This window comes from Alternaria novae-zelandiae (genome assembly GCF_023758075.1).
Source record: "Alternaria novae-zelandiae strain BMP 2774 chromosome Unknown scaffold_2, whole genome shotgun sequence".
In the NCBI taxonomy this organism is placed as follows: Eukaryota; Fungi; Ascomycota; class Dothideomycetes; order Pleosporales; family Pleosporaceae; genus Alternaria; species Alternaria novae-zelandiae.
In genome coordinates, this window is record NW_026056962.1 from 772529 (window position 1) to 1321934 (window position 549406).

Genomic DNA, 549406 nt, shown 5'->3' on the forward strand with positions numbered 1-549406 from the left:
GCGCCTCTATAACTCTGTGTTTATCTCTTAGATCTATCTTATTATTCTTTCTATTTATCTTACCTACTATACTTCTACTATTTAATACTATATTATCTATTATATTAATATCTATAGCTATGTTAACACTACGCGCTTAACTAGTACTAATGTACTAGTGTATAAGGTGTCTTTATATAAATTAGATCTTTAATAACCTAAGAATTACCTAGAGAGAGAATGTCTTTTAACAAGAGCTCTTTAGAAACATCTTATTATCTACTACCTTATTTTTTTTACTTATACTTTTTAGTATTAGACTCTTATATAATACTTTAGATAATAGAATCTCTCTATAATAGAACTCTTTTCTACTAAACTAACGCTCTTATACTTTCTTATCTATACTAATTACTTTACGTTCTTATAGTAATATATCTTTATACTTTCTAATACTTATATAAATAGTAAAGCCTATAAAGATGTATTCTACTATGTAGTATAAGAAGTAGTTAGTATGCGTTAATGCAACGTATATAGCAACAACAATAATAATAAATATAATAAGTATAAACTTAGCTCTTTTCTTTAGGTTAGCTAGAACTATAATAGTAGTTGTGTTTAGGCTAACTACGTTCTTACTACTAAGCAATATTAGATAAGATAATTGCGCGAATAAGGTAACTACTTAGAAATACTAGAAAATATTAATTTAACTAATACCTAGAATAGTAACATTAGAAGTATAATAAAATGCTAGGCTAGTTAGGTTAACATAACACTATAATAGTATATTTAGAATATATACTAGTGCAGAACTATAGTTTAATAGAACTAACAACTTAATAGAGTATTATAGTAAGTAAAATGCTAAGCTATACTAACTATAAAGGTATTTAGAAAGTATTCTCTACTATTAGGCAGAGAGTATTAAACACTATTAAGTATTTAGAACTTATCTTTTAATTATACAATCTTTATAGTATAACATCTATTTAGTATTTAAGCTATTAAGTAAAGAAGTATTAGCTTCTTTATAAGTTATTTAGAACTATAATAGCTACTAAAGAAATAGAAGAAGCGTAAGGCGTTAAGAGATCTAGTAATTCTCTCTTCTAAGTATTTATCTACTACTTCTTTAACTACTTTAATACTAAAGATACTAACTTCTAGAACTATCTCTAAAGTAGAGAGCACATTATTGTTTATAATAGCAACTAATAGTATAGTCTCTATAGTTTACTCTAGATATACTACTCTAGTCTTTACTAGTAATAACGTTACTAAGTTTTTTAAAGACTATAACTAATAAGCTAATAATAGAGGCTTCTCTAATAAGATAAGAGTCTCTGTTCTTCTAGATTATATTAGTAATAAGAATTACTCTATTGCTTATATTATTAAGCTCTTTACTAGTTATAAGAAAAAGAACTAAGCTAAGCTTAAGGTAAATATAAAGAAATACTAGGTAGATAAGAATACTACTGTTAAGATAGGTAAGCGCTTATACTTATAGGCTTTTATTTATAAGTGTATAAATAATCTACTTAGCCTTACTAAGTATTATACTTACTTCTATACAATAGCAGAAGCCTACGTTGCTAATAAGCAAGTTCTATAGAAGGAACTTAGCTTTCTCTTCTACTATAGACTTCTAAAGTATAATAAGTAGATAGTTGCTTTTATAATACTTAACGCTTCTAAAGATAATAATTAGGCTAAGTACTATGTAGATAAGATCTATACCTTTCTTAAGAAACACTATAAGAAGAATAACGCTATTAATAATATATATACCTAAAAATATAGTAGTATAGATACTAAGATAAGATATATTATAATTACTAATAAGCGCACTATCTTTAACCTAGAGAAAGTAAAGAGCGTTATTACTAACCTTAAGAAGTAATAGAAGAAGCAAGAATCTCTACTTTCTTTTAACGTAGATTCTAAGGTAGAATAACTTATAACTTTACTAAATAGACTAAGACTTAACGTAGATATAGTTTATTTCTTTATAGTCTACTTATTAGTTACTCTAATCTTTAAGAACCTTTATAATACTCTATACTTTATAGGCTATATAACTAAGAAAGAGCCCTTTATTAAGAGAAATAATAGTTTTTTTATTACTAAAGTATCTAGAAATACAGCTTCTAAGAGAGGAACTATTTAGTATAGAAAGGCTAAGTATACTAACACTTACTATATATATAATAAGAAGAGCTATAAGATCGCTAAGTATAAACTCTATAACAACCTCTATAACCTAGGTTAGATTAGTTACTATTAGAATAGTAAGCGTAAGTAAGAAACGTACTATTTTAGCCTACTCTACAATTGCCTTAACTAAATCTCTAGTACTTCTCTATTAACTTATAAGCTTAAATAGCTTAGATCTAAAATTAAGAAGTATTTTAACATTACTAATAATATAATAGAACAGCCTATACATAGTGTTCTTTCTAAGAAGTTTAAGAGAGACTCTTACTTTAAGTACATTCTTAAGTAATTAAACTTAGCTAATATAATTATCTATTTAGACTATTGCGTTAGTTATAAGAATACTTAATAGTAGTTTATCTAGTTTTAGAAAGGTGTTAAGTACTCTAAGAAAGTCTAGCTACTTAATAATATTAATTCTAATAGTATTATTATTAGTAGTAAGAACACTACGTTTCTCTATAGCGCTAAAGGTAATACTATTAGGCGTCTAAATAAGAGTATTCTTAGTAACTTTAATTAAGTTTGTAATAGCTATATTAAGAAGAGAGGTAGACTCTCTAAGTAATTGTAAAGCTCTTAGCTATTACCTAAAGAGAATATAATTAGATAAGTTTCTAACTTATAGGCGTTAGACACTACTATAATGCTAGAGAGTAGTTAGTTAGAGTAGCTATTTCTTCTATAAGCTTCTAATACACTATTTATAGTTATTTATCTACCTACTAATATCTACATTAATAATAGTATGTTAGCTAATTCTAGATATTTATTATAAGGCTATAAGAAGAAGGCAGTTAAGTTCTTAGACGCTCTTTCTAACCTAGAACTTAAGAAGCTTATTAAAGAATAACCTAATTATATTACAATAGCTCTTCTAAGTTAGAAAGTGCAAGAAGTAATAGTTTCTAATTTAATTAGTTAGAATAATATTGCTAATTAATTGCGTAATCTTCTAAAGAAGAATAGTGTTAGTGTAAATAGTGTTAGAATAGTAAATAGCTTTAAGGCTAGCTGCGCTATAAATTTTAGGTAGACTTTGTTTTTACCTAAAATCTATACGCTCTTTTACGCGTCTACGCTCTACTATTATAACTTCTATAAACACTTATTATAATCTCTACTAACTATATAGTTATGTTAATGTAACACTAATACCTTCTATAATACTATTAATATATACTACTTAAATACGTAAACTTAATATAAAGTTACTAGTTATAGTAACTCTTAGAGTAATACTTTTAACTATATACCTACTAAGGCTGTACGTAGAGTATAGCGACGCGCTAGACGCACGTTTATATAAATAGACTTACTAGAAGCCTAAGTTTATATTTATAGTAATTCTATTAAATGCCTTATTAATATAAGCGCGTAGATAAATATTCTTTGCCTTAGCACAGCGCGCGCGCTAAAGATACTATATAAATACTAGATATAGAAGCTTAGTAACCTACTATAAGAAGTTACCTCTGCTAATAGTAGCTATAAGCTATTTATTAGTACTACGTTTAATGTCTCTGTACATATTAGCACTATAGTTATATATACTACCTTCTATATTATTATAAACCTTACGCGCTTAGCTATACTTAGAGAACTATAGTGTATAGCGTTATATATTAGAATATAATACAACGCATTTAGTAGAGTATAGTGTTGTATTTAGTCTAAGAATAGAACTAAGTTAGTTTTCTTTGTTGCCTTAGACTCTAAGCTTATACATCTATTCTCTATTATAGATTATAAGTAAGAGAATAAGAATAATAATACTGTAGAACACGTATAAGTTAGTACTATAACTAACTCTACTTTAAGGCTGCCTTAAGATTCTTCTATAGTTTAGTATCTACACTAGAAAGCGTAGTGTAATCTAACGTATAGTTTTAGGTAATATAATATACTATTTCTAGTAAGTATCTAATAGATATAGAGAAGGTAGATACGCTCTCTCTTTAATAATAGCGCAAAGGTACCTTAGGTAGATAAGAATACTAAGCTAATTATTTAGTATAAATAGAAGCTTACTAAGTACACTATTATATATAAGATTAACTATAAGAAGATGCTTAATTACGCGCGTAGAACTTATTAGTAACTAGAGGTTACTACCTTATATAAGACTATAGATAAGAAGGTTTAACCTATTAACGTTTCTTAAGTAGACAAGCTAATAGAGTTTAGACAGAAAGACTAGAAGAAATAAGCTATTTAGCGTTAATAACTCTGCCTATCTATTTATAAACTAGACCTAGAACTATATAATAATATCTTTAAACTGTAATACGCTATATTTCTATAAAAAACTTACTTTATACTTAAGAGACTAGCTAACCTTTATATTAGATTATAAGTTATACAAGAAGAGAGAGATCTTTTTATCTAGATACTCTATAATAGAGAGGTAGCTTTGTTATAGAAATTTACTAAATCTAGTAGAATATACTCTAATGTATACCTACTATATAAGATTTGTATAGTTAAATATAAAGCTTAGTAAGCGTAAGGCTTTGCTATTTCTAAGAAGCTTAAGCAGGTTATAGTTAATATAGCTAATGCTTGTCTTAATAGAGGTATCTAGAAACGCTGTAATAGTTAGTATTATAACTTATAGTACCTAGTCTCTAAAAAGAATAGAGAAGCTTAATAAATCTTTAATATGTAAAAGATTAATACTATTAGTATACGTAATATAAATCTACTGCTAATAGTAGATAAGTTCTCTAAACGCTTTACTAGATATCTTATTAACTCTTTTATAAATCTCTATTCTAGTTATAATTAGATTACTCTTTACACTGTAAGCTAGAATATAATAGTCTTTTAGACACTAGTTAGTCTTCTTTATTTATATACTATAGTTATAGAGGTAACTAACTTAGTTATAGTATTCTAGCGCGTTATAATAAAGATTCTTAAGAACTATTAGCTAAATACTATAGTGTTTGTTAATAATATTACTTATAGAGGTTCTAAGATAGACTATAGTAGTAAGATAGCTATATCTAGTGTTTATTGCTATGTCTATAAATATATTCTCTAACTTAACTATGTTCTTGCAGACGTTAAGCGCGCGGAAGAAATAGTCTCTAGTAAGAAGTACTACTTCTTTATAGAACGTCTAGAGGTTATTAGCTATAAGATTAGCTCTAAAGAACGCTATTCTAATAGTAAGAAGGTCTAGAAGCTTTTAGACTAGCTACCTTACTATAATATACGTAATGTTTACTCTTTTCTTAGGCTATGTATCTACTACTATATCTAGGTAAAAGAATTTACTACTATTACTAAGTCTTTCTTCTATCTTCTTTGCAGAGATGTAAAGTATAAGTAGAGCCTAGATTAGAATTAAGTAATGTATATACTTAAATATGCTATATGTTTAGCGCTAGCGCTAGTAAGCCTTAACTACTTAGATATATTAAAGTATAAGATCTTTCTTATAACTAACGCTAGTTAGAATAGAGAAGAAGCTTACCTTAAGTAGCTATAGGCTAATAGTAAACACTACTCTATTTAATTTAAGAGCACACTCTAGTTAGTAAGAAAATGTTTTTAGTATTCTACTAAGTTAGAATGTAAGGTAGTGCTATAGGCTTTAAAGAAGTTTTGTACATACCTATATAGTATACACTTTACTATTAAAACTAATATAGTAATACTTATTACCTAGCTTAATTACTCTTCTACTAATAACTTAGAATTAGTTATAAATTAGTAGATCTCTACTATTCTTCTTTAGAACTTTAATATTATCTATGTCTCTAGAAAGAAGAACGTTATTATAGACACTCTTTCTTACTACTCTAAACCTAATAATTAGGTTCTACTAGAAGAACCTAAGAATAATCTTAAAGAGTTTATTAACTACATAATTAGAAGTATAGAAGAAGAGCTACTGCCTATTAGAGTATTCTAGGTACTTAAGTATAAGTACGCTAAATAATCTAAATAGATTGCCTAGTTTCTTATTAACTTTAAGATTTCTAAGAGTATAACACTAAAAGAGCTTTGTGTATAGAAGAAGAGAGCTCTAAACTTCTTTGTGCGCAATTACGCGCTCTTCTATAAGACCTTAAGAAACGTAGCTATATACTATGTTATTAATAACGCTAATATCTACTTGTAAACTATATAGTTAATACATAAGACTATTAGCTATTACAGAACTAACACTATATACTTTATACTCTTCTAACGTTACTAGTAGCCTAACATATATAAAGACGTTTAAGAAAGAATTTAGCGTTATTCTAAATGCTAGCTTTGCTTCTCTAAGAGAAGAGTTAATATATTAACTAATACGTATAGCTTTGTAATCTAGAAGTTAGTTGTAATTAATATAGTTTATATACCTTACTACTAAGGTAAGAAGTATCTTGTTATTGCTAGAGAATACTTAAGTAGATAGCTAGAGGCTAGAGCGCTTTCTAATAACAAATCTAGTACTATTACTAAATTTATTTATAAGAATATTATCTATTAATAGAGTATAACACGTAAGCTCTTAGTTAATAGTAGACTAGACTTTGCTAAGGTAGTAAAGTATCTTATAGCTAACTATAAGATTAAGCGTATCTAGTTATTCTTATATAACCTATAGGCTATAGGTAAGATTAAGAGTAGATATAAGCTTATTATTAATACTCTTACTAAGCTATTAGGCCTATAAGTAAATAACTTACCTACTATTCTTCTTACTAACTATATTTCTACTTAGTCTTAGATAGGCTATTTGCTATACTAGTTAATTACTAGTTAAAACCTAGTTTTTCTATTAGAATTAGAGCTTCTAATATAGTAGACTCTTCTATTCTAAGAAGTAAAGAATTACGCACAACTTCTAGTAATACGCGTAATATAACTAGACCTCTAGAACTAGTTTACTAAGAATACTGTTGCTTGTACTAATTAACTACGTTAAGCTAAGAAGAATTATTAAAATAATACTAAGAAGATACGCCGCAAGAAGCTTTAACTTAGTAACCTAGTTCTCTTATAGAACTTTGTACAGGAAATTAATATGTCTAGAGATAAGAAGCTTAACGCTAGGTAGATAGGCCTCTATTGTATTTAATAGCTATAGCTAGAACAAAGTACCTATTAGATTAAGAATCTTAATAGAACTCTACTTCTATATACTATTTCTAGCAAGAGGCTAAAGCTCTTTTACTAACAAATACTAGAAGACATTACTAAGCAATATTGTAGCTAGATAAAGCTCTATAACCTAGATAACTAGAAAAACACTAACGTCTCTACTAACGTACTAGCTAGCTCTATTAATAATAATAAGGAAGATAGGTAGAACACTTCTTTCTAACTATAACTTAAGAAAGAGAAGGTAAGTAATACTCTAAGACTTATTAGCTAGCTAAGTATCTTTCTAAGGCTTATTAGTTAGCTAAGTGTAGTTATTACTAAGCGTCTTATAGAAGAAGAATAGAGTGTATTTAGACTAGACTTTGTTTCTTTCTCTAATTCTAATATATTATTAGAGTTAGATAGAGAAAGAGCTTAGGCTATAGAATAGCCTTTACTTAAGAAAGAGAAGAGAAAGTCTACTATAGGCTTTCTTGTCTAAAAAGCCTCTTTAATAAATATATAGTCTACTATTACTAAGTATTTAAAGTATACTTCTTTAGTCTCTTTTTATTTCTTTTTTTTCTATTACGTTAACTATACTATAAAGAATCTTAATATTATAAATATGTATAGACTACATTAGTCTTATAGAGAAGTATTCTATAAGTTCTACTAAAACTAGAAAGGCAGCGCCTTCTTTACTTTTAACTTTAATTTATTCTAGCTTTTTTCTTACTATACTTATACTTTAATAGTAATAATAAGTCTCTACTTATTATACTCTCTTTCTAGCTTCTATTAACTCTCGCTACTACTAGTAAGAGAAGCGTCTAACTCTCTTATAGTCTTAAACTATACTAAACAAACGTATTATAGACTATAAGATAAGTAGTAATAAAGATAGCGCAGCGCTTATAGCAGCGTTTAGCTAGAAGCTACTACTAGAGTCTAAGGTAAATACTACTCTAAGTACTCTCTACTACCTCTAACTTCTCTACTATAATGTTAATGCTAGATAATATAAATAAAGAGTTTACTATATATATTAATACCTCTTCTTGCAAGCGCTAAGTAGTATACGTTTAGATACTCTTAGTAGAGTATAAGTACTATAAACCTTAAGATAAAGAGAAGAAGATAGCTACTACTATTCTTACTACCTTGCTATATTCTATCTTATATTAGATTTTCTACTACTAGTCTACTAGACTATAGAGTTGTATAACTACTAAGACGCTGCCTCTACTTAGTAATAACTACCTAGACTTAGTTAATTTACTATTCTAAGCTTCTTAAGCTACTTAAATTAGAGCTTAGAATAGTAATTTCTAGTTATATTAGCCTACCTATAGTTAGGTCTTTAGAAAGTAACTACTACTAAGTAGATAAGAACGTATCTATCTAGCTACTATCTTAACATACTTAGAATACCTAGAGAACGTAGTAGCTATAATTCTGCGCGTAATAACTAGCTACAACTCTACGCGTAACTACCTAGAAACTACTATAATAACTATAACTACCTTATCTTTAGTAACTACTTCTCTATTATCTCTATACGCTCTTAGAAGTAATAAGAGAGAGAGCTATAAGTATTATAGCTCTCTTCTAACCTTAATATTAGAAATACTAGTGCTAATTATAATAAGTATTACTCTTTTAACTATTCTATCTAGCTTTAAACTCTCTTTAAACTATATTTATATAGCTATTATAGTTCTTTAGCTGTAATTCTAATAATTACAGGCTATAATAGTTCTAATATATAGATTTTAGGTAGGTTAAGATTTTATCTAAAATCTAGTTATTACTGCTATAACAACGCAATACTATCTATTTACTAATACTATTATACGCGTAAGAATACTGCTAAGTATAATAGCTAATTGCGCAATTAATTACTTTACTTTTACTATAATTTTGCCTTCTAACTTTACCTATTAATATTATAATATTATAATACTATAATAGATAGAGGTCTCTTAATTATATATATATATATACCTCTTCTTAGCTATTACTTCTTCTTTTCTTTTCTAACCTTCTTAATCTTTTCTTCTTACCTCTATATACTATAGTTGCCTCTTAGAAGTAGGCTATATCTTCTTTCTCTCTTTATTAACCTAACCTTCTTTATTTCTTACCTTAGTAATTATAACTATAACTATAACTACTACGCTTAGCGTAGAGAAGTATAATAAGTCTATAGGCTATCTAAACCTTCTTTATAACTCTTAGTTACTATTAACTCTATATATAAGAGCGCGCGCTTAGCCTACTATACCTATAACTAATTTTGTAAATAAGCGTATAAGCGCAACTATATATATATATATAAGCTTAGTACTATTAGTTCTATACTATAAGCTAGTCTAGTAAGAGTTTCTTTATAAGAGCTAGTCTTAGATTACTAAAGAAAGACACCTGCGCTACTAGAGGCTTAGTAGAAGATAGCTAGTAATAGAGATAAAAGCAAGAGCAAAGCTATAGATACTAGAAAGTTAACTTTCTTTTGTAGCTAAGGCTCTTTTTCTAGAGAGACTTCTTTTTAGAAAGGTCTACCTTTTAAGCTCTACACACCTAGTCTTACTAAGAATTTTACTACTCTAGGTATCTATAGTTAAGCTTCTAGAAGCAACACTAGCTCTTTCTCTACTACTTCTTTTAGTTTATAACTAAAGAAAGATACTCTTGTAATTATCTAGGCTCTATACACTAAAGCTAAGAACTAAGTTCTTACTTTAGCCTAGAACTAGAATCTCTAGAATCTAAATATTAATAGTAAGGTAATAGAGTTTATTACTAGTCTTAAATAGTAGTCTTCTAAGTAATAGAAGGTTATTCTTAATACGTTTATAACTAACACAACCTTTCTATTTAACTAGATTACTAACTTTATTCTTAAAGTATTTAATATAGTTAAGGCGCTGCTAGAGCTTATAAACAAGTATAGTAGTGTTAAAGTATTTAATAGCTAGTATTAAGTCTTAAGCTAAGCTAAGAATACTAAAGATAAGTATATTATAGAGCTAACTACTACTACTAAGAGCGTTAACGTACTAGAGCTTAGTCTTATAAGCTGCGTCTTTTACTTTTTAAGTAAGGTTCTATATAACTACTAGGCTATATCTAATATATAGTTCTACTTTAGGCGTCTAGATATTAGCAATATAGCTCTTTTCTTAGTCTAAGTAGTAGCTATTTATGTCTATACTCTACGTAAAAGTACTAAGACTAATATTATTACGTAAGACTAGGCTACCTTATAGAATTCTATTAAGGCAACTATTTAGTTTACTAAGAAGAACTTACTTTCTAAGATACTATCTCTTTTAAAGCATTCTATTAAAGTATTAAAAAAAGATTATAAGAAGTGTAGTATAACGCTAGGTATGCTTAGCCTTACTACTAGAAATATTATAGTTTCTTTTACTTACAAGTATAAGAAAGACAGTACTTATAATAGTTAATATAAGTTTTAGTAATACATCTTTCTATATATAGCTAATAGGTATTCTAATAAGAACTACTAGATTATATACACTCTTTATAGTAGTAATAAAGTAATAATTGCTAGTACTATAGCTAGATACTAGATAAAGCTTTACTCTATCTATTAATTAGCTGTCTTTATTATAATAGAACTTAGATTATCTTTATATAAGTTAAGAGTAATTAATAAAGGTAGTAATTATATTAAAGTAAAGCTAAAGAAGATTAGAGTAAGATAACTAGGTAGAGCTAGATTAGTTACTTCTTCTATAAACTTAGAGAAGTAAGTACACTAAGAGCGCTAGGCTAGTTTTAAGGTAGTTAAGAAGAGAATAGTAGTAGCTAAGTTATAGAAATTAAGGCTTTGTAGTATATAAACTAGCCTTTTACTACTACTACTACTACCTAGCGCTAGCGCTCTAAAATCTACTCTAGCTTACTAATTTTTGTCTAAGAAGATAGACACTACGCTTAATAAAGATAATTTAGAAGATAAAGACTAGAATTCTAATAAGCTTAAGGCTTTAACTATAGCTAAGAACTGTAAATATCTAGATAGAACTTCTAATTTTCTTTAACTAATTCTTAATAGCTACTTTAAGTACACTAAACTTAATAACTATAAATGTATTAAAGTTATTTAAGCGTAGTATTAAGAAGTTTATATTAGTTACTACTCTAATAGCTTATTAATTAATAGCACTTATGTCTATTAGACTTATATATAAGCAATAGCTACCTATATAGATCTCTTTAAGCGAGCTATAAATGCAAAAGCTATAAATAATATTCTTTTTCTTCTATATCTTTTCTAAGACAAGTAGTATAAACTCTAAATCTACCTAGTTACCTCTATTCTCTTTATTAAGTAATATAAGCTTAGTAAGCAAGACTCTAACCTTCTTAGCTATTGCTTTTATTCTTAGATAGCCTATAATCTATACCTAATTTCTTTCTAGAAAGTAGTTAGTAAAAAGATAGGTTAGAGTAAGCTAGTAGAAGACTTTAAGTAGAAGAGTAATATTACTATAGAGAACTTTAAGTAGCTATTCTTTAACAACAAAGAACTTAAGAAGATTATTAAAGAATCTTTTAAGATATACTATTACTACCTCTAACGCATTAATAGTAATAAGAACCTTAGCTAGCTTTGTATTATATACTATTCTCTTATTTAATAAGCTGTCTATACTAACTTTTATTACTAGATACTCTACTTAGTACTTTATAAAGAATATACTATAGTTTTCTACTCTTACTACGCTAAGTATACTATACTAGATAATAAGACATTCTTTTACTATATTAATCTTAATCTATTATTTACCTACGCTTAAGGTTAAGGTATAGATATAATCTAAGAATTAGTCTTAATTAATAATAAGAACTCTTAGAACTATATAGAGGTCTTAGAGGGCTTCTATTAATATATAGAGCTATACTTATAATAGCGTAAGACTACTAAAAAGAATTCTACTAGCCTTATTAAAGAATAGTATAATAATATTAATTAGATGTAAGAAGTATAAGTAACAGCGCTAGGCGTAAAGTAGAAGAAGTTTATTTATAGAGAAGAAGATATTTATATTACTTACTTTATAACGCTCTATAGCTCTATAGAACTAGTAACTAAGATCTATTAAATAATTCTTCTATAGTATATTATAGTATGCTAAAGTGTTATAGAGATTCTAGCTATAGAAACGTATAATAAGATCTTAAAGGCTTATTGTAATCTTACAGCTCTTTCTATAATACTATCTAGATATTATAATAAGTATAGTAGTATTAAGTAGGTATTTCTAGTAGATATATATATTAACTTCTTCTTCTAGATCTAGAAGGCTATTCTTGCGCAAGTCTTCTAGAATAACTCTTTTATACGTAAGAAGATCTATAAACTTCTTAGTAAGAATAAAGATAGTATTCTAGAGTATATCTAGAAAGAGCGTAAGTATATTATTAGAGAGATTAAGATACTATAGCTAATAGTTAAGAAGCTTAAGAAGGCTGCCTTTGCTAAGAGCGCTAATAGTAAATATTTAGACGTTTCTTTCTTTACTAATAAAAGCACACCTCTTTTTTATAAGAGATAGTAGTATATTTAGAATTATAATTATAGTATAGAAGATGCTATTAGGCGCCTTATTAATAAGATTAATATAGAACTAGATATTTATTATTACTTCTATAACGCTGCTAACCTTAATACTATATCTACTCTTACCTCTTTATTTAAGACTTCTTAGGCTTACGCTAGTAGCCTAGCGTTTAGTCTATTATTACTCTCTAGCTTCTTACGCTCTCTAATAACATTGCTACTACTAGTTCTACTACTTTCTTCTTAGTTTAAGATACTAATAGTAGCTCTATTAGCTTCTTCTACTAGCCTATCTAAGCTACGTTGTAGTAGACAAAACGTAAAGTAGACTAAACGTACTAGTAACGTTACTAGCACTTAGATTTTAGGTAAGCTTCTTGTTTTACTTAAAATCTACCTACTACCTATACTATAGTAGTGTATTACTAACTTCTCTACTTAATTATTTATTTTGCTTTTTGCTTTCTTTTCTATATTTTTCTTTTATCTTTTCTTTATACTACAAGCAATTAATATGTTCTAGATAGTATAATAAGACTATACTACTAGAAAGAGAAGACTTATGCTAGTGTATAAGGTATCTTTATATAAATTAGATCTTTAACAACTTAAGAATTATCTAGAAGAAGAACGTCTTTTAATAAGAGCTTTTTAGAAATATCTTATTATCTACTACCTTATTTTTTTTACTTATACTTTTTAGTATTAGACTTTTATATAATACTTTAGACAATAGAATCTCTTTATAATAGAACTCTTTCTTACTAAACTAACGCTCTTATACTTTCTTATCTGTACTAATTACTTTACGTTCTTGTAGTAATATATCTTTATACTCTCTAATACCTATATACTAACTCTTACTTTACCTAATATAAGAGCGTTACTATTCTCTAATTATAGCTTTATACTCTAATCTACCTTATTAATATCTTTCTTTCTATTACTATTATCTCTCTTTATATAACCTAAACTAGTTTTCTTACTACTTGTTACGCTGTTTAAATCTACCTTAATATACCTAGACCTTTTATCTAGAGATAGCTTATTAATACGCTTTTATTATATCTTAATCTTAAGGCTTTTAGCTAGTCTATAAGCGCTCTATAGTTATAAAATTACTTCTAAATATATTAGGTTTTCTACATTATTCTTTACTATAACTAGAGGTACTTTAGTACTCTAGTAATAGACTATGTCTAGGCTAAGAACTAAGAATAGAAGCTTATTACTTATTAGCTATAGATATTCTATTAGATTTACAAATACTATTAAAGCAGCGTTAATAATAGAAGAACTAAGTTTATTCTTAACTACTATATAGCTATTTTAGATAGATTAACGTATTAGTTATAAAATAGCATACGCAACTCTATTACTTACTAGTCTATATATTATATCTATTAGTAAGTTGTATACCTTACGCAAAAGTACCTACACTATCTAGAACGTATTCTTTATAATAATAATTACGTAGGTAGTGCCTATAGAATTACTAAGTATAAAAAGAATAGTCTAGTTATAAGAAATTATATTATAAGCGTATAGAATAAGTGCGTTTATTAGTAAGTTAGTTATAGAGTTAAAAGTGTTATAATATAAAGTAATGCGTTAGAGTTAGAGTTAGTAGCTATCTAGATATAGATGCTTACTATATAATATAATAAGCTATAGCGTATTTTAGTAGTAACCTATTAATTATATACAAACGTTCTAGTTATAACTAGAACTACTTACCTAAGAGAAGTAAATCTATTAAGAAGCTTTCTAGGTATTATTTATAGATTGCTTTAACCTACTTTTAGTAATAACTTTATAATTATAGAGGTCTATACACTATAATATATTTACTAGCCTAAACTAAGTAAAAGAGAAAATAGAGTATATATTATAAATAGTTTATTTTACTAAGCTAGAAACCTTAAAGCATTACTTATATAGTATCTAGATAGAAAATAAACTTAGTATAGACTCTTTAGAGCTGTAATAGAAATAACTAGTAGTTTCTTCTACCTTTTGTATTAAATAGCCTGCAGCTACGCTCTTTCTATTAACTCTAATAAAGCTCTACTTATATATCTAACCTATCTATAGCTATAATAGATAATAACTCTACTTCTATACTCTAAAACTAAGGCGCTAAAGTTAAAGGCGCTCTATTTATAGAGCTTAAGTATATTCTCTAGATTATTTATTCTATAGAGTTTGCGCGCGCTAATAGCGCGCTATTAGTAGATAAGTTTCTATATATCTATAGGTACGCTAATAGATTCTAGAAGTTAGAAGAGTAGGTAAGGTGTAATACACCTAATAACTATCTATAGCTTATTCTCTTTAATATAAAGAGTAGAGATTTAAAAGAAGCTAATAAGTAGATTTATATAACTACGTTAAAATAGAGAGTATAAGTTTCTTTGTTTATCTATATACGCGCTAGTAATATAAGTTTTATTAACTTAATCTCTAACCTATATATTAGGTTACTATATAATAAGAAGAATAAAGACTACCTTATAGCTATAAATATCTTATATAAGTTACTTATTTTAAGTTTAGTATATAGTAATCTAAGCCTATGTAACACTCTCTATATAATACCTATTACCTACCTTCTAGATGCGTTAACTTGCATTTAGCTATATATCTATAATAGAACTAATTATATTAATCTCTAGTTAGGCGTTTGCTTTAGTAGTTAGAGACTATAGATAATTTAGAATAACTATAATTTAAAGCTATTAGAAACTATATCTTACTTTATAGTATATAAATATACTATAGAGATATTCTAATGCATGCGCAACGCTAGAAGATAGAATTATTCTCTACCTATAAACTTTAACTTTATCTACTACTAATCTTAGCTAGCTAACTTTAAGCTTATCTTTAGAACTAAGTAAGAGAAGCTAAAGTGTTAAGTATTTATGTAATATAAATATAATAGTTAGAATTATACCTATAGAAGTAAGCTAACAAAAGTTAGTATTGCTAGAACTAGAGATAATAGTAGAATTAGCTAGTATTTTAATCTCTTTAAGTAGTATATTATTTATATATACAAAACTCTTCTATATTAATTACTTTTAGGTTTAACTTTCTCTTTTACTAGTTTACCTACTAGAATTGCAGTACTAGAATTTCTTTATCTAAGTTCTTTTTTGTGCTAGAAAAGAATATACCTATACGCTTCTACACTATAATAAGTAAATATAACACTTTTAAAGATATTAATCTAAAATACTATCTTATAATAGATCTCTTTAGTTATTAGATTAAAAAGGTCTTTAATATTATTACACAGAACTATTCTACTTAAAAGCTAGGTTATTACTCTTTATAAGATAATTTATATTACTATAACCTACTAGTTACACTACCTAACTAAGTCTAGCTATTATACTAAAGGTAGACTTAGCTATAAGTGCAGAAGTAGATATATAGTAAATTCTTTAGAGCTATCTTGTTATAGTGTACTTATACTATGTCTAGACTTATTATTATACTATCTTAAGATTATTCTATAGGTAACTTTAGGTTCTATTAGTATTATTAGACTAAAGATAAATAAGATACGTTTTATGCGTATAGATACGCGCTGTACTTTCTATATAATCTACTATAAGACACGCTATTAGTACTACTCTATCTTTTTATACAAGACTAAGAAGGTACATTTTATAGTCTAAGTCTTACTTTACCTAAATTCTAGCGCTTAAATGCTTATTCTGTTCTAAAGCTTTTCTTATTTAATATATTAGAAGATAAAGGCTGTAACTTATATAGTTCTCTACTAGTAGTTCTATCTAATAATATTAGTCTAACGTATTATTAACGCAAATAGCACTAAAAGAACTTAGTAATTAATAAGAAGAAGGCGTATACTAGTAGAGTTAGCTTACTTACTAAACAACTCTATACTAGCTTTATTACGCTAGATTATACTATTCTAAGTAGTAGTTCTTCTATCTACAAGATAGGCAGTAGCTAAAACGTAATATAGAAACTTCTTACTAATTTTGCAGGTATAGAAGAGTTTACGTATCTACTTAATTAGAAGCGTTAACTAGAGTATTATTAGACTATAGTGCAGAAGGTGTACTAAGTGCTCGCTAATAAGTATGTATATACAAACGCTAAGAAACAATGTGTAGATAATAATAAACCTTAATCTCTACTCTTCTGCATCTTATACCTATAAATAGGCATTATATAAATAGACTGTAGTACTAAAGTAATTCTTAGCTAAATATTATTATAACTTTTGTTAGCAGTTACCTAGGTACTCTTATAAACGTTGCGCAGTACTTACTATTAAAACTGCACTGCTATCTTAGTATTAATAGCAGAAAAGCGCGCAGAATAGAACACGTATCTTGCACTATATGTGTTAAGATAAGAGGCACTTTGTACTGCTACCTTAATAACTAATTGCGGAACGAGTGGAAGGTATAGAAGGATGCTACTTGAAGGCACCAGTGAATCGCAGACGCTCGACATCCAGCGCGCACATTGCGCAAATATTGTCAGCGAATGTATTCGCCGAGCGAACTTCGCCAGCTCTTTTCTCGCCAGATCCTCAAACAGCCTCTTCACACAACGATGCTACGCAGCCCTCGCTTCAATCTGAACGACGACACAGCACTGCTTCATCGTCAAGCATGCCTGTCGTCCCATCTGTGGGTCCACCACGCAAGTCAGCTCTGAAAACCCCATTCGCTGCCACTATGCCAATGAGCTGTTCCATCACCCGCAATGCGCCGTTCAGCACAGCTTGGCCAACATCTCGAACAGGTATCGGCGGAACTATGGCATCGACACCGATGACATCACCAGTCCCAGACATCGCTTCCACGTATTTGATCCCAGCTCGCACGCGTAGCCTCGCAGCTACGAGGCAGCAAGACCAGGCCACAAGTTCGCTCAGAACGCCTTCACACTCGCGCAACGTGAGTGGAAGCAGTATCCGTACCGTGATCCGTACCTGAAAACCTGGCGAGGGGTAAGGGCAGAGAGCTAGGTATGGATAACGTTTGGAGGGTGGGAGGTATTAGTATATGCAGAGCTAATACATCGATATCTGGTCCTGGTGGTTACGCATGGTCTTGTTATGGCGGCTGGCCCCTCAGTCTAGAGTTCATGGAGCCATCAGCTTCAAACTAGGTACTGCTGAACAATTATGGTAATTACGTTAAGAACGTGGATCTCGTTGCACATCACACACTGTATCGTGTATTCTCCATTGCCGGCGTGATGGCTGCTTCATTCGCCGCGCCGAGTGGAGCCATGTCGAATGAGGAAATGATCCGCGTGTCTCACGCGTTGCGCCTCAACGCGCTTGCGCTGCACATCTGCGCAACTGCATTCTCGAGTAAAGTCCATTCATATCCTCTTGCTCTTATTGAAATCACACGTCCGATGACGTTTTGCAGATGGAGGTACTACCTTGCCCCATGAGGAACAGCAAGGCCGATGAGCTTCACATGGGGTCGAGAGCCATGTGGAGTGTCACTAGTCATTGTGCAGAGCACCCATGGTGAACTATACATTTCTACTCAGGATCGTTGAGCTAATATAGATCAGATGATATTCTTAGGTTCTTCTCGGCTATATCACTCGTCAACGCTACCAGAGGATGTGGCCACCGGTTTTCCCTTCAACCCGACTTCAGCGATCGACCGGACACATCCAGGACGATAGGGGATACGTTCATGTCATGAAAAGTAGCGCAGTCCGCGCAGCAAGATGTGGAAATTGTTCTTGCTAAGAGCCCAGTTTGAGGGTGCTTTCCCCGACCACCGCGTCGTGCATGTAACGGGCGCCACGTTCCCAACTCACCACGGACTCAACAAATATTTTAAAGACTGACCATATGCACTTCCCGTTTCCATTACTTGGGTAAATTCTCCGCATTGTCGCACCGTGCGTCACCCTCGTTTCCTTATCCCGAGTCTGCTCAATATGACTTTGGTACCAAACGGCTGCGCCAACTTCCACGTTCACTTTCACTTTGTCTACAACGCTCAATCTAGGACGTCTTAGCTCAGCTAGCGTGACGTGAAATTAATTGTGTATCCGCTCGCTAGGCTGCTCTACCTTTCGTTCCCTTCTGTGCTCCTACTCCACTGTTGCGACAATACCCAGCAACGCACGTCAGCACATCAGCTTCCCACTTTACCTAAACATCTCGGCATCTTTCAACATGGCTCGTGTCAAAGTAGCACCAAAGAAGGCGTATGAAGAGCCTCGTATCGACTCAGGCGCAGCGCTCTCAGACCCTGCCGTACCCTCCGATGGACCCGCGCCGAATGGGTAAGCGTGTGTTCACAAGATACCAGACAGACCAAGCTAAGAATATCAATAGCACTCTCGTAATGCCCATCCTCCTAAAGACGGATTGGGACCTCGGTACTCCCAAGGCTCGCCTCCGTAGAAATGATCTCCAGCTGCGCCAACCGAAGGGCTTTCCCATTAAACCACTCAAGATCACACTCGACCGCGCTCGCAAAGAGGCAGCAATGAAGGCTCTAGCTAAGGATTGTGTCGATTCAGACTTTGAAGCCTACGAGGAGTTTGAAAAGGTTGGCGAGGTCAAGAAACAAATCGAGGTTGAAGGGAAAGATGATGATGAGGAAGCGGAAGATACAGCAGATGAAGAATTAGAGGGTTCCGTGTACGACAGTGCGGACGGCAGCGCGAATGACAGCGACGATTCCTACGAGCTTCCAGCTACCAGAGTTGTCACCGAGAAGTCTGCTGCGCTTGTCGACAGTCGCGGACGGACTCGAGCAGCTACAAATCGACGCAAGGCTCAAGAGGTATCTGATGCCACCTGTCAGACGAGCGTCTAAAATGAGATGGGGAGAACGCGACAGTGGACGAGAAGGAGCGCATACGAAATGATAAGCGGGCGATGAAGAAGTCAATTTGAGGCTCGAAGTCGCGTCATGGGAAGTTCGCTGCATTGCGCGGCAGAACACGCATGTAGGCGATGTGGCTCGGATGTATCTCGGCATGTAAGCACTGGCGGACATCTTGGATGGGCTCGGCATCTTAGTAACCAATGATGTTACAGCAGGAGCAATTACCATATCAATGTGTCTTTAGTATTGTGCGATCTGTCAAAGCATTCACTGGAATGCAATGATGAGTGTGCCTTGCAAACGAGCTGCTTGGCGCGAATAGGCCGAAATCCGGCATCAAACGCTAACCGAATGCGGATCTCAAGCTTCGCAACCACGTGTGAGCGCGTATGCGAAACCCTGGGAGAGTCCGCTGCAGCCCCTCCATTACCCACACAGCTGCCTCCCCCAACTACTTGACGAGTGCTTCGCACCCCTTCCCGCTGTTGTCTCTTACTCACTTTTAAGCCCAACCCCACCATTCCGCCAACAACCCGTGGACACTTCAAGACCATTGCGATAGGAGCGGACGGTAGCTGTATCAGCGCGCTATCTTCTGCTTCTGTCAAAATGACCGCCGAAGCCCAGAAACTGCTTCTAAAAGAATGGGCCAAGGACACCGATCATCTCGTTGATGACAACAATTCACCCAAAGCCGAGTTCGCGCGCCTGGCAAAGGCAAAGGGATGGACCGGCGGGGATACCGAATGGTGTTATCACTGGAAAGCGTGTTTTGATGAGACATACACATGGGGAGTTCGTCGTAAGTTCAGCTCGCTCCGCTTGATGCGTCTTTGATGATGCGAGGAAGTTGGAAAGGCGGTGTCGAGGAAACCATTACTAATGCATGGCATCAGATAAGTCAACAACAGCCGATACGACTGTTCACAAGAACGTGACTGCTCAAGCTGGTGGAATCGATCTCACGGACCGCATGCGAAGTCTCTCTATTGGTTCCGATACCTCGTCTTTCTCGGTCATCTCACGTACGTCGGCGAATTCTTTCGAAAGTGTGAGGTCGATCAACAGCGACCAGTCACACGAAGCTGAAGGATTTTCCACCAGTCCAAAACATCCACCGAACACAGAAGTCTCGGATAGCACCGACTTACAAAACAGTGTACTATCTCTTGATACGGTCAAGTCCCTGGAGGAGATCTCTGGGGGCGTTGAGATCCCGGACACGGCTTCAGAACACAGCGATGCTGAGTCAGAGGCTTCATCGCTAGAGTTGGACGAAAACCCAGCGTGGAGTGAATACACCAACTTCGTGCACCGCCCAGATGCGTCCTTTCAGTCAGAGTTCGAACGTCTAGCTCGCACCAAAGGTTGGGTGGGACGTATCAAACGCCAGCACCTAGTCGAGCTGCTCACTAGCGAGGTTGAGTTCTACTGGGGTGCGGACGACGTTGACAAGCTTGAATACTACCAGTTCCTATGTCAGGAGATGGGCGTCAAGCAGATCCCTTTGACTATTACCCAGGCGAAGAACGTAAGCACATCATCTATGAGCCCACACAAAAGTACGCCGCTGACAATATATAGGCGCTTCGGCCTCTCAAAGTCAACCTTTACAGCGTTATCGACCACATGCGCAATCCCGAGATCAAGGTCATCACATACAAGACTATCCGCGAGCTTCGCCAAAGCGTCCGCAAGAAGGGCACCTTTCCGAGGCAATGTGCTAAGGCTGGTGAAGGCTGCATGGCCGCTTTGCTGTCCAAGTTGTAGTTGCATTGATCTATCTGGATTTCCAAGGGTAATCAGACATGCGTGTGGCTTCTCACATCTAGGCATTTCATGGTACATCTGATTCTGGGAACAAGATGGTGCTCGCGATGGTATGCAGCCTCTCGTTGGAGTGACGACCAAACGTCATAAACTCTGCACATGGCTACCGTTCTCCTCCAATCAATCGGAATAATTTTGAAAATTCATCTCGTTCTGCAGTGACAAAACGTTGTGTGTAGAAGCTTCTCGCATTTCTATCATGCCAATCACGTGCCTTCACCGTTCACCGATCTTGAGGTGTCGCTCAATCTTCACCGCTCACGCACTCTGTTAGTACGCTTTTGGTAGATATCTTGCCCTTCTTTTTGGTCCACCTCTTTGACTTCCTCTAAGTCACGACACACCCCGCAGCCGCCAGCGCAAGTGACTACGACAGCAACTCACCATGGCTTCGAAAGTAATCGCTTCAGATGCCCAGAAGTCGCTGTTTCGCAACTGGGCGCAGGACAGCGTCTTCATACTCGATACCCACGATTCTACCAAGCGCCAATTCTGTCTTCTAGCCAAGATGATGGGTTGGGTCGGCGGAGAAGAGACGTGGAATGACCACTGGCATGAGTGCTTCGGCGAGGTCTACATCTGGCGCGCTTTCGGTGAGTAGACAGTGTTTGACTTTACAACAAAACTGACAGATCCCAGATTCTCTGTCAACTTCCCATGAGGCAGATGCCAATGCTGTCCCCGATGATGCTACTGGTACTTCGGTGTCAAATGCTACGCCCACTCCAAGCGACAGTGGCGGCGTTCGTGCGAGCGACATCTGGTATCAGTTTGAGGGCTTCTTCCCCGACCATACGGCAAGTTTCAACAATGAGTTCTGGAGATTCTGCAAACACATGCGCTGGAGTCGTGAAGAGCGCCGCGAGGCCAGGATTGAGATCTTCGATGCCGATTGGGAAGCCCACATGGGCAGCGACCTGGGTAGCCTGGCTCGTTGGCAAGACTTCTGTCGCCTTTGCAGCCTCGATATAATCCCAGATAGTATTCCTGGCTGCATGGAAGTATGTTACTCTCCTCTTTGTCATGACACTCAGTTACTGACACGTATTCAGGTACTTGCGGAGGTTTTGGTCAACATCTACGATCTCCTTGACTCGCAGCGAACAGGCTCTGACGTGTTTGTCTTCCAAGATTTCAAGGAGTTCAGGAAATACACCTTAAATGGTCGCAGATATCCCCTTGACGAAGCGAAGGGAGACACATTCTTGCCCATCTTTCTCAAGGAAGTACTCTGAAGGCACAGGCATCAAGATGATTCGCTGCGGCCAGGCGAGAGTACCTAGCTCGTCACGCTGAAGTCTTATCATGGTTTGATCTACCCTTGACTTCGTACAAGAGAGATCGGAGGCTTTGTTACTTCAAGCGGTATTCTGAAGGGTCTCATCTACCTATGGAAGATTGTGCTATGCCGGATAATGTTCAGGGATCTTTCTTCCTAGGTAGAATTCAGTAGCTCTTCACGTTAACCCAGGGCTTCTATTTACTCTCTCTCCCTGCTATGCATATGCATACATGCGGCACAGTTGCTCCACCGTGCAGCAGGCACTCAATGCGATCGAGGCTCATTCGATGTTCAAACCCCAAAGCCACCACCCACATCATTGGAGCCTATGCAACTATGCCTGTAGAGAATACTGGCAGAATGTTCCAGCTCGTTGCCGACGTGGCGCCAGGGATCTCGGGTCTTCCACGTCCTCAATGGTCCGATTGTCTGCTCATCTCGGTTTGCTGCAGCTTCCCATATGCACCCACGTATCGATTTAAGGAGTCCTGGGTTATTTCCACCACCCTAGAACCTCACTTACCTTCCTAGACTATCCGCCATGTCCGGTCATCATACCGGCCGCGCCCGTGAGTAAAGTTTGTCGAAATCTTATGCTACACACTCTAACTGACCTGTTTAGACACCGCAGCCTCTGCTGCGAACCCAAACAGTTCAACTGCCCAGGATACAAGTCAGGCTGCCGTGTGGTTCCTGAAGTTTGCACTCTTCGCATGCGACACAAGCGCCAGCACCAGGAGTAACTTCGATCGTCTCGCCTCAAAGCGCAACTGGGGTGATAAACTCCGAAGAAAGCAGTGGACCAGTTTGCAGGCAGTCTTAGCGGCGTCAAACCATGCTGACGCGGACGATAATGTTGATACCGACACCCCAAACCAGGGCGGCGCATGGTTCCAGCAGTTCGACAATTTCGTACACGATCCAACGGTCGGAATCAGGAGCAATTTCGAGCGTCTAGCAGCACAACGCAGCTGGGGCAACAGACTGAAACAGAGGCGTTGGGCTGAATGCCAGGAGGAGGAATTCGGCTATGCATATGGAACGAATACAACAAAGCTAGAGATCTGGCAGAGGCTATGTCGTGAGGTGCACATCAGCGATCCACCAGACAGTATAACACAGTGTAGACAGGTAAGGAGAGTTGCAAGCGATGCAAAGTCTGCTGCTAACCGTGATGAGGTGCTTGGCAGCCGGAACGTCCTGGTGAATTTGATCAACCTTATTGACCATCGTAACATCGGTGTGGAGGTGATCCGATTCAAAAGCTACTCCAAGTTCCGAGCGTACACCACATTGCCGGGCAATATGTTTCCGCTGAAGAAGGCCAAGGAAGATGGCTTCATCAGGGCGTTGTTAAGGAAGTTGTGATCGAGGCCGGAGGAATCCGCGTGGGCCGTAATTGCACTTGCAAACAGAAGCAATATCAGGGGTTACAACACCAGATCCGTGCAACGGGAAAATGGGACTAAAAGATAGTTGCTTATTTGTATGAGTCAGCCGCCGCTTGGCGACACGTAAACATTGTATTTACACTTTCCAGCCGTTTCTTTTCTTGGTGTGCACAACAGTCCCAACGTCGCTCTTGGTTAGTGTAGCGCGTACTCCGGAAACCACCTGGGCACTATTGGCGACTGCCGCAGTTCCGCGCACTACTGACCCTGCAAGATGGTTCGCGGAAGTCGCGCTAGTGAGTAGCGTACATAAACAAGCAATAGCGATATGCTCACATTGAACAGAGGGAGGCGTCTCTATTGTATCTGAAGCTGTAGCAACTGCCTCTGCTTCCTCGAGCGACCGTAGCACTCCTCCTCCAAGCGACGACGGTTCCTCTGATGAAGTTCGTGACTACTTCTCGCAAGAGAAGTTTAATGGATTTGTCCCAGATCCCGAGGACGATCTCATAGCGAAACTCAGCAAGCTTTCGATCCACCAAGGTTGGTCCAAGAACGAAGCGAAGCGTCGTCGCGCGGAGGTTGTTGAGTTCGAGGTGTCTCGACACTACGGCCGTGACAAGTCGAAACTGGAAAACTGGCAGAAGCTGTGTCGTGATGTCAAGATCGAGCCTACGCCGCCTTCTATAACACAGTGCAAAAAGGTTACACTTTTTTTCCCGGTCGCATAGCTCTGCTGACGTATCCTCGTAGGCTCTTTCACGCGTCTATGTCAACATCTTCAACATCCTGGACCATCTAGACAACCCCGAGCGCTACGATGTCATTGTCTTCAAGAACTACAAGCTCTTCCGTGCATATACGCTGAAGAGCCGCATCTTCCCTCTGGATCTGGCTAAGGAGGACGGCTTTGTCAAGGCTCTGCTTCGCCCCCTCTACATGAAGAGGAAGTAGTAGCAGCATTGGCGCTTCAGGAAACTGGGATGCAATGGGTATTTGGATTGTTGGGTGGAGTTCTTGGTGGCCTTGTAATGCTTCTTTCTTGACTCGTTTTCGTCTGGGTGGCGTGAGTGGGGATGTAAGCAAAGGCGCGGCTATCCGGCTGCGAGGGCGCAGGTGACCTGGACACCATCCTTGATGGGATTGCACGTCCACGCAGTAGTTAGAGTCGCTGATCTAAACGATGTTGGTGTAATATGTTTGGAGACGCATGTGAAGTCAGGACTAGTAGGCGAGATGTTCGGAGGCCTTGCCCGTCACAGCCGTAGTGCAGCTTAGCGAGGCCTAAACAAAGCTCACCCCGTGGTATCCCCCGCTCTGCACAACTCACCCGTATCGTCGATCTGCTGGTATATCCCTCAAGGCAAACAACCTTCACCATGCGCTGCCGGTCGCGCTTACCCCAGGCGGCGAAGGCAATGTGGCCTTGCGCGCCCCTCCATCCCCCGTAGAAGCTGCAACGAACAACTCAGCAACCCTCGCGACCAAACACGAATCCCAACGCATACGATGCAGCAGGAGAATGAGCGCATGAAGCTCAAAGATGGCCGCACCCTCTCCTACGCCATCTACGGCAGCCCGATGCCACAGAAGACGATATTCTTCATGCATGGCTGCCAATCCTCGCGCTACGAAGGCAAGCTATGGCACTCGGCCTGCGCCCTACACAACGTCCGCATCATCGCGCCCGACCGTCCTGGCAGCGGCCAGTCGACCTTCCAGATCAATCGTCGCATCCTCGACTGGCCTACCGACGTGCTCGCCCTGGCAGATCACCTCAAGATCCACAACTTCTACGTACTGGGCGTATCGGGAGGCGCGCCCTATGCACTGGCTTGCGTCAAGGAGGTGTCGAGGGACCGTCTGCTGGGAGCCAGCATCGTCAGCGGTCTCTATCCAGTCAAGTTCGGCACAGCTGGCATGTTGCTGCCTTCGCGCATCGTCCTCTGGGCAGCGCCGTGGGTCAACGGGCTGACCACCACGCTGTTCGAGAGCACCATCGGTAAGCCAAGTCGCGATGACGACCCGAAAGTCCTCGAGGACATCATTGCCAAGGAGATCCGGAGCCGTCACCCCGCCGACCAAGAAGCTATCCACGACACCACCAACTGGCCCATCTACGTAGCCATGACTAGAGAATCGTTCCACCAGGGAAGCGAAGGCGCAAGCTGGGAAGCCAAATTGAGCGGCAGCGACTGGGGCTTTGAGCTTGGACATCTATACGTTGGAGAGAATGGAGTACCGCTTACCTTGTGGCATGGTCAGGACGACCAGAACTGTCCCGTCGCCATGGCTCACAAGGCCAGAGACCTGTTGCCCGGAAGCGTATTGCACTTGAAGGGTGGTGAAGGTCCCATGAGCTATATACACCGGAATGCTGACAACATCCTGGACGATCTCATGGACGAGGCGGAGAGCGAGGAGTACATGATGATCGGTGCTGCCTAACTGCGCTGGTAGATACGATGCTGGCTCTGGACTTGGTTTCTTCTTAAGTTCGTCCAACCAGGCTTTGGTCCACATGTCAGAACCACCATCAAACCCATAGTCAACAGATCACCACTTCACATTTGATTTTCGATGGCCAGCTCAAGTAATCGAGATTGCGTGATAATCGTGCGTTTGAAATTAAGGTACTATGCGCCACGCGTGCAGCGCGGTCTAAATGGTATCCAGCGAATGTAGTAAGAATGGTATCATGCAGCAAGAAAAACATCCAAAACCCATCAGTCGTAAGAAACAGCCCGCCCTTCTGCCGTCGCCCTATAATTTGCTGAAATTCCGCGTGATCATGACGACGACACCCGCAACAATCTTGAACGCTATCTTCAGTATGAACACCACGGCCTTGAACGCAAACGTCAACACCGTTATGACTGTACGTGCGACCAGCGGTAGTTTGCTTTCGTCATCAGCATTCGCTTTCTTCGCCTTCTTCTCCGATTTTGTGGCTTTCGCTTTCGTATGCTTGTCTTGTCCGTACCACTCGCCCAACTCAATGTCCTTGTCGAAACTTCCCATCGCACTATCGCTACGAGTTGTTGTACTTTTCAGGCTAGAAGCAAACTTCTTCAGTCCTTTACCCGAGAGTGGCGGGCGCGACTTCCCACCGATGCCCTGGAAGCCCTCGACAAAAGAGTCTTTGAAGGCTTTTGCTGTGTCTTCCTTCTGGTGGTTCAGGGTGAAGCTTGGTGGTGGTGGCTCGAAGTTTTCTTGGCTTCGATTGCGTGTTTTGCGGCCGCGTGTAGCTTCCGCTACTGCGACTGCCAGAAGCGTTGATGTAAGAACATCAACCAAGAAGGGATTGCCAAAACGTGTCAGGGCACCAAGGTTGAGAATGAGAGCGTCGTTTGCGAAGTCAAGACGTGCGAGCATGGCATCATCGGCAGTAGCGTCGGTGGTCGTAGGAAGTTGGCCAACAGACATCTCAGAAGGTGTCATAGATACTGGTCTCGTGCCATCGAATCGCGGAGGTGGTGGTAGCGGAGAGAACGCGTTTGTCCGGGGGGTCGTTGGAGAGAGAACGTATGGGTTTAGCACAGTGATGCAGGCTGGCTTGCGTCCGGTACTTTGTGGTGTCATGGGCATGTTATGCCCGTAAAACGCCGTGATGGGTCTCGTCGAAGGAGCATTGATGACAGAACAGTCACCTTCCAGGGAGATGGGGAAGGTGCCCAATGTTGGATGATGGAGCTGATATGAACCCTCCGATGGCATATGTTGCGCCCAAGGATTTGCTTGTTGTTGAGGGTTGTCCCTCGTCCAGGCAAGAGCGCAGCACTCACGTTGCGCAGTACCAGCTAGAACATCTTCAGCCAGACGCTGTGCGGCGGGCGACTGAGCGCCCGGGTCTGAAAGCGCAATACGCGAGGCAGCAGGAGAGTTAGCAGCAGCATCAAGCGCCTGAAGAGCGGCCAGCTTTGGGTATATGCTAGTAAGAAGGGTGGTATCCTCTTGCTGTTGTGGGCTAAACGCTCCATTGTCTAGTGACGGAGGCGCGATAAGATCGAGATGAGCAATAGGTAAGACTCGCGGCTGGGTGGGGTGATGTCGTTGAATGAGCAGCTCGTTCATGATGCTGGGTACTTCGTGGTTACCTGCAAGGTTTGACTGTGCTACAGAGTAGAACGGTAACGATGGCGTTGTACCAAAGGTGACTGTCGGGTTTGAGGCTGTTGCTCGATGCATTCGCAGGGTATACATCTGCACACTGGGCTGTTCTTGTCCATTAGTGGCTAGCCATAGATTGTCAAGAAGGTTGGATGGCGTGAAGAAGGGCTTTGGTGGTGGAGGAGCTGTCGAGCCGCTCGAGCGAACGTTGTTGTGAGGAATATACGACTCGGAAGAGTAGGGTGAACGACTGATCTGGGTTCGAGGTATCTGTGTGGGCGACGCTTGGGTTGGCTGATATGGTTGACGTCCAAGAGGGACTGTGGGATCATAAACTGGGAACATTGACCGCATCGGAATCTCTTCTTGCGGTGACATGCATCTTGTAGCAGAGCTATTTGCTCGGACCAGAGTCTGAGCCTCGGAGAAAGCTGGTGAAATCGCGCGAGCAGGATCTGGGCTGGCGGTGCGTTGCTGGTCGTCGATTTGATCATGGCCATGACGTTCTTGTACACGGTAAAAGCTTTCTTGCCGTCCAAGTTGTGGGGACGCAGTTTGCTGAGGCGGTGGTTCAAAGTATGGCCGACTCGTTGTATTTGACATTGGCGTTGTCGTAGCCTGTGGACTGGGGATATGTGCTCTTGGCGGGGCCGCGATGGCCGGCGGGGGCGCCATTGGGTTGGAGGGTGATACTGGCACAGAGTTGACTTGGATGAGAAGTCCGTGGAGATCAACAGGTGTTTTGGCGCTTACGGCACTCTCTGTTGCTAATGGTTCTTGACTGGCTGGCTTTGGGTGAGGAGATGGTCGCGGACTGGGACTCGTCTGTCTTGGAGCACGAGGAGGAGGAAATAATTGGAATGCTGGTCCAGCCATAATGAGTGCTTGCTATCCTACTCTTTTGATAAATGGTACCCCGAAATAACTGGCGGGACCAAACAACAGATACCGGCTGTGTAGAGAAGAGAACAAAGACTGAGAACAGCAACACCGGGAGTACGACGTCTCGGGTAATCTGGGGATAACGACTATAAGACGAGCATTCTGCGAGGCACTCCGAGCCATCGGAAGAGCCGTGGCATGCAGCCAGGGCAATAGCGGTACAAAGACGACTTCCCATGCAGGAAAACCCTCTTCTCAGCCAGGTGGTGGTCAGATGGGCCCAATCAAGATGTGTGTAAGGCTCGGCGCTACTCAGAATTGATGAGCGGCGGTTATATTTTGGGTGGTTGGCTGCTGGTTGCTGTAAGCGCCAACGCTGTTCACTCGCTACACTCCCCGCCGCACTAGCTTGAGATGTGAGAATGCCTGCATCTGGCGATGATTGGTAGACGGTATGTGCCTGCCCTGCGTCGGGGTAGCATATGCATGTGACAAGTGGCCAGTCCGGCGGCCCGCTGCGAGTCGTCGATCTATTTCGAGCGCTCAAAACCTTTGCCAACATGCCACTTTCGGTGTGCATCATGAATGCTGTGGGAGGGATGTCTGTTGTCGTACCTGCCCTTTGACAGCACGAAAGTCAGGGCGTGATTCTTCATTATTCTTGTAGCCGGAATTGAACTCATGAATATATTTTCATAGTTTCGCGGGCTTTGATCATGCAGCGCTGGCGGATGAAGGTCTGTTCTGGCGTAAGAGCGTTTGGTGGGGATGGGGCTTGAAGCCACCAAGCTTTCGGCGGTAAGAGGGCTCGCACGCTGCAGAGTCACGGTGCACGCAGCCGCCCTAGCACCAAGGCAACTCTGGCTCAGACATCGCACTGGCAGCTTATCGCACAATTTACCAGGACGCAAACTGTGCAAGATGGCCTGATTACAAGACTTGGTCGCTGGGTAATGTGCTGAGTTACCCGAACTAAGGCCGAGCTTCCAACGGAGCTGTGGCTGCCCAGCTGTGGTGGTAAGCGTCCAAGGGCTTGGTGGTCGAAAGACGATGACGGGGTCAGGTCATTCTTGTTAAGAATAGGCAGGGCAATATGCATTAGATGAAGCAATCAGCGGGTATCACGTCGCTGCAGTGGCCGGGCATGCAGCTCGCGACAACGCGCAGCGAAGATGCGGGACGCGCGCTAGGCTTATCGATAAGCGAGATGTGCAGTCGAGAAAAAGTTAGGCCTTCGTCATGGCGCACGACAGTCACGCGAAGCCAGCCATAGCCACGATGCCGTCAGAATTAGAAGAGGTAAGAAGCCAAGTACTCGAGACTTTGGGGTTCATCGTCAGCTAATACTCCGCTTCCAGCTTGTGGAATTCCTGCACCACGGCAACACGCAGATCAGGCAGACTGGTCAGACGAGCCCCTCCACCCCACCACCGAACACAGCTCACACTATGCAGCGGCCGACCACCTTGTCGGATACTCACAGGCGAACGTCTCCCTATGGAAGCGCAACCAACTAGAGCCTATTAGGGACCTGAAGCTACTCGTCAAGGACTATGCGCCCATAGCGAAGAACGCCCTGACCATCCTCATCAATGTCTCCGCCGACGCCGAGGTCCAGAAGGCGCTGGCAAAGGACGACGACTTCCTCGAAACGCTCTTATCGCGGATAACCGTATGTCAGTTCCCCCTGTATACAGCCAAGGACTGTCAAGGGCTGACTTGCTGCAGAACTCAAAAGAGCCCAACGCCAACGAGATCGCAATGCTCCTCGCCAACATGGCAAAGGACGACTCGCTACAGCGCGTTTTAGAGTTGAAGCGCGACATACCAAAAGAACTGTCCAAGTCAACGTGGGCTATGGATCAGCTCATGGACTGCTTCGTCAAGGGCGCAGAGGGCGCGTATAACAAGAACGCAGATTTTGACTACCTTTCGTACTTCTTCGCCGATCTAGCCAAGTTTCCCAAGGGTCGCGAATACCTCACCACACCGCAAGAGCACGACGATAACGTAATCCCAATCACCAAGATCCAGGTCTTCACAGACCACGCCTCGCACATCCGCCGCCTTGGCGTAGCTTCGGCGATTAAGAACGTCGCTTTCCACGTCCCTTCGCATCCCGTGCTACTATCGAATCTATCGCCCGACCCGAATCTCCCACCTCCATCTATCGGTGCAAACCTACTTCCATACATCCTTCTACCCCTCATGGGCCCAGAAGAGTACGCAGATGACGACACAGAGGGCATGCTGGATGAGCTACAACTCCTTGAGCCGGACAAGGAGCGCGAGAAGGATCACGAAATCATCAAGACTCATCTTGAGACGCTGCTTTTACTGAGTACAACGCAAGAAAGCAGAGAGGTGCTGAGGCGCATCAAAGTCTACCCGATTGTCAGAGAGTGCCACATGCATGTCGATGACGAATCAGTCCAAGAAGCATGTGACCGTGTGGTCCAGGTCATCATGCGCAAAGAAGAAGGCGAAGAGGAGGATATACCAGACATGGCTAGTGCAGGTGGTAGCGGGAAGCTGATGGAATTGGAAAATGCCGAAGACGATGAAGACGAGAAGATCGTTGACATTGTCTAGACGGGAGATGCATATGCGACGCAATACCAACAATATTCTCAAGTCGCAAAACCGTAGTCATGCCCTACATCCAGATAGCGTGGTAGATCTGATTGGCGGTGATACCGGGGATAACAGCCTCGCTCAAAACTGTTCTCGGCTCCTCAATTATGGATCTTTGCCAAACTTGGTCGAAATAGGAAGGATCCCGTCATCGATTCTCAGTACCTCGATTCTTCTGCATCTTATCTGCTTTACTTCTACATCCTTATTTCTGTACTACGCTTCGCGCCGCTACTGTTTGTATCGTCATTTCTTGTTGGATAGCTTATTGGAAGTATATTATGTGTGTGACGTAAGCCGAATTATGTCAACGGTCGACTTAAAAGATGGTGGGGGCCGAGGGATGGTACCAGCCACCGACGAAAGTGCAGTGCAGACAGCAGCCTCATCACCAACGGGTCGTCCACCACGAAAAGGAATAGAGCGGAATACAGGCATAATAGAGCAGGAAGAAGAGAAGCAGTCAATATGGAGAAGAATTTACACAATCTTGACGTGGACGCCGCCGAACTGTCGCTGGGATCCGGATAAACCACCGCAATTCTCTATGAGCAGTACGTCTTTATGCGAAATTTCATGTCATAGTTCGGTTTGAACAAAGCCTACCTCACGATGCAGCTCCTCAGAGCTCTCCTCGATGAACACCATGCAGGATTCCAGCTGATTACCATCATCCCAGTGAACGTTCTATTCGCCTTTGCCGCGGGCTTTACAGTCGCAAACCTTTACTACAACCACCCGATCCTCAATCTACTAGCTGCAGACTTCGGCGTGCGCTATGAGCAAGTCGCACAGATTCCTACTGTGATGCAAGCTGGCTATGCCGCTGGACTACTCTTTCTGTGTCCGTTGGGAGACTTGTTGCCTCGACGACCTTTCGTATGTGGTTTAGTAGGATTCACTGCGACATTGTGGTATGTCACGTTGAAATCCGAGGCATGCTGAAAGAAGATTGCTGACAATGGAACAGGCTAGGACTATGTCTGACATCCGACCTCGGCACGTTCACGGCCATATCCTTCATCGTGGCGGTAACAACAGTGACGCCACAACTCATGCTCCCGCTCGTGGGCGACCTAGCTCCTCCATCACGCCGCGCAGCAGCCCTGTCCATCGTCGTCTCCGGCCTCATGCTCGGCGTGCTCGTTGCCCGCGTCCTCTCTGGAACGATCTCAAACTTTGTTACCTGGCGCGCAGTATACTGGATGGCGTTTGCCCTCCAGTACATCATTTTCGTCCTGCTCTGGCTCTTCATGCCAGATTACCCAGCGACCAACCCCGGCATGAATTACTTCAGAATCCTACTCGACATTGTCAAAATGCTGTTCCGCCACCCCGTTCTCGTCCAGGCATGTCTAGCAGGTCTCTTCTGCTCAGCGCCATTTACATCGTTTTGGACAACGCTGACATTCCTCCTCGCCGGCGACCCATACAACTACTCATCCCTGACAATCGGTCTCTTCGGTCTGATAGGTATAGCAGGCATGCTCATCTCCCCCATCTACGCGCGTACAGTTACCGACCGCTTCGTACCACATTTCTCCGTGCTTTTTGGCCTCACATGCTCTCTCATTGGTATATGTCTCGGCACCTATACTGGAACCTTTACGGTCGCAGGTCCCGTCCTTCAAGCCCTATTGATGGATTTCGGCAACCAGACTGCGCAGATCGCGAATCGTTCTAGCATCTACTCCGTCGAGCCTAAGCGGCGCAACGGAGTGAACACTGCTTTCATGGTTGCTACGTTTTGCGGTCAACTCATCGGTACGGCGGCCGGGAACCATATTTATGCTGCTGCGGGTTGGATTGGGAGCGGGAGTGCTAGCGTAGGTTTTATCTCCGCAGCGCTTCTTGTCATCATTGCTAGAGGTCCATGGGAAGAGAGGTGGGTTGGGTGGAGGGGTGGCTGGAGCATGATCAAGAAGGACAAGGATAGTGCTGATGGCAAGACGGCGGATAAAGAAATGCATGGGAGAAATGTGGCGAAAGATGAAGAAGTGGGCGTTCATGCTAATGAGAAGGTATTAGCGGAAGTTGCTGCAGAAGAGGGGCACGAGAGTCCGTTGAGAGACGGCGATGGCAGTGAGAAGTGTATTGAAGAAGGTGGGGTTAGAGAGTTAAAAGCATAAGTTTTGGTAGAGGATTTGAGTTTATGCATAATGATAGTATAGCCTCAACGGCGTATCACAGAACGCTACATGCATAGAGTAATCCATGTTCTGCGATTCATGTATTATGTACTGATAAACCCGAGCAAGTAGTGCCCGAGTATCTCCTCATTACTAGCCTTTGCCCTCGTCCCCTACGCTAATGCAATTTACCAAGGGACCGGCTGGATATCGCATTCGCTCTCGTGTTGACCACATGCGGTCTCAGACTACGCAGGTTTCGGTGCGTTTGACGCATTCATGAATGCGTTAATGTGCTCCTCGGAGGGCATCTTCTCCAGAGGGGTAAGCCAGCTCTTGGCCTTGTCGAAGCTAGACACCGCCTTGACGAGCTTGATGAAGACCTGCGTGTTGGTCTTGTCAACACGACCCTTGAACTTGACAATGAGATTCTGAATGTTCATGCCTTGGGGTGGCAACGATTCGTAAATCTCCTTGGCAGATGGTAGGGAAGGCCGTGATGAGGCTGCAGAGGGACTACCTGCGCGGCTGCCGCTGGCTGTAGGACTGCCTGCACGGCTAGCACCAGGAGTGCCGCTCGGAGAAGCGCCAATCATGATGCGGTTTTTGTCCTTCTTGTCCTTCTTCCGCTTCTTGCCGGCGTCAGTCATCTCGCTGTCGCTACCAGACCCTGCGCCCTTGAGATTAGCAAGGGACGACTTCCGGGATCCATCAGCCAGCTTGTCATGCTTCTTCTTGTGCTTCTTGCGCGAGGACTCGTTGCCGCTAGCTTCTGAGAGGTTGGGTGAGCCTGGCCTCTTCTTGCTCTTGCTCTCGCCAGACTTGTGGTTCCCCGAGGGGGTATTGGTGCCCTTGGTAGATGCACCAGAGGGGACGTTACCAGCTTCCGGTGCCTTGCCATTCTGCTCGGCTGCCTTCTTCTCTGCCTCTTCCTTGGCCTGTTGACGCTCCGTCTCGGAGTCGGTGTCGGACTCACTTTCCGTGATGTACGGGTTCTCTGGATCGCTGTCGAGGTAATCATATTGCTTTTCGCGTTTGACTAGGGCTTTTCGGGTGCCCTTTTCCTGGATCCTCCTCTCCTCAGCCTCCTTCCGCTCTTGTTCTTCCTTGATCGCAATGGCCAGTTCATCGGGGCGATCCCACAGAGCAGCCTGCAGTTGGTCTCGCTTGAGCTTTTCTGCGGCTTCTTTGACGTCCTGCTCTTCACCTTCAAAGAGACCATTCAGACCCTCTTCGTCGTCGGCAAAGTCTTCCTCAAGGTTAAAGTCGATATCGTCCGCGTCAGCTTCGCGCTTTACAAATCCGGTTGCGTCGTCGTCGGGGCGCTCGCGCTTGATCCTGCCTTCGTCGTCTGCGCCGCCACCGACACGGGTACGGACTCCGCTCCACATCTTCGCATTGTTCTCTGCGTTGACACGCTGCTTCTGACGCTCTTCGAGTTCGGCGAAAAACTTGGGTCCGCCGCCTCTCTCAACTTTGGCCAGAATCTTATCGAGATCATCGCCGCCAGTCTTGACCTTGCCCTTGACGTTGAACCGATACCAGCGCTCCATAGGGGCCATCTGGATTGCTGTACTGGGGTCGCCGGGGCGGGTGGTCGACAGCATGACATGTGTTTCAGACAGCTCCGACTCGTAGGTGCCGACCCACGTCTGTTTGTTCTCGAAGTCCTCTAAATGCCATGGCAGCGTCTCCTCGTATCGCAGAAGTTGTCGCTTCTTTGCCTCTGGAGTATCATCGGGCCGGTACTTCTGCTCCGTCTTCTTGTGGAAGGCAGGTGGCTTCTTCATGCCAGTAGGGGCGATCTTGGCTTGGTTCTCCTCGCGAACCTTGCGACGCTCCTCCTTCTGCAGCTCGATGCGCTCCCGCTCCTTCATTTCTTCCATGTCCTCCTTCGTGTCTTCCTCTTCGTACGTGGAGCCCATGCCGCTTGGAGGCGCGCGGGGATCTCGGCGGTGGAGCTTGATGGGCGTCTTGAACTGGTTGTCGTCGGTGATGTCGACGTGCGTCTTGCTCTGCAGACGCATGACATGGTGTCGCAGCTCTTTCAAGTCCTTGCGGCTTACGATAAGTGGGAAGCTGCTGGCGCCTTGAGCAATGAACTCATGTCGCAACGCGTCTTTGGACTGCGTGCCATCGCTTGCGGGCCCGGCGACGGGCTTCTTGGCCTCGTTCATTTGCGACAACGAGACCATGGGCCTCGTGATGTTCTGTAGTGGGCGGCGGGGCTTGCGCAGGACATCGGCCTGCGGACGTGGGCGACGGCGACGAACAGGCGGCTGCTGGCCATTGGCGGCGACGGGCGCAGCGGGCGCGCTGGCGGGCGGCGGGTTCCCGTTCATGTTGCCGTTCATGTCGGAGGCAGCGGTGGGATGGGGGCACGAGCGAGAGGCGATGGGCAGACGATAGTGAGGGTGGGGAGACGCAGTCACCTTTGTCCCAGGGAGTTCCTTCAACTTCGGCCTGTGTCGCGCGCGAACGTCACAGCTCCACGCTAGTGTCTTAGCGCGCCAAGCCCGTTTCCAGCGAAGGCCGTCTCCGCCTTCCCAAACAGTGCCACCACTCAGCGACTGCCCGATCCAGTTCGTCATCGCTTCCACGGTTGCTGCGCCAGGAATGAGCCACCATAGGAATCGCGCACTTCCAGCAATCCCTTGCACAAGAGCCACCGTGGACGTTTAATCCAAATCCTTCCGAGGCCTGATCGCTTTGACTAGACAAGACATTCACCCATGGTTGCCTGGTGTGAATAGTCTTCCTATAAGATCCATCAACTGGGGCCTCCAATCGCTTCCTCCCATAGTAATCGCCAGAACTGCCACGCGCCACACCAACCAAAGTCATAGGAAACATCCACAACTTAAAAAGCCAGAATCACTTCCTCTGAATACGAGTTTGGCCTAATAAGATCTCTTCCCTGCCCCTCTTTCACTGCCGGACTTCGTCAAACCGGATACACACTCCACTACTTGCTTACACCGCCAACGGTTTCAAACTAATCCGACATCATGGAGCAGGAAAATGCATCACAGCCCACTGGGCTCGAGAATCAATTGCGCAATATGATCCTCGGCAACGTTAGCATGGCCGGTGGACAGTCTGGTCAAGACGCCCCGTCAGCACACCGTGGACGCGGACGAGGCCAAGGAAGAGGTCGTGGCCGAGGTCGTGGAGGTTTACACGATACCGTCAACAATTTCAACAGCAACGGTCAGAACCACACAACTCCAGGTCCTACTCCAGATCAAGCTCAAGGATGGCGCGCCCACGCCTCCGCCAACACGGCGCCAGTCCGAGGGGGTGGAAGAGGGTTTGCTTCCAACCAGCGATATCAACAACCTCCGCGAAACTTCCCAGACCAGCAAGGCCCAAATGTCTCTCAAAACGGCCCACAGGTAGACAATCGACAGTATCACTCACGGGGGCGAGGGCGGCCCCATCAACAACAAAATCTGAACGCTGATGGTACATCACGCACACAGCCCCCTAGAATCATGCAACGGCCTCATGATCATTTCGCACTGCCAGGCCAAATCCCGGTAGGTCCAGCATCGACACAGCGTCCCCGTCCACAAGGTCAATATCCTCCTCGACCACCGATGAATCAACCACGAGAGAACTCCATGGCCCAAGTCAAACACTTGGACGCAATTGCAGCAGCCGAGATTCCGAAGGTGGAGATGTCCAGATCCGAGTCGGAGGCCAAAGAAGACTTCCGAAAGCACCTGGAAACCATCATGCAAGAAGCTTTTGCCAGCGGCTACTCTGGTGATATCTCGACTATCTCCTTGGTAGGCTTTGGCAGCTTAGCTTCCGGCTTTGGTATGCCCGGCTCAGACATGGATCTGGCAGTAGTGCCAACATGGAAAGATCCAGCGAGGGCTAGTGATATTGCCATTGATCGTGGCATCCCGCGTTTGCTGGAACGGGCAGTTCTCGACGCCAAGCTGGGTGGCCGTCTACTCACAAGGACGAGAGTACCAATTCTAAAGATATGCCAGACGCCAACCGAGACCTTGTATAATGCTCTCGCCGAGGAACGCCAGAAGTGGGAAGAGCTTCCGGAAGAGGAGAAGTACCCTTCAGACAAGCCACAAGAGGCTACCCCACCGCCAAAGCCGCTGGTAGATGTTGATGGAGCAAAAGCTTCAGAGCTTACTGCGCAGTCAGACAGCCCTAACTTTGGTGACGAATTCCCTACACTAGGTGCTGCGGCAACTACCAAGAAACGGCAAAAAGCTCCTGCAAAAGTTGAGACCGCCCAGGAAACCTCCATTACCTCGGCCACCAAGTCAGAAGACAGTGTCAGCAACGGAACCGATGAAAAGGCTAAGAAAGATCAGCATCACCGCCCTGAGAAACAGTGGATGCGAGAGAAGGTAGTCGGTCCCCTCGACTTTCCAAAGACGGGCTGCGGTATTCAGTGTGACATCAACTTCGAAAACCCACTCGGTATCCATAACACTCATATGCTTCGATGCTACTCCCTAACTGACCCTCGTGTACGGCCAATGGTTCTCTTCGTTAAGTCATGGGCCAAGCGACGAAAAGTCAACAGCGCATACTCTGGCACTCTCTCTTCATACGGATGGGTACTTATGGTACTGCATTATCTGGTCAATGTCGCCCAACCACCGGTGTGTCCAAATCTCCAACTCGCCGTCCCGCTCCCGAGCGACACAGTAGCTCTAGAGCAGTTCTTCAAGAACACGACTATAGCAGGCTATCAGGTCCGCTTTTGGCGCAACGAGCTGGAGATCATCCAGGCCGCGCAAGCCGGTCGCCTTTCACAGAACACACAGTCTGTCGGTGAATTGCTACGCGGATTCTTCCAGTACTACGCTTCTCTATCCGGGTACGGCTATGGACCCAAGCCCCCGCAATTCTACTGGACCAACGAAGTCCTGTCCCTTCGGACGCCTGGCGGAATCTTGTCGAAGCAAAGCAAGGGCTGGGTGAGCGCGACGACCAAAATCACGGCGGAAAAAAAGGTCACGAATCGGTATCTGTTCGCAATTGAAGATCCATTCGAGACCGATCACAATGTCGCAAGGACCGTCACTCACCGTGGTATCGTTGCTATCAGAGACGAGTTCAGGAGGGCATGGAGGATACTAAAGGCCATTGGCCAGAGCACAGAGCCCGAAGGTGGAATCTTCGACGAAGTTGTAGAGCAGCCGCCCGCCCAGTCTGAGCCAAAACCTGAAGACGCTCCAAAGGGCATCATGGAAAGTCTTGGCGTTGACGAAGAACCGAAGGACGAACAAGGCAGCCAAGCGATTGCAGTGTAAGATTAGGTGTACATCGATTCGACAGATATGATGTAGGGCTCTCGAAGAGCTGGAAAAGACTATACTATATTACCGAAGTTATGAGATAGACGATGACCGACTTTGTAATGTATCAACCTCATCTCAAACCTGAAGCCATCCGTCTAATCCTTGATCCATCACCAAGAATTCGTCAAAAGCTGTGCCAAAAAGTTCATCCGGTATGTTGTGAGAAAGCTGCGTTTGCGAGGCATCCTCAAATGCCAGCGGATTAGGGCCAGAAGTGATGTCTCCCGAGAATGAAGAGAAAGACTCTCCATGTTCTCCACCTGCCAGATTACCTTCATCGGTGTCTGTTGTCGGGTCCCTCCCCAATTTACCCAGAACAGCATTCACCGCTCTCACGGCCGTTTGCGCTTCTTTCGAGAAGCCCTGTTGCTGTTCCCACACACTTCTCGAACTCTTGAGTGCTTCCACGCTTTTCTGCGCCACTTCTTCCCCGACCAGCCCTTTCTTCATATCATCATTCAAATTGAGACACAGGACTGTTGTGGCCAGCAGGAACTCGGATTGGATCAAGGAAAGGATCTTCCATCGATCGGTATTTAGCATACGGCCTGGCTGGCACTGTTCGAATAATTCTGCTTGCAGCCGCAACATTGTCAACGCTGCGCTTATGCATGTCGAATGAGAGACCTGGTATTTGCTGTTTGTCTTTGAAAGAATGATGAACTTGCGATGGAGGGTAATCTGCGCGTGGTGATACGACATCGCTATATAGAGACGACGGGTGATGAGCTCTGCGCCGTCTAAGATAGATTGCTGCATAGGTTTCAACTGGAGTATGGGAGGCTTCTGGGCGTACGCTGTGTTAAGTAGCGTATCTAAGCGCATTGCTTCGTCGTAGTCTCGCTGCTTCGATGACGTCGTGAAGTCGCAGATCATTCCGTAGACGGAGACTATCCTGCTCTTGTATACTAGGAATTGGGACAGCGTGTGCTCGCTTTGTGGTCTAGCAGGCGGTAAGACGGTGGACGTATCGTCAAAGTCATCATCCAGGAGATTGCGCGGCTCAGCGGTGTCGCATTGAGTTTCCTTTATGATTCGCGGAAGACCGACCTCAGAAGCTGAGGCGATGTCAAATTGGGTGAGGATATACCAGGTACGCCTGCGCATTTCGGCCTCATAGACACTCATCTGCGGGAAATGCGAGCCATCGCGGTGGTAGCCCATCTTGAGCGCTACGCGTATTATGACGCCCGTCAATTGCCAACAGCCCTGTTGTGTGTCTTCGCCTTGAACGTATTCGGTCTGAAGGAAAGCCAGTAAGGCCTCGATGGTATGCGGTACGCCCTTCATGTAGTTACCTAGCCTAAGACATTGTATCATCTTCTCTCGTGAGGAGATGATCAGGCTGTGATATTCGGCTGCTGTCGTCTCGTCCAATGAGGCCGCACCGCCGTTCATGAATAGCGTACAATAGGCTACTGTATACATCATGCCGTATAATATAGTCAGCCACATGGTTGACGTCGAAAGCGGATCTTCCCAAAACGCTTCGTATTGTTTGATAAAGACCTTGCGGTGAATGACAAGTGAGACGGGCATGTCCGCCCATTTGAAGTATTTCGAGATCATGCTATCGACAATTATGCGGGGCGGAATCGCAGCGACGATATCCATTTTTGTAACTGGGTATGTTTTGAGAAGAAACAGGTCGTTTCCAGGGAGTGTTGGCTCAGTATGTTGTGGTTCTTCAACTTGTTCCTGTACCATGTCTTTCAGGTCACTAATCTCATCCAGGATGGCTTTCCAGTGGTCACTCTCGACGTATGAAGACTGATGGTCGTTCAGGTTTATCCGTCCAGCTTCATATACGAGAGGATCCACCGCGGCGACGGTTTCTGTAGTCTCTTGGGTCGCCAGATTCCCCGGCATCCGAGCATCAGGGAGTTTTTCTTGTTTGTCAAGCAAAGACCGGACGAGCGACTCCAGCTGATCAATTCGTTCCTCGAACGCCTTTCGCGTGGCGCTCTCTATCGGTCTGTCTTTTTGTGGAGCTCGCGGAAGTTGGGGTAGAGGGAAGCTGCACCCTGCCACTTGCCCTAGTCGAATGCAGCTCCCGCAAGGCTTGTTTCGATCACATCGAAGTCTAGACATTTCCTGTTAGGTGTCTTGGTAATAAGGTAAATCACTTCCTTACTTTCTCTTCCTGCAGAAATCACAGGATAGCTGGGCCTTCTCCCGACCTCTCATTCTCTCTAGCAGTCGTTCCGAGGAAATAGGCGAGTTTGTCATCTCTCTGGTTGCTTCAGGCGTACTTAGGAGATGATGAAGTGTTTAGGACATGCTGACCATAGGTAGTGATCTTGGTGGCAACATAAGCACGATACGCACGGAGGAACTTAGGTCGGCGGCTATATACATGGGCCGTATCTTACCAGAGCTTTTACACTAAATCGCACATTCTTCCTATTGGGGTCGTGTGCGTCAGAGTAATCGAAGTAAGCCTACGGACGGCAGGTGGCTTAAATGTGGGCCCAAACGGACGTCCGCTGGCCTCTGATTGGTGCAATGCTCCGCGTCCACGAGATTGCATTGCAAGCAGGCATCAAGTCCAGGAGCTGGTAGAAGTATAAGATGGAAAGGAATCTAGATGTTGAGAATGCTGCAAAGAAAGATACTTCAAACTTTATCATCATTCAATATCTTGAGAACGCACATCTAATCACTTCTCCGAGTCCTCATCTTCTACACGATGCCTACCAATCTCGCAGCATGGATGCCAGCACCGAAGCAACGCATGGAAGTCTCGGAAGCGCCATTTCCTACTCCTGGGCCCGATGAAGTTATCGTCAAGAATCGTGCAGTGGCGATCAATCCCGTGGATTGGGTTTTGCAAGACCAGGGCACCAGTATGGCGTTCGGTTGGATCAAATATCCTTTTGTTTTCGGCTTTGATGTCGCTGGCGAAGTGGTTCAGATCGGCAGCAAAGTGGTACGGTTCAAAGTAGGAGACCGTGTTCTAGGTCAGGCGCACAGTACAGACAAGAAGATCAACAGCGCGGCATACGGAGCATTCCAGCTGTTTCCCGTTCTCCTGGAAAGGAACACATCGTCTATTCCAGACAGCTTATCATTTGAATCTGCTGCAGTGATACCTCTGGCTTTCACTACCGCTGCAGCAGGGCTGTTCGAGAAGGATCAGCTCGGTCTGCAATATCCTCAACTTCACCCGAAACCGACCGGAAAAACGGTCCTTGTCTGGGGAGGCTCGACTAGCGTAGGCTGCAACGCTATCCAACTCGCTGTTTCCGCTGGATACGAAGTCATATCGACATCTTCACCAAAGAACTTCGATCTCATGAGATCCCTCGGTGCTAGCAAAGTCTTCGACTACAACGACCCCTCTACAGTCGACAAGATCGTCGGGGTCATGGAAGGGAAAGAATGCGCGGGAGCCTTGTCTATTGGAGAGAACGCAGTTTTCCATTGTCTAGACGTCTTGGGCAGATGTAAAGGCAATAAGCGTATTGCAATGGCGACATATCCAATCCCGGCTCAACCGAAGCGATTTGTCGCACTGCAGATTATCTGGAGCTTCGCCACTTCGATGATCTCCATCATCATCAAGTCACAGTTGAGAGGTATCAAGACAAGTTTCGTGTACGGATCGGTGGCGCATTCCCCTGTCGGTAAAGCCGTGTACGCCGACTTCCTGCCTGAAGCACTCGCGACTGAGAGGTTCCGAGCAGCTCCCGAGCCCATTATCGCTGGAGAGGGCCTGGAAGCCATTCAAGAAGCTTTGCATATTCAGAAGAAGGGAGTTTCGGCAAGAAAGGTGGTTGTAAGCCTGAAGTGATACCGGAAGTTGTGATCTGGATTTGCAAGTTTGCTGCCCTGGTACTTTCTTAGTGGACGAGCTCAGGGATCTAGTACAATTACTCAGTCTTTAGAGGTTTCTTGACGTGTGCGTACCTCTCCGCGGGCAAATAAAGAACTTGTTCAATGCCAGTTTTGGGGAATGTGTGAAATAGGCGCGACGGTCTGGATGCGTTCTTTACGGTGATGTAGCTGACTGACTGCTTTAGCGCACGCCGCCTGCATGCAGGTGCAACCTGCCCCACGCATCATCTCAGCCCCAGCATTCAGATTTAGCACGGCCTGATGGCAATTCATCTCGTTCATCGCGCAACGCTGCATGATCTTCTCCAACATGCCTTCGAGATGTCTGCCACTTATTACGACAACTCAACATCACGCGAAGACCGCCGCGTTGTTCGCTGCCGGCTAGTCAATTGGTTACACTGGCCCGAAACGACAGGTCAGCCGCAATTCACTAACCAGAAACTTGACTTGAGCGAACATTCCCGTCCGGATATCGAAGACGATGCGCTTATCTCGTGGCGTCTGAAGCAAGCCGAGGGGTCGAAGGGCGGCAATACGACGATTAACGTGTTGTATGGAGAAGGACAGCACCTTCGTGGGTGCCACAAGAAAATGAAGCCGTGATGAGGTTAACGAAGCCCAAGAATGGCGAGACAACATTGATGACGACGATTTGGAGCATATATTGCAGGTGTGTGTCAGCCATAGCAATACTAATGAGTAATCCTGACTCTTCAGACTCAACCGACAAGTACAGGAGAGCACTCGTTGCGAATGTGGTACGTGGAATGTTTGTAAATCTTAGCAGGGCGCTGAAGAACACGACTTGGGCCAAAATAAGACCAAGAAATTTATGGAGACATCACAAGCTAGGGTAGCAAGCTGACAAGGTTCTCAAAGCTTCCTGAACACATTGGAACCAAGCAGTGGTTGGCTACCAGGAAACTTCGAGATTCGGTCCCGGACCTTCCGCATTCTGAGGGATTCTGGTTTGTCGAAAACGCTACTGAAGAACATATACTCCAAAGATACTTATTGGGCTAAGATGGGAAACCAGCTGTTCTTGCGTCGCAATGAAAAGGGCGATCTGCTCTCGTTCGGTACGATACATGTCTACCCTCTTGTACACACATTGATTGATCTTATGAACAGATACTTGCTACCAATACGTATGCGGTTGGGATACTGGTGTCAGTTTCATCAACTGCATACGCACTCCGAACCAGACTACCTACTTCTGCATCAACTGTCCTACTCCTACCGTTTCTCGCTTGAGAGACATTGTAGAAATCAAGCCACTCCTGGCTCACCGCGACTTCCTGCTCGATTCGCTAGTTGCAGACGACTGTCTGAAGCAGTGGCAGCTGGATATCGGAAGCCGTCGCGACAAGCTCATTCATTATGTCCGCATTGCTTCCCTTCATAAGATAAGCAAATCTAACGACCCTTACAGGAGCGAGTCTACGACGAAAACCTTGATACGTTTCGAGAGGCTACGATTGAGCTTCATCAACTTGCAAGATCATGGCTTACCCTCAGACAAGATAGCCAGGATCTTTACGCACAACTGCACTTTCTACGTGAATCTTACGTAAAGTACAAAGAAGCTGTGGGAACTTCCGCGAAGCTGTGGAGTTTGGACCAAACAGACATGTGCGAGTCGTTCGATATGCTCATATCGGCCTGCGATACTTGTAGCAGATGGACAAGTGTATACCACGAAAGGACAAGCCTCAGAATCAACCTAGTCAGTATAACTCTCCATCTGAACGAAAAGATCTTAACTCAGTACACCAGCTTTTCCAGCTGTCGAATCAGAGGGATTCGAAAACTAACATCAAAATCGCGGACGCTACTGCGGATGTCGCACTACTGACACAGCGTGACTCTGCGTCCATGATCACTATTGCCGCCGTTACGATGCTTTTCTTACCCGGCACTTTCATCTCCGCGATTCTAAGCACAACTTTCTTTGACTACGGAGACGACGGCTTGCGCATTTCACGAAGATGGTGGATACTTCCTGCTACCACGATACCGCTGACGGTCATCGTATTTGCCATCTGGCTGGGTTGGCGATAAACGAGGCTGAAGAAAGTGGGCAACGAGAAGAAGAGAAGACAGATAGTGCCTATCTGAGTAACTATCGTCAAATCCGAAGAGTGGTGCTGCATACAGGGCTGTGAACCTTCACCTTGAGAGCGACCACTCTGAATGGCTGAAAGAAACTCGAGACGTTTCGATTCCTCAATTTGTACGAAGAATGATCGCGGCATGGAGAGCGTGCAGAGGGTGCTCAAGATAGGCTGCCTATGGAGATGCAGGGTTACTCCATGTATATTACGAGGCCAATTCCAGCTAAAGCACCGACCTGTGTAAACTTCAATGCCTGGGTATAATCTACATCTTGATATCAAAGCTTGTCCCGCACCCACAACTACTCGTCGCGCCTGGTATGCCGGTGATCTTGAACTGGCTCCCGATCAACTCCATGGTATAGTCCACGGTGCTTCCATTCAACAACTCCAAACTCGACTCATCGATGACGATCTTCTCTCCCTTCTCTCCCTCAAATATGGTATCTTCCTCTGTCGCCGGGTTCTTGGATAGGTCGGTCAAGTCCATGAGGTACTGGAAGCCGTGGCATCCGCCGCTCTCGATGCTTACGCGCAATGCGAGGTTCGGATTATTATCGCCCGAGGAGATCTTCTGAAGCCGGTTCGATGCACGGGGTGCTATCGAGATCAGCATGGGGTTGCCGGAATCGTCGGTGCGTGGGTTTTGGATCGCGCGGGCGGGCTTTGCGGTGGAGGCGTCGGATGATGTGGCGAGGGCTCGTCGTGGTATGTGTTGTGGTTGTGAGAATGCTAAACCTTGTACTGGGACAAGTCTTGAAGTCCCTCGTGGAGATGATGGCGCAAGAAAGTCGAGGAATAGCGATGGCGAAGTGGCGTGCGGTGCTGCTCTGCTGTACGCTCGCATTGATTGAGCTGCGGCGGCGATAGGTTGGGCCGGCCGCCGTGTCGTTGTTTGTCTTGCTATCCGCAGGCACGACGCGCACATGGTTGAAGGGGAGGCCATTATCGCGATATCGAGCATGTGGATGGCGCTGTCGCGATGAAGGACCGCGAGTCTGAGGTCATAGCTAGGAATGTCACACCCGACGGGATCCAATCAGACGTGCCCTCACACTCGGGGTTCTAGACCCGCTGAGTCAGGCACAAACCCCACCTTGTGCCGCCGCCACCATCCATCGTACGAGCACCAGACTGTTCCAGCCTTACCCGCTCAAGCTATCTACTTATCGTCCCTGAAGCCTCAATGATAGTGCTACAGCATCTCTGCACAAGCTTTGTCTTGTCCGAATCCCGCTAACTCTTCTTTCATCACCAGCTGCCATGCCCAAACACCACAACCCTTATCTCGCTATTCCACAGGCGGAACTGTGCACCGACGACTTTGCGAAAAAGGAAGATAAGAAAGATGACCTGAGCAAGTTGAGGGACGAATTCGTGATCCCGACAAAGGGCGACCTAAGGAACAGGAAGTTCGGGTTTCAGCAGAACGGAAAACCTGCGAACACGCGCGAAGACGACGGTGAAGAGTCCATATACTTCTGCGGCAACTCCTTGGGACTGCAGCCTCGGAGGACCAAGGAATATGTGAATCGCTACCTTGATACTTGGGCATCTAAGGGCGTATTTGGTCACTTTACCGATTACGAAGGAGGCCTGCCGCCATGGCTACACATTGATGATGCGATAAAACAACAAACCGCGAAAATAGTCGGTGCACTGTCTACCGAAGTCGTCGTAATGGAGACATTGACTGCAAACCTGCATTTGCTTATGGCAAGTTTCTATCAACCGACCAAGGACAGATACAAGATCATCATCGAGGGCAAGGCGTTTCCCAGCGATCATGTAGGTTGATGCCGACATGCTATCAGCGCTTGGTAATTAACGACTTGTAGTACGCGGCTCTTTCTCAGATTGCCCACCACAACCTCGACCCGTCTGCGCTTGTTACCATCGACCCGCCCTCGGCCTCCTCACCCTACCTCTCCAACGAACACATCCTCTCCGTCATATCACACCACGCGCCTACAACCGCACTAGTGTTGTTACCTGGTATTCAGTTCTACTCGGGCCAGTTCTTCGATATAGAACTCATAACGCGTCACTGCCGATCACTGGGTATTACAGTGGGCTGGGATCTAGCGCATGCAGCTGGAAACGTCCCGCTGAAGCTACACGACTGGAACGTAGACTTCGCAGCGTGGTGTAACTACAAATACATGAATGGTGGTCCAGGAGTCATCGGTGGACTCTTCGTACACGAGAGGCACGGAAGGGTGGAGCAAGTGTCTACATCTCGAACAGACGGCACAAACGGCGTAATCAGTAACGATACCGAGCTCGCCTATCGACCACGGCTGAGCGGCTGGTGGGGGAGCGATAAGAGCAGTCGATTTCGAATGGAAAACAAATTTGTTCCCATTGCTGGTGCAAGCGGATTTCAACTCAGCAATCCCAGCGCACTGGATATGACTTCCGTCATGGCATCGACAGACGTCTTTGCGTTGACAAACATGGATGCGCTACGTCAACGTAGCCTTAAACTGACCGCATACCTCGAGGCACGCCTCCTGAAGTACGATGGAGGAGAGCCACCATACAAGATAATCACACCCGCAAACCCGGCTGAACGAGGCGCGCAGCTCAGTGTACTTCTTAACCCGGGGTTATTGGATCAAGTCCAACACTACATCGAAGAGCGTGGTGTAGTTGTTGACGAAAGGAAGCCTGACGTTCTGCGCGTTGCGCCTGCCCCACTATACAACTCATTCCACGACATTCATCGATTCATTACTGTCTTCCACGAAGCTTGTCGCGAGGCCCTGAAGGGCACTGGGCAGAAGGGCGCGCACAACGACAAAGTACCCCAAGGCATTGCCACTGTATGATCAGTACCTTTCAGTGCGTTGGTTCAAGCGACATCTGATCGTGAACGAAAAGCGATGTAATTTATAATACAAGTAATACATATACCCAAGCAATACAGCAATTTCCAGATATCATGGTCAAAAGCTACATTCAAGAATTTCAACACTATATGCAAAACACCGTCATGATCCAGAACCAGATGAACCCCACGGCGCGCCCGGACAATCATGCATCGCCTATGCTGCGCCTTTGTGAAACCGAACCACTTATGCCTTGAGTGCAAAAGAAAACAGGCTATCCATCTGCACCCACTGCCTTCCATTCCTCTCTAACCACCGCTCCACCACACCTTTCAGCGTGCCAAACCTCTCTCTGTTGACCTCCGCCAGTACCTTGATCTTCTCCTTCCTCTCCATGTCTTCCGTCTTGACACCACCATCCATTTTACCAACACGGTCGACGTCGAACAAGGATTGGTAGTATAACAGCTGGTTCCAGACGTCGCGCTCCTTGATCTCGTAGGTCATTTTGCCCAAGCAATCTCGAGCGAGTCCCTTTGGACCAAGACACCGGTGTCCATAGACGGATATACTTCGCGTCCGGTTTGAGCACTGGGGATCGTCGCATACAACGTGACCTGCGTAGTAGGAAGCGAGAACTTGGCGGATGGAGGATTCGAGCTGAGCCACTACACTGATGTTCTGTAGTATCTTCCCACAGCCTTCAGCAGGACATTGTATACCACTGTGCGAGATGGTCTGCAACGATACCGACGTTGGTGATGTCGAAGTGAGGCCTTGGAATGGGAATACTGTCGTACATCCTCGGCAGCGGAGCCAAAGCGGCGAACATGATTGGAAGCGCACAGAGTCTGGGATCTGTGACTCCAGAGGGTGGATTTCGGTGTCTTGTTGTGCGCCTCCTGAAACGGTACTCACACGGTATTTGGATGTGTCAAGGCCAAGACACGCTGCGAGGAGAGTGATGTTTGTTCCGCTGATGGGCGCGCAGAGACGCTCCACTGGTGGCAGAATTTGCTTGTGGAGGTAGTAGTCAATGTCGGGCTTCAGCTCACTGTCGGTTTTCAAAACTTCGTCAACGGGATATGCGTTCTTTGCTGCGCTCTCGGCCGAGCCAGATGATTCACCTGTGATGATGAAGCTCATGACATCTTTGGCCTTGACGTGTTTACCCTTGGCTTGAAGGCGAAGTGCGACTTGGACAGAGGGCATCGAGTTACCGTTGGGGTACTCCTTGGGGTTCTTTCCGAGCTGCGTGTAGATGGTGTACTTGCGAGCTGGAACGGCGTACTCGCGCATCTGTTTGCTCAGCTCGCGAAGGTGGTTGTGGATCTTCTCAACGACTACTTCAGGATCTTCACCACTAAGTAGGAAGTTGAGCAATTCCCTATAGCATTGTTAGTACGCCGTTATATATACCTCCGTAGGCTGGAGAACTTACGTTGATGTCTCCTTGGACAGAGCACAGTACTCCCTGCGCCTCATGTCGAGACCTTTGACTTCGAGTTTCTCGATGTACTTGCCATCGACAGGGACCATGTTAATGGCAGCATATTTCTTCTTCGCATGCAGCAGGATACGGCGGAAGACGTTGTCGATGTCGATCTCCAAAAGCTTGTAGCTGTCGTTGACCTCTTTCTTGAACTCGTTGCCCAGCTTCAGCGCATCCTGAATGTTGTCGACGTTTGTGTTGATCATGACGGAATCAGTGTCACCATAGATGACGCGCAATGCCTTCTCCTCGGCCATGTCCTTGGTTTTGCGGAGAATCTCACGACCCTTGTATGTCGTGAGCATAGCGAGTGGTCGAGCGTAGAATCGAGACTTGGTGTATCCCAAACATCCGTACATAGAGTTGGCAGTGAGCTTCAGAGCCATTTGCTTGATGTCCCAAGTTGCCAACTCATCTGGAGTGGCATCCTTGGCCTTCATGAGCTTCTTCACCTCGCGACGTCGTGAGACGAGTGTAGCAATAAGGCGCGGTAGGATACCTTGGTCTTGGTTTGTGGGGACTTCGGGCACCTTGTCGTCATCTTCCGAGAGATCGGATCGTTCGACGGTGGTGAAGCAAATGTTGAACTCCTGGATGATACTGGGGTAAAGGGAGTTGAAGTCCATGACCAGAATAAACTTGTCGTAGAGACCCTTCTCGGGCTCGAAGACAAGACCACCTTTAAACTTGTCCTTCTTTTTGGCATCCGCACCTTCTTCGCCCTCGGCTGCTTCTTCCTCGGCCTTTACTTTGCTCTTGCCCCACTGTTTATCCGGGCAAATGTACTTGTTCTTGTGGAACTCGTGGAGCAAAATGTACTCGTTACGTTCGGCACGAGTTCCACTCAGTGTTCGGGCCCAGGAGTTACCCGCCAAGTTGGTGAGAACCTTGGTGAGTGGAAGCATTTGCACCTTTATCGAGATCGCAGCGATGAAGTAGGCGTCGGCTTGGCAGTGCTTGATGTAGTTGAGGAGACCCTCCTTCGTCGTCGCCCAAGTCTTGAGCGCGGCCTCGTTGTCGAGCTCTTCACGTCGCTTGTTGAGCCCAAGCTGGACCATCTCCTCAAGACTCCACGATTGACACTTGGGCATCAGAGACTTTCCGAGATCATTAGCCAGGTCACACAGCAAGCGGCCAGAAGCTAGTTGCTTCTCAGCGAAGAAACTTCCGCCGCCCTTGCCCATGCTCTTGGGCCAGTCGCTTCTCTTGAGTCGCCCAATGCGGTGCCATCCCGGTGTCTTCTTTTCACGCAGACGGCTTAGCAAAACGCTGTAATCCACGTCGTCCAAGCGATGTCCGACGAGGACGTCCGGGTCGTGCCGCTGGAACATCGCCATCAGCAGGCTCAGAAGTTCCTGCTCAGTCTTCTTCATGTACATGTTGCCCTTAACCTTCTCCACTTCTTTGTCAAAGCCTACTGGGAAAGCTGCGCCGTTCGGCCGCATAATGGTGAAGCTCTTGCACTGCATCTGGTCCACGGGTGTCGTGTCGGTCAAGGAGAAGTTGTCGTAGATCATAGCACTGGCGACCAAGATCTCTTGCTTGTTGTCCTTCGCGTTGAAAGTAGTCCGTAGGGAGAGACTCATGAGTGTCATTGGGGGTGCGTCAAGATTGTCCGACGCACTGACGACTGTTATGTTGTTGGGCTTGCTGACTGCAACTTCAAGCTTACACCAAGAAGCGTTTGCAACAGAACCAAAGTCAGGAGCATCAATCTTGAGCCAGCATGGTCCCATGACGTTCTTCCAGAGCACGAACTGCTCGAAAAGGGATGTGTTGGTTCCGAAGACATGAGAAAATGTTTCACCCTTCAGATCAGACGATAGTGGCATCTTGTCGTATCCATAAAGGAGCTTGAGATAGTCGGCTTCCTTGGGTATGTCGGCCAACTCGAAGGCGTACTTCCTTGTACATGGCTTGATCTTGTGTAAATTCACGCGATGCTTGCTCATAATGGAGTCAACCTCGTCTGATACGTCGCTCAGACCAACCTCTTCGTCGGTGGTTACCCCTCGGACGTGACGGTATTCACGGGGTAGGAAGTATAGCTTGCGGAGGATGTTATCAACCTTCACAAAGCAACTGACGTAGTTGCCTGACTTCTTATCTTTGACCTTGCCGAATAGACACAAGCTGCCGTTGATTTCGGTGTAGTCGATCCAGAACATGCGTAAGCTACCATCCTCTTCCACCGCGTCCTGTGGTTGTATCTTGCCCATGCCAGTAGTAGCTGGAGCGGGGCTGCTCATAACGTTGAGCTTGCTTGTAACGTCGTTCCAGGAAGAAGCATCGACAGGTGCTGAAGAATGTGCAACGGGCGAGGAGCTGGCGGGGGTGGGATAGTCTTCTTTCTTGAGCTTTGCTATTGGTCGCCTACCCGCCATGTTGACACTGGTGATTGGCACACCAAGATGTGTCGTGGGTTGAGCAACCTCCATGAGGTCATCTTCGTCTTCTTCTTGTTTGATCGCAGGCTGTGCTCTTCGTTCTACGGCTTTGGCGACAGGTGACGATTGTAGTGGGAGGTCGCTCATAGGCTGATCATCGTCGAGTACGGGGAGGTCGTCATCGTCGACGTATGCATTCGTTGCCGGTGGTGTATCTTGCATGTGTGCGTCTGAATCATTGCTTCGCCTTGTAGTCGGAGCCGGTCGGTTCTCCGAGATAGGAGGTGAAAGTACGCGTGTTTTTCGGCGTGCCTCTGTTTTGACGGGTCGCATTCGGTTCGTGGATAAGCGGACGGGGTTTGTGTTCATCTCGCCTAACAGGTCCTCCATGAAGTCCTTGTCGGCGGCGGTGGCAACAGGCTGGGTGCATTAGCATTGAGATTGGGTGGGGTGATGTATTACAGTAGTATACCTTTGCTTTAGGTGCCTTTGCAGCGTTCTTCGCACTGAAGTACTTGCTGATGCCATTGTCGATCTTTTTTCGCTTCTCCTCGTCTTCTTCGCGTTTCCGCTTGGCTATCATGCGTTAGCTGTAAGTCGTGCATACGCTTGATGATTGACACCATACCAGCCTTGCCCTTGGCGGGCCGCTCGTCGTCTTCTTCGCTATCCGTGGCAGCATAGTGGTATTGACCCTGTCCGTCATCCCACTCTTCTCTGCCGTCATCAACGTATCCCTCGCCCTCGTCGCCGACGACGAAGTCATCTTTGTCCAGTCTTCCCCGCACAATCTTCTTGTACCCCTCTTCGTCGACCTCGTCGTACAATTGCTCCTCTTCGGCGACTTCGTATGTGGACAAACGCGTCTTGCCCGCCGCGCGGTTCGCTCGCAATTCGGCTAGTAGGGCAGCGCCAGTCTTCTTCCCTACACGCGACATGATGAATTATAACGTATAAGGTATGCGAGCAAAAGGCGAAGTGAAGAAATTGGGGTATCGGGTGCTCTCGTGGGCGTGTTTGGAGGGCTGGCGGGACGACAGGTTAAAGTGCAGGAGTGACGCGCTAGTACCGTGCACGCGACGCGACGGGCAGTCAATTAAGCGCGCCAAGCCACTACCCGAATTCGTACAATCTATTACTTGCCCGCTACAATACCCCTTCAACACCCCACCATCATCATGGCGACAGTCTCTAAAGCCCCTCTGGTCTGGATAGACTGTGAGGTAGGCTTGATCGAGATTTGTTGCAGTATTTCGTTGACCCTGTTAGATGACCGGCCTGAACACTGACAATGACACCATCATGTCTCTCGCCGCATTCGTCACTGATGCAGACCTCAACATCCTCGACGAAATTGGCTATGAGGCCATAATACACCACGAAAAAGAGCAGCTTGATCTTATGGGCGAATGGTGTACTAGCCATCATGGTCAGTCGGGTCTGACCCAAGCCTGCATCGATTCCACCACCACCGCCGAAGAAGCAGCAGAAGGGCTACTTGCCTACATCAAGAAATTCGTACCTGAACGCCGCACTGCTTTGCTTTCTGGGAGCTCTGTACACGCCGACAAGTCTTTCCTCGTCAAGCAGCCCTACAAGGTTGTCACCGACTACCTTCACTACCGGATCATGGACGTCAGCAGCATCAAGGAGGCTGCTCGTAGATGGGCGCCCAAAGTTACTTTGAAGAAGATACCACGAAAGAAGATGTTGCATGAAGCACGTGCAGACATTCTGGAGAGCATTGAAGAAGCGAGGTACTATCGTGAAGCGTTCTTTCTGCGACCAGTGAGCACAATAGAGTCGCCACAAGAATGAAAGTAGTTCTAGCAATAGCTTCATAAGACATATTATCAGAACGCTTTGCCGTAAGAAACACTCCGTCATGGATTTAAACGGCTCGTGACTGTAGACCTTTGGTTTCATTACTGCACATCACCTTGAGAACATTGAGTTGATGTACCCATCTTCTCGCTTCAGCCAAGACAGTTCTACTTCCGTAGTCATGGATCAGATGTAAAGTTTGCGATTTCTCATCGCAGGGTATCATGTATTTATTGTTGTTCTATCGACACACCCTCAGTGCCATCATGTGCCTGCCAAAAGCACCCTGGATGTCTGCCTCTCCACGATGATCAGCTCACTTCTTCCCAATGCTGAACCCCCTCGTCATATAATCCGCACTATTTCCTGCCGATGCCTTGTGCTCCTTCTTGTTGAACAGACTGTTCACGTTGTCATTCTGAGCCATCTTCCTCCTTTTGTTGCGCTCTTCCTGCTCTTCAAGGACTTTTCGCGTCAATGAGGCTGTGGCAGAGTTCTTGATGCCGTCATTCGCCGTTGTTGTAGATTTTGCTGCAGCCTCCTTCTTTGCCTTTTTATCTTCGTCTGATAATGTTGGTTTCGCAGTGCCGTTCTCGGCGGCAGATGCATCGCCGTGTTTCCGCTTCTTCTTGCTGCCGGGTGCTTTCTTGAGCGCATGTGTCAGGCTTTTTTCCTTCAAGGTCTTCATACGCAGGTTCAATCGTGCGATATCGGTCGCCGCGGTAGGTAGGATAGGTATGATGTCGTTCTCTGCGTACGGTTCGTTACACTGGAAGTAGGTCAGTCATCGCGCCTCAGGTTCAAAAGTCCAATTGGTACGTACTGTCAAACACGCCCTCTCAGCAACTTCCTTGACGACACTTCCCGCAAATGCATGTCCGCAAGGAACAACATAGACGGCTTTGCTCCCCGGTCCTAGCCTCTCGCCTGTGATCGGGCACTTCCACTTCTCTCCTAAAGTCTTCTGCACCTCACCACCGTCTTTCTCCTCGATTTCAAACTTCACCTCCACGACATCTTTCAGCCCCTTAACTCTATCCCCGAACGTGCCCAGTTCTGAATCTTTCACACCCCCAACCTTCTTCATCTCCGCCTTCTCTGCATCCTCGTCGTCCTTCAGAAGGAACTCAATAATGGAGTCCTTGTTGTACAAAACGCCAGCTGCATCCGAGACCACAGGACGAGCGAGAGGTTTGCGCGTAAGAGGATCGGTGGACCAGGCGTATTCTTGTTGTTCGGTTTGCGCCTCCTTGATTTGAGCGGTTGTGAGCGCTTTGGCGGCTTCTTTAACGAGTTCGCTGCGCTTGGGAATCGAGCCACCGTCGTTACCCATTTTGTAGGGCTTGGCTTCAAAAGTAGGTGATCGGGTGTGTGAGCGATGGTGATGAGAAGCCGAGGGCGTGCGGCGAAGCGCGGAGGTTCGAGTAGTTTTGGGACGTGCACGTGCCAGCTCGACCATACCTAGCCCTGGATGTAATGTACCTATGGAGGAGAGACCGAGACGAATTGGAGTAACTGCACATGTTTTGAAGCTTGTATCACTTCCAAAAGAATCCATTTCACGAGAAGAGAGACCGAGATCTTGAAGGAAATGATTGTCTAATGCAAGAGGGTTGCGCTGTAGTGGTTAAGAAGCAGCATCGTCTTAAAAGCTATGTGTTTCGACTAGAGGATACAATGGTACTATACAAAAAAACTGTAGAATGCTCTTGCTAAGAGGAAACACCTCATTACTGTCGGAGCCTAGAGATTGCGTAGCTCTCCCGTTTCATCAACCTTAAATGACCGGGGTCTCCTCTTTCGCTCGAATGGCTTTGCTGGCATGGCTGGCCGCGAAGGTCTCTCTAGTGGCCTTGTCCATTCCTTCTTCCACGACGGTCGTTCATCGCCTTGCTCGCTTTGCCCGTCTTCATTTTGCAGATATCCGTGTGGATCGGCCTCTTCAGGTGGCTCTCCACGCACTGCATTCGCCTGCCCACCCTTGAACATAACCCTCTGGATGAACGCGGAGAGCCTGGCTCTCTCTTTTTCAAACGGACTCTTTGACTCCTCAGCAATAAGTTTCGAAAACAGTAGCTTATCGTATACGCCCTGTATTTTCTTCAGCGCATCAATGGCGTCTTGTCTCGCTTCGCCCTTCAAGTATTGCGGGCCGCGACGCCCATAGTTCGTCTGTCCAGCACCAATGGTCAGTTGAAGACGGATGTTCTTCACGAGGGGGTCAAGTAGAGTGAGTGCATCGATAAAATCCGCGCCTGTAGCCAATGGAAATGAGACTGCAAGTCCAGCATACATGGTGACGGTCTTGGGATCTGCGTCTTCCAAGATCTTGGACATCATCTGCAAGATCTGACCTCCATTTTTGAGCGAGTTGTGGTTGTTCTTGTCGCGAACGCATGTACTCATTGCGATTCTGAATGTACCAGGCGGGGGCGTGATACCCTTGTCCATCATGTCTTGTTGCAAGAGCAGCACTGCAGCACTAGAGGCACGATTCTGACGGAGATTGCGCAGACGCATGTTGAGGTTGTTCACATCAGCAGTGATCTTGTACGTTGTTGGGTCGGTCAAGAGGTCCCAGTATTCTTGCGCGGCCTTGTTCGCCACAATCTTTTGGCATGCTTCTTGGACCAAGGAAAGCGTGTTGTTGCCCGGTCGAACGTAGATGAGAGGATTTGATACTGCACTGCCGACGCCTTGAGGCGTCAGAGCAAGGAACTCGTCACCACGCGTTGGGGCGTTATCTGGAGAGAGATGGTCGTCATCGATACGGTATTGTTTCGGTACGTTTGGTGCTCGCACGCGTGGAAGGCCAGCAGTTTGTCGCTCGACTGAGCCTAATCGAGGAACAAGTCGAGGTATGTCCATTGTCTGCTCCACTAAGGAGAGCACGTCGTCCCAGTCTCGCGGTCGACTGCCGATCAATAGCAATCTTCCCATCGCACAGACGAGCTCTTCGTCAATAGCCAGATCTGCACGTCGCCATCTCCCAACGATATCTTCCCACATGCGCCGCCCCTCCATGATGCCGCGCTCTTTCCTTGCCGCCGTCTCCTCCTCGCTCTCTCCTTTGGGCGCATCTATCAGCAGATTTTGCCGTATAGCGTTGAGTATGGTGATGTATGTGATGGCATTGGCTGCTGCTGGCCCGTTCTCTGGTATCTTCCCAGCCACACCCCACAAGGCATCCATATCTCCTGCTCTTGCACACACTCTCAGCGCAGCATTCGTGTGCATGATCGATGGCTCGACTCGGGAATTCGGTGCGGAGAGCGAGTGGTAGATGGAGAGGGCTTTGCTAAGAACACCGGATGTATGCGCATTCCACGAGAGGCCTCTGAGAAGAATCGTGTACGTGTAGGAGTCTGGGAATTGCGCGCGCTTCTTCATCTGTGGCAAGTGAGCATTACCCCTCATGTCTTCGCGCAGGCTATGCGTACATCGTTGTAGACCTTGATCGCATCATTGACCCTCTCTTTGGCCAGGTAGTGGTCAATGATGTGGTTCCAGCTGACAATGCACTGCATGGAGTGGCTCGCCATGCGCACCAACTGCAGCATCTCTTCCACTCTGTCTTTCTTCAATTCGTTCCTCACAAACGTCGCCAGCTCCAGCGGATCCTGCAAGTGACGCAGCTCTCTTTTCCTCCTGTTCCAGTCGCTATCAGACATGGACGGGTCTCGCCGGCCGAGCCTCGCTAGATTGGGTGTCTCGTCGTCTGGCTGGCGTGCCGACGACTGTCGCAGCGCTGTAGTTTCCCTCCTCTTCCGGTTCGCCGCGAAGGCCGACTTCTTGAAGTGGTCCTCTCCATCCCGGTTGAATCCCCCTGTTTCGCGCGAAACGGTCAACCCCTCACTCTCCGCGTTGGTGGCACCGTGGGAGGATAGCAGCCGTTGCTGGTTCGGGTGGAGGAGTAAATTTCCGCTACGACGGAGGCGGTGCGCATTGGTGGCCGGGACATCGAGCGCCTGTATGCATCGCCAAAGACAGGCACGGCAGTTCAGCATCAGGTCGAGAGAGCGGTTCGTTATGGACAAATGGCGTGGCATGTTCTAGTCTGGAAAAGTTGCCCACTCGGTAGCGCCCCATCTCCGGGCCGAACACGCCAGCACGTGATGACCCGAGACCGGATCGCCCGTACCGAAGAGGAGCCTCATCTGTGTACTCGCGTGCTACTCAAGACGGCGTTAGCACATTAGCAGGTCTGGTATGCCGCTATGAACCGCGCCGCCTCCAGCACGTCCACTCCGCACGCGAAGAAGCAACCCAGCCTAGGTCAGACCTCCCGCGCCCCTCTAGCAGCAAACCATGCCTACCGCCAACAAGGCTGAACCTACACTACGCGCCTCCGAGCCTCTGGAGCCGAATCAACGCTATATCGCGGGAGCCAGAGCCAGCCAGGCGCACCACCATCATAGGGCTTACTTTGATCCTTCCCTTCTAACCCCAGCGACCTAGCAAGCAAGCAAACTAACACTGTCGCATAATGTCTGGCGTACGGCAGGGTCTGGTGCTAGCGCAATACCGCCCATTGAGTACACATGCGTCTCGGCCGATGTTTTCGCTTTGTTTACTAACACTGCTGAAATCTGGCAACATCAGACGTTCGTCGATATCATACACAAGTAATGCTCGTCCAGCATCATCATCATCGGTGAGACGAACATGCACACCGAGCACCAGATAATTTGCCCTTTCACAGCAGAGCCCGACGTGGCGGGATCAGGGTTCAAAAGGGCCATCATGTAGGTAAGCCTGGTAGTCGGCTGTTTAGGTGCTACAGGACCCGTACGTCTGGCATCTGTTGCAGGGAGGATTGCGTGATTAGTTTCGTGTGAGGCGACGCTGGCATTGTATGGACGGGAATCTGCGCCGCTGTTGCTTGTGTCCTGTACGAGGCGAGACTGCTGTGCCTGTGCTGCGTGTGAGGTGGTTGCTGTTGTTGTGGGTGCTTGGAAGCGGTGCACAAGACAGATCCGTCTGCGGCCACCGTTTATGACCTGAACGGTCTATCGTGTGCATCTGCAACCTCACGATTGGTAGACCGGCATGCTCATTTGCCTTGACGCGTTGTCTGACGAACAAAGATCCAACGGTGGCACAGCGCCAGTAGATGCACGCCCACATCCAGGACCCTCGTCCCCTCGTGGCATCGGGACCGAATCCTTCAGCCCAGGCTACTGCTGTGTAACATGTGCTACCCAGCCCTTGACACGTCCATGCCTTAACCAGCGATAGTAGCACAGCGAGCGCATGCACACCATCCTGCTAGTTTCCGCCGTCAGTCATGGACTGGCGGCGCCGTTTATGTCTGCCACGCCAGCCAGCGCCTGCCACTCCCCTGGCTAGCTTGCAAGCCCGCTACCCCAGTGCCCTTTGCAACGGCGCGCCCAGAAAGCAACCCAAGGGCCAGCGCTCGGAGCATCAGCGTAGTTTGATCGGACAACGGTCTGATGTGCCACTAGACGGCGATCGTGCAGATGTGCCTTTGCAAGATGCTAGCGTGTCGATGGTAATTCCTAGTCGGCTTCGCGTTCAATGTACGCATCTCGATGTGCATCGTCTGCGGAAGTCGCTGCGATAATCATCGACGTCGCCTATGCCCAGCTTCTTTGTTGAGTCGCTCATCCTGGCAATTTGCTGCAGAATTTTCTTTCCTTTGGCGCGGCGGTTTGCCGGTGAGGGACCCAGAAAGAGGCGTCATCACTCATGCGCATTCGGATGACATTGCCCAACACGATCACCATCGGAATCTTTGACCCAGCGTGCCGCGGCAGGAAACAGTCCATGCGCCACCGTTCTCCAAGATAGAGCTTGCTTTTTTCGTGAGTGGAGAAGAGTGTGTGGGAAACTTCGCCAGCCATTCATCGAATGCATCTCTCCTGCCCCCAGCGGACCGTTCGTCAGGGCGCGAACGCTCGCATGACCAAGCAAAAGTGATCCGAGGATTGCTTCGTGCAATCGTAATCGATGACACGGAGTAACAGGCCATACGCCCCTCCCCTCTTATTCTCGGTAATATTGAACAGCGAATATGCACTCTCGCCGTCCTATCAGCGCTCACGTCGGCTGTCTCTCGTTACACAAAATCACCCACAGGCACACTTACTGCACGCGAGACGACCACACGCATACACTTCCCATCGACACACCGAGCTTCCGCTTGTGTCGCTATTCTCGCATGCAAATGTCGAGTGCCATATCGGCATGCAATTAATATATTTTGACTATACAACCATCATGCAGCCATAATTCCTTGTGCCATTCCCACCCACATTCCGCTCCTTCCCTATTCGATACGAAGAGTGTGCCTCAGAACTCAGTCGAACCCAGGCGGTACTTTCCATTGACCCTGAATACGAGCCTGCCCTCCTCATTGTGGTATGTGTGCTATGCGTCATCACCGGCGTAATACAACCTGCCTCCAACTATGTTGCGACATGGCCATGTGCAATCGATTGGCTGCTCGCGTTCAGATTATTCTACATGACACCCCTGCCCCGGGCGAATCAGCACGCAGGTCGGAGCCAGCAGAATAAGTCGTGTACTCGAGTGAGGTGACACTTGAGAAATTCGCGGTCAGTTTTTGAGCATTTGTGGTCTGATGCCTCGATGCGATCTGAATCCGAGACGGGGGGATGCTCGGGCAGTTCAGTGGTCTTGCAGTGTGTGTGCGTACGTGGCGGCAGGCATGCGAGTGATAGAGTGAGGAGCTGATCACCGCTGCGAGGGCATGGACATGCATGTGGTGCTAGAGCCTTGGAGTGTAGAGAAGCGAGGCACGTCCTGTAAGTCCCATCTATCTATGCTGAGCCTTGAAACACGCACAGACGCTGAGATGTCTTGAATACGTCCAAAACAATCTGGTCTGGCCATGGAGCGCCTTCGCATCAATCATGAACTAAACGAGACATGCAGACAGTCGGGCAAGTACGGCGACAGTGCAGTACAAGGCACGACGTGATATAGACGTACACGGCAATGTCTTGGTTGGGGAACGGTACGCTTCAGTCACAGCGTCATCTTTCCGCACCCTTTGATTAGCTTCAAGCGGAACCGTCTGATCATGCGACTATACATCGTGTGAACTACACGATACCGGAGTTGGAGGCAAAAGCCGACGGGTAGTATCATGGTGACCCAGAGTCAACTTCACATTGGTTTGTTCCACGTTGCCTGTGCGAGGACACAAAAGCGGAAACAGAGGCTCCAATGATGCCCAGCGATGTTCCCAAGAAGATCACACGATAAGCGAAACATGAGAGCAAATGAGCGATCAGATGAAGAGTAATAGGTAGATTGTTTCTTGTTTCAAACGCCTTTTTGCATGCAATGGTTCTAGCCCCCAATATGAACAGGTCTGTCTTCGGGATTTTGGAAAGCCTCTTGAAGTGATGGAAGATGAGAGGAAAACCGATAACGCAACCTGCATAACGTATGTTCGAACAGCTATCCTCGCCCTCACTTTCATGGTATCTCTCGAGACATTGTAGCAACTCCCCGACATCGATCGTTAGACCATTTTCAGACCGAGCATCGGTGCTGAAGTAACCTCCGTTGTGAACACAACCAATTAGAAACATACAGCCGCCACCAAATGGAAATGCAAGCACCGCCCCATAGGAAAGATGCTGAAACTGTTACATAGGCTCGCAACATATAGGCAAAGAACCACCGTAAGGAGAGTCGTCAAGACTCGCTTGCTCTATGCGACGGAGCAAGCGAGTGCGCTTTTGGTATACCTGAATCTTGACCATCTTAATCGTCTTTAAACAGGTCATCGAAGGGGTCGGCTTCTGGACTGGCAGGACGTTCCTAGTGGTTCTGCTGGTACATTTGCGGGTTTTGTCCGTAGGGCGACTGGGGGTAACTGCTGTTGTTACTATTTGGACTGTTGTACGCATTGCTGTTGGGGGTGGCATACTGAGCCATGCCCTCGGGGAGACCTGGACTCTGCGTGCCGTACTGAGGAGCAGTGCTGTTGCCAGAGGCTGCAGGTTGGTACCCGATGGGAGGAAGTTGGGGATGTTGAGGAGGTTGACCAGGGACGCCGACCGCCTGTCGCATCTGTCCATAGACAGGCGCTTCAGGAGCGCCTCCTTCGTGAGCGCGCTGCTGCACGTCGGCGCGGTGTCGCTCTTCGTCGGCTTTGCGTGCAGCCTCTTCCTCCTTCTTCTTTGCTTTCCATTCTTTTCGGATTTCTTTGAACTCTGTAAGGTGAAGTTAGCATCGTATATCAGGAGTGTTAAGACGCCAAGAGAATTAGGCATGGGTCGACAGCTATTAGCTTCCGTCATGAGAAGCTACCCAGTGCAGCGGGGACACGACCATTATGGCGCTGCGCCAGCACGATCCCAAGGGCCAACCTAGCGCACTAGTTTTGCAAGGGCCACAACTACAACAGCAATTGATGTCCCATGAAATGGAAAGAACATACCTTCAGGAGTGCGCTTTGCGCCGTGCGATTGCATTGTGACGTGCGCATTCAAATGATTCAGAGTACCATATGCTTTCTCGCAACCATTCCAACCGCATTTGTACATGCGTTCAATTTCTTCATAGCGCCGACGTGGTCGCTTATGTTGTTGTGCGCCAGGAATGGGTACAAATGAGTATACTGTGGATAGCGGATGTCCGCCCTAATTGTGATGGTCAGTTTAAGGGTTCGACCACGTTGTGACAAACGAGTAGCGCGACAACACGCGCATGCGACGCGTGCCGGCTGGCTGGTTGAAATGCGAAGCTAGATTTACTTACAGTGGGTGGTCGCTGAACTGGAGAGACCATTGCAGGCGCAGGTGGCCCAGAAGTCGCAGGATGCCCGTAGTGCATACCTGGCTGAGGGTAGTGGCCTGCCCATTCAGGTCGCGAAGGGTACCCCATGGGAGTTTGGGGCTGCCCTGGGTAATGCTGCATGTCGTGGTGAGGTGTGTAAGGCGAGTACTGCTGCTGGTGGCTTGCATATGTTGGGCTCGTCTGCGCGGCGATTGATGGATCTATAGGAACATCCGAGTCAGACTTGAGTTGTTGTGGTGATTGATGGCCATTTGCTTGACCATCTGGGAGAGGCATTGACGGACTCTGTTGTTGCGCCATACCACCGGGTGCTTGCCCTTGAGCGCCGGGTTGATACGAACGTTGAATGTAATCCGGAAACGACCCTGATCGAGCCGACGAAGGATTCAGACTGTAGTCTGAATTGGGGGTGAGGTTGGAGGAGCGAGGATCTGGTCCCGGGGGAGGGTATTGCGCAGCAGATGCTTGATCTGCAGAGGTTCCCTCAGAAGCTGATTCAGGAAAGGTTGGGTAGGGCGAGCTCAAACCTGACTGCGGGTAGTCTGCTTGCCGTGCGTCCATAGACTGTGTAGATTGGCGAGGTGTCGAGGGTAGCTAGGCTCTAAGCTGAGGTTGGATGGTTGGATGCGTGCGCCCACGAGGAGGGATGGCTGCAGAGATATGTCCGTCGCAAACCGTCTTCGGATGATTTGCCGCGGTCTGTGGAAGACAGGCAGCTAGGGCGTATAAAGACGTAGCCTCAGTCGAGCCAAGAGAAGCACAGCCAGAAAACCGGAGAAGCAATGTGGTCAGGCCGTGGGTAGCGTGGAAGTTAAACGCGGATGATTTGCAGACGGTGTGGTTTCCACGACGCCCAGATGGAGGACAAGCAGTTCGGCAAATATGCACCGTCGAAAAGATAACGCACGGAAGGCGCAAGCTCGAGGACACCGGGGCAGGGGAGCAGGTTAGCGGGCAGAGATCTCTCGAACCGCGGAGCAGTTGGCGCGGTGCAGAGTGAAGTGCAACGCAAAGGTTACACAATCGGTGCTAGTGGTTGACGAGCTTGCGCTGCGGGTCTGCTGGGGCGAGAGTGAATTTGGAACACAGCTAGTGACAGCGCGACCTAAAGGCCTTTTAGACTGGGTGGCGCGCGACGTGGATTGGCCACCAATGGATCGGCCTGGAGGGACTGACGGCTTACCCAGCAGGCCTTAGCACACCAGATGAGGTAACGGACGGCCGTAGCGGCGAATACAGGGGGGCCAGTCTAGTCGGTAAAGCCGAGCCGTGACAATGGGAATGGTTACTGTTCTGGGTTGAGTGGCTAGGACAAGGTTGGGATGGCGCTCGCAGCAGAGTGTGGGACGCTGGGCGCTCGAGGGTGGGCAGGAGGGGCGTGCGGGTCCGTGTAGAAGTGGCGCTAGTGACGAAGAAACCGGGTTGGGGTGAGCTTGTTCGCCGAGGGTGAAAGGGTGCGTAGGCGGCCACAGAAAGGGCTGCGTTGGATGCGCGTCGCTGACTGGCTCCGCAGCCACTGATGGGGCAAGAAACACAGTCGGCCCGTTGGGAAATCGATGACTGAAGGTTTCGCTCAGACTCTGGTTCTCGCAGCACTCTCGATTCCCAGAAAGCTCAACTAGGCCGAGCGAGCCGAGCGATCACCTCCTGGCCGGACAGCGGGCTTCCGTGCAAGTCTACAGTCGAGGCAGCGCAGTCCCGGCACGAGAGCAGAGGATGTTGTCGGAAGCGCGCGCACCTGCTCCACGGAAGTGGACCGTCAAGGGTGGGCGATCTGGTGCCGTCTGTTACGGGCCCAAGTGACTCGCGGCGTGGCAGGACAGGCAGGACAGCTGGTGCGTATGGGCAGCGCTGTGGGGTGCCTTAGTGACGAACGCGCCGGGAGAGCGGCGATCGTCTTGCTGGTGGCAGTTGCACGTGTAGCAGCGCTGAGGCGTGCGACTTGGTGTGCCTGGGGTCGCGAGCTATCGCCGGTGACGGCAGCGTTAGAGCCAGGTACCGGTCGCGCTGGTGATGATGGATGAGCTGGGTGAGATTCGCGATGTAGGCTAGAGTGAGGGCTAACGCAGAAGCTGGTTAGACACCAGAGTGGCAGCCACTAGTGAGAAAAATAGTCCGACAGCATGGGCACGGGCCCTTCTCCGCTGACTAACCTGACGTACTGACCGCCCTTTGCACCCGTTTGCGCGCTGCAGGCCTCAGCAGCCCCGGCAGCCAGCCTCGGCTTCTGCCCATGTCGTCGCCGCCGCGCGCGTCCTCGTGGTGCTGTCGCGAGACGTGCAAAGAAGAGGCGGCCATGTCTTGAGGCTGAAAGCTAGCCCGCCGCGCTAATGGCGGCATGGTACAGTCGCGCAAGGCCTAGTACCCAAACCACGTTAGGGGAGCCTCGAGCTATACACGACACTTCACATAACACCTGCGCAGCTGCTCTCTCCAGCATCGCCGCCGCCGCCCAAAAGTTCTGCCCACGACACCCTCACCACACGGCCGGGCAATTGCGGGCCTCGGCAAGAGCGGCCTGCAAAACGTCTGTCTGCATGCGAATATTGGACACGGCACAGACCTCGAGGAGCGGCAATAATGCCCAATGCGTCAACGAGAGCGAACCCCCAACCGACGTCTCCAGTGCGGTGTGTGAGGGTGAAAAGCAACTTGCCACGATTACCCGCCGCCGACTCTTCGGTCCGTGGCCGTCATCGCTGTCGCTCGTATGGCCTGCTGCGAAAATGAGAGCTCTGCCATGCCTCTCGCAATCTTGACGAGCATCGCATCGCGGGTCCAGCAATACACGCAGCCAATCCCTGGCTTCCGTCCATCCCGCCTTTTCGCTGACGGCGAGCTGACTTGTCCGTCACGGATAGTCGTCATCAACTGACACGATTGCCCACACCAGCGGTATCAGCCCGAGAGTTTATCCTCGCGCCGCGGCTGCCATGATAGGCACGACGCTGCAGCTGTTTGAAATGCCCCCCCTCTGCTCTCGCTCTTATTTCCGCTTTCGCAGCATCAAATCTCAGCACATCAGTGCATCTGGGAGCGTGACTTTTTCCATGATGATGTTTGACCCTTGCACGTCCGTCAGCAGACCCAAGATTGCTGCGTCTACCCACGTTATCGGGCGTATATTCCGACCTTAGTATTTTCTTGCGTCTGCTTGGCCTCGAGCGCACGAAAACGTCGGCTAGCACTGTATCTCGCTGCTGTCAGCTTGCGAAAAGTGGGCCCTGGCTCTTCGTGTATCTTTGCTTCTGCACGCTGCAGTGTGCGAGTCTCGGCAGCCGTGCAGCACTGTCGACTGCCGCCGTCCTCGTCATGTCCATCACATCGCATTGCATCAGCGACGTGGCCTACCGCATCTCCACTACTCATCAAAAACAGTCGTGCGCCCCGTGAACAACAATGAACATGTCCAAGACATGTCCTATTCAATCTTGAACGCTGTATGCCTGATCCGGTTGTCCGCATCCGATGAGCCCTGGCCCCAGCCACTTCTCGCATGCCCACGGCCCTCCCTGCAATCGCCCGCTCCGTGTGCTCGTCATCGATGTTTTCAACATGATTGTTGTGGAAATGGCGGGTACAATGCGGATTGTTTTGTGCCCCCAATAGAATATGCGCTGCTCGTCCACATTTGACGTGATTGGACATGCACAACCAAGAGTGATCGGACCCAGGATCATACGAGCAGAAGCCGCTAACTATCGCACACACGCCGTCGAACGGGAGCGGGAGGTAATCTCGATCACAGCGCGAACACCACGCCGCGAGTAGACTATGTCAACTTCAGACTCTTGGTGCTTCTACCTCCATACACAATGTTCTAGCGTGATAACTGCAGCATTAAGGCGTTTCTCGAGTCCATCCCAGCACCGCCGTCAATGTGCCCCAGCCGATGCCCTTGAAACAGAACCAGGATTCGCCGTGTCAAAAGATGACGGTGAGGACACTACATGCCGCGCAGTACTCAGCCGCTTGCAAGTGTGATAGAGGACGTATTCTTAGCGACGGCTAATGTCTGGCACTCCTCGTATCCAGGAACGCTCTCATCTGCTGGTGGAAGTTGGGCGAGCGGGTGACACTACAAGGGCGCCCCTGCCCACAACACGAAGTGGGTCTGTGGCTGTTCCACGTCTTCGGTTGAATAGATCCGCCGCACTGCTCTCACGTGGCTGGAACAGTACGGAGATGTTCAAGCCAGGTGAGCGATATTTTTTCAGTCATGGCGGAGGAGGTTGGCGAAAGCACAGAGTCTACCCAAACCACAGGTCACAGTATGCGGGCGGGTACCATACTGGCCGACTTCAAGGCCGGCCAGGAATCTTGGTAACTGTCAAACCAATGTCACTGCTGCATCTTGATGCACACACATACACACATACACACACGCATCAGCTGCCCGTGTCCGAAAATCTTCGCATCTCTCGTTAACTGACACGCGGCATTGCGCGCAGCCCAGCGGGATACCTTCCGTCCATAAATTGAGGTAGCGGAGGCGACTTCCACATGCCACCTGCAGCGCTGTAGTCATGGGCCTGGATGCATGATACCCTTGTTACAGAAACCTTGGACCTCTGCAATTCTGCACAGTCTCTCCCCACTGCAACCCACCAGCAGTCTAGGGGTCGGCTTCCATGAGCTTGCACTAGCCTGATCATCAGGTGATTTCAGTCTGCCAGGTGCTGAGGTACTATGGCGAAGTAGACGTGCGTGGCCATGGTGGTGGTGGTGAAATGCACACATGCACGTCAATAGCTAGGCGTGTGTATGATGCTGTGTGCGACGTCGGTGCGAACTCCGGATCACGCTGCTCCCGGGGTCGCACAACGCCCTGTAGCGCCTTCCTTCTTCAGTAACCCGCGCTTTTGCAACTTCCTCTCATCACAACTGTAAACATGTCCCCTAATCTCCCCGATTCGCCTTGGCCTGCTCTGGACCACGTCCACTGTTCTTCGCGATGCTCCTCGTCTGCAACATCGAAACCTTGGTCATGACATAGTTCTGCATTTCCCAACCCACTTTTGTTTGGAAGGCCCATACTAAACCATTGGCCGTATTACCCGACACACCATCTACGGCATTGACAACGGCCATGCGCATGCCAGCACTCCGGTTTCTGCGGAATCATGGCCCACCCCGTTTGGTAATGTAGGTGCACCCGAATCACGATCTTCCTTGACAAATAATGCTTCTTCAACAACCCTACTTAGTTGCCCGCGGGAGCTGCACCCAGAGCCACCGAAGAATGGCCGACGTTGGAGCCCGCAGATCGTCTCTGCCTCCTTGTCTCGATGCGACATGGCGTGAGCTTGGCCTGCACGCTGTGCCTCATCCCAGTCGTCACCTGCATTTGCTCCAGGTCTCTCTTGCTCGTCTGTTCTTTCCCTACCTCCTCCGCCCATGACTACGATGCGTTAGCGGATCTGAGCGCTGCTTCGAACGGACATCTTCACTGTTCGACTGTTCCGACTTTCTCCACATTCCGCTCTCTGCAAATCTTCCCGACCCCGAGTCAAGAAAGGCATCCGACACACTTTGTGGGAGCACTGTATCCGATGGCCAGGCCACAGGGTCGGTCCTTTCCAACCCATGAAAACGCAGTCATGAGATGCATGTCTGTCGGCATCTACCCGCTACAAGTTGGCGCGAAGGTTTCTGACGACTGTCCCCAGCCCCCCGTACTTGGAACACGTCGAGTCCCCGTCGAAAATCGATAAAGCTTGTTGTGTGTTAGTTTACAAATGTGCACGATGAAACGGAGTCTAAAGCTGGGCCGCCAATTCGCCGGGCAATAGCGCGATCTAGTTCCAAGATGCGATTTTCTGGTTCAGCACAAGGCTCATGCGTTCCAGTACGTAGTTAGTGGCCGGCGACCTGTCACCCACTGCCCGAACTACAGTTCGTGCAAATGCCTCTTGCATGAAAGAACACGAAAGCGAGCTGCGTCATGGGACTTTGGCTTTGTTGAGCCACATCTTCCCTGCTGTTGGTGTTGCCATCGTAGCAGCAGCCGTCTCTTGCGGCGCTTGAGTCTTGGTCTCGGTGGCAGGGATGCCCAACCTTTACTCCCTATGGCCTTGCTGATCTTCATGGGCCTCGATTGTGCGGAGTTCAAATGAAAAGATCAGCCATAAGACACATTCCAGATCTGGTGAACCTCGGGACAGTCCTACCTTGCGGTAATTATTGCAGGGCACATCCACAGCAATCTCGAACAATCCAACGAAACCCTCAATGGACATCGCCGTGCTCGCCTCGTGACGGTCATCTGCAGTCGGGCTACCTTCCGTGGGTAGCTGTTTCCGCGGAAAACCTGGAAGTCTTGTCACCAATACGACGACGATGATGATGTCCATACCCGGCTGCACCGGGAGACACCTGCTGGGCGAAGGCGTGTTAGTCAGATTGCTTTCTTGGCGTTGTAACATCTGGTGCGTGACGCCCCAGTGTCAGACAGCGAGTAATTTACTGCACTCTGACGTTGCAATCGATCCCGCTACTGCACGACACCGAACTTAGACCGCGACTCAAAGTCAGATGTGGGGTATGGGCAACCGCTTCTCAAGATTTGCTTTCGCTTCCATGGATCATATCGATCACCTAGAAAGACGTCTACACTTGCAGTCCGTCCGTCGCGTTCCTCCCGCATGAGCGGATCATCCGCTCCTTGAAAATGATCGCGTCTTGCGCCATCGCAGCGATCACTGTCCGGTCAGCGGCTGCTCCCTGCCATCATCTTCATGCGCAATCTGCCTCGTAGCGATCTTGGCTTCTACTCTGTCTCGGCTCTATTCTTTACGACATCTCTCACTTGGGGTATCATCAGGTACGGTGCTATGGACCAGTCCATAGAGGTCGAAACCACTCAAGTGTCCTGATTATTCTTTCCTCACCTAGCCCAAGGTACAAGTTGGAATAGATGTATCGTCATATCATGTATCGACACGGTTGCCTAGATAGTGCGGATCCAGTCTTTAGGTAGTCGTCATTCGGGACGCCCCGGGAAGGCGTCTATCCTACAGCGAGGAAGCACCGAGCGTTCCGTCTTTCTTTCATCCACCTGAGCGTTTCCATATTAGCTCTATATTATCTCTCGATAGTACTACCGTGGTCTCTCTTACCAAGCGACTAGTTCGGTCGATATGATTGTTGGGCAGCTCGAACCGACAGTTATGTTATGTACGTACACGCGTACTCATCATTATTTGTCCCACCGTGTTCACTCTTCCCAGAAACTTTCGTCATGTATACGTTTCAAATCTCACAACTATACTTACTATACGATCGATTATTTTTACTGGAAAATGCGTGCGGCTCGGATCAAAGATCGCATGCGTCGCTTGAAGGCCCAGGGATGTCTATCATCAACGCCTTCCTATGGGCAATTCAGGGGGTTAGGTCTGCCCACGGGTATCCAAAATGTTGTACTCCCAGGGATTTGGTGTAATCGTCAGCGTGAGTGAGTGAGCGGTTCTGCCTTAGACCCTGCATACATATGAGTTTATGATGCAGACAGTGGCACCTCCCAGCCTCCTCAAGCTTCGTTGTCTATCGTGGCTATTCTTTCCATTCGCAATATTCATTCCGGTCTTCACGAGCGCTCAAGCAAGAGATGTTGTTCTAGCCTTCACCCTCTGGCCACAAAGTGGTGTGTTGGGTGAACGATGTTCTGGTACGTCAGTCATGTTTTCTCGCTACCACTTTATTGTGTCTTGCTCATCAAACGACCAGAAGTCCTTACTTCTACATCCTGAAGCACGACACATGAGTCCAGAAACTTCTTTGTAGCTCCACAATAAAGTGATGCGTACCAGACACCGACGACTAATGAGTAGAGGTATCAGGCAGTCGCAGTGGGGCTAAGGCCACGTTGAGGCTGTGCATCGCTGTTCACGACCCCGTATCCGAAGGCAACCCCGAGCCGAAGATAATGACCAGTGTCCCAAGGGAATAGTGAGGAGTGCGCATGGATTTCACCATGAACCTCATTCCCGCAGCTATTGCCGCGTCATGAACCGTAGACGCAATTCCAAATCTTTTCGAGCGCAGTCGAAGGGTTCACGGTGATGGCTTAAAGAGGGCAACGGGTCTGCTCGTGTTCCGGATAGACACTGCTTATCGGCATAAAAAGCCGGTGAGAATACAGTCCTCAAGCGGAAGATCGCACTGTGAGAAAGGACATATATAACATGAATAACGCCTTAGTAATACTGCGACCAAACATTGTTTTGATAGAATCTGGAGTAGTTGACGATGCGAACATTTGATTTCATACCGTGTATACAATTAAGCCTCGATATCATGTCAAGGTAACAGACATATATCGCCTCTCTAGATGAAGTTTTCAAGTTCTTTTTTCATGAAGGATGATACAGAATCAGATGCCGCTGCATACATACCCGTCTTCTTGGATGCTCTAAAGCATATGTATGCCTGTAAGGCACAAGCTTCTGTATATGAGCACAACAGCAATATGTATGAGTTATTGTTTACAATGATAGACCGACGATGTCTCCAGTGTACATCTGATACAAAGTACCGTCTCAATATTCATTAGATTATACGACAAAGTCATAAAAACAATCAAGACATTGTGCTCAACCGTATTGTTATAACAGCTACCTGAATCCATATACTTTGATAGCACCACATCAATATGTACCCCTACGATACCAGCCTGCAATGACATCGAATGGCAAAAACGAACACACAGGATGGCGCGAAGGCAGACACCCCCGAGTCGCGCTATCCACCCTTCTGTGTAGCTAACATATCTAGTCGGAATACATAGTTGTTCTCTATATGCATGTTGCGATCTTAACAATCGTGCTCTATCTATTTCCCTTTCTTCTGATAACATGTAGTCCTTGTCTTCCTCTAGAAGAACTTCAATTCGCTGTTGCAATAGAATTATACCTTATCTCCTCTCTTACGAGATCGACATGAGACTGCTGATGGATCGGCCTGTACTCACCTCTTCGCAGAGGTTCCACCAGACATTAGATGTGACCGACAGATCCTGCGTCCAGATCACATGCGGCCACTTTGACAACCAGGATGTTGCAGCCGCCATCATGCTGATGAAAACAAACAGCCTCGATTAGGCGGCGGACTTGTTCAAAGGGTGTGGGTAATGTTCAGCGTTTGCGCGTCGATAGCGAGAGGTATAAGCGACGTGTCGAGTCGTCTGGCTATAACAGCTCATCAGTCAACTACAGGATTACATTATGGATCCAGCACAAGGCAAGGCAAGACAGTCAGATGAAGCGGATATCATAGTAAGAAACGCAGTACGTGTATTCTATATCGCTATTACAGTTACAGAAACTTTTTCTGGACATAAACGCCACCAGCGCCATCATGCAAGGGATTGCTGAATAGGCGCAACCTCGATAGAGGAAAACAAAACAATGCCAGTCTAATGTAGAAGAACCATGCTACCATACTGAAATCGTGTCCATGCATGAAGATCAAAGCTCTGTCCATGGGGTATCAGGGTACGACAGAACCTGAGCAGGTACAGCGGCTTTCCGTCGCACGAGGAAATGGGATGAAAGATGAAGCAAGTCCGAAACGATTGCCTCCAACGCCGATAGCAGGTTGGAGAAAGGGTGCTCATCGTTCTGACAATGTGAATAAGCAAGTGTGATGGATAAAGTGATCACCAGCGGCTGTTGCGGATGGGATCGCTGTTACCTCCGGTCCAGCCTGAGATGGGCGTTAGATCTCGCTCGGTGTCGAAGGGACTTCTACCACCTACCACCACGGCCTCCGCCACGGCCTCCACCACGGCCGCGGCCACCTCCCCAGCGACCACCACCACCGCCGCCGCCACCGTAGCGGGCCATCTCGTGCAGACGAGGATCAATCTGCTGCTTGGACTCTGTGAGAATCTGGACGAGATCACGAGCTTGCTTGGAGTCTGATGAATCTGTTAGTGAATGGTTTGCAGAGTACGGTCGAAGATACATACTGTCTGTGGTGAAGAGGGTGATGGCAGTACCGTTAGCGCCAGCACGACCAGTACGACCAATGCGGTGGACATAGTCCTCCGAGTTGTTCGGGTAGTCATAGTTGAACACGTGAGTAATGTTGCGGACATCTTGAAGAGCAAAGGTTAGTGACTGATGAAAGGAACTAGCAAACGACGATCATGATTGGATCGCGTGAAGCTGCAGTATGTTGCATGCAACCGTCTCTGTGCGCTACAACGAATGTCACGGCATCAAGTCCAGTGGGAAGGCTGTGGATGTCTCCTGGTCCAGAAACCCTTGGAAGAGAGTGCGACTTGTGTAAGTCAGATATCTCAAGCAGCTTGCTTCAGTAGTACCTTGGTAATACCAGAAACAGAAGATAGCGAAGACTGAAAGCTTCGCCAGCGTAACCAAGGATCCCTGGGGATCAGATTCGAGAGAGGCAAGCCCTGGACGATGTCATGGGAGCGAGTGTAACGAGCGCACAAGACGACCTAAGCAGAGCACAATGGCAGTTCACGCATAATAATAGTTGGGGAGGTGAAGAGGGGGGAGTGTTGGGGGTTTGCAATCATACCGATACCACGGGAAGCCACGTCGGTGGCAACCATGATGGGGCTCTTGCCCGTCTTGAATTCGTTCAAGACCCAATCACGCTCGTTCTGCTGCTTGTCGCCGTGAATAGCTGGAGATGAGTTAGCGGTGATCAGTTCATGACATGCGATTTAACTTACAAAGCGCCGGCCAGCCGTCCTGACGAAGGAATCGGGTGATCTCGTCAGCAACGCGCTTGGTACCTGTGAAGATGAGGATCTTGTTGTCCTTGTCGCTCATGATGGTCTCGAGGTGCTTGGCCATGCGGTCACGCTTCTCGAACTCTGTGCAGACCTCGACGATCTGTTGAATGCGGTGGTTGGCAGAGAGATCCATGGAACCAATGTTGACCTGGATCCAGTCCTTCTGGTAGTCGGCAGCAAGCTGGCGAACTTCCTTGGGCCATGTAGCGGACCACATGCAGGTTTGACGGTCAGGGCGAATCTGTCCGATGATCTTGCGGATTTGAGGCTCGAAACCCATGTCAAGCATGCGGTCGGCCTCGTCGAGAACCAGGTAGGTAACACGGCGAAGGTTGGTCTTTCCAGCCTCCAACATGTCGATGAGACGTCCAGGGGTGGCAATGCACACCTCAACACCGCGCGCAAGGTCACGGATCTGGGGACCCTTTGGAACACCTCCGTAGACGCAGGTGTTTCGGATGCGCGAGGACTTTCCGAACTTGCTGATCTCTTGCTGAATCTGGACAGCAAGCTCACGAGTGGGCGCGAGAATGAGGACGATGGGGCCATCGCCGGGGGCGAGGAGAGGCTGAGCGTTGATGTGAACGATGGCAGGAAGACAGTAGGTCAACGTCTTTCCGGAACCGGTCTCGGCAACACCAACAACGTCGCGACCAGAGAGAGCCATGGGCCAACCCTGAGCCTGGATAGCGGTGGGCTTGGCGAAACCCTGGGCCTTGACCTCGTTCATCACGTATGATGGGAAGCCAGCCTCGTCGAAGGTTGTGACGGGCTTGGGAATGTTCTCGCCCTTGACGGTCATCTGGTGCTCCTTGCGGTATTCGGCAACCTCGGCTGCTGAGCGAGCAGTAACAGCGGGATCCTCCTTGTAGAAGGACTTCTCGAACTTGGGCATCGTGTCGAGATCTGGAAAGCGTTAGTGTTGCGCGGAGCCTATACGAGACAATGGAACATACCCCATGATTGCTGCTTCAGGCCCTGGCCGAGTTGCGACATGCGGTCGCCGCCGTCGCGACCACCGCCAAAGCCGCCGCCGCCACCGCCATAACCACCACCTCCTCCACCGTAGCCACCACCGCCGCCGGAGTAGCCACCACCACCGCCGCCGTAGCCGCCGCCACTAGATAGATGTTAGCAAATGTCGCTGAGATGAGATGAGTGACAGAAGGGGGCTTCTACGTTGTCGCATCGAGTAAGCGACCGCCCGCTTCGACTGTGAGACAGCCTGACAGGACGATCGAACTCAGAGTGCGCGCAGAATGGAGAGAAAGAATGGTAGCAGATGGAGGGTTGTCCAAGAACCACGACTGTGATGCCGTTCCCGTGTGAAGGGGGTGTATCGTCCTACCCGTACGATGCATAATGGCTTGTCGAGTTGTTGTAAGACCCATATCCAGCGTTGCTGTTTTCGTACCCGTTCGAGTAGCCACGGTCACCACCGCGACCGCCGCCGCCGTATCCACCGCCGCCGCCGCCGTAACCGCCTCCGTAGGAAGACATGATGTGAGAGTGTGTTGTAGAGACTGGCGTCAAGGGGGAACCGATCGAGTAAGGGAGCGTGTGTCGGAGTCTGGAGACTACGAGAAGATATTAGTTGCAGTAGAGCGACTGTAAAAGTGTCGCGTGTTGTGCGATAAAAGAAGCACAAATTGTAGAGTTGCGAGTTGGGGTGAGAGGAAGTCGGAGGGCAGAGCGCGACAGGAAAAGTTGCCTTGCCTCTGTTGCGCTTGCACATTTTTTGAGACGCTAGCGCCGCTAGCACCAGGGTCTCGCCCAGTTGGGTAAGGGCGGAGCTTGCCGTTATCAGCCCGGGGAAGCTACCAAGAAAACCGAAGACCATGTCGCCACTGTGGGCCTTGCATCTGGGTGAGTGTGAAGCATTTTCCATTGCGACCCGCATATTGCACGCCAGTGCCTATTTCTCGAAGCAATGCGACAATGTGAAAGTATACCGATGACGAGACAACCCGATGCTTTCCCATCAGATAGGATACAGTCCTGTGCCCTGGTTCTCACCTTAGCCCATCACCAGCTCTGAGGCCCATGTCCCAGAACCCCTTCTCCATCTATATAGCATTAGCATGTTACCGACTGTCATCTTCAGCCTAGCACTCACATTTGTAGCGTGTATGAAGATTTTGGCCAGCTCTTCCACCCGACTCGGACTCAGTCCCTCGGCATGCTTCTCTACCAGCTCACTGCCCCTCATCATCGCTTCCCTGTACTCTTCTGCCACATACTGCTCAATCCACTTCCAGTACTTGCTTCCCACCCTCACGGTGCTGGGATCTTCGTAGAGACGTTTGGCAATAATGCCGTAACCGACGAGACAGGGTAGAAGCGCAATTTGCAGAGCGAGATAGTCTTGCGACATACCGATGTCGAGCACATAACGGGTGTATGCCGTGGTGGCCTGGTCCTCTTCTTCTTCGATGATGTCGGCCTCCGATAGTCCGTACTCTTTACAGAAGTCGATGTGCAGCTTGATCTCTTCCTGGAGGGTGACGACTTGTTGCACGGAGTACCCAATGTCTCTCAGATTGCTAGATTTGTATGCAGACAGCGCGTTCGCTCTTGCAAATTGGACCTTCTCACTAGTCAGTTACTCTCTTCCATACGGGAAGTGAACATGTTTCGGCATATACTTACTAAGAAGAGGTAGTCTTGCACAAGGTAGTACATGAACTTCTCCACTGGCAATGTCCCAGCGCCCATACTCTGCACGAACTCGTGTTGGGTATATTCCTTCCACGGCTTCTGCACGTCTTCTCGGTCGAGCAGATAGCTAATAAAGTTGCCTGGCGTGAAAGGCAGCATGTACATCGAGTGGAAATGGTTGATGGGGCCGCTGCCCCCTCCCATATCGACAGCTGTCTTGATGCCTGCTTCAACGTACAGATTGGCCTTCTTGACCGCCTTGGCCATCGACATTCCCTCCGCCAGATTACACGCAATTGCCGATGCTAATGAACACCCTGTCCCATGCGTGTTCCTCGACTGCAGATACGGGCTTTCTAACATTGTGACTCCAGTCTCACCCACGAGGATGTTCAAGACGACTTCCCTCTCGCTGTCGTGCGTGCTGACTACCCGTCCGTGGGTCAATGGTAAATGGCCCCCTTTCAGTAACACCCATTTGGGTCCTAGTGACCGGACATGCTGCGCCATCGAGACGATGTCATCAACATTCTTCGGATCAGGAATATCGTACCCGGCCGTTTGGAGAAGCAAGCGAGCCTCAGGAAGGTTTGGTGTGAGAAGCGTTGTGTGAGGCAGAAGGTGTTGGATCAGGGTTTCGATGGCTGATTCGGGAAGGAGCTGTGAGCCAGATGTTGACACCATTACCTGTTCAAGTAGTAAGCACAGCACGGAGCTCGTTTTGGTTCATATAAAGCGATCTAGAATGAAATCTTAGACGTACAGGATCAACGATACTGGTATTGATCTCATGTCTCTTCAAAGCATCCGCAGCGACCATAATGGTCTCGGCAGATGCAAGCATGCCTGTATCTTATCAGCGCGTTCACAAAAACATGGTGTCTCTCTGAATGTCATCATACCTGTCTTGACCACATCCACGCCCACATCTTCACAAACAGCATCTATCTGCTTCCGCACAAAGTCCGGCGGGGTATGGTGTATGTCCTGGACGCCTAGAGTATTCTGGGCTGTCAAAGCAGTCGTAGCCGTCATAGCATAGCAGCTATGCGCTGCAATGACCTTCTGATCTGCTTCTAGTCCGCTGTTGGCGCGGCAGCATGGTTAGTGGTGTGTGGCTGATGAAGGGCGGATGCATGCACGCGTACGTACGCCCCACCCGAACTGTCCGAGCCAGCGATTACTAGAATGCGTCTGGGTGCCATTGTCGATCGAGAAGAGTATGCAGGCGTTGTTTCACTATCGTCTGGATATAACATGTAGTAAGATCCCCTACATCGTTTTCTCTAGACAACCCTGGAGCCCCACCATCCGCGAATACGCGTACGCGAGATCCACGTCATCGACTCGCACCTTTGATGCTGTCGCAGGCCGTGGAAGCTGCGCAGCCGACGCTGTGGAAGGTTGCACAAATTCGTACACCTGTGCGCGTGCTGCCCTTGACATCCTGGATGATATCCAGTGTTCTATCAATTATACCTAGGTCAGCTTTGAAGGAATCCATTTCCTAATATTGCCAATTCGGTAGATCAGCGTAAGCAGAAGAAGCCTTGCCAGGCATCTTCAGTAACGTAAAAGTCTGAGCACATTGAGTCGCTTCTGTAAACAAGCAAGCATCTCATGGACCGGCCACGCTGACCTGCAGGTATCAAGCCACCATCGCCATCACGAACCCCAAGAGTACCATGTGCCTCATCGCGCAACAGAGGAAACAAAATTCGATGCATCTTCTAAAACGTACTACGAATCTGTGTATGATGCAGTTGGATAGCTGTAGTTCATGCACGTGTTCTTCAGGATGTTCAGCGTCCCGTTCAATCGACCGGTCTAGTGACCCAGTACATTATACTTGCGACTTCTCTCATTTGTGACGCTATATATGAAATAGCGATAGTACTGTGATATGTGCGCGAATGTTAACGATCGTTTTCCTCCACTCAGAGTACCATGCTTCCAGCAGGTTAATCTTAACGGCTCCATTGCAACCTCGCCACAAGTCTCAGAGTGATAGCCTCCATGATCTTGCGGACAGACAGGAGATACACTAGTTGAGACGATGCAGAAGATATGGTAAGCCGCTGGCGTTGGAGATGTGAATGTGTATCCATTGCGATAGCTGCAATTTGCTTTGGGCCTTGAACAGCCCACTTTGTGCAATATGCGGTCGTCAGTGTCAGGCGACTACCATAGTCCCTTGATCTGAGATACACGTTGCGTAGGCTCAAACACTTCGTTGCTGTCCGCCATATTCGTCTTCGACACACCAACACTGTCCGTGAATGTTGGAAAAGCTGCAGCATCGTTGTTGGCATTCGCGTCCCACCCCAGAGTCTCTTCCTTATCATAGTCTACCGGCGCCCAGGCTGCGTCCTCATCCTCCGGTACGAAGAGGCTTTCCGAATCGTCACGGGCAGGTTGTGCTTGCAGTGCCGAGACTTGACGAGATCCTGGATTCCGCACTCGGCCAGAGGCATCGCGTCGCGATGCTGGTTGCACAGGCGGTGGCATATCAGATCGGAAGCTGCGACTCTGTCCACGCTCCGCAGTTGTGGTTGAGGTCGTGCGAGAGGTTTGTCTGCTGCTCATTGCGTGCGTCGCAGGTGTTGGCGCAGATGGAGCGGCGGTGTGGTTGCCAGAAGTCATTAGCGTAAATTCACAGAGCAGCCCATCGCTTCCATAGCTGAACTGGAGTGGTCGCGCTGGCTGGGAGTAAAATGCCTTTAAGCTTGTCTTGATTGTGTCTGCATGGACGACTATTGCCTTGAAATCCTTGACGTTGATGATGATGTGCATACCCGCCTGCACGGTAAATTCCTCGAAGTCGGAAGTACTGACTGCGACGGCTGTGACAAGTGGATGCTTCAGGATTTCCTTCCCGTTCGAGATCTTTTCTGTGTAGCTCTTAAATACGCAGCGTCCGTCTTCACTCGCAAAGATATCGAGCATTTCGGTCTTGGTACCGAAATATTCGGCGTACTCCTTCACAGCCCCGGAGTGCATGCTCCACCTGTTTTTCGCCGCGTTGCGATCGAACAGTGCATGCATGACGTCCACGGCTTCATATGTGAGCTTGTAGGTCTTGATGACACCCTGGTTGCAGATCATCTTGACGATAAATCGACATTGCGCCTCGGTTTCTCGCTCTTGCACACTGACTTCACAGCGATCGATCGCACCATCACGCCCTAGTGGGTCGTACAAGCGACTTTTGAAGACCGATAAAAGCGCTTTGGTGTACATACTGCACGTGAAGCGGCCGTCAGGACCGCCATAAGTCGGCACACATTCATAGCTGGCGAAGAATTTTCGACCGTCCAATGTGATGGCGGCGTATGCGGATTTGGAAGAGTTGAGAGCGGTAAATGTGAACTGACGCAAGAGGTATGAGATGCCGGACTGACTAGAAGGAAGAGCGGCAAACCTACCTTTTCGCGACGCGCTTCAATGGCTACAGTCTCGCTGAACTTGCCAAGGCAAACAAGCAGATCGTGAACCTTAGACGCTGCCTCGGGCGTCAGGGTGAAGTTGAGGACAACCATTTTGTCTTCGTGCGACTGCTCGCATTGTCGCAGGGTGTTTTGGTGGGTTCGCGAAGAGCCCCAGCGACCGAAAGCGGGAAGAGCGCGTCAAACACGCGCTAGCGCATTGACATCATCGCGCCTACTCTGATGGGCGGCCATCTGTTCACCTTTCTTAGGAGCACGATATCAGCCCTCGTAAGCGCAAACAAAATGACTCAGTCAGTGCTGCCTGATGATATTCTGCATCTCCTATGCGAAGAGCTTGCGAATCAAGAACAGTTCGACACACTCTTCAACTGTGCTTGCGCCAGCCGTGCTCTCGCTGTACCTGCATTAACTCATCTGTACAAGTATGTCGCATTGGCCTCGCTACTTTATCGTCAATTAACTGACATGATCGTAAGGTCTCATCATCTCGCTCCTGTTCGAGGTGGAGGAGAAGATCTCTATGGCTTACCAGCTGCCACCAAGCTTCTCACGATCCAAAAATGGTACGTAACCTTTACCGTACGAACTGTATGAGAGAGACACTGACTTCGTACACTCATCTTTAGGTCCATTCTTTGGCGATCAATTGTCGCATCTGCACTCGATGTCACACTATTCCCATACTGCCGTTACATCAAATCGCTAGACTTTCGGGATCTGGGATATCTCCTCGATGACGACCAATTCCGTGCGAAAGTTTCCAAGTCAGTACAGCTTCGATGTCAGACACCACCAACTCTGATTATAAAATAGGCAATTCTTCTCCGGGCCGTTGAAGCCGTTCGAGAAGACTGAGACAGGGACGAACATCAAAGGCAGAAAGTATACTCGGATAAAGACAGCGGATATCATCGACGCGATTGGTGAAGGTTTGATAAATGCGCGAAGCTGTTCAGTACGATACTAACGTGGTGCAGTGGTCACACAGCATACCCCAACCCTGGAGATCATCAGCGGTGAACGTAAGTACATCCTTCCTCTCAACATTCGGATATGAGCTAACTATACTAGTCCAGCCTGGTGCTCTGGTACGATGGACGCCCCGGCTTCCTCGACTACAGAGCCTTGAGCTGTGGGACGGAAAGCCGCTAGAAGACGAACTGGTTCATGCATCTATCTACGACCACTGTCCGCAGTTCAAATCTCTTATGATCTATACCTGGGTCTCAGAAGACAATGATCACAAGTTCGCCAAATTCCTCTCCTCCATGCGACCGAACACGCTCCAAACACTCCAAACCATCAGCGACGTCAAAGCCGGCGCCGAGTCACTACTAGCTCTCAATCACCATGGAAGCTCATTAGAGGATCTGAGACTGTGCGTTTCGAACGAGTCGATACCGCATCTGTCGCTACTACAAGGATGTACAGCTTTAAGAACGCTGCGCATTGAGGACATCCATGGTACTGTAGACTTGGAAGCGACAGAACATGACGTCTTCCTCGAGACGACTGCCTGGTTACGCAAATGTTCAGATCTACAACGCCTCAGCTTCTCGAAAATGCAATCCGGAGCCGCACTCATCACGCCCGTACTGCTCGAAGAGAAGATACAACTCAGCAGCTTGGAGATAGACTCGTACACACTAAAAGATCACAAGACCTTCCATCAGGCTCTTGTACACCAGCAGTCTTCTCTGCGGGTGCTCTTTCTGAGTGGCGATACCGATGGCATGTTTCGAGACGATCTAGATACTCTTGTGGACTCTTTAAAGCAATTAACAGAGCTGCGAGATCTGCACCTCATCCTTCCGGAGGTGCTGCGGGATGAACATCTCGTCACCATTCTCGCTGAGCTCACAATGCTGGAGGATTTGTACGTAAGCGGCCTGGAGCTCAACGACATCGTGCTTCCTCACCTAGCCAGCTTGCCAAACTTGCGCACCGTTACTATTTCCGGCATATCCAAATTCACCATGGATGGTCTCCTGGATTTTGTATCGAGACTCGGCCCGGGTAATCAGGCCATTCGCCTCTCGATAGATATGGCAGACACAGATACGCTGCTCTCGGAAGAGGAGTTGACGCTGGTGAGGGATAATCTTGCGGAGAAGGCTGGTGGTACGTTGGAGTACATGGCGCTTCGAGGTATGTATCTGCGCGATGAGCAGGCGACAAACAAGACGGCATACTGACCACATTCGCCTAGATCCAAATGTTCCGGAGTTCGAAAGCGACTCCGACTGAGTTGTTCTTTGCACTGTTCAAGATACTGCGATTGAAGCTGGGCTATCATTCGACTTGTCTGTTGGATAAAGGATGTAAAAGAGGCTTCTGGCGAGATATGCTCAGGACAAGAATAACTCTTTCTGACTATAATCATGAATAATGATAAGAGACTTGCTCGTTGTCCTCTCAATCCAGAAGAAAACAAAAGTCCACCTTATTAACATAAGTGAACTTTCTGAAAGCAAACATGGATACGAGAAAAACAACCGGACGAACCATGACATCTTCAGTCCATCTCAGCATCGCTTTCTTGCATCTGATCAACTCTCTCATCCAGCACCAGAATCCTTCGCCTGTAAATGTCTCTCTCCATTTCAGGAAACCGCTGCAGTCGCTCAAGAAAGACCGTTCGTAAGTGATCGTCACGAATGTAGATCAAGAAGTTCTCCGCCATATACACCGCCAGATAATCTTTCAAATTCTTCTGGGAGAAAAAAGGCGTGTCCTGTGTATAGACGTGACTTGCGAAAGCCAAGACGGGCAACAATTCCAGTCCTTCCAGTGCTTCCAGCTTTTCGACTACATGGTCCAGTAGGTCTGTCATGCCTATCTTCTCTGCGGTGATCCATGTAGATACACATTGCGCGAAAGCTTCTTCCATTTCTTCGCCCTCTTGCGGGTACCGATGTCCGAATCCGTCACTTTCTAAGAATTCAGCGATGAAAGTGAAGTCGTCCGGCTCGATGTCGACAAGAGCAGGGTGCTTGAGCTCCCACATGCCTTGATCATTATGATCAATTAACAGGAGCCCTTGCTTAGCATCGCGGAAATACGGTCGGTCCCACAAATTCTGCAGCCGCAGATTGTGGATTTCTTGGTCTGGTCCAACCGGGACCTGGACGAATTCTTTGCTTTCGGACCTGGATGCTGTCAGTTGGAAAGTTCCAGGAGATCAATGAGAAACCTACAGCTCGCCCTCAATGACATCACTAACTGGTTCCTTCCGACGACGTCCCATGCCACCAAGCTGATTGTCAAAAAAGCCGTGCTGGAACGGTCTTGGTTCAATTGTTCTTTCCTCGGTCGAGCTTGAGACGCCGCCATCATCTGTTAAGTCTATGGTTGGTGGTGCGGCGCAAAGTTCTTCATGGGATTTTGAATGCCGTGATGAGCTGGCCACAGGTCCTGAGACTACTTCCAATGCATTCAACCCCGTATTTGGAGCACTACCTGCACCGGCAATGACAGGAACGCGACGACTTTCTGGGTAGCGTGCTGGTCTTGTGTGTGACATGGATGAAGTCGGTGAATGTGAAGAGCCTTTCGCATTTCGCCCTCTCGATCGTTTATCATAATCTTCTCGGCTCAGACGGAGAGCCTGTTGCATTTCTAGATCCGAGTGTGAATCATCATCCGAGTCGTTCATATGACTGACCATGGCTGAAGCGTCGCTGACTAGATTCGTCAACTGTCCTCGCCAATGGGCAATGCCCAAATGTGCGCCCAGCGCGTTGTCCGCCATATCATATGCGTCGCCAAGGCCGGGCGTGCTCCTAACAACCTCCTCGTGCGTGACGGGGGTGAACGGGTCATAGTTCCCTATATCTGTTGTATGCGCCCATCGACTTCTCGAGTTAGCAAAGTCAAGATGTTCTTCAATCTCCAAAGTTTCGTACAATTGCAAGTCTTCACCCATCAATAAAACGAGAGTTGTATTGCCACGAGGGCGCACGTCGATGAGTTCCCTGGAAGCCATATCTTCTTCACAAATGACTGCTGGCCATAATGGAAAGAACGATCCCGATGTGCGGTACTGTATGATGTCGCCTGGGAAAACACGCATCATGATATCGTTGATTAGGCAATATAGAATTGTCTGGGTAGAGGAGTGGCTGAGTTGAAATAGAGCCGTGAAGAACAGCAGCGCTCTTGAAGTCGGAAATCGAAGACTGATCTAATGGAAAGAGAAAACCATGAGTAGCGTTATTAAGCTCTGTCAAAGCGAAGCCTGATGTAAGTAGACATCGTGTGGATACGTTCTTAGGGTAAAGGCGGGCTCAGGTGAGGGCCACTATGCCAGGTGAAGGACGAAAACAGACCCTCACGCGCGACAAGCCCCTCACAACCGTTGTCAGACCGACACATGATGAAGCTGAGGCTCATGAGTCGTGTGCCGCTATTTGAAAATGTCGTGTGTTGTTATGGTCAAGTAGCAGAAAGGGCTGCGGAGTTCATAGCTCACATCTCGGAGGTTGACTAAGCTGCCCGCAACAGCGAAGCCAAGGACATCTGGCTTCAACATCTCGACCACGAATTCCCCGACGCGCACGTCGCCGCGCCGCCCACCTCCATACATACCCCCGAATACGTCTGCGGTGAATTCATACTCTCAGACGCGAATTTACGACCCGGTCGCGCGCCCCACGTCCCACTCCACGATCAACGAGTGCACATCTACCTCCAACCTTCGCATCAGCATTCCCAATCCGCAGCCATGTTGGGCCTTGCGAACATGCAGCCGCGGCAACTCGCCGCACAAGTCCTGAACTTCGCGCTCGTCCTGTCAACCGCCTTCATGATGTGGAAAGGACTGTCCGTGGTCTCCGACTCGCCCTCGCCCATTGTCGTCGTTCTGTCAGGATCCATGGAGCCTGCATTCCAACGAGGAGATCTGCTGTTCCTGTGGAATCGGGGGGCAGATACACAAGTGGGCGAGATTGTGGTGTACAACGTTAAGGGCAAAGACATTCCGATCGTGCATCGCGTTGTGAGGAGATATGGAGGAGGGTGAGTCGCGCTCTTTCCCCTTCGCTGTGACTGAGGTTCTCAATGAGGGTTGGAGGAGCCAAGATCAGCTCGCAGGTTTTCAGACGTTACCACAAAGCTCATGCTGACCCAACTACTAGCAAAACACCGCTCCGCCTCCTGACCAAGGGCGACAACAACCTCGCGGACGACACCGAACTCTACGCCGCCGGCCAATCCTTCCTGAACCGCAAAGAAGATGTCATCGGAAGCGTCGTCGGCTTCATACCCTTTGTTGGATACGTTACCATTCTGCTGAGCGAGCATCCATGGCTGAAGCAGGTCATGTTAGGCATGATGGGTGTGATGGTGGTTTTACAAAGAGAGTAGTGCTTGCGGATTTGCATTGGGTACCTTTCACGTTCGAACGATATCTTAGCAAAAGGTGGATGAAAAAGATACGTGGGAACGATGTGGTTGGTCTCCCCCTTGACTACCATGATCTATGTGTTTCTGCTGTCGGGAGGCGGCAAAGCTAGGCGTTCAAATCATACCCAGACAGTGTTCAATATTTACTAAAGTCGAAGAGTTATACCAGCCATCCAGCTTTCATCCAGCTACGTTCTTTAGACCGTAGACAAGCGCCTCACGCGCATCTTGCATTCACTAGTGAGCACATCTAAGCACACTTCAGGACTTTATTTCCTAACAAGAGATTAATCGCCTGCACCTTCCCAATGCTTCCCAAAATGACGTTCACCTACCTTCCGTCTACATCACTAAGACTTCACTCCCACGCGACACCCCCGGCAAAAAACACACCCCACCTTCCGTAAAAGAGCGGCAAAAAGAAAGCAATGCGCCGTACGGGGTTTGACTGTTCAATGTTAGCGGCATGGTTCGAATTGATGCATGGTTTGGCATCCTACACCCGTGATCCCCGCCTGGTCCTTCGTCCGATGTACGATGGGAAGGCGATAGCATACCACTAGCCCAACGGCGCTTTGATGCAATGATCGATTGATGGACTAGGAACGAGTTAGAGACATTATATAGGCGACTTGAGATAGAGTGAGTGGATTGAGGGGGTGGGGTTCGTGAAAGTGTGGTTGTGAAGCCAGGGAAACAACCCCTACCGTGAATGCGGGCACCCGGTTCGGCGGTGTGAGGAAACGTCAAAGACCTGTCGCTAGAGGGCCAACTTCCGGTTGCTACGAACGGAAGGGTCTATCACGCCGTCATGGCCTACTGAGCTGGGACCTGAGCTACCATCAGCATGCGTAGTGCTACGCCCATGCCTGATCGCATCAACATCACGGTCACACAGCAGAGGAAACATTGTAGAAGCAGCAAAGACTTTCCATACCGCAATTGCTAGTGTACATAGACTTGGTCATGAGCTTCGTGATGTTCCTTTCACGACGTCGAGGGGAAGACGCCCAAACATCATGACCGCCCGCCATCAGCGTGGTTTGCACTGACCGCCAGCGTCCTTTTCGAAATGAACCACAGATTGGCTAGCCGAAGACCTTCCTCCGCGAGAGATAACGAACCCATTAAGAAGTAGGAAGATCACAAATGAAATCGAGACAGGCTTGGTAGCCTAGCCGCCCATGACAAGACATCTTCAACGCTGTTGGTGGAAGCACGAATGAGGCGATAGCCTCTACTCGGACTCCTCTTCTTCTTCCTCGGCGTTCTGGTGGTGGTTAGTCAAGTCATCATCAATTTGAAGTGCATACATCAACATACCTGGTAGGCGGCCTTCTCCTCCTCATAGCGCTTCTTGTCGGCAGCAGCCTTAGCCTCGTAAGGAGTGCGCTGCTTCTCGTTCAGGGCCTTCCACTTCTCGCCAAGAACCTTGCCGACCTCGCCTGTTGAATGTTAGAGGGGAGTCAAAGATGGAGAAAGAGCGCAAACGTACCGAACTTAATACCGGGGTTGTCCTCACGGACCTTCTCGCGCTGCTCGTTGGCGAAGAACATGTATGCGGAAAGACCACGCTTGGGCGCGTTGGGGTCTGCTGGAGTCAGTACTGGAGTTTGCAGATGCACGTGAGCTGCTTACCCTTCTTCTTCTTGCCGCCATCAGCCTTGGACTTAGGCGCGGCCTTGCGGGTGGTCTTCTCCTTGGGCATGGTGGTGGTTGAGTGGTGTATATGGCTGTGGTTCCTTGTTAGCTGCTGTTTGGGTTGCAAGCAGCGAGTTGGTAAGAGTAGCGTGGCAGGAAGGCACAATGGCTGCTGGTGAGATTGAGAATGCGAGTATAGGCCACAGCTAGTGTCTTCGCCTGCAAACGGAGTAGTGTTGTGGTGAGTGGGTAATGGTGGTGCAGCGCTGCTATGCGCGTGAGGTGACGCGGTCGCAAAACACCACAACACAACGCGATGATGCGCGATTTTCGGGTAAGAGAAGGTGTGGGTACTTACAGAAGCAGCTAGATGGGAGCAAATTGGAAGTGTTGACTGAGGTCTGTTTTGCGGTCAGTATGCGCGTGGCAGTGGGTGCTGGCGACGGCGATGAAGAATCGACTGAAGGCAATGACGTTCAGAAGACGGAAGAAAGAAGGCTGGGAGAGTCCTGGTTGGGCCAATTGGACCGGGGAAACGCGTGGAAAAAGGGTGTGGTTGCGAAAAGTGGTGCTGGTGATGTTGCGACTTCGTCAAAATGCAGGCGGACTCACCAAACGTCTTTGCGGGCGAAAGTTGTATGGGCGGCGGATTTGTTAGGGGAGGAATTGGGTGAGGGCTCAGCAGCACATTTTGTGAGAGGGAAGGCGCGCCCTCCCCCAACAAACAAGGCCCGCTTACCTAAGGTGCGAACGAGGCAGGCACGCTTGTTTTGCTACTGCCATAGCACACGCACCCGGACCACGACCCCTCCTCCACCCAGCCGATGCTGCGCTCCCTCACCGCATGCGCCCGATGCAGATGCCAGCGACTGTGGACAGCTTCATTGTCGCTTTTTTGCTGCTCGCACTGCCGTCCAGTCTCTAGCAGACGTGTCGGTGTCGCCCAGGTATGCTCCGAGGTGCTCGCACTGCTGCGGGCTACACGGCGCATCCCTGGGCGCGGAGGCGCTGCCCTTCGTTCTTTCCTGGCGAGTTTCAAGTTTGGTTAGATTGCACGCAGAAGCACACGGTCTACCATTCGTTGGACGCATCCATCAGAAGCGGCCCTTGACGTTATCATTCATAGCGCGGCTGGCTGATGTTCTTCCCCGAGCACCAGAGCACCCAGCATCCAGTCCCCGTCGCCCAACCTGCCCACCCCTCAAAGCATCCGCCTGCAGCCCGTTTGGTGTTCTGAGCAAGCCCAGTGCAGCAGAGTTACATGTCAGCCTACGTCTGGTCGCAGACTCTGCCGCACAAGCCGTGACTCTGGCCTTCTGTCATAGCTGGGCACGCTATGGTGATGGGCGGCGGCCTCTGCACCCGCTTCCGGCCACAGCGGTCTGGCTCTGCACTTTCGCCCGACCGAGCACGGAAGCGGTCGCTAGGCTAATGCGAGACACTGCTCCAATACTGCTCGTCCACTTGCCTCAAGAAACACTCTTTGTTCCTCCTGGCTGCTTATCACGTTGGAATCGTGGCGGACGTGTTCGGCCATCGGCCTCTCAAGCCCCTAACAGCGGAGCAGACGCTCAGACTCGCCCTTTCAAAAGCCACCGAGGGCTACAGACTTTCGCGTACCCTCCCGACGTGACCCAGAGCTGTCAGGCCCTCATCTTGCTGAAGAAGTTCCGTCTGCATCTATGTAAATAGGACGCACGACGTTGGGCATCACCGCTCTCGCATCAGCCATGACGTTTTATCATCAACAAACATCATGAAGCGCAAGATCGTGCAGCAGCATGCAACCACCTCAACAAGTCCTTGAATCTGTACATATGGCTGCTCTCAGATACAGCTCGCATCTATCCATAGTCGCAGCAGCAGACGAAAGGATGGATGGCACTCAATCGTCCTCATCCTCCATGACGAGCTCCGTCAGACCCTCGTCCGCAGCCCAGTTGATCCCGCTACCCACGATCATGGCTGATAATATACCTTTCAACGTCCTCACCCTCCGCCGCGAGTCTTTGAGCTCCTTATCGACCGCATCGACGCGTTGACGTAATTGCGGATCTTCAATGTCCTGCACCGACTGCGCCTTCATTTCTTCGGCCAGAGCAAGCATGGTCTGCGCCAGCTCTCGGTTCTTTTGATTTGCGACAATGTTGTTCTGTTCGGCCACACTCAGAGATTTATTCGTAGAAGCAAGCTTCGACGTCAGTGAGCCATGGATCATGGAAACAGCATCGTTCTCGGTCACCAGCGGCAGTATGCGCCTACACAACATCAGACCATGCATGATTCAGAGCGATCTGCCCAGGAACTCACTTCTCGGCGAATGGAGTCTGTTCGCCGCCATGAACGGCTTTCAGAACGGGATCCATTACTAGAACATTGTGTGTGATTTTGTTCCTTATCTCGTACTCTGCCCTCGCTTCCATAGCCTCGCGCTGCGCAATAGTCAGGCGCTCCTCCAGCAGGTCATCTGGAAGTGATGCAAAGTCATGCGCGTGTACTACAGAAGGCGATTAATATACGAAGATGCTATGTCATACCATGTGCGAGACGTGCCTGATTGTTGTGCTTGTAGCAGGCTTTGCTGCAGCTCAAGTTCCTTGAGCTGATCGTAGAGCTGTAGGGCTAGCTCCTCGGTATCTGAAAACGCGAACGCGTCGCTATGGTTCGTTTGTAGCAAGTCCGCGTAGTCGCTTGGATCTTGTGTTTTTGTCGTCGCGTCTGCCATGTCAACATCGCCTTTGGCGGCCATAATGCTAGCAGACGGTGTTGATGTAGATTCAAGTTTGCGACCGAGACCGTGTTCACCTGACGGCACGCGATGGTTCCTCTAGGTGACTGCTATGATGCAGCCTCGCGGGGCCCATGCGCCGATCCCTGCAGTAACCCTCCTTGGCGGTATCTGGTACGCATGTGCTCACGCCTCAACTTTCCAAGCCTCGAATCCGCTCTCGCACGGTTTCGACACAACTCCACCAAGCGGAGGGCAAGGCCGAATGTCGCTACAGATCGCTGTAGCTCATACGGGCCAGCGCCTCGACGCTGATCCCGTCGCCTTTACTACAGTCGATGCGCTCAAGCACTGGATCTCGAAGGCAACGGAGATAGCGCCCGAGCAACAGGTCTTACTCACAACACAGGGCAAACACGTCAAGCTCCAAGCGCTCTTAACTGAGGTACGCGTCTACTGTGGGATTTGTAGGACACACACTAATACTTGTGCCACAGAAAGAGATATTCGTCTTCAGTCGCGAACTCTCCAACAACCCGCAGGCTGCCATATCCTCCACACCACTGCCCGATGCCTTCCAACCCGACGATGCCCCGAACCACCTTGCGAAGAACACCGACCTCGGAGCATGGCAGGCCCTCTTCCAGGCCCGCCGCGACTGGGCTTTTGGCCTGCTCGAAAGGTCGCTCTCCATGTCCCAGATCGCCTCGAAGCACTTTGCCGAACAAGCCACCATCGAGAGAGCAACCCAGGTCGCCGTCGGGAACCACGATGCGCACATCAAGGGCTTGGACCAGAAGTACAAGGCAGCAAGGGAATGGTACGATGGGGTCGAGAAGGAAGCCGGGGACAACATCCGGCGGCTTGACGCCGACTTTGAGCAGCTGGGAACGGTGCCTGCTACCTTGAACTTCGCGCGCTTCTTGGCCAAGGAGATGAGATCTCCCCAGAGCATTCCCAGTAGTACTCTTGTTCGCAAGACCCTCCAAGAGTTCCTCGACGTCGAAGCGATCAAAAAGGCTACATCAACCAGCAAGCGCGTTCGGGAGGCTTTTGGCAAACACATGGATAAGATGCGCATGCAGCTAGAGAATATCGAGACAGATTACAACCAACTCCTGAGCGCCGTCAGCCAAAGCCAGAGCCGTTCCATGGCTGATGACTCCGAAGAGCCCACGCGCCTGTACAACGAGATCGATGCCGTCGTTAAGAAGGTCGAGTCGGACTTTGAACACGTCATGGGGCTAGAAGCAAACCCGAAGTCGGTCGCGCAGGTGTCCAAAATGGCCTTGCTTCATACGCGAAACTTTCTACCGGCCATACAAGAATACAGCGTGGAGATGAGCGATCTCGTGCGACGGGCGGTGGAGCAGAAGAACGCTGCCATCAGGAACTCGGTCGAGAGCATGCAGGGTATCGCAAACATCGAATCGGTCATTGCGAGCGTCGGTGCGCAACTTGAGCAAATCAGTATCCCAGACGATGGTGTCGCTGCCTTTGAGCTCATTTCCCTCGTCGGTCGGCTGCCTTATGTATACGGTACACTGCTAGTCGAAGCCGTCCGAAGACGGGAGTGGACAGAAAGGATGGAGAAGGATACATCCTCGCTTGCTGAGGAAATGGCAACTTTTCAGGAAGAGGAAGAGCGTCGGCGCAAGCGATGGCTGAAGCCAATATCAGATGTTGTAAACCTCGAAGCCTTGCAAGGTGGCTCATTAGGATTCGAGCTGAATGTGCAACCTGAAAAGACCGTCTGGCCGATGGTCACTCGAGAAGAGCTCCAAGATTACCTCCAGGACTTGCAGAGACTGGATGGACAGCAATCGGAAGCCGAATTATTTGCCCAAGCTATTAAGGATCTTGACCGACCTACAAAGCAGCAGATCAAACGCGCGAAGAACTTCAAGATGGGTAGTGTTCATGAGCCAGCTTTCGGCAGAGGCTCTCAGCTCATGATGCGAGGCGATGATGAGTTACGTGTACTCAAAGAGGGCAATGCAAAGCTCGAGGAGGAGCTGAAAGGCTACAGGAGCCGGGTGCGACGATTGGAGGATCTGGTACATCGCCAGAGTACGGCCAACAGACTCTCAATAGGTGGCGCGCCTCCCTCATTCGGTATACCTGACCCAACCGACCCCGCAACGCCAACAGCAGAAGTCGCTTCACCGAGACCCCAAGAAGAGCTATCCCGTCGCTCTTCGATCTCTTCCAGGCGCTACTCGGCGAATACAGGACAAGAAGACAAGCGTCGTATTCTTCGCCTTGAACAACAGCTCGCGGCGGAGAAAGAGGCTCGTGCCAAACTTGAGAGCGATGCGCAAGCACGGAGAGACGATGATGCAGATCAGCAACGCCAGTTTGAGGAGGCCATGTCAACCAAGAACAACATCATGGAAAACATGCGAGCGCAACAAAAAGAATTTGCCGACGAACGCAAATCGCTCGAAGACGAGATCCGCGCGTGCAAGGCCAAGATCGAAGAAGCCGAAGATGAACTTGATCGCGTCCTAGGCAGTCGGGATAATGAGCGAACAGGTGTAGATGCTAGAGTCCAGGAGCTGGTTTCGCAACTCGAAACAACCCGCAAAGATGCTGCCGAACAGAGTAAACAAGCAGATAAGCGCATCGAAGCTCTTCAAGCGGAGCTCCGTGAGCGCTCAGCAGTCAAGACGCAGGAGTTTGACTCGCTGACAGCAACCTTCAACCACCTGTCGCCAGGTACCAACGTACCGGACGATCACGCTATGCTTGTCGCACAACTTGAAGATCTTGCAGCGCGATCACTCAACCACCAAAAAGAGCTAGAACAGGCTGTGGCGATGGCAAAGTCAGACAACGAAAATGCCCATGCTAGGATCGAAGAGCAAGAACAAGACTTCAACACCAAGCTTGCCGAACACGAGAAGGAAGTTGCAGCTGTCCGCGAAGAGCTTGACGTGGAGAAGGCCCGTGTCACTTCTATCACTGCAGAACTTGAGGAGGAACGAGAGCATCTACATAGCCTCCGCGCCAAGTTCGCTGAAGGCGAGACCGGCTCCGAAGCTCTCAGGAAGCGCGTTGAGGAGGAAGAGGCCAAGGTTGGTCGTCTTCAAACCGAGCTCGCAGAAAAGAGCTCGCACGCCAACAGCCTCGATGTCGAGCTTATGCGCGTAGAGAAGAAACTCCGCAAGCTTGAGGAAGCGGACTCGTCCCGTACCCACCAACGTATGCATCGGGCGAAGGACCTTAGTGAACGGCTATACACGCAGCATGAGCGTCTGATCCGTCTAGTCGAGACACTTGGATTCGTCATCACTCATGAGAACGGTGAAATGATCCTCCAGCGAGCGTCTAGACTTGGGAATAGCACCATTATGACAGACACTAGTGCAGGACTTAGTCGAAGTACAACAACGCCCTCGCCCACTCCACTCAAGCGTTTCTTGGAAGACGTCGGAGATCTTCACTTCCTTCAATGGACCGAATCTACAAGCCCAGAGGAAGAAGATCAGCGGTATCAGGAACTTATTCAGAAGCTCGAGCTCTTCAACACCGAAACCTTTAGCGACGCTGTTGCGAAGCGGATGCGTGACATGGAGCACACTGCACGAAAGTGGCAGAAAGAAGCCCGAGCATATCGCGACAAGGCCCATCGCTTCCAGGCTGACTCGCACGACAAGATCGCCTATCGCTCCTTCAAGGAAGGCGACCTTGCACTCTTCTTGCCGACCCGCAACAATGCGCATCGCCCTTGGGCTGCCTTCAACGTTGGTGCACCACATTTCTTCCTTCGTGAGCAAGACACCCATAGATTGGGTGGGAAAGAGTGGCTTGTGGCGCGCATTTCAAAGGTGGAGGAGCGCGTCGTCGACCTTTCCAAGACGATGGATGGTGCAACTCGAGCATCATTAGATGGTCGATCTGTCGCCTCTAGCAATGCCATTTCATTTGAAGACGACAATCCTTTCGATCTATCTGATGGACTAAGATGGTACTTACTGGAGGCGACTGAAGAGAAGGCGATGGCTCCGGGCACCCCAGGTATCAAAGGTGCAGTCACAGTGAAGAGCAGCCTAGAAACCGGATTGGGCGAGATGCAGAAAGCGAAGAAGAAGTCCTCCATGGACCCGGCAACTCAACTTGGGAAGTCACTCGACAGTCGCCGCAGCAGCGGAACAAGCAAGAAGAGTGCGCCCCTAGTCGGCCGTCATAATTCGGCTGAAGCGCTCTCGCCAGCTGAACGGCCTGACTCGAATCCAAACTCTGCGACAGCAACACGGGGCGCGAGTCCAGCTGGCACACATGGTCCTAGCCATCTCAGGGAGTCATCGACGAATGGCGTAGACAAGTCTGCGGACGATGGGAATGGAGGCAATGTGCGCGACCTACTATGGGGACCTTAGGTTTTCGCTTTCTGTAAATCTAAGCTCCCCGAACCATGACCTTTGCTTACATCGCTAACACTACGCAGTCATCCATCGCCCAGCTCCAATCCCTCCGCAAGACCTCCATATCAGGCCCATCGAACACACGATCGGATACATCTCCCGTCAAAAGCAGACTAGGAAGTCAAGGCGATCTGAGAAGTCCTCTTAGTGACTCTCGAAAGTCGCCGCTCGCGAGGAAGGGAAGCATATGGGATTCGTTTTTTCAGTACGACATTGAATATCAGGGCAAAGCATCGAAGAAATAGACTTTTTTTTTTTTGTTGAAGCGGTCGGAGAAACGCTTGTCTATACCATCCTGAGTGCGAGTATAATCGCATTCGCTGAACATATCGGCTAGTTCATTGTACATTATATAGGATCGCATGCATGATTACAGACGGAGCAGGCTTGCTGAGGTATATGCTCTGATACCACACCATATGATAGATATATGACTAATATTCAATTCGCACCTTAACACTCCGTTAGGGAGGCTAGGGAAGGTCACACGCCATAGCACCTCCAGGTCTTTCCCCGTCTTTCGTGGTGGTTGTCCCTCACACGCCCGGGTGCCGCATGTTTTCGGATCTCGGCTCAGGCGTTCTCTTGTAGTGTATTTTAAGCAGGAACACTAATGCAGTATCCTGCCTATATTGGCATCGGAAGAAGGCATCTCATGCTCTGTATGGCTGACTCGTGTATTACATTTTACAAGCGATGCCGAGTTCGCGGATCAATGTGTATGTCTAGTGTCGTGGTTTCATTTGCCAAGGACTCTGTAGTCGGTATGTAGGATGCCTAACCGCCACCACGGCAAATCGGATCTGATGTCATGGTTCTATACTGTGAGTTGGCTGAATGTAGCAGGGTGATGATGACTGGAGCGGTATAAAGAAAGAGGCGGTCACCCCGACTGCTGTGGTTCTACAGTCCGAAGAAAAAAACACCAAAGAGTTCTCAACGACGTTCATCCAGCATGCTTTCTCCTATTAAACACCTAGTCCTAGCTTCTGTGCTAGGCATGACAACGTACGCACAATCGTCTTCTGACTCCGACCCTGCGTCCTTGACATGCGATGATCTCTCCGATGGCCTCGCATACAATGCCTCCGTCACCCACAACACAACTGCTCTAAGCATGTCCTGGCTCGGAAGCGAATTAGTGCCGTTGTTCTCAGAAGACAACGGGATCAATTGGCAGATCTCATCTTATATCGGGCCTTACATCTGGCCTGGAGGTGGATTCAGCGAGAACGACACTCAATCCGTTCTATGGTTCGACGTTGGTGAATCGGATACAGAACGTTTGGGCAATCGGATGGGTTTCTGCCACAACGTTGTCCCGTTACAGGACTCTACCAGCTCGAATCTGACGTTTAGCAGACAAGTTTTGGAGAGAGCGCAAGATGACAATGGGGATTGTAAGAGGATGCTGGGAGAAGAATGTGTGCAAGCTCTCCAGGCTTGGTACTCAAGTACAGGGATGGTGTGGGGATCTCAGGATTGCAACACTATCACCCACAAAATACCTTCCGAATGTGAAGGCATGTTGGCCGAAGCTGTGACAGTTGGTAAGTCCTGAATTCGTGGCAACAAAGAGGGCAGAGATCTAACTAATGGCGCTTATAGACACTGCACCATTCAACGCCTCTGACCACGTCCGCATACGGGAATGGGCCAAGTATGACAACGAAACCTACACTGAGGATTTTACCGTACCTACCTGCGACGACCGCAATCTGAGCAGTGGTTGGGGTAATAGGTTCCCTATTCACACCGACTACGACGTGGCACTGAACTTTCCTATTGTGGACATCCTACACTTCTATCCCACCACTCCCGTCACCAACCGTATGACCGGTCGCAGCGTTCATGCAAAAGTCGTATGTTTGAAACCTGGGAAGGTGCAGGACGGAAGTCGGGCTCCGAGAAGTGCCAAAGCGGTGCTTGACGAGAAATTCGGTCCACAGGATGGAGAAGACTCTCAGGATGGGGATGATGCTCAGGATGACGAGTCTAGTGCCGAGAGAGCCATTGGATGGAGTGGCAGGGCTGTGTTCGCATCAATGGTTGGCACGATTGTTGGAGTCTGGCTCGGTCTGTAGAGTACCCAAACGCTTTAGTTGATGCAGCGTATGCCCGAGAAAGAAGCATGTCCAGTTTCGACCGTCATCGATCGGTGTGCAACAATACCGGAAGGATCGGGAATGATGATCATGTAGAACTGTGGCCCACTGCGCAAGCAAAACTCCACTCTTGGACTAAGCCCCTCACTGCTTCTCCACAGACACCGGACGAAGCAACCACACCACAGCTGGAGAGTGGCGCTAAAGCACAGCCAAGCAATGAGCTTACTCTTTACGGATCTGAACCGGCATGTGATTGTGGCTTGACAGCCACGTTATTGCCGAATGCCCTTGTTTATAGTGAAAGAAGAAACCGTAAGAATAGAGAGCACGGCTTCCCAGTTACGTGACGAGACTTCATCAATGTAGTGGCATCGTAGTCTGGTGTGCTAGCGCTCTCTATGTGCGTCATTGGAGATACGTCACACTGGAGGCCGCTAGGAAGTGTGAGTAGGTACTCAGTGTGAAAGGGTTCGCGAGACTTGCCGGAGCGAAAGTACCCTGTACTCACAATTGATGATTTTTCCAGGACACAGGGTTCAGTAAGGCGAGCAGAGCACGCAGGAGGGGTGTGCCTAGCATTAGTGGATCTGCCGCATTTTGTGGGTATGGGGAATATTCAGTCATTGAGCTTGTCATTGACCACTTCAAAGAATTGTGAATACATGCGGAAATAGACTTGAATCTCATGGTGTTCCTTTTGTTACTTACAATGATTGCTAACCTGACGCGCTTCCGGATCGCTCCGTAGAGCGGGTCAGAGGAGAAGGGAACACTGCCGGTCTCAGTCATGCTTAGAATGCATGGGACGTTGTCAACCCTAGGAATCGTCATTCAAAGTCAAACTGGCACTGCGACAGCGCCGAGCAGAGGCGCATCGGACTCCATCACGATCAGACTCAAGCCATACTATCTGTGTCGCGTGGCTTGTGTATCTGTGCTGGCACCAGTGCCATGCGCTGGAACCGCCAACAGGATCGCCGGCACCATGGAGTCGTGCTGAAAGCTTGGAAAGGTGTCATAACCACGGGGTTGGAACCATTGTTGTCTTGCTGGGCCTGTGAGAGTTACACGATAGCCTGGGCAGACGCTTGTCAAGCATTTGCGATAGGTCAAGAAATGCCTCGCAGTTGCGGAAGCACTATTTGGCTAAGCAGAACGTGTGGCGCAATTTTGGTAGCTTGTGTGTGGGCCTGCGATTATACCAGACCGCGTGATACTAGGCGGATGTTGGAGTTGGTCATGAAGCGGGGTCGTGTGTGGACGAAGATCGAACCTGAGCCAAGCCGGGGCCAAGAGGACTAGTTGGTGCCAAGGAGCGTGAGAGACGCGTGAGAGGAGCGGAGCGAATCGCGAGGCGAGGTGATGCATAAAGGCGTTGAGGCTGTGCTGGTGGGCCGATTCGATTAGGGCGCTCCTGTCATGGGTTCTGACACACTGACAATTTAGCTCTGATCTGGCGTTCCTGTGAATTCCCACCCCCTTGGGCGGCATGTAATATGAGTGCCTGAATTGATTTGGGGTAGCAGAAGTTTTCGCAGGCCCGTGGGCGGGAGGATAGATGAAGGGATGAAGATCAACCGACAGGGCTGATGTGCTAGCGCGCTGCGCTGCGTAACGGGTATCCTGCTGCATACGGGACTTGTCTGATTGATGGCACTATCGGAGGCTTGCTACTATGCACCCACGGCCAGGGTACTGCTGTGCAGCCTGTGATAGAGCATGTCTTACCGGAGAGGTGCATGTGTAGCCGCCTTTCTAGTCAATCACGATGCACGCGAGCGGCATCCCAGCATGGGGCCACTGTTGACGTCTGTGTTACACACCGTGGTAAGAGTCCGAGATAAGTGCCGTGTACTTTTTGGTTGCTTCTTCGCATAAACAGCTGATTTCGGGCTGCAGGGCGGGAGAAAGCGGCACCTGCTCAAGCGAAGCGAGGGGACTTTTGCTTCGCAAAGCACCGTGTTGAGTTGACGATTTTGATTGCGATCTGGTGATGACGGGTGAAAAATGGCAGCGGAAAGTGGAGTACATGAGAGACCACGAGGCATGACTTCATCTGAAGCGCATTCCGGCCATGCCTGTACGGGCGATGCGCATGCTCACCCGCCAGCGCTGACCTGGGATTCAATATGTTCCGCTCGCTACCGGTCCGATAGCCTTGGAAGTCTCCATAGTGTAGCACAGTGCAGCGAAAGTTTGGGCATGGAGGGCAGGAGATGGCTTTTGGCAAAATAGCAACCCCCTTGTCGCGGCGCTGATTAGCAGAGCGTCTGAGCGCCGTCGTGTCAGGGCAGATTTCTATGATTGTCATTGTCGCACAGGGTGGCACAGGGGTCCAGCGCCAATGGGTTCCGACACGCTGCGTGGTGAAGGCTTTGGAAGGGCTCTCATGGCGGACGGCGCACCTCGTTATCTGAGAGCGGTGAGAGTCGATAGCACACGGATCCAGCAGCCTGGCACGGATCTGCTTGCAAACTCTCTTGGTCCGCCGTTAGTGCCAGAGCCCGCGTTTGTGTCCCGGTGCCGCGACGGACATGAAGGAGTCGCCTTGTTTGGCATCACGGGCGTTGCTAGGCTTGGGCACACCTGGTCAATCCTCTGCGCGCTAGAAGCTGGAACCCTCGACCCCTGCCGCCTCCGCCGCCCAGCAGAGTGGTCCGTTGTGTTAAATACTATGGCGTCTCCCTAGCAGTCCACGTCGTCGTACCATTCCAAGGTTTACTCAGAAACACCAGTGCCAGCTACCAGCTAGATCAGCCTGACCTGATCACCACCCTGCCGCAGCTGTCCTGACTCATCGCCCGGCTGCCTTGCTCGTCCGTCTCCTCGCTGCAGTAAGCAACCTTACCAAGCCGCCGGCACCGACCCCATCGTCATTCCACCAAGTTCCGGCCTGGGCTGAGTCTACATAACACCGTTGCTTTTCGCCGCACCTGTCGTCCCCCATCGCGCTTGTCCGCTCTAAACTCCGCCGCACTTGTCGTTCCCCGCCCGCCATTCCCTAAACAAGTAGGTAAGGGGTGATCGACCACGCGCGTCCCAATCAGCCATCAAACCTTGGCGCACGGCATCCTACACTGTCAATCTCCACTCCACGGCCCTCCTGCCCTTATAATCGGACCCGCCGCTTCTCTGGACATCACCGCAGACTCCATCTACGCCAGCACTCTACCACTACCGCTTCACTACCACCTATTCACTAGTGGCCACTAGCGTCTACCCCAGATTGCCACCCGTTTTGACCTCGTGACTGCATCCCGCCCGTCACCTCCAAGACCGACACCACGTCTCCCACCACGACGTCGCCATCACCCGCAACGTTTCCCGGAACCACACCCCGAAAACGAATCTATCTCGACATCACTTGAAAACACTACAATGTGCGTCGCCGAACTCTGCGTCACGGTCCTTCCGTGCCAGCACCGCTGGTACCACCTGGTGCGCCCATGCAGCCCCTCCAGCAACCTCTCCACATGCGGCAAGAAGTTGGGAATCTCCGGCTGGGAAGTCAAGTGCGACCACTGCCCCTACTGCCACGGCCACGTCTCCGAGTTTGAGTACAAGCTCATCGGCGACGGACCAGCACCACCTGTCGGATCCCTCTCAGGCCTCGCACGCGCACACTCGACGTCTCTGAACGCAGCCCGCCGGGACATCCGCCTCGACAACATCACCCGAACCGACAGTGCGACCAGCGTAGGCAGCAAGAGCAGCTTGGTCACAGCCGCCTCTGAGAAGAACCGCGCAATGAACTCCCGACTCGACGCCTACTTCTTCCCCTCGGCTGACCAGCCCTACCCCGCTGTACGAGAAGACGACGCCGAGAGCAGCAGCGCGACCAGCCCAAGCGACACATCAAGCAACGACCGCGCAAGCATGCGACACTCGTCCATCTCCATGTCGGCTGAGCCCTACAAAGCCAACATGCTCTCGCGTGTCCGGCAACGCACCAAGCGCATCTCCACCATCTTCAGATGAACGGACCGTCAATATTGCGCTTTCCTTAGCCACGTCAGTACCTACACAACCCACCTCAGCTCTTGGTAGTCCGCATCGCGTCCGAGTCTAGGCTGTGGCTGAAGTGAGGAGTCGCTTCCCCATTGATCCACTTAGCCACGTTTTCCTCGGCCCGAACGGCAATCACATGCCATGATCATGCACTCCGCGGACCGTGCAGGCCATCAGCCACACCTGTCTGGTCTCTGGAGCCGAACTTCTCAGCTCCTCACGACGACTGCCGAAACTCCACTCTTCACTTCATGTATCTGTTTTCTTCAACCTCGCCTAGCGCGCTTTGGCCTGTTTCTCTCATCTCTCTCTTACTTCGGATACCCACTCTGCTCTTGCATTCTGCGCACGCGAACGTGCCCCGGCGACGGGTACTCTTGCGCACTCATTTCGGCCGCGGCGTTCTCACGTAAAAACGACAGGGAGTACTTCAGGCGAACACGAAGAGGGCAAGGGCAACCTGCGTTTGCTTCCATTTTGGTTTGGAATTACCGGGGTTGTTTGGCGTTGGGCAGCAAAACGTTTGTGCGTCATAAGCGGCAGGCGCTTCGTCGCTTTCTTTCTCGCTTGCTGTTGCTATGACTTACGAATGACTCAAGAGTGTTCTAGAAGCTAGTTTGTTACAAAATTCACATATGTTTGCAAACAATTACGTGCATCGCGCATTTACCCATCTCTCGAGTGTTGCAAGTGTTTCAAGCACCCTTACTGACGGATGTTACCAGATTGCCTGCCACACCCATGCATGGTTACGAATCTGTGCCACACCTGCGTGCCACACTTCCGCTCCCATGCAGGTGCTTCGCAAAGCAATCTAGACCTTGCGCTCTGGCACGCACAGACGCGTCACCGCTGCTTGGAGCTACGCGATATCGATACCCACCAGCGCATGCAGGCATGTACACTAAGTGCACCATGACACCCTTTCCACCCCGCCAAGCCATGCAGGCATATACTATTACACCGTATATTCCGCTCTGTCCGCCAAGCTAGCCATATTCTCCCCACCAAGATGGAGAAAAAGCGAGCTTTTCGTTGTCGTGGCGAAAATCTCAGTTTGCCGTCGGTGAAGGATCCCTTTCTCGCCGAATGTCGTGTCCAAGCTCTAGTGACAAGTGCATGGACAATGTCACAAAGTTTGTTGCTTACTCGAAATCTGGTTTGCGCCATGAGTAACGTCTGCAGATCGTCAGCTGCCGGAGAAGTCCATGAACCCTAAGTGATGTGAAGGGGAAATAAACCTGCCCCAAGAGGAACAAGCACACCAAGCCTGAGATCAGCGTGCTTGATCTTCTCGTGCTGCAGGGCATCGATGGTTTGAGTGATAAATATCATCATCGCGCTTGAAGATCTGCTGCTACTCAAGTTTGTACCTTACTTCACAGACCAAGTCACATGTCCCTTTCTGAGGGGTTGCGTCTCGACATCGTGGTACACTTGCGATCATATGACTACAATTTTGATCAAGGACTATAGTGAGTGGAGAGTATCAGGCGTGGAGATCAGCAGAGCCGTAACGAAAAAGCCAAAGGAATGTCGCATCACGCCTGATCAATTTCGACAGCTTCGCCTCACGCGCAAGAAGAGATAGCAGGACCTATATTCGACGCACGACACGCAGGGACGATGTGCACAGCCTCTACGCCAACGTCACACATTGACAAGCCTTCAATATCACCACATAAGCTTCGCACCAGTGTCGCGAAACGAGCAATTTGGCAGATCAAGCAATTGAAGCCCAGAGATCAACCTGCCAGCTGGAAGGTTCCATCACTGCACATCACTCTCGCCGAGTGAGGGGTTCGCATCAAGGGATTTTTGTCGGTTGGGTTCTGATCGGCAGAGCAATAGAGTTCGGCATCAACGGGGAGCGACGATCATGACGCTCGGTACAACGCAAAAGCAAATGAAACCAAAGACTGTGATTTTAACGTACAACCGGCAAGACGATTGCTAGTGTACGATGTTACTGTAGCCGCTCTGGATAGACAAGCTTTGTGGTAGCAACGGATCATTGTATTCGTTTTTTAGTTTATGTGAAGACTACTCAGTGTAGTAACCGAAGTACCTTGACCAGGTCCGCTGTTACACCCATCGCAGTGACCTCGCCGCCAGCACCGGCACCCTGGATGATGAGCGGGTTGTCGCCATATCGCTTTGTGTAGAATGCGATGATGTTGTCGCTTCCTTTGAGTGCCGCAATAGGGTGGCTTGTGTCGAACTTCTCCAATCCGACCTTGACCTTGTTGTTTGGTACGTCGACGCTTCCTACAAATCGGATGACCTTGCCTTCCTTCTCTGCCTCTGCCTTAAGCTTCTCCATTTGGTCGTCGTATTGTGGGAGTTTCTCGAGGAACTCGTCGCCGGATGAGCAGGACTCGAGCTCCTTGGGGATAAGAGACTGAACGGGGAATGATGTTGGCGATTCGACCTTTAGGCCAGCGAGACGGGCGAGGATGGTAAGCTTTCGAGCAACGTCTAGTCCGTTCAAATCGTCGCGAGCGTCGGGCTCAGTGTAACCCTTCTCTTTGGCTGATGTTACCTCAGCTGAGAACTTTCCACCTCCACCGCCGAGAGGCTGGAAAGAGTTGAAGAGGAAACTCATGGTTCCGCTGAAAACGCCCTCAATCTTTGTGACTTCGTCTCCGGTCTCGACCAGATCCTTCAGTGTGGAGATAACAGGCAGTCCCGCGCCGACGGACGACTCGTGGAAGACGTAGCCACCAGCACCATTTCCGTTGCTCGCGGCATCAAAGATCTGTGTCCACAGGCCATAGCTTCCTGAGAAAGCTTTCTTGTTTGGCGTAACAATGCTGATTCCCTTCTTCAAGAAAGCAGGGTAGCTATCCGCAACGTCCTGGTTGCTGGTGTTGTCGACGAGAACCACCTTGCCAGGCGCTTTCTGTAGATACTCGCAGAGTTGTGGGAGCGGCAATGTGGGGTTGGAAGTGTTTTGGAGCTCGGATTCCCAGTTGGAAAGGGATTTGTAGTCGGCGTGGTAGACAGCTTTCTTCGAGGTGCTGAGCCAGATGAGGGAGAGGTAATACGGCGACGAGGGCGATTGGGAGAGACGTTTAGAGAGGGCAGATAGTTGGGAGAGGAAGGCTTTGCCTACGCCACCAGCACCTGTAATTGTTAGTATGAAGCATGTATGTGGGAAGATTGTTGCGCGTACCGATAACGGCGATGAATACTTGACGAGGTAGAGGCATGTTTGTTTGTTGTAGTCAATTGATTGTGCGAATCTTGATGCTGAGGACGTGACGTTTGTGTCAGCTCTCAGGACACAATGGGAGGATATCCAGACTTGAACAGAGAAAGATTGCGGCTCGCGGAAAGCACGGTGCGGCTCTCAAAGGTACTGCGATGTGGGGTTGGTGAATCAAATGTTAGCCAGGTGGGGTAGCTCCTGAGGTTAGTGGCGCAACAAGCTCAGAGCTCCGAACATCGCCGCCGCGCCTACGCGCTCAGCACGCGACTGTCATCACCCAAACCGACTTTCATCCCCAACCCCACCATGTCCTCCAAAGACGCCCATCTCTATGGCGTGCGGCCCAAGGGACGCGCAAAGGCGAAAGAAATCTCCAGCTCGAGCAGCCTCGCCTTCTCCTCGACCCTCTCCAACCTCATCAAGAACTCTTCGACGGAACCGAACAAGCCCACCGCGGGCCGCGCACGGCCACAGAAGGAAGACATCTTCAAGACACACAACAAGAACGTCAAGAAGCGCGCACTGAAGGACCTGGAAGACACCGACTTCACACAGAAGCACCGCGGGCGCACAACCGAGGAGAAGGGCGAAGATGAAGTCGCATGGAAGCGCACGAAGCGGCGCATGGAAGAGAAGGCGCGCCTGTATGATGCCCTGAAGCGCGGCGATGTGGAAGATCTCGACGACAAATACGGCGTCGACTTTGACCGCAAATGGGCTGAGCAACAGGAAAAGGGCGAGGCGGAACACGCCAGCTCATCCGAGTCGGAAGAGGACGAAGAGGAGGAACTTGTAGAATATACGGACGAGTTTGGACGAACGCGAAAGGGCACACGTGCAGAAGCTGCCCGCGAAGAGCGTCGAAAGCGCACCCTCGCCGCCGACGAACCCGACCGCTTCACCGCGCGGCCCAGCATGCCCACCAACATCATCTTCGGCGACACCGTACAAACACACGCCTTCAACCCCGACGAGACCATCGCCCAGCAAATGGCTGACCTAGCCGCCAAGCGCGACAAAGAACTTACGCCGCCACCCGAGGTACACTTTGACGGCAGAGCCGAGGTCAGGCAGCGCGGCATGGGCTTCTTCAACTTTTCCAAGGACGAGGAGGAACGGCAAGAACAGATGAGACGGATTGAGAAGGACAGGGAAGATACTGAGCGCGTAAGGCAGGAGCGCAAAGAGGCCGTGGAGAAGAGAAAAGCCATGGTCAGAGAAAAGAAGAGGGCCATACAGGAGAAGAGGAGCAAAGGGCAGGCGGAGAAGTTTCTGGAAGAGCTGGGCCAGGAGCTGTTCAAGGACGGAGAGACTGAAGTGGAGGACAATTCGACCGTCGCAGATGAGGGCAAAGAAGCTGCGTGAGCCGCAGTCTTGCCATTTCACATTCTACTATGATACCCCAATACGAAGCACACCTTCTCGTTCGAATTGGTGCTTGCGGTCCTGTACATCCCCGTGTGTTGGTCTTTCTATTTCCCCCAAAAATGTTGCTAATCTCAGAATGTCTGAGTGTACAGTCGTCGCCGTTGGTCTTGCTCGAAAACGCTCTGGTGCCGCTTAGCTGGCGGTCCAAATTCGTCGTCCAAGGCCTTTCTTAGACTCTTACGCCGATCTTTACGCTTGTGCCTGCCTTCGACTCTCTCTACCTGGTTCAGACCCCGCCTTACTCTCATATCCTCTGTCTGGATGACAGACGCCTTGTAGGTTGCGACGTAGGGCCCATAGATGGCTTGGAGTTCTGGGCGGTCGAGCCAATCGAGTGCCTTATCGGCACCCATGGCGAGCACACTTATCCTCGCAATGGCGTCTTTGGACAATGGCATCTTAATCGTCTTCATGGCGGAACGGAATGTGTCCAGCGGATCCTTAAGCGTTAGAGGTAGCTTGAGATATGAGGACAGGGCGCTCCCTCCTTTGGCGATGATGTCCTTTCGTACGAGCGCTCCTGAACGGAGGTTGAAGTGATATGCGCATGTGGAGAGGAATCCCTGGACGTTGGGCTGCCCGTATAGAATGATTAGGGCATAATCAATTAGGCGTTCGCGGATCGCCATGTCGTCGTCTCGGCTTGACTTTGTATTACTCTTTTCTCTTGCGAAGCGCTCGGGGTGGAACGTGATGATGGCGATACGACGAACTGTAGTTGGGCTGTTGTCGTAGTACTCTAGCATTGCTGCCGGGATTTCTGCTTTGTAGCGTTGGGTGCCGGACAGATATAGGACCTTTGCTGTCCTGCCTCGCTCTTTTAGATACTGGCAGTAGTCCCGGAACGCTGTCCCTCCTGCTAACAAGAGAACTGGAGCGGTGGATTTGTCGAGACAGATAAACGCGAAAGTCTGCCAATAAAGGCGAAGCTGGCTGGGTACGCTGTCTAGGACCTTTTCAGAGAGACCAATCATCCGCTTTCTGTCGAGGCGTCGGGAGAAGACGTCCACCATGAACACGCCGGTTGTGCGAACATTGGCGACGTTGTATCCGAGTTTGATCAATAGCACAGCGATGGACTTGTTAGACATGTCGTTCAGTGTCCCATACGACATGTGAAGTGAACTTGTCGGGTCGCTTGTCGGGTAAGAGCTCATGACCATCAGCGGATCTTCCGGCGACCCGAACGGCTTCACCAGGTAATCCGGGCGCATATCTAGTCCTACTGTAGGGGTCGACGGTAAGGTGATTCTGCATTCATCATGTGACGCCTCTGCCCACAGGGCGTCGACGATGGCATTCGTAGCCGGCCATGTTGATGGCGACTCCAATATCCCAGGGATGTAGAGAGGTGGCGCATTCCGCGTATGTGTCTTGATAGCCCTGGTGAGCGCTGCGATCTCTGGTGGCGATGGCAAATCGGCACTTACGGTTGATCGTCTGCCCTCTCCTGCGTCTATAAGCCAACCATCATATTCGCCTACTCATCTTATACAACGGAAAAGTTGAACAGGTACGCTGAAGTCTACATTACTACAACAACACAAGTTTGAGAGAGTTTAAAGACAATGTAGTCCTATCAGCTTTTTTTGCATGTATTTCGTGGAGGTGGCAGTCCACTTTCCCCGTAGATGAGGAGTCCTCAAATTCTTAGCAATTTCATCGCAGCCTCCAAGCTTCTGACCTCAGACTCTAGCATCGATCGCCGTTCCCTCGTACCCGCATCTTCCCCAGCTATCAACTCCAGCTGCTCGACTCCCAAACCAAACACCATCTCAGGAGAGAAGACCCTGAGGGGGCTCTCTTCACCCTCAAGAAGAAAGTGACCGATAGCTTGCCGACAAATCACGTCAACAAAGCGCTTTCGTGAGACCTTGTAGTAGCTAGTAAGGACGTCAAGAATGTCTTCGCGCACTTGCTGCACGTTGTCTTTGTCTATGACCAGATTTCGCAGGTTAGTGGTCGATACGAGCTGAGGTTCGGCGCCATCCTCGTGAGGGAACTTCTCTTCGATATCAGCGTCTAAACGAGCTAACCGCTTCTTTTGCACCTCTGAGCTAAAGTAATGGTTGTACGTTGATGGCTTCCCTTCTCGCTCGATTCGCAGCAGAAATTGAGCCTGCTTCATAGCTCGTACATATGCTTTGCGTACTGCATCCATGATGAGATGATCCCATAGCAGGTCACAGATATCCTTGTCGGGACAGACGTGGGCAAGGAGCTTGGCTATGTAGTCGTGCACCAGAATGATGGATTTGCTGACATGAGCCTGGACGAGTTGCGGCCACTTCTCCGACTGTTCCTTGAAGATCATAGCCAGTATGGTACCTGAGAACGTGCCCAGCTCTGGTCCTCGGTTCTCTTGATAGACGCGCTCAATATGCTTGGCAATGGGGTCTTCGTCAGAAGCGATCGGCTCTGGGCACTCGTAATCCTCCATCTCAACTATGTCGCATAGCTCAGGATAGTCTTCAAGTGTAGCTTGCACTAGCGCGGCGTCTTCCTCTCTCTTTCCAAGCTCGTAAGCCTTCTCTTCCTCATTTACACCAGATGTGGAGGATGTCGTTCGTTTGTGACCCTTATGCCAGAATTCGTTGGAGAAGGCCTCATTCATCTTTGTCACGGCAGTTATGAGCTTCAGACTTGGCTGTGCTGTGAAGACATGGTTGCCGTCGTAGGAGCCATTCAGGGCATTTTGAGTGATGGTTTGGAATTTCGTCGAGAGATTTCCTAGGTACGTACGCTGAGATGTCTCGTCAGTACGTGCAGGCCCTAACCCATCCAGTTGCTCTCGGAAGGCTGCCAGTTGGCCGAGAACATCAGATCTGACGTTTGGTAGTTCTCGTTTTGTGATGTTTGTTAGTAGGTTGCTAAGACGGGTCTTGAGCGAGCCCACGCCACACCTTTCTGTAGTCAACAAAGACCTCCACTCCGGCTTGGAGAAGAAGCGCTTCTCTTGCTCCAGTCGATCTGTGAGGGTAGATGCGCGATCGTCGGCGCCGCGATTCTTGACCATGCAGTAGCCCAGACGCAGCCTGTTCCGCCCACCCAAAACAAGTTCTTTGATGGTATCGCGAGTTGCGGTCTCCAGCACTAGATCAGGCTTAGTGAGCACACCCATTGTTCGAACACCTTCTGGATCTGCAACTTCGGCCATCTTGAGGATCTCTTGGGTTGAGATGTCGACATTGCATGGCAAGACCGCTAGGATGATAGTCCGGCTATTTCGCATATACGACTCAACCATGTTGCGGACCAAGGTAACGTCACTGTCGGTGGTCAGTGGAGGATTGGGGACGCGGAAGATACCAGGCACATCAATCACAGTAAAGTGCTCTTGGTCCGGGCCGTTGATCTCGATCTTGAGAATGTCTTCGCTGAACGCTTGTAGTTGAGAGTCGCCGGCATCAGAAGACATCCTGATCCCCATATGTCGGTTAGCCTCTGAGAAGCATTCTTCGAGTACATCGGCGGTAACCGTATCTCCTTCAACGTGGAACTTCCGTAGTCGCTCGACGAGTTCCGGATCTGCGTTTGGTCGGGGGATGATTGATACCGAAACGCTCTGCTCAGGCCGACGGCGACAAGAGATCTGCGTCGCATATCGTGTGCAAAGTCCGGCACCTTGCGGGAATGCGAAACCTGTAAGACTCTCTAGAACTGAGCTTTTACCGGAAGATTGGTCTCCGACTACTACAAGCTGGGGTAACTCAAGATCTCGGACATTGAGTTCTCGGAGCTTGTCTATCTTGTCGAGAAGGGCTTGGTTTGTAAGATTAGGTCTACTAGTATTCGTCATGTTGAGATGCTGTTGTATAGTGGAAGCAAGTGCAGCAGCTTGAATGCCCGATGTGTCAATGATATATGAGCTGCTTCTGTGTTTGTTCAAGATACCAAACAAACATAGCAATCCTGATGTTTCAATCGGTGATAAACCAGGTGCTTCCAGTAGTTCTCTTAGCTGAAGATCGTTTGAACAAGAGGGCGGGCGGGCCATGGAGATTGTCAGTGCACAAGGCCATCATCCATCAAGCCCATTGCTGGTATAGCCCAATTTTGCACCCAGTGAGACTCAAGAACCTGTTGCGCTGAAGGTCGTTCGTCTGGTCGAAATGCCAACATCAATCTCATGAGCTTGACAAATGACTGCTTCTCCTCCTCGTCCATCACGTCCACCTTGTTTTTGTTTCTTGGTTCTTGTATTGACTTCTCCAGAAGATCTTCCAACGACTGATAATCCAATCCTCTAAGGCTTCGCAGTTGATCGTCAAAATACTGGCTGCGATTCGCCCATCTCAGCCACAAGTCTTGAGGTAACTGTCCCAAAGCAGCGACTTGATACTCTAAGACTTGGTCGTTACTCGGGAACCATTCATAAAACAAGAGACGTTGACCCATGATACTGAACACTGCGCATCCGAGACTCCATAATTCCGCAGGGAACGAGAATTGCGAGACTGGGTCCAACAGTATCTCTGGAGGCCTTAGCATCAAGGGCGTGTGGGAAGATTTTCGCACATGAGATCCTGGCTGGAAGGATTCGCCAAAGTCGTTTAAAAAGATCTGGGAGTCGGCGAGTGAGAGCTTGTCACCGCGGCCCCCAAGCCAGATTGGTACGACACCATTGTCGGGCACCCAATGATCCAGAGGGCGTCCATCTACCCTTTCTACCTCTTCGAGCGTGGGTTGTCCATACCTTTCGTATAGTTGGTCTGAGGGAAGATCATCGATGGTATTGGGAAGGCGCAGAAGGATATTTGCTTCATGTAGATCTAGATTCACTGTCAGCGAATTGATAATCTACCCACATTAACTATTCCATCACACACCTCCATGAACTATCCCACGAGAGTGCATGAATGCGACTGCCTGAATAATCTGAGCAGCTATCGCTCGAGCTACTGGGAGCTGAAAATAACGGTAAGGGGACGCGTCTCGCGCTTCGGCAATGCTCATCATTGCAGGTGTCGTGACGAGACAGCGGTGCTTTCTCTTCGTACCACGTATCTCTGGACCTTCCACTTCGAATTCATCCAAAAGTTCAGGAAACAGCGTAGTACCGATATGTTCTTCGCCACCGCGTCTTCCCTCGTCCCACAAAGCCTTCAAGATGGTACTTTCGGACGGACGGTCTAGCCCTGATACACAGAATTTGATAGCAACATACTTTGCTAGGATCTCGTCACGCGCTAGCCATATAGTTGAATAAGAACCATGACCCAGTTTATGTACAATGTGATAGCGAGCCGAGCAGAAGCGCTCGCCGATTCGTACCGGATAGTAGTCTCCAACAGTGTAACGCTCGAAGGGTTCGATATCTTCCATCGGCTTGTACATCGGGAAGGAAGACTCTGGGTTCTCAGGCTTGCAATCTGACATCGGTTTTGTATAACTGCCAGATGATGTGTACTCTCTTACTGGGTTGCGAGACGTCGTGTGTGAATTAGCAGATATGTTGCAGGCGAAGCGATGAGTCGAGCGGAACCGTCGATGAAGAGTTGATCGAGACAACAAATCCATCCGCATTGCGAAGTCTTTCATCACTAACCGCAACTGCAGAGAAAGTAACAAGAGTAGGCGCTTTCATAGGTGCAATGTTCTCGCAAACGCGATTGTCAGGAGCTAATGACTGGGTCTGTTGAGGCCTGCCTGCTGGAGGTGGCGGGGAAATCAACTAGCGTCAGGACCCACCGCCACCCGCAGACCCGCCGACAGCATTCGTATATCACCTCAAGTCAGTGCAAATTCGGTATGCTAGGTACTGATTGCATCGGGCATGAACAAGCAGGTGTTGTCGTGGAACGTTGAGGTCCTTTTTTGGCGGGAGAGCTAAATGCATCTGTGGTATCTTTTAAGCACGCGCGTGGTCTCATCACATTCTTTACATTACGTCTCTACCGATAAGAAAATATATACCAGCCTCCAACATTACTATCGCACCGCACCGCGACTCGATGCATCATCCTGCTTCTACCATCGGGCACGTAGGCATCAGTGGACCCTTCCTGGAAGCTCGGCAGGCTCCATGTTTACATGATGACCTCCAGACATCTCAACCGGTCCACGGCTGCTATCCCATTGATATGCCTTCCGCGTGTGTCGCATGTTTCCCATGCTCAATTCAGATTCCTGTGCGAATTCATCCCGGGGACCGTAGCTGTATCCAGATGGCTGTACTTTCTCTTTTGAAGCGCCACGCTTTCGTCGAATGAAGAAGACGCCAAGAATGGTCAAGCAGATCACTGTAAGCCCTCCTAAAACTCCTCCCACGATAGGCCCAATGTTATTTGGTTTGTGTTCGGAAGAATCGGGCGTCGGATTTGACGTTGACGGCGGCAACGAAGCCCCGGACAGGACATTGGCGCTTGAGGGTGCAGTAGTAGTAGAAGATGGAGGTATCGAAGTCTGTGTATCTGGGGTCGAACTGTCCAAAGGTCCGCTGCGTTCAGTGGATGTCGTTGTTGCGACCGCGTCGTTCGGTGTCACGAAGATGCTTTCGGTTTTCGGCTCCCTTCCGCAGGCAATGTATGACAATGACTGATCCGACTCAATTAAGAGCGCAGTGGAACAGAACTGGTCGGATGCACTGGAAACTTTAATTAGAAGAGCCCCTCAGTATGTCTGAAGCTATAGAGAGACCGACCATGAAATACGGCGAACCGTTTGATCAGACAGTTGGCCGCATCCAGACGCACAAGAGCCTTGATCAGCGCATATACCGACTAAAAGACAAAGTTCGGCTGAATCGCCAGGGTGACAAAAGCCCCATAAGCCGTTGGCGGAATCCGCCAGGCAGACGAAACCAGGGCCAGCCCCTCGAGGTTTACTGGGATTGCCATCGGTGTATCCACAGATAGAAGCAGATGCATCGTCTTGTCGTCTGAAAATCTGTTCCTGGGCGTGAGATGCTTGCTGTGTTGCACGTGGTCCTAGGGGTGCAAAACGGCCACGAACAGGTTCCACGGAGCTCAAGGCGACAAGATACACGAGGAACCTCAACATCTTCCAAAGGCAATGTTGATGGTGACGACGGCGCGTTGATTGGTACAGTACTAGAAGCGAAAGAACAGATGCGACGATGGGTGCGACACGTAGGGGGCATAGATGCGACTTAAAGGCTACTGCTGACCCTACCGCAGGTCTGCGGTCAGCAGGGGCGATAATACAGCCATTTCTTAGATTGCGCTTATGCAGTCAATGGGGCGAAGATGTCGTGTTAGTCTTGAGGGAAACGGCCCCCATCTGCCACAATGTCAGCACGTAGCGTCCATGTTGAGTTGTCTTAAGCCTGATTATCGCCATCGAACCACAATGCCCATTCGCCTTTGATCTCCTAGGTCGATACACTCGCACCTCTGGTATCGTCGCGGATTCAGTATCGCCATAGACCTCATCGTTTGACACCAACGACATGCTCTCGGCGACCAGGGCAAAACCGGCAAGGATGGCAACGAGCGACGCATCCCGAGCACAACAAGCATTTAGATGCACTGGAATATGCATTTTTCCCTTCGCGCGTGGATCTGTCCTGGAATCCCGAGGTCCTGGCAACGCCTGGGCAGAGATAGCAACAACCGCGCGCGCCACCAACACCCAACTTTCGCTGCTAGAATCCATATCCCGGAGCTCACTAAGTTAGCGAAAGCGCGCATACGTGAGCGGTTCTCTCGGTACTGGTAGACGCTGCGTGACGCTGTTGAACTTTTTCTTGTTGTGGGAGAAAGGCAGAAGGGATATGTTGACTGGTTTCACTGGTAACAGACGCTCCGGAGGCACGCACGGGCCACTTGTTCACCCAAACAGTGTTGCTAGTGGGATAACTGTCTGCGTCATTTGCCGCCGTGCCGCAACCCGTGGGCCTATTCTGAGCGCTTCCTCCACGCGAAACGGCGCGAATCCGACTTGCCACTCTCAGTCACGCAGCTACATTCTTTGAAAGAGACTTCATCGGCTTTATTGCTTCTCAGTTGCACCCTGTTCTTTCTTCTTCGTCGCTCCTTTCTAATGACAACGAGGGGCTTGCGATCGGTCTTCAAGGCGACCGCGTTGCTTGCTGTTGTCTTCCTCCTGATAGCCGGCTTTGGGTTTTTCGACTATGGCGATTCCCTTTCGCGAATAAAACCTATCGTCACTGGTATTGTCAAACCAACCCCGGCAGGTGTGTAGCCTCTGCTTCCCGATAATGTGAGTCGGATCTAACATTTGGGACTAGAAACGAAGCCGAGCAACCTAGATGACTCGCCAACAACATCACAAACCCCCGAGCCTCCCAATGCCAGCGGCGGTTCTGAACTTTCGGAAAGTAACAATGCCACCGTCATTGATATACCAGCATATCTGCACGCCATCATGAATCCTGCGTCTACGACTTTCCCACGACTTGAGTGCCCGCAGCCAAACCTTGAAAGGTATGCGTATCTCGGTGGATCATCTGGATCACTCCAACATGGGCAACTTCCTCGATACTTCTTTGCCCTCGATCTACATCAATGTGTTGACCTTCTTCCGCGATTGATTGGCTCCATAGTAGAAACTATGTACTTCCTTGGGCCACAAAACTGCGTGCTATCTATAGTCGAAGGAAGATCCGACGATGGCACCTTTGATATACTCAATCAACTTCACTCTAGCATGCAACTTTTAGGTACCCAAGGCAGCTTACATTCAGAGATAAAAAAGCTAAGCACTCCTAGGTATTCGATACTACTTCAAATCGAGCGATATCAACCCTCTAGCCAAAGGAGAAAATCGCATCGAGAACCTTGCAAAGCTCCGCAATCTAGCTCTGAGAGACCTTATCGCACATCCGGAGCATTACGACGAGGATACTACGGTCATCTTCTCCAACGACGTGGCTTTGTGTATGGAAGATATTCTAGAAATAATCCATCAGCGGAAGTTCCAGGGAGCAGATCAAACGTGTGCCATGGATTGGACATACGTTGGCGACAACCCGACTTACTATGATGTTTGGATCGGTCGCGGTGAGTTTTGACTGTGCGAAGCGCATGTGAGACATATACTGACTGAGTATACCTATTTCTTAGGAATGACTGGGGACCTATTCTTCAATATCCCGGAAGACGGATCATGGGATAACGCTTGGAATCTCTTCTATAATGACCCTAAATCACAAGCGCGCTGGTCGACCTCAAAACCATTCCAGGTGTTTTCATGCTGGAACGGCATAACGGCCTTCACCGCGAAACCGCTCATGGAGAAAAAGATCAAGTTTCGAACGCATAAGGAAGGCGAGTGTTTTCAAGGCGAGCCGAAGCTGTTCGCCAAGGACATGTGGTTTAACGGTTATGGCAAGATTGCTGTGGTACCGAGCGTTAACGTGGAATACTCGGACGAAGGAACAAAGAAGCTCAGGGCTTTGAAAGGATCCACATCCAAGGTAAGTTCTGACTGTGCGAAGTGCATGTGATACACATACTGACTTGTCTGCAGCATGTTGCGGACGAAGGAGATGATATCAAAATCGAGTGGGAGGTTTCTCCGCCGGAGAAAGTGAAGTGTATGCCAGACTATCGACACCAAACGTTTGTTGCTTGGGACGAGGGACTGAGGCGTTAATGTAATCGGAAATAAAATTCGAATGTTTGCAACGATTGCGATACTTGGTGAGAGCTGTATGCTACATGCATACTACGCTAACTATGTCGTATACTAAATCCGTCTTGTAATCACCACACGTATATCGTTGGTCGGCTTTCTCACTCCGGTTCCCGGAACCTTGCCCGGAAGCTTCCATGCCCCGTCCGCTGGGCCAACGTCCCACATTGTAATGATAGCAACAGCTAATGTCACAATTTCCTTCTCAGCAAATATCCTGCCTTTACACATTGCAGAGCCAGATCCCCATGGCTTCAGTCGTCCATATCGAGCAGTAAGCTTCCCAGATGACGGGTCCAGCTCCAGAAATCGTCCAGGGTCAAACTTATCGGGATCGCTGTAGATCGAAGCATCGCGGTTTACCAAAGAATAAGGTACCGACACGAATGTACCCGGCTTGAGTTCATGTCTCAAATCCCCGTCCGTAACGTGAACTGTGTTTGAACCAACAGATCTAATGGACCTAAGATGTGGGTGCACGAGGTCAGTAAATGTCCTACATAAAGTTCGAACGGGGATACAAACGTTGGTTCGTTTACAAGACGGTAGGTCTCGTAAATACACGCCTTCAGCAACGGACAATTCCTTGACAAGCCTTGCATATCCATCGATGTCAATTCTCTGGGGATGGACGTAGACATCGTAATATATTGGGTCAGTTCCTCGCGGAGTTGCTCCAAGATATCGGGTGTGGAATATAAGTAGGTTAACAGCCAGAAGAGGAGTGGTTGCGTGTTCGCATTCTGGCCCCAAAGGAGTCCAAGGTCTCCAGCACCACGCTCAGGGAAGGACCAACCTTCCCTCCTGTAGACGTTGTTCCTTCCCAATGCTGTTTCACCAACGTCGCGCATATCAGCGTCAAAATCGACAGGATCTCCCTGCTGGTACTGGTCGATTCGGCGATACAAAGCCTCGAGTTCAGTGATGAGACGGGTCCGCGCAGCGAGACCCTCTTTCATCACTTTCAAAGGAGCCCACAGAGGCAGGCCAATCATTAAAAGGGGGAAGAGATCGTTATCAAACTTCCACAGATCCTCTAGTGCCTGTGGATATCGATCGAGGAAATCGCGACCGTATAGCTGTGGGATAGCGATGCAGGCGCCAAAGTCTCGAATCAAGCTTTGGAAGTTTGCCTCCACTTTCTCAACACCACCGGATTCAGGGTTGATCACCCGAATTTGTGCCGAATGCTCCCACAACTCCATGTCGCGAGGATTAGACTGGAAGGTCACGAAGGACTTCACTTTTTCGGGTATGCAGGCTCTCTCCAAAGCAGCAGTGGCAGCGTTCTCGTTCATGAAGACTTTCTCGACAGGTGCTCGTAGATCCCTGTTTGAAGCGTCCATCTTTTCTTTGAATTGCAGTGAGTCTACGCCGCCGAATACACGGACGAGAAGGGTGTACTGAGACGGCAAAGGATCTAAGATGGATTTTGCCATCAACCGTGTGATGTGCGGCGAATCGATGAGTATTTGGTGTTTTGATGAGAGCCCAACAAGAGATCCACTGTTTCGCCGCAGCAACATCCTACAAAAGCGGACATGAGTATTATTTCTATATGGTTAAAGCTTCATGGTACTCACAGAATACGGCGACCCAGTCCATTCTCGGAGAGAAGATGCGAAGTTAACCCAATCTCAAGTGTTGCCCAGACGGGAAACAGCTGGTACGGTTTCGGTTTCGACGCCACTCGAACGATAAAGATGACGAGGAGGACGATGATGGCCACAGCAATGACACCAGTGTTCGCTGCCGCTTTCCAGCTCGCTAGCTGGGAGGCATCGGCATGCGATGAGTGCATTGTGTTTCCCATAGCCGCACGACTGACGAGCGTTTCCTATATGGTCGCCTTTATAGCGTTGGATGTGCGTGGCCTGGTGTTACGATCGTATGGTACTGAAGGAGAAGCTGTGACTAGATTTGGGGGCCGGGTGTGCAGGCTTGATAAACCGGCCTCGGAAAACGTTTCAGCCGTATCAGCCGTATCCGCCGTATTACCCCAGGGTTGTACCTATTGCTGATGGCCTTGGCGTCTCGTAAGGTTCAAATATTCACGGCGCGGCAACAGGAGGCTCCGAGTGCCGGCGGTTGTAGCGGCGCGTGGTGGTGCTGCTTTGCTCGATGTTGATGTTGTCTCCCGTTGGTTACGTCTGTGACTGTACAACTGGTTCCTGCATACGTGGAAAGCTAGCTCTACGTGCCTGTCGCGCCTTGAATACGCCCGAGACGGTATGATTTGATGAGACAAATGGCACGAGATCGAATAACCTGTCAGCAGCCACGGGGTCCGCGTCGCAAGCGGGCAACTTAGGGGAATTAGGCAACCACGGCAGAACGCGAAATTTCGCAGGGCGTAAGTATTCGCAACACGATGTATTGGGCGAATGCGGTCTTTCGCCCAAAGAGGTTAGACCGTCTATGCGCGCGAAGAGTGGACCCGCGGCAACAACCCCATGAATAGTTGGAAGGAACAAACGACTGCCACGCCCTCGTAGAAGCCAGGATGAGTGATCTGGGCATCTTCTTATGTCCAACCTCGCCTGAGCGTACCTGCACTCACAGCTACGCCGCGCCTGCCTGCGTTCATCGTGCATCGACACCGCCTCACGCCAAGGGTCTTTACCAACATCGTCGGAGCAGACCTGCGCTAGGAATTTAGAATCGTCCTTCGTTCCTTCCGCTACCATGACAGCACAGAGAGTACAATGTCCTATAAGTCTAAGGACTACAAGAATGAAGCAAGCTTGAGGACGCACATGTTTCTACACAACGATGAAGCGAAGAAAGCAAACTTTGCATCAAAGAAGCGATGCCGTGAGGCAGCGATATTGGCAGAGACATGGAAGTGCGCAAAATGCAGCAAAATATATACCACTAAGAACAACCTGGATCAACATCTGCGCACACACCACCGAGAACTATCCAACTCTTCATTCGACCGCTCTGTCTGCCCGGAGACCTTCAACAACAAAGTGACTCTGGAGGAACACCACCGAACCGTACACGCAATGGACACCGCCCGATAGACCACGGTAGATGAGAGTCTTGGGTCTACTCTCGGCTTCGAATGCATTTACTGCGGCAGGAAGTTTCGGCCCCAGAAGAAGATGAATACTCATATCGACTTCAGATGCCCTGCAAGAGAACGTGAACCCTACCCTGCGCGCAACGGTAACACTAAGATACTCCGAGAGATTGAACAGATTGAAGAAGCTATGCCAACCATCGATCGTATTGACAAGCCCGTCCACCAGAACATGTTGACGATGCTGTACCAGCGGCTGTCGGGATGGCAGCAGCAGGATGACGATGGGAATTCGTGCCACGTGTCTCTCCGCACAACAAGCCTTAGACTCCATCACCTCGGAAAAGGAAAGAAACTGAACAGTTCTGCAGACTACGCTATGACAAAACAAGCAAATCGGAAGATCTATCGTCATTGTAGGCTCCAGAGTGGTCTCTTGAAGGCCATCAAGGTACACATAAGAGCATGAAAACAACACTCACAGTCAACTGCCTAATCTGTGAACGGGTCTACCCTAGCGACAGCAAGATGTTGCAGCATTGTCAGAACGCCGATGTGCCAAACCCCGACCCAGCGGCCGAAACCGGATACAGAAGATCCAAGTAGAAGCATACTATCGCCTTCTCGAAACTCAATGCTTTTTATGCGGATTGGCACGTGCCTACTTGAATGGGGCATATCATCCTTGGATCTGCACTTCTGCGATCAGACATTTTAACTACGAGTAAATGTGAAGTCATCATCAGCGACCGTGTTATAGAGTACGGCAATGCACAGAACATAGATCAGAGATGGACATATCTCATTCGCAAATACTCTAGTATCTACAAAGCCATCTTCCCCTCATCTCTAGCAAAAGCAGCCCCGCTAAAATCGACACGATAGAAACAACGCCTGCCAAATGCAAAGTTTACTCCTCACCCTTCGTTACAGCATGCCGTTTTTTCGAAAACTGTCCTGAAAAAAAGTTTTCCCACGAAGGCCAGGCTGGCACCTGGGTCTAAAAAAGCCATTTGAACATGGACCGCGGCAAGCTCCGGGTCCTTCCTGAAAGGGGGTAATCGTTGAAGAAGCGAAAGAACATATCATAGCAAACGAGATCTTCGTGACGTAAAATAGTGCAATACACGTAAAGGAAATAGTGCCTCGTGATGCCGAAGGGCATGTAGACGTGAGGACTGGTATCAAATTCTGGCCATGAGCGAAGGGTATCTGGTGGTATTGGAAAGTCGTGAGCTTAATGTGATGTAAGCGTCTCGTCCTCCTAGTGGGAGTTGGTGGCAGGCTGAGGTGGAGGCGTAGACAGGATCGAGATGCCCATGGTAATTATAGCAATCAAGAGTCATAGGATACTGCATGCGCTGCCCGAAGACCTATCGATACGTTGTCAGCTACTGCACCGGATATATCTTTGCGTCGAAAGTATCCAAAGCCAATGGCATGGACGGGAATGTGTCACTGGACACTCGTACGGTATCTCTATCGTCATAGTGATCAGCGCACAAGCAATGATCCACGTCTCTCCGCGGAAGCCATGCTGCACGACGGCGGGACGATCACCGTTTGTGATTGTGTCACCCAAGACTTAGTGCATGTGCCGGGTTCCTGGTGCCGAGAGCCGAGGGATTGGGGAGATGATTAGATAGGAAAAGGTAGATGCTTACCATCTTTGCCCGCGGATCCTGCCAATCCACGAGTAAACAATCTTCAGACGCTCGCGAACCCTTTCTGTTTGTAATAAAACATATTTCTCTTCTTCCACGATTGGGACGACAGAGGCAAACCAGTATGGAAATATCGCGGGGTCCTCAGGTGGTTCACCGTAGACTTGGATGATGCGCTCACGAAGCCAAGGCGCGCTAGCCTCTCTCATTTCCCGCACAAACGCTGTGCAACTGTCGAGTAGTTGTTGCGTAGAAAGGGTCTCAATCGCGACTTCCGCAGGGAGCTGGTTCTGCGGGTGGTCGCGGAAAAATGCTTCCGCATAGTCCCGTGCCATGGTGGTTTCGCGCTGCTCTAATATGGCTTCTTCGGCAAGAGAGACATCTTCAACGCGCTCGATGCGGCTGACGTTGTACCCATCAAGCAAGCCATGAGCCCTCACCTTGAAACGACCGATACCACGTGTCTCGATAAAGCTACGCCCATCACGGAGTAGCTCGTAGTTGACGATCTCGAGTAGCGTTCCGTATTCCAGAAACGGGGTCGGACCAAGATCGCCTTGTGGGGCGTGAGTGCGATTGTACATGACCATGCCGAATTGTCTGCTGCCTTCAATGACACGTCGCATCATGAGCCGATAGCGGGGCTCAAACACATGAAGGAAAGTCGGCATTGCAGGTAATGACAGAGTGCAAATGAAGAGCGGAACGTTCAAGACGTTGTCCCCGGCCTGTTCTTCCGCTTTGAGAGCATCGGCACGAGCACTGACCATATCTGGACAAAGCCCATTCAACAAGGAGTTGAGTATGACGTTGCTAGATTGATTCTGCAAGGACGCAGGCACATGCAGTCCTCTGCGACAGAAGGGGCAAATGCTACTGTGGTCCATGACACGACCGAGGCAGCGGCGGCAGAATGTATGACCGCACGAAGTCGTAGTCGGGTCGAGCATCAAGTTGTAACAGACAAGACAGTCTAACTCCTTGTGGGTTACGTCGCGCAAGCGTTCCAGCAGCGTGATGTCAAGATGGTCGTAGTTGTCCCCGCTTGCCGATAACGACTGGTAGTGGACTTCGGAAGTGTACCGAAGTTTGCCGATCTCAGCCATGGTGAACGTAGACACGAGACGTCCGCCATGCAGTTCCTCCTGGTGCCCAGGGTGACTAGGCTTTTCCTTCTCTTTCTCGTCCATGGGTGAATCTTCATGCTGGGGTATCTCGATCAGAAGCATCGGAGTATTTTCCGCAGATGGTCTATGCGCGACTATCTCGGCTTTTATCAAGTCCATCAACTTGGTCAACGTCACGTCGACAGAGCACTCAGCAGAAGCGTGTTCGGCCCCGCAGCCCATTAGCGGACACGCGATGCCCATGAGGCGATCCGGCGTGTTCGGGTAGGATATGTTGGTGCGAGGTTGCGGGGCAGGCAGGCAGCCGCGACAGACGGTGTGGCCGCAGGGCAGTGTGACGGGGACACTCAGAGGTTTCGAGCATCGCGGGCACTGGACCAGGCGGACCATCTGTCGGGCGTCGCGGTGGGCGTCGAGGGCGACCGCCTCCGAAGCCTCTGCCGAGCGCTCATTGTCGCACATGAAGGCCTGTGCAGATAATTGAGGCTCAAAGGAATGCTCAACGCTTTCGACGATAGAGCACCCTTTTGTCCGTTGGTGATTCATGTAGATTCGCTATGTTGTGCAATGACTGCGGCAGCCATGTACAGTCGCAGGCCCGTCGGTGGGTCAGGTCGCGGTTTTGGTTGGTTCCGAGGTGGTCAAGCGGATGCGCACTGCAGGTGTGCAGGGAGGGAGGGCGGTTATGTAGTCGATAGCGAGGCTGCGTACTTCAAAGATAGTCAAACCTTCGAAATAGGCAAGAGAGGGTTGAAACGTCTTTCACGGAAGGGTCGATGCTTTCGGACGCTGGGTCGAGGCGGATCAGCAACGCGCGTGCTGATGCAGGGACGGATGACGACAGAGGCTGCCGACGGTGCTGATATTATCGGGGGCAGACAGTGTCGAGGTTTATAGGAGCACGCGGGGTGGCAACACGAGAGCTCGCGAGTGGGAGGAGGTGGTGCAGTCTAGCAGTAGAGCGCAGAGCGGACGAGGGCCATGTTCAAGAGAGAACAACTTGAAGTGGTCATCCATGCTGGACGGATAGTTAAAGATCGGCGATGTTGCTCTGCGCCCCGTATCAGTCATGGAAGGCTGCCACCCGATGTCTGTGTTCAACGCTGGGATGCTCGGATCGAGGCTAAGCCTATCCTGGCCCCATGAGAGAACGGCACGGTCCATACGCAGACAAATGTCCACGCAGCCAGAGACAACGCAAAGCCTTGCTTGTTCCCACACCAGACGCGCCTCGAACCGGTATCCCGAGCACTGGGATGACTGCCGCGGCCCATTGATTGCGCCGCGTATCCGGAGTGGACACGGTAAAGGCGGTGATCATGTAATTCCAGCCAAATCAATGCCTTTCGAGCGGCATGTCTTTGCCAGGCCCATCTTCGTTACCAGCAGCGTAGCCGCGCGAGCCCAGCGCAACAGCAGGTGCGTCTATCTGCAAGAATTCGTGTCTTTCTATCGTTGCTCGGCGGTAATACATGTAAGAAGCGAAAGTCGTCGTCGTCATGGATCACGTCTACGCAGCCAATCAACAGCGGGTCCGCTCGCTGTCATTTTCCCATGTGTCTCGCTCGGAAAAGACTAGCCGCCACAGAAGACCCTGTAAATCTGGCAAAGGACACCATGAGGGTCCGATTGTGGTGACGACTTGCATTTCACCATTGAGGGCAAACAATGCTTGTGCCTCGTGTCTCACCCACACTGCAAGCTACAACGTCTGTTAGTCGCGGCTACACAGACCGTGGATATCCAGGCCACCCATCAAGTCTGGACCTTTTTGTTGTTCAATTCAATATCGCTCGACGCTCTTGTCCCTGGCTGCGGTTCCACCAGCTTCGCCAGACACCTGGGCATAACCGAATGAAGCGCTAGACTAGTGGACAATCTTCGGCAAGCCTCCCAAAACGTACCAGGGAAACTCCATATGCAAAAGAAACCTCTCCACGCACGCTTTGGCTCGGCTCCACCAACACAGAACATGACTATTGTACATTGACATCCCTGTACATAACGCTCCTCAACGCCCGTTTCCGAAATCTCGGATTCGTACTCGCGAACACCAGTTCACGGTGCCCTGGGCCCACCGTTTGTCCCTGGCTGTTCCGCCTCTGAGTTGATGTCTGATTCAATGCTCGACTCCTCTTCCTCGTCGTCGTCTTCTTCCTCCAGCACAATTTGCTCGAGAACCCGTTTGTCGAACAAGTCTAGCATGAACCGGCACGCTGGGAGACGGAAGTGATGTGCTTCCAGAATCTGCATCACCTTGTGGAAGATCGCAGGCTTGCTGAAACCGGGTGCCTTTCTAGCTTTGATTCTAAGCCGCATACATTAGCTCGTAACTTTTAGCCCTCGAACAAGGGACTACTTACGCCTGCAAGTCGTTTGCTGCCTTTTTGGCAAGCACGGTATTGCCCAAGTCAGTCGCGAGCTTTAAGATGCGCGCGTTTATTGGATCCCTGTCGGTGACCGCAACCTTAATCTCTGCATTGGGGTTCCAGCTCATGTCTTCCGCCTGGGCAACCCAGGGTCTCATCTATAATGCATTAGATCATTGTCCGAGGCGAAAAAGAAATCAAGTACTGACCGCAAAGAGCTTGTTGAAGTTTAACGGCAGGCAAAACCCTAGTGCCTCGCCAGAGTCATTGACGACGCCGTCCCATCCATATTCCAGCAGGATTTCCTGGCCATGGAGACTTCGGGAGATCAGGCCCAGTACGTAGAAGGCTGTGCCTCTAAGTGACATGACTTCTGACTGCTCGGCAATCTGCACGACCCACTTGACCACATCTGAGCTCTCAAGGAATGGCGCCCCCAATTCCATTGAGCCCACGTTGCCAACCGCCCATAAGCAGCCCTTGACCTTGAGAATTATCTCAGGGTCGTCATTCTCCGACGCAAAGTCTCGAATGGTCGCGGCGAACTCGTCAAAATGACCTTTCTGCTTCAGTAGCTTGCATCCTTCCTTGGTTCTGGTCAGTTCCCGATAGAAGTGCGGTGGCACGAGGCCGTAGTCCGTTGGTTCAGGCGTGTCGTCGTACGTCAGTTGAGTCGACGGCTTTTCGGGTATGTCCGCGAGTGCGCGAGCCATGGAGGCTTCGATCAAAGCCACGTAAGTATCGTTTCTTCCCAGGAACCAGTCGTCCATCTCTCTCGTGATGTAATCCAACCCATCCAGGTAGTGGTAGCCTACCGAAGTTGAGAGGAACCGGAGCAAAAGTGGAGCACCAATTTCGCCCAGATGATCCAATGCCGGGCGGCATTTCACGACAAATTCCAACGACTCTTTCTGGTTGCAAGCCTCTTCCAATATCTTGATTGCCACTTCACACACTTCCACATCCGGGTCGTACAGCTGCGTCACAAGGAGCCTGATAGCCCATTCCGCTACACTGGTAGAGCTGCTCACTCCCATAGGCTTTGTCGCATACTTGCGCAACAATCTGGTTGCAAAAATACGAATCTCTTTGGAGCATGATGTCATGGCTTTGGAGATGATGATGCGTAGATGACCGTCCAAAGTGTAGTCCATATTGCTCAACAGAGTTCGGATCAGGTCGTCGCGGTCATTGAGCTCGATGATGTGGTAGAACATATTGATCACTCTCCATCTTTCTAGAATGTGGATTCCTCGAGAGTCTTTAGTCAAAGCACCCAGAAGCGCAAAGTAGCCGCCAGTGAGCGTTTCGTTCATCCGATCCGTCTGAAAGATAGGCGACTCAGATGTTAGCCCGCTCATCCGGTCGAAATGCGACAAACACTCGGCAAGCTGTCGGATAAATTTGCTCTCTGCCAGATACTTGACGCCTTCTGGGTTTTGCAGGAGACTTTGCATCAGGGCGCATCCGGCTCGCACGTATCGCTGGTTCGGTTTGGTATTTTTGATCTCAGAGAAACGGTACTTGAATGGGCGATAGAACCCCAAGACACGATGGATGAACTTGGTTACTTTGATAGCCTCGTCCAGGCGTTTGGGATTGAGCAGAGGGCCTTCGATGATGTTCAGAATCAAATCCCACTTCCATTTCGTGAACGTGACCGTGTTCAATACTTGGGTCTCGACCATGAGATTGCGAAAGTGGGCCTCGTCCACCTGCATGGCGGCTTGTAGCTTGGCCGCATGGTCAGATTGTCTGTTTGTCGATGTGCTATCGGAGAGCGCAGTGCTCTTAGTGGTATACAGAGACGTAGGTCCGGACCGATAAAGAGTCCTGTTGATGCTGTCCACTTGATATATGGTACCAATAGCGACAAAGCGGTCTTCTGAGTCGAACCGCGCCGCTGAGTGCAAAAGTTGTGGGAGTACTTGGATCTGCGCGCTCCACGAGGGGGGTAGTAATTCATTGGCCATTTTCAAAACTTCCCCAATTAGAAGGGTTGTCTTGCGCTTCAACGGCAATGTCAGAGACTCCTCTTCGGCCTGTAGCAGTGCTGGCATCAAACCTGCATGTAGAAATGCAGCCAGAACTACAGAGACATAATGGTCTAGTAAGCTCCACTTGGTGGTGTCGTCCTCGGTGCTACTGGAGGTTGAAGTCTCTTTGATCTGCTGGTTTTTTAGATTCGTGACGCGGCCATAGGTAGTCAAACGCCGACCAGCAAGGAAAGAGGATGACCAGGAGGGAGGCTTGATCCTGAGAAGATCGAATAAAAGTTCCAAGATGATGTTCCGAACATGAGGAGTAGGAATCTGTAAGGACCAAAGTAAGGATCGAAGGGGCAGAAAATTGTTCATGGAAAGGGTAAGTAGTCCAGGCCAACTTCGGAGTAAGGATGCTATGACCTTGGCATTGACCTTCAGTTTCTCTTCGTGCAAATGTCCATGAGTGGTATTTGCGTCCGTGAACATGGCGAAGGGAGCTTCCAGCTCGCGCCCGGAGCGCAAAAAGCGGCGTCGCCTGGGAGTATCCAGTAGATAGAGGAACGAAGTGCCAACACTTTCGGCCGCGTGATAGCTTCCTTCCCCAAGAGCATCAGCCAAAGCGCCCATACCTCCGGCTGCAACGAGAAGAGATGGCTTCCGGACAAGAATCTCGGCCAAAGTCAGGGTCGCGATATTCCTCAGTCGGTCTTCTGCGTGCTCGGCCACTGCAACGATGATACGAACTACGGCGCGGGCGATTTCCTCAACGCCTCCCTTAACGTCGAGGAACGCTCGGACAAACTTTAGTGCTTGTTCACGTTCCACACTGGCTTTGGACTCTTTTACTAATGACAAGATGACAAGATGGTCTGTATGAAGAGCCCGTATGATCCGGAGAGATTTGCGATCAGTGAAGGAATAGCGCATGACTCGATATGCTGCTGCAACAACTTCGCGGCTGTCGCTCAGGAGCATGGTTTGCATTCGTAGTCCGAAAATGGACCAGGCTAGGTCGTACTTCAGCGTAGGGTGTCGCTTGAAGAGAAGGACCAGAGAGTTGGCTCTCTCTACATAGTATTCCGGTTGCAAGCCCTGAACTTCCAGGGCCTGCAATATCTCTGCCAGAACGAAGGTCGGCGATTCAGTTTCCTCCTCCTCTCCCACTTCTTTCTCAACGATATGCCGCGACGGTGAACGTGAGAGATTCCGTCGGAAGAGATATGAAAGTCTGCTCTGTGGGTCCGCTGGTGGTGACTTGACTTCCTTTGCTCTCTGTTTCTCCGCAGCCAGTCCCGACTGCAACTGGGCCAATTTCCTGTTCGATATATTGAGCTGTTCCTCGACCTGTAGCCTCTGGTTCTTGCTGTCTTTTGCGTTCTTAGCGTTCAATGCCTCCAGCAGGTTCTCCGAGCCAATCTTGATTTTGGTTTCCTTCTCAATCTGATCCTGCAGCTCTGCCTGCCTCTGCTCAGTGGTTGTGTTGTCATTGTCCCCCACGGTAATTGCGTGCATGTCGAAATCGGGACGTATCCGACCGTCTTGCGCCGTCGAGGGCCGTACCAAAGCGGTGTTGAAGCTGCCAGGGCCTGTGTTGGCGGTTGCATACGAGGCATACGAGGCCTGGCCTCCCCGCGAGCTGGCCATGCCGACCGACGACGCAGAGCGCCCATCTCTACTCGTCGTAGGTGCAAGGAGAGACGTCTGGTCGGCGGCATCGGCCTGTGTGTTTACGGAGCGAGCTGATGGCGTCATGAGCGCGCCTTAACCGTGTTCCCGCCGGCCGCATCGCATATCTGTCTTTCGGCGGTGCCCTCCTCTTGCCTCATGAGCATTCGCGGGCCCAGGTGAAGTCGCTGTCGCTGCGGTGCCTAGCCAAAAACGGAAATGTGGCGGAGGTTCGGGGAAGGAGCGGCTGGGGCAGAGGCTAGGGAGTGTGGAGCTGGTGTAATGACAGTGTGAGTGAATGGTGCATGGCGCGCAGCATCGCCATCTCGACGTGTTGCGGGCAGCAGCCGCTGAGCGTGGGGACGTGCACATTTCCCTACCCACCTACCCTTGCAACGCTGAGCTCGCGTCCATCAGATCCACCGCCCTGCACCTCACCATCATGGCCTGACATGCCGCAGAAATCCATGTGCCGACAATTCAGGCCCCGTAGTCCCATGACGCCTGGTGCATCTCCGGGCGGAGAGCGGTTCTGACGCCGTCACGTGCGCGCCTTGCGCCGCTATCCAGGGCCTCTTCCCTCGATCGGAGCTCGCCGATGGCCATCTCAACGAATGGAAACGCGTTCTGGCCGCCTCTTTGCCGACGCTCCATAGCTTGCTCGTGCCTCAATCGCAAACCGCTCCTGTACAGTTCGGTATCCTCCGTGTGCCGTCCATCAGATAAGGTGCCGTTTCATAAGTATATCTAGCTTGATCGCCCTTCTTGATAACTCTATCCACTCACCTTCAGCTTCCAACTGACCCTCGCCTAATCACATACACCTCGCGCCCTTATCTGAAGCATTCCAGGCTATTATCCTAATCTGCACAGCTTCGCTCGCAATGTCTCAGCTTACTCACGCCCGCTACGGCAAGGACAACGTCCGTCTCTACAAGGTCGACAAGGACCCCAACACCGGTGTCCACACCGTCGTTGAACAAACAGTCTGTGTCCTACTTGAGGGAGACATTGAGACTTCGTACGCTTCTCCACCGAGACTCTAGCATACCCTGTATTAACGATCTCCAGCTACACCAAAGCAGACAACTCTGTCATAGTCGCGACCGACACGCAAAAGCAAACAACCTACATACTCGCAAAACAAAACCCTATCGACCCGCCCGAGCAATTCGCTGCCATCATTGGCGACCACTTCGTTAAGACCTACCCTCACATTCACGCCGCGCACGTTAAGATTATCCAGCACCGATGGACGCGCATGACTATCGACGGAAAAGCACACCCACACTCGTTCTTCCGCGACGGCGAAGAGACTCGCGTGGTCGAATCCGTGACACGCGAGAACGAGGGTGTCTCTATTCGCTCCAAGATTGAGAAGCTCCTTGTTCTGAAGAGCACAGGGTCAGCATTCCATGGCTTCCACCGTGACGAATACACGCGTCTGCCCGAAACATGGGACCGCATTCTGAGTACAGAGGTTGAAGCTGGCTGGCAATGGAAGCTGTTCAAGAACTTGGATGAGGCCAAGGCCGTAGACTTCAACAGTGCCTGGACCGCGGCAAGGGATATCACCATGAAGGTCTTCGCCGAGGATGATAGCGCCAGTGTACAAGCAACTATGTACAAGATGTGCGACCTGATCTTGGCCGCTGTTCCTCAGGTGGATGCTGTCGACTATGCGCTGCCCAACAAGCACTACTTTGAAGTCGGTACGTGGGACCAATTGTCTTCTCCTGCATTCATTCGCTAACATGGCACTAGATCTTTCGTGGCACAAGGGCATCAAGAACACCGGCAAAGACGCCACTGTCTTTGCTCCTCAATCTGACCCCAACGGTCTGATTTTCTGCACTGTTACTCGCAAGGGTACCAAGTCGAAGTTGTAGATGCAGTAGCATCATGCCGTCGCACATTGGTTTTTTGTACATTTCTTTGGGTCATCGAGCGAGTTTTGGAGAGATTGTCAAAGGAGAGTAGAACATTATACCACCATTTCTTTTTGTTCGTTGGGGACGAGTGAGAGTAGTATACCATCTTACGAGTAGAGCGAATGCAACCGTTTTACTCACTCTCGCGGCATATGATGTGACAAATCAGAGATCCATGAGATTATCGAATCGACGTCAAACCCAGTAACCAAGTACATGTGGCCGTAGAATATGAAATACGGCTCAAGGACAATTATGTAGATTTACATGTCTTATACACGCACCCTGATGCTATGGTATATCTTCTCTTGACCCCTTTGACCACCTCTCGTCATGATACTGGTGCCTCCGCATTCTGTGCCTTGACCTCTGCAAACGTCTTCTTGACCTCATCGTGCTCCACTATACTCTGTCCACCGCCGTTTCCCACCTTTAGGATATTCTCCTTGTAAGGGTGCGCTCTCCCCTCGAACGTCTTTAACCTCGCCAGCCTGTCCTTCCGTAACCTGTTCTTGGGCAACATGCCGCTGACCGCCTTCCTCAAAACCTCTCCTCCTCCCCACTTGGCGATCATCCTGTCCATGGAGAGTTCTTTGAGGGAGCCCGGACGAGTCGTGTGTGTGCGGTAGAGTTTCTGGAAGCGCTTCTTGCCGGTGGTGTGCAATTGTGAGCAGTTTGTGGCTACAACGTAGTCGCCGCAATCAGTCGAAGGGTCGAAGATGGGCTTGTGTTTCCCCATGAGGGTCAGGGCTATAGCGGAGGCGACGCGGCCGAGCGCGCGTGGGTCGGAGCCGATGTCGAGATGGTGCCATGAGCGGGCGTAGGCCAGACGCGTCTAGATAACATATTAGCCCTAGAAATAGCACGTCTCGCGATGGTGACTTTGGCTGCGATCATGGAGTTCTGAGATGCGGAGGTCTGACAGAATACACACCTTTCCTATGACTTGCGACATGGCGGCTGCGAAGTCAATGACCTAATAGGCCAAGTATAGTCGGGCGTCGGTATTGACCTGGAGTCCGGGGTTCTCGCTCGGGAGATACTGGCGAAGCTACGAGCGGCGTTGGCTTGTCGGCGTGGATGGAAGTCGATGCCAAGCCTGGGATCCAACGTGGATTGGCGATAAAATATGGCCCGGGGACGGCCGCCCGCCCTGCGCCACACCATGGTTAGGTGGGGCCTCGATTTCAAAGCGTCCCAAAGGCGAAGTGGCATGCTCGCAACTTGACCATTCTACCAATAGCACAGGGTTTCAAACAACATTACACTCGAATTCACAATTTTCAACATGACTGTCCCGTCGTTTGAAACCATCTTCGCGGTGCCTATGACCTGCCAGTCGTGCATCAACGACATCGAAGGCTCCCTCCAGCAATTGGGTGGTACGACTGATCCCGATGCACGTCATCCGGCTTCTAACAGCATGTAGGTGTCAACAAAATCACTGCCAACCTTAAAGATCAACTGGTATCTGTCGAGGGCACAGCAGCGCCATCGGCCATTGTTGAAGCTATTCAAGCAACTGGCCGCGATGCAATTCTAAGAGGATCTGGAAGATCAGACAGTATGCTCCATCTTGAATAGTCGGCATGTGCGTCGATTCTAACGTCCGAACAGGCGCCGCAGTATGCATCTTAGAATCGCACGCACCTAATGTAGAGAACAAAGTTCGAGGATTAGTGCGCATGGTTGAAGTAGCTCCGAGTATGACTATCATCGATCTGAGCATAAGGGGATTGTCGCCTGGAACGTACCAGGCCACAGTTCGCGAATCTGGCGACATATCCGACGGACCAGAATCTACCGGCGCCATCTGGGAGTATCTCAAGGCCAAAAAGGAAGACAAGCCGTGTCGGGGCATCTTTGGAACCGTCCAGGTAGGAAAGGGTGGAGTCGGATCTGTGTTCCTGGACAAGCCCATCCACATCTGGGAGATGATCGGACGTAGCATCGTGGTTGCGCGAGAGCAAGACGGCAAGGTATGCGAAACCGCTAGTTGATCTGAGATCTACTCTGACCTTGCACAGTTTGACAAGAACGATCCGGATACGCTAGTGGGTGTCATCGCACGTAGCGCTGGTGTTTGGGACAGTGAGTGCTCTTGGTACCCCACGTGTTCTGCGCATGGCGTGTGGTACTCTTCGCGTGCGTATGTGCTAACGGTTGTGCAGACGACAAGACGGTATGTTCATGTTCGGGCAAGACGGTCTGGCAGGAGAGGGAAGAGCAGCGCGATCGCGGTATGCTATGAGTTCAAGAGACACCAAGATAGACCAAGTAATAAAGTGCCGTCGAAATGCCGTGTTGGTTTGGTGACGAGAGATAGGGCTTGCACCTTGAAATCTAGGCCGAAACTAAGACTGCGCGAACACGGACTTTGCGAGGCCTGGAATCGTCATGCGTTCATGCCTGAAAACGCCAGGCGACGGGATGAGTGGCTGCGGAGAGGCTGCGTCACGTGGCTGTCTCAGTCGGCGGATTTGCACGTTACAGACCTCAAACGCCATCACTCGATGATCGCAGGGGGCCAGCAGTCCGATGTGCGCCGCGGTGGGTTGCTGGCAGTGAGCCTCACGAAGCGAGGCTATGGGGACTGCAGAGGCGCTTGGGAGAATCGCTAGGCTCTCGGAGCATCGCAGGACGGTGGTGTCATGCTCGAGTCGGCCGGGTTGAGGCGTCTTGGACAGGCGCGTAGCGCTGTGGCTCTCGGGCTTCACGGTGCAGGGATCCAATCACGGTGCCGGGTACCGTGTCGGCCAAGGCTTGTCTCTCAAACGCGCTGGACCTCAGAATTGGTCTCCCCACCGGTAGCCCTCCTGCAACCGCCCGCCAAATTCCCACCGTGTCCCTGTCTCTTCCGAGCATTGCCCTCGAAACCTCCTCCTCTCTCTCCCGGTTTCCCAACTGTGCCTTAATTCCCACACCTGTACGATCGTTAACTCCCCCGCGCAACCCACCGCATCTTGGTGTACCTCGACGACTTAATAGCGACACACACACCTACTGGACACTAATTCACCACGTCGCGCACACCCACAAGCCCCGGCGGCTACTCTGTAATCTGGTGGAATTGAGACGAACACATCCGGAAGTTTGCGCGTGAGAAGGAACACGACCCCTCGTCCAACGGTGGAGTGCTAGGAAAGGCACTACCTTGAGGCTTGACGACACCATACTGCCGGGTAACAAGTGAAGATCACTCGTCATGTCTCTGAAGCAGGTGCGCTCCTTCCTCCCGCGCGTCGCCGCTCCTGCCGAGTTCAATTACTGATAGGTGGGGTAGGAAATCGAAACCTGGGTGGCAGCCCTCGCCAGCTACGACAACAATGAGTTCGACGTCGCATTGAAGGTCTTTGACACAATCTCCGATACGTCCAAGATTCTGTTCAACTGCGGCGTAATCCATGCCACACTTGGCGAGCATGAGAAGGCGGTAAGTTGAACAATGGCTCCAGTAGTAGGAGTACGTGCTGATGGCTACACAGGTCGACTGCTACCAGCGCGCTGTGCGTCTGGACCAGTACCTCGCAGTGGCATACTTCCAGCAGGGTGTGTCAAACTTCCTTATGGGCGACTTCGAGGAAGCCCTCGCCAACTTCAACGACACACTCCTCTACCTACGCGGAAACAACAACATCGATTACGAACAATTGGGTCTCAAGTTCAAGCTATACTCCTGCGAGGTACTGTTCAATCGCGGTCTTTGCTACATCTACCTCCAGCAAAGAGACGCCGGTCTACAGGATCTGTCTTTCGCAGCCAAGGAGAAAGTGGTGCCCGACCATGATGTGATCGACGAGGCTATTCGGGAGGAAGCAGAAGGCTACACTGTCTTCTCCATTCCCGTCGGCATTGTCTACCGTCCCAACGAAGCCAAGGTCAAGAACCTGAAGACAAAGGACTATCTTGGAAAAGCCCGCCTGGTCGCTGCTTCAGACCGGGCCAATGCCTTTACTGGCTTCGCTGGCGCCGAAATCAAGAAGGGAGGCCAGGCCGCAAAAGATGACAGAACTGAGGATAAGATCTCGTACGCGGCGACCAACCTTGTCAAGCCAGAACTTCAGAGCAGAGCACGCCAGCAGTCAGAACCACCAATGAACCGTAACATGTTCCCACCCACACCGCCACCGGAGGCAGACAGAAGGTCTGGTGACAGGAGATCTGGTGGAGAGCGGAGACCTGCCGCCGATGCTCCCATGAGCCGCGCGCAATCCGTACGAGGCGGTGGCCCTAAGCCTCAGCCTCTGAACCTTGGACGAGCTGCCTTTGATCAGCAAAGCAACAACGAGCCGCCTCGTCGCCAGCCAACACAGCGCTCCGCCTCTGAACGTCCACCACCAAGTCGTTCAGAGTCAATGCGAGACCGAGGGCAACGTGATCAGCGGGATCAGCGAGACCAGCGAGACCGTGACTACAGGCCACGTCGCCGTGGGTCTGACGATGATATCATTGACGACTACTACGACAATGACCCCTACCCGCCTTCTCGTGGGAGCCGCGGGGCATACGCTCGCTCAAAACAGAGCAGGCGACCGGCTTACATTGAAGAAGAAGACGAAGACGACTACGATGGTAGTGATCTTGATGATGCCGAATTCGAGATGATGTCTCGCACAAAATCCAGGAGACGATCCCCCGCCCGCTCCGCCAGATCTGGTGGTAGCACCCGCGGTGCAGGCAGCAAAGTCAGAGTGAAGGTCCACTCTAGCGACACACGTTACGTCTTTATCAGTTCCGATCAGTTAATCACTGAATTCTGGCAACAGATTCGGGAGAAGTTCGGTGTACGAAATAAGTTCAAGGTGGAGTTCAAAGACGATGGCGACATGATCACCATGGCCGACCAGGACGATCTTGACATGGCCATCCAGACGGCGAAGAGTGTTGCAAGGAAGGAAGGCAGCGATATGGCCAAGATGGAGGTAAGTTCTTCGTTCACTTTCACCTTGAAGACTACGTACTAACTACTTTATCAGGTTTGGGTTAGAGAAGTATAGACTAGAGATACCCCAGCATCACGCATTATTACGATCCACATTACATTTCCTTTCATCCTCGCGAACGCATATTGACTGCTTCGGCGTACTTGCTTTGACAGCGCTCGATCTTGCTGTATTTGTAGCGAGCATAATTGCTGGTTTTTGCTGGCATGCATAAACACCTGTACACTCTTTTTTCACAGCCGGACTGTTGATCCGCTATTAGAGTCGGCTTTGCATGTATGAAAGGCGTAATTGAACCTTACGAATGAAGAACTACCACCAACAATTGTTTCTGCCGCAATGTGATATCGTGTAAATACCTGCATTGATACCCGGAGTACCTGCAGTAGATAGCTACCACGCAGTTTAGGCCTTCTGCATGCGCCACCAGCGCGTGGAAGTACCAACAACCAGGTTTTCAGACTACCATTCAAGTTACTTTCGCTGCGCCGCAGACCAACTAGTCCTTGACGCCACCGTGCCGTATGAAAGTAATCTACCGAGTACGAATCACCATCGTTGTTGCAATTTGCCAACAAACCCAAAGCCTGTCTCGGCGAACTGACTGGCGCGTGCAATGGCAACAGACAGCTCATGAGCGCCAAGGCACACTTCACGATAGCCAAACGATACCGTCCACCAACTTGTTCATCTCGACGTATGTGCATACGCCACGCGTGTGCTTCCGATACGTCCGATTACGCGCCCGAAACAGCTCGTGACAAACCCGCGGGAAATCCGGACGGCAAATAACAAATCCGCGTCTCCGATCTCGCCATCGTGCAAAAGAAAGGACGTCACACACCGTTCTGTCAAACTCAGCAGCCGACGCGCGTATTCTCGCCAATAACGTTAGTACTCGTAAAGGAAGCAGAGAAGAATCTCAACAAGGCGAAGTGAAACTCGAGCCAAGCCGAGACTGCGTCTCTGGAGACGTGAAAAGGAAGAAAGAAGAAAAGACGAACACGATGCGGTTCAATCCGAAAAGTCTATTTTGCTAAGCATTTCTGTGACAGCAAGACAGTGCTTGGTATGTTCCAGTTGTGTGGGTTACAGAACCTTCATACGCGTCGGTGCGGGTGACGCGCATGGTGTTTCGGATCTTTGTGTGGATAGAGCAGTGACGTACTGCGATGACTGATGGCGAAAGATGTGAGGTGGTGAGACGAACTGCCAAAAGTCTAATTGAAAGCACTGCAATGACAAACAGAAAGGACAGAGTATGTAGCCGTGTTCTCGTCATTGTTATACATAATTCTACAAGATCGTTATAAGACCGTTTTTAGAGAAGACTTTGGGGATATTGTTTCACACTACTGGTATGTGTGCTTTCGTGCCTGAACGCCTTCTTTTTCAACGCTCTTCCTCAAACCAGAGTTTGCTTCTTTGTACATGGCGTCGAGAATCGTTCGTTGCCCTGCGATGGCTACTCGCATTTCCGCCTAACTCGTTCGCCTGGCGCTGGCGCATTGTCTCCTTGTATGAGATCGATTCGGGTTTACGCGGGAAGTAGGATCTCGGCCCAGCTGCTGTGCAAAAAGGTTACGCCAATCTACACGCGGTCATTAGCATTTGCCCTTGCCTCTGTTTTCCTTCTCTATCGTGCTCTATCCTTCGTCTGCAGTGTCGACAACCCAGGGCGACTTACAGCGAACATTCCCGCGGCAGTAACGATACTCCTGTTATCCTTGCTCGTAAAGGCTGAGATGGTGCTGGACGCGAAGCTGGGCTCGTTGAGGGTACGGCCCTTGCCTGTCATCTGCTTGGGTGGCATCGTTGCGGAGACGGGTGAGACGCTGCACAATCCGTCAGTCTCGAATAGTCTGGGTATTTATCTGCGGAGGGCGTACGGAGTTTGCGATCGTAGAATTGGGCTGTTGCGGGGTTGCTATCGATGCGCTTTGGACATTGGTGATGATGTTTTTTGGCTAAGAAGGGTCGAGCGTCATCGGTTGCTTATGTAAGGGTCCGTCTTTCAACAGTCCATCATGAGCCTTCCCTACGTCTTTCGTCTCATGGCACAACATGTCTGCGCAAGGTTTCTGAGATACGAGATATCACCGCATATATGTACAGGAAGTCGTCTTGAAAGATAGCATGGCATCGTACTATTACAAGTTATTCACAAGCACGGCTGAGCCTTCCTCCCAATCTACGCCTTCTACTACAGCCATGTCGTTTTCCAAGGCCTAACCCTCAGCCGCGCAATGAATACGTTGGATAACCCCGTGTGCAGAATCAGATATTCGCTATCCCAAAACGACCCGTGAAAGATTAGAACGCCGTGAATGCTGGTCTGAATGTCCCAAAAGTGAAACACAACAACGAAATGTGAAAAAATGGAAAGCATCCTGATGAAGAGTTGCTACCATCAATATTCCCAGCGTCAAGCTGAGATGAAGGCTGGACAGCCTATTCCTTCTTGCTTGCCAGGATACTGTATTGACCACCGCAACCAGCCCATGTAAGCTTCGTCTCACGTACAGCGGTGTTGTCGATCAAGGTAGGGACCTCAATGTCGTCGTCGGTACCCTGACCCGTTTGGAAGTTGACCGAGAAACCCCACGAGTAAGCCTTGCCGTCCTTGTCAACGACGATGGAGTGATCAGGACCGCATGCACCAGCGACAATGTTCTTGAGGTCGGGAAGCGGTGTCGGCTGCACGACGATCTTCGCCTTGCCGTTGTTCTTGAGAACCTTGTGCTCATCCGTCTCTGCATCAAGCTGGGACGGAGGAAGACCAGTCTGTGAGCCGTCGCAGCGACCCCAGACTAGCACCTGTCCATCCTTGGTGATGGCCAAGTTGTGATGCGAGCCTCCTGCCAATGATTGGACGCCCTTGCCTTCCAAACTGTGTATGATCTTGGGTTGGAGAACGCTAGCATCATCTGCACCAGCATTCTTGGTGTAACCAGTCTCACAGTAGTTGTTCGCACCCCAGCCCCAGACGTGCCCATCTTCTGCGATGGCAAGACCGTGGTAGTCGCCGGATGCGATGTGTGTTATGCGTTGGCTGTGCTTCTTGATGGAAGAGTCGTGGAAACCAATCTTGTTGGGCTGCAAACCTTGGATGAGATTGCGCTCAGTGACACGGCGTCCAAGCTGGTTTTGCTGGCCGTTGCCCCAAGCATATACGTGGTGGTCCTTGTCCAGGGCGTAGACGTGGTTGGTACCACACACGAGCTGAATGACCTTCTTTATGCTGTCGATGTAGACGGGTCGAGGCGCTGTATGATTGTCGCGTTCGAAACCCATGATACCTTCGTTCTTTCGGAATGTGCCCCATCCATAGACCGCGCCCTCAGTAGTAAGTGCGAAAGAGCAGCTATCGCCGGCAGCGACGTCGACAAAGGTGGTGTCTTCAGGGAAGAACTCGGATGGTACGGGCGTTGGTGTGGCCTCAGCGTCGTTCAAGCCGCCGGTCTCATCCTCAGAGTCGGAGTCAGAGTCGTCCGCGTCTAGATCACGCATCTTGACGGGTGCGTTCGACGTGTCGCGTCCAAGGGCATTGTTGTCGTTGACACCCCATGTCAGGATTTTGTTGTCTTTTGTGAGTGCGACAACGTGCATGCCGCCAGTAGCAATCTTGACAACGTTCAAGTTGGACAGAGGCTCGTTGTAGCGCGGCCGCTTCACGTCGATGGCCTTGCTTGTGGCGCCGAAGCCGAGCTCGCCAGAAGAGCCTTCACCAAAGACAAAAACCTTCAGAGGTTCCGTGTAGCGGATCTCGTTGATCTCAGTCTTCTTGCCCTTGTTGCGACGCGGGCCCTTGGGGTTCGGGATCAGAGCCGGATCGACCTTCGCGGCTTCGGGCTCTGGCGTTGCGGTCTTTGACGCGGCTTTCGGGGCGGCTTTCGCTGCTGCTTTCGGGGCAGTCTTGGGGGCAGCTTTCGCTACCTTGGGCTTCTTCACGGCGGGAGCAGGCGCGTCTTCGACCTCCGGTTCGCTTTCATCGTCCTTCTTGCGCTTGGTCGTCTTCTTAGGCGCGGCCGCGGGTTCAGGTGCAGGAGTCTCTGTCTTCTTTGCGCGACTGCGTCCAGCAGCTGCTGTCTTCTTAGCGGTTGACCTTATTTCGGACGCGTTGAGCTTACGCTTCGGTGGAGCTGCCTCAACTTCGTTGGTGTCTTCGTCGGCCATCTCGACGTCCTCAGTTTCCTCGGCTTCCTCAGCTATGCCGTTGGCGACAGGCGCGTCTTCGGCTTTCTTCGCGCCTCTTCGTGGGACTGCGAGGTTTGTCAGCGATAGCATGGTTACTGTGGGTGGACGTGACGTACGGGTGCCGTTCACCTTGACATCTTTGGCGTCTTTCTTCTCAGCGGGCTTTGCGCTCGCAGAACGGGAAGCTCTAGCCATTGCGCGCGACACAAACGAGAGTTGGCGACACGAACGAAGGTTGATGCGCGTAAAAGTGTTTGGATTGGAAGTTGTTGTGAGGTGGCTGGTGTTGTCGTGTACATAGAAAAATGTTGAACTGCATTTAGCAAGGCTGGCGCTAGACTTCACATGGACCAGCTCGCTGCAGCCACGGCCCGTCAACCATTCACCGCGTACGTCACTGCCTGATTGGCTACCTAGGCAGCCTGGCTACCATCGACTGACTGACCGTCCGACACTCGTTCGTAACATTTAATATCACATGTCTCGTTACCACTGCAAGCCTTTTGCTGTTTTGTCTCCTGTTTTCAGCACGTCACTGTGTCGATCCTCGGTGTCGGCGACCTTCACTCGTGGCCGTCTTATGAACCACGGCTGACCGAGAAGCTGTACCGCTCACACGTACGTTGTTCTTATGTAATCTACACAGTGTGGATATCCAGAATGGGTCTGGTTCATGCTATACGGAAATGGTTGCTGAGCTTACACACTTCAAGACAAGGGGATGTCGGCCACCCCACAGCATGCAGCTAGAGCTCAAAGAAGATTCTGCGATATATGATGTCTATGTTGAAAATTTGTCATCGAATCAGTCAGCGTGGCCGAGGTAAGCATTTCTCCCAGCTCCTGACATCTTCCCATCTAACATCCGATAGTGGTTATGGCGTGTGACTCAAGCGAAAGCTTGTCTTCTCCGGAAGACGCACTCTCAAGAGGTTTCTCATAGGGCAACCTGCGTGGGTTCGAATCCCACCGCTGACATTATCTTTTTGCACGTTTTTGCAGCTTGCTGGCGTCGTCGCGGGCGGCGGATGCATCATGCCTTACCTTTTGGTGCTACTACTAAAAGCGGGCCCGGGTGGCTGGCTATCGACTCACTGACCGCAACATCCAACATCACCTGTTCATCACCGCTGCAACCACTTTGCTGCTTTCGTTTCGCTTCCTGCTCCTGCGCGTTCCATCTCGACCTTTGTCTTTTCCAAGGTTGTCATCAGACTACGTTCCAGCATCGCCAGTACCTTGATGGTTGCTTGAGACAACCTCATTTGCGACGGGGACGGGTAGTACAGCGCCATGTCTTTCACCATGTTTCACAAATCCCTTGTTGTTTTTGCCCTTCTCAAAGCGGCATCCTGTGTGCAACCTGAAGCGCCGCGTCCTAAAGCGGCTCCTCTGCGCGACCTACCGTGGGCACAGCTCAACTTCCTGCATACTACCGATGTGCATGGGTGGTGGGGCGGCCATCTCCAAGAGGCGTCTTTCTCTTCTGATTGGGGCGACTATGTCTCTTTTGCAAAGCACATGCGTGAGAAAGCAGATGCGGATGGCTCAGACTTGCTGCTCATCGATACTGGAGACCGTGTTGGTGAGTTGGGTGTAAAGATGCGTATGATATGTATACTAATCTCATGTTTCCCCCTGCAGAAGGAAACGCCATCTACGACTCCTCAAAGCCTCGTGGAAAGTTAGTACTCCCTTCAAAATGCAGGTGAGATGAGTACTGACTTCCCACACCAACATCTAGGTTTACCTACGAGATCGCCAAAGAACAGAACATCGATCTGATATGCTCAGGCAACCATGAGTTGTACAAAGCAAACACTGCTGAGGGCGAATACTTCCACACGGTTCCCGACTTCAAAGGAAACTACTTGGCCTCCAATCTAGACATCTACAACCCCGAGACTGGGAAGCGGGAGCCACTCGCACCCCGCTTCAAAAGATTCACTACTAAAAACCAAGGTATACGCATCCTGGCCTTCGGATTCCTATTCGATTTCACGGGCAACGCAAACAACACTGTCGTTCAGAGGGTTGAGGACACAGTGCACGAGGAGTGGTTCACAGAAGCCCTTAAAAGCCAGGACATCGACTTGATCATCGTCTTTGGCCATGTTGACATCCGTTCCGAAGAATATGCGCTTTTGTTCTCTACTATACGGTCGATGCATTGGGATACGCCCATCCAGTTCTTCGGAGGTCATAGCCACATCCGCGACTACAAGATCTTTGATAACAAAGCTGTCGCTCTTGAAAGTGGGCGATATATGGAGACGCTCGGCTTCATGTCTATTGACGGTCTCAGTACTGGCGGTACCAAAGACGCAACGCCTCTAGCTCAGAGTCCAAAGCTCACCTTCTCCCGTCGATACATTGACAACAATCTTTATTCGCTGCGTCACCACAGCGGAAAAGACGCCAAAGAGTTCGCGACCGATCACGGTAAGAAGGTCTCCAAGGCGATTGGTGATGCCAGAGCGTCTCTTGGGCTGGGCAAAGTATACGGCTGTGCTCCACAAGATCTTTGGATCAGCCGTCGCCCATACCCGCACAACGAGAGTATCTTTACCTGGATCGAGGAGCAACTGCTGCCGCAGACTATTGAAAAGTCTGATGGCATCCAGGGTGGAAAGAAGGCATTTGTGATTACCAACACTGGCGCTATCCGCTTTGACATCTTCAAGGGAGCTTTCACCAAGGACACAAAGTTCCTGGTCTCTCCGTTCACCAGTGGGATCCGATACATCAAGGATGTACCTTACAAGGCCGCTAGTCAGGTGCTCAAATTACTAAACAATGAGGGTCCCATTATGTTGGCCATGATGGAGAGCAATGCATTCCTGCAGCCACCAGAGGTTTCGGCAGCGCGGTCTCGACCACATCTGCTTACATCTGACTTCGCCTTCGCTAAACTCCCCGAAGGCCAGGCACCTCTCCATGGCATCGATGGGCCACAACCGTTCCCAGGTTACACCACCAAGGACGATGCTGGGGCAGACGGCGATGATACGATCCACGAGCCCATCGCTTTCTACAATGTTCCGAACTGTATTCAGTCAGCTGTCGGTTTCGACCAATCAGAGACAGACGTGGAGCCAGAGACCATTGATCTCATGTATAATCAGTTTATTGAGAAATGGATATTGCTGGCGCTCGAGTACCTGGGGGCAAAAAGAGGGCTGGAGGATACTGAGGCGTTTGACAACGAGAAGAGCTTTACAGATATTATGACCGAGTGGGTGGAGGAGCACTGGGGCAGTGAGGGTAAGAAGTGTGAGGAATGATCAGAAGTGAGGCTCTGTTATCGGTCCAAGTGGTAGATGTTGAGACTGCGCGTTTTGTACATATGCCCTACGCGTCGACCAAATTCCAAGACGGGCCCGCGGCTCTCACTATACTCAAGCACTGCCTGATCTCACAAACCTCCAGATTGTGGGTGAAATGAGATCTAGTGCAACCCAATATGCTTTCGCCCGAATAACGCCTTGCCATGATAAAGTATGCCTTCCCAAACTCCAGATTCTCTGTTCGTATTGTCCTTTGACTATCGTCCGCCGCGAGCGGCGCGGGCTTGTTCTCGTTCGCTGGCGTTGTACCTGTGATAAGTGTCAGCCCCTGTCCGGGACGTAATCACCGCAATCGCCTCTTCTCCTCTTCCTTCTGGCGACGCAACACCTTGTCGGCATCGGCAGCGGGCACGTACTTGAGGAGCTTTTCGATCAGATCGACGTGGGTGAGAATCATGCGGCGGCAGCAGTAGCGTTGAAGACCGATCTCGTCGAGGGCCTCACTAGATGGAAGACGTATTAGTGAAGGTCTTGCTGCTATATAAGACTTGGAGTAGCAAAAGGTGGTCGGCTTTGGTTAGAGGGCAGGCGCGCGCGCGAATACAATCCCGAAAAGGCTTCTTACGCTTCTTCCTTTCCTTCGCTAAGGATGGTCATGTACTTCTCCCATAGGTCGCCGGTGACCTGAACATTGTGAGTGGGTGCGCGCATGAGCTGGAGAGTATGCCTATTACCTTTCCGCAAGAAAAGCAACGGATAGGAACAATCATCTTGGGGTTTCCGGAGTTTCGGTGTGATGTGAGAGATTATGCGACGACAGCCCAGTAGCTATGAGAGCGCGTAAAGTTAAGGTGAGGTTCTCGCGGTGTTGGACGTGGTGGACGCCAAAGAAAGTTGCGGGCGCGCTAGCGACGCGGGCGGTGAAAAGCTTGGGCCAAGGTCCATCAAAAAAGTTCGAAGCCTTCGACATGTCGGCTCCAGACACTCTACGACAGTCGCCCACATTCGTGGTTTCTCACGCCAACACCACCAAGAATCAGCCAGTATGGCGGATGCGACTCCACAACTGAAGAGGAAGGCCGAGGAAGCTGCGGCGCAGAAGAAGGCCAAGAAGCAGAGAAAGAGCGATGCCGCCGCGCAACTTGACGGTCGCAACGGCGAACCTGTAAACGGCGCGACCAATGCAGTACCCAAATCCACGAGCACGCCTACGCCAAAGAAGCAATCGGCTGTAACCCCGATAACGAACGGCGCGATCCAAGATGCGACGACCGACACCCCAACGAAGCCGGCTGAAGTCAATGGCAAGCTCGCCAAGTCAGGACTATCCAAGTCTGCGCTGAAAAAGAAGGACAAGAAGGAGCGAAAGGAAAAGAACAGACAAGACCGCGATGGAATTACGGAGGCTGAAGTGACAGGCACCGCGACAGAAGCCATAGTAAAGAAGAGAAAGAACAAGAAGACAGAGAGATGGATTTCCTCACGAGTTCAAGGTGGATGGTTCATACCAGCCGATCCTGTCTTCTCTCCCGACGAAAAGTATCTGATAATAGCCGACTCCAATTCGCTACGCGTATATGCCACCGAAACCTCGTTGCTTGTCAACACGCTCTCCCAAGACGACACAGGAAACCTCACAACGTATGCCCTATCACCCGCGAACCCTCACCTCGTGTACGCCGCGTACTCGAACGGGCATATAATACTGTGGAACTGGGTGGCTGGCAAGACGGCTGGCCGTTGGAACATTGGTGCTACAGTCCAGCACATGACGGTCATTTCCCCACCTGGGTCTGATTCCAAGGCCAAGGCCGACGATGACCTCGTATACTGTCATGATGTTGATGAAGGCCGCCATACCATCAGTGTGCGCGTCCTTCGTACTCGGCGCCAAGAATCCCGGGAACTGAAGGAAGTCAAGCAAGTGCTGGGTGCAAGCTCTGCGATCCGCGGTCTCCAGGTGCTTTTACAAGGCAAATATGTTGTAGCTGCTACAACTGACTCTATCGTCGTTGGAAAGCGCGCAAAGGCCAGCAAGACGGCTCTTGAGGACTTTGAGTATGTTTGGCGCGAGTTCAAGTTCTCGAAGCAGATCACCACGTTCAGCGTTTACCACCGCGAGCAACAAGACAACGGCAACCAAAGAGATGTACTGGACATTGCTGTTGGTGAGGAGACTGGCGTGATTCTTCTCTTTGAAGACATTCTGGCCTCATTTGCTGCGATTGAGAAGAGCAACAAGGAAGGAGCGGACAACGCCGCGAGCTTCAGGCCCAAGAGACTCCATTGGCACAGGGACGCGGTAGGGTCTGTCAAGTGGTCTTTGGACGGCAACTACATCATCTCAGGTGGCGACGAGACTGTCCTTACGATATGGCAGCTTGCCACAGGACAACCTCAACACCTACCTCATCTTTCTGCAGCTATTGAGAATGTTGTAGTATCTCCTACTGGTTCAGCCTATGCATTGACACTGGCCAACAACTCCGTCATCGTTCTTTCTACCACCGAGCTCGAGGCCCGCACGAACATCATCGGCATCCAATCGCGTCGAATCGACTTCGAACAACAGCCTAAGGACACCAAGTCTGGCAAGTATCATGGCCTCTTTGATGCGGTACCCATGGCTGTAAATCCAGCCAATCCAGCCGAAGTCTTCTTTTCCGTACCTTCATCACAACCTCGTCGGAAGGAAGGTCTTAAGCCTGAGCCATACTTACAGACTTATGATATCGCGAACGAACGTGCTAAAGGGCGCCAGGCACTCACTCGCAACAACGCGACTGAACCAAATGTCGCGCCAGATGGAGGTCAGATCAAAGAACCCACAGTCATGCACATTCAAGTCAGCCACGATGGAGAATGGCTTGCCACAATCGATGAGGTAAGTTCTAACTGCACAAGACGCATTTGACACACACACTGACTTCTACTCCTTTCGCAGTGGGTTCCGCCACAATCAGATGCTCGCTATCTGAATGAAGGCATTCCAGAATTCAACGAGCAAGAACGTCTAAATCGTCGTGAAGTCTACCTCAAGATCTGGCGACGCGACAAGACCAGTGCGCAATGGAAGCTGGAAACTCGCATCGACGCTCCACACTTCTTCGAGGACGTATGCGGCAACGGACGAGTTTTCCATCTTGTCGCTGATCCTGCTGCTCCGGGCTTCGCGACTGTTGGTGAAGACCATGTCGTACGGATCTGGAGGCCCAAGACACGATCACGCGACGGAGTCATCGTTCGTGGGGCTCAACAGGAAGGTCTAGTCACCTGGTCACTCGATCGAGCAGTTGAGATCAATGACAAGCTCGACATTACCGAAGGCTCGCAACAATCTTTACCACCGCGCACTTCCCGACTAGCCTTCTCATCCGATGGCTCCGTCCTTGCTGTCTCAATCTCTTGGGATTTGGATGAAGATGCTGGTGTCACGCACCTGATCGACACTCACTCTGCAACCATTCGACGATCACTTACAGAGATCGATGTCACAGCTCTTTCTGGCCTTGGATTTGTTGGACAACATCTGGTAGTGGTTGCTGATGCGATCACTGTCTGGGACATGGTTTCGGACGCACTCGCGTACAGTGCCCCGATAGAAACCCCTGGCATCGGACGGCTGGAGCGCGTACCGCTCGTTCGACTAGCTTGCAACGAAGTCGATGGTACATTCGCCGTCTCACTTCCTCAATTCGAGAAGAGGACTTCGTCGAGGATCTCCATCCACAGTCCAGAGCACCAGAAGGCAATTTGGAAAGATACATGTTTCAGCATCACGCTCGGACTCGCGTCCCGAACAAGCGGTGGCTACGTTGTTCTTGACTCTAGATCGTACTTCAGGACAATCACTCCTAGCGCTGGATCGTTACAGCTGCCGACTCCCCCGCCAGAGGAACACGTCGGCAGGCGGTCCATCGCCTACCCAGTAGACGAAGAAGAAGAGGCCGGTAGACCTTTGGCGAACTTCTTGGTTTCTGGAGATCTTACTCAAGACATTGAGCGCGACGAGCATGTTTTCAATATGCAGGATCTGCAGAATGTGCTGCATGACGGCTCAGTCCCTCCGCCACCGCAGGGTCTGTTCGATAACATTTTGGCGCTGATTGGCGGGAAGCCGCAAAAGGCAGCAGCATAGGAGCTGTATTGCTGTACTATAGTCTTGATAAAATACCACGACATTGAGATGCGTTTGTTCATGCCGAGTGTACTGATGCGTTCGGTGCAGCTAGCACATAATCATGAGGACGAGGCCCGTCGGATAGGTGCACGAAGAGTCGTGACACTGCATGAGAAAGCAGAATGACTTTGGTAGCAAACTTTGACTACACATTTTCTCTTCTTTTCCCAAAAGCTGTACCTAAATACGCATGCCTCTTCCACCTTCGACTAGCCAGCGCCCCTGAGCGTGGCCGCAGCCGCGCTCGCCTCACCGCCACACCTCCATGCTTCCGACTGCCGCTTTCATCCTTTCCCTCTGCGTAGCACACCATTCTTGAGTCCAGTTGTTTCGACGGTATTGCCGAGCACCATGGAGCCTACGCGAACCTGTTTTGTCTAAAAAAAAAATCGATTGCTGACTACTCTAGGGGTACGCAAAAACAAATCGGAGGATGCATCACGATGTACCAGGCATTGCAAACCTCAAAAACAATGAGGGTTGCCCGTTCACGGAATCGAACCGTGGATCTTCGCATATCGAACATATGCTGCGTTACGAGTGCGACGCAGTACCACTGTGCTAAACGGGCGGATGTGGTTGACGAAATTGAAAATTACAAAAAATATAACCATACGTTTGTGAGTTTAGAGGATGTGCCAGGTGGCTGAATGCATCAGCTGCGAACGATTTGATGGTGGGGCAATGCCGCAGCGGGGTTACGTATCTTTCAAGCAAGCTCGGTTGGGGGTTCCGCTGCTAATGCTGGTCTGGGTATGGCGTCTCGAGCATTGCAACACGACCTCGGAAATCAACCATTGAATCAATCGAAACCTTCATGCCACTAAACAAACTCGTATTATGCTCACATCCAAGCTCTTCGTTGGAAACGAAGTCGTGTTTACGCGTCTTTCTTCTCATATGTGTGCTCGATAAGGCAGACTTACGAAGATGGAGCAATGGAAGGTGGGGTGACCACGCCGCAAACCTGCAGTTTCCTCTTCTACGAGATATAGGCAACTACAGAAGCGCTACAAGCACCGTTTTCAGACCCCCAGTGAACTCGCAATGTTCTGTGAGCTCTGTAGAAAGTCGTTATCGCAGTATCGCATACTATGGTGGTTTTCAAAGAACGCCGAGTCAAAGCATGACCCAGAGGTCGAATATGATTTCAGCGTGGGCCTGAGAAGCTTCAGCGTAAGTCTGACAAGCAATATACATTATGAGTCTTGAAAAGAAGCAACACTAATGTCTTCGTTATCAGGAACTTCATCATCGTACACGAGACTCACTTTTCAGGTCGGTAGCCAATGGATGCTATATATGTGTGTTGGTCTGGAGTCGGTTATCGAAGGCTGAACAGGAATATTTTCATGCCACGCAACCACGAACTCATGATGGAGTCTTAGTGGACGATACCGGCGCCGAGTCTTCGTGGGTCACTAAGATAGTTATGACTCCGCAATACCGAACCAACGGAGTTAGCTTCTGTGTAAGGTACGACTTGCCAAACTTTCCAAGGTTGTATCCAAAACATAGCCCTTTTTCGCTACAAAGAAAGATCGGTACGTTGATTAGCCGTTTACAATCCGGCAGAAACTAAGTTACCACAGATTACATACGCAGCCCGGAATTACCACCACTGGGCCGTGTCACCACTGACAATACAGGCTCAGATGCGTCCTTCCAGGTGGCTGCCAAATGGCTGCAAGATTGTAGTCAAAACCACAGAGACTGCAACGCAAGTAACGACAGGAACTCCTGGTATCCGACGCGACTGTTAGATCTAGGACACTGCAACAGTGAGATCAGCTGTGTATGGCTCATACATACAGCAGAAACGCCGCCGTCGGGCCCCTACGCCACCCTCAGTCATTGCTGGGGAAGCGCAAAGCTGATACAGCTGACCACTGCAATGGCGAAAAGCCATTGTCCAGTATACCAAATCGATGATCTACCAAGAACATTCCGAGAAGCAGTAGAAGCAGCCAAAAGACTTGGAATTCGGTATCTATGGGTGGACAGCCTTTGCATTATCCAGGGTGAAACTGAACACCAGGACTGGTACCGTGAAGCTAGCCTGATGGACAAAGTCTATTTCAATTCCTATTGTAATCTGTCTGCAGCGGATGCCAGCGACAGCACTGAAGGCCTTTTTCGGTTCCGTCAGCCTCAGTTCTGCGGGACCGTCAGCTTTAAGGCTGAAACTAGCCGTGCGGACCCGGATACCCAACCCGCGGATTATGTCTTGCACGAAGATATTTTGTGGAAACGTCACGTACTGGATGCAAAGCTTAATAGCAGGGGATGGGTTTTCCAGGAGAGGCTTCTCGCGCCACGGGTCCTTCACTTTTGTCGCTATCAGCTATTCTGGGAGTGTCGGGAACTTGGCGCTTGTGAAACGTCCCCAGAGGGGATTTCATCACGTGTAAGCCAAGGTCATGACATGAAGAAGCTCTGGCAAATAAAGGCCTCAAACGCCGCGGACTTCTATCTAAGTTTCTGGTATCGGCAGGTCCTTGGTCACTATACAAATATGGATTTGTCAGTACCAAGCGATAAGCTAATAGCGCTTTCCGGTATCGCCAAACATATAATGCCTCACACTGGGGACACTTACGTCGCTGGCATGTGGCGCAAGAGTCTCGGAACGCATCTATTTTGGATAACCCTGACTGATCCACGTACCTCCCGACCTCAGGTATACAGAGCACCTACATGGAGCTGGGCTTCTCTTGATGGACGTATAGGGTTTAGGGATTGCTCAGAAGAAGAGTGTTTAGTGCAAGTCAAGGATGTTTCTCTCCAGTACGCGACGGAAGATATAACCGGTGCAGTGACGAGTGGATGGTTGGACTTGCGTGGCTCACTAAAGCCCATGAAACTGTGCCCAAAGGTCCATGTGTATAGGGCAGGTGAACAATTCGATTGTCCACCCGTAAATATGGCCGTGGTAGTCGACGGAGCATTGGTTTGTTCAAACGAGGTGAACGGTCAGGAGACTTGGCGAGATTTTCCTTCGCTACACTTTGACACTCCCCTGGTCACCGAGACTGCATTCAGCGATGACAGCGCGAGCGGCAATCTCTTCTTCATGCCATATCAATTACAGCGAGACGTGCCTGGTAAACCGAAAGAAAGGGATCCGGTCTCTTGCTTAATGGTAAGGCTTGTTAATGAGGAAAGAAAGTTGTTTGAGAGGATAGGGTTTGTCGAGGCTAGCTCGCATCAAGGCAGAGACCAGTTGCTGGTGGAGTTGGACGAAGAAACAAAAGCTCGTCTGCCTTGTCTCCGCTACGAGAACGGGCTCCATACGATCCGGATCATCTAGAACGCCGTCTAGCCCTAGCCAAGGCTATCAAATAATCCTTCCAGACATCCTCCTCTTTCCGCATAAAGAAATCCAGATCCCGAGGTCCCTTTCTAGATCTCGATAGCCCGCCTCTGACGAGCACTTGGCCCAAACCGTGCTGATGTTCAGGGTTCAGTCAGGGTCTGGAGCGCTAGAAGGCGGGATAAGTGGGGCGGCTGCGCCTCGGCCACTCCCAATCATCTGGGCACGCGACAGCCACGGCACGCACTGTCAGCCGGTGACGTAGCGCGAGCTTGTTGTATATCACGATGCCAGCCTCCCCGCGGATGCAAGTCCGATGCGCCAAAACATCACTCGAATTTCATAGTTTGTCGATCAAATTCTACCTAACCAATCACATCAACCATGGCTACTAGCAACCAGTCGGCACAATTCCAGGGTGTGTTTATCCAGTCTTGCGCTATTCTTCAACGGTCTCGTTGCTATTAGTTTGGCGATGAACAAGCGCGTATACCTATGTATGCTAACAACTTGTAGAGCCTCCTACGGATGGGCTTCCAGGGGCTACCAGCACCACCTCCCCTTCTGTCGACAGCACCGCACCCTCGCATGACAACATCGACCTTCAATTCCAAGGTTCGTGTCTCTCTACTCCATCATCCTGTTCGATTATATGGCCTACTAGGCCCACTCGTGTAGACACTCAACACACAAGCTAACACGTTCCTACAGAGCCAATTGCTCCAGAGACATCGACGTCCACCTCTACATCCACTGACGACAATGATAACTCGCTCCACAAGACCACGACCGACAAACTCAAAGACGCAGTGAAGAAGCCGTTTGGCAGTTCAGACGAATCCTCCGACCCGCACACGCTAGGCAAGAAGGAGATTACCAGTCCCGAGATGGCAGCTGCGAATGAGGTGCTTGCAGCCAAGGATCTCAAGTCGCCGTAAGGATGTAATGGCGGAGGCAAATGGAAAGAAACTAAGTCGGGCAAGTCAAATTGGCACCTGAAGATTATGAACGCCTTTGCAGAAGAAGTGATGGTGCTGCAGGGGCAGTAGACATCCTGTGTCCACGAGATGAATGCGCAACGGAGTTAAGGTATTTCATGACCTGGTTGGCAATAACCACTTAATAGCAAACTTCTATTACGTCAAATTTCCCCAGCACCCTTTAATGACATATATAAAGGTCTCATAGACCACATCTCGCATTTCATAACGCGAAGCAGTTGCACATGCGGACACGGGTACGTAGAATAACGACGTGTATTCGAAGTCAAAGTGGGTATGTACGAAGACGCAAACGTGTCTCGACCCTTCATCTTCCTCTTCACCAAAAACTTTCTACCCATCTTCTGAAATCCCTACCCATAGAACGAAGAACGAAAAATTGAACACCATCCTGATGCTAAAAAGAAGGACGCCCCACCTCTCAGACAGCGGGATTTTCGTGCAATACGGTCTGATCGAGATTCAGGTCACACTCATGTGGATGCTGAAGACAGTACTTGGGCATCAGCGGACTAGCCTGTACACCGGTCGCAACAAGATACTCCCTGAAGTTGAGAATACGCTGCGTCAGTTCTGTGGTCCTCTTGTTGCCATTGTCATCCCTGTTTCCACTCCAGACAAGTTCGGCAAGCGCAGCAGCGCGCGGCCACATCTTCTGAGAAATGACGACTGAGTCGACTTGCTCGGACCAGAGAGGCGCGATGGCGCCTTGTACAAGCGCCTTTTGGGTGTCTGTGAGGTTGAGAGTGAAGTCATAGTCGTAGATGCGCTGCCATGTCTTGTATGGTGCGCACCAGGAGCCACCGCCGCCGCCCCAGTTGAAGTTCGCTGAACCGTCTGTCGCATTGGGGTTGACCATGACATTGTACCTCTGGTCGTTGCCGACCCAGCCTCCGTATCCACAGTCCAGGTACATGAAATCGGAGCTGGAAACAATGACGCGGTAGCCCTGTCCGGTAAGATTGCTGATGTGGTCGAGACCGTTGTTCCAAGCTTGTAGGACGACGTCTTTGGGTACGACACCTGTAGCGGCCACGTCAGCGGAAAGCTTGACGTCTTCCCACATGACGAAAGTCTTGTTGGCTTGTGCACGAAAGTTGGGGATTGCGCGATCAACCCAGACTTGGTAGAGGTCGCCCATTGATTTGCCGCTGTTGAAGAATGCGAGGGCTGCAGTGGAGAAGTTGTTGCAGTTTGCAAAGAGCTCGTCACCACCAATGTGGAACCAGTTGTCTGGGAAGACCTGTGTCATTTCCTTGTACACTTTGGCTGTAGCCTCGTAGGTCTTGTTGTTAAGAATATCAAGTTGACCTGGGTTGGGCTCTACGCCTGTGTGCAGTGCGTAGTTGTCGTTTGACCACCAGCTGTGTTGGCATGTAAGTAGGGACTCGTCGATTTGCGCCCAGCCGGAGCTGGCGTGTCCTGGCATATCAATTTCCGGAATGATGCGTACGCCGCGTGCGGATGCATAGGCGATGACTTCCTTCAGCATATCTTGGGTGAAGACTTCATTGGCTGAATAGGCGTCTTCGGTCATCTCAGGATACGCATTGATCTCCACGGCCCAGGACTGCGAGTCGATGAGATGCCAGTGCAGAACATTGAGCTTCGAAAGAGCCATTCCGTCGATTTGCTCAAAGATTTTGGCCTTGGTAATGAAGTTGCGGCCTGTATCGATCATGATACCGCGCACCGGATAGAGTGGCGCATCCTTGACAGCGACGGGTTGTTCGATGATCATCTTACCTGAGCCATCGTTGATCACAATTTGCTGGAGCGTTGTGAGAGCGTGGAGGGCGCCGTAGACAGTTCCAGCGGTGATATCGACAGTATCCGAGCCAGCTACGACATCGAGCGTGTAGGATTCATCAACACCATGTTGAAGCTCAGCGTGGGCATTGGTGACGTCAATTTTGACCTTGGTGATAGTGCCTGTGCAATTTCCTGGTGGTGCACTGTACTGCCTCTTGCGCTTTCTTGAGGCAGCGGTTGGGGTTGGAAAAGGCTGAAACGATGTGACCGATGCTTCGGTGGCTTGCGGAATCCACTTCAGCTCCGCGATGGTCTTAGTAACGCGGTCGAACGCAGCGGAGAGCACCTCATGGTCCGGCGCATCGAGAGCGACAGATCCGAAAGAGAAGCAGCCAGAGTCGCCCCAGGTAATGTTTGTGGGTTTCGGGAGAGGGTTTGCGGCGACAGCTTCAGCTTGTCTGGCGAACAAGGCTGAGGCTGCGACCACGGAGGCCAAGATGAAATCGCGCATGGTTGTTCAGCTGTCAGGATGCTACTTTGTAATGAGAGTGGGAGCAACGACTGCGGGAAGTGAGTGGGTTCTTATGTTGTTGTTATAAATGGCCAACAACCATGAGTGGTGACGACGAACAGCGTTGACGGTGTACTCCGAAGTAAATGCACAACGTGAGGGAGGGAAGGAGGATATCTATCAATTTCGCATTGAGTAATTCAGCTTTGCCATCCTGGTTAGGCTATTCGCATCCCAAGCTCACAGATCAGCGACTGGGCGGTGCACTAACCGGGAAGTGCCCCTTAGCTGATATATCAGGGCCAGTTAGTTGCTCAGCCTTGCTGCATATGCGAGCTCTCGACAGCCTCTGCTGCAACCCATTCCCGCTCTCACCAGACCGCGCCGCCCCCGCGCTCGCATCCGTACCGCATTTCTCTTGTGGCTGCTGCCGTGTTGCAACGTACCCCACCTGCTTTGCTCATCCTTGGGAGCATATACGAAGTGTGCGCCCCCAGGTTCGATACTACGTTCTGTGTCCACGCCTTGGAATATAGCCATGGTAACCCTGCACGCTGACAACCTGCACCGAGTGCTGGGGTTGGCGTGACGGCCCCCGAGCAGGAGGCTAGAGTAAAAGTGGGTTCCCCACCACCCGACCGCGAATGGAGCTCTCGGAATCCGCGCTAAAACAAACGGCTGGTACCCCAACATGCTTGCCTCGTGTTACCATGACCTGCTCTTTCTGTTGCGACAAATTTGGCTTGACATTCCGGGTTGAGTGTGCATGTGGGAAGTCTGGTGCAACCGTCTCATATACGAGTGCAGTGGTGGTCATGGTAGTCGTGAGGAATGCAGCGACGACTTGGAAGGGTGGCGCTTCGGAGGTTTTGGTGGATCCGCGAACGCGTGGCGCCGTCCTTCTTCCTTCCGAGCTGCGAGCCTGTGCGGGCTGATGCATGAGGCACAGCAATCGGCTGTCGACATGTCTTATCACTCAATCTGCGTTGTTAGTGCGTGGAGACAATGTGGTCACTTGTCTAAGCCTGTAGTCATGGGCTGTTTCAGTGTACCAATCATGACGCTTTTATTTCCAGCAATCAAATAAGCTTCAGCTTGCGCCCTGATGCGACAGCCACGGCTGGCGGCACTGCTACCGTCTCCTCCAAGATGACGCTACCATACCTATCCGCCATCTCATTGCATAACTGTGCACCGTTTGCTCACCAGTTTCAGAGTTTCCTCGGCATGGGCTGGCGAAGACTACAATCGGGCCGTAAGCGAGAGCCAAATGTAAGACAACATGCAGGTACATAGGTTTGCGGATATTGATGGCTAGCTATTTCTCATGTGAAGGTGCACCAGGAGCAGGAGTAGAACCAGAACCAGACGCAGACGCAGCCGCAGCCGCAGCCTCACCTACCGGCGCAACACTACCAGACCCAGTCACAACCTCGTGATGAAGCTCGCTTTTGATCTTAGTCCAGTCCGGTGCTGCCACACTGAGCAACTTGCAAACGTCCTTCCGCCTCTTTCTGAAATCCTCATATAAGCCCTTCCATATCCGTCTCTCAGCGCAGGTTCCCTCGGGGCTGCCCCCACAATCGGGCTGCATCTCCTCTAACGCCTGTTCTGACCACATGACTGATGGGGGAGGCAGCGGCAGGTCGCTGAACTGGATGATTTTCCCCTCCTTGTAGACCTTCTCAGCGTCCCATGTCTCATCAGCGCTGCCTAGATACTCGGAATGATTGTGGCGCCTGAACTCTGCCGTACGAAGGGCGTAAGGTCGATGTGGAAGTACTAGCGCGCTCTCCTCAAAGCGCTCGTTGAGAATCTCCATGTCATATCTGTGCATTTCGACCAACATGCTATCACCACCCCCTTCCATGCGCTTCTTGAACTTCGCAAGCTCGTCGAGGCTAGGTTTGACAACCATTAGCGTCGACGACAATGGCCACGGTTTGCTGTCCGTCCAGTATGCCCGTGCCATCGCTATCGGCGTCTGAGGGAGGAGGAAGAGTTCATCGAGAGTGTCGAGGAGCGTGATCTGTGACTCCAAAGCGACTACGCGGTCGTAGTACTCCAGACCAAAGGCCATGAGCTTCGTGACGGTCTTGTCCCATACCCAGTCACCTGAGAACAGTCAGCCATGTGCTTGTAGAGTCTCGCTTCATGTGCCGGGCGAATGGGCACTTGCGCAACGCATACCTTCTGTACGGCCTGCTACCTCAAGCAGCCTGATAGGATGAAGCTTTGCCTTGTATACGTCGCGCGCTAAGTTGAGTAGTTGACTGTCTCGGTCCTGAGCGCTGTCTACTTTTGTGTCCCAAAACTCCGGGTAGAAGAGGACGCGGTCTGCCTTGCTACCGAATCGAGCGAGCGCGTCCAGGACCATCACGGCGTGGCATAGCTGGGTGCTGTCGGTCGCGTACACGCTGTACGCATAATTCGACCAATTGACCCTGATGGTATCTCCAGTATGAGGTGTCGTCTTGCGCGATGGATAGAGGATCCAGCAGAGAAGGAAGAAGCCGAGGAAGTAGTACGCGTGGCGGCGTCGCAGGCGGAACGAGGGAGATTTAGCTTCGTCTACGAAGCGCGGCAGCTCATCTGATCGTCGCCGACGCATTGTACGGTTGGCGTTGACGTTCGACCGACATGTTCGAGCGATTGTGTTGGTTGTTCAGGTGTCAGGAAGCGACTGGTGACGCGGAATCGCGGAAGTGTAGTGCGGAACTCCGAACTTCCAGGCTGCGACACATTACGGCCTTGCATTGACAGCTTTATATACTAGAGTGCGCGCTATGTCCCTCTAGGTGTAGAAATTAACACCGGGTATCTGTCAGAAAGGGAGGAACATGGCATATGTGTAAGATCTGTCAAAGGATTATCACAACACGCATGGGACCGTTTTGATTCGACAAGATGCATTGTATCATTGCCGTATGCCAGGGTCACTTTTTATAGTATGGTATCAAACATCCCAAACGCCGCGGCTGTGCAAACTCCACCGGTCCCGGGACGGGTAACTCTGGGTGGGAGACGTTGTCCTCATTCAGCTATGTAGCACCCTCTATGGCATATATCGTTCCATCGTGATCGTGAACACTTCTTGGTGCAAACGCTTACTCCTCAGGAACTGCGCTCTGTTAGTGATTGATTTTCGCGAATTGCCAAGTATAACATACTCTCAATCTCGCCAGCCTTGATGTCGTCAGAGACATCCTTGGGGCTACGGCCGTCAACCTTGCAGCCAGTGCTGAAGGCAGTTCCGAGAATCTCAAGAACGGTACCCTGCAGAGACTTGGCCATGGACTTGAAGCGCATGGTGCGGGCAATGCTGATGATCTCATCAAGGGGAACGCTCTTGGTGTGCTTGATGTTCTTCTCCTTCTTGCGGTCCCGGGGAGGCTCCTTGAGGGCCTTGATGACGAGGGAGGAAGCGGAGGGAACGACGGAAACGGCGGCTTGACGGTTTTGGATGGTCAACTTGACGGTGACACGGAGACCCTTCCAGTCACCAGTGGCCTTGGCGATATCTTCACCGACCTCTGCAGAACGAATTAGTATTTCCATCCATGTGCGCTGGTCAATGGGTTCGTGGCGTACTCTTAGGCGAGAGACCGAGGGGACCGATCTTGGGGGCGAGCGCGGATGAGGCACCGACTTCACCACCGGTCGCACGGAGGTGAATGACCTTCACCTCGGAGGGATCGAACTTGGGAGCTTTGAGGATGTAAGCGCATGGCGATTTCTAGGAAAGCCTGGCTGTTGAAGATGATTGAATTCTCTGAGTGTCAAGAAACACCCTCCATTGGGTGTCCTAGCCACTCAGAAACTTCGCGCATCTTCGTAAGAGCCGACCAGAAGGATGATACTCACGCATGGCTAGTGCTTGAGGTAGTCAATCGGTTCTGGTTGTAAAGAGAGACTGCCGTTAATTTTGTCGGTTCGAAAGTTCGTGAGAAACGGATTCTCGGTGGGGAGCAATATTGGTCGACCTGTGAGAGAAGCGAGCCTTGGCAGCACCTTCCCCAATGGGCGATAGCATCTTTGCGTGCATCTCGGGCATCTCGGGCAACGCCGCATTGCTTCACATCATATTCCACCACTACGTGAGTTGGTCTTCCAAATGCATGGAGAGAACATCCCTATGTCAATATATGATCGCTCTCTTGCTTCAACATCACACGTCCAAAATAGTGACCAACACGCTTCACACAACGCCATCCACGATGCCAGAACAATGTGACAATGTGAAGATGCCCTCATCATGATTATATTCTGCAGTGACAAGACCTTCTCCTGATACAGGTCATTCGTGTTTCTCAACCCCTTCATATACCAAACGTCCACCAGCCAGCAGCACGAGCACAGCCGACAGCAGCACGACAGCACAAACACCATGTACTTCACCAGATTGGCAATCAGTATGCACGAATACAAGACCTGGTATCATATTTCCTTTCAAATACCAATAGTCTTCTTACTTCCTCGCAACTGTATCTATATCTAATTTCCACGGGAACGATAGCACAACATAGCAAACCATGGTCATACAACCTCCCTACAGAAACATACACAGACGCTGCGAGAAAGCAATTCGAATGAGGGATCAGGTCGACTTCCTTGTATGTGTGATTCAAAATGACTTTATACCTCGTGGAAACATTCTAAACACCGTGGAATAGAATCGAGCCGAAAACGACAAGGGCACTTCGAAGAAGAAGGATGACGAAACACCAGCGCCTGAATGTATTCAGGGAGAGTCAAAACCCGACGCTACCAAGTCTTCGCCTGATGTCGATACCATAACCCTTAAATGGCCTCTACCCCCGTCCGCCATACACGACGGTCTCTTATTCAGGAAAGTTGGATAACACAATTGGACATGCTGAGTTGCCTTGATACACTGTTTTTATTTCGTTTCTCGCACGCGCAAGCATGCGACTTCTATAAGCCTATGAGGGTCCCGATTGAGGGAAATGTGTGCCATAAGAAAGGCTGGCGATATTGACTCTATGACCACCTGAAATGACAACTCGCTGGTAACGCCCATCAATATCACAGAGCCAATAGTTATGTCCGAAATACCTCGGTAGTGATGTTCTCCAGAGCGTAATTCTTTCTCCAACAAAACATCACGCACCTCGTCCTCTGGAGATGCCCAGTCCCTGAGCTGCGGGAGCATTCTTTTCCCTCTCACTCACGCTGCTCCTTCTCCCAGCGATAGCCGACACACTTTCGCTCCTTGAACTATCCATGCTCTGCCTCATGCTACTGGAGCTAGACCTGCGCCTAGCACGTCTCGCCTCGTCGGGATCATGGGGATTCAGCCCGCTTGCTCTTGCGAACAGATTCAGGATATCCGTGAGACTGATGACACCACTTAGTCTGCCAGATAAGCTAGCCCCTGGCATAGCAGAGATTGCTGATGCAGAGATAGCTGGGGCAACCGCTCCGGTACTAGCGAGGTGGGTCGGCGCAGTGGAATTGACGGGTGTTGGGCCTGCCATCCCTGGTAGTGGTGTGATTGGCGAAGGAGGAACAACAATCGCAGGTGTTATCGCTGGAGTCGATGGCCCTGATGAGGCCGGAGACGGCGCATCCACGACCCACATGCGATGCGAGCGGGTTGCGACTAGCTTGGCCACAGTGTGTGCGAGGGTACTGAATGGGTTGACGTGGAACACGGGGAAGGAGTCCTTGCCGTCATTCACTCCCCGTTCGGACAAGATGACAGATATGAAGTGAATACAGGATGAGCGAAGCAGTGGGAGCGATGTGGATTTGGTCAAGAGCTATGAGCCAGCCGTTAGTCGCGTAATATGAAACTGACCAGAGGAGACTTACCCGAACATCCACATGGGATATGTTGCCGATAACGTTGTTTTGCGCGTCCAAGACTGGGAGTGACGACACGCCTTCGTTGTTCATGAGCTCCAGAGCCGCTGCAAGAGGCTTATCTCCACTAACATCCAGTCAGCTGTGTGATTTCTGCGAACCCGCGCTATACTCACTTGATGGCTAGAACGGTCTTGGATCCAAGATTCAGGTCTTTGATCAGCTGTGGGTACAGCTGGTTTACGCCTGGGAAGCTCGATCGGTTCTCCCAGAAGAATTGCACCAGTCTTAGCTGGGTAAGTATGCCCTTGACGTTCGATGTGCCTTCTTCTGCGACCAACACTCTATGTACGCCGCTTCCGAAGACTTCTATGGCCTTGGACAGATCCGTTGTCTCGTCGAGAGTAATCAACGGCTCCTTCCTGCCACCAACCTCTTTTACGTCTTTGAGCGGTATGGGTTTTCCTTCTCTTCCTTTCTGCGCAAGCTCGTCGAACGAGGCGATGTCGCCTTCTTCGGGGTGCGCGAGGCCGACTACGAGGAGGAGGTACGCGTTCAGGTCGCTGTAATCGAAGGTCCCGGTCGCATGCCGTGTGTTGGCGTCTTCGCGCAGGAGGACGACATTAGGGGCGCCATGTTTGACTAGTATCTATGCAAATCAGCCCATGCGCATGAAGATAGCTGTATATAACCCACGCTCGTCGCATCCTCAACGCTGGTATCGTACTCGACGAACCTCACCAGGTCAGGATCGACAATCTCTCCCAGTCTGACAGTCTTCCAATCGCGTCCCTGGAACTTTGGATCACCACCCTTGGTTGGTGGGTTGTTGAGGAGGTCCTGTAGCGCTTGCTGTGTCAGTGAAGGCTGCCGTGACGCGCGTGGTGATGTGGGCGTTCCTCGCATGTGCTCCGCGAAGCTCGAACGGTGGGACGATGCCGGGCTGGGGCTGGAGCCTAGTTTGAGCGCAGTCGGAGGTGTGCGGCCGATGGAAGATACGGAGCTGTTAAGGGACGTGTCCTTGACGTCAATAGCCTCCGTGGTGTCGTGGTCTGCCATGGTGACGGCGGCTATGTTTTGGGGTATGCGGGGCTCCACACAAAGTGTTTGTCGGAACGCGCGGGTGCGGAGGTACTTGTATGCGCGTGATGGCTAGATGCTCTGAATGGTCCTGTCGCAAGAAGATGAGCAGTCGCGCGTCTTGCAGCTTCAAGTTGGGCTGAGTGGTGTTTGCGGCATGTGAAGTGCAATGAGGTGGGGAGGGCTTGCCTGCAGCTGCAGAGCCCAGAAGATCGTCTCCTGCCTGGCCAGGGCACTTGGGCCGCAAGCTGCAGCCAAAATGCGGGGTGTGATTCGCTGCATACCATTACTATCAACCGTGTCGCCCAAGATTGCGCATCGACTGACACAGCCTTGCGGGGTTACAGACGCGTCCGCGAGTGACGGCGGCGGACGGGCGCTCCAAGCCATTCAATCGCGTGCGCGACGTCATACTGAAGTATAGAGAAACCGGGGAAGCACGCCAATCGCGCAAGGGGTCCAAGGCTCTAAGCGGTGGTCAATCATAATTGCATTGCATTCATAAAAAAAAAAACTCTTGTTCGCAGCCCTCGGGCTGGTTGATTTCCGCCCATACTAACATCCTGAACAATTGTCAAGGAATAGCCTTCCGTGATTTATCAGGTTTTGCCCAACGCCCGCCTCAAAGCATGACTCGAGTGAAACAAGAAACATTTCCCTAAGCGTCCTTCTGCTGCTCATAGTCCATGCCAGCATCTTTGTCAGCTTGACGCTGCGCCATGCGCTCGCGAATGGCGTCTCCAGACGTAGAGTCTCCATCACGACCACTGGCGGGGGGCGCATGGCTCGCTGTGTCGACGACGTTGTCATCGTAGGTCATGCCGTTCATCATGCGTGCTTCCTTCTTCTGTTGCTCCGTGCTGGACATGGTCTGCGTCGAACCAGAACTGACAGGCACGCTGACGCCGGACATTGGACTGGTCGGCGTCTGTTCTCGCAAGTAGCCCGGCAGAGCGCTTGCCTTTCCAACAGCAGGGCTGCCGAGTTGACTATGCTGCCGAGCTGGTGTGCGCGCACCCTCGCCGAAGCCAACAAGAGAGGCGGCTTCGTCACTGAAGCCTCCGATGCTTGATGTGTCCATGTCCTGGTCCTCGCTCATGCGGTCCGGCTCGTAGACATCGCTGCCACTTGCCCACGTCGTGCGACCGCCAACGGATCCGGTTGCGCTGGCACTGCCAACCGTGCTGCGCTCACGGAAGAGCTGCGGCTGGTTGTTTGCGTCAAAGTAGCCTGGCGGAGGATTGGCTGCGCTGCCTGGGTTGAGTCCTTGGGGAGTGCGGCCCGAGACTGCAACGCGCTCCAGACCGGCCAGGCGCGAGATGCGGTCGGCACGCTCAGCTTCAGCAGGGTTCCGGTGGTGGGGGAAGTGGCCGCGATGTCCGTCTTTGATGGCGACAGTCGAGAGCTCAGACATGGTCGTGGTGACCGAGTTCGGGGTACCTCTGTGTATACAGCGTCAGTCCGACTATTTCAATGAACCCCACCAAGCGCATGTGCCTTACGGAGCATCACCAGGCGTCTCGTCGCCAGACGGCGGAGGCGGCAGGTTGATCAAGGTGGGCGCGTTGGTTGCCATTGTAGATGTGTGGTCTGGATTGGTTCTTGCTATGTGCTGTGAGTGGTGGATGGCTCAGGAGAAGTACAGTAATGTTTTAGGAAGTCTGGTAACAAGGAGCCCGGACCCCGTGACGAATGACGTAGCCGACGGACTGGTAGCGCTTCGAGCAAAGCAAGGGCAAAGGGGCTGATCACGCCTTCTTGTAACAGATTGAATGTCTTTACGCGATCGACACTCAGCTTAGATATGTAGTTTAGACCGACTTGAGTCAACTTGAGAGATAGTCTCGCCGCCTCACTCTTGGGCCCCTTTGGCCGTTGGCTAGGCGTTTCTTGACGCAGGGTCTTCTTGCCCTAAAATTTACCGAGCCGCTGATTCGCTACCAGGGCAGCGGTTGCTTCACTATCGCCTCTTCACCTCGCTATCCAGCGAACTATCTAAGAAACGTGCTTCAATTCCGCTACCACGTTATGCATGCCCAGGTAATGAAACAGCTGCAATACCCTATATACACAGAGCCCCACCGCATTATGTCATACACTTTAACAACCCAACAATCTACATAACCGTACAATTGGTCGCGGGCTTGTCTGTATACTTGTACTTGTAATGGCTCTTATGCCTCCTTCTCTTTCGCCTGCCACCGTAGTATCCATTGCAGTCGCTGGCATAGCCATCGTCGTAGGCACCAAATCCGTTGTCGTACATCATTGGTTCATGCATAACCATCCCTGAGCCGCCCATCATCGGTCCGTTCGTGATCATCGGAGCATGCGACATCATGCTTTGAGGGCCATAAGGGCCAGTGAGGCGGTGGTCATAGGTAAAGCCCTGATTCATGGGAATCATAGCACCAGACATGGGTCCAGAAGTGATCGCTGGGCCTCCCCACCCACCAGACATGAACGGCGCGCTGCCCCACTGACCCGGGATCGCGTAGTTGCCACCAACGTGGTTTCGAAGCATCTGGTTACAACCCCAAGGTCCTTGAACCATTTCAATCGTCTCTCGATCTGCAAATCCGCCGTTACAAATAGGACAGGTGTGTGGCGGTGCAATTAGTGTCTGATAGGTTTGGCGGTTGGGGCAATTGAGGAGATCAGAAAGAAAGCCGCAAGGTTGGCTCATGGAGATCCAAGAATGACCGCATGTTGGCGAGTCGTATAGAGTGCAGCCGCACATGTCGGACTGATGGAGAAGTTGCACAAGGTGTAGGTCTCGGGTAGTCAGACGACACAGGTCGAGTGTCGATAGTCCACCACTCTCAGCAGGATACGAGTAGGCCAAGAAGGGGTGTTGGTAGTTGCGATGGGCTGAAGAGGGCTTCAAATCGTGAAGCAAAGAGTCTGTGATGGAGTGCAATCATGGAGCGACAGACGTGGGCGTAGAGGATACTGGAGACTGATCTGATATTGCTGATATATATAGTACATCCTGGAGTGCGATGTGAAGTATGGAGGCTTTTCGTGTTTACGCATTCATCGTTGGGAGTGAAGTCTGCCACGTTTGCCCCTTGATCGTTGTTGGATTCCAGGTTGTGATTCACGCGTGGCGCGATCACTATTCTTTGGGATCCTTCTTGTCAAGCAAGTCAACCACACGCTTTTCTTCGGCATCGGCGTCCTCCTGAGCCTGGTTCTTGATTTGTTGCATGAGCTCGTACAGCTGACCAATTTGTTGATCTATGATCCAGTCAGTAGGCAACGTTTACACATGTTGGTAAACCTACCGCTCATCTTGTCAATCTTCGCTTTGTCCATCTTGTCTTCCTTCCATGAATCTCCTTCAAGCATTTGACAATATGTTTGCCATTCCGATAAAAATCCGATCTGTTCATGTCAGAAACTGTGACGTTGCAAAGCCACTACCCTGGATTGATCGCAACTCACTATTTGTACAGGGTTGTCGATGTCCCTGTGCGCTCTGAACTCGGCCTTGACGTACATGTCACCAAGTAGTCGCTCTTCCACGCCCAACCTTTTCCTATGTGAGCGTAGCAGGCGACGGTAAAGCGGTATTGGCGGCAACAATGCAGCAGGTGCTGGCCTAAAGGGCCTAGATGCGCCTGCATCTGTTGCTGTAGCTAGTAATCGCGTGTAAGCTCTCATACTGGCAAAAAATCGGATGAAGCTTCAAAATATTGCGACAGAGGAACTGTGATGCATTCAGGAAGTGATGACCTCAGCCTCGGCTCTACTCTAGACTAGGGTGCTCCTTCCACTCCAATTGGCCCACACCGACACCTCCGATCTCGAACAAAATCGCAACCATGCTGCCAACACCATCAACAGCCCACGTCTGTTTTGATCGCGTGTACGAACCAGCCGAAGACTCATATCTGTTACTCGATACGCTCTCTTCTGCGTCGGAAACCGCATACCTGAAAGAACGATTCGGCGATGCTTCAACAACCCCACCGTTGGTGCTTGAAGTGGGCGTAGGATCAGGCGTCGTGTTAGCCTTCGTCGCTGCGAATGCACGCACAATATTCAGTCGCCACGATGTGCTGACACTCGGGGTTGATATAAACAGCTTCGCCTGCAAAGCTGCTTCTCAAACAGTCCGCGATGCCATCACAGAGCGGGAGAATGGACGCTCGGTCTTCATCGATGTCGTGAACGGCGACTTAGCAAGTGCTATCCGACCGCACTCTGTCGATGTCTTCATATTCAATCCACCATATGTGCCAGCTGAGTTGCCCGATCTGACGAGCCACGACAAGTACAACACTGTGCCGGAAGGAAAGACAGCGACGTCATTCGAACAGGACTCGTATCTTCTAGAGTTGTCGTACGCCGGAGGCGAGGATGGCATGGTGGTAACCGATAGAATGTTGGAGCAGCTGCCGGAACTATTGAGCTCAGATCGAGGTGTCGCATATGTGCTGTTGTGCGCGCAGAACAAGCCGGAAGCTGTCAAACAGCGGATAAGAGATTGGGGTCCGGGCTGGATGGCGGAGACGGTAGGATCGAGCGGAAAGAAGGCGGGTTGGGAAAAGTTGGTGATCGTAAGAATCTGGCGAGACACAGAGTGAGGAGGAAGCTGTGCCTGGCACCAAGAACGCGAGTGGACTTGGTTCAACTGAGGGTTGAAGCGTGGGCAGCGAACCTTGCGTCCATCTCGACCAGAGTTGACCTTCGATCAGGATAGTGATTGTGGTGGGCCGACTCGACCACTCGATTTTGGTAAGGCAGGAGAGCGAGCGTCAGCCTTCGTTATTTTGGCGTCTTCTTGTCGTCCAGGTCAAGAGCCTTCGTGACGAGCAGCGATAGTTCGGTAGTGGTAACACGCTTGATCTCCCAGACGTTTGGCTTCCAGAAGAAGGCTTCGGTTTCGGTGCGTTCAACACAGTGATCAGCCTCAGCAGCTGTTGTTACTTTGCGCGTGGCCGTTGTTGTGATGGATGAGATACAGTGGAGATAATCCTGGCCAGCTGGAGGAAGAGTGGAGTAGGGTTGGGAGTTGACGCAGGAGTGTATGGGTAGATAAAGAAACCGAGCTCCCGGAGGAGGTGTTGTTGCGCGATATGTTGTCAAGATCAACAAAGCCCAATAGTAGCACATATATCGTTTCATACGATTTCGTGTCACATCAGGACATATCATACATATTCTTATACACAACTATACGTGAGATTGCCCGCTCCCCAGCGCCCTGACTGCGAAACACTACCAGAACTTGACGTTCTTCTGGTACCAATAACTCCAGCTCTTTCTCCTCTCCTCTTCTGCCTTCCGCTCCATTTCCAGTCGATCTTGCTCTTCCCTCGCCCTCCGCCGAGCCTCCTTCTTTGCCTCAATACTCGCACGCTTCTTCTCCATGAGCTCTTGTGCTTGTTTTATGCCGGCCTTTTCCTTGGATCGGTAGTACTGGCATACTTGGTAGGACACGACGGAGACGCCACACCAGGTTGCTACGGCCCAGTTGGAGGATGTGATGACGGGCTCTATGGTGCTGTCAGTACATTGCCCTAGAGTGCAATCTAGGGGTTTCTTGTCACGTACTCCCTATTATAGCGGCCAAACTTCCTCCTGCAAAGCCAGCTGCTAGTCCTTGCAATTGACTGTCTCGTACGCAAGGGCGTTTGTGAAAGTTCAAGTAGTACTCTGGCCCAAGACTTCGTACTGCGTCGATATATGTAGGGCCGCCATCTGATGTCTTTTCTCCGCCTGCTGTATGCGCTGTGCCTCCGGGCATAGTGTTTGCCGGCGCGCGGGGCTTTGGCGGCAGCGCATTCAAATCGACGGTATTCCGCGTATCGTCGGCCATGGTGGTGTGATGGGTGGGTTACTGGAGGACGGCGGGGAGGCAAAATTCGCGCGCGCTGTCTCTATTGGAGATTCGAGGAGAGCTTTCGTATTCGTGGTTGCTGGTATTCCGACTGTGGTAGGGTGAGTCGCAGTTGGTTCACTTTCTCAGGATGCGGAATAGGCCCGAAAATATCCAGCATGTATGATCCCACGAGATCGGGGACAGGATGTGGCTGTGCTCAGCCACACCAAAATCAATCTACCGAAACGGGGAAAGCGCACAACACGCTCGCGCGCGTCGCGTCCAGCATTTGCCGATCCACCCTTTAGGACTGCGAGACCCTCGACAAGACACTCCCACCGCCAATTGTCGATACCCCGTCTTTTCGCTCTTTCACTGTCCCAATGATACCCTGACCTGCATACTTAGCATTTAATACTCTTTTACCTTCTGCCACCATACACCATGGCGCCACGACGCGCAGGTCAGCCCTTCCGCCGGGTGGGCAAGCTGGGCAACACATCCTACGGCCCACGGAAACCCAAGACGGTCGATGCCTCGTCACTCCGCAGCGGCGAGGGCACCTCGCAAAACGAAAAACTCGAATCCACGCGCCTCGCCCACCGCATCGATGAGACTATGGGCTTCGCACGCTTCGACTCAGGCAAGAAGAAAGTGGGATGGCTCGTCAACATGCATTCGACAACAATAGAAGACGAGGACGTACCGGGTGGTAGAGCCGGCGTAGACTTTTACTTCATTGGCGACGAAGGCGACACATTCAAAGCGACGCTCGAATACGACCCATACTTCCTGCTGGCGATCAAGAAGGGCAGGGAACAAGACGTGGAAGAATACTGCAAGAAATCGTACGAGGGCTTGGTAAAGTCGATCAAGACGGTCGAGAAGGAGGATCTGAGCATGCCAAATCATCTGACAGGATACCGGAGAAAGTTCTTGCAACTCACATTTGCCAACGTAAACGACCTCTTGGCTGTCAGGAAAGCGGTCGCACCAGTGGTAGAGAAGAACAAGAAGAACGTCAATGCGATGGATACATATGCCGAGGTTGCAAAGTGAGCCCAGCCCGTCCCCTCTGCGTATACAATGGCTAACACGCACACAGTGGCAACGGCGCATTTGACTTTTTTGATAACGACGAGTACGAATACGAGAAACGATTTACGACTACCGTTGATGCGAGCGATTTCATTTTAGACATTCGGGAATACGATGTTCCCTACCACGTACGAGTGGCTATCGACAAGGACGTTCGGATCGGAAACTGGTACACGGTCGAGGCCAAGCATGGCGTAATAAGCATCAAGTGCATAGAGGACCGCCTTACACCAGCGGATCCCGTCGTCATGGCCTACGATATCGAAACAACGAAGCTCCCGCTGAAATTTCCCGACGCAGCTATCGATCAGATCATGATGATATCGTACATGATCGACGGTCAGGGATTTCTCATCACCAACCGCGAGATCGTATCAGAAGATATTTCGGACTTTGAGTACACGCCAAAACCAGAATATCAGGGTCCATTCATGATCTTCAACGAGCCGGACGAGAAGGGGGTGCTGGAACGTTTCTTTGAACACATCAAGGAAGCTAAGCCAACAGTCATGGTCACCTACAACGGAGACTTCTTCGATTGGCCGTTCGTCGAAGCAAGAGCTAGCGTACAGGGTATCGACATGTATCAAGAGATTGGGTTCAGAAAGAACAACGAGGACATCTATCAGTCAGACTATTGTGCTCATATGGACGCCTTCTCTTGGGTCAGTCGAGACAGTTACCTACCTCAAGGAAGTCGTGGTCTGAAGGCTGTTACTATGGCTAAGCTTGGATACGACCCCGACGAGCTCGATCCGGAACTCATGACACCTTATGCAGCTGAACGACCGCAAACACTTGCAGAGTACTCTGTCTCCGACGCTGTCGCGACCTACTACTTATACATGAAGTATGTGCACCCGTTCATCTTCGCTTTGTGCAAGATCCTACCACTCGGACCAGACGACGCGCTGCGCAAGGGTACAGGTACCCTTTGCGAGATGCTTTTGATGGTGCAGGCATACCAGAAAGGCATCGTCCTACCGAACAAGCATCAGGCGCCGAAGGAAGCTTTCTGGGAAGGCCATCTTCTGGAGTCCGAGACTTATGTTGGTGGTCACGTCGAAGCGCTGGAAGCTGGCGTGTTCCGAAGCGACATCGCATATAATTTCGCTGTCGACCCTACAGCTATTGATGAGTTGCTCCACGATCTCGATGCGGCGCTTAAGTTCAGCATCGAGGTTGAAGAAAAGAAGAAGATGGAGGACGTCGTCAACTACGATGAGATCAAGGCCGAGATCGTTGAGAAGCTCATGCAGCTCAAAACTACACCGAATCGTAACGAGCGACCCCTCATCTACCATTTGGACGTTGCATCTATGTATCCGAACATTATGACAACTAATCGTTTACAACCCGATTCCATGATTGACGAGTCAAATTGCGCGGCTTGCGACTTCAACCGCCCAGGAAAAACGTGCGATCGCCGAATGCCATGGGCTTGGAGAGGTGAGTACCTCCCAGCTAAACGTGACGAATACAACATGGTCCGAAATGCTTTGGAAAACGAGCAATTCCCTGGAAGATTTCCCAATTCGCCAAAGAGAACATTCCAAGAACTGTCGGAAGACGAACAGGCTACTCTGATTAGGAAGCGTCTGACCGACTACTCCAAGAAGATCTACCACAAGGTCCACGATGCTACGACAATCGAGCGAGAGGCCATCATCTGTCAGCGTGAGAATCCATTCTACGTCGACACCGTCAGTGGCTTCCGTGACCGACGTTACGATTTCAAGGGCAAACAGAAGGTCTGGAAGGGCAAGACGGAGGCACTCAAGGCAGCCGGCGCTCCTGCTACCGAAGTTGAGGATGCAAAGAAGATGATTGTTCTGTTTGACTCTATGCAGTTGGCTCACAAGGTCATTCTCAACTCCTTTTACGGATACGTCATGCGAAAAGGATCCCGTTGGTACTCCCTCGAGATGGCCGGTGTCACTTGCTTGACTGGTGCCCGCATCATCCAATTGGCCCGCTCTCTAGTCGAGCGCATTGGACGACCCCTGGAGCTTGACACCGACGGTATCTGGGCTATTCTACCAGCGACCTTTCCGGAAAACTTTGCTTTCAAACTCAGCAACGGCAAGAAGCTGACGATCTCGTATCCTTGCACGATGTTGAACCACTTGGTCCACGCGCAGTACACCAACCACCAGTACGAGACACTGGTAGACCCAGAAACCTTCCGGTACGAGAAGCATAGCGACAACTCCATCTTCTTCGAAGTCGATGGGCCGTACAAGGCCATGATCTTGCCGACATCGAAGGAAGAGGATAAGAACTTAAAGAAGCGTTATGCTGTGTTCAACCACGACGGTAGCTTGGCGGAACTGAAGGGTTTTGAGGTGAAGCGTCGTGGTGAGCTAAAGCTCATCAAGAATTTCCAGGCTCAGATCTTCAAGTTCTTCTTGGAAGGTACAACACTGGAAGAAACGTATGGAGCCGTCGCGAAGGTCGCCAACCGATGGCTCGATATTCTCGACACTCGTGGAGCGACACTGGCAGATGAAGAGCTCATCGATCTCATTGTGGAGAACAAGAGTATGACGAAGACGTTGGAGGAGTATGGAGCGCAAAAGTCTACTGCTATCACAACTGCCAAACGTCTCGCTGAGTTTTTGGGCGAACAGATGGTGAAAGACAAGGGTCTAAACTGCAAGTACATCATCTCCAAGACGCCCAGGAACGCTCCCGTCACTGAACGTGCCGTTCCTTTGGCGATCTTTTCGGCAGAGGAAACTGTCAAAAGGTACTTCTTGAGGAAATGGTTGCGAGACGATCCTGGAGAGATGGACCTTCGTTCTATCCTTGACTGGGATTATTACCGCGAACGTCTGGCATCTGTCATCCAAAAGCTCATTACCATCCCTGCAGCATACCAGAAAGTCCGAAACCCCGTTCCCAGGGTGCCGCATCCTGACTGGCTTGACCGCAGGATCCGTCAGAAGGAGGACAAGCTCCAACAGACAAAGATGACGGATATGTTCAGCAAAAAGGTGTTAACCAACGGCGACGCCAACGTTGCGAACAACAAGCTGTCTGGAGATTTCGAAGACTTCGGCTCTGCAAAGCTAACGCAGAATCAATCCCAGATGAAGAAGGGCATAGTCACTAAGATGGTGGCGAAGCGCAAGGAGCCCGAGCCTGCAGTACCTATTGTCGACCCATACGCCGCACTTCCCAAAGTCATGCCAAGCATCGATAAGGACTATTCCGGATGGTTGATGTACCAGAAACAGAAGTGGAAGATTCAGCGAGAAGCACGGAAGCGCAGACGACAACTGTTCGGAGAGAAGGCTGTTGATGCGTCCGATGCGATCGGTAGCTTTTTCAGGAACCAGGCTCAATCTTTGTACATCAGTACATGGCAGCTTGTTCAGCTGCGACCGACCGAGACGCCAGGCGAGGTCAGAGCTTTCGTCCTGATCGACAAGAAGATACACGCCCTCAAGATCATCGTGCCTCGACAATTGTATCTGAACCTGAGGAGTGAAGATCTTCCAGATGTCTCGATTAGTGGGTGCTCTGTGGAGAAGGTCGTCAACCATTCTCTGCCGAACGGGCATCCATCGATCCATCTGTTCAAGCTCCAGATGTCGGAAGAGACATACGTCCAGGAAGCAAACAGTATTTCAGCATTGTTCAACCATTCCAGTGTCGAAGGCGTATACGAGAAGCATGTGCCACTCAATATACGAGCCATACTTGAGCTGGGTAGTACCTGCACATTCGACGAGTCGCAGAAGGGTGTGCTCGGAAAGGGTCTTGAACAAGGTTTCGATCTGTCGGCACTGCGAAAGGTGCCGACAAAAGAGCCATACCTGGCTGAGGCACCGTTCAACTATCTATACCTCTATCACGTCAGCAGCGGAGACCGCAACATCTACGGTATCTTCTCAACATCAAAGAATGAGGCGCACATTGTCATCCAGAACAAGTCCAAGGATTCTCAGGGTATGCCTAACGTCGACCGCATCTACCGGGATGCACTGCAACGACGGATGGAAGACAGCAATGGCGAACCGTGGCAGACTATGATCGAGTACCAGGATGACATTCATTTCAAGACAACGATGGTGACTACAAAGCGGAAGGCCCTTCTTGAGGTCGGGGACATTGTCAAAAAGATGAAGGCCGACGAAAGCGGGCCCATGATTGTGGTCATGCAGTCGCCAAACCAGGCTCTTCTCTCCCACGACATTCCTATCCTTAAGGAACTACCCATCTTACCGCTTCACCCTGATGAGACTGATAAGCAACTACCACCACTCGGCTGGCAGGCGTTCATTGCCAGGCGACTAGTAGGCCACTATCTTGATCTTGGGTCCTGGGTTGCCCATCTGCTGGAGCTTGCTCGCTATGGAGACGTCCCGCTCTGCAACCTGGAGAGCAACGACCCACGCTTCCTGATCGATATCGCATATGCACGACGCTTGCAGAAGGAACGAGTGATACTCTGGTGGTCTGGTCAGGCGAAGCCAGATCACGCTGGGTACGAGAAGGATGACATTCTTGGGCCCCTGGAGACGGTGGACATGCCGTCGGTAAACAACCCCGGTACATACTCGTCAGTATGCATCGACATCAACCTTCGTAACCTCGCTATCAACACCATCCTGTCGTCGTCTCTGGTCAACGAGCTTGAGGGTGCAGACTCTGTTTCCTTCAACCCATCTTATGATTCTACGGGTGACGGCTCCCACGTCATCGTGTCAGACAACGCTTTTGCAGGCGCCGGTATCACCGTCCTCCGAGAGATGGTAAAGGCATGGTGGGTTGAAGCTGTTCAAGCCGGGCACGGCTTTAGTATGGCCGATGTCATGGTTCAACATCTCGTCCGCTGGGTCAGCAGTCCGGGATCGTTCCTCTACGACCGTGCACTGCACTACTATGTCCAGATGATGTCGAAGAAGACGCTACAGCAACTCATGACAGACTTCAAGCGTGTTGGCTCGCACATCGTGTTTGCTAGTCCGAACCGCCTGCTTCTCCAGACAACCAAAGCCGAAGTAGGCAACGCTTATGCGTACAGTCAGTACATCATCAAGACGATCAAGTCGAAACCGCTCTTCCAGTTCATGGAGCTTGAGATCAAAGAATACTGGGACTACTTGGTCTGGTATGATGAGTTCAACTACGGAGGCAAAGGATGCAATGAAGTCACCGAGGACGAGACACAGCCGGTTGAAAACATCATGTGTTGGCAGCTTGCACAGTTCCTGCCGCCGAAGTTCCAGCCTACCTTCAACGATTGGGTCGTTGAGTTCATCGAACTCATGCACGCACGGAAACGTCCTGGAATCACGGAAGACGGCTCGACACCCAGAGTCACACAGATTCCGCTTCGACCACTGACTGTCGATCCGAACGAGCAAACGCAGATCCTACCGAAGCAGTTTACTAGACCCCTGTCGAAACAGATGAACGTTTTCGCTAAGAAGCAACACGCAGAGGTCTTGGATCCACTCTTCGCATCCGACTACGTCTTCCCCGAACTCCCGGGCTCGCATCTCAAGCTCACAAATCCGGTCTTGCAACTCGTCAAGAGCATCATGCAAGTATTGAGCCTGGATCGTGCCATCTCGCTCGAAGCGCGTGCGCTGCGAAAGGAGTTGCTGAACCTATTCGACATTCGCGAGTTCAGCGCGGAAGCCAGCTTCACCAACCCCAGTGCCGCCCTCGTCGTTCGAGGCGTTATCTGTGATGATTGTACATCTTCACGCGACCTGGACCTTTGCCGCGACTCTTCTCTGCTTCCGGTCATTCTTCCCGACAGCGATGCCGCCCCCGTCCTCCCCAAATGGAAGTGCGATAACTGCGAGTCAACCTATGACAAGCGACGCATCGAAGAGCAACTCGTCGGCGAAGTGCAGAAGATGGTACTCGAGTGGTGTACGCAAGATCTGAAGTGCGGCAAGTGCAAGAGGCTACGCAGCAATGAGTTTATGGAACACTGTGCTTGCGCAGGCGAGTGGGTAGCTACGAAGAACAAGCAGGAGATCAAGAGGAAGATGAATGTGTACGGCAATGTTGCAAGATTCTATACGCTGGGTATGTTGGAAGCTGTTGTTGAGGAATGTTTGGAGAGTTTCTGAAGGGCATGTGAAATTGCTGTATGATGGCGATCGATCGGTACGGCGTTATTGTCTTGGGCATGTGTGCGGAATCGGGGCGCGCGGCGTCCTCGGTCTTAGTCCGCATGGGTTTTGATATCGATTTCCCGGGCTTTTCTGCCCTGTAGCATTTAGAGGCGTTTGGAGCGACTAAGTGGGGTAAAGGTCCTCCATTCGTCCACTTCGCGTCTTGTTTATCCCGACGTACATATATCAACCAACCCTTGTAACAATCTTATCAGCTCATAAAATCACGACCCTTGCTCACTGCCGATTTCTGATCAACAGTGATGAGCAGCGATCCGAATGCAAAAAGCCAAGAAAGGATTACGTTTGAGACATGGGAGGTAGGAGCGGGGCTTGCGTCAACTTGGTCCTGGGATGCCGTGCGAGCACGCCATTTGGGGCTAAATGATCGCAAACAACAACATGGATTCAGATATGATGCGATAACATCAGGATGAGGGGATGAGGGGGAGACGAGGCTTAGGAAGGCAGGGATCGATGGAAATGAAAGTATATATAGACAAATCAATCTTGCTTTTACGTGTTTTCAACGGCTTTTGTGTAACCTTCTTGATCACATCCATTCGAGGAATTGAAGAGACACACATACCCAGCTCTTCGTAATTCCACTTATCCTTTTCAAGACCGAGCTCCTGCCGTCCAATTGGCTCGAGAACCTTCACCAGAATGGCGCCAGCACTCACTTCTCCCTCGCCTAGTGCACCACACACACTCTCCGACCCAACCACTACAACCACAAAGAAAGCCCCCAAATCCATCTTCCCAGATGGAATACGCACATCAGGCCAACACGAGCCCATATACTCCCTCTTACAACCCTACTCTGCCTTCCCCAAAGAAATCACCGGCCCAACAGCATGGAGCAAAACAGACTACGCATCCAACCCCGAACGCTGGACGCACATCTTCTCCGCGGACGAAGTGCGCGAGATGAGCGAAGCAGCAGATGCCTTCATCGCCTCTGGAACACCCTTGACAGGCATCACTAAAGATCTATTCCCACTTCCCAACTTCTCAAAGTTCCTTGAGCCGTTGCGAAAAGAATTGATTGATGGAAAGGGATTCATTCTCTTTAAAGGTATGCCTGTTGAGCAGTGGGGGAACCAGAAATCTGCTGTTGCGTATATGGGTCTCGGAACGTATCTGGGTTACTTTGTGAGCCAGAATAGTCGGGGTCATGTACTTGGGCATGTGAAGGATCTGGGTGAAGATGCCACGGCGATCGATAAAGTGCGGATTTATCGGACGAATGCCAGGCAGTTCTTCCATGCCGATGATTCGGATCTGGTGGGGCTGTTGTGTGTGGCTAAGGCGTTGGAGGGTGGGGAGTCTGATCTTGTATGTCATGTTGCGATTTCCCGAGTTCGCAAGACATCTCCAAAAGTATGCGGTTTTGCTGACTCGTTGCGTGTACAGGTCAGTAGCCATGAAGTGTGGAATGATCTTCAGAAAAACCACCCTGATGTTGCCGAACTACTCACCCAACCTATCTGGTACTTTGACCGCAAAGGCGAGACAAGCGTTGGACAGAAGGAATGGATTAAAACCGCCGTGTTCTACCTCGAGACGGGAGAGAATCCAAGGGTCTACAGCAAGTAAGCAAGCGCCTGAGGAACCATGAAATCCTCAAATTTTCAGACTGACAGAGCCGTCAACAGATTCGACCCCTACTTTGTCCGTTCCTTGACCCGTTTCTCGGACGCAGGTCTCGTCCCCGCTCTTTCCGACGCCCAAGAGCGCGCCATTACCATTCTCGAGGAGATATGCCAAAAGCATGCGCTGCACATGATTCTGGACGTGGGCGATATCCAGTTCCTGTCCAACAACCATATATTCCACGCCAGAACAGCGTACAAAGATTATGCGCCACCGGCGCCAAGGAGGCACTTGATGAGGTTGTGGTTGAGTACGCCGGAGGGCGAGGGTGGATGGAAATTGCCGTTCCACGATAGTAACGAGAAGAAGAGGGGTGGGATTCAGGTCAACGATACGGCACCCGTTGCACCGTATGACGCGGAGTAATCTGTTGTCGCGTGTGGTTCGTGATTATCTAGCTCTGTAAGTAGCTTGCGAACGTTTGTATAGCAAAGAAAATCGGAGATTCGCAGAAGACCGTAAAGTATTGCGATTCAATGTGGTATCATTCTTCTCTCGAGGCGCGACCTTTGCACCAACCCTTGTGTTTGGACGCCACACATGCTGGACTGTCTCTGCACGTTCAGCTGATCCAACGGTGATCCTACTGCGCGTGCAGCTTTGGTGTCGTGTGTGCAGTAACCCGTAATTTCAATCTTCCAAATTTCATAGCGCAATCCCCAGCCGTTTTGCGACGCCGTGAAGCGCATCTGCGGGTGATCCTTCTGGCCTTCAATCTCTGATGTCTTTTTCTGCGCCTAGAAACCCCGTCCGCGTCCCCTGCCACCGCCGCCTCTTCCGCGACCACCTCCACCACGTCCACGGCCTCCTCCGCGGCCACCGCCCCTTGCACCACGGTCACCACCACCGACCTCTTTCCTTGCCTTGTTCTTGGGCTTGGGCGCGTCGTCGATGAGAAGTGTGTCGAGCGGTAATGAATCAGGGAGGATGATGTAACGGATTGTGGAACCGCGGACGGTCATTGTGTCGAGGGCTACGGTGTCGCGAGACTTGGGCGTGTACTTGACGGCTCTGAGCGCGACATTCATGAGCGGTGAGACGGAGGTGATTGTGCCGTTTACGATAGTGCCTGTTTTCCTGTCAGATCGTGTTTCCAGGAAGTAGCTGAATGAAGGTTTCGATGTAAAAGCGTGCTTGCGCAACCCTAAGACGCGCTCGCAACAGAGCTGCTGTCGCCAGACAACAACGCGATGAAAGTAGAAAACAGAGAGGAAATGTGGGCTTTACTGACCATTCTTGAGCTCGACTGTGACCGTCTCATTCTGGCACTTCATAAGAAACCTGCGCGAAGCCGTTAGTTGCAAGTCTCGCAGAAGTTGAGGGCTAGCCTACCTGACGAGCTTCATGGTTGCTGCTTTTCGACCTGGGCAGTAGTATAACGCGGAGTAGTTGTATGGGTATTATGCTATCGGCGATTGGATATGGTATAGCTGCTGCGGCGCGAAGATACTCGCGGGGAAGCTCCGACTAGGAAATTGCGATCGAGCTTCAGGCTGCACGGACCAAGGTTAATCCGTGACCGAAGTCACGTGCTCTGAAATTCACGCCCTCAAGATCAACATCAACATCACGACCTTGTACTACACAAGCAATAGGATGAAATTCGGCCTGAAGCATATGACTTCCTCGTCTCCTCTGAATTACGTACGATAATTCTAGTATACATACCGAACATACAATGACACGTTACTCATTCCTTCCTTCGATAAAAGAGTAAGTGCCCCAACGTCCCTCAGCCGACCCTTGGCCACCCTTGCGCTGCTTGCCTTTACCTTCGTGCTTGGTACGAGGTTCTGAAGTAGGCCGTGTAATCTTCAACGACCGATCTGCTTTTATCTGCCGAACTTTTGGCGACCCGCCTGCCCTGCGAGAAGAGCTTATGCTGTCTGGTGTATAGAAGATCTGCTCAGATTGTGCCTCTTCTCGAGCAGTAACCGGAGCTGCGTTCAAAGCTTGTTGCATCTCATCACTCGAGGATTGATATGTAGGCGCTGCGGGTTCGTACTGTATCGGTCTGTGTGTGATGTCGAAGCTGTACGTCTCCTTCAAGTACTTGGCGATGGCATGGTTCTCTTCCTCAGTGCCACTGCCGTAGTAACTCTTCAGCTCCTTTGCTACGAGCGTGTCCAGAATAACGCCTCGGTTCAGCGGTTTCTCACCCGCCTGCTTAGAAGGATTGTTGCTCGGTAGCGCAACTGTGGCATCCCAGCGCAGGCCCATAGCGGCAAGTCTGTCTCTGCCTGACCAGCCTGTAGCGCGCAGTGGGGTCTCCTGAACAAAGCTTCTGACGCGCTCCTCAAGGTCTTCCCAGCTAACTTGCTGAACAAACCAAGGTCGCAGCATCTCTTCAACGGCGCCAGAAAACCCACTGAACGATTTGTTCGAATAGTACAGATGTTGAATCTTGCCCATAAGAAAGCCCACATCCACTCCCGTGATGGTAGGATTTACGCCGACTCGGCGCAAAAGCTCATGCCAGTCTTGGAAGATGTGCTTTCGAAGGCCCACTTCAGAGTCGACCTGTAGGGCTTTAATAAAGCGGCATAGAACTACACGAGCTTCTACTTGTGTCACCTCGCCAGCGATGTCGATGACTGAAGTATCGAATAGTTGAGGATGGGTCTGGGTGAGTAAGCGCGCTCGTGCTTTTTTGAAATATACAGCCGCTAATTTGCGTTCACTGATGGCTTCCATGGCCGCGTCTAGGGGCATTTTCAACGCAGCCTCGTATTTCATGTTCCGAAGATAACCTCGTAGGTGGAACTCAAGCTGTTCCACTTTTATGATATCCTCGATACCGCCATTGACATGTCCTCGGCGGGGGTCGAAAGGTGGTGCTAAGTTTGCTGCTCGTAGAGGCTCCATGATGTCGCTTGGTAGGAGATCTCTGCTACTAGGGTTGACGCCCAAGCTGTATAGGAGAGTGCGGTAATGTTGAGACAGAAAGCGCGCATCCAACGCAACGAGCCTTTTCGCTCGATCGACAATCTGCATTCTCATTGCCGGCGTCAATGGCCCGTAGAAGTCACTCAAGACTTGTCGTCCTTCTGCTTCGGCACGCAAGCGCGCAGGGAGACCCATTTCTTTTCGGCACTCCGCGACAAGAATCTCTAGATCAATTCCGAAATTCCCTGTAGCGTACGGTAAACTCGATTCGATGTTCCTAAAGGTCTCGGCAGATGGCTTTTCGTAAAAGGCAGGGTTGTCTTTGATGAGGGTCTTAATTTTCCTCATGTAGTCCTGTCTTTCTTCTTCTCCGGGAAACAAAGAATAATCCCATACCGAGAAAACCCCTTCACCGGCTGCGGATTGTGTGGATCTTGTAGGAGTGTAGAGCTTTTCGCCCGCAGGGTTACGGTATCCACCATTGATATACATGATGCTTGGATCCTTGGAAGCCCTTTGCTCTATGCTGGTGATTCTGGCGACAAGGATAACATGATCTGCGATGGGAAATTCATGGGTGACCTTGCACTCCATCGCAGCCAACACCTGTTCCCCCAATACCTGCGGCGCAAGAGAAGGCATATCACTAGGGTTATAATGATGCCTGGGCTTATCGAGATTAGGCTGATAGAGTCTAAGTTCCTTTGATCGCAGATTGTAGGCATCCGGATGGTTCCCTCTACAAAATAGATCGACGACTTTCGCACCGCCTCTGTCAGCGGAGGGGTAATGAACGCGAAAAAGGCCATTGGCTGCCCGGATAGCGTCTAAGGTCTTGGACGGTTGTTTGATGTTGAAGGAAATCGTAGGCGGATCGAGTGTGACGGTGCTAAGTGAAGAAACGGCAACGCCCATGGGAACGTGTTTTTGAGTATCGGGGTCGATACTTTTGACCGTGAGAACTGCGACCGAGCTCGGAACGTTACGCATCACTCTGCGCACCGAGTTCTTGAGTCGCTCTTCCCCCAGCTCCGCCTCAGAGAGCTCAAAAGAAGCATCTTGCTCTTCCACAGGCTCCTGCGTGTTTGCTATCTCCTCTGATATGCTTTCTGCCGGTCGTAATATTTGTACCCCTCCTCTTCCTGATATCCTCGGATTCTCCTCCCCAGCTCCTATCGCTTCTTCCTCATGCGATTGCGACGGGGAGTGACTTTGTTGTTGCAGCAGACGAGTCGTATTATAGTAGCGTGGGGCGCAGATGCCGTTGCAGGGATGTGTATCGCGACGAGGGTATTGAGAGGTAACTGCACATGGTCTTGACCGTTCTAAGAGGATATTTAGTATATATGTATCAATGCGCACTAAGGCACTAACGAGTGTGTTGATTCCATCTGTAGAAGGCTGCGAAAAAGCGCGAAGCCGGGCGCTGCGAGAGCGCCATGTTCAGAGTAAAATCTTCCGGCTTGACCTCATGCGCCGAGGAGCAGGAGCGCGCTATGTTTCGAGAAGACGCGACTGTTGGAGGGCAATTCGGTGCGAATGACGAAGTGCGCGGGTTGAAGATGGAAATGTTAGATCGGCCAAGGCTGACCTCCGCCTCTTCGCCGCAACTTTCCTCGCCAACTTCAACACACGACCCCAGCACAAGTCACTATGGCGTCTCCAGTACCCTCAATGGGCGCACTGCGCGTCCTCCGACAATCGATACAGCCTCAAATACGCCAGACGAATCAAGTACGACACGCGACGCTTCTCCGCCGACCCAAGCGACCCTACACCTTCACCCAACTCGTGACCCTCTCTGACGGCAGCTCCTTCACCCTACGAACCACAAACCCACAGCCCGTATACAAGAGCGCAAAGGACCAACGGAACTCTCCGCTGTGGAACCCGAGTTCACACAAACTACTGAATGTCGAGGAGGATGAGGCTGGAAAATTGGCGGCTTTCAGAACAAAGTTCGGACGAGGATGGGATGCGGAGACTGATGCCGAGAAGGTACGTCACGAGAAGGAGGCTGAGAGAATATACTACGAGTGTTTTGGCTAACTCATGGACAGGGGAAGCAGACGGAAGACCATCTTCTCGATCTTATCAGTAGTCAGGGCAAGCCGCCAGGAAAACCGACCGATGCTACCAAGACACCACCTGCGAAAGCGCCTGCATCGACGCCTGCGAAACCAGCCGCGAAGAAATGAGGAATTTGTATACAAGACAACGAATGCCACAATACCATGGCACCATTGTGCAGCACGTTGCAAATGTGGATGGGGTTTCATTGCAGGGTTCGACGACAGGCGCACACTATTACAGTCATGCAATCCTTTCTGTTCCGCTAGTAAACAGTCAGAGTGCCTCGTGAGTTGTGTTGGTGTCACACAATGGGAAGACTCGTGCCCAGATGCGCCCATGTACCGCTCCACACTCCTCGCTCGACTCATACAGTCAAGTATCTTCAAAACCCACCCACCAACGAACAATGACTTACACACAAAACCTTCTTTCTTAACTCTCTCAATTGAAGTTCATATCTCAGTGATCGATTCTATTGGACACCGCACATCATCATGGCAAAGTCCAGCCACAGCAAGATAGTCTGTGCTACGCCTCACAACGACGCCCAGCGAAAAGTTACAAAGCCTCCAATAAAGGGCAAGGCGGCCCCGAAACCAACAAGCAATCGGCATATGAAGGGCTGGGTACATGAGGAGGATTCTCCCGACTTGTCTAACATCATCATCGGTGACCCCAAGGACCCCAAGAACATCATCCATGGCAAAAGGACGCGGAATGGCTCTCACATGAGCGAGTCACAGCTAGGGAAAGCTACAAATCCGATCACTCTACCAGACGACGACAATATATCAATTCAGACAGCAAACGCCCATGCAGCGTCTCCCACGGCGTCCCGCAAACACAAAGATAGAGCATCTACAATTTCCGTCGAGGAACCCGCGGATGCCACGGAAAGTGATAATGAGCGACTAGCCCAAGCCGAAGAGGACAACAGTCTCGCTACAGAAGAACAAATGTCACCTAAAAAACTCAGCCGTAACATTCTGGCTCTCATCAGCCATTCTTTGCAGATCGCCGAGGACGTGTCGGCATACATGCAACATACTATCGGCCACGAGGTACATGCACAGGAGCTAGAACGCGATGTGGAAAAAGTATTGACTGGCCGGGTGAAGAAGAGGAAGAGCAGTAAGAATGTCAGATTTGTGGCCTGAGCTGAGGCTCTGGCAGTTTCAATAGGTGTTCATGCTTGGTGGACGGTGATGAAGGTGCATATTCTGATCAAGATCTCTATATGTTATGGAGTCAACTGTCTATTTTCTTATTGCTGTTTCACTAGCTAGTAATATAATTCTCATGTCTTTACGCTGCCAGTCTGATACAACACGATGGATAGTGTTTTGATCTCAAGAGCTCAATGACATTTCTAGTACATCAAGTGCGACTATATCTATATACACGTACCATTCTAATTCCCGCCCACAAAATCCAGACGAGAGGTATAAAACGCATAAATCATAAGCAAAACAGCCATGATATCCAAAATGCAGGCAAGCTTGCCACTGGCGACATACATCAAAGATCAAACCACACCATCCCCAATGACCCTCCGCTCATGACCAACCCACTCATCCCCCTCACTCCTCACACTCCCCGTCCGCTCCCTCCCCTCCTCATCAATCTCCACCTCCCTCGTATGGATAGTCTGCACCCTGATATTATTCAACTCGACCTCATCCCCAAACTCCTCTCGTGTGGGTGTGCGGTACATGCCGCGACTTGGGGCGCGGAATTTGCTGGGCGGGGACGAGGATTTGCATTCCGTTGTGACGCTTGAAAGCACCAATCGGGGTGAAGTCTGTGGACGGTTGTTGTGATGTGGATTGTGTGTGTTGATCGAGCAAGGGAAGACGTTGAGGCTGGGTCTTCGGGAGTTTGCGCCGCTGTTGGTTCTGCTGCTGCTGATGCTGATGCTGTTGCCGCCGGTCGGCGACACGTCGGCCATGCCCTTGATGGTGATGATTTCGCTGCGCAGCTTTTCTTCGGTGTTGTCTCCATACATCAACTTGCTTTGCCGTCTTTGATGTGATGTTGTACCGTGTCTTGAACCAATGTTTTCGCCTCCCGTACCGCTCGTTGCGTCGGTAGTCATCATCGTCTTGTCTTTGGATGTGACCCAATGTAGGACCAGCGAACAGAACAGAATGTCGGCGTTGCAGCAGATAAAGCAGATCCAGGCTGGTTCACCTTGCAGTATCATGAGGACGGTCAGGTTGACGACGGAGGTGGTGAGGGTGGCGAGGGAGCCCATGAGCGAGCGCTTGGCTATCCGACGGAGTGTAGGGTTTGTGTTGTTTTGATACGAGTAGAGACTGCGGAGGGGAACGACGAAGAGAGCAGTCAGGCAAATCTGAAGTTCAGTCAGTTTCATTTGTGTCGGAAGGCACCAGAGTAGGAAAATGGAAGATGTACGTTCACAACGACCTCAAAAATGATCAAGGGTAGCATGGCGATCCTCTGCATGCCAATAATGCACACGCCCTCGTCATCGATGTAGCTTATCCGACTACGGTGCGTCAGTATTCGATCTTCTTTCTCGATGCAAGGGTGGGGTTTGCGGCTTACTAGACGAAATTCAAGACAACCAGGACGGTATACGGCACTTTAGCATCATCAGCGCGGGTTCTCTGGACCTGTTGGTCGCAACGTACGCAGCATGAATAGGCAGTTGAAAAGCCACAGCTTAGTCTTCAAGCGAGGCTTTTGACTCCCCCGAACGACATACTAAATCCAATCAGTAACAGCTCGAACAAGAGAAGAAAGAGGAGCCTTGTACTCACAGCTTTCTCAACAAGGAAATAGTATGTCAGGATCTTCGTCGTCATGTAACATAGCAAACCTGTGCAAGGATTAGTCTCCGGTTCACGCAATCTGGTATCGTAGACTTACACAAGAAGACCCCGCTTTCACAGGCCTGCGGTGAGGAATTGATGCCAACCCCGTGAAGCATAATTGCTGTGGCAAAAACGAACAACGCCGAGTCGCAATATATGATGATGATTACTGATCCATTTCGTTAGGATGATGCGCATCAAATGCCCCGAGAGCGTGTGTTTCGTTGCACATACATATCGTGGCCAAAGGCAGCGCCATCCACTTCGTGATGGACTGAGTTCGTCGCACTGTCACATCTTGTTAGCATTCTCATTCTTTTGAAGTAGCACCAAAAGTTGAAAACCTACTTATGCAAACCGTAAGTGCACCAAAAGTAATGATCTCCAGCATGACACTGATTATCTGTCCCACTCGCGGCACCAGCGCGTTGGCAAGGACGTGACCTTCCATGGTCTCGGTATCGTGTCGTATCTTTAGCCTCGCCAGAAAAGGTTGTTGCACGTCCAAGTGACCAGATATGAGGAAAGAGAGAAGTAAAAAAAAGGTAGAATATTACGGATGATGAAATGAGAAAGAATGGCCACGATCAACCTCACGAACCCGGCTCTGGGTACTACAGCGAGAAGTAGGAAATCCCATGTGCAATTGACCCTTTACCGCAGAATCCGCACCCAAGTGCGTCGGGGCTGGAAAGTGCGCCATCGAACCTTGTACCCATAGTCCTGGCTAGCCAGGCCTCTGATCCTGTTGGGGCCAAGAGACTGTCGTACTTCGTATGCACAACGGTCAGTGCTGGGTTCGGAAGTTTGATGACTGCGACGGAAGCACGTCCGGGGGATCGCCTTTCGCTTCCTAGGGGTAGAACAGCACGCCTGACGCCAACGCCACTCGTAGGCCAGAAAGTCAGACTGCGGGTGAAGTCTTAGCTTCCTTGACTCATTTACATCCGAGCACAATATAAGTCTGATAGGATGGCTCGCTGTTAGCCTAGTGGGCTCATGAACATAATGAAGGGGAAGAGTGCATTGACGTGAATTGCATCTAATACTTCGCGAGATATCGATGTGATCAAGCAAGACGTGCATGTCAAGGGAGGAATTCTCGAAAACCATTTATCCAGGGCCAGTACTCCACGCCGGGCTAAACAAGACGGCGGGTCCTCGCTAATCTCACGTGGTTGACGTAGCTTCGAGATCTCGAATTCCTTAGCGTCCCAGATGTTCCACAACGGTATCCAAGCCGATTGGACTGGAATGATCGTGCCATCTCAAATCAGTGTCGAAGAATCCCCCGAAGGATGTCAAACGTGGCTAGACTGAAGAGTAGCTTCGCCAAATGCAGAGCAAGAGACTAATGCCGCTCTTCCGAATACCAACAAGCCTGAAGCGTAGCGTCTGTGCTGCTACCTCGCCGAAGTGACCGCTTAATCAGTAATGGGGGCAGACTCGCGTAGCAATGTTCATGCAAGTCTTTTAAAGTTCAAACAACGTGGCTTGCCGTAGTGTTCGGAAGACGCAATCCTCATAGCTCCTGTTGATACAGCTCTTCGTCGGTGCCATCTTTCCGAGCGTTCGCATAACTGTCATTAACGCCCTGGGCAACCCATTCATCCCTGATCAGTCTAGCAACGTTTTTCCCGCTCAATGCACTCGTCTCCATGGTGCTGATAAAGCTCTCGATTCCGCTGGTATACCACAGTCCGTCGTCTAGCTTGATCTCCTCAAATGTTATGCGTGGGTATTCCCGTGGGTATGAGTACCATAGTTTGTGGTGTATCCAGCTCACCGTGCCATTCACGTCCCCGTGTTCGGCTTCCTCGTTCGAGACATGTTGGCCAAGGACGCGCGAGAGGAAGGTGGCGTTCACACGGGCGGGTGAGAAGATCTTGTAGATGTATTCCAATCGAAGCGGGGAAGATCCCGGGTTAATGCCAGCATCGGATATAGATATGCTGAAGAAATTGGGCGATCCGACACCATCCACCGGGACCTCAGACGGGGGTAGCGTGGTGAGAACGTATTGCGGTACAGGTGTCTCAGGCCCAAGGTTGAAAGCTTCTTGGTCCAATCGGAAGGGCGATGCGAATAGGGTAGTGTACAGTTTCGCATAGGGGATCTCATCGGGAATGTGCTGTGGCGCAGGTTGGATATCAAGATCTGAATATTGAAGAGGGGATGCGAGGATGACATCGTCGAAGACCGATGTGTGGCCGGTACTTGTAGTAACTTCATAGCTGCCATCGTGCTGCTTCGAGATCTGGGCGACAGAAGTGTTGAGGTGGACATTGGCGCGAGAGGTTTTCAGCATATGCGCAAAGATCTGCCAGTTGCCTCCTTCAATCTGCATTGCTCCGTTTGTTGCCATGCAAACCATTGTCTCCAAGCCATGAATATAAGGCAAGTTCGAGGCGTAGTTGACCCGGGTGCTGGCTTGGATAATCTCCTTGGAGAACGCTTCCCCGATTCCATTCGTCCTGAGGTACTGTTCCCCTGTCACTCCAGTAGCTTCCAACAAGCCCACACGCTCGACGGCGTCACTCAAGCTCTTCCACGGAAACACCGGTTCATCATACATCTCGAAGAATCTGCCCACGGCACTCTTCATCAGCCTATTTGTCCAAAGCGGCGCAGCGCCATATCTCCACAGCAGCTTCGCCTTGTCCCACCAAGTATCACCTGCTTTCGTCACTACAACGAATTCTTGTCCATTCCAGATGCCCAGATCAGGCATTTCCATTTGCGTTGCGAGATCTCGTGCTCCAGCAGTAGATAAGTTGAATTCCTCCTTGGCTTTCACCATTATTCGATTGCTCTGTACAAAGATGCTGCCGCCCAGCTCTACAGATATCGTCGGATCGTTCCATGGGTTCACGGTCGTTGTGCGGCCGCCGACGTAGTCGTTGCGTTCGAAGACGGTGATGTTTGTAGGGATGCCTGCTTCGGCGGCATATTGCGCGAGATGGTACGCAGCGGATGAGCCACCTGCACCTGCACCTTCTTGGAGTCAGCATTTGTGATAGATCTTCTGGGGATATGGGCTCACCTATGATTGCTACCTGCTTTACGTGGTGAGCCGGATCATTGGGTGTGAGAGCAAGTGCAGAAGGTAGCACCGAGGCAAGGCGCAACCACCGCGTCATCATGTTTACTCCTTCAAAAAGGCCGTGCCGCTTATATGTATGTTCAGGATGAAATGTGAGGAATGAAGAAGCGTCGTCAGGTTCAAGTGATGTCGCAGGTCATGGTGGTGCGAAGGCAAAGGTTGGTATGGAAGGGCGCGGCAACGGTGATGATGGTGACGCGGCATGGATCAGCCAGCGGCAGCTACGAATAAGCATCTGAATAGAACATCGTACTTGTGCAACAAGACGATGTGAGTAAGGGATTATTCACGTATGATTATCCGTCGCCAATTCGTGTATTCTGTCTTATTCAGTAAATGCGACAGATGAGGACCGGACGACGCGCAGGGGTTCGCGTTGACACGTGCTTGAGCTCGATAGGCACACTCCCGAGGTCGATCTTCAGGCCGCGCTGTCCCCGATAGTCATGTTGCGGCCAATTCACTCAGCAAAATGTTAAGAGGTAATCGAGAGTGGATTTCTTAACGCTATAGGTGAACAAAACGCCCGAAAAATGATGCTAAACGTATAGTAAACCGAAAGGATTCCTTGTTACACCGTACTCCAAACGTGCCGCTAATCCAACGTGTACTTGCCCATGGCTCGTATCATAAGTATCGTGAGATGGTCATTATCCATGTTTGGGCTTACCCACCTTATTACACTTCTCCGGAATTACGATTACTTCTCCTCGACAGCTCATACAGCAAACTTGACCGTCCGCTTCGTGGTCTCGATCTTGTTGACAGGCATGACTTCCCGTTCAACTGTCACTTCCCGCGAAGGCGTGTCTCGCACACCCCTTCGCCGTCTCTCACTACGTTTCGCTCTCGCCTCGCGAGTCTCACGTAGTTTCCATTCGGTCAACTGTTGTCGCCGCTTCTGCGACCTCGCATATGCTAATGCTGGTGTAGGCTTGAAGCCAATCCCGTTGAGTCCAATACCGTCATCATCTGGGTCAGTCGAAGGATCGACCAAGTGTCCCGTGATCTCGCTATCTCGCCACGTGAGAGCCGACATTGAGGGCGACGGCGATCTAGCCCGAGGGCGGGGTTGCGAAGAAGAGGGGTTTTGCGCGCGCGACTTCTGCTTTGCAGCTGTGTGCGACTGCAGGGTCGTGGGTATAGGCGATGAGACGAAGCTGGTGTGTTGGGCAAAAGAAGCGATATCTGGCAACAAGCGGGGTTGCGACGCCTGAGGGGTCTCTGGTATCACCCGAGAGAGGTCCAGCTCAGTCGTCACAGCGACAGTATCCAAGTCTTCCCCGTTTGTATAGGTGTTGAATTTCTCGCGTATGGTATATGTATCTGATGCAGTTCCACTGTCTACCCTCATGGCATCGAGCTTCGGCTTCTTGCGTATCACATCGTCGGTTGGCGTGAGCGGGGACATGGGTATTGCCGCGAATGCAGCGAGGTTCATACCTCGCAGCTGATCTGCGACTACATTTCGTGGGCTATCAGGACCTGATGAGGGCGCGGGGCTGCCTCGTGGCGGTGCGGATGCGGGACGCAGGGCGAGGGCCGTGTTGAGCAGCGGGACAGGCGGAGGTTGATCGCGCTTGCGCTTCGGGGATGGATGCGCCAGTTGCGTAGGCATGTCGCCGGTGAATAGGGTACCAGAATTACATCGGGGACTGCAGGTAAAGGATGTTGGTGGAGTCTACAACGGTATTGTTGTTGTGTGGAAGAGCAACAGCGAGCAAATCGCACATGATCGCCGGTTACGCGAATGTGGGGCAGATGCACAGGCCCGCTGTAGGGCTGAAAGACACCCTGGCGCGCACCACTGCACGCAGATGTGCGTTGCGGTCCGACTCTTGCTGTCATTGCCATGGTTGTATGCAGGTGCACTTCTATCGCTGTGTTTGGTTTGTTCGTTTCGAGGTCGTAATCTCCCATGTTGATTTACCCTCCAAAATAGGCCTAGCCAGTTTACGCTTCCCTTGCTGCTGCCTGATCCAGTTGCTTGCGCTGTCCGTTGCTAACATCCCTCTTACTCGGTCCAAGTTCTAGTGTATATCTAGTCCTCACCTTCACGGTGTTAAAGCAAGAGCCTCTAATCATTCGAAGCGTCCACTATCCGGTTAGCAGCACTCCACGCCAAAGGAGTAGTGGCGCAAACGACATTCACCTGGAAGTACATTGGGATAGCGGTAGCTTTCTGCTTAGACAACACTGGTGGTAGTGCTTGCCCTCATCTTTCACCTTCCAAAAACCATGGAACAAAGCTCCATCCTCGGCTTCCTCAAGAAGCCGGGGTCATCACGACCGGGTCCCTCTCGAACAGAAAACACTCGTCCCGGTGAACCTTACCAGCGTCACAACACCAATCGTCCAAAGCACAACATATCTAACCACAACCGCGCACCTAACCGCCGACGCAATATGGCTCTCAAACAAGTCGCCGATGAGACCAAGTCGGTTCTCCCAAGTATCCTATCGAAAGTCCCGTCCAAGTTCAATGCCGAGTGGGCCACTCTCGAGACTATAAATCATCAAGATGGGTCTACTCTCCCCAGAGAACGGTGCCCGGGCATCAAGAAACCATGCATCATCGAAGTACTCAACATGGATTCCTTTGATGCAGCAATACAGCTTGAGCCCAAGCATACCGTCCGGCAGCATTGTAGCATGAAGAAAACGGACATGGATGCGGAGGACAACAAGCCTGCGATCGCTCCCAAGTCCGACATCAATGCCCCAAAGCAGGACGTGACCACAGAGGACGCTCCAGGAAAACTTCAAGACCCCGAAGTCAAGAAGCAAGCCGGAGAAATCATTCTGCCCATGCGAGCCCGCCCAGTCGCCGTACTCAACCTCGCCTCTGAGCGATCACCCGGCGGCGGCTGGCAGAAAGGGGCTCTCGCTCAAGAAGAATGTCTCTGTTACCGTTCGTCGCTCTACCTCACGCTAGACGGAGAGCAATACTACCCAATCCCCGCTCTCGCCGCTATATACTCACCCAACGTGGTCATCATCCGTAACGCCATGTCCGACGGCCATGAACTGCTCGAATCCACGCATCCCATGGACCTCCCTGCGCTTTCCGTCATCAGCGTTGCAGCCCTCCGTCAACCACCTCTGTCAGACGATGGCAGTACATTCAAGCACATCGGCGCGAGGGCTCATACCAAGAACAACGTCCGCCTCATATTGCGCGTTGCTGCTCGACATGGACACACGAAGCTTGTGCTGGGCGCGTTAGGTTGTGGCGTGTATTCCAACCCACCAGCGGAGGTTGCCAATTGCTTTCTTGAGGTCCTATGGGAACCGGAGTTTCAGGGAGGATGGTTCGAGAAGATTGTGTTTGCCGTTCTGGACAATGTACGGGGACCGGATGGTGGCAAGGATGGAACCGGTAACTTCGGTGTTTTCTATCGGATTCTGCATGGACAGGTTGTGTAATGAGTGATGGAGGACAGCTTTGGATCATCAGCAACTTGTGTGTGGTTTCGTTACAGGCGTATGAGTCGGAAGCAATACGCAAAGGGTATCGCTAAACCTGATGTGGATAGTTGACGGGAACGTATTCATAGAGGGCGTTACGTGGCAACAACACGGATAACGGCAGAGCATTCACAGCGATTACAGTATCAACATAGCATTAATCAAGTAGCAAGCATTGGCCCCATAGGGCAGATCTCTTTGAATTCTGATGACACCGGGAGAAATAGGTTGGTATCATGATGCAGGTATATGTACAAGAACGCAAAGATGCAAAGCACTCCATTACCCTTCGACTGTTCAAGCTCCCACGTCTATGACTTGAAGGTTTTGCTACGTCCTGCGACTTCTTTCTGCGCCCTCGGCAGTCCCTTGGGTGCATCCGTCATACCTGAGAAGGGCGCAAAGCTCGAGTTCTTCTTTTTCTTGTCCTTTTTCTTCTTCTTCCCATCTCCGTCTTCGGCATGCAGTACTGATTTCGCGTTCGCGTAGTCAAAGGCAGGCTCGTCGCTGTGGTTGAGACCTGCGGCATGGGCAGCAGCATCGTCCTTCTTCTTTTGTTTGCGTGCCGCTTTCCTAGCGGCTTTCTCACGTACGCGGATGGCATCCGGTGTCTCTTCAGGTGCGTCTAGCATGATCTCGTCGTTGGTCATGGGATCAAGGGCCAGGGCAGTGGTCGACTCGTCTTCTACCGCGTCTCCTCGCTTTCGTTTGCGACCACCAAGATGCTTGACAACGAATGTGTCGGTTCGTTGGTCTTCGGCTGGTCTCTCTTCTTTCGGCACAAAGGTGTGCTGTGGCTTCTCTGCTTTTGGTGTAGCTTGGGCCGTTCCATTTGAATCAGCAAATACTTGGGCGGTGAGAGGTGGTAATGGTAGAGCAAGTCCGATGTCGATGGTTGGTATTTCCGGCTGTTGTGGCGCCTGGTTTGCCTTCCAAAGTTCGCCCCAAAATTCTGAAGAGGAAGCTCGGGTAGCTGGAACTGCTACAGTGCTTTGAGGCACAGAGGCCTCAACAGCTGGTGCTGCAGTCACCTCTGCTACCTTGATCGCAGCGTCTGACTCGGCCCTTTCCGCCCTCTGCATGTCGGCAATCGTCTGGAGCACGTTGTGCAGCTCCGGTCCATTGACACCCTCCTCTTTAGCCTTGGCAATGACAGCTACAAGCTCATCTGCATGCGCTCGAATGATATGCGATACGTGTTGGATTGCGTTGAAGAGCGCAACCTTGTCCACAGGTATCATACGAGCTATGGTGAATACGGCGTGGTTGGGCATAATGAAAAGTGGGCTTTCATCTTCTTTCCGGCTGAGGTCGTCTCTCCATCTATGAACGGCGCGGAAGACAGAGAACTGTTGGGGGGTAAACTGCACAGGCGTGCGTGAGACGAGCTTGTACCAACCAGCAGTTCCAAGACCCATCTCGGTATCGTATACAGGGTGTTCGTAGCGTTGCAAGGCCGTCTCTTTCGACTTTTGAAGTACATCTTGGACCTTGTTCTTGTCTGGGTTAGAGAAGTCAGACTTCTCGACTAGCTCGTTGCGCATGTTGTCGTATATGTATAGGAGGAAGTGGGTATCAGCGCGTGCGTATTCGAAGAGTTCCTTGCTGAGCGGTCTCACGCGCCAATCTGCGAGCTGGTACTGTTTCTGGGCCGTAAACTGGACATGCCTTTCGAGTAGATATGCCAGACTGGCACCAGGGTAACCAAGGGCCCTAGCAGCATGGTACGTGTCAAAAAGACCAACGACATATAGTCCTAGGTCTCGCTGAAGCCAGACAATGTCCATGTATGCACCGTGTAGAACCTTCAGGATGCTGGGATCGGCGAACACCTCGTTCAGGCATTCGAGCTTCCGCCGCCAGGGCTTCAAAGTGTCGACTATCCAGTCCTTATCGCGTGTGCTTATCTGCATTAGTGAGACCATGCCGATGTATGAGCGGTTGTCGTGGTGTTCCAGATCGATGGCGATTTCCTTTGCAGTCTTTAGCTCGGAGAGCATCGTAGCTAATGCTTCAGGAGTATCGACCAAGGTTGCGGTGGTAGTTTCGAAGGGAGGGTATTGCTGCGGCTCGGAGTGCTCGTATACGGTCGAAGGATACTCGTAGGTTTCAATCTCGGTCTGGTATGGGTGGGGGTATTGTTCCCGTCCGCGCCTGTCCTTGAATGTCTGCAAGCATTCTTCTAGCGGGATCTTCGCATGCGGCTTGGACGTGACCAGCGGGCGGAAGCCGCCAGTTTCGCTGTTGCTAGGCGCATGCTCGAATTTGAGCTGCGGCTTCGCGATGATCTTCTTGTCGGCAATGTTGGGGCGTGGTTTCACAGGTGCCTGCGGACGCGTTAGATGATGCGCCTCACTTTCCGTGTGGGCGCTCCTTACCTGCTCCGTCGCGGGACTCAAGCGCTTCACGACGCCCGTGTACTCATCGAGACTGGTGTCGGCCTTCTCAAGCAAGCTGTCGATGACATCAACAACCCCCCTCCAATTGGCGTCTATGGCTTCGACGTCGGGCAGCTTGGGACCTACAGCGTCCGAGCTCGCAGCAGCATTCTCGAGAAGCCGCTGCGCGAGATGAAGGAGGCGCGCATTCTGGGCGTCGAGCTGCGTGCCAGCGTCCGGGTTCAGCGATCGTTGGAAGGGAATGTCTGCGCCGCCTATGAGGGAGGCAGACTTGGTGGTCGACTTCAGGGCGGCCGCGATTTCTGTCTGGAGCGTCTTGAAGGAATCCATGGCGAGTTTAGTGTGCGCTCATCCTCCGCGGTGGTGTTCGATGACGCGGTCTACGGTGGCGTCTCGCTTGGATGTCGTAGGTAGGGTTGGTGTGGAGAGGAAGCGCGTGTCGCAAGTGTTTAGAGAAAGAAACCTTCAATGATCTTCGCTAGCGCGCTTTCCCTATCGATAGCCGCGCGACCTTCACCAGACCCTCGGCCTCCAGTCATGCGGATCAGCGCCATTGCTCAACCACCACCTGTATTTTCACCAACATGTCCGCCTCCTTAGCACCGGAATGCAACGAAGTCAAAGAGTGAGCGTGCGCGTTGTTGGTGTTGTTGCTGCAACCCGCTGACACAGGCCAGACGCTACGATAACTGCTTCCTCAAGTGGTACAGCGAAAGTACGCAGAGCATCAACAAGGCACCAAGTACAAGTACCTACACATTCTGACAACGTGCAGAGTTCTTGCGAGGCACTGCTACAACCGACGAATGTAAACCGATATTCGAGCAGTATGAGAAGTGTCTTTCAGTCAGTCACGCAGCCAACTCGATGCTTGGCCTTGCACCTAGCTAACTTGTTGAATAGCGAGCTCTGAACGAGCGAGGCATCGACAAAATGTTGAAGGAAGTGCGAGACGACAACAGGGAAAATGATGCTGAGCACATGAAGCCAGTGCGGACGTTCTTCCCAGTGGCATAGAAGTGAAGCTAACAACATCCAGAACCGATGATCCCTCAAACATGCTCTATCGTATTTCGTAGAAGTATAGACATATTCAGGCGCATCCACCTCATCAAGTGAGTTTGAAATCTTTGATCCCCATGCAGTGGGCATTCTGTACAAAATCGAGGAAGAAAAGCTCATGGGCATGCAGAATTTCGCATTAGCGTCTCCATACCATACCATACCTTGCCGGAATAACCAATTGTCTTCGTCCATATATACTTTTATCATGTATAAATATTCCCGAATGTTCTCGAGGTTTACCGCATCAACAATGCACCAACATTGCTGGTCGGGCCGCTTCGTACATGTGCGCTAGGCCCCCGAATGACGACATAGTGCGAGATCCATGTATCTCGGGAATGCATCTCATCCGCTCTCCCAGCTCCACTGAGTCCACCCCGTGGTCCCACAACTTTATAAAGCCCTCTCCTTCGCTGGCTCAATTCGATGGTCAACTACCTCTCTGTCCCTGAATCAAGCATGGCTACCAAAGTTGGTCTCGGCGTCCCAATGCCGCTCCTCGCTCCTGCGACTGCTACATGGGCTTTCCCATTCGCGGCTTACTACCTTTTCCTCCAAAATCGCATTGTCTACCACCGTATCACCTCGAAAACGTAGGATAAGCTGCTCATCCGTAACAAACCTTCACTAACGTTGACGACAGCTTCATGGGTGACAAATCGGACGAGTCGAAAGGCACCACTGATCCACTCTACGTTGCCTCACGCGCGCAGCTAAACTTCACTGAGAACGTGCCCCTCGTCCTTGGTATCGCACTTCTCGCTGAGCTCAACGGAGCCAACAGGTAATCTCACCAGACCAGGACCACAGAACCCACCTAATTCGTTCATCAGGTCCTACATAAACTACGCACTTGGAGCTCTGTTCGCATTCCGTGTCAGTCACGCTGAGCTTGGCTTGATGATCAACGAAGCCAAGGGGCCCGGAAGAATTGTTGGTTTCTACGGCACCCAGGCTGTACTGGCAGGTATTGCTGGATACGCGACGTATCTGATCACGGATTACTGGATGATTTGAGCAAAAAGACGTGCATGTAGCGGAATAGTCGTCCTTCAGGGTTGGCAAAAACAGACGATGGAAATAGACACTACAAATGAAGTTTTGTTTCTAGTGAAACCCATTGACCATGCATGTGCGTATATAGGTCGACATAGAGACTCGAGGAAACATGTGAAATGAGGCGCATTACGTAGCAGCTGCGGTGGCGCCAAGGCATGCGAAGTAGGCGGACAGCTGCCGCGATCCCAATCCCCACCAATTCTTAAGAACATAGGTTACAGATACAACCAGCCTCGACGGACGCGTCCCTACCCTCTCGAACCTCGGAATCGTCCTCCTCTCCTAGTCTAGAGCCTCAGCAACCAAATCCTCCGGCGGCGCAATGGAGGCAGCGTCTGCGCGCATGGCCGCCCGGGATCGTTACGGCGCATTCGGAGAGGCACCCAGTTCACCACTGCAGCGCTACATACGTATGCACAACGTAACCACGCCCGTGCAAGGCAGAGCTGACCTGGCAAAAAATAGTACAAGCTTGCGATCCGCAAAACTTTGAGCCTAATCTGGCCCTGAACCTCGAGATCTCCGACCTGATCAACAGCAAGAAAGGCTCCGCGTAAGATCAGGCCACGCTACCACTACCGGCAGCAGGCTAACTACGTCCCAGGCCCCGGGAAGCAGCTGTTACCATCGTACACTATGTCAACCACCGCAACCAGAACGTGGCACTCCTCGCGCTCAATGTACGCCCACGCTGCCCCGCCTCAGACACCGTATAGCTCACCACAAGATAGCTCCTAGACATCTGCGTCAAGAACTGCGGCTACCCATTCCACCTTCAGATCAGCACAAAGGAATTCCTCAATGAGCTCGTCCGCCGATTCCCCGAACGTCCACCTGTGCACTCGACGCGTGTGCAGAACAAGATCCTCGAGCTGATAGAAGAATGGCGGCAGACGATATGTCAGACATCGCGGTACAAGGACGACTTAGGCTTCATAAGGGATATGCACAGACTGCTGAGTTACAAGGGCTACATCTTTCCCGAAGTGCGCAAGGAAGATGCCGCCGTCTTAAACCCTAGCGATGTACGTACCCGCAATCCTGCCGGTCGAAGCATATGGCTGACAAAGCGCAGAATCTCCGATCAGCAGAAGAAATGGCCGAAGAAGAGCGAGAGGCACAGTCCGCGAAGCTTCAGGAGTTAATTCGTCGTGGTGGACCCGCGGATCTGCAAGAAGCGAACAAGCTCATGAAAGTCATGGCCGGATACGATACCAGGAACAAAACGGATTGGCGCGCAAAGGCTGCCGAAGAAGTCGGAAGAATACAGCAAAAGGCAAAGATACTCGAGGAGATGTTACAGGGCTACAAGCCGGGCGATCAGATCAAAGAGGGCGACGTCTTTGAGGTATGCCAACTGAGGTAGTAGGCAAGCGACATTGGCTGACCAGATGACAGGAACTTGCCAACGCTCTCCAAAACGCGCAGCCGAAGATCCAGAAGATGTGCGAAGAGGACTCCGAAGACCACGAAGCTGTAGCGAAGCTCTTCGAAATCAACGATAGCATACACCGGACAATAGAGAGATACAAGCTTTTCAAGAAAGGCGACATCGAGGCGGCGAATAACATTCCTCAAGGTACACTTGGTCGCAGTGGTGCTGGTGTATCACAGGGTCCCAACAACACGTTGAACCTGATTGATTTCGGCGACCCAGAGCCCGCGCCTCAGATAGCAGGATCGTCGCAGACTTCCCAACAGCCAGCTGCGGCAGGCAATGCTCTCGAGGACGATTTGCTGGGCTTGTCTCTAAGCGGAGATACATATGGACAATCAGGCAGCATATCTTTGGGAGGCTCAAACGGCTCAGGTCAGTCATGTTATCACAATGAGTATCCGTCTACTAACGCTCACTAGTTTTGGGCATGTCTGGTATGGCTGTGCCACAATCGCAAAAGGCATCCAACCAAGCTATCACCGATCTCTTCACAGCAGCGCCAAAGCCTACGCAATCCCCAATCACGTCCCCTCCTCAATCTGCATTCTCTCCTCCCCCAGTGCAACCAGCTAGGACACCTGATCCTTTTGCGGCCCTAACTTCTACACCACGGCAAGGATCGCCTTTCCAATACCAACAATCCATCAAACCACCACAACCTGCATCCGGTGCTGTCGACCTGTTAGGAGGCGGGGTGTCTGCACCGACGACTAACCTGGCACAAACCAGTGCTGCGAACGATGACGATGAGTGGGACTTTGCCTCATCTGTACCTGATACGTCCAAGGAGATCTCCGTTACCAACACGAGTATCAATGTCCTCTTCAACGTTTCGAGAGAATCGGACACCACGCTGCTGATTCAATCGCGGGTGTCGAATAATACACCACTTCCAATCTCCGGTTTGACCTTTCTGTTGGCGGCGTCTAAGGTAAGTTTTATAGCTACGAATGCAGGGTTATGAGTTAACAACCGCTAGGGCGCGCAACTACAGCTGGAGCCACAATCTGGTGTCAACCTTGGACCGAACCAAAAGTTTGGCATTACTCAGAACATCCGAGTAACCAACGTGCAAAGAGGGTCAGGGACCAGTGTCAAGATGAGGTGGAAGGCTGCGTATTCTCTTGGTGGACAGCAGAAGAACGAAATGGGGGAGATTTCGAGCCTTGGTGTTTCATAGCTTTCGCGACACAGCTGCCAGATCCACGAACTCGTAAAGCACAAATGAAGTACTTGCCGCGATCTGCACAATGAGTTCCATGCAGCGATACTTTATGGGCTAAGTGACGCGATCCACCTTTGGCGCGTAACTGATCAAACAACGTCATTGCACTAGCGCGCCTTATCGATTACGATGTTCAAATGTTATTCCACTCACTCTTGCCCCGCCACTCTGCAACTCACTCAGCCCCAAACCGCAAAACACCTTTATTGCAAGACCTACCAGCAAGTCACCATGGTCCGCCACAAGAAAGACTTCAAGGGCAACAACAAATTCCGAAACCCAGCGAAAGCACGCGCGCCTCCTCGCCCCCGCCGCGCATCAGATGCAGAAGAAGAGGAGAACGACGGCGCCAACCCGAGACCTGCGAAGCCCGAGTTCAAAGCCGCATGCTGGGACCTCGGACACTGCGATGCGAAACGCTGCTCTGGCAAGAGGCTCATGCGCCTGGGCATGATGCGCGAGCTTCACGTAGGGCAGAAGTTTGCTGGTGTAGTGGTCAGTCCGAAGGCGAAGAAGATACTGAGTCGCGAAGACAAGGATCTGATGGAGCAATACGGCGCTGCGGTCGTAGAAGCCAGCTGGAAGAGGATAGACGAAGTCCCATTTGGCAGGATAGGTGGCAAATGCGAACGCCTACTTCCGTACCTTGTCGCCGCGAATCCAACAAACTACGGTCGTCCTTGGCGATTGAACTGTGTCGAAGCTCTGGCGGCTTGTTACTATATCACTGGACACCCTGAATGGGCCGAGTCGATCCTCTCGACTTTCTCCTATGGTCAAGCGTTCTTGGACATCAATGCCGCACTGCTCAAGCGTTACATGGCGTGTGAAAACGAAGAACAAATCAAGAAGGCTGAGGAAGTCTGGCTAGAGAAAATAGAGCGCGAGTACAACACGAGTCGCACAGAGAAAGAGGATGGCGTGGAAGAGGACGTCTGGGCGGGTGGAAACATGAATCGGCGGGTTATCGACGAATCAGATGAGGATGAGGATGAGGATGAGGATGGAGAGGAAGAAGACGAGGTTGACCCGCGAAACCCGTATAACATCCCGGAATCTTCAGACGATGAAGAAGAGATGGCTGAGCTAAGGCGCCGTGTCTTGGCATCGAAGCCCTTTACCAACCCTGCACCAAAGGATGATGAAGATGAAGGCGAGGGCGACAAGAAGGTACCCGAACGCATACCTCAAACGGAACCTGCACCGGAGAATGCCAAAGCCGAAGTGGAGGACGACAGCGAGCCCGCGGAAGGCGATGCAGATGATGATGAATTCGATAGCTTCATGGCAGCGCAACCTACCACGGACCGGACAGGCATAAGCAGCAAGCAGAGATCAAAGGCCATGGATGGCAAGTACAAGGCCACCTTCTCGAGTGGCAGTGTAAAGGCACCCAGTGGACGCGGCTACCAATAGTTCTCAGCCTCGTAGCTTCTACTATAGTAAGAAATGTGAACAATTCTGTCGGATTGGGAAACTGCTGCAAACGTTTACCTAACCGGTTATCGTTAGGTTGTCGTTCTGGGACTAGTTCGAGCCTAGGCAGCCGAGGGCGATCGTTTCGTGCGACAAACTGCATTCGCGAAACACCACTCCAAACATCGTCGTTTGACGATGCGATGCGCGAGCGATAAACTTTGGACGTAATTACTCATAGTATCCTTCATGCCTCACGAACGGTCGTTTGCGACTAGCCCCCGCGGTTTGAAGCTGCATCGATAACACTGTGGCGGCACTTGCACCGGCTGCTGCAGGCAGCGCAGCGAAAGAGACGAAAATCAACAGTTCTCTCGACGCCATTGACTTTACTCCGACTTGTGAGCATCGCATTGATTCCTCTCGTTGTTGTCACATGAATACAAATGTCCATATTAGTCTCACTACCCGAGCACCGTATCGCCACCAGTCGAGTTGTCTCGCAAGTCACTAGGGCTAAGCTTTCCGGCAAATCCGTCCCAGATGCGCAAACTAAACGTCCTGCCTGACGTTTGAAACCAGATTCGAAAAGAAGCATTGCCGTCAGTCGAGCAATCTCTTGGCCGACACCATACCTGTAAGGACACAGGTCTCGTCGAGTGACACGGGCGTATCAAGAAGCCATAGCAAGTTTTGTGTGGGCCTCCTCAGTCCGAAGGGGTTGAAAATGCCTGAAGGCTATGTAACTCCATACTCCGGAACATCTTGCCATCAATTCTTGGAGCACGACACGAAACCCCATTGACCGGATCGGGATACGCCGGACCAAAAGCCGAAGTCATGGTACGAGACGCGAAGTTCATAATAAGCTGCTGTGCCACAACTGACTGTTCGAGTACCTTTCTGCTGCAGCAAGTCTGGTCAGTTGCTCCGCCATTCTCTCGCTCTTCTTTTAGTAATCTTTCTTTCCCTCTTATTACTTAATACTTTCCAAGCCCAGGTGGCTTTTTTTACTACCAACATGACGTCCGGTACTGTCTCTTCCCTCGTTCTCCTCCTCTTGAGCTGTACACAGGTGTTCGCTCAAACAGGACAAACGCAACAAGTGTCTTACAACCAAGTTCTTAATCTCAATGGCGATGTAAGTAATTCATGTTTGCGAATAGCCGCAATGGCATCGGACTAATGGATGTAGATGAAACTCAACTCATTCCAATTCCCCGACCGCTCTAGGGTCGAGACATTCTCCCAGAAACAGCAGCAGATAATCGTTAATCAACAAACACCTGCCATCCCCGCCAACCAGGTCACAGGAACGACTGGTCAGTCTTTCGTCGCTGTCTCGCCGCAATCCATGATCATCAGCACAAATGGCGCTACCGATCTAGTTGGTGGCCAGATCGAGATGGCCATGACCATGCAGAACTTGCAGGGCGCTGCGGTGCAGCCGGACAACACCTATGTGGCTATGCTGTCACCCGACCGTCAGTCCTGGATGATCCAGGAGACTATGAGGAGTGTCAACACCACTGATATGACGGTCCGCATGGTCAAGCGTACTCAGATGGACGGTGAGTACATGGTTGTTGGCCGCCAGACTGTTGAAACCAACACTCTGGTCACTCCTTTCGGTAGTGATGGCAGCACCTCAGTGGCAATTCAGGGTACCGGTCTGCAAGAGAACGAGTTCCAGGATGGCTTCAGGATGTCTACCCGTGCTACTCAGCCCATGACCATGAACGTCGATGTCAAAGATGGTGTTGACTCTGGTATGCTTGCTGCTCTTCAGGGCCAGGCCCCGGTCAACGACTACCGTTACTCGGTCACAACCAACCTGGCTGCCGTCACTCCGGATCTGAACCAGCAAGTCACCGTCATTCAGATGCCCCGTAAGTCATTGTTCCTTTCATTCGCATCTGAGGCTAACAGAGATATAGTCAACCCTGTCCGTATCCAGAAGATGATGCAAGCCATGGGAGTCCCCCCTACTGGCCAGGTCGCAGTCGCAGTCGCCCAGCGCGGTGTTCTCCAGAACCCCGGAGGTGCAACAGGGAACCTCGGTGGAGCCGCTGGTGTAGCCGCTACCCAGCGCCGTGGTCTCAGCCGCGACGAGTTCAGACAGGAGGTCGCCCGCCAGATCCAACAAGGCACACCGCAGACCGTACCGCAGGGCACACAACAGGGTACACCTACCAACGGCAACAACCCTGTCGCAGCTCAGCTTCTTCTTGCGCCTACCTTCACCCCAATCCAGGCCAATGCCGTTCTCGACCAGACCAACATGCGCATTGCCGTTCCCGTCCGCCAAGTTGATGGAGAGTACATCCTTACGATGCAGATGATGGGCGGTGCGCAAGCCGCTCAGCCCGCCCAAGCCCCTCAAGCTGCCGCGCCTCAGCCTGCCGCTGCAGAGGGACAGACGCCCACTGCTGCTGAGCCTGCTACATCTTCTAGTCTGACGCCTGCCAGTGAGGCCCCCGCAGCCGCTGCTAGCCCAACCGAGCTTAAGCCAACTCCTGAGGCCGAGAAGCCAACAGCCGAAGGCGCAAAGCCAGCTGCTGAAGGAGCAAAGCCGTCCACTGAGGGTGAGAAGAAGCCATCGACCGAAGGTGAGAAGCCAGCCCTTGAAGGCTCCGCCTCAAACAGCACCTTGGCCGCCAAACCGGAGCGCCGCGCGGAGACCAAAGCCTCCAGCACTGACAAATACGGTGATGTCAAGGCCCCCAAGGGTATGATCATTATGACCATGAAGGAGGTTGACAGCATGGTTGCCGCCGTTACTTGGGGTGGCCAGGTCGCCATTACCAAGATGATGAACGAGTACGTCAAGGAGCAGACTGGCAAAGGCATGGCACCTATGAATGCTACTGAGACTGCGGCGGGTGGTGTCAAGATTACCCTCTGAGCTGGATCGATGTATGGATACGCGGTAATGCATGGGTAATGGTGGCTGTGTTCCCATGTCGAAGAGGGAAGATGGTTGTTAATAGTATCGTTAGTTGGGGCTTGATGTCCTTTCTTCCGCATGGTCGGAAGGTTTATTAGTTGTACATAAAATTGACGAACAAAAAGCGTACCTTCACGTTCTGCACGCATCTGGCTCGAAGCTGTTCATGAAGATTCTCATTGTCGCCATGGCCTTGTGTTACTGGCTTCTACATTTCGTCGCATGCGCCGCTCGGCTACATGAGCTCCCTTTCTGTGCAGTGAGAGAAGAGAGACTCTAACCCTCACTCTTTCGACGATGCACCCTTCTTCTCTTCTGTCGACTCGCCTCCCTCCCTCTCTTTCCTCCGTTGTGCAACATCCCAGTTGTAAACCCGCGCGAAGGCGACCTCGAGTGTCTGTAATTGTGTCAGCTGCATACTCTCCAGACCACTTGGAGAATACGTACTGTGATCTGTTCACGTAGAAAGTCCAAGTCCTCCTCACAAGTGCCCAGACTCTGTTTCGCGGTCGACAGTTTCGATTGCAACAGCTCTTCGGCTTCGGGTATGGAGTATGAGAGCATAACGTTGGCGCCGAGCCACAGGTAGACTTCGTCGGTAGGGGGAACTTCAGCTTTGGCGTAGAGTGTGTCGTTGAGTTCGAAGGTGGTCTCGAGAGGCTCTGCGTCGTCTTTCCGCGACTTCAGGAAGCGCACTGTCTCGAGTGTCTTTTGGATGTCGGGGATCTTGTCCTTGAGACCTGCGGCTCGCCGTTGGGTGTTTTGCTGCATGAATTGGTACTTTCTGGGGCGGCGTATTAGGTATCGCTATCTATAAGGAGGTGTCTGGCTGGGTTGGGCGTACGAGATCATCTCTTTGAAGTTGTTGATGGTCTTCTCCACATCTGCGCGGTCGGTGACATAGTCCTCAACCTGCTGATGTTAGATCCACGCATTCCAAAGGCGGAGGGACTTCGAACCCGGTCTATGAAGGGCGCAACGGGTATACCGCGAGGGTTCGCTGGGAGGCTGTCAGAGATGTGTGAGCGTATCGGCGAAGTTGGGAGGCATACTTTCGGGACCACTACCAGATGATTAGCTATAGTTTGAAGAGTTGCTGCAGTACTCACCTCCCACCTTTGGCTACATCAGCCATTGCGAATTGAAATTATATGCGTCAGCGTCGTTCGCGCTGCTCGCGTTCAAGGTTTCGCGTCTCGGAGAAAATGCCCCGCTATGCCCGCGTTCCTTGGCGGGACAGCTGCCCCCTCCGCCCCTCCGCCCCTTGAGACCCCAAATCCCTCCGCCCCGCCCCAGCGTTCTTCACATCTCGCCCGTCGCCCGACCTGGCTAGCCGGCTTATGCAAGCATACCGGCCGATCTGGCTAATAATATATGATCTCACCACCTAGCATCGCTTGCATGCCACGCCCCTGCCGTACGCCTGGTACACTACTGAACGCTACACGGGTAGCACCTCGTTATCATCAGCATCAGGATTACGAAAAGACTCCATTCTCCTGGGATTCGATGGGAGAGCACGGATCCCCCTATCCGCAGCTAGCCGCCACGATAATGAGGTCGTTGTACATACAGCACGGCAGCTCGACGGCCTCGGGTTCGGTCATAATCAAGCCAACTGCCACATCTGTGGCTGGAGCTCATGCAGTACGTACCTCATCCACTGGTATCCCATGCCTCTATCGCATACACGGATAGCAAAAGGTCTAGCGCAACGGGCGGCCATACTTTCTGCCCTATGGAGACAGCAATCCGCAGCCCTGGTCGTCTCATCGAGGACTATCGAAAACTACTGCAAGGCTAACATCATGTAAGATGCGACCATCGATGCCTGTGAACTACTCAGCCAGGCAAAACCGAACCAATCGCTCCCCGTCCCGCCAACTCCTCGTCGCGCCATAAGGCTGTCGTATCGTTACAAGCCACAAACTTAATCATCGTAAAGAAAATATGGGCTGTATTACGCTCAAGGCTGCGACCAGCGGTTGCAGCCGCCACTGTTGAGTGCGCTTCAGGAATAGCTGCTTACGGCCTTGCAGATGCGCGTTCGGACCTCCTCACTATTCTCCGAGCATATCATTCTGGCGTATCCTCGCCGACCAAGCGTTTCTGCCAGCGCATTGGACCATTGCCCGTATCCTCGATGCATGCCTCCGAGTCCAATCCATTGGTCAGCGAATACTGCTACACTGTACACTGGCTAACCATTGCTTTCTTTCGTCCCGAGCTAAATACGGATTGAACAACGCAAATCCGTTCAGGACACACGGCCTAGTAGCGTTCGGGTCTTCGCAGCATGAGATCTAGTCCTGTCTCGTTAAGGCCAAGGATAGCACTTATGCTTCATGCATCAGGGTCACATCCTAGAAGTGATTATAGATCGGCAGATATGTTTCGATCGTCCGCTTCTGGAAAGCTACTGTGCATCAGAGAAGGTATTCGATATTGATCATCGTGGTGATCATCATCATTCAGCCCGCGGCGCATGCGGCGATGCAGCTGTCAGACCGGTTCTCGGGACTGCAGGTCGGATTGGCTCTGATCGACATTCCTGCTCTGGGCGTGTCTTGACTTCATGTACCCACGTCACTCTTGGTACCGTTGCAAAAGAACATCTGCAGTGAGATGGCTGAGTAGCTGGTCAGCGAGGCGCCCTGCACGTTACTGTGATGGCATGACGTGGCGGGCGCTCGCTTGCCAGCTGAGGAACGCGGGAGCGATGTGACAGCCAACTTTCCACTTGAAGCTTGACTCAGTGGCAGGGCTCAGGTAGCCCCGTAATGAATAACGTACGGTGAGATGCGGAAATCCTGCTGCCCCGCGATAGCGAACTTGAGCGCTTCCGGGGTTTTACCCAGCCTGCTTGCGGAGTTTGGAGAGTGGCAGGCGCCCGGCAACTTCGCTCCAGATACCATGTTTCCGGAAATGCACCTTGGACGCTGTGCGACGCGTGAGATCAGGGTTTATGACTGCATACATTTACTTGTGATAACAGTGTTGCAGTCACGTGAACCGGAACAGCTGAGTAGATGCTTGGCTGTTTGCGGGCAACGGGAATCGGAAGAAGGGACCACTGAAATGTTCCCAATCCGTCGCACAGCACGGTTCAGTATGCCGAGAATTAACCTGTTCTGCTCAGCTTGAAGTACATCCCCACCACAAACCTCCAAGCGAAGACGGAGGGATGCGCCGCATCCATTGAGAACAATGCGTAGGTCACCATGTGCGAAGCACGCATTTATCGGACGTCATTCACTTTGCACCGCGGCGATGCACGAAGGGTTAGCAACTCGCTAGCTTCTCGATCCGAGATGTGTAATGCGGTACCCTATAGTGGTCAAAGTATGGAACTGCAGTTCGCGACTTTCCCGTTTCGGTACCGGGCCGAAAGAACGCTGAACAACAACATAGGCATCATCAAGCTCAGTATCTTTTGCGAACCCATATTGCATCTCAATTTATGCAGGGCGCCACGAACCAGGCCCCTGATGCAGAGTCGCCAACCAAACCACCGGCCAGTCATTCAGAGCCTCGCACGTCGGTCCCGAACTTCTTCATATCCAGAAACCATGTGCAGTAGAACGCCCGCTATACGATGGCTGATCGTCCGGAGATGCAAAGATATGTTTGCAACCGCCCAACGGCGTTCCCGTCGGACCGCTGTTGCATTGCGCATGGGAAGAGACCCTTCACTGCGGACTGGGGCCATCTGGATCGTGCTAGACAAAGCTTAATCTATCTCGCATGAGCGGTTGTGTGGTTGACGGGATAACGGGTAGGTTATCGACATGTGCGATTTGAGGATCGAACATGCACGGATTTATCCGCGAGTCGGGTGGTTCGTTGTACCTGCAGCCACCTGGGTAAATAGATCAGAACACCCTTGGTCCCGGCGGAGAGAACTGTCAAAGGCGTGGCAAGACATGGATGTGGGTTGTTGGTGGGACCTGGGGTGGTTTCACGTCTACGCGGGTCTACGATCATGTACAGGGTTGATTCGGAGATGGCGCTGTCATGCAAGCAAGTAACTGGAGGTATTACATGTCGATTACATATAGGGTCGTGGGGGTGATATTTGGAATCCCAACAAATGCAGAGACCATGAGCCTGGGCTTGAGGCTCTTCATGAGACCATGGTTGTCGGACTGTGGAGCCGGAGGCAGTTCTCAGGGGTCAATGTCTTGACTGGGTGGCCGAATCTTGGGGCTATAATCAAGTCACCTATGCGAGAGCAAAGAAGGCAGAGTGTGGAAGTAGCACTGAGGAAGTAGGACAAGGCGAGCAAAGCAGCACTGCCATGGTGGTGAGGCGAGGCTGAGGGTCATGAAGGGCAGACGAGGCAATATCACGATGCAATGAAGACCAGATGTTATGAACAAACCCTTGCCATTATGGGTAAACCAAGCATTAAGTACAGTGTAAAATCATAACGTGCGTGAACATGAGAAAAAGCGCAGCGTGTGCGTAAAGTAAAAGACAAATGAAGCCACAAGAAGGTAAAATCCCAACGCCATCAAGTCATGACAGCTTCGCCAGCGCCATGCCAAAGACAAGTAACCGAGAGCCCAACGCCAACATCTCGATATTCAACACTTGAACAAAGGAGATGCATGCAATTTGCGATATACACAAAGTCTATGAGGGAATGAATGCGAGTCAAAGCTTATAGCTTGAGACCTTGCTGGATGAGCTTGCCTAGTGTGACACCCTGATATGCTGTTAGTATGTCGTTGAGGAGATGGTAGGAGTGGAGTAACTTACGTGCTCACCCTTCATCATAGTGAAGTGGTTACCGCCCATGACGGCGTATTGGAAGTTCTCCTTGGGGAGGAGCTGTGCCCAACCGTTGTCGGAGAAATCGGTACGGTTGTTGAGCAGCCACTTCATGGGCGCTGGGTCCTCTCCCTCACCTGGGGGAGGGCGGGGGTCCTCAGGGTTGGGGCAGACACCGTCGGTGCACCAGATGGCGAGGACAGGAGGGGCGATTCTGGGGTTCATGGGCTTCGGGTCGTAGTCCTTGAGGTTCTGGATAGCGGACGCGAAGTGAGGAAGAAGCCAAGAGGGAGTACCGCCGGGCTTGCCAGTACCGAGAAGGCCTATCTGATCGAAGAAGATGTGGAGACGAGCGGGGAGAGGGTCAAGAGCGACAGGGCATGGGGCATCGATGAGAACGAGGTTCTCAACTTGCTCTCCGGAGTTGACGAGTTGCTGAGCAACCTCGTAGGCCATGACACCACCAGCGGACCATCCACCGACGATGTACGGGCCCTGAGGCTGACGACGCTTGATCTCAGAGAGATACAGGCGAGAGACACCTTCAACACCACAGCTCCACTTCTCGGGGCACTTCATGAACGGGCAGTTAAGTCCGTACACAGCCATGTCGGTAGAGATGTTGGGGATGGAGATGTAACTGGTTGCGCTGCCGGAGCCATCAGGGACCAAGAAGAACTTCTTGGTGGCGATCTTGGGGTTGCCCTGAAGGAGGACAGAGGTGGCCGGGGGAAGGTGGGAGACATCAGGAAGGGAAGCGAGCTTCTTGTTCACCTCAGCGAGTTGAGGGGGTTGGGCCGAAACCTTAGCAGCGGGTTTGGCAACCTTCGCCTGCTGCTGCGGCTTGGGGCGCATATCAAGAGCAGTCTCGATGTCTTTGATGGTGACATTGACAGTGAGAAAGTCAGCAGGAAGATCACGACCGGTAGCCTCGCGCATGGAGCCGAGAATGGTGAGACTCATGAGGGAGTCCATGCCAATGTCAGTGAGGTCGAGGTCATCGGTGATCTCAGAGACATCAACACCCATCTCTTCGGCGACAAGCTTGCGCGCGAGACTGGCGCCAGCCTCGGTGGAGGTCTTGACTTCTTCCTCGCCATCCTCGCTACCTGCTGAGCTGGCGGGTGTGTCGTCATTCTCTTCGGCAGCCTCGAATGGGGTGGAGTCGGAAGGCTCATCGGAGGTATCGGAGGAGTCGTCCTCAACAACGACAGCGCCATCGTATTGAGAGAAGTGCTTCTTCAATTCTCCGACCGTGGAGCAGTCAGTGAAGAGAGTAGAAGGAATGTCCATGTCAAGGTCCTCGCGGAACCTGGCGGAGATGGTCAGAGACAGGAGGGAATCGACACCGAGGTTCTCGAATGCAGCCTCGTCGACCAGCTCAGACATGTCGACATCGATCTCTTCAGCCACGATCTTCATGACCTTGGAGGTGACACCAGCGGGGGCGGCAGTCTTGACAGCCTTCGCGGCCTTAGCAGGCTTAGCGGCGGCTTTAGCGACAGGCTTGGCTGCCTTGGTGGCCTTGACTGGTGCAGCAGCGGGAAGCGCCTTGGGGGCAGGCTTAGCGGCAGCCTTACCGGCGGGGGCAGCAGCGGCCTTGCCAGAAGGTGGCATCATGATGTTGAGAGCGCGACGGGGGATGTTCTGGAACTTGAGGCCCATGACCATACCGATGATCTCAGCGCCGTCCATGATGTAGACATCACCGACGGAGATGTTGCCAGGAGCAGGCTGCATGCGGACGTAGGAGCGGTACTTCTTCTGGGGCGAAAGCTTTCCTGCAATCTTGATCGATCCCCATCCGTGCGAGATGTAGACGGAGTTCTCAGAGTCAAGATGGTCGGAGGCATTGACAATGAATCCCGAAAGATGTGCCAGAGAGTCGATCCAGTATGGTGAGCACAAGAACTCTCCGTCGGCCGCAGTGGTCTGGAATTGGACCTGAGCGGTGGCTTCGGTCTCCTTACCGTCAAGGATGACTTCTTCCATGCCGCGGTAGTTGTCGGCGTAAGTTACAAGGGCCTTGAAGAGCTTGTAAGCCATGCCACGGAGAACCTTGTGGGCGGCACCAGTCTGGAGCTTCTGCTCGAGGCTGTTGATCTGAGCTTGCACCATGTACTGAATGCGACCCCACTCTTCCTTCCAGGCGTCGATGGACTCGTACTTGACGATACCGACAGCATGCTCAGCAAGGACCTTGGAGCCATCGGCAGAGACAGTGCGGAAGGTAATCTGGACTTGATCAGTCTCTAGATCTGCGTTACCCTCAATCTGCAAGTGCTGGCCACTGGCTGGAGGAGGGTACTGAGGAATAAGGGTCTTGGTGACCTCCATGGAGCAGACGTTGAGGCCAGGAGTGGCGGTGCCAGGACGAAGCTGCTGGTAGAGATAGTCCGCGACAGTCATGGCCTGGTCAGCGTAGAGAGAAGAAGGCGTAAGAGGTGTACCATTGACCTGATGACCAGTGATGGTGGCCTTCAGCTTGGGGTCAGAAAGATCTGACTGTACGACGACAGTACCAGAGTTGGCGTGGAGCTCTTCCCGAACGATCTTGTGGCAGGAGGTAGTGGACAACTTGGATGGAGCATCCATAGCTGGCGCAGCCTCAATGGCCTTGACGGCGGTGGGAGCTTCAAGGACCTCGCCCTTGGTAAGGGTCCAGTTGTTGTGGTAGTCGAGCCAGTACTTCTTGGAGTCGAAAGCGTATGTGGGAAGAGTGTACATCTCATGTGCATCATTGAACTTCCTGTGGTACTCGTTGAAGTCGACGTAGACACCAGCAAGGTAGAGGGTAGTGATGCTGTTGGAGAGAGTCTTCCACGGGTCCTCGTTGCGGCGGAGAGATCCAGCTGCGACAGGTGCTCCACCAAGGGAAGACTTCACCATGCCACTGCAGACAGGATGAGCACCGACTTCGAGCCAGGCAGTCTTAGCATCGAAGAGCTTGTCATTCTGACCAGTCGTGAGAGCGGTCCAGAAGTTGACAGTCTCACGGGCGTGGCGGGCCAGGTAATCCGGACCAATGATGCCAGCCTCGCGGATGATCTCGCCAGTGAGAGGCGACATGACCGGAACGACGGGGGCGTTGAAGGTGACAGATGCAGCTGCGGCCTTGAACTTCTCGAGGATGGGCTCGACCTGGGCTGAGTGGAACGCGAAAGGAACGTTCAGCTTCGTGGCCTTGAAGCCCTTGGATGCGAGCGCCTCGTTAGTAGAGTCTACCAGATCAACGGTGCCACAGAGAACAGTCTCTTCGGGACCGTTCATGCAGGCGATCTCAGTCATCTTATCTCCGAGAGCGGCGGTGATAGCTTCAACGCTGCCCTTGACGGCAAGCATGCCGTGAGTGTTGGCAGTGCACTCCTGTTCGAGGAGTTGAGCACGACGACCGACGAGGAGAACCATGTCGCTGGCAGAGATGACGCCGGCAACGTGAAGAGCAGCGTATTCACCGAGACTGTGACCAATGACAGCTACTGGCTTGACGCCCCAAGAGGCCCACATGCGAGCGAGGGCAACCTGAATGCAAGCCATACCAAGCTGGACGACGACCGGAGAAAGAGTCGCGACGTCCGTACCTGTCAAGAGAGGAAGGATGGATGGAAGGTCATGCATGCGGGCAACCTTGTCGAGCTGATCGATGTCGATCCTGAAGGTCTCGAGATCTTCGTAAAGCTTTTGACCGAGACCTGTGTACTGGGATCCTTGACCAGTGAAGGTGAAGGCAGTCTTGGTGGGAACCATGGGAAGGGGGCTGTAGGTGTCCTTAATCTGAGCCTGGAGACCGTCCTTGACCTTGGAAATGTCGGACACACAGAATGCGACGCGGTAGTTGTGCTGAATGCGGCGAGCAGTGGTGGTGTATGCCAGGCTGGGGAGAGTGACAGAGGGAGTCTCATCGAGGAATTGCATCAGGTTGTTGATGTTCTTCTTGAGCGAGGAGATGGACCTGGCGCTGACAGTCACCATGTGCATGGTGCGGGGGTCAACACCCTTGGGGGCCTCAGGAAGAGGCGCATCCTCAAGGATGACGGCAGTGTTACCACCGGCAGCGGAGAAGTTGTTCAAGAAGATCTTGCGCTTCTCAGCACCGTTGCGGGGCCATGGAACTTGGGTGGTCGAGATGTGGACATTGCGCTGGCCGAGATCCTTGGGGAAAGTCTTGTTCATGACACCCTTGATACCAACATTGGCAGGAATGGCGTTCTTCTTCATCATCATCAAGACCTTGACCAAGGAGTTGATACCAGAGGCAGCTTCTCCGTGACCAATGTTAGCCTTGATCGCACCCAAATGGAGGGTTTGTTCAGGGCGACGCTGGCGGTGGCGGGGTGCAAAGGCGTTGGTGACGGAAGTCATCTCGATACCGTCACCGGCCTGAGTACCAGTTCCGTGCATCTCAACGTAGCTGATGTCATGAGCATCGACACCGGCGTTGGAGAGGACCTTGTTGTAAAGGTACTCCTGCGCTCCGGCGTGGGGATGGGTGATGGACACAGCCTCAGCGCTGTGGTTGGTAGCGGCGCCAAGAATACATCCGAGGATGTTGTCCTTGTCGGCAATGGCGTCTTCGTAGCGCTTGAGCACCACTGAACCACAACCATCACCACGGCAGTAACCATCGGCGTCGTTGTCATAAGTCTTGCAGCTGCCAGTCTTCGACAAGAACTGGCCCTTGCTGAGACCGGAGAAAATGTCGGGGTTGGTAAGGACGTTCAGACCTCCAGCACAAGCGGTGTCGCAGTCACCAGCCCAAAGCGAAGTGCAGGCAAGCTGGATGGCAGCGAGCGAAGACGAACAGGCAGTGTCAACGCTGTAGGATGGGCCGGAGAACTTGAAGTAGTAGTTGATGCGACCGGGCGCGAAGGCGCGCACACCACCAGTGATGAAGTAGGTGTCAATGTTCTCAGCTGCGTTGATCTCACGCCAATCGTCGGAAGTCTGACCGTAGAAGGTACCGATGCGCTCGAGCTTCGTCGACGGGGTGCGGTTGGGAACGTATCCAGACATCTCGAGAGCCTCGTATGCGGTGGTAAGGGCAAGACGGCCCATAGGGTCAGTCTGGGCAGCCTCACGAGGAGACATGTTGAAGAAGCGGGGGTCGAATAGACCAGGCTCATCGATGAAGCAACCGAAGGGCGTGTGGCTCTTGTTCTTGCCCTTGCCAGTAGGATCGCAGTGAGCCTTTGCGTCGAAACGATCCGAAGGCACCTCGCGATGGACGTCGAGACCCTTCTCGAGGAGGTCCCAGAGTGCATCAGGGTTGGCAGCACCGGGGAAACGACCCGACATGCCAACGATGGCGATCTTGTCATTTTGGGTGCGACCGCGGCTGTCATGCTCAGCGGCCACCCAGGAAGTGTGATCGCGGGCTGTGACCGATGACTGTCCACCACTCTTCAGCGCGGAAACAAGGCTGTTCGTGATGGAAGTGACACCGATAGCGGATACGGAGCAGTCTTGGCTAGATGTAGCAGTGACCTGAGACACAACCTCAGAGAGCAAGTTGTCCCATCGAACTGACTCAACAAGGATCTCGCTGAGCGCAGTTCGGATGAGGTCCAATGTGCTGGTGGCAGTGTGGCACTCTCCGGTAGAAGCGGAGTGCACCAGAGAAAGCGGACGGAATTGCTGCAAATGCCTGGTAGCATCCTTGTCGAGAATCTGGTCGATATCGGCCTCAGTGTAAAGGTGGGCAGCATGGTAGGGAGCGTAAACCGGGATGGATACCCGAGTGCAGCCCTTGAAGGCGTCACTCTGGAGCAGGCGCTTGGTGGTGGAGGGCGGGCCGCTGATGGTCAGAGCCATGGTGCTAACGGCGCTAATGTAGGCTTGCGCCAAGGTCGGTATCCGCTGCTCCTGGTGGAACGCAGTAATTGCGTCTTTGGCGGCCTTCTCGGAAATGCTAGTCACGATGGTGGACCATGTCTCCTTGGGAACAGGAGTCTGCTCTAGCGCCTCCTTTGCGGCACCAACGACGGTGCCGGTGCGGAAAGCGATGCGGACGGCCTCAATGGCGAGGGGAAGAAGCTCGCTCAGGGATCGCGCGGAGGCAACAACAGATCCTGCGAGCAGACCAGTGCAAAGACCGACTACTCGTGTGTTTGCCGGGTTCTTCAGGTCTGAGGGATTCTCGGCATAGTATCTAGACAGTTAGCATAGTTGGCTATGATGCGCAGGTAGGTACTGACCCAATGTAGTGCGACAGCTGCGCAATGGTGACCATGCAGCTCTCTAGCTGAGGAACCTTCAGTCCCTTAGCATAGTATGCTTCGATAAGATCCCATGTTGTCAGAAAGTTGGGAATTTGGTCTCGCTGTGTTCGTGGCAGCTTCTGCACCTCTTCGCGGACTACTTGACTGACTCTGTCGAGAAAGCTCGTCAGGGTCGAGTTGTTCTTCCAGGTGCAGGCCTTCCGCAGGAGCGGGTACTGGTCGGCGGTTTGGTCTCCGAAGATGAGGACGTTCATGATGGCAAGGGTATAAAAGAATTAATAAAAAGTTGGAAAAATAGTAGAAGTTAGTGCCGTATAAGGCAAAAGATCCTCACTGAAGGAGGATGTGGTGGTCGATGGATGGACTTCAAGGTTGAGGTATGGCAAGGGTATTCGATGGAGAATGGAACTCTGATCCAGTAGAGAAGTATGGTACTTGGTGTCTGGGTAGTGGCCCAAGAAACTGGATGAGAATGGATGGGATTGAAAGTCTCTTGGGTCTCGAGGTGCTCCTATATGTATAGGACTAGGAGGGGATGATAGGCGTAAGATGTCAAGAAGGTGGTCAGGGCGTGAATCGCGCGATGACAAGCACAGTGGATGCCGGATCTGTAACATCCATGTATTGCGGAACGAAGTACTGCAGAAACATATTGACGTGAGAGCGAGAGTGGACCGCGGACCACTTCCTGTCTTGGATAGTCCAGCCATGCTCCGAGGGTTAATGGCGTGCAGGTGCCGGGTATGTCGCCGAGTGCCTCCATACCTATTGATAGATGGCGCATGCTAAGTGTGGAGACCAGCGGCTGAGGTATTGAGCCAATGCGTCGCGGATGATAGCAAACATGAGACGTGGGGACCTGGATAGTAGGGGCGCTGTCTCAAATTCGGGGTTAGTGTGTCGGATCCCCTCCCATAAGCCGGGGTCGATAGACATGGCGTCCGTGGGTTCTACTATCAATTACAGCATCTTCCAAGCGAGTTCAGGCTTAGGTGTATGCAGTCAGGATGAATTGATGATGGTAAAGTCGACATGTCGAAGCTGTTCGCAGCAAACCCTGTCGATGTCCATGCTTAGTACTACAGGCACCAAGCAACTGTTGGGTCTGTAAGTCTACCAGGTTCCTCGTGGTGTATCCGTGTCATGCCCTCGTGGCTAATTGTGTTGTTCGGGTCGTCGACACGTTGAACCGAAGTATACCAAGCGATGCTAGGCCAAACCATGGTGTTGATAAGCCAGGAGGCAATATGATACGGCTGCGGATACCAGAAGCTACCGAATCTCAGTCAGCGTCTCGTCAAGCATGCGCCAAATAGAGTGGTTCCACAGCGTTGCAGACGTCAATCAAGCTTCTGGAGTCCCCGCTCGGACTCGTACCTAGGTGGAGGTGCTTGCTGGTAAGGGCTAGCAGGAGGCAAGGCCCACGTCTCGGAAACTGGAAGTCGCATACTCGCACAGAGATCGTCGGAGCGCCAGCTCATCGGGCTGGCCTATTCGGGTTGGTCTGCGAATAAACACATAGGGCAAAACCATTCTTTGGGAGAAAAGTGGATGTTTGACCATGGTGGGGTCTAGGCGTCCAAGCCATCAGCCACACAGTGAGCGCCGTTGACGAACTGCTCGGTGTATCTGCATGGCGCTCTCCCAGTGCGGAATCAGATCGCTGTAGGCTGAGGGATCTTCTTGCTGCGTGTACTACAGTCAGCTCAACTCAGATTCCGGTGTCCCTGTTATCGGCGCCACAGGCGGTAGTCCGGGCGTATAAGGTAGAGCACCCAGTCTAGAGATTACTAGGGTATCTCTGAGCACATCACGGCAGATCCGGGCGGTCCTCGCTTGTTTCCGTGCGTCTCCTGGCGTTGGGTCGTGGTCGAAACGAACGGACTGCAAGCTCGGACGGACGTCGTGAGAACGCGGTCGCGAGGCGTGACGTCCCCTGTAGCATCAATGGGGACTGGCTGGAGGCTGTTGATGAGCTTCGTGGCGCGGCTGGGCCACCCGCGACAGCGTTATCGAGCGTGCTAGAGATGAGCGTGTTCGTGATTACGAGGTGACGTTCATCACGGAGAGCGGAGAACCGAATAAGCAAATCCGCCAACGATCGACAGTGCGTTTTCTGCCACCCCTCACCGCCGCCCACACGTGTCGCCCGCTACCCAGCCACACCTGGCCAACCGTCTGCCACGCCTGTCCCTGACAGCAGCCAGATGCATACCGTCGTGCGAGACTTCATGTTTGACGCTGAGAATAGAACCTCACTTTGTGGATCTCGTTTTGCTACTCTGCGAAACGCGACGGTATGTGGAGTTCGTTCGCGTCGCGAATCGCGTAGCCAATCGCATGTATTGCGAGGCGCAAAGTTAAATCGCCCTGGGTGCTTCGAGAAGCCCTGAAATGGTTCCTCTCGACTCACGTTTCACGCTCTCTTCGACGCCCCAAAAGGACCATCGACTCTGTTTGGCACCATGTCGCAGATTATATCGAGTGGTGCTAGGCGCTCAGGTCACTTTTCCTTTTCTACAAGACGCTTTTTCCCCTTTCAGCACATACCCACCGCATCTCCTTCTCTTTTCTTCATTGGAGTTACTTTTCCCCCGCTGCATTGATAGCAGCACTCAGGAACGGCACGTACCCGCGTATAAACACCAACAGCATGAAAAAAGGGGTACAGTGCATGTGATGCAGTTCCACTTCCAATGGTACCTATACTATCAAGTGTCAAACCCAGCTACATACTCTTGATGCGCGCTGCTAGTCCGAGAACATTCCCTTCTGCTAGCGACCGAAGAGTCGCCAGGTGTATCCTGCAGAGCATGGACTTGGTCAACAGCTCTCTCAACAACTACAGGCGAGCATGTGATAGATGCCCGTGTGCTCGCAGGCTATCAGCCAGCTGTTCTACACATTAGCACCGTCGACAGATGCACCACGCACGCTGCAGCTGTAGCGCCGGCCCCACGTCGACCAAAGTTCTTGTCCGGATACATGCAGCGGTACATTGTTGAGAAGAAGGTCCCAACTTTACACGTATCTCTCCACCGTAGAACTAGTCTTGACTGTTAATTTCCCTACCGCCACTACTTCAAGATGCATGATGCTCACAGCAGCAGCCGGATGCTGCACCGATTATGCGTAGCGGGATCAGTATCCACCACAGCCCTTGTCGTGAAAGCAGACTACGGACTGCCATCAACCGATCCTGCAATGCAGCTTGTGGGTATATGCTTGACAGACTTTGCTTACAGCTGGCATCGACTCAATGCCGCAACAGTGATCAACGCGCTCGCCAAATCGTGGCCTCATACAATCATCATCTCGAACATCGCGACCAGCTTAGACATCTCATATGGACAATTGGTGGGACAGTCCGGAACGTTTGTGTTAGCGTAACGGGAAACGTACAGGGCTCCGTCTGGCCTCATGTCAAGCTCAGCAAATCCCGAAGCAATATTGATGCACACGGGAAGTAAAGGCGGAAGTTAGGAAGAAGCTCGGAAAGGGGCAGTACATTGCGGTATTTGTCCATGTGCCAGTAAGCAAAACTCATCGCTTTGAGGTTAGAAAGTCTCGTGCTCAAAGATATCTTCATCTCGTGACCAGCCGTGCCGGAACCGACTCACTCTTCAAGCCCGTTCGACGACGACTCCAGATAGGCGTTAGATCCTTGCCGTAGCTGGCTAACCCCGCCACCACTGGGAGCATCATCGAAGACTTAGTGCTTCCTCGCTATCTCAACGCAACAAGTTCCCCAAGCGAGGCAATATTCGTCTAGTTCGACGACTAACGGGCCGTAGAGGTGACAAGGGCGGGCCGAAGGCAACGGCAAGATCGATGATGCGAGCATTTTGTGTGCAACCCATACAGTCGACACACGCATCTATCAGCCTGGCTGTTTTGGAGCCAGAAACCAGTCCAAATCAACGAAGCGTAAGCATCTGACGACAACAGGCATCATCAATGTCGAAGGATTCCATAATCCAGGTCTCGAAGGTCAGATCTGGCACAACGACACTCCGTAGTTTGTTCTAGCGCGCGGAGCTTTCTTCCGCGATCAGCGAACACCCCACGAGAAGACATGGGAACGAGCTGCAGCATCGTTAGCGCCCCTTTTATCCAAGTGCAGCAAGTGCCAGCGGCTAAAGCGATCGCTTAGGATCCGCTTGATCTTGGTTGGATCTTGAAACAATAGCGTGGCGGCGAATGACGACGAGGCTTAGCGCACCTTCGCGCCGGACCGTTGCTTCAATAGCAAGATCCAGAATCACCGATATCAGTAATTTTGCCTCAAACGCAGGGACGGTGTTAGGGCATGGTTTCCAAGGTTTGCTGTAGATTATTTTACTGCTGCGAGGCTGATCGTGTCTGCGACCATCGCTAACGACCTCGGGTAGCTCTGGATAACGTATCCCACAAGCACTTAATGCACTAAACGTCCAAAGGAGGGACTGCCTGCAATTGCATGGATAATGGGAATGAATGATGTTCTCGATGCCCACACAAAGTCATTCTGCAAGTCACTGAGACTTACTCGTTGACTGTCCAACAATTAAATCCACTTCGTCACGTCATGACAGCCTATAACCATAGTCTTGCACAGTGCCAAAGATCGCCAGAATATGAGTCGCATCCATGTGAAGAGACAATTGTTACGTGCTATCTTGCATTAGTTCAAAGCAAAACCTCTCGAAATCAGACACCGAATTTCCTCCACGGAGACCGAGAATCCCATGATGAAAGCTCTTCTCCATCCACAGCGGCTTTGATAGCCGTCTATCACAGTCCGAACCGATCCCAGCATAGGGTGGGGCCGCTGTACAAGTAGGCATACGCCCGACCCCTTCCATTGAGTTACTATCGGTCATGATAATAACAAGATTGGGCAAAGTCACATGGGTAATGGTGGAGAGCTTTAATGGAGAAGCGTTGCGTTCGGAGTGGGTCATCATGTTCTGAAGGCTATGTGCTAGAATCCGAGGCTGCAAGTAGTTGTAATTGCATATTCAGTGACGATATAGACCATCAAGCCGGTGCACAGTGGAGTTGTGAGTTCCTTCCGGGTTTCATCGGCGACCGAAAGATTTCCCGCACCTAGATGCCAACAAAGGTGTAGAATTTCGGTGTTACAATGGGACGAAGAATCCAACTACAAACTTTTTGTAAGACCTTTTCCAGGGTTAGCAGTACTTTTGCTCTCCGTATGTCAATATTCGACGCCATAATGCGAAGGATGATTGCCAGTTCCACATGCTTGAATATTTTTAGGCGCTGCAACGTGGCTAGGTATCTAGGTGGCTATCTGGTTGTTCAAGAGCAACGGGAACAGCACGTTTAGATCACGGTGTAACATATACACGACGCCGTCATAGACCTACTGTAGTTCAGTCAGCAGCTCCTAGAGTGTTGATGCGGACTGAATCGAGCCTTTCCAAGCATCACTACTTCCTTGTTGTGTCCAAAAGGAGGCTTGTCACGAAAAGCGCATGTACACAGCATTTTCGTCAGGCCGTACATCGTGAGAACGCATGAGCCATCTCACCGCTGTATCGTGAGGCAAGTCGAATAGTGAGTGATCACCGTGCTTGTAGCACTGTAGGTATTATTCATTTCTGGTGTAAATCGTCTTCATGAGTCTTCAGACATTATCGTGCCGTAGCGACGCTGCATGCAACGCTTTCAAGGTCCGATGCTTGTACTACCCGATCTGGTATCACGGTACGGCATCCATCGACTGCATCATGACGCCTTCGACCCCTCGGGCGGACCTTCTGTGCCATGGACTTCTGAGACCCGTGGACAGTTCGTAGCACCGTGTACTCAAGGGAAGCCACGCGCGTGAGCACTGAGCCACGTTGAAGCTATGCATCAAATCTCGTGGTGCATAATCTAGCTCGTTACACGACTTGAAGTCATGGTCGTGCGAGCGCAAGTAGCGGCGTTTGACAGCGGCTCGTCATCTCCGCCAGACTGCGGAACAAGCGATGGTTTTGATACCTATAGGTACGATGCAGGGTCGGCTCTGGCTTCACAAATCTGTGTAATGGTTTCAATACCGCGTAACTTTCGGTGCCTCGGTATGCTTGGAATGTGAACGCGGACACGATCATCCTACAATCAACCATCCGGAGCGCTGCTCCGTTGCATGCGAAGCCACATCAGATGTCGTGGTACTGCCTGTCGCCAGCAATATGACCCCGGGCTCTGGACTCGATGGACAATGGAGCATGCTACCGCAGCACTTCGCGTGTTCTTCTTGATTCTGGGATAGGCAAGTTTGGCTTCGGCATGATGTTCGTGTTACTATAGTGATGAGTACACTCCTGATATAGCAAACGGGGCAAGGATGTAGGCGACTCGGTAAACCCGTTCGCAGCCCTGATTTAGTACATTGCACATTCGCCTCGCAGGCCGCTTGCGAGATTGTGACTGCCTGGGGATCCGGATTTTTCATGCGCGCACATTACGGGATAAATGCAATGAAAGGGAGAACGCAAGTAAGACAATATACGTACTGGAGCCGCAGTCGGCAAAGTTGGCTCGTCGACAAATCATGGATAGAAATTGAGAATTTAGATTGCGCGGCCATCAGAGACAAGTACCGACCCGGCGAGGCCCTCTCGGTCCGCTTTCCAGGAGCCGCGTTTGAGGGTAAAAGCGTGATACGAGGATTTCGCTTCCGCTGCACTGGTGCAGTCCCTGCTGATAAAGAAGTATAGCAGACACGAACAGCCACAATCATGTAAACCGCTTACTGCACCTGAATACCATATCTTCAAGCGACTAAGATAGCGACTGCATGACAGCGTAAGAACCGCGAGTTGAGGATAATGCGTCGTCCGAGATAAGGCATGTACTTAATCTAGCATAAAACCGTGGCGTGATACCGTGAGGCTGTACTGTAATCTTGCTCCCTTGAGAATCACGGCCAGCTCACTTACCATCGTCTACGACCATGCGTTTAAGTAGGCATGATCTACCCACGATAGGCCGCAGCTTGTATACTAATCTTCCCTTTGAACACAGATCTAGACTCGCTCTTTCCAACGGATATGGCAAGAAGATTTTTCGTCTGCGCTAGAGAGCGCTCGCGACTAGAAGATCAACCTCAGTTGTGCCAGATCCAGCTCGCAGCTGACCTGCTTCGCTGAGATGGCAACCATATGGGTGGGATGGATTGTCGCGTTTGTTGTGTGCACGCCGAGTCTTCACATCCATCTTCCATTTAACATGTGAACATGAAGACTGAGATCATGTCGTCGTCTACACACACACTGGTGGGTTAGGGCAAGCCTAGAACACGCTCTGAACGCCACAAAGAACACAAGCATCCGCTGTCAAGAGCACTAGTGAGCGCCTAGCAGCGGGAGCTTCCTTGCGAAGTTTGGGTGTGCTAAGCAAGAAGCTGAGCCGTGGTGACATTATGAAATCGCAATCATGAGCCAGAAGCTGAGCGCAAAGCTGATGGCCATCGTATGTTGCCTTGCAATGCCATCGGAGAGATTGTGGAGACTAGTGAGATTTGGTGATGCTTAGAGCCCGATAGCGAAGGAACACATTACAACTAGATGTGCATCCGTATAGTAGTGCAAACTCGCGGAAGTAACGCAAGCGCGAGGCCATTTCCTAGACAGGCATAGCAGATCGTACTAACATATTCGATAGGGCTTCCGCACAGTGTGCAAGGTTGTTTGGTTGGGAATAATGCCGAAGAGCGTTGCGGTATTCCGTGACCCACGGAGCTCCTCCAGCTGCAGGTAATCCTCTAGAAATTCCTTGCCAAACAAGACGTGGCGAGATGCGCGAGTCTCGTACGAAGGCGGACCTACCAGAGTCAATTTGAATGTCGCATTGCATACATCCAAAGCATTCCTCGATTACAGCTGACAGATGCGCAGCAAGTGGTGTGATTCCCGACAGCCTGTTGCTGTTGCCCCAATGGGAGCAGTCTGACCGAACGCGTCTTGTACCCGCAGGCTAAAGGTTTAAGCCACCTCGACTTCCTTGGTAAACGTTCTGGCGCTGCTTTCTTGGTATTCATTGTCGCCCTTCTGCGGCTTGCGGCTTGCCGTTTGAGATTGCTGGTGAGTAGATCCCCAGAATCTTGGAATGAGGGGAGTTTGCAGTCTGTTAGCGCAACCGCTGAGAACGCTAGCATCCATTGGGAGCTTCTGCTGGGCCACCAATATTTCTGTACATAAGCCCTGCATGATCGTCATCGATGATCAGTGCGAATGGTTTGCTGGAAATGCTGTCATCTTTTGTGTGAAACTGCCGCGGTGGTCGCGTTGCTCTTATCGTCAAGAGTCGCAAACGGTGAACGAGTGAGCAGTCTTCAGACGGGCTGTAGTAAGCACCGTGTGCCGGACGGGGAACCGGAACCTGAAAATACTACCCATCCACGTTGCTATAGTGTCTCAGTGTCTGACAGGCGCGCGATCTCTTCATAGCGGGATCTCTCGGCAGACAGCCCATCGCAGCTCCGCTCCCGCATTGCAGTTCCGTCCAATGGGCGATCACGGAGATTTCATGACGATCATGAGCTGTTCGTTCTCGTTCAAACTTCAAAGATGTCGCATGCGAGTGCGAAACTCAATTGAGAAAGCTGACACGACCTAACAATGCTTTGATGCTATCAATTTCCGACAGGCGTCCAGCATCACTGTGAAGAGCTTTGCGCGGCCTTATCCATAGCCTTTTCGCGGACCGCATCGTATGCTACCCTATCGCAGTCGCCCATGACTCGAACGTGAATTGTCCCGCTGAGAATTCGAAGCCACGGTGGATCGAAAGCAGCGCTGTTAAAGCGTTCTTGATATGGCGTTGCCGCACTGCACGGTGCGTCAGGTTCTGGCTGCTGGAGGACGAGCTGGCTGTCGGGGCGCCGCCCGCTCTCGGTGTTGCCGCTGGCGAACCTCCACACATCGTCAGAATACGGACAGACACTCAAGCCATCAAGCCACTCCAGCGTGCTTGACGTCTCAGCCTACGTCATTGTGGAGTTTCAGAAGCAGGTCTCACCTCAAGTGCCGCGATTCAACCGGCAACGAGCTCGAAGGTGACCGTGGGAGACTTTCGAATGAGTCTTTGGACGCGCTTGTATGGCGGGCTGCACGCAATTTGGTACAGTCCAGCCAGCCATAGACGCAGACTCCTCTTGGTACATCGTGCCAGGGAAACACGTTCGCCTCTGCATATGTTCACTGTTGCGGCCCAAAACAAGCCTCGTGTTCTTGATTGGGGTTGATTGAATCTTACCCACCGCGGTCCGCCATGCCCAGACTTCTGGTTGAGGGGATGGAGATAAGGCGGGTCGAACGCGTTCTAAGAAAGGAGTTTACAGTCTGCGATATGGCCAGGTGGATATCTCGCTTGCGTGCGTAGTAGTGAGGCAGCGGTTGACACGAAACAATAGTTTGGAAATGAGGTCGGCCGTGCGTAAAACATCAGTGGCGTTGGAGAACGCACGACGCGACTGCAAGAGCGTTAGAGGCCAAGCTTGTTTCAGTTATCGAGTGCCCTAGGTTTTGCGAATACCATTCTTAGCAATCGTTGTCACATTGGTCTGAGAGTCTGAGTCGTATCGCGAAATCGTCGGTCGTGGCTATTTTTGCTCGTGTCTTCACGAACCCGTCAGTGATGTGGCGTGGGACATGGCACCGAAGCGGAAGCGAATCGTAGGACCGACCTCGTTGGGCCGATCGTTTGGCTCGAGCACCCTGTTTCCGTCAAGATCGGCCTTAGGGCTGGCGTGGGGTTCCCGCATCTGGTAGGATGCTTTGAGAAGAAGCGATACCTGCTGGCTTCTAGTTGGAGGTCTCAGGCTGAGATGATGATCTTTGCCATTTGCAAAGTCGACTGCGGCTTTCAGGTAGCCTCTGTCGTGCTACGAGCGCATGTCTACATACATGGCGTGTCAGGCGTTGCGGAACGCTTCCAACACCGTCTGCATCATGGAAAAATGAGGTAACAGGCGTGTATATTACACCCTGAATGGATGGTGCAATCGCGACATTAGCCTCAGCGGCATACCGCAAGCTTCTGGGTACATACAGCCGGGTTCACCGACTGATTCGTGCGGTACACCGTGTACAGTGACCGCCCTCGAACTTTGGTAACCTCTGCGACCAAGGGAAAAAGCAGAAGTGAGAGCTGTCAGAGTAGACCGCAACTGATCGCCAAATAAAGCAATTCACTGTTGAATTGCAACAAACTTTTGACGGTGAGCAAGCAGCTTGTGGCTACAGGCGGGATACTGCATCCAGACGTGTCAAGCGCACCGCTTGGCCATCTAAAACCGCCCTGCGTTGACTAAACATGGAGCTGTAATAGAACCACTTTCGTGTTCCGGGGTCACGTGCAGTTTTGGTACGCGCGAGGCAACACGCTACTCGAACCTGCCATCCATGGATGGCGCCCGCGATAATCATAGCCCCGCCAGAGCCAGTGCCACATTCGGCTCACCGTTCGAAACAGTTGACGACCCACTGAAGTACGGGGACAGAGCAGGAGTATCCAAGTGAGCCGTGCAAGCGTCGAATCGAAGTGGGGTTCTCGGTTGGCGTAGTGAGCCACTGTCGCAGTGGCCTTGCAAAGCGCGAACCTTGCCGAAAATCGATATATTTTCGACGACATCAATCTGGGATGAGGGTACAGAGGACTTTTATCCTCCCTCGTTTAGTGGCCGCGGGACGAGAGAGAGCTTCGTGTTACGTTGCGAGACGGGTGGACAGACTCGAGAGATCTCCAGTGAGTCGGCACCTGTCAACCACGACTCAGCCGCGTGATGCTGACATACCTGAGTTGTTATCTCGTATGTCGCGCCCATCACTACCTGCGGGAGTAGGAAGACGCGAAAGGCTTCGTATAGCTCGCAACGAGAGCTGAGGTGGACTCACCGCTGCCAGCAATCTTAGTGGTTTCCTCGAAGGCGTCTATATAGAGACATTGGTGTATCTTACAGGCATGCCCAAGGCCCCCGCCGGTGCTGATTTGACGCATGTGCGCGCGCCGATCGTGGCAGTAATTTTGCCGTATTGCAGAATACATTACGGGTGTACGGGTGTCTTGCTGTTCTTTTCCCAGGGAGCCATGCGCCAGCTCGGTTCGCGGACTTGTGGCTGACGCGGGCTCGGCGCTCGTCCCCCGTCACTCTCAGCACGAACCTCCACCCTGCCCTCCACCAATCTAGTCCGCGGTGCAGATCTCCAAGATGCATCCCTGTTGTCGCTGAGTCTTATCATCAACGCCGTGCAGATGCCCCTGGTCGCTCGAACAAACATCGGGCTAACCGGGTCAGGCTCGACCCACCCAAGAGCCTGGCGCGCTGCATGTAACTGCGAGGCACTAGCTCATCCTCTCGTGCAGCAGGATCCCTCCTCAATTGATGAATTCATCGTCGCTCAGATGCATAATCAACACTCCCTGTTGGGAAAGCCCGCTAGTCAAACCCGCTCTTACATTTCCTACCTCTATACGCTTGAGAAATATCTCTCCCCACGCCAACGTTCTCCCTGTGATAATCTTCTATCTTTATCCATCTCTCGTCACCCACTCCAACGTGCTCAGCCTACTTGACAGCCGCTGTACCACGGGGCCTGATCTTGACCTCGTCCTTCTCAGACCACTGCTAGACGACTCGTTCTGCAGTCAGCGCCACAGCACTCTTAACACACGGCTTCCGTCTGACGTCCCAACGGAAAACGTCTAGCTGTCGACTTGACGTCTGCTATTTCTCTTAGCTCCAGACTGGTTTCCATGCCCGCCCCGTTTTAGAGCTCTCTCAGGACTACCGGACTTCGGACCCATTACTCCATCCTCGTCCCACTCGTTTGAGCCTCGCCAACCTCACTTTCGCCTCGATATCCCCGCCTTGGAGTTTATGGCATTGATCTCTTTCTGAACCTTGGTACACAATATCATCCTCAGACCCCTCCTACCACCCATCAGCCGGCCATCGCCGTGTCGACCAACATATCAAGTCTACTTCCACCAGGATCACACGCTTAATTCCTCCTTCAACATGGTCTTTTGCACATACTGTGGACAGTCGTTCACCAGAGACGAGCATCTCGAACGACATATCTTGACTCGTATGTTGACCCCGCGTCTTTCGCTCTTTCAATCTTCCTCACACCAGCTACCATCCAATCTTTCTTCTGGGATATCTGCTAATCACTGTGGATGAGCAGACACCAACGTCAAGCCTTTCAAATGCTTCACATGTCATATGAGCTTTGCTCGACGGTATGTGGCACCCTTCCTTGCTCTTTCTCATCCTGTGGCATCGACCGTTCGGAACAAAGTACTGACAGCCTCTTCAGAGATCTTTTGCAAAGACACTACACCGTACACGGCCGCAACCAGAACAACGAAGAGGGACTCCCCCCACAAGGCATAATACCAAAGTCCGCCGGCCGCACACCCATCGCCTGCAGTAATTGTGCCAAGACAAAGACCAAGTGTGACAAGAAGTTTCCGTGCACCAGGTGCGCTCAGAGGAATTTGAAATGCACATTGCGTCCTACAAGGCGGGCATCGAAAGGTGTCCAGCGGGTTGGCGGTCCTCCTGAGGCTGGGAGCGGGGACTCGAGCGAGAGTGGCAGCAACGCGGATAACCACAATACATCCGGCAATGTCTCTCCAAACCACGATAGCCAACCGAAACAAGCGATGTCGAAGTCCTCTCCTGCTCAGATCAACCAGACTGCCCATATTCCGGACAGCCAACCACCGTCGCAAAGACAATCGCAGTCGCCCTCGGCCCCTCATTCACGAAACCCTTCCATCTCACAACCGGTACAGCCACCGACACACATAAATCCCGAGGAGAAGTCGTTGCATCTTCATATGCCGATCTCCGATACGCCGCCCTTTTTCGACCAGTCCCCTTCCAACGGACTTGCTCAATCATCGTCGCTTCTTTCGCCACTCCCCACCCCGGTGAACGGCATGAATGGATTCGTCACCTCCACACCTATGTCAGGATATGACGACTTCGTCAGAACGGTACGGGACCAATCCGATAATGAGAGCCCTCAATTCATGATGGACCCTTGGAACGGCATGCCCATGGATACAACCTTTGATCCCATGCGGATAGACCCCGCGTTGATGATGAGCATGAGTATGGACATGAGCATGGGACCACCTCAGGATGGCATCCTTGGCATGATACCAGAAATGTCGCCTGCTCAAACATTTGGACAGCCTGTCCAGACACCTCGCATGGACGAGTCCTTTTCGGACCTGCAAATTGGTAGTTCGGCTTCGATGTTCTACCCCTCCAACAGGCACTCTTCGATAGCAGATGCCGGCATACCTGATCTTGGTGCCATCATCGCGGCTCAAGATGGCTGGACTGTTTTCCGTTGCACTCCTTCTATTGCTTCAAGCTCGTGTCCACGCACAGCGAGACTCAACCTCGAGCGGTTAGAGCTGAGCCTCAAGAATCACGAGGGCTGGGCTAACTGGTCCCCATCGTGGGATGAATCCGACTTTCAACAAGGCGGGCAAATCGCGGTATCGAAGTTGCAGGAAGCCACGCGAGACAAACTTCTCGCCATCACCCAAAGTTTCCTCCACAAGGCTTTGGACATCCACAAAGACGGAAGCAGCTCGTCCAGCAGTGGCGAGTCTCCAGGATCCACGGCCTCTCACTCCAACTTCGTTCTTCTTCCACCTGCTCGCGTCCTGGAGTACTTTCTCAAGTCATACGCCAACTCTTTCGAACGCTATTATCCCACCTCCGCCAGAGGTGTGCTCGATACGAATGAACTAATGCAAAACTACAACGACAAAGCGTCGAGCTTGCTCATTCTCATGATGATCGCGCAGGGCGCCATGACCATTCCATCCATAGAGGCCAGGTGGCTAACTGGTGGCTTCACCGAAGCCTGCCGGATATCGCTCTTCGACCTTATTGAGAAGAACATCATCATGGCTGGTGATCCTATCGTTCTGCGTGCAGCCCTCCTCTTCACTGTCCAGGCGGCGTGGAGTGGCGACAAATGGCAGATGGACATCGCTATGGGCCAGCGTGGCATGTATTTCTCCATGTTGCGACATTCCGGTATTCTCGATGTGCGACCGCCGGCAACGCCTCATATCAACGGAAATATTTCGACGGATGCGTTGTGGAAGGACTGGCTTCAGCAAGAAAGCCGCAGTCGGTAAGTGTTGAAAACTTCGGTACCGTCACGTGAACGCACTTACTAATATTGGCGCAGCCTCATCTACTCCTGGGTCATGGTAGACCAAGACTTATCGCTCTTCCACGATACCGCTCCACTGTTCTCAGTAACAGAGTTTGGCGCGCCGATGCCTGATTCGGATCGACTTTGGCAAGCGCAGACCGCCTCAGAGTGGTCTGAGATGTTCAACCAAGTCCATGAGTTCTCGAACGGGTACTCTTCAGTAGGCTCTGGGGCCAGACCACCCAGTCTCAGAGACCTGTTCCGTTACTTCCTAGATGACGAAATCGTCGTACAGGATGTACAGGAGATTCATCTGACACCTATGCACCTGCGTCTGCTCCTCCACCCCCTGCAGACTCTGGTCTGCCAGTATTGCCAGCTTCTCAGCTGCTTTTCCGATAGCGTCGCTTCACGATCGCGGAATCGCGCACTGACAGCAGCGTCGACCCGCGTGCGTCTCGAGGAGGTGCAGGCGTTGCTAGGGCGTTGGTTCGATTTGGCGCAACGGTACATGAAGTCCAACCCAGTGTGTCCGATGATGCAGGCGAACCTTGTCATGTTCCATCTTATCAGCTTGAACGCTGTGTCCAACTTTCCAGAGATAGAGCGCCTTGCGCGTCGAGAGGGTGTGGACGGCTCATACCAGCAGATGCTGTGGATGCACAAGAAGTGTCTGTCCGATGTGCAGGAGGCCATCACCCACGCCGGTCAGGTCCTTCGACTCATCCGTGAGATGCCAAGAGGTATCCGGCCGCCATGGTGGGCTGGCGCCGTCTACCGTGCGGGTTTGGTCTTCTGGACTGATTCGCTGGCACATGGCGAGTCCTTGAGTCCCAACCACCAAGGATCGTATCAGCCATCGAACTCCGCGTTCTCTGTGGATCGCCTTCCAGCTGACCATCCTACCATACTGAGGTACATGTCTCGTAGGGAGGGCATACCCACTCTGACCAAGCGCGACGGTGCACACGTCCCCTTGGATAACGGCTTCGCGATCCTGTCGCATTGTATCGACGTCCTTGATGAGGGTGTTGCCACCAGGTTCTCCGATGGCATTCGTAGTAAACTCGAGAAACTCGCGCGAGGATAACCTCCCACCTCCATCTCTTCTCTTCTCTCTGTCTTCCACCGTACCACCACGAGCTCATGATGTATTAGCGGGTGTTTAGGTGTTTCCCGTCTTATCGTTTCTTATCTCGTTCCATCTCTTTCGGGTGTTTTCCATCAGCATCGACATCTTAGGATGCTTGGGAAGGATATGCGCGAGGTTCCAAGCGTTGATTGGCGTTCAAGGGCACAGACACAGCATCGGCGTCGAGTGATGTCCGTCTCGGTCGCCGAGGTGCTTCGTGCCTGGAATGAGGTCATCAGAACCGACTGCAAGGCAGTCCATAATGTATAGTACATAGACATGATGATCAAATAGCACCAACCGACTTGGGAATAGCAAACCTATACACTTCAGCGGACTGTTGTTGACGATGAGTGTGAAGCGCTTCGAGCTGATCCTCGGCCAGCTGGTCGCAAGCAACGGTGGGTGTCTCCTCGACCAGCCTGCCAGTGAAAGTATACTGACCATCTTCATTCGCAGGAGGCTCTCAGCTTCGGATGAAATCTCTTCATGTCGTGATGGTGGATGCGGGGCTCTTCCGTGGCACGATGGTCGAAGGTGTCATGAGTGTATGCGTAACGGCTGATGTGCAACACATATGTCCCTTACCACCGTGTAGCCCCTCCGTCATCACTATCTGCGGGTTCTTGATTGCTTCGTTTTTCTCCTAACCCGCGCATGTGTTTCAAGCGTAAGCAGGGCATGGGTCGGATTGCGTAGATAATTGGTGTCTTCGAGATTGGAGGCTTGATGGCGGGGTCGGCTAAGAGTGCGAATGGTGTGTGTGTAAGGGCGGCACTACGGCGGCGGGGTTTCTTCGAACCGTGTGGGATGTAACAGAGTGTCCCTACGAGGATGTGGACTCGTCAGATGCGAACGATGCAAGGGTAGTAGAGGGTTTGAGTTCAAAGTGAACAATGGCCGAGGGAAGTGAAATGAGCCAGGATGGCATGTTTGGACTTCTGAAGTTGATTGGAGTAGTACTGTGTCTGCAATATGCTTCCAACAGTATTGGTAACACCGTGGAGAATGCAAGCATGTGTATTGAGGCACGTACCTTAACCTCTCCCACATAGTCCCCTCGCCTCTCCTCTTTCCGCGGACGTTATGCAAGGACTTCGTCGCACTATGATGGTGCCGCTTTATCCAGATCGTACTATGTCTCATTCACCCCCAGTAACCGTGCTGATGCATCGAAACCCGTCATCGCTTCCGAACAAACGGCAACGCAGTCTTACGATCGCCGCCTTATTTGGACTTCTCCAGCCCTCAATGTGGCCGGAGAATGGAGACCACTACCCGATGGAGTTACTAACCAGATTCCTTCTGGCCGTTAAGTCGAAGGATGGGTATATGCAGTATGCTTCCGTATCACAGTGACAGAAAGCCGGTACCAAGACGTCTTCCTGCAGGCTCATTGCTTGACAAGCTTACGCGTTCAGCGTGGCTACTTGCGTATGGAGGTAGCATATGCAGCCCTAATCAAGATGACTGGCTGTTCGAGCACACAGGAGCGGCTAGAATCCTTCGGTTCCAAGCGGCCATTGTTACACATCACAATAATCTACGACATCAAGGACCACTTTCCAACATTGAAGTACCCAGAGCAGTGGCTCTTGCTCTAATCCGCATGGCTGATACGAAGATCGTGCCAAGCCTACGGATGCCCGCACGACAGCCGTAGCTGTCAGGATGTAGCTGGCCCGTGCCATCGGGCTTTGATGTATATCACTCACCAGAGGGTGGTGAACATGCGAGTGACCCCTCGTGAGTTCCATCCAACGGTCGGTATGTCGGAGATTTTCGTCGCCGTTGCGGCTTTCACCCTATCAAGAGGTGGAGATGGATGTGGTGGTCTGGACGCGCTATCCTGACCAAAGACACGCCCAGTGCCGATCAATGCACTTCCGTATGCCAGCCGAGCTTGAGTTAAGCATCGGGGACTTACCGGGTAGTATCCGAACGGTTTGTGTCAGCGGAGGCTTCGTTGTGTCACTACTGCTGTACAAGTACCTCCATATATGTCTATCATCCATATCGTGCATCACTAGATGTTTTCGGTTAGTTGCAACATTGTTGTATTAGTAGGCACAAAAATGAGCATCGTTAGAAGACATATAAAAGCGAATGCGAGGTTCGATAATGGAAACCATGGCTGTCCCGTGAAAGAATGCATTAGCATAGGGCGATCTGGCAGAAGGTCGCGTGAAGCGCCCAACAACAGCCCCTTTCACCGCTATGTGTTTGACGGGAAACGGAATGAGGGGGAAATGAATCGATTCAGGTATAGCTCTGACAACTCCACAAAAGAGCTCCTTGAGACGACTACACCACCCCGTACTGAGACCGGGAAGGTATGTGATTCGTGCGGTATTGATAGTTTCAATATCTCTGAGCAATCAGGGTGCAAGTCTTCTAGTTGGTGAGTAGGTAGCTCCCACGATTGCATAGCCCTTGACGGATGATGCATTTCTGACATAGGGTTATCCGCTACGCTCTGCCACGCTGATGCCATGACGCGAAAGCATCCACCCTGGGCGTCTATACGCGTGGCCTTCCCAACAAGAGAACTCTTCTAAGCCCCTTGCATCCCCAGTCGTCTTCTAGAGAGTGACATTCCACCTCGTGTGGCTTTATCGGGTCACCCCTGCGGCTAGTACTGCGAGAACAGAAGCGCCACACGAAGAGCATCCGAAATATTCGTCAGCGCTGGATGTATAGGCACCGCGATCGGATACTATCGCTTGAAAGCAAGCCGTTCTGGGGACGAAAGGGCCGATGCGTGGTGGTGGAGACGCATTGGTTTGCAACTTTGGGTCAACGGACGCCGTCGATAAGACACAACATGGCCGGTGAAGACGACTCCCTGTTTCCAGAACAGGGGATTCAGAGGATTGAAAACCTCGCACGTAGACGCGCAGCTATTTTGTGCTCTTGGTACAGGTATGTAATCTGGATAAAGACTGGCATGCATCGTCGGTGTACGTGCTCGGTTATGGTCGCTCGTATATGGACTCTTTATTAATCTGTGCGCAGGTCCCTTATCTTCAACAGCTCGTACTCGAGATGAGAACGCTCACAGCTCGTTGCCCACCGTTTGGAACACTCCATCTATCCCGACGGTACAGCAGTTGGAAGATGAAGTGAAGTGAAAAACGCACGGATGTTTTGTCGACGGATCCCCGCTGTGGAAGCCGGCAGCACCCATTTCTGATTGCGACACCTAGCCACGCTTGGCCGACTTGTAACACACTTCCATTTACCGGGTCGAGTCCGGACTCTACGGCACTCAGGGAGTCATGATGACCGTTGGTGTATGGGGAGCCATTGAGGTTCCAGTACACGGGTGTGCTGAGAAGCGTCGGAGTCCTGCCGAACCCTGAGCGAGTTCAGGCTAAACCGTTCCAAGGGGTCCGAAGTTTGTCCCAGAACGTCACATGACCGTGTCGGATCTTCAGAACCCTACGGCCCTGGGCTTACCCACGACGGACCGAGTCGTCGCAGCGACGTTCGAATCTGTTCGCGTCACATCACGAAGCAACGAGCTCCCAGCAAAGACTCTCGGCTGATGGTGGACATGCGAGGATGCGAAAATAGATGTTTCGATGCCGCCGGTGTCGCATCAGCCTCGCGATTCGTTGTCACTGTCAAACGCGAGTCTTCGCAGCGTCATACCTGGTGCTTCACCAGCAGAACTCAATGAGATGCCAGCATTACTCGCGGTGGACAAAAAAAGATGTTTCGATCTCGTGAAACGGGTGCGTGCTGCACGAGAGGCGCTGGAAGTTTGGTGTTGCTCGGTCGGCCCTCGCAGCTCGTGGGAATTGTCCAATCGCAAGCGCCCCTGCCCCCTTCGGCCCCTCTGTCCGACGGTCTGTCCCTGAGGCTCAGGCTCTCCTACGGGGACAGGGACCACGCTACGGGACAGATGCGGCGCAGGTACACAGTTTCAGCCCTAGGACTCACGACTCCTGGGGGCGATGCTGAGTGCCGAACCGGACGCTTCGAGTTGGGGGAGTGGTATGGATGTTGGGATACCGGTGGTGGAGCAGATGGAAAAGAGCTACTCACTGAACGCGGTCTCCGCTGGCGTTCCGAATAGCGAAAGGGTATATATGTACTCGTCTTGACCGTGGAAGGGAATTATCATCATCACAACCACTCTCATCACTACTACAAACACCTTCACACTCCTCAACTCAAAATCTCAACACATCAACACATCAAAATGGCATCAATTGAGCAGACATGGAGCCTTGCTGGCAAGGTCGCCGTTGTTACCGGCTCAGGTAAGCTTCATCATACCCAAGCTTCACCTCCCATACTAACAAACATGTAGGCCGTGGTATCGGAAAGGCGATGGCTATTGAGCTCGCCAAGCGTGGCGCAAAGGTCGCCGTCAACTACGCCAACGCCGTCGAGGGTGCTGAGGCAGTCGTCAAGGAGATCAAGGCACTCGGCAATGGCTCAGACGCCGCTGCCTTCAAGGCCAACGTTGGCAACGTCGAGGAGTCTGAGAAGCTGATGGACGATGTTGTTGCCCACTTCGGCAAGCTCGACATCTGCTGCTCCAACTCCGGTGTTGTCTCTTTCGGTCACTTCAAGGACGTCACACCCGAGGAGTTCGACCGTGTCTTCACCATCAACACCCGTGGCCAGTTCTTCGTCGCTAAGGCGGCTTACAAGAGGATGGAGATGGGTGGTCGCATCATCCTTATGGGATCCATCACCGGTCAGGCTAAGGGCGTACCCAAGCACGCTGTCTACTCCGGCTCAAAGGGAGCCATTGAGACATTCACTAGGTGCATGGCTATCGGTAAGTCACATCATGCTCACTTCCACTTCATCTACTGACCCAACCTAGATGCCGGCGAGAAGAGGATCACCGTCAACTGTGTTGCACCCGGTGGCATCAAGACCGACATGTACCACGCCGTCTGCCGCGAGTACATTCCCGATGGTGACAAGCTCAGCGACGACCAAGTCGACGAGTACGCCTGCACATGGTCCCCTCACAACCGTGTTGGTCAGCCAGTAGACATTGCCCGCGTTGTCTGCTTCCTTGCTTCTCAAGACGGTGACTGGGTCAACGGAAAGGTCATTGGCATTGACGGCGCTGCTTGCATGTAAGCGTGTTGTCTTTGATAGAGCATGTTTTCTTTGGATGTTTTCCGCAGTCACGAGCTAGCATGTATTGGCGTTCTTCTTGAAAGAAGAAAATAATGAAATTTTACACCACCTCCATTCTCGCTTGAGTCTTTCGTTACTACTGCGATGCAGGATCTGGCAAAGCAATTCTCTCTGTGCACACCACTACAGTGTTGTGGTGGTGTGGAACCTCGCAGCGCGGCTTTTCTGCTTTTTCGGTCCAGGTCGCCTCAAGGATGTATTAACAAGACTCTTGACCGCCAGATCTCCTACTTCACCGCTGTCTTCATATCCTTTTTCGCGCCCGAGGAAAGATATACCACCATTCACCACCGTGTTGACGAAACATGCCCCGCCTTCACGAGTTCGACTAAGACTTCACCGTGTTTCTTGACGGCAGCTCGCTAGCGGCCTCCACAGATCATCCATTGGGACAGGATCAGCGCATCTACTAGGCATTCGCTCTAGCATCCTAAAAGTGCCTTACGCGAGTTCGGGACAGGACCGATGACTAAGAAACAAAAGATTGAAGCTATGCAGATACATCAGTACTGATGGTGGTATTCTTGGTATGAGCCTTGTGCACGGACGTTACCCAGGTAGGCAAAGCCAGATCGCTCCCAGAAGGTCCACCTTCGCGTGCGCGCCGCGTGGCCGATTCCACCACGACCCGGACTTCCGTCGTAACATCACCAGCCCCGAACCTTGGGGCATCGCGTAATACGCGCTGGAAATAATAACGCGCAAGCGACACTGTTTCAGGTCCTGGAATGAGGTCTTGAGCGGCGAAGAGGCGTCTCGGCATGTACCTACTTGGTTTTCGAAAGGGCGGCCCCTTCCAGATCTATAAGCGCTCACTTAAAACCGAAAATAGCCAACAATTACAAACAAGACCAAGACCATCTAGAGGACGGGAGGAATGTCATACTGTGGCACAGTACTCAGCTGTTGGACCTGTGTGGTGTTTCCATCGTCCATTCCTGCTAGGCGTCGACACGTGGGTCACCATCGCAAAGGCGCATGCGGAACATGTTCAATGAGCATCAACCAACACTACGAGCTGCAGCGAATGTTGTGATTACGCCCGGAATATCCTCTACAATGGACTTAGTCGAGGCCTAGCAGTAAATTGCTGACGATTGCGCTGTCCGTTGTTTCTCGCGTTGGGGCTAAGCCACGCCCTGGGTCAGCTATTTCAGCCGCAGTGGCAGGGCTGCCGGACGCTTATTGGAGCTGTGTTTAGCAAACGCTGGAACGTTTTCTATCCGAGATGGCCTTTGCGAGTTGTGACCTGTCTATCTTAGGCATCCTGTCATACTATTCTCCGCATTCTGGTCGTGTGAAGGGCCTGATGCGACACTGCACTGACGAAAGATACAGCTTACCATCAAACGGCAATTTCTCCAACCGAGGGCTATGTGTAGAACATCAGCAACCTTTGATTTGTGAGCACTCTCGCCAGACGAGTATATATCTAGAGAAACTCTTGTCTGTCAAGTTCATCTCATCATCAATACACCATCTCCTTCACAGCATCTTCATCACTACAGCTACATCACATCTTCCACATCAAAATACTCTCTTCACAGCATCCACAGTCCTATTATCATCGAAAGCATTTCATAGCTCGTCTCTGCTTCCCAGTCATCATCGTCTTAGTCGCTTCCTTGCCAGGTCACCATTCCTACAACATCAACAACTAGAATCATCAGTCAACATGGTTGCCTTCACATCTCTCGCCTTGACAGCCGCTGCCATCGTCGGCCTCACCGTCGCCGTGCCAGCACACCCAGTCCGACCTACCGGAGTAGTCCACCGCGTCTTCGCCGGATCCACAACCGCTAACGGCGGCCTACATTTCGAGCCCGAAAACGTAGTCGCAGAACCTGGCGATCTCATGGAGTTCCACTTCCTCCCCAAGGCGCACACTTTCGTGCAGTCCTCGTTCGACAAGCCATGCGAGCCTCTCGGCGGCGACAGCTCCATCTTCTCTGGCTTCAACTTCAACACCACTGCGGGTGAAGCACCAAACGTCTTCACCTTTACGGTGCAGGACACGAACCCTATCTGGTACTACTGCTCGCAGACCAACGGGAACCACTGCCAGAAAGGCATGAGCGGTGTTATCAACCAGAGCTTCAACTCTGACAAGACGCTTGCAAAGTACAAAGAGAATGCAGTCAACACCGTTACCAAACAACCTTCCGTTGACCCGCTTGCTTCTCAGGGTGGCTCGATTGTGCCTTTGTGAGCACTTGGTGGAACCCGCTGCATGTGGCATGGCCAGCGTGGCGATTGCATTTCATGCTAGGTCCCTTTCTGCACGGTTGATGTTTTCGCATTACATACTTGACTTACTTTTCTGCATGGCATTGGTGTTTGGGTTTCAGTCTTTTATACATGCCCTGCGCATTCTACACTACTACAGTAATTATACTTCTATCGCATTACCATTCATTACTCTTCCGTTTCGGATCAGTGACGATGCATTCTTGTAGAATTCTTGACCTAGACATGACATTTGAGACCAAAAGTTTGGTAAAAGGGAATGTTCAAATTGTCGTTGAGTTGTGCCCGTCATTTCTTTGACGTTCGTTCCGCGTTGCACATTTGCAAATTGGACAAACAATTGCTTTAAAGCTCACATTCAGGGCTCATTACCTCACTTGGTCGATGCCATTTGCTCAGATGTAATACTATAAGCAAAACACGTTTCTACTTATCTGAACAACCCCCAAGTTTTCTCGATAGATCACTCAAAGTCCCATCATGGCACGAACCCGAGCCTGCAAAGCGCGGCCCAGACTCCTTTCTCGCAACACCATCACCAGAGTGACTTCGGGACGCGGGTCTACAGTAGAGTCACTCCGTGCATCAACAACATCCGTCGAAGATTATAAGGATAAGAGAGGTTACTTGCGCCATATTGGCAGAGAAGACAGCACCGTGAAGATCAAGCAAGAAGACGAAGATACAACAGAGACAAACGACAGAAAGATATCTCCGAAGAGACGGGCTGGAGAAGCCACACCAAAAACTTCTGTGGCGAAGAAACACAAACCCTCTCCGCCTGCTTCCGTCACTCGTCTCACGCGCTCCAAGACTTTGCCTTACAGGAAAGAAGCGAGTAGTACCCGGTCTGATAGTGAGTCAGAGAATGATATCGAGACCTACGCACGCACCAAGACGCGCTCCATCAACTCGCCTCTTCACCTACTACGCCCATACATGGCCTTCCAACTATCCATTTCCGGTCTTTCGGGCAAAGCATACAACGCCGCACAAGCATCGATGAAGTCCGTCCTTGACGTCGCAGAGAACTTTGAGAAGCAGTGTGGTGGAACGCTTGCAAGGGCACACGACAGCCTCAGCAGTAGCAGCAGTGTGGATTCTGAGGAGCGAGAGTCACCGAACAGACAAAAGCGAGGAGAAGAGAGACAAGTGTTCAAAGTCGCGAAGCTAGGAGCAAAGAGAGACGACGACGTGTTACCGAGAAAACAGCAGGAACTGAATGAACAGACGAGGAAGAGACTCGCGCAAGAGCGAAAGGGAAGAGAAAGGGCAAGACGAGATCCGAGCGAAGACGAAGACTCATCCGCCCATTCCTTTTCGCGTTCATCTTCAACCACTACCTCCGACATCGCAACAGAAATAGCCAGTGACACCGACGACGAAGCCAAATACCCGCCAATCAAGCAGCTTTCCGTATCGAGTACGACCTCGATCTACGACTCGCTCCGCGCATCGACGACGGATTCTGGCGAACCTAGCTCGGTAAGTTCTTGCTTTGATTTGACTGTTGCCATGACAGTAATGATGATGCTGATCAATTATAGTAGGAAGGCGAAGAAAGCGATGTGATTGAACGCCGCGAGAAGAACGCATTGCGACGGCAGAAAGCAAGGCAGAAGAAGCGGAATGCGTGGAAGAGGGAAGAGCTAGAGTCGGAGAGCGATGCAGAAACGGAAGTGGATATTGTTGAGAAGATGGAAGAAGAGAAGATGCCTGTGTTTACGGAAAGTGACTGTGGGAGGGAAGTCACAGTAGATTTCTGTCCGATAGCATGGTGATGGTGCTTCGACCATAGACCAGCATGATAAATATTTTCATATTTTTATCCGGCTTACAGGGAGCTATCACATCTTGATCCTCAGACCCGTGTTTCCTGTCCTTTCTGTGCCTGATCTCCCGCTGGTGGCACCCATACTGTCTGCATCGCTATCATCATCTTGATAATCATCTTGTTCATCATCCATGCTGCCCAGTCCTAGCGTGCCGACTTTGAACGTGTTGACGCACCACTCACTAAACACGTCCGGATCCCAGACTCCATCTTCCCTTCCCTTACCCTTCGTGCTTCTGCTCGCCCCGTTTTGGTTGGAAAGAGATGGCGAGTATGACGAGTCGTACCAGTCTTCGTATGCTTGGGTGACAGATTCCATGACAGCAGCTACAAGCATCTCGCGTGTACGAGCGTCGGTGATGTATTCTTCCAGCTTCGATCTCAGGAACGGCGTCTCATGCTCAATGTTCTGCCGGATCTTGCTCGTGCGCGCAGGAGCTTCACTCACAGGCACCTTTTTGTTGCCCTTGGTATCGATCGGTGCCGTCATTCTGGCGACGAATTGACCAGTAAAGTCATTAATCGCTTGGCGCAGGCGTGCATCCACTTCAGCTTTGGCATCCAACATGTTCTCTACGACCTTGGGTATCAAAAGACCAACGAGATTACGCGGGTTGAAGAGGCCGCCCCGAGCACGCAGCTCCCAGAAAGTATTCGTGAGGCTTGCGAAATTGTACTGGACTTCAGTCTCAGGCGTGACGAACTCAATGTCGAAAGCTACGATTTGTTGTTTGAGGAGAAGGAGGTGCGAGACGAGGAAGAGGGCGGCATCGGTGGGTGAGGCGGATTTAGCAAGCAGCGTGCTAGCTTGCGCGAGAGAAAGCGTGGTGCTGTGGACGATGTGATGAGCCAGATCATCGAATACAGAAGACTAGGAGCACGTTAGCATGATGAAGGGTATGCGAGCGTTCAAGGACTCACATGAACGAGCCTGTAGATCTTGCTGAGCAACCAAATCGCTTTGCGCAATGTAGGGTACCAGTCTTTGAAGGCCGCTTCGGTATTGAAGTTCCACCGGGCATCTGGGTCGTCGTCTTCGACTATTGTGGGCGTCTTTGGCATCAAAGGGGTGGGCGGGACCTCGGACTTGGGCTGCTTCTTGCCAGACAGAACGGGTTGGTTCGACTTTGTCCCAGAAGTGGCGTGCTTCTTGTTCTTTGCTGGATAATCGAGATCTTCTGGTTTAGGCTTGTATCTCTCAATGTCGTCTCGCAGGATCGCAAGCGATAGGAAAACCAATCTGTTTTGTGCATCTTGCAGGGCGGGATGTACAATGACAGAAAAGTCCAGCTTGTTCGCCTCAACCGGCGACTCCTCCTCTTCTTCCTCCATGTATCGTGTCTGTATCAGCGTGCAGAGTTCGCATAGCTTGAGTATCTGTGTCTCGTGGATGGTGCGCGGTCGCAGGTAGTCGTATAGAGGCTCGCATACAGCTTCGAGGAAGTCGTACAATCCGCCGTCGCCCTCAAACCACTCTCGCCATAAGTCGCACTCGTCGAAACATATGCCACGTATGTAGCTTATGCTGCTCCGCGCAAAGGCTACGAGATCCGTCGATGTGCTTGGAGCTTGTGCGATCTCGCCAATCTTCTTCGTAACGATGGGGAGTATGAGTCGGCCACGAGTGGCTGAGTAACTCTGGTACAGCTCGTTCATCAGACTTTGGTATTCGGCTTCTCCGCCCGGCGCTGCTCCAGCCGGCAGTACTGCCCGCTTTTGTATCTCGATGCCTATACTCTTCAGCTCCGGCGCGCCGACGCGGAATTTGGCATACAACAGCGCAGACATGGTGGTGTCGTTCAGTTGTCTATCCGCTATCCGCTTCGACACATCGGCTGCGATTTCTCGAAGCGCTTCGGTGAAGTGGACGCGGATGAGGGTGAGAGCACGGGTAAGGAGCAGTCGGTATCTGGATCGGTACGTTTCGGCTTCGCGATGCTTGGAATGCGCCTGCATATATTCGAGGCAGCTGTCCAGGTTGGCCAGCATCTCGACGAATTCTTTACCCCGCACAATCTTGCCTGCTCCCGGAGCATTGAGCCGTTTCGTGGTAGGTTCGAGGTAGAGGTAGTATCGCAGATTCTGCTCCATATCGTCTGCGAGCTTGGTGATGCGCTTCTGGTCGTCGATGAGGCCTTCGCATTGTGTACGGAAGGCGTTTGTTTGGGCTTCGACGATCTTGAAGGATTCGGAGAGGGAGGAGAGAACATCGAGGGTCGATGTTGTGTCGGAGATGATGTTCTCGAGGTGGTTTCGCGTTATGTGTAGTTGGTTCTGGTAGAGCCTGTACTCCTCGTGGCTGGCCTCGAGTAGCTCATCGCTGACACCGCCGTACCAGTCGGCAAACTCCAGCTCGGTGCTGATGTCTTCACGTGACTTCTTCTTCTCGAGGGCCCTTTCCTTCTTCAGATGTGCGCGCACGACGGTGTAGAAGTCGCTGTACGACTTGGCGCGTCTGGCCACGGTGGCCGGTGGAGGGCCATTGAGCTTGCCGGGTCGATCTTCTTCTGCTGTTTCCGCGATGGCCTCTGCGCGCTCGAAGTCAGCCTGACTCTCCTGTAAGTACAATCATCAGAAGTGCTCAGACGTACCCAGGCAGCGGATGGTGGGCTTACGTTCTCCTGTTTAAGCAGGCTCTCTCTGCGGCGGTGCTTGCCCTTCTCCTGGGGCTTGGCGGTGCGCGGCACAAAGGCAGTGTACCACGAGTCTGCTTCGTACATTCTGGCACAGTTCGGGGGTTGGTGGGTTTGTTGTGTGTAGACAGCAAACACGACGCAGCTTCCACATGTCGGAGCTCGGTGATGCTCGTGGGGGTCCAGCGTGTGGTGCTAGGCCCAGTTCGCGCTAGACTCATCTGTCAGTGTGGAGCAAGTCTAGAGCGTCATTGATCACGCAGCTACGATCTAGAGAAACTATCCAAACTGTCCAATTACCAATGCTCCAACCGTAATCGGACCTTCGATCGTGCTGCAAATGTTGCTCTCTTGATCTATCCAGACGCCCACGGGACGACACCTGCCACTACGAGCACACCACTCCATATACCACACTATGCTCAGCACAAAGTGTGTAGCACGCGCGACCCTCCGAACGCCGCATGCCCCGCGAGTATGTAGGAACATAGCGACCAGACCCCCGCAATCACACGTCCGGACCGCATCCCATCCCTATGCACAACGACGACAGCAACACTTCGTCCGATCCATAGCCACCGTCGGCGCTCTCTGGGCTACCGCCACGGCATACCAATGGTGCAACGGAGACTCGATCATACGAGATGCGCACGCGGAGGAACAAGAGGAACCGGAGCTGAAGTTTGAAGCGCCACGGCGGCAGGCCAAAACTGCCGATGACAATAGAAATATCATCAGCTCGCAGCATCTTCAAGTCATCAAGAGCTGGGAGAACCCTGGAGTCTACACATGGGGTTCCAACTCAGGCAAGGTCGTGGCACCCGACTCTGACGAAAAGTACATCAAGACACCAAGACGCTTGACCTTCTTCGACGGAAAGCTATTGCGGGACATCAAGCTCGACAGAAACTTCGGCGCGGCTATTGACGAGAAGGGCGATCTTCTACAATGGGGCACCGCCTTCGCAAACGACATCAAGGAGCCTACCAAGACTCTGACGGGCCATAACCTGACCTCCCTCGCCATCTCCCGCGATCGCATCATTGGCCTTTCCAAGAGCGGCTCCGTATACTCGATACCCGTTTCACAGGCGGAGCAGAAGGAAGGCCCAAAGCCGCCATCTACATCCTGGATCCCTTTTTGGGGTGGCTCCAACAACATCTCATATCGCAACCGTACACCTGAGAACCTCGGATGGAGCGAGCGCGTCACGGACATCTCATCCGGGCTAGAGCATGCGCTCATGCTCACCTCTTCTGGCCGCGTCTTCTCTTTCGCGTCAGGCTCACAAGACTTCCCTAGCAAAGGTCAGCTAGGTATACCGGGTCTATCATTCGAGAGCCGTCCCACTGGCGCGTTCGACATTCCCCACGAGGTCACTACCCTCAAAGGATTCCCCGTCAAGAGGATCGCTACTGGTGACTACCATAGCTTAGTTTGCGATTCCGAAGGACGAGCTTTTACTTTTGGCGACAACACTTCCGGTCAACTTGGTTTCCCGTACAACGCTGAAGCGCAAAGCGTAGATGCGCCATCTCTACTCCCAACACAAAAGCTATACTCTGGCTCGCTAGGCAAGGTGACAAACGTCTTCGCGGGCGGGAATACATCTTTCCTTGCTGTCGAAGCGACCAAAGGCAACAAGACTACTGCAGACACATGGGCTTTTGGATTCGGTCTCACAGGTCAACTTGGTGTTGGTCGATGGGTGCACACGCAAGCCGATCCCGTCAAGGTTCCCGCCTTCTCCGGTCTTTTCGAGTGGGACGAAGCCAAGAACACTGCAATTCCGATACGTCTATTGAACATCTCAGTTGGATCGACCCATGCCGCCGCCATCCTCGACAACGTTGCCAGCGTCGCTGTGACCGGCCGGTCAAAGAAGCTTACTGATAACGACACAAACTGGGGTCGCGACATCCTGTTCTGGGGTAACAACGAATACTACCAAATCGGCAGTGGCAAGCGGAGTAATCTAGCCACACCAACATACATCCAACCACTCGACCAAGCCGCTGAGCAAGAGCGAGCAGCATCTGCGGGCGGCTTCGGAAAACAACTAAGAGAAAAAGAGATGCATCGTTTCCAAATCACACCACGGAACAAGGTCAAGGTCAATGGCCGCACAGTCGAATTCGAACAAAAGGTGGAGTGTGGACGGGGATGCACTGCCGTTTACTCTGCTGTCTGATCTACCAGCTACTGTTTGTGTTTTTTCTTGTACATATACCTCCGCCTTTTAGGGCGGGCACCGCTACGTTTGATGACATGTAAGAGTAGGTTGAAGGATAGGCTATATCTCTCCCAAATCAAATCAAGAGTGTTTGATCTTCAGAATCACACCATTACAATGATAACAAAATTTCCACATCTGTTAGCGTGTCTGTGTGACTAGTGTCAGGTATAAGCGTCGCCCGGACGGCTGTTGGCGTGCGCGTGTCGTGGGTCCGTATGCTCCACTATTCAATCAATTTGAGATTTGTAGGGAGTTGCGATACGCGCTGATGCGATTGGTGGCATTATTCTCATACCGGAGAGTAAAGATGACGTCTGTGTTGTAAGAGGTAGAGAAAGGACTACAAGATGGTCCACGACACTTACCTACAGAATGTGGCCATGACAAGACGTATTCGAAGCGATGGATTGAGGAGGAACACTAGGGATGTGGCAGTGGATTCGAAGAGGAGTTTTTATGGGGAGTAGCGGGAGAAAAGAGTAGTCATCGAGATGTTGGAATATGTGTGATTGCACCGACTACAAGCCTGTGTCGGCGACCTAACTAGCTGATGTGGGTATATGGTACAAGACGCGCGAAGCTACATGACTTTTGGTACAGATGATAACAATAATAAAAAAGAATAGCTCGCAAATTGGAGAAAAAACGTATAAACAAGAACGGCCTACGCTAGTACAGAAAGACAAGATTAGACGACCGAAAAACACGTACCCAGGCCGCCGAAGAAACTCCTCCGAGCTCGCCCGAGATTAAAGAAATTGGGGACGTAGAGTCGATCAAAGCCCCATTCGCTGGATCATTGCTCGTGATTCGGCTTCAGATAGTTCGTTGCCGTCGATATTGATGCGACCTTCTTCGACTTGGGCGAGATCTGGTTTGACAAGGCCTTCGTGGAGGTACTTGAGAAAGGATAGTAGCTTCTCTTCGAATTCGGCATATGGATAGCGTTCCTGGGCTGCTTCTATCGCCTGTAGACTTGATTGCGCCCGACCGTTTGGTAGTAGTTCGTTGATGTATTGGCGCTTGATCCTGGTCCACTCGCAGTTCTCTTCGCGAAGATTACCTTCAGCACAGAAGAGTCTCCTCATCGCTGCCACGTCCGCTGGTTCTTCGGCCCATCGTTCGACGCCAGGGCAGCCATAGGCGAAGATGGTGTTGAAAGCCTCGTCACCGTAAGCACCGTTGCGAAGATACTCGCCGATGATAGCCTGTAGCATGAACTGTGCTGCCAAGTCGAACCACTCAGCCGTTGGCAGCCAGTCGTCATCCAGATTGACACGTGCGGCGGTAAGCTCGATGAAGACAGGGAGTAAACAGTGGAGCGAGGGCGTGCCTGCTACATCGGTCACCCACCTCCGCTGATCGACAGGCATTCTCAGTGCGGAGGCAAGAGCAGAGCGGTTTTCGTAAAGAGCGCCATCGGAAAGAGGAAAGTCCTTCTGCTGGTCGAAAGGCTCCTGGAGCGCAGAAGGATGCTGAGTGCGTTGCCGCCAGTACTCGCCACGGGATTTGTTCTGCTCGCGCAGACTGTTCAGTGACTCTTCGGTTGTCCAGGTCTCGTCGTGATGCAGCCGATGTGTGAAGATCAGGGCAAACTGCAACAAACGCGATCGAAATGACGCCTTGGCATCTAGGCGTCGGCCATGGTGTCTGTGCCCGAGGAATGTCCTCCAATCTGATAGTCGTGAGCACGTGATGCATTGCCGTAACAGGCGCAAGTCATACCAGCAGTCATGTTGACGAGCGCATTGGGCAGATCTGAATGGTATGGATCACTGCTCGATTTCCACTCAAAGACCAAGTCAATGGCCTTGTAGACAAGGAAATCTAAGATGGTGAGATCGACGTCGAATTGGTCTTCCTCTTCAGTCTCCATGCGCCGGGTCAGGTTCAGGTAGCCTTCCCTGGGGTGTCCGTTGCTGTCGTGTGTGTTTGCCATGGCTTGATGCAGGGCGCTGTAGGTGGAGAGAAGGGGGCGGGAGGCGGTCAACATGGAAGGTAGGGCGATATATAGGCAAGTGAGTGACGGAAAGGACTGTACTGTGCAAAGGCTGGAGGGAGCTGAGGGAGGAAGAGCACTCAAGGCGTGATAGCAAACGGGTTATAGCAGAAGGATGCCCCCTCTAGACCCCACAGTTAGCCCACCCTGGAGGACAAAGACATTGGGCGGCTGGCTGGATGCAGGGTCGACTTCATGCGTCGTGACCCGAGAGTTTGTGTCGCTGCAGGGGGAGGTTCGCACGGCATGCGCAAGCGAGGCGAAGGAGTTCACGTCAAACAGACAGGCTGAGTCGCGGCGCAAAGGGCTCCACCAGCATCGGGTCTGAGCAACTGGAGGGGAGCGGAAGAGACCGCACCTGCATGGTGGCTGCCTGGCTGAGACGCCGGCGCCGTCGCAGTCGCGTCGGGCACGACTGGAGGGCGCGCGAGGCCGTGGAAAAATTATCAACCACGGCCAACTCCTGTTCGCATCCAGAGTGTCGCATGCAGCACGCAAGCGGCCTAGCGTGAGGTACCGATGAGTGAGCGATGGCGCCGGCCGCGTCTATCTCGCCCGCGGGCTGCTGCGATCGCCCATGCGCCGACGCCACCAGCAGCCAGCACCCCACACGCAGCACGCCGTCTCCCACACTGACACCTGCCTGGAGCTGGGAGATGCGCGCCCGTCCACGCCTGCCAGTGCGCGACAATGCTGCCCAAGAAGTGCTCCATCCTCCTGCCCTCGTACACTAACCTCAGTCCCCTCTACTATTCCCACGCGGGGAGCTGCGCAGGTCCCCAGCCGGGCAAGTCATGCCGTCATAGATTCGCACGTCCTGAGGCCGCAACACAGCGCCGCTCCTACGCCCAACACCAGGACGCGCCCGCCTACCGCGATGACGCAGAGCTGCTCAGGTGGCCAGACGCCGTGAAGCCGCACAAGACACCCACGCCCTACCAGATCCTGAAGTGCCGCAAGGGCGACGCCTACACCAAGCACCGCTTCTATGCCCTCGTCAAGCTCTACCACCCCGACCGCTGCCATGCCGAGTCGGCCATCGCCCAGCTGCCCCTCCACGTGCGTCTCGAGCGCTATCGAATGCTAGTCGCCGCCCACGACATCCTCTCCGATGTCCAGAAACGCAAAGCGTATGATGCCTGGGGCCACGGCTGGGCCGGTCACCACCAGATGCCCATGGGCCCCCGTCATAACGACTGGCACTATGATCCACATCGCTGGAATACGGATCCGCGTACCAATGCGACCTGGGAGGACTGGGAGCGCTGGCACTACGAGAACGGCGGCGGCGCCAAGGACTCGGACGCCCGCACGATTCAGATGTCCAACTTTACCTTTATGGCCCTCATCTTTGCCTTCGTCAGCATAGGCGGCGTCGTGCAGGGCACTAGATTCAACACCTTCAACAACTCGGTCATAGAGCGGCGCGACCAGATCCACCGCGAGGCGAGCATGGAGTACAGCCGGAGCAGGAATGCCACGCTGAGCTCAAGTGGAGATCGCGACGAGCGCATACGCACCTTCCTTAATCACAGGGAGTCGACTATAGTCGGCGAGCAGTCCTACCAGCGCTTACTCCCGCCCGCCGACACCTGCTCGCCTGATGAGATCAGGAGGCAGTAAAATGAGCACATTGTGGTGCCTGATAGATTTGCTATACCCTCCAGCACATTTTGGTGCTATATCGTACGACTGTTATTACTTCGCGGCATGAATGGAGCTAGGGCGTTCGGTTCTGTATGTATCATTCGGCAGGCGGCACATATGCGCGCGGCGGGCATATCCTAGCCCTCATGCGCTCAGACACCACGCAAATTCAACGACAATCACCAACAGCACCCCCGCCGTGCCTGTGATCGTGTACTCGTTTTTCTTCTTCCAGCACCCTGGCCGTCGATCGTAGTATGACGGCGGCGTAGAATATCGACACTGGCAATATATCGAAGATGATCTACGCCAGAAGCAGCATGGCTTCCGCGCTACCGCCTACACCCAGGGTAGCAGAGCCTCAAACAGTGCTGCAACTGTGTCACGCGGGTCCAGTCCCCTAGATGATGTTCCAGCTTGGCAATAAGCGAGATATCTCAAGGGTAGGGTATATGACAAGTTTTATTACTACATGTATGCGAACGCATGAATGCTCGCGCCACCAATGCTCCATCTCAACGTTTACCGATGGCGATCAGTAATAACTTACGCGATTCTAGGTTTGCACCACCACCTGACATGCTCGCCAACAGCTGCACCTGCATCCACGACTCAGCCCCTGCGCAATCGCCCCGCGACCTATGGTGTCGTTGACACGCCATTCCTCAAGTTGTCGAACTTGGAGTCGGGATACAGTAGCCAATTGGGCGATGACTCGATGCCTGCACCACTCCCGCCGCCCATCTTCTCGACAACCTTCATACGTTAGCAAACTCGTCTCCACTCTCAGACACCCACGACTCACGTTTGTCACGATGCTCCCGCTGTCATCTGTCCTGTCACCGCTGATCTCCCACCACATTGCGCCACCCAACCCTTGTTCTGCAATGTAGTCGACCTTCTTGAGCGCCATGGCCACAGTATCATAGCTGACGAACTCGCCACTCGCTTCGTCGTAGCTGTACGTTGCGCCAGCCTCTTCATCGTAGTACTCCTGTGCACCTGCAAGGGGCAAGTCCTTGAAGTCGTAGACGCCTCGCTCAAACGATCCGGTGCCGATGCCACTAAACGACGTTCCTAGACCCTGAGTGTTGGTGAAGGAGCGACCGTAGAGCGGCATGCCAAGATTGAGCTTGGAGGAAGGAACGCCCGCGGCGCTGTAGGCGGCCAGAACGGAAGCTGTATTGAAGGGCGTGCTCAGGGGAGTCGAGGTCGAAGGGTAAAGGTTCGATTGATGGCCAGTTTGGTTATCCCAGGAGCCGGCGTAGTCGTATGCCTATTTTCGCGTTAGTTTATTTGTTACTGCATTTGGAGAGGCCAATACTTACCATCAGATTGATAAAGTCTGTGACTGCACTGATCTCTTTCAAGGGCAGATGCTTGTAGTTCTTCTCTCCTGCCGGTGAAGCAATAGTCAAGAGGAACTTGGGCTTCAGCTCGCGTCCAGACTCATCTTCGTACACAAGCGTATCAGCATACTCATCCATCTGACTTCTGACCTCCTTCAACAGTGCAAGCAACTGCCCGCCTTGCTCCTTATCGGTAGGATACTCCCAATCCACATCAATCCCATCAAAGCCATAGTCGCGAATCAACTCCACACAAGACGACGCAAAGCGTTGCCTACCCGCAGCCGTAGCCATGGGTCCATCCATGTGCTTGGCAACGTTTGTATACGTCCAACCACCTACACTGAGCAACACCTTCAAGTTCCTGTTCTTGGCCTTGAGGATTTGAAGTTGCTTCAACGATCCGTAAAGATTGCTGCCCACGTCGTTCCAGGAATCAGTCGGGTAGTGCTTTTCTGCGTCGGCGTATGTGTCGGTGAGGAAGACGGTACCGTCGGGCTTGTTGTCGGCGAAGGAGTAGAGGAGGTGGGTGAGTCGCTCTGCGGGTATTTGCTGGGGTTGGAAGTTGCGTGCGTAGATGTCCCAGTTTCCGTAGTAGGCTACTGAGCGGTAGCCGGGGTGGGTGGGGATGTTGGGGTTGGTGGGTTCGGGTGGTGTGTCGCTTGATGTGGGCTCGGGTGGGGGTATGGCGTAGGAAGGCGTGGCTGATAACGAGGGCTGCGTGATCACGTAGCTTGTAACCATGGATGAGGAGGGAACAACAAAGGTAGAGGCTGAACTTTGGGGTGGAGTCGTTGCGTATGAAGGCGTAGCTGAGACTGAAGGTTGCGTAGTCACATAGCTGGTGACTATGGACGAGGAGGGCACAACCCAGGTGGAGGCTGAACTTTGAGGCACACCGGATGTGCTAAAGCTAGCATAGTATTCGCTCGATGAGCTCGGCGTTGCGGTGGAGATGATAGATGTTAGAGCGGATGATGAGGAGACAACGAAGCTGTAGGCTGAGCTGTAAGGCAGACCGGATGTGCCAAAGGTGGTGTAGTATTTGCTCGACGAGCTTGGAGTTGCGGTGGAGACGGCAGATGTTGTTAAGTACGGCTGAGCTGCATACGAAGAATAAGAGTCGCCACCGGGAAACTATTTCGTGGTCAGCATGATCGATACCGCAAGAGGAGATTGGCCTTGACTCACCAGAGCTTGCTCTATCTTCGCATACTCTCGTTCAAGCGTCTCAACCCTGAGAAGCAAGCATTCTCGATCACACTCGTCTTGCGTTTCCTGGGAAGAAGCGACAGCGGTAAGGAGAAAGATGGTGGCGCATAGCCAGGTTGGCAACGACCGAGTGCACTGGTTATTTCGTCAGTCTTTGGTGAATGTCTTCCCTACGTCTCTTCGGTTCTTCTCGAACATACCAGCATGTTTCGCATCACTGCGCTTCAGTAACAGTCGTAGTAAACAAATGTATTATGTATTTTGTTTCTGGATACCAGTTACAGCGGGTTCCTCTCCGTTCTTAAAACATGCCCTCTCGCGCGTCGTTGCCCCATGCTCCCACCCTCCTCCTTTCTTATCCAGAACTTCCTCGTGGGATCTGCGATACTCGCATGCGTCTCAAGCGTTATTTACGACCTGTCTTAGTACCTTTGGGGCTTTTCGTTCCTTGGGTGGTAACCGTTGCGCATGCATGTTGTTGTCCGTTCTCGGAAAAGGGTCCCGCTTATTTTGGTAAGCAGGGACTTCAGTGAGTGGTTTGCGAGGTCGGTGCATGCAGGTACGCTATCTCAACGTGATAGAGACTAGCGTGGACTGTGGGAGATGTGGATGAGGTGGGTATGAATACACCATGATGCGCAGAAGTTAGGAGACGGGTTTGGGGCCGAGGATGGCTGGGTGCGGTTGTTTGGGGCGACGGGATCATATCCTAGACCCCCATGGTGGGTATTGAACGGTACACAAGGCTGGTACCTGGCGATAGACCGGTTGTTATTATGTGTTCGCCTCCTGTGCGGCGGAGGTCTTCCCGGTCAACATCTACTCGGCTCGAGGCCATGCATTTTCAGCCTCTGCTCCACCGCCTTCTTCGTCTTCCTCCTCCTGAAAACCAGCACGAAAATTACCACGGTCAGTAATGCAGCGCAGGCCTGCACAATACCAACATACCAACTCGCACTCTGCACACTGCGTTAGCAAGCCCTCTTTTCAAACCCCTAAAAATCATCCACTTACCTGCACATTACAATAATTACCAAAGTCAATGTCACCCACGAACTCTTTTTGAATTGCCCTCGCACCAGAACTACACGTCCAGCCCCAAAGGTCATCGCTCTTCCCATTTTTATCCTTCTCGGTGCGATACACAGTAGCGGCTACACACCATACAATGAAGTTCCCCAGCATATTGACCCAACTAAAGGTACTCGTGACAACAGCGGCTACGTTGGCCTGTTCAATACCACACTTGTACGAAAAGATCGTTGCGAAGTTGAGTAGTACAGAGACGGCCGAGACGCCAAAGTACATGTATGTTGGCCATGCCCGTGTATTCTTCGCCCAGGGCGTGCGTAAGATATTCTCGCCACTGGGTAGTCGGACAACGCGGTGAATGTTGCGCGTGCTGAGAAACTTGTGTAGGGTAAGAGCCGTGAGGACGAGAACTGCGATAGAGATGAAGAGGGCGAGGGAGCGCGATATAACGCGTAACTTCCGGATACGTATCTTGAGGTCCTGGTGTGTATATTAGTATCACTGGTGCTCGCTTGCAGGACTTCTTTGTTGGGGGCGTACCCTGTCTTCGTTTGCCGCTTCTTTGAGCTCCTCAAAATCGCCATGAGGTAGCGGTTGACTGTACTGTGCGCTAAGATCGTCGGTAGCCAATTGAAGTGTGATCGCAGGTATTGGCCTATTATAAGAGAACTTGGAAGAAGTCATGGTCGATGGTAGCAAGTGTTGTAGGTCTTGCTCCTGCGAGGGGCGTTGAGGCATAGTATGTATGCGCAGTCATTGGATATTTGTTGAACGCAACAAAGAATTTCGTGTGTCCCTTTTACAACATGTCGGAAGTCATGTAGATAGTTGGGGTGGCTTTCAAGTTGGACATGGGGGTTTCCCAATTTGTACCGAGATCTTCGTGGTGATCTCCGTGTTGTTACATCAGCAGCCTCAGCTCCTCCAGCTCCAAACATTAGTCGATTGATAGTTCCGCCGATCGCGCCGTAATGTATCAGCACAGCTGAACTGCAGTGCTGATGACGTGCCGCTTGTGGCTGCGGTTGACCGTAAGCGGTATCGTGGTCGTGGCTGAGCTGATCCTGATTCGCCGAGTTGCCCACAGACTGTGCTTAGTGATGATGTCGCTATTCTGGGAATTGGTTGCCGTCGGTATGTTTACGTTGCATGTCGCTGTTCATTTGAGGACTTCATGCTCGAGCTGGGCTGTCCATCGGTAAGATGGCTTTACGCCCCTTCCGGCAAGTGCAGCACAAGATCGGAAAGAGCATCAGCCCATCAGTCGCTGCATTTCCTTGGATCTGCTTTATTCTTATGTGAGAACTAGCGGGTCGCTGCACCTCGAACACGAAGGTAATTGAACAGGTGCGCTGCAGTCTACATTAGCACGGAAAACGAAGTTGCCAGAATTCTAAGATAATGGCGACCCTGACGTAATTTTTGGTGTCCAGTGTGGGAGGTAATTATTGAGATTCTCTTTTTCAAACAGGGTGGCTGTTCAAGCCGCAGCCGGTCTTAGATGGATTTGATTGTGTTGCATTCAGCGACCTGTCCATGAGCGCATGGTACAACTTTTCCCAGCGTCATGCTGAGATGATTGCAATATTGCATAGCACTGGTTCTCCCTCGCATAATCCCGTCAGAGGTGCAGCTATCGCTGGAGGACGGACTGCTGCGTGAGCCATTCCTCAAGTTTCTTCTGTGCGTCTTTGTCCACCAGACAAAACTTGATGGTACCCATCTCACTCATTCCCTCTTGCTCGACGGGTACACGGTCCAGGTCGGCAACCTCTTTCACTTTCTCTGCAGTGTTCAACAGTCCTCCCAATCTGAAAAGAAGCATCATTTCCCCATCAGCACCAGAGGTTGGTATGAAGGCGCTCTGGCTCTTGAAGACTTTGAGGAGGGAAAGATTATGCTCATAAGCCTCGCGATCGTAGCCTATAGCTTCTTTTTCGGTCTGGACAAGTTCCCAATGATCGTTGGTAATTCGCTCCCGGGTGACTGTAGAAATGCATCAGTACATGACAGTTCCACATTTGATAACCAGGACCAGGCGGTGTCACTGACCATCACCGCGTTGATCACTGATCAGACGGACAGCTTCGATTCGGGAATATCCAAAGAGTCGCATCCAGCGCTCGATAGTTTCCGATGTCGGGTATTGGGAAGCAATCTGCGCGTCAGAGGCTGATGCTGCATGCGCCATGCGCTCCAATTCGTCCCAACCAGCGTCCATAGTCGTGTAGCTGAAGTAGATTCTTCAAAGGTTGACTTGCGTGGTGCGATGCGCAATGATGCCGGGCGCGTGCGCGAGGTGGTGCTGTGGGCACCAAAGTCGGCTATTTATGGGTTTCAGGCTGCTTTCACATCGCGCCTGGTGATCTTGGTGTGACGCGCAGCTTCAGTCTCAACAGGTAGAGTGGTCGTTCTTTCCATGGTTTGGGTGAGGGAGTCACGACTGGAGCGACTCACCACCTGGGCAGCACGGAACCATTCCGGGCTCACTAGGCCGTGTTTGGGACTTTGCGCGAACGTACCAGACTGTAAGAAATCATGACTCAGCTGCCCGCGACACTGGTGTGGTCTTCTACTTCGCTAACAGAACATCTTTTCGTGGTACGTGTGCGCGACCGAGAACAGTGGAGAGCCTGCATCGCCATTTGGGCGCTCATCAAAGCGGAGGAGGTTACAGGGTACGAACAGATAAGGGGAGAGTCAACGACTGAACTGCTGGAACAAGATCAAGCGGGTAAACGCTGTATATCGAAGATTCCTGCGATGGATGCCTAGGTGTTATCGGAAGCAAATATCCCCCTCATCGGGGACAAGCGACCACGCGCGTCGGGAATGGCCTGTCTTCTTGGTGGCATCTCGCAAGTTTCACCAGCTTCGGACTCCTTGGCAGCCAGATGCGCGCAGTACTCGCACGTTTGCAGGCTGCAACCTCATCCTTCTGCACAATTACACGCGCTGCTGCTGCGAGTCGCTACGAGACAGGCGTCTAGACACACGGCTTATCGAGTAATCAAGAAACGTTGCAAGTGGATCCATTCTATTGTAAAAGATGGCACTTTACTCCTAAGCGACCCTCAGTTGCGCCTGAGCTCTTTAGCCTCCGACGCAACGGTCGCACAACCATAATTACCGAGGCGTATTGCACGCGAGAAATGGACAGAATTCGTCCGAGTAAAAAGTACGACTTCGCCAGAGCCAAGATGTCCGATGCAAAATGCGGGGAACGCGTGGCATCTCCATGGACAGCAGACCCAGTGGACTGGAAGCAGAATACCCGTAGTCAAAAACGAACTCGGAGGTCATAACTATCCGCTCCCGTGTGCGAACAGGGCGCGATACGGTTCCGAGGAACTAACGCCTGTGAACATGTGTACGCCTCGTGGGTCTGGCTCCTCTTTATCCTTGCGGCAGTTCATGTGAATGGCTGTTGCAGCGGAAGCGCCACAGGGACCCTGGCGCGTTGGTAGTGCGATTGAGTTCTATACCTAGATACTTAAAAGGGTCAATCCTTCTCGAGAACTTCTCCCCAACAGACGAAAGCTGCCACGGCTGCGTGTTCACCTCACATAGTTCTGTTACCAACATGCACAACTCCATCCTCTTAGCCGCTTGGGCTGGCATTTCTTTTGTCCTCTACAAGATCATCTCCTCGATCATCATCTCGCGTCGCCATGCTGCTAGAGCACGTCAATTGGGCTGTTTGCCTGCCCCTGAGACTCAGCAGTCTCCATTCGATCCCCTTGGACTCCAGAATGTTGCCAAAATAATGAAGGCGGACAAACAGTCCCGTATACCGCAGTATTTGAAAGGTCGCGTTGATGATGCGTGCGCGAGGGAAGGCAAGATCGTCAACACATTCCATCAAAAGATCATGGGCGCAGAGGGATACTTCACAGTGGAACCAAGGAACATCCAGGCTATACTGGCCACGCAATTCAAGGACTACGGGTTAGGAGAAAGGCGAAACGGGAACTTTGCTCCACTACTCGGCCATGGCATTGTAAGTACTATTCTCAGGAATGCGACAAGAACGTCAGACGCTGACATGAAGCAGTTTTCCAGCGATGGCGAGCAATGGGCGCATGCGAGGTCATTACTTCGGCCACAGTTCGCTCGCGACCAAGTCAGCGACTTGGACCTTGAGGAAGAACATATGAAGAACATGATGCGCGTACTGCCTACCAACTCAGACGGCTGGACAGATGTCACGGACCTGAAGCCGCTTTTCTTCCGCCTGACGCTCGACAGCGCCACAGAGTTCCTCTTTGGCGAGAGCGTTGACTCTCAGCTCGCATCCCTACCCGACTACAAGTCTAGTAAGCCCCCAATGGCTGTCAACGAACAAGACTTTGCCACGTCCTTCGACCAGGCGCAGAACACCATTGCCCAAGCTAGCCGTCTCGGAGAGGCCTACTGGCTCGTATACGACAAGGCGTTCAAAGACCACTGTAAACGCTGCCACGACTTCATTGATCACTACGTCCAACTGGCATTATCAAAGGAGAAGGGTACTACCCAGGAGAAGTCACATGGCAAGCAAAAATACGTCTTCCTTGATGGACTTGCAGAGTCTACCCGCAACCCCATCGAGCTTCGCGAACACCTGATATCGATTCTACTAGCCGGTCGCGACACGACGGCATCGCTACTGTCGTACGTCTTCATGCTCCTTTCAGAGCACCCGGAAGTCTACAACGCCCTACGCAGTGTCGTGTTGGAAACTTTCGGCACCTATTCGAACCCCAAGAACATAACATTTGAGTCGCTGAAGTCATGCAACTATTTGCAGTGGGTTTTGAACGAGACTCTGCGTCTGTACCCTGTCGTCCCTGTTGATGGTCGCCGTGCCCTCAAGGATTCTACCCTGCCCATGGGCGGCGGTCCAGATGGCACAGCACCTCTCTACGTCAAGAAGGGCATGCAAATAGACTACAGCGTATACATCATGCACCGTCGAGCTGATCTCTGGGGTCCCGACGCTGAGGAATTCCGACCCGAGCGCTGGAATGGAAGGAAGAGTGGATGGGAGTATCTTCCTTTCAACGGCGGCCCAAGAATCTGCATCGGGCAGCAGTTTGCCCTGACAGAAGCTGGATATGTCGTCGTAAGGTTGATGCAGAGGTTTGAAGCGATTGAGGGTGTTGGTAATACTTGGGAACCGAAGGAGAAGGGTGGTATGGGTTATGTCAGGAATGGGCTCAGCTTGACGACATGCCCCGCGGATGGTGTTAAGTTAAGGTTGAAGGAAGCCAAGGAGTAAGCTGGTTGTAGATAGATTGGTGGATTATGATTAGAAAATGTTATCCTTCCATACCTCTATTGAATGATGCGACGAGATTGTACCAAGCATCTCGACAATACTGCAGTTGAACATGTGTATTGCTCGTTCGGCTGAACGCTGTGTCCACCCTCATCATTTTATCCTCCGATGTCAAAAGCAGCGCGTCCGTGATACTAATTCTAAGTCGAGGCGTGCAACTGAAGAGCGTGGCCAATCCCCCAGACTGTGGCGCGGCGCTAGGACCGACGGGCGAGGCAAGGATCCGTCGGCGGGACATTTCCAAACTTTTGATGCACTCCAACATCTTCGAACCCAACACGCACCACATCGCCCAATATGCGGAGAGCGCGTGGACTTCGGGTGAGGAAAAGCAAAGCCAATTATCAACAAACACATTCTGACTAACAATGGCAGGCTTCTTCAACCCGCGACGTTTGCATCTTCTGCGCCACTCGTCAATTGGCCATCTCGAATACGCTCGCTACATCATCATCGGACGCTACACAACGACGGCAACTCAACTCATCTAGTAGAGCCCCGCAATCGGCCGAGGCCATCCTATACAAAGATGCCAACGAGCGCAAGGAGCCAATGTCGCAGGCACAGCGCATGCGGCAGGCGCTGGCCGCCAGCGCCCCTCAGCCGCAATCACAAGGAGGCTTCATGTCGCCGGCAGAGAGGATGAGAGCATCATTAGCACAAGCACCTCCGCAGCATCAATCCCAAGCGTCACGGCAATTCCCACCAGAGCGACGCGCAATGAACAGAGGCGGTCCTTTCGATGGGCCGGGGCGGAACCAGAGCAGAGACCGATTTGCACCTGGTGTACGGAGGACGACCGGCAACGAGCGTGGCAGTGACTATCGACCTCCGCCCCAGAATCGCTATACCGTCAATATGGACTCGAGACCACAGGTCAACACCCCGGCATTTGGCTCCGGTCACCTTAGACGACGAAACGACCCACAGCCCGAACGCTCCCCGTTCGGATTAGACGACCGAAGATCACCACAGGCTCCTAGACCTGCACCACAAAGAAAGATGCTGGATCAAGATGAGATATCAAAGTTGTTGGGGAATGCGGCGTCGAACTCAACCCCGAAACCCTACACACCACTTGCAAGGGACATAAATGCACAGAGGACATGTTTCCACTGTGGATCGAAGGAGCACGCGAGCAATATGTGCCCATCAAAGCCGGTGCTCCGCGAGCCTCAACGGCAGGAACAACCAGCACAGAAAACGGCCATGTATACACCACCACAACGTTACAAGGAATCGATATCGGATGCTGCAGAAGCCTGGGCGCAGAAATCGAAGGGCAATTTGGACATTGAACAGTCGGCAAGATGGCAGATAGAAGAGGATAACAGGCGACGCAACGACGTGGACAGCGAGAGAAGGCGAAGTCGCTTTGCCTTTGACGAGCCGGATGAGTCCAAGAACCGATACGAAGAGCCCGCGCGAAGGCAGGGCGGAAACAAGGGCAGGAGCCGACGCATACAACGGGACGAGGAGGACGATGAAGACCGGCCACACGTCAGCAAGCAAGAACGCAAGCGGTTACGGGCTGAGGCGAAGAAGGCAGCGCAGTCGGCAAAGGCCGGTCCTACACCGATCTCATTACCAGAGTACATCAGCGTGGCCAACCTTGCGGGTGCCCTTAGGTTGAGAGTAGAGGACTTTGTGCGAAAGTTGGAAGAGCTAGGGTTTGAGGATGTGCAGAATGATCACATTCTGAACTCGGAGCATGCTGGCCTTATTGCACAGGAGTATAACTTTGAACCGATCTTCCAAGCACAAGAAGACGATGGCGACCTCTATCCCGCAGCACCTCTTGAGCCTGAGGCTTACGCTGAGCTTCCTGTGCGACCACCTGTTGTCACGATCATGGGTCATGTTGATCACGGCAAGACGACTATCCTCGACTATATGCGTTCGACTAGTGTGGCAGCTACCGAGTTTGGCGGCATCACACAGCACATTGGTGCGTTCAGTGTGCCACTGGCAAACGGGAAGAAGATCACGTTCCTCGACACGCCCGGTCATTCTGCATTCGAGACGATGCGCGCTCGTGGAGCCAACGTTACCGACATTGTCGTCTTGGTCGTTGCTGCGGATGATTCTGTCATGCCTCAGACCGTCGAGGCGATCAAGCACGCACAAGCGGCGAATGTGCCTATAATTGTCGCCATCAACAAGATTGACAAGGCGCAAGCTGACCCAGATGCCGTCAAGCTTGATCTCGGCCGCCATGGTATCGAGATTGAGGACTTCGGAGGTGACATCCAGGCTGTTTGCGTTAGTGGAAAGACCGGACAGGGCATACCCGACTTGGAAGAAGCCATTTCAACATTGTCGGAGATGTTGGACCACCGCGCTGATCCTGCGACCTCCGTCGAAGGATGGGTTCTTGAGGGTACCACCAAGAAATCTGGACGCGTGGCTACCGTCCTGGTCCGCAGTGGTACCCTTCGTCAAGGAACAACACTTGTCGCAGGAACTACCTGGACACGCGTGCGTACTCTGCGCAACGAGGCTGGCGCTGTGGTCAAGGAAGTCGGGCCTGGTATGGCTGTCGAGATCGACGGCTGGCGTGATCAACCCATCGCTGGCGACGAAGTGCTACAAGCAGAAGATGAACAGCATGCGAGCTCGGTGACCGATCTCCGCAGCGAGAAGGTCGACAGAGAGCAAATGGCGCGTGACATGGAAGCCATCAACGAGTCTCGCCGCCTAGAAGCCGAGCGTCGTGCGGCCGAAGAAGCAGCTGCCAAGGCTCTCGAGAATGGCGAGGAAGCTGAAGTCGCTGAGGAGAAAGAGGCTGGTCCGGAGGTCGTCTCCTTCATTATCAAGGGAGACGTATCTGGCTCTGTTGAAGCAGTCATTGACTCTGTCTCAGCACTCGGAAACGCAGAGGTATCTACGCGCATCCTCCGCCACGGTGTTGGCGCACCCTCCGAATTCGACATCTCGCACGCCGCCGACGCAAAGGGACATGTTATCAACTTCAACACCACAATTCCTGGACACGTTGCCAAACTAGCAGAAGAGAAGGGCGTCAGGATTCTTGACAGTAACATCATCTACCGCGTAGTCGAAAACGTCAAGGATTTGCTATCCGAGAAGCTTGCACCAAAAGTCATCCAGAAGGTCACGGGTGAGGTGGAAATCGCAGCCGTTTTTGAGATTGGCCTTGGTGGCAGGAAGAAGATGAAGGTCGCGGGAAGTAAAGTCAGGAACGGTGTTGTCGATAGGGGTTCCAAGGCTAGAGTACTCCGTGGCGACAAGATTGTCCATGATGGTAAGTCATTCCCCACGTTGTTGTGTAAATGAAGCATATGCTAACGAAGATTGTTAGGCGTGATCGAGTCGCTCAAAAACCAGAAGAAAGACGTCGAGCAAATGCGCAAGGATACCGAGTGCGGTATTTCGTTTGAAGGCTGGGAAGACTTCAAGGTGGGTGATCGCATCCAATGTTATGAAGAAAAGTTTGAGAAGAGGAACTTGTAAGATAGTGTATACTATGTACATAGAGCAGCGTTGAGTGGTTTGGGCTGAGGGTTTGATAACTACCCTTCTTCGTGTATATATGTAGATGTATGGATATGTAACTATCAATTATCCCAATCACGCAAGATATGATCATGGTGCAGGAATCGGTCTGCCGCCACCCGCGCTTGTGATTTGGATATCATCACTGAAACCGTATTCAAGGTACTCTAATGCGTTCGTCATTATCCTATGCCTTATTGTACTATGACACCCTGCCACTTCCTGTTGCAGACATGCAACCTTTTATATTCTGCCCTCTTAATGCTCGCCAACGTGTTTCCGTAGCTTGGCCCCCGTCCATAATACCGGCGCAAAGTGTGTCGACATATTAAAGCTGAACAGCGACACAAACCACAGTATGGCCATAACGGCGACTGGGACGAGGAGGAGCTCAGTGTGGTGGAGGAAGGGCAGTTCCTTGTAGCCCAAGAAGGTGATGATGAAGTAGTAGTTCAATGCGGCGAGGTAAAGTGTGTTCGAAAGGAGTAGCGAAAACCTAGACATGTCAGCGCATATTCTGATACTGTAAGTTAAGAACATACCAATGGTGTGTGCCTATGAGTGGCATGCACAGGAACTGCACAACGTAGAGGAACACCCAAACCGGCACAAAGGCCCGGATGGCAACATCCCAGCAGTACCCAAACTCGAGTTCTTCTTTACCCGAGTCTTCTCCTAGGTTGTACAGTCCCCTCCTTCGTCCTGGTAGCAGTGTGTTGTCCGGGCCTAATAATCGGCCGACCAGGAAGAAGAACAGCGTCGCTATCAATAGCGAAAGCAGCAAGAAGTGCCCGAAAATGAAGACCATGGTTATATGTAGGGTCTGTGTAAAGCCATCGGCGTATGCGAAGCCCCATGCAAGTGATGTGAGGGTCAGGAAGAAGGAAAGCAGGTATGTGAACGACGGATCGGGGCGGTGGTATGTCTTGGTAGTTTGTTTCTACACGCTGTTAATCACATATCTTCACACAGAGACCAGGAATACATACATGGTAGTATATCTGTCGAAACACCTTCTTGGGTGCTATTATCAGGCTCATGATCTCCCATATGGCCATTTCAAAGTCCATCTGGGGGAATTTGAACATGCGCTTGAAGAAGCGCGGCATCTTGATCTCATTCCGCCGTGTCGATGGGGTCGAGCCAAAGTTTGAAGGTCCGCCCGTCGGCCTTGGGAGTGATATGTGCGGGTTCATGTTGGGCGTGCTTTGTGAGCTGGTGGCCGTCTATAGGCAGCTGCTGAGTGAAGGCGCGACGCCGGAAATGGAGAGATTCGAATGCGCGTCAGGTATTGGTGTCACCGCGAGTCCCAGACTTCCATCGTTGGAGGGACGCGTCAATCGTCCGGTGGTTCGGTGAATGGTGGCTATGTGTTCGGTACCTGAGCGATGACGCCGCCGACTGAGCTAGCGCCAAGAACGAGGCTGACAGGCTCCGCCGAGAGCAAGCCCGCAACGCCGACTCGCAACCTTTGCTCCTCTCACGACAACGCGCCCACCCACCTCAACCACGGCGAACGGCGCATCATCTCCACCCCCGCGCGCATCTTGGAAGATATCGGCGCGACCTTTGCACCTGCCAGACGCACCGTGGAGACCTGCATCGCGCCTCCCGCTTCCGCGCGCACCTCTCGACGCTCCTTCTAGACACTAACCACGCGACAAAGACATCCATTGTCCACGACACTCCCGCGCCTGAGCATATCGTAATACAACGCCCAACATTACTTCGCGATCAGTTCTGACAGCCCACCACAGCTCTCACGCACCCACAGCTATGGCGGACGACGCTGAGCTCGCCTTCCTCGAGGCGCAAAAGGACGAATACGACCCTTCAGCCGGTTACACCATGCCCGACGCTGCTGCTGGACAGGACGAGTACGACCCCGCCGCCACATACTCGCCGCAGTCCTACCAGTCGGCATCGATGCAGCCAGAATCCGGCGCAAACTCACCACCGGCCGCCGACGCCGAGGGCGAGAATGGGGTGCAGCCTCAGCCTACTCAGACCTCCACAGAAGGCTCCGCAGCGCCGCCGTCGAAGCGACCGCGCACTGTGGGTGGTTTTGTCGACGAGAGTGAGGACGAGGAAGAGGAGCCCGCTGTGCAGCCGCAAGAGGCGAATGCTACACTGAGTGCTACTGGAGCTTCAGAGACTCCCCAGCCATCTTTTACAAACTCTCCAAACAATACACTCCCAAACCCAGATGTACAGTTACATAGTGCACAAGATCAGGCTCCCGCTTCCATCTCTGCTTCTGTCGCTGTCAATGAGCCTGCTCCCTCTGTTGCTTCTCTTCCTAACGGCAGTACGCCTGTTGCAGACGCTACTAAGCCAGGTGCTCCCGACGTCATGACTGCTGCTTCGGCACGCCCGTCTGTAGCTCCAGCTACTCCAGCTCCTATGTCTGCTTCTTTACCAAAGGCTCGTCTTCCTCAGGACCGAGTGGGTATTCTCGAAGATCGCATTGCTGAAGATCCGCGTGGTGACATCGAAGCGTGGTTGAGTCTAATTGAGGAGCACCGTAGGCGACACAAGCATGACGACGCACGAGCTGTCTTTGAGCGCTTCTTCAAGATCTTCCCTTCATCAGTAAGCAGGACTGTCGATATCTCATGTGATGTACTAACATGTCTAGGGCGAGCAATGGGTCGAGTACATTGCCTTTGAGACGGAGCTTGACGAGCTGCCAAGGGTCGAACACCTCTTCGGTCGCTCTATTCCTTCAGCCCAATGGCTCGGCATCTACTCTGCTTACATCGACTTCATCCGTCGCCGCTTCAACCTTACCACTGACCAAAATGGACAGAACCGCCAGACCGTCACACAAGCTTACGAGTTCGTCCTTACTTCAGTCGGTCTGGATGTTCATGCTGGAAAGCTTTGGCTTGACTACATCGAGATGCTCAAATCTGGGCCTGGTGTTCTCGGTGGCAGCAGCTGGCAGGACATGCAGAAGATGGATACTCTGCGCAAGGTATACCAACGCGCTGTTTCAGTACCACACAACGCGACTCTAGAGATCTGGAGAGACTACGACAGGTTCGAGACAAGTCTGAACAAGGTCACGGTAAGCCTCATTGCATTCAGTCCCTTGTATTTACGAGGCTAACATCGATGACAGGGCCGCAAGCAACTGCAAGAAACCTCGCCTGCCTACATGACTGCACGCAGCGCCATCAACGTCCTCGACAACAACATCACAAGGGGCGTCAACCGAACCACACTACCCAAGCTGCCGCCCGCCGCCGGCTTCGATGGCTACGAGGAGTACATGAACCAAGTGAAGCTATGGAAGAACTGGATCCAGTGGGAGAAGAGCGATCCGCTCGAGTGCGCTACAGACAACCGGGAGTTGTACAATAAGCGTGTACTCCACCTGTACAAGAATGCGCTCATGGCCCTCCGCTTCTGGCCAGAACTGTGGTACGAAGCAGCTGAGTGGTGCTACGAGAACAATATCCAGGCTGAGGGCGACAAATTCCTCAACGACGGCATCGATGCGAACCCTGAGAGCTGTCTCCTCGCTTTTAAGAAGGCCAACCAGGTCGAGCAACGCACCGACTTTGAAGATGGTCAAGCGGGTATCGTTGCTAAGGGCAAGGCTGTACGAGAGCCATACCAAAGGCTTCTCGATACCATCTACGATCTCACAGCACAAGTCAAGAAGCGAGAGGAACACTCAATTTCCCGTGCGAAAGAGCAATTCGAGGCACAGAAGGCTGCCGACGAAGCTGCCCGCGCAATCGCACAACAGAACGAGGATGCTGACGACGAGGACGAAGTTGTTGCTGCGCGTCGCTTGAAGGAGAAGGAGGACGCTTTCGCCCTTCAACTCCAGGCCATGTCCGCCGGGTACAATGCGCAAACACAGAACCTTAAGAAGACACTCACGTACACATGGATAGCTCTCATGCGGGCTATGCGCCGTGTTCAAGGCAAAGGAGATCCCAGGGGCGAGATTGGTGGCTTCCGTGGCATCTTCACCGAGGCTCGCAAGAAGGGCAAGCTGCTGAGTGAAGCCTACGTCGCCAGTGCGCTCATTGAGCATCACTGCTACCAGGAACCGGCCGCACAGAAGATTTTTGAGCGCGGTATGAAGCTGTTCCCTGAGGATGAGCAGTTTGCGTTGGAATACATTAAACATCTCATCAAGCTCAATGACTCTACCAGTAAGTGACAAGGTCTTTGTATGAAGATTTTCAGCTAATTCTTCAGATGCTCGTGCCGTCTTCGAGACAGTCGTCGGAAAGCTCACGGCTAAGCCTGAGACCGTTCACAGGGCCAAATCGCTTTTCGCCTTCTTCCATGATTACGAAGCCCAGTTCGGCGAGCTGGCCCAGATCACAAAGCTTGAGCAGCGCATGGCAACTCTCTTCCCTGAAGATCCCCAGCTGCACCGCTTCTCGCAGCGCTTCGCGACCCAGACCTTTGACCCGATCTCCGTCCGTCACATCATCTCGCCTCGCACACAGATGAAGCCCGTCATGCCAGCGACCATGCCATCGGTTATGCCCTCCATCGAAGAGCAGCAGCAACAGCAGCAGCAGCAACCGATGCCTGCGCTACCACCCCAAATCGTAGCCGAACAACAGCGCCTCGCGTCTCCCGGCATTGCGAACTCCCCACACCTCGGAAACCTCATGCCTGTCACGAACTCACCAAAGCGCCCTCTCGATGACGCGGACGACGGTGGACAGCCTCGCAAGCTTGTTAGGGGCGAGTCACCGCTCAAGGGTGCGGCAGGTCGCCGTCTCGATGCTGCACGCCGCAACCTAGCCACCACCGGTGCGACACCCGTTGGCCAGGCTCCCGGCCCGCCACCTCTGCCTCGTGGCGTTAACTTCCTCCTCGGCATCATTCCTCCTGCAAGCACATACAAGGAGACGCGCTTCAAGGCTGATGGGTTGGTGGCTCTGCTGCGAAGCGTTGATGCCATTCCAGTTCCACCAGGCCAGGGTCCTCCGCAGCCACAGCGCTGGGGCACCACCCCGACAACAGCGCAGCAGCTGCAGAGCATACAAGAGAAATACGGCAATGGTGGACACATGCCCATGCACCCAGCTATGGCGGGCGCAAACGCTTGGGGGCCTTAGGAAAGGTATCCAACGTTCATCTTACTGGAGCTTGTGCGCCGGCATTACCGCGTTTGAGCAAGAAAGAGTCGGATTATCTTCACTCGAAAAATGGTTGTCTAGACCAAGAACATTGCATGGATTGGCGTTTATTCTTCTCTACTCATTTGTACGGACTCGATCACCAAAACACCCGGATACTGAGAGCGTAGGGAAGGGGGACCGCATGGGGTATCACTAATGGAATAATGGAGGTTTGGCTTGGCTTTTGCCAGCCTATATGTGTGAGCGAGGCGTTGGGTTCTTGATTGCGCCTTTGAGTGGTGGCATTTTCATCGAAGTCTTGGTGGAAGGACATGTAGTCTCTTTCTTAGATGTCCTTAATGGAAAAGATGGTTCATCTACGCTCCTTTGGTTGTGATGTGATGCTATTCGAGTGCTGACAGGTCATGAGCCTCTTGTGGATAGAAGAGGAGAGGAACGAATGTCATCTGAGTTGAAATTATGCCCATACGATACACATGCTATGTCCACCTTAACACATCAACATTTCTTCTAGTACTATGTTCTCATTCTCTCCCTCCGCAGCTCGCGTACAATGCACGGCACGACACAGCGCATGCATCGGTGTCACGGCTCTGCTCCACTCGGTGTCATTGGGCTAGCGACCGAACTAGCAACGTCGCGCCTTCCTGTCCGACGTGCTTCCTTCCTCCCATGCTACACACATCGCATGTATATATATACTGAAACCACCACACTTAGTTATCTGATCGTTGCCCCCTAGTCAAGTACACGGCACCTTGATTTGTCGCCGTCACATGCCACTACTTCGCGGCGCAGTCTTCGAAGTCTGCCGGACGTGATCTCCGATTTAGGGGGACATAATAGCACGGAAGGGACGCAGCATCCACGAGGAACCAATGCTTTGGGGATGCAGACTGGATTCCTCGATCTCACCGCTCATAAAGCCTATTTGCTTCGTATTAGGGGCGGGAGAAACGTTTCTCCAGAATCGCTGTCAGAGTTCCGACCATGTGATATGTAGAACGGAACTCACGCCGAATAACGTGCTCGAGAAAATGCACCCGGCACGTCAATGTGACCAATTACATGCTTGCATCAGTCGGCGAGGGTTGTAAACTGTTCAGGTTGGTCCGGCCTATGGACGGGTTGGTATCCATCAGTGTCCTTTGGTCACTTGGGAAATGCTTTACGCTTCTCTGAAGGGCTCAGTATATGAATGTACTCGTCAGGGCCTCATTATCATTGTCAATTTCAAGGGGCTCACTTTCGAAGCAAAGGTCATCTTCGTCTCCAATTCGTTACACTGCTGGGATCGATCCGGCATGTGCTCGTGTCATACTCGTTGTACTGTCGCTTGATATATATCCTCACGTCTTCCATGGCTGTGCCATATCACCATATTACGTTTCGTGGTTCCCTAGACATTCCCGGCCTTGGTTCTCCTGTCATTCCCATAATCTGCTCAGATTGTGCCACCGTCTCGTGTCCCGCAACTCTTGACCAGTCTCTCACCAGGTCTCGAAAGGCGGTTATCACGTACCCTGCGCTACGTCAGCAGTCACAACACCACCATTATCACCCCATCTACAAACCGCGGCCCCACTTAAACCTCATCTTTTACCTGTATACACCTCCGGTACGCCTCCAGGGTCTCACATGCCAGCAGCTAGCGTAGTCTAGTTGTCCATATAAGCTTGCTCACCCACGGCCTCAAACCCTCTTTCCTTCCTCACACTACAACGACAACTACTCTCCCCTCCCTTCCTAACTTGACAATCCTCACAAGGGACAAGCCTTCTATTCTCTACAAGCCGCAGCTACTTCACCAACATCAAGCCTACCTTCCTCAACCGCAACAAGAGCCGGTCTCACAATCATCACTGCAGGCAGTTCAGTCAACACCACTGCAGGCAGTCTTCCGCGCTCAGCACCTTCCAGTAAGTTCATAATTAAGCATTCCTCTTTCAGTCACCATGACGACGATGATGGTGATCATCATCGCACTGCTGCCGCTGCGTACTCTGTGTCACGTCGAGGTCCTGGTACCTGCCGCGCAGTCACCGCTCTTATCGGCACGGTCACCACAGCAATCTCATCGTTCTTGCCCTCTTTGTTTTGACGCTACCACATGACCCCGACTTGGCCTAGCTTTGGAGCTCATAACTTCAACAGCCTCACCTTTTGTTTCCCACCCCAACACATCATATCCAACAACACTCCTTTCGTATGCCGCCCCTCTCCCATGCTTTAGCGCACATCGCTTTTTGTTCCATTTCCCTGTCGCGAGCACATCAGTTCGCAGCTTCTACTTTTGAACTTTGCTGACTTGCCTCAGACCCGATCAGCGATCCGGTTCAAACGCTCACGTCCTCAACGCCAGTCCCGCACGCGACTCAGATCTGAGATCAAGGTACGTGTCCTCCGCTGTCGCATCTAATCGCGCAAGCTCTATGCCGTCGTTGACACCGCCGGCAAACGCGTCCTCGCTCTCGATCACCGCTAATATGACTTCTAGAGTACGCAATGGCAGGTCCAGCCAAGAAGCGCGCGCAGGCCGAGAAGCAGTCCAACGGCTCGTCCAATGGCTCCTCCTCTGAGTCTCGCGACCCTACTCAGCGCTCCGCTCCGAAGTCCATTCCCCGTGTCGACGGCAACCGCGATCCTAACGTCCGGGCTTGCGTTGACTACACCGACCCCCGAGACCTCAAGAACATCTCCGATTTCCTTGGTATTGCCGGTTGGTACCAGGCTCGTGGTGTAAGTACAAACACTCCTCTGTCTCAGGCCGCATGAACATCTTGCGTGTATCCTTCGTGCAAACACACCTCCCCGCACTGCCCAAATGCAAACAGCTTCGGGCTCGCATCCTACCGAGATTGGTATGGCTACGCTCTCTAGGCTGTGAGCATAAGAGCTACATCTCCGTGTGGCTTCCCTTCTCTCATCTTTACCCTCATTCTTATTCAAAACACCATTTGGATTCTGTTATCTTCCACTCCCACAATCCATTCACATTATCTTCATACTCCCAATTTCCCTCATTTCCCATCTTCATCATGGTTGACCAGGACGCCGCTCCCCATCGCTTCTACCAGGACACCAGCCTCTACACTCCGAGGCACAACAATATTCTCTTTGCTAACGACCATCAGCTCACCATCCCGGGCTCTCTTCCTCAACGTCCCAAGAACTTCAACCAGTTCGGCAAGGCCGCCAACATCGTGCTCAACACCTTCAACGTCGTCAAGGCCCCCGACACCGTCGTCCATCAGTATGATGTAAGTTATCCTGTCCCCCAAATTGACTTAATACTAACTTCTACAAGCTCAACTACAGCGGCGACGCCCTCGACTACACCAAGCGTGTCCTACTGAAGAAGATCTGGAACTCCCCTACTATCAAGGCCGAGCTTGGTGAGCCCGCCAACCTCTGGGTCTGGGACACCAACAAGCTGGCTTGGTCCGGTAAGCGTCTGCCCCGTGACGATACCCGCATCACTGTCGACCTCGATGAGGAGGAGGGCCGCCCTACCAAGCCGGGAGCGCGTGGCAACAAGCACACCATCCACGTCCGCTGGACTCGTAAGGTCGACTTCATCAACTTGAACGCTTTCCTCGATGGCCAAGCTTCTTGGTCTAACGAGTGTATCGACACGATCAACTTCCTTGACCATGTCATGCGCGAGTGGCCTTCTCAGCAGTACACTCAAATCAAGAAGTCTTTCTTCCAGCGCGGAGAAACCCGCTTCGACCTTGGCGGTGGTGTTGAAGCCTTCAAGGGTGTCTTCGCGTCCCTTCGCCCCGTTTTGGACGACAAGTTCAAGAAGTCACTGTCGGTCAACGTCGATGTCGCCAACGGCACCTTCTGGCGTGCTCAAGAGCTCACCCGCGCTATTGGCCAAGTCTTCAACTGTAACCCGCCTCAGTTCGCCACCATGTACAAGAACGCCACTCGTGACTGGAAGGGCTCCATGCTCAAGAGGGACCTCCGCAAGTTCAAGAAAGTAGGTGTATCTACGACACATACTAAGGAGCCTACGCAATGGTGAGTTGTTCTTTTCGGTTTGCCGACTACATACGCGTGGTGTACTAACTTTTGATCTCAGGACGATCGATGAATTCGTCAACTTGGACGCTTCCCAGGCGACTTTCCCGGATCCCGATGACCGCTCCAAGAAGATCTCGGTTGCTCAGTACTTTAAGAAGAAGTATGGCGTCACTGTCATGGCTGGTCTGCCGGTAGTCAAGATGACCAAGAAGATCCGCAAGGAGCCTGTCTATATGCCTGTCGACGTCCTGAAGATCGACGGCAACCAGCGCTACACCACCAAGCTCAGCGATACCCAGACGTCCCAAATGATCAAGTTCGCCGTCACCCTTCCCAAGGAGCGTTGGGCCGCTGTTCAGCAGGGAGTAAAGTTGCTCAACTGGCAGAATGACCCCTACCTCCGCCACTACGGCCTGAAGGTTAGCTCCGCGCCTGCCAAGGTGACAGCTCGTATTCTCCCTTCGCCCACCGTCCACTTCGGCGCCGGTTCCAAGGAAGCCACCATCAAGCCTGCTGACATGATCGCCGGTCGCTGGAGGCTGGACGGTCGCAAGTTCGCCATGAACAACAAGGAGCGTCCTATCAAGGCGTGGGGTGTCTGCTGTGTCCAAGGTCGTGGCAGCCCTCCCCCTCAAGCCATTGAAGCCTTCTTCCAGAAGTTCGTCCAGATCTACGAAGCCCACGGTGGACTTGTAGCCGCGCACCCTCAGCATGGCAAGAAGCCATGGATGGGTCCCGGTAACCTTGCTGATGGTGGTGAGATGATCCAGAAGGTCTGGAACCAGACTGGCAACAAGTACGCCATGCCACCTAATCTGCTCTTCTTCGTCGTCAACGACCGCAATGTCGACGTCTACCGTCGCATCAAGAAGTCTTGCGATATTCGATTCGGTGTGGCTTCGCAGGTTCTCCAGGCCAAGCATGTCATGTCTGCTTCGCCCCAGTATATCTCCAACGTCTGCATGAAGGTCAACGCTAAGCTTGGCGGAGCTACTTCGGTTGCGAAGTCTCAGCTCATTCCCAAGGTTGCCCCGAAGTCAGCATCTATTCCCACCATGGTCGTTGGCGCCGACGTCTCTCACCCTGCTCCCGGAGCCGCTTCAGGTGAGGCTGCATCCTTCGCTGCCATTACGGTATCCGCCGACGTCCACTTTGCCAAGTACTGGGCTGAGGTTCAGACCAATGGTAACCGCGTGGAAATGGTCACAACCTCCAACATCAACGACCACTTCGGGTTCATGGCCAAGAACTGGATGCAGAAGATCGGCCAGGGCAAGCCTCCTCAGCGTGTACTCTATATTAGAGATGGCGTGAGCGAGGGACAGTACGCCGCTGTCCTTGAGGAAGAAGTCCATGACATGAAAGAATGCTTCAAGAAGCTGGGCTGCAAGGAGATCCCCAAATTCACCGTCGTCATTGCTGGTAAGCGCCACCATATCCGCTTCTTCCCTGAGGCTGGCAAAGGCGACCGCAACGGCAACCCTCTTCCCGGTACTTTGGTAGAGACTGGCTGCACCCATCCGTTCGAGTTCGACTTCTATCTCTGCGCCCACGTTGCCATCAAGGGTACAGCTCGCCCCATCCACTACCAGTGCATCCTCAACGAGGGTGAGTGGCTGTCGGCCGAGCTCCAGCAGTTTATCTTCGAGCACTCATACCACTATGTCCGCTCTACTACTCCGGTGTCCCTGCACCCTGCGGTCTACTACGCCCACTTGGCCGCCGACCGTTCCCGTGCTCATCTCAACGACAACCCGGTCTCGTCTGGCAAGAAGGAGTCCAAGGCCGACCAGCAGTCTTCCACTGGTTCATCCAAGCAGAACGTCGAGATCGCTCCGTTGATGCCGATGCAGAACGCACGCGGCCTCAAGGATGTTATGTGGTACATCTAAGGAACGAAGAGAGGTCAAGCCGGTCGGTAGTGCTGGATGAGATGGCTTCACTGGTTCGAAACACGATGGAGGACTCGGTTGCGACGATGGCGTGAATCTGTTCACGGCGCATCAAAAGTCGGTGATTCGGTATTCTCTTCAATCTTTCCTTGCGATATCCATATTTCATGGTCCTAGCGAGGACGTCTCATGATCTCAGGTAATATGCCTCGCCCGTCAGCGGCCTCGCAGAATCAATATGGTATGAAATAACTCCTGCTGCTTTGCGACGTTGTGATGTTGCGCATACGCGCTCAGCTTCTCGCATTTGTTAACATGCCCACGAACTATCGGCCAGATCAGTTTGATACAGTGCCCATCGCCGGAACTGAGTTGAGTGTCTAAGAGGAGACCGTCCATAGGCTCAGCCTAGATTTTACCTTGCTCTTCACGATCCGAAGGCTAAACTACCGCAGGCTCAGACTGCCGGGTGCTTAGCAGAAGTATAGCCACGGCCTTGACAATCCAAAAACGGCGCCTGACCCTGAGGCGAGCTTCCAATCAGCCTAAATAGCTGTTGTATCGATCAAGTGGCCACGAGCCCCGGAGAGTCGATGCGCATGGAGATTTTCGTTTCCTCTCGTTGCGATCGGGTACAAGCTGTTAATTTCACGAGGAAACGCGGCCACGAAGTCGAAGATCGCAGAGCTTGCAATTTTGCGCTGAAGAATGGAGGTCGTACTCGCCGGGCTGATGGAGAGGACTCGCGTATTGTATGGAATAATAGAACGATGAGAGCCTGAGTAGGAGTACAAGGAAGCCTGTAGTATGTATATCCGGGCTTCGAAACGATTGCAGATACCTGAATGACACTGGGTAGATCGACACAGACAGATTGCTGCCTGTTCTTATTGCGAAATCGTGTGCGAAAGTGAAGAAGCACTTTGAAGGCAGGCAGGAGACGACAGAGGCACTTCTGGCTTGCTGGACGCGCCGCGCATCACGAAGCGCGATACCAGAGGACCTTACGCTCACGACGACGATAGGACCATTATAAGCCTCCTATCACAGCTTCAGCGAATGCGAAACGACGATGTCAGGGTATTTACATACTCGATCGAGTCCCGAGCGCAACATCACATGCAGGCAGAGAGGTATGTACCGTCCAATATATTTACCTTCGCTCCACCAGCGCAAAGCGCAGAAGAGAAGGGGGTAAGCGAACGCATAATCATTCTAACCTCCATTTTCCCCTCCAAATCTTCATTGAGTGGAAGACACAGAGTGAATAATGGGGTGTTCAGTTTTAATGAACAGAAGAGGATCGCGCGACGCGTTGATTTTGATGGCTGCGAAGATTTCGGATGACTAAGGGGCGCTTGCATGGTTGGGGTTAGCAGCGAAGCAGGGGTCAGGTGAGCGAATCAAGGCTGGCGCGTTGGGTGTGACGAGTATGGTGGGGCAGGGGATTTTGGGCGGCGGCGCGGGGTTTTGTTGTCGGCCTGTGGGAGTGACTCTTTGCAATATTGAGGATCAAATTGAAGTTCTGGGCGTATCAGGTGAATAAAGACTTTGTAGGCGGCGAACAACGTGGGGTGGGAAGCTAACAACCTGTAGTTTGATAGACCTGCACTCTCACACCCGCCCTTGTGAACGGAGATCCTTACACAAACGCACCTTACCCACTCTCCACTAAAGCTTCCCACGGTTCGGACTACTGCGAGAAGAACTACACACTCAACCGCAACCCCAAACCCTTCGATACCGACAAAGTCCCTCGATCAGCATACGGACTCGACCTGCAAGCAGTCACCGAACACTTTCCACTTCTCTACAAACAACTCAGACACACAACATGTCTTCAGCAGGACGTGGCCGCGGCGGCAAGTTCAACAAGGTCAAGCGCGGAGGCGGCAAGAAGTTCTCACGCGACCTACAACCGCTGAACGCAGATGGCGAGGTCGTTGGCATGTGGGGTGTAAGTACCTGATTTACCAAAGTCGCAGAGACTTTCTAACAAATAACCGCAGGAACAACCCGACAAGGTTGACGAAGAGTCCTCTGAAGAGGAAGAATCCTCCGAGGAAGAGTCTGGCGACGAGGACGGCAAGCCCGCACAAGAAGAACTGACGCGCGAGCAGCGTCGCGAACTCGCAAAGAAGCGCAAGGCGGCCGCGATCGCGAAGAAGTCACAGAAGACCCCTGAGGCAGGCGACATGCCCACCGACTCCTCCGAAGAGGAAGACGACGATATGCCCGCGAACCCAAACCACACTGCGAAAGCCCGTACACAAGCCGCAAAGGCACCTGTCGACCCAGACGCTGAGCCCGCTGCTGCCGCTGCTAAGGGCAAAGGCAAGCAGCAAGACCTGTCTCAACTCTCTCGCCGCGAGCGTGAGGCTCTCCAGGCACAAGCCAGCAAGGACCGATACGATAAACTACACGCTGAAGGCAAGACCGAGCAGGCTCGTGCCGATCTGGAGCGCTTAAAGCTGGTCCGCGAGCGTAGGGATGCCGAGGCGGCGCGGAAGAAGGCTGAGGCCGAGGAGCGTGCTGAGCTGGAGAAGGAGAAGAAGGAGCTCATGGACCGTGAGAACAGGCGGCGGGAGCAGGCCAAGGGCAAGGCGGACCGTCTTGCTAAGGGCGGCAAGAAGAAGGCCTAAGTCTGACAGTTATTGTTAGGCTTGGAGCTTTCGCGACGTTACCAGTTACCTCTGCGACGCCCGGATGCCAGTATACGTGTGCGAACGCACTCCGTTCCACGCTTGCGGTTTGCGCGGTTCGCGCACGGCGTAGCCACTTCGAGCTACTGGTCGATGCTCATGATGCGATGATAGAATCAAGTACAGGACGGCGGCATGGTGTATACCATGTAGCCTGCTGGATGTTCCAAAGAAGAAACAAATGTGATCCAAGTTCACGAACCATGAACATCGTTTTGCTTGCCGTGAACAAATGTACCAAGACTGAGAACATGCACGCCATGTGACTGATACACAATATATCCCACTCAGGTAGCCCTTATGCTGCACGGCCTCTCGAAGTTTCGAAAGCACATACGAGTTCGTATGCTAAGCCGTGAGCCCTCAAGCCGCCCTTGTGCTTCCCCGCGAGTTAGTGTCTCGCCTCGCGAACGCGAAGGTTCACGACTTCGTCATCACTCCCTCCACTATATGAACATCGCAATGGAGCCACTGATGCTTCTCATCATGCGCATACACGTACAGGTCCTCTCGTATCGTTGCGCATCGCGTCACGATTCTGTCGACCATGGCTGAACCGATACCTGCTGAGGAGCAATCCAACTTCGAAACCTTCCGCGACTGCTTGAGTGAGCCCGTCCTCAAAGCTCTGGCTGCACCGATCGAGAAGCCGAAACCGAAGAAGAAGAGACATGCGAAGAAGGGGTCGAAGAGTGGGAAAGATGAAGTCGTGAAGCAGGAGCCCGTACCAACGGCGGTGGAAGCCCAAGAAACGGATGCGGAAGACCTAGGAGAATTCATAGAAGTATACCATCTCTACGAACATAAGCACATCTACCCTAGAATATCGCTAACGAAAGAACCAGTACCTAAGCACCCTAATCTTCCCCTTCCTCCCCGCCGAACTGCACACGCTCACGCACTCCATCTTCAAAGACTCACCGACCCTCCAAGACCTCTACACGACGCCCCTCTCATCCTCAACATCCACCGCCCTCCTGCACACCATCCCACCCACCGCAATCGACAGCCTAGAAAGCTACGGCCTCCTCCCACCCACCTCCGACACCATCGACCAGCACAACCTCCTCACACCGCTCCTCACAACGTACATCACCGCCGTCACCGCCCCGCCCCCAATCTGGAGCAGCACGCGCGCCACCGCCTGCGAGCTCTGCAGCAGAGACTGGGTGCCCTTGACATACCACCATCTCATCCCCAAAGCGGCACATGCGCGCGTGCGGAAGCGGGGGTGGCATACAGAGGATAGGCTGAATAGCGTGGCGTGGTTGTGTCGGGCTTGTCATAGCTTTGTGCATCGACTTGCGGGGAACGAGGAGTTGGCTAAGAGCTTTTATACCGTCGAGTTGATACAGGAGGGTGGGGTGGAGGAGGATGTCGAGAAGAGGGAGAGTGTTGAGGGGTGGGTTAAGTGGGTTGGGGGTGTTAGGTGGAGGAGTCGGTAGGAGGTGGTATGATGGAAGGGTGTTGGATGCGGTGGTCTGAGGTTGGTACTCGAATGCTTTGGATTACCTGTCGTATTGTCCCTGGATGGATGCGCGACACTTTTTGGGTTGCGAGTACCATGGGACGGAAGACCTCGCTTCTCTGTACTCTGCCACCACTTTCGTGTTCTATCTCATATTCACGTCTCCGTCGCACACTTCCTGTCCTCTTTTTCGTGCGTATCGACAGCTGATATCTCACGTCAAGCGACCATGCTGCCACCCTTCGTCTACTCCGTCTTCCGACTCACGGTCTACCCCATTTTCATTGCCCTCATCACGACCGTAACGGCCATCGTCACCATAGACCCATTCAAGAACACCACGCTTCAGTACTTCGCTATTGGAAATATCGGTGTGGCGTTGTGGGGTGTACTCGCGGGCGCCCTGTAGACCGTTAGAAGGAGCAGTAAATGGGAAGAGAAGTCACAAGAGCAAAGAAGCAAGCGAAGATATGATTGTGGTGTGGTAAAAATAGTATCGATTCATCCATCAGAGGTCAAGTCAACCAGACGACCCCTGGAAAGCACATATGCACGCTAAAATAAGGATATACAACGGGTATGATTGAGTAGGTACACTAGGGTGATAAAGCATGTAGAGTACTTCTAAACGAGTAAATTCACAAGAAAACAGGCCCTCTGCCTACCTGCGGCAACAATTAGCTAAAGACAAGAGTCTTAGGCGCTAAGCCTAGAGACAAGCTATAAATAAAAATCTTATTAAATTATTAAAAACACGTCTCTAACAAGTACTACAAAACTCTATAAGCTTTTCTAGGCCTAAAGAATAACTAAGGTTATAAAGTATAGTTATAGTAGCAAATAGTAGAGGCCTTAAGCGCATAAAATCTAGCTCTAATTTTTCTCTTCTTTCTCTCTTACACTATATTGCCTAGAATACTAAGTAAGTACTATTAGTTTATTATTACTACTACTCTTGCTAACTTAAAAGCTACAAAATGTTCTTTACGTTTAACTACTACGCTGTCTTTCTTATAGCTTCTACTATAATAGAGCCTATAAATTCTACACTAAATATACTTAAACAACTAGACGTTAATACTCTAAAGCTATAGGCTATTAAGACTATTAAAATCCTGCGTATATATATAGCTATGTCTAACGTTTAGGTAGCTACCTTTAAAAATACTAAATATAACTATAAAGTCTAAAACGTTAATAGCAAAGCTATAGTAGTAGTAATAGAAGTAGAAGGCTATATACTTATAATAGAGAGATAGAAACGCATTTTAAGAACTATATAAGTTAGCAGAGAAGTTAACGCTATAATAGTAGCGTGCTACTATAGTAGTAAAACTAGTAATATAATAATAGGCTAAATAGCTATTAGACTTAAGAGTTAGTGCGCTAGAGAAAGCTAGGTCTAAACAGCGTTTAGACAAGAATAATAACTATATATATATATAATACAATTAACTATATTAAGTACCTATTCTAATAGAGATACTTCTAATCTCTCTACTATATATAGCGACTAACTAAAACTTAACCTATTTAGCTTTCTACCTTAAAAAGGCTACGCGCTACCTTTAAGTACGCATTTTACTTACTAAAGGCTTATTAGAATAATAGTTTAACTAGGCTTTAGAAAAGATATAATTATTACGCAATATAATAGAATAAGTAATAGGTAAGTATATAAAATAGAGAATAAGATAATACGTAGAATAGTATACCTAAGAAATGCGTAGAAGCAAACTATAAGCTGTAGAAACTTAATAGTATAGACACTTAAGAAGTAGGTGTACTAAGAGACCTCTAATAATATAAATAATTAGATAATAATAACTACTACTTAGGCTAATAGATAATATAGCTATAGTAGCGCTACGCTAAGTAATATAAAGAGCTAGATAAGAGGTTTAGACTAGGCTAATAGCCTCTTAGACAGCTGTATAGATAGAAAATAATACAATAGAAAGTATATAGCTATATTATTCTACTAAGAATAAATAACAAGACTTAAAAAAAGTTAGAAGAGCTAATATAGTAGATCTTAATTCTAGCACAGCTAAAAAGAAAGAGGCTAAATAATAAGATAGTAGTAGAAAGCTATTATAGTATATAAAAAAGGCAGTAATAGCTCTTCTAGTAAAGAATACCTAACTTTATTAGTAAGTAAATAGTTAAACCTAATTAATAGCACTTATACGTTTAATATTTACACTAGCTATTATACTATTTACAATACTTATATACTACCTTATATAAATAAGTAAGAGTTAATCTAATAAAGCTAAAGTTAATAAATAATCTAAGTTAGTTGCTAAAGCTCTTTTAAAAGCCTAGTTTGCTAAACAACTATCTTTACCTCTCTAAACTAAGCCTATAAAATCTAAAGTAACACCTACGTTATTCTAGAAGAATATTAAGATGCTAGATATTCTAGAGTTTTTAGGCACTACTAGCTAGTAGTCTTAGGCACAACCTCTAGTATAACTCTAGAATAATAATATAGCAAAGCTTCTTTAGATAATAGCTTAGTCTCTTTAGTAGCTAGGTAATTACTCTCTAGTCTATTCTACCTAGCTTTCTCTATACCTATTAGAGATAGTTCTAGTGTTTAATAGAACTAACGTTACTACGTTTCTTAAGTGTTTTAAGAATATATTAAAGTACTATAAGTTTATAGACAAGATAAAGATTAATTACCTTTTAGCGCACTATAAACTTAAGTAAAAGGTAATTATCTAAGTCTTAAATAAATATTCTAACACTCTAGTTACTAAATTCTAGAAGAAGTTTAGAGAAGCTCTTAGAAAGCTCTTTTGTACTAATAACAAAGACTAATAGAAAGCTTAGACTAAGTACTTTAAGTACTAGCTTCTCTAGTGCTAAGTAAGGTCTAATCTAAATATTAAGAAGTACTTATAGAAGTTTTAGATTTATAGTAAGCGCTGTATTAAAGTATTAACTATTAATAAAGATTGCTAAGGTTTCTACTTAGTTAAGAGACTACTCTTTAGGCATGCTATAAAGATACTTAATAAGTTTAGTTTAAAGACTAACAACTTAAAGGCATTTAACTATACTAAGATTAGTAACTACCTTACTACTTATCTAGAGGTAGAGAAAGAAGCTTATATACTTAACCTCTCTAAAGTAGTTAAAGAAATTGTTCTAGAAGTTAAATTTAACCTAGCGCAGCTAATAGCCTGTTAGTAACCTTAGTAACTAGCACTAACTCTCTAAGATAACTATACGTAGGCTTTCTAGCTACCTAAGCTTAATATTCTACTCTAAGATAGGCTGCTTAGGCTCTATACCTTCTAGTCTTCTCTAGAAAAAGTACCTACTAATATAAAGGTAGATAACTTAGTTAATAAGATGCTTAATCTAAAGATTAATTATACTAGCCTAGAGATAGAACTATAGAAGATCTAGTAGACCTACTGTAAAACTAAACTTATAAATAACTCTAACATACGTAGTAAAGTAGACTATTAAGCTAATAAACGCGCGAACTACCTAAGAGCGTACCTACTCTAAGGCTAGAGGTAATTTTAGCTAAATAACTAGTATTAACCTTAGTAGTAGCAGCAATATAGTAGTTACTAATAGAATACTAGTTAGACTTTTTGCAATAATTTCTAAGGCTTTTAGAATCTAGAAACTAGATATAATTAAGGCACTATAAATAGATAGGCTCTTAGAGTAACTATAAATTATTAGGTATATAATAAGAGTAATTATTATAAGTAGAACTACCTAACTCTTTAAGCGTATATAGATAAGAGCTAGCTTTATATAGATAAATAGAATATGCTTTAGTAGAGTACGCTAGAGAACCTCTAGAGTTATATTAATAACCTAGGCTAGAGACTATAGGCTAAGAGCATTTTAGCTAAGATTAAGTAACAATTTCTAAAGAAGAACGTTAACTCTCTTATAGTTAACGCCTAGTTTAGTAACCTAAAGGCTCTAATTAGTGTAGAGAATAACGCTATTTTAGTTTAGCTTATACTAGACTTTACTAGAAGCCTCTAAGTAGATAATATAGAATAATTCTAAAAGCTTTTAAGCATCTTTACTAAAGATAAATTAGACTACTACCTGCGTCTAGCGAATCTAAATTAATGTAATAATACTATTATAGCTACAACTATTTCTAGAGTATTCTTAGAACCTAAGAAGGTAGTATCTTACAATTCTTCTAAGGTTTAGAAGAAGATAATACTATAAAGACCTAGTAACAATTATATTTCTTATCTCTAAGGTTATAAGAATAGAATAGAATACTCTTTAAGCTATTAGGCGCTAAATAAGAAGAAGGTTATCTAATTTAGTAAAGAAGATAATCTTATACAACTAGACAATAGAGTATCTAGAATACTATAAGAATAATTAGAACTAAATTCTAAGATAACTAATAAGTAACTAAGAAAGTGTAAGATTGTTAATAAGCTTAAGCCTAATATATAGGCTATAATCTATAGTATTCTAGGCACTTTAATTTCTCTTTAGATTAGTACTCTTCTTAGTAATATATCTAAAGTCTATAAGACGCTGTTTAACTCTAACTATATAAATAAGAAGCTAGATAAGTTTAAAGTTAATATTATTAAGACGTTAAGGTAATAGGCTAGATAAAAGAAGCTTTAAGAAGAGAAAGAAGAATAGAAGTTTAATAAGCTTTTAGGCGCTACAGTTAATGCAATTACTCTTAGCACTCTCTCTAACTACGTACTAGTAGAAGTAGAAGCTAGTAGAGTAGTTAACTACTACAGCCTAAAGGTAGAACACTAGACTAACTAGAAGATTAGCTATATATAGTAGCATATTATCGCAGATTAAGGCTAAGAGTATAACTCTAAAAACGTAGATTATAACTACCTAAGAGATAATTAAGCGTATAACTAACTAATAGGTATTAAGTACTTACGTTAAGACTACCTAAAGGTCTCTATTAATATTAGCGGGAACTCTTTTCTCTACCTCTTAAACTTAGGCGCTAAGCTAAATACTATTAAGAGAGAAGTAGCTAAGAGAGCTATATTACTAATTATATTACTACTAGGTAGTATAAAGGCTGCTTAGATAGTTACTATAAATAGAAGTATAGTAAGCTTTATAGATATTATTTAGAGTATCTCTATTATTATAGAGTAGATTAAAGTCTAAATAAACTTCTTTATTATAGAATTCTACACTAATCTAATTATTCTAGGTAACTCTTTTCTAATAGACGCTTAGGCGCGTATTAAGTATATAACTAATAGATTAATATACTATTGTATCTTTAGCGCAGATAGCTAAGCTAATACAAGATTTATATATACTAGAAGTAATAAGCTTATAGCTTCTAGTCTTTATACTAGACCTACGTTAGAAAAAGGTATAGAAGTATAGTAGCTAGCGCTATACTCTAGTACGCAACTAAAGAGCTAGTAGGTAGCGTAGTATGCGCGTATGTAGAGGTAGTAGGTATAATAATAGAGAAGGTTAGAGATAGTAGACTAAATAGTAGTTAGATACTTATATAATCTATTAGTAAATAAGTTCTATAGAAGAAGCGCAGAGCCTTTAGAAAAGATCTAATAGTGTACTTATTAAGATTAAATAGTAAGTTAATAGGCCTTAGGCCTAATAAAAGCCTACTAATAAGAGATAATAAAAGCCTATGTATTTTTAAGATAGAAGACGTTAAAGAGCTATTAGTCTAACTTCTAAGTAACATTATAGAGAGTATTAGTAATAAAGACACTATAAAATAGAGTAAGGTGTTCTTCTAGGTAAAGAACCTAGCTAAGGTAGATAAAGGCCTTACACTAAAGGTTAATATAGTTATAGTGTTATATAAACTTACGCGCTTGCCTACTAAGTATATAGTAAGTTAGCTAAATAATGCTTAGATTAATAGAGCTTATAAGCGTAAAGGCGTTAAGATTAAACCTATTAATAACTCTAGCTAACTAACGCGACCTATAGAGAGGCAGTTAGACTAGAAGAAGAAGGTAGTAGTAAAGTAAATACCTAATACTAATAGCTAATTAGCTCTATTTACTAAGTATTTTAAGCTATAATACGCTGCATTTCTCTAAGGTACTTAAATAATACCTAAACGTATTTTAGAGATAAAAATCTTATTAGAGTTATTACTAGTAGAGAAAGATATACTCTTAGAGGTTCTCTACTAATAAGAAGTAGCACTAGCCTAGAACTTTAGAGAATCTAGAAGAGTTAGTAAAGATGTTATCTCTCTAGTTATTATTAATATAGTACTATATTAAGCCTAGAGAGCTAACTAGTTCTCTATTCTAAGAAAGCTTTAGTAGGTTATAATTAATATAATTTAGAACTATATTAATAGAAGTACTTTAGAGTTATGTAAGAGCTAGTATTATAACTTATAGTTCTTAGTTACTAAGAAAGATAAAAGGTATTACCTAATTAATAACGCTTAAAAACTTAATAGAGTTATAATTCGCGACGCTAACCTACTACCTAATTCTAATAAGTTTTTAGAAGAATTTATAGAATACGTTATTATAAGCTTATTAGACTTCTTCTTAGAGTATAACTAAGTAGAACTATACAAGAACTTAAAGAACATAATAGCCTTTTTAACGCTATTAGAACTTATATAATAGTGTATACTTTTAATAGGTATAATAAACTCTCTAGTAGAGTTTGTACGTATTATAATAAAGATTTACAAAGACTATATCTCTAATAGGTATATACTATACTTTAATAATGTATGCATTAAGAAGCTAAAGAAGCGCTATAGCAACTATAAAGTAGAACTAGGTATAAGGTAGTTTGTTACTAAATACCTTTTAAATATTAATAAAGTGCTTATAGATATTAAGCGTGTAGACGTAATAATATTAGGCTATAAGTCTAACTTCTACTACCTCTTTATAATTGTTGTTAGCTATTAAATTAATAAATATAGCTACTACTCTAATAAGAAAAAGGTTAATAAGATTACGCGTTAGCTAGATTGTTATAACGCTAAGAAAGTCTAAATATTTCTTAGAATCTACGTTTACTATAGAGTATAGGTACTAGGTTTTACTATTATTGTAGCCTTTTTATTTAAGCTTTTCTATAAGAATGCACTATTTAAATAGAGCCTAGAGTAGAAGTAGGTAATAGAATATCTTAAGACAGCTCTAACAACTACTCTAGCGCTAGTTTCTATTAATTACACTAAGCCTATCTAAAAGATTATTCTTATAGTTAATAGTAGTAAGAAGAGTTAAGGTATAGTTATTATGTAGCTTAACCTAAATAGCTATTATTACTTTATACGCTTTAAGAGTAGAGTTTAGTCTACTACTAAGAGAAATTAGAATTTAAGTAAGCATAAATATAAGGCTCTTCTACTTTCTCTAAAGAAGTTTTAGTCTTATATTTATAGAGTAAACTTCTAAGTTAAAATAGACATAAAGACGCTTATTGCGTAACTCTAATAAAGCGTAATAGATCTCTCTAGAGCCTTAATTACTTAGTAGCTTATACTTCTTAATATATAGAAGTTTAATATTGTCTATATAGCTAGTAAGAAGAACGTTATAGCTAATGCTCTTTTAAAGATACCTAAGCTAGATAGCTAGAAGCTATCTAATAAACTTAAGAAAGATATAGAAGACTTTATTAATGCGCACCTAAATATAGTTTAGCTTATCTTTAGCGAAGCTCTAGCGCACGCGTATAGAATATACTAAGTAGATCTTTCTTTTAATAATTAACTACTAGTAAACGGCTATAGTAATAAGTTATAAGTAATTATAGGCTAGCTTCTGTTCTATAGAAGGCTTAAGTGTATATCTACTACTAAGTTTTATAAGTTTAAGAAGAAGGCGCTCTAAATAACTATTAGAGAATAATATCTCTTTATAATTCTCTTAGAAGGCCGGCCTCTATAAAGAGTAGTTAACTTAATAGATAAGTAGTATAAGATTATTAGATCTCTCTATAATAAGTCTAGCTACTAAGATAAGAAAGGTATCTAGCGCAAGGTATAGGCGCGCTACTATTAGAAAGAATAGTATAATTAAGTTAAACACTATATATAGTTCTACTCTAAGTACTAATTATATGTATTAGTAATAGTTTAAGAAGAGCTTTAGCCTATAGAGCTACTAATAATACTATTTGTATAGATTACTATTAACGTTGTTTATATACTACCTAGCTGTAATAGTAAGAAGTTTCTTATTATTACCTAAGACTACCTTTTGTAATAGGTAGAAGCTAAGGCTTTAGCTAAGAATAACTTAAAGAGCGTTTAGAAGTTTCTACTACATAATATCTTTTATTAATAAAGTATTCTACTTAAGATATTAGCTAATAGAGGCTCTAAGAATAAGAGCCTTATTAAGAAACTTTAGAAGTAATAGAGAATTAATAAAGTTATTTTAAGTGCCTACTACTCTTAGAGGTAAGAACTTATTAAGTAAGAGTACGCGCCTATTATAGCTACTCTAAAGAAGCTTTCTAGTAACTAGGTAGATAACTTACCTAATATTCTATAAACTAACTACACTACTATTAAGTAATCTATAAATAAGACACTAGTATACTTAGTCTTAGGCTAGTAGTATATCTTACCTATTAAGCTATCTATTCTAACTTAGTAGACGCTTCTATAGAATAATATTTAAAATACACTTACTCTTCTTATAATATAAGCCTGCTAGTTTAACTATAGAGATAAATAATTTAAGAAGTCTATTAACTGTACTATACGTCTTAAGTATAAGAATAAGAACTATTTTAACTAGTTAAGAGTTCTTTAGCTAAGTAAGCTTTCTCTAGATAATCTTATTCTATTAAGAGACTTTTTCTACAAAAATAACTAATCTACGCTTACTAAGTTTCTACCTAAGTAGAAGAGGCTATTTTGCATTAGTAGCGTTAATAAGAAAGGTTAGTATTAGTTAGAAGAGCTTAATAGTACCTCTTTCTAAAGTTATATGCTAGAAAACTGCCTAAAGGCCTTTTACTAGCGCATAGTAGTAGATCTTACTAAGATTAATAGGCTAGACTACGCTGCAACTGTATTCTCTACTAATAAAACTAATAATATAGATTAAGAAGTAAGTAGTAATAATAATAATAAAACGCCTAAATAGTCTACGTATAGCTAAGATATTCTAGATACTCTAGAGTTAACTAAAGTTTAAAGAAGCCTATAGCTAAGAGCTTAACTAGATAATCTATTAGTTAATATAGAAGAGAAATAAGATATAAAATAGGTATTATCTAGACCTTAGCGATTGTTAGCAGTTATTCTAATAAAGAAGCTAGATTTTAACTAGAATAAGTATTAGGTATATATATTATAGGTATAGTTTTAAGTAGTTTTAGACATGTATATATTAAACACTATAACTAAGCTCTAAACTACGTCTATAAATATATGTAGAGAATAGCTACTACTATTTTAGCCTATAACTAAGCAATATACCTACTTTTTACCTTTCTTCTTCTTCTTACTAGAGGTTTTCTAAACTAATAAGCCTTTAGACTTAGATAGAGTAAGAAATTTATTACTCTTATTATTATTAATATCTATAGCCTTAGTAGAAGGCGTAGTAGGCTTGTAAGTGCAAAGAGTACGTATAGAGGTAGGTAGTAGTACTAGTTTCTTTGTCTTCTTAGTAGAGGTAGACTTTATAGTACTTTTAAAAAGAACGCGCTTACGCTTAGAAGATAGTAGAACTAGAAGACTCTTTAGAGTAGCTATAGCCTTCTCTAGCTAAGTAAGCCTTAGCTTGTAATTTTTCTTAGAGATACTCTTACTATAGTTACTAATATCTAAGTTCTAGAACTTCTTAGTAGAATTATAGTTACTATTACTAACTAGCTTCTTAGAAGCACGTAGAGTCTAAACTATAGAACTCTTCTTATATAACTAAAGTGTGCTTAGACTATTAGAGCTGTTAAGAGAAAAGAATAGCTAGAATAATTAATAAAGAAGGTAGAATGCTATAGAAAGCTTATTAAGATCTACTAGCTTAGTAAATATAACCTTCTTACTAAAGAAGTTAAGCTAACCTAAGAATAAGTTAGCTATTATACTAATACTAAGAAAGTAGATATCTAAGAGGTAGTTAGAAACTTATAAGTAAAAGAACACTAAAATTCTACGCTCTTTGCGTAGTAATTAGTGCAAGTTCTTTATAGTATTAGAAAGCTGTTTAATATAACTAAGCAATACAACTTAAATAGAAGCTTTAAACTACGTTTATAATAGCTATATATTTTATTATATCTACTAAGCTCTTTATTCTTGCCTAAAGCTAACTTATACTTAATTGCGCTAATAAGATAATAGTATATAAAAGTAGTAATAAGAGGCTTAAAGACAATTCGCTTATAGTTTATACTAAGAGAGAAGAACTTATAGAAGAATAAATAGTTCTTAGATACGTCTAGAGGCGCTAAATTAATTTTGCGCTTAATCTAAGGTTCTTTACTCTAAGTTAGAAAGTAGACTACTATAAGAACTAGTCTAGCTAGAGTCTCTAAAGTGTTAAGGTTAATAATATATCTATAGAGGTCTTTAATCTAGTTAATAGTAAAGTCTACACGTAATATATATATTACTATAAAGAAATATAATATTAGTAGAATATCTTTTAGAAAGTAAGAAAGAAAGATAGTAGACTTACTCTAGCTAATAATAGTATTAGAGGCAGAAATACGCTTTAGTAGCTTGTGCAACTCTGCTACCTAATTACTAAGAGCTCTAGGTACTAGACGCTTTTTTATAAGTAACTTAAAAAGAACTTTAGACTTAGAAGAGCTAGAGCTCTTAATAGAGGGGCTAAATTTCTTAATATTAGATAGAGTTTTATAGTAGTTAGGTAGTATAGTAGAGCGTAAAGTGTTCTTATCTATAATACTTTAAAGCGCCTAAGAGGCGCTTAGCGCGTAATTAAGGTTAAAATCTATTTGCGTAATACTTAAGAATATCTTAATATTAATCTACTCTTAAAGGCTAAGAAAAGATCTCTTATTATTAGAGATAGAAAAGTTAAAGTTATTAAAAGGCTGCGCGTCTAGCTTAGTAAACTTATTAGCACTTATAGGTATAGGCTACGTAGCAATAGTAGCTAAATAGTTCTTAGCTACGTGCTTAATAGTTATCTTATTAGTAGAAGTTAGCTTAGAAGTAGCAGCCTCTAGTATAGTAATAGTAGACGCTTACTTAGGCGTAGCGTATAGAAGAGCTTATAGAGTAGTAGAGTAGACGTTATTAAAGTTAGAGAAGATAATAGACGCGCTCTTAATAAGAGGCTACTTAATAGTCTTACCTTTAGGCGTAGTGTTAATAGAGCTAAAAGCTATAGTAAGAATGCGCGTAGAATAATAGTAGTAGTAGTAAAGTAAAGAGTAAGAAGAGGTAGAAGAGCGCGTAGAAGAGTATAAGGTAGTTAAAGCGTAGAAAGAGTAGAAAGTAGTAATAGAGATGTTGTAAAAGAATTTGCTTAATATATTTACTATCTAAAGAGCTATTAAGCCTATAGTAATAGACTTACTTTTCTTATAAGAACTACTACGTAATACTAGATTATAATACTAGAATTTTAAAGCTAGCTAGCATATAATAATACTCTTAGAATGCATTAGTAATGTAAGAAGAATATTATAATACTGTAATATAGAATGTAATGCATTTAGAGTAGTTAGAAATTTAACTAAAGGCTGCTTAGCTAGAGCTATAGTAAAACTCTAACTAGATATCTTAAGTAGGCGCTTAGATTAGTATTTGCTAATAAGAAAAGGCTTTTAGATAAGCTAGAGAATAGCTTTAAGACTCTTAGAAATAGATCTTAACTTTATAGAAGAATTATTTTAGTTTAGAAAGATATTAGAAGATTTTCTATATAATTATAAAGGTTACTAAGGCTATTACTATTAGTACTTTTAGATTATAGCTTAGAATCTAGTATTATTATAATAACTACTAGAAACCTAAGAATATTGTAATAGAAAGATTATGTCTAAATAATATTTAAGACCTAAGGCTAAAGAAGAAAGAACTTTCTTTCTTTTAAGTGTAGAAGAGAAGTAATGTAGGTTTAGCTATTATAATATTATAGACGTAAGAATATAAGGTAATAAGAGAAGACTTAGAAGTATATTATAATTTTATTTACTATAACTATAGAGTAGAAAGAATAGACCTAAGAGTTAATTAGAGAGAAAAGAAACTAGAGAACTACCTACGCACAGAAGAGCTAGTAAAGCTAGAAGTTATAGAATTAGTAGAAGTTAAAGAAGAAATAGGCTTAGTAGTTCTAGTAGAAGTAGTAACAAAAGTAGTAATAGTAGAAGCCTTAGACTTAACAACATTATTACTAATAGTATTAGCTTTATTAGTAATAGTCTTCTTAGGCTTAGGCTGCTTGTAAAGTTAACTATAACCTCTACCTAGAATCTAGATAGAAGAAGAAGTAGTATAAAGAGCGCAATAATAAGGTTTTCTAGTTAGCGTAATAGGCTTAAGAACACTAGTAGCTAAACTACTATTAGGCCTAATAGAAAGCGCAGCGTCTAGAGTAGACTAGCTAGTAGATAGATTAGACTTCTTAGGTTAGCTCTAACTCTTAGAGATAGTTAATCTAAACTTATTATTACTCTTACTAAGAATCTTTAAGCGTAGTAATAATAACTAAATATAAGTTGCGCTAGTAGAAGTAGAAGTAGCCTTAGTATTAGAAGCCTTTTTAGGCAAATCGCAGCTAAGATTCTTTAGGCTTAGTTAGAAAGCTAAGTTGTAACTAGCGTTAATATTACTTAAATAGTATCTATACTAAGTAGCTATACTATTACTAGTCTAGGTAAATAAGGCCTTGTTACCTTCTTTAGATGTAGTAGTTAGCTTCTTACTAGCCTTAAGACAAGTAAGAACGCTCTTAGAAGAACTAGTAATTATATTAGAGGTAACTATAGACTTAGCGGCTGTAGTAGACTTAAGGCTACGCCTTACTACTTAAGTCTCTAGAAGAATATATTAGTAAAGATACTAGAAATAAGAAAGTAAGTGTCTAAAGAATAGTTAGCAACTTACTATAAAAAGAGTAGACCTAATAATTACTATACTTTAAGTAATTAGTGTAAACTCTACTCTTTATTAGCTAGCTATTAATATAGACCTAGATACACTAGCTAAACATCTTTCTATAATTTAATAACGTATACTAACTATAGATAATAATCTTAATAGAAGAATTCTTAACTAAAGAATTAATTATACTAACTAACTTAGCGCTAAAGTAATAAGATAGTATAAGCGCCTCTATATTAGAGTTAAATAGCTAGCGCGTAGACTTATTATCTAACTAAAAGAATTTACTAATAGTTATCTCTAGATTAGCTAAGTAGAAGTTGCTATAAGCGTTAATCTATATATTAGACTAATAGCTTTTCTAATTAGTAGCTAGAATAGATAGAGAAGGCCTAAGTATGCGTTTTACACTTTATAAGGTATGCAAGTAATTCTATATATCTATAGTAAAGCTAAGAGTAATAATATAGGCTCTCTAGTTAGTTACTAATAAGGTAGAAGATATTAGAATAATGTTTAGTTAAAAGGCTCTAAAGAAGAGAAAAGACTTACGCTAGGTAATATACTAGTTGTAACTAGAGTTAGAAGTTTTATACTTATATAACTTTGCTATATATATACTACGCCTACTCTCTTTAATAGCCTTAGTTAGAGTAAAGATAGAAAGGTATAGAAACTTACTCTAGTTCTTCTACTTCTTAGAAAGACAAGACGTAGGTGTCTAAGAAGCTTTTATTAGAGACTTAAGAGCTAACTTAGGCTAAGAATAGCTAGCGGGGTTAACGTTACAGATAGAGAAGAGTAGTAGAGTAGTATTAGGCACGTTAGTTATAATAGTATTAGTTTAGCTAATACTAGCGCTAGTCTTAGCTTTAATTAAGAGCGTAGTCTTAGGTAGAGTAGGTAGAGTAAGTTTAGCTAATAGCTATTTAGGCGTACGCAAAGGTTAGAATAACAGCGTAGTATTATTACTAGTACTTTTAGTTATAGGCTAAGTAGTAATAGTAGTAGAATTGTCTATAGCCTTAGACTTAATAGTTATCTTATTAGTAGAAGTTAGCTTAGAAAGCGTAAGCGCGTGCGTAGTAATAGTAGTAGCTTACTTAGCTATAGTAGGCTTAAGAGTAAGTATAGTAGTAGAGGTAGTAAAGCTGTTATTAGCTTTAGATATAATAGCTAGCTTAGCAGTAAGCTTTTAAGTATAAAAGGTAGATATAGTAACTAGTATAGTGTCTGTAGTAGCTAACTTACCTTTAGAGCGCTTAGATAAAGCTATAGTAAAGAAAGAAAGTTAAAGTAGAGTAAAGTAGAAGAAGAGAAAGAGATAGAGAGAGAATAGTAAAAGGCTACGCGCGTAAAGGTAGAGTTAAGAGTAGTAATTACTATACGTAAGAAGAAAAGTTATAATATTATTATTTTAATAGCCTAGTTGCTAAGCGCTAAAGAGCTCTTAGGTAAAAAAGTAGAGTAACTAGCGCATAGGTTCTAATAGTAGTATAGTACGTATAAACTTCTTAGAATGTCTCTATAGATATACTAGTAATATACTAAAGATAATAGAATATTTATTAGAGAAAAGGCTAATATTATAGAGAGTTAAGCGCTAAATAGGTAGGCGCTATAAAAAAGTAAAAATTAAACTTAAGAAAGATATAGATCTAAGCTTAAGAAATTATTAGCTACTAATATTAAAAGAGATTAAGATAAGGTTTAAAATATACTAGAGAAATAGAGGAAGAGGCTATAGGCTAGTAGAAGAGATTAAATTAAAATAAGAAGAGTAATAGAGAAAGATGTACTAGAATAGAAATAGCCTAAAGAGATTTTGTATTTAGATTTCTAGGCAGAAGTTTAGTATATAGTATATTTAAATTAAGTAGATAAAATCTAGTAATGTAATAGGTAGAAGAGAATATCTAAGAGCTATTCTTTCTTTTATACTTAAGAAGAAGAAAAAGCTTTCTTCTTAAGTATAGAAGAGATGTAGTAGTAAAACTAGTAATATAATAATAGGCTAAATAGCTATTAGGCTTAAGAGTTAGTACGCTAGAGAAAGCTAGGTCTAAACAGCGTTTAGACAAGAACAACAACTATATATATATATAATATAATTAACTGTATTAAGCACCTATTCTAATAGAGATACTTCTAATCTCTCTACTACACTACCTTAGGTAGTAGATAGAAAGAATAGCAAAGCTAATAGTTAAGATTAGTTAGCCTATTATTATAAATAAGAATAAGGCAGCGTTTATAAAGTTCTTATTTAGTAATAAGAATATTGCATAAATAGCCTTAGTATAGCGTTACCTTAACTAATACTAAGAATAATAGCTACAGCGGCGTATAGCGTATAGAAGGATTGCTAGAATAGGTACAATTGCTGAAATTTAATAAAATTAGAACGAGTAGTTAATTAACGAACCCTAATACCAAAGTACTAACTGAAACGCGACTATACAACGGGTATCCAGCCCTCAAAACGCCGGTGTCGATATGCGACAATGCCTAATCCAAACATGCAGTCGTTGATACAAATCCCTCAAGTCCAGCTCGGAGATGATGATTATAATGGCGCGTCGTCTAGAAATCCTTTCTCGACCTCATCCTCAAAGATCGAATACGAACGCCCGCGCTCGGTCATCTTGTTTTCCTTCTTCCTCGCGTCGAGACTTGCACGAACGTGTTTGAGGAAGGCCTCAGTGCTTGGGTCGCTTGGTGTGCGGTGGAGTTCGCAAGGCATATTCGATGCATTCGCAACGGGTGCTGGTGCGATGATGTTGGAAGATGTGGTCGCTGAAGTCTTTGTCTTTCGGTCCACGATACAAAGTCTCTTTGCAGACTCCCTGAACTTCTTGAAGGGGTCTTCGACTTTGGTCTCAAGCTTCTCGAGCTTGTGTAGCATCTGGAACTCCTCGCGGACTCGTCGTGCTGCCCACTCGCCGGCAGGGAAGGACCTTCGTCGTTGAGTGGTGGCGAGGTAGTCGTGGTATGTGTCGCTACTTAAGCGAAGCTCGAACTCGCTTGCTGGGTTGCTGTGTGTGGGAGCAGGAACAGGCGCAGGAGCAACTATGGGTTCCGGTGCGGTGGGAACAGGCGTGGAGCTGAAGTCGACGAGTTGACCTGGATGCACTTCACCCGTGCTGTCACACCGTGTGGATGGCGCCAATGCTGTCAACGTCTTCTCGGTACTGTTCTTCTCGAGGGCGAACAGAGCTTCAGCATCTGTCGCTCTTGAATCGACTCTTTGTCTCTTGCAGCTTTCCTCTATTCCCGACCTTGGAGAGCCAGAAGCCGATGATATGGATGTGCGTGGGCTGACGTCAGGGGAGCGATCTTGACTCTTGCGCCGAGACCCAAAGCCAAAGCTGAAGTTCATATTGAAGATCTGACTTGCCCGGCGACGACGCTTCTTCTTGAGGTTTGGGAATGACCATGGAGCAGCGCTCTCTGGTTTCGATGCCATAGGGCCGGAGTGAGGCAGCAACGATGGGAGTGGTCTGCTTGTGACTGCCATCTTGAAATGGTTTGGAGTTGAAGGTGTGAGTGGCGTCAGGGGTTGGAACGGGTTGGTGAAGTGCAAGTTGTTGTTGTGGTTGTTGTTTGGTCCTTGCTTGGTGACTCTCGGTAATGGGAGTGTACGATGTATGTTCTGTTGTGGAGGATGATAGAGTTGCAAGTTTCGTGCTACCTGGCTCGCGGCGGTTGTCTCACTGGATAAGTAGGCGTCTCGTGTGAATGCATAAAACAAGTCATCTTGCAGGCAGTGTTCACGAGGCGCTGGTCGTGGGAGACGTGGGTCCGCGAAAGGCGATGCCGGCGATGTGTTGGTCGAGGTTTGCTGCACGGGGAAATTCGGAAAAGGGCTGGTTTGTACTGGCCATGGGGGCGTGGTGCAGTCATATGGTGTTGGCGCGAACATTTGACCTGTGATCGCGTGGGTGTGGCCTCGTGCCGAGCACGCGGATGTGACTCCGAAGTTTTCCCGATAGCGGATTGGAGTTGCGGTGTGGAGCTGGTAGTCGCCAGCCATGTGTTGGTGATTTGATGGTGTCTCGGCAAGCGAGGTCCGGTGAGGAAATGTGCTGGACTATCTGCTATGTTTAAAGATCGTCGCCTGGGAGGTAGCCGCGGTAGCCAGAGATAACGATTTTGTGTGCTCTTGACCGCTGAAGTCGACTCCACGTTATATACCGCCTGTTCTGCATCATGGCATCTGCACGAGCTCGCCGATGAAAAGACTCACCGCGCCGGTACACTTGCCCGTGCACCGCCCCTCAACCTGTGCATTTGCGTGCCTCGACACTGACAGACCCGGATATTCCAAAAAGATAGAAAAACAACCTCCCCACGGGTCCTGTCATCATACATCACTCTTACACCTCATGCCACCGTACCTGCGGGCCCACACGCCCTCTGCCAGCGGTACAACCAACAGCACACCGCACATCGTGACCAGGTCCCACGCAATTCTGCGACACTAGCTTGATGACGGCGCGCTGTTGGTCAGGTTGATCGCTGGTTGGTTGCGGGGGCGCGACGTGCCGTTTGGCACCCGTGGGTAAGATGGGCGTCGGATTGTGGGTGAACCGTGGGCGGCAGACCGAGATCGCCGACTAGTCAAGTTTGGCATTGAGATCCAGGGTCCATGACAGATCTCAACGCATCTAGATCTGAACGCCTTAGTGCGCAGCATGAACCATCGCGGAGAACAGCATCAAAAGCAACTTGCGAACTGAGAGTTGTTATAGAAACAGCGGAGATGCAGGAGACGCGTGCTGATCCTTTCATCTCAGGTACCAAGATCTGAGCTCGCTTCTCGCCGAGCCGTACCGGGTGGCCTCCCAGCCAGAACATAGCTGTGAGCTAGTATTCAGGAGGCTGTGTATGGAGCTGAGCGGACGAGCGCATCAGGGTGACTCCGTGAACGCATAGTGCCTTCTTCAAAATTTCATGTGCCGAGGTCAACTTGTCGTACCTTGGGCGAACCACGAAAAAGCATCGCGGATGTTGACGACCTTCTAGATCAGCAGTGCAGGTCTGGTGACGCACTCTACCCATAAAATTTGATATACATGTACTTGACGAGGTTGAAGATGAACTACTACTCTGCCTCAATGTGTTGACTGCGTAACTACCTCGGTAGATGAGCGCGGTACAGCTAGGCTCAAGCCAACCAAGAAGCAACGAGCACGGCAGTTATTATGTCAACACCGTGTTGATCTATGACATGTGTCCCTTCATCAAAATTGAAAGCCCCTGTCTCAGCGACTGTTCGTCTTCGCCCTTCTCTCCAACTCCATAGCGCCGATAATCGCGCAACCAACTCCGCTCCCGTCTTCCGCGCTCGTAATCGTGATAGGACCATCTCCTCCACAATCTTCTTCTTTCCATCCAAGCACTTCGCCCAAAGCCTTGGCCCATCTCCTCTTGAATTTTGGGTGCTTGTTTGCCACACTCCCGTCGGCAGCTACATGGCCCTTCTCGATTTTTTCCATGGTGCAAATAGCCGCTACACCACAAGCACACAATCGCGCACCACGCACAGCGATCATCTCAGCTAGTCTACGCGACAGTTCGATCTCGACGTCTGTGGGCTGGATCGAGAGTGTGGAGTGGAAGAGTTCGCGTGTTTTGGTGAACTTGGGCGACTCGTCGTCTTCTATCTGAGATAGGAAGCCTGTATCGATACTGTATGGCTCACGCAGCTTTTGTAGTCCCTGGTCTGAGGCTTGACTGAAAACGAGACTGCGATCGAGGAGATCTACCAGTATGAGACGAAAGATCTCGCCTAGGTACAGGCCAGCGGAGAGCTTCTCGAAAGTCTGCTCTCCAGGTCGCGGGCTCTCTGCGTCGATCTGCTCGTCGTACTTTGTGAGGGGAAGCACACGCTTGGCTTGATCGAAGGCGCCATATTCGCAATTGATCGCCATTTTCTCTTCACCCTTCGTTGCACCGTTGTGGGATGATGCATCTGTGATTCTGTCGTCGTTGGAGTCCAGTTTTCCAATTCTTGAGAGGCTGGCCATGAAGGCTGCATTGCAACCAGTACCAAAGATAGCACCAACAATCGTTTCGGGGTCGTTGTAGGCGGAGGCCACCATGGCACCGACGGTATCGTTGATGACGCAAATCAATTCGACCGGCAGCTTCCTTTCTTGCAGCTTCTCTCGTAATTGCTTCGCGGCGTCCTGACCTTCTACGCCCTTGATGTCGAAACCCTTGGTCCATGTCTGCAGGACTGCATGGTCGATACGTTTCTGTGTCGCTGGGTAACTGAATGTGAAACCCAATGGCATGGGCTTCTCCACGGTGTATTGTCGATCTAGTTGGTGGTCCTGGATGAATGCCGCCACTTTTTCCGTAACGAAGTTCCAGAGACTATCGGCATCGCCAGTCTTCATCTCCTCCGGTAGCTTGTATTGCTCTTGCTCCATGCTGTGTTTTCCATCTCCTTCTTTCCCGCCTTCATCTCCATGCAAATCTACTTTACACACTCTCAAGTTTGTGCCACCAAGATCAATAGTCAATATCGTACCCTTCTCTTTTCCCGAAGGCAAATTATGCACCCAGGTGATGTTCATAGGGATGCCCTCTTGCTTGTCTTTGGTAAGGCCTTCTTCCAACTCTTCTCTGAAGCGGCTGACGATTTCCTTCAGTTTAGAACCGGAGATCCAAAACTGTTTGTCGAGCCGTGCGAGTTCATCGTCCAGACTTTGTGGTAGATCGGCCATCCTCTCGAGTTCAGAGCGTTGGCGCCATGATGTATTCGCCTCCTCGTCTATGCGCCGGCCTGCAGAAGTAGACATAACGAAGATTCAGTATTTCAGAATATGGGAAAGGTGGTGAGAATATCCTCAAAAGTATACAGACGTGCTGTCTAGAAGCGAAGCGTATGTACAGGTTGTTTTGAATTATTTTCATGTTCATATTTACAGCGCTCGACATGATGACATCACACGGCGCTTGCCACGGTCCTGACTCCCAATTCAGGCATTTATCGCAAGTGTAGCGGATCTTATCGTTCCAGGAGGCCTTCTTTCGTGTAAATGACGTGCGTCTGGCATAGCAGAGTGGGAGCCGCGTGGGTGCCGCGTGGGTACTGCTAAAGCCTCGGGCCGAGAACCGCCGTGCGTCTTTGTTGTTGAGTGGGCCGTGGGTTAGGGGCTTGAGAAAGGCCAGAAAAGCAAGCGAGAGGTATGCGAAAATAGATAAAATTCTAATGGTATGACTGATGTGTTCGCGCTTTCTTTATGCAGCGCCCGTGGTATCGACCGAATCCTTTACTCCGTCTAATGCATAATGTACCGTCTTGTGATTATTGTAATCAAACAAAGGAAATAGAGGAAGCTGTGAGTTCAGCAAACGAATGTTTCGACAATAGTCGTATGGCGGGCCGCCTTGTGCAACGAGGTAACAAGACTTCCGAGTTGGCTGCGCAGTAGCTGTGGTTTACGCAGCGCACTTCTGCCCGAACATGCCATGCTCGATTCTAGCGTGGTTTGTTCGGACGGTTACGGGTGCGTCTTGTGTCGCTAGATGCTCCTTCCCCTCCTTTGCCGCGGCTCTTGTGTTGAGCAGACTAAGGTAAGTCTGCCACCCAATGGCAATGACACCACCAAATATGCTTCTGTATTCTATCGGGATGTACGTGAAGCTGAATGCCGTGACCATGGGCCAGACTTTGCAACTGTTGATCCAGCTTGTTGGCACTGTGTTCTTGATGCGTTCGACGATTTCGGGTAACGTAGCGCCAGATAGAAGCGACTGCATGCCGAAGAAGTAGGAGTTGAATAATGGTGTGAAAAACGCCTGGTTTATGAAGACCTGTTGGACAATGAGCAAGCGTTCGAAGAGGATACAGTAGAGGCACATACCTTGGTCGAGAGCGACAGGATCTTGGAGCTGTAGTTGAAGTTGTTTGACAGCCACATGAACCACTTGAACGATGGGATAGAGCTGACTCCTCCAATTATCAGGGCTCGCCCTGTTCGGGCCCAGTCACGGCCGTCGCTCCATTCTTGAACCCAGCCCTTATCGTCCGCATCCTCTGCCACTTTATGGGTTTCCTCGGGCGCAATGGTCTGCGCAACGAGGTCGCCGATAAAGTATATGACGAGCGAAGATATGAGTTGTGTCCTGTATGGCCTCCTTTGTTGTGCGCGACCGTATGCGCGGAAGGGTCCGACGATGGGCTGGAGCCAAAGCCAGCTTGGCCCAGGAATCGTCTGCGCATTCTCCGCGACCCTGCCTGCTGTGTTTGGCCCCGAGACATGTGGCCTGCGGACGACATTCGAGGGGTGGACGTTGATGCGTGCGCGTTCGAAGGTGCCGGGATTGCTGTTCCGAGGGGAAGGGGCGTTCGGAATGCGCCTCAAGCCGACACGGGTAAAGGCGCAGGAAGGAGCGATCATGATGGTGGTTTGTGAGCTCTCATGAGGTTGGAGAAGAACTTAAGGGGGCAGGTGAAAGTGAGGCATGTTGTGATGTTTTAAGACTTGTCAATCTCCGCAGAGGCCCAGACACGGTTGTCCGAGTGTCGGCGGCGAAATGATGAGATTCAGGGTCCTGTTGCGCAAATAGCCGGCTTAGTCAACCATGGCATTTGACCTGGCCCGGGTGTCCCAACACAGCCAGGTACACGCCGTGACATGCGCACTGGGGTTACCGGACCATCACACACGTGGCACAGCTGACGTCTCTGCGCCAGTCACCGTCACTACCACTGGCTCCGTCTCTTTGCGTCTGGAAGCCACTCCTGAAACACTCTCCTGAGGCCCTGCCAGTCACCGTCGATGGTCTCGCGCTTCTCGTCATCCACGAACTCCGCATTGTTCATCCCACCGAAATCAATGGCCCAAGCGTTCATCTCTTCGTCAATGAGAATATTCATCGGGTGGACATCGCCCCACACAAGGCCGTGAGCGTGGAGCTCCCGCACGATGGCTGTGAGTTGTTCTTCCCACTGTTTATGCGACTCTCGTCTGTCCTGAAGGCCAGCACTTCGCAAGTGGGTCCCCATGCTGGATGAAGTGATCAGTGTCATCAACATGCCGATGGTAGCCTCGCCCGACACCACCACACCCTGCAGTCTAGGCACTCTGAGCCGAGCTGCCAGACCGACTTCGTCGATGCGTCTGAGTACACGGAGCTCACGCTCGAATTCTGCCTCACGGAGCTCCATTCGCGGTTTGAAGTAAAGCGGGACACCCTCTGCCGTTACTACTCGGCCCTGAATCGCATCGAGATTCTTCCCCTCATTTGCTGTGCGCGCTATCCAAACGTTGCGCGCCTCGAAGTGACGTAGTGTTTTGCATGGTCCAGGCAAGTCCGCGGTGCGCATAGGGGAGGTGAAGAAAGCTGGCGTGTACGCGCACTGGTCTTCTCCCACGATCCGTACATCCTCGTCACTGTCTCCTTCGATGAGCTCTAGATCATAAGTAGGCGAGTGGAGAAAGGCTTCAAGGCTAAGGTCCTGGAGTGACGTCCGCGGAGCCAAGCTCTCAAGAAGAGACTGGCAGTGTTGATGCATCAGGTCGAAAAGTGGCTTGTCTCTCGTCTTGCTCCGCAAACGCCCTTTCCGAAGCTCCATCTCTTGTAGCAGCTTTTTACCAAAAATTGTGTCCTTCACTTGCGCGACATCGGCTTTGACGACGAATCGTGCGTGGCCGCGCAGCACTGTAATTTGACATGTATCTTCAATAGCAAAACCTGAGGGACCCATGCTGATGTGATAATCTTGATCCATGGTGGACTATCTCAGCGCGTACGAAAAGTCCGCGTGTAGAGTTAATGTCTAAAGTGTCAGTCGCGAAGTATTGCAATTCAGGCAGCCACCTAGCCAGGTACGCGAGGTTTCTCACATCACGTGTTTGGGCCACCTAGGCAGAACCAGATCCGTCACATATGAGCTGTTCAGATTCTCTTCTGACAAACGTGGAGACACCGGAACAAGGAATAGAGCAACTGTAGGCAAAGAGAGCAGCGAGACCGGTAAAGCCGAAAAGGCATCAAGTCCAATTCGTCGTGAGGATTATGTATTTACATAAGAATCGAATGCAGCGACGCTCAAGCCGCTTATTGCATGAGGCAAAGCCTACTAAACACTAACAAAAGTCTACCAAAAAGAAGTCCATCATTAACCACACACAAAGACACCAGCATCACGTTTTTGGTGTCCTGATAACGCCCGCAACTCAGACGAGCGCTTACAAGCACTGGGAGTACCAGTCATTCTGCTTGACGCACTTGCAGCCTGAAGCGCAGCTGGTAGCACCAGTGTAGCCCTGGCCACCGCACTGGCCGTACTTCTGAGCGGTAGCACCGCCGGCAGTAGGAGCAGGCTTAGCAACAGTGGCGAGAGTGGTCTTGGCTGTGGTAGTGGGGGCAGCGACCTTGGTAGTAGTAGGGGCAGCGACCTTGGTAGTAGTAGGGGCAGCAGCCTTGGTGGTGGTAGCAGCGGGTGCGGCGACCTTGGTGGTGGTAGGCTTAGCAGGGGCAGCAGGAACAGCAGGGGCAGCAGCACCGGCACCGTTCCAGAGCTTCGGGCCCGGGATGGGGTAGCTGGAGTATGAGCCGTAGAGGTTGAAGTGGACACCAGCGTCCTGAGCGCTGAGGTGACCAGGGATAGCAACACCTGCGGGCAGAGCAGTAGTGCCAGAGCCACCGACCTTGACGTGAATGCACTCCTGGTAGAATTGCGCACCACCAATGCGATCACCCTCGTGGAGAGCAATGATCTCGGGGCGGATGATGTACTCGCCAGGTGCAACCTTGGGCAGAGTGAACTTGTGCTGTCCTGGCTTGCCAGTGTATGAGCCCTTGATAAGCTTGTCAACAGCCCATGATTTGCCATCGTAGCCGTCCTCGGCAATCTTTGTCCATGACATGGAAGAACCAGCCTTGGACATGTAGACAGTGATGGGTCCCATGTGGGATGGGTCGATGATGTCGTCGCTAGCGTCAGCGTTGTTGTGGTGCCATTCAACCTGGAGAAATTCGTTAGTGCTTGTTATATTCAGAAGGTATCATAGAGATACTCACAGCAATCTCATCACCACCGTTGACAGCAACGGACTTGGAAGCCTTGATGCCGGCTACGTTGCACTCCATAGACTTGGAGGTGACATCAACGATGGGGTTGTTGTTGGGAGGAGAGTCAATGTATCCACCAGCAACATTTCCGAGACCCTGGGTCTTTCCGTTGACAGAAATGCTGTAAACAGTGGTGTGGGCGCTAGCAGCACCAGCAAGAGCGAGAGCGAAGATTGAGGCCTTCATTTTGGAGTAGGAACTTTGAAGTGTTGGTTGGGTGGGTAGTGGAGTAATTGTTCTTGTAAAGAGGGACTGTCTGAAGAGAACGACGAAGTAAAGATCGAAGAATTCAAAGACTGGAAAAGAACGTGTAGAGAACGAGTGTGTTGAGCGTCAAGCGTACCCCTTGAACAAAGGCAGACATTGTGGGCTTTATACTTGCTGAATCCTTCCATACACGGAATCACTGTCCCAAGACATCGCCATCTCGCTTGCTGATTACATGTCAGTTCAGTTCTCCGCCTAAAACAGCCACCAGGAACGTGGCGGCGGTTAGACGTGCAGGCAAACATGCAATACCATCGTATTCTACGGGAGACCAGTGCTTAGAAGGGGCTAGAGCCGCCGTTAGAAGCAGCTGGGGCCGTTGGGCGGAAGCTGACGTGACAGGTGAACGTATAGCTATACCGTATGGGGCATGCAGGATCCAAGAGGCGGTGTTGCGACACTGTGCTTCCCCTGTGACGATCGGTTCTAGGTGCAGCATCTTGGGTTCTTGATTCAAGAAACATGAAACACGAGCGAGGACATCCCTTCGGATGATCTAGCGAAAATCCTTCTAGAGCGATCGAAGCCCGAGAGCCTCGGTATCGTCTTGCGAGAAGGCTCCTGACAACGAGAAAAGGCCGCTATACGGCGTTATGTACTTGACATGCAGTCGCTGTGACTTCACGTCTCGGGCCTGGAAACACGTGGAGCAAGCATGGAATATTTCCAGCGACCCTCATCTCGGTTCAGTGTCTAGAACGCCATATCCGGCCGCCCAGAACAGTACTGAAAAGCGGCGTCAAGATGTTCCGTCATGCCGCAGGCGCCCACGAAGAGTGGAAATGAGCGAGGGAGCACGCGTCGCGTTGTCGAGGGATGTCCAATTTTTCAAGAGACGAAAGCACCAGAAGTTCGCCGGTGAATCTAATGTGTACGCATCAGTAGCCGTCGTGCAGAACGATCATAGTGACTGTTGTGACGATGCTGTACTGGAGTCGTTATGATCAGTTGGAGGGATTGTGCTGATCCTTGGTTGCTGCACGAGCCAACAGCACTTTCCGAGCCCGCGGCTCAGTGCCTTGGCGTTCACAAATCAACCCCGAGGACGGGTTGATCGGTCCGCCCAGAACATAAGTATCCAATACATACAGCAGGTTGTGTGTTTCATGACAACTACTTCATGCAAGCCTCAGGGCCAAATCAAGATGAGCGCTGGCTGAGCAGGAATGTGCTCCCTCTTCCTGGACGTTCAGATCCGACGCGCACCTTGATGCACACCAGATGGTGCAAGAAATGGAGAAGGGGGCATCACGACTAGTTAGGGGGTGTTGATGTTACTATTCATTGTTCGAATTATCACCGTGTACTGCGTGGGTCGCGATAGATATCGTGGATGACATCTAGCCATGATTGTGCCAGGTCACTGAGAGCTCTGCACGGAAGCAGCCCAGCAAGATCTTAGCCACCGTCAAACCGCTCTTCACAGCTTACCAGACCATACACTTTCAATGAATTGGCTCTCCTTCCTTTCTTGTCGAGCGAGCTTCTGGTGGAGATATCACTCAACAACTTCAGGCCCAGTACAAGTAGGCTCGAAGGCCAGGGGTTCTGACTCCAGGGAAGCGTTGAGCGGCAAACGGGGACCGCTAAACATCAATGTGATGGGGCAATGTAAGCCATGCGATGTGTCCGAGGACGAGAAGCAACTCCTGACGTATGGGCAAGGACGCAGCGCGGCGCTTTGTAGATGGAATTGCGGTACGGCGAAAGCCGCGATAACTGACATAACGCATTCCGACACATAGGGGAACAAAAATGAAAGCAAGCGCGAGCGACGCGAATGCCGTCTTTGAAGGAATCTTCGGCTGTGAGAAGAGATAACCTCAGGAGGTTGGGAGGGAGAGCGCGGCCAGATGCGGCTGCGCGCCTTGGCAAAAAGTGACACCTGAGAAAACAATGCCCATGCTACCTTGTAGCCAACGTGGTTCCCCCGACACCAGACGAACGGGACACTCCGACATCACGAGGGCATAGTCCTCATATCTAGAATTCAAGCACGGCTAGTACCGCAAGGTGTTGTCTTCGGCGGAAGGTCTCCCCAAATACTCCTTTTCTCCAGCCAGCAGCAGCTCAACCTGAGCATCTTTACAGACCTGTGCTTTGCTTCTAAGAGCTTCTTGAACAGCGAAAGCCGATCTCTTCTGGTTACATGCAGAAACAGATTTCCAGTTGCAGCAAGCGCACAATGATACTTCCATGTACCATGCTCTCACAGCACGTTCAGCCAGGAACATCGGGCATCGTTTCCGTCGACTTGACATCCATCTACGGAGCTTGTACACATGGGAACTAAGGCTTATCAAGCTTAACCAATGGTGTTGCATCATACCTACCTTGCCCATGGATCATCGAAATCCCGCCGAAAAGTAGGTGAGCCGATTGTTACAGTCTAAGGAGGGTGTAGTCGGAAGAGCTTACGGTCTGGGGCATTGTTCCGGGGTCTTGGGAGACTTCGAGCAGGCCAGGTTCCCGGGAAATGATAACGGCAAATATTAAGATTGACCGAGTAAATTTTCCGAGGCTGAAGTACGCGGGGAGACGAGAAATGCCAATGCACGCGACTAGAAGAGGTAAGCCCATGCTCTTCTCATTGGTGAGGTAATTTGATTTCTCCGTAGTGGTCCTACACATGTCAGGTGTTCGCGTTAGCACCACTTGCCACGAGAGGATTGCCACTACAATAGAAACATGTGGATGATCATTCGGAATCTAGGGACGGATCGCGCTTGACGAAGCTCATAATATATGAAGGTCCACTACAAATATCACCACCGTCTAAAGTCGAGTAACAATGCCATGGGGGATACCTGTTAGGAGGACGCATTTTGGCAAGTACAAAAGGTCAAACGGTCCGCACGAAGAGATGGATTCCAGAACAGCAGGGAACTTTCGAAACCAACGCCCAGCCGCCAAACATCCACCATGAAGGTCGTTTCTCTCATCCTTGGCGCCCTCGCCTCCGTTGGCTTCGCGCAACAAGCCACGCTCTGCAAGGACTACGAATACTTCTCCAGCAACGGCTACCAGCTTAACAACAACATCTGGGGCCGCAGCTTCGCCACCTCGGGCTCGCAGTGCACCTACGTCGATAGCGTGTCAGCCACTGGCGCCAAATGGCACACCAAATGGACATGGGCCGGCGGAAAGGACAACGTCAAGTCCTACGTCTACTCCGGACGACAGATCACCAAGAAGAAGGTGAACCAGTACACCAACCTGGCGACGGAGGCCTACTGGGTCTACGACACCACCAACCAGCGCAGCAACGTCGCATACGACCTGTTCACTGCTGCGGACATCAACCACGACACGTCCAGCGGTGACTACGAGCTCATGGTCTGGCTCGCCAGATACGACGTCTGGCCCATCGGTACCTCGCAGGGTATGGTCACTGTTGCTGGCCGATCCTGGGAACTCTTCTACGGCCCCAACGGCGCCATGAAGGTCTACAGCTTCGTGCCCCCTGTTGGCCAGCCCATCTACAACTTCAAGGCCGACCTCAAGGAGTTCTTCACCTACCTCACCAACAACAAGGGCTACCCTGCTTCCAGCCAGAACCTCATTAGTAAGTTTCTCAGTGCTACTACCATGGCAATGCGTATGCTAACCTCCATCGTAGCTTACCAATTCGGTACCGAGGCCTTCACTGGTGGACCTGCTACGTTCACCGTGAACCAGTGGTCCGCTAACGCTTGGTAAATTGTCGTTCGCAACGATCATAGTAGTGGTGCGAGACACGCGCGATCGTCTGGAAGCCTGGAGCAGTTGCGTCTATTTGGGACTGGAATTGCAACCTTTCTGTACATACTTACACACTTTGGTTCTCAAAGCGTATATATGAATGAACATTTACATTTGCAACGAAATTTTAACATCGAAAAGCGAAGATCCTGATATGCATCAGGGTAAGAGGCTGCTGACTTCTACAAGAACGAAGCCAGGCCTATGACACCAGCCATAACGGCCCAACCCAGACTTCCCATCGTAGTCTTGAGCGCATTGCCTGTGAACGGCTGCGGCGCACTGCCATTGCCGTTCATGCCTTGCCCTGCAACAGCGATCGTGCTTGCACTCTTCTCCGTTAACTGGCCATCGCCACCCCTCAATTGCCCTCCTCCACTGATACTCGATGGATCTCCTGAAGAGCCCTGCACACACCCCATCGTGCCGTTGGCACGAAACATGCGGTCAGCAACACCCTTCCACACCTCCGTTACATCGGAGATCATCTTGCCCGTAAACCACATCCTGCAATCTGCGGCTTCATACATGAACTCTAACGGCGTACCGCTCGCATCGTTCTGTCTCAGGTTGTCTTTGAGATTGACGCCGCCGGCGATCTGTCCGCCATTGTATGCAGATCGCTTGAAGAGTTGGGTTGCGAAAGCGGTTTTGCCAAGATCCGTTTCGTCCCAGGCTTTTCGTTGCTCGGGTGAGCCCAGAAAATAGACGGACTGCATACGGACTTGGATGTCGTCCCAGGCGAAAACTTGGGCGCCTTTTGTACCACCAACTCCTTGCATCGGGCCGGGCCTTGGTCGTCCGCCAACGGCGATCGTGCGTACTGCGCCTTGGTTCTTGAGTAGTTCGGAGATGATCGCGCAGGTTGAGGAGCACATGCCGTCGTGTAGCATGACCATGTCTTGGGCTTGGAAGGGCTGTGGTGTGCTGGTTTCGTTGGCATTGTCGTTGTAGCCAATTACTGAAAAGCCCTGGTATGTTGTGCTGACGCTGTCCGAAAAGTTGTACCGCAGCGTCGTGGTGAAAGAATCGTTATTGATCTGCTCGGGACCAAAGAGTTGGTCCCACCCACTCATGGCCTTGTTGTTGACATCGAGGATATGCTGATAGTTGAATCCGCTTGTGAGGGCAAAGATATCGGCTTGTGTGGTGGCCCGACCAAACACCTCCATGAAGGCGGTTTGGTTCGATTGGACAAAGGTTTTGTTGGCGAGGAAGTCTTGGGTTATCTTTCCAGCAGAGTTCAAAGCATCATTCGCGCGGAAGCGCGTGCCTCCGAATGGCTCCGCGACCGCCTGTGGGTATACTTGCTTGAAAGTATCGTAACCCAGAATCGCATTGCCTCCACCGTTGCCTCGTAAATCGAAGATCATCTTCGTTTTACCCGCTTTCTGCGACATCCTTATGAAATCTCGCATCGTGTTCTGAAAGCTTTGAGCATCAGGAGATTCGTAAGAGGGGATACTGAGAATGGCGACATTCTGTATTGGTTAGATAAATAAAAGTAAAAGTGTGTGTGTGGCCTACCTCGTATCCTGAGCCATTGAGATAATATCCTCCAACAGCGAGATTGCGGTTGATCAGCTCAGCTTTAGGGTATCCAATATGTGAGGGAGTCGGTGTGGCCACGGGAGGTGCAGTTCTTGTGGAATTGCTTGTCGGAGAAGGAGCAGGAGCAGGAGCAGCCCGCTTCGGCCCAGTGCAAAACTTCTGGAAGAAAGCTTTGCCGCTATCAACACCAGTAAAGTTCCCAACTACAACAGCGACATTCATCTGGGACCAGGTAGTGCCATTTGCAAACTCAAGGGTTGTGTTGGGGCCTTGATACTGGCCACTTCTGAAGCTTCCAAGAAAGGTAGTGCCAGATGCGAGCAGAGCCTGCGAAGGAAAGAGGGCGTTCCATCGCGTGTCAGCGTCGTGAAAATCGGAACTAGCAGATACATTTGCGAGATAGTCCTGAGCGCCCATGCCGTTGATCACCTTGATAGACGATGGTTTGAAGGAAGAATCGGTGTTGGCTTTGATGACATCCCTGTAAGTGAATATCTCTGGGAGCGCTGTACCGTCTGAAGAGACAGAGACCAGTTCTGACCCAGGAGGTCTCTGAAACTGCATCGCTGAAGCAAGGATGTCAGGTTGATAGGCGAAGTGGTTGTCGTACGCCTTCGTGAACGTGTTGAGCATCTTCAACTGGAATTCGTACTCGTTTTTGAAGGTGCCGTCCGCTACCTGCTTTTGCATAGTGTCCAGCTCGCCCATGATGTCGAGAGGCTCTTCGGTGTAGTCTTTTGGTGGGTTCTTGAGGTATGCAATGTTCGATTGCCACTTGACCATGAGCTTGAGGTCGTCGATCAATTTGACATTGCCTTCCATGTCGAGAGGTACGGACTGCAGACATTGCACTCCTAATTCCGCGGGCACGATGGGTCGGGCTCCCGAGGGTAATGCTGCGATGGCCATGCTGACAACCGCGCAAGGTTCCTGTCCAGAAGAAGCTGATGCTGAGCTAGAAGAACTCGAGGCTTCTGTAGAGCTTGCAGTAACGGTACTGTTTTCAGCTGCTGCCATCATCAAGTCCACGTCTGCCTGTGTCATGACCTCGTTCATATCGAGATCTGGGTACTCCGGAACTCCATACATCCATGGGTGTGGATTCGCAGTAGACAGGCCGCAAAGAGCGCCTAGGAGCGCAATAGAGGAGCGCATCCTGATACGAGAAAGATCGTCGAGTGTGATGGTAAATTGTAGGCGCCTGGTTCTACGCTTCACAGGAAACTCCGAAGCTTAGCCGTTGATACGATTAGGTATTATAAAGAGCGATCCAGCGCTGGTAGTAAAGTCAAGCTGGGAACAAGAAACGAAAACAGGAAGAACGAGGCCTCCACGGCGGGACCGACGAAAGGAGGATGGAGCTCGCGTATCGCAGCCATGTCCAGATGCCCATATATGAGGCACATGGTGCATTTGATATCGTACGGCAATGCTAAGGAAATTTGGCCTAGGGCGTAGCAGCATTGCCGCGTTATCGAAACGTCTCGGTCTTACCAAGCAGTATGGTCGGGGAAGTCGAAACGCTGCCTTTTGCCATGCCTGACAAAATTACAGCACCAGCATACCAGAGCGAAGTTCTGGAACCACAGTGAACTTGAACTCTCAATGACAGAGCACTATGTTAATGTCTATGGCCATTATTCTCGCATGGAAGATGCACGACTTCGTTATGCAGAGTATGCGGCGATGGTGGTTGAGGTGGACGGGCCAGGTACGCGAAACTAACACGAAACATCAACGAGCTGATGTGCTAAGCCTGACTCAGCCTAGCCTGAGCATACAATGTCTCGAGTGTTGTAATGCGAACTCCGTTGCGAACACCCTGAATTAGTCACATATACCTCGGGCAGACATCCTTGTGGCCATTTGGATGGCAATGGGGGTCGAGCCATGTTTCCAGGTATTGCGTCTTGTGTGTGACTATGCTGCGCCACCAGATAGAATATAGATCTGAGGCCCTAGGCCGCCTCCGCATCGTCCTGATACTGGACTTCCCGATCCCATGCTTCAACTTTCGTGTACGGGCTTCTGAGCCAATCATTCAACTCATGGAGAAACAGTTTGCTGTTCTCTCGGCCTAAGTGTTCCGCCAACAGGTTCTCCGCGTGCCCATTACTGGCCTTTATGTCGACCATCTTCAAGATGGAAACGATGTACGATAACAGAAACTCAGCATTGCTGCTCGTCGTTGCCGCAGCAGAGGACGAGCCCGCCGGATCAGCGCGTAGAAAGGTGAAGACGCGGAGTTCGCGACGAATCCAAGTGCGTGCTTTTGACTGCATCTCAGGAGAGTTTGCGATCACTTGGGGAGATAGGTCGCGATATCCCGAGTAGCGATTGCTGCCGATGTGTAGCGAGTATAGCTGCCTTCTGTACACTTCTCTGCGTCTGCGCAGCGCAACATCCTCGATAGGTGGTGAATATGGACGACGCGGACCACGGGGTCTACTAGGAAGCCCATAGGGCGCGAAGAGGGAGCCCGGCCGATCAGTTCGGCTATGGTGTGCGTTTGAGTCGGCGGGTGGTTGGCTGCGAGGAACAGCATAGCTTTTGTAGTCGGTCGGAGAGCGCCAGTCGTACTGCACGGCGATGACTCGTGCTTTACCTGCATTTATCATCAGAGACGCTCTATAGTATCAAAGGGGACTACTTACATAGCGGGCAAGTCGACCGTTGCTGCAACCACGACACCAGACATACAAAGTCAAATGTGTAATGGTTGCATGGGGACGTGATGGCCCTCTCTGTTACCGAAGAGAGACATATTACGCACGTATCGTGTGAGTCGCCTTGGGTCGAGCCGGCCGTGCTTCCTGGCATGCGCTTCTTGGTGTCGTGGGGGTTGAGGAATAGCAAGTGGCTTGGATGATGAGCTCATGGCGTCCGAAGTGAGCTTGGGCCAACCAAAAGTGTCGCGACTCGACGCAAACGCAGCCTGTCCGCTCAACATTCACCCTTCCACTCGCTGCACGTGTCCAAAGGTGTGCAATTCATCGCGGACCTCCTAGCGCCCACTGCTGCGTAGTTTTCGCGCTGGATGCTCCTCGCCGCTACCCGACGCATCACATCGCACTCTGTTCGACGCTCCGTACCAGACATGCTAGCAACCTCAACCAGGCCGGCCGTCGCAGGGCCAAACGGAAAGGCGACATACCACACCGTCACTGCGCTCAAAAGGTGGTCATGCGACGACAAAGAGCTGCCTGCCGTATCCGAGGTCAAGGCAATTCACATCTACGACTTCGACAACACCTGTAGGTCCATCGCGACTTCCTCTACATCCGAGGCTGACTTTCCTAGTATTCGCAAGCCCTCTACCCAACAAGCAGCTATGGAACAGCGCGACGATCGGCCAGCTGGGCTCGCCCGACATATTTCTCAACGGCGGCTGGTGGCACGACTCGGGCATTCTGGCAGCGACCGGCGAAGGCATTGAGAAGGAGGAGCCGCGCGCATGGCAAGGCTGGTGGAACGAGCAAATCGTCGAGCTCGTCGAATCTTCCATGGCCCAGAAGGATGCGCTCAGTGTGCTGCTTACTGGCAGAGGAGAATCCGACTTTGCCGACCTCGTCAAGCGCATGGTCCGCAGCAAGCGATTAGACTTCGACATGGTCTGCCTGAAGCCCGCGATAGGTCCCGCAGGCCAGAAGTTCAGGAACACCATGGACTTCAAGCAAGAGCTGCTCAAGGACATCGTCTACACATACAAGGACGCCGAGAAGCTGAACATCTACGAGGACCGCGTGAAGCATACCAAGGCCTTCCGCGACTTCTTCTTCCAGTTCAACGAGGACTTGCTCAGGGCGCAAAACCAGGCGTCGCGCCGACCCATCACTACTGAAGTCATACAGGTCCCAGAGAATGCCACACAACTCGATCCCGTCGCCGAAATCGCCGAAATACAGAAGTTGATCAACGCGCACAACATACAAGTCAAGTCGGGCAGCGCCCCGCCTGGCACGCCGCCTTATCAGATCAAGAAGACCGTCTTCTACACCGGCTACATGATTCCCTCCGACGTAACCGAGAAGTTGACCTCCCTCGTCTCCTTACCTCAGGGCGCTCCGAGAGACGACATTCGATATCTCGCGAACAGCATACTCATCACACCGAAACCGTGCCCGAAGAGCATACTGGACAAGGTTGGCGGTATAGGTGCCAGGGTCAGGTGGAAGGTGACAGCCATCTCCTGCTTTGAGAACAAGCTCTGGGCTGCGAGAGTGGAAGCCGTACCCAAGGGAACAAAGTTTTACAGTGAGAACCCTGTACCGACGGTAGTCCTGGCTATTCGCAAGAATGGCCGGCCAGCAGATGCTGCGCGTATCGTGAACTGGCATCCCGTACCTCAGGATCAGGCATTCGAGTTTGACAGTGTTGTAGGCGAGAAGCAGATGTTGCGTATCGAGGAAGAGACAGCGAACGAGAGCGAGTATGAGAGTTACTTCACCAACAAATCTCATCGCAAGGAGGACCAGAATGGTCGCAACGACAATTACCGGCCAAACCACGGCCGAGGAGGCAGGGACAGAGATGACCGGCAAGGCGGTTACCGTGGTGGCAACCGAGATCGCGGTCGTGGTAACAACAGAAACAACAACTATGGATCAAGAGGAGGTGCTCGCGGCGGCCATCGTGGAGATCGTGGTGGAGGTGGAGGTGGCGGCGGCGGTGGCGGCGGCGGTCGGGGACGTGGCCGTGGTGGAGGTGGACAGTATCGAAGTTTGGATGATGTCGACAACGGCTATGGAAACCGAAGCCATGACAACAACCCAGATGCTTTCTACTAAACCCAAGCTGTCGGACATGCGTCTCGCGGGTCTGTTGAAGCTGTCAGGCTCACCAACCGAACAGAGCATCAAGAACCAACTCGACAGGTTTACATTTCGCGGGCGTTTCGGGTGGCGCCATCTGACTCTTTGTTGTTAAGCTGAACTTCACACCGTTTTGATCCGCTACTGTAGTATGTTTTGTGAATAAGATACCCGATTTCTTCGCAAACAGATGTGGCGCACACAACCTTCCTTCGCCATGGACGTTGCTTTTTAGTAATGTCTCCTTCTCGCTCTTTTTCCATTTCTTTGTGAGTCTTTATGCTCTCTTCTTGAGGTTTTGCAAATGAGGAGGTGTTGGGGAAGCGGGTCCTGCGCAACCGGGATTGGGTCGAAGCATCGCATAAAGGGCCAACGCTCACACCGAGAGTGTTGTCTCGAATCAGGATATGCTCAATAATGCATAAGTATACTGTTTCTGTCTCCGAACTGATGCGCTCAACGATTTTATTTGGTATTCACCACTTACGGTGCAGAACATGTCGCCCGGAAGGGTTGTATATCGATTTCTATACGGTCTCTCGATCGGTCGGCACTCGGAACAATGATAAAGGCGATCAGCTCAAGAAAGGATCATGTTTCTACAAACATCCTATATCGCCATGGCACGAGCTTCCGAAATGGCCGAGGGCAAGGCTGGCAATCGGCGATGACATTTCATCAACACCTACCCCCAGGAACATTGGGCCAGTCAGCCCACCGCCAACACAACACGCCAGACTTTTTTCAACTGCCTCCCAGCACACATCAAGCCTAGTCCTTCCTGTAACCACCTTCGGTCCGGTTTGAACGGTGACCTGGGTGGGACGCAACGCCCGAAGGAGGTGAATCGGCGATCGCATGCTGGGCTCCTAGGGTAAATCTTGATTGCGGGTTACTACAACATTCCTCAGCTGCACGAGCTTAGTAAGGCGGGGTGATTGCAGAGTTTGAGGTGTATAAGTGCGTGAAGGAACGATGTGCTCGGGGTCGTTTGGACCCTGATCTCCCCTGCATTGTTGTTGGTGTGGTGTCTATCGTGGACTTCCTGTTTGGGCAATACCGGTAACTTATTAGAGCTATCTGGCCAACAGAGACGAGGGCAGTAAGTAGTGTTCGCTCGTTCACTTTGAAAGGCCATGCCAGCCGATCGTTGATCTACTCATCAAACGTCACTGACGGTCAAGCATTCATAGCACCATCAGACGAGTCAGACACGAAGATTACCCATCAGTCCTATCGAGCGCATCAACACCGTCGAACGAAAGGGCACATGGTCTCATCTAGACAGCTCACAGTCTGACCCGTCATACATCCAAGTGCATCAGCACTTTTGGTCAGCTCGACGCTGCCACACAACTCTTTCATTCTACAAAATGCCAGTTCAGAACCACTACAACACCATTCAAGCCTACCAACCACGACATAATAGAGCCGATTGACGCCGGCTTCATCTGGCCCTCTCCAGACTTCGCCCCCTCCCCGCACCCACACGATGTGTACAAAAGTCATTCTCAAGCACAGTACATGCCAACACGAGTTCTGGGTCAAACGCAACTGCACACGTCATCCGGAGTGCACCTTCTTCACACAAGTCTATCGGGAAAGAGGTGGTGAGTGTTGGGAGTGCGATCCGGGGCAGGCACCACCTGAGGCGCTTTTCCCGCGCGAAGTGAGCTGGCGCAGAGTCAAGAGTAAGGTCAGAGAAGGGGGACCTGTGAGTGTTTGAAGTGTGGTGTTGCCACGCCCAGAATCTTACTGTGATCAATGTCAATCCAATGCAAGCCCTCATGCATGAAGTATGAACGTCCTGTCACATATATCATGATCACGCGTCCCAATATATTGAAGAAGAAAGTACCCTATATCTTCGACTACAAATTTACTCTCCCACAGATCTCCTCATACCTATCCACCACACAACCTACACACCAGCCCAAGCCCACAAGTACGTCGACCAAACCTACCACCGACACCCTCTCGAACCAATCAACATACGCACACATAACACCAGCCAGCAACATGTGCAAGTTCTTCATCACCACTTACGCATGTGGGCACCATAGCCTCATAGTCCATCCAGATGCGGCTTGTGATCCGAGCGAGAGGGGCGGGACCTGCATTAACGCAGAGTTTCACGACATACACAAGGAAGAGGGATGCAATACGCATCTTTGCCCAGGGTGGCAGCCGAGTGACGAGGATGAGGATGAGAACGAGGGAGGCGATACGCATCTTTGCAATGGGCAGCAGCCAAGCACTGAAGACGAGGTATAGATGCTTGGGGCATGATAGAGCGTATAAGAGTGCAGAGTGGATCGGGTCGGAGCATCCCAACGTCGGACATAGTGCGGACTGCTGTGGTGTCAATCGAACTTTATGTATTCGCTCATATATCGGAGGAAAACATCATGTCAAGGATGTGCAGAAAGTCGATGTAAAGTGCATCAAGGAAACATCACACACTATCACAAGCATCTGGTCTGACGAAGATTTTTTCCCCAATCCGCCCATATACCGTTTGTATTCATTGCGTTTCGTTTAATTCTAATCTATGATAGTCGTACAAAGCAAAACATGACGCCATACCAATGCCGCGCCGTAAAAATGCCAGACCGCTAAAAAGGAGCAAACGATAGACAGGAATAACAATAACGCAATAACGTGAGAGAACATTACGCGGATGCAAAAGCATAAGGAGCAAAAGCAATCAAGCAACGCGATGCGATGCAGGGGTACAGTACCCCAGAGAGAGGAATAAGAAAGACAAATTAGTCATCACTGTCCCTTGCACGACCAGCCTGACTACCCTCAAAGTTTCTCATCTTGGTGGCATGGTTGTGGTTGATCATGCTGCGAATAGGGTTCTTGCGTGCAGCACTGACCATGCTGGGTGTGGGGCCGCCTCTGGAGGCGTGTACAGCGCCAGTACCATACTGGACTTCGTCGAAGAGGTTGTCGTACTGGCCTTGGGTCAGGCTATCCTTTCTTGATGACTTGGAGGGCTTAACGGGGCGGACAGTAGATACCTCACTTGGCTCCGAGATGATGGAAGGCTTGGACTTGGAAGAGCGGGATGAACGGTGAGGGCGCGAGGAGTCCTCGTCGTCGGCGGAATCGGCAGACGTCTTGCGGGAACGGTGCGAACGGTGAGAGCGTTTTGATGACTTGCTCATGATAGACTCGTTGTCATCATCGTGCTTCTTACTGCGGGAAGACTCTTTGTCGTCATCGTGCTTCTTGCTTCGGGAAGACTCTTTCTCATCGTCATGCTTCTTGCTACGGGAAGACTCTTTCTCGTCGCTGTGCTTCTTCCTGCGGTGACTCACGGAGGTCTCAGCGTCATCATCCTTCTTAGACTTGTCGCTCCGGTGGGAACGGTGTTTGCGTCGTGGTGCGTCGCCGATCTGGGAGATGCTGTCGCTGGGAACAACAGTGTCAAGATCATCCTCACTTAGCTCTTCAATGTCGAGGTCATCGATGAAGTCGTCATCATCGTCGTGCTTCTTTTTGTCGCGGCTAAAGATGCTACTGACGATCGACGCCGCCTTGGATGCAGCCTTAGTGGGGGCTGCAGACGGAGCCTTGGATGCAGGGGCTGGTGGAGAAGGCGATGAGCCACGCTCCTTTCGGCTGCTGCCACTACTACCGTGTTCCTTGTGCGAGGAATGTTTTGAAGATGAGGTATGAGAGGACCTGGCCTTGGACCTACCCGAACTACTCTTCTCATCTTCGCGGTCTGCTACGAACGATGAGATGAAGGAGCTAGGCGCAGCACTGTGAGCTACACTTTGCGCCTTTGAGACGACACTTTGAGGCTTGGACGATGGTCGCGGTGGCTTTGCAGTCATTGCGACACTTTCGGGCTTGGCTGTCGAGACGGTGCTCCTAGCCCTCTCGATCATCAACAACTCAGGGCTAGTATTTGAGCGGTGAGCAGGTGTGAGCCTCGATGGAGTCTGCGACGGGGCAACAGAGTATGCAGGAGCATATTCGATGGCGAGAGGCTCCGCAGCCCTTGAGCGAGGACGCTCGAATTGAGACGGTGAGTAGTAGTCGGCTGGCGCAGCCTCGATTTGTCGCGGCACGGAATTCCTAGGGATCTGAGAAGCTCGCGAATAGGAAGATCGCGCGTCGTCTTCAATGCGGTGTACTGGCTCAGGTGTAGGCGGTGCAATGGCCTGGACAGGTGGCTGCGCGGGTTGTGGGGCTTGCTGGGGTGTCGGGGGTTGGGATGAGGCCTGAGCGAAGAAGCCAGCCGCAGTGTTGACCGCGTTTTTGGCGTCCATGAAGGCGCTGAAGTCCGCCTCTTTCTTCGCACTATCTCGCTCGCTCCGCATGAATGCATATGTGACGGCTGCACCTGCAGCAGCTCCAAGTAATGTTCCGAGAATGTGCGTGGCCGCCCCACTGCCGGCATCTGATTTTGTCGTCGCTTCGGGAACAGGAGCGACTGTGGGCGCAGAGGCGCTTCTGGGTACAGGGCTTGGTGCCTTCGGAGCAGCTGATTCGGCTGTCGGTGCGACTGGAATTGCGCCAGTTCTCGAAGCACACGTGTGAGCGCTGAAGATACTCGGGCTCTCACGGAAGCTCTGCGAAACGGTCCTCTGCCATGTAATGACCCTGCTGTGCGTGATGATGGTCCCGTCATGTCTCATATCAGGTCCATTTCGGTAGACAACCTCGATGCTGTTGCCGTCAAAGTCGATTACTGCGGCGTTGAAGTGGCCATCCTCTGCGCAACGAGCACCCGGGGCCCCGTTAGGACGACCACCGGCGGTCAATGCAGCGGTATAGAAATTCCGGACTGCGGTCGTGCTAGGTGCGGTGAATGCAATGTGTGCAGCGCCGGCTTTTACGCTACTCAGCTGTCAGTTGCGGTGTGCCTGGTGATCCCTTGTGGTACTGACCCAGGCGTTTCTTGGCAGAGAAAGAAATCGGAATCATTTATTCCAAGGCCGATTTGGTTGCCATATTGGCCGATGTAGCGGTAGCCCAGTGGCTGCAGAGCTGAAAGAAAGAACGATGTCGAAGTTGGAAGATGCGATACCGTGAGGCCGATGTGGGAGACGGGCATTGCTGAACAGCGGTGAAGAACAAGAACGACAGGACGCGGCTAGAACAATCGCCAAACGAAGAATTGAGAAGGGAACGAGGCGGATATATGCACACAGTGAGGTGTGATCGAGTTGGAGCGGTTGGAGATGTATGGTGTGAGTAAGGGGGGAAGTATCGGTACGACCTCGAGGTTTATATCATAACCCCGTCCAGGTGCAGCGTCTCGATGCATCGTGAACCGAGTAGCAGGGCGTTCCATACCGTTGCGGGACAGACCCTACTAGCACGCCCCACCGCTGCAGTTAGCTATCAAGGAGGTCGCTGTCAACATGTTGTGATGCTGCCACATGTCCTGCGTCTGCAGCTAACAAATTTGTTAATGTAAGCGAGGTGTCGGTGTGTGACATTGGTTGTGAGCGCCGGCCCGGAGCCGCGAGAGGTTTAAGTCGTCGCACGCCTCACATTGCCCACTACGCTACATTGGATACGGAATCGTAGCATTTCGGTCGCTTGTCGCGTGCAACAGAGTATTTGCGGTCTGGACGCGCCACTTGTCGTCGCAACGCTCGATTGGACATGGTGTGACGTCGATGATGGGGCATCGTTCTCACAAGAACCAAGGACCAAGATGACGCTGTAGTGAGGCTACGATTGCAGGCATCGTCGGAGATTCTTGGAGTTGTCCCAAATGTCGGTAGGACTTGCCATGCTGTTGCTTTTTCTATGTTTACGCGAGATCATCATGGGAGATCGGCGATGCGGCTCCATGGATAGATGTTCTACCCGTTTCCCTCCCGCCACACGCGCAAAATGCGATGAGCCCCCAGAATGCATTCTAACCTTGTAAGGTATAGAGCGAGAGAATTACAAGGTGTATGCCTGAAAGAGGGGTTCAAGGGATCGTACTGCGAAGATGACGTGAAGTATACTTTTTCATTCGCCGGACATGTCATTCCTGACACTGAAGATCCTCCTACTCGTGAATCCTAGAGTGGATGGAGAGCCGCGATATCCTACAAGCTAACTACTGACAACCACGTTTCAAGGTCGAATGACAGGCCATGACAAGACCCAGTGGTACGACACCAAACACAGCGCGCATACAGACTAGCGGCTGTGTCGATGGAACAAGGTGAAAGAAAAACAGGTGCGGGGTAGGTTGAGCTGCCCCGCTATCTTCAAAAGAAGATTGATTGTTGTGCGTTGAGCCAGAGTAGTTGTTTTGTTGTAAAAAAACCTCAAGCAGACGCCCAAAATCAGATGCAGTAACGCTCAGGCTGTTGATGTTGCGATCTAAGCCATGAGCGTGTCCTGCAGCCTAAAAGTTCCCGTTATCTTCCGTTTGTGCGGTCCGTGATCCGACTCGTCCGCGGTGAGTCAGTTGTTGCTTGTGGGCTAGTTGGCGTGTCCAATATAGATAGGTCCAGCGCTTGATCGTCGGCTGAACTAGAAGATGTTCCAAACGTCTTCGGCAGCATGGCAGAACTTACTGCATGCAACGCTGGCACTGAGGTTAAACTGGCTAATCGCGATGCTGTCGTCCTTGATGTGATCGGCAAAGTCGTCGTTGCCCTTGGCCATAGCACCTACGAAGACTGCGATACTCTCGCCCTTGTTGAGATCGCCAATGTAATCGCTGACACGTACGACCTCGGAGTCGAAGCTGAGCGTGACCTTGCGGCAGTTGGGAGGGAGGTGATCGGTGATGGGGTTCTTGATGACCTCGATGAGCTTTTCTTGCGACGACGTCGACCGGATCTGGTGTCGGTGCAGGAGTTGGACCATGAGTCCGGCGAAGCGCTTGAAGGTACGGGGAATGCGCACTGTAGGGCTGACCCTGATGAGCACGTTCTTGGAGGTGTGGATGTAGATTTGGAGCTTGCCCGCCTTGTTGATTGGCGAGTCGAGTAATGTGAGCAGACACTGTGGCGCCACGTTAGCTGAGGGACCTGGCTAACCTCCTCTTGTACGCACTTGGTGGGTGATGTCGGGCCTGGCTTCGCTTATGTCGCGCCCCATCTTGCGCATTACGCCAATGTGGTCGTCACTGTTGAGCAGGTTGTACTTGTCCTCGCGCGCACCGGGGCCGCGGCCAGTGCCATGCGACGCCTTGTACGTCTCCAGCGTCGCATTGCACAGAACGACGATCAGGCGCTGTGTGTCTTTGTCGTTGGTCGGGATGGGGGCATGCTGCTCGGCCACTAGCTTGGGCAGCTCTGGCGGAGGCATTGACTGTGTTCCTGTGCGCAGTAGCGTAGCGTCAGCGTTGTCCGTGGTTAATATCGAGGAAGCAGCAACCGGACATACTTGCGCGCTTCTTGCCCCGCTCGGCGGAGTCTCGGGAGACAGGTCGTTCGGTGGGCGAGTTGGAGTCTTCGGGTTTAAGGAGGGGAGCCATTGTGACGAGAGAATACGCAAACACTGCGGAATGAGCTTGTGTATGTCTGTGTGACCTTTGGCGCAACGAGATTGGTTCTGGGCGTGGAAAGTGAGAATGAGATGTCGCTTCTCCAGGTACCTAAGGTCAGCAGCGAATGCACTTACAAAACAACTTCAATGAGTATTTTGGTCAGGTGAAAAAGGGTGGATATGCAGTAAGCTCGAGAGATGGCTGGGAACCATGCGGCCTATTTGTGCGAACTGTCGGTGAAAAGAGCGTTTTTCCTGCGTCCAATCACAGCCGAGCGGGCGGCACGATTACGTGAGACCACCAGCAATCAGATGAGTTGGTCCTCACCACCAACGAGCCATCGCAGCACTGCGCGCAGTACAACAACAAGATATCATGGCGCGGTGTTGGTAGCACGCAGCAGTCAGCTTACTGAGTCGTCCGGCAGTTGCGACGTGGTCGGCCATTGTGGCCACCCTGCTTGACTCGCCGTCACTTCTGTCGTGGGTGGATACCTGGGTACCTATGCTTCGGGACATTCGGGGGAATGCGGTGTACAGCCAGTAGAGCGAGGACCGAGAACGCAGGAGTATCCGAGGATGCGCACCCAACCCGGCACCAGCTGCAACTTACATCAAAACGCCCTGCAGGGCTCCATGCCCGAGCGAGCTCCTAGGCCGGGCGCCGGAACCTCTGCAACGAAAGCGTCTCACCATGGTCTCTTGGCCCGCCTTGCATTTGAAACAATCACCATATCATACAGTCGCCTTACGTCCAACATGGCTCTACACGCCGTGTGTATGGCCTTTTCTGTAAACATCATGCGATCTGCCAAGGATACTAAGAGGTCAGGTCATGCGCGAAACGAGTCTGGTTTGGCCGTCGCGCTGCCGCTTGAGCGGCTCTGCGGTGGAGATACATGAACGCTAAGTGCCGCATTTTGCGCATTTCTGTAGCTGCCATTGAACATCGCGTTTCCTTTCCTTACTTCGATTCTTCATCATCGCTGGCGATATCTTTATACATTCGTTTTAGTGGCAGCCGGCTGTCTGAACCTTGATCGTCATAGCAAGCTCGTCCTCACCCCGACAGAACGAATACTATCCCAGGGACTTCCCAAAGTTCAACGGACGCAACCAACAAATACACCATGGCTTTCGAATGGCTTGCACCAATCCTCACCCCTGCGGCCCTGCGCTCGGTACAAAACGACGGCCGGCCAGTCATCACCCTCTTCCTCGTCATCTTCGGCCTATCAGTCTTCGGTACCCTGATATGGTACGTCCACTTCGTCACATCTAAGATGTACCCGAAAAAGAAGGATCCGAATGCAAAGAAGGGCCCGTTGCTTGGCTTCATCAAGCGGTGATCTTGGAAAGAGAGCGGAAGAAGGATGCTGGGCTCGACGTAAAACGGGCGGGAAATGGCCATGTAAAACTCTACAGCTGTTGGGATGATGACTACGCCCATACTGTATCGACAAGTCGAATCTCCGTCGAGCCTAAATCAACATCCTCGGCCTACACCAACCTCTCTTCGACAGGACACCTGGACCCGAATCTTGCTGGAGCATTGGAGCGCGTATCAAACTATTCCCCTCGTTGCATAGGCTGGAGACAGATTACCTACAAGTACATGATGCTCTCGTCGCGGAGCTAACGACTTGCTGTACTTTCATATTCAATACATAATTCATACCCTTCACATGACCTCTTTCATCGTACGCCAAAGATCATTTTGCTTCCGCGATAACCATGTAACATCTGCTACAAAGTCTTCACAAATGCTTGCTACAGGCTGCACAGTCTCCTCCGAAGCTTATCGGCACTCGTGAGATTTATCGGTAGTAACGAACCGATGACGTATGGTCTTATCCACTCTGTTTACGATAACGTAGCAATTTAGAGTACAGTTCGCCACATCAAATTTATCGACTCATCATTTCTTATGTCACTAGATATGTGGGTGCATCGGTGTGCTATAAGATCTGATGGAAAGCTCACACTCCAGCTTCCTCTACAGACCACGTCTTGAGAAGTTGCCATCATGTCTGCTCCATCGAACCCAACAACGTTTCCTCTACAGGGTAAAGTCGCCATCGTCACAGGCGCTTCGCGAGGGATTGGGGCTGGCTTGGCGTTAGAGCTGGCGCGAAGGGGAGCAAAGGTCAGTCCAACGACTTCGAACCAAGTCAATCAAGACACTCATATGTGGAGTAGGTCACTCTCGTCTACACATCGCCAAAGAGTGGAGAGCTAGCGGAAGAGGTTGCATCGAAGATCGAATCACTTGGCAATGGTAGCGCATCGAGAATTGTTCAGGCGGACCTTAGACAACTCGATGCGCTTGAAAAGATTGTGTCAGCGACCAGGGAGGCGTTCGGTGACAAGATCGACATCTTGATCAACAACGCTGGTGTTTTGATGAACAGATCCATCACGGAGACAACAGCAGAAGACTACGCCGCCATATTCGACGTCAACGTTCGCGCGCCTCTTCTGCTGACCAAAGCAGTTGTTCCACATCTACGAGCACCAGGCCGCATCATAAACATGTCGTCCATAGGCGCCCGACTAGGTTTCGCGAACCTAACTCTCTACACCGCATCCAAGGCAGCGATAGAAGGCGTAACTCGGAGTCTGGCACAAGAGCTAGGCGCTGCAGGACACACCGTCAACGCGGTTGCACCTGGCCCCACCGAATCAGAGATGCTGGACGATGTGCCAAAGGACATCGTAGAGGCCCAGTTGAAGCAAACTGCTGTTGAGAACAGGGTAGGGACTGTGGACGACATCGCGAGAATCGTGGCCTGGCTTTGTGGCGACGACGCGAAATGGGTTTCGGGTCAGGCGATATCCGCATCTGGTGGTTTCCTGAAGCTGTAGTGGATTCTGTCATTGTTTTAGCACCAAAGCTTCTTGTTTGATATGGAAGCGTCAGGTGGAGCTCGGCCACGGTGTTTTGGTTCCAAGACCGGAGATGTTTGGACGGGAATAGATCGGATTTAGCAGCTACGCACCGTTCAAACATGCAGCTATGCAGAATACCACCGACCGAGTACGATTTCCGATCAGAAGTCGATGACGCCACAGCCTTTGGATCGTCGACATGTGAAGAACTGTGCGTGTATGCAGAGCGATCGTCATATGGGAGCAGTCGAATAAATTGCAATCATGAGACTGGACGTGACCGGTCGTGGAACCCATCCCAAGCTTCAGCCAAGGCGTGCGAACACCAAGCGCATCCGCCCCTTACAGCTGTCACTTTCAGCCATGCCGCGAGAGCATCGTGTACCATCGAAGCTTGTAACCAGGTCCACATGGCAAGGCGGTCGAAAGTCGGAGCATGGCGATGGAGTCAAGGCCACCATCGGCAGTTGAGGCTCAACCCACCGACTACCTAGGCAGGGGCGAGGTGCCCAGGGAGGCGCCCCATTCTAACGCACTAGGTTTTAGCCTCCCACGTCCCAAACACCTCTCAAACGCCTCGCTCTGCCATTTCGCATGCCGAAGACTAAAGCGCATGGCCATTCATGTTTCAGGACTCCATCTTGGCATGCGTCTAGCCCTAGCCACGCCATTTGGCGTCCCTAATTGGTCATGATCCCGTTGCGATACGCGCTGGTAGACGGCGGAGCTTGCTGTGTCGCAGCTCGCAGTGCAAAGCCATGGAAGATGGTTCGACTTCTGCTACCGTTTCGCTCTTTGGGCCCTGGATTGCTCATCTTCCAAGCCATCTGACGAACTGATACCCTTGATCCACTTCGCTAATGGCAGAGCGGACCTGACTTGTCCTGCCCCCCGTCGTAGCCGCTTTTCTCTCTGTTCGCCGCCTTGCAACGTTGGCTTATAGGCTTTTGTTTCCCCTACTCACCCCAAGACTCGACCGATTTCATGCCGGTGCCTCTTTAGCCGGGTGACTGAACGCCTCTTCCTGTACCTTTTCTCTTCTTTTGTGCGGGCACTTTTAGTAAGTCAATCCATTCTTTCACGTGGCTTCCTGTACCATGGCGTCGTCGTCCCTGGTGGCTTTGATCTAACCTTTGTACAGATTACTTAGACACTCTTTGAACTCATTGCTACTTCGGCCACATTCAGCAGGTCTGAAGATCATCGGCATCCACAACACGCACTCAATCGCTGCTACGTTCGCTTCTTCTGTCAACTATGTCGTACACCACCAGTCTCACAGGTCGTGAGCGGTCACGATGGCCGCCGCTGACGCGCATGCTCATGTCCGGAGAGATGTCGGACCAAAAAGCGCGAGAGTTGACCCGGAAAGAGAAATTTGATGTGTGGATGGTCAATGAGGGTTACCGAAGATTGTACGTTGCACTACACCGTGTGTGAAGAGCCTCGACTAACGTATCTAGTTTTGTTTTTACATTTGCGATATTGCACGTCATGGTCTTCGTCTTTGGTATGATGAACTATGGGCTAAAGGTATGAATGGATAGCTCAGATTACGACGAATACCGCTCACACGTCCTAGGACAACTCCATTGGTTCAAGACAAACCTTTGGTCTGACCTTCCCCATTGCTCGTTCAGCCGCTCTCGTATTGCACGTCGACGTTGCCTTCATCCTTTTCCCGGTATGCAGGAACTTAATCTCCATGGCTCGTCGTACGCCGTTGAACGACGTTATTCCTTTCGACAAGAACATCACCTTCCACAAGCTGGTCGCCTGGTCTATCGTCTTCTTCTCGTGGGTCCACACTATCGCCCATTGGAACAACCTTGCCAAGTTTTCGGCTTCCAATAACCTGGGATTCATGGGCTTTATCCTTGCCAACCTTGCAACTGGACCTGGATGGAGTGGTTACGTTATGCTGACTGCGCTCATGGCGATCGCTGTCACGGCTGCGGAGAAGGCTCGTCGCGCCAACTTCGAACGTTTCTGGTACATGCACCATCTGTTCATCGTCTTCTTCATCTTCTGGTCCATTCACGGAGCCTTCTGCATGATTCAGCCCGACTTTGCGCCCTTCTGCGACGGTATCGGTGTCTTCTGGGAGTACTGGATGTATGGTGGATTTGCGTACCTGGCCGAGCGAATCGCCCGTGAAGTACGAGGACGACACAAGACGTATATCTCCAAGGTCATCCAGCACCCCAGCAACGTTTGCGAAGTTCAGATCAAGAAGGAGCACACCAAGACCCGTGCTGGACAGTACATCTTCTTGTGCTGCCCTGAGATCTCCATCTGGCAATACCATCCCTTCACGCTTACCAGCGCACCCGAGGAAGACTACATCTCGGTGCACATTCGTATGGTCGGTAACTTCACCAAGGCTTTCGGACAGGCGCTTGGCTGCAACACAGACAAGAAGCCAGCCGGCGAGAAGGGTGAGAAGGGTGGGTCCAGCGAAGAGATCGCCTTGCGTCAAATTCTTCCCCGAGTCTACATTGATGGTCCTTTCGGTTCGGCCTCTGAGGATGTATTCAAGTTCGAAGTCGCCGTTCTCTGTGGTGCCGGTATCGGTGTCACACCTTTCGCGTCCATTCTTAAGAGTATCTGGTACCGCATGAACTACCCTCAAGGATCCCGTACGAGACTGAGGAAGGTCTACTTCTTCTGGATCTGCAGAGACTTCGGATCTTTCGAATGGTTCAGATCGTTGCTGCTGGCTATCGAGGCGCAAGATATCGATGATCACATCGAGATCCACACCGTAAGTTTTATGTCTATAACTGGCTCTTGACGATCTACTAACCTTCTTCACAGTACCTCACAGCAAAGATCAAGGCAGACGACGCGACAAACATCATGATCAACGACGCAAATGCAGAGCAAGACGCCATCACCGGTCTCCGCGCGCCCACAAACTTCGGTCGCCCTAACTGGGACATGATCTTCAAGTCCATCCGCAAGATTCACTCACCCGCCGAAGCCGGTGTCTTCTTCTGTGGACCCAAGGGTCTTGGTTCAACGCTCCACGTCAAGTGCAACATGTATTCTGAGCCCGGCTTCAGTTATGTGTGGGGCAAAGAGAACTTCTAGACGCAGTCGTGGAGTTATGATAAGGAACGCGGAGAAAAAGATGAGAAGTATACCATTTGCTATATTGAGCGAATTGTCACTTATTACATGGTTGTATATAATTCGCTCCTCTTTTTGGTTGTTGTTGTTGGTTAATCTTGAAAGCTGCAAGCGGCTAAAGACACATGTTCAACGTCTACGATATCCCATAGAATTCTTAATGATGCAATTCGAATACCAAATGTCAGCATCCGCAACATCCCATGTCGATCTACCTGTCCAGACTTGCCAATTCCAAGATCAGCCTAATTAGCCTGGTTCCCTCAGATTTCAGGCAGCCGTTGATCCCAAGTACCAGTATCACGCCACTGTCGTTCATGCATCCAAGCCACTCAAACACTCCGAAACCCTGCGTGCCGCATCGCAAGATGAACCGCTCCTCGCCACGGGTAACGGCAATGCTCGGACTCCGCGGGATCTACGCTTGTTACCGAGCGATGGGGTTGGGTGGTCCTTGTCAGGACGCGGTGGCCATGGGTGGGCCGCGGACAGTGTGACGCAAATTCGGGAGAGGAGACGGTGGTCAAGCTTTTGGTGTCTCGGGAGCCAAGAGCTTGGTGTCGGAGCATGTGAATGATTGCAAATACGACGATCGATGGAGGGTGAACCCTATAGTTTGCTTACGATGAATTGGTCATCGTGATACTTCGGTGTGTTCTACATTCCTTTTTTCCATCCCTTCGCTGACCAATCGTTGATCTCTACCAACCCTTCTATCTCCCTCACTCCGGGCTTGATACCCTCGCCAACACTGGTGTCATGGGCTCCAATGACCCACACGTTGTCTTTTCGCGCGAAACTTCTTGTGCGCAGCATTGTATTCACTGCCTGTTCTGGGTCGGCGTGCATGCCTGACTTCGCATATGGTGGTCTCGCAGTGCGTTTGGGCTCTTTGAGAACGTCGAGATGGTGGTAGCAGTCACCAGCCAGCAGTACAAACGTGTTCTCGTTCTCGGTCGAGCCCGATGTCGTTCGCACTAGCATCATTTGATGGCCCGGAGAGTGTCCTGGCGCATCCACGATGTATGCTGAGCCGTCACCGAAGACGTCGTAGGCGCGATCAAATGCACCGAGACCCATCCATTCGGGCTTCTTTAGATCAACAGCGGCATACTTTCCCTTGACCATGCCTTCCATGACCTGACCTGCCCTCTTATCTCCTGCTTCTCTCAAGATATCATCTGGCACATAGCTCTCTACAATCTTTCTGCTACCATCAACCGGCAAAGTCTCGCTAAGCGTAGGAGCCTTCTCATCAACCGGATAACCCGGTCTCGCGTAGGTACAGCAGGTCGGCCCAACCCACAACTCCGCCTCTTCAAATCCAGCTTTGGCTCCATCGCCAACATGATCAAAGTGCATGTGCGAGAAGATAACGGCCTTGACTTTCTCGGGCTGTTGATCAGGTGATCCGTGCTCTTGCAGTATCTCTGCGGGAGACTTCGGTTCGCACTTGAAGTTTGGTAGAGCGCCTTCGACGAGAAGTGGCGGAAGGTTCTCCAGATCTTTTCGCATGCCTAGGTCGAAAATGTACTTATTCCCGGTGGCTGTGTGCTCGATGAGGAACACGTAGTCTGGAGCATAGAACGACTTGCGTTTTCCGTTCTCGTCTTTAGAGTCGTTCGGGTCTTGCGGCTTGTCCGGACCGGGAAGCAAGACCATGTCTGTAGGGATGTGGATGCCGCCGGCCTGAATGAGGTGAACTTTGCATGTTGCGGTGGATGACGGTATGGAATGCCATGGTAATTGATTTGATGACTCGGACATGATTGTGCTAGATACGGATTGCTATCGGGATGGGAGCGTGCTGTTGAAATGGGTACGTTCAAAGAGTCTGTTTAGTTACTGACCTTAGCATGACATGCCCTTGTATCGATGACGTCAATCAAATCCATTTCCACTATTGTACCGTGTATTGCGTACAAGCCCGCTCAGATTCCAGCTGAAGCTTGAGAGTGGCAAGCTATAACCTATATCTCGTAAGCATACATGCGAAAGTATCCTGCTTGATTGCTGCATCTCGAGATCATGTCGGCGCCCGCGCACACATCCATCTTGTGGTGGGGTTCGAATCAAACTCGCGTGAGCGCCGACTTGTCTTGCTCTTCGGAAGATTGTATCGTCTTATATGCCGAAACTTTTACACCTAGGCATTCCCCTCACAGAGTAACAGAAGTGCGACCTTGGGAGGGTGCGGAAGGGCCTCTTGCCGAATGCGGATTAAAATGACGCGCTAGCGACGCGAGCAATCAGGCGCGTCTACCAGCTCCTTCTCATCTTCCCTTAGCACTTTTCCTCTCACCTCATCTCGCAACGCAACGCAAGCGATCACGGCAGCAGGTCATGCGAGGTTATTCTAGGCATACGAACCCACTCAGTGGAACTTGATCACTCACACTAATCATGACTAACTCATCTACGTTACCTGACCCAGATCCGCAAAGGTATCAGCGAGTGCTGAAACATCTCGCCAAATTCGACCCTCACGGTTCTCTAAAGGCACCTGTGCTTACCCCAGCGCTGCAATTTTCAGAGTGGGGGGCCTCACAATGGATACCATCTCACGCGCCAACTCAACCGCAATCGAAGGCGGCACCTGAGCAAGGAACCCATTATCCTCAGGCAACTCCATTTCAACTATTGACTCTCGAGGGTCTAAATAATGATGTCCTTGCCATCGTCATTGACTTCATGTGGGAGTCGCAAACATCTGATGTCAAGTACTGGAGTGAAGGATATGGGTTGCAAAAGACGAGATTCGACTATCGCATGGAAGGGAGTTCCCTATTCTGCTTGTCACTCGTAAGCAAAAGGATGCGGGCAATCGCGATCCCCAAACTGTTCACACACGTTTCCCGCGATGCTTCTTCTATGGGAGACCTCAATCGTCGGTTGAGAGATATAGAAGGCAATCCGCTGATTCCATCACTTCCCGTGGTTCTCTCGGCCATCAAGTACGTGCGCATTGGGGTCCTACGGATATCATTCATCTTCCGGTGAGTATACTAATACCATGCACACAGGACCTGTGACATCGTCGCGACATCGCCAGGCAACAAGACATTCTGCAGGACTCGCCTTGCCAAAACTCTTCCCAAGATGGAGTCCCTCGCTGAGCTCTCTGTCACTCATCGAAAGGACGTCGACACATCCGGTCTTAGAGCCACGTTCCAACGCCATCAAATCACTCTCTCTAGCATTGTACGTCTGCGCATACTGTCACGTGGCAGTTGGTCATTCCTCGTGGAGGCTTGTCCAAATGTCGAAATACTAGCTCTGGAGTACAACCTCGACCAAGATAATATAATGCATGCCGCAGGGGCGTTGAAGCACCTTACGGACTTCGAGATCTGCCGCGACACGTGGCGCAAGAAAGATATAAAACGCTTGCTGCAGTTTTTGCCAGAGATTCAGAGTCTAGCCTTGCGAGGCACTCTTGGCCAGGAAAAACTGAGTGTAAGTACGACCGCGAGAGGTGCTGTCTCTCTTAGAGCGCTTTCAATATTGACTCGAACACAGACCTTCGCTGAAGTGTTTGGCTTGTTCCCAGAGCTGACCAAAATCGCGATTACTGCCATACAAGAGGTCACCGACGAAGATCTCGAGGGCGAATATTCTGATGACGGGTCAGGGTACGGTAGTATCTATGGGGAAATGATGTGGGAACATGAACTTGATGAAGATCAAAGCTCCGTCGCTATGAAGTTCTTCGAACATTGCCCTGTGCTCGAAACATTGTGTTTAGTACGCACTGGCTGTGTCAGGTCATGGTACCCAACGCGTGGAAGCAAAGGAAGTCTTGAGTCGGTCTACTCTCCACGGGATGGCTACAAATCCTGGCATCAATCCGACGAGCTGGAAATACGAGAACACGATAAAGAAGGGTTCCCCAAGCTGTTTAAGTTTCCTCGACCAACCAACTTTTGCAGCGAAGCCTGGGATCACCAGAGTAATTGGAGCGAGAGTAGTGAGTCCATGGAGTACTGGGGGAGTGAAGTCCTTCTGTACAGTCGAAAGAAGTCTAACATAGATTAGCGTAAAGAGCGAGATAGGTATTACACTATCAAGGATGAGGCTCTTCAACTGGGTCTGTGGGAAGGAGGCTCTAGGATGTATGATTTATACTAGCTCACGTACCATCGCTTTCATCGGCATACTGTACGTGCATTTTTCATTACTTAGTAGTCGATCGGAAGATACTTGTCAACTCGCACAAGGATATTTATAGATTATATGACACTGCAATGCTCGTGGCTACCCTACTCTCCTATCAAGGTGATTGTTAGCTTTTTTGCGTACCCACAGTCGTCTCACTCCATCTCCCCCTACAATACTGTGCACTTTTTCTTCGCCTTACACTCATCACACTCGCCGCCCTCTTCGTCTTGATATACCACCTCCAGGTTCTCTAAAAGGTCCGGGCATCGCGCACCTCTACGATTAGAATCCTGGCACCCATTCAACGTAGTGTCCTCATGTGTTGGCCACTATTTCGAAGTCAGTGTATGTCTTGTATGCATTTCGTATACCTCAGATCTTACCTCAGCGTATGGGTCTGATTGATTAGCATCCTCTTTGGCAGTTGGGCGTTGGCGGCCTGGTTTGTGGATAGGAGAAATATGGCCGCATGCGTACTTTGTAGGTCGGAGATAGCACATCTGTATTCACGGATGCTGTGGATTTGCAAGAGGTGGTAGGAGTAAAGTATTGGAGCTACAGCGATATCAATGAGTTGTGAGTCAAATGTGCGTGATCACCTGGGCAGTGTTCCTAATTGTTGATGGACCTGAGAAGTAAGAAGCGCTAAAACGAAGACCGGTGTGATATAGTGGCACAGTAGCGGAGAATTAGCGTGGCGTTCTAGTTAAGGTTTTCTTTGCGTGAATGGACATTGTTGCTCGGATCTCTTCACAGCCTCCGCACGGCGCCTCCGCTAGCGTGGCCGCAACGATGGTCATGACACATCACCAGCACAGTGTACACAATGGTAGAAATTCAAGAATGCTTACAAGACAGACTATGTGTATAACCGCGGTAACAATCAATGCCAAACGCCATATTGAAATCAACACAACGCTCGGCCAATCCGCCTCCGTAACCAAGTATAAAGTCGAATATATACACTTGAGATGAAGGTAAGGATATGCCAGCAAGCCAAGGCCTACTTGGCCAGTATCGGTGCTGCCTTACCGGCCTTTTCTGCCGCAATATTCGCCAGCTTCTGGAGCTTCTCGGCGCGTACTTGGCGGAAGTATCGGAATAGCAAGATGAAGGAAAGCTCGATGCGCTCCTTGGTCATCATGAGGAAACCCTGGACGAGCAGGCCCTTGAGGATCTGGGGCCCGATGCCCTTAAATAGCGCCGCCGGGCCTTCGTGTTGTATGATGTATTGCATGACTTCGGTGAAGGACTTGAAAGGCTTTCCGTTCCTGGCTGGTGGAGGTTTCGATTGAAGACCGACTTTCGCGACGATGAGCGGCTGGGTTGCGATTGTGGCAAGCGTCTTGGACATGGCTCCGATGACTGACAGATGTTAGTAGCTTTCCTTGAGTTATGGTAATGGCCATGGCTTACGGAACGCCTCGAGGGGCTTCAGCGTCTTCTTTCCTGGGTACATGACTTCCCGTAATCGCTGGTACGCTCCGTATGTGATTGATGGGTTGATGACGAGCACCAGACTCGCCCTGAGTCCTCGCCAAAGCCCTGTCCAGCCGTCATCACCGTTGACCACGTCCATAGCCGTAGCGATCATGCCCTTGCGCTCCGCCTTGCTCATGGTCTGTTGCCTCGTCGTTACGACTGCGACCGGGATTGTGAAAAGCTGGGCGAGCGCTCCCGCGAGCGCTCCAAGGGAGAGTTCGACCGGCGTGCTCGGTGACGTTTGAAGCGTGCGGTTCGCCATGTAGAGGCTGCGTACAACGGTATACCAGTAGAAATAAGCGAAGTTGGTCGATGCTACGCCGAGCAGAGAGCCTCCTATGCCGGCGTATAGTCCAGAAAGACCCTCCTGCGCAAAGACCTTCTGCAACGCGTCGATGGCGCCATCGTAGTGTTCGTGGTCGGCGGGATTGGGGTCGTTGGACGTAGGCGAGCGCTTAACCTGGACCTGTAGTCGCGTCTTGATCCTGAGGTTGTGTTAGTATCTTTGCGTTCTGCCCAGAAAGGCTCGGGGAATTTGCGACGTACAAATCTAGGGGGTAGACAAGGGTGTTTGCGATGACGGCACCAGCGGCGCCTGCGACAGCATTACCCCATGGTGGAAGAGTTTCTACCTTTGACTGGCCGGCCATAGTGGTAGTCGAGCACAGTTGCTAAGGCTTGGCGAAGTGTTGCGACTGCGGAGTGTGTGACGGGCGGAGGATATGGTGTGGAATCAGCGACTAATTCGGACTATCTCATCATGACAGTAATAATCTGAAGACTGGAGATAGCAGCATCGGAAGTTAGAAAAAGCGGGCAGGGGACGTTCATGGTGCCCGCAACGCGATAGCGCTGTCGCATGCATGGCTGACCTCTCCCGAGGTCCTAGAGGCCGAGGTTCAGGTTCGGATGACGACACACCCTGCTCCCTTGGACCTTCCTTCACCGCAGCCGCTGTCGATCACTTCGGTGAAAGTGAGCAAGCCGTGCCTGGCCGGATATGCCTCACACGTGGAAGGAGACGTCTAGATTCGTCACTTATGCGCTGGAACTGGCTGTTCCTGCTGGAACTGGCAGTCGCGACGGCCGTTTGGCAGGAACGTGCGTCGCGCTAGAGACTCCGCCCCAGATCACAACATCACAACACCAAAGCACCATCACAGCTTCTTAGTGCGCCTTGACTCCACTCACCCATAGTCAGTCGCATCGCTATGGCACAACGCAAGTAGCTTCGTCGTCGCTGCTAGTATTGGTCAAATTTCTCTTACCGTGTCCTGTCTCAAGTCATTCACGATGGCTGACCGGGCTACTGAGATTGAGGCTTACAAGGCGGCCGCAAGCGTATGTGATACAGACAACTAACTTCTCGCTGCAACATCAAGTCCCGCGTTGTAGCTCCAACTAATCAAGCTGCCAGGACTATCGCTCGCGGGTTGACAAAGCCGCTACCAAGGATGAAGCATTCAGTCTCGCAATTAGCGTGGCCGAGAACCTCATGGAAGCGATCCAACTATCGTCAAACCCAGACGAAAGGAAGGAGCTCAAGGCGCAATGCAGCGAGATGTTGACTCGTGCCGATCGCATCAAGGCCGATGAAACATGGACACCTCTAGTCAAACCCCAGTCCTCCAGCTCCAGAGATGAGCGAGTAGGTCAATGGGCCAAAGAGGTCGCCGGGACTGCAACTCGAGGTACAACCTTTGAAGACTCGACCACGCGTTCAAACACGTCCCGTTGGGCTCTTTCTTCGACTACAGGACCTATCGACGGTCCAGCAGCTTCAGGTAAATCATCAGCTTCTTCGTTCTCAGCATTCGTTCATCAGTCAGATCTCTCTTCAGCCGTGCCTTCTTTCCAGCAAGATGCGCGCCGAGATTTAATGCCGCTTATTGATCTTTCGGATGACGCCTTTCCAATCGATGTACCAAGTGCAGTCACTGATGCGTCACACGAAGATAGCTCAAACGCCAACATTGACCGTGACAACCATCCGAAGAACGGACACGAATCCGTGTTGAATTCATCTGCCGTGCCACAGCCCTCTAGCGCAGAGTCCCAGCCTGGAGTACCCGAGTCGCAAACAGCAGCTCTAACGCCCTCAACCGCACCTCATTCTCAGATACACAGGCTACGAGAGCCGATTTCGAGCAGGAAACTACCCACAAAAGAAAGCATCATTTTGTTGAAGGCTTCGACAGTCAATGGCTTCAAGTTCCCACCTTGGGACAAGACTCCATCTGCGGATGAATTCGTATCCGAGGGCGAGGCAGCCTACACGTACGTTACCTGATGGTCATACTGGGGTTGTTCAGACATACTGACAGTGACAGGGATACGCGAGATCTGAGTCTGTCTTCATACCAACAGCAGTTCTTTCTCGGTTGGCTGCGTGCCAAAGAAGCTGTGCCGCCACCCTCGCAGTTCCCTAACGGTAGGGCTGGTATCGGGCCCTTGATGTCTAGCACGAGGCCTCTCGATCTTGTACAGGATGCAGCTTCAGATTGCTCGGTGGTCACAAGCTTATGCGCTGGTATTGCTCGCTCAGAACGCGGTCACGATCAGGTTTGCCATCCCCAGAAATTCTGCAGTCTCGGTACTAAATGTGGCAGATGCTCACGAACAAGATATATCCATATGACAAGCACCTTGGAAAGCCGTTAACCTCATCTAATGGCAAGTACATCGTACGACTCAACTTCAACGGCTGTTGGAGAAAGGTGGTTATCGATGATCGACTACCAGTCTCAAAGACACATCGTCTGCTTCATGTCTTCGACCGCCGTAATCCAGCCCTCTTATGGCCAGCACTACTTGAGAAAGCATACCTGAAAGTTCGCGGCGGTTACGATTTCCCTGGGAGCAACTCGTGCAGTGATCTCTGGACCTTGACGGGCTGGATACCAGAACAGGTCTTCTTGCAAGAGTAAGTTGTTTCTTCTCTAATCCCATAGCTGACCATACTAACTTTTATAGGGCCGATACGGTTCCAGATCAGATATGGAAGCGCATACACAACGCCTTCCTGTACGGCGATGTTCTGGTCACAGCAGGTACTGGCAAGATGTCGACCAGGCAGGAGCGTGAACTTGGTCTCGAGGGCCAACACAGTTACGTCGTGCTGGACATGAGGGAGACGGAGCATGATCGTCTGTTGCTTATCAAGAATCCATGGGTCGAAGGCAAAGGCTGGCGCGGTCCTCGCCCTTCGGTTGTGACGGCCATGGATCCGCCTGCGTCTACCTCCAGTCGTGGTTCTAATTACAGCCTTGAGAGTTATCACAGGGATAGTGTCCCCACTCAGGATCGGCCGCATCCGACGACATTCTGGATTGGATTGGAGCAGGTCATACAACACTTCGAGAGCCTGTATCTGAATTGGAACCCTGGTCTTTTCCGCTATCGACAAGACATTCATTTCGAGTGGAACATAGAGTCATCGTCGCCAGGCGCTTGCATTGTCAAGCATCCACAATTCGCCTTTACGTCCAAAGGTGCTGGACCTGTATGGTTTCTTCTTAGTCGCCATTTCCGGGACGTACCAGCAGTCACCAAAGAGGAGTCAGATGCGTTCAACGACGGAAGCATTCGTCCCGACACTCAAGTCAACACCCAAGGGGATGCACCGAAGGGATACATGAGCATATACATTTGCAACGGCCAGGGAGAACGCCTATACATGAAGGACACATACCTGGAATCGAGCGACTACGTTACTACACCGCAATGTCTTCTTCGCAGTGACGCGGATGCCAACTCGACATACACAGTGGTGATCGATCAAGATGACTTGCCTCCATCACTGTACACTTTCTCCTTGTCTGCGTTTGCCAACTTCCCAATCACACTGGAACAGGCGGCGCAGCGGTACCCGTCGCAGAAGACTGAGGAAGGTGCATGGACAAGGCAGACGGCCGGCGGTGGCACAGACTCATCAAAATATTTCGACAATCCTCAGTATTCGCTCACTGTCCGCGAGCGTAGCTCGCTGGCCATCTTACTCACCAGCACGAACCATGAGCATCCCCTACACGTCAAACTTGCTCTGGGATACGGAAAGAGGTTATATCGATTGCAGAGTCGCGATGTGCTAGCAGACTCGGGTGACCACCGCAGTGGATGTGTTCTCGCAGAGATCAAAGACCTTCAACCAGGCTCCTACACGATCATTTGCTCCTTGTTTGAAGCTGGTCTGACTGGTGACTACCAACTCCGAGTTGACAGCACAAGCGAGGTACTGTTGAAGCAAGTGCCGCGCGACGGGGCGGGATTGCTCTCGATGAAGCTCGCTCCGGCGTGCTTTGGTGCCAGCATACACAAAGTTGCTGCCCCATTGTGGCCTAGGCGCTTGGCGTCATACACTATCATCGCCAGATTCTCGAAAGCAACGAGCCCTCGCGCCGTCGATTTGGGCAAGCTAGCGCGCAGTCCGTTCCGGTTGAGTGTTGAGATGGGTCGAGGCCCGGAGCGCAAGTTCATCATCGCCAGTGAGCAAGGAGAGTACTCTGACACTGCTACGGTTCGGTCCGAGAGCGTCAACATCGACCCGAAGCTCGGGATGCAAGGCGAACTATGGCTCGTTCTTGATAGGCTGTCAGGCTCTGGGGGACCGGTAGAGGAATGGTACGATGTGGAAATCTACACCGACACGCCCAAGGCCTGCGAGATTGGCGTATGGCGGGAATGGGATGATTGATGACTTTACGATAGCGCAGGGTACGATGGACGGCGTTTAGGGGTGGCCGACGGTCATTTGCACTGTCGATCAAATCGATCACGCATTAGCCTGCACGACTGGAGCTTTGGCGTCGTTGTGTGCATTTATTGGAAGCGAGAACGTCAGGCTGCACCATCACGCTTGAGTTGATAAATTTGCGTCTCAGCAAAATAGATCATGAGTTCTCTTACACATCTCATGCGGTTCCACGTGTGTGAAGTAGGCTATTTGTAGTTGTGAAACCTGGTAGGGGGGAGAGTCGGGTGGCGAGACTGCACCCAATCAAGCGATGCACGATCTGTTATGCATGTCCCTATTGCGCGTTTCGACCTTGCAGCAGACGCATGTTGGGATTAGAGGTACGATAACGGCACGCTAAGCAGAAGAATAGCAGCCCCTGCAACTTGAGATAACCACCCAACTTGCATGTGCATGCTGTTTTCCACCTGCTACTGTTCCCCTTCTCTCTCCACTACCCCGCTGCGACCAGGTTGAAGGCTATCGGCTGCGCTACGTCAGAGCTCCGGCGCGTGCCAAGGGAACCCGAAAAGCGCACCGCCTCAACACCTGACGACATCATCGATCGTTACCTAGATATAGATTCGCGCCTCTATCTCCACTTGCTATTACTCTCTTGAGTAAAACCTATATCCCAGCAACCATGGCGGACCTTGCGCCAGAGAAGGCCCAACCGGGCTCTGCAACCACGTCCGCCCTCAACTCGCGGGACAATTCGCGGGCTGCCACACCGTCAAGCGCTGCCGTCGAGAAGGCTCCGGATGACAGCTCCAAGTTCAAGACCTTCCTGGGCATTTTGAGGAGGTAACGTAGCACCATCCGGTCACAGCAGACGCGCGAAAGCTAACTCCGTCCTTCTCCAGGTTTATTGGCGTCTCCGACCTCGCTGCTGTCCGCTTCTCCCTCCCCGCACAACTCCTCGAACCAAGGCCAAACTTGGGTACGTTATATGAATATAGAACTGCGATGGCTAGCCTCGCAAGTCGCTGTAGCCGGACTATCGTCTGACAGAGAGCAGAGTACTGGCACTACTTGGACAGGCCCGACACATTCATCAGGTTAGTTTAAGCCGATTCACACTGCAGAAGTTGGCACTGACCTCCACAGTATCGGAGATTCGGATGATGATCTGGGGCGCATGCTGGGGTGCTTGCGCTTCTGGTTTACCAAGGACCTGGTATGAGGCACGCTCCGGTGAGGAAGCCATAGCTAATGCTGGAACAGAAATACGTCAAGGGCAAGCCTTGCAAGCCCTACAACTCTACTTTGGGCGAGTTCTTCAGGGTACGCTTCCGTCGGAAATTACACGAGCTGGTTACTGACTCTCGCAGTGCAACTGGAAGATCGAAGACACCCACCCCACCCTCAAGACCCCCAACTCGGCTCCCTCGAGCGCCTCCAACAGCGTCAAAGGCGATGGCAAGACCGTCACCGTCTCCTACCTCACCGAGCAAACCTCCCACCACCCTCCCGTCTCCGCCTTCTATGTCGACTGTCCCGAGAAGGGCATCAGTGCGCGCGGTTATGATCAACTGAGCGCCAAGTTCACAGGTACAAGTGTACGAGTGGTGGCTGGAGCGCACAACCTGGGTATCTTCATCACCCTGAAGAACCGAGGCAATGAGGAGTACCAACTCACTCACCCAGCCGCCTACCTTGGGGGCATTCTGCGAGGTAAGCTATGAGAGCATATAAGTACCGTAAAGGTGCTGACTTTTTCTACAGGCTCCCTCAACGTCTCTGTCGCGGACAGCTGCTTCGTTACCTGCCCAAAGACCGGACTGAAGGTCATCCTAGAATACCAGGAGGAAGGCTGGCTCGGTCGATCACAAAACAAGGTCTTGGGTGTCATCTTCAAGTACGACCCCAACAACGATTCGATTACCAAGATCAAGGATGTCGCGGAGAAGGACGTCCTCGCGCGGATAGAGGGCAACTGGCAGGACAAGGTCTACTACACCCTTGGCAGCAAGCCATTTGCTAAGGTTGCTGTAAGTACACTGAGCGGCGGTCTGGATCACAGCCTAACATCAAGCAGGAGAAGAACCTCATCATCGACCTCAACCCGCTTGACCCCGTAGCCAAGATCGTCCCACCGCTCGAGCAGCAGCTTCCCAACGAGTCCCTTAAGTTCTGGGACGGCGTCACGAATGCCATAGTAGGCAAGCAATATGGACTGGCGACGAACCTCAAGACCGAGATAGAAGAGAAGCAACGGCAGAAGGCTGCAGAGCGAAAGGCGGCGGAGAAAGAGTGGAAGCCACGATTTTTCACCGGCGCAGTCACACCAGTCGGTAGGCCAGACCTCACCAAGGACGGCGAGGAAGCGCTCAAGGGCCTGCACGCAGAGAACTATCAACTGCCACCAAACGAGGAATACGCCGCGTTTTGATCGAATCCGCTCGTTTCGCATACTTACCTTGGGAAGAGATTGCAGAACCCGGACGAACCAGTACAATAGGACCTTCACTACGATATCCATTACATCTTGACACTTTGGGGAACATGACACCCTCATTTGGCATCATTTACAACTTCGGCACGCGTTTTGTTGGTTAAGAAGGGGAGCATGGCTAGTTCGGCGTTCCGTACATAACATTTGGGGACTTACACATATGGTGTCTGTGTCTTTTCTGTCACGATTATCTTACGAATAGATCTCTCAGACTGCTTGCCTTGTTAGAGGCTTTCTGTCGGTTGACGCCCTTCAGTGGGAACTTTGACTCATCGAACGATTATCCAAATGCGCCTACTTTATTCCCACGCAACAGTTTGAGCAAGCTATCGCGACCAGTTTCAGGAGAATGTAGGAGACTAGATGGCAGGTGGAGTATGACCCACGTGCGAGGCTGTGCATGTAGTCTCCGAGGTGCATTAAACCCTTGTTGTTTGGATAGTCAGGTCTGGATGTAGACTCCAGAATGGTGTTTTAGCTTGAGTTAATAAGAAACGAGTTGACAATCGGCCTCTACCTTGCTGCATAGAAAGAATCGGACAATGGCTTATTCCACCTTTCAGCTTCATTGTATCGATGGGGTTCCATTGCAAGGTAGTCAAGTTCATCGAGCTGGCTAGATGGTTACCTCGTATGCATACCACGCGTATAAACATATGTGCGCGCGTTTTTTTCTGCGATTTTTCACGTCCCAACGAGGAATGATGTCGAAAAGAGACTGTGACGCGTTATGGAAAGGCAAAAAGTACGCGTTGTGCTGTGTTATGATTTTTTGATCGGTTTGGTGACATGCTTTATCGTGAAGAAATTGAACACCAAGGACCCGAGGTTTTTGTCAGTACTTACATCGGCCATATACATCACCAAAGCAACCTACGTAACAGTCACTGGGTTCGTCACATTACGTGGCTCAGCTCATAAATTCTAGTATTTTATTGGATTTTTTTGTACGATTTTGATGTGTTTTTGATGCCTACCCAAGCGATGTCGCGACAGGATCATGAGTCGAAGAGACATACTTGAGCGGCCTTGAAAAAAAAGTATCGCGAGCTCCAAATGACAGCTGCATGAAAAGCCGCCGCGGTGGATCTGGAGGTGACGATGGAAGACATGGACAATGCCGCCTTCTCCGCCACGCTATGCAATGCCATCGCTATCGCCCTTCGTAACCGTGCTGTTCTCGGCAACCCATCGTAGGCCACAGAATTCGCCAGTACTAATACAAACAAGTATTCACACAAGGTACTACATGCCATATCAAACGCAACCAGTGCTGCGCATGTGAGTGTGGTTGAGCAGGTATGTCGTAAAACACCACTTCGTAAACGTCCGGGAACAGCAACGTCATTAAGCGATGTCGTGATACGAACAGCGCGATCACTGCAAACCAGCCTTATTGGTCTTGACAGTGTGGGGAATAGGCTTTAGGATGCCCTTGTTGTCGCCAGCACCCAGAGCTTCACCGTTGGACCATCCCATTTTCATCATCAAGGCATGGCCCTTGCTCTCAGGACCGAGCTCTGGGGCATTCGCACCGACAGTCTCGCCATCTTTGTAGCCCAGTTGAGGACGCGTGCGTGTACCACCTTGCTTGTGCTTGACGGTAGAAAACTTGCCCGGACGGCCGCCACCACCACCCTCAGAGTAAAGAGGACCTTTAAGGCGTTTCTGGAAACCCTTCTTCGCAATCGCAATATCGAACTCGTCGTCCGTATAGGTGCGGGTACGGTTGGTCTTGGACAGGATGGTGAACCTGTCCATACCACTTCCCCGAGAACGCGAGTTCAGGTTGAAGAATGAAGCAGCTTGATGGACGGTGGCGCGGCGATAAGCCTCCATGGGTGGGAGAGACAGTGTCTGCATGTCGCCTAGCAAGAACTCACGAAGCTCTTCGACAATGTCTTCCATATCGAGGCCACCCTGGTACTTGACCTTGAGGTTGGGGCCCTTGCCCTTGCGACCTAACAAGCCTTGTTGACGCAACTCTTCGCGCTCGGCCTTCTTCACACGCTTCTTGGCCCTGTCGTTCGCCCACGCGCTTTGCAACTGCTCGTTCAGATCTGAGTCATCCAATTCTGGCGGTGGCTGACCACGACGACCCTTCTTCTTGGGTTTAAGCGATGGGCGCTCAGTGTCCATGATGTCAAAGCCGCCATATGGATCCATTTCAAGGGCCGCGACCATGGCAGAAGCGGAGGGGAAAGTAGGTTCTCTCTTGCCCCGGCCGCGTCCCTTTCCCTTTTTGTTGGACCTGCCGTAACCGCCATATGAGTAGTTCTTAGATGGGCCCGATCCACCAAAATATTCATCGCCACCATAGAGCATCACTTCGTCGCCACCCAGACCAAGCTCTTCTTGCTTCTGCAAGACCTTTGCGATGGTCTCATCATCCCAGTCTTCAGCTTCTTCATCTTCATCGTCCTCATCCTCGGAGTCGTCCTCGGAGTCGCTGCTGGAGAGCATTTGCTGCTCACGCTCGTGAGCTTCTGCCTCAAACGCTTTGATCAGTAGCTTCTCGTCACCAGACTTGAGGTGTGTAGGTGAGATCCAGCGAGCTTCGTCTATTATCGAATCTTCGTATACGCAGAGATATTGGAGGCCACTCTTGCGCATGCGTTTTGATAGAATCCGAACGACTTTGTCCGCGACGTCTGATGCGGTGTCCATGTCGTCGAAATCCTGCAGCATATCTGAGTCCCACTCCTCAGTGCCATCGCCTGCATCTTCGTTGCCACCATCTTCGCTTCCAGAAGCTGACTCCCAATCATTATGACTGCCCGCATCCAGATCCATCTCACGACGTGCGAAGCCAGACGAAGCCATCATATCTTCGGTAAGACCAAACTCCTCCATGTTCTGCATGTAGTCATCTATCGCGGCGTCGCGAGGGTTTACCTCGCCGCGCAGATAGGCGTCCATGTCAGGGCGGGCATTGCCAGGCAACCATCCGACATTTGGTTTGCTCCGGTGTTGCCACTCGGTAGTTGTGCCTTCCCACGCGGGTCTGCCTCCTCTTCGCTTTGAGAACTGGTTTTGATCAACGTCATCGGCATCCGAGTCCACCTCTACCTCCAGCTGAGATGTAGCGTTGCCTCGAATGCTGAGCTCAACCGATACTGGAAGCTTGGCTGTCGTTGCCACGGATGTATTGTCGGTAGTAGAGGCAGCGGTGAGCTCGGGTGTCTGAACAGATGGGGTCTCTGTTAAAGGAGTCGGTTGTGATGGTCGCGCGGTCGCGTGTGCGGATGATGTGGGTGGCGGCTTCGCAATAGAGGTGGCTTTGGGTGCCTGTTGAGAGGACGAGGTGGCGGCAGGCGCAGCTGGTGGCTGATTTCCACGGCCTCTGAATAGCACTTCGTCGGCGCTCGAAGACGAAGCCTCAGAAGGCGCGGGCGAGGGACTGCGAATGGCCATGTGTGCCATTGCTGACGTGTTGTCGGGGGTGGAGGAGGGCGAGGATGGTGTAATGGATTCAGCGCTGGATTCAGATGAGACGTGGGCCGTCTCTGCGTCGGGCGTGAGTTTCTTCAGCGTGCCTTCGAGGTGGCCGGCGCTTATGAACTCGATGGGCATGTGTCGCAATTTCTTGCCAGCTTCAAACGCAGCGGTGCGGTGACTTGACATCCATTTCGCCTCGTCTTTGAGGGAGAACTTGGAGGCGGTCGCGGCTGTGACGGTCAATACAGCCCAATCTCAATGTGGCGATTGGGGAAAGAGCGCAAACGTACTCTCCTCATGTACTGGCCATGATTGGTATGAGTGGCGTTTGGACTGTGCGCGCTGCGGTGTGCCCTTGGCCGAGCCGCCTTTGGCCTTGCTCTTGCCCTTTTTGCCCTTCGACATAGCGACAGCGGCGCGACAAGCTTTGTGCGGTGAAAACGAAGGAAATTAGAAAAGAACGGTGTTGGCGAGTGTTTGGAGATGATGCGCTCTTCGATGTCTCGAAGGGTCGCGAGTGGCGCGGGGCTAGTAATGATGCGCAGGGTTAGCTTAGCGGAGCTTATGACGATGGAGCCGCTGGTTATCGCTCCCCGGTGAGCTCTGAAGATGCGTGGACAGTGCACCAGCAGCTTCTGAGCATGAAAGTCATGGTAGAGTGAATGAATGAAATGCGCTTGAATCGCGGTGATGTATACATGGGTTGCGCATACTCCAGCCAACGCATTCCAGGAACGTGATTGCCACGCAGTGACACAGCCAGGTGATAGCACCGCAGGCCCCTCCCCCGCGGAACCTGGGTTCGTAGAGCCGCATCTGACCCTCTGCAGCTGGCTGCACCAACCCACGAAGCTCCACATCGTGTTGCTCCTTTACATCAACCCACCGTCTGGTATCGTGGGTATGTGCAAATAGTCGTGGCAAGTACGAACGCGTGCAGTCAGCTCTAGGCAACCTCATCTCGGCACCTCCGCATCACCTCCGCATCCATCGTCGCCCTGGCCACAACACCTTCTGTTGCAGCCATCATGCATGACTTCGAGCGCGTCAGCCGCAACATCGTCCGCACCTTCTACGACCCTCCGCCCACCAACGACTCCAACGACCCCATATGGCTGCTAGGCCAGCGTTACGACCCCCGGCCGCCGCCGTCCAAGCCTACACCCACTGATTCCCCAGCTACCGGGACGCCTGCACCCACGCCCTTGTCCGAACGCAACGAAGACGAAAGCTGGATAAGAACCAGCATCGAAGAGTCCGAACGCAAGGAAGCTCCAAATGGCGAGGATCCAGCACAATACGGCAACTGGCCCTCTGCCTTCCTCGATGACTTCGAGTCGCGCATCTGGATGACCTATCGGTCTGGCTTCGCCCCGATCCAGAAAAGTCAGGACCCAAAGGCAACGAGCGCTATGAGTTTCCGCGTGCGCATGCAGAACCTCGCCTCGCCTGGATTCACATCGGATACGGGCTTTGGCTGCATGATCAGGAGCGGGCAGTGCATACTCGCCAACGCGCTGCAGATGCTACGTCTTGGACGGGACTGGAGATACCAAGAGAAGCCTGATGTGCCCGAGCATCATGAGATACTTTCGCTCTTTGCCGACGATCCGAAAGCGCCCTTCTCTATCCACCGCTTCGTCGAACACGGCGCTGCTGTATGCGGAAAGTACCCTGGCGAGTGGTTCGGTCCCTCAGCCGCAGCACGATGCATACAGGATCTAGTGCACAAGTACAAGGAAGCTGGACTGAGAGTCTACGTATCCGGTGACGGCGCCGACGTGTATGAAGATAAGCTGAAGCAAATCGCTGTGGACGACGACGACGGAGAATGGCGACCTACGCTGATCCTCGTCGGCACAAGGTTGGGCATCGACAAGATCACTCCAGTGTATTGGGAGGCGCTGAAGGCGAGCCTGCAGATGAAGCAGAGCATCGGCATTGCAGGGTGAGGCGCAACAAGTGTCTGTCATACTTCGAGACGAGTTATACTAACTGTTCACAGTGGCCGCCCTTCAGCATCACATTACTTCGTAGCTACGCAGGCGAATAACTTCTTCTACCTTGATCCCCACAGCACGCGCCCACTCTTACCCTACCGGTCTCCTTCGTCATCCACTGAAGACCAGGAAACAACTACTTCTTCTACACTAGAAGCTTCAGCAACATCCACCTCGTCATCCACAACCATCGTCCCTTCATCAAACTCTTCATCTTACTCCGCCGAAGAACTCGCGTCTTGCCATACGCGCCGCATCCGCCGTCTCCAAATCCGCGAGATGGACCCCTCCATGCTTCTCGCTTTCCTCATAACGTCACAAGAGGACTACGACAACTGGAAAGAAGGCGTTCGCAGCGTGCAAGGCAAGAGCGTGGTGCACGTGCAGGACAAAGAGCCAGCGCCGCGAGGACAAGAAAGAGAGGGGGCTATTGACGAAGTCGAGAGTTGGGACGAGGATGGCTTGCAATAGACAACAGCTATCTTGATTGCTCTGGCGTTTTCTGTTGGGTCTCGCAATGATATCAATACGGGTACATGCATGTCTGGAGTCATGGGCTTCGAGGGTTTGGTACGTGTATATCCGTAAATGCCGCGTTTTGGTGCGCAATCCGTAAATCCATAAATCTTGGTAATGTTTGCTAAGGTGCGGACGCTTGCCATGTGGAAACTCGTGCTTATCATTCCAGTTCCGGAGTTCACTCGTTGCTGTCGCGGGGCGCCTACGTCATCTGAGCCCGAAACGCGAAACGCGCAGTTCCGCCGGTTTCGTCGAGATATCGTCAAAGACGCGTTCGGCGCGTGTTCGTAGATCACGGCGCGTGACCCCCAGCCACGCGTCGATATCGCGTATCGTCTCGACAAAGGCGCGCTTCCAGATCTACGCGTCATGGCTGCATGGCGCAGTGCGTTCTGTGTGGAAAGGCAGTCTGTGAGTCAGAGAAGAGGATACGATGTTGAGAAAGCGGAAGTCAAAGGAAATGAAGTCATGTGTGAAGTTCGAAATAATTGATTCGTTCCCGTCTGCTGTGGTATAATGTACAGACCCTGATGGACCTCGTAGTCGAATACGACTAGATGATTCGATGACAGACAAACCGACCCATGATCACATTAGCAAAGGACCCGTGAACACCGCACCCCATAACCACTTGTCAAATAGACAAGAAAGACCCAAAGAAAACATCCGGCGAAAAGAAAGCACTCTATTTGGTGGAGGAAGAGTACTTGGTGACAGCCTTGGTACCCTCAGAGACGGCGTGCTTGGCAAGCTCACCAGGCAGGATCAGACGGACTCTGTGAATGAAGTCAGTATGTGAGACTGGATGCGGAAGAAGCGCGGAAAACGTACGATGTCTGGATCTCGCGCGATGAGATGGTGGACTTCTTGTTGTAGGCAGCGAGCTTGCTGGCCTCGGTGGCGACGCGCTCGAAGATGTCGTTGACGAAAGAGTTGAGGATGCTCATGGCACGGTTGGAGATACCGGTGTCGGGGTGGACCTGCTTGAGGACTAAAGACGCGTCAGCAAATTCTGCTCAATGGATGCCGATGAAGCGCAAGGCCTCAGAGGCTGGATGGCGCGCTCAGGACGCGCAAAGTGCAAACTCACCCTTGTAGATGTAGGAGGAGTAGGTCTCCTTCCTGGTCTTGGTGCGCTTCTTCTTGTCACCGGAGGGCGCGGCGGTCTTCTTGCCAGCCTCCTTCTTCTCAGCGGGAGCCTTGCCAGCCGGGGCCTTGCCGCCGGTGGTGGGAGTCTTCTGGGCCTTGGGGGGCATTTTGGTGGATTTGAGAGGTGGTGGTAAAAAAGGTGGGTTTGGGTTAAAAGCAGAAGCTTGGAGTGAGATGGAGTTGGTCGAGCGTCGTGGTGGGAGTTTGCGATGGATGAAGGGAAAGGTCGTCGACGGCGGGGAGTGCGCTACTTATGGGGAGCGCGCTCTCATGTTGTGATCCAGCAGCGGCTGGGAGGCCCGTGCAGCAGCTCTTGCCGGTTTGGTGGCTAAGCGAGGCCCGCCATTGATCTTGCGCAGTCTGGCGGCAGGCGCTAGGCGGCGTCGCTGCCTTTTCGCGCGCTAGCGTGGGCAGGTTGATCTCGCGCACTCACAACAGTCCAGCGCCGTCCTTATAAGACCGCCCCGCCCCCCGACAGCAGCAAGCAATCCATCGTCTCGACACTCCACGCCCACAACCAGCTCATCCCGCTCAATCTACTCAACTCTCCAACCTCTCCCACTTCCAAACCAACCCCCAAACCAACTCTCTCAAAATGACTGGAGGCAAGTCCGGAGGCAAGGCCAGCGGCTCCAAGTCCAGCGCCCAATCGTGAGTACTCCATCTCCTGCATCGCGCCTCTAGCTCCAGTTTGCCTTGCGCATTCTTTAGCATCACTTTGCATCTTTTTGACGCGTCTTTTGCTTGATTGACGCGTCTTTTCGCATTGCATTGCGCACTCCATCTCCAACATTGCATCATAGCTAACTCGTCCTTAGCCGCTCATCCAAGGCCGGTCTCGCTTTCCCCGTCGGTCGTGTCCACCGTCTTCTCCGCAAGGGCAACTACGCCCAGCGTGTCGGTGCCGGTGCCCCCGTCTACCTCGCTGCCGTCCTTGAGTACCTCGCTGCTGAGATCCTCGAGTTGGCCGGTAACGCTGCCCGCGACAACAAGAAGACCCGTATCATTCCCCGCCATCTCCAGCTCGCCATCAGGAACGACGAGGAGCTGAACAAGCTTCTCGGACACGTCACCATCGCCCAGGGTGGTGTCCTCCCCAACATTCACCAGAGTACGTTGCTCCACAGTCCACTCGCATCGCATCAGCTGCTAACATACTTTCAGACCTTCTGCCCAAGAAGACAGCCAAGCCTGGCAAGGGTCCTTCGCAGGAGCTCTAAACGCGTCCTGCATTTGAGTTTCTTCTTCACGGCGTGGTTACTTCATGGGTCTTTTTCATCTGCAATGATAATGGGAGTCGGTCTGGGTTTGGGTTCTCGGCTTTTTACGGGATTTATACCAGAGCTGTATATTAGCTGGTTGTATTGACGACCGCGAGCTCATGAGCTGAATCGAGAGCATATCACTTCATCTACCATCTTCTGCCGTGAATTCCATCTTGCTAACGTCCAGCTTTGCATACGCGCTATTTGGACTTTGCCATGCGCGCCGTGTAACCTTATCCACCAGCTAGCTACACCGCCACTTGTCGCGCTTGTTCATCTGAGTAACGCGCAGACTCCACTTCCCCTACACGTGCGATAACGTTGCGTCGCCCGTATAACACCATCGCGCATCCTCGACCATGCTGTCTTGACAAGCATTTCGCGTTCGAATAGAGACAATCGGGATTCTGGATATTCAGCGACGAGAACAAGCGAATTGGGCAATAGGTGGCATATATGTGCATGGTAGAGATAGTCATATTTGCTGCGTTGAGCGCATCCCATGTGGTAGTCGACGGAGCTGTGTGACGTAACCCGGGGTACGATGTACCACCTACCGTGAACTACACTGCGCTCGGACAATAGTGAATAAGCACTTCTGGGTAGTTTAGCTGTATCTTTGGACGATTATGGTGCAAATATGCATACTATGCGTAGGTGACTACCTAGGTAGTGTTCTTAGCGGTTCACCGTGAATGCACTGTGCACATGTCCACAGGTGCACCGTCTCAGATAACATGACTTGACATATCCTCCGTATTCGAATTAATCCTCCTTTTATCTGTACTGTTGGCTATACTCGGTTTTCTAGGTCCAAGGTGTTCATTTCGCATGATGTGTGTTGGTGGATGTCTTCCTCGGGTCATGTACCCATCTGCATTGTTGACGGCGTGCTGAACGTAAAAGGCATGCTACGTATTTTATGCCATGAAATGTATGTTATACATCATGAGCAGCTCGTGGTATGATAGCTTCATGCTGGTAGCGTCGATTGGTTCTTTTCCTCGTCTGTTGTTTGTTCGAGATATGTTGGAAGGTTCACCTTGAACTTTTGGATTAAAGTACTAGCAGCAACTTGTTCAAAAAATCATCACGTTCCACCACCACACTCAAAACCTTCGAAACTGCATGTATCGACTAATGGAACCCCATTTTTCATCATGGAACCAATTATGGTTTCGATTTCCAACGTTGTGGTGTACACTTCATATAACAGCCTTCACGGCGTGCGAACCACAGACGCGACCACCGCGCTTTCACATACTAGACGCGTATACGCGCGTTTTTGTACATGCAAATAACTCCAACAAACCGACCAGAGGCTATAGAGACGAATATATCTATTATATTCGTCATGTAGACATGAACGTCGACGCGTCAAGTACCGTCTGGCCTGCGCAAAGACGCGACATGGGAACACATCCACACACGATATCACTCAAGCAACGCCCAACCTGCACCAAATAACTCATGCACACAGCTGAAGCCTAATAAAACACATGTATGCAATACGAATGATTCAATGCATGCAAAAATATCTCGTTGATCCATTCAATCACACCTCTCTCTGCCCCGCTACTAGTTCCCGCGCTTTCGCGCAAAAACCTGCCATCCTACATATACACAAAGACACGATTACAGCATCAAAGCTTACAAGAGCATCTTCCTGGGGTCCTCAATGTACTCCTTGACCTTGACGAGGAAAGTGACAGCTTCCCTTCCGTCGAGCAGTCGGTGGTCGTATGTGAGCGCAAGGTACATCATCGGCCTGATCTCGACCTTTCCGTTGATAGCGACCGGCTTCTCCTTGATGGCGTGCAGACCGAGAACGGCGGTCTGGGGGAGGTTGATAATGGGAGTTCCCATCAGACTGCCAAAGACACCGCCGTTGGAGATGGTGAAGGTACCGCCAGCCATGTCCTCAATGGTGAGCTTGTTGTCGCGCGCCTTCTTGCCGAGGTCGGCAATGGCCTTCTCGATGCCGACCATGTCCAGGCTCTCAGCGTTTCGGACGACGGGAGTGACGAGACCCTTCTCGGTAGCGACGGCAACGGAGATGTCGACGTAGTCGCGGTAGACGATGGTGTCGCCACCGTCAGGACCCTCAATGGAGGCGTTGACAGCGGGTACGTCGCGTGCGGCGAGAATGCAGGCGCGCGAGAAGGCGGACATGAAACCGAGCTTGACGCCCTTGTTCTTGAGAATCTCATCCTTGTAGAGCTTGCGGAACTCCATGATGGAGGACATGTCGACCTCGTTGAAGGTGGTCAGGGAGGCGGCGGTGTTTTGCGACTGCTTCAAGCGCTCGGCGATGCGGAGGCGCATGCGGTTCATCTTGACCTGCAAGGCTGTGAGTACACAATATTTGAGCATACAGTAAGGTTACATACGCGGCGCTCCTCACGGCTGCCAGGTGTAGCCGGCTTGGTCTCCTCGGGCTTGGAATCCTTCTTGGGAGGTGCAGGCTTGGATTCTTGCTTGGGCGGCTGGGGCTTCTCTTCCTGCTTGGGAGGCTCTGGTTTCGACTCCTCCTTTGGCGCTTCTGGCTGAGACTGCTCTTGCTGGCCCTCGGGTTGCGACGAAGTCTCCTGGTCCTTGGACGCAGGCTCCTTGGGCTGCTCACTGGCCTCCTCCTTCTTTCCGCCAGCGGGGGCACCGCCGGCCTCAAGCTTTACGATGTCCTGTCCGACGGTGACGGTGTCCTCCTCGTTGACGAGGAATTCCTTGATAGTACCAGCCTCGGGCGCATTGACGGCGACGTCGATCTTGTCGGTCTCGATAGTCGCGATTTCTTCATCCTGCTCAACGTAGTCGCCAACCTCTGCATATTGTAAGCTACTGGCATAACCAATTGGAGATGGTGAACGCACGTTTTGACCACTGCTTCAGGGTTCCCTCTGTGATCGACTCAGCCATCTCGGGCACCTTGACGATGGTGTCGGCATAGCTTCTTGTCTGCTCGAGGGTCCATAGGCGTTGTGAAGAAAGCTGTCCAGGCCGTCTATGAACAGTTAGTGTTGGGCATTTTTATTCGATGTAGACATTCGCAGTACCTTGAAGCTTGGGCGAGGAGACCAGAGGAGTTCGCCTTGGAGATGGCGGAATAGCTGCGCGCGGCTGGGATGGCTCGTGGGCTTGCGCGCAAAGCTCGCACAGAGCGCATAGCCGCTGGTAGACGGCGGAGACACTGCTGGCTGGACATGATGGGCGGCCAGGCGAAGACTGGGAAAAAGGAAATTAAGATGCGAGTGAGAGCGATGGGCGACTTCGAGCGAACGAAGGTTTGTGTATGAGTCCCCTTGCGGCAGTTGTATGGTACTGAAGCAGACACGGCACCACACTTCTGACGTCTCGGAAGCCACCCTCCGTCACAGGCACAAATGCCAAGCCCGCAACCTCACGCTGCCCTCACCAAGCCGTCTGCGACAACACCGAGGCATTGCGGCCACGACCCACGTTTCTCCCTTCCGCAACAACTCCCACTGGAAGGGCCATCGCCGTCATGAGCTCCAAGATACACGTCCTGTACGCCAAACCCCCGCAGGCGTCGCCCTTTACGCGCAGAAACTAACCCAGCCGCAGACGCCTCTACAGGCGGTCCCTCAAGCTCGCCCTCGACTGGAGCGTCCACCGCTACCTCTGGCGCGGACAGGCCCTGTACATCCGCGAACTCTTCGAGGCCAAGCGCAATGTTACCGAGCCGCGACAGATGAGGGTGCGTCTCCCTATTCCACCACCGCGATTACATAGACACTCCACATATATTACGGCTATACAGAGGACTCTGCTGATGAGTCGCATAGGAACTGATCAAGGAGACGGAAAACCTGCTCGAGAAGTGGAAGCACCCAGACCCTTACCGCCCACCTACGGCTCCTGGAGGTTCGTTGCTAATGCCCGGATACATTTCCGCACCGGCCGCGGATATGAATGTACTGACGGGTGTTGTAGGATCAAAGTACGAGCGCAACCTGCCTTGCCCAATCATCGATCGTGAGTTCAGCATCAAACATTTCCACTCCATCTGCTGACGGCACACAGCTCCACCGAAGATGATTTTGTAGTCGGGGACATTGGAACAAGCATGGTATCACGTGTACATATTACAGCTATAGTGCGACTTAACAGTAATTCGCAACAAGAAGTCAAAACCTCCATTTTTTCCGTTCATTGAGAGGCTGCTGTGAAGGTCTCGAAGCACCAACCCCGTGACTGTATTTCGTCTTGGGGCGCTAATGAACAATGTCTCCAACGTGAGGTCACGTCTGGAACTTCCTCACCCTCCGTACAGTGCTGAGGTATCCCATACCATCTACAAGGTCATCCTTCTCGACCCAAACGGGTAGATTACCAACACCTGTCGTCGCTTTCCTTGCTTCTTCCTGCGCATACGCGTCCTCTAAGTAGGCCCATTCCGGCACGTCGCAGCATCCGCCTACAAAGATAGTCCTCTCTGGTGACAAGTTGTATAGTAGCGACTCGTGCGTCTTTGGTACCAGCACTTCTACAATCTTCTTCTCCGGATTGAAGCCCCGAATCATCGCCGTGCAGACCAGTCTCGTCGTTCGAGGATCCAGCGGCTCTACTATTCCTGTGCGCGCGGACTCGGGGAGATATGGAATACCAAATTTCTGGGTCCGTGGAAGCGAGCCTGGGACTGCAGCAGATGTGGATTGGATGATATGAACGACAGATCCATTCAGTGCATGTAGCATTGAAGATGGCTCGACTGGCTCAGAATACATTGCGAAAGCCACTAGATCCTGTGTTCGCTCGGGCGTTTCTTCGTAGCAGAATTCCCATGGTACTAGACTTGAAAGCGTCTCTGACATCCAGCTGAGTACTTGGGCCTGATTTGGGCCTGTACTGCTTGATTTGAGGTGGAAGTAGGATTGCATCTGCATAGCTCTTAACTCATTATCCGATCTTACAGGTATCGTCTGGGCCTGTTGCGCGGTGATCTCATGGAATGTGCCGTGAAATTGCGACGTTGATGTCTGAAGCAAATGCAGCTTTGCCGCTGTTTCGGTGTCGATGGCCCGCGTATCCCCGAGATGTATGACATTGTGTGGTTTAATTCTCGCCAGTAGCTTTGTTAGGAGGTCGAAATGTGAAGAGTAGAGGAAGTCGGGTATGTCGACGACTAGCGGGAGAGAGGAATCTCGCGAGGAAAGGGTTCTGTATGCCAGGAAGAGATCCTCAACGCAAGACTGATAGTAGTCTGCGTAGTTGGCGAAATTCGCCGGAATTGGATGTGCGCGGATAAGCTCATTCCTCATCGCTTCTTTTGGTCCTGGTACAACAGAGGGGTGTGTGAAACTTGGGCCCAGGTTCAGATCTCTCACTATGGCAAGAGAGACTTGACCTGCGGGGACATGCTCTTGTTTTTGCGGGTCGAGATCCATCCAGCATACAGCTGGTACAGAGGGGGCGGTCTTGCCTAGACCTGTAAGGGAGCGATTTACGAGCCGCCGAGCGAATGTTGATTTGCCTGAGCTAGGTGATCCAGTCACTACGGTGATAGATGGGTTGCTAGCACAGTCCTCGATTGCGCGGAGCCAGTCTTCGGGTGTCACTTCAGGACGTAATGGCCGAGAAAGTGTATCCGCGTCTGAGTTGGTTACCTAACAGAGAGGTTAGATGGCCGTTATGTGTCGAGATCTCAACCTTTCTCACGCATGTACCGTCGCGATCAATGCTGGATAGGTGTATAAGGATGTGGCACTTACAACTCGGAACGAACGATCGGTTGAATCGCTCCAAATACCGTCAAAGAGTGGACTGACGTTTGCGAGCGGGGCGGATATCTTGCAAGTCTTGAACCTGATGTGATTCGTACCATCTAGTCCGCGAATCTTAGACATAGGGTGCGTGGCCGGCACGCACGCTCGATGAACCTGGTTTTTCTGCCCATCACGACTGACTGTTCCAATGTTGGCACCATTGATGTTGACAGCGCCTCGTAGAACTGTCAAATCAAAAGTGCCTATCAGTGTTATAGTCGCGTGTTTGTTCAGGTTGATGGTAAGTTCGGTGTCGGTATCTGAGAGGATGTTTTGGGGTTCGTTGCGCCAGTTGCAAAGCTTGACATTCCGATGTACGGGCGCATGAGTCTCTTCATCTGAACCTTCGTGCTCGGATTTGGAAGCATCAAGCAACGGGCTCGTTGGCACAGGAATCTGCTCCAGCGCAACTTGAGGTGTATTCACAACTTGGGCGGCAGCTTCCGCTTTTAGTCGAGCAGCCGCAATCGCAGTGAGTGGCTTTCCGCTGGAGGCACCAGCAGCAGCCGCATCTTCCCCTCTCTTCCGTTTCCCTGACATGCTGACTTTGGATGTTGACATTGGTGTTCTGCATGTGCCCATCATTTCAAAGATCAAACCAATGATTTTTGGCGCGCCAAGTCCTAATCGGGACTAGTCACGATGCGGCTCTTCTCCGCCCAGTGCCCGAGCGCGACAGTTCGCGGCGCAAAAAAGTTCCTTACGAACCTCGACTTCTAGTCGCAAAGAGCATGGCTCCACCCACACTATGAGTGCCATACAGAAAACCAAGGTGCCGCTCCCGGGCTCCAAGCCCAAGTCAAAACATCAGAACACCCCGTCGAAAGCGCAATTAAGCCAGGAATTTGTCGACAGCGACGATGATTCTCCCAGTGAGACCGCCGCGCAGTCCAAGAAGCCCGAGAAGCCGAAAGCCACCATTGGCATTCACGTGAACGGCGTACCCAAAGCGAAGTCCAAGCCTAGCAAGAAAGACGTACCTGCCCCCAAATCAGCCTCCAAGTCGAAGGTTACGCCTAAGAAGCCTGCGCCCAAGCAAATCGCGACACAGGAGGACGCCGAAGAATTGTCAAGCTCAGAGATAAGCGGCGACGACGCGCCGACGAGAGACATACAGACGAAGCTCCCAGGTAACACGCAGAGCAAGAAAGCTTCGAGCGACAGCGACGACACCAGCAGCGGAGACAGCTCTAGCGACGACTCGGACACAGGCAACGCCCCGCAACCGACCCGCAAGTCGACCCAAACACAGCCGGCACCGCCAGTGCAACCACAATCGCATGCCGTTGATTTCCGACCGACCCAGGCTTACGCACCCCCCAAAGGATTTGCTCCAGTCCCAGTCAACGACAGGACTATCTCCAAGTCGACGGGCTTGTTCGATAATCTAGAAGGAAAGCAGATATGGCACATCACTGCTCCCGCAGGTGTCTCGCTGAAGGACTTGAGCGAGCTCGCCATGGATAAAGCTATGAAAGGGGATGCCGTACTGAGCTACAAGGGTACAGACTACGGTTTCTCTCAGACGGAGAGTGATGAGGGCACCCGGGAGGTTCTATTACCACGGAACAATGGCATGAAATCAGGTTCGTTCATCAACTACTGCCTCTACCGACTATACTGACCTGCCTAGCCCCTACGCGGATATCTCAGACTTTACGCCTACGATCGGTTGTACGACTTCCCCACCTTACCACAAAGCAAGCAGACCAAAACACGGGCTCAGAAGCGGCCGCCTCCATAACGCGATCGACCATTCGTGCACCACGACCACAAGTCACAGGACTGAAGATGCGCTTCCTTCCCACCGGCTTCAGCGGTAACGACGCTGGGACTATCGGTGATTCCGATGACGAGACTGAGGTACCGCAAGCGATTGCTGGGCTTGCGATGCCGAACGGACTCAATTTACCCTCCAAAAAGCCGAAGAGGAAACACGCCGATGTCAATGGTGTTGATGCACCTGAAGTGCCGGCGAAGAAGACCAAAAAGCAACGGGATCCTGAGGAGATCAAGAGGAAAGAGGAAAAGAAAGCAAGGAAAGAGAAGAAGCGTGCAAAGGAAGCGGCTACGGCCTGAGAGAAGGGCGCACAACCGCTTGAAATAGCACGGCATTTCCTCACACAGCGTTCTTATACTAAAAAGCATACTCGGTCAGAGCGATCGATATCTTCGCTACCTCCACGAATTGGTCTACATACTACTGAGCGTACATATGAAGCGGATTGGATTTGACGAGAAGCCGTCACAATGAGGATTGTTATTAGCGTTTAGCACGAGTTCATCATAGCATCAGTGCCGTCCGGCATGGGGAGGATAGTACTCAATCAGTCGATAAGAGCACGGTTCCAAGTCCCAGTCAACACTGTCGCTGTCGTTATCTCGAACTAGTTGGCTTGTGTAATTGTTGCGTTTATGTCTAATATCTAAGCAACAGCCTTAACAAACTTAGCAAAATCTAGTGTGCCCAGCCCAGTCGCCGCATCCCATCCCACAGTCGTCTCCCACCCGGGCTCCGCAGTACGGTTAACAATACAACTACCCGACTGACCTTCGGTCACATCCACAAACACGTGCCGCAGCTCATCCGAGTAAAGCAAGGGGTTCAAGAAGCCCAGCGCTGGCTTCCCAGCCCGCATCCTCTTGTCATTTGCAAGCGCAATCATAGCCGCAATCACAGGCGTACTCGCACTCGTCCCTTTCTGCTTGATACCACTCTCATCCATCACAAACCGCGTTCCGATAGCTGAGAGATCGGGTATACCGCGTCCACCAGGCGCATACCATCCATCATGCGACCCGTTTAGTCGCGCGATATACTTTCTCGCGTCCGCGTCCTGCCACGCAGGGCGGTCAAAGTACTCGCTGAAACCACCTGCACTGAACCACTCTGCGCTAAGCGGGGAGTAGGCAGCCGTTGCACCGACACTCGTGACGTACGGACAGTCGACGGGGAACGTAGGGCGGAACTTGTTGTTCTTACACTCTGAAGATCCGGTGCCGGCGGAGCCGCCGTCGCCGCTGGCTACGAGGACGGATGTACCCCGTGCTCCGAGCTGCATGAATAGGTCGCATGCGCGCTTGGCGTAGGCGCGTGGAATCCATGCTTCGTCGTCGGTGTAGGAGATTGAGAGCACAGTAGGTAGTTCTTCGCGTTCGAGCAGTGCTTCCAGGAACTCGATCCAGGGCTCGTTAGGGCTGGTGGCGAGGGGTACTTCGGTGCCGTTTTCGTCGAGATACGGGCCTCTGCCGCCCGTGGAGAGATAGGTTACGTTCATGGGCTGGACGAAGGGCATGCTGTATTGGATGTCAAGTTGGGCTTCCCCACCATAGCCGAGCTTGGTATCGTTGCCGTTCTGGATCGAGGCGACGGTGAAGTTGTAGAGAGAGTTGTAGCCGGTGGTGTTGCGGTAGGGGCTGAAGTTTTCCAGGAAGGAGTGTAGAAGGGGCTCGTTAGGGTATTCTTCCAGGAAGCCCGCGATGCCCAAAGTCACGGGGGAGTCGGAGTCGGGGATCTGGTAGTTGATGTTGTACATGGACATGATGCAGTCGGGTGTTGTGTCTCCACCAGGGCAGGTTTGCGATGCTAGGAGGATGGTCAGCTGGATTTGCCCGGTTTGTTGGGTGAGAGTAGCGCAGCTGTTACGTACATGAATCCTGTCTCTTCTCGGAATGTAATTCTGATGATGGCAGTGCTTTCTTGGAAGGCTTGCGGATGAATTGGGTGACGGGGTAGACAAAGTCAACGTAGTCTGCTACCGCACTGGGGAGGCTGTACTTTGTCGCGCGTAGAACAGGACTATCATCGTTGTATTGGTAGCGACCGAAATCAGCGTCAATGAGTTGGCTCGCTGTATCAACGGTAGTGTTGATTCGTAGCCACGACCCTTCAACTGAGAATTGTACTCCGTTAGCATTGAGCCATGAACGCACAGCGACAAGACCGTCTTGATCTGGCTGCTGAAAGTTGCTTATTTCGTCCTGAGATAAATGTGCCCCATACTTTGCGTGTGATGGATCGCTTAGTTTTTGGAGATGTGCTTCCAGCTCCGACATGCGAGGCTGCTTTAGAGCGACTGACAGCGTTAGGGGTAGAGAACCATCGGCTCCACCGACAGACTTCCAACCGTCTGGAAGCTCTACAACACTCTCATGTGCAGCATTGTCTTTTGCCGCCGATCGAGCAAAGGCGCCCAGAAAGGTCGCGCTCGAGACAAGAGTTGAGCCCAATCTCATGATGCAGCCGACGATGAATTGAAATGAAAGAAGAAGAGTCGATGTTTCGGGTATATACGAGAGCAATTCAGCAGAGCATCGCAGACTTATGAGCGCGCGAGAGGAGATGAAAATTGCAAAGACAGCATGATGCAATGAATCATGGCGAGCGTCGACCCTCGACCGTCAACACCTCCAATACGGTGCTATCTGAGGACCTTCCTAGTGTGACGTATCGCAATTTTCTACGACCCCAGCAGGGATAATGTTAAGCATTGACAACAAGCATCGCGAATGACCAAGAGCGGGCGGTATTGCTGCGACATGGGTGCGGATAATACTCGTATTTCGAGGTTGCGAGCACCCGGTCAGTCTCGCTGGTATTGCGGGTGCCAGATGGGATGTAGAGGTATTTGCCTAGCTCTGGTCGTATTTTTAGACAGCTAGATCTGCAAACACGATAGAATGTACACCGACGAGGTCCAAGGAGCGAGGAAAACAATGTAGAAGGTTAGAGAAAGGTTGGCTGTGTACCTGCCCAGGTGTAGCGTACTTCGTACCTAGGTAGAGCGAACGCGAATGTGGGTCGCTGTTTGACACTAGCAAATTCCCGTACCTGCACGCCGGGGTAGCTGCCGCGACTCCACTGGACGAGTAAACTACCTAGGTAACATCGCGCATGTTCCAATATTAGCACTTTTGCACCAGCTTTACTGTCGTTCACGACCTTCTTTGTGCTTCTGCGCTTGGACAAGAGGGCAGGATGGCCCTTGTAGCATCGTATCCAAGTCATGCGAATCGCTGACAGCAAGCAGCGCGGACCGAAAACTGTCGGTGCGCCCCTTTCCTGGATCTCACCGCAAGGCAATCCACTCCGCTCCCTGTATGGGACACTCGAAGGCATGAAGCGATAAGATTTTTTTGCGGCTAGCCGTCGTATTTGGCGGGATCAGTCGGCATGAAGCGACGGATACGGCCAAATTAGTCTGGCATCAAGCTTGACTTAAGACCTCTTCGCTATCTCTAAAGTCAGATCAATCGTCACCGACCTCACCGACGCTCTTCTTCTCTCTGCTCGTCAAAATGGTTCGATACGCCCTCACCATCTCCGCGCTCGCCAGCAGTGTCCTGGGTGCTGTGTCTACGGTCAACATACCACTGAACTTCGCGCACGGCGGCGCCCAGAAGATCTCAACGGAGCTCGTCGATCCCTCGACCAACCGCACCATCGAAATCGTCGTCGACCAAGGTTCCGAGAACTTCTGGGTGTTCGGCCCCGACAGCATCAGGAACTGGGGATGCACTCGTCTCGGCTGTGCAGGCCCTTGCAACGAGACGGTGCAGCCTTTTTACGACTACCCAAACAGCCCGTCCGCGTCTAAACCAGTACCCTTCCGATCCTCCTACTCGTATGGAGGAAACAGCAAGTTCATCACTGGAGATGTGGCGGTGAACGATACCTTTCAATTCGTTTCCGATGCGGGCCTTTCGTCGACCGTGGACACGGAAGTCGCGATTTCAAGCTACATGACATCGCGCCTCGGCGACAGCAGCGGAAAGTGTACTCCGACGTCTTCGTTTGACGACGGCATCTTGGGTATCTCCCCATACTACCGCAAGCCGACCTGGAACACGACCGGCCCGCACGTGCGCCAAAACCTACTCGAGGCTGGCGCCATCTCCGCGCCCGTACAGAGTCTGTGGTTCGACGAGGCGCCTGAAGGAATCGAAGATACGTTCACCGGCCATGTCGTCTTCGGCGGCGTCGACCACTCCAAATACACGGGCGACCTCGTCAAGGTCCCCATGGTTGAGGCTCCGTTCGGTGGTGTGACACTTGGCTACTACGTCAACCCGCCTGTCGTCTCAGTCAACGGAACAGCTTTCGAGAACTCAGACATCATCTCTCACACCTGCCTCGTCGACTCCGGCACCACACTCGATTACCTACCCGTCAGCTACAGTCAAAATGACCAGTTCGCTGCTGCCGCTGGTCTCGTTGTCGACGAGTATGGTGTCATTGGCTGGAACGGTACATGCGAATCTATCCCCAAAGACACTACTATTGATCTAGAGTTCACTGGTGTCGAGGGCAAGAAGGTCACCGTCAAGATTCCGCTGCGCACTTATGCTCGCTCGGGTGTCAACCCGTCTACAGGTATCTGCTCGCTTGCGTTCTCCACTGGTGATTGTCTGTTTGGTGCGCCATTTGCTACTGCCGCCTTCTTTGCTGCTGATGATGCGGCGGAGACGGTGGCGTTTGCGCAGGGTGGTGTGTCGAAGAAGGGAAGCAAGCCCGATCCTAACTCTATCACTTTGGATCTTGCTTAGCGGGAGTGTCGTCGATGAAGTTCGATTCTAGTATATATGAAATTAGCAATGTCAATTTAGACCTGAATGATCATGGATGATAGTTGTCCTTCGCGGTGTCGTGTGTTCTTGAGCCTCGTTATTCCTTAGTCTCAGACGAGACAGCACTCTGAATTTTTTCCTACCACATGTTAGTAGTGTCACTTGAGTTTTGATGCTTTACGTGTTTATCACATGCATCAGACGGGTGAAGTTGTAAAGGTATCGTCACTTCAGCCCGGCAGGGGATCCGGTTGGCCCTAAGAACCTGGGCAGGGACCGGCCGCACGGTAGCCCAAGCTGACGAAATCGTACTAGCGCAAACAACGCGCGCTCTGTTGTCACTCAGGCGAGGGCAGGGAATCACCGCAATTGTCGTCAACTTTCACGACACTGCAGCCTCGGCCGTCGCACTATGCTGGTGAGCAGGCCTCGGAAAAACACCATTGCACGCGACTTCCACGCTTATTGCGCGCGCACCCACCCCCATGGCTACCGCAGACAACGCTCCTGCCCGGAGTGCTGAGGGCTCGCAAACAGACGAAGCCGACTCCACACCCTCCACCCCCACGCTGGCACCCGCACACGAAAACCACATGGCGCACGATATCTCAGACGCCGACGACGTCAGGGCTTTCGACCAGCCCGACTCGGACCTGCCGCCGCTACCGACCGAAGAAGACGACAGCATCATACACCATGTCATCGAGGAAGAAGACGCGCACCATGGCGAAAGCGTCTTCGAGGATCGCGAAATGCAGCGCCAATTGATGGACATTGAATCGAGCTTTATTCCCGAGGCGCCTGTCCACGTCGAAGCACCTCAAGGGCAGTCCGGCGTCGACGATACCTACCTGTTCGGGGGCTCGCCAGGAAATTCCCAGCAATCGGCTCGACCCATGGACGACGATGCGGATATGCAAAGAGTCATGGACAATCTGGAGGAGCTGACAAAGCCAAAGAAGAAGCCAAAGAAGCTCGAAGTGCGTAGTGGGAACACACCGACCAAGTCGCAAGCCAGGAACAGCCACCACAGCAACTCCTCCTCCTTTTCCGAGGCTGCGACGCCTGCCGACGCTTACAAGACGCCTGCCGCCAGACGTCTGGACTTCGGAGGAGAAGACGACTCAATGGATGCGAGCACCGCAACATCAGAGGTCGCACCTTCCTCGCCCGCTGCAGAGGCCGCGCATCGAAGCCAATCACGCGCCTCGGCAGGCAGGTCTACAGAACAAGCAGCTGGAGGAGAAGGCGCGCATCAAGCGAACCAAGCTGCAGCAGCTGCCCAGCTAAAAGAGGTGGACGTGCGACGGCCGACATCCAGTGCCTCGACAGTGAAAGCTCCCGATTTCTCGCAGATTGAAGAAGGTTCTTCTCTTACGAACGAGAACGACTCTAGCGTGGATAGTTCAGCCATGCCTCCACCACTGGTTCCCGCGAGCGCGCAGAAGATCAGCAAGCGACCCAGCTACCTACAGCACCGAGGTTCGAGCCAGCGGTCATCCGTATCGTCCTTCACCAACCGTTCCGACGCGTCTGGAGATGGCGGAAGCAGTGCAAGTCTCGGCGCAGACTATGCTTTGCAGACTGGTGGTGCTATTCCTCGTTCGAGCGGACCACGGGGGATGAGCCTAGGACTGTCAAGACTGCCAAGCTTGGGTAGCATCGCCTCGTCTATGTCAGGATACAGCGATACCAACCCCTGGGAGAAAGGCCGGAGTATTAGCACGAACTCACTGTCCGCTTTTCTTCAGCCGGACAATAGTCTAGGTCGTCTGGATGAGGAGGTGCCTAACAGTGCGACTCCACCAGAAACACCACGCGCTCCCAGTGTGCAGCCCGCCCCTACCGACACCGTTATTGCTAGACATATCCAGGACATACAAGTGCCAGACTCTATTGCGCGCGACTTCCGGGCTAAGCACTCGCGATCGCCAGACAAACGACACATGGCTACTCCCTTCACTCGCAGTAAACACAATCTTACACTAAAGGAGCAGAATAGCAAAATCGACAAGCTCAGCAAAGAGAACTTTGATCTTAAGCTCAAAATCCATTTCCTCGACCAAGCGCTGCAGAACCGGTCTGATGAGGGAGTCAAGGAGATGATCTCGAAGAACGTCCAACTGCAAACTGATCTCGCGACGGAGAAGAAGGAAAGCCAGTCGATGCGCAAGAAGATTCGTGATCTGGAGCGAAGGCTCAAGGCTCAGGAAGAGGGACACGCCACTGCTAGAGATGTTGGCAGTGGCTCAGAAGACGGACGAAGTGTCCATTCATCTAGGCAAGCCGAACTGGAGGAAGAAATCGAGTTCTTGCGGGAGCGCCTAGAGTCTACGGAGATTACAGTGGACCAGTGGCAACAGGAGGCTCTTCAGAAGGAAGCTGATAATCGACGCATGGCTGATTACATCAAGACCATGCGAGAGAAGAGCTCTGGTGAAGACTCTGCTGGTGTTGACGAGGCTATCAACATGTGGAAAGAAGACTTCGAAGAGGAGCGTGCGAGGCGCGAGCAGGTGGAAACCCGCTGTCAGCAAGCAGAGACCGAGACCGAGAGGCTTCGAGAGGAGCTTGAGCGTCTGAAAGATCAAAACCAGCAGATGCAACAGATGCAGCACTCGACAACGAACCATCACATGAACAAGGTCTTTAACAACTCACGGCGCATGCACCAATCCTTTGCTGCCCGTTCGAACTCTGGATCTGATGGGAATGAGAATACTGCGCCAGTCTCGCTCGGCGGCACAAGTAGTACTTTAGTGGAACATCTGCAAAGCGACAACGAGAAGCTGCAACGAGATCTCCACGCACAAGCTTCCATGCTCACTTCAAGGAACCGAGAGAATCTTCGACTGAGGGAAGAGAACGAAGGCTTGAAACTCACAATTCGCAGAGGAGATGCTGGATCGACAGCCGGTGATAGCATTCTGGAACGATCCATCTCCCGCAACCACATGAGATCTGTTTCGAGAGCAAGCGGCGGAACACGTTTGACCCAGCAAAGCGATCCCGATCGAGAAGACTTCGAAAGCAAGAATGCTGCATTGCGAGACGAGCTATCGCAGCTGAAGCTTTCATACAAGGAGCTTGATGACCAGCTTAATGGTCATCTCGATATGCTTGAGACCACCGAGAACAAGGTCAAGGAGCTGGAGAGGGAGATAGAAGCACAGACAGAAGACCTACAGGCACTAGCAAGCGAGCGCGACGAGGCTCTGGAGCTGCTACAAGACAAAGAGCAGGAAACTGAAGAGCTCAGACAAGAAGCCCTGGATACGGTGCAAAGGTTGGAGATTGACCTCGAGCAAAAGCAAGCGGAACGTGACCGTCTCTACAACGATCTGGAAAACACCACTGAAGACTTCCATGCTCTACAACAAGAAATGAAGAATGTCAGTGAGAGTCTTTTGCAGCTCGAAGACGATCGGGATGCAAGCCTTCGCAAGATCCAGAACCTTGAATCAGAGCTTGGCGACGCCAACGAAGAACTGAACAGGCAAGATAAGCTCCTTAGTGAGGAGAGGTCGAAGAATGAACGACTTGATGTCCAGCTTGAGTCTTGTCAGGGTGAGATCGATTTCCTGAGAGAAGAGCAAGAGGGCGACAAGATCAAGATTGGCGAGCTGGAATCGGCGCTGAACCATACTCAAGTCACATTACAAGAGGCTAGAGAGCGATCTCGGGATCTTGAGGAGCGCATGGCCGAAGAGAGGCAGCAACGCGATGCCTTGGAGACCCAAGAGAAACAAGAGGTGGAGAAGATCATCACCGAACTCAATGGTCAGTTGTCGAAGCTTAAGGAAGAGAGCAGGAAGCTACGAAAGAATCTCTCAAGCAAGGAAGTTGAGGCATCCACTTGGAAGCAACGGCATGACGAGTTGGAGCAAATGCTTCGTGAGTCACTGGGCAACCTTAACGGCACGAGGTCGAGCCTCTTCAAGGTAAGTGATGTTACTCCCGATCGTCTAACAACATACTAACTGATCGTTCAGGATATCGCAAAGCTTCAACGAGATCTCCAAGCGACTATGCAAGAGCTCGATGTCGTCAAAACCGATCTTGCGGAGAAAGACCGTTTGCTGCGCAACCGCGATGCTCTCTTGGAGAGCACTGGCATGGAGAGCCGCCGTCTTTCAGAGCTGCTCGAGCGCGAACGTCAAGGCCGTCGACAAGACCAAACAGCATTCGAAAACGCCAAGCGTGGTCATCAATCCACTACCAGGGCGATCCAGCAACACGAATCGAGGGTTCTGGAACTTGAAACCCTTCGTAGTCAGGATCGGCAGAGACTCCACAGCCTGGAGAAACAGTACAAGGAGCAGCTGCTAGAACGAAACAACCTGCTCTACGCTCTGTGGAATCGACTATCCACTCTTTGCGGCGCAGAATGGTCCCGCAATAACGCTCTCATCAACGGAGAACTGACTTCCATGGAGCTCATTTCTAGGAACGTCCCGGGCTTCCACAAGAACATCATTCTTGCGGTGAGGACCGTGGAGGGTGTCATTGGTGCCTTCAAGCAAAGAATTCGCAACATAGAAAACAATCTGATCCGCGACTACCAAACTCTCGAGCATAGTCTAGACTCTCGCGCCAAGCGACTTGACCAGCTCGAGAAGCTTGTAATGGCCCAACGGCAATCGATTGGAAGACCTAGCACTGTCCGTGGCGGTATCGTCGACCTCAACACCGCGGAAGTCAACAAACTGCGTACTGAGAACAAGACCTTACGATCCGAGGTCCAGACCCTCCGCGCCATTACCGCCACAACGCAATCCGGTAACGATGTTATTGTCAGCCGCTCACCATCACGTGCTGCCTCGCCGACCTCCTCCAAACGTGCCAGTATGGCGCAAACACTATTGCGTGCTCACTCCGCTTCTGTCGTGGAGCATTTTTCGACTTCGAATTCGTCGACGCCGACGCCAGGCCATCCCTATCCCGCCGCTGGACCGCTTCAGCCAAGCGAACAGAAGTGGATACATCGACTTAAGGAACTCGAACGGCGTTTGAAAGCTGAGCGTGAAGCCCGACTCCTTGACCGAAGCGGTGCCCGTAAGAGATTAGAGCAGAAGGTAGAAGAGAATGCGGACCTCAGGGCTGCGCTTGAGAAGGAGAGGGACCGTCGAGACGAAGATGGCCCAGATGATGTCCAAAGGACTGCGTCTGCGAGTGGCAGTCGCATCGGTGGAAGTGGACGTGCCAGTGTGGTTGGCAGCGTGAGACACACTAATGGCAGTGGCAAAGAGAGAGAAGAGGAGATGTATTAGTACATTTCCTATGCGGTGGCTTTTCCCTTCTTGTACCAACCTTTTCTTCCTTTCTTGATAGATGCTTTAGCGATTTGCGTTCGACTTTCCGCTTATCTTTTCTTACGACATAACGAGTGACGAGGTTGCTTGGTCGGCGCATGTAGGCATTATGGGTACACTTCACGGAGTAGTCGTTGCATACCATATATTAGAGGAGTGGGCGTATAGCATGTTTGTAATCGAAGGCGTTTCCTTACAACCCGTAGTACATGGTGTTCCTCCAAGTATTTGAGTATGCCAATCACGACTAACATGTTATGGACAGCACCTCAATGGCAAAGAGACACCCGTGTAAAGCAGCCATTCAATGTTAAGTGTGGGAGCAGATCAATCTGGGCATAGGTGAGTTAAATCGATCGGACGCCTTATCGAACGCGGCTCGCCGGAAGGTCACCTTTACCCGCTACCCGCTACCCGCTACCTTGTAATGACTGTCAACCCTCTCGGGTCTTTAAAAGATAGATCTCATTCTTCTCCAGTTTAAGTTCCTCCAATCTTCTCTGACGTCGCGAAGCACTGCCGGGACATGTGACAGACGCCGGCAAACAGCATACTCGCCTCCGACGACTCTCTCACCGCTCTGCTACCTAGTTGTTGAGGCATAGTGCAAGGCAGCATCCATCGAAGTTTGCATGTGCAACACTTCAACTACTACACGTACGTTCTCTACTGCTCAAGCTGCCCTCTCACCTGTACCGTTGTTGCGTACGATACGATACAGACAAAGATCTCTCAAGATTGAAAGATGGGATCCAACACTAATCTTACCTGCGATTACCAGACCGCTCGCGAGCGCTTATCTATAAGCCAAAGCCGAAGTAGTCGCAAGTCCGCAGCTTCACCTAATCCTTCCGTTGGGACTCCAACATCAAAAGCAACGACGCCAGCACCCTCACAAGCCCTGCCTGTATCTGGTCTGTTTGCTAGTTTACTATTCGATCGCCAAAAGGTATACCAGCATAAACCGCCTAACTCCACGATACCTCGGACAGCACAGACAGTCGACACAAAAGAGACTAGATCAACTGCGCGACAGAGTGAAGCTCGTTCTCATTACAACTCGCCGATACCCTCCAGGACTCATGTGCATCATCTCAAAGAAGCACATCCTGGCCACTTGAAGCCCACCATGGTACCGAAGAAACCTACAGTGAGTGGAAAACGAGCACAGCCGACTAAGCAAACACAAACTAAGAACACTGGAAAGGCTACCCTAAAAAAATCAAAGAAGCGCAATACACCCGCGCGTGTGACTCCACGAGCAGCGAAACGTCAGAAGACCGAGGCAAACAGCAAGAGAAAGCTGGACGACAAGGGCAGCATGGGCAACACCATGTCAACTATGTGGTCGACGACGGCTGGCAAGGAAGTCGACCTCATCACTCTATCCGACAGTGAAGACGACGGATATCAGCACGTGCGACAACGAATAATTACTCGTAAAGAGGAAGTGACCGCGGAATTGCATGGATCGAAAGTCGACATTGACGAGGACGCCAAGCCCAGTATCTCTGATTCCATGGTGACTCCAGAACCCATTCACCTCGAATCAAGGCCAGGACTTTCGATTTTCGACCGACTTCCTAGATGGGACTTCGGCGGCATCTCTCCTCCCACAAGCCCGGCCAACCTCTACAGTGCACCTCCACGTCTACGGCACAAACCTCAAGACAACATGGCGGATTCGGAGGAGAAGCATGCTAACGAGCAAGAACAGTCGCGTCCTGAAGTCGACGCCGTCAAGGCCGAGCTCGCCCGACAGAACCTACTCCACGAGAAGGCACAGAGCGATCGTGATTTGGCCCAACTCCACTCCAACAACGCAACTGATCAACAGCTCCAAACCCTTCACCGCGATCTCGAGACCGAACGAGAGAACCTGCTAAAGGCGAACCTGGACAGAGACAGGCTGGGCGTCAAACTCGACAACGTCACCGCAAGGAAAGACCAGCTAATCGGAGAGCTTCAGAGCGAGAAACAACTGAGAAAAGATGAGAAGGCGGAACATGAGCGCATACTCGAAGACGTCATGAACACCAAGGGTTCCGCTAACAACTACCTCGTCCAAGAAAACCAACGCCTTCAAGCAGAGAACGAGAGCCTCCGAGCCTCCGCCGCGCGCAAGTTCACGTTTACGTCTTCGCAGGTACCCCAGGCGCCGGCATACCCCTCGATCTTCACCCCGGAGTCCTCTCAAGCCTCTCAAGCCGTCTATCTCCCTTCTCCAGCCCCGTCCTCAGTCAATACGCCCGGAGAACTCACCGACCAGCAGAAAGCGGAGAACCTCAGGAAGAATTACCTCAACCTCAACGAGCGCAACAGCCGTCTCAAGTCTGCCGCTGAGAAACTCACCAACACTACCAAGGGCATGGATCTGACTAGCTTCGGGGAGTTCGGAAGGTACCTCAGGCAGATGAAGACCGTCATGGACAGCGATGCCAAGAAGGGCAAAGAGAAGAAGGAAGAGGCCAAGAAGGATGAAGATGATGCCAAATAAGACGGCTCATCAGCCTATGGATAGCATGGCAGCCGGAGCTGGAGCGTGTGCGATGAAGGAGCGTTTCTTTTTCGACAGATCGCTCTGACGACGAGTCGGAAGCTAGGGCCTTATGCATTACGGATATTGAGTTTGTGCTGCGCAGCGATGAGCGCCATTTCTGGGATAGGAAAAGTCAATTGCTTAGATGCACATGGGTCGGCTGGTTTGCGTAGAGTTATTCTCATCGGATCGTGTCTTTGGGGGTAGTTCTGCGCGGGCAGCGAGGCGGCGTGGATGGAACCAGAGACTCACATGAATGCGATCATTATCCTGAAATAGAGCCAGTCCTACAACTTAAGCATGAAGCAGCTGTAGCGTGAACAAAATGACCATTGGCTGACTCCTCGTACAAGTAGAATGACGTAAACCCAGATTAGGTAGAGGAGGTTCCTAACAGTTTGAGCCTTAGAAGCCGTAGTGAACAGTAACGCTGACACCGTCAACAATGCATTGCCACCCTGGATACTGTCAAAATATGTTAGCATGGCAACGAAGCCTCCGAATCTCGCATCTCAAACATACCTTGGCCCTCGCCCAAACCAACACACGATCACCCGGCTCCAACGCATCCAAGAAGCCTTCTCCACTCCCCGCACCCTCGTTACCCTCATCAATCTCACACAAACCACTTTCATCCCATGAAACATGATAGTCTTGAGTACCAGCCATTACACGATTACCCTGTAGGTACCAAGCAAAATGCCCCTCACCACCCTGCGGGCCTTGCAGCGCACTCTCAGGCCTCTTGGAAAGCGACCAACCGCGCCCCACCATATTAGTATGATAATCCATCGGACTGCTAATCCAAGTATTCACCAACCGCGGAGTAGGAAGCAGACTATTGATGTTCGATGCATCGCGCAAGATGGACACCTCAAGCCATGAAGAGGTGGAAAAAGTACCCTGCGTATTTTCGCTCGTCCAGCCTTGGTCTCTACTCGTGATGTCAAAATCGATGCGCTTGATCTTTGCTGTTTCGCCGCCTAGGCTGGCTTCTTTCACAATGGGCGTGGAGTAGGGGTTGGCTTCGAGACAGAGAGTTGCTGCCGACGGGTTATTCATTCCAGCGCGGGCGAGGACGGTTCCGCCTGACCGGGAAATCCCTTCGACGGGCCAGTATTGCGCGTGCTCTAGTATGCTGAGGACCAGCTCGGTGGGTAATTTGAGGGTCTTGAGCACGGCGCGGGCGCGACACACGTCGGCGTAGGTTGGTGTGAAAGGGCGAGTTGGTTCGGGTGGGCCTAGCAGCCAATGTATGCTTGGGAGCCATTGCCGGATGCCACTGAAAAAACTCATTGTTGTGAAGAAGGTTTGCTTTCTCGTTTCGATGTGATTATAGGAAGTGGTGGTGTGTCAATGTGCAGCAGGACAGCGCACGGTTGAGGAAGTTGCCTTGCGCTAGCCGGGGCCGCTGACGAAGGGCAGGAACTGGCGAGATGATACCTAGGTACCGGTTTTGGGTACCACGGGCGTGATCAGTCAAGATTGATGGTATCACATTCAAATATTGCATTACAAGTACTAGAAGTAGGCCGCGACTTATCCCTGCAGGTAAAATTAAGAGTCTTGGAATCGGGAATCGCTCAATAGAACGCCCAGCTCGCATTTAAAATCTTCGTTGTAGCTATATAGCCGTGTACCATCCTGTATCATGTTTCCATGGGGTGTTTCCGACTCAAAATCCGAATTTGCTCTTCATAGCACCCATGACTAGTCCTCTCTTCTGCTTTCCGACAAACTTGTTGACGTCATTTGCCCAACCTGCACTGTTTTGTGAAAGATTGTCCATACTATCCCCAACAATGTTGAGCTTCTCCGTGCGCTCGTTGAGCTGACGACTCGCCCAAGCACCCCATCCTTCTTGAGTCGGGGATACTTGGGTAGGATAGGACTGATATCCAGCGGCAGAAGAGCTGGCTGCGGTCGGATTGGCGCGGCGTCGTTCCTGCTCTGCCTCTGCTCGCTGCTGCGCCATTTGACGATTTGATAAGGGCCTATCAGGACCACCAACTAAGAGAAGTCAGTAATTTGTTGGGAATAGAAGTAAGAATAGCTTACTGAGAAGATCCATGTCGGCTGGTGTTACATATTGGGTGCCAGAGATCCATTGAATATTGCTGATAGTGGGTCGGGGCGGAATCAAAAGTTCTGGGTTAAGCAAGACATCCTTCGCGCGTTCACTAGATTTGGTCAGTACATGTGTCATGGCTGGGGAGATGAGTCGACCTACTATTGCAGTCCCGTTCCAAAGACGTTGACAAGAGCCATTTCCGCAGGCCCTTTCCAGCCAAAGATGTCGCCAGTACTTGTAATGACTGCCTCAGAGAAGCGCCTGATGTCTAAGAAATCACTGAGGTTGACAGACCCGATCTCCTTCAATGCAGGTAGCGAATGCGCTCTCGCATATCCATCTCCATACAAACCAAGCATTGCGTAGCCCTTGTCTTCGTACCTCACCACAGTCGCAGCATCGCACAAGAACTGATCAAAGGTTTTGTGCGCTCCTTTACTTGTGGCGGGACGGAATAACCTCGCGCCTGAGGCTGTTGTGGCTAAAAGGACGCCGCTAATCTTCGAGCCATTCCGAAGTCCAGCAACGGCAGACTGCGAAGCATATGCTGGGCGACCAGTTTCGGCGTGCATGGGGCTGATGCTGATAACCTTGTCGTCAAGCGAGCACACACCCGCAGGTTTTACTGAGTATTGGCCACTTGGTTCTGGCAGTAGCTTGAAGGTTGCCAGGTGGCCAAGATTGGTACCGACGTGAAGTAGAATGCTGGAATAGTCGTCATCTTCGAGTGTCATAACACTGAACTCGAGGCAAGTGGGCCACTCCGCTTTGGGTGCTGCCTGCGTTGAACTCCGTCGGAAGCTGGCGCGTTTGTCCGGCTTGACAAATTCCTGTATCGACGCTCTGTAGATAACAGCGGGTCCTCGCAAATCAATGATGGCCAGACTGCCACCCTCAAAGCCCGCAGCAACAAAGCCAACATCAGAATGTTTCAAGGCGGTGACTGGTCCATTGCCCTCGTCAAGCAAAGTAAAAGGCAGCAGTCCCTCTTTGAGAGCCGCTTCACTTCTTTCCGAGATATTGGTAAGCGCTTGCGGTTTATTGTCACCCGGTGGGTACTCCTGTCCAGCATGCCTGTTTACACCCCATCTGAATACCACTACTTCACCAGTCTTCAGCCCTACGGATAGTTCGGATGCTGCTCCTGCAAACGAGGTTTGTGTCACGTGTATGTGCTCTGGGCGGCCGACTGCTCGAGCTACGTCTACCTGTAGCAATGCAGGGTTCTCAATCTCATCGGCGTGACCTGCATCCCATAGTCTGATCGTGCCATCTGCATGAGCTGTCTGGACGATGTTTCGATTCTCAAACCGCTTGAGCGGATGAACAGCCTCGGCACCACCGATGAGGAATTGCGGACCGTGTTGGCGCTTCTCGGTCATGCCAAGCCACCGTGTACGCTCTACAGGCGCGAGATTTGCATAGTTGATATACGGATGAACAAGCGTCATGGAGAGGTGCAGTTGATTAGTTGGCGTGATGGGCATTCCGCTTGGAAAAGAGAGAGTGATCAACTCCCCAGATGCAAGTAAGGCGAGAATGGCAATGGGGTCGTGGCAGCCAGCGTAATGAGGGGACGTCCTTGGAATGAGGAACAGGTCCACCACCTCAGTCCCAGGCGGGCATGGAAGTATCCTTTGCCTCTTGGGATTCTCGAAGTGATCGGATAGTACTTGCCAGGATGCGGTCGCGTAAACCGGTGTTCTACCCAGCTCGAAAAGCGTCAGACTTTTGGCGGAGATGTTGGATGGCTGTCCACCAGCGATGAGGATAGCGGTATCGTCAGGGTCCTGGTTCGCACACCACGCAATCTTGAAGATGGGGGACTTGAGTGCAAACGATCCTTCAACGGCACCTGGGCTGAAGCTACCTGGACCGGGCTTGTCTACGTTTGTATCGGTCAAGGTTCTCGCTTGTACGATGCGGCCATCCTTGGAATCCCATATAACGATACTGCTGTCTTCGTGTCCAGTCAGAACAAAAGTGCCGGTTGGGTGCCAGACAGCCTGGGTAAGCGGAGGTTCGCGGTCCTTGGAGACGGAGACTGGATCCGAGTCGCCTCCAGGGGCTCCTTTGGGGACCACATAGTTGAAGAAATGCAGGGCTTTGTTTTGCTTGAACGAATAGATGACTGCGCCGGAGTTGTACCCAATCAGGAGGGAGCCGATATCTCTGGGGTGGAGCGAGAGCGTAACAACGGAGGTTAGGCGTGAGCGTGGGAACTTTTCCCTCCACAAGTTGGGTATTTTGAAGGGCGTAAGTGCCTCCCTAGCCAGATCATAGGCGTACACCTCACCGTGCTGTGTACCGAGCAGCGCGTAATCGATGGTAGGGTCGCAGTGCAGCGCCGTAATGCGGGCGGGAGGGGAATGGGCGTTGAGCAGCTTCTTCGTCTCGAGCGAAAAGACGGACAGGTCGTTCTTTGAGTCTACGCACAGCAGCTTCTCGGCGCAAAACTGCAGGATCTTGATCGAGGCGTTGCGCGTGGGCAGCGACAGCACCACTTCGACCCTCTTCTGTCCGAATATGTAGATCTGGCCGGGACCATACTTGCTGTCGCTCGTGCCGACGGCGAGGAGGGATTGGACGGGGTCGTATGCGACCTGGGTGACTTTGGAGTTGATGCCGTAGTTGCGGATCTTCACGTGCTGTTAGCTTGCGCGTAGAGGGCTGGGGGAACGGCGGGGCGAGAAGACAGCGGGCGCGTACATGGTCGAGCACGAATGAATCAGGGCCCAGGCCCAGGGAGAGGTCGTTGCTGACACCGGCCTGCTTTCCACGCAAGAGGTGAGCCATGGTGGTGTGTGGGTCTCATGGTTTTGTCCGCAGAGACAGCGATGAGGACTGCCATCAGCGACCGTCTGCCCAGCTGCCTCGCCGGAAGGAACGCGTTGCGCGACGTCATTTCGGCAACTCTAAGCGCAATGCAGGGTCCACGCCACGTCACAGCCACAGCTAGCAGTCATGGATAATGCTCGACAGGTCTCCTTTTTAATAAATCTGTTACCTGCTCGAAGAGAGAGCCCGCTCAACTATGACACGCTGGCCCTATTAACTACGTGACATGCGTCGTCTACAAAGACAACAGTGCTTCTGCTAAACAAGAACATGTCCAGAAACGATAATTCTCCCGCTCCTTGCTACTGCCCGAAACGCCAGAAGCTGATCTATGGTATCCAGAACACCATGCAAATCCATGTCCGCTCATCAAAACACCCTAGGTCGACATGGAGGCCCCATTAGCGCCATACATGGAGCCGTTGGGAGGCTGCGGCGTCCCTGATCCCTGCCTACTGCTACTGAAACTATTTTGTGCCGCAAGCCGGGCTTGTGCTTGCTGCGCTTGCTGTCTTTCAAGCATCATCTGCTGAGGATTGCTGCCTGCGCCATTGTAGGGAGCAGCGGCACCAGGCGCCTGAGGAGTTGCGTATTGGGAAGGGCCGTAGTATGTGCTGCGCATCTGCCCTCCAGACACGGGCGTGCCATATGTTGGCCGTGTACCATAAGCCGATGGTGTGGGCGCGCCCTTGATGGGTGACACATTCCGTGGCGGCGGTGCTTGTGCGCCGTTGTACATGGGTGCCGCATTTTGTGAGCGAGGGTAGAAGCTGCTTTGGTTCTGCTGTGATGCATAACGGTTCTGGCCCTGTGCGGGTGTAGAATTATAGTACTGTGAGCCAGGAGCACCCGTGTAGCTGCTTGGCTGTGCCGAGCGTTGCGGGAAGTATTGACCAGAAGGAGTGGTTCCATAGCTTGGTCGCGGCGTTTGTTGGTTGTAGGACGGGGTTGCAGAGTACCCCGGCCGAGCGTTGGGAGCATAAGACGCGCCACCTGGTTGGAATGTCTGCGCCGCACCCGAAGGCGAGCGTTGGAGGTGCATCGACGATGATCGGTGGAGGGACTGTGGTTGCGAGTACACTGGACGAGCGCCTGACTGAGGCACCGACGGCGCTGGACGGCTGTACTGGTGCCCAGCTGCGGGATAATGCGCGTTGGTTCCAGAACTCGTTCGCGCCAGCGTAGCCGGCGTTGCAGCAGCCATTCCTGGTGTCTTTGCAAGTTTCGATAGCTGATCCTCCTCCAAGACGCCTTTGTACTCTTTGGTGTCGAACAGGATAGTTCGACTGATGTTCAGTTCGTCCATCTGGTCCCCATTGAGTTTGGCGACTGCATACGGCGGAAGCTGCGAAATCAACAAGGTGAGCTGTGACTTTAGTATCTGATAGACGTCGAACTCTTCCGACGAGGGTGTTGACGGGCTGCCGGCCAGGGTCGCGAGTGAAGCATTTTGTACAACAGGAGTGCGTGGGTTGGTTGTGAGGGAGAGATTTCGTATCCTTTGGTACGAGGCCAGTGTCTCGAGAAGTTCCGATATCTCCTTGAGCACCTCGTCTGTATCCTTCTCCTCCTCGGTCTTTTCCTCCATCCCAGGTAACACGTCTCCTTGAACCGGGGTGAAGTTCTCGACCGCCTCTTTGAATAATTCATCCTCATCGGTGGTCCCGTTAGTAAGTGCTTGCTTGGCCTGCTCAGGGTCGAGTAGAGCTGGGTCGATCGGGAACATTTCGTTGAAGCGTTTTTCACCAACCTTCTGCCACCAAACCATATTCTTAGTCTCCTCTGGAACAATAGCGAAGCTGTCATCCCGAGTTGGCGCAAAGCTAGAGTAAGCACTGCGAAACAAGGCATCTTCCTTGGCTTGTTGGACTGCAACAAGAATTGCCTCGGACGGTGGTTGCTGCGCTTCGCCCATGCTCAACGCCCGCTGTCTGCTCTTTTGCTTCGCTGTTGGCGAGGTCTGATCTTTCGGCATATCTACGCCAGCATACCCAAGCCAAAAGCCAGAAGACAAGCTCTGATGCGCGTGCGACTGGGAGCCCTTGCGACGAAGCTTGGGCGCTTCCTGGTGCGCAAAGGTGATGGTGCTGTTGCCTTTGCTCGTTGTCGGTCGGGCAGACTTGGGGGGACTGATCTGTGGCAAGTGGGCAGGTGCACGGAAGACCTCCCCAATAGTCGCAACCTTCTTTTTGATATCTGATTCTGGGATGGGGTATACCTCTGTCGTTGAGATGAGGTTGGGGAGGTTCGTCTCGCGCAAGGGTAGAGTCACCTTGACGGCGGTGTCGAGCGTGGATATTCCATGGGCGGGGGGTATTTTCTGGGGTTGCTGTAGACTGGAGAATAGCTGTTTCGGCGGCGCGCTCCCGTACAGCGTGAGAACAGTCCGGCTCTGGGGTATCTCTGCGTCTTGTTCTTCCTCCTTGATCGGCACCGGAGTGCCCTCCTCTCCTGAGGCTGGAGCGTCGCCATCGCCGTTGGCTTGCTTTGCTGAACCAGGTGCTTTGCGCGACCCTTCTCTAGCCACCAGGTTTTTCAGGACGGTCTGGAAGGCGAGCACTTTGCCCTGCAGCGCTGTGTCTTGGGGCGACGCCTGGGCTGCCGACGAATCGCTTGGGCCGCTGGACGCCAAAATCTCTGTGGTAGCGCTCTCGACATCCTTCTCTAGCGCGTGTAGAGAGTCGTACAAGCCGTCTTGTATCAGGTTGCTGATGGTCGCCGGGCCGTTGGGTGGGGTCAGCTTGGTGCGCTTCGAGTCGGCTTCTCCAGAGGCTGATCGCGTTATCGACGAGGTGATGGGATGCGATAAGATGGAGGGTGTGGTGTCGTAGCTATTCAGTGTCAACATGCGACTCAGAGGTGCGGACGAGCCCAGCCAGCGCATGCCGTGCATGGGCTGCTGGCATGACGGCGATAACGCGCGGGAGCGGGAAAGTCTTCGCAGGCGGCATACCTCTTGAGAACTGCCAGTATGTCTGCCAACACTGCCTGCAGAGAGCGTGCGCCGGCATTGTCGCTCTCTCGCGGTGCAGGCGTGGATGCGCCATTGACGGCAATGGCAGGACGCTCGGCGAGTTTCCGTTTGGCGGCAGCGGGCGAGTTGGGCGCCTGGGGGAGCGACGGCGGGGAGAGGGTGCCGTTGGCGGCGGCCATGGTGACTTTGGGGTGCTGTTGGCGATGCGCGAGTGATGGCGTGGGATGGAACGCGCTCAGGGCGGCCGGAGTCGTGCTTAGGCGGTTTCCTTCACAGCATGCCCTGTCCGCGATACCGGCAGGCGCGATGCTGAAATTTGGAGAGGCGCGTGACGGGGTCCAAGACGGCTTCCGGTGACGCGCAAATGGTGCCTAGGGGTTGCGCGTGCTGTTGGCGGCTGTCCAAAGTTGACTTGGCTTGGTGGAAGTAAGTGCAGCGATGAATGGAACGCGCAAAGGGCAGCGCCAAGACCACGCCGCAGAGTGCCGCAGCAAATACTACCTGGCAACTGCTGACGACGATGATGATTCTTCCCTCTTTCAATGGTCTCTCTAATTCTGTTTGCTAATTCACGAGTGTTCGCTCTCCACACGCCTATCGCTCCTTTGGGTGACGATGTCCAGGCCGTCCACGGGTGGTTTGCGACTGTAGCATGCTGCGCTAGTGACGATGGGGCATGAGCTACCCACGATTTTCTCACTGCACTCGACAACTCTCCGCAATTGATTTTCGCACGCGTCGCTCCACGTCTATTGCGTCTGATGAATGCCCTTAGCACTCTCCCTGGTAGCCCCAGGTAGTCCGTACCGCTTCGGCCGTCGTGTGACGCGCCTCCTACCGCACTGGGTAGGCCCGCACGCCATGTTCAAGGCTTACTTTGTGCTGACCTGTTTTGCAAGTATTCTTGTAGCCCCATAACCCATCTTCCATGGCGGGACATATCACTCCTTTCGACATGTCATCTCGAGATTCCTTCAGCGTCCCTGCTCTCCCATCGCCCCGCGACGCGCAAACCCCGCCGCGGTATAGCCTCTCCTCACCATGAGGTGCCTCATCGACTTTCGAGGCACTACTCCGCACCGACCCCTAATGATAACGCCTTCTTTGAGAGTTCTATAGATGCCTTTTCCAGCGATCTAGGTACCGATGCTCCATCGGACGCCTCTTCGCCGTTCCTAGACACGCTCGAGGATGCAGAGGAGGATGGTAGATTTCGACCGCAATGGTCCCGCGCCACGAGGAAGGCCAAGCGTCCCAGCAGACCTGCGACAGTCCTGGAATCAATGGATCGCTCGGCTAGAAACCTCTACTTCGTTTCGCCGCCCACTGCGACTGATTTGTCCTACACTGCGCCCCGCTCTGCGTTGCGAGGACGCAAGCCGAAGCCTATACCCTCAGTCAGCACCGAGCTGCTTCCTGAACCTGTCTCCCTTTACTCGATTCTTGCCCGATATCTCCAACATCTTACAGAAATGGCAATGGATGAGTCGACGTTCCAATATACACCGCGGGAGCTGGAGATACTACAAAATCGAGGCTACACGGTAGAAAGTGTTCGACGATGGGCGTCTTGTCTCACAGAACCGCGATCGACTGCAGCAGTCAAATGCTTCGAACAAGGGGTCGAGATACCACCTCTTTTCCTGCTTCTACTGTTCCTACGTCGCAAGCACATCAGAGTACCTGCTCTTGGTATCGTCATGAGGCACGTTGGTCGTATTGCGCAGTCAGAATCGATAAGCTGGTCGGAGCTCAAGATCATTACGACCCGTTTACTTCGCCATGGGCGCGAGCTCTGGCCCGAGTCAATGCCATGGACTGCGTCCTTTTTCGTTGCCGAAGCAAGCCGACTCTGCGATGATTTTTCTGGATCCAATCCTCTATCCCTTGATATGCTTTCCGACTTGACGCAGTTTTGTAACACATTCCTGTTGCTACTATCGCTACCCACATCTGCCCGCCCTGTAGTCTTCGCTGCCCAACAAGAAAAGGCTCAATTCCAGATCCTTCAATATATGGCGAGTAGGTCCCCTGCAATAACGGTGACACGCCTCGGTTTTCGGTCCGTTGCGCGCAATCAGCTGGCACATGCGAAAACGCTTCAAGAGAGAGAATGGGCTGAGCTCAAAGGGCCTACCTGGCCACCGTGGAAGGAGAATCGCACAGCAATGGATGAGGATAAAGGCTACGAGTTTGGTGCCTCGCGAGCTTCCCAGCTCTTGCACCGTATGTATGAAGCTGGGTACAGTGGTCGCCTCTGGGAAGATGTGGCGCAAGTGTACGCTGGCTGGGATACCGATTCTAGTCCTACGATACAGACTCGAACCTCTTTACCGCGCATCTCCTCCCAGTATCGAGATGCTAAACACCTTCGCCCTCTGCTTTGGGCTGGGCGTATACGAACGACACGCACGCGTAGGGAGGCCTGGGCATGCTTCCTCTCACATGAGCTGTCTGGAGAACCTGCTCATCCAGATATCTATCTTGCAATGTTCGAAAAGTTGTATCATGCTGAAGCAGAGCGATCGACCCGCACAGAGTTCTCGTCTGATGCAGAAAACACCCATGAAGAGGACACCACTCATATGTTACCTGGAGACATGAAGGAAGCAGTCCCCGACCCGCTATCTACGTTGCACTATGTATATCTTAGCGAACCCGTTCCTGGCTACCGAGGGCTACTTGGACGAATGCAGATGGCACACGTCAAACCTAAACGCCGCCTCCTTGCGTTCCTCTTAGAGACATGCCCAGAGTTCGACACGGGTCTAGGTTTACTAGACATGGCTAGGGACATTCAACACGGCAGGGTAGGCCGAATGCTCGACGGCATTCACGACCAGTACACCTCAGGCAACTCGATCCCAGGCTTTCTTTTCAAGGCGATCATTGACTTCTTGTGCCGCTTTGGAAGCATCGATCAGTCATCTTTTCACAAAGTTGATTTCCTACCTCCAGAACGGCACGTTAGTCAGCTCAGGTCGAACCGGCAATATTGTGTCGAATACGCATACATGCTTCTCAAATACTATCGACCGATCTACCGACCGGCCTGGGCTTGCATGATAAAGGTGCTGGCGTCTCAGAAAGGCCATTTGCATGTTCTAAGTGTTGCTCGGTATAAGCTCATTTGTTCCATGGTTGAAGATATGGAAGAGATTGATCTTGACGTCGACGACGAGATATTCCGTCTGGTCTGTATTGCGACTATGTACGCCGCTCAAGCCGTCGAGCGAGGCTCCGCTTCTTTTGAAGATACACGACATATTCTTTCCACTGCCTCCTCTCGCCTTCGTACGCTCTTCAATGGCCTAGTCGGTGCTAGTGCAGATGTGCAGTCGCCTACGGGTGATCAGGCAGCCAACGTCATTTCGCCACACATTCCGGGGCCCGCGGAGCTACATGCCTATGTACGAGGGCTAGGTATTCTCCGGGATTATGAGGGTCTTTACTCATTCACCACCTGGTTCACCAAACATCATGCTGAGGTGACGGCGCGTGCAGAAGCTCAACGCTCAGGCAGGCACCTTCTGTTCAAGACGCTCGTGGCGTTGCGCCTAGCTGTCGATGGAGGCGGATTCGAACCAGGCAACGATCACACATCCAGTGCACCAGAAGACATAGCACTTCTCATCAAGACACAGATCGAGAGTGTTGAACAGTGGGGCGGTTGGCCTGCCAAGGAATATGTGGACATGTATGCCAAGGGCCATTTAAAGTCCGCACCACCCGTTGTTGGAGGACGCTAGAAGACGGTGGAATACGAGCACTTTCTATTCCATGTTTTCACTGCTCTTGATATACTGTAAAAGTAGACCACTGGCGCATATCCGAGGATAGCAATCTAAAATTAAACGTCAACCAATATTTTCGAGACCGTGGCGAGACCTTTCCTCCAACCATGCCGTCGCCTCTGCGAAATCTTCTAGCCAATCCAACTCCGCGTCGCCGCGCGGAAGAACGGGCAAGCCTGCTGATTGAAACCGCGAGGCACGTATGCAGAGCTTCGGAGTGAGCCTACGCTCGCTTGTGTGCTGATTCTCCAATGCCTTGCATAGGTCCGTAACCCCATCCACCTCTTCTGCTGCATCCTCCCGCGCCCAATCCGGTGCGTTCTCCATAATTGCTTGGCACTTTTCCACAATCTCCACCGGCGCGGATGGCGCCCCGTCAAGACCATCATAAAAGTATTGTATTTGGCTCTCATACGGCACAAGAGGAGGATACTTGAAGCGGAAGGGTTCCACTTCCCTGCTGTTCCAGCGAGCGGTCTTCGCCCGTTTAATCATCCTTCGCGCCTCACGTCGCATTTGAGTGGGAATATGCTCCGCATTGAACTCGTCAGGAGCCTGGGTTCGGGGATCAAACGGCTGCTTTAGACGGGCGGGATGGGCCTCGTAGATATCCGCCAGTCGGTAGAGTTCCGCTGCTAGCGTTTCTGCTCTGACTAGACGGACTTGTTGATACATGTCGACAAAAGCTGCTAGTTTGTCGGCGGAGAATACAGCGCCGTCTGCATGGTGCTGGTATTTGTAATCCCTTTCACCTAGTTCGGGGACCTTAGAGAAGATTGCTGAAGCTTGCGCCGGTAATTTTGGGAGAATCGGTGCGACGATTCGGGAGTAGTCTTCGTGCAACGTTGTCCACGTCTCAGTGAGGATGATCGCGTTCAACTCTGAGAGCCACCTTGTTCCCAGCTCCCCTCGTTCCTGTCTGAAACGAGTCCAGTTCTTATCCAATTCATGCTTCCAGTCTGGATTGCGATAGGTGAGAAAGTAAAGGCGGCCTTTCTCTTTGAAGACGTCTGGTAGATCTTCCTTGGATTCCGGTTTCTTGAAACATGCGAACTTTACGCGGTCTGTAATGGAGAGTAGTGTCTGCCATTTACTCATGTCTTCGCCGCGAAAGTATTTACCCCAGAGCGATCGGCTATTTTTGAGGGACCAAGTAAGACGTGGCCCGGCGCAAGAAGAAAGGCGAATTAGTTGCGAGTATTCCAGTTCGTCTAGTATATCGTCGTGAAGCTCGCATGGAAGCTTCTCAAGGTCCTGTGCGATACGCTGGTATCTCTTAGGCGCCAGCTTGATTTCCATCTTCTTGTCGGATGCAGTTAGAACTGTCGGTCGAAGGCGGGTGAAAGTGGTGCTGCAATGCGATCAAATTCAAATCGAAACTCAGTGTATTTGTCTGATGTTTTCATGAGGACGTTTATTCACGGAAGTTCTTCTCTTCATTGAGAAGCAATCTTGGAAGCTTTCGCTGTTTTCCTTGAGTCACGAAAAGGGCGCTGGTAGTGGCAGGCGCGCCGCCCTCAACCAGGGTCGGCTGTCGCAACTACCACAAATGGCCTTTATGTTGCCCGAGTTTCCTCTCATGCACAGAATCAGCAGGCACCGCCATGTCAACTCGATGCAACTTCATCGGACACCAATTTTCCTGTTACTACGAGAGCGTTATTTCGTTATTATCTTTCACGTTGATCTAGTCATACATATACCTCCATAAAGCCGCCATTCTGACTCATTACAGGCACCATACTACGCAGCCATAGACACCCCTGAAACAATGTCCCGACGCTTGTGGGAAGACACCCGTCAGCGGCCCAAAGCCATGTAGCTGGGTAGTATACCATCTACCCGGTTATGGTACGGATGGAGCATTTCAGATTGCTGCGTGCCTTGCACTGTCCTGATCTGGGCCACGACATCAAGGTACTCATATACGAGAACTGCCTTAGTAGAATCTGACCTTATTTGGACCAAGCGGCGTCAAACAGAACTTCAGATGGACCTGCCTGAGCATGCGTTACTTCCTTCGGAAGTCACGACTACCTTAACAGCCACTACACATCTGCAGAAGGCTGCTACCTTCCAGCGCGGCACCACAGCTGATCCTCTCATGGCACGGTTGGGGGAGCGCGTTCATCATAGTCGATCCCCCAGCCTCAAGAGCCTCACCGCCGATCCCAAGCACTACTACTACTACTAGGTCTATTCTAGCCTGTTCTAACCTTAATATTTAAGTATATAGGCTATTCTTTTTCTATAAAGTAAAACTATAGTTTAGTTAATAGTACTTTAAGTATATTTTTATAAACTATAAAGCTCTTTTAGCTATATTATAGTTATATAGGTAGTAGTAAGTATAAAAGTAATACGCTAGACTAATCTCTTTCTCTTTATTTATTATATTACTTAGTTATAACTACTTTTAATAATTATATTATTTTATTTATTAATAGTAAAGCTACTAAAAGCGCTATAATTAATTCTTTAACTATATTATAAAAGAAGTAGATCTTTCTTTATAAAAAATTAAACTTTACTTCTTTTAATCTTATCTAAAAAGCTAGAGCCTAGTTTATACTTTTTATTACTAAAAAGTAGAAAAACTTCTAAAATAGTAAGCACTACTCTAAAAGCTATATAACTAAGTTAATAAGTATAGCTTTAAATAATAGTCTTAGCTAAAATTTTTTCTAAGCTTACTTAATAAAGCTAAGTAAGCTATTAAAGAAAAATAAAGATTAGACTAACTATAAGAAGTAATACCTTAACTTAAATTATATACTAAAAGAAATCTAGAAACTATAGAACTAAGTATAGAAGAATAGTAAGAGCAGGCGCAAGAGTATATAACTATAGGTGCTTTTATATAACTAGGTTTTAGCTCTTAGCTAAAATAGAGCTAATCCTAAGCACCTTAGCGAAGCTTCTTTAAAGAAGATAGGCGGGTAGTTCTGTACAAAGGAGGATAACTCGGCTGTTAGAGTGGGGCTTGGGTACGCTAGCAACGGCTTAGGTCCCGAGGTCTTGCGGGGGTGCACCCTGCTTCTTTAATATATCTCATCACAATATGCACGTTCGACAGCAACTCTTGCGAGCACGATAATTGGTGGGCCGGTTTAATATTGTGATTGTCGCCTGTTTACATATCGCACGTCTTGCTTAACCCATTACAACAAATAGCTCTCACCACGTGTCCACCACAGTCCCGTATTAGCCATCCACCCATCAAAAGCCACTGCCGACTCCCGAGATCGAGCTAACGACCATCTACTGCTTGTAGCAAGAGGTGCGGAACTGAGCGTTCCAGCCACTGACAGTGCTGTACTTTCCACCAGCAGCGCAGGCGGTGCCGACTTCAAGAGGGTTGTTGGGGTTGGTGGCACCATCGGCGCGGTGGGCGTTGGTGCACCAGCGCTGGCAGTCGAGGTCACCAATCTTGGGGTCCTAAAGAGTATCTCAAATTAGCATCCAAGATGCATTTCATCTTGTGTCGTTCATGAAGGGTTGCTCACAGAGTAGACGCAGCAGTGCGAGCCATCACCGAAGAGGCACTGGCAGAACTGGGCGGCCTGAGCGCTGATGGCGCTGGCGATGATGATAGTGGCGAGGGAGAGAATGCGGACCATTTTGGCGGTTGTGAGAAGTCTCGAGGAGGTAGTAGAAGAGTGTGGAGTAGAGTGGATTTAGATTGAGTGTCTTGGTGCTGTCCAGAGAGGGTGGTGCTCTGATATTTAAGCTTGCTTAAGCTCTTGCTTATATCTACAGACAAATGAGTCGGCACTGATATTTGGCCGAGTGATGCTCTCATATCGCTCAAGATAGTGCATTCAAGTTAGCCCAGCCTCGTACGGTCGTTTTCGACCACCGGATATTCACGAGTGTCGGTGTGTTCTAGGGGTATCTCCGTGTCAGCAATCGTGACATGCTGCGGCTACCGGCAAAAGGATTATGTGCAGGAAACTATTGCGTGTGATTTACAAGGGAGAGGAGCAAGTCACCATAGGCCAACGCAGGGGTCATGACTAATACGAGAGACCACTCAGGTCCACGCTTCCTTCTCGGCGGATATTTCCAAGATCACGAACTCACTAACCCAACTTCCAAGACTTGAATGGATCGATGGGGTCAATTTTGGAGCGGTATCTACGGTACCATCTCACCTACATGTTTGAGGGATCACGTACTAACGCAGGGGCGATAACGGATGGAGAAACCACGCTTCATTTTCGGTCGTTAATTCCAACATCACGAGCTCACTAGGCATGTGCTCCATCTACACGCTGCTGGAGTCCTCAACGAAGACACCACCGCAGATCTGGCCCTCATCAAGGTTGCTCTCCTGGAGACCAGCGGTGGCGACGTCGGAAGTACCCGTGAACCGGTGGGTTTCCTGGGGATGCACATCTGGAACTGAGGATATCATTCCGACTTGGCCAAAGTAGACTTTCCAAAATTACTAGACATTGGGTTGTATCTCGTGGCTGCAAGCGCTTTACTCGCAACTGTCTGATGGCAGTTTTGGTGGACTTCCTCTCATCCTCCCCTCGTGCTACTCATTATCTTGCTTCCATCTTCTAGAGTGCAGCATGGCTGCAGACTTCATGGTAGTACATACCACAGTGAGCATACCGGCCCGGTCTGCACAGATAGCGACTGGCTTCGGGACATTCAGCGCGCATCTTTGGCCGTGTATTTCCCCCGTGCCGGTTTTGGTGATAGTTCACTAGTTGGCTGCTGACACAGTCCCCTTACTACTATCGAATGTACATGGTTTGGCCGTAGAGTGGAAATTTGGGTCCGAGGCGCTCATGGTCAACGGGATCCACAACAGGCAGTTCCAGTGAGGCTCTGCCACAACTCCAGAAACGTCTGGTAGTACTGACTCGTGACGGTCCGAATTCGGCAGTCGGCACTTTCCTGTAAGCACAGTAGACCACGTTTGGCAGGTTCTTCCAAATTCGGTCAACTGTTCGGTCATATTATATGCGCTGTTTAGAGCTGATCGGTGTACGTTGAAGGGTGACGTAGGAAGACAGGCGTGGGAACGTGTTATGTAAGATCGTTGCGGCTGTTCAAGCCCGTGTAGATCTTTTGCGCATCATCGTGATGGTGTGGTGGTGAGACTGTAGTTTTCTCTATTTGTACAGGTGCTTGATGCGATTGATTGCATTGCTGTGTATGTAAGGAGTGTGTGTCGTAGATGTCGTTCTATCTAGGTATCCAAACATCGTTTAGATCCCGTCTGCAGGTGCTCTCCGACTTCCGCACTGACCTCCGAACCTAAGGACCATTCGGCCCTACCTAGGTATCTAGGTATCGTTCCACTGACCTCAACATCACAATGGAATCGGCGCGACGACTTTTTTTCTACTCAGCTGACCACAATGTTTCATTGTGATAGACGAGGCCCTTGGAGTTGAGATACTTCCCATTCGAGACCATCCCCTTGCGCATGGGTCTTGTGAAATGCGGGCCTTGGCGGGAAGGTACCCAGGTGTGGTTGGTGGGTCGTCTCCGGGTCGTCTCTGTTGTGATAGACGAACATGATCTTGCCATCTATATAAAGCAACAGTGGTCTTCTCGATACCTAGCATACCGACACAGCATCTTCATTACCCACAAGTTTTACACACCTCCTCATCACACTCAACTACTCATTCACCTCGATCCACGACAAAATGGTCCGACTCTCCATCGCCGCGGTATTCTTCGCCGCCATCACTTCCGTCGCCGCTGATGGATGGTGCCAATGCCTCTACGCGGATGGCTCCCACTGCTGCGTTACTGTAAGCCAATGATAGCCCGAGTGGAATCAAACAGTTAAATTCAAACGACCGAATCTAACGATGTACTAGCAATACGGCATCAGGAAGGACTGCGTGGCCCGATGCATCGACAACGGAAACTCGGACAACAAGTGCAACGCTGGTGGCAAGTACTCGGACGTTAGCTCATGGAACGCTTCGTGGCGCCGCTCTTGCACGGATTGGACCATTGGAAACGCGAAGTAGAGGAGGAGCTCGTCAGGGTGCCCTTGCGCAGTTCTTAAGCAATCGTCTCTTTGTATTATGGCAGTCAATGTAACAATGTACCTTCTCTTAAGTTTCCTCAGTTCTCGAGATCCTAGGACCTCAATCGCTGGGAAGCTCCCATTCAATCTAAACCCTTTTCTGTAAATACGGTAATCGCCGCGTGTAATAATTGATATGACGGTGTGCCTTCTCACCGTGTGTAACTGATACGATGATGAACCTTTCCAAACGAAAACAAGCGTACTGTGGTAGACTCCGTGAGATTACTTGAACAGATCCAATGTGACCTATGCACGTCCCACCGTGGGGTGCTTCGTAAATCCGCCGAAATATGATTATGACTCGTATTATGCGGTCTCTTAGTCTGTTGGACTCTATAAAGATCGTGGTCTCTCTTCCACTCCTCAGCACCATCACACCACTCATCACATCTACCCACATCCCAACCCAACTGCATCTTACTCATCATCAACGCCCAACATGCGTCTTACTGTTGTTACCGTGCTCCTTGCCAGCGTAAGCAGCGTTGTTGCTTCGTACTGCCAGTGCCTTTACCCAGACGGCAGCCATTGCTGCGTTATCGTAAGTCGTCATGTATCACTTCACACTCAAGATTGACTTGCTCACCATCGTGATGTTTTTCAGGACAACCTTGTCGATGATTGCCCGAGAATGTGCTTGAGGGCGTCCAAGGACAGCACGACTGCTGGACAGTGCAACGCCGACGGGAAATTCTCTAATGTCAGCTCATGGAACGCCCAGAGACGCAAGCAGTGTGGCAAGCCCTACATTTACTAGATTCGGAAATTCACTCGCACTATCGCCAAAGCTCCTGCGAAGTCGTTCTGGAGGATGGGACTGAGAAGGTTTTGTGGTGGAAACTGGTAGGAAGATCGCTCGGGGACGGTTCTTGAAACATGATGGGGCTGTGGATGTTGAGGCGGGTCGATCGTGGGTACCATTGCGGATGTAGCGAGTAACAGCAAAATAACACCTTGCCTATCTCCCCACCCTTCCGTACTGTTCAGAAATCATACCAGAAGCTTATCATGCGTATGTGAAAATCAGTTGACCGGAACTTTTCAGTGTCGTTAAGCTCGGGTCGTACAGGCGGCTTCATGGATGGCGGCTTACGGGTACCTGCGCTACTTGCTCAGCTGTTCAGTTGCGACACCCTCTCATATTTCCTTCCCTCTTCCGTGTATTACAAGTAACATACTCGTTTCGAAACTGCTGAAGATGTTGCTGTTTTGTGACAGACAGGCCGATGCCAGACATGTAGACCCCGTCGTAGTTACATTCGTGAGAGGAAGCCTGAAAAGACAATTTTTGTTCAAGAAGCCGGAAGCCTCAACATCTCCCATCTTCAAGTCAACAACTTCATCGTTTTTGACATACTCAACCCCTCCAACACGCCAACCACATCCTACCATGTCCCCATCCATCGAGCTTACCACTACTCCTCGCCCTACTCCTCCTGTCACATCAAAATCCACACCGAAAGCCCATCTCATCCTCGTTGTAACCTCCCTCTACCTCGGCACCTTCCTCGTAGCCCTCGACACCATAATCCTCAACCCCATCCTGCTGACCATAACCAAAACCTTCCACGTCCTCGACCATCTCGCATGGTATGGAAGTGCGTATCTTCTCGCGCTCACAGCACTGCAGCCCACATTGGGGAAACTGTATAAAGTGGGGGATGTCAAGATGTTGTATCTTGTCTCTGTGGGGGTGTTCGAAGGTACGTCGGATGCTTTCTTGGTCTAATGAGTGTAGGGTGTACAAAACGATAAGCTGATGTAACCATTAGTCGGTAGTGTACTCTGCGCGGTCGCACCTTCATCTGCAATCTTCATTCTAGGGAGAGCGGTGGCGGGATGCGGAGCAGCGGGATTGATGCAAGGCTCTTTTGCCGTGATAACGAAGACTGTTCCTTTATCCCAGCGACCCTTCTTCTTCGGGCTGTTCGTCAGTGCGTTTGGGGTCAGTATTGGGGTCGGGCCAGTGGTGGGAGGTTTGTTGGCTGATCGAGGACTATGGCGGTGGTGTTTCTGGATGTGAGTACGCGCCGGATCGATGGTTCTGTGCTTACGAGTTGCAAGCAATTTGCCCTTGGGTGCCGTGGTCTTAGGACTTGTTGCAGTGTTTTTGAGACTCGAGAAGGAATATCGACTTGGGAAAGTGAAGACTGCCAGCAGCGGACATGAAGTCGGACGTTTTTTCTTCAAGCTGGATCTGGGAGGAAGTCTCTTGCTGATCGCGTCCATGTGTTGTCTCTTCATGGCAATGCAATGGGGCGGCCACCGTCTTCCTTGGAACTCTCCCATCATCATCGGCCTTTCCGCTGTCTCCGGCGTCTTACTTGTGCTGTTCCTCTTGGTGGAGTGGAATATGGAGGAAGACGCATCTGTACCGTTTGGAGTCCTCAAACAACGGTCTATCGCTTTCGGAGTAGTGTATCTATTCTTCTTTTCGATGCCAAATTTCTCGGTATGTAATTGCTCCCCGCACACAAGTTCCCGATAAGACTGATATGAAGATAGTACGGAGTATACGTACCCATGTTCTTTCAAACAGTAAAGGGATTCGGCGCGCAAAGGAGTGGTGTAGAGATTCTGTTCTTGACGTTGACGCAGATTTTGACTGTAGTAGTGGTTGGGGCCCTAGTTTCAAGATCAGGTTATTACGTGAGTTTTTGCACAACGATCTCGCTGTTCTGGACTGAGTCTCGATAGACGCCATTCATCATCCTTGGGACTGGCCTGAGCGTAGTAAGTTCCACTTGGAAACTTTATCGCCATGATCAACTAACCATTCGAATGAAGGTCGGATCCGGGCTCATTACGTTACTCAACGTCAGCACCTATCATGGTGTGTGGGCGGCATACTTCATCATATGCGGTGTTGGTACTGGCTGCGCGATCAATTTGCCGTACACAGCTGTGTCGGCTGTCTTGAAGGAGGAAGACATGGTCACCGGGAATGGTAAGGCTTGTTTACGTCGTGTTATCTGAAACCTGACTTTCTCTTCAGCATTGTTACAATTTGCCTTCCAACTCGGCGGTGCAGTAAGCCTCTGTATATCACAAACCATATTCTTGGGTCGCTTGACAGTAGTCAAGTCCAGCCTTCCGAATTCGCCGGTGGAAGGACTGGACAGCAACGGAGCGAACAAGTTGGCGTATCAGAATGCCATTCGGGACGTTTTTTTCTTCTTGCTGGTGACGAGTTTGCTTGCCTTGGTTGCGTCCTTTGGGTTCGAGCACAAAAATATCAAGAAAGTTGAAGAAGCCCAGAAGACAGGCAGTGCACAACGCGCGGAGGTGGAGTAACTGCCTTGTTAAGCTTCTGCTACAAAAGCGCATGTATGGGGAGCCGGACAAGAGGATGTTGAGCTATCCGTACAATGACGATAAGTAATGCAATTGCCTATTGAAGCATAGCTATGAGGCTGGCGAGGGCGTATGGATGCAGATCCTTGTGAGAAGACTCGATGATGCTTGGACGGTAGCAGGTATGATGCATGTGATTCTGATCACGAGGCACGTTTGCCGCGTCTAAAGGCTTATGGAGCGGCGGAGTAATATAGTGGTCACGACGCGTGACGCGGTAGGGTAATGACCGGGGGTTAGCTTGGACAGCTCTGCCGAAGCCAGCCCCGCGACACCTCAAGCAGCAATCGAGCATCTCTCCCGACTCCAGCACGCCGCTCCGTCAGTCCACTCTGGCGTTGGTACACGGCCAAAACGCTTTCGCATATCAATTACCTACACAACTTCCAAGTCGCATCGCCTAACGCCGCACCTGTCCACTTGGCTAGGCAGCCGTATCGTGGGGCCGTACAAGTACTTCGAATACGAACGACGATATCTGCAAGCACCGACGAACGCACGCCTAACACTCAATCGACGAGCGGAAAAACAACTGCACAGTATGGCAGCCTTCTTCGAACAGCTATGGGAGTCCATCTTCATCGCGGGGCCGACGCCCACGCTCCTTATCGCAACAAACGCCTCGTTCGCTGCGCTCCAGGTTCTTCTGTTCGTCATGCTCATTGCGACGTACAGCATACACTTCGTCATCCTCTCCCTGTTATGCGGAGGTCTCTGGTGGTCGATAAACTGGTTCGCGACGGAGCTCAAGGCTGCGCAAGCCAAGGAGGAGGAAGCAAAGCGTATCCGAGAAGCTAGAAGGGGCGGAAAAGAGAAGGGAGGTGCAGGCGACGACGGAGACGGCATGGACACAGGCGACGATACGGAGGTGGATACCGAGGTCGAGCAAACGCAAACTATGAAGCCCAAGTCGAGCCAGCCTCGTGCGCCCCGCCCCGAGACACAAAGCACGGTGTTTGTGGAGAGACCGGGTGGAAGTGAGACAGAGAACCCAACACAGGCTGCTGCTTCTGTCGGTAGTGGAGGTCCTACTACTGCGAGTACTACAGGAGCGGCGACGAGTCTTGCGGCACCGGTAGACGAAGCACTGAAGAGAAGGAAGGGCATGGGTGAATCAACAGGTGATCTATCTACCGATAGCGAATGGGACAAGCTATCGGAGGACTCAGAGGACAAGTGAAGTCAGGCGCATCTTGCTAGATACTATTCGTATGTTTGGATACTAGACGCGATTAGATTCTGTGGACCTGTACACCGATGTCATTACACGTGAACACGCGCGGCCGCCTCTGTTGCCCTGCATATCAGACATGGCTGCTATTCAAGTGCCGTTGCTAGTCCACCATAATCTCTCTTGGATCATCGTCTGCCTTTGTGCCCATCCTGTTCGCGATGCATGTGTCTGATGCCCAACCTCGTCAAGTCGATCTGGTCGTGCTTGCCACGCGCCGCAGCAGGGCCCTGATTGCCCCGCCATGTATCCAGCATCCCCCATCCCCCATCACAGTGCCCTAGACTTGATTCTCTTCAGCCAGCGCCGCACACCATTTCCCATGTCACTGATGAGGACGCGTCACCTCCACCCGCACCGGTAGCGGTCCTGTTTGTCGCAAAGTTGTTGCCTTGAGGCCGTCATTCGCGAATACCTAGACATACCTCGTACGCCCCGCCGCTCCGCAACACGCATCCTCCGCAATGGCGACCATCAACACCCCCGTGAGCCTGCCCGAGGTGACGGAACAGGCCGGAAACTACACATACAATGCGCACATTCCCCTGGCGAATTGGCTGCGCACAGCCAGTACCATGCAGAAAGAGGTGTGTTTACTTGCCATGGCTGAGATGCGCATGCTCACTCCCACCAGGCCCAAGTTTATGAAGCAGAGGGCAACGACGCGCAGACATACCTCCTCCTATACCGGCATGCCGACCTCGTCCTCCAGAAACTACAGGGCCATCCTGACAGGAACAAGCCCGAGAACCGAAAAGCGCTCAATGCTGCAACAGCAGCCGTCAGTCGCGATCTGAAGAAGCTCGAGGAAATCGCGCCGCGCATCAAGAAGAGGCACGAAGAATACGAAGAGAGGAGACGGAGACAGAAGGAAAGCCTGCGATTGTTGGAAGGGCAGGGCTTGGGTGCTCTTCCGCAGGAGCTGGACGGGTTGGCGATTCAGGATCGGGGACCCAAGAGACGGTCGTTCGATTCGCGGCCCACGATCGATGCGCGCTCTCTGGAGAACCAGTCGCTTGCCGCGAGACTGGCGCAGAGAGAAGTGCGGAGGAGAGATACTGTCAGAAGAGGTGTGCGACAGCATGGCATCTCAGAAGAGGAAGAGCATGCGCGCCGCAGTGGAGGCACCTGGGACAGCTGGCAGCAAGGGCCCGAAGGAGACGACATCTCAAACCAACTGCAAGAAGTTGCCAGACTTCAGCAAAATGGCCATAGAACATCTTACACCTCGGTAAGCTTCATGCGACAGTTATGTGGCTTCTTTACTGACAAGTCCAGCGTCCCGCGTCTCAGTCCGCGTCTCCATACCACTACCCTACCGTACCCTACAAGACCGCCCAAGAAAGATGGTCCGACTCCCAGTCACGCGACACGGCGCCTGCGCGACCTCCAAAAGAGCAGATATACAGGCCCTCTGGCACACCGGCAGCCCCACCGCCGTTGCCGCCCAAGTCTCCAGCTTCTACGTACGATGCGCGATACGATCATTCACGACCTCCTCCTGTCCCAGGCAAGATCTCAGAGAGCGCGCCACCTTTGCCAAGCAAGATACCGGACCAGAGACCGTTGACACCCTCCACCGAGCTCGACGAATTTACATTCAAGCCTTCTGCCTTCCTGGAGAATGGCGATCCCCTCCGTCCCGTTTTCCTCCCGTCCCAACTACGCAATCAGTTCCTTGCCGTTGCTTCCTCCAACACACGTCTCAATCTTGAAACATGCGGTATGCTGGGTGGAATACTAAAGTCCAACGCCCTCTTCATCACACGACTCATCATCCCCGAACAAACTAGCACGAGTGACACCTGCGAGACGTTGAACGAAGAAGAGCTATTTGATTACTGCGACAAAGAAGAGTTGATGGTCCTCGGTTGGATTCACACGCATCCGACGCAGACCTGCTTTATGAGCAGCAGAGACTTGCACACCCATGTCGGATATCAGGTCATGATGCCAGAAAGCATCGCCATCGTTTGCGCTCCAACAAAACAACCTAGGTATGTCATCCAACCTCCCCTTAGTTTCGTTCAAAACACTGACAGTGATATAGCTGGGGTTGTTTCCGCCTTACTGATCCCCCAGGCAAACAAGCCATTCTGAACTGCAGTCGACCTGGTATATTCCATCCTCACGACGTCGATAACATCTACACCGAAGCGCTCAAGCCGGGTCATGTGGTCGAGCTGACCGACGCGCCCCTGGAAATCGTGGACATGAGGCCCAAGAAGAACCTCTAAATCCGCCATCCTAAAACCATAACTATGATATGGTTGCACGAGGAATACCCATTATATGCAGGTCATCGACATGAAGGAACATGTTCATTGCATAGCGAGGAGTTTGGAGCATTTCAAGAGTATATGTTGCTCACCGTGTTCTACGGAGTAGCTTACAGGGTATACAGTCGTGTATATTTGTCGATCGATAAGTAAACGCACATTTAGAAGTAGCTTAGGTGTGTCCTGTAGATATCACGCATTTATCACTGCCACCTCCTCTTTCGGTCTGATCAGTCGCTGTCTACCTTCTCCATTCTCTCCATACGCTAGTGGCCTACGCCATATTCTTGGTATCGCGCGCAGATCAAGTCATCGTCCGATTGTACAAGAACGAGTCGATGTCACTCTACATCGATCGCTGGTACTTTCGATGGCAGGTACGTCGTCGTTACACATGCATTGTGCTGATCCTCCCAGTGTTCATAATTTATACAAAGAAGCAACATCAAGCATTGCACCGGCAAGTCCCGCACGTTTCCCGATCAACACGAGAAAATGCAACGTGAAATTTCCCCAACCCACGTGGGAAAAGGAAAACCTGTTCACGCCTTACCAGCACTTCGGGAATGACCCCAATCTAAACCCACGCACGACCGAGCCCAACCCAACCACATTTCTCCACTAACGCAATACCCCCATCGCGAACAACAAACATTTCCACGATCGTCGACGTCATCGTATACAATGTCAAACACCCTCACCACACTTACCCCTTACAGCGGCTATACATCGGATAAGGAACCGTGCCGATACCCGAAGTTCCCCCCAACCGATAACACAGCAGCCCGAAACATTTCGGGAGATCGACAAATCGACAATTGGCATGTCTGTCTAGTCTGCTTTTTCGCAACTCGCGACTGTCGTTGTGCATATATGCATATGCCATGTTGCCGAAAGCGGACCTGAGAGTGCAGGTGGTGCTTCGAAACCTGTTTCGCTACTGTGATCATAGTCAAAGTCAGGCAAGACACTCGATGCGAATGCCGTATCAGTGGCCCGTACGAGGCTAGTTAGTCTTCTTCCACGACTATGGTGGTTTGGTAGCGTGACAATTGTATTAGAAGCACTACGTGTGCGGATGGTCGGGTCATAAGGCGTTCCATTGGTTTGGGGGATTCGGGTCGAGTGTGGGTTAGCCAAGGCAGGTTTCTTGTCCTTGTGTCGTTCTAGATTGGGGAACGTTGGGTCCGAAGTCGTGATTTCGGCTTGAGCCGAAGGGTTTGCGGCTAAGGGGTTGTGGATGGGACTTGGTAAGAGTGACTGTGAGCCATGTCGTGCATGCAGGCGGGTACTGTGGGTATTTGATAAGCAAATTCTTCTAGAATATCCCTCAGACACTCAGATACATCTGGTTGGTGTCGGGATTGAAGCTGCTGGTCCATCACGAAGCTCTGCCAAGATACAACAGCCAGCCACTATAATTTCAGTAACCACACGGCAAACACCAAGAGCGGTTCCTCGTGCCCGGCATTGAGATCGGCAAGCCCCAGAGAGGGCGGAATATGCTTTCGGTATGTCTAAGCTAGCCGCATGGCTTTGCTTCTTCTACGTTGTACTGGGCTAGTCACCGGAGCTTAGATGTTTTAGCACATGTTGGGCGTGTATCGAAAAGGGAGAAAAGAAAAACTTCGCACCTTTGCCGTGATCGAGCAGAGAAAGTCTGTCGAGCCCGACATTAGGTGCCGCTGTCTGCTATCTGCTATCGTCGGCGGGATGATGACAATGGCTGGTATCGACGCGTATGTCTTATTCCGAATCCGATACCTACGCGGGTCTAGTCGGCGATGGAGTGCAAAAGTCAGCTGCATGCATCGCATCCAGTCGCCGTATCAGCAATGTGCCGACCACCGCAGTATCGTAAGAGGACAGCTCGTAATTGCCGAGGGATGTTTGGAAACATGTGGAAGTGAGGTGAGAGATCGACTGGATATGTTCGCGCAACTTCATGTCATCGTACGACTGGGGTGATGATTACCAGATTCGCGGTACCGAAAAGGCTCGCGCGCGGCGGGGAAAGGGAGGCTGCACAGCTACACCACTTTGAGCGGTTCGGCCAAGCCCTTCTCCACATTTCTGATTGGTGGCTCATCGCACATACTGGCCCAGATTCTGTCAAGAGGCTCTCTTTGACCATGGGATTGATTGATGATCACCAGCAACGCTTTCGCCGTTGCCTACGTACGGTGTAGCAAGGCGATCGATTCGATTTTACGCTACTCCAATGACTATCCCCCAATACTAAACCCCGCAACTGCTGTGGTCCTCATCCGGGTGTGTAAGCGCACGCCGCATGCGCGTACAGATGAACACATGCTTACAACGTGGTTGAGACAAGATGCGGGAACGGTGGGGACCTGGTGGGATGCGGAGAACGCTCCAGAATATTCAACGGGATCGGCGACTGCAGTTTGACGTCAAAAGTCGCATACTTCAGATAACCGTCGTCCCAAATTCTGGTGTGGAGACGCGGTGGTATTTGCGATCGTAGTATGTTCAGTGACCGCCGTTGTGCGTTGAAGAGTTTAATTCGCATCGAGGCATTACCTGCAGCCACAGTGCACGATCCGATAAAGTTTGCTTCCCATGCTTTGCTTCAATACGTTCTAGCGATACGGGAGAGCACCAAGTGCCATGTTACTTGGGCGTGTTCCATTGCACCATCTGCTCCACACTTTGTGGCGTACGTATAGCCCTAGTATGCTTCGAGAATATGAGGTTTGGATAACCTTTCTCGCTGGGGTAAAGGAACACGGATAAGCGGCAGAAGAGCCTTTATCTCTCACCGGACCTGGAGCTAGATGTTAGGCGGCCGCGCAAGCAACGTTGTGTGACGTCGTGCTGTGGGCCAGTGGCTGGAGGTCTGGACAACTCGATCTTCGGACGTTCCCGTCCGAGTCATGGTTACTAGAGGTGATTGATGAAAACAGTGGAGTGTTGAAGACTGATTGCTAAGTTAGAGTTGACGCAGACGTACAGATGATGCGTGGGTTGACGTTGAGACTTTGGTGACTTTACAAATAGGTGCAGTGACGGACTGGAGGAGCGAGTGTCAAATGACTTCAGCGTGCATGCATAATGTGGACTTCGTGAGAGACATTGATGTATTTAATTTGTAGGAGTCCACTGCTGAGTCAACATCTTCAACTTGGTGCTAATTCTTATCCAATGTTGGAGACGGATTCCATCGAGATAATGCAATGAAGATCTACGCGTGCCAACCACGGTATACGATCTTAGTGCCGTACTTCTCACCCTTCTTGAGAACCATCATAGACTTGTATTCTGGAACGTTGACGGCGTTGACGTAGCGGCTGGGTTCGACGCAGAAGCCAGCGCGGGCGCCTCTGGCGGGAAGGTCACCAACGGCAGGTACGTCGATGTATTTACCAGTGTAAAACTGGAAGGCCGGTTCCGTCGAGTGTATTTCGAGGTGGATCTTGGTCTCGGGGTGGTAGAAAGACGCAAGCTTCTGTAGGGGCGAAGAGCGAGTGTCGATGGGAATGCTGCTGGGGTCTGTGTTGGCCACAAAGCAGTCGTCAATATCGGGCTCTTTCTCGCCCAGGGTGAAGGTCTTCTTGGCGCTGACACCGGGGTATTCCTCGATGGGTCCAGTGGGAATACCTCCGTCATCCACGACTTGGTACTTGTTTGTGATGAGGTTGACTTCAGTTCCGGTGATGGTAGGTCCTCCAGACAGGTTGAAGTAGCTATATGCACTCTCAGTAAGACGTCAATGAAAAGGATGATAAACAACTAACCTGTGGTTGGTCATGTTGATTGCGGTCTCTTCGACTTCATCACCGATCAGTTCAGCCTCGTATTCGATGTATAGGACCTCCTGTTGAGCGCCATCGACTTCCTCCTTCGCTTGGATATACCACACGCGCACCTCTACAGTACCGGGGTAGCCTTCCTCGCCATCCTTGCTGACGTATTTGAATAATGTAGCCTCTTTTCCATCACGGTCAACTGTAGTTGGTCCTTCGAATTCTCGCTTTCCCCAGCCAAGGTCGCCGCCGTGGAGAGAGTTGGGGCCGTTGTTGACCGCTAGTTGGTACGACTTTCCATTCAGGTCGTTGATCTTCGCTTTGGATACGCGGTTGGCGATGCGGCCAATAGTCTCACCAAAGAATGGGGCATTGTGCTGCTTGTACAGCTCCGCAGTTGGGAAACCCTGGACGATGTTCTTTCCGTTTACAACGAACTTTTGAATGATAGCGCCCAGTGGCAGAAAGGTGAAAGCCTTGGTCGAAGACATGATACGATTGTCAACGTGACTGTTCTAGTTTGGTGATAGACTCGCAGATGCGATAATTGGTACGTATGACCTGCGTCGATCTCATTAGTTGTGATGTTCAAACGCTATAACGGGTGCCACTATTGCCGCACTTTCGTGAGGTCTGATGTGGTGTGATGAGGGGTAATGCGTGAGAGCGGGGCAGCTACAGGATGGCACTCACCTCAGCGAGTGGTAGCTTGCGTTCAGTGTTTTGTTTGTTTTGGAACAGGTGACCGATTTTCCTCGATGGCCGCTTGGATGTTTGAGCTTTTGACTGCGAGAGATGAGTGCGCGCGATTGACCTTACATAGAGTACGTATGCGGTGATTGATTAGCCTAATGAGGATGTGGAGCACTCTTGGACATCCTTTCTGCCGTCGTCACCACGTGAAGTACGGCTGAAGTCTTCGCTCGCGAGTACCAAACGACCCGTCGGACGGCATGCCGTATGCGGTCATGGTTCGCCTGTGCCCATGGAGCTGTGGCAGTGCGGATGAACGTGATGGGGGCGTGGGGCGAAGGCTGCAATTAGTAATCGAGGGGCAGGGCGCGCACACTGGATTCCGCGAGCATTGAGAACAACATCTTCGACTATGATACAGTTGAGATTTACAGTAACGCCACCATTTCGATCGCCTTGCCGGTCGGTACTCCCGACCTGAGGCCCTATTCGAATTTGCCGATCCGCGGAGCGTTGTCGCAACTATGCTTTGCGCGATATTTCACGTCATCGTGAACCGTCGAACTTTCGACACAGAAGATAAGGAAAAGTCGCCAGAAAACCACCAAATGCCGGCCGATTAACGCCGATTGCCATGACCGAAACGAACGCCGTATAGGATTGGAAAGTATCCCAGAACGCTTGAACGCTAAACGAAGAGACGGAGAGAAGCGGAGTTAAGTCCGGACCAATTACGCGCCGACTGGATTTTGTATGAAACTGCTGAAATCCAGGTCGCTGTGGATGTTCCAGTCTGGCATCATCGGATCGCTTTGGCTCATTGATAGGGGATCTACCATCATGTTCTGGTCGTATGCGCTGAAGTTGTCAAATCCATACATGGGCTTGCTGAAGTCTACGGGATCGTCCATCATAATGGAGTCGTTCATCCATGGCGCCCGTGATAGAGTGGAAGGATCCATAGCGCTGTTGTTCATGTATGGTGCTGGTGCCATCTGTGTTTCTTGCTTGATCGGCGGCGACACTACCTGAGACTGTCGAGGGAATGGGCTGTTCATCGGCGGTGTTGGCGGCGCGTTGTGGCGCGCAAACGGACTGTCAAAAGCGAAAGATTTGGTCGTCGGTGTACCGTTATACGATGAGTTTGGCGAAACGTGGCCATGTTCAGAGTCTGAGCTAACGGATGCGCGTCGTCGGGTGTATGGGGCGCCTCCTTCAACTAGTTTTTGTTGCATGCGGCTGCAATCTTCCTCGAAACCCTCATAGTGGCTCTTGTCGTCTCCAGGTGATTGCAAAAGATCGAGACGTTCCAGGATGTCGTGTGTCAAAGGATGGCCGCCTGAGGATTCTTGCAACGGCTGTCCTGGCCAACTCTCGCCTCGTTGCAGGCGACTGTACAGTTCCCTAAGACCGGCTACCAATTGGGTTTGTTGCTGTTCGAGCATCTCAACATATCTACAACAGTCAGATCGAAACTTATTGCGAGGGTGCATGGTAACATACCCTTTCGGGTACACTTTGTCTTGCGACTTCTTCCTCTCGCCAAATACGCAGATGGCGTTGTCGGCTTTGCATCGAGTGCAAGGGCTTGATCCGTCGCACTGCACTGGTTAGAAAGGCATACAGGCACAAAAGAGGTCGTACATACCTTTGACTTCTTCAATCGGCATCGGTCGCATGCCTTGCATACTCGCTTCCTAATGTTGTCTTGGGCTTCCATCGAGTCTGACCTATGAGGTGACATGTCGATTGGTATGGTACAAAGTGGAGCAAAGGTGTGTTGGTGAGAATGGTGTGGCTGAGTTGGACTTCAAGTCAATGTGGTAGTGGTCGATGAGATATCTGGTCGACCGAGTGGAGTATCTAAGGGTACTTTTATCGAGAGGTGGAAGTGGAAATTAAGGCCTAAATAAGGTCGTAGCCCTCTGTGGGTAGCAAAGCATTATATCTTTTCACGTCAGCGAACAGTCAAGGCGGACGTTCGGCGTTAACCTTGTGCCCTGGGTGCAAAAGCCCTGTAATGGAACTGTAATTATGAAATACGCCGGCGCTGGGCAGCTAAGCACCCCTGTCTCCTTACACATCATCAATCGGCGCACGTACGTTGGATTACATTAGTCGATGTGCAGGGATTCTTGGCCTGTTGCAGGGCGCCAACCTTACAAGGACTGGGCTCAGTTGGCGGACGACACGAGAAAGCGAGGGCGCGGAGTCGGCCAACCAGCGGACCGTGACCGTGGCCCACGAAACTTGCTATGGAAGAAAATCCGCACCTGTGGTGGCAGCAGAACAGGTGACGTGAATTCGGCGAATACGCGGGCGTAAAGTACGCTCGAAAATCTCTCCAGATCGCTGTTCGCTGTCCTCGGCTACCGGCAACACGACATCCACGACCAAAAACATGCGGACAAACACGCTGCCCGAGTTGCGACTCCCAGTCATTGGATGCTTTCCAGAAGTCGTCATCAAGGTCGGCCATGTGGCTCACCATGTGCGCGGTCTGCAATCAGTCCACCGGTCATCATTATGCTTTATCACTAATTGTGTTATTTCGACCGCTCGTCGACGAAGTATCATGTACAGACTCAGGCCTCGGCCGAAGAAAAGCACGACGGGCTGACTGAGCGATCCTCCTCGTGCTTGCTGAAAATTCGCTCTTTCGGACGTTAGAAAATCGCTCGCGGAACGTCGCAAGTGACCCGTCCGAGCTGAAAGAGGACTGGAGCGCGAGATAAGCTGTACGATGGTGCGGGTTTCGCGTACGAACTCACGCAAAGTACCGTCAATGCCTGACCAGCAGCAGTTGATTAATCGGTGGACGGGCAAAGCACAGCTGGGCACGCATTCCTTCTTCAGGAGCTGCATGCTGTTAATGGATACCGTCGCTTGTCAATGTAAGCGCAGCTACTCTCAGCGGTTTGCATCGTTTAGAGTTGCTGACCGCGTCTTGTTCCAGTCACGAACATGAGAATGCCCAATGCAGAATTTCTTTTGTTGATCCTGGTTAGCCACTTCGTTCCTGAGTCTTGGGTAGGCACGATCACCCATGCCTCAGCCACCGCGTACATCGGCCCCGGTTGTTCACTCATCCATACTCATCTATACTCATCTGCGACTTTGGTAGCCCTTCGCACTCAAGCACCGCTGCATGTGCCATTGGCAAGGCATACAACTACCTTGGTTTGGGAGATTTGATGTTGGAAGACCCACACAAAGCGTCGTCAGGTTGGGGGGCTGAGGTCATTTTCGTACATTGTTGCGAACGCCGTATTCATCACAAGTTCGACACGCCTATACGACGCCTACGCTGACAAGGCCTGCCATGTCTTGGCGGACGTGGTCCTGGGGCGCTCATACAATTCACGTGCTACGAATGTCAACGCCCGCAAACGTGTAAGCGCCTTCATCACACCTGCATGCGTGGAACTATGGGCAAGAAACATGAGCTATAATTGCGTTCAACGGTTCTCACGAGGTTCGCCCCTTGAATTCAGGGAACCCGCTGACGCTTGAACGTGTATATACGCCTCAGCACCCACGCTGTCCTCCCGGAGCCCATAGCTCGTTAGCGGTAACGGCACGTCTGCTGTCCATCTCAATAGTGAGCGGCTTCGGCGAGTTATCTCGCCTTGCTGAATGGCTTACGAACTGACCAGTGCGGAGTTGGCAAGAGCGATCATGTAAGCCCATGATCTTGTTTGTAAATTCGGCGGTTCTCGAACACCTCAGGGTTCTTGTCGATCAACCCCGCTGTCATTAGGCCTTTGCTCTAATGGAAGCTTCCTAGCTTTCTACAAGTTACAGAGAGCGTCACGCAGGAACGAGCGTGTGCCAGAGCTGTATCATTACAGGAATGAAAGTAATCAGGTCCAAAGTTCAGCAGCTGTACGGCCTTCTTTCTGAGGTCAAATACAGCGGTCTTCCTTGTCGCGTTGGGCGAAGAGCACCTATCCTGCCCAACCCCATCTTGGTAAAGTTTCATGGTTGTTGTGGGAATCGCGATGCACATCTCCCCATTATCGCTACCTGCGAAATGATGGTCCGTTATCTTCACACCGTCAGGAGTCTGCGTGCGCTTACATGGGCCACGCATGAATTCCAGTGAGACCATCCGCACTCCGTCGATGATGATTGGCAAGATCGACAGGCTCTGGCTTACATAACTTGATGAGATGGCCCTATTCATATTGGTCACGACAGGGGTATAGCATCAAGACCTCGTCGACCCAGCCTGCGTCCTATAAGCGGCCTTACTCAAGGCCAAGCCCGACAATAGCACCTGCACTGCCAGCCAGCAAGGCATTGTCAATCGCAGGTCTTCGAACGCGCCGCTGATCTATGCAGAACCCAGATAATGCGAGCCGTGTTGAGTTTATTCATTGCACGTTTCAACACCAAGTCGATCACACGATCGTGCCAAAAGGAGCCAAGAGGCAGATGCGTCTTGGATGGGTGGAGCGCACATGTCGAGTCACTAGCCACATGCGCCAGCCACAACGCGCGACCTCAGGCCTCGCTTGTTTTGACGGATCGCACATGAGCCGGGTGCCGAGTGGCCAACGGTCCCACGAAGGAACAGTACTCTGATGGGCGCACAACGATCCGTTTTTACCGAGCGACCACTGCAAATTGTAAACTCGTGGCAACCCTCACTAATTCACGGAGACAGATTACTGGTCGGGCGATACTGGGTCGGGAGACCAAGACTTCCGCCCAGGTGTCGGTAGGTCAGCCTGAACTCCGCCTCATGATCTCCACAAATCGCTTCCTAAACAATGAGGACTAATGATCACGGGAACCCTACCTGGTCCCGGCGCCATATAGGGGCCTCATTTCGATTCGAGATCTAAGTGTAGAATACTTGCGCATCGAGCCACATGCCGCGCATCCTGGGCATCTCAGACTTCCAAGCCTCGAAGCAACGTGTACCTCGCAATGAGGAGTCTTCTGGCGCCAAGGTTTATCTGGCGGTGTCCATTCTCCGCTACTGTGGTAGGGACGAAAATACGCGGCACCCATCATGCTCGGCAATGCAGTGGCTTCCGGCTTGGAACATCCGAAGCCGAGTCAAACGGTCGTTGTGAACACCGCGCGACCGAGCCTGGCCCTGAAAGCTCTTCGCGGCTAGGGTCCCAGGTCCCTCGTCTTCGCGCTCGCTATCCAACGCGGAATGATGTCAATGAACCTGAAAACACAACTTCATTCACATGGCTAGCTCGCTGCAGCTTCTCAGTCATCGATAAGCCGATTTTCGCGATGAAATGTGGCTGACGAAAAATCGGCCGGTCTTCCTGTGCGGGCAAGCCGCACGTCGCAGCCGAGTTGAGCCTCATAGACGGGAATAGCAGTGAGGCGAATCACCAAGGTCGTTCCGTTCCCACTTGGTCCCGCTGGAAAATTCAAGGCTGAAAGCTTCGACGCTTGTGTACTACTACGGTCTGCCCACCCACGTCACATCGCAGACAGCCACGTTGTTGAGGTCTCGAACAACGGATGCTCACTAAGGAACAGTGCTTTGTGGATCTCTGAAGAGCCTGAGGAGGAAGGTTGACGCGAAAGCCGTACACCACCAAACACCAAGCTGAAGCACTATTGACTAAACCTTCGCCTGCTGGTCAGGCTTTGAGATACTAATCATGTTCAGACGGTGCTCAGACACTTCTCATGGCACGGCGCATCTCAACGCACTGGACGGCATCAACATACCGACATTATAGCATGCATCACCCATGAGACAGCATTGCGAATTGCTGCAGCTATCACGTCTCGGCAATATCCGCAACGCGAAGGACCTGGTGATCAATGATCGACCCGTTAACAGCATATCCACTGCTGGATGGGGAACCCCAGCTCCAAGCGCCAGCACACTGGTTTCGCCGAGAGCAAAATGCATCCCCACTTGGACCATGACAGCGAGGGTCGAGACTTGTTTCATGAGTGCGCGTCTGCGTGTCAGCCACCGGCGATAAGTTTTGAGCATCAATTATGACGTTCTTGTGCAACCTTTTAGTCTAGAGTACCGCCATTTCTCCTTTATCAGATTGACTATCACGTAAGCTGTTCTCGCAGAGGCTGTCGGTAGACCTGCCGTGGTAGGCCACAAAGTAGTCACGAAGTAGTCACGATCTGAGAGACCAGCGGGTCCAAGGATGGAGATTTCTTTCGATACCAGAATTTGCGATCGTACGAACGTTGTTCGAAATAACTTGCTTTCGGCTTTTCGTACAGGAGCAATCGGCCCTTCCGACGCATTGATATCACTGACCACGATGACCGTCCGCGATCGACGTCCGGGACGGGACAACTGATGTCCTTACGTCCGCAATGTTTCCTTCGAAATACCTTTGGATGCCCGCGGTTTCGCATCAAAGCTGCAATCACTCAATCAACTTTGTCTTGTTTCGAAACCATTACTGTGCTGGACAGGTCGGGAGTAATGGTGGATGGTGTGCTGATGCGATTATGCTCACGCGATCGCCAAAACCTGTAGGTCCTCCAGCCTGCCTGGTCAGAAAGAGCTATTGATTGGGAATGGCATGTGGGGTCAAGATACTTCATCTGGGACACGTGCGTCCTCACGTGAGAGAGGGATGTGACTCGACTATCTTATGCTGGTAACAATATGAGCGCGGGATATTGTAACTCCTCAATCACCCCCTCTGGTCGCAGCAGACCGGTACAATCATTGTCGCCAGCATACAGCAGGCTGTAGAGCGACAAGCTACTTGCAATTTATTGCCTTGGACAGCCAAGAGATTGCCTTGCAAACAATCTCTATACGACCGCCATACGACGGCTACACAGTCGGCTGATCGGCACCCATGTGGTACCCCAGTCCCAACACAAGATATGCACGAAAGAGGCGAACAAGAACGGCTGAACAACCTCGCTTAGAGAATTCCCCAGCGATATACAGCTTTCGATTGTATCACATCGCCTCGTATGCATTCGTTACACCAGGCGGCAAGTGGAATTTCTGCACAAGCAGGATTTTCGACGACGTCACCGTGTTCTCAAGACAGACCGAAAACGGGCTCGGTTACAGCCGCACTTGGTGTTTTTGGGCAATGACAGCAAGGCTACATTACCCCATTCGTACCCATGTTCGTCCTTCTCAGCGTTGCGAAGCCAAGCAAGAGGTGCCCCGCATTGCTCTAAACTCTGAATCGGACACCTTGGCCACAGCGAATCAACGGTCAGTAGTATGGTAAAACGGGTATCGTGGAACATCGGCGTGCGGTTGCGGCTGAGTCTTGAATCTTGCGTCCGTGGAGTCGAATTCCTTGATATCGCGCAATTACAGGGATAGATGGAGAACGGACGACTCGTTAAGATGTCGATCAGTGGCACAGTCCGATACGCATCGGCCTTGTACCTGATAATTCGGCACGTCATCTCGTCAAGATTTACAGACAGTACGGCAAACCATTCCAATGATGGATCTGTAGCTTTTCTGGCGCACCACATGCCCAGACATCACCTTTTCGCAGGGGTCGATCATCATTTGCGGTTACCATCACCGCACTCGAGTAATGCGCAATATTACCATCTCCTGTTGATCTGTAACGAACCTCGGGATCTTCGCATCAACAGTACTCGTCAGTCGGCGACGTGCACCGGCGAGGTAATTACAACTGTTTATGCGTCGCATCGCATTTTCAACAAAACGTCACAGATGAACAAATGAGCTCACCGCTACGGAAACCTCTTCCCCCACCAGTCAAGGGAGCAGAACAGTACGTTCGACTGTGCCGAGGAAAATGCATGATCTCGGACGAAAGTTCCGCCCAACTAGTATACCTCCAGTTCACCTCAACAACCTTGGGTCCAACAAAACGGAGCCAAAAGTTTGTTTCGTTGCTGAAGTAAGATGCAAGGCAGATAGGCAACGTGAATGGCGCATATCCGTCGCGTCATCGCGTCATCGCGTCATTCGCGCCGATCGGGGCATTGCAGACGTTGAGCAACGGCGATGGATTTCGCTTCGGGGCCATAATGCGAGGGCAACTATGCAGTAGGCACTGATCAGATTCTCATTGCGCCGCCCGACCAATAGCCAAAGAACGAAGAGCAGGAAGATGATTCCGTCATACGTCGAGTGCTTTTTCAATTTGACCGTTTCCACAAGTTTGTCACTTGTCGAAAGATACAACACCGCAATCCGATTAGCGACAATGACCCCCATCGCAATGCTATATCGGAACAAAGCCTCTAAGCATATAGCTTTCCAAACAATCATATCAAGCTCCTCTTTCCTGATCCCCACCTCTACCCAAGAAAAGGAAAAAGAAATGGCCAAGGCATGCTCAAGTAAGCTTACACCGATGATGTACCTCCCACCCTTAGAACAACAAACCAATCGTCCAACCTAGACTCACGATAAGCGAAGACCGATGAACAAGTCTCGGGTCCAGGCCCCCTCACTTTCGCAAAAAAAGTCTCCGGTGGTGTGGCTTGATGATACGTCCCAAGGTGCGACATTTTGTTTCAAGTCGAAGCAAGCTGTGTCGAATTGATAACGAACGGGACTAGAGTTGCGAAACAGGACTATTGTGGCTGCTTAGTAGTATGCAGGTAAGTACGTGAGTTGAGTGAGTTAGCTGGTTAGGCAGCTGTAGCTACCTTGGTCAGCTTGAACGACGCGGTGGTCCTTGAGGTTAGGCGACGTGAGGGTATTCGCGAGGGTTTGGTCACGTTTCTTGACAGCGTGAAAGTCAATGTACAAGGCAGACAGATACAATTTATTTCGTCCAGAAGGCCCAGGAGCCAAGATATCACCTGGGCAGGCAGATTTCCCTTCCCTCACACAGCCTCATCTATCTGTACACCGTGAAGCTGGGGCAAGTACCCAGTAAAGACGCGGAGACATGACGCCGTCTTCGCTAGAGAAAACACAGTAAAGACCGCGAAAATCCGGGGCATCTTGGTGGTCTTGGTACACGGACTGAGTTCTGGGGGCAAACCTGTCGTGTTTAGTAAACCCGTTGCGAAAGCTTATATAAGAGTCTAGAACTGTCACGGGAAGCGGAGCAACGTCCACGGACTGAGCGCGAATAAGCCCTAAAGGTACGGCCGTAGTGTGTTTCGCGATAACAACGAGCAACAGCAGAAAGATTAGCATGATAGCACTAAAGACGCAAGACGGGATCGAGATGAACAGCGAAGAAGGATAGATCTAAATTACCAATAAAGCGCACGTACGATCGCAGACGATGCTGCTTTCGCTGTGCTTTGCTTACCGCCGCCGTGACCGAAAACCAAACCAACCCAATCCGAGGGGTATTCGCAACGCTATGCTTTCTCAACTAAAAACAGGACACAATTAAACTCTATCTACGGCATCCCAGTACACAAACATAAAGCCAACAACCAAGGCCGAAGTAATACCCATCATGATCAAAACAACGTGATAACGGCCACAAACTTCCCCCAACGGAGGACGCGAACCCGGCAACGTGTCGTCGGAAGAATTGCGACGAGGAGAGGGTGGTGGTGGTGGCGGAGCAGGTTGCGCTTCGAGGTCAACAGCGCCGTCCTGCTGCTCAACCTCCCCATCTGCACCCACGTTCTCGAGCACACCGCCGGTAATCACCATTGCAGGTGGAGCACCAGGATCCGTAGGAGGTGGGATAGTGTCCGCGAATGTATGATAAGACTGCACGGGTGGACGAAGCGGAGTCCATGGTCTCGCCTTCCTGCGTGGTCGGCGTGAAGGCTTCAGTAAGTGCAGAAACGACTATGTCTTGCCCTTCTCATACTCCATATCCGCATCCTGAAGCTCCGCTTCCAGTTGTGCGCGTGCCTCTGCATCTGGCGCTGGCGAGCTGGAGGCACCTCGCGAACTCGCCGGTCGTGATGGCAGCAGCGTAAGGCTTTCGTTGGCGGCTTCGCTGTTGTGTAACGACTTTTGGCGCTTGAGGGCAGGTTGTTCGCTATCGGACGTGGGCGCTGCGATTGCGAGGCCGAGCTGGTTTGCTTCGTCGGGATGTTCAGAGATCCATCGTTCGCGCCATCGCTCGCGCATCACGTCGTATATGAACTGGAACTGTATCTTTGACTGAACCATGCCAGCTCGCTGGTCTCGGAGCATCTCCACAACTCTCAGTACAGGATCCTCGTCCTCTGGTACATCGTCCAAGGCACCCTCGTCAAGCTCCTGCATAAGCCAGTCGAGCGCAATGAAGGTGCCGCTGCGACCGATGCCTGCGCTGCAGTGAACGATGCGTGGGTTGGTCGAGTTGTCCGTGTTCTTGGATCGCGAGATGTCCACCAGCTTCAGCATGCCAGCGCGATCGTCGCCCTCTGGTACCGAGAAGTCCGGCCAGCCAGCGAAGAGCAAATGCCAGATCTTCCTCGACTCGCTGCCGTCATCCGTTGTCATATCGATTTCCCTCACTTGCGTCCTCGCCTCCTCATCTATTGTGTACGACGCGAGGTGAAGGTTGTGTACGAAGCCGTCTTCGAATTCGTCGTGCTCGTTGATGCGCATATCTGGACTCGACGGTGATTGCGGGTAGTAAGGGTAGCATTTCTCTCGGTTCGCTTCGTGGGTCTGGGTCAGCATGACTATGACGGCAGGCGACTGATTCTCCTTCCATATCATGCGCCAGATATGCGACCAGCTGTCGGACTTGGGGCCTTGGGTCGCAATGTACTTCAGCGCCGTCCCAGACTTGGTGGTTTCGAGCAGTATTGGCGAGGCATTGATGTAATCGAAGTGGCCCTCTGGTACGTCAAGATGCACTCTGTTGGACTGGTATGGGTCGACGTTGATGTATCGGTTGCGGATGGCATAGTCTTCCCCAAAGCACCTTGCCCACTTGCCGGGTTCGTCGGATCCAGTCCCTTGGGCCGTGTCCCTTAGGCGCTCCATTTGCGCCATCTCTAAGCGATTCCATTTGGTATTTACGTTGTTGCTCGGCTTCAGGAAAGCGGGATACGGAACTGCATCTTCGCCATTTGCTTCGCTTGTGACGGGCGCAGTGGAGATGACGAGACTATTCGTGCTCACAGAGGGAGTGTTGGCGGCTGGGGTGTTGAGGGACGAGGTGGTGATTGATCGCGTGCTGTCCTTGCTACGGGAGCGCTTGGACGAGGTAGGAGAGATGGCATCGCCGGCTGTCGCCATGGCTGGGTCGGTCCTGATGAGGACGCCCTTGAGCTTCGCCTTGCGCCGGAGGGCGCGGAGTTTATGCAGCTTGAAGAAGTTGTGATGGGATTCCGGGAGCGATTCGGGTCCTGGCAGTGGAGGAGCAAGAAAGTTTGACGAGGGGATGGTGACGGGAGGCGGTTAGGTGCAGGCGTGGCGCGTCCAAGAAAGGAATAACGGGCTTGATAGTGGAGTGCCGCAGATGATATGCCTCCACTGACACGTGTGCGACTCGTGGGGGTCCGGGGCCTTGCCAGATTGATGTGTAGCGATGGTGGAGCGTATAGCAATACGCTGAGCGACGACGCGCAGTTGTGCAGTGGCTGGCCGAGGGAAGTTGACAAACTGACGTCCAAGGCGATTCCGGGGCTGTTGTCGCGCGAGGAAGGCGACTGTAAGATTATCCAGCCAACGGCGTGCAGCGCCCAAGAACCAGGTTCCAGCGAGGCGTGTTCTAGATGAGGGGCTGTACGCGAGCGTGTAGTGGAGCAGCCGGCGGGGGTGCGCAGGCAGGTCAAGGCGTTGTCGAGCAGGCTGACAAGGCGGCCGATGTTATCCCAGAGCGATAGTAAGAAGATGCAATCACGGAAATGAAGATGGGAGACTTGAGATGTCCAGAAACCAAACATTTGTACGTCACCAGAAGAAACAATCAATGAAGCGAGGGTCCACATCAAACGTCAGGCGCGGTCGCGTCACAGGTGCAGCCCCGGAGGCAGGCCCAGTCCCGGTTGTGTCTAGTTGCTTTCGCTCGCCATTCCGAGGCTTCTCCATGCTCCATCTCTCCCACACCGTTGCCACCACCCCTCCCCAACGCAACGCCTGCACGCATCTGCTATCTTTCCGTAGCAGCTACCCGCGCTTGTGAATGCTTGATTGAACAAACCATGGGTGCTCCCTGGTTCGCTCTCTTCGAGGTTTGTGCCGTTCCCTACCCAAACAGAGACATCAAGCTGACAGCTGGGCAAGGCTTGGGCCGTCGCAAAGGCACGTCGACAATCCTCTCATGTCCCAATCCGCTCTAGTAACTGACTTTCCGAAGCTCATCCGCTCCCCGGCATTCAACCGAGCCATCCAGAAGGCCTATCGCAAGATCAACAGGCTGCCCGACTTTGAACAGAAGAATGGCGGAGGCAGTATGTCTTGATCAACACCGGCTAGACGACTAAGTACTGACTTCTTCAGGAACCGGCCCATCATCCCTCGACCACTTCAGAGACGAAGTGAAGAACCAGTTCCGCGAACTCACATGGCAAAAGCGCCCTCCTAAATGAGAACGCCTTCAATTCAAGACTGCTCCTCTCCTCTCACTCTATTCGAAACGCATTACGAATACATCGGGCACCCCGCGACACGCGACACCTGGCATCTGATTCGGCATGAGGCGGAAGTACAATGGTCGAAGAGCGCACGGCAGGCAGTCCACACGAGTCACGCGAACGAAGATACATCTTCTAGGGCTAGAGGGCAAAACGGAAAGACGTAATCTGTCTGACGTGCGGCTTCGCTAAGCATCTTTCTATGCCGAGCATGTTCTTCACCACACACCCCACCAGACCATGCTGGATTCACTTTCTCCTAGCTCGGTGAAGGAGACTACAAGCTTGCTCAGAAGACACGAAGAGACAGAGATCCCTTTCATATGGTGGCTGGGACACGAGCATGCGAGTTTTCAACTCTCGATTTGGTGCCAATTTTGGATCCATATGCTCTATGCCTACTACCACCATATGTTCTTTGGAGGCTATGGAAGCCAGGATTGTTCGTAGCACTCTCTCTACAATGCCACGCATTCTCACTCGACTCAAGTGTGCAACACATACGAAGACACCGCTCCCACACTGGGTGCTGCGATCTTGGCAGACATCTGTGATCGATGCATTACCGCATCGACCCAAATCGCCGGATGCGATAGCCGTGAGCGCATCGCCACCTCAGATGTACTATCTTGCCAAGTGGATGTTGCATCATGAGGTCTATTCGTGACACACCTCTTCATGAAGGCATTGTTACGTCATGCATGAATCACAGCCATTTGCTTCTTATACCGTCACTTCCTCCAACGTCAACTTACACAGCAATCGACTCACACAACTCACACATTACAACATGCCTTCTGCAATAGTCACCGGAGCAACTGGTACGTACCAAAGTCACTCCATTCGGTCCTATCCTCACCTGGCCTAGGCATCCTTGGCCGTGAGATTGTCTCCGAACTCAGCCAACACCGCCAACAATGGCCCACAATCCATGCGCTCTCGCGCAGCAAGAAGGAAGACTATGCAGACAACGTCATTCACAACCACATCGACTTACAGTCATCTCCCGATGAAATGGCCAACGATCTCAAGAACGTGCGCGGCGAATACATCTTCTTCGCCGCCTACCTAGCCCAAGACAAAGAAGAAGACGCCTGGGAAGTCAACGGCCGCATGCTCTCCAACTTCCTCTCCGCCCTCGAGAAAACCGGCGCAGTCTCAGATGTCAAGAGAATCATCCTAGTATGCGGTTGCAAGCAATACGGTGTGCACCTAGGCATGCCGAAACAACCCATGACCGAAGACTTACCCTGGCTAACCGACACATCGAAATGGCCCCCAAACTTCTACTACAACCAGCAAAACATCTTGCACGATTTCTGCAAGAAACACAACAAAGAGTGGGTAGCCACCTACCCCAACGATGTCATCGGCTTCGCCTTGGGAAACTTCATGAACCTCTCTTCCGCCATCGCTCTCTACACCCTCGTATCTAAAGAGCTCTCCGGAAACGAAGGTGTCACGTTCCCCGGCTCACCCGCCTTCTACACCAAGTTCGACTCCTTTACCTCTTCCAAGCTACACGCTGAGTTCTGTGCCTGGGCTGCTCTGGAGCCACGGGCCGCCAATCAGGCTTTCAACGTCGTCAACGGCGATGTAGAGAGCTGGCAGAACCTCTGGCCCAAGGTTGTTGAGTACTTTGGTGGGAGAGTTAAGCCCGATCAATTCAAAGATGCGTATACAAGCGGCGGTGTGGGATCCAGCCTAATCAAGAAAGTCGTGGGCAAAGAGGACATGTCGAGTACTATGGAAATGGCGCCTCAGCCTCCCATCAGCGTTGTTGCAGATGAGATTGGGATTCAAGGCACACCGGCGCTGGAGAAGAATGCCGTGGAGCAGCATGTGGATTTGATCAAGTGGTCGCAGCGGGCCGATGTCAAGGCTGCATGGGAACGTCTTGCTGAGCGTGAAGGTCTGGACAAGAGTAGTTTTGACAAGGCGACGTGGGCTTTCACCGGGTTCGCACTGGGACGCAACTTTGATCTGGTCATTAGCATGAGCAAGGCAAGAGAGTTTGGTTGGACCGGCTACAGAGATACGTGGGCAAGTTTGAGAGACGTGTTTGAGCAGATGAGGGGAGCTGGCTATTTGCCAAAGGCTTAGTTGGAGATGCACTGCATAGTGTCTCTGATGATAGTCGCAATAAAGATGTTTGTGGTATACTATTATTTTCCCCTTGCCTTGCTTTAATGGGTATATAAGCTCTACCGATTGTAACACCTTGCGTGGTTGAAATTCTAGAATACAGCACCTCCAATGATGAACACTCTCTCCTCTTCTCGTCGCACCCACTGAATGACCTTGTTCGCACTCTGTGCAAGCGCTGCTCTCGACGTATTTGCCGGCGCAACAGCATAAAGCTCAAACAGCGGTGTACTCCACGCTAACGCTATACACGTCGTGTTGGTTTCATGATGCACCTTAAGCGTCGACGGCTTGTTGTGCAGATTACTGTGAAGTTTATTGTACAGGTCGATCAATCTAGAGGAGACGATAGTGTCAGCAAGGCTTCTTGGTATGCATGTGGGGCAGTTGATTGCGAAATCACGTGCCAAGGGTGGGGATACGGACCGTCTCTTCTCCAGATCACCCTCGAAGTAAGGTGTGTAGCTCGGCATAGTGAACTGCACATTACCCCTCGACTTATACAGAAAGTGCCTCAGCGGACTGCCGGGCACAATGTCTGTACAAGTGGGACGGCCTTGCTGCACAGCTGTGCGTATAGCCTCAATGGATCCATTGCGTTGCAAGCTCTGCGGAAACACCCGTTAGCCCACGAAACATCTACCGAAAGCATTGCGATTTTGTTAAATAACCCTGGCCATGTTGGAACCAAACGAACGGGACCATCGAAGGACCGAAAGGACGCGGTGACCGGGGCAAAGGGAAGGGAATGCGGAATCCGACCGGGAGGATGGGCTAGGACCATCGGAGATGCAGACGTCCGAAGCCGAATCGCAAAGTTGCCCCGTGGGCCTCGTACGGGTATACAATTCGCGCTTACCGGCAATAAACCCATGAGAACCCATGGGAGAACACCGAGAATGAGTCAATTTCGCCTCCGAGCCCGTTCGAGCCCACATCGTTCGACGCTTCAATCTTAAGGCACGGGACAACGTCCTGGGGCGGGAAAGAGAGGCCATTTGACTAGCATTCCACGCGTCCTCACGTCTCATCCCGGTCCCCCGTGTATTAAGGAGACTTTGCAGTGGAATGTAAAGAAACTGTGAGCTTACCTCGACTAAATCATCCCTCATACGTCTAAGCTCGAAGAAGCTTTCCTTCTCCGCACTGATCAGGAGGACCGCGACTTCGTCGTCGGCTCCATCGCTCGTGCGAGGCCGCTCTTGCATTTGCTCCGTTGGATGTTCGAGATTGAGGAAGCTTACGTACATGTACAAGTAGCCGGTGTTGTTGAACCCTGGCAAGCATAGTGGAATCCAGTTTTCTCCACCCCCAGCCTTGACGCTACCGGCTTCGAAGAGCATGTTGAAGATCAGGTGCAGGTCACCAGGGTGCAGACTATGCTTCTTGGGCCGGACGACGGACACGAGCTTCCCGGATGCGACGAGAAGACCGTAGAGCAGACTTTCGGAGCGGGTCTTCAAAAGTGTGTTGTTGATGGTGGTACGATGCGACTTGCGGAGCTTGAGGCACTCGAGAGCGGAGAGCAGTGTCGATGGTGAGCCTCTTGTGAAGCCATCTGCAAGCGCTGATAGTAGTGTCTCTGTTCCCTGCAGCGGTCTGCGAAGATCGTAGTTCGCACGCGCAGCAAACATGCGCTCCATACTAGGAAGCGTGAGAGTGGATAGGATCTGCATGTAGAGTGCCTCGAGCTGTGACCGGAGCTGGGAGTCGCTCTCTGGTAAGCGCGTGATGGCTACCAGGTTGAGAGGGCCCTTGGACATGACGACAAATCGTACGTCGCCTGCTGTGAAACCTCTCAATATATCGTTGGTGGACTGGTAAAAGGATATGATGGTCTGCACGACACCAATGTAGTTCGTGATGAGCTGGTCGTCGCCATGTCGGCTGTAGATGGGCTTGCCGGCACTTGAGAGGATGAGGAAATGCTTCAGTTTTGCGCGCCACTGGTGCATAACGGCTTCTATTGACTACATCAGCGAGGGCTACCTCTAGGTACATGCCGTGTTTCTGACCTTCATTCGACCCATCCATGGCCATCTCGTCGACCTCATCGAACTCGCGACGAAAAGCCTCTTCAAAGTATGGGTCCGGCGGGAACATGCTTTGCGCTTCGGCATCGACGAACTTGTGGCCCAGCGTCCTGAGCAGTGACTTCTCTTGCTCGGACTTCTCTGCCTGGCCCATGACTTCGCCCAGGAGGCTCTCCTGATAGCCTGCCGCCTCTATTGTCGGCGCATAGCTGCGTATACTCGCGCCGTCGTCGGCATCGCTGAGGTTGTGAGCGCCTAGGCTTGCGCCCAAGACGTCGCGTGTCTTGGGTCCCGAGGACGTGGGCGACTCATCTTTCGCCTCAGTCGCGAACGCCTGTGTCCGGGCGACAGACAGCTGCGTGGTGGCTTTGGAGAGGAGTTGGGGTCTCCCAGCGGCCGTAGAGTGCGACGTCGAGGGTCGTGAGAGTAGACCGAGGGCGGGTCGGGGTGGCAGCGGCGGAGGGGTTTCTTCTTTGGTCGCCACCGAGCTTGCCGACGTGCTGCGCGAGAAGTTCCGTATTATGCTGAGGGTCGGATTGGCAAAGTCCTGCTGCTCAATCGGCTCCCCAGTAATCGACTTGGCCGACGCATTGCTGCTCTCCTGCGTGGGTGTGGTGGGCGAGCTGGGTCCCTCAGAGATCGGCGTCTGGGGCTCAGCATTCCCAGTCTCGGCCATCAAGACAGCGGGCGAGGGTCATCTAGACAGCGGCGTCGTGTTTACTATGGCATGGCGCGTCAACAGAGGCGTGCATGTCGCGAAGCTCCGTGATCGTGACGCTTGTCCATGTAATCCAACACGCTTGGGCCAATGACGTGGCTGCCCTATCATCGACACTGCACCACTGCATGATCGACTCGCGCTGACCCCGTCTCGCTCCTGCAAAGACATGGGCATGACATGCGCGCAGGAATCCTATTCCTAGCATACCGACACCTCACACTGGTGCGCGTTGCTCACCGGACCCCACAAATAGCTCCCATCTGCCCGTCTCACCTACCTACCCTCCGCTACACTCACGGTTACTTCACCGACAACATCAAGACTTCACAACTTCCATCCTGTTTCTCGCCACGCGCAATCGAGCGCTGACGCATTCTCGCCTCGTCTCGTACTCAGCTGTGCCAGCATAGCTTACTATTCTTAGCGTAACTAGGCGTACAGCATTTCCTCATCCGGTTCCTCATAGGGCTCGTACAAAGTGTGGTTGGTATCTCAGGCGTAGTGAGAGTAGCGGTATGCATGATGACCTATTATCAGCCTCGTGTTTGGGCGACTTGACGAAAAAGTAAACCAAGTGAGCCAGAACAGAGAGCATCACGCGCCTTCCGCAGTACGGTCTGGGCAGCACGGTGTATTACAGCAAAGGAGTTCTCAATTTGGTCAAAGCCATCGGACCTCACTCTCGCAAGCAGATTCCCCCAATACTCCACACTGGCGCCGGTGCTATGTATCGAAGTCCGAATCAACCGATGCCACACCTCTCAACGACAGACAACGTAACGACAATCAACTATACTCTAGAGTGGCCTCATTTCGAGAACCCCAGCAACACCACCTTTGCCGGACAAACACAAATCGACATTTGTCGATGTCCAAGATCCGATCTTCCCTCGCAAGACAGCAGAGAGCCGGGCCACATCTACACTCGAAGCAAATGCATCGGCCCCGAAGTCCGCTTCAAAACGAGAAAAGAAGAGCTATGGGTGCTCCAATCCGCCCACGGTCCAGTCAACATGTTGCGACCGGCAACAAAAGAAGAAAAGGAGCGCCGCAACCAAGTCCATGAAGATGCCGAGCCGACAGTATACGAACGCCGCAACTTCCTTTTACTGACTGGCCCGTGTCCGCGCGGACGGTACCAAGCATTTGCGACTCAAAAATGGTTAGAAAGCATCGGTCCATCTGCTCGCCAACACGTTACAAGCCTATCTCTTCTCGTGCAACCTTACGAAGAAGACTGTTCAGCACAGGCTACCCAAAGAGCATTTGCCGAGCTAGCCAACTACATTCTGGAGCATTTGACTGGATTCAAGACACTGTGTCTCAACATATGGGATGATGAGATGAGTCTCTGGGGTGCGGCGAGCGAGTTCAGCATCCTTCTACACAGAGATGATGTAAAGATCATAGTCGGGTGTATTCTGTGGAGTGGTGAGACAAGAGAATACAGCAATGCTAGAGCATTCTTTGAGGCCATGACTACGCCACCACACACGAAGAATACGCGGCCATTCAGCAATCAAATAATGGGCGAGGACAATGGGGAGGATAGCCCGGACGAGCAAGACAAGGCTCAGGAAGATTTGTCCGATGGACTCGGCACAGCAGAGGATGAGATAAGGAATGACGGAGAGCCCAAAGAGACGTCCGGATCTTCACCAATTCTCAAATCCGACACCGAAGACGAGATTGGATCTGATGATGATTGGACCGACGCAGCTATGAGTCCTATGGAAACTGAAAAAGATTGGCAGATACTATAACACTCTTGGGTATCACGTTAGTTGACATGACGCGGCAGGGGAAATACGCCGGGTCAAGTTCCATCCTGACCTTTGGTGCTTAGGCAGCAGCGACGCAGGGAAGGCACGTATAATGCCCACTACGAGTGCACCGAGAAAAAAACACAATACACACGAGGTAGCCAACATCAAAAAAAAAAGTGCCAGACGTCTATTTTGAACTGCTACCAGAGTGTTCTGATTGACTTCTGACTTTTGTCTCACAAGACATCCCACATCCTTGCCTCAAGACGTAAGCCTGAACATCGGGTGATCGTCACCCAGATTATCAGCGTCCACCTCTTGCAGTCTTCCATCCCTCTCGCCCCTCTCCCTCTTCGCGTTCTCCCATTTGACCAAGAACAAAAGTCCGGTGCAAGCCGCAGCACAGATCCACAACAAACCCAGACTGGTCCCATATCCCGTCCGAAACCCTGGCAGTTCGCTCTCCAGAAAGATGTTACTGGCCACGACACCTCCCAGGTTACCGAATCCGACTTGCATCGCAGAGCTAACAGAGCGCTTGTAGTGTCCAGACACCAGATTGGACATCCAGGCGAGCACGATGGGCTGAGTGATGAAACCGCCAGGTGTGACGAGAAAGAGGGCAAAGTACTTCACGCCAGCTGGGAGATTCTCTTGGGCGAGAAGCATGATGTAGCCAATTGATGCGACGACGAGTCCGAACATACAAAACCAATAGCGATGGCGCATGCGATCGCTCAGCCAGGCTGCTGCGACGGCTGCAATGGTTGCCACGATGAATATAGGTATCGAGCGTACTTGGGCGGCGGAAGATGTGTAACCGAGTCCTTTGACGATAGTTGGAGTGAAGATGGAACCAGCAGTGCCAGTATTGACGACTCCTAATAAGTGGAAGCGCATGGTCAGCACATGTCCTGTTGTAGATATGGAAGACGGGATAGTAAGGAGGATACACACCAAAGTAGGCAAGAGTTCCCAGATAGATCTTGGGATCTGAAAAGATCCTCTTCGCAGCCTTCTTGTCCAATCTGTCCATGACCGCATCACCTGTGTCGGCGTTGAGGCGTGCTAGAAGAAGGGTTTTCTCTTCCATGTTCAAGAATCCTGCTTTCTCGGGCCACCCAGGAATCCAGAAATACATGATGACACCGAATGCAACGGTGACGGCACCCTCAATGATGAAAATCCAGCGCCTGAATGGTCGACCAAGTCAGTGTTTCTTTCATGTACATTCATGGTGAGGTGTACTTACCATCCTCCGTAGCCTGCGATGCCGTCCATCTTGGCAATAGCGAATGCAAGGAGCTACGAGAGGTTAATACGAACTACCGATTGAAATATGCATACTTACGCCACCAAATGCTCCAGCGATAATGCTCGCGCTGAAGAAGAGGGTGATGCGCCACTGAAGCTCGTAACGCTTGTAGTACATCGAGATCAGGTACAGGCATCCAGGAAACAAACCTGAATGTTGGTTTGTGAAGTCAGTAAATGTTGCACCTGCGATTCGTACATGGACAATACTAACCAGCTTCAAAAAGACCTAGCAGAAGGCGCATCGCTAATAGGCCGCCGAAGTTGGTGATAAGGCCCATTCCGACTGTCGAAAGGCCTAAGGCTCGTTAGCATGGCACTTACACGCCAATTTCCGCGACTAACCCCAGCATATCATGATCAGGCTAAGCCATGTCGAGGGCTTCATCTTTTTCAGGATGAGATTGGACGGTACCTCAAAGAGGACATAGGGGACGAAGAATATCGACAAAGCGAGGTTGTAACGATAGGCCAACGGGCCTGTCATGTTCAAGTCCTCGGTCAACCCTTGGATCTTCGCATTGCCTACGTTCTGTTAGCTCGCACACATGTTACTAGAGTGGCAGCAACGTACCGATGTTAACACGATCCAAAAAGGCTAGGAGAAACAGAACAAAGAGAGGCGGAAGAACGCGAAGGTCGCATTTCCGAAGGAGTTTCTTCTCAGCGTACGGGTCGATGTGAGTTCCGTATGTATCGTTAAGCACCACGGTCTTATCGTCTGGCACACTCGATGGTTTCATCGTCGGATTCTCCATGGTCGATGTAAGAGTGACGACGACGCTTGATCGGAGTCTGGTAACAGGATATATAGAGCACGGCGATTTCTGGGGTGTAGTCGCCCCGACGCTGCAGCATATTACTACCTCAGTAAGGGTTGACGAGGCGTGATCAACAGTAGCCAATTAAACGATATCGTCATTCATCGGCGTGCACACCCGGTGGACGGGCACGGTTCCGCGTTCTGGGGAAGCCTGCGAGATAGTGGAATAGTGCCGCACGTCTTCCGCTGATCGACAAAGGAGATGGGACGGCTTGGGACAGTAGTGACTAGCCTTACATGGCTTGAGACGTTGGTAGCCAGGTGAGGCTGGGTAAAAAGCAAGGCAGCGACAAAGTGCAGACATCAGGTAAGAGGGCCCGATACGGCAACGCCGCCTTCTACACTCAATGACCATGCACTGCTCTTTCCTGAAATTCCGAGACGTACTAAATTGCGTGTTGAAACTAAATTTGCGTATACCAGATCTGCCACGAACAGAATGGTTTCGCAAACGACGCCTATTACGAGGGAGTACATCGCTTTAGATGACAGGCCATCCTTTCCAAATGAAAAGTGCCGACGTCGAAGGGTACTTGTAATGAGCGATCTTGAAGAAGTAGTCAGGAATGAGGGCGGTGCCAAGTGACAGTGACGCCATCCGGTGTGGATTAAGTTGACATTGAAACTTAAAAACGCAAGCACGACCGGAACTCCAGAAAGTGTATGTGCGAGCTCGGGAGATATCGACATCGTCCCACCGAACTTAGGAAAGAGATGAAACACGTGTTAGAAGTAAGCACGTTCGAAGTCTACATCGCCTTAAGATGTTGTAGACTTTTGGTCTTGTATTAACGTGGGCTGCAGCCCAACTGCTCGACATCCCCTTACTCAAGGGGAAGCCGGAATGCTGGTCATGAACTCCGTCGTGCGCGAGAAAGTGGTGTTGGCAATACATGCGAGGACGATGCAACAATGGAGCAAACAGCGATATTGCGAGCCACTCTCTAGAATCCTGTGATTGATTTTCGAATGTCACCTGAGAGGACTGAAGACATGGTGATGTTGTGATGCCCACCTGGTGTTGCCGGTGCACAAGCCTCGTCACGCTACCACTAGCGCGAAATCCCGCTCGCTTACGAGCTGCACCACACCTGGGCACAGCAAATTCGTTCCCCGACATCAGCTCTTCGACAATACCACACAGCCAAATCGACATCCACAACCGTCGCCATGGCCAGTACGTTGACGGTAGCTCACGAGTTACATGGCCAGAATACTAACGGAGCTGCGCAGAATCCAAGAACTCGTCCCAGCACAACCAGTCCAAGAAGAACCACCGTAACGGGTACGCATCACCCTCCTCCATCGCACGCGCCATCATCCCGCAGATGAAGCATCTACAACGCGAAGGATCGTGGATACCTAGATGAGAACAAAAGCTGATGCAATGGCAACACAGTATCAAGAAGCCCAAGACCCACCGTTACCCCTCGCTCAAGGGAACCGACCCCAAGTTCAGGAGGAACCACAGGCATGCTCTTCACGGCACCATGCGCGCTCTGGTGCGTACCAACACCTCACCGTCCCACGGGAACACGGCCCGCTAACAAACACACAGAAGGAGGTCAAGGAGGGTAAGCGCGACTCGGCATAAAGGACGATACGATCACGAGCGAGCGACGATGGCGGTTTTCGATTCCTTTATGAGACATCTGGTCGGCGTCAATGGCATTCGGACTTTCTATGACAGCTTCGAGCTCGAGGGATTGGAGCACGCGGCTTCACGCCTACTGCAGGCATGAAATGCGGCAATGAAACAAGTCGAAAAGTCAGGTCGGTTCCACCAGCGCGCGACTGTCCAAGTGATGTGTTAGGCTGTTCGATCGTTCGCAACGATTCCAGGTAAGTCAGAGACCAACGAGGTGCAAATCTCAACCCAGCCATTAGTGTGTACAGCAACAGAGCTCTTCCATGCTCGACCTGCTGAAGGAAAATCTATCGTGGCAAGAACAAGCACCCCCATCATTACCAAACACACGACCTTCTACCCCGTAAGGTACGTGTGCATGAAGATGGGGTTACATACCAACTGTTGATTCAGTGCTTTGGACTTTCGGTGCATCTTCTAGAGAGTTGTGCAGTCAGTACATCGTGAGATTGCATGCATACATATATATGTATTTCAATCAATGACATTATCCTATCCAGATTGTGCGAATTCCGTTACTTCATGACGCTTCCTAGACATACAACTTAAAGGATCGACGGGGTTGTTACTGGAACCTTGACACTTCCCTCCATAGTCTGCGACCGCGACGCTCAAGTCTCTCACGATGCCAAACCTCCTGAGCTGGTGCGAAGGCGTCTGCAGTCGCCAGACATCGATAAGACGCTCCTTGACACTGTCACACGTCTCTCCGCGGAGGTAAGTCAGCCGAGGCGTTCCCGTTCCTGACGTTGCTGCACAGCCCTGTCGTTGCCCGATTAGCTAGCAGCCCTACACCCCGGATTCATCCGTCATATCTACCCGTCTTCTACTGCAAGACTCTTGTGTTCCCAAGCCTTCTTTCTCCGCCATTCAGTTCTTCCCGCCTTGTAGTCCTCTCCAACCCAGCCCACGCCTCTCGGCTTCCACCCACTCGCTCCGGTCGAACGTCACCGCCCCCACCATCCCACCATGGCTACCCAAGCGCACTGCGCGTTCTGCTTCGAAACGCTCGTCGCAAGCCTCGAGAAGCGCCCTGCCCTCACGCTCGCCCAAGTCGAACATCTCTGGGCCAAATACAACACTGAGCCTACCACAACCTCTGAGCTCGAAGACGAGACCGAAGCGGAAGAAGCAGACCAGGCCGCCGCACAGGTAGATGGCTCCCACAAAACACCCGCGATATCGCGTATCCTCGCTTCCCCACCCTCGTCCGCAAGTTCGTCAAGCCGGCAAAGTGCGAATTCGACGCCCAGTGGTCTAAGCAGCGAGACACCAAGTAGCATCACAAGCCAGAGCAGCAGCACTACAAACCTGGTCGATAAGGAGGAAGAGGCAGAAGAGCATCCCTTGTTCGTAACATGGAACACTGTGTCGGGCTCCGGTGAGAAGCGACTTCGAGGCTGCATTGGAACCTTTTCAGCCCAGCCCCTCACCACGGGTCTCTCGTCCTACGCGCTCACTGCCGCCTTCGACGATACGCGTTTCTCGCCCATTAGCACACGCGAACTACCTACGCTCTCCTGCGCCGTCACGCTCCTCACAGACTTTGAGCCCGTGGACGATGTTATGGATTGGGAGCTTGGCACACATGGCTTGCGGATTAGCTTCCAGGAAAAGGGTAGGCGTTATGGGAGCACGTATCTGCCTGATGTGGCGAGCGAACAGGGGTGGACGAAGGAAGAGGCGTTGGTTAGTTTGATGCGGAAGGCGGGGTGGGGTGGTAAGAAGGCGGATTGGAATAAGGTTGCGTTGAAGGTCACGAGGTATCAGGGTAAGAAGGTAGCGTTGAGCTGGGGCGAGTGGAGGAGTTGGAGGGATTGGGTTGATGAGGAGATTGCGGATGTCTAGGTGTGGGTGGTGAATTGCTTTGGCTCTTCGTGATTATATTACAGAAAGCTACGGATGGAAGGATTCATCATGAATGACGATGATAGTGGATAGCAGTGGTGCTACAGCAGGGATATACGTCGACGGACGCGATAGACAACAAAGTTCGATACCCCTTGATAATGAATAACGACTTCTTTTAATCCAGTCGGACTCTCCAATAGCCACATCAAGTGCTGGTTTACACACAATCGTCGTGTCGCGTGCCCAAGTATATACAGAGGAACTCGTATACACAATCGTCAGTCATCCATTTTGGTAGCAACCACGCTTTCCTTATCCAAGGATGTATGTGTCATGGTATCATCCATTCGTTCAGTCCAAAGGCCCTGGTATGCAAATACCTGATCCTAGCCTTTATCATCTTACAACAATTCTTCTTCGTTCCACAATTATACGTCTACATAACGTACAACAGGTCCGTATCTACTCCAGTTAGCTTGTCGTTCGTGCTGACAGCAAGGTAGAGAAAAGGCTTACTCAACGGATGGCTGCAGCTCAGCTGAGGCTTCTGTTGATATTTGCCCTCCAGCTCATCACGAATACTGTTGAGTAGTTGTACATAGCTCTGATTCGGGTTCTTGCGCAGCGAAGAGATGAAAGCCCACGACATGGCTCCGGTAGCTTCACCACCGATACTTGCGTCGGCCCTGTTGTTCCCCCATATCAGTATTGTCCATGTCAAGTCCAGAATCAGTCGGTAGAAAACTTACGAGGTCTGTGTGTCCTTGGATCCACTCCACATGATCACGTCGGCAGGACTGGTCTTTGTTCGCAAGTTCTTCTTGTACACTTCGTCGCCATTGATCGCCTTCTTAAACAGACTTGTGGCACCGCCAATCATGCTGCCGATATCGCCGCGTGCGTAACTCGACACGATACCCAACAGACCCTGGCCAGCCTCCTTCGCCAGGTTGGGTTCCTTGAGCACGCCCTGGGTGGAATAGATGTAAGGCAGATCGAGGGCGGAGCCGGAGTGGCAGGAATCGAAAATGGCGGTTAATCGCACACCGGGCTGGAGGGGTGCGACCATGATACGGTGCATCTCGTCGTCGACAATGTGGCCGGCGGTGCGGAAGTCCACTGGGTAGACTACTTCGTCGTAGCCATCGTCTTCGTCTCCGTCGAGGTCTTTGGTCTGGCCACCGTGCCCTGGTTCAAGTTAGTTGTCTGACAGTATGCTTGTGCATGAGGGAAGACGCACCTGAGTAGTGGAAGAACAGCGAGTCGTTTGGTCTTGCGTCCTTGACCAGCCAGTGCATCGCCCGTAGAATATTAGCCTTGGTCGGCTGGCTCATGGGGTTCTGCTGGTCGTCGGTCAAGGTGACCATGTCCTCCCTCTTATAGCCAAAGAACTCGTTCAAGTAGGTGCTCATGTTCTTCACATCGTTGATGCAACCACGGAGCTGACCTCGTTGGCCGAAGTAGTTGATCCCAATAAGCAGCGCTTTCCGCCGACCGTTACACGCTGAGTATTGGAACGAGTAGCCATTGGGGGCGCCGTGACCGAAGTTCTGTGCGCCGGATGGTGGGGGTGGAGGAGCGTTGTGGTTTCCGTGTGTCCATTGGTTGCTGCCAGCTGTGGGCATCATGCCTGGACGAGGAGGCTGTTGTGGTTGTTGCGGAGGTGGCGGTCCATAGTTGCCGTACTGCTGTGGTGGTGGCGGGCCCTAAGCATGTCAGCCATCAATTCCGCGAGCGGTTGCTTCTCAGCATGCCATGTGCATACCTGATTGTATCCATACTGTTGAGGCGGCGGCGTGGGTTGGCCGTAGTTGTTGTTGAAGGGTGGTTGCGGACTCTGGTACCCGTATTGCTGTGGAGGTCTGGTATTCGTCAGCACCGGTCAAGCTTTGCACGTCATTGTCTACTCACGGCGCGCCGTATTGTTGCTGTGGAGGAGGGTAACCTTGGGGAGGTGGAGCACCATAGTTGTTCTGAGGCGGCGGCGGCGCGCCGTAGCCACCGCCACCGTGGTATTGCTGGCCAGGATAGTAGGACATGTCGAGTTGCGATGTGCGATTGCTGTCGAGGTTTCGTCAAGTGTCCGCGCGTACTGGCAGAGATGCCGGATAGCCGTGGATGATGATGCCCAGATAGCCGTCTGCGAGCGCGCGCTTCAATGCTTCAAATGGGAATCGTGGCGCAAGTGTCGAGGTGAAGGAATAAAATGTCGTAGGGTGCACGAAGAAAGCTGTAGTCGGTCCCGTTATAGAGTGCGGCTGACGGTGCGTCGGTAACGTCGAGAGATGTGGTAGTAGCGCGGGGTCTGGGAAGGATGGCTAGGGCTGAGCCCTGACAAAGCTATGGGTGCTAAGCTCCGGAACTCGTGGGCCAACTTTCTAACCTCACAGTCCAGACGTCTGAATCTAGAAGAGCAAACCACGAGAACAGGCAAGACGAGCGATGATCCCTTGGAGAAATAGGAAATCGAGTCAATTCAGGGGGCTACCGGATGGGAATGAGAAAACGGAAACGCCTGTCAAGAGAGTCTGGATGGCGGGTCGAAGGCGCATGGCGCATGGTTTGTGCCCATGTTTCCTCGTGGTCTACGATGCGACTTGCATGCCGCTATGCAAACCTACTGTAGCAGCCTACTGTGTAGATGCATCGTCCTTCGGCATTGCGTCCGCAGTCGAGCTACTCATGCGCTAGAAACACTGTACAACGGCGACTACAACGCAGACGCTTGTCCGTCATGGTCCATCCTACGTTTGCTACATCAATTGGGTAATACACGCTACATGCCTCCTCCAAGACATTTCGTCCACCTCATTTCCACAACTACCTACGTGTCTCCTCCTATGCAAGAGGAGACCCCAGTGCCGAGTCTCCCGTCGCTTCTGCCCTCTCATTCGTCTAACTGCCCGGCACGCTCAATCTGTCCGTCTTCCCGTCTGCTTTCCGCAATCTGTGACATGGGGGCGTGTGGGATGCCACGATGCCGGCGAGGTACAAGGCTAGTTAGCTCGTCCGGTCTCGTACGCGAGACGGCAACACCGACGATCCCCAGGACCGGGGTCCAACTAGGTGCAGATCTGTTTCCTGAGAGCTGGACTGGTCTAACGCTGTTCTACAACGTGTGCTTTGGAGAGAGAGGTTGCGATGCTTTCGGCGGTTTACGTGCTGCTGCTTTTGCTTTTTTTCGGTTCCGGTTAACGTTCGCAAATATGTTTACACAAAGCTTTCGTATCAAACGTAGACCCCCATCCATCGAGACCAAAACCCCAACCCGCTCCGAGATCAAACGGCCCTTTCCCATTCCCTATTCATCCAAGTCTTTCTTTCAGCCCTGTATCGTCCCCGGCCAGATCAAAAAACGGCACCATGCACCCTACCGAATGGGGCGTGCAACGCGAAGGGTGTACGAGATCACTTGGCTACATACCTAACACCCTGTCTTCAGCGTTTCCCAATTCGACCCATACGCCTCTACGCGATCCCACCTTGATGCACTGTACGCATCTGCAAGAAACCTTTCTGGCATCCTTCTGTCCAATTCGGTCCTTACATCAGAGCGGCGCTGCTTGTAGAGGCTGGCGCTAAGAGAGTCTAGCCCTTCCTGTGGCTTGCGCAGGACACTGCACGCCGACAGTGAGGGCCGATGGTAATTGGTCCACGATCCACGATGATTGGAAGGGGAGGAGGGCCGGTGTATGCGTTGGGCGCAACGCTGCTCGAGTTTCACAGCGCGCTGGAGTTTCTAGCTGCAGTGGTGGTGAGCAGTGGGCGCAATGGGCTTCTTCGAATGGCATCATAGAGGTCTTGGTGGTGGCTATGGGGTTACATTAACTGGTAGGCTGTGGTAAGTCGAGCTATCGTAGCCTTATGAGTAGTTTAGGGCTGCGGTGTGCATGCAGCTGAAGGTGATGTAACGACATGCTCATGCAAGCTGTGCGATGAACTAAGTGTGCGTCTTCTCCCAGCTATCATGCACGTAACGGCGATGCACCAGAAATAGATGCGCGCGGTGATGTCAAGAGTGTCATGGGAAGATAGCGTTCAAAGTATGCTATTCGAGAACATGGGGTATAATATTCGAACAATTGCTTCTTCATCGTGCTCTTCCGCCCAGTCTAAGGATGAAATAATGAAGAGCGAGCTCCGTCCCAAAGTAACCATATAGATCATCAATCTTCCCGAGCTTGATAATGACTAGATGCGAATATAATCGTACAGAGTGAAGTCCGATTCAAAAGACTCTTGGGGTGGTCGTACGTGTTCGTTCGAGAGAAGAAGGGACGAGAAAGAAAAAACCGAGGAAATTGCTGGAGACGCCAAACGTGAGAACTTCGTACAGATTACAATAGGTATAACAGTGCGTCAAGCCACCGAGTGCGGACGCTGTCTTAGGCTCGGTTTCGACGAATGAAGCAGACGCAAACGCCGTATCGTGCGCTTTAAGGGGGTAACTATTCGTAACAAAGAAATCAATCGTCAGTGTACGCCAGAATAAAAAATTGGCGATCATGGATGTAAAAGGAAAGCTGCTGGTAGAGCAGGGTTCGGGATGGTCTTGGATGGAGCAGGCTCGGAAGCTTGGATCGCACCATCATCTTCAGTGTTCTTCGCACTGGCTTCTGCTTCCTTCTCTGCCTCCTCGAGCTCTTGCTGTTCACGAGCTTCGCGCTCAGCGTAGATCTTTTGCTTCTGCGCTTGCGCAGTTGCCAGAGTGTCGATATAGGTGCGGAACTTGACAATCTCACGAAGGAGGTACTGCGACTTGCGCTCCCAGTTTGCCATGGCCTTCTGTGCATTAGGGTGGCGAGGAGAGAACTAAGAATATGTTAGTGACGTTCATGTGTGGTCGAGAGGTGATTCTTACGGCAATGAGTAACGGCGCTCTCAGTTCGTTGTGGTGCGAGAGCTCGTTCTCAATGTTCTTAACATAGTCGGTAAGAGCCCTAAGCTGGTCCACTTCCATCAGGGTACTAGCCATCATGCTGGACGCCGGTGGGCTCCAGTCAGATAGGGTCACCTTGTCACCGGGAAGCCTGGCCTTGGGCGTGCCGGTGGCATGGTCCATCGAACTACGAAGGGAGCTTGTGACACTGGGACGGGGCATGTGGCCTTGTACAGACGGTGCGCTGTCCTGTCGGATCAGAGCTGGGTTGATGACATTCTCGCCCCAACCATATTCCATGCTGCTGACTCCACCCATCAGAGGCTCTTTCGAGAGACGAGCGGACCAGTAGTTGACGGTGCACACGAACTCTCGGCAAATGTCTGGTGTACCGACCTGGAAGAGATGGACAGCACCTGTAGGCAGCGACAGTGCGAAAACGTGGGGCCTTGTCTTCGAGTATCCTGGGGGAGGTAGAGCGCTGGCGATTGTCTGTCGAAGTGGGAAACTGTCCAGGGCTTCCGCATTGTCCATCCAGTTGCCGCCTCCTACAACACCGCCCACAGATGGCCGCAGTTTGCTCTTCTGTCGAACCGACTTGGAGTTCATGCTGAAAGAGAACAGACGCATGCAGCCCTTCTCAACAACAGCGAAGCACTCATTCCAGGCTCGATCCTTTGCTTTCCTATCCACCGAATCAAGGTGTCGCTTGTGCTTGAGAATACCTTCCTTGGCCCAGGGTGCTCCAACAAGCTCGAGCGTCTCGTCTTCCAACAGGGGGGCGACGCGGGAAAACTCTTCGTCGCTGGCAATAGTCATACCTTCCTCGCGAATGATAGCTTGACTGAGAGCATTGGCAAAGCCGATGGCCTGTTGATAGTCGCCAGTTGCAAAGTGCGAGCCAAGAGAGTCGACCGACATTGATGTGCCCGTTTTGCCGTAAGAGTAGCGACTCCAAGAGCTGGATCCAGCAGGGCTCCACACTGATCCGTCGTCCAGGCTAGTACGACTTGATGCTACAGTAGACGAAGGGTACAATCTTTGCTTTGAGCGGTTCTTAGAGGCCCAACGACTGCCCACGTTTCGGAAGTCGTTCTGTGACCGACCACGGTAGCTGGTATTGTCGGAAGGTGCTTTGCTTAGCACACTGGGAGTGCGTCGTAGCATGTTGCTAACGGAGAGATTGTTAGATGAAGGCTGGTGATGGACAACAGGCTCAGAAGATCCGTGGAGAGGCAAGCGTTGCTTGCGGATAGAATCGTAGAACTCTTTGAGCACAGTTTCGATCTGGAACTCCCATCCCCGCATGGGGCCATTGTATGGTGAGTTGACGAGGGTGTTGGACTCTGACACTGCAGAGTCAAAAGAGAGCAGACCTTCTGAGCCACTCCTAGCAGGAGGGCGAATCGAGAGACGACTGCGGGTTTTCCTAGCCTCCACAGGCTCTTCCTCGTCCGCTGGAAATGTGGTGGCTTCGGCGCCTGGAGAGTTGGGTTCTGATTTGTCGTTCCACGGGAGAGAGGGTCTTCGGAAGTGGGCGTGTTGCGGCTTCAGTGTCTCCTCTCCTGCAGCCTTGACCGAATCTTGACATACGCGGGTGACGGTCGGGAGCGTGTTGCGGACGAACTGACTGCGTGTCATTCTCGACTCGATGTCGGCCAAGTGAAGGTCTGTGTTGAGGAGCAGGATGGAATAGCAAATCGTATGCACAACATCTGCAGTGGATTAGCTTACTATATTGTCTCGTCGAAGTGAACACTTACCGACTGCCTTGAAGCCATGGCTGCTGTTACATTCACACCAACGCTCCGAAAGACTCATGAGGATGCGATCAACCTGCTGCGTCTCGGCCTTGAGAATGATCTTGCCACAAAGGTCACGCATGGCGGCGAGGATATTCATGCCTGTCCAGTCAAAGAGGTCCATGAAGGCCTTTCGCATGCGTGTGCTGGACAGGGTGACATCTCCCAGCAGGGCGGCTGCTTGAGCCTTCAGACTGGAGGAATCATCACCGCTGTAGATCTGGAATGCGCGTTCGCGCTCAGCATCGGTAGGCTCGCTATGCATCGATCGGTCCTCGACAATGGCGGGCATGGTATCAGATTCGCGACTTTCAACTTGCACGATAGGCAGGCTCGTAGCAGAGTGGAAAACGTCATTAGGTGAAGTTGGAGTGTTGGCGTCTGGCGAAACCTTGTCGAGTGACTGCTGGGACGATCGCGCGCCTTCCAAGGGTAGCTTGAGATCGTCAGAAGTGTCGCCAAGCGTGTCTGGTAGAGTGGTGTCGAGCCACACACGCTTCGCCGCCGGGCTCTTGCCGTTGGTAAGATGTACCTTGTCGGTTGATTCGGTAATGACCCAACCTTCGTCTTCGACCTCCGAAGCAGATTGTGACACTGACCCGCTCCTAGAGGTTGGGTTGTTGAGAGGTGACAGAAGCTCAGCCCGGTGATCGCCAGATGGCTTGCGGTTGCTTTTTCCATCAGATTGTCTGAGTGATGAGGGAGTGGGTCCTGTGCTTGGCCTCCGTGCTTCTTCGGTACCACTGTATTCTCCCGTTGGTGTTGCACGACCACTGCGGTCCTCATTGCCGCTGCTATCCGCAAGGAAAGTGTCTTCTTGCTGATTTTGAGCAACAGATTTTGCGTGCTTCAATTTCAACTTCAACTTCGGACTGCCTGTGTTGTTCGTCTCAGAAACCTTCAGTTTCCCTCCTCGTGAAGCAGGCGGCGTCTGGTCATCCCCACGCGAAGTCGGCTTGATCGTGCGGACTGTTGCATCCTTGTGTGGTTTATAGTTTGGTGAGAATCCGTTCGTGGAAGCGTCGCCCGACTGTTCATCTCGCGCGTCGACGGGTCTCTCAACGGCGCGCCCTGCATCGTTCAAATAAGGGTTCATCACTTGGCGCAGACTACTAACTCCGGGGCTGGGCTGTGGCGGAAGAACCGGTCTGTTTGGTTGTGGGATCTCGAGAGCGGCAACTGGAGGTTTTGTGTTTTCGGATATCGACTTCTTCCGACGGCGGAAGAATGATGATGGCTTCTTGCCCAATGTGGGGGGCTGCAATGCCTGGCCATCTCCATGCGAAGAATTGGCGGTTTGGGGGGCTTTTGGCAACGATTTTATTTGCGTAGCAATGTGACTGCTGTTGTTCGGGGTAGTGCGGGGTCGTGCAGCAGAGTACATGGAGTTGACATCAGCCGTCTGTGGCTTGGTAGAGACGGGTGTTGAAGCTTCTTGCGACAACGTCGGTAGGCCTGTGGGGGTTGGGAGTGGTGATGAAGCTTTGGAGGAGCCTCCGCCAAAGACGCGTCGGAAGAAGCCAGGCTTGGGCGCGGCTGGGGTTTGCACAGGGAACAGGGGACTTCTCGCGGCCACAGACGGTGAGGGAGCGGACGGGTCATGCCACGATGGCACAGGAGGCAACTCCCGCAAGGTGCTGGCGTTGACAAACTCCTGCGCCTGGGCTCTCATGCTTGGTCCAGGCTGGCTCTTGTTCTTGCGCAGCGTTCTGTAGCTTGTGTTGGAACGCACGCTGCCTCTCCGGCCAGGTCTCGGTCCTTGTGGCGCGGCGAAGGCTGGTTGGGGAGGTAGAGCGAGGGGAGATTGGGGTGGTTCCTGAACCCTTCGAGGGCCAGCCGGGATGGTGGGCTCGGGAGCGGCATCGTATTCATCGGGATAGTTTTGATAGGCAACCCTGCCACGGTCCAAGACAGATTCAACTCTGAGAGGTGAGACTCTACCCCGGTCGCTTGCATTGCTATGGTCGAAACTCGCTGAGCGCTTCCCAAATCCAAGACGCTGGTTGCCCAAAATGCCAGACTGACCAAAGTCCATACTCGAAGAGCCGCTACCCATGCTGCCCTTCTTGTTGCCGCCTCTCAAATGACCCGCCTGTGGGAGCTGGCCATATTGGCCGGTGCCTTGCCGGCCCGTGTACATGTCCCGCGTGCTTCCCTTCCTGTGAATCGGCGAGCCGATGTTGTTGCTGCTGTTGCTTCGTCGTGCGCGCGAGTGGTGGACTGTGTATCGCGAGTGCTCGTCGGGGTTGAGGTCATAGTCGGAGGAGCGTGACGAGGCGTAGGTGTGGCCGCGATGGCGGGCGCCGGGCGGGCGGTATGAGTTGTCCCTGAGGAAGAAGTCGTCTTCGGCGTAGTTGTTGTACTGGGGCCCTGAGCTGCCGCCGAACAGGTTGCCCGTGGAGAATTGGTCGAGCGAGAGCAGCATGTTGTCGACGACAGAGTCCCTCACGTTACCCCCCTCGGCGAAGGAGAGGTCGTGCGAGTCCCGCAGCGGATCGTGCTTGGAGGAGTCGTTGTAGCGGTCTACGGGCGTGGCATCGTCGAAGAAGGTCTCCTGCTTGGGCGGGTTGGTGTTGAGGGCTCGCATAGACCCGTTCGGTCGGAAGGTCCTCGAGGAGCCGGTGGGCGTGGAGGGACGGCCCTCGTGGAGTGAGTAATCCGCCATGGTGATGGGCGCTGTGTGAGGGTGAGCGTCGAGTACCTTCCCACACTGGGGCGCAGGAGCATTCTCCGGAAAGCCCAGACAGGTCGCTGAGGGCTATGCAGGAGCAATTGAGCAGCGTGCCGTGACTGCAGACGGCACGGACAGGTGACGGAGGTGGTCAATGGCGCGATGCTGCTTGGGCGCGCCGTTCCTCAGCCTGGGAAGCCAGCGGCTTGCGGCAGAACGATGCTAGGGGTGAGGTAAGGCGTCTCGCAGTCGCTTTCGCATGACACGCGCGGGCGGCGGTGGCTCTAAACTCAGTTTACGAGAGGGTTGCGGGGCTTCAGGGGTTCCAAACGACGATGGTGGTCGTGTTGCAGGACGAGGCCAAGAGGAGCCACGCGCGAGCACTAGGTGCGGATCTCCACCAGATATGGGGGCAGGCCTCAGTCCCCAGGCAATGATCTGAGGACAGGAGGGCAGGAGGGAGAGCAGCAGACGCCGTCGCGGTCGCACGACGCGTTCGGGGCAGAGAAGCGTTGCTGGCTGCGAGCCCCAATGCAGGAGAAGGGCAGCTAGCAACTTTTGAGATGCCGGTGCAGGACATCCCAAACTTTGTCGTGGCACCCCTGCACGCCCACGACCGAAGCATCCAACACGGTCGCGCCTGCGAGTCAACACGTCTTGGTCCCCGCGCCCGGACCAGCCCTGTGTGCGCCTGCCTCCTGGTCGCGCCCATGAAACGCTGCCGTGTACCACCAGCCATTGGCATCCTGCAGCCACACGGCAAATCAGGAACCCCAAGCACTGTTCACTTGTTCACTAACGCGGTTCCGTCAATAGGGTGACCCCCGGCCTGTTCCTGTTCCCATTGCCTCTTAAAACGTTCGGTATACCCATAGCGAGCTGACACAAAGTCGCTCCAGCGCGCGTTGATAGGCCCGCACGCGGCTGGAGTAATTATCAGTGACTATCCAACAGCAGTTGTGCAGACGGACGCTCGGCTCGTCAATTAAAAAGGTACAAGTCCCGGGGGCTGCTGCACGGCGTAAGACCACGGGTCGCGCCTCCTGCGGGCAATCCACAACTCCGCTTTCCTGCATATCTTGCCTCTTCGTCCACCACCCTCTGGTGGAGAAATGCATTGCTGGACTTGCTTTTGCCCAACGGCACCAGTCACCACCCCCTGAATCCGCGAGCGCCAACTCATCCCGACCTTATTCCTGCCCACGCTGGCATTAACACGTCGCTGCCAGACCCGCCATCGCAACTGCCTCATGGACACGTTGTACTGCAATTCTCGCTTAGTGCTCATATCTCCGAGCCCGCAGATGCGTCACCAGAAATCTTCCGTACACAGGGAACACCCCTCCACAACCTTCCACCGCCTGAGATCTTGACATCGCGACCTTCTGATCTTGGGCACCCGCTCCGATAACATGTCATGTCATTCATATTTTGAGTAATCCAGAAATCAGCGACCGCAGTCTGAGTCAAAGGCGCACTCTATCCACGTAGCGTGACCATACCCGGGACGCGCACTTTCCTTTGTCGCTCCGGCTATACACGCTGCAGTGTTCCAATATACCAAGACCGGACCTGCATACGGAGCCACCCCTCAGTCGCCTATCGCGCTTGCCCAGCCATGCATCATCACTCACTTTCAATAGCCCCTGCTACCAGATCTCTTGTTTTTCGCAACCTAACCTTGCCGCGCCGTGTTCAAACACTCGAGGAAGGCCCGACGATAAGCCATCGTCCTAGATAGCCGAAACTCTATACTCTCCACGATCGCCCGTTGGTATACGCGCCACCATCAACAAATCTGGCACAAAATACCCACGGCTTTCACATGTCAAGTTGCGAGTGCTTCTTCGTCTAGCGGCACACCTGCGCCGCCGCAGCGCGAACCCTATACTTGGCACTTTATAGTGCGAACAGCAAGGGGGATTGACAGTGCCGCTCACTTCCAAATACTTGTATCAGAAATAACCACAATCATCCATCTTAGCCTCTTGTCCTACGCGCCATCACTATGCGCTATCTTGAGGTCAATCTCGAAACTCTTTTACCCGCGTTATCTTCCCCACAGTGGCGATAAGAGCAACATCAAACGTACCTCTTCCGGGCTGCGAGACAAGAATACCCAGCAGGGGTTTGTCTGACGCGGATCTAGATCTGACTTCTTGTGCGATTGCCGCACTTGAACCTTCCACTACCGCCGGGACTCGTTCCGTACCGCCAATCCATAAGCCCTAGAACGGAGCTGAACCTTACGCAAGTACCGAGCAGGCTGCAAAGAAAGCATAACTTCTTTGTATGATTCCAGTGCTTCCAAGCCTAGACTTTGGCATACTACAGCCTTTGTGCGGTGTTTCAACAAACTTTACGATATGTCACGCCAAGCCACCGCGTCAATATGACTCCCGTCATTTACATGTGACTCTAACGCTCACACATGAAGTCAAAACGGCTCCGTCATCCCTGTGCCACTCATGGTCCAATCGCATCCCGGCAATGCTCCCGATCATCAGTCACATGTAGGATTACGATTTCTTTCTATGGAGGATCTTGACCAAATACATCACTCCGTCAACATAAGCTACAAGTGAAACAACACGCTGTCATAGCCCCTAGTAGCGCTGTGCAGCCTGGTCTTCTAGTTCGCGCTGATGCTACTCAAAAGCAGCAGTCCATTCATCCGTATCGTGTCTCTGAGGCGGAACAGCTTCGTCCCGATTACCCTCACGATAATGAGCGTCGTCCACCCAGTCGGCGCGAGGTTGTCGCATCCCATGCGGCGTGTGACTCAATGGCATCTCTTGTTCTCTTAGCGGTCTTGCAGCCCCCCTCCGCCTATACCATCTCCTTGACGCGTCCGTATGTCCATTCCCAACACCCGAATCAATGAGTATATCGCCTGTCACCGTCTCTTGAAGATTTCGTCTTTGAGCCTCTTGCAGCAAATGTAGCATTTGCCGCAACCCCGTGAGCTCACATCGGCTATCGTTCACATGAACTATCACCCTTGCTTCGTACGGTTCGTCCGACGTGACTACTATAGCGCGCACGTCCCAAGTGTCATCGATGTTGGGGTATGTCACTAAGCTCAGTCTACCTCCCGGCCAGGGGTTCAGAAGCGTAAGGTGATCCAGGATTGAGTTGCGGAGGTAGAGACGCTTTGCGGCTGTATTTTGGAACATATCTGCTGGTGTTTGTTAAGGTAAGGCGATCGGAATTGTGACGGGGTGAATACATAGTAGAGCGCTGTGGTCAGTTATGTACATATAACGTTATACAAGTTTGCTGTAACAAGACATGAGAGATGCAGTGAGAATGATGCCGAAGTCACTCTATAGTTCTCGATAGTAATGGTGATAGATTTCCTTTGTTCCGTCTTTGCTGTGTGAGTAGGTAGAATATCGACGGAGCCGCAAGAGCTGATACAACGCATCAGCATGATATCACCCAGCTTCTCTGTGTGATGCTTTCTAGATTATGATTCTTTGCCCTGTTAATTGAGCTATATGTTCTTCGGGCGTTTAGCTTAGTAAGGGGAGTGTCACAACTGTGTTACAGCGATTAAGTACTTTGTCTGTCTCTAAAAGTAACATTACATAGTCTTTGTACCAAGCTGAGCAAAATAAAGACATTGCATGTTAGTTACATACTTGTACACGTATTGTCTTTGTTGTGTTCTTAGGTCTACATCGTGTTAAGTTAGCACAACGCTAGCCGCCCTACATACAAAAAAAAACTCTAACAAAAACTCTAAAAACATACAATAGCTAGAGGATTCTATTAAAACTTAATAAAAGGCTAGGCGGCAGCGGTAGCACTCTAAACTTCTGCTAGCGATTAAGGCGCTTCTTCTTAGCTCTAGGCGTGTGTTAGTTGCGGCGCTGTTTAGAGGAGAGAGAGCTGTTGCGAGAATTCTATAAAAGACAGAGAAGTAGAAGAAAGCAAATAACAAGAAGCACTAGAAGAGAATAAGTCTTCTAAGTAGATAATAGAGCTAGAAGCAAAGTATTAAATAAACCTATTTAAAGGCTAATAACGCTAGTAACACCTTATAAGCGTAAGGCTAAGACTATAGCTATAGCTAATAAGAAGAGTAGTAACTACTACGCTAGCTTAATAACCTTTAGTGTAACTGTAATAGTGTCTGCCTTAGACTTAGGCGTAGCTTTGCAGAGTATTACAGCCTTCTTAGGTATAACTTTAGTATTAGTGCTATTATTAGCTTTAGATTTAGGCGCAGCTACTATTCTTATTAGTTTTTACCTTTTACTTATAAGGTATTACAGCTCTCTTAGAGATAATCTTAGCGTTATTACTCTTTTTATTAATCTTAGCCTTACACTTATAAGGTGTTACTAGTGTTATTAGCTTTAGACTTAGACGCAGCCTTATATAGTGTTAGAGTCTTCTTAGAGATAACTAGCGCTAGCTTTAGCCTTACGCTTACAAGGTGTAGCTAGTATCTACTTAGATACTATTATTAGCTATAGATTTAGGCGTAGGCGTAGGCGTAAGCATAGACGTAGTTTTTATTAGTTACTTTCTTACGCCTTTCTAATAGCGTTCTTTATATTAATATCTTTATCTTCTTTAGAGGTGTTATCTTACCTCTATTATTTTTTACGCCTTTCTAATAGTGTTCTCTATATTAATATCTTTATCTTCTTTAGAGATATTATCTTACTTCTATTATTATATCTATATAGAGACTAGTAACTTAGAAGTTACTATCTAACATAATCTTTATAGAGGCATTATATATTATATATAACTAAGATAACTAGCTAGCTTTAGCCTTACGCTTATAAGGTGTGTTTAGTATCTACCTAGATACTATTATTAGTCTTAGACTTAGGCGTAGTTATAGCTATAGCCTTACGCTTACGTAGTATTAGAGTTTTCTTAGAAGTAACTTTAGTATTAGTGCTATTATTAGTCTTTACCTTTTACTTATAGAGTATTGTAGAGTATTACAGCCTTCTTAGATATAACTTTAGTATTTTTACCTTTCTTCTTACTTTTCTTCTTAACCTTAGGTATAATATTATAGTGTTAAGGTAATATTAGGCTAGTAAAAAGATAGGTAGAAAATAAGATAGAAAGAGATTAAACCTAGGTTCTTAGTTAGCTTTAGTAATAATAATAATAATAAAGGTAAAAAAAAATAGAATACGCGTATAGAGGCCTTAGAATATACTTTCTTCTTATTATAATAGTTATTAGAGGTTTTAATAGTCTACAGGTCTAATAAAGCTTATTACTAACTACTACACTATGCTACCTATATCTCTTAATAGAAAACAGTCTAGAATATATAGATTATATAGCTAAGGTAGGTTAGGTCTACTTTCTAGTATATAATAGTAATAGTAACTAGATTATAAGTAACTAAGCTAGAAAGGTAAGAGCGCAAGTCTATTATTAAAGAAAAAAAGTAGTACTATATACTAGTCTTAACGTTTAAGAAAGCTTATTTAGAGAAAGGCTTATCTATTATTAAGTAGGTCTAGACCTTAATATCTTAAAGTACTTAGTCTAATAGAGAACTTCTCTTATTAGGTTATTAGAGTAGAAAAAGCTATCTAGAGGTAGCTAGTTTATTATTATTATTATTATTATTATTATTAAAATACCTAAATATATAATCTTCTTCTTCTACTTTCTTAGAGCTTATTAGTATCTAGGCTAATATGTTTACTTACGCTAATATTAGTATTCTTCTTAGTATACTCTTCTATACTAATTATATTATAGTCTAAACTAATACTATCTTTAATATAGGTTATACTAATTACTTCTTATATAATTTATATTACGTTAGAAGCTAAGTAGGTTTTACTAAATAGAATTACCTAATTAGATATACTATCTAAATTGCTAAATCTAGTGTATTTACCTCTACTACTAAATAAGTAGAAAATCTACTTGCTTTTGTGTAGAACTGTCTAGGTTAATACTAGACTAATTAGAGAGCTAACTAGGTTAAGCTAGTAAATACAGAATAAAGAAGTTAGAGTCTAGTATTTTAAGAGTATAAATCTAATGTATATAATTTAGCTATATAGTTAGAAATAAAGATTTAGATTCTATAATATAGTATTAGAAGTAGCTCTATAAAATAAGATATTATTATAACCTTAGTTAAAGATATAGAAGAGTCTAAATTTAACGTAGATACCTAAGTAAAAGCTTAATTCTAGTAGAGATAAGTAGCATTAAAAGCCTAAAACGCTTACTATAAGATAGAAGTTGTATAGCAGCTTATAGTAAGTAGTAAGCGCACTAGTTAGAATCTACTTATTATTATATACAAGTAGTAGAGAAGGTATACTTTTAGTAGTGTATATTAGCTATAATTATAACTATAAATAATAGAGCTAGTATATAGAAGAAAGCTATAATATTTTATAGCTTATAGTTAAGAGAAAAATTAGAGAGTATATATTATTGCGTAAATAAGAGTTATAAAAAGAGTACGTAGTATAGTAATAATATAGGTATACTAATACTTTAAGATTCTAGTGTTAACGTATCTAACTAAAGTAGTAGTAAAAGTAAGGCGCTTAGCGCCTTTTCGCGTTATGCTAAGCTACGTTTCTAGTGCCTAACGTAAACTTTCTCTACTTCTTAACCTTTTCTTCTCTTATCTTATTACTACTATTATAACTATCTACTTAGTTTATCTCTCTCTTTAGCGCTACTATCTTTACTACTTCTTTTTTCTTTTTTTTCTTATCTTTCTATACGCGTTTTACCTTTATTATAACTAACTACTACACTACTAGTAATATATTAGAATCTAGTATTAGTAAAGATAATTTTTAAGAACGCTATCTCTACTACTATAATAGTCTACCTAGTTTTAAATAGACTAGTATTAGGTCTCTAAGAAGAATAACACTCTTAGAAACACTATTTTAGAAAGCTAGTAAGAATAGCGCTAATAAGAGTAATACTTCTTCTATTAGGTACTCTAAGAAGAAGACCTATATTAACGCTCTTTATAGGTCTAGAAGACTATTACCTACTACTCTATATAACTCTCTTAAGTCTAATACTAACTAGAAGAGCTATAGTAATAAGCTCTTTATTATAGAGAAGTTAAGATAGAAATATAAGTATACTTAGAATAAAGACGCTAAAGGTAATAATAATAAAGAGGTTAAGAATTAAGAGAATAAAGCTAATAAAAAAGTTAATAAGTTTAAAAAAAAGCTTAAGAAAGTAGAAGAGAATAATAAGAATAAATTAGGTAAGAAGAAATTTAAGGTAATAGAGAAGAAAATAGATATTAATTATAAGTAAGAGCGCTTTTATAGCGTTAAGCTTTATAATCTTAAAGAGAGAGTTATAGTATAGAACCTAAACTATTTATCTATTATACTACTAACTATATAATAGAAGTAAGTACCTAGTATTTATTCTTATTATAACTATAACTATAATTTATATAGCGCTATAGTACGTAAGTTTAACCTACGTCTATCTAGACTATTTAATCTTACTTATATTTACCTCTTAAATACTCTTAACTTTAACACTTACTAAGCTCTTATTAAATACGTATTTCTAGAATATACTAAGTAACTAGAAGACGCGTAGATTCTAAAGCTAGGCTTAAAGCGCGTTAGATAAGATATAGCGTAATAGAAGGCTAATATAATTAAGAATCTATATATAAGTCTTTATTTTCTCTTTATAACTTACTACTAACTTTATTAGAAATATATAGCGCGTATATTTGTTTTATCTAATAAGAGTAAGTTTATAAAAGATAATATCTTTAATATTAAGCTTCTACATTAGTTCTTTCTATAGAAATATACTATTAAGAATTTTAAGAACGTCTTTACTTTTACCTACTACTATATTAATCTTTAGCTTAGCACTAATATAGCGTAATAGTAGGCTTAAAGTAAGTTTATAAAAGTAGCTATATATTATAGTATTACTAATATTAGTATAGATATTATAGTTACTCTTACTACCTTTACAAAATATATTATTAACGTTAAGAATAAGCACTTACTAGCCTTGCTTTAGAATTAGAAAGAGCTTACTAATAAGAAGCTCTTTAACACATTTTATAACTAAGACTAGAAGATAGATTTTATTAAATATTAGCTAGCTTTCTATAAGTTCTATTTTAATAAAGACACTACTATTAAGAAGCGTAAAGCTGTAAAAGAGAATAAGACCTATAATTATAATACTAATACACTACTTAGTGTTATAGAGCTACTACCTAGCTTTAATATAAGTAAAGTTTAAGACTATATATTTAATAATACGCGTACTACACCTACTAACTAAGTCTTTACTTATTCTAAGTGTTCTAGAAAGAGAAAGGCTAAGTTAAGCTAATGCTTATTACTACTCTATATAGTTCTACTTATACTAGAATAACTTTTATACTTTAATATTTTAGCTTTTAGCTTTACTAGCTTTTTACTTATTATATCTATTAATTTATTTCTTTTAGTTACTAAGAGACGCTGTCTACTTTCTCTAGCGTAATTAGATCTAGTAGCACTTCTATATAAGTATATTAATAAAGTTATAATTTATCTTTTATTTTATAGGCGTTAGAGAAGTATAGAAAGATACTTAATATTCTAGAGTAATATCTATTTTCTATAGTAGTAGTTATATATAGCTATTATATTAGTTTTTTCTTAGTAGTGTTTATTAAGCTAAAGCTTTAGCTTCTTTCTATATTTTTATAGATACTCTATACTTATATATATTTAGTAAGAGCCTATAAGGCTATATTTCTAGAATAATAATTCTAGACCTATTATAGTTAAACTATATCTACGTTTATATTCTATATACACTAAGTGCTACTAATAGTCTTACTATATTATAAAGAAAAGGTACTTTTACTAGTAGATATTTAGTCTACTAGCTAGACACACTAGTAACGTTTACTATTATTACTACTTCTTTCTTCTAATATTCTAAGTACTTAGTAAGACGCCTAACTCTCTAGTACTAGTAGTAGAAAAGAAGATTAAATTACTCTTACTCTAATAAACGTAATATATAATAATAGTGTCTTTTATTAGCGCTTAATAGTTAAGTAATATATTAAGTAAAGTATTATTACTAGTAATATATACTACGTAGAAATTATTACCTAGATATATATATATAAGCTTATCTCTTAATAATAAGTAGTAGAGATTATTAATTATATAAAGCTACTTCTCTAGCTTTATAAAGCTAATTAAAGAGTAGTTAATATCTATTAGTGTTAGTACGTAGGCTATACCTGTACTAGTTAACTTAACTAAGTTTTTAACTTTAATCTAGGTAGACTACTTAGATATATAGATTTTAACTATTATATACTAGAGCTAATACTAGCCTCTAAAGTTAAGGTGCTTTTAGTTAGAGCTCTAATACTAGAATGCCTTAAGTAGTAAGTTCTGTATACTATTACTATTTAGCGTTAGCTAAAGGTTATACTTATAAGTCTAATATAGCTAATAATTAATAAACTTATATAGTATAATAACGCGCTAGAACTTAGGTATATTAGTGTAGTTTTCTATAGTATTAGAGCTAAAGAGAAGCCTATAATACTATTAGTATAGTTTCTCTTTTACCTACTTCTAGTCTAAGCTATATTATATATTAAGAATATCTATTTATAAGATCTTAATAGCTATACACTCTTACTAGCGTAGATATTCTCTGTATATAATATCTAGGCCTTAAATATACTCTACTTTTAAGTATTTTAGCTTTTCGCGCTATTAGTAGAAGAATACGCTTAGTAGTAGATAGCTAGCCTATAGCTTCTAGTATAATAGATTCTACGTACTATCTACTAGTAGAGACCTAATTATATCTATAGTATTAAGATAAGTTCTATAGTAGGTAAAGGTAGCTTATTAAGGTTTTTATAGAGAAGTAGAATATAAAAGAGTACTTATATAAAGTATACTAGCAGCCTATATTCTATTATAACTTCTAAGATTACCTAGATAGATATAGTAAGGTAGAGTACGTAAACTATAGAAGTATAGATATTATAGCGTAAGTATAGTATTAGTAAATATAAAATTAGACTTTAGTAGAGGTAGGCGTCTTAAGATTAGCTATATAATATAAGCTACTTTGTATAGAGTAATAATAATAATAGCTTTTACTTATCTATTATTTACTTCTTACTTTTTATTTACCTTTTAATATTATCTACTATTCTAAGGTCTATATAGGTACTATATAACCTCTACTTATTATACCTAAACTTCTATAGTAACTAAAATATATACCTTTTATAATAAGCTTAGTTAATATATTATTAAATACTATAAGATAAGAAACCTCTTAGTGCGCTCTATTCTATAAATAGATATTATTAATAGAAAAGATAACTAGAACCTCTTTCTAGAGTATAGAATATTAAGTACTCTAAGCTAAGCTTCTACTATAGTATACACTATTAGTAAAAGTCTAAAGAACCTTATAGAAGAGATATTCTATAAGCATAGCCTAGTGCTTAGAGACGTAATACGTATTAAGAGAATAGTGTAGAAGTAAGAGCCTCTACTAATAAAGGCTATTATACTTAAGTATCTAAGAATAGAAATATATATTTAGACTCTATTAACTACTAAGCTATCTAACTAAAGCGTATTTAACGTCTTACGTATGCTATATTAGATACTTAGAGACTTAATTTTATCTAAAAGTTATTAGATTTACTTAAGTTACGCTTAAACCTAACTAGAAGATATTAGATTATATACTATACCTAAAAGTAACAAGAGTTTAATAATAGACTATATAGAATAAGTATAAGAGAATATAGTAGCTTTTATAAAAAGGTAGCTACTACTCTTATATAAAGAGGTACGTATTCTAGTGTATAAAGCTATATTATTAAAGAATAATAGCTAATATATTTATTCTTCTTAAAGTTAAGAAAAGCGCTCTTAATAAAATTAAACCTTATAAAAGTATACTTCTTTGCTAATAGCTATAAAACCTCTAGAGCTAAGAGTAAATAGAGATCTATTACCTATATTCTATTAACTTTTAGTTTATATCTTACTTACGCTAATAGCTTTAAAACTATCTTACCTCTAGATATATTACTAATTAGTATACTAACTACTTTATATAGTATATTAAACGTAGATTATAAATCTTAAGAAATAGTACTATAGACATTCTATAATAATAAGCTAGAAAAGCCTATTTAGAATATATTTAATAACTTACTAGTATTATATATTTAAGACGCAATACTACTTCTACTAGTACTATTAGAATAAAAGTATAGTAATATATTAGCTAATATTTTAGATATAAATCTAAACTATAGAAAAGATAAGAGGTTTCTAGCCTCTCGCATAATAGCTAACTTATAGTATTTAACGTAGTGTCTTAAGCCTAGTTAAGAGAATATATTAGCTATATTATCTATAGTAAATTACAATAGAACTATATATAGACTAGTAGTTTTTAATACTAGAGGTAAAGAGCGCTATACTTTGTTATAGTTACTTATTAAACGTGTTAGAGCACTTAGCAAGAAAGCGCAGTTTAATTCTAGATAGAAACTACGTAGCTCTTTTGCACTAGTTAATCTAGATAATTTTCTACTACTACGCTAAGACTAGATATAAATAAGTAATAATCTAGATAAAATAGTAGACTATATATTAAGCTATAAAGTCTACTATAAATATATTAAGCCTTATTAGCTTAGCTTGCTATTCTGTAAGAAGTATAAGTATTAGGTTAAGTATATTCTTAAGTTAAGTAAACTTACTAATAAATAGCTTACTTCTAGTTATATAATTCTAAGACTAAGAATATAATTACTAAAATCTATAAAGTACTAGAATATATTATTAAGGCTGCGTACTTATAGAAAAGCCTATATATAGGCTATAGATACTAAGAAATAGATACTAGGTATTAGTAATAGAGTAAATATACTCTTTAAGATTACTATTATTAACTATAAAAATTATAAGTATAAGTTTTATACTACGTTTAGATATAAGAATATAGTTAATCTAGATTAAGTCTATACTACTATTATTTAGTATAGTATAAGCAGCTTTACACGCTACACTACTACTTCTATTAAGAAAGTATACTACGCTATTCTTCTGCAGCTACTAGAGACGCTATTAGAGATAAGAAAATAACTTCTATAAGATACTAGTTTTAGAGAATATAATACCTTAGTACTTAAATAAAGCACTATACCTTTAGATTATAAGGCTCTTAGTTATATTATATAAGAGCGCAATAAAATTATATAAATAAAAGAAAAGATTAACTTAGACTATAAGATTATTAACCTCTATTATTTATTCTAGAAGTACACTAATTAGTAAGAGGCTAAGATAGGTATAAATCTATCTACTATATAGAACTATCTTATTAACAAGAATAGCGCACGTAGAAAGTAGTATAGTACGTTAGTAGACGCTACCGCTACTATAGACCTAGCTATCTACCTAATAGAATATTCTAATATCTAACTAGTACTACTTATATAAAGGTATATTAATATTAGCATTTAACTAGATTAGTATATATAAGCTAGACCTTCTTCTTTTAATAATATTTCTAATAGGCTTTCTATTTAATTATAGTTATAAAGATTCTATAATAAATTATATACTCTTAAACTTACTTAGATAATATATTACTTAGCTATATTAGCTCTTGTTTAGTACTATCTTTATAGCAATAGATAGAGTAAAAGCTTAAGCTAATATCTTTTAGTATAATAGTAAAATACCTCTTGCACGTTAGCCTATTAGTAGCATAGTAGTAAAACTCGCTAGTAGAGCTCTATCTTAAGAATAGCTCTAATTACAAGCTAACTAAGCTAAGTAGCTACTTAATATTATCTAGTTTAACTAATATATAATTTAATATATAATAGAATCTCTTATAGTATAGTAAGCTACTAGTAGATACTATAAACTTGTAAAGGCTCTTACGCTCTTTACTCTATCTAATATCTACTTTAGAAAGAACTATATTAATAATAAGTAAATATTTAACTTTCTTACTTCTAATGCAAAGGCTTAGTACTTTCTTACTTCTTTAGTTATTCTAGTACTTATAGATATATATTACGTCTTCTAGAAATAGCTTTTTACCTTTTCTATTATTAACGTTTTAGACGTTTTAAAAACCTATTAGAAAGATTAGCTCTAACTAGGTTTATTTAGATTCTATATCTAGTTTTATATAATAGTAGAGAGTTTCTAGTAAATTATAAGCTTATATAGGTTTGTTAGCGTATAAAAGCTTAAGAGTAGTAAATATATAAGCTAATCTTAGTTAGTGTAGACTATACTTTTAGAATTTCTTCTTTCTTTACTTTACTTTTACGCGCTTTTATTCTAGTGTTAGACTCTAAGAATTATAATCTCTCTTATTTAATAAGAAGTACCTTTACAAATATAGTAGTTATATAATTTAGAAATTATAAGTAGCTTATTTTACTCTATATTATTATATTACTATAGATAGAATAGAAAGAAACTAGAATATTAAATTGCATACACTATAGTAAGTTAATAGTTAAGAAATATATTCTAGCGTTAGAAAAAGTAGCTATTTTAGCTATTTTAGTTATAATACTAGATCTAATACCTTTATAAGTGCGTTAAGCTTAGGCTAGACTACTCTATTCTACTCTCTAGAACTCTTAGTCTGTGTAAGACACTATTATATATATAGTTATATCTATATAAGTAAGTTTTAGATATTACTAGGTTTCTACTAACTATAATATCTAGAGGTTATAATTAGAGTAGACTTAGCTCTCTCTAGTTACACTTATACCTATTCTAAAGGTTTAGATAGTAATTCTTATACTCTTACTAAGATCTATAATATTTAAAATTATTCTTTTCTAACTATCTATTTTTAGACTAGCTAGTATTATATTTCTTATTATCTTTAATAGTATAGCAACGTAGCTCTAACCTAATTATCTCTTCTACTTCTACGCGCTCTATAAGTAGTTTTCTTAGTTTCTAAAGTCTAACGCAGAGAGTTATAGAGACTCTCTCTAGATAGACAACTATATCTATAGATAGCGAAATATTTTAATAGCTTTACTATTTATTTATAATTACTAGTAGTTATCTTTATAAAGAATAGAAATAGAAAGTTAGAATTTCTAAGATAAAAGTAGATAATCTAGAAGTAAAGTTTATTAGAAAAGAGTAACGTAGACTATTTACATAAGCTTATTAGTATATTATAGAAGGTATAACTAGGTATAATAAATATTATACTCTATAATGTAGAGGCTAATATTAGTATAGTAAGAGCTATTTCTTTTATAGAATATAACTACAACTTTTAAAGTATTAAGGTAGAGCTAAGCTTAGGTATCTACTAGTTTATTTTCTAATACTATCTTTACGTCTACTATTAACTCTAGCTACTTATTAGCTTATAGGCTAGTGTTATTAGAGCTACTTATCTATTTCTTCTTATCTAAGTTATATACGCTAGAGTTACTTAGCTCTAAGTTATATACGCTAAGCTTACTTAGACCTAAGTTATTCTTTATATACTAGAGCTAGGTATTAATAAGTTTTATAATATTATCTATGCTAATAGTAGACGTCTCTACCTCTTCTTCTACTTCTAGAAATAGACTAATACTAATCTATAGACACTTTAGTTCTACCTATAGAGAAACGCTATCTTAGCTCTTACGCTTATAGTTAGACTTTCTATAAGCTTTCTTAAACCTATTATAGTCTCTAATCTCTTCTATAATCTAGTTATACTTAATCTAGCCTTTCTTAATCTACTTCTATCTCTTATCTATATCTACCTCTAGAAAATTATTTATCTTATTATTTATTAAGGCAGCGTTCTTATTATCTTATATATTATCTTTCTCTAAAAATCTACTCTTATTAGCTTTATATTTAGAATTCTATTCTACTTACTTCTTTACCTCTAATTTCTTTTCTTTATAATAGATCTATTCTTTATAAGCGTTAGAGTTATACTCTTCTAATATCTATAGCTTTATATCTAAGTAGTTAACTATTAGTAATACTAATAGCGCTTTTAACATTTATATAAACTAGCTTTACTACCTTTATATAATAGTAAACTCTAGCAAGGCTTCTTAGTTTTTAACTTTAGCTTACTATTTATAGTTAAAATAAATATCTTAATAGTGTTATTTTTCTTTTCTCTTAAAAGTAGTAGCGCTATACCTAAAGTACTATTATTATTTATAGGCTACTACTTATCTTCTTTATAAGAGTCTAGGTATTATATCTTAAATTTTTCTATAGACTATTTACTTATCTATATCTACTACTTCTTTATAGCCTTTATTAGTAGATTATATTTTACTCTATCTATAAGAACGTCTTTATACAAATAAGGCTACTAGAACTCTTTACTAATAATTTTAAAAAAGTCTATTATATAGAGTATTCTATATATATTAATAATATTAAGTAGGTTTTTTAAGGCTTTGCTTTTTAGATAGAGTAGAACTTCTATCTTTAGATACTAATACTAGAACTAACTCTTAAAGGTTTTATAATACTTATTAGAACTCTACTTCTATTTAAAGTTATTAAAATCTTTTAAGAAGTTAGACTCTTCTTTATTAATATAATTAGTATTTTTCTTAATTAACACTAACGTAGCTTAGATAAACTTGTAGATTATCTTAGTCTTCTAATACTTTAGAATTAGAAAGTTAGAATTAGTAGAACTCTATAAGAGTAGATCTTTATATAGAATAGTATAAACCTTATATAAATTCTATTTTACTTTTAGTATTATCTTATCTTTCTTATATAGACTATTATATAGTAGATATAGTTAGAGTATATTAAGAAGATAATAGAAATTACTAGGTATAAGATTAAACTCTTATACAAAATTCTCTTTGCTATATAATATCTTCTTTATAGATATACTATCTAGTGTTCTACCTTTATACTAGAAAGAATCTAGTTTAGTATAACTAGCTTATAGCACGTAGTAAGCTAAGTTCTATATATTATTAGTATATAGTTAATTAATCTTTGTTATATTATATATTTAATTTACTATTAGCCTAGATACCTAGAACGTAAGAGGCTACTAAGGCTTAGCTATAATAATTCTAGTTCTAAGTCTAGATATGCCTTAACTAATACTAACTTAGCTTTTTAAGCTAGATATAACTAGACTATTAGTTATATAAATATCTTAAGCTATAGTAAATCTAGACTTTAGAAGTTATACGTTCTAAGTAGAGCGTTATAAAGAGAGATTACAAACGTACGTATTATATAATAGTATAGGTAAATAACTAAACTTTAAGATTACTCTAGTTATTATAAGTTCTCTTAGACTTAGGCCTACTATAACTAACTCTTATACTACACTATCTACTATCTAAGCTCTAGTAATCTCTTTCTAGGTAAACGCGCGCACTATCTAAGATATTACAGCGCTTAGTAAGCTAGAGACAGCTAATATCTTCTTTAAGGCGCTTAATATAGAAATTAGAATTTTTTATAAGATAGATTAGAGTATTAGGTTATTTATTTAGCGCGTAGTCTATCTTACTAAAAATACTTAGACTATATAAAGACGCCTAGAAGCTTTAATTAACAAAGCTATAGATGCGTAATAGAGATAATATTAGATAAAGTAGCTAGATAGATAGTAGAGAATTCTACACTTATCTATTATAACTTAGAGAGTAGTATTTTAATACTACTATTATATAGAATAAATAGAAAACTATATCTATTTTACTACGCAGCGCGTAATTACCTAAATTCTATAGTAGTAATCTATTAGCTAAAAAGTAGAGTTAGAAAGAGTTACTAAGACCTTAGTATATCTAAGTAAGTTTAATAAGCTAAGCAAAAATTCTATGCAATAATATACCTAAGGTAAGTTACTACTAGATAACTAACTTAACTACACTACTATAGTAAGTAAATAATAAAGAGATAGTAAAGTATATAGTCTAGAATAACGTCTATATAAGCTCTATGCAATAGAAGTCTACGCACTAAACGTAGTAGCTATAGTAGTATTAGATAAAGCTTATAGTATAATTCTATATACTTTAGCTAATAAAAGCTAATTATTATAAATCTCTATAAATCTATATAATCTAGTCTAATAAAAGACTAGCTTAGATAGATTTCTATATTAGCCTAGCTACCTTATTAATAGATTCTATTATTATTATAACTATAATTAGCTTCTCTTAAGAGGTTGCTATATACGCTTATTAATATAAGTTCTAACTCTTTATAAGATATAGCGCCTATCTACGTAAAAGATTACTATTAGCTACTAGCGCTCTTTTTACCTACTATTCTATCTACTCTTAACTATATTATACAATATATTAATAGAACACTACTAGAAGATTAGAAGCTCTATATTTCTATATTCTACTAATAGCCTCTACTAATAGAAAAGACTAGTTTAGATCTAGAAGAATCTTAGATAAGTTAAATGCTACCTACGCTAAATCTACTAGAGTCTTCTCTATATAGAGACTATACTAATAATCTCTAGCTAAACTACCTTTAACGTAGTATATAAAGAGTATTCTACGCTGCTTAAAAAGCGCTTTGTATAACTCTAGAGATAGATTAGACTACTTAGTCTAAGCTAAGTAACTTAACGTATTTAATATAAACTATAAGAATAGTATCTACTAATAAAGCGCTAGCTTATAGTAAGTTACTAGAAGTAAGTTAGAGTTTACTACTATACGCGTATAGAGAGCTAACTAACACTAGAAGCGTAAATTATATATTCTCTTTACTTAAGATCTTAGAGGTAAAGTAGATAGTTATAACTATATATCTAATAATATAGATATCTATACACTACTATATATATTCTATTAATAATATAGAGATAGAGAAGAATATAAAAGAAAATATAAACTACTTAGAAGCTTAAGGTATATTATTACTATAGTTCTATATCTATTAACTTAGGTCTATTTAAGAGAATAGAGAGTTATAATAAGTTAGTAAGATAGAAAAAATTTAAAGGTAAACTTATATTTATTATAATATATAATAATAAATATATAGTAAGTAAATTAAAGGTATATAATTACTAGATTAAAACTATTTCTAGTTATATACTTATAAGCTAAAATATTCTCTTCTAACCTAGCTTTGTATATAAGCTCTTCGCTAGTAGTAGTATATTTTAGATAGTACTCTATCTTACTCTAAATAATATATTTAGTACCTATTTCTTTTTACTAAGTCTAATAGCTTTCTCTATAACCTAACTCTTATTAGAAGACTAAAAGAAAATATAGTAACTCTTACTAGATAATATTATCTTTATTACTAACTTTATCTTATTTTCTAGCTTATATATAGGTTTATAAAAGATATATTTATAAAAGATTAATAGGTCTATATTAAGAGAGACAACAGCTAGTATAGTAGTTATAATTATAAGTAGGTAAGCTATAGTACTCTAACTAGAACTATTAAAACTAATAACTAGATTATTCTTAATAGCTTAGTTAAAGAGAGACGTAGCCTTCTCTTTACTATAGTATATAAGTAGCTATTTTACTAAATAGCTACTTAACTCTTAAGCCTTTTATAGAATATTAGTAATAATAGCTACTAAAAACTCTTCTCTTATAACTACTAATATAGCTATATAATATATATTATAAGCTAATATTCTGTCTTAGTAAGTAGCTAAGTAGAGCATTACGTATTAAAGCTATACTATCTACGCTAACTCTTTAAGAAGCTAGAAGAACTAAGAATATATTCTCTATCTAGAATAGAACTTATATATTTATATATTATCTAAGCCTATATTAATATTATAGCTAATAATATCTATAGGCAAGGTAGTATTAGAGTTATCTACTTATTATAGACTAGCCTTAGAGTTAGAATATACTAAGTGTTAATAGAATATTATAAGGCTTAGAACTTAAGAGGCTACGTACAGAATCTAAAGATTTATATAGTAAGTCTAGACCTTACCTATATCTTCTCTATTCTAGCCTAGGCTTAGGTAAAGCCTAAGACTATTATATACCTCTAAACTTACCTTTATTATATTAGTTAGAAAAGTAGCGTAGTATTATAGAGAATACTCTTACACTAAGGTTATAGGTTTAATAGATAATACGTAGAGGTAGGTCTACGCGTATAAAGTTTTTAGACTATATAAAAATTTTACCTATATAACCTCTACTACACCTACGTATAAAGTTACAACAACTTTAAACTATATCTAAACTAGAGTTATATTATAATTTTTTGTAATTATAATATAGCTTTTATCTAAGGCCTTACTTACACTCTAACGCAACTTACCTTTATTCTAACCTACCTTAAATTCTTTACTTTATAACTTCTACACCTACCTTTTTTAAAAACCTATTAGTTCTAGACTACGTCTATACCTCTTATTATAAAGTTCTATATTATTCTTATCTAGCTTATAGCTCTAGTACTATTTACTTTAGCTAGTTTCTCTAACGCGCAAAATAGTAGCACTAGTGTTACTACTACTAGCGCCTCTAGCGGCTAAGATCTAAGAAAGCTAACTAGTCTCTCTAGATATAGCTTCTTTTATAACTCTAAAGTAAGAGCTCTAATTAAGTTTAGACTATACTCTAACTAATATATAATAGAGTAAGTAGCGCTGCATAGACTAGTACAAAGTTAAGAGTAACTTTAATAACTCTAACTTTACTAAAGCTAACTCTAAGAATTATCTATATATTCTATATATTACGCTACTCTTCTAGTTTAGAAAGTATAAGTGCAAGCCTAGTGCTAGTTTATTCTATTTAGGTTCTCTTAAGAGTCTAGACTATAAGCTAACTTCTTCTAGGCTCTTTGTATTCTTTCTATAGCTATTATAAGGTAAAGTGCGCTTTATATATACTTAAGTTCTCTATTAACTCTAAGCTGCGCTATGTATTCTATAATTAGAACTACTACGTTAAGTAGAGTACTAGACGCAGAAACGCCTATATTATAAATCTAGAGACGTACAGCACTATATAGCCTATAACTAAAACTATACTAAAGTTTACGCTATACTTTTACGTTCTCTACTACTACTTTAAATTAACTCTTGCTATAGCTAAGTAAGGCTCTAGTTTAGCTACTTCTTATAAACTCTTTACTTAACGCTAGTACAAGGCTTTACGCCTATCTAATAACTAGATATCTCTATTTAATTCTTCTTAGAGAAATATAGTTATTTCTATAGTATCTAGTTATAGCTTAAATAATTTAAATAATCTTACACGTTTTGTTAGTAGCGCTCTAAACGTTATTAGTAGTTAGTTTTAGTAGTAGAAGAATATATTTAGTAAGATTATAGTATAAGCTCTAACTTTCTCTACACTATCTATATATTAACTTTTGTTAAGACTAACTTCTATCTAGCACGCTCTTAAAGCACTGCTACTAAGTAGACTATCTACCTCTAAGCAGCTCTAGTTTCTACTACTAAGCCTACTAGATTAATAACTAGCCTAAGAATAAATATAACTTAGATAATAAGAAGTATAGAGTCTCTACGCGCTACGCTAACTACTATACTAACCTCTCTTATAACTACTCTTAAACTACTAGAAATACTACCTACTATAGTTACTATTACGTTAATATCTAGCCTAGCGCTATTTCTTTTCTAAACTTAAGCGCGTAAGCTTTCTCTACTATATATAAGTAGCGCAGCACTTCTAGGCGTAGTACTCTAGTACCTATCTCTACGCAGAATTCTCTAGCGCCTTATATAGATATAGTCTACTATAGTACTAAAGCCTATAAAAATATTAAGTAGAACTAGAATAAGCTAATAGAGAATTTTGCTAAGTAGCCTAGTAACTCTAGACTAGCTCTAGACTCTACTCTATCTACTAACTCTTCTACCTCTAACTAACTCTAGCGCTATATCTTAATATTATCTAGCTAGCCTACGTCTAACTCTAAGTCTAAAGCTAAATTAGAGGCTTACCTTTTCTAGATTCTACTATTATTAACTTCTAGTAGTAACACTCTACGCTAAGGCTCTATTAAGTAAGAGACCTCTCTACTACTATATAATAACTATTCTACATACTACTATATTAAAGACTAACTTATTCTAGAGCTACCTTTCTAGAGCTTTAGCTATATCTAGAAGCTACTTCTATCTAAGAAGAAGCCTTCTCTACTTAAGAAAAATCTAATTCTGCCTAAGAAGAACCTGCAATAGTAGCTAGAGTAGAAATTTTCTAAGATTAAGAAGAAGATTCTAGAGCCTAATAAGTAGTTTAATATAAGTAGTAGTCTTTCTAATAAGTAGATCTATTATAAAATAGAGAATAACTAAGTAGACTCTATATACCTCTAGTCTAGGTCTATATAGTGCTTATAGAGTTACTATTCTTAAGATTTATAGTGTACACTAGATAGCGTAGACTAAAAGCTATTAAATTAACTTCTTTATTATAGGCCTAAGGCTAAATTTATTATATACCTTTTCTTTTCTTATTATAACGCACTAGTCTATTATAAAAACGCGCGTTTCTATATTTAGCTTTAAAATAATCTAGCGCCTTAGTCTTAGAGAGTTTAAGTAAGTTAATCTATATTAGCGTAATATAGCTAGCCTACTTTACTAAGACCTTTTACTAGCTCTAACTAGAAGCGTTTTTTACCTATAAAACTTTCTCTACTATCTATTTACGCAAATTCTTATTATTCTTATATAGGTCTACTATAGACTCTAGTTATACGTTTATTAGCAGCTAGCTTAGTAAGAGATCTACTACTACTTACTCTACTAGATCTATATAGATAGTCTTATATAGATTTTTAAGTAGGTCTAAGATAACTATAAAGAGAGATAGCACTACTATTATAGTATACTTTGCTTAGAGCTAGTCTAATTTCTTACTAGGCTAGTTTGTCTTAATATTACGTATAGAGAACTATACTTTATTACTAATCTAGAATTACTCTATAGAGTAGCGCAACTAGTTTATAGTCTTCTATTACTACTACTAGGTAAAAATAATTATAGCTTAGGCTAGATTAAGTCTAGACTTTAGGTACTCTATAAACTAGACAGTGTAGCTCTTAGAAGTATACGTAGACCTCTTCTAAAGTAGAACTTACTATAGCGTCTCTACTATATATCTATTAAGTAGTAGGTTTAGACTAACCTCTATAACGCTTAAGTTATAGTTATTTAAGGTAAGTTAATACGCTAGAAGGTAATTAAACTAGTTAGTCTATTTAAAGTTTACTATTATATATAGTACTACTTATACCTTCTAGTTTATACGCTTTATACCTTTATTAGTCTAGAAGTAGTGTAATATTAAGAGTAGCTAGTCTACCTTTATAAGCTTACATAAGGTAGTCTAGAAAGCCTCTAACTAGTTAGAGCTATAGTCTATAATAAAAGCTAAGAGAAAACTATAGAAACGCTACTAGTAGTTATAGAATACCTACGCAATATAGTCTAAGGCTATAGAAGAAACTACTTCTAACTAGATAAATTTTAATAAGTAATCTATAATAACTAAAAGATACTATAGTAAAGTTTTATTATAGGCTAGTAGTTCTATTATAAAGTCTATTAAGATCTACTACTAGTACTTATCTACTACTAGAATAGGCTGTAATAGCTCTTAGCGCTTCTTCTAAGAAAAGTAGATAGCATAGTAGTAGTAATTTCTAATATAATGCGCAATATTACTTAATATACTATTCTAGTAATAGTTTTAGCGTATATAGTAGAAAGTAACGTTCTTCTCTAGATACTTTACTAGACCTAACTTATAGGCTCTCTAGATTACTATTATAGTAAGTAGCTTCTAATTTAGTAGCTATAAAACGCCTCTCTAAAGTAGTATACTATATACGCTAATAGCGTAGTCTCTAATTTACTAAGTTATATTAGCCTTAGGTAGAAAAGCTCTTATACTTAGATAGACTACTCTCTACCTTTTAATATAGCTAGAATTCTCTACTAGTGCAGCGTTTTATAAGCTCTGCATATAGAGGTTAAGAAATACTAAAAAGCTTAGTAGAAGTATATTCTCTACCTAGACTTAGGCTATACCTACTAAGATTTAGATAGGTATTATAACGCGCGTTAACTAGCAGAAATTCTCTACGTAGTCTTACTTATAGTAGCTTAATACATTAAAGCGCGCTATAAGACGCCTAGACTAATAACGTAATATATACTAGAATTTAGAGAGATACTCTATCTAGTAATACTATTACTTGCTAAAGTCTTATATACTAGTAAAGTACTCTAGATTCTTATAGTTAGTAAGAACTTTAAAAGGCTTGTGCACGCTAGTAAGCTTAGCTACCTATACCTTAAGGCAGCGCACTATAGTAAGTAACTTCTTATTATAAATAGTATAGTTATACTTCTTACTTATAAGAGCTACTAAATAGTAAGTAACTAGGTATAGAATGCCTCTAATATACTACAAAAGATATTCTTCTAAAGTAACGCCTAAGTAGTCTGTTTTAATAATTATTTAGTAAGAGAGGTTCTACTAATAAAGAATAGAGCCTATAATAAATGTAGACTTTAACGTTTAGAAAGCCTAATTCTTCTCTAGTCTCTATTTAAACTAGGTAGCTTTTTCTATAAGTTAGTAGAGAGAAGTAGCTACCTTAGAGAAGTTAGAGATAAAGTTATAATAAAAGTTTATAAACCTAAGAAAACTGCGTATACCTATTACTATTATAGACGCTTGCTAGTTCTAGACTACCTAGAGCTTATCTAGGTCTAGACGTATAGCGCGCTCTACCTTAATAATATAACTAAGATAGTAGACTTCTCTTACTATAAATACGCTTTTCTTAAGGTCTAGGTTAAGTTAGATATTACGCAGTAGAGTTAGAACCTGTTTTACCTTAGTAAAGTAGTTAGCTCTACTTTCTCTAGAGTAGATTAGAACGTTATTAAGGTACGCTGTTGCAAAATTACCTAGTGTTTTCTTTAGCGCACTATTAATATACTACTAGAAGAACGTAGGTACACTAGTTAGACTAAAAGAGTAGATAAGCTACTTAAACAATCTAAATTAGGTATAGAATACTATTTTTACTTTATTACTATTAGCTATACGTAGCTTATAGAACGTAGTATAAACGTTAATCTTAGTAAACTAATAAGCCTCTAAAAGTATACGCAGCGTTTCTTTAATTAAGAGTAGTAGATAGTAATTTATAACTATAATTTTATTAAGGCTATAGTAGTTAACGTAGAGGTGCTAACCTCTAGAGGCCTTCTTTACTAGAAGAACTAGTAACTTAGTAGAGAAGAAGCTAGTCTAGATCTACTTCTTATTAAGTAGGTCTATAAGCTGCGCGCGTAGCTCTAGTAGCTAATTACGCAATATTAGATATAAGAAGCTCTATAGCGCGTTCTACTTGCAGCTATACGCGTTTATAGATAAGTTAATATAATAATTAAAGTAGCTCTAGTAAGAGAGTAGTCTACTAGCCTTATTTTTATTAAAGAGGTTGTAAAATATAGCTAACTTAGATAGTAATTTACTTAGCTTAGGCTCTATAAAGAGTTAAATACCTTCTAATAAGAGGTAGAACTAATGTAGAGTATAAGTAAGAGCATAGATACTTATAATAAGAACTACGCCTTTATACCTAGAAATGCGCGCTCTATAACCTACTACCTTAGCTACCTTCTTAATACTAATTATTATAATCTCTAGCTACTCTAGAGCCTAATTACACTTATACACTACTATCTCTCTAGCGTAACCTATAGTAAGAAGGCTCTATAGAATGTTAAGAATAACGCTCTTCTAGCGCATCTATAGCTTACCTAGAATAATATTATAATATAAGTTTAGAACTATATAGGTAATAAAGCAAGTTAGCTAACTATTAATATTACACTCTACTATAGCTAACTATAAGATAATAGAGTTCTATAAGAGACCTGCTACTTAGCGTAGTAACTATAGAGTTAATTTAAGAAATTAAGTACTTACCTTTCTAGTAACTACTTTATTAATTACATAGAAATATTTATACTCTAAGTTAACTAACACCTACACCTACTTAGCGCTCTTTAGAAATAAAAATACTAAAAATAAGCTCTTATTTATAGACTAGCTAATACTAACTAAGTAAGTATTAAGGCTACGTGTTAGTAACTTCTCTACTAATATAACTATAGTCTACCTCTAAGCTAGACTCTTTCTAAGAGTAGTTAGTTTTCTAAACGTACTCTCTTTTTATCTAAACTAACTAATTATATTATAATAGAGCGTATTATAGCTGCGTTTAGGTATACTCTTATATAGTAGCCTACGCGCCTATACTACGTATAGATACCTACTACCTTACGCTTACTAAATATATCTATAAAAATCTAGTTCTTCTAGTTAGAAGCTAGACCTCTATAAGAGTCTCTAAACGTAGTACTTACTACCTTTACGTTTACTATATAAATGTTACTATTATAGTTCTATCTCTAAGGCGCTATAAGTATAGAGTAATAGAGCTAAAACCTTTAGGTAGACTTTATCTTTACTATCTTAAGGTTAACTATAATAGCCTTATACGCAAAAACTATAGCGTTATAGTTAGTATATAATACGCTCTAGTTTATAAAGACCTCTCTTATATAATTATTTAAGGCGTTGTAAAGCTAGCCTAGCTTATACTTATTAGCCTAGTAGAGCCTACCTACCTACGCTAGAGTCTAGCTAAAGGTAATAAAGAATTCTATAAAGAACTAACGCTTTCTTTAGCGTAGGTAGTCTAGATGCACTAGAGCTTGCTTCTTACTATAAACGTTACTATAGTAGAATAATAAGTAGTTAAGAAACTCTAGCAAATTCTAAGTACTATACCTACTTATCTTAAAGTATAGAGTAACTTACTACTAGACTATAGATAATAGTTTAGCGTTAATAAATATAAACTACAACTTTCTATTCTCTAGAAACTCTTAGTCTATCGCTAGCTTATACTTAATTATTACCTTCTAGGCTTAGAAGTATACTTTATTACCTCTAAAGCGCTCCTCTATCTAAAGAGGCCTACGCTTATCTACGCATATAGGTAGAAGAGAAGAAGAAAATAGAAAGTCTGCACTAGCGCTAAAACTACTAATAAGCACCTCTATAGTAGAAGCAGCGTTTCTCTTTTATAAAGTATTACTAAAGAGAGACGTAGTATTAAACTACGTACTTAAGGCCTTAAAGCGTTAGGTAAAGTGTTTATTTTAGACTTAGAGCGTCTAGAATAAGGCGTAGTCTTCTACGCAGTCTTAGGTTAGTTATTATAGTTAGTTTAGAATTACTTATAGAGTTGCGTCTTTAGCTATTTTTATTTCTTAAGCCTAGCTAGTCTATCTCTAAACTTATATATAGTGCGTAAAGAAAAAGCCTTATAAATGTTATAAACTAGCCTTAGAGTTAGAATATACTAAGTATTAATAAAATATTATAAGGCTTAGAACTTAAGAAGCTACGTATAGAATCTAGAGGTTTATATAGCAAGTCTAGACCTTATCTATACCTTCTCTATTCTAGCTTAGGCTTAGGCAAAGCCTAAGACTATTACACTACTATGCACTAACTATTAAAAGTAGTTATATTAATATATAGTACTATCTCTAGAAAGGTTATTATTACTTATACTAAGTAGAGAATATACTTAATTACACCTTACTTATTCTATATCTAAGACTATACTAAATTATAAATATAGTTATTAAGCTAATTTACAGCTAGAGTAGATACGTTAATATTTTTAGTTAGATATATAATACGCTTATTACAGAACTCTAAATTTAAGAAAGATAGAAAGTAATTTTTAATATTAGTCTATAAGTTAATTAACTTAGCACGCCTATTATTAATTAAAAGTATATACGCTAACTCTTAGAATAGGCCTAACTTCTCTATTATAAAAATAACTATATTCTTACTATTCTTATTAGTTAGATATAGCCTTAATAGAGTATTAGTAACCTTTACTAATACTAGCCTAAGAAACCTACTATAATATTTCTATTAGATATACAACTATAGATAATATTATTAGTACTAGGCAACTAGAAAGTATAGAGTAAACTTACTAATATTCTTCTAGTCTTTATAGTTAATAAACAGCACTTATATAGATTTCTCTATCTAAGTAGCGTTTAGGTTATCTAGTTATAGCTTAGAAATATTAATAATATACTATATAGTAACTTTCTTCTTAAACTCTTTCTTTGTAACTAGTTTACTAGTAGTTTTATTAATAACTAGAAGTTCTATATTAAGATTATATATAGCTAGAAGATCTATAAGCGTAGTAAATATTATAAGTTAGTAGTTCTACGTAAGTAGAGCTTAATTCTTATAGCTCTAGAGTTTATATCTATTCTTTATAATAAGTATGCTATAAGCTAGTCTAGAGTAACGCTTCTTTATAGAATCTAGAATAGTAATATATATACGTTCTAAGGTAGACTAAGTAAAGATAATAGGTAAGGTATCTAGATAGGCGTATATATTATTATAACTAGCGTATAAGATAAGTGTTAAGTCTAGAATAGGCGTATAAATATAGTCTAGCAGATCTAGCTTATATAGATAGTAGATTAAAATACCTTTATTAAAGTTATATCTAGTACCTAATAGATTATTCTTCTTATAGTGCGCGCCTTTCTTAGATTCTAGCTATCTAGAAGAGATACTTATAGCTATATAATTTATAATATAATATTACTAGATTAGTAATAGTATAACGTAAGTCTTCTACGCCTTATCTATTAATTTAAGTAGACTAACTATAATATTCTATAGTATAGTAGCCTCTTAAGCTAATACTATAGTATTTTAGATACTAATATTATCTATAACTTTAGTAACTAGAATACTTATACCTAGGCTCTTAATATCTTCTAGGTAGATAAGAAAGTAGCCTTCTACTAGAATCTAGTTATTATCTAATAGAGGCAGTGCAATAGCGTTTTTAATAGATTCTAGAGGTATTATTTACGTAAAGAACTAGTATATATTCTAAGTTAGATTATTTAGTATATTAGCTAGAGCGCTAGCTTTTAGTATATAGGTAGAGTAAAGTAGTTAGATAACTTTTATGTACACTTAAAGAACTTACGTAAGCTATTTAGACTTAACTAGAAGCTAGTGTAGTATAATCTTTAATATAAAGCTTATTATATTAAACTAGTACTTATTAACTAGCGCTATAAGAAGAGTACTACTATTATAGAGCCTTACCTACTAAAACTAGCCTAGATATAGTATTATAATATTTTCTTCTTAGAGCTTATAGAAGACTAGAGATATCTATAGCTAGTTATAAATAGATCTAGAGCTATTAGGTTATAAGAGAGTAGTAAGGCTGCAGATTAGCTTAGTAAAACGTAGCTTTAGAGTAATGCTCTATCTATTCTATATAGTATCTTAGCTAATAATTAGTAATATATTATTAATACTAGCTCTATTCTTAATACTATATATAATAGGTTACTCTAGAGGTAGTAGAGCGTTTATAGATATAGTAGATAGATAACTTAGATCTTAAAGCGCGTAGAGAGTAACGTAGATATAGAGACTAGTATTAAAGTTAGTTAACTTTGTTAGGTGTCTATACTATAGTAAGAAGATACTACCTAACTCTAACTTATATATAATAGAGTTTAGAGATATATAATTAGAGCCTATAACTATATAAAGTTCTAAGGTTACGCTATTTACTAGCGCTATTTACTAGCGCACTATAGTATTATACCTACGCGTCTAGATAGTGTTAGAAGAATATAATATTTCTGTATTAGTATATAGGTAATATATTCTAGTAGCTTACTTATTTTTACGTTCTACTTATACATATTAAAACCTTTCTCTATAGCTAATGCTATATTAAATATTAAAGTTAATATAGCTACTTTTATAAAATATTCTAGTAAATATCTACGTCTACTTAATCTCTTCTAAGTCTTCTCTTACTAGTATCTTAGTTTATAAATAAACTATTCTTTTATTATATATTTACCTTTACTAATACTTCTATCTATCTTTTTATATTACCTTATAACTACTATAAATACTATATACGTTTAAACACTATCTATATACTCTTTTATTAACTTACACTTACTACTACTTTATACTTATAGATAAACGTTATACTCTATAAGTACTATATAAGCTGTAAATCTAATAAATAATAATTATATTAATATATATTATATTATAGGCGCTATAGCATCTTATTATTATACTATATAATTATCTAATTACTTCTAAGTAGTATAAGGTCTTGCGCACTATACACTTATATATATAGTTATAAAGGTTAAAAGCTTTTACTATTAGTAATTAGTAATAGAGAAACTCTAAGTAATGTATATTCTATCTATAGCGTCTTACTAGTCTCTAATTAAGATACCTATAAACGTAACTATACTACTAATAATATCTATAATAATCTTAACATAACGCTACGCTAGACCTAAAGCTATAGTAGTATTACTTTCTATTTATTATAGTAGACTTAGTAAATATAAAAGCGCTCTACGTTACTACTAATATTACTATAAGTATTACTAGCAATAACTTTATTAAGTAACTAGCACGTATTCTAGTTTAGCTAGATCTAGCAACACCTTACCTTTTGCAGATTAGTAAAAGATAAACTAAGCTAGGCAATATACTAAGTATAGTCTAAGTTACTAAAGATAGTGTAAAGGTTATACTAAATAAGTTATAAGAACTTAGACTTATTACTAATAAAGATAATTAGATTAAGTAAGATATTAATAACGTAGTACTCTAGCTATAGAGACTAGGCTTCTAGAAAGTAATAATAAAAGATTTAGCTATATAATCTATTCTATACTAAAATATTAACTTAGTTATAGTAAAGTATATTTAGACTATATAGAAAGCGTCTAGCGCTTTACTAGACTATAAAACTATAGAAAAAGTAGTTAAGTAATATATTTATTAATACTACTAAGACGTGCTTAAGAGATTAACTTAATTATCTTACCTACTAATAAAAGTAGATAAGTAATCTAGTAATAAGAAGTAATAGCGCAAGAAAGTAACCTACAGCATTAATACTCTTAATAGTTAATTATACTTAAAGAAGCTAAAAATAAATAAGACACTAACTATTATATCTAAGATTATAGTAATTACTCTATATATATAAAGTAATATATCTTCTAATTTAGCTCTATTAACTATATCTAACCTAGGCGTCTACTTAGCTCTATCTAGCAAGCTTAATATATGTTTCTAACTACCTTTACCTACCTATTCTACTACACTAATTAGTATAGTAATATCTACTATACCTAACATATATATTTAGCTAGCTCTATCTACTAAGTGTTATCTATTCTCTTAGTATATTATATAACTAGCTCTAGTTAGAATACTAAACTACTCTAAGTTTGTAGGCTATAAAAACAAGATTAAAATAAATATAATTAGTCTTATAGTAAGTAGAGACGCTTTATAGAATAGTAATAGCTCTCTCTTAAGTATATACTTCTCTACTATAGCCTTACTATATATAATTTTACTATTAGATAGTAATATTTAATTAGCTAATATTATAGACTAGTTAGTTAATCTAGACGTTAGTTAGAATCTAAGAATATATTTTCTTATCTTATTATTACTATATAGAGAAATTATTAACATGCTATATAATAATATTAATTACGTATTAATAGGTCTAATCTAGGCATTTACAAGAAATAATATAATATTTAAGATAAAGTTAGTTTTAAGAGTAGATATAATTAAAGCTTTAGATTCTATTAAGGCTCTAGTAGAAGATACTACTAATACTTCTAAACCTATAGACTAAGCTCTATCTACCTAAACTATCTCTTCTAATATCTTTAATAACTATAAGTTTAATAATAAACCTACTAGCTTTCTAAACTAAATATTTAATAGCAATAATAAAGATAGAGTTCTACTTCTATCTTCTCTAACTTCTATAGAGAATATAGAAACTACCTATACTTATTTTACTAAAGAAGAATATAATTAAGCGTAAGTAGTATTTAGTCTTTCTCTAGTTAGGTAGTTTAAGTCTAAGTTAGTCTAGATATAATAGATCTAGTAGATACTATAGTGCTACTAGCTTATATAGATAGTATAGAGTATAGAAAAGTTTAAGAATTTATCTACGCATTAGCTTACAAATAAATAAGAGCTTAGTAAGACTAAAGAGAGAGTAGCTATTATCTAGATACATAATATTATACACTTAATAGATAAGTTTATTAATAACTAGCGCAGAGACCTAACGCGTAAAGCCTCTAGCTATTACTTAATTAATACGCTACCTAGTATAAAGTATTCTTTATAAAACTACTAGCTAATTATATATAAGTGCTAGCTAGAATCTCTAATAAGTAGATAGAAGGCTACTAATAGGCTCTTGCTTATTATCTATATAGTTAAGTCTACTATTAGAGATTAGATAAAAGAGCTAAGTATATTTTGTTCTAAGACTACTTTTTTTACACTTCTTCTAATTATTTACTATAGATTAGAAAAGAGTTTTAGAGGCAAAACTACTATACTTAATAATAATAGCTAACGCGCTAGAAGTTTATATAATAGTACTATAGAAGTTACTAATTTAGTATATAACTAAGATAGCTACTACGCAAAGATAATCTATAATTATATTCTAATCTCTAGAAAGAATAGACTTATTAACTACGTTCTCTAACTACTAGGCTATATAGATAAGAATAGAAAAGCAACTAAGTAGCTACTATATTTCTAGGTTATCTTAGTTAACAAAACTTACTAGGCTAGTAGAGATTTATTAATCTTTATAAAAATATTACTACTCTTAGTATTACTAGCTAGATCTCTTAACCTAGATAACTTTAACAATAATAGCTAAGTTACACTAGAGAATTAGCTAACTAAGTTTATCTTTATAAGTAGTATAATATACTCTAAAGTTAAGCACTTTATACCTTATTATACTATTATCTAAAAGCTAGTTACTACTATCTAAGATATATAAGTAGCTAAGAATAATACATTTAAATTAGACTAGACGCGTATAAAGTATAATAGAATTAAGAAATATAATATTACTATAGTAAAACTAATCTACACTACACTAGCTAAGAGCTTAGATTAATAGGCTAAGGTAGAGATAGACTCTAATATTAGTAAGATTCTAGTAGATATTATAATACGCAGAAGGCAAAATACCTAAATCTCTAAGTAATAACTCTTTAATATACTTCTAGTTCTACTACCTATAATATATAATATTGTTAAAAGAGTTATATATCTATCTAACTTTCTTAAGAAATATAATAAGTAACTTATTAGCCTATTCTAGAGTATAGTTAAGAGAAATAGAAATAAATCTACTAAGATTATAATAGTTAAACGCAAGCTTATTAAGCAAAGTTACACTATCTAGATAATAGCTAGTCTTTTATTATTATATAAGATAATATCTAAGTTTAAGAGTTAGAGTAGAAGTCTAACTTAGGTAAATATAAATAGTATAATAGACTATTAAGTATACCTTACTACTTCTTTAGCCTAGAATACTCTTTATAAAAAAGTTTATAATAGCTATAACTAAGACTCTAAAATAGTTACTCTCTATATAATAATTAACTTAGTACTTACTACTAACGTAGCGCGCAAGTAAGAGATTTACGTAAGCTAATAAAAGAATCTCTAGTTATTTCTAGGCGTAGTAGTAGATTACTTAGAGAAGAGTATTATTACTATATAGAATACTTTTACTATACTTACTATCTATAATATTCTTTAAAAAGTATATTCTAATATAGAGATTATAATATATTACTCTCTTTTATTAAATAAAGAGAAAGTTAGAATTATTAAGAAGTTTATAGACTAGTAAGATTAAAATAGTAACTTTAAGTAAGTAATCTACTCTTATATTCTTGTAGTAGTCTAATTTCTAATATTAATAAAACTTAATCTATAATACGCAAATATAATTATTAGCTTTAAGTCTTATAGTAGTTCTTTAGAAGAAGCGTAAATGCGCTATAAAGTATTACGTATAGAATAACTACTAGAGTGCTACTTATACTAGCTACATATAGAAGAGTTAAGGTTTAAGAAAGTTATTATAAACTATAGAACGCGTAGAGAGATGTTAAAGGAGGCTGCTAGACTTGCAGGTATAAATATAGATAAGGAGTAAATCGCTGTTTTATGTTAGCGCATTGTACCTGCTACTATTACATCTTATGCGATAACAGTGTACTTAAGTTAGCGTTGTAATGTTAATGAATTAACTGGAGGTTGTCCAGAAACCCACTGAACTGTCGTCGCACGGAAACTACGTCGCCAACGCTGTCTCTATTATGTGGACATTTCGAACCATATTGATATGTGCTTTCCTTGTTTCAAACATCTCCGTCGTCAACGGAGCAGATTGCGACTCGAACCAGCCCCGCAAAGAAGGGGACCCCTCAGGCGCAGACATCGCCAGCTTTCTTTCTGGTGCCCTGAACGACCCCAATGGCATCATCTGTGCTGGTGGATTCCCACCACTAAACAATACACTGAACAGCACACTGGACAGCAAAATCGCTACCTACAATGCACGATCGATGCTTTTCAATGTTACACGAGAAGACGCCACCAAGCCCATTGAGAATTGCAACGAAGCTTTCTCGAACATCATCGAACAATGCATCCAGAACGACAACTATTGGGGCGGGGTTTGGTCACTCAATGGCTTCATCTACACCATCGCCGACATAGTCTTTCCAGAGAATGGCATTCAAGGCCCAGAAGACCCTGGGTCTCCTACCCCATCACCATCTTCAACTCCAACACCATCTTCAACTCCAACACCATCTTCAGCTTCATCACCATCTTCAACCCCATCACCTTCTTCAACGTCGACTGTGCTCACAGAGACGGATTCGGCTGGAAGTCTAATGACTTTAACCGTGAGTCAACTGCAGAGAGCAGCAGTTTGATCCGTCTTCTGACTAAACAACACAGTTCGTTCCCTCCACTGTTCCCGAATATGCGACCTTAACAAAAGCAACGACGGCCTCGACAACCACAACGGATTCTAGTGGCGCAATCATTGTCATTCCTCTAATCATCGGGGCTGGTGGAATTATATGGGGTAAGCATGGCTGAAACACTTGCCTCGAACGAAGCTGACAATGGACACAGTGCCTAACGGGGGTGGTCCTCTACCACCGGGAGCGACACCTCCTTCAACACCACCTGGAAGCGATAGTGACCCTGAACAGTCAAGTGGAAACCCTGATGTCACTACAACTGATGGCCCGACTACGACTGATGGTCCAAATACGACTGATGGTCCGACTCCAACATCGTCATCTCCGTCTTCGTCTTCATCAGACGCTCCTGTGCCCACGGTGACCCTCGTTGGAGACCCTCCACTACCTGACTACCAGCAGATCATGGGCATCGAACCTTCCGGCCCACTCCCAGACGACCCTCCCGATACCAAATCGGAATCCTCTCCCGATACCACCTCAGCCTCTTCCGATGCCCCTACCGCGCCCCCGCCCACTGCTCCTGCATCATCTTCTCCCTCCCCCACACCAGTACCGTCGAAAGTCGCTCAAACCCCTATCGACCCTCACGTCGGAACGCCAGAGTGCTTCCCAAGCCACGGGACTACCGATGCGGATCGAATCATCTCCATAGTGATGACTGATGATCGAATCAGCACATTCTGTGCCGGCACTGAACCGAATTGGACGCAGGTCGGGGCCGACTCAGGGGGAAATGGCGATCCCAAAAACAACAATCGTTACGACGCAACGTTCACCATGGACGCGAACGCCCCAGAGCTTTGCAGCCTGTTGTATACGGAGAAAGGGAAGTCCCAGCCAGATGTTCAGAATGCCTGTACCAACCCATTCAAAGCGATTAGGGAGGCATGTCCGTTCAACGGCGGACAGGTGAAAGCAGATTGTGGAGTGTGGACGCTACAAAGTTGTCCGTCCGGTGGGACTTGTAAGGTTGGAGAGCCGGGCCAGCACTGTCAGATGAATCCAGGGAGCGCGGTGTGCTTGTGATTGATGTAATACTCGCGCACAAGGCCTTTGTAAAGAATCATTTCTTCTGGAGAAGCTGGTTAGAAGTAGTGGATCATCAGTCGTCCTAAGTTAGATAGTTCACTAAGTAGGTAATCCCCATCCACTTGTAACGGAACAACCGCCGTAATCAAACAAATCACAGGCATCTTGAATTCAATGCAATGGAATCATTTTCTCTCACTGAAAGACGCTTCCCTGCAAGATGACACACCAAGTTTTCCGACATTGTGGAGTCACTCTGCGCTTTGTCCACCCTGTGCTAATTTAAGGTTAGTCTATATAGCAATTGCACGGAACACATTTCCAAGACCGTTTTAGCCAGTCACTTCCAAAGAGAGCGACTTTCGTTGTAGTCGTTACCGATCGACCCGTAAAAGAGCCAAGCTTCCAAACGCCGTCAAGCCTCGAGTCATCACCCTACAATATTCAATCCAGACTCTTCTCCAATCACGATTTTCACAATGAAGACCTCTATACCCCTCGTTATCTTGACTTCGGCCACCGTCATTATAGCCCGCTGCTTTCCCGACAGCGGCCAGAAATGGGCCACTGAAGCCTGCAAAGACGCGGCTAGGGGTGCTATCAGGGACCTTTGTAACAGCGGTAGGCTCGCAGGCTATTTCAATCAGGGCGACACCAAGTACGCTTGCGCCAATTGCCCGTCCGCGGGCATCAAGTTTGATTTCGCTGTGGGTTGGCAAGGCCGAGGCGGCTTGACCCTCAACAAAGAAGACTGCATTAAGCGACTGACCGACGAGGTTAACGGCTGCCAAGCCGGCGGCGAGAAAGTTACTGCTGACTGGATTTTCCGGTAAGTTTTTGTATACACACAGTTAGCTTTGCACGGACGAAAACAGCTAACAACGTCTAATTGTAGGTCTGACCCTAACACGGGCCGGTGCTGAGTATATCAGCTCGTGGGATCAAAAGCGACTGAGAAGTTACGATTGGAATGAAAGGAAGGATGGAGGAATGCTTGTGGTCGTATGTGAAAGAGTAGATAGTTGGTGCTAAATACAACGTACTAAACCCTTATCTGCAACAGCAAACCACCACTGAACACTGAAACGGGTATGACGAGCTGTCACCAATGATTTATGGACTAATGCGTGATACGACAACGGAGTTGATATTGGTGCTTATAGTACCAGATGAGGTTACTGCATTCGACCCGAAGCCGGCCACTGCAGATTCGAAGCTGAGAAAGACGGAAATGCGAAAGGCGGGATAAGCATATTGCCCGCCCCCATCTCAGCATCACCGAACATCTCCTCGATATCATTCTACATCATGGTTAGCAATGCCAGTGTGTGGTGGGGCGAGAGTGTTACTTACCCAATCGATGTCGTTGATAGCGTCCATCGCAGTGTTACCGTTAGAACCAGCTGCCATTCCACCCTCGTACATGGTAGAGTTCGGGCTACTATTACTACTTTCACCTTGCTGTGCGGTGGTCGGCATCAGATTGCCTGGACTATTCCCAGGAATGACGTCGTAGGTTGCAACAGATACTGTCGCTGGCATGTCGATGGTACCCCAGTCTACAGTCGGCATAGCACCAGGAAACGTGTTGAGCCTGGGTACTAACGTGGACTGAACCCGAGAAGTCCGTGGTGGTGATGGCGAAGGCGGTACGAGATTTTGCAGGTTTGCGTTGCCGTTCAGTAAATGCGAAAGTGGACCAGAAGTACTCGGCTCCGACTGCGTGCTTCCATCAAGTCCACCCTCCTTCCTCTGTACGCGTTGTCGAGGCTCCAGGCCTGCTTGCGGCATGTCGGCAGGAACACGAACTCTTTTCAAGGCAGAGTAGGCTTTCGTCTTGCCGACGAGCTCTTCCAAAACCATTCTCGTTTTCTCAACGTTGGATAGTCCAGTGGGCAGATTGAACGAGTAGTCTAGACATTTCCATATTCGCTGCTCCATTGCTGGTTCCGGGTTTGCTACGTAAATCTCGCTTACGAGAAGAAGCGCGCAGTGGTGTTGATGGAGAGCACCGACGATCCATGCCCAGGAGGATAGCACTGGATGCTGCTCGATTGCCATGCCATGTTCCAGAATCATGGTCGCTGCGCTTAGTGTCAATTGTCGTAATCGCTCCGGCATTCGGCTGCGAGCAGAAGTAATGTACTTCTGTAAGATGGAAATATACAAGCGGTTCGAGACGATGCCGTATAGCTCCGACGCTAGAACGTGTAATAGCTCTGTCTTGGACAGCATGGGGAGATACTTCTTTTCCATAGCCGCTTGGAATGACTGAACACGCGACAGAAGCGAAGTGATTGTGACTTCGCTCTTCCCGTCAGCGCGTTTGCGATCCAATTTTGGACGCTCGGTCCAAAGGAAGCGATGCATCTCGTATCCTTCAAATCGCATGAGGCTGATAGTCATGTCGGTGAAGTGATTGCGATCTTTACTGACGTCTATCCCGCCCTCACCACGCTCAGCACGGTCGAGATCAACATCGTCAATGTTCAGCGGAAAGCGAGTGTCATAGTCGTCGAGCCGGATTTGCGGACGTGGGCCAACAGCTTCGCAAGTACGTAGATCCAGGAAACATATTTGGTACCATATGAGGCGCCGTACTTGGATCTCAACCGGCGAGGAGCTGTAGGTCGTCGGGTCCCGGTGCAAACCCATACATTCAGCCAAGCGAATAAGTGACCCAGTTAGTGCAGAGTGGGCGCGAGATACTTCGTTGCGACATAGCGGAATCTATAGGAAGTTATTAGCAAAGTCTGGTGAAGTCAACGGTCACGACTAGGGTAAATTGTCGTGTACGCGCTTTAGGACGGCAGACTTACGAGGTACATCACGAAAGCCTGAATTGTCTCCAGTTTTGTAGTGCGTAGGAAGTTGGCTCGCGCAAGCGCTGCCTCCGTCCCTTCCCTGAAGCTGTCTATCATGGTTTGCTTTTCAACACCAAACTCGACTTGCACCATGTCATCGGTCATTGAAACGACTGAGTTTAGCAAAGCCGCAAAGAGCACTGCTTGGAAAGATGCGCGAGGCTCCATGCCCATGTTGACTCTGATCCAGAAGTTCTGATACTGTCGCTCGAATGAAGGGCGGTGTACGGTCCGGGCTATGGTATGCACCGCGACCCAATACTGAGAGAGTAGTTTATCAACCACGACCCGAGCAGGCAGATGGGACTCAAGAGCGGTTTGGTCGATTCCGGACGCCAACATAAAGTTTGAAGATGGAGCGACATAGTCTTGTGTGGGTGCTAACCAGTTTACGGCGTCTTCCTCGATGGCAGACAGAGACGGAGTTTCGCGATCTGGTAACTCTTTAAGCGTTGTAGCAAGCTACGAGGAAGGTGTCAGTTTGATCCGACATGCTAAACACGTGGAGACTCACCTCATCCGACAATCTTGGACGAACAAGTCCTCCAATGCGTTCTGTGATGCGAACTCTGCCCATTCGAAAGCCCAGATCGACCATGTCGTCGTTGACATCGTCGTCAGGCTCATAGTAAGCTGCATCTTCAGTAACGAGATGTGTCGGCCGGAGATCCTTAGTGTCCTCGTCGTCTTCTTGGTCGCTTGACTGTTCTTGACCAGGGAGTGTACCAACCCTAGAAAAGCTTGCAGTATTTCTCAAGTTTATTTCTGTCTTGCGCGCAACATCTTCTTCAAGGCTCCTCTCCAAACGACCCATCTGCTCTTTAACCTCGGCTAGCTTTGCCTGAGCATTTGCATCAAGTCCGGAGGCAATGAAAACGCATTGTCGCGTGTTTTTGGTGCAATGTGTACATGGGTGGCCTTTGTCGCACTTCAACTTCCGCCGGCGACATTCGAGACAAGAAGTAATGAGTCGATTCCTGCGGCGAACGCGCGGTGCAGGCTGCTGTGTCCTCTTATCGGCTTCAACTGGTGGGGAAGCTTGAGACCCGTTCTGGTTCGACAATGATGGACTCGACATGACTGAGATGCTGTTGAAGCTTGGTAGTGGAAAGCCTGAACCCTTACGGACGTAAGATCCGATGCAGTGTCTCTGCGCAGCGATTAGCGACACGGTACATGAAGGATCGAACAGGGCATGCAATACGTTACTCACTTCCCCGGTCTCCACTTTATTGGGATTTTAGGGATGCTGGACTCCGGAATGGTACCTACCTAGGTAGGTATGCTTCGGAAGTTTAGGATGGTTCAGGCGTAAGACGCCAGCCACGTAGATACCAAGCTACGTTTCGTGCCAAGTTTCGTCAGAGGACGTGCACATGAAGTTGATGCCCTGCTTGCATGAACTCAAGACGTCTCCACGACTTTTGGAAGGAAACGTGGTGGCTGCTTGCTTACGACCTAGCAGGACTGCCCAGGTGCCCGCCCCGCTTTAGCGCTTCCGTGATGCATCGACTACGGCGGATCAGTCTTTGTCAGCGTCATTACCCTAGTCATTGTCTGGCCAAACCTATCTTACATGAGTGTAGAGAAGAAGCAGAGGCTTTTGCGCGACAATTCGTTCCTTGGAGTCTAGCAAGTACTAATATCGGCACATTGCGACACTTTCAAATGCCTCTGGCCTGAACACAACGCCTGATTGTGACATGTGGCCTGGTAGCATGGCTTCATACTTGGCGAGCAACCGCTCACTAAATCAGGGGGAGACTGACCCTTTTCCAAATGCTGAAGATAGCCTCGACCGTAGCTGCGACGTTCCTGGATGCAGCCCTGGGGTGAAGCTAATGCAGTCGACTGGATCCGTCTCGCTACCTATGTACGTATCAAGACTACTCAGACGCGAGAATCATCGCAGCATCAGTACATGATAGGCCTGGAACAAAGCACGGAGCGATGCGATGCCTGGTGGGTAATTCCGGTTTCTCTTCAGGCGTGGAAGATATGTAGGACACGGCTCTGACGCGAACGCGTAACGCCTGGTCACGCTTTTAGTTGGACGCGACCCGCGACAGCCTAGGACAAAGATCCACTGATCGTTGCCGCCGCGATCTATCTAACGCACGTCCTCACCGCTTCCATAACAAACACCTTTTCCTGCCGCCTTTTGCAGAGTCCCCACCACGCACGCCTCTCGATTCTCAATCCCACCACATTGTCCATACCGACCGTCTCACCTGCCTTTATTCTCGCTTCATCACTTCCGCTTTCAAAATGTCTGTCGTGTCGCTTCTCGGTGTGGAGGTCAAGAACAACCCCGCGCGCTTCGACGAGCCGTACGAGTTTGAGATCACCTTTGAGTGTCTCGAGCAACTACAGAAGGGTAGGTGCGCTCAACATCAAGAAAAGTCTCGGTGACTAACGACAATTCAGATCTCGAGTGGAAATTGACCTACGTTGGCTCTGCGACCTCGTAAGTCCACTGCCGCTCCTGCTCGTGAACACGTCTGATCAATGCCCCGCAGAAACGAGTATGATCAAGAACTCGACTCTGTCCTCGTCGGCCCCCTCCCCATTGGCGTCAACAAGTTCCAGTTCAAGGCCGATGCACCCAACCTCACGCGCATCCCCAACAGCGAGATCATCGGTGTCACAGTCATCCTGCTCAGCTGCAGCTACGATGAGCGCGAGTTTGTGCGTGTTGGATACTACGTAAACAACGAGTACACAGACGAGGCGCTGGCACTGGACCCGCCTACCAAGCCCGTCATTGAGAAGGTGCAGAGGCAGATCCTGGCAGAGAAGCCGCGAGTCACGCGCTTCGCCATCAAGTGGTACGCAGCTACAGACACTGGTGCTATTCTGGCAGTGCTAACCCATTCAGGGACTCCGACGAGTCTGCACCCCCCGAGTTCCCCCCTGAGCAGCCAGAGGCCGACCTCAACGCCGACGGCGACCAATACGGTATCGAGGAAGAGGAAGAGGAGGAGGCCGAAGAGGCTGAGGGTGAAGGTGTCGCCGCCGAGGGTGAGGATGCCGCCATGGCAGGTGCCGAGGACACTGCAGGCCCCGCCGCTGACGACGACGCTGAGTCCGAGGCCGGCAGCGAGGAGATCGACATCGAGGACTCAGAAGACGATGAGGAGGAAGAGGGTGAGGAGGGCGGAGATGACGACATGGAGATGGACGAGGGTGAGGCGGGCGCTGCCAGCGGTGACAAGCCAGCCCAACAACAGCCAGGAGGTGCCCCGCAGCAGCAACAGCCTGGTGCGGATGTCATGGTTCACTAGATGTCGCGCCGGGTTCCTTGCTTGCATACTTCACCATCGCGGGTGCTTCGAGCAGGAAGCGATATTTACCGCCTTGTGGTTTTCTTCCAGTCATGTAGACAGCAGTCGCCTCGCCACTGTGTCCACGCGATCTAGTCTTCACCTTGTCACGAAGAAGTTGAATTACGAATGACCCAGCAAGAAAGCAATTCATACTACGTGAGAAACCGCGTGCCGTGATAGTAGATATGTGGTTGAAGCTCAGATAGTCCACAAGAATGCACGCAGCCGCGCAAGCCATTCTTGGGCCCGAGTACGTGGCCTCTTGATATTCATCTCCGCAACGGTCTTCTTACCCTGCCGCTAGATCCGGGATGTGGCCTGCGCGGATCCGTCTACACAGGCTGAAAGTGGTGGTTCGAGTAACGCCAACGTCACTGCACAGCCTCTGAGTGAATGGCGCAGTGGTGGGAACTCGGAGGCTGATTTCCGAGACGTGTGTCGAAACATTTATAGTAACTGTGAAGGACAGGAAGGGGGGCGACATCGTTAATGATGCCGGTCACCACCTTCGGGATCCTTCGCTCCTGTTCTTGTGACCCTTAGAGTGCACATGTGTGCAAGCCTGAGGAACTCACTCGGCCATTGACGTCAAACAACGCACCTTTCACACACGGCAGAACCCTAGGACTACACGACTCTCCAGCGCCTGTTTCAGCAAACGGACTCGTCGGTCGTTTCGAATCTCTCCCTGGACTTATTCTTTCCCCCCTCAAACCTGCACCGCCGCCACTCCTGACTGTCTGTACAACCGCGCCCGGCGAGATAGTTGCACCATATACGACTACGAGGATCGCCCGCTCTCTCGTATACGATATCCGACAGATCGCAAGGGTTGCCGGCGAGTCTGCACTTAGCGACGGCGACTCAGGGCCATACCCCACCAAGTTAAGGTACGTTCATTTCCTGCTCCACGCGTCATTCGGCATGCATGGCGGCCTCGATGAGGGCTGCGCGGAACGGTCCCTGGGGCCAGGCGGCAACGTGCATCGAAGACGGCTTCCCTTGGACAACGGCTGACGCTTATATCTGAGCACCGCAGCGCATACCCTATCGCACCACGACAATGAGCTACCACCAAGGCCAGCCCAAGCTGGGGGCTACTTTTGTGCCAGGAGGCTTCGATGACTACTATATGCCGGCTCCTTCGCCTGAAGTCATCTCGCCTGCGCCTCAGCGGTTCGTTCTAGCCCATCGCCATGTGCATGCCCTGAAATTGCGGCTGACGTAGGTTTGGCGGTAGGATCATGCCCGAAGTGCCCGAGAACATGCAGGAAAACATCGCGCATCTGGAGTTGGAAGCCAACGGCCCTCGTGGTACCAACGGCGCCATGTCCCCCATGCAGAGCTACAATCAGTCACAGCACCCCAACTTCCCGCCGCGGCAGGCGAGCTACCAGAACGAGCTGCCCGTCCACAACGACCAATGGCCCGCCCGGCAAGCGAGCATCTCCTCTGCCTTCCGCCAGCCCCCCAACGTGCAGCCCCAGTCGGTCCAGCAGCAGCCGTCGCACGACTACAACCAGTTCGCCCAGAGCCACGACTCGCCCAACTTCTCGCCCTTCCCCAAGCTCCCCAACAAGCCCCCGAACGTGCCGCCGTCCGACGATGAGAAAGAGGCCGTCTTGGAGAATGCGCGCCTGCCCGTGCTCAACTCCAACGACCCGGAGATGCAGCTGGCATGGGCCCAAGACGCGCTGCAGTACGTAGACGCCGCGCAGCTGCACGAGCAGCGCATTTCAGAGATCCAGGGCGCGAGGCCGGCAACGCCACAGGTCGAGCACCAGCTGCGGCTCGATGCCATGAACGTAGTCACCTTCCTGGCCGACCAGGGCCATCCAAAGGCGACCTTCATGCGGGGCATGTGGCTGGAGTTTGGCAAGTTTGGCATGCGCGCAGACAAGAAGGAGGCCTTCAGGTGCTACTCCCGCGCGGCTGCAAAGGGATATGCGCGGGCAGAATACCGGATGGGCATGCAGTTCGAGCAGTCGAACGATCCGATCAAGGCTCTGCAGAACTACAAAGCCGGCGCGGAACAAGGCGACTCGGCCTCCAACTACCGCCTTGGTATGATGACGCTACTCGGACAGCACGGACAACCACAGGACTTTGCGAGGGGAGTGCATCTCATCAAGCAGGCTGCGGCTACTGCGGATGAGAATGCGCCGCAGGGTGCCTACGTGCTGGGCATGCTGCAGGCGCGAGAGCTGCCTCAGATCAACGTACCGGAAATGTTTCTGCCCTACGACGAAAAGGGTGCAAGACAGAACATCGAGAAAGCTGCCTACCTCGGATTCGCAAAGGCTCAGCTGAAAATGGGTTCTGCGTACGAGCTTTGCAGTCTAGGCTGTGAGTTCAATCCTACCCTTTCGCTGCACTACAACGCGCTCGCATCTAGGCAGGGTGAGCCTGAGGCAGATATGGCTATCAGCAAGTGGTTCCTCTGCGGACACGAGGGAGAGTTCAACAAGAACGAAGAGTTGGCATACCAATACGCACAACGTGCCGCCGCAGCCGGCCTTGCGACTGCCGAGTTCGCCATGGGGTACTTCCATGAGATCGGCATGAACACACCTGTCAACCTGGACAAAGCGCTCGAATGGTACGACAAGGCCGAGAAGAACGGCAACAAAGACGCGTCTGCGCGTATAGAGAGCATCTCCAAGTTGTCGCGGACACTATCGAAGAAGGACCATGAGAACGTTGCCATCAACATGATCAAGTCAAAGCACGGCTCCATGCGAGGTCAGCGACCGGCGAGACTGCAGAAGTCACACGCTCCCATGCCGTCGATCAACGACATCAGCCCTTCCGATTACGGTGACAGCTCCCCAGGTGGCCGACTGCCAGCCAGGGGCGATAGTACAACGCCATACCCCATGTCTGACCAGCCTCCAATGATCTCAAACGCGCCCATGGCGGCACCCTATGATCGTCCTTCCACAGCAGCGCCATATCCTATGGACAATGGGCCTCCTCGGCTGAGCCCCCAACGGCCAGGTATCGCGGGCGGATTTGCGCCAGAGGTGAGAGCTTCTAGTACTCGACCTGTGTCCTCAGCGTTCAACATCAATCCCAACGTCTACCCTCCAAACGATCCCTACGGCCGCGGCAGCCCGCGCCCAAACCCCGGGCCAGGTTATGATATGGGGCCGATGCCAATGCGCCCTCACACGAGCGTAGATAATATGGGCCCAGGGCGTGGCGGCCGTCCTTCAAGTGGTGGCCGTGGCGCGCCGCTGCCACAAGGAGGACCTGCAAGCTACAGACAACCTGGAGGGCCGAGTGCTCAGCGCCCGGAAGCGCAACCCCGTCCATCAACCACGCAGCCTCCAGATATCGGATACAGTGCACCAGATGGACGTAACAAGCTGCAGAAACAACAGGGGGCGCCACTTAAGAAAGCGCCCACTCTGCCCGATATCGGGTACGTTGCACCTCTCGAGCCTCGCCAGCATACCCGTCCATCTACCGTTCAACCGGGCCAAGAGAGTAGAACCTCTTCGAGAATGGACAGGCCCTCGACTACTACGCCAGGGCAAGGCTCTCGGCCCTCCTCACGGCCGGGCTCATCAGGACGTCCCAGCGGATACGACAACATGCCCAAGCCTAACAGGGTGCAGACGTTGCAACAGCAGCAGCCACCTCCGAAGCCTGCGCCAGTACAAGCGAACAAGCCGGCCACACCTACACCGCCTAAGCCAGCCTCATCGGCTTCCTCGGCGGCAGGCAAGGGTCCCAAGACATTTGATGAAATGGGCATAGGGCAGGCACCCAAGGAGGGCGATTGTGTAAGTTGCACGTCCGGCATGCACCAAGAATTGTTTGCTAACCTCCAACAGGTCGTCATGTAGATTTTGGAGCGCTGGAACAGCGCGATTTGGATGACGTTTTGCATAGCGGAGTTTTGATCTTGCATAGTAGTGAGCGGTCGCAGTACTAACACTCGATATACCCATCTTCGGAACACGTGAAGCGGCATTGGCGACTTTTAAGTATAGACGAAATACAATCAGACAAGACAGAACTGTGATCAATGGCATGCAGGGAAATCAAATCGTGGTGTGCGGGGATGCTAGCCAACGTGCACCGTGGTCGTATTTTCACTGCTGCCAACAGGCCGTGGTAGTGCAATCCGACTGCACAAATTCTTCTTGAGTCTTACATGCGAATAATATGGACTGTCGCAAGACCATGGCGATGCGAAATCGCCTGGAATTGGTCGGGACGAGAGTAGCTACCCGTGGACACTGAGGCAGTTCCTAGATCGCGCGCGTCGACGCGGTGTCACGTGTCAGCACAAATCCGCAGTGAAGTCAAAGGTCTTCTCAGGCTATGATCAAACAACGATCCAAAAGCGTCGCCTGTGTCTTCTCTCACGCTTTTCGGTTTTCAATTCGATGATTCCTTCCCCTCAAAATCAATGAGAGCTGTTGGCCGTGATGGTACCGTGGGGGTGAATCCGCTGGCCACCTGGGCATGCACGGACGCTAGCGCGGTTCCTGAACGGCTCAGCGGGGAAGGAGCGCGTTCACAATTACCTCACTCGCAAACTCCACCTGCAACCGTACCTCCAGCCTACCCGCGCCTGTCGATCCTCTGGCTTGTGGTCGCAGTCATGTCTGGAAAGCGCTCTCGCGCTCTCACAGATGGGCTTGATCCCAACGGCTCAGGCAGTAACAGTCGCGTATGTCAAACGCCCCGAAGCCAACAGCACGCATGCTAACATCGCCCAGAACAAGCGACCCCGTCAATCTGAATCCGAGGGCAGCGATCAGTCTTCGGACGACGAGCGTTCCAATGCAGCCAGCGGCAGCGATTCCTCCGATGACGAAGGCGAACACATGCGCGAACGAGAAATACGGGCGACACAACAGGTGCAGAAAGAGCATCGGGCAACTGCAGACAGGGAAAACGTCGCGACGGATTCTGGGATTATCGAAGAAATCCAGTGCATCAACTTCATGTGCCATGAACATTTGACAGTAACCCTGGGGCCTCTGATCAACTTCATCATCGGACATAACGGCAGCGGAAAGAGCGCCGTGCTCACTGCCCTCACAATCTGTCTGGGCGGAAAGGCTACCGCCACAAATCGTGCCCAAAATCTCAAAAGCCTTATCAAGGAGGGCAAAGATCATGCCTCCGTGACTGTCAAGATCAAGAACCAAGGGCCACTCGCTTACAAGCCCGCGCAGTACGGCGACTCGATCATCGTGGAACGACACTTCAGCAGATCCGGAACTTCAGGCTTCAAGCTCAAGAACGTGAACAACAAACTCGTCACCAACAAGAAAGCGGAGCTCGAAGACATCCTAGACGCCTTCTCCATGCAAATTGACAACCCGATGAACGTCCTGACACAGGACATGGCAAGACAGTTTCTGAACCACTCCACGCCAAAAGACAAGTACAAGTTCTTTCTCCAGGGCACGCAGCTGGAGAACTTGAACAGAGACTATCAGCAGATCGAACAATCTTTGGAAGTCATGAACACGAAAGCCGAGGTCAAAGAAGTCGACCTCGCGACTCTAAGGCGCGAAATGGAAGCACTGGAGAAGAAAGCCAGAAAAGCGGCAAGCTTACAGACGATGCGAGATAAGGAAACGGAATTTGCTCGACAAGCAGCATGGGCCACGGTTCGTGAACACGAAGATGATGTTGCGCACAATGAGAACGGACTCGCAGACACCGAGAGAATCATACAAACCTTACAACAACGTGTAGAAGATGCAGGAAAGGCCTACGAGCTGGCGGATCAGGCCCACGAAGCCGCCAAACAAAACGTCACCGATCTCACGACTGAGATGGAGCCAGCAGAGCAAAAGGCACTTGATGCTAAAGCAAAGTTCCAGGAAGTCAAGGGAAGACTCGTGGTGCTACTAGCTGATGAACGGATTGCACAAGGTGAAGTGAAGGAAAGGGAAAAGAATGTGCACAAGTTGGAAGCAGAGATTGCGCAGTACCGACAACGACAGGCTGAAGCAGACAACGGCCGCCACGCAGAAAAGATTCGAGAACGTGATGACGCCAAGGTCAAGTACGAGACTGCCAGGTTAGCATTCGAGGGCCATGATACTGGGCTTGCAGCGCTACAAGACCAACTGGCGACAGCTCAAAAGGAGCAGAACGAAGCAGATCGAAAAGTAGAGGACGCTCAAAAAGAAGTTTCACGTATACGGGAATCCATCGCAAGAATGCAAAGAGGTCAGAGTAATTGGGACGATGGGTATCAAAATCGCCAAAGGCTGAGCGAGCTACTCCGCGCGATCGAGTCCGAGCACAGATTCCGGGAGAAACCAGTTGGACCCATGGGCCGTCATGTGAAGCTGCGCTTGCAGGATTGGGGTGGAATTCTTGAAAAGCAATTTGGTCAAACGCTGAACGCCTTCGTCGTCACTAGCAAGCCAGACCAGAATATACTATCAGCCCTTATGAAAAGGGTTGGCTGGTGCGCGCCATCTTTCTGCTTAATCAACAACGCTAACGATGTCAGGTCTGCCCCGATATACATTGGCAAGAGGACGCCTATAAACACCGATGGCAATGAGCCCGCAGAAAATCTTACCACATGGATGAAGGCACTTACGGTAGACATGCCTTTTACATCCACGACACAGAAGTATTTCACTAACTGGCACGTAGTTTGACGACGATCTTGTTCGAAATCAGCTCATCATCAACCAGTCAATCGAGCAAACCGTGCTCATTGAGAACATGGACGAAGGCGCTCAGTTTATGTTCAACCGCGGGCCGCCTACTACGAACGTCAAGATGTGTTTTACCTTTGCGGATGGCGACACAACCAAAGGTCGTGTCTTCGTCTACAACAGTGGCGGAGGTATCAACAACAGTCCGATCGCACCGTATACCGGAGCTCTGCGTATGCAGGTGGACAAAGATACTCGAATCCAGTGCGTATAGCGCTTCAATATCAGATCATTCGCTAATAGCATACACAGACTAGAAGAGAAGAATCTGTCCCAGGCCAGGGGACAACTTGAGACCTTGCAGCAGCAGTCCAGTGAGCGGCATGATGAGGTCAACAAATGCAAGGCTCAGTTACAGGACCACGAACGCCAGAAGAAACATCTGAGACTTGCTTCCCAAACTGCTTCCAAGGAATTGGAAAGACTTGAGTTCGAACTGGAGAAAGCAACTCCCGACGAAGCAGCTATCCAAGTGCGGGAGTCAGAGCTTGCGGAAGCTCAAGAAGAGTTGAAGAACGTCATGAATGTCTACGAAGATGCGGTGACGCAAAGGATCGGACTCAACGACGAGAATAGGGCGAACAAGCAGGAGATGGAAGCTGCACAGAAGCTTGTTGCTGATCTCCGGTCCCGGCTCGACAAGGCGCACGTGACAGTTCGAACTCTTCAGGGCACACGACAAGAAGAGCTCCAGAAAAAGAACGAAGCCATCGAGCAGGTTGCCGAAGCTGAAAAAGTAAAGAAGAACTGGCAAGAAGAGCTCTTGGAGTCGCAACAAAGCCTCGCCGAAGTAACTGAGGGTGCGACGAGCATATGTGAGCGTGTGTTTGTCCCCCCTAATTCAACTTCCGATGACCTACAGCGGAGAATGGTTCAAATGGCGAAAACCAGGGAAGAGGCTGAACGGGAGCTCGGTGGATCACAGCTGGACCTTACGCGGGCGGCAACTGAAGCGAAGCAGAAGCACCACGATGCAATGAAGGAGTTTGAAGACATCAGAAGTCTACGCAACGTAAGTTTGGTTACACGTATCATAATGATTCTTACTGATCCGGCGCAGCAACTCATCACTACGCTTGACAACCGACGCAACCGGTGGAAGCAATTCAGATCTGGCATCTCTGTTCGGGCGCGAGTCACGTTCAACTATCTGTTGAGCGAGCGCAAGTTCAGAGGTACACTGAGCATCGACCACAAGAAGGCTCTTCTTGACATTCATGTAAGTCTGGACATCAGTTTGACTCGCACAAGGCGCTAATTCCATCAGGTTCAACCGGATATCATGGAGCGAAGCGGAGACGGCAGACAGACAAAGACCCTCTCGGGAGGTGAGAAGTCGTACTCTACCGTGTGTCTTCTCCTCTCCCTGTGGGATGCAATGGGCTCGCCTATCCGCTGTCTCGACGAATTCGACGTCTTCATGGACAGCGTCAACCGCGAAAGGAGTATGCATATGATCATCCAGGCTGCTCGACGCTCGATTGGGCGACAGTTCATCTTCATCACTCCACAGTCGATGAGTAACGTCACGCAAACGTCCGATGTCAAGATCATCAAAATGACGGACCCAGAGCGCGGACAGACAGCATTGAATGTGCAGCGGACTTGAAATACCCCTGGAATATGGCGTTAATGTGTTGGCATTTGTCGGTGTTGTTGTCGTCGTGTGGGCCGATGGTCACGGAGTTTGAGTATGGATATACCCGCTGGCAAAGGAAATGTGTCTCGTAGCCATATGCACATAGTGCCATGGTCGCTCGTGCATACTGGCTGGATGTTAGTCTGTCAAAATGATCAGAAATTTACCTCGCGTTGTGTTCGAGAAGAGCTCACGTAATGTGGCCGTGACATTTGCCGCGCAAAGCGTAGTCGCGAGTTGCGGCGTAAGCGGCCGCAGCGGGTTGTACAGGGAACGGAGTGGGTATGCAAAAGGTAAGGCGGATGCGCACCGGGATCCAGGGTCTCTTGGCCAACCACGTCGATGGACGGGTCTGATACAACTCTCCCACCTCTCGACTTGCTGGCAAACCTTGGGCCCATGTGAGAAGCAGATTTCCGTGCTGTCTCTGCACCTGGCTTCCTACCCTCCTCCGGGAGCCTATATGCCCCCCACCGACTCGCCGTCGACGCACCACCATGGCCGACTCCCCACTCTCAACACCCGGCACTCCAACCACTGCCTCGCCGCTACCTTCCGACAGAAACGCCGCCCGATCTTTCTCGCCCGCGCAGGACGACGCGCAGACGGGCGACATGCAGGGACACGCCGAGGGTGCGCGGACGAGTGCCCCGGCGCCGAGTGTGGTGAATGCGACGGGATCAGCTGAGCAGGCCATGGAACCCAAAGGGAAAGAGAAGGCCACCAAGGGGCCGCTGAAGCTGCTGGATTTGCCCATGGACATCCTCAAGGAAATCATACACCAGGTGAGTAGGGGCGCCTTATGCGCTGCACCCTGTCATGCGGCACGGCCATGGCTCGATGCTGACGTGCACCTCAACAGCTCCCACACACCAACGACCTCACCTCGCTGTGCCTCTGTCACTCAGCCCTCCATCGACTCACGATCCCATGCATATACTCGCGCTTCGACATTGTGTGGCCTGACGAGAGCACCCACAACGAGCCTCGCGCTGGCGTCGATGCTCTCACCTATGGCCTCGCGACGCTGGTCATGGGCGACGACTGCTTCCCCCACCAGAACCGGCTGAGGCTGCAGGGACAGACGCCGACCGCACTGCTGAGGACTGCCGCCAACCCATACCCTGTTCCGCAGCGGCGGTTTGGCAACTACTACGGACAGTTTACCAAGAAGTTCTCTCTCGGCAATGGACCGCAGGCATGGGTTCAGGAATACATGATCACCAAGGAAGGCGGGAAGATGCTGGGGACCTTGGTGGCGCTTGCCATTGCGCGCATGATCAATCTGGAGACGTTCGTGTGGGATATGCCTACGGGTGTGCTTCGCGATGTCTGGCTTGCGCTGTCGAGCCTCGCCCACCGGAGTGACGGTGAGGAATGCCGTCTGGACCGCCTCTGGATACGATGGCACGACAACACAATCGACGCGCCGATCCCGCCGCCCGCGCCACCCATGATACTCAACAATCAAAACCTCCCTCCACCCCCGAACGCTACACATCCGAGTGGACTTGGCACCGTCCAAGCCCCCGTTGTTGTGGTACCCCCGTACGCACCGAGTAGCATGTCTGCGCTAGATCGAGTCGAACACCCTACCTTTTCTGCCATACCTGCGCTCAAGAGTTTGAGTGTCTTGGACATCGACGAGTTGCCTTACCTCGACGAGATGAGCATTTTGATCGCAAGATCCCAGAAGAAACTACGCGAACTACGGATCGGTATCGCAGCCCATGCACAACAGCGGGACTGGGTGACCGTCTGGGAGGGTGAAGGTCTTCAACAAGTCGACTACAACGCTACATCGACTGCCGCGTGTTCAATAGGAGAGAAAAGGCTAGGGGGCGTTCTCGGCATTCTCGTTGGTCGCATACACAACATGCGCCATTCGGAAGAACCTCCAACCCAGAAGTCCGGCGCTACCGGCGTCACAGAACGATCAGTAGAAGCAACGCCCGCCAAATCGGCAGCCTCCTTGCCCCTGCCCTCCATAGCCTCGCTCTCACTACAAGAACGCGACCCGGACCAGGATGTGGATCATTTCGGTAATCCGATGGAAGATAACTCCATAACAGAGGGCGTTAGTCTCTTCAATGACAATCAGCCGTTTAGTGCTGGACAGACTGCGCAGGCTCCTGGTACGGAGAGAGTCGCTGCAAAGACACCTCCATCTCGTGACGAGACTTCTGGCTCAGAAGATGAGCCGCGGCTGACTGGCAAACTGAAACTAGAAGTACTGGAGCTCGAACGCGTCCCTCTCGCCGTCCCAGTGCTTCGCAGAGCCTTCGATTGGTCGATTCTATCGACATTGACTCTTCTTCACTGCAGCAATCACGAACAACTGTGGAAAATACTACGGAGAACATACACCCCTCGTCCCCCCTACCCTGGCTCACCGTCTTCATCCAAGGCGTACAAGGCCTCCTACACCCTTCGATCGGAATACCAGCTCAACCTCAAGCGAATACACACTAATACAGTGTCTCCTTCGCTGATCACGTTTCTCAAAGAGACACTGGCGCCGAATAGTCTTGAAGTGCTCTTTCTCCAAGAAGGCCGCTCTTACTCGTCTACGGTCACAGTAGATGCGATCTACAAGGGGCCATTGCGGAGACATCGAGGAAGTTTGAAGAAGCTAATGATAGACAGTGGAGAGAAGAGCCCAGACGGACACACGACCAATAGTTCAAGGTGGAGACGGTGGATGCTGAACCGCGAGATCCTGACATACATAACAAGCGGCCGTATGAACAGCTTGCGGGAACTCGCAGTGTCCATCGACTACAAAGACTGGGTATGTTGCGCCTCATTACAATTTCAAGAAATGTGACTGACGTCTGTACAGCATCACTTCCTCCAACGTCTCCCGTACATCCCTCATATTCGCTCCCTGTATATCCCTTATATCGCCGATCACGCCCATGGCAGTAATATCGATCCACGCGAACTCGCATACCAGATACTCGATATTGTGCACTTGCGACCGGAGATAGAGCTCTGCTACATGGGCCTATCTACCAAGTGCTTTGAGATTCTGGAAAATCGACCATCAAATTATGACCTACGACACGATGGCATGCATGCCGATGGTAGTGGATCTGCATACGCTACACATGATCCGATGTTATCCGACGACGAGAGCGAAGCTACGGAAGACGAAGACGACGATGACATGGACGATGGCGCTATGCCGCCCGGTGGTGATGAGACCGAGAGCGAAGCAAGTGACGATGTCGACGTTGAGAGCGACGATGAATCGTTTGTGCAGGACTCGCAAAAAGGTCCAAAGTTACGTGTTCGAGAGATACTCTTCTACGAGGAACGAGTTGAGGCGTTTAGGAGGCGGCACGGCGTGCTGAGGCCTTGATGTAATGTGACTGATACGACGGGCATGGTGTTCTATAGTATTACTGCAGCATTTTCTGTACGCATGGGACGGAGCTTGGAATGGGACGGTGCAGGAGGCGTACATGGTAGATATCCTTGATACTTTTTCCATCAGGTATGTAGTCTCAAGACCTAAGCTCTCGTATTGCACAATGTCGAATCATGACTCGATGTATTTGCAGGCAATATAGTACTAGACATTGAGAAACATCATCATTTGACCAAGATGTGCGCACAACGGTGAAGGTCAAATGCTTTTCGTCATACTTTGACATGGCGGCTACCCCACGTGAATACGCGTTGGAGCTGGCCCGAGCTTGATGGGCGGTGGTCGCGACCGCTGCTGCGCGAACAAACAGACAACAATCCCCAAGACCCGACGATGAGCAGACTTGTAGCAGCAGCACACCCGTCGTTAGATGGCACATCGATCGCACGTCCATGAAGTCTCTCATATTACCACGTACACGAACACAAGCCCAAACAATCGCATAGTGGGGCCTCCGTCGCACCTCCGTCCGCCATGGACCATTCCACCCTGGTCTTCGCGTCCGTCTTTCCAGTCCTCTCCTTCTCGCACAGCACACCGACGCCGATTGCGACACCAGATTTGGGGCATACAGCGCCTGGGACCTCGTTCGGTAGCCCGTACGCTCTGAGGAACGCCGAGAGCCGAACACCAGCGCAAGCACATGGGCAGGGACAGCACAGGGCAGTCAAGCGCAACATAGCATGGAGTTGCGCGACGCGATTCCTGAGTTTGCCAAAAGACATCAACTTCGCGCCTAGGACACAGAAGAACAGGGAGATTGAGGAAGCCCTCGACTTTCTCTTGAATGGAGAAGGCAAGAGCGACGATGAGAAGGAGGAGACTCTGGTCGAATGGTACACAAACGAGTGCAGGCTGCACTTTGCGAACCATGTCCGACCCGGTCTAGAAGAGTTGTGGGGGGATGAAGTTGAGCTCCAGCGAGCCTGGGAGATTCTCGATGAAACGCAGCGTATCCTCGAGCAGGTGCAGAACGTATACCTCCAGCCCTTCACCGACCACCTACTGCCTCTCTTACAGCAGAACGCCAGTAACGCGACCCTTCGACCGAGCAGACCTACACAGATCGCCGACTCAGATACTGCGAGTGCAGCAGATTGGAAGTTTCGCCGGAATATACAGGCTGTCTTTGCGCATTGTCTGCCGCTGCAGCGATATGGGAAGACGTTGAGCTATGTCTTGTACGACGCTGGATGTCGCTTGTTCCGCATTTATACCCGACACGATGGCATGCAGCCGAGTGCTTCGCCCGAGAAGACGCAGGAGTGCAGAAAGCGAATGATCACCTTGCTACAAAGCCTAGAGCGCGTTGGACTCGGTGGTGGCAGTGCGCAGGAGGCCTTCGCACACGCCATGAACAAGCTGCTCGACTCTTTCATCACAAGCCACTACTTGAAGGTAGACTGGTATTCCAAGAAGTCAGTTGTGCCGCAGTTGAGACTGTGGATTCAGGATGGCTTCTGTCCACTCGTCGAATTGGTACTAGAATGTCTGCGGTGCGAGCAGAGTAGCATTCTGCCGACCGAATTGGCTTCATGGCAAGAGATGGCTCTAGCTAGGCTTGGTCGGGCGAGAGTTGACAACTTGTTCGATTTTGTCATACACTGGGATAAAAGTATGGGCGCCATCCTGGACATCAAAGAGTATCTGCGGGTTTCAAACGCGAAGCAACATCTCACCTCGAGCTTTTCTCAGCAAATAGCGAGACGCCTGTTACATCCTGGAGCTACCACGACTTATATACTGAACGTCTACATCTCCATCATTCGCTCCTTCCACGAGCTTGAGCCTAAGGGAGTGCTGCTTGAGCGTGTAGCTAGACCAATCAGACGGTACCTGAAGGAGCGAGAAGACACAGCGCGCATCATAATATCAAGTCTGCTCACTGACCTGACCGACGAAACTGGTAGTAAATTCTCATCTAACAGCGAGCTCTCGTACGAGATTGCCAGCGAGATGGTGAAGCCGTTTGCAAACTACGGGCAAGATACTGATGAGGAACTCAACTGGAACGACATGAATTGGCAGCCTCTACCACAAGACGCCTCACCAGACTACAAAAAGTCAAAAGTTGAAGACGTGATATGGTTCCTCTTAACACTCTGGGAGCGAGAGGACTTTATCAACGAGCTGAAGAACATATATGGTGATCACTTGCTTAGATGTCAAGATCCAGAATATGAGAAAGAGATTCGACTGTTGGAGCTCATCAAAGTCCGCTTGGGTGACGACAAGCTACAAGCTTGCGAGGTCATGTTACGAGATGTCTTGGAATCGAAGCGTATCAACGGCACCATCCGCACAACAATCAGCGTACCAGCAGCGACATCACTTGTTACGCCAGACCACCGTAGCAGAGAGCCTCAGACACCAGACGGCCGACAGCCACGCACACCACAACCTCGGAGACCTGGACGTTCGACTCGAAATATCACTCCTTCTGCATCCAACGCTGCAACACCTCCTGGCCCTACGCTTAACGCACAGATCCTATCATCGTTCTTCTGGCCACAACTTCGCGACGACACTTTCCGCGTACCCGCACAGATCGATGCGTTGCAAAAAGAGTACGAGTCGCGTTTCGAGCGTATCAAAGGCATGCGTAAATTGCGATGGATGAATGCCTTGGGCGACGGCTCTATAACCCTCACCTTCGATGACCGCACAGAGGACTTCGACCACCTCACACCCTGGCAAGTCAGTGTAATCTACGCCTTCCAATCTCAACCCGATGAGGAAGCAAAACACTCAGACAAGGGCGGCGAAGGCATCACACGCACTGTATCTCAGCTAGAAGAGATGCTAGAAATGGACGAGAGCCTCGTCACCCAAGCCCTCGCTTTCTGGGTTGGAAAGTCTGTGCTCCGCTTCCATGCCCCATCTACCTACTCTATCATCGAGTCTCTCCCCAAACCGACTTCTACAACTGGTGCTCACGATGCCGATGCAGCGGCTGCAGCAGAAGAACTAGCTACCATCCAAGCCAACGCCACCAACAACACTGTCAAGTCTCAGAGTGAGATGCTGTATGAGAAGAAGGATGTCTACACGGCTTTCATATTGGGCATGATGGCAAATCAGGGTAACATGAATGCGGGCCGCATCACCATGATGATGCGTATGATGGTTCAAGGAGGATTCCCATTCGGAGCCGAAGAAGTGAAGCAGCTATTAGGCGATTTGGAAGCAGATGGCAAGGTCGTGGCAATGGGCGGAGATGTCTGGGGTATCAGGAAATAGACTATCTCCGGTACGCTTGTGACATCCTCACAGAGATCTACGTAGAATCCTACCCATGCCGTCTTGTTCAGCGTCAAATGCCGGTCGTTCGGTCATTGCACAATTTCCGCCTCACCGCCTCAACTACTCCCTCCATCTCACATCACACACAATCTTGACGTTGCCCACAAGTAGCACAACCCATCCTTCGTCGCCCCACCCGCCTATCTCCGTTTCCCAGCAGATCTCCCCGTACAACGTGGAACCAACAGACCGCCTAAGAAAACCCCTCTAGTATCACAGAGATCTACGGGTAAAATCGTAGATGAGACTGTACGACTGCTACACAGACTTCCGATCCTCACTACTCACCACAAATTACACATTACACACACACACACACACACACACACCGCCCATGACACAAACAGATGCCAGCGGTGTCTGTCTTGTCTGCCAACATGCCATGATGCGTCGTCGTGTAACCAAACCAGTAATCTGCGCCTCTTGCAACGCCCGTGGCGTCGCAGACGCAGAAAATCGTACGGTACGCCGTGCAGCCACTCCGAAACAAATCGGGCCATGACGATGCCCAGGTGATAATGAAATGTTGTGATTACTCAACGCAAACGCACGATTGTGACATGATCGGATGATTCTGGGAGCCCTGGCAATTCCACGTGTCGTGTGCCACAAAATGGGGAAGGTGCTGCTGCTGCGGGTGCAAGGTCCCCTGTCTACTCCTACCTGGGGTGTGTCCGGCTAAAAACGCCTTTGGGCTTGCCGCGTGCCTTCCGCCATAGAGAATGGCATGAGATGACATGGTGTGAGGGACGACGCGGATGCGGGTACGAGGCGCAGTATATGTATGCAGGTTGCGGTGGAAGTTTGCAGTTTGGAAGGTGCATTAGCTTGTATACACGGCCTGCGGCTTCGGGTCGATAAGCGATGCAGGCGCTTCTTTCTGTCTGGGTGTTCTTTTCTCTTGTCGTTGTTTTTACGCGTTTTGGCCGCCCTTGCAGAATCGAACATGCATGTTGGATCACATTCTTCGGCCCTGTTTGATGCACGGTCGGTGGAGGGAGGAAATCGTAGTCGGAATGTGGAGGAGCATTGATAATAACTATTATGTGGGGGGCACGCTCATGTTGATCTGCGTTTGAATTCAGATTTTGGGTATTTGTAAAAGCAACTTGAATCATTGGCATTTGCATGAAGGACGTTTTAGGGCCACCATTGAGGCCCGCACGGACGCTTCCGTTTACTCAATGACGAGCAACCTTTCCGTAACATCCAGAGCACCTTCAAAGTTACCGGTGATAGCATAGATGCTCTGCATCGCAAAGGCGGCATCCGTGCCGAAGTCCTCATACCCCCAATTCTCATCCTGGCACTGATCTTCTGCCTCCTGTCTGACCTTGTCACTAAGCGCGCAACACCTTTCATACGCCGGAAGCGCCTGCGCGACAAGACCCAGCCCATGCCACATCCTCCCGACGTTGAACTCCGCCTCTTGCTGGTGGATAGCATGAGAGCTTTTGGAGCGCATGTCATAGTATCTGTAGACGAACGACAGACCCTGTTGGATCTGGTACTGTCGGTTCTCAGACAGTCGTTTCATCGCATGTTGAATGTACGCCACGCCAATACTCAGATTCAATACCGGATCTTCAGGTGTGATGGCAAAGGCGCGGAAGTAGTAGTTGAGTGCAGCCATGTAGCTTCCACCGCACATCAAGACATGTCCATATAATGCAAACAGCGCGGGATCGTGGTCTTTGACCTTATCTACGTCTTCGACGTTGATGTTGTTCCTGAATCCTCCTTTGCTGTCCTTTGTGTCGCGGAAGTTATATGCAACGCGCTGTGCTGGGGTCAGAAGCGCGTAGTCCATAGTCTTGATGTAGCGCATGAGCACTTTGTACGCCGGTCCTGTTGCAAATCCCTCCGGGAAGGAACATAGACGGTTGACAGCGCCATAGAGGCGGAAGAGGTCGGTACCGAATGGATATTCTTTGAGGAGCCAGCGTGTTGCTACAGACGCTTGGCGCGAGTTGTCCGCTGCGAGGGCGCATGTGAGGCGACATAGCTGTAATTGTTGGTGGTATTTTTGGTTGCGATGGAAGACATTGGCCTGAGTGGCGATGTCGAGCGTAGCGAAACATTGCTCTTCATCTCCTTCGCTGGCAAGCAGAATAGCATAGCGACCAAATGCATCACACCATTTGTCAAAATGAATGCCCCAGAAATCAGATGGAGCCGAATCTGGTCGCTCGCGTAGCTCAGGATCTGTCTCTCCGTCTTCAACGTTGTTTGCTACCACGGCAAGTACCATCAGCGAAGACTCTTTCCAGAGATCGCCACCTGTGACGCGACGGAAGTAAGTCATGAGATCTTCCTTCCGGTTTGAGTAGAACAGATCGAATGTGGAGAACTCTTCGATGAGCTCCCGGGTAATGGACAGAACTTCATGTATAGCATCCTCGTCCCCGTCCTCTGCCATTTCCCATATCTCCTCCAGTCGCTTGAAACTGGAAACGATCTCCCGGTGCTGAGCTCGGGCGGCTTTGAGGTCTTCGGCGTGATCTGTCGCCAGTTTCTGGAGCTTATGGCGAAACAGTCTGTTATTGATCGCTCGATACGGCACGTCGGTACCTTCAAGTGTAGTTCGTTTCGGTTCAGTATCGGGAACTGTGTCGGCGTCTTCATCACGTACATCAAGGAACGCCTGAACCTTGGGTGCCTTGGCTCTCTTCGTTCGGAAGAAACCCTTCTTGGGGCGTTCGGTCGGGGCAATGAGTGCGGGAAGTTCCACATTGCCGTTCTCGTTTGCAGAATCCTCCTCTTCACCTGTCTGACCTGTTGCTTTCTGCATCCTTTTCCTATTCCTTCTGACCGTGCTTTTCCGAACTCCATATCGACCACGAGCTTGCCTTCGCTGGTTGTAGTAGTACACTCTGAGCTCATCGTATGCCTCAAACCCGAGCGCTTTGAGCTTGTGGCCGTACTTGTCGCGATAGATGGTCTCAGCGCGCTGCCCAGCTTCTTGCCACATGCCTTGATCTTCAAAAAACTTCGCAAGGACAGCGAGATCGTCATAGTTCTCAGCCGGCCATTTCTTCAGGATTGGAATCACCTCTGCCGCCCTCTCGGTCCTCTCTAGGTTCTTGAAGCATGTGTGCAGGCCAATGTAACTTTGTAGGTTGAACTCATTCGAATTTTTGTCGAATAAGGGCTCGTAAAATCGCAGCGCGTGTTCGTCATGGCCGGTGGCATGAAGAGCGTCGCCAATGATACGAAATAGGTCTTCGTAGTCCCAAATCAGAGCATCAGCGTCATGGTTATCTGGCTCCAACATCTCAAGGTGACGCTATATCGTAGTTAGTAATGCCTAGCTTTCGACGCAGTCATTCGACTTACCATCGCTTCTTCAAAGTCATCCTTGCTCCTGCGTAAGCGAAACAGGCCTAGCTTCACCCTGATCTCCAATGGCAGGGTTGAGCCATAGGCGGCATCCTGCGATGCTCGGACGAATTGGGGCACAGTAACGCGTCTTGGCTCATCTTCGACATCGAACTCGCGATCGTCTTTCAGATCGTCCCAGAATGTCTCGGAACGCCTACCCTGCTTCCACCGGGCAAGCTCTTTGAGTCGCTTGACACCAACGCCATAGCTACCAGCTCGATCTAAAAGATCGAGATAAATATTGATCAGCTCCCAATCGAGTTCGTTCTCGACTGGATCCCGATCAGGCTGTGTAAAAACGTCAATGGCCTCCTCGAAGCTGTTCAGCAGCTTATTAAGGTGTATCCTAGTCTGTTTCGGAGAGGCAGTACCCATCATTGCCATGATCTTCAATACACTGACATCCGGATCCTCTCCTTGCTCCTTGAGTGTTTTGAGCATCTTGAGACCGAGTGCGACGCACTTTGATGAGCGGCCTAACTGCGCCTCAATTTCAAGCTTGCGACTTCGAGCTTCATAGTCGTTGTTGAGCAGAATAATCTCATTCAGACACGGAAGAATGGCAGCCGATTTGTTCTCGTCTGTAAACTGGGGATGCTTCTCTGGATCCAATCGTTCTATGCGCTCGATGATATACTGCCAAAGACCAGGATCACGTTTAGTTGGCGCACCAGCCAGGAGTACAGCCAATGAATCCTCCTCTCGACCCATCTCGGTGTAGATCTCGGATGCAATGTTGTACGCATCGAAGATCTCGGGATTGAGTTGAATGGCTTGCTGGGCAAATGCAAGGGCAGCTTCGTAGTCCTTTTCGATGAACTTGGCGTTGGCCTGCTTCTGCAGTGCTTTCCATTCTGCACCCGGGTCGGCAACGGCTCGAGGGCCTCTGGGTCCCTTTTCTCTTCCGGGCTTGCCTCGCTTCTTTTTCCGAGGCGTCGGTCTGGCACCATTATTGCCCCCTCTGCCGCCACGGCCCCTAGTCGAAGGACGTCCTCGTTTTCCACTACCTCGCCCTCTGGTGCTAGACGCTGGTATGATACTGGCGGTGATTGGAGTCTTGAGTGTGCCTCTGCCTCTACCCTTTCCTCTCTTGTACTTTGTCCGCTCTTCAGTATCCTCAAACTCGACGCCTAGCTCCATTTCGTCTGGATCGCCTTCATCTTCCTGTGCATCTTCCGATTCGTAGTCTGCGTCTACTTCTGAATCATCTTTGTTCTCGATCCGTTGTAGTTCCTCCTCTTCCTCCATCGTCAGCCGAAAGTCATCTTGATCGGAATCCGAACTATCAAAGTCGCGGTCATATCGCGAATCACGAAATCTGGTCGCGTTGGTATACTCATCATCGTCCTCTTGCCCCGGGTTGGCTGGGATGAATCCTTCAAAGACTGCAGGTCCACTGGTAGCATAGGCTCTATTGAACGGATCCTGGAACCCTCCACTAGTGAAAGGCGGAGGCTCCTCTTCCTCCAAATCCTCTACAGCGCTGAGTGGGATGAGAGGTATGAAAGGACTCCGGGCTGGCGGCTGATGGTGAAGTGAAGGCTGGAATGGAGGCGGATGTGGGTATACCTCTTGAGGAGGAAATACGGCGTTTGGTGGGAAATGTACGGGGTATTGTTGTCTGCCATGCTGCGCAGGTGGTTGCATCAAGCTTGGCGCAGCCTCTCCAAAAGTACCTGCAACGGGTAAGAAGCGTCTATTATCCGGTGGCTGTCCTGGCGGCCACTGCCCGTAGTATCCATTATTGGGGTTCATTGTGTGCTTGATCGTATCGTACCTGCGTTAGCCCATACGTGTTAGTGAGTGATCATTGTGGTGTATGCACCGAGAAAATGGTGGTGATGTCGAAAGCTTCGAGACAGGGATTGTGACTGTTGCAAAGGCTGGTGCACGTGCTTCGCGCTAGAGCTTCACGCGTCTCGCGCGTTCCGATTCGAGGCTCACCAGGAACTGGTGTCTCTACCCAAACAACTTGTTAAGCTCTCATACGAACCTCCTGATGGTAGTTTTCTTATCGCGCAAGTCCAGCTATAAGGGTATCGTGTGGTGACAGAGAACGTCAACGATCTAGGCCCAGCGCGAGGAAATTACTAGGCGGTGTCAACGCTACTAGCCTGCTGCTTGGGCAGCCCGAGCCGTTCTCCCGGCAGCTAGCTTAGTAGGTGGCAGTTCTTTATAAACGTTTCAGCCAATATGCTCCCGTATTTATATAGAACAGGATCCAATTCTTCTCAATCTAGGAAGGGTCTGCCGGTGCACTTTCAGAACTCGCTACCGTAATTACCCTCTTGGACGGGTTCAGCACCTGCGCCAACTCATATTGAAGCATTTACTCCAAAACACCATACACCTTACCGCATCTTCTTCCTCCTTCGCAGGAACCATGTTACTAAGACACTTCTTTTACAATCTGTCGCTGTGCCTGACCGTTCCCGCTCTCAGCATACCAAAGCATGACACTCAGCTACCTCTCCTCCAAGAACACGAACTTAACCAATCGCAAAGTACCGACGTCGTCTTAGCATTCAAGGAAAGTGGAAGCAATGAGGTGCATCAGGTTAAAATACCATTACGAACGAGGGTCTACCCAGGTATGTCACATGTACCAGGCTTCAATCCGACCGTTGCTGACAGCCTGACTAGGTAAAGTCTTACCGGATCGACCAAGCGTTGTACAAGTGATGGAAGCCACCGAACAAGGCCGGTCAGTATCACGCGCAAGACTGGAAAGAATTATATGCAGAGTCACGCCGAATATCAGCACCGAGGAAAGAGAAGCATTAGATGTCAGTATGGAACCAAAGGCATTACCATGGTTTGCAGTAAGAGATGGAGTTGTCGAGTTCGAAAGCAGTGGCTCCAGATGGTTTCTCGCAGGTAGAGAAATAGAAAGTTACGAGTGTCGATGACACTATGGTGCGTCCGAAATTAAAGAAATGGGAAAGTAGAAGACGAATCTTAATGTAATATGCTCCATGCTTTCTAAGGGTATAATGTGATGGCTCTCAACAGCCTCCTTCCACTCACATGCATGTATCCAAGTGAACCCAACCCAAACGCCAATTATGCAGGTCTGGAATCTGATCAGACATTATTATCCCCCTCATTCATCCCCACCATCTCGTATTCACCAGCTCCGTCTCTCCCTCTGCCCCTCCCTCGCCCTCTAGATTCTCCACCTTCGTCCTCTGTAGCTGGTTGTGATCGCGCAGGCGGCTTGCTACCGAAATTGATTGGCTTCAGTTCGCGCCACTGGCATGCCCACACGCCCAGCGAAGTCATGATGGTCGCGCTGCATATCTGGAGGGCCCACCAGAACATGTGGGTGGGTATCGCGTGCGTATATAGGGAGGTGACGATCAGGTGGATAAAGTGGACAGTCAGGGCGAAGTCGAGAACGAGTTTTGAGCGCGCGATAAGGAGAAGTATGAAGATGGCACTGCCGCGTGTTAGACCATGGTATGACTGATTATCCAGCGCGTTGGAATGCTTACCAAGTGAGACTATTCAGCACCCAGACCAGACCCAGCGTCCATCCGATTGTCGTATCGCCGCGTAGACTTTGCCAACTGAATAGGAGATCGGTGCTGACCTCCTTGCCCGCTACCAGCGCGGTGAAGAGGATGAGGACGCCGGCGCATGCATAGTAGGCAGCCTGTAGGAGTACAATCTGCGTGAGGATGCGGGTTGGGGACAGATCCGCAAGTGCGCCGGGTCGTGGAGGGCGGCGTCGGCGTGGCATCAATACGCGGGCGATGCGCTATAACCCGAGCATAAGGGGAGTTGTCGATTTGGCTGGTTGTAGTTGCAAGGTTGCGGGTTGATTCATGGGTTCCCTAACGGTTCGGCGAAACGTGGACAGCCAGCGCCGATGTCATAGCTTAGGGTCTGCCAAGCACGAATTCGACATCGTTGCGCTCTCCAACGTCTATCGACGACAACCCTATCAACTCTACAAATCCGACTTCCAGACTTACACTACCGACGTACGTTGTTACTCCGATTCGGTCTACCTGCGAATAGCCCACCTTGCGACTGACACCCGCGCCAGTTTCGACCGTCGCCTCCACCTCCGCATCTCCTCCGCAAGCTCGAAAATCGCCGCCATGGGTTGGTTCGGCTCAAGCTCCAAGGACGACTCGGGCGTCAAGAAGACAGAAGGCGGTGCATTCGAGTCGCCATCGCGATCCAACCGGAAACAATGTTACGCTGCACGCGACGCTTTCTTCGAATGTCTCGACAAGAACAACGTCCTGGATAGCATAAATACAAAGTCTGGTAGGGACAAGGCGGCCAGCTTCTGCTCGTCATTTGATCAAGAGTTTGAGAAGAACTGTGCACACAGCTGGGTACGTCAAATCTCGCAATTGCCAGCAGCGTACTTCCATGCCCGTGACAGAAACGGCGACTATGGCGCTACACAGGCTTCCTGGACTACAGATTGGACAAGGAATATACCCGAATACTAGGCTAACATTCTCTAGGTCGAATACTTCAAGAAGCAACGAGTCGTAAACTACCAAAGAGAACAGACGATCAAGAAGATCGAGATGCAAGGTGGAGAAATCACTGCCCCGCAACTACCACTGCCAGGCCAGAACAGATAGATGGAGGATGGCTGAACAGCCCTAATAATGCCGCTCATGACCAATGTACAATATGTATACTACTCTCAAAGCGCTCCCAAAAAGCGTTTGCAGCTATCACGCAGCTCGGCTTCCCTGCCGTTCTAGACTTCTCACACGATGGGGCATAGCACCCACACACTCTCTATGCACTCAAATGCAAGGCATCGCGTTTACCTTAGACCCTCAGATCAAATGGAAGTGCATGAACCTCCCACCCTCAGCGCGCGGTCCTGTAGCCCGGCCCAAATATCCAACACACTACCTTACTCGAACTGTGACTAGACTCGCATAATGTCGTCACCGGAGCTTGGGAACGCTCACCGATGTAGCCTAGCCATAGAGTGTCGAGCCGCGCCTGTCAAGTGTACTCCTTGCATGATGGGTTCGTCGCATAGACGCAAGGACGAATCGGGGATCAGCGGTGTTTAGCTTGTCAATGCAGGCCTAGGAGTAGGCGCGGGAGTTGTTTCCATGCAGCATCGTAGCGTGAGTTCTGTAGGTCAGGCCGCGTCTTGGCCCTGGTGCCAAGGGCGGTGACCTTTTGTTGGTCACCATACCTCCAGGGGCATGTGGCATGTGGCTGTCTGTCGGCAGTTTCCTTTTGCCCGAGTCTTTGTTGCTGACAGCCTGACAGCGGTAACTCTACTGTTGAGGGGGAACATGGAAGTCTTCAACTCTGTTTGGCAACCCCTCATCAGCACGAAAGCCTAATCAGAGTAATCATCGGAATCAACATGCGCATCGGAATCAACCTTCCAGAGCCCGGAATCCTACACGCACCAAAACAGCAAAGTGCAAGGAGCATGACAAATGTCTTGCCGCAGGACAGCATGTTACCCAATATTGTTGATTAATACTGATTGGCTACTAAGACGTGCAGGTTTTAGCCGCAGAATCGAGCGGCAGTAGCAGCAGCGCGCCACCTGGTTCGACTCGTCGGGTCGGCGAGATCTGAGCTTTTTCTCGGTTATCTATGCATACAGAAGACCCCCACCCCACCATTTCCATGACTTCATCCGGGTCAAGTGGCTTATTTTACCCCTCCATCGGGTTGGTGCGTCGCCGAAGGATCCTGCCTCCGTGTGTACGTGTGTGCGTGTGTGTGTGTGTGCGTTTCGGTTCGTGTGCTTTTGTTCGTAGGCTTCGTGATCATGTCCCATGCTACCCAAAAGCTACCCAATGCTGATCCGAAGATTTTGTTACTGAGGTCCGTTTGCTTACATCCTCGATGCCGTCGTAGTGGCAGTTGGTCACCACTTTGTCGGCCAAATAGTCGCAGGGTCGAACTCGCGCCTAAAAATCTCCACATCGGACGCGCACCCTTTGCTCGGCGACCCAACCATACTACTGTCGATGGCAAACACGACATCCTGGAATGCGCCATGGAACTCCTCCTCTTCGAAGAGTAGTTTCCTCCACATTCGGGCTACCTCCTGTGCCGGGTTTCGGAATATAGGCCCTAGTCCAAAAGCGCCCAATACCAAGTTCCTGTGCCCGCAGTAGGAAGCGATTCGCAGTACTGCCCGCATTTTCTCCTTCATGAGCTCCTTCTCTTGTGCAAACGAATACTTGCAGCCGCTCTCGTCAAGCTTGGGGCGCCGCACGGGTGCAACGGATATCACAGGTAAGGACGCTATGTCTGTGAAAGTTGCATAGTCTTGATCTGGGCCTGCTCGGAAAACAACTGCGGCCCGTTAGTGACTTGTGCCTCGTGACGATCGTTACTAGCATGCCAACGTACAGACTTCAGGGGAGTAGATGCCGCCTGTCTGTGGTATTGGGTAATAGTTTTCTTCTCGGCCCAATTGCGCGTTCCAGGGCATTGTCAGGGCATGCACGAGGTTGCTTCTCCGCGCGAAGCATTCCTCTGGTGCCATGAGCCCAGATTCCCAGTCACCTCCAGCGCGCTTCTCGTTTGCTACGTTGATCACTGGTATCCGCTTGCACTCTGGGTCTGCGTTGACAGCACTTTGGTACCAGCCCAAAGCGTAGTTCACGGGGTCGCCTTCCATGACTGCTACTCTCGTGCGTTGTGATGATCGCTTGTCCACGTTGATCCTTATTTGCGAGGAGTCTGGGTACAGGTATGAGGTTTTGGAGTCTCGGATGTAATGCTTCCAGATATGCGGCATCCATACGCGTTTTGCTTCGGCTGCTATTTCTGACGGCTTTGGTCTTGATGGCGGCATGGTAGTAAAGTACTGTGAGGGGGTTCCTGTAGACTGCTTGTGTGAATGGACGTATGATGAAGGTGTAGTTGACTGCAGTGTGGAACAGCGTGAGAGGAACGAGGGTTGACAGTAGCGAAAGCGAGTCTGTGACCCAACGGGCGAGAGGGTAGTATATCACTTGAGCAGCTACTCAAGGGCGTGTGATAACGCAGCTAAATAATGGTTCCAGATGGACCCCGGAGACTAAGCTGGCGTATTTCCACTGCGCCAGCTACCAAAACGGTAGTCCACTGCGGGAATCAAGCCTTCCCCTGTGCATGCAGTCATCGCGGGTAGCATCTACACCAGCCGTAGCGCAGACCTGCAGGAAAGATGGAGCCATGAGTCGTGTGCCCGAGCAGTCTAGGGAAGACACAGATGTCGAATGGCCGGTAGCAGCCGCGCCTTGTGATTGCAAAAGTTCATCCTGGTCCTGGGGGCCATGCCGTGCACCCACATAGCTGCCAGGCACCTCAAGCCACCAAGTGCCGTGTCGGGTTCCTAGGGAGCAGGGATGTGTGGCTGGATCGATCGTCCAGGCCTTGAAGCGATCTGCATATCGTTAAAAGCGGTTTAGAAAGATCTGGCGGCGTTGAGCAAGCCGATGATGACAGCTGCTAACCAAGATCCTGCACGATATAGCGTCGCAGTAATAGCGTCGGCACTAAGATCCGGATGCAGGGTAATGGTACTCTGCTGGAATGCATGGCGTTCTACGAGGCGTCTTCCTCACCGCCAGCGGAGGTGGCACGAAAACGTCCATCTAGCGAGCATTTCCGCCACTTTGATGACGGGTCCTTGCCTGGAAGTATCCTGGCACACGGTAAAGGTTGTACAAACGGCCGTCGAGCTTGGTGGGGCGTGGCGTTTGTGTCTTGGTGTGCTTACTGGTGGTGGAGGGGAGGAGGAAGCTGACCCACCCAATGATGGTCAAGGGAACGACCAAGAAGAACACCAAGACCACAGGCTCCTAAGGCCATCGGCGCTATGCTCATGGGCCTCAAATCTCGTGAAAGGACATGGTCGGTCCTTGCAGCACATGATGTTTCAGCCATGGCTGAAGTGTTACAGTCGAGATCAACGAGCCACAGGAACGGCACGGGCGAGGCCTTCGCGATCCTAGCGTGGGGTCCAAGCGTCCTTCGTTTTTTTCCAAGGTTTCGCAGACATCAACCCGCACGTGTGATAGAGAGTGCTGTTTCTACGCTACACCGCGCAGCTCCTGGCCGATCGAAATTTGCCGACGCGTAAATGAATTGGCTCCTGCCTGTTCGGAGGAGCGTTGTCCGTCCCCAGCACTTACTCCGAAACCGGGGAACCGCTCTACCTTGCGCACATGCACTTTCACTATGCCGTCCCCGCTGCAGTTCCACCTTCTGTCCAAACACTATTGCTGAGCTGCTAAGGCCAACTCAATCGGCCAGTTCGTCTCAGCAGAGTGCACAGGACAACGAGGCACTAACGATAAACGGCTATGTACGGACGGTGCGCAAGCAAAAACGCATCGCATTCGCTGCTATAGGCGACGGCTCGACTTTGCAAACAGTCCAGGCCGTCCTGCCTCCTCAACTAGCAGAAGGGTCAGTAGCTTCCTTCATGATAATCTGTAAGTACTGACATGCTGTGCTATCAGACTCTCCACGGGCACTGCAGTGACAGTCACGGGAAAGTGGACACCCTCACCAGGCCAAGGCCAATCCCATGAACTTCAAGTCAACCATGTGCGGATACTGGGGGAGAACGACGCCACAGTAAGTCAATATGAGTGAGCGTCGGAGTCTTGCCCGATGTCTGATCTGAATCTTAATTCCAGACCTACCCAATTCAGAAGAAATACCAAACGCCCGAATTTTTGCGCACACTCCCACATCTCCGAAGTCGACTACCAGTTAACTCGCTTCTCCTGCGGCTGAGATCGCTAGTCACTGCACAAGTGACCAACTACTTTGCGGAACATGACTTCATTCAGTGCCATCCACCAATCATCACCTCCTCCGATTGCGAGGGCGCAGGAGAGGTGTTCACTGTGGCGCCTGGAGCACCATCTTCAGCAGACAAAAGCTCTTCAAATCAGGATAAAAAGCAAGAAGACATGTTTTTCGGTTCCCCCAAGTATTTGACGGTCTCCAGTCAGCTTCACCTAGAGGCTTTAGCCCAGTCAGTAAACAAGGTCTGGGCCTTGTCTCCAACATTCCGAGCCGAGAAGAGTGATACAGCCCGTCATCTTAGCGAGTTCTACATGCTGGAAGCAGAATTAGCTTTCACAGAGGATGTGAATGTCGTCATGGATGTTGTGGAAAATATGCTGCGTTCCGTTGCGTTGAAACTACAAGAGTCGGTTGTAGGTCAAGAGCTTCTCGAGGCACGAGCACGAGACCAGGACCAAGAGAGCACATCCGTGTCGCACACTGTCCTCGCACAACGGTGGCAAGGGCTGGCAGCGGGGCCATGGCCTCGAACCACCTATGCGGCCGCAATACAGCACCTTAAAGACGCAGTGGCTCAGGGCAAGGCGGATTTCGAGTATGCACCTGGTCATGAAGATGGTCTCCAGACCGAGCACGAACGATTCTTGGCTGAGAGCTTGGGACGCGGTGGACCCGTATTCATCACTGACTACCCACGTAACATCAAGCCTTTTTACATGGCGCCGTCAAATGACCCGACAGCTGACAATCCGGCCACCTCGACCGTCGCATGCTTCGATCTGCTTGTACCTGAGATCTGTGAACTGGTTGGGGGCTCCATGCGTGAACATCGACTAGCAGAACTCTTGCAATCCATGGACGAACACGGTCTTCAACAAGCACCGGATAGCACTACCGACGCATCAGACGGCTCCCTGCAGTGGTATGTGGATCTCCGCCGATACGGCAGTGTACCGCATGGAGGCTTTGGTCTAGGGTTCGATCGACTCCTGTGCTACCTCGCTGGTGTATCTAACATCAGGGACGTGGTCAGCTTTCCCCGGTGGTACAAGCGGTGCGAGTGTTGATGCGCAAACAAGATATAAGGACCTCCGGTATCCCGGATCACGGCATCGCCAGCGGGTCACGGACGTGGCATCTCGTAACGTGGCATGGCAGAGGGGCTGGATAGCATTGCTTGTTGCAGCACATGAAGACCGCGCGTTCATTGTACTTGTACGATCAGCTGCCGGCTGTACGATAGCTGCTCATTCTGCTCGAATCTGGATGGGATAGCCTCGGACCAAGGCACCGTGAGCTATCTACGAGAAATGGCTCCGGATGTCCAAACTTCCGTGTGTAGACTTGCCCTATTATTCAGCTTGCAAGGCGGCGTGGAGACGAAAGTTCGCCGGTTGTCCATTTGTTATCAAACACTGTGCTCAGTGCACCTAGCGAGCTTTGCAGGTGAAGCTCGGGCATGCACTATGCAACCATCCCAAGATCGGACATTATTCAGCATGCGAGTCTGGATGCGCTAATCAAGACTTGCCGACTTTGCGGGGTATCGTGAGCAAATTCAAGCTTTGCGAACAACGTGTAGACGAGTGGCAGCGGACCAGACGTGTGTGGCGGGCTCGAGGTGCGGGCGGAGATGATCAGATAAGATATACCAAGCACCTTCCCCCTCCCACATCCGAGGCACCTTGGCCGAGTCTAGCTATCGCGTTGATGATGTACTTGATCTCCGCGGGCACCTGTCACCGATTTACGGGGCATTTGGGTAGGGCGTCGCGAAAATGTGCCGTGCGTCATGGCAAACAGCCTCAGGATGAAAACTTCGCTGGCAGAACAAGTGGCATGCGCATGCGCAGGTTTGCCATGGAAGCTCCGGCATCGCTGGTGGAGGCATGGGTACGTAAAGGGCAGATAGCAGCGACTCAGCGAGAGTACCTAGTCGCGGGCGGAATTTAGGTCTGACGTCTCGGCGTTCGGCTGAAGTCATCTCGCGCTTCCGTTAGTTGCAAACAAAAGTAACAACTTCAATTTCAGACCATTGCCCACTCACCACAGTCGCCCCTCTGCATCGACGCGCGGAGGCTCTACGTCCACCCAAAAAACAAAAACCCTCTCAAGTCGCAAAGCTGGAATCCGCGGCGCCAGTAGCCGGCCGACTTATGGCCCCCAATGATCGGCCATCAGTTCCTATCGAAGAAGAACACGAGTACAGCTCCATTGCACCGCCGCACATGAGAGACACCCGTCGCTGACCTGCGCGCCAGTTATGAAGCGCTCCCGCCCAACTTCTCCCTCACCGCCAACATGCTTGCGGGCGCATTCGCAGGTGTTGCGGTACGTCTCCGAGGTCGCCGCCGTGTATATATCCCGACTGACCCGACGATAGGAACACTCGGTGATGTACCCCGTCGACTTGCTCAAGGTACGTAGCTTCCCACCAAGCTCTCCATGCACTGCCGACAGCGCGCTGACTCCGGACAGACCCGCATGCAGATCGTCAACCCGTCGCCGAGCGCCATGTACAGCGGTATCTCGAACGCCATGGTCACTATATCTAGAGCGGAGGGCTTCTGGTCACTGTGGAGGGGACTGTCGAGCGTGGTAATGGGCGCAGGTGGGTAGTGTCAGGCGAGCAAGACCGGCAAGGAGAACTGACAGCATGCAGGTCCCGCGCACGCTGTCTACTTTGCATCGTACGAAGCTACGAAGCACGCCCTCGGAGGCAACGAGGGAGAAAGCCACGAGCACCACCCCCTCGCGGCAGGTGCGCAATACCACGACCACGCCAATGCGGGAGCAGCTACTGACCATCAACAGCTGCTAGCGGTGCTGCGGCCACCATCTCCAGTGATGCGCTGATGAATCCCTTTGACGGTAAGACGCGCACCACGACCTCGCTCCGCGCCTACTGAATCTCGCAGTCATAAAACAACGCATGCAAATGCACGGTTCCGTCTACAAGTCCGTCCCTCAATGCGCCCGAGAGGTTCTCCGCACTGAGGGCGTGGGCGCATTCTACGTCTCATACCCCACTACACTGTGTATGACGGTGCCGTTCACCGCACTCCAATTCATGGCCTACGAATCGATGTCCAAGGTCATGAACCCGACCGGCCGCTACGACCCCTATACGCACTGCTTCGCCGGAGGTATCGCCGGAGGATTTGCAGCGGGGCTCACAACTCCCCTCGATGTCATCAAGACGCTATTACAAACACGCGGCAATGCTCGAGACGCAGAATTGAAGAATGTCTCCGGCCTAATCCAGGCAGCTAAGATCATCCATCAAAGGGAAGGATACAGGGGATACTTCCGTGGTCTGAAACCTCGAATCATCACCACCATGCCAAGCACGGCAATTTGCTGGTAAGTTTTGAGCTTGGACACCGCAACCATTATTGATCTGACATTGCATAGGTCCGCATACGAGATGGCCAAGGCTTTCTTCATTCGGAGGAGCACCAACTCATCCACGGCCATATAACAGAGAGACGACTATTTGACTGATCTTTTTTTGAACCATTACGAGAGCCCTCTGATTCCGCGATATGCGCATTACCCACGGAACGATATACACGCAGTGTCGCGGAGAGTAGCGACCATGGCAGTATTGGGCATCCAAGGCAAGGTCTAGCATTGTATGGCGCGCTGGAGGAGCATAGGGCTGCGTCGCGACGCTTCTTCACTGCCATTGTATAGTCATAGAGGCTTTTGTGGAAGCCGATCTGGCGGCGTACTGGATGCTTGGTTATGCGAGCACACGACGGCATGCGCATTCTTGTATCATATAGCAAATTCAGTGTCGGCGTCACTCAAGACCCAAGAACATTTTCGCTCTTCAGCCCAAACAAGGTGCGTAATCGATAACAGCCGGGCGCGAAGAGCAGCCCCACTTGCACATGCGCCTTCCTCGTGGCTGTGTGAGCACGCGTATCCTGGGTTGACAGTATTACCTTGTGATCTGATGTAATAGCGCGAGAGAGAGCGTGCCCCGTTGCGTAGAGGATGCATGGATGCTGGAGGACAAAGTCGTCTTCCATGGTCGTCGCTGCTCAGCCTTCGCGGTTGCGAAACGCAGCTACCTACGTCACACACCCGCGCGAACTAAGACCGGCGACGAATCTACAAACACGAGCCCGAGACTGGACGCGAGACACCTATTCTGTCCTCCACGCCACCCCCCGCGTGAATTGGGCGCATCATATACATGTTTTCCGCTATGCGCGCCAACACGACGCAGAAGGCCTACGACGAGGCTTTCCTAGCCTGCTCGACTGCAGTCTACTTTGAGGGCCAGGTCAGTGCCCAACCACCCGCCAAGTGTCGCATGTTGCCAGCATCACTGACAGAGAGGCATATAGAACAACGAGAAAGAAGCGCTGCGATCATGGAAAACCGCCCTTGACCACATCTACTACCACAACGCCCGTCGCAACCCCTCGACCTACCGCCCCGCGTCCGAGACAGAGAGGGCACTGATCGAATCGCTGCGCCAGTTGGAGCTGCAATGTAAAGAGCGCGTGGATCTGTTGGAGGCGCTGAAAAAGAGTCGCAAGGAGTCGAAAGAGAGCCTTGCCTCGCTCTCGTCAGACAACGATGCACCCACACCACCACCCCACGGCGTGCCCCTATCGCAAAACGATCCAGGCGCATCTACATCATGGCTCGGAGCTGGATCTATACCACCCATAGAGTACACAGATCTCTCAAGACCGCCAGCATTGCCCTACCGTCCGGCGATGGCGCCACGCAAGAGCTCCGGTACTGGCTCCATACGTGACAACAGCTTGACCCAGACTCGGAGCGCATCGACGCTATCTCCAGGACCAGCGGGAGAGAAGAAGACGCGTACACCATCCCCGGAGAAGAGTGGCAGAATGCTACGAACACTGAGACCCGGGAGAGAGAGCAAGCCATCTTCGGCGAAGTTACCCAACACATTGAGAAGCCGCCCGGATGCTTCAAAGGCAGCTACCCAAGCGTGGAGTGTCAAAGCCACAGCGTCCTCCACTCGGCCAACATTGGGGGCCCCGAACCCATCTACCAGTTCTCTTACACCCTCCGCCCGCTCGTCCCTCGACAAGCCGGCTGCTGAGAGACCGAATGCTTATTTTCCGAAGTCCGAAGCACAACCGCCGCCTGCACAAGCACCGTTCTACTTTAGAGCTGGCGAGGGGTCAGCATCAACAGCATATGCGGTTCCACCACCTGGTGGTGAGACTGATCCGGGGCCGGTCAAACCTGCTACACACGAGCGAACAGCGCCAGCAATACCCCGAAAGTCTGTGGGTTTGAGTCGAATGAACAACGCGCAAGGACCCAGTACAGCATTACCATCGTACCGAAAGGAGTATCCCAAGCTCACACCGGACCCTCGATCTCTTGCCGCGCATGCTGCAGCCCATTCGTACGGCGACAGTGGGGGCGAGCGAAGTGGAGTGATGTGGGATCCGACGACAAGGAGACTTGTACCAAAACCCAAGAGCAATGACACACAAGCGCGAAGCAGTTCAGAGCAGGAGGACTCACCTGAGTCTATATCGCTGGAAGAGGACGGAGATTTGCTCAAGCAGAGGCCACCTCCAGTGCGGAAGGGCAGGGCTAGAGGTAATTCGATGCGTGCAGAACTACCGGATACCCCAGGCGCGGATAGCTCTGAGGCGGAACTGGAGCCAGAAGAGACGGATGAATGGAAGCGCAAAACGGATGAGATCATGAAGAATTTGCCACGGGGCGTCGATAAGCAAGCAGCACAACAGATATTAAACGAGATCGTGATACAGGGAGATGAGGTACACTGGAGCGACGTATCAGGACTTGAAGTTGCGAAATCCGCCCTGAAAGAGACGGTAGTGTACCCATTCTTGAGGCCTGACTTGTTTATGGGTCTGCGAGAACCTGCTCGCGGCATGCTCTTGTTCGGACCCCCTGGAACTGGAAAGACGATGTTGGCCAGGGCAGTTGCTACAGAGTCAAAGTCTACTTTCTTCGCTATTTCAGCTAGTAGTCTGACGTCGAAGTTTCTGGGCGAGTCAGAAAAGCTTGTTCGCGCCCTTTTCCAGCTTGCAAAGATGCTGGCGCCATCAATCATCTTCGTCGACGAGATCGACTCACTCCTCTCGTCGCGTTCGGGATCTGGCGAGCACGAAGCATCGCGACGCATCAAAACCGAGTTCCTTATCCAGTGGTCCGATCTGCAGAAGGCAGCTGCCGGGAGTGCGGTCACTGACAAGGACAAAGAGAGGGGCGATGCAACTAGAGTTCTTGTTCTCGCAGCAACGAATCTGCCGTGGGCGATCGATGAAGCGGCAAGACGAAGATTTGTAAGAAGGCAGTATATCCCACTGCCCGAAGATTGGGTCCGGAAGCAACAAGTCCAGACGCTATTGAGCCACCAGAAACATGAGTTGAGTGACCGCGATCTGGATCGTCTGGTCAAGCTCACTGAGGGTAGGTGATGATCATTGAGGACCTGAATCGCAATACTAATTTCTTTCCAGGTTTCTCTGGTTCCGATATAACGGCGCTCGCGAAAGACGCTGCAATGGGCCCTTTGCGCTCACTGGGCGAGAAGTTACTTTCCATGACGATGGACCAAATACGACCGATACAATATCAGGACTTTGTAGCTAGTCTGCAGACTATCAGGCCGTCCGTAAGCAAGCAAGGACTGAAGGAATTTGAGGATTGGGCTACACAGTTTGGTGAACGTGGAGGCTGAAGTACTAATTAACGGGCTGGCAATGCGCCTGCAATAACGAATCAAGTATTTACATGAGTATATGGATGATCACAGTATCAACTTCATCTGCTTCAATTGCTCTTAGCATGCTCACCCCACCTGCCTGGGTCGAGGATGGCTCCTTCCGTCTGGAGTGTGCCCGTGACTTAGCGCCATCCCAACACAGGCGCATCTCACATCCAGCAACGTGTTTTTCTTCCTTCAATCTATCTTACCATCGCTACCGGAGCAGAAAATGGCACCTCGCAAGAAGGCAGAAGAGAAGGCCACAGCCAACGAGGCCGCAGATCTGGTGTTGGAGTATCTTCGTGAGTCACTCACTTCACCTCACATCTGAGAGCTCAATATTCGCACCGCACCGTGTATTCAAAGACTAATTGGTTGCAGGCAAGCAAAACCGCCCATACTCGGCTATCGATGTTTCGGCGAATCTACACAACAAGGTCACAAAAGGTTCGTTGACCTTCCACTCTTATCCGACAACGACTGATTCAGGGCAGCGTCTGCGGCAAAGATACTGAAAGACCTCCACGAACAGAAAGCAATTGAGGGGCGTGCCGCTGGTGAGCTGGGTCGAGCCTATCTGCAATTCATATCAATTGACAACTTCAGGCAAGCAAATCGTATACCACGCTTTGCAGGTATGATTGAATCCTTTCTCTTACCCAGCATTCGCTCAGATCTGACCCACATGTAGAACGCAGCCGAAGCATGCACCACTGAACAACTCGCCGTTCTCGACGAAACCATTGTCGATCTCCGCACACAAACCACCACTCTTGTCGCAGCCGCAAAGAATCTCCGTGGCTCCCTGTCCAGTCTCAACTCCACGCTCAGCACGGCAGATCTTGTCGCCAATGTCAACACTCTTGAGACAGAGAAAGAGCAGATCGAGTCTAGACTTGATGGATTGAGGAAGGGAAAGGCGAAAAAGGTAGGTTCATTGTACTCAAAGTGACTTGTGCGTGTTTGTGCTAACTCTGCAAGGTCACGACATCAGAGCGAGAAGCGATTGAGAAGGAATGGAAGAAGAGCATTCGCGTGGCAAAGAAGAGGCAGAAGATTGTGACGGAGATGTGGAAAGAGATCAAGGAGAATTTTCCTGATCCGCAAGAGAGAGAGGACCAGAGGGAGATGTTCGACCTCGATGGATGAGGGTCTGCTGCGCTGTCAGAGTGACGTGAACGATGCTTAGGTACCATGTGCTGGCGATGTTGTACGATGTTAGATGTGAGGATACCAGGACGATGTAGTGAAGCCAGATAGTTCAGGCTCAAGACACGAACTACTTGAAGACATACAAAAGTGTATAAAACTTGCGTATATATCATTCACAACGTGCTTTGAACGTAGTTAAAACGCCTCCAACGCCACTCTGGCAAACCCGCAATGATGCGAACCAAAAAGCGAACAAGAGATGAGAGGTTAGATCCCAATGGCAAACAAGCGCCTTTACAATGCAGTGCAGACACCAATACATGAAGCACGAAACATAGCCTGCCAGGCCAGCTGGCGAGCCTACAAAGCTACCAAGACTGCGCAAACAACATCCCAATGCAACGTGACAGAACGCAAACAGCATCAAGGTGCAGGTAATACGACGACTCAAGAGCGCTGATAGGAAAACGAGCTACGGAGATCATCTCTGATCTCTTGCGACAAATTATCGTCGGCGTCGATGTGGCTGGGATCCTGGGCACGCGCCAATTCTTCGAGGGTTTTGGCGAGGGCAGCGCCTTCGGTGCGGCCGCGGTCTACGTTGACGAGCATCATGATGGGGAAGGGGAGACCGACTAAGATAGCTAGGAACCAGAAAGCCTGTAGTTGAAATTAGTATGAGGGATGAAGTTCCGAAGTGTTGAGCCGACTTACCGGTCTGATTTCGCCATAAGCATCGGTGATGGCGCCTACGATAGCAGGGCCAAAGACACTGCTGCCTTTATCCGTAATGGCGTATAAAGCGTAGAAGGCGGCTTCGTAGCCAGGAGGGATGAGTTCGCCGAATAGCGCACGGCAGTAACTGCTGAGACCGCCAAGGACGAAGCCGTAGACTGCACCTAGAGGGTACATCTCCCATTGCTGCTGTAAACCCAGGTATCCTAAGCGCTGGACTGCTGGTATATACCCCAAAAGGCCGTATATTGGAATTACTTCAAAGAGCATGATGCAGAGTAGGATTGTTTGGGTTGGTGACAAGCGGAAGAAAGCAGATAGCCGTGACCACAGGAAGGCGCCCAGAACGCCGAAGACTGTTGCAATGACGTTTATCAGGGCGAGCATGGCGTACGACATGCCTAGCGTTGTCTTTGCGAAGAGCACTGCTGTACCGGATACAGTGGCAATGCTGTCCGAAAGTAGGAACCATGCTGCGAGGAAGAGTAGTACATCCTTGAGATGTCGCGCGTGGGTCGCTGTACGACCAAGGGATTTCCACGAGTATGCAAAGTACGCGAGGGCAGTGCCAAAGTTGGAGGTTTGCGCACCGATATACAGAGGCGGTCCTGGACGGGGACGCAGCCAGCGCGCTGTCGGTAGTGTGAAGACAAACCACCACGCGCCGATGACGAAGAGGACCAGGCGGAGGCCAAAGTTGGAGGATTGGAACGCGATGACGATGAGGATACCGATAGTTTGCACAAGCAAAGCAGCAATGTAACCGATCGCGATACCGTAGGATGAGATCTTGGTTGCAAGAGCGAGTTCCACTGAAGGAGCGCACCTGCTTCTCGCCCTTGGGATTGTCAGGTCGGCGGCTGACAGATTACTTGGCAACAGTGCGGTTGTCGCATCAGCGACTTCGTCAAGAAGGCCTTCTCTTTGTCCAAGCTGGTTTGCGTATTGCGCTCCTCGTACAATATTCTCCTGCGTCGGAGTTTCACCCCCTCTCTCGTCGTCTTCTTCTGTCTCCGCCTCGTCTTCCTCGTCTGCGTACGATTCGTCGGCGATGGAGTCGGCGTACTTGACTGTTGGGTGGAAGCGCACCATTAGCGGTAGGAAGCTGTTCAATAGTACGAAACTGGCACCAAAGCATGTGTTTGAAATGATTGCCAGCACTGCGCCTAGCAGATACACCTTGGGTACTACTGGTAGGAAAAGCATGGTCGCGATGCTTCCAATAAATGCGAACCACAAGAGGAAGGTCTTCCTGAACCTCCCATGATCCGCTGCGCCGCTCATGCTAATGATCAGCAGAGCTTGTATGAGGACGGATATGCTGAAAGTGTACATGGCGAAGCTCGCAGTATTGATCTCGATACCGAGGATATGAACGACGCATTGTCCCTTTTCAGGATTCGGTTTGAACAGAGCTTCTACGGCGTTGGTGGAGAACGATGGGCCTGGATGGACGGTAGGCTTCGTGGCTTTGCACGGTGTGGAAGGATCGGATAATAAGACGCCATTCTCGCGCGCGAGTTGCTCGAGCGTTACAGGTATGAAAGACCCAATACCGCACACAACAAAGACCTGGGGTGGTTAGTGTCGGTGCTCGCGTGGGTTATAAGCTTGACGAGGCGCGTCCGAAGTAGCATCACGAGAGAGACACGCGCACAGCTTTGCGATATTGCAGCAAGCTCGCAAAGGCCTGAAGCAAAACGGGATGGTAGTAGGAAGGAAGGGATGAAGTACCTCGGCAGCCCATCCATACATGTAAAAGCCGCGGAGCTCCTTGTCGCTGGTCAACCGGGTGTCTTCGCCCTCGTAGTGGGGCTGCGAGTCGTGGGACTCCATGTCGAGGCTCTGGTCGGAAGAGAGGCTCTGCTCATCGTCTGCCTCGTTGGACTGCGATATGGACGGCACCGAGACTTTGGACTGTGAGGATGCATTGCGCGCAATGGTCGGGCGCTCATAGGGCGGGAGCTCGGGCGCGCGAGGTGACATCGAGCGATTGGAAGCAGTTGTCCGCAAAACAGGGTCCTGCGCTAATCAACGGAAATGCGTCACCGCAACTGAGACATGATGAAGGATCGAGGGATAAATGCGACAGCTGACCGGGCTGCTATTCAGGTCGGAGGGCAACTTCTAGTGGGCACGCTGAGGTCAGGCCCAAGCTGGGGAGAGATGTGGAGTTGTTGGGGTGGCAGCGGATGATCCCATGGGCATGACCTGTGAACATCTGATAAAGCGTCTACTTGCAGTAGAGGCTTATCCGAGAAAGACATTGGACAAGGCGCTTGCGCTCAAGCTCGCATCTAGATAGACTACTGGCCGCCGCAGCCGCAAGCTCGCCGAGCCGCGGACAGCAATGCGGTGAATGACTGAACGTACTAGCGATTAAAGTGGCTAGCTACATCGCATCCGCTCGACGAGACATGCAGTGTCGTTGACGCATATTATAGACAAGCTGGGCCCTCAGGCTTGACTCGGTTGCTGATGCGACTTCAGAATGTCTGGCTGGAGATGCAGGGCTCCATCATCAGCGTGCATGGGTGGAGTAAACGCCAAGGCGCTAAACCCAATCCACGCCCTCCCTCCCGTCGTCGGTACGAGAGGCTGCTGATGTTTCAACGACCTCATCGCTGCAACCACTCCACCCGCCCACGTCGCGCGCACCCCATCCACGGCCACTCCGGACTAATTCCCACCGCTCTACGGCCGCGACTGCCATCACGACGTTTTGCATCATTCACAGTCGACGATGCGCTAGTCGGCAGCGCCCCGACCTCGCTTTCTTTCACCTGCTGCATTCGACCAGCGCCCTTTCAACACTCACTGCGCCTCGTGCTATCTCGGCGCTTCCATTCTTACGCCAAAGCATCTGCTTTAATGAGCGCGCCTCACTCCTAACCTGCGCATTTCACCGCCGACTCCACCGCCAGCCCTCTGCACGCAGCCTCGATTCCGATCCAAACACCGCGCGGTTGACATTGTCGCGAAAACACCAAGGAAAAAGCGCGACCACACACTTCAAGAAAGCTATAGACGCGCGCAAAACGGGTGCGCAGACGGCGCCCCAGGCCGCGGGACGGAGGACGACGTAGTATGCCAGGCATTCTCACCATGAACCACACCGGGTCCGACTCAGCGACGGCTTCACGAGATGCAGAAAACAGGAAGCGCAGCCACAACGGGGATCTGACCAATGGCGGACTCAACGGCGCGCGAAGTGACACACCGGCAGGGGGACCTGCTGTCAATGGGGGTCCTTCGCGCGAAATCAGCACCAACGGCGCATCCATGGCGGTCACAGCAACGGCCGGTCCCACGCTGGAACAATACTCGGATCTGCCCCCGGAGATTGCTCATATTGGCCCCGAGCAGTACATGTCCCTGTCTACACTCTTGTTACGGATATCCCAGGAATCTTACAATGAGTTGGAGGAAGTCCTGAAGAACATGGCAGCCATTCAGATAGCGCCAGTGTCCAACGGCGCTCTTCCCAACGGCCTTGGCGCGGCGAATGCACAAGTGAATGCAGAGGCGAACAAGCGTAAAAAGCTGGTTGTGCTTCAATTCGCGCAGGAGCAACGGGCTAAATTCATCAAGCTGCTAGTCCTCACCGAGTGGGGAAAGAAAGCTTCCGTTGACATTTCAAAGCTCATTGATTTGCTGGCCCACGCGAGTACACAGGCAGCCCATATGGACGCTGCTGACTACAAACTGGAAAAGATTAAGATTCTGTCCAACAATGCCAGAGAAAACAACCCGGACGTTGCGACCGCCCTGGAAGTGCTATCGACAGGGAAAGCGTCATGGATGCCGAGTTTGGGCTACATACCGCCTGAGCCTATCTCTGCCGAGCAGGCCCTCAAACTCCTTCGGTACATGAACACCTCTCTCTCCATACGCCTCAACGTACACGAAAGCCTCCCACGACACCTCCAAGACTGGCGTGTGCACTCTGGACGCGCAACTTTTGTTGTTGCTAATGAACTGGAATTCGACGTCATGTCTTTTGTAGAGGATGCTTCAGAACAGTGGTTTCTCATCGATCTCCGGTTGTTGTTCACTCCTGCACCTACCATTACCGTCGGTAGCCGTTTCTTCATGCAACTCAAGCTGCAGGCCGACGTAGTTCTAAAGGAGAAGGGTCTGACCGGCCTTTTCGACTTCCTGAACAACTTCGTCCTAACGCACAAGATCTCAGTGCTTCGATCGCAGGCCGTTAATCTCGTTCGCAGCGGCTGGGCAGGATCTCTCAAGGTTGAGCCTGTGCATCGCTTGCTCGTCGTGTCTTATTGGACTGATAAGCCTGGAAAAAAGAATTGGATTGAGATTGGCGTATCGAACAACAAACCAAAGAACGGCAAGGTTTCGTGGAGAGGGCCTCCCATACCGTCGCTGACTACGCGCTGGTTCCGCCAAGGCAAAGAAGTGAAAGATGTCAAGTTCCATTTTGACTGGAAGGATCTCTCCATGGAACGCGTTATCAAGCAAGTCATCGCACGCCACACGAGTGATATCTTGCGATCCACAAAGGAGAGTTTCAAGTCTGGAGTGACGGCGAACGCACATCTTTCCGAGACCGAACCTGCCGACTCTACACTCAACGCATCGCTGGGTACGAAATCTACATCAATTGCCCTATCACTAGAGTCGGTCACTGGTAACTACATTCTGCGACCAGCTAGCGCACTATCAGCGCGAGCCGAGAATGCTTTCAACCAAGGCAGAGAGCCATCACAGATTGCTCATGTAATGACGCAAGTGCTAGCCGGCACATTGCTCAGTCTGATCCAGAAGAACGCACAACAACTCGGGTGGCAATCGGTCGCAAGACAGGCTTTGAAGCAGCAGGTAGTGTCGGCTGCTGTCAAATTGGATGTCATCTCTTCCACGCTATATTGCCCTCGCGGCTGGACACCAAACTGGGCATTGGCAGCGGTAATCGACTCTTCAGGCGAATCGTGGTGGATCTTCGAAATCGGATCTGGTGGAAACAGCCTCGAATACGCCGAGCAGATCAAGTTGGACAGACCTGATGGAAGCTCCTTGCCCATCAACCGCAACACCTTGGCAAGTCTGGAGAGGGTCGCTGTGCAGCTTCTGTCGTTCCGCGTCACAGCTCGCCAACTAGAAAAGGAGAAGAAGAATTTCAGTTTGCGACCTGAGTTAGGGCAAGCAGGCTCATTCGTGGAAGCTGGCTGTGTTCCCCGTCGATGGGTGCTGCATGTGCAAACTCCGGATCTTCTTGTGCCCCAAGCAGACGAAGACTCATGGCTTGAATCAGACATCAAGATTACATGTGAAGGCTTGAAAGTTGGGGTTCAGGACGTCTGGCATATGGCTGTCGGTAAAATGGTCAAGTCTGTTGCTGCAGATATGCATAAGCTTATGGCAGCTTCACCACAGACCGCCTTCAAGTTCTCAGAAGACGGCAACTTCAGGATTCTCCTTGCCACGCCCTTTGGGCAAGATATCCTAGGAGAGCTGCGAGCACGACTGCGAGATGTTAACCGTCTTCGTACCTTTGCCAGTACCCTTCAGAAGCGTCAAATGCGGCTTTCGTCTTCCTCCTTACAGCGCGTACAGTTCCAGTATGGTCCATCGCCATACTCTGCGACTGTCAACTTTGGCACTGAAAAGGAGCTTACCATTGAGCTGTCACATGACAATCCGCACCATCGGATTCTCCATCTGCTTACTGAGATCGCCAACGATCGGTTGCCTTCCTTCCCAACCACGGAGGTCAGTGATGTCGATGGCCTGGATCGCTTCTGTACGACTCTCGTCGCGACCCGACCCCTCTTCAAGGCCTTGCGCGAAGTCGAGGAACGATCGCCAGGCAACTACAGTAACCCCGCAATTCATGTTCACTCCGTCCTCAAATACCGACTCACATATGACAATCCGGTCTGCACTTTTGACGTGCGCCTTCAGCCCAAAGATGACCAGGTGTACTGGTTCATCGAAGACAACTTGCGTCCGAAGGATCCTCCAAATCAAGCCACAAATCTACCAACTCCCGAGCGTGCACCTGGTCATAGGCGTCTCGACAACTTACAGGCCAAGCTGAAGGAACTCTTCAGTGGGAAGGGCCCAGGATGGTTTGGTACCCGAACCGGCATGGTGGCGCACTTGGACGCGATCCCTGAAGCACTACTCAAGCTGGATGAGTGTGTCTTGAGTTGTAAAATGGCAGGAGGTTATGTCGCACCTCCACCACTTGAAAAGCCCCCGCAACAAGCGCAGAATCAGGGATCTGGTCCAAGCCAGGCGCCTGCACAGGCGAACGGGAACCAGCAGGGAAGCCAGCAGCAGCAGGCTAGGATGCAACAACAGCAGCAGCAAGCGCGCCAGCAGCAGCAAAGACAGGCTCAGGCCCAGGCTGGGAAGCAGCACCCGAACATGCAGCAACATCCGAGAAGCCAACCTCCGAACGGCAGACCCTCACAGCAGCAGATGCCAAACGGCCGCCAGCAACAACAGCAAGGTAGAGGCGGTCCAGGAGGTCGTCCGGGGCAGTCCAAAAACGACGTCATCACCATTGATTAGAAAACCTTGGGATGAGACCAGCATACCAGCTGTAATTGCGTTCATTCCATTCACGATTTGTGTACAATGTTTTCTTTGCACGTTCTTCACGTTTTTCTAGCATTGGGTTAGCGGGACTACGGTATAATTTGCGCTTTCAACAGGTTCTGCTGTCTTGCGGTTCTCGGTGGGATTTCCCACCGGATTATGTATTCTATCTGACATGGACGCGAGGTCGGCTTTATCGGCGGACGATTTGGGCCCGCGCTTTTTCTTCTTTTGCTTCGTAGCTTGTATGATCCTTCTTTTTATACCATGGTGGGAACTTGCGACGAGGGTAGACATGAACACTATCACGCCATGGCTAGATGTGGTGCTGGCGATCTACCGATATAGATACCAAATGCATAGATGCTATCAAAGGTTTATTGTGCTCAAGCTGGAAAACTCTTGTGCACCGCAAAGGCATGACCATGACGTGCTTGTTGACCCAGTCCGCGAATTTTATATCAAGAACCTGTTGGCTCGACCGGGTACTGCTGCACAACAGCCTGACACCTTGTGAAAACCTCACCCTTCATCAAGTCTTCGCCCTGCGTATTTCCATACCTCTTCAGTTCCGGGCTAACGATCAGTTTGAGTGGCCTTTCATCGGGGTTTGGTAACGACAGCAGGTCGCCGCTTCCTGGTGGTAGGATCATCATCACTCTGTATGGTTGCGAGCACAGTTCCATCCATGTCTTCACGCAGAGGCGTATAAGAGTCTCTAACGCCTCGGCGTCCTTCGGTTCGAGAACAGCTATCTTAGATAGTACCTGGTGTATTGCACCCAAAAGCGAGGTGACGGTAGCTTCATAGCTGGCTTTCAGCTTTTTCTCATCAGGCGCGGTTTCACTTGATGGGTTCATTAGATCGAGAACCGCCCTGGCCGCCTCGCAGCGACGGGCTTCAATTGCCGCAGGTATACTAGGCCACTGTGCAACATCTAGGTTTATGCATTAGTCAAATATTTTAATTCAGACGAACGAGGGCCCACCTTTGGTATAAATTGGTAACCATACATCATCACAACTCTTTCCTTCCAACCCCAAGATAGCGAACGGAGTACAAAACACGTGCGTGTATAGTAGATTCCACATAGTGTTCTGCAGGATAGCCTTCTTTAACACCCTTGTATTGACTTTGTGGATGCGTAACAGTTGGTCGTTGGAGAATGGCCATTCCACTTCACGGCGTATGTCCCATTCTAGATTCGTGAAGTCTTGTACCTGACTCACTACTGAAAAGAATTGAGTAGAGATGTCACGGTATCGCATCACCTTAACACTTCGAGCTTTCGTGCGCTGTGGGTAGGCCTTGTCGATGATAGCCTGCTTTAACTCCTCGTTTGCTAATCGAAGCTGCATAATTTCGAGGGCATGTTTCTCTGCCAGCTCAGCGTTTTGTTTCTTGAGCAATTCTCGAAGTCGTTGTTGTTGCTCGCTGAACTGAGTGGTTCTCGCCCGTGCTTCATCGCGCATGCGCAGTCTTTCTTCGTCAGCTTTGGCCTTGACATGTCTGAGATGAGAAAGTTCTTGTCTCTGCTCCGCCAGGGTGGTCTGAAGCTGCAAGATTTCTTGCGTGTGCTTCTTGGTCAGTCCGGCTTCCTGTCGTTTGAGATCCTTCTCGTGTCGCTTTTGTTCTTCTCGAAGTTTTTCTTGCTGAGTTTGTAAATCTTCGCGCAACAGCCGTCCTTCTCGTTCCGCATTGAGCTTCAATAGACCGACATTTGACTCGTACTCATTCACTGTCATTTGATGGCTCCCCATCTCTTGCCGCGTTTGTTCGCAATGTTTCTCGTATTCGTTCTTCATCCGCTCGGCAAAGCTGACCTCTAGATCTTTTATGCGAGTTTCGTAGGTGTCTTTCACTTCTCGCAAGTGCGCATCCCACTTCCAGTGTTCTTCGATCATCTGCTCTTTAAGACTGCTAATCCCTTGCTCATACCGTTTTTGCTCATCCTCCTGACGAGCCGCACCTAATTGTCCTTCGGAAGATGCCTTGGTTGACTTGTTCTCTTTGTCCTGTTGCTGTGAACCATCGTGTATTCGGGCCTCGAGATAGCGCTTTTCTTGTTCGTGGATTACAACTTGCTCGCCCAGCATGTCTTGAGCTTTCAGCATCTTTTGGTGCTTGCTGTTAACCTCCGTCCTCAGGCTCTCCACCTCGGTCCGACTAGCTCGCAGTGTACTTTTCAACGTATGAACCTCGATCTTCAAACTATCTAAGAGCCCCGCGTCTGCTCGATAATTGTCCAATGACCGGTGAGCCGCATCAAGTGAATGACAAAGCTCACGATATCGATGCAAAGCCCTGGCAGCCTCTTCTTCTGTTGGTCCATCCAACAGTGACTGTAGCATTGGGAATTCCTCTCCAGCTCTAAGCAAGAGTTCCTCAAATCGAGGTACATCCTGCGGGTTGGATGAGAACTGTCAGTACTTTGTCAGTCTCAATTCTCATGATGTACCATTAGATGAACTCACATTCTCGTCGTGCGGCTCCAACGGACCTTTGTCGCGCTGCAAGACTGCTTTTGTTGGTTTTTTTGGATCAACTTCCTTGGATGTTCCGCCAGATGTTCCGCCGGATGATACGCGATTCTTTCGTGAAGTAGCAACTGTTTCGACTTTGGCCGAGGCAGGGGTGGCAAGGCTAATGCTACGGCCCAACTGTCTTGGCTCACCCGACTGATGTGTAGGTGACACTCGTAGTTCGTTTCTGTCTTCCCATCGAGCCTGCCGAATTACATTCATGACTGAGTGCTTGGCTGGTGATACACCTGTCGTCGTGCCAGGTGAAAGTGCGTCGGTAAAGCCTCCTTTACTTCAAGCTTGGCGCAAGTGCTTGAGGATCCACGAAAGTTTGACTCGATGTTTACTCTGCTTAGCTTGATAATTCGCTTCTAGGAGCCTGTCGTACGCCTCCAGGATCGTTCGTACCCTGGTCACGTATACCGTTTGAGCAGATTTCCAAACGTCTGCAACAAGTTCTGATTTATTGGAGGCGAGACTTCACAAGACTGAGTGCGATACAGTGGGTCTGCGGAGTAAAGAAATATACTCAGGTAAGCTGGAGCCTTGTGCGTCACGTAACCTTATGGTGGCTTACCGCACTCCTAATTCGGCTTACCCCACGCGAGCCTTCGTAATCGGTCTGTCTCCTATATTCGCAACGTCATGATAGCTTTCCGGAAGCCCCGTTGCCTGGTGCGAGTGGCGACTCCGCACCGTGATGCCTCGTAAACGCGTTCCCTACTTAGGCACTTTTGCAAGCTCTCATAACATGGTAATCCTAGAATGAAGCAGATCTCGGAAAGGCTCGCCATACAGATTGGGAGCATCGTCGCCGTTGGCTCCTAACCTCGCGACATCCTCAAAGCCTTAGGTACTCTTGGACAAAAGAAAGCATGACTTCCAAGGTTGTCGTGGTCACATCTGATTGGTCGACCATCATGTGCTGGCCTGCGAGTAAGCCTTGGAGGACGCCTCCGTCCTTCCGGTGGTGGGGAAAGCGGCCCTGGAACACACGTTCCATGCACTAGGGAGCCAGGAAACGCCAAAGCTCGACTTATAGAAAACACCCTGCAAAACACGGCAAACAGTGCATACCTGCGCCTGATAGGCGTATGTTGTATTGGTATAATTTCTAACTGGTCTTAGTCTAGACACAACAATGTAGAACGGCAAGGTGACATATAGTATAGGTTTAAGGGGTCGTAACGAACTTCAAATAATAGCACCGATATCGTACGCATCAACCTTCTTGTTATCCATGAAGAGCATTTTTTAACCCCAAGGACTGCGACGCCGCTGGGGCAGTCTGTTCTGTTTCAGACTGGCTGAAGTTTGCTTCATCAGCCTGTGGAGGTAGTCTACCACCTTTGCGCGTGTGCACTTTCCGATATATAAGATAACCGAGAGCCACTGCTACAATAGCAGCCGCCACACAAACGCCCGCTATGCCACCGGTCGAGAGCCTACGAGTGCCAGAAGGGTCGCCGCTGTTATCATCTGTAGGTACGGCAGTACTTGAGGGCTCGCCAGTCAAACTCGGGGTCTCGGAAGATGCAGGCGATGTTGGAGGAGCGCTTTGCGTCGAAGCAAGGGAGGCTGCTGTTACGGATGTTGACTGCAAGCCATATGTACTCGAAGTCCAGCGCGATTCCTCGGAATTCTCCGTTGATAATATAGGCCGCTGGGTCTCGTTATCGATGCTGATGTATACGCCGGACGGGGTGAACATGTTGCTTATTCTGAGGCTGCCGTCTTCTTGTGAATCCAGCCGCCAAAACTGCCCAGTTGTTTCTTGGGTTCCGAAAAATTGTAGGTCGATGATCTGATAATTGGTGACGCCTAGCGCGAAGTCGTCCCCCTTTCCCACTGTATGCAGCCAATAGTATCCTTGAGAGCTGGTCTTTGTTGCAAACCACTGCTGACTGTCATGCCCGGTGACAGGCTCCAATATCACCGAAGCATTTTCCGGGGTAGAAGCAAGTGCACTAGACCAGCCGAGCGACTCAGTCTGCAGTATGAACGTAGTAGACACATCGATGTCAACCATTGTGGCAACCTTGAAAGGCTTAGTGTCGAGAGGGACAGTTTCAATCGCGGTGTATAGAAGGCTGCACATCAATATATATGAAGAGTAAAACCCGAGGTTATTTCCTGATAATCCCATTAGAGCTGCGGCTGGTTCTTTTTCAGCGCCAACTCATGGTGTGCATCGGGAAGCATTCGGGAGCCGCCACAATATTGCCTTGTTGCCTATTTTGACTCAGCCTCGTCCGCAGCATGCTGCGGTCTCTTTCTCGCTTCTGATTACCGGTACAGGATACCATTGTATGGCGCATTCACCTAGTGGATAATACTTGGCTGATCTTCCGCTGCGATAAGTCAGGCTGTGGGTACCTAGGTAGCCGAAGAACAAAGCGCAAAACAGTTACATAAATTCATTCAAACAGCATGATCATGATTTATCATGCATACAGTTATGGATAGACTACCGCGCCACGCGATAGTTTGTGGTGCTTCCACCAAATAGAAGCCTCCAAAGAGCCGCCGATTAACTCCAAGACCAACTTCAGCGTAGCATTATAACGTACGGGCTGTTGCTGCCATTCTTCCACTGTGAAGCTGACTTTATCATAGCGGATATCCAACACACATGCGATGTCCAAATCTGAGAAGAAGTTAGTGACTAATGACATGGAGGTCTAAGCGGATCGACCGACCTTCCTTGGCATTCTGGTAACGTCGAGGCCGCTGATCTTCATCATCGGAGTTTCTGAAGATCTCCAATTGCGTCTTGCCAGCACTAAGATCCCTTAGTGTAAGCTGAAATGACACCTCCTCTTTACGCGGCTGATCTGACAGGACTAGGTCACCCTTATTGAGTAGCCATGTGAGTTGAGATTGCGCGTACGTGGCTCCATGGATCTGGGTCATATCCTTTTCTACGTGGAACGTATTTGAGTAGAGTTGGTCGAAGCAAACCGCGTAGTTGTGTCGGCAAACATCGGTCCTTCTCAAGTTCGGTATCGCATCTTTCTCGATACCACACACCACTGCTCCTCGAACCACTGCTGTCCAGGACTCCTTCGGCTGTCGGTAGCTCATCTGCATCTCTTCCTCGGTGATCGTCTCCTTGAGGCGATGTTTTAGGTACTCAGACGCCCCAAAACCACCCACAAGAAACAAGTGCTACACGAAGAGTCAGTATTGAAGATCAGTCACTGGTGGATCGCTAGGCAGATACCTTTGGACGACTGCCTCTTTCTTCGATGCGATCAACATGTTCCCAGATGAGCTCAACTATCTGTTTGATGCAGGAGTCGAAAAAGCCTCGCATTGTCGATCTACAAATCATAATAAGCAGTGATGATATCAGGAGGCACTAAACATACTGTGGAATGGTAATTAGACCCTTGTTTACTTTACCAAAAATATCAAGGTTCTCCAACTCCCCTCGTAGGCTGAATCGAACATCAGGTGTTGAGAATGCAAACTGCTTCTTGACATCGTCAAACGCTTGCATGAGTTCTCTCATGGCGGGAGTTTCGGAGGCGTGATTTGCGTTTTTGTCGATGTCCAGATTTGGGTCGAGCTTTAGATATTCCTCCTCTCCAAGCAGCATTCTCAGCCACTTTTTGAACTCAAGGTTGATGAAAATGGATCCGCAGCGACTGCCTGGTATAGTAATTAGGCTCTGCATGGTCTCAGACTCAGTCTTACAAACCTGTGGGCTTGCCAATCTGCTCCAATTCGAGAGTTGGCGATCGTTGCGTAACTCGATATGAAACAACATCCTACATCCAAGATTAACCGACCATTGAAACAGCGCCAGGTACAAAAGTGTCATAGAAGGCTTACAACAGTACCGCCACCTGCGTCGCAGAGAATAAAGTAGTCCTTAGACTTTTGACGCCGTTAGTCATGGATACCTCCAATCGAAATTGACGCTTACTTGGAGGAATTCTTCTTCTTTTTCGTCACGATACCACCGCGCAGTGTAAAGCGCAGCTGCCTCGGGCTCTGTCACGAACATGATCGGCCTCAGCTTTGGAAAGTTGTCCTTATTAAACCCAGCTTTCGTGAGAGCTCTGTATGTGGAGTTCATAGCCATATAAGACCACTTCTAAAGCTTCGTCAATAGTTTTTCACGCCGAGAGATCTGTGGACATACTGTGGGTATTGTCACAACAATATCCGTCGTTGTGTGTTTGGCGAACACGTTATCCTCGTCTACTCGCACTTCCATTTGCACGTAAGCAAACAATTTCTCGAGGTAGTCTGTCACAATCTCCTCCGGGCTCTTGTGAGAATACGGCGGTAGGTCGTTCTGGCCTTTGCTCAACATCATCTCGTCAAAGTTCAGATTCTTCATGCCGTCCAGAACCTGTAAAGTCATGTCAAGTTCCCCTAATAGATCTTCCACGCCAAGCTCCAACTTAGTGTGAATCATTGTCACTGCATCTGCGCTCAGACTCTTACCCCATTGCTGCTCCCCGGCCTGACTTGAACGCGAGTAAGAGATCACGCTTGGAACCTTCTCCTCGTTGTCCATCTGCGGACCCCATTGCTCAATTACATCGATTTCCTCGAGAGAGCATTCTGCACCTGAAGGTGTAGCCCACGCAATGCCTATATGCATCCCTTATTTTAGGACTAGCACGTCGTACGAGACGAAACAATGTTCACTCACCACTGAATGTCGTGCCATAGTCTATTCCCAAAACCAGTCGTAGTTCCTGAGGTTCCTGTAAAATCTTCTCCTCGCCTGCTGGAACAGTGGCATCAATCGGCCCATGACCTTTCCCAGACCCTGTACTGATGGGTGCTTCCAGTTTCGCCTCCTCGGTCTGCTCCAGTGCAGATACATTCTCGAAGTGGTAAATTTTGTTCATTGGGAAAGGTTATGCAATGGTATTCTCAGGCGGTCGTGGCTTCGTTGAGACTTCGAAGATCTGGATCTGATCCTCACTGTCCCATTGGATAGTGGTTCCTGTCTTGGATGGTGAAGTAGAACTCTAGACATACTAGAGCATAGAGTAAACGGTAGGGCGAAGACGACGCCAGCCGAAAGCACGCATCATAACTGGGTAGTCAACGGTTGGCACGTCGTTCAGATTTTGCCACACCCATAGCACACAGCCGTGTGCGTCCGTGCTCATGTGGTGTGACAGCGATTTCAAGTATGCGCCGGATTTGGAAGTAATTGACGAGTGAGCTGAAGAGTTCTCGTGTTCGTATGCATGAAGCTCATAAGCGAGGCAAGGCGTGGGACCAACAGCTTCGCACGCTTACCGCCACCTTACTGCGCCTGCGAGAATAGAGTGCGGTTTTAGACTCAGACTAGGGTCTGATCTTTCGAGATAGGTTGGGGCTGGTCTGTTAGATGCGGTATGACAAAACGCTTTCCTAGGCAGAAGCGATATGCGTGGCATTAGGAGTCTCTATAGGCATGCGCAGAATGCGAATGACGGTTGAGCCACCTTTTCCCACACTTGATGCGGGGGTCGCAACGTCTCAACCCGAGGGTCAACAACTCTGCTCATAATTACTTGCAAATCGCATGTACCGGTGATACCAACCACCACTAGTGAGCGCTAGCTTTCGAAACCTTCAACACTGCATCTGCGAGTTCATCACGGGTTGTATGCATGGGTCGTCAGGTTGATTTCGACAAATTAGTTACACCTCGGCATCGTACCGGATTCTGAAGAAGCTGATACTTCCTTGAGATTGGTAAGCACTGAGACAATTAGTTGAAAATGACAAAACAGTAATTTGGGTACTATGTAGTTGCCCAACGAGCTCATGAAGAGATGTCGGTCATGTCCTCGACCAAAGGCGGCAAGATGTTAGTATCACGGAGGAAGCCCGTGCGAAAGTCTGAGAACGTCCAAACGTCGCCAAAATCTGTTCTCAGCAACCTTGCATCCGTCAATGAGCCGATACGGCGTGGATCGTTCAGCTCCCATCTGGAAAAACCTAACGGTGGAAAGCGCGAAGCTATCAAGGAATCATGGAAAGAGAGTAAATTTCACAAACTCAAAAACAAGATGACCTCTGGAAGGAAGGCAAAGACTGAGAAAATCGAATCTCTAGAAAAGCAAAATGAGAGCACCGAATTGACGACTGCTCTTGACACTCCAAGTACGCCGCAGCCGGAGTCTTCATTAGCGGAGGCGTTACCCACTAGCAATAGCAATGAACCCACTGCTGACTTAGAAGCTCCCGAGCTAAGTACCACTGTTTCACCAACACATTTGCCCGATGCCTCATCCGAAGTGTCAATCATCTCGCTCGTTGCCGATCTCGATCAGTCAACGAGGTTTTTGGATGATGGGGGCGATAGCCAGGAAACGAATTTTGCCATTTCCTCACACGACCCACCCCTGCTGATACATCGTCAGCCTGTCGAGCCGACAACAAGACCTACATTCAGCATTTCCGACACATCAGAGCAGTTGCAACAAATCAGAGCGTTGATCTTGATGCAGGCATATGACTTCCTGACAGAAATGCCTGCTGATACGACCACCATGGACTATGTGGACCAGATACTCCGGGAGTATCGCGTATTGCTGCAGAGGTACAGTTCGAACTCGGACAATCTACAGCAAGCGAAAGATCAACTGAAAGTATACCAAAATGTCGAAAAGGAACTCAGGGATACACAGATGGAGTTAAGAGAGACAAAAGGAAGATTACAAGATGCGGAAAAGCAAAAAGGTAGATATGACAGAGAGTCTACTCAGCAGAAGGGACGATCAGCACAATTGGAACGACAGTTGAGGACGCAGCTGTCTAAAGACAAAGCACAGTGGCTATCTGAACGTAAAACCCTCTTGGACGATCATGAGGGGCTAATGATGTCGTATAGCCAACAGATACAGAACCTGCAGAAAGAGAAACAAGATCTCTATCAACATACAACACTAACGCAGCGAGAACACGACCAACGCTATCTCCGTTTACGAAACGAGAAGAATGCCACGATTACGGACTTGAAACAACAGATCGATCTTCTGACAGATGGAATTACACGCGCAAAGAAATCTGCGGAAGAGCAACTGAGCGTGCAGATGGCCACGCTCAAAGCAGAGCATGAGCATGATCTACTCATGCATGACGAGGATGTTAAAAAACTCCGGAGGGAATTGCATATGCAAAAGACCAATCTCACCAAGGCGCATACACAAGAATTACAGCAACTGCAGGAAAGATCTCAGAGTGAGAAGGTGGAGCTTGATAAGAAGCACGATGAGGAAATGGCACGATTGCGATCTCAGCGCGAAGAGCTGAAAGTGGCGCTTGTTGTGAGAGACCATTTCAAGGGCTTGAAAGATCGTGAGCTTACTGCGCGATACAAACGAATCTCCACTGAGATCGAAAACTTTGCAAGCATGGAGTGGAATACTCGATGCGAAGCCAACTGGCCCCTCTCAGAGGCACAGCTTATGCGGCTTCATCCGAAAAATACAAGAAGACTGAAGCAGCAGATACTTCAGCACTCCATGTGGGTACTTCTGTATGAGCATATTTTCAGTCTACCATTCAAGGTATTTGGGAAAGAAGGCGTGAGGATGAACAATGACTGGACCAGTATCTACGATTTGGGTAAGTCTGGTATAATCGCTCAGATGATGTGAGACTAATTATTGCAGATGTGTCCTCACTAGAGTGGCCCACGATATCCTCAGAAATTGAAAAACAGCGGTACGAGACTGCTCGTTCACTTCTTACGGCCATTGAAGCACCTGGTCAAGGATCGACGGAACACCAAGAGCTACGTACTGCATACAGCGAAACAATCTCAACATTGGTTACGATCATCTCACAGGCTATCGAAAGGGTTGCATCGCTGAACGAGAGAGACCTGAAGTTACTTGATGCTCTTGTGAACCTCAGTGGGAGGACTTGGCTGGAATGCTGTTCTCAGAGATACAGACTCATCATGCAGCTGCCTATAGCCGAGGGCAATATTCTCAATCTGCCCCGCAAAGAAGCCCAGGCACTGACACTGGTTGTCAGTCCGGAACTAAAGCGGTACGGCAGCTCTCAAGGCGAGCAGCTTCACGGCGGCGAGACGATCACCGGCTGGAAAGGACTTACCGTATCGTATCCAGCATGATAACAGGTGCGTTGGCAGAAGCCACGAAGCGGGGTCGATAGGACAAGAATATTGAAACTCAGCCTTGCATATGCGCTAGTGTATACGTTGCTTCTCCGGTGAGCGCATGCATCAACCAGTGCATATAAGCCTACATGCAGGCTGCCACCTAGTCAGAGGCTCAGGTGGCGCTCATGAGATTTTGCACATGCGATTCCAAATGAGTGGTGGCTAATTCTGGTGAACAAGGCTGAGATCATGAGCATGATGTGGGGCTCCTGTGGGCACTCTCACCCTTACCCTTTACTGGTCCTCGTCACTTCACACCGTAGCTTTTCAAGCTTGAAGCATTGATTTTGACTAGAGCCACTTGTTGGACGTGATCAGATCAGAGATCAGGAAGGCGCTTGGGCTGTTTCAACGGAAGTGGTACGTATTGGCTAGGCCTGTTGATTGGCCGAAAGATTTTTTGACAAGTACAGCAAAGGCTTCGGAGATGGGGTTACGAGATAGCTTCAGAGCCGTCGTGAAACCGAAACGGGAGCCAGTCAATGCACCCAGACCACGAGTCAATGTACCAGCACCTCCGACCATTGAAAAGGGTGCATCTTCCCCGTTGCCACTAGCAAAACCCGCGTTACAGCGTCCGACCACAATAAGGCCCTCGAAACCCGCACCGCCAAAGCCACGCGTCACTCCTGAAGAAATCCGAGCCCTTAGAGACCTTATCAGGCAACGATATGCGCTTGACATTCAAATATGGGAAAAGAGAAACAACACAGTGTTTCAACGGAGGCTATTGAATGAGAAGATGAAAAAGGCTGATGCAGCTCTGATAGACATCAATAGGTGCCTAGTAGATTGGAATTACCCGGAACGCTTCGAAAGTCGCGAGCAGTACGAGAAATTTCAAGAAATCAAGCACCGGATAGAGACAGGATACAAGAGGAAATGGCAAGACGAACCTCCGTGGGTGCATATGGACACTGGAGGGGATCCAAGCCTGGGGCCCTTTGAGACTGATAGTCGATCGTTGTCTTCAAGACCGCGATGATGGTGAAAGGAAATGGCAACGTAGGCCGGAAACAATTGCAATGATAGTGTTGGTACGACTTGACTTGAAGCGCACAAGATGCGACTTACCAAAAGACCACCTTATTTCATCTGCAGTTCAGATACATGAAACCTGCGCCGCGGAGCGAAGTAGCTCCAAGTACCCCACCACTGACTGGATATGCCCAATACACTCCGCCGGGTGCCTTACAGGACACAGTCACATATGCAAAGGACAAAGTCCGCAGCTTCACCTGGCACATTTTCCAGCTCACATTAGCATGTGATTGTACTGGTATTGCCTACCCAGATTCGCAGGTTGTGTTACCTCGAGAGGAGTACGGTCGGATTGTTTGTGCTCCAATACCACAGGTCAACTCAACCGCACCTACGCCGCCGGTACGCCGAAAAGCCTAATCGGATGCATCGTATACTGAGAACACCGAGGGTCCACTGGTACACATGCATAACTCTGTTCCGAAGAGACAAGTCGAAGGGCCTTCATCATTTCAACACAGTGCCCCCGGATATTGAGGCGACAGAGAACGTGGCCATGCGCATTCTTGTCCGATTCATCTTCTTTCGCAGAGTGTTTTAAAAGCGGCTATCGGTGCGACTCCAGTCCGAAGGGCGCCTCTGTTCGTCATTGCTCGTGCAAAGCGCGTCGCGGGGGTTATGCGGGTTGGGGACGATTCGACGGTTCGGCGCCTCGTGTCTTGCGGATAGAGCGTAGCGATCGTATGGATGATGTATAGAATAAGTTATATCTCTATAGCATTGCAGGCAGTGTATGTGGCCCGAAATTGCTGGCTGACGGTATGTGAGCAAGTCTGCATGCCCAGGTGCTCCACCGGCTGCGAAATTGTGTCCGTGCGCTGGCAACGCTTTCTAATCGCATCTGCACAACCTCTTGGCTTTCCACCTCGCATTGCAATATCTATCTCTTCGGATCTTTGCTCCTCGCAAATGTCCATCAGAGTTTCGTTCGATGGACCTTGCGGCAGATGGCATGTCACATCTACATTGAGCCTGACAGGCATGCAACGCAAATGAAATGTATCCATGGATGGTTTGAACAAGCCCAGTGTCTTGCTTCGCTGACAGGTGCGGTGTTCACCTGATAATTCACACACTGCCCTGAAGATAAGAGTTCGTGTTTACCAAGGGGCCTGGTGTTCAGTCTCGTACTGTTCACCGCTGTGTGGAGAGCATTGACCACGATCCAACAAATGGTAGCCTTCACTCTCGATAGTGGAAAGAGGAAGCTATACAAGAACGGTCGTAAAATATGGGTCATCGCACAGTTGGTAGCTCGTTCTTTTCAATGCCATCCTTGGGCGTTCATAAGAGTGTTACTGCCAAATGCTCGCACGCGCCTATCCGACTTTGCAAGACTACCCAGGTGTTCGCACCGTCACTTCTATCAAGGACGGAATCGCGCGCTAGTGCGAAGGCACGATCACTCACAATGTACACAGATCAGTCAACATCGCATGTCATTACCGCTATCAAGTGTACATCCGTTCGTCAGTATCGTCCACATCGTTAATAAGTACACTTTCATCGACGCACTTGCGTGGCCAATATACCTACCGAACCAGCATCTAAAACACAGCTGTACATACGGCTACGATGGCTCAAAACAACACACGTTCGATCAAAGTTGTCGTCAGAAACCTGTTCAGCAACAACAGAAACACGAGTTCTCCACGGCGTCCAGGTAAGCAAGCCATCCGGATCGAATGCTTGTGCTACAAACACAATCGAAAGATCCTTGAGAGAAGTCCCTAAACCGAGTGCGGGCTCTATCTAGGAGCCGCGGATATATGAATTTCGGATTAGGGGTCTGCGTAGTGAAGGCTTCTGACTGCCGCTGATAAGATCCAGATAATCCTACCAACACTGGCCGTAATAACGACGCCAGGGGTAAATTCGCTCAGCCTGCAACCACGCAACCATCAAGACTTTCGCAGCCAGTTCAGCCTGACACAAGTTCCGCGCAGAGTACCTCTTCTTCTCTCATGCCGACACCGGGTTCTCAGCTTGGTCCCAGCGCAGTCATGCCGTTGTACGAGCAGATCAAAGAACGTGCCCACTACCTCTGGGGCGATGCCTATTACTCTGTTCTTACGAATATAGTTCCTGGACGTAGAGACCAGCGGCTCCACAAATTCCATCGCTACCTATATTCCGGGGTACACTTCGATCATACGTCCGCAGAAGCTCGTCTTGTACGCTATGAACGCCGAATAGGCGGCGTTCTCGAGAAGGGGACGATCTTGAGAACATGTCGTGGACAGGACGTCAATGATGCGATCGAGAAATTGTCAACTCTGCTAGGAGTATTGGTGTCGTGTTCAACCTGTACGATATCGGGTGAATTAATAACGAAATATCTCTGTGAAACTAACAGTAAGGCAGCAAGAAGAGCGGGTGTAGTCAACGGATGGTTCTTCGAGGGGGCACAGATGGGCACCGTGGATAATTTCGAGGTACTTGAGGAAGATGAGTTTGCTTTAAAGAGGTGAATTTAAAGGGCTTGATGAAGGAGTATGGGCTCACGAGCAAGCTTCTTCCTAGTGTATGGGAATAGGATCAACCTCTGACCCCAAAGCCAATTGTTTCAAGCATGAAAGTACGATCAAGTCGTTTGCCTTGCAATCACTGCAATCTATGAATGGGTACCATCAATTAGTCATGCCACCACCGAGTACTCTCCGAGTGACATGGGGGGAAGATCCAACAATGAGCAGAGAGATTGTACGACTTCTCGCTGATTGGCGGCACCTTGTTGCGGCGCTACATCAGGTCGTATTAGCGATGGGTCTTCGACACCTCTGCAAACGCCATCTATCCTGACAAGACGCTTTTGGAAGCGCTTCAACACCGTTCCCCATAGATGCCGTCATTCTACCGTATGGACACCCAAGTCTGTGGTAAGCATCTACCACCGCGTGCCCAAGGTCGAGCTCGTGGACTCACTGTGGTCAGGTGTCTTGCCGTTGGACCTCATGCCGCTCTCTTACCCTGAGATGCCGCGGAGAGTAGCGCCTTTACCTGTTTGACAGCGTGTATTGGGCATGAGCTGCTGACACCAGTCGGCCATATAAACCTTCAATTCGCTTCTTCCTCTCACTCTTGACCATCTCACTATCACCAACTCCCTATCAACACCCCACGCAGCATTTGACCTTCGGCCTTCCACCTTCGACTTGGACGAACCGTCGACGCTCCTTTACGACAGTCTTCGGCCTCAACCTATCGAAATCTTTTCAACAATAGCTCTATCATCCCGGTGCCAACATCGGAGTGATCATCATGCCCGTCCCCATGCATTCGCACAATGATATAGAAGATGGCGAGCTAGTACGTCAGACATCAGCGATGAACATCACCGAAGAGTCATGGTTGGAGAGCACCGAAAAGGTATTTAAGTTGTTCGACACAGCATTCAAATTGGCTAACAACGTCAGCTCGACAAGGTCCAAAACCTCAAGGAAGTTTGCCTCGGCAATTGTCGCCTTCTTTACGGTAGCGAGAGAGGCAGGTTCTATGGCAAGAATAGAGTCCAGTCTCATTTCTCGACGCTGAGGCTAACGCAACACTAGACATCGTGATCTGCGAGGACGAGGACACTAAAAAGTTCGCGGCTATCTTGACCTGCAACCACGATTGCCAAACGAAGCTTTTGCGCACCGAACTGAGCTCGTGTCCTGTCGTGGCTGTCCGTACTCTCGTAGACGGTCTTCAGAAGGACACGGCCAAGCTCTTCTGTACGTCCCCTTCTACCTCAACATCCTCATCCTCATCCTCATCGCTGTCGACAACCTCAACACCCCTGATGCGTTACTAACTTGGGCGTGTAGTGAAGTACGCTGTAGGTTCTCAGATACGAGGCCAACAGGGATATACCGATGTGGAAACCGGAAAGTTTGTGTTGTGGGACATGGCACATGACAACCGCATCCGCGGTCCTAACGATGATACCCAGGGACTTCTGCGAAGCTGGAGCGACGCACCGGGCGCAGAAGGTCGACCTCCATCCGGTCCTCGCGGCGATGGCTACTACAGCCGGAATAACAAGCGTATGCGACCGGTCGAGCGTCCAGTCGAGCGACCGGAGAAGCTCATGCCTGAGACGGAAATTGTCGACCTTGATTACTATGACTAGGACAATATGGAACCTTGGAGGGGATGGCTGGTTATCGGAAGTTCGAGAGGAGAAGAGTGTGAGTTGGATCCAGTTCGACCTCGTCGTCAGGGTCATGGCGTGATAGGGTTCAGAGGCCGATCCATCTTCACCTGAGATGAGCTTGAGTCCCGGTGCGGTCCTATTCCTAGCGTAGATGGTCGGCGGTCTTTGATGTGCTTGGAGCGCATGGTCATTTCGACGATCTCAAAATTTTGTCTACGCTGGATGGTGTGCTTGTCAGAGCCTTGTGGTACGATGTGAGTGTGGCGGAACAAATGAGATCAATCTGAGGATGTTTGAGGAAGCCTTCCAAGTTGTCTATCGACGCGTGTGCACGTGAGATGGAGTTTGGCTGGGTCCAAGCGCCCGCGTCATGACGTACCACACTCCCCTATGCCACCCGCTTTGCTAATGGCTATGTCGCTCAAACCAGCCTCCACGTCATGAACAGCCCTTCCAAACGACGGAAGAAGAACGATGGCTCCGGAAAGCCGGTACGAAGTTTAGACTACTTTTTCGCGAAGCAGACGGCTAAAGCAACAGCCAAAGATGCGCCGACGAACGCAGGCCCGAGCGAGCCGCCTGTGGAGGAAGACAACACAGGGCTAACAGACGAGGAGCTCGCGCGCAAACTTCAGGAGCAATGGGACAAGGAAGATCAACAGCAGGCGCAAAATCAGGAACCGGTGAGCTCAAATGAGCTGTACGAAGAGCCCCAGAAGGCCAACACGAAGGATACAGCGCAAGATGCAGATGGGCAGGTCGGGGTGTCAACATTGCCAACGCGCGAACCGGCTCTAGCAAACACGCCATCGGAAGAACCTACCCAGAAGAAGAATACGCTGTCTCTTCAGTCGACCGCATCCGAAGAAGACGTGATCACAGCGAACATACCATTCGACCAGAGCCCTCTCGAATTCGAGCCTTCGGAATACATACCAGAGTTACAAAAGCATTGGGTGGTCGACGGAGGGCACGCGACATACGCGCTGTTGACAAGATGTTTCATCTTGGTCAACAGTACGACGAGTCGCATCAAGATTGTTGACACTCTGGTCAACCTTATTCGGACGATCATCGAAAGCGATCCTAGCAGCTTACTTCCAGCTGTCTGGCTCGCGACGAACGCAATATCGCCTCCGTACATCGATCTGGAACTTGGGTTGGGAGGTTCCGCGATCTCGAAAGCGCTTAAGAAAGTTTGCGGACTGGACAATGCAGGCTTGAAAGTGTTGAACGCCAAATATGGCGACGCTGGAGATGTAGCATTCGAGGCAAAGAAGAAGCAGAGCTTTACCCTGCGTAAACCGAAGCCTCTGACGATCAGGAGCGTCTTCGACTCGCTAGTCAAGATTGCGAACAGCAAAGGCCATGGCAGCGTAGAGAATAAGCAGAGGATTGTTGAGAGACTGGTACAAGATGCGCGAGGTGCTGAGGAGAGTCGATACATCGTACGCACGCTTGTGCAACACCTGCGGATTGGAGCTGTCAAAACCACAATGCTCATCGCGCTGTCACGGGCCTTTATGCTGTCGAAACCGTCAGGTGCCGAATTCGAGATCCGTGATAGGAAGGACCTGGCAAAACTGAAGAAGGAGGAGCTCGCGGAGATCTACAGCAGGAATGAGGAGATCGTGAAGGCATGTTTCGCTCGACGACCGAACTATAATGACCTTATACCCGTACTTCTCGAGATCGGTGTCTGCGACGAACTACTAGTACGCTGTGGGCTGTCGCTACATATCCCACTCAGGCCCATGTTGGGAAGCATTACGCGCGACATGGGCGAGATGCTCACCAAACTACAAGGACGAGACTTCGCCTGCGAGTACAAGTACGATGGCCAAAGAGCACAGGTGCATTGCGACGACAAGGGCAAAGTCACGATCTTCTCGCGCCATCTGGAAGTGATGACCGACAAGTATCCTGATTTAGTAGCACTGGTGCCCAAGATACGTGGCGAGGGAGTCTCAAGTTTCATCCTCGAAGGCGAGGTGGTTGCTGTTGACCGCGAGAGTGGAGATCTCAAGACGTTCCAGACACTTGCGAATCGTGCGAGAAAAGATGTGGTTATCGGCGCGGTGACAATCGACGTTTGTCTCTTTGCATTCGACCTAATGTACTTGAACGGCGAGGAGCTGCTCAACAGGCCTTTCAGAGAGCGGCGATCGCTACTGAAAAGTCTGTTTGTTGAGATACCGCACCATTTCACTTGGGTCAAGAGTCTAGACGCTACATCTGCCGATGTAGAAGCAGTCCAATCCTTCTTCCAAAGCGCCCTGGACATCAAATGCGAAGGCATAATGGTCAAGATCTTAGACAATCTACCCAACCCCGACCTCCTCGCGGAAACCGACGAAGCCATCGAAAAGACGCCTTCCCTCCCACCAACACCGAAGAAGAAAAAGCCCACGAAGTCGAAAACAAAGGCAAAGTCCAGTGAGACCGAGAAAGACGAACCAAAGACATCCGGCCGCCGCAAAGCCCTCCTCTCAACCTACGAACCAGACAAACGCCTAGACAGCTGGCTCAAAGTAAAGAAAGATTACAGCACCACCTCCGAAACCCTCGACCTGATCCCCATTGCCGCCTTCCATGGCTCTGGTCGCAAGGCAGCATGGTGGTCACCTATTCTTCTCGCCATCCGCAACGCGGAAACCGGACAACTGGAAGCAGTCACAAAATGCATGTCCGGCTTCACGGACGCGTTTTACAAAGCGAACCGTGCAAAGTACGATCCAGACGACCCTGATTCCACAACCATACTAGCAGGGAAACCCCATTACGTGGAGTACAATGGTGGGGCGGGAACGCCCGCTGTTTGGTTTGAGCCGCAAGAGGTGTGGGAGGTAGCTTTTGCGGATCTGACGTTGAGTCCGACGTACACGGCTGCGATTGGGCTGGTCAATGAGGATAGGGGGTTGAGCACTAGGTTTCCCAGGTTCCTGAAAGTCAGAGAAGATAAGAGCATCGAAGAGGCTACTGAGGCGGAGGAGCTCGCCAGCTTGTACCGGAAACAAGAGGCCAAGGCACCTAAGAAAGATGAGACTATCAGAGAGGTTGAAGATGAAGATGTGGAGTAAGGGATGGCATGGCACAGTAATGGTTGGATACCCTGGAGATAACGTCGTCACTTGAAATGATCGTAGTAAAGAAATCTTTGATTGCATGTATCTTCTGAAACTACCGCTTTGGTCTCTCCCTCAGTATCCTGCAGCGCTGATACTTCAGCCTGCGAAACTTCAAACGTCGTATCCGATTCCTTCAAAGAGATGGAGATAGGAAAATCGTTATCCTCCTCGAACGTGGGGTATCTGCTCGTGCGCACCGCATCTCAGCACTGTCGCGTGTGAGCCACACAAGTGCGACATGCCGGCTTGCTCTTCCTCCGCCGTGTTGTTGGCACGACCTTGGAGCGGTCGTTCGGCTTCGGCGGTCGGAGCGGCGGTGCGCATCGCATCCACGTGCTTGTGGGTTTAGAAACCGTGGACCTTGATGGTCTTGCCATCAAGGCCCAGGCCCTCCTTCTTGTCGGTCAAGAAGTCTTGAACATCCTTGCGCTGGTCTCCCTGCAACTGGATCACCTCTCCCATCTCGGTGTCTGCGACGACGGTGCCATTGCAGGCAAACTTCTTCTTGATGACTTTGAGAATCTTCTTCTGGTCGAACTTCTTGGGCAGTCCTTGGACGGTGGTCAGGGTCTTACGACCATTACGCTCTATTGGGGGTTGACGTCAGCCTTGCGCGATTTCTTGAAACATGGGGAAAGAGGGGAAGGGACGGCGCGCCGATGTCGCACACATGCGAATTTCGGGGAGAAAGAAGACAGAGGGCATACGTACGCTGAATACGAATATGGATGTAGTTCTGCTGAGTGGACTTTACTTCTCCTCCAGCATCATCAGCCTCCGCGAACGGATCGAAGGACTTGAGATTCTGGATGTCCGTGGTCATGAAATCGACTGGTGGCGCTCTGCGGGTGCTGAAAGGGTGCGGTAGGGCAGGCGGTTGTCTTGTCGCGGGGAAGTGGAGAGTGCGGTTGTGTGAGGAAGGTCGCAAGCAGTTGGGTGGAGCGTGGAGGGTATTAATCGGCCAAGGGAAGGGTGGCGAGGGGACTGGGACCACCATCTGGGGGAGCCCGCAGGCGGTCTAAGCCCCGCTGCCAAGGCACAAGGCCCGAAACAGCATCAGCGCTGCTGAGTGTCCTAGGGACATCCTTCATTCACCACTCCTCGCATTCGCTTGTCCACGTGTGAAATGCTCAGCTGCGTTGCCGCAAATCCCGCGTTCTGGTTACTGGTCAAAGACATGACTATCTTCGCGACATGACGTTTCCCTTATCTTGTGTCACTATCTCATCACGCACGCGCACGCGCACTGTGACTCGCCTCAACAAAAGCGCATAGTCCATCAAGAGGCTTTGGGCATCATTACTAGTCAAAGTGCAGAAGGCTCATCCACGACTCATGAGCATGTTGGGAGTGGCTCGCTGACTTTCGCGAAGCTTCCACTGGCGTGTGGATGAACCCATTGGTTTCAGATCGAGATCGGACTCACCTGGATCAATACCGCGATGTCATCCGCTGAATACATTGGAACGCAGGAAGCCCGAGACAAGTAATAAGCGACGACAAGCAGGATGTTCACAAGTGTGTTCAAAACCTCATTCGCTATTAGCAGGCCAGAGAGCCACGCGCATGCTGTTACTCGTCCATCTCTTTCGCATGCCCTTCAATACCATTCGTAAATCTAGGCTATCCATCCGACATGTAACAACGCGAGTGTATCTGTCCGCCTATCTAACATCCCTTCTCACTGTCCGTGGTATTCATTTGCGTCCATGCCAGCCATCCGTCGATCTGGCAGGCTCCTCTTGTCCACCAAGCTCATTGCCAGCTCACTCCAGAACTCTGGCGGAAACCCTAGTCCCTGGGCATCCTCTCCCTGCGCTCTCATCCATTCTCCGGTAGCCTTGTAAGTGTAGAAGTCTACCATCATCTTCCGAGCTTTGCAGGGCCCTTCAGTGCCGGCGTAGACGATCCACACATGCTCGCTTGATGGTATCTCAGCGCTCTCTGTAGCCTTGACGAGAATAGCATCTAGGGCAGAATCTTTGGCCTTGACGTCTTTGACGAGGTGGGCAATGGTGTAGAGTTTGCACAGAAGGGCGTACTCGTCGTGTTCAGTATCGGATGCGCCGTTAGGTTTACTTGGAATGCGACCGGTATAGACGAGCTGGAAGTATAGAGCAAACGCGCGAGGGTTGATTTCAGGCAGATCAAATGTCTTTTGGTCAGCGTCGTTGGAAATGAAGTCCTTGAAGTAGGTTGACCGGGCAGTGAGGAGGTCAGAGTGGATACTGAAGGTTCGCGCACGCTCGTCCTTGCCGACGTGGATGGTGAGGAGGTCACATCCGAAGCTACTGTTGTCAGTTCTATACATGAGGAATTAAGGGGGGAGGTACCTACTTGACTGCCTGATCTTCCACGACGCGAATGTCCGGTATCCTCAACATCTGCTGATCGGCGCGAGCAGATTCACTATCCACGGCCGCTACATGTCCGAACAGACTTCCCTTGCGCGAGTTGCTAGCCTGACCTATATTGCCAAAGAGTCCACCTCCGGTGTCAGGCTTGGAATGAGATGAGCTACCGAACCCAAAGAGTGGACGAGTATTTGCGCTACTCGGCGGTGGCGGCTCGGTAAATTTGTCGAATAGGTTCCTGTTTACACCACCAAACAGCCCGCCAGGAATCGGCTGCCCAGTTGCTTGAGCAGCAGCGACTTGAGCAGCGGCCTTACCGCCAAATAAGCCACTAGTACTGTGCTGCCCGAACAAGCTGCCAGGAACCTGCTGAACTGCTGGCGCGTTGATCCCAGAGCCATACTCGGAACTCATTACTTTAGACCCTCCTGGAATTGATGTCTCGCTAGGTATGCCTCCGAGCTGAGCGAACAAGGTAGAGGGGCTTGTCTCCGAGCGCTTCGGTACATTCTCTGGTGTATTATCCATAGTGCAAAAGGGTGTGTTGGTCTCGTTGCTTTGGTTAGCTGTTGTGAAAAAATCTGCGTGGTTGCAAATCTGTGACCGGTGCGAAGGGCGGATCGTTACGGAAGGATTTGTAAGTGAAGCGTACAAACTCAATACAATATCGCCAGGACTTTAGGCAGACAGTTTGATCGCGGCTATGACATAATCTTTGTTTCCTTTCACGACGCAAACGCAGCTACTGACCCACTAGGTCTAAGTGAGCGACAACGTAGAGAGATCTCGCTCCTGATCGCATGAACTCTGAGGGAAGAAGTTACTGATATACGCAAACAAGCCGGTATGATTTCATCTCACATGAAGGTGGGACAGGTTCAACAGCAGCGGAAAGCGTGACAGAGCTCAGGCGGTAGATCGTGTGTGACATGAGGTAGCCTGGTGGTATACAACGTCGTTCTCTACAAACGTGAACACCCAAAAAGACACCGAGTGTCCTCTGGCTGTATGATAACACCTTCTCTTACTCCGATAACAGCCATATTGTTTCTAGCTTGTACCTTGATCAACCAAAACTACCCAGCAGCGAACCCATATCGACCTTTTTGTCGTTACGTACCCTCCTTTTGCCGCCATCTGGTGGAGGTTTGTATTCACCAGCACGCTTGTTTGGTCGCTCGGCTTGTTGCTTCCGTATGAACCACGCGACGTCGTCATCTCGTAAACTCTTGCTCCCTTGAGCATACTGAAAGGAGAGGGATCGGTATGCCTTGCAGCCATCAGTAGTAGCGTCTCGTGATGTTTCGGAAGAGGATACAAAAGATGCTTCGTACAGTTGCTGCACGATGGTATTTCTCCTTAGACCGGAACTACTCCATTCGCTAAGAAGGGCCGAAGCTGAATGTATGCCCCAGCCTTCCCCACACTCTGCGGGATCAGGTAACTGTGGACTGTGGATTCCAACTAGCTTTAGACCCGGAAAGGACGAGATGAACTCCAAGAGCGGTTTTTTCGGAAGCCTGATGTAGTTGTTGATGACAAGTACCCGCAGACTCCTCATTGCACCACTTTCGCCAACACTTCGTCCCCAGTCGCGCATCATTTGAAGTGACAGTACTGCGTTCTGCCGGCTTCTTCCAACCTCTAATGTGAGAACTGCGAGCGTCTCGATCTTGTTAAGGGCAACAAGTTGGTCAATTGTTATATCGGACACCCGGATACACAGAAAAGTCAGCGTGCGGGCATCGAGCTTGGCCAATCGGTCGACGACAGAGGGTAGGAGACCTCCAGGGTTGTCCTGGACTCTGAACCTAGAGTGACGATCGATGTCTTCCGGAAAAGCTTTCTGGAAGAGACTCCATGTACGGAAGGACAGTGTGTCGTTGTACTTGATGTGTTCGTATAAGCGGCTAGCATATGACCATCCGAGCCATTGCAGAGCTTCAACTTCCATATTGTCAACATTCCAGACGCAAGCACGGAGTGCCATTGCTTGCAGGGTATCGCATCCTCCAGCTTGCCGGCGGTATCTCGATGGGTCCACCCTTCTACCACGAGAATGGCTTGTCCATGTGGGTACCATTGAACGGACAGAAGCCGTCGTACTTTCCCTAAAGACGAGTCCCGATGACGGGTCAAAGCTCTCCATGATTGCTTGACTGGTGAAGCGAGCGGGTATGATTAGACTGTTGGCCGAGACTCGGAGTACGCTGACACCTCATACGAGGAAGAAATTCGAACAGGTCTGAAGACTATGCTGGGATGAAACGAGCGAATGAGAAAATCTGGCGTCAATGTAGGCTCCAGGATGATCAGTTCTTTCCTTGATTGGGGCGGTGAGCTGGGTCAATAACACCTGATGAGCAATACGTTGTAAACGTTGTAAAGCGATTGCCTGCAGACTGACAGATGCGAGCTGGAGGCGCTTACCTCCTCTACTGCGGTAGCTGTGTTGCGCACGTCGCGTGTGGAAGGGATGCACGCGACGCGACGGCAGGGGCACCTCGGAACCCACATTTAGGGTTAGCGCTAATCTCTGATTCGTTCCTTCCCCCAACCCTCCTCTTCTACACAATCAACGACCAAGTCAGGCAGCGGCATAGTTCCTTGGATTGCTCCATGTTGGCTGATAGCGTTTGACTTGGATCGTATTGTAAACGATGTAAAGCCATTCACCGTCCAAGTAGAACGGCCTTCTGATGTCGAATGCCCACTGAGCATCGGCGCTCGAAACTCCGCACATCGGATTATGACTAAATCTCAGCACACAGCTTCAACACTACTAACCAGTAACTTCCCATTTACTAAGATTGACTTCATCTTCTCACCTCTTGGATACGCACAAAGAATTCCACAACAACCACAATGGCATCGTCACCCGCACCAAACCCATTATCCGCCCACATCGCTAAAGGCTCCCCCATAGTCCTGGACGGCGCGCTAGCAACATACCTGGAGACCTTGGGAGCAGACATAAGCGGCGCATTGTGGTCCGCATCCATACTGCTTGATCAGCCCGCCCTCATAAAACAAACACATCTCGACTACTACCGCGCAGGCGCAAATGTAGCAATCACAGCATCCTACCAAGCCTCCATTCCGGGACTAGTCAAGCACCTGGGCTTGAGTGAAGAAGAAGCCAGGAAAGTCGTAAGCAAAAGCGTGGAACTAGCCCGGCAAGCAAGAGACGAATATGTCGCCGAGACAAATGAGGATGTTCGAAGTAAATTGTTCATAGCGGGGAGCGTAGGCCCGTATGGCGCATTCCTTTCAGATGGCTCAGAATACCGAGGCGACTATTCCATTCCTCAAGACGAAATGAAGGACTTCCACCGCGGCCGTATCCAAGCCCTCGTGTCTGCCGGTGCCGACATCCTAGGCATCGAGACGATACCATCCAAAGGCGAAACCGAAGCTCTCCTGGACCTGCTCACCACAGAATTTCCCAGCACGGAAGCTTGGTTTGGCTTCACATTACGAGATGGCTCTCACATCAGCGACGGCACACCCATCTCTGAGATCGCGGCACTGTTCGATGATGTGGAACAGGTGGTTGCCCTGGGCTTCAACTGTGTGCCGGACGATTTGGGGCTGGCTGCTCTGAAAACTTTGAAGCCGTTGGTGAAGAGGGGGACCTTGATGGTGTATCCCAACTCTGGTGAGCAATGGAATGCGAAGGCGAGGGAGTGGGAAGGCAAGAGGACGGAAGGTTCGACGTTGGCTGAGAAGACGCGGGAGTGGAACGACGCTGGGGCTGGTCTTATTGGAGGTTGCTGTCGAACAACACCTGAGGATATTGGTATCATGAAAAAGGCACTCGAGAAAGAGCACTGATTGTTATAAAAAATTGTCTAGCGGAAGTATTGTAGCGAAGCCTGAGGCCCTGGTGTTGGGCCGGCGAGATTTATGTGTAAAAGTATCGAATATTACTTGATTTGTTCATCTGCCCGCTTGTAGGTATGAAGAATTCCGCGCGTCTATCATGAATTCCCTCGCTCTGCTGTATCTCAAGAGTGTTTGCAGGGGTGACGTGGAGTTTGTCCAGGTTCAGATGCGCTCCATTCCGGCTTTGCAGCCCCTTGTGACTGCCGTTCATTTTCCAGGTACACCCCGAGAGTCCCCATCTATATGCTGCGTCGTATGGGGTCGGATATATCGTCTGGGCTTGTCTAGGACGCGGTGCATCGCGTGCGTGGTGCGTGGTTGTTTGGTTCGATTGGTCGCATATCAGTATACCGCGATCCCCTCACCCATCGATCATCATTTCCTCTGCATCTTCCACTGCACCTCCGGTCCGCTTCTGTAGTTCCTCTAGAATCGCTTTCGCACGGTCTAACACATCCTCTGTCCCCACCTGTCCCGAGCTGGCCCTCGCATTCAATACACCCACGTCAAACTCGCCATAACCTCCGTTCTTGACCTCCTTCTCCGGGTCCACGACCTCAATCTCGTTTTCCTTGCCTTTCTGGGCCTGCCCCTGCCCCTGTCTCTGATTGACGGTAAACTTGGGATGGCTTTTCGGTATGACCTTGTAGCGTTCGAGAGCGTTGATCTGCTTGACCAACTCTGATCTTATTACCTCGCAGGATGCTCCGCAGAAGAGGGCGTTGATGCGAAAGGCTTCTTTGCGCGCTTCGAGGGTACCCGGTGTACATTGCATGGCGTCATGTTGGAAGGGGATCGGGTCGTTGGTGAGCTGGCTCAGGGCAGTTGCGAAGTACTTGAGCAGTTTGGGTATTTGGTGGTTGATTTCGTTGAGGGTATCGATGTGTTCGGCGGCGACTTCCCGGTAGGTTTTCGGCTCTTCAGATGCTTTGGCGTCTCCGGCTTGCTGCTGGTCCGTCTCGTTTGCGATTTGTTGGTTGGCTTCGGTAGACATGGCGGGGTGTTTGGCGATTGTGGACAGGAGGGTGATTTAGTGAGGTAGAGCAATCGGTAGATGTACGGATTTGCAGTCGAAGTGTATGCGACAACAGCACATTCGTCAGAAAGTAATGCGACAGTTACGTGCTGCGTGCCTGGTGTCTTGGAGTCGAAGCTGGGGAAGCTCAGGGCCCGCAATGCAGGCGCGCACCGGCGCATGCTTGGCAGGCCGCGCGCATCGAACCTCACCTCCGACTTTCACTCCGCATCACGGCAAGCCTCGGTGACGTCCTGGCAAGCTTCAGACGCGATATCCCCATCTACCCAAAGTCGCCACGCGTCAAAACAGCTCCAATACCACTTGCGACCAAGGAGCGGCCATCCGAAGACGTTTCCGGCCCTCCATGCACCTTGCGACCCGTCTCCACCCAGCCTCGAGGTGAAGGAGCTGCTCCCTGCCGACGTAGAAGAGAAGGAACAACACCACAACCATGTCAGGGCCCCCTCAAGGGCCCGGGCCTGTGAGGCAAATGAGTGTGGGAAATGGACCGCCCAGCGCAGGTTTACCACCACACAACGCCATGCCTCCACAAGGGGGACCTCCGCCGCCAGGTGCCTCGGGGCCGCAATCGCAGCAAAACTTGAATCAGATTGTAGGTACAACATATTCTCTCTCACTGCCGTCGTGTTTGCTATTGTCAGGGTTTGCACAATTGCGGCGGGTGAAGGCGCATTGTCCGCGCGGGCTCTAGCCGTCGCGTTTCGTGAAAGAAAGCTGTCCTTGGCCGTATTCTCGACTTATACTCACGTCTGCCTTGCGCGATCCCGTTTTCAAGTCGCGCGCACTTTTTTCGCTACGCCTACCACGACAGAACTCTCCTGCTGCGACGGTTCCACTCTCCGCGCGCTCTAATTCCTACCCTCCCAGCTACGTAAAGTCAGCCAAATATGAACGCATCGGCGTACGGGAAGAGTTATGCGACCAACAACGGTGGCCACACCTCGGTACTGCGCACTTGAAGCATTGATTGCTGCTTGACATCATGTAGATGATCGTGATTTAAAAAGCCGTTACTGACATTCATCCAGGTACTGGAGTACCTCTCTAAAAAGGGATATGTTCGCACCGAGGCGATGCTTCGAAAAGAGTCTGAACCGCAGACTAACGGCCAATCCCTCGTAGCGCAAAGCACCGAAGCGGGCGGCGCGAGATACACAAAAGCATTCGAGCTCCTTCGCAAATACACCGAAGACAACCTGGATTTGTACAGGCCAGAGTTGCGAAAGCTGCTGTGGCCTGTTTTCGTCTACTCGTACCTCGACATGGTGCGCGACTTCTACACCAAGGATGCAGAGACCTTCTTCGCGACGTATCAGGGTCTTTTCGAGCGCGACCACGACGAAGATATCAAAACACTCCGCCAGGTCCGGTTACAAGCACATTTGCAGGAGAGCCGCATCGCAAAGCTATACATCGACAACAAATACCGCATCACGTTGACGACAATGCCCTTCTTCAATCTCATTCAGTTCCTCGAGTCGAAGCATTTTGACGGCGGTTCGACAATCATAGACGTAATCCGGGAACACCTGAACATCGTGACCGTCGACCGAACGGCCACGGCCGAGAAGAGTATAGCAGCAATCCTTGCAAGTGGACATGGCGAAGACGAGCTTCCAGCAGAAGACGAAGGTATCCCAGGACACGCCCCAGGCCATCCCCTCACTGCGCGCCATGACCCGGAAGCTGAGGCTGCCCGTATAAGGCTGCAGCTAGGCGCATACCCACAAGAGGCAGATCTGCAGGAAGACGTCCGCGCAGCTTTACAGGACGAGGATGCTAAAAGCGCGCCAAGACCGGGACAGCCAAGCTTAGTAGAGGAGTTCGAGCAGCGCATAAAACAGGAGCCAACAGAAGACGGTCCCTCACGTGAGTTCGTTCCTCTGCCGCCCTCTCTTGCGCGCGACGTCTCTATGGAGGTTCAAAAGATCATCGAGCACCGAGATCGCTACAAGATGGAAGGCAGAACAGGCGGCGTTGGCCCAGCTGTCAGCGTCACCATGTACACCTTCCATAACACCTACGACAGGTAAGTTCACTCGTCATTCTGTCTCAGAAAATGTAGCTGACCCGATGATAGTATCAACTGTATCGACTTCTCTGGTGACAATCAGCTTGTCGCGGCCGGTATGAACGAGTCTTACATACGGGTCTGGTCCATGGACGGCAGTCCACTCACCTCTCCAAACGATGCCCCAGACGCACAACCGTCGTCTTCAAGACGGCTCGTCGGTCACTCGGGTCCAGTCACTGCAGTGGCCTTCTCGCCTTCCACAGCAAACCCGTACCCATCCGGACCGCCAACAAATTCAGAATGCCTTCTTTCATGTTCAGAGGACAAAACAGTCCGGCTTTGGTCGCTTGACACATATACATGTCTTGTAGCCTATCGCGGACACGACAATCCAGTCTGGGATTTGCAATGGGGACCTTATGGACACTACTTCCTTACTGGTTCAAATGATCGCACCGCACGCTTGTGGTCAACAGATCACATTGAACCTCTACGCATCTATGTTGGTCACGACAATGACGTTGACTGCGTTACTTTTCATCCCAACAACCTTTACATCTTCACTGGTTCTTGCGACCGCACGGTACGCATGTGGCACATCGCTGGTGGTAACTGTCTACGCCTCTTCACGGGCCACACAGGCAACGTGACCGCCATAGCATGTTCTCCCGACGGCAGGACGCTTGCCTCCGCCGACGATGCAGGTAACATCATTCTCTGGACTCTTGAGACTGGACGAAGGCGGAAGCGCATGCGAGGACACGGCAAGGGTGGTATTTGGTCGCTTTCCTGGAGTGTGGAATCGAGCGTTCTCGTCTCAGCCGGAGCGGACAAGACAGTCCGTGTCTGGGATGTGCTTCAAGAGACCAGTGACAAGGCTGCCGATGGCGTGGCTGCGAAGGCGGACGGTGCTATGACGACCAAGGGCGCGAGTGGAACCACAGTGACAGGAAAGAAAGCCAGCAAGGAGACCGGTGTCTCAGCAGACCAGATCAGCGTATTTCCGACCAAGGATAGTCCAGTGTACAAGGTGCAGTTCACTAGAATGAACCTGGTACTTGCTGGTGGTGCGTATTTGCCGACACGTCAGTAGCGTCTGGCACCGAGCTAGGTTTTTGGGTGTCCATACACGGATTGGCACATCCGGGCGTTTTGGGTTAAAAGCATCAAGATGACAAGCTACAGTATACCCGCATGTATGTAGAATCTCATTCTTCTAATTACATCTTCCATCTGATCCTTCTGGTCTTTACATGTGAGTTTGAACAGCACTTGGTCGTTCGCCACCAGTCCTACCCAGCATCGGGGTGAAGGTCCGCTCATATGCAACAGTGCAGCTTCCCTATCCGCAATTGCTCTTGTAATTTGAGTTGCGAAAGACCTGTCATGACGTAGCTGTAGTCTCATCCGCTTCGGTGGCTTCCGGTGTTGTTGCCCATGCTGTCCGAATCAATCTGTCATGACCTGGGGGCACCTTCCCAATCTCACCCCCGAAGCTTCTCACGGCGGTCACCCATCCCTTGGCACTCGTGCCTCCCCGATAAAGTCCATCGCCCGGTGTTTATCATCTCTCTTCTGCATTCAACTTCCTACACTCGTTTACCACACTCCTTCTCGCCCCTCCGTCAGCAACTGGCCTGTTCCTCTGGTCATCTTGCTCACCTCTGCCCATCTGGTGCACTCTTCAATCCCATCTCACCACAGCCGCCAGCTCGACGCTTGACATGAAGGTCACTCAGCTTGCCGCCCTCTTCGGGGGTACTGCTCTTGCAGTCCAGCCTCTTGCAGCTCCTCGTAAGTCAACTTCACGCAGTTCCTTCAGCAGCATTGTCACTTCAATCGCTCTTTGACTGCTCGAACAACTCTGACACGTCAACAGGTGTCGAGCGTGCCCTCACTGATACCCACTCCACGGTCATTATGGTTACGTCAACCCACCTGATCCAGGAGATCTGCACCGATATTGCGAGCTGCCCTCCTTATACCACCACTGCTGAGACATCTGTTGTCTATGTCACTGCAACAACCACGATCTGTCTACTTTCTTCGACGCCTCCTGGGTATGGGCCACCTCCAACCACAGCTGCTCCTTCATCAGTTGCTAGCTCCGCCTACCCCACCAGTTCCGTGGGCATCTCTGTCAGCCTCATCTCAGGGTCTCAAATCTTCCCAGGTGGCTCTGAATATCCCAGTGGGTCTGCTCCCCAGACGAGTGCTCTGCCAACAGGTGTTTCCCCATCCAGCGCATATGCTACGCCTCCTAGCGTGAGTGTGGTGCTTCCATCAGGATCTCCAAGCACTGGAGTCACCATCGTCACAGATGTATTGCCTTCGACTGGAGCAAGCAGTGTCGTTGTGGTTCCTTCATCTACCAACACCAACGCCATTAGCAATTCATATCCCGCTTCATCAGCTGGGCCTAGTTCCATTGGCTCTTCAAGTGGATATGTCACACCTCCGGGCAGCTCGCTGGTCTCATCACCCACTAACCCAGGTCCCGTGAACCCTGGTAGCTCAGCGGTCTCAAGCATGTCATACACCGGCTCTACTTTCCCAGCCAGCTCAGCAACTCCACCCGTCAGCAACACCGATGCAGTTCCTACGTCCATAGGTACCACCTTGTCAGGGCCAAGCTCTGGTAACCCAGCCACTCCTTCAACACCAGGCTACGTACCGTCCGGCTCATCCGCGCCACCGAGCAGCAATACGGATTATGTGCCCACGTCTCCGGGAGCCGCCTCCACCGGCTCAATGTCGAGTGGCTATGTCGTGCCGCCAGCTAGCTCAGCTGGATTATCAAGCTCTATCACAGATGCCGTACCGACTTCCATCACAGTCTCATCGCCCGCAAGTTCATACCCAAGTGTACCAACAGTGTCATCGAGCTACTCGGCTGCCCCGTCTCGCCCTGCTGGACCATCTTCCAGTGGATACCTCGTGCCATCAGGTAGTTCAACTGCACTGACAAGGTCCAACACGGATGCTGTATCTACTTCTCTTACAGCTTCTTACCCGGGTGCCAGCTCTGCTATACCCTCTGGAAGCCCTTCAGCCGGACCTTCATCCAGCAACTACTTTGCCCCACCTGGAAGCTCTATCGAAGCTGCTCCGACATACACAGGCGGAGAGTCTACGTCTTCTGCCGCCACAGGGTCCTCGGGTACCGCCCCTGGCACGTACTCAGCGTCATTGTCTACTACTCCTGGTTACCCAAGCCCCTCGCCTACAACAGGTCCTGGATCCACGGTCATCGATAGCACTATTAGGATTACGAGCTATCAGACACAGACTCTCATTTCGTACATCACGGCAGGACCTTCAGACGTGCCTGGCAATGACACCAACACCAACACGAATACGCAAGCTATCCCGACCAGCGTCCCTTCAGGTGCCTCTGGTGGTCCCTCCGGATCTGGGTACGTCTTACTGACTCTTGATACTTTCTATATTCACTGACCGGTCTTTGCAGTTATCCCTACCCATCTGGCGGTATCAACGGCACGATTGTTGCCCCCTACCCCAGCTACATCGAAGTGCCCATCAACACCGGCCATATCGTCGGTGCCGGAAAGAGTTCCCTCGCGGCTATTGTCGTCGCTCTCGTCTTCGCTCACTTTGCATAAGCCAAAGCGTGGTTCTCTCATCGGTCTCTTTCTGTCGTGAAAGAGATGCGCTGTTGTTGAAGGAGGTCGACATGGTGAGACATTCTTGCATCGCGTATAGCGTTTAGCATGGAGCGTTCCAACTCTGTCCACATACCGACACTGTGGGTCTAAAGAGGTTAAGGGAAGTGGTATGATCTTTTTAGGGAGTGTTCTTTAAGCCAGACAGGGTTTTCCTCACATGTACTACCAGTTACACGGCCGCAACAGATCAGCATGCATGTAATATACAACACTTTTTACTTCGGCCATTAACAAAGATCTTCGTTGCACTGTGATGTCTTCTCGGAATATGTCATGATTGAAACAAGCCGGAAATCCGCAGTGGCTAGAGTGCACGCCAAGGCTGAGAGACCTGTTACATGGCTGTGTTGATGGTCGATTTCCGTCACCGTACACCGAAAGCCTTCAGGGTATCATCCAGGCTCTCATTCTCGTTCCCGGGTATGCCCTCATTCCACGCGTCTTCAGATATGCGCCCGGCTTCAGGTAGCAGACTGAAGTGCGGACTTGGCTCGGCCTTCAACCACTTGAAGTCGTCGATTTGATCCCACTGATTTGGCGATTGTTCGATCTCCGGTGTCGTCTATACGGTCGTTAGCGAAATTTACACAGCAAAGACTGCAGGTACCCAAGAGAAGACTAACATGTACACTAGGCAACGGCGCAAACCTCAGGCCCTCACAATCCTCAAAGATCGGCCGACTCGTACTATGTAGATATACATCCACGTTCTTGCTCCCATGCATGCGAAACTGCCGACACGCCGTCACTATGATGCTGTTGGAGACATCGGTGATGTGTATTGCGCCTGCGACTTGACCGGTTATTATGAGCGATGAGCTTATGGAGCGGAGGTAGAGGGCAGCGAAGGGCGCGTTGGCTTTCGTTGGAGCGCTGAGATCGACGATGCAGTGGGTGAGGTGGGACACTGTCGGTGAACTTGTTTCGTGGGGAGATGAAGGGAGGGTTATACGGGCGTGGGATTTCCAGGAGAGCGCTGACGGGGAAGAGTCGTGTTGCGTTGTGTCGTGCTGCTGTTGTTGCTGTGATGGTGGTTTTTGTTCCGATGCGGAGGACGGTTTCGTGCTCGATGTATCGGGTGCAGCGTCTGGTTTTGCGATATCCTTCCTCCTGTTCTTGAAACTGAACTTCTTGGGTGGATCGAAGCTATTCCTCACTTCTGACAGCTTCTCGCTCAAACGCTTGATCGTCTATACTTTCTTGTCAGCCTCCAGCTCTTCTTAAGGCTTCGTTATATTCGGTATATAACACACCTCGCTGTACGTCCGTTGATCGTACGCCGGAAGATAGCTCGAGGCGTCCTGGACATCGAGGGCTACTCGGTTTATGCCGGCCAGGCAGTTGTCTATTGCTTCATTGCGCTCGCCGCCGGATGTGGATACGGAAGAGAGGTTTTCGATTTGCGCGCGAAGTGCTGAGTGTGTTAGTCAAGGCGCATGCTGTGGTGGATATGTGGGAGACGGACTTGCGACATCTTGGTTGAACTGGCGGTAGAAGGTCTCTTTGAGGTTGGACTCGGCCATTGCGCGTCGGGTGTTGTCGCGACGTTAAGGTAGTTGAGGACTGAGGTTTGATATTCGCCAGCCGTATTCTTGTCTTTTGGCATGCGTTGAGCCTCGAAGTTCTTCGGTGAGATGTTCACGCGTCGGTGGGTTGGTTAGTGGGGTTGAAAGAGACGCGCATGGAGCGCGCGAAAACCGTAACATGGTGAAGACCAATGAAGTACAGAAACTACGAGTTTAGGTGACAGTCTGGCAATGTAACAGGTCGACAATTTAGAAGTCCTTCGTGTCACCGATCTCAATCACGAGTGGATTCCAATTGAGGGTCGAAAGACGCGACATTATCGAACTGGTGGGATGCACGCTACCCCGCATTTCACCAATAGCGTCTCGTGCATTGTCAGATGTATGGATCTTTGAGGCATGGCGATTATCCGAGATACATTTCTTGAACTGAACAATTCAAGCATCACCATAAGCTCTCCGCACATCGCGCAGAACCCTTGTCTAATGCCCAATACCAGTCGGCCTGCAACGGAAGCGACGGCATGGATGTTATCCTTCTGCGCAATCATAGTAGAGTCCTTCCTTAGCTCAACCTTCATCCTCTGCTAGTAGAAACCAATCATCGATGCTGTCTGAAGCAAACTAGGATGGGAAGGCCGATACCATGCATTGAGCCTAGGGGCGAAGAATAATCTTGATAAAGTCTTCGATTGTTGAGTTATATACACGAGCCAGAGGCGGCTCAGGATTTTGTGGTGTTTGCTGCTGTGACTCCAAGGAAATGTGTAATGCTTCTAGGCGGCTTCTTGCGCTGCCTTGACATCGACGCCGTACTTCTCCAACAGTCGTTGCCGCCTCCTCTCCTCGTAACCAGGACCGTAGATTCCTGGTAAAGTCAGCTTCAGCAAGAATGCTCTGGCCGTTGTTTGACATACCTCGTCCCTCGCCCAATTGCTGCAGAGTCTCGGACATTGGCCGCCTGCGCACCTTCTTCAGCTCTTCCCTGCGCTCGACCTCGCCATCGTCGTCGACCTGGTCGCGAATGTCTCCAATACCGCGCATTCCAGCAGTGTAACGGTAAGCAGTGAGGACCGTGGAGAAGCATACTCCGGCACCGAGCATGAATGGAAGGCTTCGCCCTGTGATTTGTCAGTACGGGCGTATACATTCATTCTGAGCATACGTACTGGCAACACCGACACCGCATCCAGCCACGAAACCGGCAACTGCCTCGCTGTAGCAGTCATCCTTTTGTCGCAGGTTGCTGGTCGCGTCCAGTGTGAATTGATAGGCGGCTCCCACACCGGCTACACGTCAATTAGCTTCGTTCCGATGCATTTTCCTGCAATTGACCTGCTACGGACCGTATAGCGCGATTATGCCTCCCGACCGGGTGAGGATGCCCATGGCTCCGACATTCTGCTTCCGGAGAGTGTTCTGGACACCGGCGATGATGGCGCCTGCGGCCGTGGTCTGCAGCGTCGTGTTCGCAGTATTCGAGAGAGCGTCCCGCGGGTGGTAGGTGACGTATTGGTCGGCCATGGCGGGCGAATTGGGCGTGGGTGTCGTCTCGGGAGCTCTATCGACGTTGTTGAAGTCGGCAGCGGGAAGATGCGCCAGACCATAAGCGTCTTGGCGCTCAGGGCTCAAGCGGCGGCGGGCGGGCACTGGCTGCATCATCGCGCGCCGCGTCGTCGAGCTGTCGCAGTGAATGCCGCGAGCCCGTGTGCCTCGCCGCTTGTACCGTTGCGGTCTTGTGTTTTCATGTGCGTAGTTGCATGCGTCAGGGCTTTTCACGTGGGCCAGCTGTCTTGTTCTTCCTGAATCTAGCACTGTAGTGCTTCTACTAGGCGGTCGCCGCCCACGATGCTCTGTCCGTAAACGCTTCAATCATACAGTAGCGACTACTCCCGTCTTCGCCCTCTTCCACCCATCTCGCCGTGCATGTTGTGCTGCCAGTAAACCTCCATTCTGTCATCCATAGTATACGCCACACTATTGCTCCCCACCGCGCACAGCAGCTATGGCGCCTGGTACTTTGTCCACCCTCGTCCCACCAGCGTGTGCTAACCACGACTCGCAGGCAAGACGGCGCCGCGGCTACTCCAGGACCTCTTCACATACGATCCGCGACACGAAGAACGGGCCGGTCGGAACTTGTTGACGAGTGCCCCGCCGCAACACGACAGCAAAGCCCCAGCAGTCGCCGCCGTACCCTTCAGGAACTGCCGCCACATCTTCTTCACCAAGCCTGAGCAGTCGCTGTTGCCGATTGCAGGCGAAGACGCAACCCCGAATACCACATACAAGGTCGCCTCATACTGCAACAAGTGTCGCTGGCATGTCGATGTGCGTGTCGACCACCGCACCGATGCCACCAAGATCAAGTCGTGTGGGAAGGGAAATGAGGACTATGCCTTGCACCACTTCCTCTACGAAGGAGAAGACAGCTCGAGTGGCACCGGTGGAATCGAGGCTCAGCTGCGCCCGCGCACCTACACTTTCCGCTGCACTGCGCCCGAGTGCTCAGTCAGGGTACGGATTAGCATGAAGCCGCCATGCTTCTCGGAGCAGGACATTGTCACTTTGACCGACCAGGCCCAACTCAGGAGACGATGGGAAGCAGCGAAACAGATCGCCGGCGACCGGGCAGACGCAAACATGGCGCGGAAGGTCGATGCTCCCGATTACCTGAATACATACCTACAGGATTCGTTGAAGCCCGCGAAGGGCAAGGCACGCATCCCATTGTTGAACAAGAAGTTTCTCAAGACCTTCGGTAGGGACTGCGACTCGATATTACGGCGCCTGGGCTTCGAGAACCGCCAGGAAGAGGAAGAGGATGCCATCGTAGAAGTCTGGTATCTCCCTAGGCCCGATGAAGCGGCATCTCCTCTCGAATCGACGCTGCGCAACAAGATCGAGGACGCTCGCTACGAGCTGAATACATTAATACTTAGCATGCCGGAGAATGAACGAGTGGGCTGCAGACACCAGCCCATGTATCCCACACCGTCCCGAGTCGATATGGAGAGAGCGTTAGCATGCGCGGATTGTATGTCCATATACGCCCCGCTTGTTACACAATGTGGACACTGACAAGCTGCACAGACGCTAAGGCGAAGGGACGGGAGACACGCAGTACAAACCACGAAGAAGATCACCCGTATGTGCCCCGCTTTCACCTTCACCGGCGTTCCTGCTTACTGACGACATGTAGTTACTACGCTAGTCTAGGCGCCGTCGGTGACTTCGACGACGCTTTAATCCTGTTCGCCTTCTCTCGACAAGGCGCTGTCGATATCGAGAACAAGGCTTACTACTTCGAATGCTTGCAGGATCTCGCTGCCGGTCGCCAAAGTGAGATGCTTCAGATGCAGGTTGCTTTGTTGGCCTCACAGGGTCTCACTAGCAAACGCGATACCGAGCGTGCCTACCAGTACTTTGGGATTGATCCAACCCACGCAAACGTGATAGGCGACGATCATATCATAGGATGTTTCCGGTCGCGGCTAGCCGATGTCAGCGTTATACAGGCTGAGGAGGCACGAAAGCAACTGCGAGTTCTCGGAGACGTGCGTGACAGCGACAGGATACGGTCAGAGGCTTCTGGGTCTATCGAGACGTACGAGCAGGCCATGGCGTTCTTCGATCTTGAGCTTGGTGTAGCCGACGATTTCATCCCGACCATGTATTCGCTAAAGGTACCGTGCACGTCGGGTCCCGACATGACTTGTTTGCTGTTCTGACGATTGCTAACACTCAAATAGACTCAGGACAGCCCCGCAAGCATAGAATCTGCAAGAAAAGCCCTGGATATCATAGCAGATGCGCGCAACAGCGAACGACTGCGACAGTTCGCCAAGTTCGGGGCAATGAGCGAGCCTGAAATGGACCTCGGTGAAGCCTACGCCCTTTTCCAACAACCAGACAGAACCGTCAAGCTCGAACTTGCAGTTTTGGGCTCTCTAGTCAGCACCTACGATATTGGCTCCAGCGAACGAGCACGCATGGAGACAGCGTATAAACTTATCGAGAACGACCAGTCACAGAGGTTTGGCGACAACCACGTCAACCCCTCCGAAGCCAGAAGGAACAAATACCCCCTCGATTCATGGCCGGTTGGGCTCCGCAATATCGGTAATACCTGCTATCTCAACAGCGTTCTCCAATTCCTGTTCACCATCAAGCCCTTGAGAGATCTCATTCTTAATTGCGAGAAATACCTACAAGATCTCTCTCCAGAAAGCTTGAAGAACAAGAAAGTTGGGCGCATGTGGGTCACAGCCGAAAGGGTTTTGACGGCACAGAAGTGTCAGTATGTCTTTCGTTACTTCAGATCGATGCTAACCTCGCGTAGTCGTCCGGGAGTTGCGGACTTTGTTTGAGCGCATGATCACCGCATCCACAGACACGGTACAGCCTGCCATAGACCTCGCTTCACTCGCACTATGCAAATCAGACAATCCCGCGGATCCAGTGGAGTCACCACCAGTAAACACTACCGACGGCGCAGGCTTGGGCACGATTGATGGAGCTGCGGTTAGTGGACCGATGCTTCCACCTGCTGTGATGCAGTCCGCTCCTGCAGAAGCTCCAGCCGGCTCAGCCGTGACTGGCGACAACACAAATCCTACAGACTCGGTCATGGAGAATGCTGATGCGGCGCCGATTACACCTGCTGATTCTGTCATGAACGACGACGTTGCAGCAGGCAAGAGCGAGGGCGATGTGCCTGCCCCACCAACACGGCCTCCGCCAATCCCACCACGGGCAGACCCTAAACCGGCCATCAAGCCTGCTGTCCAATCGATTTCGAGAATTGGTAGGATTGAGGAGAGCGCTCGACAACAGGATGCAGCAGAAGTCATGTCGAACATATTTGATCTCATTTCCTGTGCCATAACAGGTGACAGCATTCTGCGCGAAGGTGAGCAAGGAGACGCCATCAAGAACCTGTTCTTCGGCGACGTCACCACAGTAATGGAAAAGTCAGACGGCGTGCAGAAGGTTCAAGAGCTTCGAGACCATTTTCTTGTCGCCACTGGACAACGAGACCGCTCCCTCTATGCCACCCTGGACGAAGACTTCGGTTTGGGTGAGATAGCGGATGGTGGCGGTATGCGATACGATTACGTTGAAAAGGCTGCGCCCATCCAGATCATAAACGTGAAGCGGCTACAGTTCAAGGAGGGCAAGCCTGTATACGACCACTCGCACATCGGCCTGGAGAAAACGATGTATATGGATCGTTACTTGGCGAGAACACCGACACTAAGCGAAGCGCAGCTGCTAGAGCTTCGCAAAGCGCAATGGGCAAAACAGAAAGAGTTGCGAGAGCTAGATGCTAAGAGGACAAAGCTACAGACAACAGGCATTGAGGGCTTGAACCTCCCTGAATGTCTAGAGGCAACGAGCGACTTTGTCAACAGTCTGGCCACAGAGAAGTCAGAGCATGAACAACCGAGTTCGTCACAGGACTTCCTCCCGACTCCACCTCCAGAACTCTCTGATACGCTCCACACCCGTGCCGCCGACCTCGCTGCCGATCTGTCAGGCATCGACGACCAGATAACATTGCTGGAATCCAAAATCGACACAGTCTTCGAGGACTGCAACTCCGTGCCCTACCGTCTCCATGCTGTCTTTACCCACCGCGGTGACGTCAGAAGTGGTCATTACTGGATTTACATCTACGACTTCCACAAGGATGAGTGGAGAGTCTACAATGACGAAAACGTAGATCAAGTTGAGCAAGAGAGCGTAGTGCTCGACAAGGAGGAAGCACACCGCCCGAAGGTCAGCACAGGTGTCGTGTACATAAGAGCCGATCTTGTGGACGACTATACCGAGGCCGTGTGCCGCCAGCCTGAGAAGACCGAGGAGGATACCCAGAAGGATATTGAGATGAAGGATGTTACTTTCGACGACGATTCTAACGATGAGATGCCCGCGTTGGAGCCGGTAGACTTGAAGGATGTGCCTGTCATCGACGGAGTGGAGAAGGAGTAAGCTCTCTTCTATTCTGAGCCCCTGCTCCTATCTTCCTCTTTCCAAGTTACCGGTTGCTGATTAGACTCTTCTATTAGCATTACTCCTCCGGCAAAGAGAAAGGGGGTTCGATTGGAGTCTCCGCCCAAGAGGGGCAGAAGCTATGAAGGCTTTGGACAGGCCGATCAATCGGATGTGGGTCCGCGATGTGCGAGCCGACTTGAGCTACGCTGAGCGTATGCTGTGATGCCGATGGACATGACAGGTACAAGTCGTGCTGACAAGCATCTTGGTATTGGCAATGGGGTATGAATAGAATACGGATAATGCATAACGATGAGTTCGAACTCATTTCTGGTGGATTCTCGTGATATCATACATCTAAGTGGTACTTCCATCTCCTTGCATAAAGCCTAAACAGCCTGTCTCTTCCTCCCGCCACCTCTCCGCCAATTCCACAGCGCCTCCTGAGCAAATGTGCGTGCAGTTAGATGCCCCCTCTCCTTATTCGCCTCTTCAGTTAGCGTCTCAATCACCCGCCCTTCCTCAACGCACTGCCACAGTCCGCCTGCAATGGCACTACCAATATCCTCTTCCACCCACTCCTCTCCATCCTCGTCTTCCTCCACCTCTGGGTTCTTGGCTACCTTAGCCGGCCCATCGGTCGTTTGCTCCGTGCTCTCAACCCCGAATTCTCCTCTCCCTAATCTGTATAGAATACGACCCAGGGTTTGGTATGCGATGCACCGTTGACTCGCGACTTTACTCCGCGCCGTAACTGCGAGTTCGGGAATTGTGTAGCCTGCTGCCTCGGGAGCTTCGGCATGGTGGTGGAGGCCCAGATCTGTGGGTATAGATCGTGCGACGCTGGGTGCTAGCAAGTTGCCCGAGAAGTCGAAGCGGAGTTCGGCGGGGTTGAGGGCGGTTTGCGAGGGGTGGTAGGGCGACTTTGTGTCTGATGGGTCGATGGGTGACATCCATGATAGCGAGGAGGGGTCGTAGGGTAGCGTGGGAAAGTATTTCTCGTGTAGATTCTTCAGGAATGAGGGGTCGTTTGGGTCGAGGTCGGGTGGTTGTGGGGGTTGTGGGAAGTGTATTGAGTCGTTCGTATCGGGCATGGCTGTCGATGTGGTGTTGTCGTCTGACGGGGGTTGCGCGGTGGGTATCGAGGACGATGCTGGCTGTGACGGCATTTCGTTTTCGGATTCTGGTGCCGCGAAGGAGACTTTCTTCGTGCTTGGGGTCTTTGGCTGAGGTTCTGGCTTGGGTTCGTCAGTCGCCGGGGTAGCAGTGGTTGCTGGTGCTGGAGGCTCTGTATCAAAGTCCCGCTCGTTGCTCCCTTGGTCAATGTCGGACCGCATGAGCAGCTTCTGCAGCAATGCTGGATTGAGACTTGACATGAGCTCTTGTCGCTCTTGCTCAATCTCCGCGTCTGACATGGCTGCCAGCGTCTGCCTGTTCTCCTCATCTATTGCCCTTCTCTCCTCGTCCCTGTCCACACCGAATGCGCTCCGCGGCTTAGGCACATCCTGCGTCGTTGCCGGCGGTTTCGGTGGCGCGGTAGCTTGTTGTTCCTTTGCGGCGCGTTGCTGTTTAAAGGCCGATACTCTCGGTACGCGTTTCTTGTGCGCCGGGAAACCATTCACATTCGGTTTGAACGAGGGCGCAACTGGGGGATTAGCTGGTGATGATTCGCGCTCTTGGATGTCGCCCACGAAAGTGGGAAATGACGGCATGGGGAGCTCATGCTGTTCTTCCTGATCCAGCTTCTCGACTGCGCCGGTATCGAAGTTCAAGTTTACGCGCTCTCCTCTTTGGAACTCCATGTTGACGTTAATGTGGTGGTGTTGAGGTGGCGCAAATGTTCCTTCTCGAAACTTTGGACTGCCGCTGGACCCTTGTTCGCGGGGCGGCTGCTAGCGCGTTCTGATGGCCTTGCCTCGCGGCTTCTTTGATGTCCACGCGCGGGACTGAGCCTCCTACCCCGCCACACTTCGAGCAGCAATGCCACGCATACATGCAGCAGATAGCATGAGAATCGCTATGGGCTTTCGACATAATGAGGGCCAGTCTCCCTGTGTCAGACGTCGTAGATATTACGCCGCCTCTGCCGAAACACCAACATCATGAACGCCATTGCCTCTGCACGCGATATTGACCTTCCAAGGGAGTCGAGAACCCTTCCTCTTTGCATGCAGTGCAAAAACTTGGCATCTCGCCTTACTGTTCCAGTCGGGGTGTGCAATGAGAGGCTAGTTGTCAGGAACGGTTCCAAGTGCCCGCTGTGTCTGTTCTTTGCTGCTATACTGCACGGAAAGTGTTCGTCATCTACCGTTAGGAAATCAGCACTGTTTCGGCTTTTCGACTATCAAGGCCCGTCAACAGTTGGAGGACCTCGCGATCTCTCGTTTCGGAACTACTACGTCCAATCAGAGGATTCCACTGTATCCCGCTTCATTCTTCCAGAGTCCGGACATGAGAACCTGCGATTCCGTACACTACCGAAGAACCTCATTGACTATCCTTTGCTACGAAAGTGGATTACGCACTGCAAGACCTACCATGGAGACGTATGTTTCCACCAAGGCCAGACTTCTCAGCTGTGGACTCCAGGAAGAACTGCACTCAAAGTCATCGACTGCAGGTCATCCAAGATAATCGTGGCACTTCCAGGTGCGGAGTATGTTGCACTTAGCTACGTTTGGGGCAAACCTTCAGCTTCCAATAAACACGACAGTGTCCTTAGCTGTGGCACTGCCACGGAGAGCTTGTTGAACCTGCCAGAAACGATCAAGGATGCAATGAAAGTCACCCTTAAGCTTGGCTACCGATACCTGTGGTGCGATAAGTGCGTAGGATTCACGTCAGAAGAACATGTTGGACATATGCTGACGATGACCGCTAAGATATTGTTTCGACCAGCAGTCGGATCCGCATCAACTACAAAGCCAGCTATCTATGATGTCTATGATCTATTCTGCGGCAGCAGTGACCATCGTTGCTGCAGCTGGTGATCACTCTGATCATGGACTACCCGGTGTTGGTGGTCGAAGTCGGACTACGCCTCCTTCCATTCAATTGAATGGCACGACATGGGTAGCAGGGCTAGACGACTTCAAAACACCCATTCGCGAATCACCTTGGTCCCAAAGAGCTTGGTGAGTTACCTTGTCTATACGTGTTCATCAGTACTGACCATGAGCTTTTACCGTGCAGGACGTATCAAGAGGATTTTTACTCACGCCTGCAGCTCATCTTCACTGAGGAGCAGGTTATCTTCGAGTGCAACACAATGAGTTGTTTCGAATCAGTCACCACG

The 549406-nt window shown here is 50.1% G+C and overlaps 164 protein-coding genes and 1 non-coding gene across 165 annotated transcripts; 85 read left to right on the plus strand and 80 right to left on the minus strand.

Annotated features, from left to right (window-relative positions):
* Positions 1-19082: 19082 nt before the first annotated feature.
* On the plus strand, positions 19083-19731 carry J4E88_001289 (uncharacterized protein; the record flags this gene model as incomplete). The annotated part of the gene is made up of 2 exons (XM_049394959.1): positions 19083-19192; positions 19245-19731. 2 exons carry the CDS (start codon positions 19083-19085, stop codon positions 19729-19731), a joined length of 597 nt encoding a protein of 198 aa, XP_049258823.1.
* Positions 19732-20352: 621 nt separating this feature from the next.
* On the plus strand, positions 20353-21513 carry J4E88_001290 (uncharacterized protein; the record flags this gene model as incomplete). Its single annotated transcript, XM_049394960.1, has 3 exons — positions 20353-20494; positions 20640-21274; positions 21328-21513. 3 exons carry the CDS (start codon positions 20353-20355, stop codon positions 21511-21513), a joined length of 963 nt encoding a protein of 320 aa, XP_049258824.1.
* A 445-nt stretch (positions 21514-21958) lies between these two features.
* Positions 21959-22808, plus strand: J4E88_001291 (uncharacterized protein; the record flags this gene model as incomplete). The annotated part of the gene is made up of 3 exons (XM_049394961.1): positions 21959-22166; positions 22213-22574; positions 22626-22808. The coding sequence occupies 3 exons, from the start codon at positions 21959-21961 to the stop codon at positions 22806-22808; spliced, it is 753 nt and encodes a 250-aa protein (XP_049258825.1).
* A 588-nt stretch (positions 22809-23396) lies between these two features.
* Positions 23397-24223, plus strand: J4E88_001292 (uncharacterized protein; the record flags this gene model as incomplete). Its single annotated transcript, XM_049394962.1, has 2 exons — positions 23397-23424; positions 23478-24223. 2 exons carry the CDS (start codon positions 23397-23399, stop codon positions 24221-24223), a joined length of 774 nt encoding a protein of 257 aa, XP_049258826.1.
* A 297-nt stretch (positions 24224-24520) lies between these two features.
* On the plus strand, positions 24521-25200 carry J4E88_001293 (uncharacterized protein; the record flags this gene model as incomplete). Its single annotated transcript, XM_049394963.1, has 3 exons — positions 24521-24542; positions 24592-24950; positions 25000-25200. 3 exons carry the CDS (start codon positions 24521-24523, stop codon positions 25198-25200), a joined length of 582 nt encoding a protein of 193 aa, XP_049258827.1.
* Positions 25201-25755: 555 nt separating this feature from the next.
* Positions 25756-26694, plus strand: J4E88_001294 (uncharacterized protein; the record flags this gene model as incomplete). Its single annotated transcript, XM_049394964.1, has 1 exon — positions 25756-26694. One exon carries the CDS (start codon positions 25756-25758, stop codon positions 26692-26694), a length of 939 nt encoding a protein of 312 aa, XP_049258828.1.
* Positions 26695-27009: 315 nt separating this feature from the next.
* Positions 27010-28434, minus strand: J4E88_001295 (uncharacterized protein; the record flags this gene model as incomplete). The annotated part of the gene is made up of 1 exon (XM_049394965.1): positions 27010-28434. The coding sequence occupies one exon, from the start codon at positions 28432-28434 to the stop codon at positions 27010-27012; it is 1425 nt and encodes a 474-aa protein (XP_049258829.1).
* A 2082-nt stretch (positions 28435-30516) lies between these two features.
* Positions 30517-31830, plus strand: J4E88_001296 (uncharacterized protein; the record flags this gene model as incomplete). Its single annotated transcript, XM_049394966.1, has 4 exons — positions 30517-30537; positions 30597-30642; positions 30693-30910; positions 30967-31830. 4 exons carry the CDS (start codon positions 30517-30519, stop codon positions 31828-31830), a joined length of 1149 nt encoding a protein of 382 aa, XP_049258830.1.
* A 654-nt stretch (positions 31831-32484) lies between these two features.
* J4E88_001297 (uncharacterized protein) lies at positions 32485-34001 on the plus strand (the record flags this gene model as incomplete). The annotated part of the gene is made up of 2 exons (XM_049394967.1): positions 32485-32786; positions 32843-34001. The coding sequence occupies 2 exons, from the start codon at positions 32485-32487 to the stop codon at positions 33999-34001; spliced, it is 1461 nt and encodes a 486-aa protein (XP_049258831.1).
* A 248-nt stretch (positions 34002-34249) lies between these two features.
* On the minus strand, positions 34250-36355 carry J4E88_001298 (uncharacterized protein; the record flags this gene model as incomplete). The annotated part of the gene is made up of 1 exon (XM_049394968.1): positions 34250-36355. The coding sequence occupies one exon, from the start codon at positions 36353-36355 to the stop codon at positions 34250-34252; it is 2106 nt and encodes a 701-aa protein (XP_049258832.1).
* A 654-nt stretch (positions 36356-37009) lies between these two features.
* Positions 37010-39292, plus strand: J4E88_001299 (uncharacterized protein; the record flags this gene model as incomplete). The annotated part of the gene is made up of 1 exon (XM_049394969.1): positions 37010-39292. One exon carries the CDS (start codon positions 37010-37012, stop codon positions 39290-39292), a length of 2283 nt encoding a protein of 760 aa, XP_049258833.1.
* A 123-nt stretch (positions 39293-39415) lies between these two features.
* J4E88_001300 (uncharacterized protein) lies at positions 39416-41431 on the minus strand (the record flags this gene model as incomplete). The annotated part of the gene is made up of 1 exon (XM_049394970.1): positions 39416-41431. The coding sequence occupies one exon, from the start codon at positions 41429-41431 to the stop codon at positions 39416-39418; it is 2016 nt and encodes a 671-aa protein (XP_049258834.1).
* A 598-nt stretch (positions 41432-42029) lies between these two features.
* Positions 42030-43133, plus strand: J4E88_001301 (uncharacterized protein; the record flags this gene model as incomplete). Its single annotated transcript, XM_049394971.1, has 1 exon — positions 42030-43133. The coding sequence occupies one exon, from the start codon at positions 42030-42032 to the stop codon at positions 43131-43133; it is 1104 nt and encodes a 367-aa protein (XP_049258835.1).
* Positions 43134-45559: 2426 nt separating this feature from the next.
* On the minus strand, positions 45560-46240 carry J4E88_001302 (uncharacterized protein; the record flags this gene model as incomplete). The annotated part of the gene is made up of 1 exon (XM_049394972.1): positions 45560-46240. One exon carries the CDS (start codon positions 46238-46240, stop codon positions 45560-45562), a length of 681 nt encoding a protein of 226 aa, XP_049258836.1.
* Positions 46241-46557: 317 nt separating this feature from the next.
* On the plus strand, positions 46558-48125 carry BNA51 (Kynureninase 1; the record flags this gene model as incomplete). The annotated part of the gene is made up of 2 exons (XM_049394973.1): positions 46558-47082; positions 47133-48125. The coding sequence occupies 2 exons, from the start codon at positions 46558-46560 to the stop codon at positions 48123-48125; spliced, it is 1518 nt and encodes a 505-aa protein (XP_049258837.1).
* A 5057-nt stretch (positions 48126-53182) lies between these two features.
* J4E88_001304 (uncharacterized protein) lies at positions 53183-53822 on the plus strand (the record flags this gene model as incomplete). Its single annotated transcript, XM_049394974.1, has 2 exons — positions 53183-53227; positions 53274-53822. 2 exons carry the CDS (start codon positions 53183-53185, stop codon positions 53820-53822), a joined length of 594 nt encoding a protein of 197 aa, XP_049258838.1.
* Positions 53823-54144: 322 nt separating this feature from the next.
* On the minus strand, positions 54145-55161 carry J4E88_001305 (uncharacterized protein; the record flags this gene model as incomplete). Its single annotated transcript, XM_049394975.1, has 2 exons — positions 54145-54597; positions 54652-55161. The coding sequence occupies 2 exons, from the start codon at positions 55159-55161 to the stop codon at positions 54145-54147; spliced, it is 963 nt and encodes a 320-aa protein (XP_049258839.1).
* A 410-nt stretch (positions 55162-55571) lies between these two features.
* Positions 55572-57877, minus strand: J4E88_001306 (uncharacterized protein; the record flags this gene model as incomplete). Its single annotated transcript, XM_049394976.1, has 2 exons — positions 55572-57218; positions 57269-57877. The coding sequence occupies 2 exons, from the start codon at positions 57875-57877 to the stop codon at positions 55572-55574; spliced, it is 2256 nt and encodes a 751-aa protein (XP_049258840.1).
* Positions 57878-61643: 3766 nt separating this feature from the next.
* J4E88_001307 (uncharacterized protein) lies at positions 61644-63185 on the minus strand (the record flags this gene model as incomplete). Its single annotated transcript, XM_049394977.1, has 3 exons — positions 61644-62038; positions 62266-62467; positions 62586-63185. 3 exons carry the CDS (start codon positions 63183-63185, stop codon positions 61644-61646), a joined length of 1197 nt encoding a protein of 398 aa, XP_049258841.1.
* A 9097-nt stretch (positions 63186-72282) lies between these two features.
* On the minus strand, positions 72283-77255 carry J4E88_001308 (uncharacterized protein; the record flags this gene model as incomplete). Its single annotated transcript, XM_049394978.1, has 13 exons — positions 72283-72329; positions 72382-72543; positions 72595-72723; positions 73173-73280; positions 73330-74298; positions 74349-74512; positions 74807-74962; positions 75409-75458; positions 75509-75979; positions 76042-76737; positions 76814-76896; positions 76953-77134; positions 77203-77255. 13 exons carry the CDS (start codon positions 77253-77255, stop codon positions 72283-72285), a joined length of 3270 nt encoding a protein of 1089 aa, XP_049258842.1.
* Positions 77256-78231: 976 nt separating this feature from the next.
* On the minus strand, positions 78232-79589 carry J4E88_001309 (uncharacterized protein; the record flags this gene model as incomplete). Its single annotated transcript, XM_049394979.1, has 2 exons — positions 78232-79419; positions 79476-79589. The coding sequence occupies 2 exons, from the start codon at positions 79587-79589 to the stop codon at positions 78232-78234; spliced, it is 1302 nt and encodes a 433-aa protein (XP_049258843.1).
* A 192-nt stretch (positions 79590-79781) lies between these two features.
* On the plus strand, positions 79782-81746 carry J4E88_001310 (uncharacterized protein; the record flags this gene model as incomplete). The annotated part of the gene is made up of 7 exons (XM_049394980.1): positions 79782-79921; positions 79976-80062; positions 80126-80263; positions 80313-80428; positions 80477-80521; positions 80571-81647; positions 81709-81746. 7 exons carry the CDS (start codon positions 79782-79784, stop codon positions 81744-81746), a joined length of 1641 nt encoding a protein of 546 aa, XP_049258844.1.
* A 2476-nt stretch (positions 81747-84222) lies between these two features.
* On the plus strand, positions 84223-84863 carry SEC11 (Signal peptidase complex catalytic subunit; the record flags this gene model as incomplete). The annotated part of the gene is made up of 2 exons (XM_049394981.1): positions 84223-84515; positions 84635-84863. The coding sequence occupies 2 exons, from the start codon at positions 84223-84225 to the stop codon at positions 84861-84863; spliced, it is 522 nt and encodes a 173-aa protein (XP_049258845.1).
* Positions 84864-86139: 1276 nt separating this feature from the next.
* NHP6 (Non-histone chromosomal protein 6) lies at positions 86140-86610 on the minus strand (the record flags this gene model as incomplete). The annotated part of the gene is made up of 4 exons (XM_049394982.1): positions 86140-86172; positions 86226-86347; positions 86398-86493; positions 86541-86610. 4 exons carry the CDS (start codon positions 86608-86610, stop codon positions 86140-86142), a joined length of 321 nt encoding a protein of 106 aa, XP_049258846.1.
* Positions 86611-88428: 1818 nt separating this feature from the next.
* On the minus strand, positions 88429-88909 carry J4E88_001313 (uncharacterized protein; the record flags this gene model as incomplete). Its single annotated transcript, XM_049394983.1, has 2 exons — positions 88429-88801; positions 88854-88909. The coding sequence occupies 2 exons, from the start codon at positions 88907-88909 to the stop codon at positions 88429-88431; spliced, it is 429 nt and encodes a 142-aa protein (XP_049258847.1).
* Positions 88910-89536: 627 nt separating this feature from the next.
* J4E88_001314 (uncharacterized protein) lies at positions 89537-93943 on the plus strand (the record flags this gene model as incomplete). Its single annotated transcript, XM_049394984.1, has 3 exons — positions 89537-89716; positions 89769-93626; positions 93722-93943. 3 exons carry the CDS (start codon positions 89537-89539, stop codon positions 93941-93943), a joined length of 4260 nt encoding a protein of 1419 aa, XP_049258848.1.
* Positions 93944-95223: 1280 nt separating this feature from the next.
* On the plus strand, positions 95224-95782 carry J4E88_001315 (uncharacterized protein; the record flags this gene model as incomplete). Its single annotated transcript, XM_049394985.1, has 2 exons — positions 95224-95248; positions 95307-95782. The coding sequence occupies 2 exons, from the start codon at positions 95224-95226 to the stop codon at positions 95780-95782; spliced, it is 501 nt and encodes a 166-aa protein (XP_049258849.1).
* Positions 95783-99184: 3402 nt separating this feature from the next.
* On the plus strand, positions 99185-99784 carry J4E88_001316 (uncharacterized protein; the record flags this gene model as incomplete). The annotated part of the gene is made up of 1 exon (XM_049394986.1): positions 99185-99784. The coding sequence occupies one exon, from the start codon at positions 99185-99187 to the stop codon at positions 99782-99784; it is 600 nt and encodes a 199-aa protein (XP_049258850.1).
* A 2077-nt stretch (positions 99785-101861) lies between these two features.
* On the minus strand, positions 101862-103026 carry J4E88_001317 (uncharacterized protein; the record flags this gene model as incomplete). The annotated part of the gene is made up of 2 exons (XM_049394987.1): positions 101862-102940; positions 102990-103026. 2 exons carry the CDS (start codon positions 103024-103026, stop codon positions 101862-101864), a joined length of 1116 nt encoding a protein of 371 aa, XP_049258851.1.
* Positions 103027-103331: 305 nt separating this feature from the next.
* Positions 103332-104390, plus strand: J4E88_001318 (uncharacterized protein; the record flags this gene model as incomplete). Its single annotated transcript, XM_049394988.1, has 1 exon — positions 103332-104390. The coding sequence occupies one exon, from the start codon at positions 103332-103334 to the stop codon at positions 104388-104390; it is 1059 nt and encodes a 352-aa protein (XP_049258852.1).
* A 134-nt stretch (positions 104391-104524) lies between these two features.
* J4E88_001319 (uncharacterized protein) lies at positions 104525-108252 on the minus strand (the record flags this gene model as incomplete). The annotated part of the gene is made up of 2 exons (XM_049394989.1): positions 104525-105898; positions 106138-108252. 2 exons carry the CDS (start codon positions 108250-108252, stop codon positions 104525-104527), a joined length of 3489 nt encoding a protein of 1162 aa, XP_049258853.1.
* A 4509-nt stretch (positions 108253-112761) lies between these two features.
* J4E88_001320 (uncharacterized protein) lies at positions 112762-114032 on the plus strand (the record flags this gene model as incomplete). Its single annotated transcript, XM_049394990.1, has 5 exons — positions 112762-112769; positions 112848-112861; positions 113147-113437; positions 113501-113853; positions 113907-114032. The coding sequence occupies 5 exons, from the start codon at positions 112762-112764 to the stop codon at positions 114030-114032; spliced, it is 792 nt and encodes a 263-aa protein (XP_049258854.1).
* A 449-nt stretch (positions 114033-114481) lies between these two features.
* J4E88_001321 (uncharacterized protein) lies at positions 114482-115510 on the minus strand (the record flags this gene model as incomplete). The annotated part of the gene is made up of 1 exon (XM_049394991.1): positions 114482-115510. One exon carries the CDS (start codon positions 115508-115510, stop codon positions 114482-114484), a length of 1029 nt encoding a protein of 342 aa, XP_049258855.1.
* A 2928-nt stretch (positions 115511-118438) lies between these two features.
* Positions 118439-120433, minus strand: J4E88_001322 (uncharacterized protein; the record flags this gene model as incomplete). The annotated part of the gene is made up of 2 exons (XM_049394992.1): positions 118439-118469; positions 118761-120433. 2 exons carry the CDS (start codon positions 120431-120433, stop codon positions 118439-118441), a joined length of 1704 nt encoding a protein of 567 aa, XP_049258856.1.
* Positions 120434-121945: 1512 nt separating this feature from the next.
* Positions 121946-125993, minus strand: J4E88_001323 (uncharacterized protein; the record flags this gene model as incomplete). Its single annotated transcript, XM_049394993.1, has 3 exons — positions 121946-122195; positions 122251-122414; positions 122466-125993. 3 exons carry the CDS (start codon positions 125991-125993, stop codon positions 121946-121948), a joined length of 3942 nt encoding a protein of 1313 aa, XP_049258857.1.
* A 797-nt stretch (positions 125994-126790) lies between these two features.
* Positions 126791-127795, plus strand: J4E88_001324 (uncharacterized protein; the record flags this gene model as incomplete). The annotated part of the gene is made up of 3 exons (XM_049394994.1): positions 126791-126927; positions 126978-127618; positions 127671-127795. 3 exons carry the CDS (start codon positions 126791-126793, stop codon positions 127793-127795), a joined length of 903 nt encoding a protein of 300 aa, XP_049258858.1.
* A 373-nt stretch (positions 127796-128168) lies between these two features.
* Positions 128169-128792, minus strand: J4E88_001325 (uncharacterized protein; the record flags this gene model as incomplete). Its single annotated transcript, XM_049394995.1, has 2 exons — positions 128169-128672; positions 128772-128792. 2 exons carry the CDS (start codon positions 128790-128792, stop codon positions 128169-128171), a joined length of 525 nt encoding a protein of 174 aa, XP_049258859.1.
* Positions 128793-129125: 333 nt separating this feature from the next.
* J4E88_001326 (uncharacterized protein) lies at positions 129126-132834 on the plus strand (the record flags this gene model as incomplete). The annotated part of the gene is made up of 8 exons (XM_049394996.1): positions 129126-129219; positions 129267-129401; positions 129455-129816; positions 129865-129928; positions 130009-130019; positions 131121-131270; positions 131323-132759; positions 132814-132834. 8 exons carry the CDS (start codon positions 129126-129128, stop codon positions 132832-132834), a joined length of 2274 nt encoding a protein of 757 aa, XP_049258860.1.
* A 2397-nt stretch (positions 132835-135231) lies between these two features.
* On the minus strand, positions 135232-137172 carry J4E88_001327 (uncharacterized protein; the record flags this gene model as incomplete). The annotated part of the gene is made up of 3 exons (XM_049394997.1): positions 135232-136862; positions 136911-137042; positions 137094-137172. The coding sequence occupies 3 exons, from the start codon at positions 137170-137172 to the stop codon at positions 135232-135234; spliced, it is 1842 nt and encodes a 613-aa protein (XP_049258861.1).
* Positions 137173-138282: 1110 nt separating this feature from the next.
* On the plus strand, positions 138283-140261 carry J4E88_001328 (uncharacterized protein; the record flags this gene model as incomplete). Its single annotated transcript, XM_049394998.1, has 3 exons — positions 138283-138562; positions 138622-138661; positions 138722-140261. 3 exons carry the CDS (start codon positions 138283-138285, stop codon positions 140259-140261), a joined length of 1860 nt encoding a protein of 619 aa, XP_049258862.1.
* Positions 140262-140521: 260 nt separating this feature from the next.
* RPB10 (DNA-directed RNA polymerase II subunit L) lies at positions 140522-141034 on the minus strand (the record flags this gene model as incomplete). Its single annotated transcript, XM_049394999.1, has 4 exons — positions 140522-140573; positions 140681-140767; positions 140890-140948; positions 140999-141034. 4 exons carry the CDS (start codon positions 141032-141034, stop codon positions 140522-140524), a joined length of 234 nt encoding a protein of 77 aa, XP_049258863.1.
* Positions 141035-141309: 275 nt separating this feature from the next.
* Positions 141310-144402, plus strand: J4E88_001330 (uncharacterized protein; the record flags this gene model as incomplete). Its single annotated transcript, XM_049395000.1, has 2 exons — positions 141310-143148; positions 143209-144402. The coding sequence occupies 2 exons, from the start codon at positions 141310-141312 to the stop codon at positions 144400-144402; spliced, it is 3033 nt and encodes a 1010-aa protein (XP_049258864.1).
* Positions 144403-144925: 523 nt separating this feature from the next.
* Positions 144926-145015, minus strand: J4E88_001331. The gene has a single exon. It is a non-coding gene; the product is annotated as a tRNA-Thr (tRNA).
* Positions 145016-148062: 3047 nt separating this feature from the next.
* Positions 148063-148695, plus strand: J4E88_001332 (uncharacterized protein; the record flags this gene model as incomplete). The annotated part of the gene is made up of 4 exons (XM_049395001.1): positions 148063-148068; positions 148160-148175; positions 148274-148372; positions 148469-148695. The coding sequence occupies 4 exons, from the start codon at positions 148063-148065 to the stop codon at positions 148693-148695; spliced, it is 348 nt and encodes a 115-aa protein (XP_049258865.1).
* A 484-nt stretch (positions 148696-149179) lies between these two features.
* On the minus strand, positions 149180-151021 carry J4E88_001333 (uncharacterized protein; the record flags this gene model as incomplete). The annotated part of the gene is made up of 1 exon (XM_049395002.1): positions 149180-151021. The coding sequence occupies one exon, from the start codon at positions 151019-151021 to the stop codon at positions 149180-149182; it is 1842 nt and encodes a 613-aa protein (XP_049258866.1).
* Positions 151022-152339: 1318 nt separating this feature from the next.
* J4E88_001334 (uncharacterized protein) lies at positions 152340-153632 on the minus strand (the record flags this gene model as incomplete). Its single annotated transcript, XM_049395003.1, is given in 3 exon segments — positions 152340-153136; positions 153212-153613; positions 153629-153632. The coding sequence occupies 3 exon segments, from the start codon at positions 153630-153632 to the stop codon at positions 152340-152342; spliced, it is 1203 nt and encodes a 400-aa protein (XP_049258867.1).
* A 496-nt stretch (positions 153633-154128) lies between these two features.
* SDS23 (cell separation during budding) lies at positions 154129-157906 on the minus strand (the record flags this gene model as incomplete). The annotated part of the gene is made up of 7 exons (XM_049395004.1): positions 154129-154142; positions 154192-154554; positions 154613-154729; positions 156153-156804; positions 156857-156974; positions 157024-157496; positions 157544-157906. The coding sequence occupies 7 exons, from the start codon at positions 157904-157906 to the stop codon at positions 154129-154131; spliced, it is 2100 nt and encodes a 699-aa protein (XP_049258868.1).
* A 679-nt stretch (positions 157907-158585) lies between these two features.
* J4E88_001336 (uncharacterized protein) lies at positions 158586-159503 on the minus strand (the record flags this gene model as incomplete). Its single annotated transcript, XM_049395005.1, has 2 exons — positions 158586-159369; positions 159430-159503. The coding sequence occupies 2 exons, from the start codon at positions 159501-159503 to the stop codon at positions 158586-158588; spliced, it is 858 nt and encodes a 285-aa protein (XP_049258869.1).
* Positions 159504-161045: 1542 nt separating this feature from the next.
* J4E88_001337 (uncharacterized protein) lies at positions 161046-161593 on the minus strand (the record flags this gene model as incomplete). The annotated part of the gene is made up of 3 exons (XM_049395006.1): positions 161046-161167; positions 161215-161314; positions 161375-161593. 3 exons carry the CDS (start codon positions 161591-161593, stop codon positions 161046-161048), a joined length of 441 nt encoding a protein of 146 aa, XP_049258870.1.
* A 161-nt stretch (positions 161594-161754) lies between these two features.
* J4E88_001338 (uncharacterized protein) lies at positions 161755-162519 on the plus strand (the record flags this gene model as incomplete). Its single annotated transcript, XM_049395007.1, has 1 exon — positions 161755-162519. The coding sequence occupies one exon, from the start codon at positions 161755-161757 to the stop codon at positions 162517-162519; it is 765 nt and encodes a 254-aa protein (XP_049258871.1).
* Positions 162520-163153: 634 nt separating this feature from the next.
* J4E88_001339 (uncharacterized protein) lies at positions 163154-163754 on the minus strand (the record flags this gene model as incomplete). Its single annotated transcript, XM_049395008.1, has 2 exons — positions 163154-163431; positions 163490-163754. 2 exons carry the CDS (start codon positions 163752-163754, stop codon positions 163154-163156), a joined length of 543 nt encoding a protein of 180 aa, XP_049258872.1.
* A 447-nt stretch (positions 163755-164201) lies between these two features.
* Positions 164202-170950, plus strand: POL2 (DNA polymerase epsilon catalytic subunit; the record flags this gene model as incomplete). Its single annotated transcript, XM_049395009.1, has 2 exons — positions 164202-164812; positions 164863-170950. 2 exons carry the CDS (start codon positions 164202-164204, stop codon positions 170948-170950), a joined length of 6699 nt encoding a protein of 2232 aa, XP_049258873.1.
* Positions 170951-171661: 711 nt separating this feature from the next.
* J4E88_001341 (uncharacterized protein) lies at positions 171662-173017 on the plus strand (the record flags this gene model as incomplete). The annotated part of the gene is made up of 3 exons (XM_049395010.1): positions 171662-172333; positions 172445-172590; positions 172654-173017. The coding sequence occupies 3 exons, from the start codon at positions 171662-171664 to the stop codon at positions 173015-173017; spliced, it is 1182 nt and encodes a 393-aa protein (XP_049258874.1).
* Positions 173018-173388: 371 nt separating this feature from the next.
* On the minus strand, positions 173389-173997 carry SMD1 (mRNA splicing protein smd1; the record flags this gene model as incomplete). The annotated part of the gene is made up of 3 exons (XM_049395011.1): positions 173389-173720; positions 173883-173932; positions 173984-173997. 3 exons carry the CDS (start codon positions 173995-173997, stop codon positions 173389-173391), a joined length of 396 nt encoding a protein of 131 aa, XP_049258875.1.
* A 340-nt stretch (positions 173998-174337) lies between these two features.
* J4E88_001343 (uncharacterized protein) lies at positions 174338-176131 on the minus strand (the record flags this gene model as incomplete). The annotated part of the gene is made up of 2 exons (XM_049395012.1): positions 174338-176072; positions 176127-176131. The coding sequence occupies 2 exons, from the start codon at positions 176129-176131 to the stop codon at positions 174338-174340; spliced, it is 1740 nt and encodes a 579-aa protein (XP_049258876.1).
* Positions 176132-177190: 1059 nt separating this feature from the next.
* On the plus strand, positions 177191-177735 carry J4E88_001344 (uncharacterized protein; the record flags this gene model as incomplete). The annotated part of the gene is made up of 2 exons (XM_049395013.1): positions 177191-177535; positions 177598-177735. 2 exons carry the CDS (start codon positions 177191-177193, stop codon positions 177733-177735), a joined length of 483 nt encoding a protein of 160 aa, XP_049258877.1.
* Positions 177736-178104: 369 nt separating this feature from the next.
* J4E88_001345 (uncharacterized protein) lies at positions 178105-178767 on the plus strand (the record flags this gene model as incomplete). The annotated part of the gene is made up of 1 exon (XM_049395014.1): positions 178105-178767. The coding sequence occupies one exon, from the start codon at positions 178105-178107 to the stop codon at positions 178765-178767; it is 663 nt and encodes a 220-aa protein (XP_049258878.1).
* Positions 178768-179135: 368 nt separating this feature from the next.
* Positions 179136-180625, minus strand: J4E88_001346 (uncharacterized protein; the record flags this gene model as incomplete). The annotated part of the gene is made up of 3 exons (XM_049395015.1): positions 179136-179963; positions 180035-180119; positions 180618-180625. The coding sequence occupies 3 exons, from the start codon at positions 180623-180625 to the stop codon at positions 179136-179138; spliced, it is 921 nt and encodes a 306-aa protein (XP_049258879.1).
* A 1344-nt stretch (positions 180626-181969) lies between these two features.
* On the minus strand, positions 181970-183590 carry J4E88_001347 (uncharacterized protein; the record flags this gene model as incomplete). Its single annotated transcript, XM_049395016.1, has 2 exons — positions 181970-183441; positions 183491-183590. The coding sequence occupies 2 exons, from the start codon at positions 183588-183590 to the stop codon at positions 181970-181972; spliced, it is 1572 nt and encodes a 523-aa protein (XP_049258880.1).
* A 678-nt stretch (positions 183591-184268) lies between these two features.
* On the minus strand, positions 184269-185168 carry J4E88_001348 (uncharacterized protein; the record flags this gene model as incomplete). The annotated part of the gene is made up of 1 exon (XM_049395017.1): positions 184269-185168. The coding sequence occupies one exon, from the start codon at positions 185166-185168 to the stop codon at positions 184269-184271; it is 900 nt and encodes a 299-aa protein (XP_049258881.1).
* A 788-nt stretch (positions 185169-185956) lies between these two features.
* Positions 185957-186976, plus strand: J4E88_001349 (uncharacterized protein; the record flags this gene model as incomplete). The annotated part of the gene is made up of 1 exon (XM_049395018.1): positions 185957-186976. The coding sequence occupies one exon, from the start codon at positions 185957-185959 to the stop codon at positions 186974-186976; it is 1020 nt and encodes a 339-aa protein (XP_049258882.1).
* Positions 186977-187329: 353 nt separating this feature from the next.
* On the minus strand, positions 187330-189747 carry J4E88_001350 (uncharacterized protein; the record flags this gene model as incomplete). Its single annotated transcript, XM_049395019.1, has 2 exons — positions 187330-189345; positions 189397-189747. The coding sequence occupies 2 exons, from the start codon at positions 189745-189747 to the stop codon at positions 187330-187332; spliced, it is 2367 nt and encodes a 788-aa protein (XP_049258883.1).
* Positions 189748-191129: 1382 nt separating this feature from the next.
* Positions 191130-191499, plus strand: J4E88_001351 (uncharacterized protein; the record flags this gene model as incomplete). Its single annotated transcript, XM_049395020.1, has 2 exons — positions 191130-191266; positions 191316-191499. The coding sequence occupies 2 exons, from the start codon at positions 191130-191132 to the stop codon at positions 191497-191499; spliced, it is 321 nt and encodes a 106-aa protein (XP_049258884.1).
* Positions 191500-191863: 364 nt separating this feature from the next.
* On the plus strand, positions 191864-194159 carry J4E88_001352 (uncharacterized protein; the record flags this gene model as incomplete). The annotated part of the gene is made up of 8 exons (XM_049395021.1): positions 191864-191951; positions 192007-192094; positions 192146-192221; positions 192273-192566; positions 192617-192889; positions 192940-193351; positions 193399-193910; positions 193959-194159. 8 exons carry the CDS (start codon positions 191864-191866, stop codon positions 194157-194159), a joined length of 1944 nt encoding a protein of 647 aa, XP_049258885.1.
* Positions 194160-194435: 276 nt separating this feature from the next.
* On the plus strand, positions 194436-195620 carry J4E88_001353 (uncharacterized protein; the record flags this gene model as incomplete). The annotated part of the gene is made up of 1 exon (XM_049395022.1): positions 194436-195620. The coding sequence occupies one exon, from the start codon at positions 194436-194438 to the stop codon at positions 195618-195620; it is 1185 nt and encodes a 394-aa protein (XP_049258886.1).
* A 1021-nt stretch (positions 195621-196641) lies between these two features.
* On the plus strand, positions 196642-198525 carry J4E88_001354 (uncharacterized protein; the record flags this gene model as incomplete). Its single annotated transcript, XM_049395023.1, has 3 exons — positions 196642-196761; positions 196816-197509; positions 197558-198525. 3 exons carry the CDS (start codon positions 196642-196644, stop codon positions 198523-198525), a joined length of 1782 nt encoding a protein of 593 aa, XP_049258887.1.
* A 325-nt stretch (positions 198526-198850) lies between these two features.
* Positions 198851-199702, minus strand: PRF1 (peptide chain release factor 1; the record flags this gene model as incomplete). Its single annotated transcript, XM_049395024.1, has 6 exons — positions 198851-198964; positions 199015-199351; positions 199412-199479; positions 199527-199567; positions 199620-199630; positions 199677-199702. 6 exons carry the CDS (start codon positions 199700-199702, stop codon positions 198851-198853), a joined length of 597 nt encoding a protein of 198 aa, XP_049258888.1.
* Positions 199703-203230: 3528 nt separating this feature from the next.
* Positions 203231-209812, minus strand: PKS1 (Type I Iterative PKS; the record flags this gene model as incomplete). The annotated part of the gene is made up of 3 exons (XM_049395025.1): positions 203231-203275; positions 203329-209488; positions 209535-209812. 3 exons carry the CDS (start codon positions 209810-209812, stop codon positions 203231-203233), a joined length of 6483 nt encoding a protein of 2160 aa, XP_049258889.1.
* Positions 209813-221574: 11762 nt separating this feature from the next.
* Positions 221575-224837, plus strand: J4E88_001357 (uncharacterized protein; the record flags this gene model as incomplete). The annotated part of the gene is made up of 4 exons (XM_049395026.1): positions 221575-221644; positions 221744-221798; positions 221876-223723; positions 223781-224837. 4 exons carry the CDS (start codon positions 221575-221577, stop codon positions 224835-224837), a joined length of 3030 nt encoding a protein of 1009 aa, XP_049258890.1.
* A 4249-nt stretch (positions 224838-229086) lies between these two features.
* Positions 229087-229988, plus strand: J4E88_001358 (uncharacterized protein; the record flags this gene model as incomplete). The annotated part of the gene is made up of 3 exons (XM_049395027.1): positions 229087-229147; positions 229198-229674; positions 229723-229988. 3 exons carry the CDS (start codon positions 229087-229089, stop codon positions 229986-229988), a joined length of 804 nt encoding a protein of 267 aa, XP_049258891.1.
* A 1735-nt stretch (positions 229989-231723) lies between these two features.
* Positions 231724-232257, plus strand: J4E88_001359 (uncharacterized protein; the record flags this gene model as incomplete). Its single annotated transcript, XM_049395028.1, has 1 exon — positions 231724-232257. One exon carries the CDS (start codon positions 231724-231726, stop codon positions 232255-232257), a length of 534 nt encoding a protein of 177 aa, XP_049258892.1.
* A 518-nt stretch (positions 232258-232775) lies between these two features.
* J4E88_001360 (uncharacterized protein) lies at positions 232776-234076 on the plus strand (the record flags this gene model as incomplete). Its single annotated transcript, XM_049395029.1, has 2 exons — positions 232776-233780; positions 233846-234076. The coding sequence occupies 2 exons, from the start codon at positions 232776-232778 to the stop codon at positions 234074-234076; spliced, it is 1236 nt and encodes a 411-aa protein (XP_049258893.1).
* Positions 234077-234142: 66 nt separating this feature from the next.
* On the minus strand, positions 234143-236849 carry J4E88_001361 (uncharacterized protein; the record flags this gene model as incomplete). Its single annotated transcript, XM_049395030.1, has 3 exons — positions 234143-235000; positions 235051-236685; positions 236745-236849. The coding sequence occupies 3 exons, from the start codon at positions 236847-236849 to the stop codon at positions 234143-234145; spliced, it is 2598 nt and encodes an 865-aa protein (XP_049258894.1).
* A 331-nt stretch (positions 236850-237180) lies between these two features.
* Positions 237181-238953, plus strand: J4E88_001362 (uncharacterized protein; the record flags this gene model as incomplete). The annotated part of the gene is made up of 1 exon (XM_049395031.1): positions 237181-238953. One exon carries the CDS (start codon positions 237181-237183, stop codon positions 238951-238953), a length of 1773 nt encoding a protein of 590 aa, XP_049258895.1.
* Positions 238954-239774: 821 nt separating this feature from the next.
* J4E88_001363 (uncharacterized protein) lies at positions 239775-240937 on the minus strand (the record flags this gene model as incomplete). The annotated part of the gene is made up of 2 exons (XM_049395032.1): positions 239775-240673; positions 240724-240937. The coding sequence occupies 2 exons, from the start codon at positions 240935-240937 to the stop codon at positions 239775-239777; spliced, it is 1113 nt and encodes a 370-aa protein (XP_049258896.1).
* Positions 240938-241687: 750 nt separating this feature from the next.
* J4E88_001364 (uncharacterized protein) lies at positions 241688-242620 on the plus strand (the record flags this gene model as incomplete). Its single annotated transcript, XM_049395033.1, has 1 exon — positions 241688-242620. The coding sequence occupies one exon, from the start codon at positions 241688-241690 to the stop codon at positions 242618-242620; it is 933 nt and encodes a 310-aa protein (XP_049258897.1).
* Positions 242621-243283: 663 nt separating this feature from the next.
* J4E88_001365 (uncharacterized protein) lies at positions 243284-245411 on the minus strand (the record flags this gene model as incomplete). The annotated part of the gene is made up of 5 exons (XM_049395034.1): positions 243284-243400; positions 243450-243920; positions 243973-245130; positions 245185-245271; positions 245406-245411. 5 exons carry the CDS (start codon positions 245409-245411, stop codon positions 243284-243286), a joined length of 1839 nt encoding a protein of 612 aa, XP_049258898.1.
* A 613-nt stretch (positions 245412-246024) lies between these two features.
* J4E88_001366 (uncharacterized protein) lies at positions 246025-246921 on the minus strand (the record flags this gene model as incomplete). The annotated part of the gene is made up of 3 exons (XM_049395035.1): positions 246025-246087; positions 246220-246717; positions 246778-246921. The coding sequence occupies 3 exons, from the start codon at positions 246919-246921 to the stop codon at positions 246025-246027; spliced, it is 705 nt and encodes a 234-aa protein (XP_049258899.1).
* A 949-nt stretch (positions 246922-247870) lies between these two features.
* J4E88_001367 (uncharacterized protein) lies at positions 247871-248458 on the minus strand (the record flags this gene model as incomplete). The annotated part of the gene is made up of 2 exons (XM_049395036.1): positions 247871-248223; positions 248290-248458. 2 exons carry the CDS (start codon positions 248456-248458, stop codon positions 247871-247873), a joined length of 522 nt encoding a protein of 173 aa, XP_049258900.1.
* Positions 248459-250108: 1650 nt separating this feature from the next.
* J4E88_001368 (uncharacterized protein) lies at positions 250109-251497 on the plus strand (the record flags this gene model as incomplete). Its single annotated transcript, XM_049395037.1, has 2 exons — positions 250109-250237; positions 250292-251497. 2 exons carry the CDS (start codon positions 250109-250111, stop codon positions 251495-251497), a joined length of 1335 nt encoding a protein of 444 aa, XP_049258901.1.
* Positions 251498-251854: 357 nt separating this feature from the next.
* Positions 251855-255031, plus strand: J4E88_001369 (uncharacterized protein; the record flags this gene model as incomplete). Its single annotated transcript, XM_049395038.1, has 3 exons — positions 251855-251878; positions 251933-254822; positions 254880-255031. 3 exons carry the CDS (start codon positions 251855-251857, stop codon positions 255029-255031), a joined length of 3066 nt encoding a protein of 1021 aa, XP_049258902.1.
* Positions 255032-255331: 300 nt separating this feature from the next.
* J4E88_001370 (uncharacterized protein) lies at positions 255332-256269 on the minus strand (the record flags this gene model as incomplete). The annotated part of the gene is made up of 3 exons (XM_049395039.1): positions 255332-255569; positions 255616-256013; positions 256063-256269. The coding sequence occupies 3 exons, from the start codon at positions 256267-256269 to the stop codon at positions 255332-255334; spliced, it is 843 nt and encodes a 280-aa protein (XP_049258903.1).
* A 580-nt stretch (positions 256270-256849) lies between these two features.
* J4E88_001371 (uncharacterized protein) lies at positions 256850-260169 on the plus strand (the record flags this gene model as incomplete). The annotated part of the gene is made up of 4 exons (XM_049395040.1): positions 256850-257665; positions 257712-258143; positions 258198-259245; positions 259292-260169. 4 exons carry the CDS (start codon positions 256850-256852, stop codon positions 260167-260169), a joined length of 3174 nt encoding a protein of 1057 aa, XP_049258904.1.
* Positions 260170-262698: 2529 nt separating this feature from the next.
* On the plus strand, positions 262699-266114 carry J4E88_001372 (uncharacterized protein; the record flags this gene model as incomplete). Its single annotated transcript, XM_049395041.1, has 4 exons — positions 262699-262932; positions 263328-263453; positions 263501-264219; positions 264281-266114. 4 exons carry the CDS (start codon positions 262699-262701, stop codon positions 266112-266114), a joined length of 2913 nt encoding a protein of 970 aa, XP_049258905.1.
* Positions 266115-267948: 1834 nt separating this feature from the next.
* On the plus strand, positions 267949-268756 carry J4E88_001373 (uncharacterized protein; the record flags this gene model as incomplete). The annotated part of the gene is made up of 2 exons (XM_049395042.1): positions 267949-268071; positions 268124-268756. The coding sequence occupies 2 exons, from the start codon at positions 267949-267951 to the stop codon at positions 268754-268756; spliced, it is 756 nt and encodes a 251-aa protein (XP_049258906.1).
* A 607-nt stretch (positions 268757-269363) lies between these two features.
* Positions 269364-270261, plus strand: J4E88_001374 (uncharacterized protein; the record flags this gene model as incomplete). Its single annotated transcript, XM_049395043.1, has 2 exons — positions 269364-269600; positions 269662-270261. 2 exons carry the CDS (start codon positions 269364-269366, stop codon positions 270259-270261), a joined length of 837 nt encoding a protein of 278 aa, XP_049258907.1.
* Positions 270262-285916: 15655 nt separating this feature from the next.
* Positions 285917-286867, minus strand: J4E88_001375 (uncharacterized protein; the record flags this gene model as incomplete). Its single annotated transcript, XM_049395044.1, has 1 exon — positions 285917-286867. The coding sequence occupies one exon, from the start codon at positions 286865-286867 to the stop codon at positions 285917-285919; it is 951 nt and encodes a 316-aa protein (XP_049258908.1).
* A 1747-nt stretch (positions 286868-288614) lies between these two features.
* Positions 288615-290159, minus strand: J4E88_001376 (uncharacterized protein; the record flags this gene model as incomplete). The annotated part of the gene is made up of 1 exon (XM_049395045.1): positions 288615-290159. The coding sequence occupies one exon, from the start codon at positions 290157-290159 to the stop codon at positions 288615-288617; it is 1545 nt and encodes a 514-aa protein (XP_049258909.1).
* Positions 290160-290802: 643 nt separating this feature from the next.
* On the minus strand, positions 290803-291764 carry J4E88_001377 (uncharacterized protein; the record flags this gene model as incomplete). The annotated part of the gene is made up of 2 exons (XM_049395046.1): positions 290803-291177; positions 291228-291764. 2 exons carry the CDS (start codon positions 291762-291764, stop codon positions 290803-290805), a joined length of 912 nt encoding a protein of 303 aa, XP_049258910.1.
* Positions 291765-292069: 305 nt separating this feature from the next.
* J4E88_001378 (uncharacterized protein) lies at positions 292070-293074 on the minus strand (the record flags this gene model as incomplete). Its single annotated transcript, XM_049395047.1, has 1 exon — positions 292070-293074. The coding sequence occupies one exon, from the start codon at positions 293072-293074 to the stop codon at positions 292070-292072; it is 1005 nt and encodes a 334-aa protein (XP_049258911.1).
* A 484-nt stretch (positions 293075-293558) lies between these two features.
* On the minus strand, positions 293559-294630 carry J4E88_001379 (uncharacterized protein; the record flags this gene model as incomplete). Its single annotated transcript, XM_049395048.1, has 2 exons — positions 293559-294338; positions 294394-294630. The coding sequence occupies 2 exons, from the start codon at positions 294628-294630 to the stop codon at positions 293559-293561; spliced, it is 1017 nt and encodes a 338-aa protein (XP_049258912.1).
* Positions 294631-297633: 3003 nt separating this feature from the next.
* On the plus strand, positions 297634-298410 carry J4E88_001380 (uncharacterized protein; the record flags this gene model as incomplete). Its single annotated transcript, XM_049395049.1, has 2 exons — positions 297634-298276; positions 298331-298410. 2 exons carry the CDS (start codon positions 297634-297636, stop codon positions 298408-298410), a joined length of 723 nt encoding a protein of 240 aa, XP_049258913.1.
* Positions 298411-301961: 3551 nt separating this feature from the next.
* Positions 301962-302823, minus strand: J4E88_001381 (uncharacterized protein; the record flags this gene model as incomplete). Its single annotated transcript, XM_049395050.1, has 2 exons — positions 301962-302608; positions 302658-302823. 2 exons carry the CDS (start codon positions 302821-302823, stop codon positions 301962-301964), a joined length of 813 nt encoding a protein of 270 aa, XP_049258914.1.
* A 277-nt stretch (positions 302824-303100) lies between these two features.
* Positions 303101-304790, plus strand: J4E88_001382 (uncharacterized protein; the record flags this gene model as incomplete). The annotated part of the gene is made up of 2 exons (XM_049395051.1): positions 303101-303257; positions 303304-304790. The coding sequence occupies 2 exons, from the start codon at positions 303101-303103 to the stop codon at positions 304788-304790; spliced, it is 1644 nt and encodes a 547-aa protein (XP_049258915.1).
* A 2792-nt stretch (positions 304791-307582) lies between these two features.
* On the minus strand, positions 307583-309888 carry J4E88_001383 (uncharacterized protein; the record flags this gene model as incomplete). The annotated part of the gene is made up of 2 exons (XM_049395052.1): positions 307583-309671; positions 309722-309888. The coding sequence occupies 2 exons, from the start codon at positions 309886-309888 to the stop codon at positions 307583-307585; spliced, it is 2256 nt and encodes a 751-aa protein (XP_049258916.1).
* A 1427-nt stretch (positions 309889-311315) lies between these two features.
* On the minus strand, positions 311316-312267 carry EMG1 (18S rRNA pseudouridine methyltransferase; the record flags this gene model as incomplete). The annotated part of the gene is made up of 3 exons (XM_049395053.1): positions 311316-311792; positions 311844-312109; positions 312177-312267. 3 exons carry the CDS (start codon positions 312265-312267, stop codon positions 311316-311318), a joined length of 834 nt encoding a protein of 277 aa, XP_049258917.1.
* A 1141-nt stretch (positions 312268-313408) lies between these two features.
* On the plus strand, positions 313409-313627 carry J4E88_001385 (uncharacterized protein; the record flags this gene model as incomplete). Its single annotated transcript, XM_049395054.1, has 1 exon — positions 313409-313627. One exon carries the CDS (start codon positions 313409-313411, stop codon positions 313625-313627), a length of 219 nt encoding a protein of 72 aa, XP_049258918.1.
* Positions 313628-314304: 677 nt separating this feature from the next.
* J4E88_001386 (uncharacterized protein) lies at positions 314305-315143 on the plus strand (the record flags this gene model as incomplete). The annotated part of the gene is made up of 2 exons (XM_049395055.1): positions 314305-314424; positions 314478-315143. The coding sequence occupies 2 exons, from the start codon at positions 314305-314307 to the stop codon at positions 315141-315143; spliced, it is 786 nt and encodes a 261-aa protein (XP_049258919.1).
* A 1281-nt stretch (positions 315144-316424) lies between these two features.
* Positions 316425-318260, plus strand: J4E88_001387 (uncharacterized protein; the record flags this gene model as incomplete). The annotated part of the gene is made up of 4 exons (XM_049395056.1): positions 316425-316582; positions 316631-316700; positions 316750-317931; positions 317985-318260. 4 exons carry the CDS (start codon positions 316425-316427, stop codon positions 318258-318260), a joined length of 1686 nt encoding a protein of 561 aa, XP_049258920.1.
* A 696-nt stretch (positions 318261-318956) lies between these two features.
* J4E88_001388 (uncharacterized protein) lies at positions 318957-320066 on the minus strand (the record flags this gene model as incomplete). The annotated part of the gene is made up of 1 exon (XM_049395057.1): positions 318957-320066. One exon carries the CDS (start codon positions 320064-320066, stop codon positions 318957-318959), a length of 1110 nt encoding a protein of 369 aa, XP_049258921.1.
* A 3394-nt stretch (positions 320067-323460) lies between these two features.
* On the minus strand, positions 323461-324589 carry J4E88_001389 (uncharacterized protein; the record flags this gene model as incomplete). Its single annotated transcript, XM_049395058.1, has 3 exons — positions 323461-323822; positions 323874-324424; positions 324486-324589. The coding sequence occupies 3 exons, from the start codon at positions 324587-324589 to the stop codon at positions 323461-323463; spliced, it is 1017 nt and encodes a 338-aa protein (XP_049258922.1).
* A 643-nt stretch (positions 324590-325232) lies between these two features.
* Positions 325233-328632, plus strand: J4E88_001390 (uncharacterized protein; the record flags this gene model as incomplete). Its single annotated transcript, XM_049395059.1, has 5 exons — positions 325233-325280; positions 325357-326216; positions 326270-326501; positions 326549-326862; positions 326913-328632. 5 exons carry the CDS (start codon positions 325233-325235, stop codon positions 328630-328632), a joined length of 3174 nt encoding a protein of 1057 aa, XP_049258923.1.
* A 682-nt stretch (positions 328633-329314) lies between these two features.
* On the plus strand, positions 329315-331063 carry J4E88_001391 (uncharacterized protein; the record flags this gene model as incomplete). The annotated part of the gene is made up of 8 exons (XM_049395060.1): positions 329315-329475; positions 329535-329611; positions 329687-329729; positions 329779-329848; positions 329896-329955; positions 330003-330345; positions 330397-330662; positions 330710-331063. The coding sequence occupies 8 exons, from the start codon at positions 329315-329317 to the stop codon at positions 331061-331063; spliced, it is 1374 nt and encodes a 457-aa protein (XP_049258924.1).
* A 1440-nt stretch (positions 331064-332503) lies between these two features.
* J4E88_001392 (uncharacterized protein) lies at positions 332504-334969 on the minus strand (the record flags this gene model as incomplete). Its single annotated transcript, XM_049395061.1, has 2 exons — positions 332504-334794; positions 334855-334969. 2 exons carry the CDS (start codon positions 334967-334969, stop codon positions 332504-332506), a joined length of 2406 nt encoding a protein of 801 aa, XP_049258925.1.
* A 623-nt stretch (positions 334970-335592) lies between these two features.
* On the plus strand, positions 335593-337035 carry ATG4 (Cysteine protease atg4; the record flags this gene model as incomplete). The annotated part of the gene is made up of 2 exons (XM_049395062.1): positions 335593-336512; positions 336570-337035. The coding sequence occupies 2 exons, from the start codon at positions 335593-335595 to the stop codon at positions 337033-337035; spliced, it is 1386 nt and encodes a 461-aa protein (XP_049258926.1).
* Positions 337036-337768: 733 nt separating this feature from the next.
* HTB1 (histone H2B) lies at positions 337769-338339 on the minus strand (the record flags this gene model as incomplete). Its single annotated transcript, XM_049395063.1, has 3 exons — positions 337769-337859; positions 337915-338074; positions 338174-338339. 3 exons carry the CDS (start codon positions 338337-338339, stop codon positions 337769-337771), a joined length of 417 nt encoding a protein of 138 aa, XP_049258927.1.
* A 488-nt stretch (positions 338340-338827) lies between these two features.
* On the plus strand, positions 338828-339452 carry HTA1 (histone H2A; the record flags this gene model as incomplete). The annotated part of the gene is made up of 3 exons (XM_049395064.1): positions 338828-338883; positions 339051-339343; positions 339397-339452. 3 exons carry the CDS (start codon positions 338828-338830, stop codon positions 339450-339452), a joined length of 405 nt encoding a protein of 134 aa, XP_049258928.1.
* A 1695-nt stretch (positions 339453-341147) lies between these two features.
* KGD2 (2-oxoglutarate dehydrogenase complex E2 component) lies at positions 341148-342699 on the minus strand (the record flags this gene model as incomplete). Its single annotated transcript, XM_049395065.1, has 4 exons — positions 341148-341837; positions 341888-342318; positions 342368-342498; positions 342551-342699. 4 exons carry the CDS (start codon positions 342697-342699, stop codon positions 341148-341150), a joined length of 1401 nt encoding a protein of 466 aa, XP_049258929.1.
* A 300-nt stretch (positions 342700-342999) lies between these two features.
* J4E88_001397 (uncharacterized protein) lies at positions 343000-343561 on the plus strand (the record flags this gene model as incomplete). Its single annotated transcript, XM_049395066.1, has 5 exons — positions 343000-343022; positions 343080-343212; positions 343301-343379; positions 343449-343490; positions 343539-343561. The coding sequence occupies 5 exons, from the start codon at positions 343000-343002 to the stop codon at positions 343559-343561; spliced, it is 300 nt and encodes a 99-aa protein (XP_049258930.1).
* Positions 343562-343756: 195 nt separating this feature from the next.
* On the minus strand, positions 343757-345820 carry J4E88_001398 (uncharacterized protein; the record flags this gene model as incomplete). Its single annotated transcript, XM_049395067.1, has 2 exons — positions 343757-345121; positions 345227-345820. 2 exons carry the CDS (start codon positions 345818-345820, stop codon positions 343757-343759), a joined length of 1959 nt encoding a protein of 652 aa, XP_049258931.1.
* Positions 345821-346028: 208 nt separating this feature from the next.
* J4E88_001399 (uncharacterized protein) lies at positions 346029-347359 on the plus strand (the record flags this gene model as incomplete). The annotated part of the gene is made up of 2 exons (XM_049395068.1): positions 346029-346866; positions 346986-347359. 2 exons carry the CDS (start codon positions 346029-346031, stop codon positions 347357-347359), a joined length of 1212 nt encoding a protein of 403 aa, XP_049258932.1.
* A 347-nt stretch (positions 347360-347706) lies between these two features.
* On the minus strand, positions 347707-349336 carry J4E88_001400 (uncharacterized protein; the record flags this gene model as incomplete). The annotated part of the gene is made up of 2 exons (XM_049395069.1): positions 347707-348866; positions 348931-349336. 2 exons carry the CDS (start codon positions 349334-349336, stop codon positions 347707-347709), a joined length of 1566 nt encoding a protein of 521 aa, XP_049258933.1.
* A 1242-nt stretch (positions 349337-350578) lies between these two features.
* Positions 350579-351826, plus strand: J4E88_001401 (uncharacterized protein; the record flags this gene model as incomplete). Its single annotated transcript, XM_049395070.1, has 1 exon — positions 350579-351826. The coding sequence occupies one exon, from the start codon at positions 350579-350581 to the stop codon at positions 351824-351826; it is 1248 nt and encodes a 415-aa protein (XP_049258934.1).
* A 506-nt stretch (positions 351827-352332) lies between these two features.
* On the plus strand, positions 352333-357117 carry J4E88_001402 (uncharacterized protein; the record flags this gene model as incomplete). Its single annotated transcript, XM_049395071.1, has 2 exons — positions 352333-355788; positions 355840-357117. The coding sequence occupies 2 exons, from the start codon at positions 352333-352335 to the stop codon at positions 357115-357117; spliced, it is 4734 nt and encodes a 1577-aa protein (XP_049258935.1).
* A 1171-nt stretch (positions 357118-358288) lies between these two features.
* J4E88_001403 (uncharacterized protein) lies at positions 358289-359656 on the plus strand (the record flags this gene model as incomplete). Its single annotated transcript, XM_049395072.1, has 1 exon — positions 358289-359656. One exon carries the CDS (start codon positions 358289-358291, stop codon positions 359654-359656), a length of 1368 nt encoding a protein of 455 aa, XP_049258936.1.
* Positions 359657-361373: 1717 nt separating this feature from the next.
* On the minus strand, positions 361374-364565 carry J4E88_001404 (uncharacterized protein; the record flags this gene model as incomplete). The annotated part of the gene is made up of 4 exons (XM_049395073.1): positions 361374-361708; positions 361757-361878; positions 361929-364408; positions 364479-364565. The coding sequence occupies 4 exons, from the start codon at positions 364563-364565 to the stop codon at positions 361374-361376; spliced, it is 3024 nt and encodes a 1007-aa protein (XP_049258937.1).
* Positions 364566-364986: 421 nt separating this feature from the next.
* Positions 364987-367760, minus strand: J4E88_001405 (uncharacterized protein; the record flags this gene model as incomplete). The annotated part of the gene is made up of 2 exons (XM_049395074.1): positions 364987-367438; positions 367561-367760. 2 exons carry the CDS (start codon positions 367758-367760, stop codon positions 364987-364989), a joined length of 2652 nt encoding a protein of 883 aa, XP_049258938.1.
* Positions 367761-368622: 862 nt separating this feature from the next.
* On the plus strand, positions 368623-371330 carry J4E88_001406 (uncharacterized protein; the record flags this gene model as incomplete). The annotated part of the gene is made up of 2 exons (XM_049395075.1): positions 368623-368627; positions 368714-371330. The coding sequence occupies 2 exons, from the start codon at positions 368623-368625 to the stop codon at positions 371328-371330; spliced, it is 2622 nt and encodes an 873-aa protein (XP_049258939.1).
* Positions 371331-371438: 108 nt separating this feature from the next.
* J4E88_001407 (uncharacterized protein) lies at positions 371439-372674 on the minus strand (the record flags this gene model as incomplete). Its single annotated transcript, XM_049395076.1, has 1 exon — positions 371439-372674. One exon carries the CDS (start codon positions 372672-372674, stop codon positions 371439-371441), a length of 1236 nt encoding a protein of 411 aa, XP_049258940.1.
* A 1962-nt stretch (positions 372675-374636) lies between these two features.
* On the minus strand, positions 374637-374995 carry J4E88_001408 (uncharacterized protein; the record flags this gene model as incomplete). The annotated part of the gene is made up of 2 exons (XM_049395077.1): positions 374637-374813; positions 374882-374995. The coding sequence occupies 2 exons, from the start codon at positions 374993-374995 to the stop codon at positions 374637-374639; spliced, it is 291 nt and encodes a 96-aa protein (XP_049258941.1).
* A 2052-nt stretch (positions 374996-377047) lies between these two features.
* On the plus strand, positions 377048-377380 carry J4E88_001409 (uncharacterized protein; the record flags this gene model as incomplete). Its single annotated transcript, XM_049395078.1, has 2 exons — positions 377048-377155; positions 377225-377380. The coding sequence occupies 2 exons, from the start codon at positions 377048-377050 to the stop codon at positions 377378-377380; spliced, it is 264 nt and encodes an 87-aa protein (XP_049258942.1).
* Positions 377381-378832: 1452 nt separating this feature from the next.
* Positions 378833-379171, plus strand: J4E88_001410 (uncharacterized protein; the record flags this gene model as incomplete). Its single annotated transcript, XM_049395079.1, has 2 exons — positions 378833-379040; positions 379098-379171. The coding sequence occupies 2 exons, from the start codon at positions 378833-378835 to the stop codon at positions 379169-379171; spliced, it is 282 nt and encodes a 93-aa protein (XP_049258943.1).
* A 1752-nt stretch (positions 379172-380923) lies between these two features.
* J4E88_001411 (uncharacterized protein) lies at positions 380924-381976 on the plus strand (the record flags this gene model as incomplete). Its single annotated transcript, XM_049395080.1, has 2 exons — positions 380924-380929; positions 381107-381976. The coding sequence occupies 2 exons, from the start codon at positions 380924-380926 to the stop codon at positions 381974-381976; spliced, it is 876 nt and encodes a 291-aa protein (XP_049258944.1).
* Positions 381977-382491: 515 nt separating this feature from the next.
* J4E88_001412 (uncharacterized protein) lies at positions 382492-384264 on the plus strand (the record flags this gene model as incomplete). Its single annotated transcript, XM_049395081.1, has 4 exons — positions 382492-382614; positions 382662-383258; positions 383306-384024; positions 384078-384264. The coding sequence occupies 4 exons, from the start codon at positions 382492-382494 to the stop codon at positions 384262-384264; spliced, it is 1626 nt and encodes a 541-aa protein (XP_049258945.1).
* A 3247-nt stretch (positions 384265-387511) lies between these two features.
* Positions 387512-388564, minus strand: J4E88_001413 (uncharacterized protein; the record flags this gene model as incomplete). The annotated part of the gene is made up of 2 exons (XM_049395082.1): positions 387512-388013; positions 388065-388564. 2 exons carry the CDS (start codon positions 388562-388564, stop codon positions 387512-387514), a joined length of 1002 nt encoding a protein of 333 aa, XP_049258946.1.
* A 933-nt stretch (positions 388565-389497) lies between these two features.
* J4E88_001414 (uncharacterized protein) lies at positions 389498-390510 on the minus strand (the record flags this gene model as incomplete). Its single annotated transcript, XM_049395083.1, has 3 exons — positions 389498-390221; positions 390270-390367; positions 390415-390510. The coding sequence occupies 3 exons, from the start codon at positions 390508-390510 to the stop codon at positions 389498-389500; spliced, it is 918 nt and encodes a 305-aa protein (XP_049258947.1).
* A 7992-nt stretch (positions 390511-398502) lies between these two features.
* Positions 398503-399894, minus strand: J4E88_001415 (uncharacterized protein; the record flags this gene model as incomplete). Its single annotated transcript, XM_049395084.1, has 1 exon — positions 398503-399894. One exon carries the CDS (start codon positions 399892-399894, stop codon positions 398503-398505), a length of 1392 nt encoding a protein of 463 aa, XP_049258948.1.
* Positions 399895-400802: 908 nt separating this feature from the next.
* Positions 400803-401189, plus strand: J4E88_001416 (uncharacterized protein; the record flags this gene model as incomplete). Its single annotated transcript, XM_049395085.1, has 3 exons — positions 400803-400832; positions 400958-401051; positions 401101-401189. 3 exons carry the CDS (start codon positions 400803-400805, stop codon positions 401187-401189), a joined length of 213 nt encoding a protein of 70 aa, XP_049258949.1.
* An 835-nt stretch (positions 401190-402024) lies between these two features.
* Positions 402025-403337, plus strand: J4E88_001417 (uncharacterized protein; the record flags this gene model as incomplete). Its single annotated transcript, XM_049395086.1, has 2 exons — positions 402025-402055; positions 402103-403337. 2 exons carry the CDS (start codon positions 402025-402027, stop codon positions 403335-403337), a joined length of 1266 nt encoding a protein of 421 aa, XP_049258950.1.
* A 134-nt stretch (positions 403338-403471) lies between these two features.
* MON1 (Vacuolar fusion protein mon1) lies at positions 403472-406088 on the minus strand (the record flags this gene model as incomplete). Its single annotated transcript, XM_049395087.1, has 4 exons — positions 403472-403715; positions 403806-403987; positions 404471-405342; positions 405395-406088. 4 exons carry the CDS (start codon positions 406086-406088, stop codon positions 403472-403474), a joined length of 1992 nt encoding a protein of 663 aa, XP_049258951.1.
* Positions 406089-407112: 1024 nt separating this feature from the next.
* On the plus strand, positions 407113-407896 carry J4E88_001419 (uncharacterized protein; the record flags this gene model as incomplete). The annotated part of the gene is made up of 2 exons (XM_049395088.1): positions 407113-407116; positions 407142-407896. 2 exons carry the CDS (start codon positions 407113-407115, stop codon positions 407894-407896), a joined length of 759 nt encoding a protein of 252 aa, XP_049258952.1.
* Positions 407897-408160: 264 nt separating this feature from the next.
* On the minus strand, positions 408161-409971 carry J4E88_001420 (uncharacterized protein; the record flags this gene model as incomplete). Its single annotated transcript, XM_049395089.1, has 7 exons — positions 408161-408780; positions 408857-409092; positions 409152-409204; positions 409251-409363; positions 409428-409511; positions 409559-409738; positions 409788-409971. The coding sequence occupies 7 exons, from the start codon at positions 409969-409971 to the stop codon at positions 408161-408163; spliced, it is 1470 nt and encodes a 489-aa protein (XP_049258953.1).
* Positions 409972-411206: 1235 nt separating this feature from the next.
* On the plus strand, positions 411207-413532 carry J4E88_001421 (uncharacterized protein; the record flags this gene model as incomplete). The annotated part of the gene is made up of 6 exons (XM_049395090.1): positions 411207-411213; positions 411270-411321; positions 411436-411538; positions 411595-411610; positions 412280-412401; positions 412591-413532. 6 exons carry the CDS (start codon positions 411207-411209, stop codon positions 413530-413532), a joined length of 1242 nt encoding a protein of 413 aa, XP_049258954.1.
* A 439-nt stretch (positions 413533-413971) lies between these two features.
* Positions 413972-415574, minus strand: MCA1 (Ca(2+)-dependent cysteine protease; the record flags this gene model as incomplete). The annotated part of the gene is made up of 6 exons (XM_049395091.1): positions 413972-413997; positions 414052-414221; positions 414285-414723; positions 414776-415241; positions 415301-415397; positions 415447-415574. 6 exons carry the CDS (start codon positions 415572-415574, stop codon positions 413972-413974), a joined length of 1326 nt encoding a protein of 441 aa, XP_049258955.1.
* A 2464-nt stretch (positions 415575-418038) lies between these two features.
* Positions 418039-422881, minus strand: J4E88_001423 (uncharacterized protein; the record flags this gene model as incomplete). The annotated part of the gene is made up of 3 exons (XM_049395092.1): positions 418039-418347; positions 418397-420129; positions 420178-422881. 3 exons carry the CDS (start codon positions 422879-422881, stop codon positions 418039-418041), a joined length of 4746 nt encoding a protein of 1581 aa, XP_049258956.1.
* Positions 422882-458490: 35609 nt separating this feature from the next.
* On the plus strand, positions 458491-458934 carry J4E88_001424 (uncharacterized protein; the record flags this gene model as incomplete). The annotated part of the gene is made up of 2 exons (XM_049395093.1): positions 458491-458840; positions 458907-458934. The coding sequence occupies 2 exons, from the start codon at positions 458491-458493 to the stop codon at positions 458932-458934; spliced, it is 378 nt and encodes a 125-aa protein (XP_049258957.1).
* A 252-nt stretch (positions 458935-459186) lies between these two features.
* J4E88_001425 (uncharacterized protein) lies at positions 459187-461756 on the minus strand (the record flags this gene model as incomplete). Its single annotated transcript, XM_049395094.1, has 5 exons — positions 459187-459312; positions 459365-460741; positions 460831-461337; positions 461390-461706; positions 461753-461756. The coding sequence occupies 5 exons, from the start codon at positions 461754-461756 to the stop codon at positions 459187-459189; spliced, it is 2331 nt and encodes a 776-aa protein (XP_049258958.1).
* Positions 461757-463143: 1387 nt separating this feature from the next.
* On the plus strand, positions 463144-464159 carry ASF1 (Histone chaperone asf1; the record flags this gene model as incomplete). Its single annotated transcript, XM_049395095.1, has 4 exons — positions 463144-463252; positions 463303-463342; positions 463395-463703; positions 463754-464159. The coding sequence occupies 4 exons, from the start codon at positions 463144-463146 to the stop codon at positions 464157-464159; spliced, it is 864 nt and encodes a 287-aa protein (XP_049258959.1).
* Positions 464160-465264: 1105 nt separating this feature from the next.
* J4E88_001427 (uncharacterized protein) lies at positions 465265-472517 on the plus strand (the record flags this gene model as incomplete). The annotated part of the gene is made up of 7 exons (XM_049395096.1): positions 465265-465377; positions 465442-467989; positions 468935-470788; positions 470844-471112; positions 471161-471920; positions 471969-472127; positions 472176-472517. The coding sequence occupies 7 exons, from the start codon at positions 465265-465267 to the stop codon at positions 472515-472517; spliced, it is 6045 nt and encodes a 2014-aa protein (XP_049258960.1).
* Positions 472518-476454: 3937 nt separating this feature from the next.
* On the plus strand, positions 476455-479220 carry J4E88_001428 (uncharacterized protein; the record flags this gene model as incomplete). The annotated part of the gene is made up of 1 exon (XM_049395097.1): positions 476455-479220. The coding sequence occupies one exon, from the start codon at positions 476455-476457 to the stop codon at positions 479218-479220; it is 2766 nt and encodes a 921-aa protein (XP_049258961.1).
* A 1240-nt stretch (positions 479221-480460) lies between these two features.
* On the minus strand, positions 480461-484419 carry J4E88_001429 (uncharacterized protein; the record flags this gene model as incomplete). The annotated part of the gene is made up of 2 exons (XM_049395098.1): positions 480461-482569; positions 482620-484419. The coding sequence occupies 2 exons, from the start codon at positions 484417-484419 to the stop codon at positions 480461-480463; spliced, it is 3909 nt and encodes a 1302-aa protein (XP_049258962.1).
* A 1329-nt stretch (positions 484420-485748) lies between these two features.
* J4E88_001430 (uncharacterized protein) lies at positions 485749-486406 on the minus strand (the record flags this gene model as incomplete). Its single annotated transcript, XM_049395099.1, has 2 exons — positions 485749-486103; positions 486159-486406. 2 exons carry the CDS (start codon positions 486404-486406, stop codon positions 485749-485751), a joined length of 603 nt encoding a protein of 200 aa, XP_049258963.1.
* Positions 486407-486770: 364 nt separating this feature from the next.
* J4E88_001431 (uncharacterized protein) lies at positions 486771-487271 on the plus strand (the record flags this gene model as incomplete). Its single annotated transcript, XM_049395100.1, has 2 exons — positions 486771-487013; positions 487149-487271. The coding sequence occupies 2 exons, from the start codon at positions 486771-486773 to the stop codon at positions 487269-487271; spliced, it is 366 nt and encodes a 121-aa protein (XP_049258964.1).
* Positions 487272-488542: 1271 nt separating this feature from the next.
* On the minus strand, positions 488543-489481 carry J4E88_001432 (uncharacterized protein; the record flags this gene model as incomplete). Its single annotated transcript, XM_049395101.1, has 2 exons — positions 488543-488976; positions 489034-489481. 2 exons carry the CDS (start codon positions 489479-489481, stop codon positions 488543-488545), a joined length of 882 nt encoding a protein of 293 aa, XP_049258965.1.
* Positions 489482-490838: 1357 nt separating this feature from the next.
* On the plus strand, positions 490839-494911 carry J4E88_001433 (uncharacterized protein; the record flags this gene model as incomplete). Its single annotated transcript, XM_049395102.1, has 12 exons — positions 490839-490856; positions 490909-490978; positions 491025-491082; positions 491136-491253; positions 491316-492352; positions 493692-493761; positions 493814-493849; positions 493909-494041; positions 494093-494191; positions 494245-494301; positions 494349-494793; positions 494845-494911. 12 exons carry the CDS (start codon positions 490839-490841, stop codon positions 494909-494911), a joined length of 2208 nt encoding a protein of 735 aa, XP_049258966.1.
* A 735-nt stretch (positions 494912-495646) lies between these two features.
* J4E88_001434 (uncharacterized protein) lies at positions 495647-498148 on the plus strand (the record flags this gene model as incomplete). The annotated part of the gene is made up of 3 exons (XM_049395103.1): positions 495647-495724; positions 495789-497877; positions 497928-498148. 3 exons carry the CDS (start codon positions 495647-495649, stop codon positions 498146-498148), a joined length of 2388 nt encoding a protein of 795 aa, XP_049258967.1.
* Positions 498149-498404: 256 nt separating this feature from the next.
* On the plus strand, positions 498405-499324 carry J4E88_001435 (uncharacterized protein; the record flags this gene model as incomplete). The annotated part of the gene is made up of 5 exons (XM_049395104.1): positions 498405-498477; positions 498557-498622; positions 498782-498810; positions 498867-499103; positions 499157-499324. The coding sequence occupies 5 exons, from the start codon at positions 498405-498407 to the stop codon at positions 499322-499324; spliced, it is 573 nt and encodes a 190-aa protein (XP_049258968.1).
* A 450-nt stretch (positions 499325-499774) lies between these two features.
* Positions 499775-502048, minus strand: J4E88_001436 (uncharacterized protein; the record flags this gene model as incomplete). Its single annotated transcript, XM_049395105.1, has 3 exons — positions 499775-499987; positions 500042-501634; positions 501797-502048. 3 exons carry the CDS (start codon positions 502046-502048, stop codon positions 499775-499777), a joined length of 2058 nt encoding a protein of 685 aa, XP_049258969.1.
* A 1119-nt stretch (positions 502049-503167) lies between these two features.
* J4E88_001437 (uncharacterized protein) lies at positions 503168-506602 on the plus strand (the record flags this gene model as incomplete). Its single annotated transcript, XM_049395106.1, has 1 exon — positions 503168-506602. The coding sequence occupies one exon, from the start codon at positions 503168-503170 to the stop codon at positions 506600-506602; it is 3435 nt and encodes a 1144-aa protein (XP_049258970.1).
* Positions 506603-507090: 488 nt separating this feature from the next.
* Positions 507091-509373, minus strand: J4E88_001438 (uncharacterized protein; the record flags this gene model as incomplete). The annotated part of the gene is given in 4 exon segments (XM_049395107.1): positions 507091-507555; positions 507697-509049; positions 509104-509355; positions 509368-509373. The coding sequence occupies 4 exon segments, from the start codon at positions 509371-509373 to the stop codon at positions 507091-507093; spliced, it is 2076 nt and encodes a 691-aa protein (XP_049258971.1).
* Positions 509374-511809: 2436 nt separating this feature from the next.
* J4E88_001439 (uncharacterized protein) lies at positions 511810-514022 on the minus strand (the record flags this gene model as incomplete). The annotated part of the gene is made up of 6 exons (XM_049395108.1): positions 511810-512319; positions 512375-512474; positions 512523-512824; positions 513083-513253; positions 513302-513771; positions 513821-514022. The coding sequence occupies 6 exons, from the start codon at positions 514020-514022 to the stop codon at positions 511810-511812; spliced, it is 1755 nt and encodes a 584-aa protein (XP_049258972.1).
* A 921-nt stretch (positions 514023-514943) lies between these two features.
* On the plus strand, positions 514944-517255 carry J4E88_001440 (uncharacterized protein; the record flags this gene model as incomplete). The annotated part of the gene is made up of 2 exons (XM_049395109.1): positions 514944-516741; positions 516789-517255. 2 exons carry the CDS (start codon positions 514944-514946, stop codon positions 517253-517255), a joined length of 2265 nt encoding a protein of 754 aa, XP_049258973.1.
* Positions 517256-522128: 4873 nt separating this feature from the next.
* J4E88_001441 (uncharacterized protein) lies at positions 522129-522458 on the plus strand (the record flags this gene model as incomplete). Its single annotated transcript, XM_049395110.1, has 2 exons — positions 522129-522132; positions 522169-522458. The coding sequence occupies 2 exons, from the start codon at positions 522129-522131 to the stop codon at positions 522456-522458; spliced, it is 294 nt and encodes a 97-aa protein (XP_049258974.1).
* Positions 522459-522922: 464 nt separating this feature from the next.
* On the plus strand, positions 522923-525562 carry J4E88_001442 (uncharacterized protein; the record flags this gene model as incomplete). The annotated part of the gene is made up of 1 exon (XM_049395111.1): positions 522923-525562. The coding sequence occupies one exon, from the start codon at positions 522923-522925 to the stop codon at positions 525560-525562; it is 2640 nt and encodes an 879-aa protein (XP_049258975.1).
* A 393-nt stretch (positions 525563-525955) lies between these two features.
* SUI1 (Eukaryotic translation initiation factor eIF-1) lies at positions 525956-526433 on the minus strand (the record flags this gene model as incomplete). Its single annotated transcript, XM_049395112.1, has 2 exons — positions 525956-526197; positions 526322-526433. The coding sequence occupies 2 exons, from the start codon at positions 526431-526433 to the stop codon at positions 525956-525958; spliced, it is 354 nt and encodes a 117-aa protein (XP_049258976.1).
* An 858-nt stretch (positions 526434-527291) lies between these two features.
* Positions 527292-528492, minus strand: J4E88_001444 (uncharacterized protein; the record flags this gene model as incomplete). The annotated part of the gene is made up of 2 exons (XM_049395113.1): positions 527292-527898; positions 527948-528492. The coding sequence occupies 2 exons, from the start codon at positions 528490-528492 to the stop codon at positions 527292-527294; spliced, it is 1152 nt and encodes a 383-aa protein (XP_049258977.1).
* A 538-nt stretch (positions 528493-529030) lies between these two features.
* Positions 529031-530113, minus strand: J4E88_001445 (uncharacterized protein; the record flags this gene model as incomplete). The annotated part of the gene is made up of 1 exon (XM_049395114.1): positions 529031-530113. The coding sequence occupies one exon, from the start codon at positions 530111-530113 to the stop codon at positions 529031-529033; it is 1083 nt and encodes a 360-aa protein (XP_049258978.1).
* A 716-nt stretch (positions 530114-530829) lies between these two features.
* J4E88_001446 (uncharacterized protein) lies at positions 530830-531798 on the plus strand (the record flags this gene model as incomplete). Its single annotated transcript, XM_049395115.1, has 1 exon — positions 530830-531798. One exon carries the CDS (start codon positions 530830-530832, stop codon positions 531796-531798), a length of 969 nt encoding a protein of 322 aa, XP_049258979.1.
* Positions 531799-532210: 412 nt separating this feature from the next.
* On the minus strand, positions 532211-532843 carry J4E88_001447 (uncharacterized protein; the record flags this gene model as incomplete). Its single annotated transcript, XM_049395116.1, has 1 exon — positions 532211-532843. One exon carries the CDS (start codon positions 532841-532843, stop codon positions 532211-532213), a length of 633 nt encoding a protein of 210 aa, XP_049258980.1.
* A 565-nt stretch (positions 532844-533408) lies between these two features.
* Positions 533409-535995, plus strand: J4E88_001448 (uncharacterized protein; the record flags this gene model as incomplete). Its single annotated transcript, XM_049395117.1, has 3 exons — positions 533409-533480; positions 533917-534917; positions 534969-535995. 3 exons carry the CDS (start codon positions 533409-533411, stop codon positions 535993-535995), a joined length of 2100 nt encoding a protein of 699 aa, XP_049258981.1.
* Positions 535996-537431: 1436 nt separating this feature from the next.
* Positions 537432-538525, plus strand: J4E88_001449 (uncharacterized protein; the record flags this gene model as incomplete). The annotated part of the gene is made up of 2 exons (XM_049395118.1): positions 537432-538318; positions 538372-538525. The coding sequence occupies 2 exons, from the start codon at positions 537432-537434 to the stop codon at positions 538523-538525; spliced, it is 1041 nt and encodes a 346-aa protein (XP_049258982.1).
* Positions 538526-538952: 427 nt separating this feature from the next.
* On the minus strand, positions 538953-540111 carry J4E88_001450 (uncharacterized protein; the record flags this gene model as incomplete). Its single annotated transcript, XM_049395119.1, has 4 exons — positions 538953-539150; positions 539290-539778; positions 539842-540002; positions 540054-540111. The coding sequence occupies 4 exons, from the start codon at positions 540109-540111 to the stop codon at positions 538953-538955; spliced, it is 906 nt and encodes a 301-aa protein (XP_049258983.1).
* A 779-nt stretch (positions 540112-540890) lies between these two features.
* On the minus strand, positions 540891-541773 carry J4E88_001451 (uncharacterized protein; the record flags this gene model as incomplete). The annotated part of the gene is made up of 4 exons (XM_049395120.1): positions 540891-540982; positions 541032-541235; positions 541284-541403; positions 541461-541773. 4 exons carry the CDS (start codon positions 541771-541773, stop codon positions 540891-540893), a joined length of 729 nt encoding a protein of 242 aa, XP_049258984.1.
* Positions 541774-542119: 346 nt separating this feature from the next.
* J4E88_001452 (uncharacterized protein) lies at positions 542120-546108 on the plus strand (the record flags this gene model as incomplete). Its single annotated transcript, XM_049395121.1, has 6 exons — positions 542120-542129; positions 542180-543151; positions 543208-543262; positions 543317-543800; positions 543867-544410; positions 544457-546108. The coding sequence occupies 6 exons, from the start codon at positions 542120-542122 to the stop codon at positions 546106-546108; spliced, it is 3717 nt and encodes a 1238-aa protein (XP_049258985.1).
* Positions 546109-546500: 392 nt separating this feature from the next.
* On the minus strand, positions 546501-547913 carry J4E88_001453 (uncharacterized protein; the record flags this gene model as incomplete). Its single annotated transcript, XM_049395122.1, has 1 exon — positions 546501-547913. One exon carries the CDS (start codon positions 547911-547913, stop codon positions 546501-546503), a length of 1413 nt encoding a protein of 470 aa, XP_049258986.1.
* Positions 547914-549406: the final 1493 nt, after the last annotated feature.